Source organism: Molothrus ater, chromosome 5, assembly GCF_012460135.2.
Source record: "Molothrus ater isolate BHLD 08-10-18 breed brown headed cowbird chromosome 5, BPBGC_Mater_1.1, whole genome shotgun sequence".
Lineage (NCBI taxonomy): Eukaryota > Metazoa > Chordata > Aves > Passeriformes > Icteridae > Molothrus > Molothrus ater.
Window position 1 is genome coordinate 13401366 of NC_050482.2, and position 490919 is coordinate 13892284.

Below are 490919 nucleotides of genomic sequence, written 5' to 3' on the forward strand. Positions count from 1 at the left end.
CACATCCCCCTTCTGGTTTTTTCTTCATTTCCCACCATATGAATATCAATGAATTCCCAGATGTGCATTTCTTCCCAGACATTACCCATGGCCCAGCAACTGAATGCAGCTGTTCTTCTTACCCACCATGTCCAAGGGTTTCCTGGCACAGCAGACAGCCTCTCTCCACCGTGCTCCAAACAAAATATTTAAGTAGCTCTCCACCACAGCTCCACCACTGACATGTTCCAAAGAGAAATGCTGTGACTAGAAACATTACCTAAACAACTTTTATTATAACCTTTTATTTTGTGTTTTGTGTAATGATCTATACAAACAAAAACTCCATGGTCAGCACATCCATGGTCAGATGAAATGATCAGTAGTGTTCTCCAGGCAAATTTGGGGCACAATTATACTTTAGAAGTTGTACAAATTTTCTTTAAACTTGCCTTTCTTTAAACACACATGCACATGAAAATATTTTGAGAGCAATATTATGGTTGGAAAATACAGTGCTGAAGAGGATGTGCCAAAAAAAGAGCTGTCTGTGCCACTTGATTTACATCCCTTTGTTCTGCACTGCACGCTCACAGGCTAATTGGTAAACAGGATCCTGCCTTATTGGGTGTGGGAGACAGCAGCTGCTGTCCAGAAAGATCAGGATGATGAGAATCCTTTTTCACCTGTTGAAGAAGATTTTGGTGAAAATCCTGGCTCAAAAGTCAGACTCTTTTAGATGAGACTAGGTGGCAACCACAGGGCTGGGACTCAGTTAATTTTCAGGGAGAAAAATTGTGGAGGTACAATATTGTTGGAGAAAAAGGATAATCTTCTGAGGATTAAGATGATGAAAGCTGTCCAGAAGAGCTGGACTATCCCTGCTTCTGTCACAGAATTCTTCTGTGATGCCTGGCACAATGCTTAAAACCTTTCATAGATGAGCAGCAGCTCAGTATGGCTCCTTTTGAGGCCTCATTTTCAGAACTGCTGCAACCAAAATCCATGCAAGGTCTGCTCTGAGAAATAAGGTCCCAGCTGCCTTTCAACCATTCATTCAAAATATGCCAACCTTCTATTTCACAGACACATTCTACTTTCTAACGCTATGAAGCACACATATAATTGTGTTGAGACCATAAAATACCTCCTAAGCCTGTCTTCAGGTATTCTGAAGAAATTCCAATACCAAAAAGTGAGACTAGAGGATTCAAAGCTCTAGAGAAGGACACAGCCAGAGATATTCAGGTGCCCCCAAAACCAGCCATCTAGTACCACTTTCCCATTTCCAATGCATTAAACTGAAGGGGTTGTGGGTATCACCTAAAGTCCATGTGAACTGTGTGCCCTGAGTCTTTAACTCATATTTTCAGCAGAACCCTAGAATCTTCCCCTGCTTCTGTCCCTTCCTTCTCTTGTCCAGACTGACAAGAGCAATATTATTATTAAGAGCAATATTATGGTTGGAAATTCCAGTACTGAAGAGGATGTGCCAAAAAAAGAGCTGTCTGTGCCACTTGATTTACACCCCTTTGTTCTGCACTGCATGCTCACTTGCTAATTGGTAAACCCTACCTTAGTCTGACTCTTGTTCCACAGCTTTTTCTCCAAACTCAGTATTTTGTCCTCATCAGCTCTGTTGGCACATTTCTTCTACAAGCAATTCATTTCTCCTCTCCTGCTTTCTTCCCAGGTCCATATCTCTTCTTCCTGCCATACCAGTTCTTAGGGTCATCTTTATTGTACGTGTGCATATTTACAGGCCCACTAAACTTCCCATTTGGCACAGATCCCTTCACCACCTACTTTTTTTTTTTTTTTCCTTTTTGATTTCACTGAACATCTTTCCCAACTCTCCCTCCGACCTCCATTCCTAAATTGTCTTGGGCCACTTCAGGCTTCCTCCTGCCTTCTATACCTGATATTTTCTGTGCCTCCACACTCCACGGCCAGTTAGAGGACAGTGAGGAGAGTCATCCTGCCCCGAACCCTGGGGCCCGGCAAGCCTCAGCCTGAAGGAAACAGGAGCGAGCACCGAAGAGCCATCACTCCTCCTGGTGCTCGAGGCTGGAACAAGTTCAGCCCCTCTCTGAAGGCAGCATATGAGCAGTCCGGTCACGCACAGCAGCTGCAGCAGGAGCAGGACGAGGCAGCGGAGCGCACCCGGGGCCCTCCGGCAGCCCTGGACACAGCGCACTCGGTGTGAACCAAATCCCCAGGGATTTTAGCAGTGCTTTTCCCACTTGGACCCGCCTACCTAAGAAAGCGAGGCGAGTATTTGGGGTCCACACTGCCTGTGCTGCCTGTGTCTAAGCACACCCATCCATGTGTGCCAACGGCAGTGCTCCCATGGCCTGGCTGCCCGGACACGGCTGCCTTTGTGCTCCCACCCCTCGGCCACAGCTTCTCAAGCTCTGACTGTCCCCGACAGGAGCGCGGCGGTCTGGAACTGGTAGCAGGTGCTGCCCTTTCCTAAACTCCTCTGCGGGAAACTTGGGAAGGGCTGGCGTTGCGCTCCATGGGGCTGCGCCTGGTTAGTGGCAGTCGTGAGGCAGAAATAAAACTTTGCTTGAAACAGTTGAAAATTTAAGGAGCGCCAGGAATCATTTACCCGGGAGTCTCTCTCCCTCCTGCGAGCTCCAGCGTTTAAGTGAGCGCGGCCCCTGCCGGCCCCGCTCGGCAGCCGGAGCGCTCGCCCCGCCGAGCCTCCCGTCACTCCTGCTGCGAGCTCGGGCTCAGCGCACAGGTCGGGGACTGCAAATCCAAGTGTCACTGGCACAGGAATGATTATTACCAGATGCTAATTACTCGTTAACGTATGCTAATCACTGCTGCATGCCAGCGCGCTCAGAGCACCGAGTGCCAGGCGGAAAGCGCTCGGCTGGAGCGGAGCGGCTCCGCAGCCCCAGCCCCGCGCCGAGAGCCGGCACCGCGCCCCACGGCCGCGCTGCGCTCACACTGCGCTCTCCTCCGCGGCCGCCATCCCGCTCCCGAGGCGAGGAGCGGCCGCTGGTGATTCCTGACTCCCCCGAGCTCCAGGCTTTGCCTGGCGTAGGTTTCCCGCAGCCGGGAGACAGACAGGCGCCCCCGGCTCGCCCGCGCCGCGGCAGCACCGCCGCTCCCCCGCCGCAGGGGACCCGGCAGGTGCCGCCCCCGGCAGGGGAGGCGATGGTGATCTTCTGTGCGGGGACGGGAACACCACACACACATTCTAAACTTTAAAACCCGCCGCCTGAACGTGTCTCCCAGGAGAGGGGAGCGGGTCCCCTCGGCAGCCTCTGCCCCGGCCGGGAGAGGTGCCCGCGGGCCGAGGGGAGCCGCACACGGGGCTGGCCCGGGGAAGGGGTGCGGGCACCTCTCCCCCGCCTGCTGCCGCCGCCTCCCCTCGGGGCCGGCGCTGCCCGTGCCCGCGGTGGCTGCGCGGGGCGCGGGAGCCCGCGGCGGGCGGTGCGCGGGAGGCGCCCGGCGGCGGCGGAGGGCGGGCAGCGGGGCGGGCGGTGCGCGGGGCCGGCGGCGCTGCGCTGCGCCCCGATAGGCGGCGGCGGGCGGTGTCGGTGCTGCCGCCGCTGCCGCGGCTGCTGTGCTGGCGCGGAGCCGCTGAAGCCCGGCACAGGGGCTCGCCGGCTCTCGCACGCAGCGGCGGCGGCGGAGCGCGTCGCGTCGAGAGGAGCGAGCGGGGAGGAGGAGGAGGAGAAGGCGGAGGAGGAGGAGGAGGAAGGGGAGGGGGGCACCTTCTCGGAGAGGATGCCCGGAGCGGCTGCAGGGACGGCGGCTACTGGAGCAGGCTCGTCAGGAGCGGTAGCAGCGGGGATGCTCCCAGCTCAGGAGGCAGCCAAGATCTACCACACCAACTACGTGCGGAACTCGCGGGCCATCGGTGTGCTCTGGGCCATCTTCACCATCTGCTTTGCCATCGTCAACGTGGTGTGCTTCATCCAGCCGTACTGGATCGGGGACGGCGTGGATACCCCGCAGGCGGGCTACTTCGGGCTCTTCCACTACTGCATCGGCAACGGCTTCAGCCGGGAACTCACCTGCCGGGGCAGCTTCACGGACTTCTCCAGCCTGCCCTCGGGAGCCTTCAAAGCTGCGTCCTTCTTCATCGGGCTCTCGATGATGCTCATCATCGCCTGCATCGTCTGCTTCATCCTCTTCTTCTTCTGCAACACAGCCACCGTCTACAAGATCTGTGCCTGGATGCAGCTGACCTCGGGTGAGTGGAGGCAGCGGCCCCGCTGCTGGGGGGCTCCGCGCCGCCCTGTCCAGCACGGCCCGGCCCGGCCCGGGGGGCACGGGCGGCTCTGCACAAACTTGCGGCGCCGGGGCGGGGAGCGGCGGGGGCGGGTGTCGGGGGCCGGGGGTGCCCCGGCGGGGCAGGCCGGGAGAGGATGCTCAGGGTGCCGCGACACATCGGCAGCGTCGCAGAGCGGTGCCCGTGCCTGCCCCGGGCCGCCCGACTGGGCGTGGGCCAAGCGGGGCTGAGCCCGCAGCTCCTCGCAGCGCTCCGAGGGCTGCCCGGGGATGCTGCCCGGGCTCGGCGTGGGACCGACCCGTGGGCAGCTCCGGCAGCTCCAGGGACCGCGGGCGGAGCGGGTGGGTGTCCTCCAGAGCGGGTCTGCTGTAAAGGTCAGGAGAAAATGGCAGTGGGGACAATTCGGGCTGGCGGCGGGGGGGGAAGGCAGCTGCCCGCCTGTTGAAGCTGAGTCCCGGCCCCACAGTTGCACCTGGCCAAGGCAGAGCCCACTCCGGCTCCGTGGGAGGGCTTGGCGAGGTCTTCTGCTGGTGAACTGGAAGGGCAGCTGAGGTCGTTGGATGTGGCATGCAGGAGTTTTGGTTGGGGTCTGTTTCACTTGCCCACAAGGTTTATTTTCCACTATATGTTAGGAGTGTAGAGAAAAATAATTAATTTCAGTTGCTGATTTTGTTTCAGAAAATCTCCTGACTTCATTTGACTTTCCCCATCACATCCAGGGTCTCCCTGGGGGAAAGTATATGGTAGGAAAGAGGGAAAACACCAGGACATCCCTTTCTGCATTTCCAGCACAGCTTTCCCTCTGAGTTAGTGGAGAACTGGTTATTTCTGTGCAGCTGGGAGGGACTGTAGAATTAAGATAGTAATACAAGCAGTTTTAGCAAGACAGAAAATATTAAATCATCAATCATTTGGGGAAAAAGGGGGCTAAAATCAAAGCATACCTGTTACATGTCCTCCTGGTAAAACTTGAAATTGAGAAGTTTTGGAATAAGGTCAGGAATAAGCTGTTAGGGAAACAGAGCAAAATGTCACCAAAATGGGCTCACAATCACTTTTTCAGTCCCTTAATTGACCTACATTCATTTCAGTTTCTGCGCAAAAATTCTTTTGCGTTTTCTACTGAACATCTTCAGCATTATTCAGTTTGCCCTCTTGTCCATGAGGCTTGGTGGAATTCTCTGGAATTTATATGAAACATCTCTAACCATTTCTCTCTCCGATGATGTTTTTCTGTGTGCTATTATACATTTTTATGCTGTTTCCTTCACTGAAGTTTCCTTGTAATTTCTTTCTGTATCACTTGGGGAGTGATCTGCAGTCACTTGAAGCTGGTAGGTTTTTTCCCAATTCCAGTGAGTTTAGTTTTGGGTTCATTATCTCTGTACTGGGAACCCCCTTTGATGCTCCTCTGTCCATTCTGACATGCATTCTGACATGCATTCTGACATGGTCTGGTTAATTGTACACAGTCATGTCACTTGGCTCTGGGCAGAAAAAACTGTTTCATCTTTGCACAACTGATGTCTCCTCTGCTCCATTAAGGACTTTTGCTTTCAGCTGTCTCCTCTTCTTATGGCTCTGCTACTAAAAGGTGCCATGAATATTCACTGTTTTGATGCATTTCAGCATGTTTTTTTCATGTCCAATATGCAGTAGGACAGCATAATTTCCAAATCCCTTGCACTTTCCAACATCAACATCTATGTTTGCACTACTTCATGCCCAGAGGTGCTAGTGAAAGCTAGATAAAATGAATCTGATTCCTTTACTGTGTTTCTGTACAGGTGAATAATAATGTTAAGAAACCACCATATATGACTGATCTACTGGATTCCTGCATGTGTGCAGGTGTTACTGGAGATTTGTTTTCAGGCAAAGCAACACAGAATTTTTGTCATCTCCAAAGCTGGTAGATGCACTGCTGGCATTAAAAGTCAACAAAAGGAGCTTTATGCCAGCAGAAGAATCGCTTCTCAGACTGCTTCCCTCCAAAATTAAAAGGGAATACATGCATAGCCAAGTGGTTGGTTGCTGTCTTTCCCAATTTGTACACAAATGCCCTGGAAGAACTAGAACAATGCTGGGTGTTGAAAGAACCTGACTTTATTTTTTGCTGAATGCTTTACCTTAATTCAATATTTACCTCACTGTTCATTTCTCTATTACTTTAAAAAGTTTCCTCAAAAACTACCAGAAAGTCCATATTGCTTTAGGTTGCATCCTTTGAAGAAAACAAAGGTGGTGGGACAGAAGGAAAACTTAGAGTAAAATGTGCAGGACAGGAATGTTATGATGTTTTTCTGAGCTATATGACCTACTTCTGTTATTAGTTTACTGTTTGGAAAGTATAAGTAATAGATAATAGTAATCCTAAAATGCTTAGCTCACAGAAAAGAATATAGTAATGTCATCTACATATGCATATAGTTCTGTGTAGCACAGGAACAAAATTGAATCTACAGTAGTGAAATAAAAGAGCATGTGAATATAGCTTTGATTTTGCTTGCTAGTATGTACTTTATAGTGTTAGCATTCTGTTCAGTAATATAACACTTAAAATTGATGTAATTTAAATCTTGTTAGGATCAGGTTTCTGATGTGGGATCATGCTTGGTTTAGGATTTCAAATGAAAGCTTAGGAACTGATTTCTTTACAAGAAAGATTTGGATCACAGTCTGTCCTGCATGAGTCATTATAAATTGTCAGCATGATATAGCTCTTGTTTTGAAAAGGTGTTTATTAAGTAAGAAAAAGATAAACAGTATCCTGGGCACATACACTTTCAGTCCTTGTTGCTGTCTAATCATGTCTATGACTAGCCAGGTCTATGACATGATAAAGAAGAAAAATCCTAAGAAAAAATGTACTTTCTGTGCACACAGCCTAGATTAGATGGTCCTATGATTTAGCCAGGGCTTAGGCTGCCTTTTTTGTTGCACATGCATGATGCTGTCAGGGTACACTTGATACTTTGAGAGCCAGTGTTGGCAGCCTCGTCCTCCATCCCCTAACCTGCTCTTCTGCAATTGCAAAATCATAGGAACAAGCAGTATGCACTCACCTAGTTTGAGCAGCTGCATGGTCACAAACTCTTGAAATCATTAGGAATTAGGTAATACTGTTCTTGGTTATTCTACACCTAATGTACACAGGAAACCTCAGAAATAAAGATAACTCTTGAGATTTATTCCTTTATAGGTTAAGTAAATCAAGCACTTCCGTTCTGTGATTGTGATTTTTTTCACTATATTTGTCATTACTTTTTTCATTTACTAGGATGTTTCAAGTTATAAGAAAGAAAAAGTAAGGAAAGCAGAAGAAAGGCATAGAAGTGTCCCATGGACAAGAAGGATGAAACCAATATATGGGTTTTTGAAGAGATTCTTGAGTTTATGCCCATAGTAAGAGGACATGGAACAAAAGATCAAAGCTCTGTACTTTGGGAAACCACAGTCCAGTGATCTTTGACAGTGGTCTGTAACATGGCCCACGAAAGCATCAGAGCAGCTAAAGCTCATTTTGCCCTCTGTATTTTTGGTTCTCCATCATTCATACTCAGGGACTTCCTCAAATGGATCTTGGCATTTAAAAGCTCTTGCTGGATTTTGTTTTTTGAGACCTGTGTAAACTTTTAGCGTTTACAGTGCCACAGAGGAAGGAGTTCCACAGCTTGATACCTATTGTGTGAAGATTCAATGATTTTTGTGTTTTAAATCTTGTGCCTGCCCATTTCATTTGATCCTCTCAGCTCATGCATTGGAAGAGGCTGTGAACAGGGAACTTGGAGACACATTCCCTGTCCTGGCTCTGATTACACCTTTGCTGTATCCCCTCAGTTACCTGGTTTGGAGACCTTTGGCTTCTTAGTCAGTCCTTAGTTGTTAGGTTGTAGTGAACTTGTGATGATCCCAGCTGCCCTGGCTATAGATATTTCCAGTCTACTCTCTCTTTTCAGAGTCTGTGGCACCAGACCTACACACAATATTCAAGACAGACAAACCAGCCATTTATATAGTGACTAAATAATATTCTCTCTTTTGTTCTTTGTTCCTTTCCTAGTAATTAGTAATACCCATTTTTTTCCCTGTTAGTGAACAGTGGGCTGATGTTTTCACACAACTGCCTATTATAACCCCAAAATCTCAGTCCTGAAGTGGTAAAAATCACCTTGGGGCACATAATTTTGTGTAGTTAGTTTTTTTCCCCCTTAAAGGAATTACTTCATATTTATCTACACTGACTTTAATTTGACTTTTATTGTCTAGTCACTCAGTATTGTGAAGTCTTTCTTCACAGTCAGCCCTAACCATAGCTACCCTGAATGAGTATCAGCAGCTAACTTTGTCACCTCACCATTTATCCTGTTTTCCAGCTCATTTATAAATAAATGAGTAGCTCCCAAGTTCCAGCACAGATCCCTGCAGGATTCCACCATTGACCTCTCTCCACCTGAAAAATTGACAGTAGTGTCCTACCATCTGTTTCCAATTATTTATCCTTGCAAGGGCATTTATTTTTATCCTCTGGGAGTCTAGGTTTTTTAAGACTTATGAATGATAGATTCATCAATTGTCTTTTGGAAATCCAAGTAAACATTTTCAATTAAAACCATGGTATGCATTAATTTTTACTTTTACTTTGGAGAACTTTAGTAGTTTTGTGAAAAATTACTTAGGATAGGTGTATTGGTCCTACCTTACTTCCTTTCATCACACAAATATGTCATGTTTGTACACATGCTGACATACACTCTTGGTTTTTTTTGGAATTCTACTGATTTATACAGGTGTTGGTCTTTCTGTTGTTCCCCAGGTTTTCCCTGGACTTGTTTTAAACAGGTTTTAAAAACTGGTTTCCTATCACTCAACTGCCAAATCTTTGAGGCCAAAACAGCCATAATGAAGAGGTTATTACATGCCACAGTTAAAAGTTTGTTTAAAACACGGAATTGTTTCAGAAAGAAAAGGAGAAATTCTTCATTGCAACTGTGCTGTTTGCCTTTATGCATGAATCAGTCTGCAGGACCAGGTGACTTTTATGTAAGAGTCTTAAAAGGCTTGACCTTGATGCTCTTGGAGCCTTTGTTACTTCTGTTTGACAGATCTTGGTATAGGGGTAAATTCCAGAGGGCTAGGAAAAAACCCAGCCTTGCACCAGTGTTTGAACAGGGTATCTCTTGGAGTCAGACAAAGATCTTATTCATGGCCTCAGTACCCTTAAGAATTTGTTGAGAGAGTAATTTACATTTATGCCTCCTGAACTTTGCAGGTGGCATCAAAATTATTTATTTAATAAATGATAGTTATTTGTCTAATAAATTACAGTAAGGATAGCAAATTGCACAGACTGATTTGGATGTCATAATAACATGGGCTTATTTCTACAACCTGTATTTTAATACACCAAATGCAGTGTAAGATTTCTAAGAATCAGAATCATGGAATCACAGAACCACAGAATGGAGTGGGCTGGAAGGGACCTTAAAGATCATCCAGTTCCAACTCCCCTGCCATAAGCAGGGACACTTTCCAGTGTTTCCTAGGTCAGCTTGCTCAGAGCCCCATTCAGCCTGGCCTTGAACACTCCCAAGGGATGGGGCATCCAGAGCCTCCCTGGGCAGCCTGTTCCAGTGTTTCACCACCCTCATAGTAAAATATTTCTTCCCAATATCTAATCTAAACCCACTTCTTAGTTTCAGCTTGAATCCATTTCCCTTTGTTCTGTCACTGTGTTCCCCTGTAAATAGTTCCTTGCCATCTTTCTTGTAGGCTCCCTTTAGCACTGGAAGTCCACAATTAGGTCACCCCAAAGCCTTCCAGGCTAACAATCCCAGTTCTCTGAACTTTTCTTTCACCTTTCCATCCCTCTAATCACCTTCATGGCCCTTCTCTGGACTCATTGCAAAAGATTCATGTCCTTCCTGTGCTGGGGACCCCAGAGCTGGATGCAGCACCACAGGTGGGGTCTCAGCAGAGCAGAGAAGAGGAACAGAATCCAATTTAGAGAGAAGAGTTGTGGGGGACCATGTCAAAGGCTTTACAGAAGTCCAGATAAGTGACACCCATAGCCCTTCCCTTGTCCACTGATGTAGTCACCCCCTCATAGAAGTCCACTGGATTGCCCAGGCAGGACTGGCACTTGGTGAAGCAGTAATGGCTGTTCCAAATCACCTCCCTGTCCTTCATGTGCCTTGGACAACTTCTAGGAGGATGTGTTCCATGATCTTCCCAGGCACTGAGGCTGACAGGTTGGTAGTTGACAGGGTCCTCCTTTCTACCCTTTTTAAGATGGGTGCAATATTTCCCATTTTCCAGTCACCTGGGCCTTCACCTGACTCCTATGACTTTCCAGGTATCAGGAAGAGCGGCTTGGCAACTACACCAGCCAGTTCCCTCAGGACTCTGGCATGCATCTCATCAGTTCCCATGGAATCATGTAGGTTCAGGCTAGTGGTCATGAACCTGGTCTGTACTTGCAGTCAGAAGCATTTTGCAGCCCCAGTCTCCATCCTGTGGTCCATGTGCTCAAGAGGTGTGGGAGGAAAGGTTGCATTGAAGGCAGAGTCAAAAAAAAATTGTTGAGTACCTCAGCCTTCTCCTTGTCAATTGTTACCAGTTTTCCAGCATTTCTTATCAGAGGGTACATCTTCTTTGACCTTTCTTTTCTGGTTAATACACCTGTAGAAGCACTCCTTCTTACTCTGCATCCATTGCTAGGTTCAGTTCCTGCTTCAAAAAATGTAGGAGGCATCCTACTGATGGGAGAATTATGAAAGTATGTTATTTAGAAGAAATAATTATTTAGAAGAGAAAACAGTTATTCAGAAGAGAAATTGCAGATTGTGTAGATGGACACGTGCACGTGAGCTCTCACTGCAGTGAAAACGTCCAGTGATGTCCCTAAATGTGCATGCAAAAAATGGACTCCTTTGCCTGCAGTGGTTCCCATGCCTGTTCTGTCTAGGTCAAATATCTTTTAAGACACCCTTTCAAGTATAAAGTAGAAAGGATATCAGAACTGATTTAAATAAGTGAAAGAAGAAGAGCTAAAAGGATGAATTTTCTTGCTATTCAAAAGAAGATTAAAAATTGACAGATGATGGCATATGAGGACCTACAGGGGAAGATTTCAAGTCATGCAGTGCTCCTTAGCTTGACAAATGTTGTGTTTGGAAGCTGAAGTTACACAAATTTGCATTAGCCATGAGGTATGTACATTTGTAACTTTTAGTTGCATTTTTCCTTTGTTAATTGTTTTACTAACTCACCAGCAGCAAAGGGCCTTACCAACAATGCAGTCAGCTTTTGTTGCCACTACGTACCCCCCACATGTAAACTGGGGAGGCACATGGGAGGCAAAAGGGACAGGAAGACAAGTCCAGGAATATTGATCAGGTTTTTGAGCTTGAGTTTCATCACTGATGCTGATTTTGATTTAAGTGTTAACGCTCCCACGGCATCTGCAGGGTGAGGTGACTGAAGTTATTTATTGGTCTCTGAACAGTAGTGGATGTTGGACCATCAAGGAGAAAATGATGAAAAATCAGAGTTTTTGAAGGCTCTGATCATGGTATGATGAGTATTGCCTCTGCATTTTGGGGAAATGGGCTGCTGGAGCTGTGCAGGCAGGCAGGGAGCAGGGAAAGAGCCAAGTGCTCTCCTTGCCCACAAAGGGACTGTCTCATCAAGCCTACGAGGACATCTCATGCAAGGGAGCCTGGTGCATGTGCTTCTTTTTCCCAGAGGAGAAATCATGCTGCCAGTTTGATTTTCTGTACATTCTGCTCCAGAGGAGAGTTTCCTAGTGGGTTTAAAAGAGATCCCTAGAACCTCCTTCATCCTTGCCTAGGAATGCCCTATGGTAGCCTGTGCTCTGCTGCTGTCACACTGGCTGTGATGGGTACTGCCTTTGGGAGCTGCTTGTCCGAGTGTGAGTCAGAAGGTTGGCTGGGGAGGTTGTGAAAATTACCTGAAGGTTTTAGTGGGAAGTTTTGGGTGAAGTGAGTGATGGGGCTGAGCAGCTTTTTTGGTTTCTTTACACTGAAGTAAACATTTTCATATGCTTCATGTTTGGCTGTAAACATGAAAGTAAAAGGTGTATCATGTGAACTGTGGAAATGAGGGAGAAATGCTGTGCCCAGTGTCTTGTCTCTAAGCAATTTCTTGCCCCAAATACCCTGTGCCCACAGTACCAAAAGTTCTCTCATGCATCCCATGGTGTTATGCCTTTGGTGGCTAAACTCTCCAGCTCCTCACAGGCTCCCTGTCCCTGTACCTGACAAAGGCACAGCATGTGCTCTACCTGGCAGAAAGCTATTTTCTGTTGGTTTGATGTCTTCAAGTTGTCATCTAGATTTGTTAAAGGAAAAACTACCCCTGTCTTTCCACTGGTGGGAAATTGGATTTTTTTTTCTGCTTTCAGCTTCTTCACAAAACTTGCAGGAATTTAGTGTTTTGAAGGCTTGTAGCATCAGTCAAATTTGGCTTAAATTGGTCATGAGGCTCGAAATCAAACAGCCACATCTGTCTTGATCCCAGAGGAAACTTGTCTAAAATGTATCATGTAAGAAGTGAATATCTTTTATTTGTATGAGTGATTTGAGATTCTGGTAGCAAAACTTGTTTTTTGAAGGATAAAGGTGTTTAGGGAATGGAGAAGAGATATTTTCTTTTGGTTTAGAGTGTAATAAAAATTTCAGCATCTTATAACTTTCCCAATTGCCTTTTATGAACATCCTGGGGGCTGTGGTCCACTGTTTGAAAAACAGTAAGATAATACAATAGAAAATGCATAAAGTTATCCAGGCTATTTGAGGATGAATGCCATTTCACTGGGAAAAAGTGTATGTGTGAGGGAATAAAGAAGGGGAGAAAGAAACTGGGAAAGATTTTAAAAGAGGAGAATATTACCTATCGAAATGTGGGGAGCTGAGAACTTGGATATGGTTAGGAAAGAGAAATGGGAGTGGGGTTTTGGAAAAAAGAGGCTGGTGTCAGAGCAGCTCTATTTTCTTGCACCTGAAGGGACATCACTGGCAGAGGATACAGCTGCTGTCGAGTTCTTTCAGGGATTCCTTCTAAAAGTTTAATGAAGAAAATTGCTATCTGCCAAAATGAAGCCAGGAAGAGGGAAACATAGGGATGTTGTCAGCAGTAAAAAGGCATGGAAGAAAAGAAGGCTAGATTACAAACATGAAGGTTATTTTACCTTCCGTGAAAAGAGCACTGTGGTATAAACAGCATTAGCTTTGATCTTGCAAACATAAAGACAGCAAACATATCAGAACAGAAAATCTGTGGTATGATCAGGTGGTGTGGACTCAATATTTGAAAACTAACAAGATCCAGCTGTGAGGAATGGGAGGGTCACAATATCGAGGCATTACAAAGGAAAACATAAAAAACATTTTTGCTCAAAAAATGGTGAAAGAAGAAAAAAAGACATGAACAAGGCTATAGCCTGGAAAATCTGCAGAATTTGATAACATTGGTTGCTATCAGCATTGTTAAAATTGCAGTGGCAGCAGCATGACAGTGAATAGCTAGATTATGCATTACTGTGTGGAACAGTGTGCAGCTCCCAATTACTAAGCGAGAATTATGGCTGGAATCCTTAAAAAAGGCAATATAATGGACTCCAAGATCTGTCTGTTCTAAGAAAGATATTATCCATCTTCACATTGGCATTCAGAGATGCAGAAGACTTGAAACAAGCTGGCCTTAGAATGAGAAGTTCATACTTACCGGGGGAAAAGGTTCTTTTATTTTCTCCTTGAGAAGCCAGATGCAAATTTATGAATTTCATTGATTTTAAAAGGTAGCTGATGGCGTCTGTGGAGAGCCTCTTTGACACAAGCACATCATGTGCTATTTCAGAGAATATTATTCAATCAAGTAATTGAGAGTGCATCAGAAGGAGAAAGCTACGGAATAAACGGTTTGAAATAAATTATTACAAACAGTTGATGAGTTGTCATGCATTCCACTTTCTTCATTTTTCTGGTTATATTTCAAAAGCAAAAGTTCATAGAGAAGAAAACTAGACATGCTGTACTTGCAAGGTCAAAGACAGATATTCTGAGTTCAGAGGTTCAGAAAATGCTATTTGTGAAACCTTGGGAGGTTCTTTTGTTTACTTCTAGAAGTCAAAAGTCAAGTGCCTTACTTTGCAGAAGTTGACTGAATAAGGTGAGTGATCTCATGCAATTACCATGGCCAGAATGAGTCTTGTCCTGCTGTGCTAGACTGTACCTCTGCAACCTGCTATGGGTTTTTGGTCACGGTGAACCTTGTGTGCAGCAGAAGCATGAATAAAACAGGACAGGTCCCTTTAGATCAAGGAAGATTTTAGCAATGTCTCTCCCTCCAGTCTGACCTTTTGCCTGTTCCTGTGGCTGTGGAAGGTGAATGCTCCTCAGCTCCATGGAGTTTCTTGATGGGGCAAGAGCCTTGGAGAGCTTTGTTTTATCCAGATAGAACAGCTTGTAAGCCTGAAACCCTGACATAAATGATCCTGTGCCTCTTGGAGAGACATTTCTGTACTGACCCATCTCAGCTTGCCAGGGCCCAACAGAGAAAAGTGGTTGCTGTAAAAAGTGGTTGCTCTGAAAGTGTGCCTGTACCCACAAATTAGTGGGGTACAGAGTCCCCCTCTGCTGCAGAGTCAGCTGGTACACTGGCCAGTGCCCACACTATTACATTTTTTACCTTCTAAAACTGGGTCACTAGACTCATTCTGTTGGGAACCATTCCTGGCATGTCCTAACTTGCAAACTGTGCCCTGGCAATGTTTTGGAAGATTGTTAGATGAAACAGACTAAAAACACTCCTGTGACACATGCTGAGGGACAATTCTAACAATTTATTAGCATCAAGTCAAGTTTCAATGCCTGGGAATGCTTCCTGGTACTGCTTCATTTATCTGTGTAGACATAACCAATGTGTAGCCAAGTCTTAATATGAGAAGCTCAAGACTTAACTGTGCAGGAAAGTTAAGGTAACATGGAATTTTTTTCCTTTAATTTGAACAAATTTGTAACTGCGACTCAACAAATAATTCTGGATTAAAATTTACATGAAATGTGGTTATCTTTGAAAGTAGACTTAGTAATCACCTTGAAAAAGACAGACGTTTGTAACCTTTGGCAAGAGGAAGAAGTGATCAACAATGTAGAACAAACCATAAAAAAAGGTTTTCACTTAGAGACAGTTGAAGAACGTTACCCATGAGCCTAAAAATTATAAATGAGATTTCTCTCTGATGTAGACTGAGTGTTTCAAAATCAGATTTCCCACAGGTATCTTCAGCTTGGCTAATACATCTTTGAACACTATAAAGCTGTTCTGCATTGAGTGCATACACTTAAGGGACATTCAGTGCAATTTCACAAAGAGTTAATTCAAAGTTTTAAGATTAATTTCATGAGGGAAGTATTAGACTTTCCATGAAAATAAAATTATTCATCCTTGCAGATTTATGTTCCTCTAAAGAAAGTTAATTATTACTTGGTTGCTGTATCTTAGATTAGCCTATCTTAGAATTAGCCTTCCTATGTTTGGTGAAGTTATTTTAGACCATCATTAAAATAAAAAGGTTGAAATTACAATGCATGGTCATTATGCTAGAAAAATACAGTCCCAAACATTCCAAATATGCAGATGTCTTACCAACCACAGTCTCTTGTGTGGGAAAGGCTGTGCAGCTCGGGCTGGGGAACAGTGGAGACACTCACAGGCCATCAGGTCACAGTCCTGAGTGACCTGCACCCTGCTGGAGTAGGGACGTCCAGTGGTGCCTTCCAGCATCACCCAGTCTGTGAGGGAAGGGGGGATGGCAGTGGGATGGCAATGGGATGCTGCTCTGGACAGGACATCCATGGCCCTGGCATGTACTTTGTGAAGTATTTCCAGCTGATTCAGGGCAATGCTGACATAATTAAGGATGCATTGTGATATTTCATGTGGGATTCTGGACACTGATGTGCAGTTCTGAATGAGTAGCTTCAAAAAGGAAAACCAGTGAGTGGTGACATGTCTTGGAAAAAGAAAACTAGGAAAGCTTGGTTACTTCAATGTGGAAAGAGGAAGGTTGATGTCTGTCCTGAAAAACTAAAAACACCTGCAACAGCTAAGAACATGAGGAAAATAAAAGAACTGTTTGAGCCACTGATTTTTTCCTTGACTTGATTTGGTTTCCTAAACTTTTCCCAAAGGTGGTACTACGTGTCATGTAGCATTGTTAGAACAAATCACAGCCTGTTGGCCTACTTTGCTATTGCTATTTGCTATTTGGTTTTTTTTTTTAAATCTCAGAAGTAGTTTATGAGCCCTCTGGAATGCATGGACTGTAGAGTGAAAACTAATGGCTCTAAACTCATGGCTAACTGTGGTACAAGAAGAAATAGATATTATCTGGATATAAATCACTTCAGGCTGAAAATTACAAGGTGGTTTCTAACTACTAGAGCAGAAAGGTTCTACAGCAACTTTCTGAAGGAAAGAGATTTGGTAAAATACTGAGCTATGTACTAGAAACATCTGAAAGGCTTTACAAAATGCAGTGTTTGTAACAACATGTCTTCTTCCTCTCTCTCATTTCTGAAAACAAACTCATCTGGGTGAATGCTCTTTTCTATTCTACTCCCATTCAGTTGTTTTTTTTTAAAGTAGTGTCAATTCTATCTCAGTGACTTCCTGGATTAAAAATAGACAGGGACCAAGATCTGTACATCTTTCAAGTGAGATTCATTCCTACCAGGCATTCTGATCAAACAGGCAAGAGCTTTCCTTAAATTCCCAGCAAAACTGTAAAACTTTGGCAACTTCATCAGTTGCAATGGTGTGCTTCATATTTTCTCTTTGCCTTCAGCATTTTCATGCAACTCGGATATTAGATTCCCTTAAAAAATATTGTTTATATTATCTAAGTGCTGGTGTTTAAAAGTGAAAGCAATCAAAAAAAGAAGTCTTTAAAATATTCTAAAATATCAGGGTTTCAGGAAAATAATTTTACAAATCATCAGTTCTGTGACTAACCTGAGATGTAATTTTGCCTAGGATGTTTCCTCGAGAAGTTTTCTCTTGTTAGCTTCCCATGCACCATTAGTTTGTGTTGCCATGCTGTTACATAAACAATCTTTCTAAATACTTAAGAAACTCATAAAATCTCTTCATCTTTTTGATACACAACTGCACGTGTTGTGTTTTGTGTGAATAGGTTGGTGTCAGGTGTGCTGGGTGTTGAAAGAAGGGACTCTGAGTGGTCCTTGCAGGGCGATGCTGAGTTCCCTGCTCTGTCCCTGCTGCCTCTTTTCCTGCCTCCTGCAGCAGTTTCAGAGAGGGAGAGAGAGGAGGCAGCACTTTTCAACAGGACAAACAAGTGTTCAGTGCATCAAATAACTGTATTTAAGGCAGACCCTGAGCTTCCAGTGAAACACTGTTGATGGTGTACATGTCTGTGAAAGCTCTTGCATGCAGTATGGATACTCACAAATGCTCTTCAGGATTTTCTACCCTTGGAGGGACAGATCTGCAGATACAAGGGTCTGTGTTTAATTTAATCTTACTGAATTTAGCAAGTTTATGTTTGAACCAAGATGGTATATATAAACTTAGTGTTAAACATATAAGACAGCATTTCATTTAATTTTAGCTCTATGGTACACTGGAGGAATTGTGCCGAGGCAAAAGTGAGGTGGTCTGTGAAATTGTTACTGCATTTTTGTTTCTTCAAAAGAGATTTATTTTCTTTTATTCCCTGGGGCTGCTTCTCCCCAAATCAAGTCTGGCCCAAATGCAGATCACACTTGTACAGAGAGCTCCATTGTACTTTGCACCTCATCAGGTGATGGGTAAGCACAGATTCAAGAGCAGGAATGTGCCAGAAAATGTGCAATGAAACACTCAGCTACACACATCTGGCTTAGCCTGTCAGACTGCAGAAAGGTGAAAGGACCTTGCCAGACCTACCCTGGCCGTGGCAGGGCCAGTCCAGTGTTTCTGCAGGACAGCCAGGAGCAGTCAGGCCCTCAGGATACGATGGCAGTCTGTGGTAGCCATGCCATCAAGCAGTTGCCTAGATCCAATTTTCTGGGATTAAAACGCCGGGGGGATCCTGTCTGACCTCTGACTTCTATTTCAGTAGGACACAGGACTTCTGTAGGCTCTCTGTCATCCACACACAGATGTCTCACAAACAGGAGAACAGCTCGAGTGATTAAGCAGCAGCATGCTGGCAAAGTGAATCAGACCCTGGTTCTACTCTCAACTTGCCTGTTTAACTTCCACTTGGGTTTCACAGTGTAGAGCTGAATCCTGCCCTCTGGTTATGCTTGCTTGTGTCTTGAATTTATGAAGCTGAGTTTAGGGAGGATTGTTTCTGATTAGCAATATTCTGTCAATCATAGTTCCTTCTTAATGTGCTTTTGTCTGGGATTAAAATAAAGCCACAGTGTCATGAATACAGGTATCAGAAAATGATAAAGGAATTTGAATTACCTGATGCTAAAGGAGATTAGTGGATGGTGTTGGAAGAGCTGCAAAATATGTATTGGCAATTGCTAAAGAAAGCTGTTGTTATTTATTGCTTCCATTTATCATTGTACTAAAAGTCAAGTTCTAATCATTTAAGTAAATACCTCAGTTCTGCTGAGCTTCAGTGATGCCTGGCAGAGAGGAACAAGTGAATGTGTACCTAACATCAATTTCTGAAAAAATTTGAATGGTCTAAAATGAAATCACGTTGGTATTTTTTATGTCAGTTCTCCAGCGCATTAGTTTTTGATGCTGTATCCTCAACAGGCATTGTGATAGGTCATTAATTTATATGTGGATTTAGCCAATTGAAAATAGGGGCAAGGAAAGTCATTGTAAATGAATGCTCATTCTTTTGCTCTGTAAAATAATGTATTTAAATTGTGAATTCTCAAGTTCTCCAAGAGTACATTATGGTATTATTGTGCTGGTCTAGAATCTGTTACTGTCAGTGAAAATCTGGTTGTTTCAACAGAATACATCAGCTGAGCAAAGGATCTATAAACACATGCTTTGATGGACTGGAAAGATGTTTTGAATGTTTGGCTTAGTTGAAATCTGAAAAATATGCCCGCCCATCTGAGGTTATGGATGTCAATCAAATATTTCCTGTATGCTCTTTTACAATATTTATACAAGTACATGCATTACAATAAATAATAGAGTAGCAGATCCATACCAGAAAATTTAGGAGTTGACTTCCAAGGACCTTTCAGCAGTACTGACTTGGTACTGAGCAATCTTACTCTTGAAAATAATCCCATTGTGTCTATGTCATTCAGTATTAGAGGAGATATTAATTCTCATATTAGACTTAGTTAAGGCTTCCAAAGAGGAATGGCTATATGGTCATTTGGAACATAACATTCTGCTAGCATGGAGCCACATTGGGGTGCAGTGAGAGACAGTAAGGTGGGCATTAATATGTGTTTTACTACTGCAGAGCTTAGTAGCAGTCTTAAGTTAGCATGAGTGAAATTAATTCATTATCTCATGGCTAGTGTACCAAATTTTCATGTGCTGTAAAATGTATAAGCACATCTTGTATAAAAAGGTCTACAGCAAGAATTGCCCTAACAGTTGATTGGAGAGTTGTAAAATTAAGTATAGTATCACTCCTTCAGAAGTAGAGTGTACTCCAAGTATTGGGTGAGCGCAGTGTGAGTCAGTTCCCTGAAGAGCAGGATCCAATTGCTGTCTCTCAATGTAATCAAAGACCACAGGAGTGAAAGTAAAGTACTTGTGCAATTAAGATGATGAAGATAAACTGCTACCTAAGTAACTAGCCAGGCAACTGTCAATAATGCATTTATATTTCTTGCTAACTTAAATAAAGTAATAATACATTTCCAAACTTCACAGTTATCAAAAAAAAAAAAAAAAAGAAAAAAAAAAGAGAGGCCTTACACTGAGGTCCTCCTGCCCTCTGTCTCTCCCTCTCTCCTTCCCTCCCTTTCCAGTGCCACTTGTGTTCCCACAGAACAATGTCTCTACTGAGATGGGAAGCCCCCCTGGAGCAGGGACTGGATTTGATTTGGTGCTTGAACAGAGCCCAGCATAAGCTGAATCCTGATTGTGGCCTCCAGCTTTGACTGCCGTGCAAATTGCAGTAGAAATAATAATTATTGTTTGAATTGTATCTGAGTGGTGTGAGTAGCATAAGCTTGATGAGCTACCCAATTTGCAACAATAGTAACTATGTACTGAGCAGAGCCTGCTGTGCGACCTTGGGGAAGTCATTTCACCTCTCTGGGCTTTCCTGGCTATGAAATGAGAGCAAGATAATTTCTTTAAAAATGCTCTACAGGCATGGACTGTTATTACTGCAAAGAACTGATTGCATGCTGATCCTGGTGTGCTTTGTGCTACGTGACCCCTTGCCCTCACAGAAACTCAGAGATCTCTAGGCCATCTTAGAAGTAGTCAGTGTAAACAAGGAAAAATGGTAATTACCTAAAAAAGGAAAAGGCAAAATTAAACATATTTGTGGATGTACATCACTGTGAGCAACCATCTGCAGAATGATAAATAGTGGCATACATACATAAACACACTGTGTTGTCATTCCAAACAGCATATTCTGTGTGTTTATCTCTGCATTAATGAGGTACTCGGCTTGGCTTTGACATCTGTCACTTTGCAGTCATGGCACTGCACATCTGAATTTGAGAACAAAATTCATGGGGGCTTATTTTAGCCTTTTATTCCATTTACTGGAAGAACTTGTGCTGCAGCACATTTGGCCAAACCATGTTTTTCTCTTGGACAACAAGACCAAGGTGAGTGCATAACATAACCAGATGACATAGCCTGAAATGCATCAGCTCAGGAACCCAAACAGGTACTGAGGCTGTCATCATCATGGGCAGGCTCCAGAGACTGCTTCCATACAGAGAGGAATGACTGACAGATAAGCAAGGTTTAGCTAATCCCATTTATTTGGTCACTTCAGCATTCAGCCAAGTGTTGCACTTCCTTTTTGACTTGCTTTTTCCTTCAGAAAACAACTGCAGCAAAGCCAGATATGTAGCTCATGGCTCATTTACTCACAGTGCCAGCGAGTGTCTCTACAGTGATTCTCTTTTGAATGTACATGAGTGACAGATTGTTCAGACCACTGGTTCTCAGCATCCCCAGCACACTGGTGTTCTGCAGGGTGTTCTGTTGGCAAGAATTGCTGCAGGGAACAGATGTACACTTGATACATGGGGAGTTACCAAAGACAGTCGAGCCACATCCTGGGACCTTGCCGACGAGTGCACTAGCTTTAAATTCACACAAGATTTAGCATTGCACTTTTTCCTTCTTGCTATTCATGTTCTGGTTGTTCAGCTGTGGCTGTTTTGAGTGCATAGGTGATGGGATGCAGGAAAGATGGCATGCATAGGGAAAAGGATCTGAGTAAGGAGTGACAGAGGAATAGCAGCTAACACTGATTTTCTGCAACTGAGTGGAAAGAGGCAACCTCACCTTGATCAGAAGGACCAAGTCTTGGAGACTTTCAGTGCACTGCACTATGAAGCAGAATTTAGTTTGTCTCAATAAGGAAGGAGGACTTTCACCTTCTTCACCATTGGCTCCATTTAGGGAGGTATTTCCCTTACAAGTATATTTATCCTTTTTTGAAAACAGTCTATGAAGGTGTGCTAATTCTCACACAAGACATGCTGGTGAGAAAATACAGGTAGCACAGAATTACAGGAATGGTTAAGTAAGCACTTTTTGTGTGGAGAGCTTGATGGCTGCCCAAGTGAGTTCTACAGCAAAATTTTGAAAGATGGGAAGTCGTTTTGTGGTGCATTGCTGCAAGCTAGATTCCTGGTGTCTGAAAAATAGAGAACCTGTGAATTGTCTCTGAGAAATTCTCAAAGGCTTCTCGTGCTATGTGTGCTCTGGTTGTCACTTGCAGCTCTGGCAAAAGAACTGATGTGAGCCTGGAAGTAAAGGGATAATAGTGAAACTCCAGGTAAATAATCCTTGTTATTGTACTACAAGTATATCTGTTTCTTCTCTAATGCAAATACCCATCTGGGAAAAGTTTCCTTCCAAAAAGCTTGAAAGCAATAAGAAGATAACAGTTTTCACCCAAGGCTAGTAACCTGGCAAAGATCTGGATACTGTTCCTGAGCTGTGAGTGTTACCTGCAGAGATGGTGGATGGATAATTTCAATCACAAACACTTTGAAAAATCTGACATGGGGCACTGTTCCAGGAAAGCAGTGCCAAGGATAATTTTATTCTTCAGTGAGTTTTTGGGTGGTACTTACCTTATGCACTGAGAGCCTTTTATGGGTTATTTCTTGAGCCACATTTTGCCAATGAAACTTCTGCTCTACAGCCAGAGAACACTTCTGTCTGGGGGAAAAAATCCATAGTGTTGGCAGCAGATTTTATGACATATTGGGTGATGTCATTAAGGGAGCTGTTAGCAATCTGTCATTTACAGAGCAGCTTCAACTAGTCCAACGTAAGGAAAGTGATTTAATTCCATGTCTGCTTGGATTTCTTCTGTATAATCAGTGGAGGCTCAGGAGAGTTAGGAGGCACAGCATGATCCTCTCCTGATAACTTTGCTGTCATTTCCAATTTATGGCCTAAAATACAAGAGAATAAAGTCTTCATGCCCAGAGGGGCTCATGAGGGGTTGATACAGGGGCTCCCCCAAATCTTTTAGCTGTGGTGGCTGCACAGGCTCTTGTGCAAGGACTGAGTAGAGTGACTGTAGCTTCTGACTCAGGTTATGCAAACGTGGTTGCTGACGAATGGCAGGGGGAAGGGACCTCATCAGGAGTGTCCACAGAGGTACATGAGGCTCTTCCAGATGAAAGGCAGGACATTAACCCAGGTTGTACCTATCCCCTGAAGCTTGTTGTGGCTGTTGGAGCCTTCATTTCACCTGCAGGTATTTTGATCCTGTCTTCCACGAGTTTTCCCATGAAGGGGAAGTGGATGTCCCACAAGGAGGACAACTAATTAGAAATGGAAACAGGGCATGTTCTTGTGCTGCCTCAGGTCTTCAGTGCAATATTCTATTTCTTTTGGATATTTGTGGTTTGGGTCAAAGAGGAGAACAGCAGAAAATTGTCCTAAATTGTGCTTTGGATCAGCTGCATAGCACATCTAGCATCCTTCTGCTTTTCTTGTAGGGAACCAGGCTGGTCCTCCTCCCTGTCACTGCAGGGTGCAGAGCACGGTGCTGGGATGCACCACCTTTTGCTCCTCCAGTTTGTTGCCAAGGGATGTGGAAAGCAGAAACACAGGTTGCTTCAGAAAAGTATTAGACAACTGAGAGAGAAGAGATGCAGTCACTGGTCTGCATGTTTGTCACAGCTTCACCCTGTGGGGAGCAGACTGGTGGGAGTAAGGATGGTGTGATTGGGAAGAGCAAATTCATCTTACTTCTAAACGTCTGATGTTGTCTGCTGTTGACAATGTCATTCCAGGCTAGATGAACCTTTGTTCCCAGCAAGTATATCCACTGTTGTGGATTAGTTGCTCCTCTGCTGGTAGGTTTAAGAGAGATTACTTGTTCCTTCTGTGGGCAATGACATTCCAACACTAAGTGCCAGTCAGAGGATTGCCTGGTCATCAGCATCCTGTTTTGAATTTTGAAAATGCTTTGGGAGACTTTTCTCTTCATAAAATGAATTCATGGATCTATGGAGTTCAATGCTAGCCAGGTCCATTAGTCAGCTTTAGTGGGTAGCACACACCATGGAGTTTTACCAAGCTGTTACTGCACAGAGCAGTATGCTAATACTGCTTTCTTTCCTCTGCTAGAAACTCTAACGAGGTGCAGGGACTATTTGCTGCCAGAGCCAGGATCATTCTTTTCCCTTCCCAGGAGATGGCTGGGTTATTTTCTGAGGTTATTTTCTCCAGATATCCTATGACTTAAAAAATACTGTTGTGGCTGACTAAGTGCATAACGTCTGTGAATGAGAAAGGGCCCCAAAGTAGGAGCAGTGTCTCCTAATACACAGTTAGCACTTACATAGTGGCTTTCTGCCAACTGGTTCAAAATGTTTTTTACTTAAGGATTGACATATCCACTCTCCCATTTTGTAAGGACCCAAGGCAAAGTGCTCTGCTCTCTGCCAGTTTTTGTGTTACAGCAGTAGCACAGAATAGAACCCGGCCTGTTCCTCTGCCCTCTTGCTGTCTGGGTCTGATCAGACTGGTACCATTCAGGCACAGCCTGTTGTAGGGCTGGTGGTTGTGCAAGTGGCTGAGCTGAGGAGGGACAAGGACCACAGTGCTGTGGCAGATGGCACTTGTGACATGCAGCTGCTGTGCTCACAGTCCTAGCAGGTGGTGGGAATGAGGTAGTAAGGATGAGAGGTCAGAGGTGAGAGTCCTGAGGTCTGAAGAGACTTTACATAGTGGGAATCAGAATTGGCAGCCATGTGGATTCAGATGCAGCTGTTGATGATACTTGAATTCTCAAATTTGATTGTAAACTAACCAGGAGTCAACTAACCACAACTAGTCATGGGCCAAGAGCCTCTGGAATCAAAAGTCTTCATGAAAATACAGCATCACAAAACCCAAGTACATTTTGGAAGGAATTGCTATTTAGAGTCATATAAGATTCAGATTCTCATCTCCAGCATTTGGTCTAGAACTCTGAAGGTTAGTGTGACGTTTTTTGTGTTCACACAGATCTCCAAGAACCATCTCTCTAAAAAAGTCACAAAATTTCTGAGATACTTGGTAAAATTATGAGGGTGAGCACAAATGCAGACAAAATACAATTACCCCAGAAGCTGCAGCCTGAGATTCAGTGGTAAAAAATTCCAAATATATGTTTTTTAAGATAGAAGAGTAGTCTTTAACCTACTAGGAAAACCAGCTAGTGAGACAGGAATCGGAGTAAAAAAAAAATGACAGGGCTGAATGATGATCCTATCTTTAAAAAAGGTTTATGTAGAGAACAGAAAAACAGCAGAAATGGTAAATAAGTCTACAAGAAAATGTATGACAGTAAGTGCTAGCATGCAGAGAAGTGTTAGAAATTGGAAAAATACCTGAGAGAGATAAATTTGTCTGTGATGCAGTGATTTTCTATAAAAGCAAAGTTTAATACAAAAAACCAATACTTGCAGGTTTTTTGAATGTTAATTGTATAATTTCTAATAAGCTACAAGGCTTACATCCTTATCACACAATTCCTCTAAGCAGGAATTAAGAAAAGCAGAATGAGATTTTCAGTTTCCAAAAATAGATTGCCAAGAGCAGAGGTTTCTTCTTCTGATTGCAAGAGAATCACTCTGCAGTGTTTTACCAAAGAACAAGTAGTACTGAGTAAAAGAATAACTGAAAAGTGATTTTTCACGGATTTTTCTACCTTTCTATTCTCTGTGCTGGATTTTGTTGTGCTGTCTAGATGAAATATTCACGATGGCACTGACCCCTTCCCTTGTGCAATTTGTCCAGTGTTTGCTTGGAGATGTTCAGAAGTAGTGGAGCAGAAAATCCCTTGCTACAGCCAGCATTTGGTGGGGATTACTCTTCACACTGGTATATGTTGCAGGAGATTCACTGGGTGAAGTGATGAAATGGCTTCAAGCTAGAAATCTTTTTTGTGTGATCCAACCTGGAAAGCTGTGTTCTTTTTTCTCCTTTTTGAAAGGGGTAAAATACTGAAAATGCTGAGCAGTTCTTTGAAATATGCATGTCTGAGCTTCAGGTTAATGTGAGAGGTGAAGACAGAGCTGCCTCTTCTTTTCAGTTCTGAGGGAGAGCACTCTTGGGGCTGACTGGGGCTCCTCATTTCCAGAAATAATGCTGAGTATTTGCTGTTGTGCTGTGCTTGTCCATACTGACTTCACTGCATTGCACTGTGAAGGGCATTCTCAAGCATGGGGCTTAAGTCTCAGATAATTGAACCATCAGGATAAGTGTATACAGAAATACACGTGTGTCCTGCAGAGTGACCAAGGGATTTGTGTTCTCTCTTTGGATAATTGGTCAATTTTCTTGGAACTCAGACTGGGGAACTCATCAGAGTAGTGACTCCTGGTTTCTGAGCAGGCTGTGCTTCTTTTTGGGTATTCAGAGTCATTCAGAACACTCAATAACTTACCAACTTCTGCCCCATAGCCTGTCTCCGTTGTCACCTGTATTGTCACCCTCTGCTCATTACAGACAGCTAAGGATGGCTGGCAGCAGAGCAGGTGCAACTTACAGCATGAATACACCTTTGGCTGCTCTGTTCTGTGTGTCAGATATGTTGCAGTGGCCACCTGGCTCCAGTGCTGGCATTTTGGGACCTGGAAACATCAGAGAATTGTCTCTTCCAGCCTAAGTAGATGTGTCAGAGAAGCAGAGAGGACAGCATCTCATGTCCTGCTTCCTGCTTGGACTTCTCTTGTGTTTCCTAGGAGTTTCATGCCATTTTTATTTCTCTGTAAAATCCTTCCCAAAAAGTCTCATCTCTTTTTGACTTTTTTTCTGGCGGCTGACAAAAATGGTTTGTAGCAAAGACCCAAGAGGACAAGCCTCACTGAATTCAGCACCTGTGACAGGAACTTACTGCCTGTCTGGATAAAAAAGGAAAGGGCAGCTCTTTGGTGATGGGGGCAGTCAAGGAAGCTCTCAGTCACAGGCTTGCATCTACTGTGTGCATCTCCTGGGCCTGTAGGCAGGTAACATTCCTAGTTTCATTTCTGTCAGTCAGCTGAGCAGAATAGGATGTTATTCTGGCAAACTCTCAGTTATTCCACGTGGTGGGGAGGTTGTTGAGATAACCAGGATGAAGGAGAAATAGAGATGGTGTCAAACATGGAGATAAGGCAGCAGGGGCTTGTGCATGGAGGAAAGCAGGCCTGTGATGTTGCTGGTTGCAAGAAGAGCAGCCTGTACAGCCATCTAGGGCAGGTACAGAGTGGTTCTGTGTGAGTGCAGCCGGCCTGGTCCCTGTGTGGGGCTCCCAAGGATGCAGCATGGAAGGTGTCCAGCAGGGATCTGAGCCCTGCTGTGCTGAGCCTTGTCCAAGAGGTACAGAGGCCAGTGTCCCCCAAAATGTCAGAACAGGCAAGGCAGGAAAGGAAGCAGTGGGAGAGAGAACAGAAATGGTTTCAGCACGGTGCCTGGAGAGCTGGGGACCCAGTCTGCATCTCCTGACTTGTGATCCAATCCCAGCCATTGAACTCCACAGCCCAAAATTGGTCATGGGAGGGCTCCTTGGGCTCATATCCATGGATTGAGCTGTGTTTTTAAAGAATGCTCTACCAAATTTCACTGAGAGATATTAGTGGTAATGGCATGTCATTTGCTTCACAGTGCTCATTTTGAATTTCTTGGTCTCTTTCTCTAAATCACTATAGCACAGCTTGGCTCTGCTTCCAGTCCAGCTCTGTACCTGTGCTTGCTAAAAGTTTTTATTCTGAATAGCTGCCATAAATGTACAGTATGAGCTTTTCTAATGTGGTTAACTCAGTATTTTTTCATTATTTGGTTTTTACAATATCAAAAGGTCTGTGTGCTTTTATGGATGGATGACTAGAGAATTTATTTTTGTGAAAAGGATCTCTTTTTTAGTTAGGACGTGATTCTAAAAATGCCTGAAAAATCCTTAATGATATTTATTCTACTCATATGACCTAAAAATAGCTTAAGCAATTTGAGTAGGAATGAAAAATCGCTTGCATATGGAGTTTCAGCTCTAAGTGGAAGGCAACCTACTCTCAGATCAAACAGTGAGGTAAAAGTCAGGATTTTCTAGTTTCAAATTGCAATTTTGATACTTTGCAGAAGTACTCTTAGTGGCTTTGAGCACATCACAGAGTTTCTTCGTTAAGTCAGCTCTGTGAATTCCTTGCTACTGATGTCTGCTGTAGAAATGTGTTAACGCTTCTAAAAGTGCTCAATAAATCACATCATGCTACTTTGTAGTTGGGATGTGTTTGGATATAACCTGTAGCTTCATTTCATGTAGACCATTCCACCCCACCGTGTTGTATAGGTTCCTTTGGGAATTATTGCTGGAGAGCAAGAGGTTAATATAGAACCTGATATATAACCTGTTAAAAGCCTGTTTGGGCCTCAGGAAGAAAAGGTTCCTCTTTCCTGCTTTGCACTCTCTAATCACTCTCTGATCTAAGAGTGTTGGAGCACTTTGCAAACTCCCATGAGCTGAGCCTCTCAACCCCAGCAGCAGCAGGGCAGCTCTGCTGATGGTTGATGAGGAGAGAATTGAGGCTGAGAGGAAATTACAACAGCAGTCTAGACTCAGGTCTAAGTCTGAAGATGCTGGTTTTTTGAGACTGGCTCAAGGCTGCTTGGGAAGGATGTATCATGTCATGTCCAGGTCCATAACCTATAGCTCCAGGCTCTTTATAGCCAGATTACCCCTGCTAGGACTGCCAAGCATCCCTCTAAAGGGAGCTCCATACAGAGCTGCAACTGCTTGAACCTGGGGGGATTGTCACTGTATTAGAGCCCAGCCAGTGACCCTGACATGATGATATATCCTAGATCAACAAAAAAACTTCATGCTATGTTTTCAAAGAGGTATTATTTAGTATTGAATGGCCTTTTCTGTCTTTTTCATTCTTTATAAATGGAGATGAATCCAGGTTTGTTCTAAGGCCATGGTGCTGGGTGCAGCTGATGAGAATGTTGCAGTGAAACTGTGTAATGAAAAGCCTGTTCCAGTGAAATCTCCCAAATGACAGTGCTCTTCTGTGCATGCAGGGATTCAGGGACCCCCAGAGTGTGGTCCACAGGAGTCTGATGCTCAGGGGCTAAAAAAGCTGCAAGCACACACAGTCTATCTGCAGTGCCAGGAGGATCCTGCCTTAGCTAAGTGTAAGAGCCTGGAGAGCAGTGTGAGATTGCAGTGAGAAGGGAGAAATGCCTTTTTGGTGGCTGAGACACTGTGCACTGGTGTTCAGGCTGGTCTCTCTGCTGGAATCTGGTGCAGAGAATGAGGTGCCTTTTCTTTCATCTGGAAATTCCATCTTCATTCATTTTCATACACCAAAAAGACAAAGAGGATTGCCTTGGACACTTAGTCTGACCTTCTGGCTAATGTGCTCCACAGGGCTTCCCTGAATTAATTCTGTTTTAAGTTAAATAAAAAAAAAAGAAACAGAATCTGGATTCTCCTGCCAGGTTCCTAATAAACTCATATTTTAAAATTTCTAATATTGCTATGTCACCGTCATATTTTCTGAAAAATCTCTTTGCCCAGGATTGTCTCCTGGGAAGCTCAGAGAAGCCTCAGAGAAAAATTGAAACAATAATTATCTGATTTGCTTCTCCTATGTTTTGCTGCTTTGGAATGTGGTTTGGAGATTGTTTATCCAAGAGGTGCTTGTTTCATTGGTTTCATGTGAATTGTTTTTATTTATTGGCCAATTATGGGCCAGCTGTGTGAAGGCTCTGGAGAGTCACGAGTTTTCATTAGTATCTTCTAGACCTCTGTATCCTTTCTCTATTCTTTAGTATAGTTTAATTTAGCATTCTTTAATATAATATAGATCATAAAATATTAAATTACCTTCTGATATCAATGGAGTCAGATGCATATTCCTCCCTTCCACAGGGGTCTCAGAAAATACCACATTACTACTTCTCCTGCAGTTACTATTTCTTCTCCAGTTTCTTTCTAGTTCAGATCTGGATTAGAGAACGCCATTTTGTGTGTGGCTTTTCCATTCCTACCAAGGGCTTTGCATAGACATCAAGCTGTAAGGAAGGACTTGTTGCAAAAGCACTGGAGGGTTGGGTAGGGGCAGGATGGATCCAGTTCACTTCACTGAGGTGTTCCTGAGGGAGCTTAAGGGAACAAAGACACCCTGCACAAGAGGCTGGCAGCAAAGGACTGTGAGGAGGCTGGGTGTGCTTAGAGGGAGATGAGCTGGAATTCCTGTCCCTAAGACCTGGAGGTGTGGAAGGAAGCTATCTAAGCAGCTTGTCAGCTTAAGATTATTTTGATAAGCTTTGGAGCTAGTCAGCAGATGAGATGGCTTAGGAAAAAGATACTCCACAGTGCAGGACCTGCTGGGATTCTGACCACTAAACCCAAAACTTGTGGGCCTCAGAACCATGAAGCCAGAACCTGTGGCTTCTGCACTGGAGGAGGAAAGACAGCAGCCTCTGGGCTGTTTGCAGTCAGGTGTCCATTTCCCATTTTTGCTCTTCTCCATCCTTTCTTCTCATGGAATGTGACTCAGCAGCCCTTTGGGGCAGGGCTGCACTCAAGCCTGAAGCACGAGGTCAAGGCGCCTGCTCTGCTTGGCTGCTGAAAACCTCTTGGTATGAAGCAGCAATGATCAGACTGCACAAAGATCTGTAGTCTGGGACTTTGTGAGGAACTTTGGGAAGGAAAGTTTGTGAGGAAACTGTCTAGGGTAAGTATCTCAACATCTGATTGTTTGCAGTATGAACATACTTCAGTTGCCATGTGGGGAACAGTTTTCTCCACTGATGCTTTCCAGCAGGGAAGGGCAATGCAAGCCAAAGCTCTCATAGATGGAAGGGTGATGGGAGCTCCTGTCCTGACATATCAATCATAACTAACTTTTCTCCTCCCATAGGTCAACATATCCTGACAACACAGCCGTTTTCTGCACCCTGTTGGGTTGCCAAAAATCTCCAGTCAGCACCCCGGTGCCAAACCACTCACTCAACCTGCCCACGTATCTGATTCACCCTGTTTCCACCAACAGTGATCTGTGTCCTCATTCCTCTAATTTGCCATGGTCACTGAGCCACCTACCTGTCAGCTCTGTCCAGCTGAGATGCCAAACAAAAGTCCAACATTTACTGTTAGTATTTTGTAAAAATATTTTACCTGTGAAAGTGTTGCATCAAATGCTGGCTTCAAAGGAAAACCGGATTTCTGTACAAAATTTGACTGCTTTTCCTGACTCTATTTCCAAGATAATAATTTCTTGCAAATCCCTAAAGCAAAGAAAGGTCATACAAAAAAGGCCACAGAATATTTATGTTGGAACATGTGTATTATTTTCTTTCTGTCAAAGTCTGTATAAAGAAAAAGAGGACTTTATTTAAGAAGCCCAAGGAGACTCATGGCTACCCAGCTTCAGTGCAGCAGATAAGAGAGCACTTGCAAATGGTGCTGAGAGAGAGGCAGATTGCTGGGGATTAGCAGAGTTGTGACAGGAGCACGTCTGACCTCTTAACTGGCTCTGCTCTCCAGTCTCCAGCCCTGCTAATTACCATGTAGCACAACTAAATAAATAATGCATGCTGCATCCCTCTGAACTTATAAATAGGCAAATGTTACACAATCATGTGGACCTTCCCATTAATGGTGCTCTGTGGTGCCCTCTCTGCTTGAGTAGACAATTTGTGAGGGCATCTGTCCTGCTGCTTAGTGCGAGGCTCAGGGAGAGGTGATGCTTTTCGTTTCTGCATTTCCTAGATGCTTGCTGCTAATGCTGTGTCTCACATCCCTAATCCATAATGATATGGCTGGGAGCTGTTGATTTGCATGAATCACTCACATCTTGCCTTTGGCCACTATCAGTTCACATTGTAAAAGCTTTTCAATTGCTTTATTCAATGATAAACAGCAATAAGGAGACATTTCCAGTGTCTGTTTATAGGATTTAGTGACAAGATTGGTTCAGAAGTAATGTATGCAAAGGCATTTTCAAATCTGTCCATGGAAACATTTGGGGGAAAATTGGTTGTTTTCAGAGCTAACCTCATGGTATAATTCCAAGATGAGCCATATAGCTGATTGGAAATTTTAATAAAAAGATTTTTCATTAGAAGATGCTGACTTGAAATGATCAAAACCACATGCAGCACTCTGCCAGTTCCAGCAAAACTGAAGGCAATAGGAAAGGCATCTCCTGTCTCAGGCAGGAATTACCCAAGGGAATACTCCAGAGAGTGAGTATTGTGTGAGATGCTGAATGCCCACTATCCAACATTTCCTTTGAATCAGAAAGCCTAGATACCTAAATCTTAGAAACTGTCCCTGGCCAGGAGGATGTCCTGTTGGTCACCCTGATGGCTGTCCCAGGATGCCTCTCCCATTTATGGAAAACTCCTGAAAGGTTTTGGGTGCCATGTGAGGAGGAGTGGGCATCTTTCAGGTTTAGTAGAAAAGCCATTCCCCCTCCAGGGTCACAGCACACAGATGACCATCCTGCAGTACTGGAATCCAGCATGGACCAGTTTCTTTCCTGTTCTGCCTGCAAAACCCTTGCTCATGGCTGTGCAGAGCAGACTCTGAGGAGTCATTTGCTGAGCCATGGACGTGCTGAGCCTGATGTGGTGTCCCAGGCTCCCCTCTGACCCTGACTGAGCCACCTCCAGCTGGGCTCCCTCCCCTCCCCTGCAGGCAGGGAGCAATCCTGCCTGTCACTCGGGGGCAGCTCAGAAAGGAGGAATTTTCTTGCATGACTTGCCTGCTGTGCAGCTCCACAGAACCAGGTCTTAAAGCTATTGTTGTGTTTGCCCCTTATGGAGAAAATAAATAGGCCAAATAAATAAATGAAAAAGGCCAAAGGCTTTTTGTCGATGGCCATTCTTTAATTTTAATGGCTCTTTACTCCTTGTAACTTACAGGAAGGCCTTTACTATCAGTTGTCATAAATAAATGAATGAGGCCTTATTAAAGACCTTTAAACTTTAAACTTATTCCTTTAAACTTCCCCAAAATTTAATATCTGTCCTTTCAGGCCTTTCTGAGAATTCAGAGGATTTCTTGGGGTGCTATTATGGTGTGTTGCACTGCCTTCTTCCTGTATGAAGTTAATAAGGAAATCTTGCCATAACCAATATTTCATCTGTCCATCTCATTACTGTTGCTTCTGAAGAAAAAACATTGTAAAGATTTTCATCCCTAATGGAAATTAATTTCCTTGATCACAGAGAGAATAATGTTACCTGTAAATAAATAATTAAGAGCTACAACCTTTAGCCATTTCTGGAAGCTTTTCCTTATCATAACATTGATAGCATTGTAGTCAGATTAACTTTGAAGACGAATGTTTTATGCTTTATCCTTTTTGTGGCTGTGGATGTGTCATGAGGCCACATCTATATTAGTATGCTTGGCCTGTGCTGTTCAGTAATTAATTCAGTCATTATTAAAATGACTTGTTTAGATGTTATTTCTGGTTTCAGTCAGTGCTTTCCCATTTGCATTAATATCTGCAAAATTTCAGATAAAAATACTATAATGAATTTCCTGACATAATAGATGCACTAGGGGTGGTTCTAAGGAGGTCCAAAGTGAGAGTTACCTGTTGGTGCATGAGTGACTATCTTTGGTTTTAAGAGTTTTTCTGTTTTGTTATTACTGCATATTCTTGATAAATAGACCAGATGGAAGGTTTTAAAAAAACCTACATGAGCCTAACAGTCCTTAGCAGTTCAGATAATTTTATTTGGCTGAATACTGATGTGGGAAATTCAACTGGAATACTCTCCCATTTACCAGGCCATTTGAAAACGTGATGGATTTGGAGTTCTGTGAATGCTAGCATGATTGTATGGGCCACACATTAGGCAGACTTTGTTGCCACTGAACTGTCAGCTATAGCACATTAGCTTCTGTCTGTGAAGGCAAGTTCCTCATGGAGTTCATAAATTCAGGTGACCAGTGGCCAGCCTCTTGGGGTGCACCCTTCAGACCTGTTGAGGTTGGACACGAGGCAGTGTCATAAAATCCAACCTGCATGATTCATTTCTTCTGTTTCAGTAATGCCAGCAGAGTACTATGTACTGTAGGAACAGTAACTACGCCAAATAGCTCATTTTTAAGTCACCAGAGGGATAGAATGTATTTCCAAGGATGTTTTCTTAAAAAATATTTCAATAGTTTCATTATTTTGCATCATTGCTTGACTATGTTTCTTGTGTGTGTCAGTGGAGAAATGAGTCTCAGCTGGGGCTCAGAGATGAGTCTGTACCCTTACACAGCACACTCAGTCTGCTAAACTGCCAAAGGATAGTGCCTTAATCACAAACATAATGTGTAGGATTATTTTTAACTTTCTGTAAAAACTTAGAACAGGAGACCTTAAGATATTTGCATTGACTTAACAAGGGCTAGGCATAATTTTTTTCTAGAAACAAATCACAAAAATTTGCTTTTTCAAGTTTCTTTGCCATGGTGGGTCCCAAAGAATCAGTTCATGGGCCTCCACGTGTAGGGTGGGATCCACTTTGCAAGTTAGGCAAGTTTATGAAGTCTTTCCTTGGGGATGCCTGGGCAAACCAGTGCTTTCCTCTTTGTCTCTCTCTTATTCAATATTTATCTTCGGAAAAATAGTGGCAGCACAGAAAAGTGATGAGAATCAACCTCATTAGTGAGTAGAAAACAAGAAATCCAGCTCTTCTGGTGAGCACAACTGTGGTGAATCATCACCTTGTGAGGGAAGTAGCACATTGCAGAGAAGGCTTCAGTGACCACAGAACTGCTCAGCCTCAATGGACTCAGCTGCCCAGTGCCCTGCAGTCACTCTTGGCCACAACCTATTGTAAAATTTTTACTGTTGGATTGGAACCTTTTGCCTGTTTTGGATCTGGCTGTTTGTTTATCATTAGCCTCTTCTGCATTTGCTGCAGTGGCTTGTTGAGCACAGAGGGGATGGATGCTTGTCACATCTTTCCCTAGGAGCTGCTGCTGCGTGTTGATAAGGAGGGTTCCCTCCTTCTCTCCTGCTCTTTCCTGCCTTCTGCAGACTTTGGGTTAATTTGCTCTTTGTCTAAGCAAAACCTAAATCTATGGGACACAAGTCTGAGCAGGGACTTTGAATGTCACATATGTAACCACAGAAAGCCCAAATGTGCCTATTTATTAATGTGTACTTTTCTGTAGTAAATGTTGCAACTTTGTGCTTTCCTGCCTATAACAGTTCTTTACTCCTTTCAATTATTTGTGTCTTTTTAATACAAAATAATTTGAATCTATTTCTGTTGCAAGATGGGGTGTAGGGTAATGATAGGCATTTATGGCATTCTTTGTTGAGCTGCAGAAAGTATTTTAAAAGCATTAAAGCTTTCTTTATCTCTTGGAATGTCATGCTACTTAGAAACTAACATCTTCATCAAGGCTCACTTATGAAAGAACACTGCAACTTCCTGTGCTCATTGACAGCCCTTGGAGCTTTTTTCCCTCCTTGCTTTTTTCTGGAGACTCTATTTGAAGTAGGTAAGGTCACTGAAACCATGGAGAGGTGTGAGAAGATCCAGAAAAATTAGATGGCTGAAATAACAGTGATTGTTTTTAACGCAATTTCTCTTTTTCTCTGTTTGCAGGCAGATGGGAGAAAAAGGTCTGTACTGCAGTCATTTACATGATTGCCTACTTTGTCCCTTGACCTGAGAATCTGGGTAGTGGTAGGTAGCATAAGTGATAGGCAATGAGAGGCCAAATGAACAAGAGTTTTCTCTGTTTAATGTGTCCCTACTGCTTTTACTGAATACAGCTAATTTCTGTCACTTCCATACAGAGGCATTTTGAAGTTGAATAGTGATTAAAGGCAAAATCCAAGCTATCTGGCTTTCTTTTTGTGAAAGGTCTGCATTAACAGTTGATATTGTTAACAGTTCAAAGGCACTGGATGAGTTTTCTGTATATTGTGTCAGCTTTTGTGGCAAATAAACATTTCTGCAAACACTAAAGAGCTCAAAAGATTTATTACTCATCTGAATTCATCTTTTTACCGATAAATGGTGGTGGGTGGGAGTCTTAGAATTGAAAGCAGAAGTATTTAGGAAGACAAATTTGAGATGACAGCAACCTTCTGAATTAAAAAAAAAAAAAAAAAAAAGATACTGCAACAGAAAAAGTCAGTGAGGAAAACTTGGACAAACTTCTTGGGAATAAGGAAGCTGGAAGAGAATTGGACGGGATGATCTCTACTTCCCAGAAATCTAGGACAGGTTATGAAGCTGCTTGTGCAAACAAGTGTGCTTGATTTCATGCCTAATGCATGCCCAGAGGAGGGAATGATGGAAGCAGCCCCAGCATGGCCCAGCTGCTGCTGGCAGAGGCTGCTGACTCCAGGGATGGAGCCAGTGGAACAGGGAGCCTGCTGCTCAGCAGGAACACCTGAGAACAGCCCCAGGACCCTGGGGGGATGAGGGAGAAGTGCACTGATAAACATGCTGTAGGTGTGTCCCAGATTAATTCCAATGCACGCCAGATCAGTGTGCAGGAGTACAGGAGATAAGCTTATCAGCTACAAACCAGTAATTCAGTGGTAGTTATCTTTCCCAGGAAGGGTTATGAAAAGGATTTGTTTTTCTAGCCAAGCCCACAGCTAAGAATCTAAGAGGCAGGTTGTGAGGTTTTTAACCACAGAGCTAGTGATTTGTTGACTGCCTTAAAATAAGTTATCTAATAAACAAAGCCACAGTTTAATTACTTGCTGCTTTTGAGGTAAATGATGTGATCTAATATTAGAAAGCAAAAGACCATTCTAATATTTCATTACAACCCTTAAAATTGCCACCATAATTTCTTCTGCTAGGACCAAATAACTTTCTGCTGCTGCAGTGTGATAATTTAATTACATACAATTTGTGACTTAGGTAATTTTATATAAAAGCTACACACACAGACATACTTGAATTTTTAAAAATAATTAGAATAATCTGGAAGCCAACAAGAAGAATTGATAAGTCTTTTAGATAATGGGCTCCTGTTATTTTAAATCTGAATACAATTCTAAAAGTGTTCTGAAAATGTGGACCAAATAAGTAAAGACCTTTTTGGAGTTCAGGTAAAGGTAAATGTCTTCAGTGTCATATCTGGGTCCTGTGTTACAATTTTGGGGCTAATTTGTAGGAATCTTGAGGATTATTTTTAGGTACAGTTTTCTGAAAAACACATAAGAATCCTTCAGAACTTACCATCTCTGGGTGCAAAAGCACTCTGATGTTTGAATAAAATGATTGAAAGCAAAAATTATGCCTATCCCTCTTAAAGGCCAGGTTGTTTTGCTCATCCGACTCATTCATGAAGACATTGTGCAGTTTGTCACATTGCTAATTCCATTTATACAGTTGTCAAACACAATTTCTAAAGATTTTGAATTACCTTGGAAACTGAATATTCTTTTGCTGACACAGCAGATCAGAAACCTGGAACAGTGGAATCCATATACAGAGAGAAGTGAGGATAGCCAGGTTCAGAGAGCCACCAAACACATCCATGGTCAAGAGGCAGCTCCAAGGCTGGGCAGGGAAGCCCATCCATGAGGGTCAGCATGGCACAAGGCCAGGTGCTCCCATCCCTAGAGTATATCCCAATATAAAAAAAAAAAAAAAAAACCAGGAGAAGAAATGTAAGCCCTGGGTCAAGCCTTGTCCACAGATCCTTTTCCCACACCTCTCACAGCAGTCACAGCCAGGATCACATCACTGCCAGAGCAGAGCTCAAAGGAGGCAGCTGGACCCCTGGGAGGAGGACAGGGCACACAGAGCCTGGTGTGCAGTCTGCACATCCCCGTTCCTAAATCACTCAAACACAGCTGCAGCTTGCAAGCTGGGCTTCTCACCTAGCTCTGCTGCCTGGGTGCCTCCTGGGCTGCAGTAGGGGCTCTGTGGTTAGGTTACTCTGCTTTCCTCTCCCCAGACCTGCACCAGTGCCTGCCCTTCACCCCCATCACAGCAGAACACGTCTCCACTGTTACAGTCAGACTTTCTGAAAAATCCCTTCGCCAGGATTTCTTCTCCTGGGAAGCTGAGAAGCCCCAGAGAAAAAAGAAAGCAATATTATCTCATTTGCTTCTCCTGTGTTTTGCTGCTTTGGAATGTGGTTTGGCGATTGTTTTTCCAACTGATCATTGTTTGATTGGTTTCATGTGAATTGTTTTAACTAAATGACCAATCACAGTCAAGCTGTGTCAAACTCTGAAGAGAGACAAGTTTTCATTATGATTCTTTGTAACCTTTTGTAAATATCCTTTCTCTATTCTTTAGTATAGTTTAGTATAACATAATTTAACAATATCCTTCTAAAAACATGAAGTCAAATTCATCTCTCCTCCCCACGACGGGGGACCCCAAAAACACCACATTCTACCTTCATCTCTCCTGCTCCAGCTGCCTGGCCCTTGGAGGCTGCCCATCCCCATTGGAAGCCCCAGCCAGCAGCATCACCTGGATTGATAGTTAAAATAAATGGCAATTAATAGTTGTGACTGCTGCTGCTTTCCATTGAGCAGACTTGTGTAACTCTCCAACTCTTAATGGTGTTTTTGGTTGTTCCTCACAACCACCAATCAGGGAGATTTTATTTGCCATCCTCTCTGGAGCACATTTTCAGAAATTCATCCGAACTGATGCCTGTCTGCCTATCTCAAGGCACACACTGGTGAGGAAGATAAAACTGCTCAGTTTGTGGATACATATTTCACAATGGATTTGATCATGATTGTGAATATGGTTTCCATCCCTTTAGTAAAGGCTCTAGCTGTCTGCGTAGGCAGAAACTAGAAATGCTAACCCAGAAATAGTATCTTTGGAAAATAACTTTGACTGTCTTGGCTGAAAATGTACCTTCAGGGAGCTGATGAATTCAGTTGATGAGACTTCTTTAAAGAGCAGATATGCAGAACAGGGAGTTTGTTCACTTTGTTCACAAGCATTATGGTAGTAAAACATGAGGTTTCTTCAAAAATGAACAGGCCTACTCAGGATTCAGTAAAGATCCAAGTGCATAACCATATGTAATTCCTTCCCACTGCTTTTCTAAGATGCTTTTCTTTATTAATGTGAAGGCAATCCAGGAACAAGGCTTGCTGATTAGCACTGAACACAGCTATACCAGGGAAGGACTGAATCCTGGCTTTTTTGGGAACTTAAAACTCATTGTTTTTTTTCCCAAACAGGTTGACATATTTTAGTTAAGAATTCAAATTTTAAATATAAGTAAAACTAAATTTCATAGACTTCTGTGAAGTCTTGGGTTAACAAGGACAAGATGCGGTCAGATTTGGACATTGTAAAGATAAGAAAATTCCATGTACTGGGGCACTTTTTCTGAATGAAGACAGAAGGGATGCAGAGGAAATTACTTGTAAAAATGTGCTAGCCCTGCAGACCTGAGTACACAGGTAAAATCAGCATGGAGTAGGTAGTTTTGTTCCATCAGTTTTGGGATGTCTCACTGCTTCTCCATCTGAGTTCTCCCTTTCTTCTTCCATTATCACGCACATCCCAGTCCAGAGCAGAGCTGCTCTGCCCAGGTTGGCCAAGTGCCACCCTTGCAGATAAACTCATCTGGGGTAGGGCTAGCCAACCTCTTCCCTCTTTCCCTCTGCCTCAAAGCCAAAGCAGTGGCTAATTTTGCCACTTTCTGCAAAGTTTAATCCAGCTATCACAATTAGGGCTGTTTCTTTGATTTTTTTTTTTTCCTAAACAGAAAGCAGATAAATAGTTCAAAACTTGAGGGGTGGAAATGATATGTCTGTCACATGATTTCTTGTAGTGAACCCAAGCAGCCCCAGTCACTGAAACCTCTGCAGGTACTTTCACTCCCTGCTTACCACTCTTTCAGCCCCCAGAGAACAAGATTTCTGTTCTGGGTCTGCCAGCAGGTGCAGGAATTGTTATGGTTGTCACACAGAGCGTGGTACTACTTCACCATGAAAATGGAACCTAGCTAACACAGCTGACAGTGGTCATGGAAACAAAGTGTTGGTTTCAGTTTGGGATCTTTATCCTTTTCAAAACCCTCTTGAACTTACCATCTTCATGTCAATTGTTTATTTTAGCAGAGGCCCTCCTATCATAGAAATACCAACATTTTCAGTGATTTTTAAATTTTGAAATGCATTCATAGTATTGGGGTTGCACCTGATTTTGTGTGGCTTTTATGCAGCCCTGAAATGGAAGCTCCTGTACACCAGAATAATCTATCTGCTTTGGCATCTTGTCTTCCAGTCTCACTTTATCACCTGTGGATAAATCAGCAACATTTCCCTTTCTGCAGAGTACAAGATGAGAGAAGACAGCAATTTTTTCCCAGAGTATGCTTGCTCCTTTGAGAAATCAGATTTTTGTTTCCTGCTTAGAGCAGTGTTTGCAGTCTATCACTTCAGCTGTCTTAACAAGGCACCAGCAACTTCCTCATGTGGGGGTTGCCCAGTCACAGTGCTGCAGTTTTTCCAATCAAGCAGGTTTGCAGAATCTGTTTGAGGTGTGGTCAGGGTAGGTGCCCAGTCATGATCTGAACAGCCTTATCTACAGGCCAAGCTGCAAACAGTCTGACTGTCACCACTGTCAGGGTTTGTTGCTGGTTGTTACAGGTTGTAATTCCCCCATGGAATTACCAGTGCTGTAGATGGTTGACATCCACCTAAGCTCAGCATGCACTTTTGTCAATAGTTCTCCAAACCGTTGCTACTTCCCAAATTTTTACTAGTTTATTCCATCATGAAGCCGATACTGGGACAATGACAGGAGCCTTTGTAACATTGAAAGTGGTAAATCTGACTGCTGTACAGTTTCACAATGGTAATTTGTTTTTTTTTTTAAATATTCTATAGTAGGAATGTAGTCCTGCAAAACTCTACATATCTGTGAATGCTTGGAGAGCTGGGCAGTTCAGTGAACAACATTATGCTGATGGAAGTTTTTTTGCTGATAACACACTTCCAATAAACATCAGGCTTTTGGAACAACTATCAGTCCTTTGTATTTAGGGTCAAATTTGCAGTTCTCAGTTTATTTGAGACCTGTTTTAAATATCCCAATTCTTGCAGAATTTTTAGCTGACCTTAGGATATCATTTGCAGATAACCTGGGAGCTGAGAGAGGTGAAGTGTTTTATGCTGCCTCTCTAGGACTGTCAGCTGTGACAGGTACACTGCCCAAGCCAGAAAGGTCATTGTACATTACTGCAGTCTGTGTTCAGCTGTGAAAACGCTGTTTCCTCTATCCTTTCTGTCTACTTCACCTTGCCAAGACCATTTTTTAATTTCACTTGGTCTAAGTTAGGTTATCATCTATTTGTAATAATGTATTAAAATAATTTAAAATTACTTGAATTTTCATAGACTCATAGAATAAGATAGGTTGGAAAGGACCTCAAAAGATTGTCTGTCCTACATATAAGGTAGGTTTTATTCAATTCTGATCTGATTTTACTTTATTTTTTCTAACCAAACCTCTAGATGAGCTCAGACATTTTATCACTGACTAATGGTGCTTTTCCTTGTTGAGTATTGCTATGTGGCAAGGTGGCAGGGGAGTGGGTTGGTGTCCTCCAGTCCCATTTCCTTGCTGCTCCTTTGCAGGCAAACTGAATGGCATTCAGAGAATGAATCCTGGTTACTAACCAGAAGCACCTTCTGGGCTGGAAGAGGCTCACAGGTTGTGTCTGAAATGACACAGAGAAAGAGCTCTTTGCTCTTGGTGGGTATCCTGGCTGCATCTCAAAAACCCTCACTGAGGTGGCACTCAGGTGCCATGCTCACCAAGGGAAGGAAATACTGTTTCCTTATCTTGGAAGCAGGTGGGCTGGGACTTTTGCCTGCCTATGTGCAGTTTATGGTCAATGAACAGCTGATTCTTTGCAGCTTGCTACAGTGGGCAAGTCCTTCAATGATTCTAGCAGTCTTTAACCCATTAACCATTTCAGTCTCTCACAGCTGTAAATTCTCATCTGTGCAGGGCAAATTTTCTCCATCCTTTAGCTGTTTTAGCTCGTTCTAGACAGTTCTAGTTTAGAGCATTTTCCCTGTACTAAAACTGTCTGGATGTTTCACAACTGACAGGAAAAGCAGGGTCCCAAGCTGCATCAGTCAGCCTCTTCCTAAAGCATACATCCTTTATTGGACCAAATGGACATCCAGGGGCTCTCTGCCATTCCTCCCTCTTGCATATCCTTTGATTTCTTCACAGAGTTGTTGTTTGTGGTGTATTTTCTAATGTCCTTGTTCTAGTTCATTTCTGTTCTCAAATTCCAGATTGACCAAAGTCTTTATCCATGTACAGGAGGAACTCAGTCTGCAGTAATTACACAAATGTCTTTGCTTTTCTTTCTGTTCTGGTTGGGAGTATCCGTCAGAGTTCAGCTCTTACCTGCCCTTGTGGCCATACTCTGGGGTTGTTTCTGTGAGATGTCCTCCTGTTTCTTTACCTATAAAGTTGTCCTTAAATGTGCGTGGCCATGCCCTCCCACCTCCACACACATACACACAAATACATATATTTGTATAGGTATGTATGTCCCTGCACCCCAAAATACTCAACATTGTTATTTCTTCCAGAGCATTTGAATGGTTGCTATGTACTGTACCTAGATTTTAACTTTTAACTAAAAATGTGTGGAGGGAAAAAACATAAGAAAGTAAAGATAGTGCAGAAGGTAGTCTCACACCTGAGGAGTTGCAGCTGTACTGATCACCAAAGATTAGGAACAGGCCTGCCCTTAATAGGCCACAGCTGTGTCCAATAATGATGTGTGCTATGGAAGAGTGGGTTAGCTGTGTGAAGAGAGAATTGGAGCTTGTTGTGTGTCCTGTGAAGGGACTTGGAGTTTGTTGCCTTTGCTGTGAAGAAGGAGTCGGTGCTGCAAGGAGCTGCCCATGAGAAATCACTGAGAAGGTATGGGAGCTTTGCAATAAAATGACAACAGAAATGTGTGTTTCTCTGTAATTTTAATGATGTGGATGGTGGTAGCTAACCCTACTGATTTTAGTGAAGTTGAACCTGATTTGAAAATACCCTTTTTAAGTTAAGAAAGTCAAGCTATGTCCTAAAAGCTGGCACCACCAACTGTGGCCATTGGGGCAGCTGCATTTGAGCCCCAAGTGTGAGCTGACAGGGGGTTAAAACATCCTCTCCCCAGCCAAAGGGAAGAAGTATTTTCTATTGAGAGCTGCAGTGGGTGTGGTAAAATACCAAGGAGGTAGAAGAAAGGGAGAGGTAAAAGTGTCAGAAGATACTATAGTAGGCTCTGTAGATAATTTTTTCTGGAAGCACAATAAGGCAGTGTTATCTATTGATTCAAATATGATGAATATAAAGAAGTAGGTGGATAGATATATTTTAAAATGCAGAGGAAAAGTCAGCTGTACATCAGGATATAAACAAGAAGGTTTGACTATAAATGAGATGGCACAGTAAATGACAAGATGTATGAAGAGGAAGCTTTTTGGCAATGACAGTAACTTGTTTTGTTCTCTCAGTCTGGAAACCTGAGAGACTGAAAGAACAAAAATGTAAATGAGTGCCTGGAGTTTAGTGATGTGTACAAACCTCAGGCTGGAGTCTTGCTTAGCCTGGAGGTACTAAACTGAAATTTAAAAAAGCTGAAATAAGAGGTAATCAGGCTCTGTATGAAAAATCCAAGTTTATCATGACAATCTGGGCTTGTTGTAATGGATGAAGGCTTCACACCAGACAAGGATGCTTCAGGTGGCAATGGAAGGATTGGGAAAAGGCAATTTAGTTAAGGAGAAGGTGATGTAGCCAAACATTGTCATACATTTTCTGGCTTTCTACTAATGACTGTAAACATTCTTGTAGTGAATCAGTAAGTGACTGCCATGGCCAAGTTCATTAGTACAGAGATCTGGAACATCTGTTTGCACGGGAAAATTAACACACACAAATTTTCCCTGTTGGTCCTACTGAGATCCATAAAAGTATTTGTCTGAATCAGAGTCTAGGAAAAGCAGTTTATTTTTTTCCTCTCAAGTGGAATTCACATTGTAGGATGTTCTATTTAAAGAATCTAAACAACTATTATTAGCAATTCTTTGCAATCTTTTTTTTTTCAGATGTAGTTCATGTGTAAATACTGCTAGTGGAAGGAGGATTTTATTAGGCATGATATGGCAATGATGCTGCAAAATTCTGCTACACAAATAATCTATATCTGGAATTCTGTAAATTTTGTGCTGAATATTTTCTGCTTTTCTAAGGGAGGATTGTAATTCAGAAAAGATTTTATAGATTTTTTTATTATAATTATTAGAGAAATTGTGGACAGAAACAGAAACAAGTATTTCTGTTCTGATGTGTGTGTTTATGTTAGAAGTTTGGCTATGGACAGGATGATTGGAGGTAAGAGATACCCTCTCCAACAATAGAATTTTCATTATTTCCTTTGTTTCTGAAAAGGCTCTGCTGAGGAAATGAGAGCAGAGGAGCTGCTCATGAAATTTCTTTACCTTTTTCTTAATTCTTTCCTCTTCAGTGAGGTTGCTTTTCAGCTAGAGGAGAAATAGCCATTGTACTGTTCTGCACAGAATGTGCAGCCTGGAAATCTGCTTTTTGGGTAGGCTTACAGGCTGCTGCAGTGTGGGCTGAGGGAAACTTTAATGCACATGCATGAGATTGTCTTCGTATTTCCATGAACATCAAGCGCTATTGCTCCAAAAAAAAATTATTGACTGTAGGTTGCTCTGGTAAATGTTTGCCCTGAGGTCAATAAATCTTGATATTCATCTCAGCAGAAGTCAATATCTACTTATTAGTATTATTTTTTAAGTTGAGATTGTTGATAAGAGTACAAAATGGCCAGGTGCAGGTGACAGGCTGCTGATAAACAACTTGAAGATGTCAAATGAGAACTGTTGTGTGACAGAGAGAGAGGCAAACTGCTAGTGTCTAGAAGACAGTCTAGCTTTTAAAATTTATCAGCTACATCTGAAATGCTGTGAAACACAGAACACCAGTGCTTGCACCTCAGGCATCCAGGAAAAGGAAGAATTACTTAGTCACTGTGTATTTACCAAATAAAAAATCTACATTGAAGATATTTTTAAATTCAGACAAATAGTAATATTTTAGATGCTTCATGCATTCAGTGGTATTTATTATTGTGCATGCTTCTTAAAATGTAGCAGCCAGAGTAGCAAAGACACATAACATCATCAAATATCTTGGATATGTGCTATTCTCTCCTCATAATGTGGCAATACCTCATCAACAGATACTCAAGAATATATTATGCTTACAACCAAGAGGAAAAAAAGCCTAGAGAATTAAAAATGTCCCCTAATGCAGTCTGCTGGCATTTCTAGGGGACCTTTTATTGTTGAAGCTTTCTCAGAAGCGAGATAAAATTTTTAGTGAAAGCAAGGAAAAATAAAACAGGAGAAATAAAGAAAATAACCCTTCATTTTGCTTTCATCAATGGAGATCAATAAGATGCTTAGTTGGAAAAATTTATACTCTCTCTCCTCACTTTTTCTCAAAAAATTATAGAAAATAAGGGAAATTTTATGTTGATTATTCTTATTGTTGTGCCTAATGCTACGGCACAATAGAAACCAGAAATATTTACATCCAAATCCATACTGTACAAAAGGCTCCATGTTTGAATTGGTAATAGTCACTCCAGGATAGCTTTCATGTTTCCAGAGCACAAGCATCTCTAAGGGATGTAATAATTTTATTTCATTGTATTATCTCAATTTTTTACTTTTCTTGCAAGTCACAAAGGAAGAAAAATAAAGGAAATAATGGGTTTTTAATAGTGCTGTGGTTCTGAAGATTGATATTCTCAAGAAAAGAATCCAAAGTAGTAGTTGAAGAAAACTGCTTCATGATACCTTTGATAATGTAAGAAGGAAGAAAAATCAGATGGAAATAATTACTTGCCTTTTAAAAGGCAAATAAAGATAGAAGATTCTTCACAAGAATACAGGAATCAAAAGCAGTTCCAGTCACATAACTGTAAAGGGAAAACTTGCTATATACTCACTGAAAAGTGCAATAAATAAAACTGTCTGAAGCACATTTTGTGAAGAGACTATCAAAGCTGAACAAATTCCAGTTGGTCTTCTGGAAGGAAAAATTGTGAGGACAAAATTTGTTAAACAACTGAAAGGATGTGATAAGACAGTTTAGATTTATTTAAATCTGCTTTTTGGAGTTCCTCATAAATGTGTATGTATCATGAAACAGAAAACATATTGACAGAGACCAAAGGGGTTGTAAACCCTTTAAATTAGGTTTAAAATCTGACAAAACCCCAACACTACTTCTATATAGTAACAGGCTGTAAAATTACAGACCTGTATAAACCAGGACTTAAAGTTAGTTAAAGTTCCACAAAATGCTCACCTAGATGGATGCACTGACTTAGTGTCAGATGACTTACAGAACAGGGCTACAGATGAGAATGGATTCTTTGTTACCACCATCTCAAAAATAATAATAAAAAGATTAATTATGCTGTATGGTGGAGAGAATGGCCATGGCCTTGTGAGCACAGGGAGGTCTTAAGACATCTCCAAGGTAGACATCTACCTCTGAAGCTTCCTTTATAGTTAAGTAAGAGAAAGAAGTTGCTTTTTTCTATTTTTGGATTAGATAAATATATACTCCAAAACCTCAGAAGTGTCTGTTTTTTTCATTGCCTCTTTTTGTTATGCCTCTAAAAAAAGTCTGAACAGCAATTCAGATATACCTGTTCACCAAATTGGAGTCTACATTTGAGCAGGTGAACCCCCCTCCAAATGCTTTAGACTGCAAACATATGTATTTCTTAGAGGCACTTTTCAGAAAATATGTAATACATATTGACCTGTAACCTTACAGGACAACCAAAACCAGATGAGCCTTCACTTTATTGCATTGATTCACTGAGGGCCTTCAACTTTGTTGAGAGGCTGATTTTAAATTTTAAATATTCCTGTCTGTAATCCCTGGTGTATCAGTAGATAAATGTTTTACACTCAATCTGAGATCTAATTTTCTTTTAAAGGGCTACATTAAAGGGAAAGAGAATAAAGGTGATCTTTTTAAAACTTTTATTTGCCTAGTTAATAGAGCAACTGGTGGGGGGGGAAAAAAAATCTTGTGTATCTGCTTGATGTTCTGAAAATGAAGAGTCAGGTAAAATGACCTTACACTGAGATGACATTTTACATAAGTTCTATCTTCTGTATCATCTCCCTTCTGTGACAATTTGTTTTGTCCAATTACTGAGCTACACAATAGGTACTTCTTAGAAATATCATTGCTTATACTGATGAAGGAGAAACCCGAAGTTCAAAACTTTAATCTCATACTACATAAGCCAATGCATAAATTACTTTTTAGATATATATAGGTCATTGAAGAGACTACTTACTGAGTATTCCTCCTTTTCTAAAGTGATCAGAGGAGGGAAACCTGCTGTCTAGAATGAAATACATATACATTGGCAGAGCAGATATCATACACTACATATTAATTTTCCACCTCGTCATATGCTTTCCCATATGGGTCTGACACCTCCAAGAAAGTAAAAAAGGAGGTTGTGAGGCTGCAAATTGGACTGCAAATCCAATTTAGGATGATTATGTTCTAAGAGTTGTGGTTTCTGAAATAAGGAAAAATGTTTGTGTGTTTCTGAGAAAAACATTGCCCTCCAGGAAGTATTTAAACAGCATTCAGCTAAGGCAGGTAATCATTTAAGGAGAAATAAAATACACCCTCTGGGTTAGGAGAGAGTGGGCAGCCATTGGGCTAGTGGTGGTAAAACGTCTCCAGCCTTCCCATTGAAGCGCCTCAGTTTGTATAAAGCTTCTTTTTGACACTTTGAGTTTCCTCTCTAGTAGACTCAAAGGCACTGTGTGGCACAGTGACCAGAGAGATCACAGGATGGAGGGGTGATTTACATGCCACAGCCTTTGAGTAAATGGCCACATAAATTATGGCATCTGTAGTTGTCTCCCATTAAAGGAGATAATGCTGTTGTTGTCATTATATTTGCTCTGTTGCTTTAATACAGGCATATGTGCACCAATCTGCTTAGACACTGCTTTTGGGTAGGGAGGAGCCCAAGCAAAGCTGCTCCTTTGTTAAACAGAGTGGATGTACCTCAATCTGGGGCCTGAGGCCTTCAGGCACAGAGGAGCTGTGGTGCCCTCAGCTAAAGAGTAAATCAAGACACCTTAGGAAGTGTGAGGCTTCCAATTCGTCTTTTCAATTGCGCACTTGCAGCTGTCCTGTGGATGATTTTGGTGGAAATCCAAAATAAATAGGGTTTATTTGTAATTGGGCTTGAAATTGCATCCTGAAAAATTAAGAGGATCAGCCTCACAAATCTTACTCACTGGGTTGGCTTCTAGTGGAGTGTTCCTGCATTGGCATCTGTGTGAGCTGTGGAAAGAATGAGCTGAACTGTGAGGGACCTGCTCACTGCTCATACTGTGTGGAGGGACAGAATGTAAGGAAATAAAGATAGTGCAGAAGATAATCTCACACCTGAGGAGTTGCAGCTGTACTAATCACCAGGCAGGAGCAGGCCTGCCCTTAACAGGCCACAGCTGTGTCCAATAAGAAGAGTGCTACAAAAGAGTGGGGTAGCTGGGTGAGGAGAGAGATGGAGTTTGTTGGTTGTGCTGTGAAGAAGAAGGAGTCAGTGCTGTGAGGAGGTGCCCATGAGAAATCACTGAGAAGGTATGGGAGCTTTGCAATAAGATGACAACAACACTGCTCACACTTTACATTGCTCACCCCTCTCACACTGCTCACTCTGGTTCACGTGCACACTTGGTTTATTCTCAGCTCATTCTTGCCAGGTTTCTGACTGTGCTCCTTACAGCCATTTCAGCTGATGGAGCTCTGTTAAGAACATCAGCTTGGCTGCTGGTCTGCAGCCATGAACTATGGTGTGAGCACCTTCTCTTAACAGTTTCTTCTGCATACAAAATTTGGCACAGGCACCAAAAGCAAATAATTTCTCAGACAAATTCTACATCAATGTGGTTTGCTCTTTTCCAATTGGCATGGTACAGCACTTAAACCTGTACTTGGCTTAGTAAAACCTGCTCTGTATATCTGTTGATGATCTCTATCTGCAATTTTTGGAGAGGGAAACACAGACTCTTGCTTTTACTCTTTCGAGACTGCATTTATAATGCATTGAGGTACATCAATCCCTGTGGGAATCCCTACATTAATTGTCTCTGTAGGAACAGAGGGTGCTGGGCTTCTCCCTGGCTTGCACCCCAGGGGAAGAGTTGAGCTCACCAGCTCTTGCTCACCAGCCTTGAGCAGGTGGAACAAGTCTCTGTGGCCTTTGGAGGCAGCAGTGCAAACAGCAAATTTAGGTGAGATTAATTACCCTTTTAATACTGGGTACTCAAAAGCATCCCAATCTGTACAGCTAAATGCAAGACTTCTGCTGAATATATTCTAATCTTGCTGGATATTTGATATATCATTATGTATAATGACGGCCATTATTTGTGTTAAAATGGTGCTGAGACACTCAAATTTGGCATCTGTGCCTACCTTTGTTTTGGCATTTCCTATCTGTAGGAAGCTTGGCTTTGCAAGCCTGAACTTCTTATTTATACCTTGGGATAATTAGCATTATAGTTCATAGGGAACACAGCAGAATAAAGGATTCAACAGAAACTGTTACTTTTAATTAAAATAACAATTTAACTAATATTTTTCCTGTAGTTTTGCTTGCATTAATAATGTTGGTCGGCAAGGTTATTGGAGTATAATAGCAATTTATGTGTTGAAATGGCTAATCGAACATAAATGAGTCAGATTCAGTTAACACTACTAAAATAATTAGCATTTTTTGAAGGAAAAAAGGACAAAAATCAATATGGAAGAAAAATATTTGCACCATCCAGAAGGGTTTGAAAAATTAAAGGGAAAAAAAATCTTTAGAAAAATGCACTTTCAAGTGTCTTTGAGAAATACATCAGAAACAAAATAAACAGCCATTGAATGTTCAGAAGTTCAATGTTGTGAAACTGAAAATCTTTAGGAGTAATTAAGGTGAATAAAATCTCCTTGTATTGCTAACAGTAGAAACAAAACCTTAATCACAGGAGTTAGGCTTGATGAGACAAAGATACCAGTGAGGGTGTCACAAATAAATCATTACCGGGCTGCGATCTTACTGTCACTCCAAAGATCAAAGCCTTAATTTTTTAACTGGGAAATTTGCTTGCATGGGGGCTGCACAATTCTGCTGGATGGCTTTAGAATGTTTTTACTCATGCAAAGGAAGGAACCTCTAGAAGCCTGCATGTAAAATGAAACTCAGTGGCATAAATAAAAATATATTAGAGATACCTTAATAGGAAGTTCTTAATCTCCACAAAGACAATTTTGCCAAATTTTGATATGCTACATTGAGGAGTGGTCTTAAAAAGAACTAGTAGAAAATTGCTTGAGTTTGGTTTGAGTTTCTTTAAAGATTATATATTGGTCAAAATATATTTTATAGCAAATGTAATGCATACAGCCCAGGGAGTATGTTCCAAAGAAAATCTATTCAATCGAGAAGCATCAAAGCATTCAAGCAAGACCTTGAATGAGTTATTAAACAGTAAATAGTCTGGGAATGAAGGTAGAGAAATATATATGAAAGGGAAAGCAGTGAATGTGATGAGCCCTCTGCAGAAGCTGTTTTTTCCCCTTGGCCTGTAATTTAGATATGAATTTATTCTGCAGTGGACATATTATTTATATCTCTGCTCACCACCTTTTTATCTCATGCTTTTGGGCTCGGAGTGACTTTAATGGGAGCAAGGAACAAGACTTAGCATAAAATAAAGACGTCATCCTGAGAGAAAGGCCGGGGTTTGGCCTCTGTGAAGATCAAGTCCTGAAATATTAAGGGTCATAACAGCTGCTGATTGCTTGCTGGAATTTCCCCTAAATTGTTGCCTTAAAATACTCTTAGTTTAAATAGAAAGTGTCATTTTTCCTCAAGTAAGCTATTTCTCTTTAGCCATTAATTGGAGAAAGAATACTGTGAGCCATCTGTTATTCTGCTCAATTTCTGCAGGTTATGTAGCAAATTTCAGTGATTTTTGTTTTTCCAGTTCACTGATTTTTTTTTAGTGATACAGTGTTTTCAGGTAATTATTTTAGCTGCTAAAGATCCTTTATAGTAATGGTTTGCTATAAATGTACACATGCTCAAATGCATAGGCCAGGAGAAAGAATATTGGTGAAAAGCATTTCATCCCTAGAACATCAATATAAATCCCAGCCAAGCCTTGCAATTAATTTAAAGCTTTAAAATGGGCATTTATCAGCCTATCCAGCCTTATTGAGGAGTCTTTTTGTCCAATAGCCTAAAAGCAGGAGTTGAACTGATGTCTCTTGTCTACAGCATCCTTTTTATATTAGTTTTCTCTTTCTCTGTGAATTTTGAAGCATTTGTTCCTGGTAGCCCATGTTTTTCCTTGTGGGCTCTTGGACACTGGGATTCATGATCATTGGTCTGCAACTGACAACCTCAAATTTGGGGACTGGGTAAAAATGAAGAATGATAGTTGGATAGTATTTTTAACTGAAAAAGAAACTTTACCAGGAGGAGAAGTTTTTTTCCAAGGGACATTTCATTACTGCTGCATTTTTCCCTGATAAGTAGACATATTTGTAGAATAGCAGTTTTTAGGTTCCAAGACCGCACCATAATCAGCTAATCTTAGCCCTCAGATAGCACAGGCCACGTTTTACTTAAATGACTTTAGGTTGAAATAGGACACGTATTTTAGAGAAAAATCCTGTGAAATATTTAGTGTCTAGTGGTGTGACTTTGGTCAAAGAACTGGAAGATGTTCCAGTGGTAATCATCCTTCCTATAGAGAGTATACACCATGTGTCTGAATGGATGCTCCTGATTCAGTTTCCAGCTCTTGGGTCTGTCAGACTGAAGAACCCTCTTAATCCAGTCTGTGTTTGACACTGTGTCTTGGACTGTGAGCAGAGACTTTTTGTTCTTAAATCTCTTGAACACCCTGACATTTTTCTCATGAACTGTTTTCCATCTCTTTCACAATTCTTTGATCTTTTGTCCTGAACTCTTTGACTACTGAATACCTGTGCTGAGCTGTGGGCATCAAAGCTGGACACAGTATTTCACATCCCATTCAGTATTGCCACATTAAAGGACTGCGTTCATTCATTTAGCAGAACATCTTACCCAAATGCATGCTCAACTGAAAACCCCTTGGTTTCCCCCCAAGTCCTTTGTAGATTTTCTGGTGCTCTTGCCAGTGTGGTCTCTGCCTGCTGGAGTCTGTGCTGGTTGTGCTGGTTCCCAGAGCAATCCAATCCCCCTGTACTGCAGACTCTGTCTCCTCATCATTCAGCCACTTCTCTAATCTTATCCCATCTGCCAACTTTGTTAGTAATGATTTTTTGTTTTCTTGCATATCAGGGATAAAACATAAGGAAGAGTAGGGCTAAGAATAGCTTTAGGATCCCACTGGAAACACATGTTCAAGAATAATTCCCTGAAGAATGAACAATAACTCACACTTTAATCCTTTTAATGGATGTCATGTTGATTTTTATATCATTCAGGTTAATCAAAACATCATATTGTCAGCACCATCTACAGCAGCTTTTAGAAGTCTATTGTACCAGCATTGTTACTTTTAGCAACTTGAAACCCCATAAAAAATCAATTTAGTTTGACAAAATCTGCTTGCTATGGGCCTGTGTTGATTGGCAGTAATTATATTAGCCATCTTTATTTCCTTATTAATCAAGTCCCTCTCAGCCATTTCATATTTTTCTCTACAATCAGTCAGGCTCACGAGATTTAATTGCCTGATCTGCCTCGGTTACCTGCTGAAAATACTGGTACAACAGCAGGTTTTTCTGGTTGTCTGAAAGTTTATGTCCTCATATATGAAGAACAGTGCCAATGGCACAAGGACCTCTTAAAATTCTTGATGGCATGTGGAGAAGTGTATTTAAAATGATGAAAAAATTAAGAAAGAGAATATGTAGCATTTTTTCTTACAGAACATTAGCAATCAGGGCACATTGCAGGCAGGTTGAAAGATAGTATGTGGTTTATGTGGAAAACAATTTTCTGGTTCCAGAGGATTTTAACATCCATTTGGAAATATGAGAAACTTGATAAGTGGGAAAATGTTACGTGAAAATAGCATTTGTAAGTTACTACTTTCTGAGCATTTTTACACTTATCTCTGAGTCTGTCAATCAATATTTTTTTCTCAGTCACTCATCAAAAATATAAACAAATTAGAAAATTGCTGAAGTTTTCTGCCAGAGAATCTTTACTAGAATTCCTTGCTTATATATATTCAATTTTGAAAATAAAGTCTCGCTCCAAATTAGAAACTCTTCTTGTTCTCCAACATAAGTAAAAAAGGCAGCTGCAGTTATTCGTTATTCACAGATGCAGATTTACCAACCAAGTATCCTCAAAGAGAGATCCCACTTTCTTCCCTTCTGCCTCTCCTGGCCAGAGTGCCCTGATCAGCTGGAGGGTGTTGGCAGGCCTCTCTGACAGGGGCACACACAGGGGTCCCAAAGGTTTTGGAGCTCAGCTTCCCACGGGGTGGCTGTGTTCATGCTGTTCATACCCCTGTCTCTGGCAGGGGTACAGGGGGTGTGCAGGTCCCACACCAGCCCAGGGAGGCAGTGCTTTGTCCCAGCAGATGCACAGCTGGGAGCTCACTGCTCTACTGGAGACTGCAAACACGGAGGGAAGAGAGTCAAGGGCAGGACCTTGGACAGTGTGTGCTGATCCCCTTGCAGACTGACAGGAATGAGGGAAAAAACACGAGAATGCTTTGCTGTTCTTTCTCCCAAACTTTGTACTCACATACTGAAAAGTGACCCCATCCTGGCTGTCCTCACCTGGCCACCACTGTCCCAGCCAGGGACAGGACTACAGTCACCTTAAATCTGCAGCCACAGCACAGAGGTGAGGATAGATGGAGCCCAGGTAGGAAATTGAGGGTTTTTTTCATCTCACAGGAGAGATAGCCACAATACACAGAGTATCATAATTCAATTTCACAAGGCTTCAACCCATAGAGAGTAACACCTCAGAAGACTTCAAGCATCTGTCCTTCTTGTTCTTTAGCCCAGCCTTTTATACCCACATGTTCATGCACTGCCCCTGTGTGCCCTCTACTCCCTTTGGTGGTTGGTCAGTGGCCCTGGGCACTCCATGGCTCATTGCTGTCAGTGCTGCTCACAGCTGTGCCCACTGGGGATGAGGCTCAGCCACAGCCCTGTCCCAATTGCCACAAACTGTGTGCCTACATTTTCAGACTCTTTGGTGTAGTGTTTCCACCTGTGAATCCTGAATCCACCCAATGGGAGGGCAAACCCTGGTGTGCTGCTGGGGAGGAGATGCAGAAGCAAACCCTGTGAGTGCATCATCTTCCTTTGTAGGGAGAGGCGTTTATCTTTATTAGTTTCCAAAGGAAACTAAATATCAATAAAATGGCTACCCAAATCCATTTTAAATGCCCATGGGCGTTTAAATTATTATAAACCACTATTGCTGTGGTTTCTGGAAGCCCTGCTGCTGCCAGAGGACACCTGTACAGAGGAATTGGGAAAACCAGTGCTTCACTGGGGGTATCAAGCAGTCAAGAAACAGGTGGTGGAAAGAAAATTGGCTTTCTAGACTCCTCCACCTTTTACAATACCTACTGTTGCAGTTAATGCAATACTTTCTTAATGCCTGAACTCTCATGCAGTTTTAGGATGTTTGAGCTGGAGGAAGGTGCTGCCCTCCTGTTGAATATTTGCTTGTATTTTTCCTTAGCTGATAGCAGTTTTTTATTTGTGCAACAGCCAGCCAAGCAACGTTGTACATGGGGATTCATCATGCCACCCTCATCCACAAAAGTCTGCAGGTCTCCCACAGGAAAAAAATGCACTCAGCCAATGCATGGGAGCACAGTAGTGCTCATTAATAGATCAATTATAATCTATGCAATAAGTGCGTTTCAATGTTCTGGCACTCACAGATGTGAAAATACTCATTATTGAATCCATATTAGCAATGAAGATATTGAGCTCTAAAAAAACCAGAAAAAGGGTGCTATTTTTTACTCTTAGAGTTCTAAAACCGTAGTTGTATAGTATCCTTACTGAAAAGACATCCTTCTAAAACTTCAATCCTTGGTCTTGACCTCACAGTTGATGTAAGCAGTCTGCAGTGCTCCCCTTGATCACCACCTTGGCCCTGTTAGCTGGTGTGTGAGCAAACAGTTGGTCAAAGTTAGAGGGAAAAAACGCTCTCAAATCAAAATCGCATATTGCAAGTCTTGTTTTTTGCATCAGGATGTGATGCTCTGTGTCAGGGGATCTTATTGCTGCTTCCTGACCTGTACTGCTGCCACTCTGCAGCAACTGTGGCTTAACCATGGCATCGAAGAATCCTTCTGCTTAGAAAAGAGGTTTTATCATGAGGAGGCTGATTTACAGTGCAGGATTGTCGTGCTTTTCCTTGTACTAAACATTCACGTGTGTATATTTTTAGATACTTTAATTTTAAAATGTTCATTCCTATCTGAAACCAAGTTTTAATCCCTTATTATTTCTTGGGTTTTCTCGTATCATGCCCATTATTTTTTATCTTATAAATAAAATGTGTTTAGGGACAGACGTTTGCACAGATGGTATATCTTAATAGGCTTCGTACCAGCCTGGTATTAGATACTGTTGCCCATAATAGTTAACTTTCAGTTTTGAAATTCAGAATTTCAATGTCATTCCAATGACCAGCCATAGCATTTTGTTATGGCTGGTCATTGGAAGGACATTGGAATCCTGTAAAGTTTGTTATTATACTCACTGCACTTTAAACTAGATTTACTGCTTGTGTCATTTGGGGGTTTAGGTTATCTACTTGACATTTATTTGAGCACAGCTCAAAATGTGCAAATTTTGTATTCATAAAGTAAAATGTGCTGAGAACTCTCAGGTTCACTACAGCTATATCTGAACACAGCATTTTTCTTTGCATCTCAAGTGAAGTCGGTATTCGTGCAAAATACTGTTACAATGCCAATCTAACAGCTTTAGAAATCCATTTTTTGTTTGGATTTCTAGCACCATTCCCTGTATCCTCCATCCTCTGGCTCACAGGCTGGCACAGCTGGAGGAGACAGTCTTGCACATCTAGAGTTTGCTGAGGGCTAAAGGAAAAGATGCTGCTGTGCTTGTATCCTGATTCCCATTGGTGTCAAGCAAGTATTTCTTCCACTCCATAAATATTCAGAAGTAGAGAGAAACTTCTTGGCTTTGAAATTATTTGTCAAGTTATCAAAATTTACAGAAAGTATGAAAGATTTTTTTTATAGAAAGTCTTCTGCATAATTCACCCATCTAATTTCTTATCAGATCTTCCCTACCAAATCTTTCTGCTGACTCAGGCTGGTGTGATCATGTACTCCTAGCAAATGTTTACAAAACCTACATTTTCAGTTTGTTGCAGGGAAATGTAGAGAGTATGTTATGTTTTACAGAGAGATTGATTGCTGTTGCAAGAAAAGGAAATCAATTTCTCAGTGATTTGTCTTCATTGCCTATGAAAATGGTTTATTTGGCTTGATCAAATTCTCTCTGGAACCAAATCCAGCCCATTTTACTGACTTGTTGCTGCAAGGGAATCTGATGACATTACCTGTGTAAATGGTAGACATGAAGGACTTGGCCACAGATACCTGGATGATATTTTAATAGCCCTGGGTAGTTTCCATCTTCCCCTTCTATCTCCTACAAACACCTGTGTGCTCATGTTTTGTGCTGATGGTTGTGTAAGATATCCCTTCTGTGGCAGCATTTGCTGGGTTTGGGTGGTGGATTCTGCTCATAACAGCAGCCTCCAGGTCCACGAGGCCAAGCAGTGATTGTTTGCGTTCATTTACATAAGTGCCTGCTTCCACAAATGAAGTCAGAGTAAGGACTCCAGGGTCCTCACGTTCACTGGTGTGGAAACTGGGCTTGCAGTGTTCTCCAAGCAATTCTTGTTCAGGAGCCCCCACATCTTTACCAAGATATCTAATAAAATTAATACATTGCAAGGTTAAATGATCAATAAATCATAAATTTTGTTTTCTTATCACCTTCTGTGGGAACCAGTAAAATACTTTCTTGCAGGCCATACCTTGAAAAGCTGCCTTTGAATTTATTAGGAGAGATTGTAGCATTTAGAGCCCCCAGATGGGCATCTTTCTATGATGTTTTACCTGGTTGTGGTGACTCCACAATCAAAAGGCATGGAAAAGTTTGTTGAGAAGCTCTCTTCACTTTGTGGCTGCCATTACAAGTCAGAGGCTGCACGTGTTCTCCATGGGTGCACTGGAGGAGAAAGGGATGGAGAGTCACAGCTTCATGACCAGAGCCCTCAGACATCTTCAGGCTGGTGGCACTGCAACCAGGTTCATTCATGACAGACCCACAAACAAGGAGCAGTGCACCTCAGTGTCACATTTTGCATGGCACATGGGACTGGTTCCTCTCCTTGTGTGTGAGCCAGCACAGGCAGGCACAAAAACAACCACAGACCACAGATGAAATGCAAAGAATACATTTATTTATTTTACCTCACCAACCAGGGGATCCCTGAAGCAGATGTTCCAGTTCTGGAAAACACTACATACATTTTTAACCTTGGGTTCACCTTCCTCCTTCTTAGTGTTTAAGTCCTGCTGCCAATAAGCCTAATTGAATAGAAACCTGTGATGAAAATTAGACATTCAAAGCACGTGCTGGTCACAGCAAAATAGCCATTATCGTTAATGGAGTTGTGTGAGCATACTGAGAGAAGGATTCACCACTTTGCTTTTAATTCCATGTCATTTAGAATGAATGAATGGAGTGTGTGTATCTGGGCTTGTTTTCTTCCCTCTAATGTACAGAAGATCAAATCCTACTTAAGGGGAAATAATTATCAGTCCATCCTCTCAAAGTTCTCCTTCTCGTGTTGCACTGAAATGGTTCTGAGTGTGTATAGGTGGAGTCAAAGATTAGCAGTGATTTGTGTCTAAATTCTGGCCTTTAATATTGCAGCAGCACTGAAAAATTCATAGAACAGTAAATATAATGGCTCCATAATTAGGCTGGTTTGTAAACAAATACTACTCTTTCATTGATAGTGCAAAATGCTCTTCTGCAGCATTCATCAAATAAACACTTATTTGGGGATATAATTTGAAAAATGCGGGTTATTTAGTGGACTGAGATTTCCTGTCACACCAGAGTATGATGCTAATTTGCTGCTGTCTGACCTGTTTGTGCCTTCAGATGACTTCTGGTAATGAGTGGAAAATGAGGTGCGTGAGGGATGTCAGATCATTGGAGGGTGCATCTGCAGGTGCCATGTCCCCACTAGGGCACCCTGTTTGCACAGGGCAATGCTCCTGCTGCCTCCAGGGCTCATAGGCAGCCTGAGCCTGTGGCTGCTGCACTCCTTCCATCTACAGCCCTCTTGCTTCTCCCTGGCAAATGCCAATCCCAGCCTGATCAAAGCTGAGATGTGTGGGTGCCTCTCCCTCCTTCAGGGGAGCATGGAGACATGGGTGCCTCTCTCCTCCTGCCTGTCAGGGAGCAGGGACACAGCCACAGCATCTCATTCTGTCCATGTTTACATCCTGAGGCAGCACTGCCTTCAGCTGCCTGCTCCAGGATGAGTGCTTGAATAAGAATGATTTACAGCAACTGCTCTGTCTCACAGCTTTAGGAAGATCGTGCCATAGCAGGCGCATCAACGTATGAAGCATCTCTTGTCTTGTAGTCACTGTACTGAAAGAGTACAAATTGCTCTGAAAAATCACTTTAAAATAATGGATTCCCACTGACAATTCTATGTGCCAGTTTTAATGAATGTTTGTCAGTGAGCTGGAAAGGATTTGGAAGGAGATCTGTGCAATGTGGGCCCCTTTAAAGCAGCACCAGCAGGGGGTTTTGCATGCCCCCAAATGGAATCAAGGTGACCAGAATGAATTTTCCAGCCTGGGGTGTGGCAGTGGCACTTCTTTCACCAGAGGAAATTTGTTTATTGTTTTAGGAGAATAAGGGTCAGACTTCTTGGAAGAAAGCAGGGGGGGTGTCAGATCGGCAGAATTTCTCTGAGAAACTTCTAAGAAAAGCAGAGGGGGGGAGAAAGCTCACGTTGCCACTTAAAATGTTGTAGATGGCAGTTTATGGGAGAAAATATTCAGCTTGGTTCTCAGGTTGCAGTGGGAGTTTGCGAGGCACAGGATTATGGAAGGAAATTTGCTTTTGTACTTTGTGAAATGAGCATATTTAGAATAGAGAGAAAAGCTTGAAATGCCACAGACCATGAAATGAAAATTGCAAATGCTATTTCAGGACAGAATTATGCATTGGATGCTGTACAGTCTGGCAATTTTGCTGCAGTCCTGAGCCCCACAGCAGGACACCTGTCTGGCCACAAGCATTTCTGGCCTTCTTCAGCAAGCAAAGGTGTTTTGACACTGCTTGTGTCAGTGGTCTAGTGACTAAGCCAAAGAAGCCTACAAGTGTATCACCATGATAGCAGGGGAGCATTACAATGCTTTTGATATTTCATTATTTAGGAAACCCTGAGAAGACTGGAAGTGCAGTCTTCTGAGTGGCCCCAAAAAAAGCAGGGTGAGTAGTCAGCAGGTTAGCAGGGGGCTGTGCAATGCGGTGGCTCACGTGGAAAGGTGAGCAGCATGGAGCCCAGCAGGATTTCAGTCCTCATACCTGCTGACATTGTCTGTAGCTGTGTATGCAGAATGTTTTTGTGTCAGCTAACCCAGGAAAAGAGCCTCTTACACTCATGTACCTCAGTGCCTTTAACTCATCTACTGCTGTCACAAAAGCCATTAAACAAGATCTTAATTAAAAATTACCATTGTCTGAAGGTGGTTGTCTTTATGTGAAATTCCTCCAGTCTCAGCTGTCTTGTACATTTGAGTTCAATGGTCCCTCTGGAAGAATTAGAGAGATGTGAGCAAAATCTCTGGGGAGCATATTAAAGGCAAGAGCATTTCCTCCCAGTGAGAGTCATGCAGAAGCCAATAGGTGATGTCACAGAGCAGGGTACACATTTGCCACTGCACTTAAAGTTATTTCTAAAAGATTTTTTTATAGTTTCATTTCCATAACATCTAAGTGCCTCACTATCCTGGTTCTTCATCATCATCCCCTCTTGCAGAAAAGCGGAGCAGAGCAGGTTCTATGTAGATGTACTCAGCAAGATGTAGAGGACTAGAAAACTACCAAAGACTAAAGGTTGGTGTTGTATTTAAGCATGTTGTGTCCTCCAGCCTCAGAGACCTCTTTAAGGTCAGATGGGATGGTCAGGCCACAGCAGGGAGCTGATCCAGGTTTGTAGAATCCTCAATCAACTCCTGGATTACCGTGGGGACAAAGCAGACAAGTTTAGAAATGCACTGAATGTCTGTTTGAGCCTTATCCTGGTTTGATACAACAAATTTAGAAAAGATGGATCTTGGGTGCAACCTTTGATTTCATGGTGTGTGATCAGCATATTTAGTACTTCTGATCCGTGCTGGTAACACAAGGATGGTATTTCAGAGATGCGAAACAGGAGGCAAAGTTTCTTATTTCCAAGCTATGTTTTATTCTTAATCAAAGCAAGAACAAATAGACCATCAAAATTCCCACTCTGCAGCCTCTGAGCAGAGAAACTGGAATGAATGATGTGCTGGTGATGAATAGGCCTATTACCTTGTAAATTGTACTGTATAGTACCACTTGTAACAATACAAGATGTTGCTGCATTTTTTTTATTTGATGATTTATCACATATTATGCTGTTTTAGTTCTCATTCTAGTGGCAATATGGACAGGAAGACATATATCTGATGTTTATTGAAGTTAAAGTTGAAAAGTTGGTTTCATATAACCATCTCCAAAAGAACCATGCTCTATATAAGCAATAATAATAATAATAGTCTAGAAGGTACACTTTTCTGGTATCAAGTTTGGAAAACTTCAATTAAAGATCTTTGTCTCTCTGGGATCATCCCTAGGTGCAAACAGTGGAGGATTTTCAGGGCTGTGAATTTAGGATAAAAGCTGGTGATCTGAGCTAAAGTTTTGCCAATCCTAAACTGCTTGCATACTCTCGGCTATGAGATGCAATTGTTACAAATAATTCCAGAAAGGAATGCTAAATAATTCTTTCTATAGTTATGTTAGTGGTATTTTGGTCCACTGTGGGTGTGAGGTAGAACCAGCTAATTCACTGCATTTAGTGTAGGGAAGAAATTAGTACACTGGACAAAATGGCTAAATTCAACTAATTTCTTTCATCAGAAAGATGGGGTTTCTGCTCCTTCAGGAAAAAGTCCCGCAAAACAACTTCTTTGATGGAATCATAATCATGGAATGAAGTCACATCTACAAGAGATCACGGACAAAAATTCCCACTGGACATCAAGGCTATCTGCTCAACCTCACAGAGGTGCTCAGGCACCAAAAAATCCTCCAGAGGGGCCTCCAGCCCCCATGGTGGCTGGCAGCTGTCTCATGAACCTCGTCCTCAGCTGTACACCTTCTGTCTGAGAAGGAGCTGGCTTAGTGTCCTCACTGCTCAGTTCATGTGTTGATTAGAAGTGCCCTTCTTATATATATATATACATATATATATATTTGGTATAAATCTGTTAGTAATACACTCAAACCTGTTTGTTCTCCTAGCGCCCTCATCTTGAACCTTGCACTTTTTCTGCTCTGACAATAAATTCTTGCCTCTACTGTATTTATACTGAATAATCATCAGCTCTCTTCTGCCCATTGCTACTCAAACTACTTTTTTAGTCTCTCCTTGTAAGTCAAACACTTAATCCTCCACAACATCATAAATGCCCCATCTGTGTTCTTGCTCCACTCTCAGATCATCTTTCTTAAACATTGCAAGCAGTGCTGCATTTTCATACTCAAGACAGTAGGGGAGGCCTCACCATTTCCTGTGCAATACTGGTAATGCTTCCCCACATTTGTGGAAATACTTCTTGCATGTTCTGAGATCTTTTTATTTCTGCCCCTTGGAGGTTTGCAGTGATTCTGTGGTCAGCCAGTGCTTCTGGATATCTAAAAGCATCTCTCTAGACAGCAAGGTGTCTGTCCCTTAGCAGTTCCAGATGATGAGCTCCCTGCTTATGCCAGAAATACTCCTTATTGGTCCTTAGCTGTATGGCCTTGCACTTTGCACAATTGATTTCCATCCATTTCTATTAATTCAGACCTCAAGGTCATCTGGTTATTACTGTGTGCAATCCTAGGTCTCCTCTGAATTGACAGACCTCCTCCTACCTAGGTATCATCAGCAAAGTATTACCACCCTCTTCCTTTTGCTTACAGTCTTTAATCAAATTGAACCCCAGAATGAATCTTTGAGGAAATCATCTGGTAACCCAGAGGACTGCTGTCAGGTTTCATTGGAAAGGCCCCACTTGCGTCTGCTGTAATTTATCTGCATTTTTTTCAGGTATCACTGTATGGTTTGTAGTAGCAAACCTTATTCCCTCTTCGGGTTTCCCCTGCAGAAAATGTTCTTTACATAAATACTTAGACTCTGTTGTAACTTTTAATTTCACTGTAAATATGAAGATTGACTTAAAGTCAATACCTTTTGCCATAAATAGAGTGCATTTCATGACAAGTACATGATTAACTTTCTCCTAATTAATTGTTGGCTGCTTGCCAAATTAGCTCAGTCACAATATGTATTATTTAGAATGATTCCAATCAAATTATTAGTGTGGCAACCAATTGAAAGCACTCAAATATTAAAACTTTGGCAGACTACAGTTTCCATTTGGAGGCAGGTCAGAGTAAAGCTGCAGCAACTTAAAACAGAGGGGTTTTTTTCCATACTTGTGTTAGCACCATTTGCTGCCCAGGACTGATGCCATCCTCAGAAATTATGATCTAAGTGTGTAACTGGGTAAAGCTTGATCCTGGGGTAACTTGCTTCAGTGACATTGTCTTAAGGGTGAGTTCAGCCTTATCCTTAGGTATGTGAGTACTTCCAGCATGATGTAGTCAGCCATGTGTGTTTGTGCAATAATGAATGATCTTGGCAGGTTGATTTCTGATTAATGATTGACTTCCGGTTAATAAAAAAACAAATTAAATTGGTACATCTTAATTTCTTTATTTGAAAATAGTTTGAATAATAGTTTGATTAGGCTTGGAACAAGACCCTTTCAGTCTGGTGCTGATAAATGCAGGGCTTTCCTTTCCCTGCTTCCCTCCCACACTTTGAACTCTGACCCTGGCATTCCTTGCTCATACTCCTGTAGGGCACAGATGAAGCATCTGACTGCATGTTTTTAGTGATGGGTGCATTTCAGCTCCTGGAGAGCGTGCTGTGGTTTCCAGGCTATCCCACTGGCAGCAAGGCTGGCACATGGAATGATGCAGCATCTCTCTCCAACAAGGCTGGCGCTGCCTCACACCCTGCTCGGGCAGGGTGGTGTGACCTTGGCTTGTTTCTCTGTCACCACCTGGACACAGGGGCTGCTGTGCAGTACAGGCAAAGGATTTCACCTGTAATCAAAACTTTTTAATGTTTAGACCTTTCTGTGAGACTTGTCACAATCACTGTCATTTCATTTTCCCATCATCACAGAGCATTTATAAAAGGTAATGATGGAAGAGGATTAGTGCAGGGGAGGCATTGTTGGCGCTGATGAGACAGTTACAGTCATTGAGTTTTTTTACTTTTGCACATCACACTAGAGGACAACACAGAAGAAATGCTATGGATTTGTATTTTCATGTAATCATATAATCCTTTAGGTTTGAAAAGACTTTTAAGAACTCAACTGTTAACCCAACACTGCCAAGTCCACCACTAAACCACGTCCCTAAGCGCTACAACTACACATCTTTTAATACCTCCAGGGCTGGTGACTCCACTGCTTTCCTGGGCAGTCTGTGCCAATGCCTGGCAACTCTTTCTATGAAGAAATTTTACCAAATATCCAATCTAAACTTTGCCTGGTTGAACTTGAGGACATTTCTGTGGCATTCACATTCTCTGGAAAAATCCCTTGGCCCAGCATTTTTCTTCTGAGAAGCCTCAGATTAAAAGGAAAACAATTCTTATCTTATTTGCTTCTCCTGTTTTGCTCATGTGGAATGTGTTTGGAGATTGTTTACCCACAGGTGATTGTTTCACTGGATTCTGGTGTGAGTTGTGTTCGCTCATTGGCCAATCAGGGCCAAGCTGTGTCAGGACTCTGGAAAGAGTCACGACTTTTCATTATTATCTTTTTAGCATTGAGTAAGTATCCTTTCTGTATTCTTTAGTATAGTTTAGTGTAGTATTCTTTAATATAGATCATAAAATTATAAATTAGCCTTCTAAAAACATAAAGTCAGATTCATGCTTCCTTCCGTCATCTGGGAAGAATGCAAATGCAATGCATTTTCTATTGTCCTGTCACTTTTACCTGAGAGAAGAGACTGACCCCCCACCTGGCCACAACCTCCTTTCAGGTAGTGATAAGGTGCCCTTGAGCCTTCTTTTCTCCAGGCTGAACACCCTCAGCCACTACTCATCCTACCTGTGCTCCAGACCCTTCCTCATCTTCATTGCCCTTTCCTGGATACATTCCAGCACCTTCATGTGTAGTGAAGGGTCCAGAACTGCACAGAGAGCTCGAGGTGGCCTCACCAGTGCTGCGTACAGGGGACACTGCCCTGCTCCTGCTGGCCACTCTGTTTCTGGTACAGCAGCCTGCCTGGGGAGGGGTGTGCTGGGTGTAATGCCACTTACAAACTCACACCTTTAATTGCCACTTACCGTAAAAGGATGGTGAAATCTGAGCAAAGTTTGGCACCACAAGGAGTCTAGAGGAATCAGAAACAGTATCCTGAGCTCCTGTGATCTCATTGCTAAAATGGGGGCTTTGCTCCTGCAATGCAGGAGATGTCACTGCAGGATTCAACTGCCTCTGGAGAAGAGGACCTGGCATACACTGGATCTTGAGCTTTTCCTTGACCACGTTTTCATGGGGCATATTGTCTAATTTTATATTTTAGCTGCTACATAGGCTTTTTTTTTTTTTGGTTGAGTTAATCTAAATCTGAATAAACAGACTAAACCACTGAGACCATTATTTGGCATGCAGTAATCTCTGCATGCAGCAGCTGCCTGTCAGAGTTGCAGTGTAGAACCTAGAAGAGGCTTTGTGCTGTTCTGTGAGTAGATCTATTGCAAAGCTGAATCGTTAAAGTGTATTTCGCTGTTGACTGTGAGAATTCCTATAGATTTACCTGGTTTGGTGATGGATGTGGTAGTGCTGGGTTAACAGTTGGAGTTGATGATCCTAAAGGTGTTTTACAATCTAGATGATTCTATGATTCTGTTATTCTAGAATCATAAAATTGGGTTAGGTGGAAATACCTGCTTTGTATCAGCACTGGGGTTATGATAGAAATATGGCTTACATCTGTCTTGACAAGTACAAATTACAAACTTTTCAGGGCAATGCCCATCTCTTAGAGATCCATCTAAGCACCTAGCATAGTGGCTTATCTGAGATCTTAAATGGTCACTACTGTATCTCCACCTGTGTTGTCACTACTCCATGAAGGCTATTATTTTCATTATGTGATCAGTAGAAGATGTGATGCATTATACACTTGCATTCTCTTAATAAACATGTCGGTCTTTAGTTATAAAGAAGTTAGGTTTAGAATTTTTAGCAAATGTTTTTTTTAAACTAATGTGCTGCAGTGGCCCCTTTTTAGTTAGCCACTATAGCATACATTAAATGTCAAATTTCTTTAGACTGTACAACACAATATGTCAGCATTGTGCAGTAGCTGAATGCTAGATACATTTTAGATGCCCAGCAAAGGAAGAGAGATGCTACATTGCTGGGAATTCTTCCTGACTTTCAATCAAATACCTGATCTGCAATGCCAAACACAAACTGCATTTCATTTAAAAATGCTGCTAGGTAGTCCTTGATTGAACACTCTGAACCTGATCAGAATCTAATTTGGGTTTGCATTGCAAAAGACACTTACATTAGCACCTCTAGCAGATCAATAACAGGTTTTAATGCATACTAATAAAAAAGGCCCTAATTCCAAATACAGCTTTAAGTTTTGCAAGAGCAACATAGTTCTCGCTAATCAAATCTTTGTTGAACAAGAAGCAGTGCAATGGAGTACTGTTTTCAAACAAATGTCTTAGAATTATACTAACTAAATGCCACAAAAGGAAACCACGCTAATCTATTTTTCACAGTTGTGAGTGCAATTAAATGGCCCATTTTAGGGGAAAATGCTTGTTCATGGGGGAATCCTGACTTCCTTCTGATGTTTAGTGTGCCTGCTCTCAGTGTGTGCTGCAGTAAAAAGTTTCCCTTCATGACAATAAAAACTATCATTATCAGTAGAGTTAAGAAAATATGAAAGAAATTATGTCCATACATGATTGCTCATATAGCAAGTAGAGTATTGACTGGCAGAATGATTTTGCTCTAAGGACTTGCCATGGTTGTACAAACTCCATATTTAGCTAATTGATACTGAAGACAACCCTTTGTCTCTCTTCTGTTGTACCCCAGCCAGTGCTTCCCTGGCAGACTGGAGCCCTAGGAGTCTGCTGCAATAATAACTGTCTGTCAATTTACTAATAATATTTTAATTCAAAATTCTATATAGACAGGGTGCAATTTGATTTTCCAGGACTTATCCTTATTTTCTGCATTACTGTGTTAATTACATTACTGGCTTTGGTGAGCAAAGGCTCAGTGTGTCTCCCAGATCTCAGCAAAACTCGAGAAATTGATCTTGGCGGCTTCTGTAGCGCTGCAGGTGATGCACTGCGTGGGAGCGAGGGGAAGATTTTATTGATCCTGTACTGTCATTCTCCACACTTCTGTCCTCCCACTGAACTGACCGTTCCATCTCTGCTGCAATCATTTACGTGTTGCAGAGCCACACTTCTCTCTCTGGTGCAGCACCAGCCTCTCAAAGAAAGATGCTCGTGACCTCCCTTCACTTTACTGAACCACATCTATTTCTTGGGATTTGTGTTCTGATTCTCTTGTGGCTGGTTGAGGTTTTGGGGGTTTTTTGTGGGCGTATGTTTGTACTCACTCAAAGTATTGAGATGATTTTTGCTGGGCCTGCAGGAAGAATGACACCTGAATAGTTTGTCATAAAAGACACCAGACATATAAGTCTGTATTTGTTCACCAAAGCAAACAAAATGTCCAGGATGCCTGGGGATATATTCATAACATATAGGAGGAGGCAGTCTTTGTGAATATAAATCAAAATTTATATTCTGGAATCCCTGCTTGTATAGTTTAGGCTTTTTTCATTTTATGGAAAAAGCTACAGTGATTTTCAATTAACAAGGCAAAATTATTTCTGCAGTTACATAATTAAAGCTCACAGCACAGTTGTGTTTCCATAGACAGGGGCTATGGTTAGTGGAGGCCTTGTGTCTGAACTGGGGAGTGACAGTCTGGAGTTGCTGGGACACAACCTCCAGAGCTTCTCTTTCAACTCACGGAGGTTTCTGCTGTGAAAGAGGAGATGTAATATGGGATGACTTGGGTTTAAAATGCCCAGAAACTTCCCTTCAGAAGTAATGGAATGTTGTCCCTAGGGCTGTACCAAGAAAACAAGTGCTGATCTTCTGTGTTATCCTAATGAGGTCCTTCTGTGAGTGCTCTCCTTCCCGAACTAAACCCCCCTTCCCTCTGCAGCTGGCACTGGAGAAGGGCTGCTAGCAGAGTTTTCAGACAGAAATGATGCCCAGCTCTTGGCTAGCTCCTTCATGGCACCACTGTGATAGGTGATGAGAACTCCTGCATGGCATCACTGTGAAAGGCATCACCATGATGCTTGCACGGCATCACCACCAGAAATGGTTTTTGCAGCTGATGGGACAAAAAGAGCATACAAGGTCCTCCAGCCAGGGAAGCTGCTTACACATGAAAGAGAGAAAAGAGAGTGGAGGTCCCTGAAGAAGGTGTTCCTCAGGTTTACTTTGGTCTCCCTCCTGGCAGGTTGAAGTTACAGTTCCCATGTACAGTTCCACTGGAATGTGGGAGCTTTTGTAACAGGGCAAGCAGACAAGGAAGTGTATGGATTTCCCTAACCGTGGTCCTTGGCAGTGCTGCATTACAGCCACTCCTGAAGTGTCCACTCATCTCTAAATTTCACTTGCCAGGCTGTAGGGTATTTGCTACTGTGGCATTTGTTCTCCATACAAATGAAGAACAAATGAAGAACTTTTTGTCATTCTGCCTTAATAAACACAACAAAACAATGACAGTAAACACATTAAACATGTGAAGCTCAAAATTTCTCAAGAACATTAAACATTATTTGCCTGGTAATTTGTTGTTTATATTCAGGAATGCAGTGTATTTTTTGCATTCATAGTTCATATGAATGAGAATTTCTCACTTAATTTTTTTTTGTTTCCCTCACTATTATTTGCTGTAGTAGGAATCATTTGATAAAAATAGGTTTTGATTATTGTTCATTCTGTAATAGCAAGCTCACTAATGCAAAGTGAAATCTAGATACAGTCCAGAAGTTTTTATTAACATTTTATTTGCTGATATCTTAAATCTAGAAAGGTTATATCAAGTTTAAACTGCATTAGCATTTGTATTGAGCAATAGCTAGTCCCTAATGACTTTAGAATTACAGTTTACTGCTGTGAATACTTAATCTTTCTTACAAGCTTTTAAATTAGAAGAATAAATGCTGCTAAAAAGAAAAAATCAAGTAATGTACATTGTAGAATTGCAAAACTATACTGTATGATTAAATAAGCTATAGTATTTTGATTTAGGACTCCAAAGACACACTTATTTTTCATGGAGAACTATATACGGAAAATAAATAATTCTAAATACAGTTCAGCCAAATATAATTCAGTAAGATGGGGAAGAGAGGGACCATGAACTATATCTCATTGCTTTTTGGAAGCACCACATTCTTAGCTTTTATTATTTCAGGCATATGTGTTTTCTTAGGACCCTGATGCCAGGCTTGTCCATGTCCATCTGTGGTTTGGGAGCCTGAATTCCTGGAAGGCAGTGCCAGATTTCCCCAGGAAAATGTGGCTGAGGTTTCACTCTGCCAGCAGTGTATCCTCAGCACAGGTGTTACCAACTTGCTGCATCCAAGCTACAGAAAAGGTTGCTTGAAATCCTCCTACCAGATTGTTAAACTTGAAGGCGTGATAAAAGGTGCAAAAGGAACCCACATTAGATATAAAGCTAAGAATTTAGTCTACTTACAGTCTAAAAATCTTAAGAGCTCAATGAAAGAGTTATTATTACTCCAGTTATGATGATCACAATGAACACTAGTTCAAACTGTTAAAATTATACATATGCAAAGCTTTTTAATCCAGTCCATTTCTTTGGTGGTGCGCTCATCTTTCCATTGCTCTACTGAGATCTGCTGCCAGTGTCTTAAATCTTGGAGTACAGAGCATCCTCAGTATCCCACATTGCATCCTATGTTGGTGTTCCTCCTGGGATCCTCTTGGGATTATTTTTGCCTTTACTAGCATGACTGCAATTTGCCTTTTCTTCGCTGGCTCGCCAGTCTACAATAGGTCAGAATCTCCTGTCTCTCTTCTATGTGGTTGTTGTTTCATTACTTCTAAACCCAGCTCACTCAGCTCCCACACTTCAGTCCTTAGATGACCAGCAAACCTCTGCTGGTGAATTGCCTATAGCCCTGGGTCTGCCAGTATTGTTGCTGTTAGAAATTTGCGATCATTTAGAGGGAATTTTAAAGAATGTTCCTACTTTTAAGTGAGCTACTGAGGGACTGCTGAGAAAACTGATGGGGTTACTTTGGTAGGGAAGAAAAAAACCTTAAAGCCTGGAACATTTTGAAACTTTAATTGCAAATAATTCTTGCAATGCTTATCAGGTGAATTGTATGTATTATATAATGTGAAACACTGTGCTAATCATAGCAGTGATTATTATGCAAAACCTTTTTCCAAGGTAGGTCTTGAAATGCCCTAAGGACACAGCAGGGAAGTACTGGGGAATTCAGGATGCATTTTCACACTTTTATTCTATTTTATTCCCTCACATTTCACAGCACCTCATGCCAATCATTTGTTAAAGAAGAATAGGGACTTTCCTTGTCATTTGTTCCTGAAATCATACCTTGCCTTTGAGATATACACCGAAGGAAGAACTCACCATTCAGATGTTGCTCTGCTTTCAATCAACCTTTGTAGATCAAATACAAAAAGAAGGTGACCCTGAAATACAATGACCTTCTTGGTGCTGCAATCTCAAATCAACAAACATAGAAGAAAATACTTAGGAAACACTTTTTCAGCATCATAAGGCTGTAGAATTCAGTTTGCTTGTTTTTTTCCAGTGAAAACTTTGAAAATTATGATAAAATGATGCTCACATAGGAAAAGCAAAAACAAGAAGTGCCGGATAATAACAGCATTACTTTCTAGCATCTAGATTTCACATAAATTGGAGTATTCCACAGCATCATCACTCTAAATAGACTATTTGCTGTACCAGAAATGGAAGCCTTCATCATGCTGGTGTGCAGTAAAACCCAGTACAGGTCATAATAGTCAAAGCTGAGATTCAGGACAGTGCAGGTTCTGCTTTCAGCTGTCTCCTGGTACTGAAGAAGACCCCAGTCTTTCCCCTACACTTACTGCTGCATGCGTGTAATTTTACTGTCTGCAGCACTTCACAAATTCATACTTATTCTGAAAGCATCCATGCCAAATGACTGACTGTAAGAGGATGATTCATTTGCTTACCCAGTGATGTCACTGACATAGCAATGGAGTTGGTTCTCTGGCCAGTTATTTATCAGAGTGAGTATTTAGGTACATAAAGAATGGACTGTCAACCATTAACTCAATATATTTTGTAGGGTGTGTGGTAAGTCAAAGTTGAAAATGTGTGACTTTTTTAATACTGGGGATTTTTTTAAATCCTATTTCCACTTTTTTAATACTGGAGATTTTTTAAAATCCTATTTCCACTTGTAGGATGTTTTTTATTTAGTTGCTCAGTTGTTGAAATGATAGTATTCAATCCTAGCATCTGTTTTCATATCCCAGCTGTCATGGCTTTCAGTTAGTGACGCCTTCGCCTGAAGGTGAGGAGTGAATGTTTCTCACAACAAGCAGGGGTTTGCAGGGCAGAGTTTGAGGGCAGGTGCTCAGTCTGCCTGGAGGTCAGTCAGCCTGTGGGTTGGTCAGACTCACATCACTCACCTCCCAGGGAAGGTTCCCCCCTCCTTCACTGCGGTTGCAGTGAAGCCTTTGGCCCTGTAGAAAGGTGGGAGCTCAGGTCACCTCTGCCTTGGCAAGCAGAGACAGTTCATGTTTTGGTCACTCTCTCTGCTCCAGTTGGTCTCCAGTTACCTCCTGCCAAATGCCAGCAATTCCTGTGGGGTAGAGCAACTTCTGTCTTTTGAGAATTGGATTTCCATCAAGTCTCCCTCCTTGGTCAGGACTAGTGCTGTCACCCATGATGTTTCAGGATGGGGGAGAAGTCAGGAATGTCCCTGACCCCACCAACATGAAGTACATTCCTGGTGAGATATCTGGACATGTCTGCAGTACAGGGATCTCTCCAGACAGTGTAGGTCAGGTGCATCCAGGGAAGTTGTCTACACCCATCTCCTCCCAGGGCTGGGGAGGGTCTGGCTGAGGTTCTTGGTCATAGTTAGGTCCAAAGAAGGCACTAACTGTGCAAATCAAATACAGAGCACTCACTGTAGGGAACAATTCAGATGCAGGCACCTCATGGTTTGGCCTGATGTTGAATACTGCATCTGTGGTCTGAGACACAGAATTCTGACAGAATGCCACTGTAGCCACCAAGTCCTTTTGTTACTCTGTGCCCAATCCAGAGCAGGGCTTGAGCTTCCAGCCCTGTTGTCCTCCTAACTGCTGTGAGGATGGCAGGCTGCCCAGGGCTGGCATTAGGAGCCCTAACAGTGATATGGCTCATGGCTCCAGGTAATTAGCTTCCTACTGGAATAAAGCAAGAGTTGTTCTCCCCTTCCCAGGCGTGCACTGACACTGGCTGCTTTCTGGAGCATGAGTGTCTCATCCATCTTCCCAGTTCTAGATGGGACAAAAATTTACTCCAGCATTTAAAGCCAAAGTAGGGAAATTTATAAGCAAGACCATGGGGACATCCATCTTCCTTTGTCATTGTGGAAAATAAGTCTTTTAGATTCTTCAAGTTGTACTTTGTATTTTTAATAGGCCCAGACTCCCCTTTTGTTTCTTACCTGGATATTCTTTTTTTTTTTATTTTTGCTGTTTCTTTTAGCCACGCATGCAGGGATGCTGTGGGATGGTAACCATAGTAACTGCAGAACATGGAAGACATAATTCCAGCCCCAAAATGCATATTACTGGGTTTGTGTTCACTGGACATGAATTGTCTCGATCCCTAAACAACAGAAGGAAGTGAAAAGAAGTTCCTTGTTTCACAGCAATTAAGGGAGAAACTCAGACACTTAGCAGACAGTGGGAGAAATATGCATTGGGTGTTGTTCTGTAATGTCCAGGAAGCTGCTGGAGACAGATAAGACCAAAATAAAATCTAACTTCTGGTTTTATATATCTTAAAATATATTTAATGACAGTATTATGTATATTTAGTAACAATAAAATGATCTGGTCTGAGACTTTCTTATCCACACCGGGCATTTCATCATCATTGTGAGCATTGTCAGGTGATCTCAAGGGTCTGCTGTGCAGGGGCTTCACTGACACAATGCCAAAGCCTTGGCTCTGTGCTACAAATGATGGGCAGCTTGCCCATTCCTCCACCACAGATGCAGCAAATAGAGCAGTAATGGGGCTCAGCCCCTCATCTCCAGTGGCCAGCTCTGAGTGTTTACCTACAGAAGGGGAGCTCCCAGGTTTGTCCCCAGGTGATGGAGCTCAGCACCTCAGGAAATCATCCTAAGGATGGAGGCCCCAGGGAGAGGAAAGGGAAATTGGGGAGCTAGAATTTCTTTCACATGATTTAAAACTGCTGGAGAGGAAATAAAAGTGTGAAATTATACTAAAAAACACAAGAAGGGATTCTACTGTACTGATACCTCCAGTCTGATAGATTTGGCCTCTTATGTGACTGGTCAGATAAAATGTTCTGTGCAGGACCAAAACCTTTTCACTTACTAGACAGAGATTCCCATTTGACCCAGGGTGATATAGGACATTGCTGTAGAAAGCTTGTTGCAAAAACTCTGATGCTTTCTCTCCCATTCCCTTTCTCCGTGCAAACAATCCTATTTCACCTGGGCACAAGTGTCCCAGAGGAGGCAGCTCTGTGCCTGCAGTGGTTTCTGTTTCCAGCTGCACAACAGATTGGGGATTTTAGGGACCAAGCCAAAATCATGGCAGTATGTAGTAATGTTGGGTGTAACCATTTGTATTGCCCATGATAGCACAGATATCTGCATCTATTGCTGAATAAAATTACTTATTATAAAAGCACTTCAGTGCTAAATAGTTCTAGGGATTTATTTTTTATGTGCATTTGAAAATTAGTGCCTTGATGAATCACAAACCAATAAACAGTTTCTTTTCCTAGAAACGTCTTTTTTCAGGGGACTGCTAAGCCTTGCCCTGAGGAACTTAAAAAATTACTACACTGCTTAGGCTAATGAGATTATATTTATAATACCAAATTTGTAATAACTTAAAAAATAAATTACCCTTTGCTTTTGAACTGATATTTACTTTTCCTTTCTCTCAGAGGGAAACAAACTTTAAAATGAGAGAAACTGAGTTTTACACAGTAATAAGACTCCACAAGTCAAATATTAATGAAAAACAATAATGGTGAGAACTGTTGACTTAATAAGAAAAGAAAAATTAGGCAGCTTAGTACTCCTTAGCTGGTCTAATGCTGAAATTGGATTTACTTATTTATCTTTTTAGGAACCTCCTCCCTTTATGACTTTCCACAGCCTTGATATTAGTATTTTCATTGTATGGAAAAGCTTGTTTTCCTCCATTATGTAAAAAAAATACCTGGGGACAAAGAGCCATTTTTGCAGCAGTGGAGAAGAACAATCAAAGCAACAGCTGTGTAACAGCAGGCACCTTTCATGGCCACACTTCTGTGCACTTCCACGTGGATTAACAAGGGCACATACAACTTCCCAGTGAATGTTTCAGGGTTTCCCATGCTGTGTTTCTCCCCTACTTTGATCACATTTCTCATGAAAATGATGGATTTTTCCCCAGGTTTTGCTCATGGACATGAAAACAATGAGCTAATTCTCTCTTGTTGAGCAAAGAAAGGAGGATACTGCAACGATTGCTGCAAGTTCAGTAACAACAACAGTAGCAAGTACAACAGTGATAATACGAATGTTTATTAACTTCATAAAACAATTGCAATTAAACAGCTAAAACTAATTTTTGTCTGAAAGAAGGAAAAAAATCCCATAGAAGACTTCCAATGTTCAGTGGAGAGTAAACAATTCAACAAAAATATTTCAAAAATATAATGATAATCGATGACTAAATTGATTACAAGAAAAAATATGCTTTAAAGATTCATTAATAAATGCAGCTAACTGAATCACTCACCATGGCAATTAGCAAACCCTGTCTGTATGAAAAATGTATTGTCAAATGTTTTGTAAGTGAAATCAGTAAAGGAGGCTGTCTCTTGTACAAAAAGGAAAGATTAATTGGTATTTTTAACTGAATTGAAGAGTATACTTTATTCTCAGAAAGAATTTGATTTCTTACCTCAAGCTGGAGACCTGTTCCCTTTCAAAAGGTTGTAAAAATATTTTTTCAGCATTCAAAGGATGTCTTTCTGCGTCCCTTTCTCCCAGCAGAAAAATAAGAAAAACATCTAAAGTTCAGATGTTTAGAAAAAAATTGCCCTGAGGTCTGAAACCAAATACAAGCAATTCCCTGCTGAAAGTATTCATTCTCCCTGCAAGATGGAAGCTGTGACAGGTGTATTTATTTTAAAGGGAAGGTGCCCCAGCCTGTCTGAATCAGAGCTTGGGGGAAAACACCAATAACTCCAACTTCTGTGGCTGTGGAGAAGGAGACTTGTCTGGCAAAGCAGTTCCTGTGTAAGGACTGATATCCCAGGAGGAACATCCCAGGCACCCACTGCAGGTGGGGGAGCAGGGCCTTGGCAGGTTGGATGTTGGATCTGCTTCTCAGTTATTTGCTTCTCTTTCTCAGAGTCTGGCAGTGAACAAAGCAGGACCAACCCTAGCTTTGAAGTCTCTGAGGAAGCTGCTAATCCTGATGGAGGCATTCATTTCAGTGGCATTTGTGTCTTCCTAGATGGCATTGACCTGTCATGACTAAAATGGGAGCTCTGGTAGCTCTTTTGTGCCTGCATTGATTGCCTTGGTTGCCTACCACACACACCTGTTGAACATGAGGTGAAGCGTGGATGAGCAAATATGCTCTTAACATGTAATTTCTCATAGTAATTAGGAATATCCTCAGAGCTCCTTGATTTTGTGAGTTCTCCAAGCATGCCTTCCCTGCTGGCTTAGGACTTCATGTTCAATTTATTTTGGTTTGCAGTGTATCATTTGAGCTGACACGGTTTGACTTGGTTTTGACACTGCATTGTTGTCTTCCCAGCCTTGTGCTGCTGGCTGTGTGAGTGTCTGATGATACTCAGTGGCATGCAAATCAACAGACAATTACAGTTGGTACAAGCATCCATTGAGTCTCACAATGTGCAGGCTACTGGATTTGCAAACCTGAACATGTGTAAGTGGTTTCAATATGCTGTTTTCTGAAAATACACATTACTGTCAATCCCAAGGAAAATATCCATTTTAAATGTCTTTATTCTGCAGTCAGTGCTTCATTGGCCCAAAAAGCTGAGAAGGGTCTTGCTTACCTGCTGGGGGGTGCACTGCTCCTTAAGCATCCATCTCTCATTTGGGTGCTTGCCCACAGGCCTTGCATCCATCCCAGTAGATCAAAAACTTACAATATTTTGGTATATTTCAACCCATTTATAGTGTGAGATTAACCCAAATCCTTCCTCATATGTCCCAGCTGTGTACTGGATGATAAAGAGCAGAGCTTTTTCAGTGTTTAAATATCCAGTACAACATGCCAACAAGTTTTTGGCTTTTTTACCACTCTGAAGATGTAATGCATGCCATGATATTCTCCATGCTGAATATCTGATGGCTTAGATCCATTATACAGAATCTATTTCTCTGCCTCTGTGCAGTGCTGCCTTCGGCTTAATAAAGGCTCTCCAGAAGGGCAAAATTAGCTCAGACCTTAGTCTGGCTGTCCCTGTAGGAAATATTCTTCTGTGTACTGGTTTTAGTTCTTCCAAGAATCTTCAGTTTGTTAGGGCATTTCCCATGTGTTGTAAAAAAAGGTAGCATTAATGACAGAGTTAAGAGAGCTGGGGAGTCACTCCTGAGTTTCCACTAACACCAGTGTGCTTGCTCTGCTTGCTGCAAGTAGTTTTCAATCCCCCAGCTACTCCTATCCATGCTAACAGTGAGTGTAGATGGAAAGAGAGTCACTTTATGCCATGGCTGCTTTTGGGTCTTGGTCAGATTGTCTCCTGTTTATAAAGTTAGTTCCAGGTGTCAAGAAGCAGGAGACACCCTTGAGTGCTTTCCAGTCCTTCTCATAACCATAACCAGTGCTCAGTTACAGGTGCCCATGGGGAGCTGATTCCATCAGAAGCAGCCACGCCAGTCTGAAGGGCACCTCCCTCTGCAGAGGAGCACCTTTGCAGTCTCAATACGAGGTAGATTTGAATGAAAAGAACTGTGAAACCATTGTGAGGTAGTGTCAAAATGAAGGAAAATCATGTACAAACACACTGTGGTCTTGCAAACAGACATTCATGTTTCTTTCCTGTTAACCTAGGCTGCAAACAGGACAGATTGGATGCACATCCATGTGTGTTTGTCAGTGCAGGTTCCAGAGGATGCTGTATAGAACAGTCATGTTCTGGGATCAAGAAACAACATGAAATAATGGTGCTGTTTTCCAGTAGACCCCATGACTTTTTCCCTGGCAGAAAGTGTGGAAGAGAATCTGACTTTTCTGCATGAAGGGACCAGCTGTTTTAGAGAGCACTGCCAGGAAATTGTAGTGTTTGGTGATGAGATTCAGGAAGCAGACTGCATGAAATTTCTGTGCTATCCATCATAACTACATGGTACAGCCCATCTTTGAGCTGGTTTTATTCCTGGGCTTAGTAGCATTTAGCTGAATCTACTCGTAGAACTTCATGGATCAAATTATCTATTCCACATTCAAAAGCTGTACATTCTCAGAGAGAAAGAATTAGAGCAGTTAAAAAAGGCAGTTGATTGAAATGTGAAGTCAAGTGATTGAAGAGCGGTATTAAAGTTTCACATTTCTAGAATATATCATGAGAAAGCTCATAGAGGTCCTCTGGCCTACAAATCCTGCTACATGCCCTGTTCTCCCACTCCTGTATACAAGTTTAATTTGCTCTAAGTATGAAGCTTAGGTCCATGAAGCTCAGTTTATTGACCACCTTCCTCCCACTCTGTCTGTCCAGGAACAGGAGCTATCTGCTGATCTGGTTGTCAGTTCAAGCAGCAATGAGACAGCTAGCTGAGACAAATGCCACTGGTTGACTCTTACTTGTCACTCAGTAGACTAAAGTAGAGAGTGTATGAAGGTGGGACAGAGATTTAACATGAAGGCAAAATTTACTTTGAGCAAGCTGTGAAACTGAAGATTTAGGTTGGTCAGTTAGAAAGAAACTAACTTGTGTCAGAGAGAAAAACTCACAAGCCTGGACAAACCTAGCATGGACAACTGAAAAAATTATGGAATTCAAATTATGAATGTAAAAATTACAATGGGGTACCAAAAAAAAGGCAGCACCAAAGCACAAAGGAAAAATGGAGGAGAGAAATAGTAAAAAGCACAGAAGAAAACTATGTCCTACTTGCAAAATAAAATGCTGGGAACTAGAGTAACATACCCTTAAATGCAGATCTGTATCAGTTTGAGTAAGCTCATTTAAACATTAAACCTTCCTCCTGGTTCTGGACATTATACTGAATCCAGAATCCTGGGCTGTTCAGAAGGGAAGTGGGACCGACAGTTTGTAGTGTGAAGGCAATCTTTCAACAAACTAGTTAATTTCAGTGTTTGGATTTTGAAGTAATATGTTAAAGTTTCTACTGTGCTCCATCCTAGATTCTCATCTGTGCAATAGAGTAGCAGGAAACAAGAAAACACTTCAGCAGAAGTCTCTAAGACTGGAATTCAAACAGAGCATCTCCATGCTCCTGCACTCCGTTCCCTCCCCTTTTAGGTCTAACAGACCTAACAGAAAATTCAATAGTAATAATTGTTCCTATATCAGTCATTAACCACATCAAAGAAACAGTTTATTACTAAATAAGTGTTAGTTATAGACAGGTTCACCGTGAATAATGAATCCCAAGAACAGTGGCAGTAATGCTAATCCTTGTTTTGCAAGTATTCCCCAAGGCTTTTCTCAGTAAAGGATCTAAATGCTCTCCTGTGAACATCAGGTCCTCTTTAATTTCTTCTGTCATTTTCCCTTCTGTTATTATAGCCATAATCTATTTTCAATTTCCTAACTATGTGCTTAACCTAGCTGTATTGGTTTGAACTCTTTATGATGGGTTTGCAGGGTTAAATTTAGCAATTACAGGCTCTGAAGTCCCAGTAGTGTTGGTAAGGCACTGTGAGTGTATATTTGTGATTGTTTACACTGAAAAAGTTATTTTTAGAAGAAGGAAGACCACTATTCTTGCCCTCTAGCTTACTGTCTCACTAAGAAATACAAAGGAGTTCTCCTCAAAGGCTCCTCCAGGAGCTTTGCTCCTTCTTCCTGGGGAGGAATTTGGCAGGGATCTTGGAAGAGACATGATAATATTCATCATTTCCATTACCCCCATGTAAAGAGGAGATGGCTGTATAGAGGTGTAATTTTTGCAAAGTATAGCTGTGTAATACCACTCTATAAAATCCATATTGGCCCTTAGGATCAAGTATATCTGTGTTGCCTAAAACTTGGGGCAGTATCCAAGACTTAAAATACTTTCCTAGTCATAGTCAAAAACAATATCAAAAGTGTAATATGAGGTTGTAGCCTCTGTTTTAAGCACTGTAATCTAGAAAAGCAGGCATAAATTTTTGAGTATTTCAGTATTCATATTAGATGGACTTTCCTGATCATAAAGTCACAATCAAAGCTTATGCATGGTTGCCTTTTGGGATATTGATCCATGGCCATGCAGGCAGCCTGGCAAGGCTTCTGCTAAATTAATGCAGCTTTCAAGAGTGACTGAGCAAAGGATTAATGTAGAAGACTGTTAACCAAATTAAGTGCTTCCTAAAATTCTGTAATACCTTTTATGCACAAAGGAAACTTTGGTAAGAAGTCGTTATTACAAAGAAATTATTTTTTCTATTGTATTTCATAATACCAAACAGAAATTTATTCTTTACTTCAGTGAAATCTGTGTTCAAACACTACAGCATGAAACTTGGACAAAAGCCTGTATGTATAACAATTTCCAGCAGGAAAAGAGTAAGCACAATATGAACAAACAGGTGAAATGGAGGTTCAGCTCTTGTTTAATCAGTCATATATCATTTGGCACCATCACAACTACCTCTTGTTGACAGCAGAGTCACAGTCACCCTGAATATGAGTCTCCAAAATTGCCCTCTGGCATTCTGACACCCTTACAAGTTCTTGAGAGCACTCTGGGCCCCAATGGGATCTTCCAATTCTGCTTCTCACCAGTTGTGTAACGTTAATGGGACATTGTGATAACTATGTGTGGATTAACAGAGCTAGTAATGCTTGTCTGCTCTGGTGGGTGGATTAAGTAATGCCGTAAAGAAATGCAAAAATGAAAATACTATTCAAGTTCTAAATTGTAATATTTATGTTACCAAAATTGTAGGAGGTGTATAATGTTGCAGTGTGTCTGTGTGGGCAGAGACTGTCTGTGTGGGCCAAGGGGGTGACTCAGATACATCACAACTTCTGAATTCTCTGGGAGTTCTGGATGTTCACTGCAGACATGGGTGAGATTTTCATGTGTGCCTTGATGGATTGCATCAGGTTCATGCTCTTTTTTTTTTCTTTTTTCATTCCTAATTTGCAACATTTACTCCAAGTCCTGTTTTGATAACTCTTTTCCTAGAAAAATGCATTGGACCTTAGGAAGAAAAAATCAGGTATGTGTAATCAATAGGCTATTTGCATATTAAAAAACACTTTTTAATTTTAAAGAGTCCATTTGATATCTGAATAATTCATAATATACATGAAGTTTATGTAATTTAACAATTACATGTATCTGGGTCTGGGTTTGAGAAGCCTGACTTACTTGGGCTGATAAATTACAGACTGCATTAAGTAATTGGAATGATTTAAGACTATTCTGCAGAAATGCAGCTGAGGGAGACTACAGTAAGTCTTTTTATTTTTAAAGTGTATATTTTAAGAGCTTAAATTGCTACCATAAATGCTGGTTTAAACTTTAACCATACAAGTAAGTCTGCTTTCAAAGACAGCCATTTATTTGTCTAGTGATAAACAATAATTTATGATACTCAGTGTTAGTTTTCAATTACTCCCCATCTCATTGGCAGTGATATCATGCTGTTTAGTTGCTCTTGTAAAAAAGACTGCATCATTATCATTTGTGTTATTCTTTGAGACAAAAATCCTTCCTGTGTTTAAGATACAATGGTTTGAAGGTTGGAGGGAGGCCTGGGATTTATTTTGGTTTGAAAGTTCCTGTCCATGGCAGAGGTCTTTTGGGTGGCTTCACTGTGGTTCTGTAGGGGGCTGGAGAACAGATCCTTCTGCTCCTGCACATCTCTGGGCAGATGGGATGAAATCTCAGCAGTTGGAGCAGGTCTTCTCACAGGGCATGCAGGGGATGGTGTACCTGGCTGTGGTTTCTGAGGGCTGTTTTAATGTCTGAGTGCTGGCATGAGAGTTTTTTCTTTGATACATAAGCCACCTGATAAATTGCATCTTGAATGTATGCAGTATTTCTTAAGGTCAACTTACGGCTCTGTGTAATAAAATACAATCAGTAACCATTGCAAGAAGCCGTAGGGCACTGTATCATTTATCTTGAAACCTTCTGCTCTGAATAAGAATCCTGAATTCACTTTTCAGTATAAATTGTGATCTCTCCTAGCTTCTGCCAGGGGTACCATGAAGTATGTCATTACATTAATCAAAGTCCCAGCATCCTGGCGTCCAAACTATGAATTATTGCTGTAGTAGAAATGCTCCAGGAGGAGTAGCACATCTTATCCTAGCCTTGCTGAGAAGTGTAACATTTACAATGTGATGGCAGAGAGAGCAGGAGACTTTGTAGAAATGCTAATTAAACCCTGTACTTGGAGATTAGACTGATTTGATAAATACCCCTTAACACTTATTTATCTCTTTATTACATGCCCTTAAACCATTTATGACCCTTTATAATGCTTTATAAATAAACTTATTAAATATTTCCTATGTACTTGCTGAATACACTCATGAAACTCCTGAAGTTTGCCAAAAAGATTTACAGACCTTGCTGCATAATGCAGTACTTGATATTATAATTTAAATTTTTTTCAACACTTGAATAAATGTTCAAAGGAGTTCAGGGGCAAAATCAGAGTTGTAATGTTTGGAGCCAAACCCTCCTCAGCCTTTGGAAAAGACTGAGCTAGGATTTTCTGTGAGTGACTGGCCTCACAAATTAAGTCTCAGCTTTTTACTTCATTTACAGGGAATTATCTTATTTAATTTGTGCAGAGAGCAGCTATGTTAAGCATTTACATAGGCTCAGAAAGGATCAGAAAAACACAATAATGTGTCTCTGCGTAAATATTTTTATGAACTGTGAGTAGACTGCATTAAAGATTAGGTAGGAAATATTTGGTTAATTCATTTATATATTTATGGAGTTCTTTCATGTGTTTGAAATGGATTACAGAGGGATAAAACAGTGTCAGGAAAAAGCCAACATCAATTTGCCTTGAACAAATCATGTCAAAACAAAATAATTCCCTCCTAGGACAAAGGCAGGAGACTGTGGACAGAGGAGAAAGCAAGGGACATCACATAAGGCTTTCAGTGGTGTCTTACATGGGGATCCCAAAGCAAGCTGGAGAGGGAAATTTCATCTGGGTGACACTGGTAGGGCAAGAGAGCACCAGCTCCCATAGCCCTGCTCACAGAATGAAGATCATGGTTTAATTTCCAGCAGGGAGCTCCACAAGGGGGTCCTGAGCCTAAAACTGCTCAGTGCTTACATCAGTTATAGGAATGGAGAACTAAGGAGGGTGCTTATAAAATCTACATGTAACAAAGGAGCTGTAGGACAGGTTTAGAGCTCAAACTGATCTTGTAAATTGGAGCAAAGTTCTGAGATATGTAGCATACAGCTGGCAAGTTTCTGTAACTTTTCCTCCCAGCCACCAGCTGTGCAGCACATTGTTCACCTTCCAGACACAAGCGCCTTTTCCAGGTCCTCTTTCTAATTCAGTTCATCCAGGTAAGGCACCAGTCTGTTCATAAAAAACCCCAATTTGGTACTGGACCCATCACTTGGATTTATTTATCCAGGCAGTGTGGTGAGTGGTGAGCTTCACTCCCTGCAGGAGACTGACCAGAACATACTGATCCAAAATGCTCAGGAAACAAAACCAACCCCAGCCACAGCTTCCCTTCCTAATGAGTTCTGATGAGTTCCATGTACATTTACATTACATTTACAAATGTATTTTGCATTTCTCTCATGTCCTTTTATCTTTGCTATCCACATTCAATGCATGCAATCCCTAGCAGGACCCACGCTGCCTGCTTGGCTTATCCAGATTGTCTTGATGTTTGAGCATTCCCCAGGAGCATGGCCCTCCATACAGTGATATGTGTGTCTGTGTAAACCTGTGTCAGTCTTTTCATAAACTACAGACACCCAGCTTGTCACTACATGATCCAGTGGCACAACTGCAGCATCTTTCAGCAGGAGCAGCAGCTCTCACAAAGCACTGAGCAGGATCTGCTTAACTGTGACTTTGTAACACAAATGGTCCAAAATGTGGCAGAAACTGATGTAAGAGATGCGGTGGTTTTCAAGCACGAGTCAGCAGTGTCATCATTCTCCAAAAAACAAAAGCAACCACCTTTGCAGGATGCAAATATGTAAATAAGACATTAAATAAATAATGAAAGGAATGTGCCACTGAGAACCAGTGAAAACCTAGCTGGAGCAATCTCCAGATTTGGGTACTTCTGTTCCAGAAACAAGTGGGCTACACTGGAGAGCAGCAAAGGCAAACAATTGGGCCAATCAGAGATTCAGAAAATGTGGTGTAATAGGAAAGCTTGAGAGAAAACCAGTTGTTCAGTCCAGTGAAGAGATGGCCCATGGAGGTCAAATGTCACTTCACACCAGAAAACTCCTCTCCCCTTGTCTGCTGCCTCTACCAGGAATGAAATGCTCTGCATCCCCCATAAGCTGGATCAGAAGCAATTTGGTAAAATGGAGAGATGGGAACAAGGTTTTATTTTAAAATACTGAAGCTTTGGAGGAGCACTGCAGTATCTCCATCAGTGGACAAGTCCTGATAAAGAGTCAAAGATACCAGTGTGTTGAGAGTGATTTTAAGTATCATTATACCTAACTGGAGCTGGCAGAGATTAGCCCATTTCTCAAGGACCTCTCCTTTCTCTCCACAGGAAAACAGCCTCCATCCTAAGCAAAACATTTGTGTTACCAGCACTTAATTGATGTATTTATCCTGAGCTTTCTTTTCCTGGAGGAGCAGATTCCAAAGCAAACTTTTAGTTTTTTAAAAATGAAGATTTTTGTCCTTTTTATTTTTAAGGTTGTGCTTAAAAAATGAAAAGAAAGTGTGATTATCAATAGAATATTAGCAGGAATCTTTAAAATGTCATAGTTTTCAAGCTAACATTATTTTTCATGGGATTTACTCACAGGTTTGGAGTTGATAGGCTGCTAATCTGATATTGCACACAAAAAGGCTTCTAATCTGATATTGCACACAAAAAAATCCATGGTCCCAGAGTGAAAATTAGAGGCAGTATCACTGAGTGAGAACTGCTTGTGTGTGACTTGGGTGTTTGCAGAATTAAACCCTTCTTTGCAAATTCCTAAGAACTGTCATCCGTGAACCCCAAAGCAATTTAGAAACATTATTTAATGTTAAAAATCAACTTGGCTCAGGCCATAACTGAGTTCAAGCAGCTTTGTGGAGCTGGCTGCTTTTCAGTGGAGAAAAATAATCCCTTTGGAAAGCAATTGGGATGAGTGTTTGTAGTATTTGGAGTGCTAAAACAAATTTAGGGCAGATATTCTTAGATCCACGCTGGCAACCATCTAAGTCAATGCAGTGATTCAATGAACCCTCTGTAGCCCTGTCAGGGGTTATTCCCTGTGGTCTGTTGACCTTGGCTGGATGACAGGCACCCACCAAAGCTGTGCTATCCCTCCCCTCCTCAGCTGGACAGGGGAGAAAAAATCTACTGAGAGGCTCACGGGTCAAGATAAGGCCTGGGAGAGTTGAGTCCCCAGTTACAGTCACAGGTAAAACCAATGACTTGGGGAAAACATAAGTTAAACTTTTTACCAAATCAGAGTAAGGTAATGAAAAATAAAACCAATCTTAAAACACCTTTGCCCCACCCATCCCTTCTTCCTGGGCTCAGCTTCACTCCTGCGTTCTCTGCCTCCTCTGCTCAGTGGCACAGGGGATGGGGAATGGGGGAATGGGGGCTGTGGTCACTTCATCTCACATTGTCTCTCTTGCTCCTTCCTCCTCGAGGGGAGGACTCTGCACCATTTACCTGCTCCAGCATGGGGTCCTTCTCACAGGATACAGTCCTCCACAAACTTCACCAATGTTCCAGCATGGGTCCCCTCTCATTACACAGGGACCTCAGAGACATTGTGGTGAAGGCTGAGGCAAAGAAGGGACTGACTGCCACAGCCTTGCCTCTGTTCACTGCCAGCACCTCACCAGCATTTGTAGAACAAATGGTTTCCCTCCGTCAGCCTCTTGGTTTAGGAACTAAAGGTGCTTCTGAGTATGGGTGGATGTCTGGAATGAATTAACTTCTTTCAGGTAACTTGACTTTTCAAGGTGTTTGTTAGAAGCAAGCCTGACCCAGACCAGGTGTATTCTCAGCTGGGTGCTCTAAAGACTTAGATGATTTGCATCAAAACTTAACAGGCTTGATGTGTATTCTCTAAAAATTTCAGTAGTTCATCCTTCACTGCTGCTATGGGTTTTATGATTTAAATGCTGCTGGGAAGAAGGACCATTTTGTTGTTTTTTCAATGCAGATTAATATACTGAGGCTGGAGTTCACACATATTGCTTCCCCCTCCCTATAGCAAGCACAACCATGTAAAGCATATGAACTGAGTGAGTTACTAGTGTGCACTTGGAGTCTGTATTTAGTATGCTGAAAACTCCTTAAACAGAGCTAGAAGCTACAGTGGCTTTCTTTTTATACAAGAGTAAAAAGTAGAGGCAGGAGAAATTGTAAGAACAAGGTGTTATCCCCAAAATTTTACTGTGCTGAAATCACCTGGCACATCCTGTCATGGAACAAGGTGAATAGTACAGTGGTGTGAAGCAGGTCCTGGAACATGAATGAAAGGTCTAGAAGAGACTGCCACAAAGCACAAGCAGGACATCAAGCACTTGAGAACCAAGAAGAGCATTCCTGGGAAAAAAAAAAAAAACATGAGAAGAAACCTGTCATTCTTTTGTATGAAGAATTTACAAAGAAAAACGGGGTGATAGTGTTCACAAAGGGAAAGACAAGCTGCACTTGCAGGCACAGATACCAACAAAGTACTCTGAGAAGGAGTATGTGTAGCACTGAGATCCCACCAGAACACCTGAGAACCAGGAAAACAGCTAAAGTGTGCCTTCTGGCAGTGTTCTTCAGACTAACCAGCAGTAAAATGATCCAGGAATATATGCAAACTCAGACTGGAATCCTAAAAAATCTCTAATGGTAAAATTTCCCTAAATCAAAACAGATAAAACATACATTTATAGCTTTCTGGGAGATAAAAGTAGCTGGAATATGTGCTGAATGTGATTGCAAAAGTATGCATGTGTGGATTTCTGTATTATGTCCATCACTGTTACACGTTACCACAAAATCAGGGAAGTCACCAGAGTTTCATAACAGTACTTATTTGAAATAAAATTATAGTTGTGCTTTTATAACCTTTTCTGAATCTCATGAAGTATTTTGAGGCATAAATCTTGGTGTGCCCCTCTTGGTCCAGAGTTTCATCACCAGAAAGCACACCTGGCCAAGTCTGTTATGGAGTAGAACCCCATAGCTTAGTAAAACACCATCACTCCAGTACCTGTCTCTAGGTTGCAATTTGATTTTTCCAGGAAAAATGACATCTGTTTGCACTGAGAGCTATTATCCATGATCTCACCCTCCCATCTTCCCAAATTGAGTGTCTGTCTTCCACAGCAAATTTTCACCCAAAACATCTATCCTGAGCTGCCTTTTAAAAGATTTCTTTAGCTATTATTTATATTTACTGCCTTCCCTGACATTTCTTCTGGCATTGAATTAGTGTTGACTGAGATTCCCAGCATGCAAAATTTGGAGAGCTTTGTCCAACCACCTCAAAGACGCATTTCAGCTTCAAGATCAGAAAAAAATCTCTATGAAACAGACCTGTCACAGTTAGACCTGTTGTAGTCTAACTCTTTGGGGTGCAGGATTAAGCTCACCACAAATCTGACATACCCTTGCCTTTGTTCTTCTTCCTCATTGTTCTTCCTTCTGGTATCTTTGTCAAACATTGCCTCAGGTCTATTAAAAGTGAAAAAACATTTCATGCTGTACTGAAACAGCAAATTTTATTTGTTTGTCATTTAGCAGCAAGGAAACACTGCGGAGAATAATCCTACCAAGGATTACAGAGTATTTTGACAAGTAGTAAGCTCTCAGATTCAGCTAAAGCCTCCTCCTTTCCAGGCTCCTCAATAATCCTGGTTTAGGCCAGCAGAGTAATTAAGATGTTGCAGGAAAACAGAGTCCACAAAAGGAAAGATAAAGATGAATTTGTAAAATTCAAGAGCAACTGCACTATGAGAAGAAGCAGAAAATGAAAAAAAACCCTGTGCAAGTCCTGAGGAAGTACTGTTTGAGGGAGACAAATTGTTCTGAAAAAATTCTCAAATCCTAAACTCTTGAATAGAGCAACTAATCCTCCTTTACCGCAGCACTAAAATTCCGGTTGTTATATACAATAGTTATTAAAGAAAAAAACTACTGTTTATTCTCTTCAAAATGCATGTTGTATAAAGGCTGAGGGAAGAAACTGGTATCAGCAAAATAATTCTGAGAAAGTCAAAAAGTCTGCCTTTATGTAGAAATTTGCCAAAGGAAAGCATGCATTTGGAGCTCTTTATCCTCAAGTTCTGGTTATGGTATTCATCCATTCTTGACACATTTTGTAGGGGTTGCTTCCAAATGAGAAGATTTGATGCTAGATTCAGCATTAGATAGCTTAGAGTGTGATTACCAGCATTAAAATAAATCAAACAGGGTTATTTCTTGGGAAGCTGAAGTTATATCTAGCATCTGGACACACTACTCTCATTCGACTTTTTCATGCCCTTTCCAGTTCTTCAAAGAACCAGTGTAGTGTATCATTATTGCTGCTGGGAATAAAAATGATGAAAAGGGATAAAAGTATTTCTAGAAATCTTTCCTTCATTTAAAGCTATAAGAATACCAACAAACAAGCAGGAAAGAAGAAATAACATTTACGGTCCATTACGGTCTGATAGCTTCCACTGGCTTTCATTTGAGGGAAGATATTTCCTGACTTTTTTATTACTGCTTATTGGTAGCATTTGATAGCACAATAACAATAGTCACTGGTGGTGTGTAACATACCCAGAAACAATCAGCAGACCAGTCCAGGGTTGGCTCTCCTGCAGAGAATCACATTGTTTTTCCAGAGAACACATAAATAGGTATGCTGCTGCTCTGATGAATCCAACACCATGGATCTGCCTGCATTCTTGGTGAACTCAAGTATGATGCAGGTCCAGTAAATGATCTGTGGTTCTGGGGGAAAAATCCTCTCAAAGTGAGGGTGGTGCACCTTGCCAGGCCATTGGGGGGTCACTGAATGGCCCAAGCATAAGTTACTAAGAGAAATTGTCCTTGACAACCTTTGGGAGATCTGCTTGTCAAAGACAATTAAGGAAAATCTCATATGAAGGCATTAAGTCTATAAGGGCTATTCTTTCAAGGGTTTTATTTTATCAAAATTAAATAGGAACAATACAGAGGATTTGAAATGGCAAATAGGAGGGCATAGTTGAGGAACCAATGAACCTGAAGAAAGGGGATTAAAAAGAGAAACTAGGAAATATATTCTTGTATTGTAAAAAAATTAGAATTTACATTTCTGTGCTATTAAAAATTGTTGAAGCAGAGTTTAGTAGGATCCAAAACTAAACTGCATGTTTATGTGGAAGAAACTTGGAATAGTAGAACTTTGGAATTTAAGGCTAACAACAAACAATTGGGAAACTGCAAATCATTGAGTTTTGGGACTTGTTTTCATTGCCAGGAGGAAAGTTTCTGAGGAGAAAGATCATCTCATAACTCTCTCTTCAACATCAGGCCCCCTTGTAGGTAATCTCTAAACATCTGGTACTTAGCATTACTGTCAACAAGATTTCAGTGAAGTGAGCAGCCATGTGATGTAATGTGGGAATTTGCATGAGAGGAAGGAACTCCAAAAAGTATTTGGTCTTAAGCATGCAATTGCAGCTTCAGAGTCAAATTGCCCATGTGACTTGGTTTGTCTGGCCAAAGTGATAGGTAAAAAAACCCAAAAAAACCCTTAGTGGAGGTAAGGCTGAGATTTTAATCAGTTTAGCTTGATTCTTTAAACATGTTTTGCAGCAGTGTAGCCATCCCAGCTGTATTGGCTCTGTCTGAGATAGAGTTTATTTTCCCACAGTAGCCCTCACAGTGCTGTGCTTTGCAGTGCTATCTAGAAAGGTGTTGGGAACACACCAGTGCTTTGGAAACTGCTGAGCAGCAGCAGCACTGTCTCCCCACGTTGCCTCCATCAATAGGCTGGGAGTGTGCAAAGTCCTGGGCAGGGACACAGCTAAGCCAGCTGACCTAAGTTAACCAAAGTAAATTTCCATCCCAAATGATGTCAGCTAAGTTCTAAAAGCTAAGGAAAGGAGGAGGCAGTTGTTATTTACAATATTTGCCTTTCAGAACAACTGTTCCCCATGCTGAAGCCCTGCTTCCTGAGAAGTGGCTGAACATCCCTTGGAAGTAAAGAATAATCCTATGTGTTTTCTCTTTGCTTGTGCACACACAAACTTTCTGTTTTGCTTCAGTAAACTGCCTTATGTCAACCTGTGAGTCATTTTCCCTCAGATTTTCTTTCCCCTGTCCAGAGTGGCTTGGTGGATGCCTGGTGTCCAGCCAAGGTCTACCCTTCACACAAAGTTCACAGGCCAAACTGCTTATAAGCCACTGTGTTCACAGATCAGGAAAAGGTTCTTCACCCAGAGGGTGCTTGGGCACTGGAACAGGCTCCCCAGGGCACTGGTCACAGCACCAGCCCTGACAGAGTTCAGGTGTTTGGACAAAGCTCCCAGGAACACCATGTGGTTCTGTGATTCTGTGATAGCAGAAGGAAGCTGTAATAGAAGCAATGGTTTGCACATGAGTTTAGAACTACACAAGACACAGAGCAAACTTTTCTTGGGAAAAAATTACTTTGATCTTTGCATTGTAATATTTTGCATTTTTGGCAAATGCGGCAGTGTGGAATATTTAGTGTTGGCTCCTGAAAATGCCTCAGCCCATGCTAGTCAGGAGAGAAGATTTTAGTTTACATTCCAAATAACCATGTAACTCTTATGTTCTAGTTGGTTTATATTCAGGCAAAACTTGCTTTGTGAATAAAACCAGTGGTGCCTAACCTACTCTTAACTTTTGCATTTACCTCTTCACCTGAGCTAACATGAGACGTTTGGAAGTTTATAAATATCTGCTCCCAGATATGCTTCATGCATCCTTTTAATTCAGGCAGGAGTCCTCTGTGATGTTCAGGTCCCACCTGTACAGCTTGTAGCTTTTTCAGATCACTGGAATCTTTCTCATGTACACATCTCCTCAAGCTCGTTCCTTATCCCCTTCCTTTGTCCTCTCTGTTCTCTGCCCTTTCTCTGTCTGGCAGAAGCCTCTTTTCTCTAATTTTTGTGTGTCTTAAAGCAGCAAGCTCTGCTTCATGTAGGTCCACAGTCACATAAGATCCAGAGGCAGCTTAGGGAATTTAGGCAGACTGAGTTCCTGGGTTCAAGGGTGTAAATCTTCTTGTCCCATCTCATGTTTTCTATGGGTCTCTCTGTTAGCACTTGAATTTTTAATTCAATTTCACTGAAGTCAGGAACATGTCTTGAACGGCTTCATCCTCAGCAGTGTTGTGCAGTTTGGTGCCCATCTCCTGTAGAAAATGGGAGATCCATAAAATCCATGTGGCTGAAGTGACTGCAGGGTGTACCACACATTCACATGTACACCTGCTTCTGTGGTCTCACAAGGGTTTCATTTGTCTTGGATTATTTTTTCCTGATTTAGGAGGTAATGCTGCCATCCTTGAATCCAAACACCCACAACCTCAAGAATTTCCCAGAATTTCCAGTGTGGATGACTTAGTCCCAGATGTTTTTATCTTCAGGAGAGGGGTGACCCACCAAGCACTGTCACCATCGTGGCTGTGTGGCTTTGCAGCAGTGAAAGGAGAATTGGTTTGATCCAAGGGAGCTCCACTGCAGCCCAAAGGAGGGGATGCCTGCCCTGCCATCCATAGGCTGCTTCCATGAGGCAGTCCCTGGATGAAAGGCAGGTTCCTGAGGGGCTCTACCAGCAGGGTCATACTGATGGCTGAGAGCTGCTCCTCTTGTCCCTTTCAAAGGTTGTCCCTTTGTGTTTAAAGCCTCCAGCTCTCTGCTGCTTGGCACCAGGAGCGTGAAGGGCAAGTCTGGGCCTTTGGAATAACATCAGCACTGAACCATGGGCAGGACTAATACCTATTTTAAGATCTGTTTTTATTTTAAGCTTTTAATTGGGTATTTTTGACACAGTGAAGGTGCATTGTTTACAGGACTGATAAGAGAAAATTGAGTCTCTCACCTTTTGCATATGAGCATGATTCATCTTTGGAATTGTGTCCTAAAAAAGGACACTGCATTAGGGTGATGCATGTCACCACTCTTTTCAAGGCTCAAGTTCTGCAAGAGGTAAGTTTTAATTTTAGAAGAAACTTTTCCAGTACTGAAACTGTAATGAAGGATTTGGACCAGATCCAGAAAAGAAGGAGGCATCTACCAGTTGAGTGCAACAGTGCTTATCTTTTAGAGTGCATGATCCAGGCAACCTGGTCCAAACCACAGCCCTGTATCTCCAGTTCCTCTGCAATACCTTGCAAAAGACAGGAGACATGAGGAGATACATGCTTAATGCTCTACCTACACTAAAATATGCCCAAGGTTCCACTTCTTCCTGTGGAAACTCTTTGCTCTAAAGAGAAGTCTATGAGAGGATGTAATGTGCAACAGAGAACAATTTCTCTGCAGGAGGTTGAAATCAGGAAAGATGACATTAGTTCCCCTGTAGATCAGCACCCCGTTTATGAGGAAACCAATTTTTCATCTACTATATCAGATAGCTCTGTCAAATTTCCATGTAATGTCCTTGTCCTTTACCAACTTCTTTGAAGGGACTTTGTTATATTAAGAATCACCCCAAATTCAGATAATTCAGATCCAATTTAACAAGCAAAGGCAACTCTGTGCAAGACAATGAGGAAACTTTCCTGGTGGGTATTATCTGTGCTCACAGGGCAGAGGATCATAGCTGGAACCTACTTCCTCTATTTTTTTTTTTTAACTTCTTTCTTTTATGCAGTTTTTCACAGGTCACAATCACTACAGGATTTATTCTGTAAAAACCAGTATGAAATGTATATTTCTTCAAATTTAATAGAAGCTGCAGTTGCAGTGGGACTGTGAAGAGAGGTCAGAGAGAAAATGAAAGGGTGAAAAAAAGGACATAGCAGCAAATGGAAAATGCAGGGGAAAAATAAGAGGAACTGAGTAAATTGAAGAAGGACTTTGCAAAGGCAAAAGAACAAAGTCAATTTTATAGGCACACTTAAGTTCCACATCACTGAATTATGATGAGACTTAGATGAAACTTCCCTCTTGATTTCCATCTCGCTTAGCGCCCATAATGAAATGGCATTGAGGCTTCAGGAGGACCATTTGGGCCTTGCAGGGAGTTTCTGGCTCTTTCCTGTAGACACTTGATCAGCTATAACATTACTGCCAGAAAACAGCCTGGGCTGCTTTCCCAGAAAAAAAATATGAAAACTGTTACTTTTTGGGTGACTTTTCTGTGTAGGTAGAGCATCCTGAGAGCTGAAGCAAAAATTTAGGGACATGAAGCTTTCTATCTTCAATAACAACAGCACAGCACAACAGAGATATTTGTGCCACCTGGCTGGGCTGCGCCCCACTGCACAAACTTGTTTGGAAGGGCTCTTCCTACCATAAGGAAGCAAAAACTTGAGGTTTAACACTAGAGGCAAGAGCTGGGGAAGAGTGAGTTATCAGGAAACACAGGGGGGAAAAAAATAAGTTGATGCTTCTCAAGTAGGGATGGTATTTATGCTGGAGCGTGAGGTCGGTGTCAGGGGCCAGGTGAAGGAAGCCTGTGTCTCACAATTACTCTTGGATCTTGTTTCTCAAGGCTTGTTTGGTATTTCTGCAATATGAGAAATCCTTTTGAACCTCTGCGTATGCGTTTGCTGCAGGAGTGTGACAAAAAGATGCTGAAATTGGCAGCCCAGCAGGGTCAGAAATGTTCCAGGGCAAATCTAACACTTGAACAAACCAGCTGCAATAAATTGATTTGTGCAGAATGAAAATGGAAGGAAAACATTGTCCTTTTTGAGGCTTTTGGTAGAGTTTTTCCCCATCTCTTTACTCATTCCTGAGACTTACATTCACAGGTTAAGATATTTTCCCTTCCTAGAGCCCTGTTTTTCACTTTTCCTTGGGTTTCATTTCATTCTACCCTTTATTTTTCTAACTCTGATCAGACTTTACCTCTGACCATAGACCTCAAAATCAAACTGTTTTTCCAAGAATAAAGCACTTTTCATGTCTGCTCCAAGGCTCACATTATGTTCAGCTTTCTGATAACATACAGCTTACTAACTGCTATTGAATTAGTACAGAAAAAAGACTAATTTATTCTGAGAAGTAAAAATGAAGTTTGTCTGTATACGAAAAATTAATACAGATATGGCTAGCTGATAAATTCTGCACAAACTGAATGTAGACTTAAAAGCATACATAATTTCTCTTTAATAAAAATGGATATGGGACACTTCATGAGATTTTAGCTCCCAGTTGACTTTAGAAGTTAAAAGATCAGTTGCATAACTCCAGAGATGCATTTATCCCAAAGGATGACAAGTATATTACAGTGTCTTAAATCACAAGAAAAGCTCTGGTCTGGTCTGGGACTCCTAAGTGCTCAAAAAGAAATTAAAGCTGTAACGTGAAGCATCAAAATTCTTCTGTGCTCTTCAGAGGTTTGCTTTGCTCTGACACCCAGTTTGGGTGGGAGGACTACCAGCAGTGGGAGAGGCAAAGAGAGTCCCACAAACCTGATTCAACTTGAGCATCTGTCCATTTGTACCTAGCAAGGTAATAGCAAGGGTGAATGTTCCTCTTGCTGTTCTGTCAGCTGGAGTTTTGAAAGGTGGTTTTAAGGCTTTGAACTGTCTGCAGAGAATGAATCATGCTGTACTGCTGGGGAGTCCAAAAGTCAGCCACAGGGAAGTTTATACTGAATACAGGTTCACCCACAGCCTGTGACATAACAGGGAAGTTGCACCCAAGGATTGGTAATTTCTGCCCTGCTAAAATGCTGTGTTTCTGACACAGCTTGTTATTATTTCTTGGCTTTTCTGCTGTTCAGAGGAGCCCTAATCACACAACAGGACTGGGTACTGCACAAACATGGGGCATAAAGGCAGCCAGGTATAATACAAGACAAGACCATGGATAACTGTATTCAGAGACTACAAAAAGCAGTGAGATAATATAGTTTTTCAATTGTCTTACTGCTGTCAAGGTGGATTTTTTAAGACACCCCCATAAAAGGAGAACTTTGCCTTGTCTGGCTTGGATGATGTACTTGTAGTTGTGGCTTGAACTGGATGTAACTGTCTAAATCACTGGCTCCCTGTAATCCCTGGAGATAAATGGAGCAAAGAAGAGTAATTGTCTCTCTCTGGCCAGTGCTGAGCTGCTCAGGACATGTCTTAGCCAGGGCAAGTCCAGAGCTATTTTGCAGAGTGGCTTCTCGTGCAGTGAAAAGTGTTTTTCCTGTGTTCTCTCCCATAACTAAGCAGCTGATGGTGCCCAATGAGTGAATGAGATTCCTGTACCAGTAATCCTGCAGTAATGGGATGGGATTGGGCAGGAGAGATTCCCACCAAGGCCAGCTATGCTGTTCATCTGCACGCACAACTAACCAGCCTCAGTAAATGGCTCTCTCACAGAAAATTGCTGAATATCCAGGCTGTTTTCTGTGGTTTCCAATTCCAATTAATTCTTGTGAGGCTGTGATATTATTTTTTTTCTGCTCTGTAGCATTTCACTCTGGCATCTCAAGTGTGAAAATACAAACATAAGAAATGCCATCCTAGGCAGAAAAGGGGTTTGTGTTACCCTGTGCTCTGAGCTCTCTGGTGGCAAAACAGCTTGGGGAGAGCACATGCCACAGAGCCTCTCCTGCCACTGCCTTGAACTTCTCCAGCTTCCCTGCCTACTCCCCTTCCCATGAATTAATGATCCTGCTCAATCCCTCTTTAAACCTGCTGGTGCTGCCTGCTCCCACCACATCCTCTGCACAAAGAGGGACTGGTCTGACCTCCCAGGGCCTCAACTGAATGTCCTCCCCTGCTGTGGCAGGTCTCAGCAAACAACAGCTCATCCTTCCCCTTCCCACTGCTGTCCCACTGCTGTGCCACCAGCACAGGCACGGGAACATGTCCCAGCAGCTTCCATCCCTTCCTGCCTTGGGCCCTGTCCTGAACTTCACCAGCCCCAAGCTCCTTTCTGCAGCTGCCTGAGCAGCAGCTGAAAACACCCTTTGTGGGAGATCTCCCCAGGGACTTCTCAGATTTGCTCCATTTTCAGAAGATGATGTGATAAGTTCCATTAGTTGATGTTGTGCCTAAATGTCTAAGATATCTGAAACTGCAGCCTATCTATTTTTACAAAAATTCAACGCTGCAACAAGAATATCCAGTGGCAACCTCCACTGACTAGATGTGTTGGTAGTCTCAGAGTACAAAACTCAGCTATTTTCCCATTAAGTGGTCTTCAAAATGGGTACGTGTAAAATTCTCCTTCTTTTGCAACACCACCAATATAAAACAGGTACATGACTTCTAATGCAAGCTGCTCAACTTCCATGTCTGATCTAAGGTAACCATTTGATCTTTAGCTTTGTTGAACTTTACCAGACAAGAAAACATTTGTGAGGAAATTGAAGTAATTTGTGGAGCAAATTGCACAGCTCACCTGTGCAAAGTTTACAGCAAAAATGAATGGAGATAAATCCTATAAATCAGTCAGGAAGGTCTTTTAAATTATTAAAATATTCTATGCTTTCAATTGCCTTTTTTAAAAAATTATTTAAAAGCTGCAGAACATTTAAATAACAAATGCATTTAAATTAAGGCATAATTTTTCTATTTACACATTCATTTACAAGCCCCCTTCTATTGAAGCTTACAATAGTTTCTAGGTTCTTGTATAGCTTTTCAATGCTATAAATATTTTATTGTGTTAGTAATAAATATTTGTTTATATACTGGGAATTCACCTGTGTATTTAAATGCTGTTGTAAAGATACAACTAATAAAAATGCAATTTTTGTGCTTTCCTCTATTGTCAGGAGACTCAGCAAGCTGTTGTGCTTTTTTTAGTCCTGAATACTGATTTCCGTTCTGGCAAAGACTTTGTTAAGGAAAATAAGGTTGGTGTCAGTGCATGGGAAGAGCTGGCAAAATGCTGACAAAGTGAAATGCATTTATATTTGAAAAGCTATATATTTTTAGATAATGCCATTATTCTCTGAGGCCCAAAGATTTGGAATCAGGGAACATTGCTATCCTGCTTCCAAGCACAAAAAGACAACAGTTACTGAATTTAGCCTTTGGATTATGAAATATCAACACCTTACTTGTAACTACAATAGAAGATGATAAGACGCAGAGCAAAACAAAGGGAGTCCTTTTTTAAGTTTCTAGGAAAAAAACCAATTGTTCTCAAATAAGAAAATGCCCTATTTGGTGAAGCATTGAAAGCAAAAAAACTATGAAGAGATGGGTGTGACAGGGTGTGACACTCACATGTCTACCATCAAATGTCTTCTACATCATCATTGCTCCCTTTTTTTCTATTTCTTGGGTTATATTTGGAACTAACTCTCTTTTTGTCAGTTTGTGTGTGTATCTAATGCTCAGAAAAGGCAGGTTAAGCTTAACAGCATTCTTTACTATAGTATAGATAAAGAGCTTTTAATGGTTGTTGGAACGCTTTGTGGCCCATCAAAATCCGCCTTTGTAGTTAAGATGAAAATCTTAGGTGCACTCAAGTGAAACAGAGAGAACCAGCCATCCCAGCAGAGGTTAATGGAGCCATTTATTTTTTACTTCAGATGATGTCTAAATACAGGCATCCCTTAATGCACCCATATCTTTACCTGAGGGAACTTGCAGAATATATTTCCACAGGATTTATGCATGAGTTTGGTCAGGGCTAAAAGTATTTTGGGGTCTAGTCAGTCCTAGTGACACCCTTGATAAGGTCTCTCATATGAAGATGACCTGGAGTTCTTTTTTCTGAATATCTAGTGCTGGAGGTATTTGTATTCATACCTTTCTCTCTCAGATTCCAGTAGTGGAGTGCAACAAATATCTGCTTGCCTCTTACAGCACACGAGCTTTAAAAACCAACAGGATGAAAAATAGATCTCAACAAACAGCATATTCTGAATATTTCAGCTATTTGTAAACAGTCTCTCAAATTTTAAAGTGTTGGTCATGGATGAAGAGGTTTTGCTAATTAACAACCTGTGCTTGTTTTGCAGCACAGTGCAGCTGCTGCATAAATGCTTCGTTACCAACATTTTGCTCATTTTCCTGCTTCTGGCTCTCTCAGCAGTTACATGCATCTGCCTTGTATCCAAACCAGCTTAAAAACTCTTACTTTAGATGAGATTGCTTTCACTTTAAGGGAGATTAGGTACACTTTTGTACCTCAGGAGCATGGTTTATTTTCCTCACCCATCTGGACACAAATTTCTGAAAGGGATTTTGTGTGTCAGTTTTGCCTCCCTTCCATATATGCTAGTTTGGATTTTGGTGTTGTCTGCAAGGTACATAACAAATGTACCAAAAAAATCACAAAATGCATCAAAAATTATTTTGCTTTGTGTGATACTACTGTTAGCCAGTCCAACATCTACAAATATTCAACAAATAATATTAAAACCAGGTGTCACTCATTTATCTTCCATTACAAAAAGCCCATCTGCTGTGAATTCCACATCTAAATGTTTTAAAGTTTAATAGAGTGTGGTAACACTGGTAACACCCATGACTCACAGCATAGCATTAAAAAATAATAATGATGCTCAAAGATGTTTTAAGGGAAGGATTCATTGCTGATGTTGAGGCTGTGGAGAGAATTATAAACTGCCTTTTCTAACCCACGCTGTGGCCAGGGGAAACTGGCCTATGGTTAATTTATGTGGTGTGTGTTGAGGTAGCCCAGGCAGTAGTAAGGGCTTTAGAAATGCAGGAAGTAATAGCAGGTAAATTGAAAAGTGTCTGTTCTGATTTACTGGAAAAGAAAGAGATAAAGAGAAGAATGTACAAATGAGGACATATTCTGTGAAAGGGGGTCAGCCACAGGGTGAGATCTCGGTGTCACCATGGGTGCCACCTGCCTTGTGCCAACAGGACAGCCCTGGCTGTGGCACCTTCTGCAGCTGACCCATCTCCTCTGTCCTCCCCTGTCTCTCTCCAGCCCACTCTTAATACAGACCCTTGTGAAATGTGTATTGGAAGCAGCATTCTGCTGTTTCATTTTGATCTTCTTATATTTTTTTTCCCTCAGTGTTCAAGGGAAATCTTTGTTGCAGTGTAATTTGAGTGCCATGGCAGCTGGAGCTTGAAAAAAGAAGTATGTATGTGTATATGCACTTGAATTGGCAAAAAAAGGAGACTGATTGGCACTGGAAATAAGTTTCCACTCATGAAGATATTTATTGATAAATCAGATCTTACAAATATCATCCAGAGTTTTTCAGGAAAACTCATGAGCATCATATTTTTGTATAAATTGTGTATTCTCTAAGCATGCTATGTAGCTCTCACAGTGTCCACTTCTAAAAAGATCAGAAATGTCAAACAGCATTGAAGTTTAATTAAGATAACGATGTTCTAATTGTGCAAACTTGCCATAGGTATTTCTGTCTGTAAAGGTCTGATGCATTACTATTTCCAAGACCTGATAGATACAGAAAGATGTTACAGAATAATAGAAATGCAGGCATGGGAAAGACTTAGGTCCATTTCACTGCACTGACAGAGAAAATTAATGGCCTAAATCACATCAATTAAAAATACATTTAATCAAACAAAGCAGTATTATTTATCCAAAAATTTGTCTCTGAAGTTTTTTGTACTTCATTAATCCATCATTTAAACTGCTCCAGTTAGGAAGTAGAAATAATACCATGCAGCTTAGTCAGTGAGGTGCACACAATAAGTAAAGTATAATTATGCATTTTGATGCTTTGCTTTATGGCAGCTGGTATGTCTGCACATTCAGGTGGATATTGAGCACAGTTTGAAGCAGGCAGAGTCTCTTTTGGAATAGGGCAGCACAAATACACGATGCCATTCCTGAGGTGAAACAAAGCCAGGCTGACTGGTGAGAAATCCTGCCTTTCTGTAGGTCAGTTTCCCTCATTGATCTAACAACAGGATCATCATTAGCAGATGTTTAATTGGCTTGTCGAGATAGCAGCTACAAGAGTAGTTCGAACACCCACAGAGGGTAACAGAGGGTGGAGTTGAAACTCTGCCTGTGGGCAGCTGGGGAGTGCCTGAAAAGCTCGGGGTCTTATTGAACTTGCACCACCAAGGCTTTGAGGGTGGGTGTGTTTGCTGGAGTGGGGCCTTCACACTGCAGACCCACAGGTCAAGCATCCCAGAATTCAGCCAGCCCTGTTACCTTGTGCTCCTCTGGTTGATGGGCACTTGGTACCCTCTGTCCCGGACAAACCACAGTGCATATGCAAATGAGTGAGTTTTGGAGGTAGAAATACTTATTATCTCAAAAATCTAATGTGGTAATTGGTGTCCATGAATCCCTGTTACCACTGAAAAGTTGTTCAACATAAATATGACAACTAGATTTTGGTCTGACTTAGCCTCCTCACCCCAATTCTATAGCAAAAGGAAAAAAAAAAGAGAATATAATAGAATAGTTCAGTTGCAAGGGAACTACAGTGATCATCTAGGCCAATTGTCTGGAATATGAGTATGAATTTAACCTCTGTAAATTGATCTGTCTGGTTTATTTTCTAATCTGTATATTTATTTTTACAGCATTCTGCAGTGTTGCATTCACAGTTCAATTACTCATTCTGTAAGGGGGGAAAGAATCTTTTCCCTATAAACATCCTGCTTGATGATTTCCCAGTATTTCACTTCACAGTTGTGTTACTAGAAAAAGAAAAAATTTCATTCCCTATGCACCTTTTTCATGTCCTTCTGGATAACATTGTCATCAGTCTCAGCAGCACAGGAGCATTCCTAGTGCTGTACCCAGCCTGGCTGTGAGATGAGGCACAGGCTCTCCTGCAGCACAGCACAGACAGACAATGAGGGTGGGATCCTCTGCTGAAATGCAGCTCCTGAGCAGAGCACAGGGACCTGTGCCAAAGCTTCCCACATTTTTCTTTGAAGCTGGACACCTGCAGCCTTTCTAACCTTGTCTGACCCAAGCAACTAAACCCCAGAGATGAGGGAAATCCGTGATACAAGGAGAGGCAAAGCCCCCAGCTACTGCCCTCTGAAAAGTCAGTGTCATGTGTAAGAGTATCACAGTGCTGGATAATGTCATGGTCCTTTTCTGCTACCTGAGCCATGAAGGACACAAACTTGTATTTATTACTAGACCTCAAACAAGCCACTCAACTCATCCTTTCTCTAGCAGCTCTGCCTTGCTGGGCTAGCAGTTTGTCTTTGGAGCTGATGTGCTCTGGCACGGGTCAGAGGGATGGTTTCTATGGCTGCTGCCTGCCTCTCCATTAACTCCTTTTCCTTGGGAGATTTCTATTTCCACTGCCCTTCAACATATGCCATGCAAGGAATCATGTAGCCCTAATTCACTACTCTAATCTGTAATTTGAGCCTTTGCTAACAGTTATGAAATTTTAATGAACATTGCTTTCTGCTACCCTTGAAGTAGTAGACACAGAAAAGAGCTGTTGCTGGTACAGCCATTGGACATGCCTAAGGAAGAAAAGGGGGAATTCTGCTAGAGAATTGCTATCTGCAGCTGCTTACACTGGGCCATTAATGCAATACACTGCTGCTCAGTAATGCCATGACTGTATTTTACTCCATTACCATCCTCACCATCCTCCAGTACTTCAATTTAAACACACCAGCATCAGCTGTATGTGACACCACACTGATGCTGCATTAGCATGCATCTTCGTTCTCCACAAAGTTTTGAACTTAGGTGCCTAAGTCTTTACATATTGATTATTTTGGCAGACTATATTGTTCTACAATTTATCAGTTGATAACTTTTGCTGCCTCACAGACATTGTGTTTTCCCAACTGAAGAACCTTTGGCTGAGCTCTGGAAATATATGCGTTTCACAGAAATGAAAAGTTATTAAATCAGTACTGTGGGGGAATGCAGAGGAATGATCCGTTTGTAATTCTGGGGAAAACAATTTAGAACACTGTTTTTAAAGCTTAACAAAATTACTTAAAATCTTTCACAAAAACAACCAACCTTTTTCATCTGGTCTCCAAGGATTTTGTTTATCTTTCAGATCTAGTTGCTGCAAAATACTGATAATGCAGAAATTCCATGAGGCGTTAAATCTCCATCTACCAGTGGCTTGCAGAATTAATCAAATTACCTTTTAAAGTTAATGCAGTCGGTGAGAAGAGTTTAATGATATTCAAAACCTTCATGGTAATAATTACAGATGAAGAGGGTCAGTCAGTTGAGAATTAATGCAAAAAGTGCACAGAATGATAATCTGCATTAATGTATCAGACCATGCAGAAGGCATTGGGAGAGTGAGCCATGAAAATAAAATTCATTTTCTTCCATTCAGAAGAGTGAAATAAACTTGCTTGTGTGAGAATTTGAAGTAAATGATGAATTTGAAGTTTAAGCCATGCTAGAGAAGAGGTGGCAGGCTGAGAGAGGTGATGGAAGGGAACACAAGGAGAAGAGAGAATAAACAGGAGTTAATCTGGATCATCCCACAAAATTTGAAGCTGCCAGTCTTTCTATTGGAACTCAAAGACAGAAGCTTTTCCACAAAATTCCTTTACCCTGAGGCTCTTAATCTTTTTGATTTTCTGTATTCTGCATTCATGACTTTTCCACCTTTTTAGAAATGATCAAATATCCTTTGAGGGCAGGGTTTTAACTGTCCTTTCCCATGCAGTTCTTAGTTCTTTTGATACCAAAAAAGTAGAACAATCTCGAAAGGAAATTCTTAAATAATGTGTCCCCACTTAAACTGAGTCTGGGTAAGCTCAGGCTGCTCTCAGGTCTCACAGAAATGGCAGAGGAGCAGTCTGTGTCCCAGCAAATGTGACCTGAGACAATTGCCTCTGAGCACCTTGTCCTTCTGGTGGCTGTCATCAAAAACCACTGTCACCGAGGGTGTCACAGTTCCTGGTATGTGGTTTGAGATGCTGTACAGTGATGTTGCTGTCAGAGAAGGGTTACTCAGTTCTGTCTGAAAACAAGCCTCTATTGCAACTTGACTACACCAAATATTTTCAAAATTATAGTCAACTTTTGAAAATCTTGAGCATCTTGATCAGTTATTTCCCACTTACAACTTTCATCATGTGTATGTGACCTAAATACACCTGTTTGTTCTGTTCCTCTGAGAGACATTGTCAGTTGCTATCTTTTCCATACTATTAAATCAGCTCAGACATCATATTATAAATGCTTCCAAAAACTGAGGCAGTGTTGCTTTTATGGTTAATTGCATATTGAACTTTCAGTGTGCTGTTTTCACATTTCAAGCTTCACTGCATGTCAGCCTTCAGATCCTTATTTTGCATGTAAGAAGGGACTATTGAGTGTGCCTGCTGGGTCCCCTGTGGAGAACCTCTTTATATAGCACTGTGTGATTATGTAATTGGGCTGTAAGGGTGCAAGCCATGTTCCTGCATAACTATTGCACTCTTCAGAACAGCAGTGCTCTACTTGCAGCAGCCAGAAAGTTGTGCTGAAAGTGGGTATTTTCATAGGCCCAAGTTGATCATGGGTGCTTTCTCCATTGCAATCATGGAATCTTTAGGTTGGAGAAGACCTTTAAGATCATCAAGTTCAACTGCTAACCCAGCACTGCCAAGTCCACCCCTAAACCATGTCCCTAAGCCCCACATCTAGATTTCCTTTAAATATCTCTAGAGATAGTGACTCCACCACTTCCATGGAGAGCCTCTTCCAATGCTTGACAGCCCTTTCAGTGAGGAAATATTTTTCTAATATTCAGTTTAAACTTCCACTGTGCAACTTGAGACCAGTTTCTCTGGTCCTGTTGCTTGCTACCTGGGAAAAGGGACTGACCCCCACCAGGCCACAACCTCCTTTCAGGCAGTTGTGGAGGGTGATAAGGTCCCCCTTTTTCTCCAGACTGAACAACTCCAGCTCCCCCAGCTGCTCCTCAAAGGATCTGTGCTCCAGACCCTTCCCCAGCTCTGTTGCCCTCCTCAGGACTCACTGCAGCACAAGAATGTCTGTGTTGTAGCAAGGGGCCCAAATCTGAGCACAGGATTTGAGGTGTGGCCTCACCAGTGCTCAGTATGTATCTAAAGGGGGAGTGCCAAGAAGATGGAGCCAGGCTCTTTTTGGTGGTGCCAACCAATAGGACAAGAGTCACTGCACAGAAACTGATGCACAGCAAAGTTCCATATGAATATGAGGAAGAACTTCTTCACTGTGCAGGGGACCAAGCACTAGAACAGAGAGGGTCTGGAGTCTCCCTCACTGGCGATACTCCAGAACCATCTGGATGCAATCCTGTGCTCTAGGACATCCCTGCTTGATCTCACTGTGGTTTTTTTCTAGCCTGATTCTGTGACTCTCAGTAGAGTAGGACAATCAGTGCCCTGGTCCTGCTGCCCACATTACTGCTGATACAAGCCTGGATGCCATTGGCCCTCTTGGCCCCCTGGGCACACAGTGGCTCTTTTTTAGCCACTGTTGACCAGCACCCCCAGGTCCTTTTCCATCAGGCAGCTTTGCAGCCACTCTGCCCCCAGGCTGTAACAAATCCTGAAGCTGTATCAGCTGTGGCAATGTGCCATCATTGCAACTCTGGTTCATCTCTGGAAGCTGCTTTAGTGCCCATGTTGTTCTGTAGGGGACCACTCTTTTCCTGTTGCTGCTTTTGTCCTCCAAGAGCACTCCCAAGAGAAAGCTGAGGAGCTTCTTCCAAGCCTTCCACAAATCTCACAGTGTGGCTGTGCCTCACCTGGGGCTGTTTTTCCTGCTTTATGGAGCAACTGAAGGACAAATTGAGCACATCACACTCTGGCTTTGTGCTTCAGTAGTCCCAAGTAGTGACATAAGGACATACATAACTGCAAAATCAGAGACTGAATATGGTTCAGCTTCATTCAGCAGAGCTGACCTTGCAGTAACACCTGACATATTGTCCCACAGAGAGTTTTAGTCAAAGCACTTAACAATGCTGCAATTCTTGTTTTTCTGCTGCATTACAAAGAAATTTGGCATTTTCTTTGCTTTCCTGCAAATATTTTTGTTTGCATGTTTGTCATTTGAGAATTGCAGATAATTGGTTTGGCTCTGTTTGATCTCACAATCTGGCAAATAAAAAAAAATTTAAAAGTTAAATTCCCATGGTGTAAGCATTTCTTTATGAACTGCTGAGAAGCAAAAATTATTATAAAATGTTGCAGTTAATCCCTTAGTGATCTTGACATTTGCAAAAGGAACAAGTGCTCAAATACTCTTTAAAGTCCTATGATTAGGGAGCATATTCAGCATAGGCAGAAGTTGTTTCAAAAATACCTGTTGGTGCTTTGTGTCACACATAGTTACATGGACAGAGGTTAACTCCCTCTTCTGTACTGATTTCGCCTGAAAGATCCAGTAAGATTTTCCAAATAAAAATTTGATATTTCCACTATCAAGTCTAAAGCCCTGCTTTGCAGTACTACCTGTAAGACACATCAAGATTTTCCTTTAAAACCATTTTTCAGTGGGCTTTTACCTAGGCTGAGACTCTGATGAAAACTGGCTGTAGACAGCATAGAGTCTTTTTAAAAAAACTGAGCATGGAAATAGTTTTAGCCAAAACTGAAAATTAAATCCATGTTTGTGATGCTTAATCCCAAGATATGCTTCAAACCAGTTCGAAATACATCCTTCCCTGTTCCCCACTCACATCACCTCCTTCCCAGCACTGTTTTGAGGTGGGTAAGCCAGGGAGGAGGGCAGTGCAGATTGGTTTGGTGTTCTGGTCCTGTGATAACAGAGGGTGTGAAGTGACCAAATATAAACATCTCCTTCTGTGTCATTAGCAAAAAAGAGTTGATCTATGAGAAATTAGGTGCCCATCTTTTATTTGCTGCTGCCTCGATGGTGCTTTTCCCAGGGCAAAGCACTTTGTGGTGGTGGGGGCGTAACTTGCACAGAGAAGTGGCAGCAGCTGCTGTGCAGCCAGTTGGCTTCATGTGCTTCATAACTGTGTTGGAGAACCAAAGATCAGATTTAACAGCTTTAAAGCAGGTTTCAGAGTTCAGTGCTCTTTATTAAACCTCCTCACTGCTTGTGATAGGAATACATTAAAGACAGCCTTACACTTCTGTTGAGGAGGTTCCCTAGCTGCCCCAAAAATTCTCCTCAACAGCCCTTTGTTCTGAGCATGGGAAAGAAGAAAACTTTCAGCAATTTGCCTCTGCAAAGATCCTGCCTTCTGAGAATGCTTTGTGGATTTAACTGCTGACTTTGTGTCAGTGTTCTAGAAAATGCAAAGGTAATGCTTTTGGCCAGGTGTTTCTCACTCATGCCCTTTCTGTCCCTCATTGGGGAGTTTCTGTGCATCCCAGGGATGTTACAGGGTGGCAGTCCTGGCACATCAGGCAGGTCTGTGCAGGCAATACACCCAGGGTTCATAAATCCCAGCCAGTACTTGGCTAATTCCTCCCTTCAACTGCAACTGGGAAAGGACAGTGAACATCTGTCCTGAGAAAATCCATCCAACTCCAGCCTTCACAGATTTTAATGGTTAGCTCAGAGTTCTGTAGCTTGGTAGAAAGTCACAGCCTCAGCAGAACATCACAGGGCTATCAAAGTTCAGGTGTGCTGGTAGGGCCCTGGAGGGGATTTTGTCTGTTCAGACACAGAGTGGGCACGTTTGGATTTATTAGTTTCTCAGTTTCAGTTCTGACTTGTGCATGGCCATGACAGCATGTACACTTTGTAAAACATAATGCAAGCTCTTTTAACACTTAAACACTTTAACAGTGTGTGTCAGTCTTGCCCAGGGCTGAACCTGTAATGAAAGCAAAACCCATAAGCTTTCTTCTACCTTCCCATTTCTCATTTTCAGCAGGTGTTTGATCCCAGCCCTGCCCTTCCCCAGTGCCATCTGCAGTCCCTGTGCAGCTGCTTCTGCTGCCTTTCATTTGCTGAACCCAGAAAGTCCATTTTCTTAGTGTATGATACATATGCCTTTTGGCATCAGTCAGAATCATAGATTCATAGAATAGTTTGGATTGGAAGAGACCTTTAAAGACCATCTAGTCCAACAGCTCTGCAATGAGCAGGGGCATCTTCAGCTAGACCAGGCTGCTCAGGGACCCATTCAGCCTGACCTTGGATGTTTCCTGGGAAGAGGCATCTCCACCTTTCTGGGCAACCTGTACCAATGCTTTACCACCCTCATAGTAAAAAAATTCTCACCCTTGTGTAGTCTGAATCTGCTGTCTTTTAGTTTAAAATCATTACCACTTGTCCTATAGCAACAGTCCTTATTGAAAAGTCTGTCCCCATCTTTTATGTAAGCCTCCTTCAGGGAGGGGTCTTTTCCAGCCTAATTCTGTGATTTGATGTCTAGCTCTGTTGTTTTATATAAAGCTTCGAGAAACCATAAATAAAATCATTTATCTATGGAGAAGAATACAGAAAATACTCATACACAATATTAACTGAAAAATAGCTTTGAAGGGAAAACTTAGGTGGTTTTTAACTGGTAGCTAATGAACAAATTGTCCAAGCCTGCTGAAGAAATGATCTGTGAGTAGGAGGGATAATTAATTTATCCCTTCCTCCTGAGATGTCAGCTGACATGCTGTGTTACAGCATGAGATATTCAAACTGTACAGTTTCAAGAACAATCCTAGAAAGTCACAAAGGGTCCAAAGGATGAGGTAGCTGCTCACTGGGCATTGCTGTACTTCACATCATCTCCAGTTTCTGCACTGGCAAGATCATGCTTCTGTGGTGAAGATGTAGCTGGACTGCCTCAGCTGCAGAACCTGCCAGGCCAGGCTTGGAGACCTGAGCGCAGGAATGCTTGATGGTGGCCAAGAGCATGAGGGATTCTGAATTGATCCAAGCTCTGGTGATGTGCTGGATCTCTCACTGCTGCTGTTGTGCCAATGGAGACATCTCTGGGGCAGAGTGCAGTGGTGGGCTTTCAGGTCTTGTGCACTTGCATTTCCACAGAGCAAGCAGAGCTGCAGGCAGGTTTTTTGGGAGGCAGGTCAGACAGCCTGGAGCAAAACATGATACAGAGTTGATAGTCTGCATACCTTGGGTGCCTCATCTGTAAAAGGAGGAGAATATCTCCATCACAGGAACAGTTCAAAAATAATAAAGCTGTAAACCTACTATGGAAATTTCTATAATAGAAATGAACATTGAATTGTGCAAAGTACAGCTTTCCATGTCTTAATGTCCTTGAATTGTGCTATTCTTGACATTATTGCAGAGAGAGTTTGTGGTAGGGAAGTCTCTGTGTTGAATGACCATGTTCCAATAGCACGTGCTCAGCTGGCAGCTCACAGGTTTCAGGCCTTGAAAAACAGCTCAGGATTTGTTTTCATTCCTGTTCCAAATAATTGTGACTTTTTTCATCCCCCATGCAGATCCAGTACTTATTCTTTGGGAAATTATAAGAGCTCTGTTTGGGGCATTCCAACCTTAGCTACCCTGGATGATTCCCTTCCACTCCAGCACTGGTTTGTCTGAGCTGCAGAGGTGAAACTATAACAATCATGTGCTTTGTCTCTAAAATGAGGCAATATCACCACACTCTTCAACATGTGCATTCCTGAATCTCTAGATGTCCATACAAAAATATCAGTATTGTTGGGGGGTTTTAAAGGCCTTGCCTGTATAAGGCTTAAAAAACCAGAGTTGCTTTTTGCAATGTTGCAGCAAGTGGACTGCAAATCCCAAGAGAAGCCGTGGTTTTACAGGTAATGATGCTCCAAAGGTCCTTTCAGGCTTGAGTCACACATGCTGGAACCTCCAAGGTAAAAAGAAGGGAAGTTTATTTTCTGACTCCAACATTTATAGACTTTCAAAAGTGTCAGTGCATTGGAGGATCAAAGTGCCACCTCTCCAATGACACTGGACAAACCAACAGCCCATCAAATTTCTCCTCCTCCAGTGAAGAATGTAAAACAATAATTATTTACATAAAAGCGCGCGAGAAAGTTCGTTACAAGAATGTAAACATCAGAAGGCTTAGAAGAACTTAGAAGAACAGGGAAAGCTGAGTCCTCCCACCCATCCCTAGAGGAGGAGGTTGTGTCCCTCCAGCCTGCTTGTGCCAGCAGATCATGAGGATTCACAGAGGCGCATGTTGGGCACGAGGCTGGAATTGTCATTCTCTGAACCACAGAGAACTGTCTGAAACCAGGGCACGTGCCCTGGTCACCACTGCTGTGAGCCAATCTCTTGTTAAGGAAAGACAACTTAGATATTTCCAAGATCCCCAGAGGCCTTATAACTGGTGTTGTCCTTATAACTGGTGAGGCTGTTACATGGTTGGGTTATTGCATTTCCTAGGAGTATGGGATAGTGTTTAATTGCTCTGCTGTACCAAATATTGAGAATGTACAGTATTCAGTATATATATATAATATATATATATATATACAGTACAGAACATGGTGCTTGGCACTAATAGTTATAGAAAACAGTTATATCAGGAGGAAAACTTCAAAATCAAGTCAAGAGTCTGTGCTTATATTTTTGTTCTTAAACTAAGAATAAATTAACTCTCTGTTGGGCATGCTACAAAAATAAGCAGAATAAAAATGCATGCTTGCCTAACACTAAGCTTTCATCCTTATCTCTGCATATTGAAATTATGGATTCATTAATTCTCCATAGCCATGTTTTAATTTATTTTTGTGAACCATTTATTGCTCTGGAAACAAATGCCTCTTTTAAAGCAGAGAACTGACAAGGATTACCAATGACTCTGTGGATTTCCCCAGAATAAATTGCCAGTCATTTTTAGCTGCAATATTTTTGATTAACAGGTTATTTAGCATTCCTGTTCTTTCGATCTTTGGCTCTTCACTGACATTGTCAACAAGGCTGCAAGAAAAGATCACTTACAGCCATGTTATCTGGGGACCATTGTATTGGTAGTAAACAATATACTAAATAAAACCCATCTGGTACAGTGGCTGAAACAAGAATAAGACTATTTATCAGAATAAACAAAAAGCATTAATTCCAGTTCCTGAAAAGAAACAACGGGAATTTAGCTTTGTCCAGGAGAGGATCTCTGTGTTCAGGGGAGATGCACACAGAAAAAAAGAATGTGGTGGAAAATTCTTCAGTCCCTCCCTTAGCCCCTTCTTACTGACCAAGTGCCTTCAGTCCCTCCCTTAACCCCTTCTTGGGAGACCAAGTGCCACCATCCTGGCAACTTAAATAGCAGTAGTTACACCATGGTGAGGTTAAGTGGTATGGGCAAAGATAAAATAAGGAACTTAATCAAAGCTGTCACTTTTCCCCCCAGGGGATAAGCACCCAGTATTGTCATGGTGGTCATTTTTCATGTCCCTCAGTGTTACATTGTCACACGTGCACCCTGGGTTCAAACATGGATTTGAAGGATTTCTTCCTTCAGGATTGCAAGAAGGAGCAAGCTGTGGAGGAGAAGAAAAATGGCAGGGGAGGTACTGGAGGTACAAGTGTGCTTGTGGTAAACCTTTTCCTGTGAAACTACATGTATAGCACCTTTTTTTCTGTGAAACTGTAGAGAATCAGTTTTCTCTGCAGATCACTGGTGGTTTGTATGCATGAAAATGCAATATTTCTGGTGCAGTGAAGTGCTTTCCTGTGTAGTTTTACAAATTGCTTTGTTATATTCATGTCTTTTTTTATTGCTTTATTCTCTTCTTAGGAAGAGAAATAAGGCAATTATGACTCCTCATAAGATGCCCACAAATCCCAACCTGCAAACCATAGAATTATCTCCTTTTGAGACCTTCAGGAATCTCAGTAACTCCAGGCTCATGAAGCAGCAGATCTTTTGGACACAACCCACAACCCAGTTACAAAAATGTCATGTGATGTCTGCTCCATCCATGGATCCTGTGTTCCTGGGCTATCCTGCTTTCCCCATTAAAAATGCATGAGTTATTTCTACTTCTGGTTTTGCCAGATAATAATTTACAGGAATTAAGACTAAGACTCTTAGAACTACCATGCTTGCCTCAAAAAATGCAAAAAAAAAAAAAAAAAAGGGAAAAAAGAAATAGATGGGACAAAAATCTCCCAATTGTGTGCATGTCTGCAAGCATGGATTAGAAAACTCCTGTGGCCCAGGAGACCAACAGGAACAATAGATACACCCATGTGCTCCTCCCTGGAGGAATGTTCTCATATCCAGTGTGAACATTCCTCCATCAGGACCTCCTCATGGACATGTTTTTTGTGGCTTTTCCACTCCCAGGGGCAGACAACCAATTTTTGGGGCAGAATCTGCATTTTGCAGCAAATATATAAATAATATGCAAGTTCCTGAAAGTATTGTGTTTCTTGCCTTTGTTATATGTACTTAAATTCATGTTTACTGGAATCTGCAGTCATTGGTTTATCCAAAACCCCTGGCATCCCAGAAACATGCAGTGAAATGCATGAACACTGCTGGTTGGTTAGATTGACTAATTGTTCATAAGCTACCTAAAAACTCCCCCTTCCCTGCTGGATTCAAGGAAACACATTCTTTAGTATAATTAAACCTTTCTTTTTTCACAAAATTAGATCAAATAAATTCATACTGTCTGCTCAAGCAGCCCTGTCTCTCTTTGGCCTGGAGGAGGCTGAGTGGTTCTTTGCTGTTAAATGAGGTATTGATTTCCTATTTCTGCTGGCTGACATCCTGTCATAAGAAAGACTTTAATCAATAGATCATATGTCAGCTGTAGTTATTTCACATATCATATTATTATTAACATCATCATCATTTTTATTAGTTTGCATTTCTGCCTGAGCTGCTCTGGGGTACTACTGTGTCTTTCTGTTTGCTCCTTCCTCCAGCTCCTTTTCAGCACAAGAGACCTTGCAGCATAAACTCCCAGAGAATAAACTTGTGCTGCCTTATGCCAAAAAGCAGGTAATAAAATGAGGGATTAAAGGGAAAAGTGCCCTTTCCCAAAAACCTGCTGCTGCCATAAGCTTTCTGTGTCACCCTGAGTGAGCTGTTCCACTGTCCCTTCCTGGTTTTTCCTGTGCCAGATAAAATAAGAGTTTCTCTCCTTCACATTTGTGATTGCAGAACTTCTCCTGGCAGGGTAAGGGCATCATCCCTCTCCTATGTGGGCAGTGGGCTGGGTTCCCTGCTGCCCTCAGTGGCAGGTGCCCACTTTGCCCATTTTTGCTGAGGCCCCAGATCTGATCTCACCACAGAATTCTTGTACCAGAGCAGCCACACTCACCTGGGTTTTCTGTACATCCTGCAATGTAATGAACCAAAGGACACGTTCCCCTTTGTTCTTCTCTCCTTCATGCTAGTTTTTTACACAACTGTTGGCCTCAGCTGTCTGTTACACAAAAGTGGTTGAGAGCTGGATCAAATCCACATTTCAGGAGAGAGACATTCTGCTGCCTGTATTGTCAACTCATACGCCTCATTTTTCACAGGATCTGTGGGAACTCCAGGCTGCTCAGATTGAGCCCATGTAATTTGTCACATCTCCTTTTCCCAGGCTTTTCTGTAGTGATGGATTTCTGTTGTGTCTAACGTTTTTCTGTCAACTTGCAGGTCCTTTATTGGCAAAAGGCACGTTTGGAATCTCTAGCAGAGGAATGGGGCACAAAAATTCTTTTCTACAGTTGCATTCTTTTTAGCTATGGTGTTCCTCTGCACATCTAACACATAATTGATGGCAAGCAGTTCTCTTAGAAAAAAGTTAATGTTTGGTTTGGGGCATTTTCAGAAGGTATGGATATTCAGTGAAAAATTATTCACCTTGCTTAGGACTTTTTTTTTCCATGTAAAGGTTTATTTTGGTTAAGAAAACAGCAAAGGGTCATGTTAGGGTATTTGTATACTTGTATAATTAAGAATACCTAATTAAATCCTACATTTCAATAATTGTAAAAATTATTTGTGGATTTCATTCAAAATAAATTAGCTGCATAATGGATAATTTTAGGACATCTACTGATGAGTTTTTTAAGTTTTTTGCATATAGAATCATAGATATTTTGGATTCTAGTTGATGGCAATTCTGCTTTCTCATGCTTCTAAGAGGGCAATGCATAGTTCTCTGAAATACAGAGAAATATTGCACAACATCTGACCTTCAGGTCTTGAGAGACAAAGTTATCCAAAACATAAAGCTTTGCACCAGAACCCTCAGCAAGTCTTATGATGCAGAAGCAAATCCTTTCATTCTGCTGTATGCAACCAATAGTTTAATGATTAAATATTTTGGTTTCGGGCTGTTTAAAATTCCCATTTAAATGACAGAGAATATAAGCATTTTAAATTCTTTGACTTAGGAAGAAAATAGGAGCTAGCAAGATCCCAAGTTATATCCTAAGAAACATTAAAGTGCTTATACATAATAGAGATTTTACTTTGTATGTGAAACAGTACATTATGTACTCATCCTACATTTTCACAGTTTGTTTTCAATATTGGACTGCTGTTTCAATGCAGTCATGAAAAACTCTCTGTCTGTGATTTGATGTAATTAGGCTCTGATGAGAGCTAATGGACAGATAAAATACCTTTTGACAGCTTTTCAAAATTCATGGAGAAGGGAAAATACCCATTCTTTTTACATATATTCATCTATGAGTAACAGTTTTGATTATGGTACTCATAACTGGGGGAGATGCTACCACATCACATACACCACAATTACTCCCAATGAACCTATACAAGGAATTAATCTCCTCAGACTGAAAAAGGAGTCATCTGACATTTTAGCTTTTCAACTTTCACTCAGCCTTCAAAATCATACCTTCACAGTTTTCCTTCTAACTTTGCAATGAACCTTTCCTAAATTCCCTGAAATTCTTCCTTTCTCTCCACAAACTGTTTACTTGTGAACGTGAAACCTTTAATTCCTCCCTTTTCAGAAGGCATCAGAAGTCAGCCAGCAAAATCATTTAATATTGGTATGAAGAACTGAATATTGGTATGAATATTGGCATTAAAAATGTTGATTTTCTGAAGTCAGTAGCTGTAGGCACACAGTTTGTGGTAATTGGGAGTAGTGGGGCTGTGGCTGAGCCTCATCCCCAATGGGTTCAGCTGTGAGCAGCAGGTGAGCAGCACTGACAGCAGTGAGCCAGGGAGTGCCCAGGGGCACTGACCAACCACAAAGGGAACAGAGGCACACAGGGGAAATGCATCAACATGGGGGATATAAAAGGCTGGGCTAAAGACCAAGAATGGCAGATGCTTGCAGCCTTTTGAAGTGGTAAGGTGTTACTTTGCATGGCTTGAAGCTTTCTGAAATTGAATGGTGATACTCTGTGAATTGTGGCTGTCCCAACTGTGACATATACTGCAGCAAGTAGTAATTTTGCCTTCATTATTATTTTGGGATTTTTCCATAAATAAGAGATATGCTTTCACATAAATGAGTCCTTTCAGGTAAGTCCAAGTCAAATAACAAGCAATGCAAGTTGTATATTTTTTAACTAACATTAATCATTAATCCAGCCCAAACTACCTGTAACCTGAATAAATCTTTTTTTTTTTTTTAATTGAGCCATAACTTTTTTAGGTTGTTATCAAGACCATTACCTTCTTTAGCCAAACTCCTAAGCACATGTTTTAGAACGTGCTCATTGGTTCCATAGCTTCAGTTCAGGGCCCTGCAGAGCTACTATTAATGTTTTCACTGCCCATTATAACACTTTATAGATGAACCTCCTGTTTAAGCCAGAACAGAAAGAAAAGCTAGCTGGGTTACCCTGACTAAAGAGTTTAGTCTCCAGTACACCATCAGGAGGAACAGGCAGTACTGACATAATCAACTTTTCCTGTGTGTTTTGAGTTACTGCTTTTTGGTCTTTAGATTCAGACAGATCAGAAACATTCATATGGATATTATTAACAACATGTAGAGAATGGATAGAAAATTTAATTAGATAACAAACAATTCTGCAAGGACCTGTTCTTTCAAAGCCTAGTTGTCTACAGGTTTATGTCTCTTGCTTGATTGGCTTTAGGACTGAATTATAGTAAGATTTTCTGTTGTCCTTCCATGTGTGTACAATCTCTTCCTGTAGAGTAGTCTGACAGCAATATACAGGCAACCATTTGACTGAACATCTCTTTCAAGACTCACAAGTGGCTGAGGTAAGCCTGTGGGTATTTGAACCACAGTGTCTTCTCTGTGCAGACTGTAGGATCCTGATTTTCCTGGAGTCTCTTGCTCTATTTTCCCTCATGACTGAAACTGGACAATAGATTGGAAAGCTGAGCATCCATGAAAATGTGCTTTCTAGAGTGATGTGAGAATAACCAGTAGTTATTCTCTCTGGTCTCCAGAATGAGTATTTTCCAGGTCTGCTGGAACTATATTCATAAGCTAGCTAAGATCTCTCAAGATGTAGAAAAGTATGGCACATTTTACCAGGCCTCCCAGGACAGAGCTGTGTAGCTCTGGCTGAGCCAAACCATGCCTCCTCTTCCAGAGGCTGCTGGTGGAGACCCATCCAGTTTTCCTAAGAGATTTGCAGACTGACCCTTTGGAGGATGTACCTCTAGAAACATTTTTAGCACAGAGATGAGTTACAGGAAACAACACTTCACTCAAGCTTTCCTTTCCTTCACATCTCTAAATGTTTTCTACTCCCATCACCCTTTTCCAGACTGAGGACTTTGAACCTGCTTCTCCCTCCTGTGAATCTGCTCCTTTCTTGTACAATTAGCACCTCAGTTCACCTGCTAGACGTGTTCTCAGTGCTGCTTTTATTCCTCGATGTCAGGGAAGATGAGATTGCAGCTTTAAGGCTGGCTCTCCTTGCTGCATGGTGGGGTTTCTTTTCTCTGGGTGGGCCCCACTGCCCCAGCAGTCCCACAGCTCTTAATTGAGGAGGAACAACTTTATTCATCCGGAGGCTTCTCCTCCCTAAGGTAGTCAAAATCTTTCTTCCCTGCATCACATGGGAGGCCCAATGTAATATTCAATTCAGTTTACAAAATTAGTTTGGCTACATTAAAAAAAATTACTTAAGAGCATACTCAAGCTAAGCTTTGTATTTTCTTCAAGACTCTGCTTGCAGTAAACCAAGAAGCAGTTTAGATTGTAACTTATTTCTCTCCCCTGGATATCAGTCACTTCACAGGTTTCACAGTCAGAGTGGGTTTATGTCTGCATTACTTCAGAGATGTCTGGGAAACCAAAGCATGTGGCATATGCAGGGTTAAACTGAACCATGTGCTGCTTTTTAAGGTTCTCCTTATGACTGCTTCACCAGACTTGCTGCAAAAGGGCAAAAATCTTTCCCAGTGAAGATTATAGGGATTTTTAAAATTATTATCATGACAAATGAAATATGTCATATTCATATGACACATGAAAATTAAATAAATTCATTGCAAATTTTTCTCAGAGTCACAGAAGCTGTGGAGGAATCTCAGGGCTACTCTACAGCAGTTTTCAACATTTGCAATCCCTAGCACATACCAGAGTTTTCAGCCTTTGGGAAAAAACAGCATAAACCTTCATCTTTCTATGTTGCTATTAATAGCTGGAGGAAAGGCAACAGAAATCGTCTCAAAGCTAGCTACGCCTAATAACTAGGGTTTGTTATGTGAGCTCAGACTGGAGCCTTTTACTATTTTAGAGTGAGACTGTTGGGCTAATTTCAGTTAGGTACTCCCATAGGAATGCCCCTGTACCTCCTGATTGATGGAAATCTATTTCCTATGCAAAAAAGGTTATAAGAATTGCAAATTTCTCTGTCTGTGTCTCTGGAATTTTAATAGTTTCTGTAAGATCTCAGAGTTCCTCACTCCCTGGCTGTCCTGCAAAGCTCATAAATGCTAAAAGAGCAAAGACCTTCTGGTCCAGGTAGCATATAATGCTCATAAATTTTATAGCAGCAGGGAGAAGTGCTGAAGGAACAAGTCTCTCTCCTATTCCAGCTTTATAAATGCCACTGGTGTCATTAGCCTGTTGGGTGTTCCTGATCCTAGCCAAAATAAGATCAAAGAGGGATACCTTCTGGTACTTAAATATGAATATATTTTACTCTCTTCTTGTTTTCTCAGTCCTGAATTGTAAAATGTCAGCTGCACTGGGAAAAAAAAAAAAAAGTTCTGTCTTTCTGATTTCCTACACAAAAAAAAAAAAGAGATTTCTTGTGAAATCAAAGTAATGCATGAAGAAAATACCCATTTGTAACAAAATGTTTGTGTAGGATATATGAATATGCATTTGTGTTTTCATCAAGCTCCTAAACAAAGTGGTACATTTCTATTTTCAGAGGAGACAAAATTAAATAAATTAGATAAGTTCTTCTGGAACATCCTGGGTTTTTCAGGTCCATTGCTGCCCTTGGCCCAGCTGCAGATGGGGCCCATTGGGACACACCTGAGCTTGAGCCAATGTAGCAGGAATATCTAGGACAGGGAAGCTGCCGGAGCACAACGCCTGGTGCAGGCTTGGGTATTTTTATAGGAACCATGGCAGAGTAATACCTGAGGTAGAGACTGGCTTCTTAATTCTGTATACAGCACTTCCTTTAGCACTAACCAATTAAAACAGATTCACATTTGACAGAATCCATTCTAAAGGAGGCTATGTATTTTGTGGAGTTGAAAGCATTTCATCAGTACTGTTTAAAAAGCAGGGTACTATGCTCTGTAATTTATCAATTTAAAAGGAAGTTGTGCTCTCCACAGAGATCCAAGAAAATTGTTGGCTTCAAAAGGGGACTGTTAAGAGGAAGAAGAAAACAGGTTTAGGGTAAACCAATTGTTACAATAATTATGTTTTCTGGTGAGATGGATCACAAGAAATATAAAAAATGTTCCTGGAGCTTGATCAGCTTTCGTTACATATGATGCCATCACTTTTGTTTTTAGATTTCTCCTTACATTCAGCTGGCTGTTATCTCTCTGGACCATGATACTTCCTTACTAGTCACACTTAATGTTCACTTATTCACATTGCTACATTGCTCTGCTGTATCTGTCTGTTTTTAAGCTTTTTAATACAATTTCAGGTCTCTGTTATTGCAGTCTAGCTGCTGGAACCCCTACAAGACACTGGTGTTCTGGAAATTTCAGTTAGAGGTCCATAACCTATTTTTAGCCCCACCCCAATCTCATGCCTACCTGTGCTGTTGTACCAAGTGAAAGGGAATCACTCCATGCACCAACACAACTGCTTCAGTCTTGGCTCTGCCTCTATCCAAGGGATGTGCTTTCTGTAGGGGGAGATTTCCCATCGTTTGTGCATGCAACTCAAGGAACCAGGCAACGCCAAGAGGAAGGCTCTCTCTTCACCCACATATGTGTCTTTCTTGAGAATTGTGTGGCTCCCCTTTACTCAACCCATCCTTCCCGGAAACTGCTCAGGAGAGGTCCTGTGTCCACAGCACAGCAAGTGCAGCCATGCCCTGGATCTGTGCATGGGAAATGGTGATTCTGTCTCCTGCTCCATCTAGGAGCATCACCACCCACAGAGACCCTCAGACCACCTGCATTTCACACCATGGCACCTTTAGTGAACAGAGATACAAATGCAGCTGACTGGTGGGATCCACTGGGGGACAACACACTTGAAACACTTTATTGAGCTTTTCAGGCATAGCTAATGTAAGGGAGGGAAGACAAAGCTTTGAAGACTGAGAGATGGTATTTATTTAAATTATTTCTGGAGCAAATACTTTGAAAACTGGAACACAAGGAAGAGGCAAAATTAATTGATAAAGTCAGAGCTGAATTCCAGCTGAGCTCCTCAACATGTGGGGAATGATTCCCCCCGCACAGGGTAATGCAGTGAGGACCAAAGCCCTCAGTGGGCCCTTCAACACCATGTGCTCAGAACAAACAGGGGGGATGTCCCAATGTATAAGGATCAAATAATAAAATATGTCCTTTAAGGTACAGCATGAAATGCTGTGAAATTATTCCTTACAGACCTGCAGCTGCCCTAGAAGTCCCTGGCCTCATTCTTTGCAATCAGAGGGTTTCAGAACAATTCCCCCAGGTGCCTGCCTTGCTCTCTCTCCAGGGACTCTGAGGGTAACAAACCAGCTGAGGTCTGGCCAGGCTTAGTGCCTGCCTCCAGCTTTTAGTGGCCAGATAAAGGTTATCCCACCAGTCATAAAGCTGTGCAAGAGCAGACTCCTGCAGGAAGGCAATCCAGGGGCTAAGCGGGTCAGGGCTTTACCCTGGATAAAATCTATCTGCTGCAAAGTAGATAAACATCACTTCAACTTTCTGCAGGGATGGGCTCAGACATCATCAGCCACATAATGGCAATTAAGTCAAAGAGAATCACAGAATGGTTTGGAAGGAATCTTAAAGATCATCTAGTTCCCACCCCTGCTGTGGGCAGGGACACCTTCCACTAGAGCACATCACTCATGTCCCATCCTATCTGGCCTTGAACACTTCCAGGGATGAGGCACCCACAAACTCTCTATGCAGCCTGTTCTAGTGCAGCATCGCTCTCCTAGTGAGAAATGGCTTTCTAATAAATCTTGAATAATAAATAAATAAATAGCAACTAAATAATAAATAGAAATAAATAAATAAATAATGATGCCTCACATCCTCCATATGCTTTCACAAACAACACTATCAGGTCCACCTTGGACTAGAAATGCCACAGCTGATGGGCATCTGTCAGGAAGAGAGAGAGAGAAACACAAGAGTTCCTGGCAGATCCTTCAGGGGTGGTATCACATGCTCACTTGTACCAGGGATGCATTAAAACTGTTCTTTTTGTATACTTTTTGTATAGCAAACTTACAGAAAATGAGTGTGTAAACCTGTCAGAAAAGCACTCTCCTTCTGGCTCCTGTGTGACTCTGGTATGAGCATCTGAAAATCCTGCTTTTTAACTGCTGTTTGTAACAGGGAGAGGAGAGGTGAGGCCAGAGGTCTTTGAGAAGCTGAACAACTTGCAACCCCTGCCCTGGCAGGTGCCGTTCCTTTCTCCTAGGAGATGGCTCCATAGATTTGTTTGGGGAAACAAATCCATAGCTGATGTTGCACAAAAATTGCAAGCAAGGTTTCTGGTTGCAGGAAGATCAAGTAGCATATGAATATGATCCCTATAGTCTCCTTCAGATCAAAGGAATGTGACCTGTTCCTCATCCCCATGGACTCAAGATCAAAGGGATCAAAACTTCACCTGAAACCTCTAACAGGTTCCCTAATGGGTATCACCAGCAGACAGAATTCAACAGAAAATTGTTCTTCATTAAACTGAAATGCAGATGTGAACCCTACTAGGACTTTTTTAAGTCAATGGGGAGAGAAAAGAGATGTTTTGCACTTCAACATGTAACACTATTTCATGCACTGACAAAAATAATCTAATTTCCTGGGGTGGGGCCAGGGTGAGCTGCAGGCTGGTTTTGAGCTGTGGTGCTGGGGGCTGGAGGCTTTTCCTTTCCCAGGCATGGTGTTGGAGCATATCCATGTCACCAAGGTCAGCATGGCTCCTCCTGTGCAAGGAGCTACCAAGAGAGGAAAATCAGCTGCTGGCATGTGATATCTGAGGAAAAGGGCTAAAAATACTGACAAGATTCCTTGCAGTTTCTGCCTGGGTTCGGGTGGCAGAGCTGGCGGTCTCCAGCTGGGTACCAGGTCACACCTCTCCCTGGGACAGGTGGGACTCCAGCTTCAGCCCTGACCTTCTCTCACTTGCATAAAGCACACTCCTTGTGCTGCAGGTGCTTCTCATCCATCTCCAGCCATGGCCAGAGATCTCTGGGGTTCTTCTCAAATCTGCCTTGCTACGAGGTTGCAAGCAAAGCTCATCTCAGTTTTTCTCCCCAAAGTCCTTCCGTCTATTTCAAGCTTCTTTGACCAAAGGACTTTCCTTTTCACAGATGGGTTTCTGGGTCAGCATTATCAAATAATACTGGTACTGAGGGCACATTTTATTCCAGTAAGATAACATATATCAGTTTTACAAATGAAACAATTTTTAGTGGCAAAAACTTTTTCTTGTATAACTATTTCTGACCTCATTTTTTCAATTGTGGGAATATTTCTTTCATACTACCACTTGGTTCATAGGAATAATCATTTGAGCTCAAGTGAAGTAAATAGTCTATGTTTTGTTGGGTTTTCTTTTTTTTGTCAGAAGCAGCTGTCACTTTGGGTATCTGTCAGCAAATTTCACCAATGCATGAAAAAAACCAAAACCCACAGACTATGCTTCAGAATACCTTTCACTTATTACAGGATAAGCACACCAATTTGATCATCATGTTATTTATCAATTTTCCACAAAGATAGCTTTAAATGCACTTGTTTGCTCTATGTGGTTTTTTGTGAAAGGGAGGGATTTTTTTCCTTTCTGAACCCACCCTGGAGAGTGGCAAGCACAACTCCTCCAGGCATATCCCAGAAATGCACCTGGCAGCTGTGGCATTCAGAAACCTGAAAACTTGCAGATTGGTTAAAGGCCAAAAAGGTCTTCAGGTGACTGTGGGGCACTGAGAGGTTGCTGTGACTGAAGTCCTAAGGATAAAATCTCTGAAATATGCCCAGATATTTAATTAATTTCTTCAGACCCCTACAACTGTTCAGCAGCTGCAGGACCCATCAATATACTTGCAGCATTACTAGTGTGCTTGCAATGTGCCATAAAAGGGATGGGAACCTTCTGCACTCACAGGCAGCCTTTCCAGCCTGCTCCAATGATTGTGTGAAAGTGAGAATCTGCATAATTTCCCCATCTGACAGGGAAATGGTACCTGGAGAATAATTTTGAAGGCATGATTTTTAAAAGTAAAATCTAAAAATATTTACTTTAAAAAGGGGGTAACATTCATCTAGGTGCAGGCTGCCCAGAAATTTAGGCTTGGTTTCTGAATACCATATATTCTTCAAAATACATGTTCACTCCAAATGAAGCCATATCTTCAGCTTAATACATTTTTTGTGTTGAGCTCAACCATCCATCTCAAAAATTGAATACGCTAATTCAGAGCATTCAAGATTTACTAATGTAGCTCTCAAATTGTAATGCAGATAACAGTGCCTCTCTGTGAAAGCATTCAATTTAGAGATAAAATAGAAAAGGACTCTATTCTGCATTTCAGTATTGATATAATTTAAATGCCACAACAGTGCAATTCATTCTTGCATGCCTTTGGCTAACTGCCATCACAAAAATGGTGTGGCATTTGAAAATGTTGTGTGGGGACAGAGAGAAAGAGAGAAGTTATTCTAGAAGAAGTATACTGGGAAAAGGGTGATTTTTATGGTCGGAACTGTACCTGTGCTATTATTTTTGTTGCAGAGCTCCAGTTACACTCTGGCCATAAATTGTCAATGGGAAGGCTTGACCCATAAAATACATTATTTTTTAAGGTCTGCCAACTAATCTTCTGTTATCAGTTCTAGTAATTATTGCATTTGCAAGCAAAGAAACAGTAGAACTGAGAACTGGAAAGCAAGACTGTCAGAGATTTTCTGGATTCAAACATTCAAGCAGAGTTAGCTTCAGTAAATGGTTTTAATGCACTGAGGAGGTTTTTACCTATGTGTGCTGCAATGCCAGGAGTATCAATGAACCAGATATCTGAATGGGAGAATCTGGGTATTTTGCACTCAGATTTTCTTGGCTGTATGATTTTAGAATTATTTTCTCACATTAGAATTAGTGGGAGTAAATTAATTTTAACTAACTCTAAATATTTTGACTTGTGCAATAAAAAGAGCCGTGCACTTGAACTTTAGCAAATCTGAGAAAAGTCTCATAAATATTAAAGAGGGGTACATTTTGTGCAAAGTCCCTTTAAGCAAGCCTGCCTATTTCCAGTAGGGCAATGGTGTCTCAAGTCTATTTGAATAAAAATTGGTGATCATGTTTCTTTTAAAATAAATAATGCATTAAAAGTTTCTGTAAGAGCTCACTCCCAATATAACTCACTCATTCTCAAGCCAACACTGTGGTCCAAAACAAATTTTCAGGTCATCCACAATGTATTTCCATCAAAACAACAAAACAGCTGTCAGTCTTCACCATCTCTTTTCTTACAGTAATTCTTCTTTCTACTTGAATTCCCATTTAACAAGTCTCTCTCTTGTTCAGAGACGAGCTGGTTTCTGAAGTCTGCAAATGCTGCTCTGTTGTTCATTTAGAGGAAGCCCCAATGAATGTGATCATTTGAAGTTAGCATATTTTAAGAACACAGAATTGAATTGTAAAATATTTTGGCTGTGTTACAGTGAGGATTGCAGCAGTGAGGAAAATAAACTGTAAAGGGATAAAATAGTAGAGCAGAGTGAGGGAGGTGGAGTAGTTCTGGTTGTGCCCTCAACAGAGTGACTGCTGTCTGTATCCAGAGGTAGGATGACTCTCAACATGGTGTTGATTTCTACTTGGAGTCACAGGAAGCATCATGAAATAAGGCTGGTCCCTATTTCCTTATTATACCCAGTCTGGCCTGAGCCTGTCTGGCCTGAGCCTGTCTGAGCCCTGAGCCTGTGTCCATGCTGAGGTGGAGCAGAGCAGAGTCAGTGCTTGCTGGTCAGCAGTGCTTTTAGCCACGTTTGCACTCTTTCACCCTGGCAAAGCACAGCACTGCTGTGGCTGCACTGCACCTACACCAAAGCCAGGGAGCTCCAGGGAGTGCTGCCTGCTGCAGCAGGGGCACAGGTCTCTGCTGGTTCTGTTGGCTTTCCATCATGCACCACTTTGTGCTGTGTACATTCCAAGAAGCCACAGAAACTGTAAAAATCTTACAGTGGTCAAGTTAATGGGTAACTTAAAAAACAGATAGAAGTTTGTATTTCTATTTAATTTTCTCTAATGTCAGTGTGTGTTGCTAGCACTATAAGTGTTTGATCCTCTTTTTTACTCTGTAAGGCTCATTGTTACTTGATACCTTGAAATAAGGATATCCATGGGCTATTAACCTTTCTGTTTTCTAATTTAAAAGATGGCATTTCCTCAGATGTAGATAAGTGCTGCCTTCTAAATTCTTCAAATGTTACCTTCCTTTTGATTTACAGCAGGGTAAAAAACAATTTTCTCCAGTATACCTGCTTTTGTTCACTTGTTCTCTAAAGAGCCACAGTCTTTTCAGTTTGTCTCTAAATCAAAACTTATTTTCTGCTTTTATTTTGTTATATCCATTAGTATTTGCACTATGCCTTTCTTTCTAGTTAAACTCAATTTTCTTGAGATATGAAGCTGAGAACAGACATGCCATTGAAAGCAAGGGTGAGCATTTTGTTTCCTTTAAGAATTTATGAGTTAAGAATTTTCTGTCCTGTTCCTTTGGCATCCCAGTGTTTCTGCAAGCAGAAGTTCACAGTTCTCCAGCATGGACACAGGGCTTTTGTGGCTGCATTGCATTTCCATACCAGTAATGCAGAAGAGTCATTCAGACCACTTCCCTCACATTTGTCTGTTTAGCAGCTGTCACATTGTTTCAGCAGGATCCTCTTGAGGAGATCCTCCTGCTTTTTACCTAGTTTTGATTCATGTAAGGAATTTTTTCTATTTTTTTATACTCTGTTTTTCTCAGGTCATATATAACTATATTAATTAACACCCCAGTTTCAGTCAGGAACTTCCTGCTCAAGTGTAACTTTTTGTCTAGAGACAAGTGACCCTTTATTGATCCATCTGTTCCTACAGTGTTTACAGGCCACATCACTGCTTATCTTTCATGCCATGATTTACTTATCTTCTCAACTAGAACTCTGACAGTGGCTTTTTGAACCTGCTGCTATGTCAGCTGCTTCTGTTTCCATTTGCTATCTTGTAGGGTGGTGAAAAATGAAACTCTCTCTCTGAGTCCCTTTCTCTGAGCAGCAGTTTAAGCAGTGTACAAATCATATCTGTGACCAATCCATTTGGCTTTTGTTTCTCTTATTCTAGAAAAGGACAGCTGAAAAATCTTCCCTGCTACAACATTTGACTTATGCCTTTCTTGTTGACTGATTCTCCCTATTATACCCTTGTCTCTCCCTATCTTAAATTAAATCAACATTAGATATCATTGAAGCCAGACATCCTTTGAAACTTCATGCTGATCTGCAGAGGCAGATATGGCTAAGCAGCAGAATCAACTTAAGGAAAGGAAGATACAGCTACTTTATAAATGCATTTTCTTTTTTTTCCCTTCATTCTTCCTTGTGCTCCTAAAAGGGAAGTAGCAGCCCTCTTTGATCTTAGAAGACTGCAACACATTGATGAGTGGAACAAAACCTCTTTCTTGCCTGTTATGAGAAAAAAAAAATTCATTCTTTCCCATAATTTTTAGTGTTAGATTGCTCTGAAAATTGCAGAACAAAGCACTGATATTAAAAAGAAAGAAATTATCTCAGCTTTTTACAAGATTCTAAAAGGACTGGAGAAATGCATTGCATTAAAAATCCATTCTGGCCAATAAATGCTGCCTCCAGAATCCCCTGACCTGTAACACCCTGCAGAGTGGGGAAAGATTCCTCTGTACTTCCCCTGTGCAGTCATTCCTTTCCTTCTGTGCTGTCTGCTCTTCTCAGCTGTTGAAGGAAGGGTGCTGGCAGGACAGAGACCTCTGTGAGGTCCAGCTCCCTGGGGACACAGGGGAGGGACAGCTTTTGAGAGGTGATGCCAGTGTGGGTGTGTGTGGAAAGCCAGGTTTGTCCCAGAGACACAAGGCTGAGCCCCTACACCTCCTTGTAAGGTGGCTGGGACCTCTCCTGGCTTGCACAGAGCACAGGGATTTGGAGCTGCTGAACAACCATCTGATCACTTTCTCACTTTTTGCAAAAGCAAAAGCTTCCATAAGAAGGCAGGCACTTCAATACAGAGGACATTGTTGCTTTGTGAAATTCTTTATGAAGATTATAGAAACTGTACTCAGCATCTTTGAAAGATGATGCCTTTGATCAGCTGTGTTGCAAAGATGGGCTGAGGTAAAAGAGGGAGAGAATGCATGGTTTCTTTTAATTAAAATGATTGATTACTACAGTGTGGGATAGTCCAAAACTGATTAATGTTCTTAATGAATTACTTTATTTGTGGGTTTCTTTGTAAGTCACTTGTGGATATACATTATCAATACCTTCCTCTGCTAAAGCAAATTATTTTTCCTCTCTTTTTTAGGACACAGACAGGCACACTCAGAATTACAGACAAAAAAATCTGAGGTTGCTTATTCATAGGCAGGAGATGTAAGTTACTGTTATCTAAAGCATACAACCTTCTAATAACCTTTCCCACAAAGGCAAGATGCAGAATGAGACAGAAGTAATTAGAGAAGTCACAAATGTTAAATTACAGCTCCTGAGTAACAGTTTAACCACTGATTAGTTCATGCTGGTCAGTGTTTTACCCTTTAGGAGGACAAGGTGTAAATCCCACTTGGGGGCTGACCTTATTTTCCCCCTGCCAAGGCTGGTCCTGCCAGGGCATCCCCTTCCTCCCCTGGTGCTGCCCATGGTGTGACAGTCCTGCATTTCCCCCAGCAGCCTTTCCCAACAGGGAGATGCTGAGGCACTGGGGGCTTTTGTGGAGGTTGCTGCTCTCAGCTGAATCAAAAAAAGATGGCAAGTCCACACCTAGAGCTTGGCAGAAGTGATGGCAAATTTGTCACTTGATTGATAGTGTTTGTGCTTGGCTGGGAAAGCATGAAAATGGCACATCTTCACTTCAGCCTCTGGTCCCAGCACACGTCCATGCATGGTGGTAGTGCTGTGCTGTCAGACAGAAGGTCCCAATCTCTCTGGGATTTCTGACTCTTTAATGGAAGTTGCTGGAAGAAAATGTCTCTTAAATCTCAAATTTAGTAACTCTGGAACAAGGTTTTGGAATTACACAGGTGCCTAACACCTGGTTAGATACAGCTCAACTGCTTGGCAGTAGTGAAATTCACCTTCATCAGCTGCACTTGATGCCAGTGCCACTCTCCCTGAGCTGCAGCCATCAGTTATCACTGCTCCCTTTCAGAGATCCCAGGAGATGTCTCACTGAAGGGGCTGCCTTGGGTCAGTCATTCCAGGGAGGACAGAGGATATTTCCTGTAATTTTTTGTTTGTCAATCATCCTTCTTTCCTAGAACCAAGGCACTTCCTCCTGTGGAGTGCCAAAGCTCATCTGCTGTGTGCTGGCAGGAGCCTTGCACAGCACAAGAGTGATGTCTGTGTCACTCTGGGCCACTGTGGAGCTGGGACTATGGAAAGAACTGCTCCTTCTGCAGGGGGGTACCCAATGGCTCCTTGGCTGGAGGGAAAGGAGCTGGATCAGCTCCATCCATCCAGAAGGCTTCAGCAGATATCTGTAATATCTGTAGATATTTCTCTTCTGCTTTGAGTTCAGCCAGTGAAGGTATTACCCCTACAAGGGCAGTGCCCAGGGCTTGACAAGTGCTCATGTCCAGGGCTGCACTGCAGTTGCCCATGATGTGAGGCAGTTAAGGAATTTTATATGGTGAGAAAGTAGGCTGCTACTTTTTTTTTTCCTAAGTTCCCCATGCTCATCAAGTTTGAAAGCCTAGGGCAAGATTAATTAAAATCAATGGAGCAAAGCAAATTAAGCACTTTAAAGTGCTCTTTGGGGGCTATCAAAACTAGAATAATTCAAAATAAATAGTCAAATGTCTGGGACTTGTTATGAGACTATTTTATCATTCTGCCCATTCATCTGCTCTATCTCTCTCTTATTTCTTTATCTGTTTTTCACAGAGCTCAGGAGATGTTTTTTCCTCAGCATTTCACACCAACATGTTTCTGTGCAATCTCAGGACTCTGCTCCCACACACTTAAAATAAAGTTCACACTGCAAACACACAGCCTAATCCAGCAACTTTTACTCACACTAGTAAGCCTTGCAGATATATAAATAGCACTGTTCAGGTTAATGGAATAGTTTTTTAGAAAAAAATAGTAAGTTCCCAATTCTAAGTAATCAAGGGATGAAAATATGCATTTTGCCTTGACTAGAAGAGGCACAGTTTTGCATTATATATGATTTTCAGGAAAAACCCTATCACTTGCAGGTATCTTCTAATTCCTCAAGCTATCTCCCCAGTTGTCCTCCAGATTAAGACCTGGACTAAACTCTACATCCTCCCTACAGGAGGAGTTGTAAGTGTAGATATTCACTCAAAGAAATCTCAGGTGTGTTTGGTTTTGGGTTTTAATTCAGTCTGTGCTTCTGTGACACATGAGAGTTCCTAAATGACCCTGTTTGGCAAGAAAATCTGCTAACTAATCTATGGCTGCTTCTGCTTGAGGTCTTAGTGACCCTTTAAAGTGATTCCAGCTTGTTCAATGATTCCCAGTGTAATTCCAGATGTTATGGGGGACTGTGAAGGCAGTCATTGAAATCTCTAGCAGAGTAATCATTGCATTAAGCTATATTCAGCCTGATTACACAAGGTCAACAGCAGCATTCAGAACTCCTGTTTAGTGAACCTGATACTGCATTTCCCACTTGAAGGTGTGGGAATCTGGAAGTAAATCCTCTGGATTAGATTGTGCCTTTGGATCCCTGTGGCAGGGAGTAGACCGTGAGTCTGGAGGCTCCTGGCTGCTTGGCTGTGCTCTGAGCCCCCAGGCTGCTCTCCATGCCCCAGCAGTGGCTTTCCATGATGAGCAGGAAACCCTGCAGCTCTTGTTATCTGTGTGGCAGCACAAAACAGATGAACACACGTTTCAAGCTACCACATTGAGTTGTTATTTCAGATCTGTTTTTTTAACCTTTTCAGTCATTTTCAGAGCTCTCTCCCTTTAGCTGGGTGATTGGAGTGACACTGAAGGGCACTTGTTTCCAGAAGGCTCCTTTGCTGCCTGAGTGTGACAGATATTGCTACCCACACCAGAGCTGCTGATCCTCTCACTCCTGTAATGGTCTTGTGGATTCTGAATACAGTTTTTATTTTGGAAAAAAAAATGGTTTTTCCTCTGCCAAAGTTAAATTCCTGATTCTTTGCTCAAGTCAATGTGGAGGCATCATAAAAGCCATGTGCCCAAATGAGCCATTGCATTGACCCAGGACTTCATTATAAGGATACTACAGGTTTGATTCTTACTGTCTTTTTGTCACATACAGACAAGTGTGAGATGCAATTTTTTATGAGAACCTTGAACAGAAAATAGACTGAGTGATTAAAACACTGAATAAAATGTATGGCCTGGGTGAATGGGTACATACACTAAATTCTCCTAGAGACACACCGGTCTAAAGTTTTCAGCTCAATAATCCACAACCAGCAGTTTCTGGGTGAATACACTTCATCACAAGGCCTGATGGAAGGCTAGAAAGGTAACCCAAGTGCTTGCAGGGATTCAGCATCTCTGTTGGATGCTAAAGTTGTTGGCTTTTGTTGGTATAGTTGACAGACAAGAGAAATAGAGGAAAAAGTTAACTAATTCAGACTAAAACCTTTTTCTATGGCAAATTACACAGCTGTTACTTTACTTTTAGGATACTTTGATATAAAAATTAACAACGTGGTAAAAATAAGCAGAAACTTTCAAGGTTTTTATTATTGGAAATTGGGTGAATACTGAATCTGTCTTCAGAGACTTTTTCCTGTAATTCCCTCTACAAATTACTCCTAGGGTTATTGCAAACAAAGAATGCCTTGTTATCTTTCTGCATGGGAGAGAAAAAGGCTTTTTGCCTCTCCTCACTGCTTTTAAAACACAGATAGTTAAAAATAAGCAATTTAGATGTATTTCTGCATTGGAAACTAACTTTTTCAAGGTTTGGGTCTTGTATTGGTTTGTTATGCTTACAAAAAACTCAGTTGAATAGGGAAGGGCACACTAAGGATTTCCCTTCCTGAGGAAAGGTTTGATTTACTCCAATTAGAGAAATTAGTCAAACATTACAGAAAATTTCTTTTTGATTGATTTATAGTTTCAATTAAATAATCTATTTTGGGCTGACTTGCACTCAGTGTTTGCCTCTTGTGAATATTTGAGTGATGTGGTTTTCCTGGCAAGGACATTCACAGCAAGTGAATACACACTCTATTCAATTGAAATTACTTGCTTTCACATAGCAATTAAAGGCCCCCACAGGGACTGGAGCTCCAGGGAGACAGTTTACAAGAGGAAGTGTTCAAGACCCACATCCTATAATTCATGGTTTCATTTTTAAGGGTTTCTGCCATTCTTCTCTAGTTCCACATTTGAAAAAAGGTTGCAAATAAAAAACAACAATAAAATCCTTTTGTCCTATGTCCTGTTCAAACCTGTCATGTACCTCTTTCTCTATTTTAATGTTAGCATAAATACTTGGCATCTTTGGAAAATTTTAATTCTGAAAACTTAATTGTTCAGGTGTTTATAGGGGAAAATCTATTTTATCTTCCACTGTCCTCTGAGGTGATATAAATATTACAGTCAGGTAGTCATAAAGCTCTTGTTCTCTTATCTAATAAAGTATGATATAAATCAGAAAGGCTTCATTATATATATTTTACTCTAGAAAGTTTTAGAGACTGGTGGCTTCCTCAGAACTGGAGACTGACTAGCCTTGTTCAAAAAGCAGTTTTCTGCAAGTAAATGTCCCAAAATGGAAGATGTAATGCAAAGGCTGTGGGAGCCTTCTGTGTAGTCCTGTAAATTCTGTGTATTTCAGTGCCAATCAAACAGCTGATCTTTTGCTCAGCAGAAAGCTAAGGCCTAAAGCATCTCACCAGGCCTTGCTTTTAGAAAGTTAATGTAGTATAAACTGGTCTTCTAGGCTTCCTCATCAGTGATGGAGGGAGGGAAGGTCTGTACCTCCAAGGAGAGAGTTTGCCATGCTGGGATGGATGCCTGAGCTGTGCAGGATGTGTCACTTGCCAGGTGTGCTTCTTTCCTTTCACAGTCACAGACAGCTGGCTTAGAGGAGAAGCTCTGCTGCTGGATCTTCATGTGAGGCAGCAGAAATGCCACTGAGCAGGCTGATCCTTGCTGCAGCTCTGCACATTGCCAGGAAGCACAGCAGTAGCTCTGGCAGACGGGGAGAGGCACAATGCTGCTGCTGAGCCCCAGCAGCTCACGAGGTCACAGTGCCCAGGTCAGGCCCTCCACCAGCTGATGGCTGGGAACTGTGAGATGGTTGGTAGGCAGCCTGGCGAGGCAGGAGAGTGGATGTGGACCTGTGTCAGCCCTTGGAGGGGAAGAAACTGCTGGGAGGGGTCTGTCTCCTCTTCCCAACACCAGCAGGAGAATGCCCTTTGCTCACCAAGAGAAGGATGAAATAATATGCTGCCAATATGCATTATTTTTCCCAGTCTTGCTTTTCTGGTTGTCAGGCTGCACTAGCTGTGGACAATGCTCTTGAAATGCTGTCAGAGCAGGGCTTCATCCTTCTCTGCATTCCCAGCTGTAGAAGAGGCTGCCAAGAACATCTTAAGTGTATTCTCATGATTCAGTTGCAGCTGAGGGTTACACAGAGGAAGGAAAATGGCTCATGGTGGCAATCCACAGCCCAGCTCCTGTGTCTGTTAGCAGGGACTCTGCCATGAGCATCATCCCTACATGCCATCAGACAAGGACCTCATCCATCATGGTCTGTGACAAAGGCATTTTCACCTATAGAAAATCCCATCCACTTACAGACTGTAGAGCCCTCACCCAAATACTTGCCTTTGAATGCTTCTCCTTAGGCACAATGTTCTTTCTCACCATCAAAGGCAAAATAAGTTGCAATGAACTGCTATTATTCAAAAGACAGTATCCTATAATAATCATATTAATTCTCCTCCCATCCATGCTTTAATGAAAACCTGTCCATGCCACTGTTTGGTTTCCCTGGTTACTGTGACGCTCTGTGATTCAGGTGTGAATTTCTGATGTTAAACATGGTGTCTTATTGCTTTTTTTACCGTGATAAAGAGGGGATCAGTGAGCTTTTGTCTGAGACAAAAACCATATCCTTATCAATTACATTAAAATGGCAACATTTCACTATGTGCATGTTTGTATTTTTTTAAACAATTAGAGGATGTCATGGTTTAAGCCAGATATAAACTGATCCTCACGCAGCCACTCGCTCGCTTTCTTTCAGTGGGATGAGGAAAGAATTAGAAGAGTAAAGCTGAGAAAACTTGTAGGTTGGATAAAGACCATTTAATAATGCAAAATAAAGCAGAAGTCTTATGTACACAAACAAAACAAAACAATTCATTCACCACTTCTCATGGTCAGGCAGGTGTAGCTATCCCAGTCAAAACCAGCACAGAGAAGAACTCCATAAAACAGAAGTGAAACTGAGAAGAAATTATTGTGGTTGAGTACTGAAGATACAGGTTTTGTATAAAATTTGATGAATATTTGATTTATATCTTTGTAATCTCAAGCAAAGTAATTGGATATTTTGAATATATAGGAAAATTTTACTTTGAGGGGTCATAAGTTGCATTCCATCTTCAGCAACAAATGATTGATGGCAGCTTTGTTGCCTGTAGTAGCATAAGTTGGAGTGGGTAGGGAACAGTTTCAGACCCCTCTTTGCCAGCAAAGCAATGAGAGCATCTTGCAGGATAAGTACTCACTTGCATTTATACCTCCACCCACTGCTTCTTTCAGGGCTTGTGTGGATGCAATGATTTCTCTTGCCCAGAGGCTGTATTTAGACCATCCCATTTTAGAAGGTTACAGCTGAAAATATTACAAATTTCATTCCTTCTCCCCTCTTGTAATATATGCTTAATATACATTGAGTTTCGCTCCACTTGGACCATGAAATTGGTTACATGGAGAGTTTTACAGCTTCTACTCCAGCACTGTAGGAGAATGTTTGGGAGTAAGTATCCTTAAATGTTGGCACTGTGTGGTTCTTTCCATCATACTTCCATGCTAGCATTGCCTTGGCTGGCAATATTTTTTGTACTTAGGCATTGTGAATTTGCTTATTTTACAGATATTCTTGCTGTGCAAAAGAGGAAAAGCAAAAGGGAGTTTATCATGAGTTTTGTCAAATTAAGTTACAGAATCCCACAAAAGACAGAAATTAGTGTCTTCAGTTCTCTCAATTACTTTATGCTATTCTGACACCAACATTACCAACATGTTCTCTCCTGGCATGTGTATGTTATAGGAGACAGAAACTGCCATTTTAGATCAAAAAGTAATTTCCTTGTGTCTGGTATCCTTTGACAGAAAAAGTATAAATGAAGATGAATAGGCCTTCAAAGAATGTGTTGCTTTGTGATTTTTTTCTTGCTTAAAATAGAGCAAGGTGATCTCTCTGGATTAGAAAACATTTCAAAATCTAGGCCTGGCATGGGTTATTGACTAATGACTGTTTATTTTTAGGTTTACATAAAAATGTCCTGTCCAGGAATCATGAGGAAGTTTTTCTATGTGATGGATCAGGAGTTGATAACCTTTAACTAATAGATAACTCCTCTCCCCTGAACAAAGGGGGTTTGTCTGAGCAGATACCACAGTGAAAAGCCAACTGTCCATCCCCTCCATCAAAGCAAGCCTCTTCTCTGAAGGCACTCCAGGGGTATGGACATGTTCAACCACCTCCATCGTGGGGACACCTTGAGATACTCTACACAAAGTGACCTGTACAACCCAGCATGATGCTGCACAGAGGTGCACACTGACAACCTGTATTGCTCTCCCTCTCAGAACTTGCCACTTCAGCATTGTCTGGGGAAACCTTGCACTTTTTGGTACTGTGCATTCCCAACCTACTTGTGCATACCTTGGGAGAAGTGTAGATGCACTTCCTGACAAGCAACCTGCAAAGCAACTGCAAAGCTTCCATTAGAAAAAGTGCATCTCCCACTGAGAGTCACTGTTTTCCTGCCCCATGCCATTTGCACAGTGGAATTGGCAACCCACATATGCCCAGCTGTGCTGGGTTGAATTTCTCTCAGACATTGCCTGATTTCTGTGAGGTCTCTGTGACTGCATATCTTTGTGTTAAGTGGTACTCAGAGGAGGTTTCAACTGGAGAGCTGGAGGGAATGGGAAGAACAAGGAGATGGTAGTGGAGACAAAAGCATCTCTGGAAGCAATCTCTCCTCATAGTCTTCAAGAGGAACCAGGAACATTGCCTACACCTAGCTGTCAAGATAAGAGCCTTACAGGTTCTTCAAAATTCAAATAGTAGACTTTTAATAAATTAAAGTCATAATAAAGTTTAAAGTAATATAAGAAAAGGGTACATCAAACTCCTTTTTCCTAGTTGTGTCTGTGTAGGTGGCTCTCTACATGGAGGGCCAGAGAAAGGCACTTGCAGGGTGATTTATTCAGGGAACCTCTGTTTTGGGCTTGGCAAAAAGTGCCTATCTAGGTTATCACATTCAGATTATCAACATCATCTGATCCTGTGAGAAAGATCTGTTAGATGTGCCACATTAAAAAAAGAGATGCAGAGAGCTTTCAGTTTAGCTTTGTGTGGTATTTAACAAAATTACTCTCTGTACTTCTCTGTATAACAAGATTTTTAGCTTGGCTTCCCCTTGAAATGAGAGGTGTGCAATCTTGCTGTCTATCTATCTGTCACATCCTTCTCAGAAATGTTCTCAGCAATGGGCATGCTTCAGACAGATCCAACATAGGAGAAGAGACCCAAATGCCATCTCTTCCTGAGAGGTCTGACACTGGCTGGTTGCACAAAGGGTCCCAAATTAGTATAATCACTGGATGAAAAACAGCAGTGAGAGCCCTGTGGTTATCAGTTTGACCCCATGGCTGGTGGGTGACAACATGTGTACTGACAAATCAATAAACACGTGGTGCTCAGCATGGAGCTGAAAACCAGTTGCAGCATCTGCTGTGTTTTATCTGGTCAGAGTTAGAGGATAAAGGAGTAAGGAGATTTCTTTCTGCTTGGGGAATTTGAAGAGAAGGAATAAGAGACTTGGTGAGGTCTTGTACTTGAGAGCTGGTGATACAGAAGACAAAGCTGTAAAAACATTGCCTTACTCTGCTACTCCCTAAAAAGCCCAGGTTTTAATGCCACTGGATTAAATACTAACCAACATTTTCACTTCACAGCACTTACCTTAGAACTAACACCCAAAATACTAATGATTGTAAGGTATTCTCAAATTATCCTCTTTTGTCTGTTAAGCACATTGCACACACTGAATTCTCTGAATTCAGCATCTGTCAGGACATGATTACTTAAATCACTGCCCATTTACCAATTTCTCAGTAGAACCCAAGTGTTAATATTTTCCAACTTTGAAATGGTTGAACAACATGATTTACAGAGTCAATTGAGCAGTTATCATTTCAATTCTGTAACTATGGAAATCAAAATAGTAAGACAGGATAGAAAAATTAATGTCAGAAATGATACATAGATAGTACACAAAAATGGTAATAAGTGGGTTAAATACAAGCCAAAAGAGCAGAATGGTAGAAAGTGTCAGATGGTGACTCAGCTTCCAGAAAGAGCCATTATTTTGCTGTTCAGTTTGAAAAGGGGATTCTCCACTGACTTAAAAATTGAGCCATGATATTGCCAGGGTATTCCTGTTACTATTTTGCTTCTCTTTTGCTGTTCTTGAGTACCCTCTTATTAGCATAATATGTTTTATATTTTTCTTTTCTGCCATATACCTCCTTCCAGCTACATTTCCTAGATTTCTTTCACCAGTCTTCTCTCCACCTTTACTGCAGAGCTTCCTCCATCAAGACAGCCTCTCATTCCTCCTCCTTCCTACTCTACCCAGTACAGCAGCATCTATTGCACTTTCAAAGGCCAAAAGATTTATCAGCAGTTCAGCTTTTCCTTTCTTCACTCAGTGCCCTCCTGAGCCTCCATTTCTGTCATTTTACCTGTGCAAAGTGAGAGAAATATAAACAGATGTGGCAATACTTTCGTGCCCCATTGAACTATGCCATCATCTTGTCACCACCCTTATCTGTACCAGCTTTCCTTCTTCCATCCCCCTGCCTTGTCTTGGGTAGGAAATCACGTGCAGTTCTGTGCAGCAAACTCTTTGAAGCAGCAGAAGTGTCTTTCCTTTCCAGTGCTCTTTGACAAGTAAGGTACATGAGAGTCCATGCTGCTAACTACTGCATATTTCACAAGCTCTGAATGGAATCAATTGACACCAGGGAAACCCACTTTTTTTTTCTATTCCCTCCACAGTGTGTTTAGACTTTACTGTTTAATCAAGTGATGCATAGCTCATTTGAACTGACTGATGTACAATTCTCAATTGTCAATTCCTACAGCCTAATCAACAGCTTAATAAAAGGGGATAAACAGTCATCACACTTGATCCCAGCAGCACACTGCACATTGAGGCAGAGATCTTGAATTAAAGGATGAGATTCATTCTGGGTCCCCCCCTTGTTGGGCCAGAGGAGAAACCAGGACTAAAGCTAGCCATGTGGTACAGTAAATTGTAAAATTGGTTTTGGGGTTTGGGAGTTTTTTTAGTCAAAGAGAAAATTCAGCACAAGTTTTTTGTTTTCTGTAAAAAAAAAAAAAAAAACCAAAAACAAACCAGTACCTGGAGGTAGTTGAATCAATGCTAGAGAAAGTGTCTGCAGCCCACTAGGCTTTATAAGGTGTAGAACATTTGTCAAAAGTCTGTTTGGAAAGTGCTAATGAAGAGAAATGTAAGAGTGGCTTCTAAAGCTTGAGTTCATCCAGTATCCTGATTAGAGATCATAAATTGGAAATATCTACCACCCCCCCTGAAAACACTTTAAGTAGCTGTTTCTTTCCATTACAGCATTAACTCAAACATCTATGTGAAAATATTTTAAATTATTTCTAAGGAATACAGCTCTCAAATTTGCTCTGACTTCTCAAAATTTCAATTATAAGTCAAGATGTCCTGAAGAATAAATTCACCATATGGATATATCAGTGACACCATGATGTTCTTTTATGTGTAAATCTATTAATTATTGTGCTGTAATGACATCAATGCTAGTAATATCCTACTAAGGAGCATTATTTGTCACGGGACTAAATCCACAAATCTACAGGTTAAATTTGCCATTTCTGTAAGCATGTCACACATGTAGCATGGGCAGAGCTATGTGCTTGCAGCTGTGCAGGTGCTATGGGCAAAACACTGCCTGTAGTAGCTCAAAATCTGTGTGTTATGGTTGGTGAGTTAGAGATGTTGCTTGAATTTCAGATTTAATTTTCTAGTTTTGAATTGCAGTCAAAATCATAATGTTGTGGTTAATAACTAGCATCAAACTAGCATTTGACAAATTGCATGACAGACTTGGTTGCCAAGATAAATAATTTCTTCTAACTGGAAAACAGATCACTCATAATCTAAAAGAATTGTGTACAGGAAATATATCTTTTAATAAGAAAGCATCACTGATGTAATGAGTGTATAATTACTTTTTAAAAAAATTTTTTTTAAAAAATTATTTCCCAAACTACTGTCAGTAGGGGCACATCTGTTTGGCTTGGCATCTCTGTGATTTTTATTGCTTTAAGACCCATCCCTTGGAGTTACCTTTGCATTGCTCACAAACCAAAATCTCTTTCTATTCATGATTTTCCATTCAAAGAAAATAAATATTTATCAGAAGAAAATGATACTTTTTGAGAATGCAAACTGAAAAAGTGTCAAGAAATTTGTTTATGGTCTCCCCATCTGCTGTGAGTTACCTCCCTTGCAATTTCAGTGCGCTGTGCTTTATTGTTTAAATTTGCTTTAGGATTTGCTTGTGATCTATCCAAGATACCATGAATGGTTCGGTACTAATTAAAGAGAAAATGCAATTATATGAATGGCTCTAGGGCAGTGGAGGAAGATCAAAAGAAGGAAAATCCAAAGTTCACAAAATTTTTCCACTCCAACTTTGATGATATTTCTGAATTTGAAATTAGCATACAGAGTGCATTTGCATTTTAAATGTTTGGACACAACTTATCCAGAAGCAAATAGTCGTTTGGGGGCCATATTAACAAGGCTGGAGGATAACAGAATATATCTTGCACTAATATACATCCTGCTTAACTCCATCAGAGACAAAAAAATTCCAAAAAACACTGGGCCAATACCTGCAGTGATGTTTTTCTTTTCAGCTATGCTATACTGAAACAGTGCTTCTACATTAGAAATACTGGCTTAACCAAATCAAATACTAAAATCTGGCTTAATTGATACTGCTTCCCATGAGCACAACATGTAAACCTTTCTAATGCATGAGTATAAGCACACAGTTTATTACAGAGTAGATGATTATGCATTTTGTGACAGAAATCTGCTTGTTGCCTGAACATCTCTGAGGTGGCTATATGTAGAAGAGGACTTTGACCAGAACAAAAAAAAATCAGTAGTAGAGCAAAAGTATCTGAGATACCCCTAGGCTGACAAAGCTGACCTCCATCTTCTCTTTCTTAAAGCTATCTGCCTTCTAATTCCTCCCAGCTACATCAATTTACTGTAGCCCATATTCTGTTAACATTATATTAAATTTACTTCACATTCATTATTTTATTTAAAATATTAGACTAACTCCACTGTGACTGCACTGTGGGAGATCAGATTTCTGTATGGTTGGTATATAAATGGAAACTCACGTCCTTTGGAAACAGAAATGCTGAGGGAACTGTGAACTCTAAAGACATAAAAAGAGGCATATTTAAGAAGGCTTAAGTAGGCTTTAGTTATAAACCTTTTTTAAAAAGATTAGACATGCTGAACAATTATTCAGAAATGGTAAACTGTCAAAAAAGGCAATGCTATAAGGTAAGAACTCCAAATGGAATAACAACAAAATCATAGATTCATAGAATCACTATGGTTGAAAAAGACCTTTAAGATCAAGTCCAGCCATCAAGCCAGAACAGCCAAGTCTACAACTAAACAATGTCCCTAAGAGCCATATCTACACAACCTTTAAATACCTCCAGGGATGGTGGCTCCACCACTTCCATGGACAGCCTCTTCCAGTCCTTGGAATTTCAATTTAAAAAAATCTAAACCTCCCCTGGTGCAACTTGAGGCAATTTCCTCTTATCCTGTTGTGTTAACAGGACTGAGCTGGCTACAGCCTCCTGTCAGGCAGCTGTAAGAGTGCCAAGGTCACCTCTGAGCCTCCTTTTCTCCAGACTAAACACCCCCAGCTCCCTCAGTTCTCATCACAGGACTTGTGCTCCAGATGCTTCCCCAGTCTTGCTGGCCTTCTCTGGACACACAGCAGCACTTCAGTGTCTGGTAGTGAAGGGCCCAGAACTAAACACAGGACTCAAGATGTGGCTTCACCAGGGGAAGCATCACTGCCCCGGTGCTGCTGAACACACTGTTTCTGCTACCAATTCCTTCTAATGTTATTATAGTTACACATTAGGGTATTAATGTTGTATCCAGAGCATAAGAATATCAAAATCCCAGCAGCACAGTTTGTTTACCAGAGCAGAGACAACATTTTTAACACAGCTGAGCCAAAGTATTTGTTTCCTTTACAATGGCAAATGTCTGCCTTTGTTGCCTGGCCTGTTACTGCTACAGCAAAGAAACATAAATCCCTGTACTGTGGAATGGGAGGCAGAAAAGGCATGGCAAAACCTCTTAGGGTGATGACTAAATTTCTAATTAACTACAAAACAGTTGATAGTTCATGGGTACTTTGGCCTTTGTCATCTACACTTTGCACTTATGACTTCCATCATGGCACTTCATGCAGTTTGGATTCACACTGCAGAAATATTGTACTAGACAGAGACCAAAAGCTAAAAGTATCTTCTAATTCACTGGCATACTTCAAAAAGTTTTTCTCACTTATGAATTGCTTCAGATAATTTGCAGGGATGTAATCTAGTTGATAATCCTTTTCTTGACAAAAATTTGATTCTGCTCCAAACATAGTCAGAGCTGTCCCTTGTTTGTTAAAAAAGTAGTGTTGACCAAAGCAGGGGAGATGCACAGGGCAGGATTCAGCTTGCAAATTAATACTTCAGTTTATGTGTCTGTATGTGGAGGGGCACATTTGCACTCAAGTGTCCACTAAGTCCCTGTACAGCTACAGAGGATGCAGTCAATACAGCCAGTGGGACCTGAAGAGATCTCCAGCTCACCTGCAAGCAGGCACATTCAATTGATCAGTGAATTGCCTGCCAGACACCACTGACTGTATTGACCACATCTCCATGGACTGCAGTTGAAGTGTAAACAGTTCAATTTATCTGTCCTAATCTCTGTGTACATTGATGATATGATTGCTGGTTGTTCTTACTCACGTCAGATTGAATTACTGAATGGAGCTAAAAGAAATCCTGAAATCAATCCTACTTGGAAATATTATGAGCAAGAACCTCTTACATAGCTAGGGAGTTTGGCTGCTTAACCAGATCTGACTGTTTGAAGCACCCAAAACTGAAGTGCTTAAAATCACCAGTTGTAATTTTGTATATTTCCACACCTTCTTTCCCACAAGTTTTAAAGAACCAAAGGACCATAGTCATCATGGACTTCGAGTCTCTGATTAATAGAAATAATTACTGTGTCAGTAGATCAAGGGGAAAGATTTTTAAAGCCTCCTTTACTACCACCTTTATGACCACCCTAGTCACTTCCCTTAATGCTGCTATGGATCCACTGCAGGTCATGGACCCAGGAGAGCAAATGCAGCTGCATAGCCAGGTACCTGCAGCAGAGGTTATGGCCATAGGCTATAGCAAAACCCTCCACTCATGCAACAAATACTTATCAAAAGCTTTTAGTCTCCCTGCACTGGGTTTGGGGAGGGCATGAAAGTCAGAATTGGTACAGTCACATTTGAGCCTTTAAAGCTCTGGTATTTGAGACAAGGATCATATTTCTTCAGCTTGAGCCTGGATGCTAAAGTGCCAAAAATGTCCTACATGTACCCATGCATAACTGTTCATCTTGAATATTTTTGGGTAAAGAAAACTGCATCTTATAACAATTTTTATATGAAGTTTATAAATCAAACTCCCTTTTTCTTTATAATGTCTGCAGAGGGACTGACATTGGTGCTATTCAATCCATTCAATCAATTTTGCACTTGACTTCAGTAGAAGCAAAGATGGGCCCATGGTGAAAACAAATCCAGAGGAAATGACACCCAGGTGCTTTTCAACTAAAAGTTTATCCAAGTCAAAAAAAAAAAAAAAAAAAAAAAAAAAAAAAAAAAAACCAACAACCAAAAAAAACCACAAACAAACAAAATAAAGTTTCTTTATTTTGAGAAACTGTAGTCTTAGTACCTCAGGCTGGTTTATACATATTGTCTGTCTCTACAATGTATTTACATGGTAAAATCTGAGATCAGGTGCAGCCTTTGATGTTGAAGGATGTGTTTTATACACAGCTTTACTTAATAAATTCCTTCCCAGCCAAATGTACTGAAGCACTGCAGTGTCACACTGTGAAGCACAGTCTGAGTAGTTAATAGTACCTGGAGTGTATAAGGGAGAGAATGTTTTATTTCAATATTCATGCTTGCAGCTTTTAAGGTCTTGTGCATATCTATTTACAAACCTTAGATATCTTACATGTATTTCATCAGTGTCAGCCCAAATACAAATCTTCCCTGAGCAAATTACACAATATTATCTACGTAGTAAGTAAAATGTAGTGATAATCTGGAAATGTTGCCTGGAGTTTGAAGCCATTAAAGCATTATGATCCTAGACACTATTATTAACCTATCAAGGTGTTTAAATATGTCAGATTAGAAGTCTGACAGCAGAAGGCTGGTTCACATTCCAGAAGGAAAAAGGTGTGTGCTCAAACATATCTCCTTACATAAGAGCTTTAGAAGCAGTGTTATGTATGAAACCTGAAATCAGTCAGCTCAGGTCTGGTGTGCTTTAAAAGAGCAATGAGTGAGCTTCATGTGTTTGAAAGTAAAGTTGTGATAACACTCTTCTTGATTCCTGTCCTGCACACCTGCAGGTCCCCATGTGTCCTGGGTGACTTTATGATGCTTGTATCCCCATTTGTTTGTTTAGCCCAGAAATAAGTTTTGCACCTTTAAGATTGTTTCTGAGAGAGAAGGGGAGAGAGAAGAAGCACAGAGTTTGTTTTCAGACACTGCACTCACTGCTCCACATTCCCTCTCCTGGACTGCGCTGTCTGCAGCACGGACAGACAGACAGCAGGACAGAGCTCTCCTTTGCTTCTAGTTAGGTTTTAGCTGGCTGGGGCAGAGCAGTTCCCTGGTCAGTGATTTTCCTTTTCCTTGGAGCTGTCCAGCCCTGCCCTGGGCTGAACACCCAGCAGAGCTCCTGGAGCTCACACCTGGGGCTCACCAGGGCCGCGGCATTTCCAGCTCAGGAGGGGCTGGGCAGGGACTGAGCCAGCTGAGCTACAGCCACAACCAGGACCTCCTGAGTTTGCCATCTCTTCAGAACAGAGAGAGGCTTTCTTGTTTAACATTGTTCATTTTTGTACTGGTGAATGCTTTGCCTGTTAAACAAACAGGTTTTATCCAGTTTTCTCCAAGGAAATATTTTCCCGAACCAGCTGGGGGAGGGACCACTTGAATCTGCTTTCAAGAGGAACCCCTTTAAAGGTTTCCTCCCCAATTTGCCCTAAAACAGGACACCATGGCAGTGGCAGAGAGGATCTGCCAATCCTGAGAAGAGGCTGTGCCTCCAGGGATGACATTTCCAGGGTAGAACTGAAATATGGTCTTTTAAATGATGGGTCCATGCTGGATCCAGAAAGTTCCCTACCATAAATGCAAGAGTTTGGGGTTCAAAACAATGGTGACCTGAAGGTTTCCATTTCTAAACAAGAGTGGGATTTAGGAGCAAGATGTAGTACATAGAGCAGAGCCTTCAATGTGCCTGCCAGCTCCTACTGCCCAGGGAAGGAATGGTGCTCACAGTGCCAGGAGTGCTCTGCTGCTGGTGCTGAGCATCTGGGCTGAACATCTCATCCACAGGGAGACCATCCTGTGTGCTTTGGCCTCAGCGTGGGTCCCAGCAGAAGGCTGGAAGTGCTGGATTTGTTTTAATTTAGTTTAAGTTATTGGATCTGCATAGGACCCTTCAGGTGTGCTTTCCATACTTCTTTTTTAAAAATGTCAAAATCTTTCTCATGGAGGTAACTGTTTAAGCCCACTGTGAGATTCACAGTGGAAGCCTGGGAGCTGACAGCACAGACACAGAGTGTGGGGAAGGAAGGCTGCTGCTGCACCCTGAGGGGCTATCCCACAGCATTCCCATGTGTCAGAAACATCCCATGCAGTCAGCCAGAGGCAATGTTTGAAGGCACCATGATTCTTATCCAGCAGGAGGAAATATATAGTTATTCTCATGCTCTAAAACAAACATTTCACTTATCAATGTGGCTCATAGAATTTACAGCCGCTGCATCAGCAGAGATAAAATGCAGTGATTGTGGACTAAAATATTGCATCTTCCGAGACAGGGTTTGGGAGAGAAAATTTACTGATTTTTCTTGGGAGATGCAAATACTCAAGATCATCTGAATTTGCAAATCTTCACTATGACATAAGAGCAAATGGAGCACTGGGCCCTTATAAAGTTCAAATATTTCCCTCTGAATCAGCCCTACAGCTGTAATCTGTGAACTTTGGAGCTTGGGAAAAAATGACAGCTTTAAACTCTGGCAATATGACTTTTAATTCAAGCATAATGAGGGAGAGGAAAAAAAAAGAGGAAAATAGTTTTGAGGAGCATCTAGTAAAAAGCATAAAAACTACTAATCCTTCTGCAAAAAACATTAGAAGGAGGAAATCTGCCACAAGTCCAGAAAGATGATCAAAGAATGAAGTCTCTGAGAAGTGTATGATAAATGTCTCAGAAAAAGTCAGAGATATTCTAGGAAAACAATCTAAAATAAATCTTCTGTACACACAGTTACTTTGGAGGAGTTTGGGGAGGTTCCCATGCTGGAAGTCTTTCTTCTAGGAGATTTATTGGATGCTCTTTCTCAAACTGAAATGGAGATAACAAAGTTCATGGAAAAAATAGACTAAATGCATGATAACAGATCAGAAGGATCAACAGTAACAGAGTTTTAAAGGAACTTAAGGATGATGTATTCAACATTTCAACAGCACTGTCTAACCTCCTGTTTAAAAATTCTTTGGTTCTAGAAGTGGGAGATAGTTAATTTTATATCAGTTTTCGAAGAGGAGAGAAAAGTTACTGCAGAACAGGAAGATGGTGGCTGTATTGGCAAAGTGATAGAAATCTTGATTTAGTGACCACTTGAAAACATGACATACATACTGGGGACAGTCAGCATGGATTTTAGAAGGGGAAATTATGGTTCAGTAGAGTAGATCTGCAAAATGCTCAGCCAGGGAGTGCAGGGATAAGCAGAGGCAGCAAATCTCTACTCTGAGTGGACAGCTTGAGGAGACCAGGACTCTTCCTCCCCCAAAAACCATGGCATACCAGATACAAGGTCTGGATAAAAGTGAGAGGTACATGGGTAAGAATATTATTGACTGTAATTTCCAACCCAGGAATTAAGAACCATTTAAAGAAACCAGCCAGTGAAAATTTAATTTTTTTTTTCTGTCATCTGGTGGATAACTAGGTTGTGGAACTCTTTACCTCAGGATATTATGGACACTGAAAGTTAACAAGACTCAAACAGGACAATTAGTTGAGGAAGGAAAAATTCATTAAATGTCCCTACATATAAAGATACCCCCAGTGAACTGCAGATTGTGTGAGACTGGCAGAATGCCCCAGGGATGTGCTGCTGCCCACTGCTGGGGACAGGGTGTGGGGATATGGGAATGAGAATAGTGATACAAGGAGAAAGTGCTGACCTGGTGCACCTAAATTTCTATTGTTTTGTTCTTTTAAGCTTTTCAATTACACTCTTTCTTGGCTGTCCACACACAGACATGTGGAGAACCAGATCAGTAAAGATATTTGGATTACCCATTCCAGCAGATTTTCAAAGGAGCTAAAACAATCAAATAGTGGTAGGCAGCTAAATAATATATACTCATTTGCTGTCAAAAGAAATTCTTTTTCTTTAAAATATATCATCAGAGTGGCATTTATTCAAATGGAAGCTTACAGACCTTATCTCCAAGTGTTACAGAGCCTGTTACAAAGAAGTTTCATATCAGCAAGGGCTGTTGCTCTGTAGAGGCTGGATGTATTATTGGAAGTGACAGAGCTGTGATAACCAATGCTCCTGCCTACTGGCACTGGAAGAGGGATGTCCTCATGGGACCCCTTTTTGCCCTCAAGGTGAGAAAAAGTGAGGTGCACTAATAATTTGAAACAAAAAGAATTGCAATCTTAACACAAACCATCAGTGAAGTTTTTACAACTTATATTTGTTACTATAGTAACAAAGGTTTGTGAGGATTTTGATGCATGAATAATTGAGACTAGGGATAGTTAGAGTGTCCTGGGCCCCAGAAGTGTAAACATGTAAAGCATTCAGATACAGTTAAAACCCTGCAAACTCCAAATAAAGCAAATTAAAGCAAGGTCCCAACAGGAGAAAAAATATGCATCTGCAGCTCTCTAGAAAGGGAAAGCAGGAATGTGTCTGAGTGACTGATAAGGGAGCAGTTAGCCTGAAAATGTTGCTGACATGTCCAAGGATGAAGGAAACAGACAGGAGAAGATGGAGAAATATCTGCAGGAAGGATCGACTGAGAAGTGGGGAAAATCCTTGCAGGGAAGTTAGAGGAAACACTTGAACAGAAAAATGAGGGAGCAGACTGGAAGACTGAGAAGAAATCAGAGTTCAGGAGCACTTCCCAAAGTTGGGATCAGATGCCACCTCTTATTCCACCCTTCTCTGGAAAACTCTAGATATGTTTACTGTAGTCCCTTTTAAATCTCTTACATCCTGGGTCCACATCAGTGCACTGCTGTTCATACCAATGAAAGCTGCTCATTCTTATGTCCTCATTCAGCTCTCTTGGGTGGATGGAGGTCTTGCTCCAGGAGCTGTGGAAACCATGGAAGCTGCAGCCAGCCAATGCTCCTACCACTTTACAGGGGCACTCCTGTACTGGAGGGATCATGAGAGAATCCTGACTGGTTGAGTTTGAATTGCAGTTTCAACTGAGTTTCATCCATGAGGCACAGGTTAATTGAGTCTTCAGCAGACATTTGTTCACACTGGAGGCTGCTTCTTCCTCACAGATAAGACACAGATACCCAAAAGTATTTAATACTGGCACCCATCTCCAAGAAAGAGGGCTTTTTTTCACTTCCCCATTTCAGACAAATGCATAGGTAAATGTTGAACCTTGAATATAATCTGTCTGTCGTGTTGAGGACAATGTATAAACCCTACCCATTGTGTGCTGTGTGGAAAGAGGATTGGCAGAGAGAAAAAATATCCAGAGCAACAGATGGTAGGTGACGTGATAACTGTCTGAGCTGTGGTAACCTTAATCTAATTAGTTTCCTAATCAAGATAAGGAAGACACCAAAGGCATGAGAGAAGGTGAAGAACAAACCTGTAATCAATAAAACAAATACAAGAGGATGAAAGACATGCTGATGGATAGGATGCAGGAGTGGAGGGAAATCACAGGAAAAATTACCATATGTTCAGTCAATGTGAAAACTAAGTATTCAGACCTTGCATCAGCCAACATGAACAGAACAGGAAAATTGGGCAATGTTACAGGATTACAAACCATTTTATGGGTAACAAAGGGACAACAAGGGTCAGCAAGTTAAGCAAAAGTGGTGAGAATAATTTTAAAAGTATATAGGAATTTGATAAAAAAGAATGGTGGCAAACTTGGCAAGAAAAATCAATTGCCAATAAAACTCAAATAACACCTTTTCTAGGTCTGATGAAAATGCACTTTATTTTTGAAAGATTCTCAATAAAAACAGAGCATTTACAGTTTTTCTCAGAAATGCTTTTGTGTTGTATTCAGTCAGTAGAGTTCACACTGATCAACCTGATGTTTGAAATGTTTCCACTGAACCTGCTGCACTCTTTATTGGCAAAAAAAGTTTCAGATGAAATGTTTCACTCAGTACTACCAAAAATGAGATGTACTTTGAACCTGGTAAGAGGAAAGACATTATAGCTGGCAGCCCTGGCCAACAAAGGATGTTGAGGCCACATACCTATATTGAGAGAAGCTGAAATCCAAGTAAGTGAAGCCATTATTGTGTCTTTCTGCACAAGGCTCCAAGTGTGGCTTTGCACAGGATCTGACAGAAAGTCTGCTCACACTCAGATGAGGTTAGTTACATTCAGCTGGAATAATTACTTTTCTGAGGTTTGTTTCTGACTGGCCACAAGGATTTTATTACAGAAATAATGGTTTGCTTAAGCAGAAAGACTTTTTTATTTGAACTGGTGAGATATGGATAGTTATTTGCCCTCCTCATCATAGCCCTCCTAGGCAGAAGCAAGATACCCCCAAGCTGGTACAGGGACATCACAGGAGCCCTACAGGCACACAGGACAAACTCCAAAGAGCCAGTCCTTAACTGTGCCTTTTAAGTAATTCATACATTCAGCTTTGGGATCACAGAAGTTAACACATGAAAACATAATTCTTGAATACACAAATTACCTCCACCGAATTTATAGCAGCACCTCACTACCTAGTTCCCATGGTCACACTATTATTAGTACAATTCAACATAGCACTTTCTTGCTAAACATAAATTATTCTAGCAATGAATCCAAATAAAAATACTTTGCTCTTATTGTCCAGTTTGCTACTGGGCAAGGTCAGCCAAGCTTCTCTGCTCAGTGAGGTAGCTCTTATGTATTTTATTTATCAGTATAGAATATATAGAATATACCAACAGAATATATAGAGTTTACCAACAGCTGAGGTTACTTTTAGTTGACACTGTTAGACGTCCATTTCTCTGGTTTCAGGTTGCTGCAAAGCTGTAGAGTCCCATCTTCACAGGGCTCTGCACAGGTTACCTCAGCAATTTTTATGTTTCTCTTGGGCTTAATGAGATGCAATTTGTGACATGGTATTTTGTCTTCAACACCAAATATACAGAGTCCATACAGAATGACTGCTGCTGTACAGGTTTTAAGGAAGTTGGGTTTTACTGTCTCTGTATTTGATATCTCTGGAGTTGCATGGCATCTTGTGCACTTCCCTTTGTATTTCTGGAGTCCCTGTGTTTCAACTGGACTAAGAACTCCATCCTTTCCTTTCCTTCATACTTTGAATTTGGACTTTTGGAGAGAATTAGAGAACCTGTTTTCGATAGGCACATGTCTTCATCATCATGATAAGGGTGTTTGTCAGCAGATTTAAGAATGTGCTGCCACAAACTAAAGATTTCCATAGAAATTTTCATGAACTCTGAAGTAAACTTGGTATAATTCCAATGCATTTGCTTGGGATAGGTCAAAAGTTTTCAACCCTGTCACTTTTTAGTATCACTTTCCAATGCAAAGAGACCTGTGAGACTGAGAAATGAATTCATGGGTGTCATGGGTAATAGAGGAAGGAGAGGTAGGAATGATGCATTAAAGATTGCTGAATTACTGAAGCCAGGGGTGATTCTGATGGGATGAGTTCTTGAAGTTTATGTCTCATCTAGACATTTCTTTTCAAAAAGCAAGTAATTTGAATGACAAGATACTGGATTGTTTACAAGGCAGATGTTATATTTTCTGTACATTTATTGAAATGCTCTAATACCTTTTATGCTGTCTTTCAGTTGCTTGCAGTGTAGTGATAGAAGCACTTGCTGCCTGATGCATTTGGGAACATTTTGTACTGCTTGTGGAATTGTTTTTCTGATGCCTACCATAGTGAAACTAAAGCAGTTACTTCAGGAAACAATTTTATTATACAGATTTTCAGCCATTATTTATTTATAGAAAAGGACATGGAGCTCCAGAACCTAGGAACATTTTTGAATGTGAAGACATTTTGAATGTGAAGACACAGTTATTGCAATCCCAGTTAAACTCTTCTTTCCTCTGGATCCAGTTGGGTTAGAATTCTCTTACTCCCTTTGTAAACAGCACATCTCCTGGCTCATTCTAAGTCAGCCAGTGGGCAGCATGCCCTAGAGGGGTTCCACAGGGTCCACTAGCAAGACCTCAAGCTTCATACTCAACTTTGCAAGTACCCACTCTGCTTTTCTGGCAGATCATGTCAGTCTCAGTGGGTTTTGTGACCTTGTCAGGGTTTTTCCTTTGCCTTGCACTGCTGCTTTCCTTGTATTGTTCCAGTTCTTTCAATGTCTGACCATACATCATCATTTCTGAGGCAGAAATCACCAGCAGTGGCATATTAATTGGCATTGCTAGAAGTTTTAAGTGGAGGGAAGCCTACTTTCTATGACTTCTGGGAATCAGTGCTGAAAATCAGCACTGTTGTTTGCTGTGGCTGTTGCTGGGTTTGAAGTTTACCTCAGAGGCATTGGAGCACTAGAATACCACCTGTCCTGGACTTCCAAAATGTTCAAAAAGGTATTACATATGGATATCATTAGCCTAGTCAGGACTTGAAATTGCATGTGCATACACACAAGGATTTGCTGAATACTCTACTGGTAAACTTTGCTGTATAGTGCAAATGTTGAGGTTAATCAAATTACAGGCACAGAAATATACTTCTGTAGAAGTGAAATTCCAAAGTTAACCCTTCCAGTTAGGAACCAGTAGGGGTATCAGGTTTACCAAATCACTGAGGCAAGGAGGGCTGTTGTGGTAGTAGTGAACAAAATTGGACCCACTACTGATCAGACTGACTTGATAGCAAATATAAGATGAGATATGCTCTACAATATGGAGATATTATTATAAGATATTTAAAAAATCATGTAGAATTCTTCCATATTTTTTCAAGTATTTCAAAATTTATCAAGACTGCCATGCCCAAAGCGATGAGTTTAGAAGGCTCAGCAATCTCATAGGTTTGGCCCTAGGTAAGAATAGATTTCCCTCTAACAGGAAAAAGGCAGAAGACAAAAACATCTCCAGAGTTACCAGTCTCAGTCCCCAGGGCTCTCCCACCATGCAGGGCTCAGATGCTCAGAGGGGGAGGCAAAGCCCCTGATACCTTTGCTGCCTTTAGGCTCTATAAGACATTGGCTTCTGAAAGGCAGCAAAGTCTTGCTGCCAAATGTCAGCTTGAATAAAGAGGCAGTGCAGTGGTCTCAGGGCCTATTGTCCATTTCTCTTTTCTTCCAAGGAAAGCTGCTAAGGGATCAGGAAGAGCTGTAGCAGAGATAAGTGAAGAATAGCACATGACAAGCTGTGCAGGCATAAAGACGTATGCAGGTGCCTCAGGGGCATTGAAAGGAACTATACAAAAGTCAATGCCTTTATCATCTGTTCAGAACTTGTCTTGCCTCTCTGCCAGCCCATTTGCAGTATTGGCTAGCACTGCTTGGGAAATCAGATTTAAATGATTGTAATGACTTTAGTTAAATCTTAGCGTTCCAACTGAATAACAAGTCTGCCTCCTGCCTCCTTCCACTTCCACCTTTTTCTTCAGGGAAAACTGCCCCATATTGGTGCCTTCCAGCTCCCTGTCTCCCCCTCATATTCATCTCATCCCCTCAAAAGGCCTTTAGCTTTGCATTGCCCACCCCCCTTGCCTGCAGCATAAAGGTGCCTCAAACCCTGACCCACTTCCTTCCTATCTCACAAACCCCTCTGAGGTCCAAGGGTGGGTTCCCTGATTCAGAGGAGATGGGGAGCAGGGTGGAGGCTAGTTTTGGGAAGGCTGCTGATTTTGAAAAAGGGAATGAAACCAGTCTGGGAGTAGATTTTCCCATGCAGAACTAGCTGGAGCCTTCTGGCAGAGTGCATGGAAGGCTTCCCAGCCCTGGGAGAAACTGGTGAATCCTGACCAGATTTAATACTTGGATCACTTGTCTCAGTAGTCTTCTGCCCACTGTCTCAAAAAGGGCAAGTACAGTTCCTGTGTGTCAAGGAAAGCGTGGCACTGGCTCGGCTGTAGGTCATTTCTTAGCAGAACATTAATGCTTTACAAAGGACAAGAGAATCAAGAGCCTTCCCCTTTCTCCTCCCATGCATTCAATTGCTTCTTTTTGTCTAGCTCATGACAGAATATTTATTTGTCCATCTTATCATCTTTCTGTTTGACTTCAATCACTCCACCTAAAAAATCACTTTCTCACTAAAGTATATGGGGACACACAAAGCTCCAGGGGAGGGCACAGAAGGACTGTCATGCCCACAGACAGGGGTTGAATGCCTATAAATTGTTAATCTTAAAACACTTCTCATTTCAGCATTAAATCATATTTCCTATCATGGTTTATTATATTCTGGGAATCACAGTCATGCTTTGGCAGAGAATGTCACAGAGGCCATGAACCTGCACCTCGGCTTACAGTGGAGAAATCTCACCAGTGGCCAATGACCTTAGCCACTGCCAAGCAATTTCTTGAATCTTTCAATCAGCTTCTGCAGGAGGGATTTCTCCTTCTGGACAGTGCCCAAGAGGAGGCACAGACACATCTGCCTGGCAGCTGTTTGTACTGCAGGTGTTTCACTACTCACACCTTCCACCCAGTGTGCTGAGTCAGCCTTCTGCCCCAGCAGCCCGAGGGCAGCCATACAGAGGGACAAGGGGCTCTCAACGTGTAAGAAAACCCCATTCCTAACCCCCAACATCTTTTATTTCATTTCCTCTTGCAAGCGGTTTTAATGTTCGTGTTCCTTTCGTGGCATGACAGCCAAGTGGGGGTCAGGTAACAATTGGTTGAATTCTCAGTGGCAGTTTTGGATTCCCCAGCTCAGCTTTTGAGCACTGACCTGTGCTGTTTCATGTACTGCATGGGTGAGTTACCCCACTTTCCAACAACTCCTAATTATGGCTGTCAAGCCCTCTCAAGTGGTCATGCAAATGAAACTGTGAGCACAGCCAGGACCTCATGGCAGATGTTTCTCTGAAGCAGCATTTTGTGGGGGATGATTCCTCAATGCATTGCTGATGAGCTGCTGTTGTTAGTGGCACATGGCACATACCAGGTGAGAAGCAGACAATCCCTGCAGCCCAGGGTGGCACTGGTGTGCATGGAGTTTGGTAACCTTGCTGGTTGTGAGCCCTGTGGTTATGCACTGCAAGATGAACTGGTTTCACAAAGTCTAAGTGCAGGAGAGAAGTCTGCAAGGGGCTTTGCTACAGTACCAGGCAGGGTTTAGCCAGATAGAGTAGAGAGATTTGCTAAATTTATGGACAAAAGGAAATACATCTGAAGCTTTTCTGCAAAATGCCCATAATGCTCAAGCCTGGATTGGCTTCAGTGCTGCTCCTGCCCTGAGGCTCAGTTGAGTGCTGTTTGCACTGTCTGTGTGTCCAGCTCTGCAGCTATTGCAAAGCTCATATCCTGAGAAAAGTGATGATCCTGGGTTTCTGGTGTCTGAAGATACTTGATGCAAGACCTCTGAGTTCTTGCAGTTATCTTAAAGGCACTGAGTAGTCAAATTTAGCCTCACAGCAAAGCACATCCTAATAATTTTTTAATGCACTGATCAAACTCCATCTTTAATAACTATTTACAGCATACACTTGGACAACTTCAAACTTTTTTGGCATGGCCACAGCTACTGAATTTGTGCCAGAACCTATCCCCTGACAATTCAAAACTGCCTTCCTCTTTACAGCCTAAATGTATTCCTGGATGGTTTATATGCATTTGTTCAGATGCCAAGACTGCCCTTTCAGTTAAATAGCTCTTCCCCCTCTCTGGGACCAATTCCCTCATGTTTATACTGAGTAATCATAAAATTCTTCAGTTTACTGTAAGACATGCAGATCTCTTTTCTAGGCAACACTACCACAGCTTTTTAAAGGTTTTCACCTGCTTTTTCTGTGAAGTTGTTCATTTTCAGAAACAAAAGACTAAACCTGGTATTTATTATAGACGCCACTACAGGCTTAGATGTAGAAATTTTCTTTTTAGGTTAATAGCTTTTGCTTCTTCATTCTGTTTCTACCTTGATAGCCTGCAGAGTTTTGCCATTTTTACCCTGCAAACAGGGGCTGATGCAGTCCCAGACTTCCTCTCTTGCCAGCACATTCAGATTTGCTTGCATTTGCAGTAATTTCAGAACAAGTTGGAGGCATGCACTGCCCAAGTCTAAAACCAGGCTGTTGTAGATGCATGGTTTTGTCAGGTCAGCTTGGATGAGAGCTGGCAGGAAAAGAAAATAATTTTATGCCTCTCTTCTTTCTTTCTTTTTTTCTTTGCTATTACATTTTAAAACCTTTAATAATGGAGGGGAATGACAAATTTGTACACAGACCATAGTGAGATAGCCCAGCAGTGAGCTGATTCTTTGCCTCTTACCCTCATTTATTCTGTTAGATTTTCATTTCAGTTTGATTTAAAAAACATTTATTTTTGTTTTGGAGTTCCATCAAGCTCCTAATTCTTTGGCTGCTTTTCCCCCTAGGTTTCATTCTTTATTAATTTCAAAGATTATCTCTTAGCCTCCTCATAACAACATAGGCCAGGAAAAGAACTACTAAATCCTCATATCTAGTCCTGTTATCATGAGCAGTTACAGCTTCATGCAATATGTTTCCTAAGATTCCTCCTTACATCCTAAAATAACCTTGCTCTGATTAACCGGTCATTGCAAACATCACTCTTCTAAAGCTTAGAAACCACCAGCACCAGATGTCTAGGGCTTACATTATGCTTTAAAAACTCTCCCTAGTACTGCTAAAACTCTTTTCCATTGGTTCCCTTGACTGGTGTCCCATGGTCCTCCAAGGGATGACCAACACACACATTTTCTCCGTCATTTGTCCTGACATTGCATTGATAGTGCCTCCCATCAGTGGATTTTACTACCAGACTACTCTTGCCAAAGCTGGTAATGAAAACATGAAATGATTGACACCCAGGCTGATCCTTGAGGTGCACAGTGTATCCTCACAACAGCTGGAGGCTTTTCTTTCAAGCCAGAAATGACATCTCCCCATGAACAAAATGTATAAACACCTTACATTCTCATGTTAACCTCTTTTTTCCAGTTAGTAAGTGTTTCTGTATGACACAGGATCAAATGCTTCATCAAAAGTGTGTTGCTTTGTATTTCTTTCCATGTTTTTAACTATTCTTTCCTTCAATAATTGGCCAAAGAACTGGGATAAAATCGAATGACGATTCGTTGTTCCAATTACTTTTCAGTTCTCAATTTTGTATTTTTTTTCCTAAAATGTAGATAATGCATATGCTCTTCACCACCATCTCAACAATTAATTTGATTTTAAAATCCTTCCTAACATCTTTGCAGTTTAATGTGTTGGTTGTTTCAGTGTTTGGGGTTGGAAGGTGCATTCCTCCAGTTTGAGCACATTATGATTGTTTTTGATGCTGTGGATTTGGAGGCATGAGTTTCCATTTCCAAATGCTCACACCAAGCAGTCACAGCATCATCCTCCTCTTCTCTATCATTCTCTTCATTGAAAAATGAGACAAATAATTAGGTCCTAATTGCTAATTCCCAGACCAACTCCATACCTGCTTTTCTTCTTTCTTTATTAATCTCACTGAAGATTATTCAACTATTTGTTTCAATTTGTCTTAGAGTTAGCACAGCTTGACTTTTAGAAAGCTATCTTTTAGAGCTGCATTACCTAACCTTCAAAATGTATCTTTCTTCACTAATAATTTTCTTTTCCTGGAATTTCTAAGGTCTCTGCTCACATCATTTTTTTTTTTTTCTCAAGGCTTTTTTGGTAAGATAGGTAATGAGGGTAGAATGAAACAGAGTTTGTTAGTCATCGATATAGAGCTGAAAGTATCCCTGGAATCTCATTTGTCTTGTCAAGATACTTCAGAAAATTTATATCTTTGTCCAAATAAATTCAAGGTTTGCCCCACAATTAGTATGAACTTCTTCAGCCTAGTTAACTTGTTAGTAGTTCCTTTAGGCTTTTAATAAGTTCATCCATCTAAAATATGCATTAAAATCCAGGTTCAGAAACATTTTTGTTCTCATATTATTTAATATATTCTCATTTCATTTAATTGAATTGACTCATGGTCATTGAAAGTGAGGTTATTTTCAGCTCTTCCTTGTCTTTACCAAAAGTGTGTTTAAAATATCTCCTCTGTTTGGATCAGTAACTTGTGGTGGAATGTCAGCTGTATATATCTCAAGAAATTCCTATCCTATCCCATATTAACACCTATTCTCCAGTCTGTCTGTGGTAGCCTACACAGTACTTGTGTTGAATTTATTAATTAATCAGATTTAGTACATGTCACTATGCCATGATATGTTTTGGCTGAAGAACAGGTTCTACAAAGAGAAGTTAGCATTGAAGTAGAAAGATGTAGCACTCCTTTGGGACAGCACTCGAAATAGACACTTTCAGTGGTAAGTCTGTGTGAGAAAAGTGCATTTTGGACATGGCCACAGCATCAGACAACTGCCTGTGTGACAGCTGAGCCCAGGCCGTGGCCCCCAGCACAGGGGTTTGTCTTTGCTCCTCCTGTGATCTCTGGGCACGGACCCCAGCTGACACACAGACCTCCTGACACACATCCTGTGGCACAGAGACACATTATAGAAAACTCCAGTGGGTTCTGACACAGTTCTCATGTTATTTCGGATACTTTAAATAGAAAATGAGAAGAAAAAAATATCATCAGATCCCAGGGCCTTTGGACACCACAAGAGGTGACACAGCATAAGTGTAACTTTTGACATGCACCACCTGTGAGTTTCCAGCTGTACCACCTCCCATACCTGATTCATCCTAAGGAAGTATTTTTATCTCTGGTTATATATGATTTCAGTTTCCTCGCTCTTCATCAGTTAGTCATCTACCTCTGCTACAGCTATTAGCAGTGTGTTGTCACGACATTCCTAAGGATTTTTTGCCCACATAGTGATTAGGCCTGCATCCTTTAGCAGGTCCCAGCTTCCATATTTTTCCTGGACAATAAATACCCATTGCAAATAACCATGGCTGGAACACCAGAAGTTGTGTTCTTTCACAAGGAGTTATACTGGGACCCACCTTGTGGATCACCTGCCACACACACTTACAAAAATCTATTATGTTCTTACATTATTTTTATTCTCCAGCTAATATAGCTGTTGTACTAACTAAATTATTCAAAGAACTACATTAATCTCAAAGTTTAATTATCGTGGCTAATGATCAGAACTTGGAAGTTAAATGCTCCCAAGATGATACAACCCCACACAGAATTTCTGTTTCTATCAAATCAAAGAATTCTCTATCCAAACATGAATCCAACACATGAGGTCTAAAACAGGTCCCCTAAGTGTTGTGAAATTTCTCTCACAGTTGACTTAACTGAATTAGATTGCACTATCATTGCTATTCTTTTCTACTTGTTTACAGTTTAACACATTTCTTCATATAACATACTTCACTTTCTCAGTTGTTTCCATCTTTCTGAACAATTCATGTTCTGTAGTGCTCATCTTTGGATATAGCTGTCAGTAATCCCTATTTCTGTTATGTCCAGCTTCACATCTTGCAACAGCTGATCAAATTATTCCATTTTGCTGCCTAAGTATAACTAGCAGGCATCAAAATATCTCCTACCTGTCTACTCAGCCAGTCTTCTCCCCCTGACCATAGCACCCACCTCACTACCACTTTCCACAATACTATTTTATCTTTACTGTCCAGTCACTGAATGTTTGGTCTTCTTTTTCCCTTTTCTTAAAATCAGCATGTGAAATACACATATCTTTATATATATATATATATATATATATATATATTTTGTGTGTGTGTGTGTGTGTGTGTGTGTGTGTGTGTGTGTATTCTTATCAGATTTCTTATCAAAAAGTCCAGGCCCTAGTAAGTCAAATGGCCATAACTACATCATGTCTTTAATATTATCACAGGAATGCAGAAGGAGATTCTCCTTTTTCTCCCCCCAGCAGTCTCTATAAATATTCTTAATCCTGTGGAGAGACTCCACAGCAAGATGATGTGAAATAAGAGAATAAGTCGATTAAAGTAGTTACTGCTGAAGCCTCTTGCATCCTCATCACATGGGATGTTAGGGTTTTGCCTCAAATCAGAAATAGTTCTGTTTCCTGGAACCAATGCCCCCATTATAGATATTGTTTGAAGTTTTTTGAAGGAAGTTTAACCCACTTTGCTCCTTCACTTTTGGGGAGGAGGTTGCTGGGAGCATCACAGCAACATCCTGAAGCAATTCCCAGGGCACCTTCCTCATCCTGCATGGAAGCTCAGGTCACAGAAGTCCAAATGGGATTTTATCATTCCAGCTAAGAACACTGCCCTTGAATCTTAAATTTCTTCACACTTTTCTCACTGACTGCCTCATACCCAACAGCAGTCATGTGGCTAGCAGCCATCTATGAGCACCACCAGGAATTTTCAGTCTGCTTATGCACAAACTAACAGGCTCTGTCATCTCCTTGGGGATCCAGCTGGCACCTCTCTGAAGGGCCTTTTCAAAGGTGGGCATTATATGTGGCAGCCTTCAAACACAGGATCAAGTAAGAGGTCATACATGACATTTGCCTTTTTGTATTGCACAAGGAACTATTCCAGGTATTGTGGAAGCTCTCTATAGTTCAAGAGCTTTCTCTTAGGCACAGGTTTTTGGGTGATGAAGCCCACACACTGAGCCAGAATTTTAAGGTCCCCACTCAGTGTTGAAGAACTTTTCTAAATGAACTTCTAGGCTCCTCCAGAAATGCTCTGCATACAGCAGAACTATTTCTGTGGATGGAATCAGTAAATGGAGAGAATCATGGCATTCACTTCAAAATTGCACATTTCCTCCAAGCCATGACATAAATATAAACACAGAGGATTATTGTCCCACTCAGAAATGCAGTCCACATCACCTGGATCAATCTCAGTTGATGGGTGTGTAGCTTCTGTCTTCACTCAGGATTGTGTTTGACCCTGTGCTTCAGCCACCTGCAGTGTTGTCTTCAGCCATCTCCACTCAGCATTTCCTTTTTTCCCTCTTCCCTTCTTTCCACTCAGCATTTCCTTCTTTCCCAGCTACAAGCTCCTGAAAGACTAATCCTAACCACCAACATGGCTGGCAAAAACTCTATTCAGTTTATTGGAGATTTAATGGGTCACCGTTTTTGTAAATACATTTTGCGGGGGGGGAAAAAAGGAAACAAAAAACCTCTTGCAGTTTGGAACCAGAGAGGTTTGAAGACTTGCACATGTGGGCATGGAAAGAAAAGAGATGGTCAGCATAATTCCCATTCCATTTTTTTTTTTATTCCTTTATCAGGAAACTTGCCATCCTCATACTCTACAGGCTAGCAAATTTGGTCTCTTGTCAGGAAAAGAATGAAGATGAGAGAGGAGTCCTGCCAGCGGGAATTTCTCAGCACTGGTTTCCTGCATAGCAGTCAGCTTTTTTTATAAATAGAACCTCATTTCATGCAATGATATAATATTAATCTGTCACTGTGTTTGGCACAACCATAGGATAGTGAACTACTTGTTTGCTAATTACCATTTGAGCTCATGCACAGAGCACAGTCTGTGATAATATTAGCTTGGTCAGAGTCACAAGTCTGTCAGTGCCAGCAACAATTCACTGTCTGTTTCCAATCTCTGGAAGTGTTGTATCTGCATCCTTTCATCCCACGAGGTAAAAATCCTGGCTCTCTCTCCTAGTATGAATAATTTGTCTTGTCACTCACAGCCCTAGAGGAAAACCATGTGACAGCTCCTGTTAGCTGTTCACATGAAAAAAAAACTGTTTAAGAAGAAAAGCAAATATATAAGGCATGTTTAAGTACTTTTATTAATCACTTTTTAAAAGTTTTAAAAGCTCCACCAGACTCCGATATGTGGGAGAGCAGCTGTTTGGGTGATGAGGCACTAGAAGAGGTTGCTCAGAGAACTTACAGATACCATCCCTGGAAATGTTTAAGGCTGGATTGGATGGGCTCTGAGCAACATAGTGGGTGAACTAGATGGTCTTTAAAGTCCCTTCCAACACAAGAGAGTCACCTTGTCATCACAGGAGAGGAAGAAATGGAGGAAACCCAGGGCTATCCTTACAAAGAGAATAATCCTGCCAGGAGCTTTCTCAAGCAGTCAAAGGGAAAACCATGTGGATGTGATTCTTGTAAGTTTTACAGTTGCCCAAATGGTTCTGAATAGTGTCAGTGACACGAGTCAGTCGTTTATCAGTTCCCCCCTGCTGCTTATCATGAAGGTCCTTGGTTAGGGGGGTCCTAGGCTGGGCTCTCTGTCAGGGGGCTGTTGCTGATCTGATGTCCCCAGATCACACAGAGAAGACTGCTTCCAACCAGTATGGATTTAACTGTTTCATTAAGCTGTAGGAACTGATGGTTTAAGAGTTTTTATTTAGTCAGTGAACTTTTCAAATCCAAATACCATTACTACTTAGTAGTAGAACAGCAGTAGCTTTTGTTACATTTCCATTTCAGTAACATTGCCATTACAGACAGTGGAAGTTAGACAAAGACATGGGAGCCATGTCAGTGTTCTAAAATCATCTCTTAGCAGTTTCGCTGAAATTGCATAAAATTATTTCCATTTCACAAATTTGTATAAAACTGAAAGTAATGTACTTTTAGAGAAAAGTCTTCTAATCCTCTGTAGCAGAATTCAAATGTAAAAATTTCTAGCAATGCAAAGTAGATCTGTAGGTGGATTTCATATCTGTCTTTTCAATCTTGTAGCTGATAAAAGACTCATTACTTGTTTATATTATTGAGCAAGTCTGTGTTCTTAAAGGCATTCAGTGGAAAAATATTCTCTCAACAAAAACTGACTCAAGGTTGACTAATCTTACTTATGTTACCCTCTACAGGTAAGGTATGATTCCTGCTCCTGAAGATGTTGACTAAGTAGTCATCTAATAGAAAGCACAGGGAAAAGATTAGTCATCTAATCTTAACTGCACAGGGAAAAGAGAAAATAATAATAACCCCTCCTTGATATCTGTCTTTATGCAAAGGAATCTAGTCCAGACATTATTTACCCATGAGTTTTATTATCAAGAGAAGTCCGACTGCAACCAACAGAATGACTCCAGAAATTTAAGCAAGTATATCAAAGAATGCAGGAACAGAATTCAGGAAAGATGAGTTAATTGGAAATCTGAGGAACACAGCTGGGAAGCTGTACACTGAATTCCTGAGATAAGGGTCCATTTTTTTAATTACCTATGTGCAAAAGAACAAAGTTAAATTACTTTTAGGAAGTACTAAGAATGTGTCTGATGTGCTGTGTAATAAAAAATTGACAGAGATGTTGGTATTTGCTAATTATTCATGCACAATTAGCAGAAAAATTTCACATCTATTGATCATTAACTGACCATTAAGCTTTCTCACATGTTGAGGATGATTAATAAAAGTAAACTGGCTTTGGTGTTTGCTGTTATATAGTAAATGAAACTTTGCCAACAGTTAGCTGGGTAAATATGGACATTTTCACAAACACAAAAAGTTTGCAGATCTGCTGCATTGTTTGAGTGGAGTTCTTTGCAAGTCTGAGGGAAACTCTTAAATGTGAGGGCAACTCCACTTTCTGGAACTGTGTGTAACCAGCTCAAGAAAATAAATTATTGTATTGTTTGTCTCTAAGGCCTTTGAAAGATCTTATGTAATTGTGTAAATGAGTTAAGGGAGACAATTTATAATTTATAATTTGTCCAACCTTCATGTTCTGAGTAGACTGGTCATTATCTAATCTCCCATGTTTCTAAGCCTAACTGTCCTTGAAAGTATCATGAACTGTTTTATTTTCACACAAATTAGCTGTTCAGGAGGAACCCATCAAACACCTTGGGTGCATTTTCTGCAGACATGCTTTCAGGACATTGTCTACAGCAATTTTGTAGCTGTCAAAAGGAAACTACCATTCCTGAACTCTCTTTACACATCCCTCTTCCAGTATTTCATCATATTGATCCAGTGTAAGTCTGTTTTTATTTTGTGGGCATTAAAGGTCTGTGAAATGATAGTGCCTGGGCTTGTCCAGGAAAGACAAGAAACCTGTCACATCGACAGGAAACCAATGCCACAGTGACAGCAGCTGTTGGTTGCACAAGCTACTTGGTGTATAAACTGTCATTTCCCAACAGAGGTCTGACTCAACAAAAACTTAAAAGGCTGAAAGCCACACAATGCATTCTTTTCAAGTAGCACATTCACCTACAATTTTGAGTATATTTCATCAATACAATATTAAGACTTATAAAAGAAGGTTTAGGATCCATTGTATCTCATCAGCCATACTAAGACAGAAGGGCTAACAATGGAAATGTGCCTGCTTCCAAGTCACTATGGGTAATTGAAAGGTATTTCCAAGTCACTAAAGGTAATTGATGAGGTAACTGAAAGCATATGGATTTTCTGATTCTCTTAAATGCAATAAAAACTGAAGAATGAGCCCATTCAACATAATCATTATTTTTAGAATTTTCTTTTGCTACTTTATTTTTGTATGCTATCCTCTCCTGCTGAAGGTGACTCTACCTGGCTTCAAGACAGGCATCACCAGAACAATTTGGAGATTTTTGGTCATAGGTCAGTTTATACAACACCAAGCCTCCTGGCAACAAGGTCCACTTTTCCCAAAGAAGGGGAATGAGGACATAGCCAGGCTTGACAGACATAGGATATAGGAAGAACTCCAGAAACCACTCCAGTAACAAAAGAAGGCTTAAGAAAGTGCATCTCAAATCACAAGCAGCCGAAGACATAACCACAGACAGGACTTGGGAGATCCCTTTCCACCCCTGCTGGGATACTGACACAATCAAATATTTCCATAAAATGCCTGTACACCAATGTTTGCAGTATGGAGGACAAACAGGAGGAACTAGAGGTCTGTGTGCAGGGCTTTGCTCTCATTGCAATGACAGATGTGGTGGGACAGCTCCCATGACTGGAATGTCATCGTGGAGGGCTGCACAGAGCTCAGGACAGACCAGGCAGGTGCTGGGGTGGAGTTTCCCTCTGTGAGGCAACACTTGGAATGTATCAAGCTCTGTCTTTGGGTGGACAGTGAGAAAGTCCAGTGTTTATGGTTAGGATAAAAGGGCAGATTAATAGAAATGATAGGTGGGTTTTTTTCCTCTCTTTTAAACTGGTTGTTTGCCTGACAACTTGACAGTAACCCAGTGTTACCTTTGAATATCCAGGTTATTAACCATTTTCCCTTTTGGTTTTGTGTGGTCCTTTCATATTGCATTGAAGAAATTGGTCCCACAAGGAAAATGTTATTGTACTGATGCAAAACCTGACCAGGGATCCAGGATGTAACAGCTTTTTAAGGAAGGTGTGCAATTGATGTTGCATCTTAGGTTTTTATATTAAATACTTAATCACAACATGTAATTCTGTGACTTGTTTTTTCAAGTTGCCTAGCTTTGGAGTTCAGGATGAAAAAGTCTAATGCTTTAATGATAACTTTGTAGGTTCTAAACAAAATGAAAGCTTGGTCTCATTATCCCATTGTTCTCCTTTTCTCTTTTCTCCAAGCTGCCTGTCTCGTCCTGGGTTGTATGATTTTTCCTGATGGCTGGGATTCAGATGAGGTAAAACGGATGTGTGGTGAAAAGACAGACAAGTACACGCTGGGGGCTTGTTCAGTCCGCTGGGCATATATCCTGGCAATTATTGGAATCTTGGATGCCCTGATCCTCTCATTTCTGGCATTTGTGCTTGGAAACAGACAAGACAGCTTGCTAGCAGAGGAGCTCAAGTTGGAAAACAAAGGTAGGACTGCTTTAGAAACACATTGTTATTGTTGGGTGGCCTCAAGGGCAATTGCTTAAAAACAATAATCAGTTTCAATTTCATTTTATGTTATGCTTAAAAGTTGGCATGCTGGCTTACTTGTTACTTTGCTGGGAAAGAATAAATGCAAGGGGTGAAGGAAGTTTTGCATTTCAGCCTCCAAAAATCTGAGAAAGCTCAAATTTGATGTAATTTCTGCCCTATGCATGAACTATCCTTAGTTTTTAGAGTTGTAGATGGGAGGTTATTGTGTTACTCACTTGTACAGTATTTCATTAGCATTTAATTTTCACTGTCTCCATTTTTTCCTGTACCCCATGCAAGATTTGCTCCCTTGGTTCCTTTAGGATTTTACAATGTAATATGAATGTCAGTAACGTGGCATATGTGTTAGCACAGTGCCCTGTAATGGGGTGGCAGTGACCTGTGTATGGGACTGCCCATACAGCAAGGAACTGGTGGGCTGAGGATCAGAGCCTGGAATGAATAAGGATCCTAGTTCTTGCCTGAGTGTGCTGCTTTGAGCTCATGAGTCAGCTCATGGGAATCTAGGCTGCTGCAGTAACTGAATACTCATGCAATGCTTTGGGGATAAAACTCATTTTTAGATTAAGTACATGAAAATGGCTTGGACCAGTAATTTATCACAATTTGCAGGAATGGAGATGTTTTTTCGTAAGTGTGTGCAAGCCTGGCTTATTTCTGCAGCCCCTTCCCCTTGTGCTCCCCTGGCATCCCAGCTGAGTATGTGATGGGATAGATACCACAGAGGGCATGTCCCTGCCTTATCTTTTTAATGGGCCTGTTGTCCCTGAATCTGTCTAATCCCTTCTAAACCTGCTGATACTGTCAGCCTCTCCAGCACTGCATGGCAGCAAGTTCCTGAAGCTCACTACTGACTGCTAAAGAAGTACTTTCTTTTATCTGTTTCAAATTGATCCCCTGCTAGTTTCACTGACTGTCCCCAAGAGCAGGATTCTGTGTTCAGCTCATCTACCACCTTTGTAATTTTGTGGGCTGCTTCTAATAATAGCAGAGGTATCAGGAGCTTTTCACCACTAGATTGCTGTTTGGCATCCTGTGTTGTGTGAAAATAGCAGGTCTCAGTGCTGGTCCAGAAGAGCCATTATCTGTACACCTGTACAGTGGCCCCTGCTTGCTGGATTGCAGTCAGCACACTCAGCCCAAAGATAAATGGACTTGAAGATTGAATACCACATACAATTCCAGACCTGGATGGAGCCTACTAATGTTGTGAGTTAAGGAAAGTCTGTGTCACTTGCAATTGCACATGTGCATCTGTCCTGCAGGTAAACTGAGGGCATCAGCTTCAAGGACTATCCCTGTGACCCTTTCCTGTAAGGATATTATTAATCTGCATTTGAAAATCAAAATACTTGTCAGAAGGGCATTCACAGCTATGCCACAAGTGCTTTTGGCATCACCACTATGTCTGATTTGTCTATACCATATAGAGCTCATGTACCCAACATTACTTGTATCAAAGAAATGCATCTGTTTTGGCACCTTGTGAGCAAAAAACAGCTTCTGGAGCCTCCTCACCTCTCACATTGCTGGCACAAACCCTTGCCAGAACATTTGGTCCTCAGCATGTCAGAAAAAACCATTCAGCAGCTCAATTTCCTTGGATTAAACACAGAAACACACCACACCATTGGCTTCAAAACAAACCTGAACTCAACAAAAAGGGACCTACCCCACTCTGCCCTTCACAATCAAGCCTAATGATCACCACTTTTTAAACTGTCTTTCTAATTAAGTGAAGAGGAGTCAACTTGGCCTCTAAAAAGGACACTTCTGTCACAAAAAGCTTCTGCTAAGCAACAGCAGGGCAAGTCTAAATCCCCCTGAGCCCCCCAGCATTTACCCACCAGGCACAGCCCCAGCCCTGAGGAGAGACCCAGCAGAACACAGCAGTGGCATCAATCTGTGCCCCTGTGCACTGAACACACATGAGTGCTTTGACACTTACCCCATAAACCACATCCCCTTGCCCCCTTTTAGACTAAGGGATAGTGCAGAACTACTCATCAGCATTAGTTCACATGCAGAGTATCCATGCATCTCTTGGAAATGGTCAGGATGTGAAAATACTGCTCTGTGCAAATAGCACTAGCATATCTCCCATTCAAACAAAAAGATACAGAAAATTCTAACTATTGTCTATATGGATATGGACAATTCTGCCCTCAGCTTTCCAAGCTGCTCCTACAATGTGAAGTCAAAGCCCTTAAAACAAGTAACCATGAACCAGAATTTGCCAGCTGGTTGACACTTCACACCCTCCTTACTCTCCAGGTTGTTAAAGGTTGGCTCCACACATCTGAGCTGCAGCCACTGCAAAATAAACAGGCCCAAAGACAGAAAGTAAGGGAATATTGTTTCTTGGTGATAAAGCAGCATTAAGTAAAAGGAAAAAAAAAAAAAAAGTAGTGTTGCACAGAGATTTGTGCACCTTTAGCTAGGGAATCCTCTTCCTCAAACAGGAATAGCCTACCCATGGGATCACTGCTGCCCCAGGAAACCTCCTGCAAAAGCTGTATGTGAAGCTGAGTGACAGGAGCTCACCTGCCCCATGGAGGGATGACAGGACAGAATGCTCATCAGCTGTCATCCTTCCAAAGGAAAATAGCTCAGGATGCAGTGAACATGCAAACTGCTGCAAAATTGCAAAGCCCTGCTTGTCAGCATGTAGTTTCCGTGGCATGCACTCACAAGCATTCAGGCCAACTTGTGCAAAATTAGGTATATCAATATGAATATTGAGACCAAATTTAAGTTTTCACAGATAGCTACGACACATAAAAGAATTACCAGCATCTCTGGTAGTAATAAACAGTACAAAAGCAGAAAGAATACAATATACCCATGTTCTCTGTCCAATATAATTATATAGTCCCTTTTCTGTAAAGTTATGTACCCCCAACTCCTTCTGATAAATAAAAAGTCAGTGTATGCTCATTTTCATTTCAGTTAGGTTGTACATCACAATAATAAAAACACTTTCAAAAATGAAAGGCAAGATTTCTGTTAGTCTCTTCCCATTTTCAGACTGGTGCTTCTCTTCATGGTGCTCATCCCCTCCCTTCCTGCTTTTCTAAAGAGTCCAAGAGACCCACTTCAGACTCCTGCTGCTTTGGTGTGTGGCTTTTTGGTCAAAGCACTTAAGGTGATTATGAACTCAGAGCAAATTCAACCACCTGAATTCCCATTAGAGAAGGGAAATATCTGAGAAAATCATTGGGGAGCAATCTGTGATAGATTGCTATAGACAGAGGAACCTGGGACTATGTTAAAGGGTTTATCATCTTGCCTCAAAATAAGAAGTATTAAGGCACCCCCTTTTCCAAAGGCAAAATCAGACTCTTCTTTGAAGCCCACATCATAGGTTCCAGGCTGGGAACTCCTGGCCCTCATTTCCAGCTTGAAAACATGATTCCCTGCCGTGCCAGCCAGGGACAAAGTTTTGCCACAGCTGTGAAGAGCTCACATGCTCTCTTTGAGCTTCACCTGTAAGTGGCTCATCTAGCATAGCACCACTGCAATTAGATCCACTTGTTAACTTCCTTGTTCAATTACAACCTATTTTCGTTCAGTTATCACCTCCACACTGAGCTCCCAGTAGTTATGAGTAAAAGAACAGCAGACAAGTAGCACCAGACATATCTCATCTAAAAACCTGCAACTAGAAGCCAAACGAACAGATTTTTTATACTTTTCCCCCAAAATTTTCTTCTTTTGATAATAGCAACCATTTTCCTATGATTTCTACTATATAAATAATATTGGAAAAGAGAAAATACAAAGATAAACGTGGAGATTTTATTGTGTTTGGCATCAAACAGAATAAAATCTCTCCAGAATGAAGGTATTCACAGCACTGCTGTAGGATCTGTGCCCACAATATGAAGTTTCATCCAAGGAGTACTTGAGTACTCCACATTGGACCACATCCAGGACTTTCCTGAGCAGTGTCTCAGTGTCATGCACTCTATTGTGCATGGAATTCTGTCAGCACCAGCCAAAGGATTTTTGGCTCCCCCCTCCACAGCAGCCTACAGAATGTCATGTAGGACACTGATCTTCTGCTCCCCTTGGTTTGGGGGTGTTCATTCCTTAGGTGAAAGGTTTTCAGATTCCAGCCCTTGTCTTTAATGACAAAGTATTTTGGAGGTTTTAATAGAGTTGAGGGGAAGAAATGGGAGAGTGAGATCAGGAGTCAAGGGATTTTGGCACAAACTTAGAAGACACTTTAAGGTTCTCCTTTTGAAAATGTCTATTTTTGGTTTTATGAGCTTGTGGGAAGCACATGCATATGTATGCAATAAAATACTTAGATTTTTCTCCTGGTATTGAATGGAACTAAGATAAAAGTTTTGGACTGACATTCAGAAAGCAGAGTTTGATTCCTGTTTCTTATACTGGATCTGTCATCTGACTTTTGTCAGATGACATTTCTCTGTCTTTTAAATGGGAAGAAATGAGATTGACTTTGCTGATATGTTGTTTGTGGTTTGTGGTTCAGCAATGAAAGATGAATTAGAAAAAGTAAATTATGGTGAAATTATTATTAAAATATGTATTCCAAGATTAAGGTCTGATAAAAGTATTTTGTCAAGGAACTACTTTGCCAATATGCTAAATGATGATACTCTTAAGGGGAGGCAAATGAGGCATCAAGACTAAAAGTCAAAAGCTGATTAAAATATCTTATTAAATAAAGGTCAATCTTGCAATAGTACTGATTGATACATCAGCTGATCCGAGTTCCTTTCCAGCTCTACTTTCTATAATGAGAAAATAAAATTAGTCCTAAACACATGCATTAATTACTTAACTACAGAAGTTGGAGACCATGAATAAAGAGTCCTAGTTCCCCACTAATTAATGAAGAAAGAACACAGTGAACTGTTTTCTGTCTCACAGGAAGATGTATCCCACTTGCTGTTTCCCTCTGTAAGGACTCTCCTACAACAGCCCAGTTAAAGAAATTCTCATTCCATTGGATGAGCTCATGATATGATGGACTTAAAGGATGGGGTCTTATAGGAAAGCTTGCACCAAAAAGACTTAGGCAGCCTCAAAAATGCTTCTTAAATGGTGTAGATCATTTAATTCATTGAACAGGCTCTGTGCTTAGCTGAAAAATTCTGTGCTGCAGCAGAGGGGCAGGATGCATGGGAATGGGGGATAAAGACCTTAAACAGTGCTGCTACAAGCTACAAACAAATCTCCAGCCTGGTCAAGACAAGTCCATAGTGAGCCTGGACAGATATGTGTTGTTAACTCAAAGGCAGCCTATGCCCTGTTGCAAGTAAGACAATGTTTACTGAGCTAGAAGGAAACAAGCCTGACTGTGCCATCACTAGCAGCTGCATTAGAAATGGTGCTTTGAAGCCTGGGAAAAAAAAATCAGAGATATTTCACAATATAAAAATATAAAAGGGAAGCAGCTGACGTGTATTTCATTCTAGGTAAGATTAGTGACACACAAAAGTTATGATACTCCACCATCCCTCTTCCTTACTGACAGGAACCATATTTGTAGGAGGAACATCAGAGAATGCTCATGACTCAGCTGCCCTTGCGTGAATGTTTTTCAACAAAGTGTTCACGCAGACAAACTAATGAAGGTTTGTGCCAAGAATCTGGACTATGGCTGGGAACAGCTATTGAGAGGACATTTCTGCTGTCCAGTCCAGCCTGCCACTTCCAAGAGCTGTCTGGGCTGTCCTTATGTTTCTACGAGCCCTGATATCTTGTCATCATACACAGAGGAGGCCTGTAGCACTGAGTTATAATTGTTCCTTCTTGCAGCAAGTTCCAGTGGTTTTCTTGGAAATCTTTATAATGATTTAAAAAGTCGTTCATTTCAATATCTCACTCCACTGTGAACTTGTGTGATCCTTCTCCAGCAGTTTCCTAATGCCAGAATTATTTTCTATCTGCAAGCAAAACACCTGAAAATAATTGAAGGTAACCTCCTTCTTTCTGGGCATGGCATCAACAGAAATAAAGGCTGTTGTCAGTAGTTTTAGAATAAAAGAGCTATCAAAAAAAATCCAAATGAAAGCAAAGCAAACAGTCCTGTTTCCTAAAATTATATTCAAGGAGACATTCAAATCATAGCTAATGAGATATTTGAGATATCTGGCTCTTCCTGCTTTCTGTTGCAGGTACAAATTACCACAGTATAAAATAAAAGTTGACCTGCTTGGTGCTAACAGCATAGATCTTTTCAGCCAGTCATTGGCTGTAGTCTGAAACCTTTAAAATGTTCATGTTATTTCTGGACCACTTGCAGACTTGATCTGGACTTTCTGTTGCGTCCCTCATCTTCTCTTGAAAGACAAGCTTAGTGAACTCCAGTTTGCTGTTCCCACTGACCTCTCCCTGGATGCCTCCCTGGCCTGGGACAGGCCCACACTAGGGCATACACAGATTTTAGTTCCTTGGCTCCAGTATGACCCTGCTTAGCCTGAGTTTGCTACAACTGAAAATTAGAGTTGTGCTCTTAACTTCCAAGGTCTCTGTCTGTTGACTTTGATAGGTCTGTACAGTTTTGCTTAATAGAATACCAGAAAAGAGCAGTGGAAGAGGAAACAGAGATGGGATATTAATGAGAAATATTGCACTAAGATTGCTCTAGGTATATCCTGGCTTCATTTGCTAGAAAGATACATAGTTTTTAAAAAGTGAAATTATAATACAAAGACCTTTTAAGAAAGATTTCTCCTCTCTCTTATATCTGGAGGTTATTTTTTTCTAATTGAAATTATAATACAAAGACCCTTTAACAAAGATTTTTCCTATCTCTTATATCTGGAGGTTATTTTTTTCTAATTTACATTTTTAAAATAAATTCGTTATTTTGTTCATATCCCATGGTCCATGTTATTATGTTTAATCTTTCAGACATTTGGCATGCAAGCATTCCAATTGTCAGAAATATTTCTGTGTACCTATTTCAAGAGCATTTACCATGAAATATAATCAATAGACATGGTAAAACTGAAAAGAGATGTTTAGATGAAATCCTGCTTGATTAATGTATTTACATCACCACAGCAGATTTGATTTTACAAACCACATTCACCCCAGTTTTGTAAATCCAGAAATTTTCAGGATGATAATGAGCTGGCATGAGGACATCATTGCACACAGCTATTCATCTTAAAATGTTCTTTCATCTCCAAGCACTTGCACCCTTCCAGGTGACAGCATTTGATACAAAACAGACCATTACTCTGGTTCCTATATGCTATTTTCCTCAGCTCCTGCTTGCTGATGTTCCCAACTGATTCTCTCCTAATCACTGCATGTATTGTTCCTCTCTACTTTGTGCACACTGAAAACAAACCTCACTCACTGCTCCTCGTATGACTTTGTGTCTGATAGAGGCTGAAAGGATCAGCATGGATATTTCAACCAGCCCCCAGTACCACACAGGCTGTAGGATGTCCTGGTTCCCTCCTGTTTATCAGCACTGTGTAAAATGTGGAATCAGAGCTGGACACTGTTCCAGGAGTGGTTCAGACTCTGCTGTGCCCAGAGGAGTTCCAGCCCCTCTGCTCCTGCTCAGCCTTTCCTCTGGTGCAGCCCTGCTGTCTGCAGCACAGCTCTGGCTCGTGCTCAGCTGCATTTCCCCTGCTCTCTGTCTGTCTGGGGCTGGTTTGTTACTCCATGACGTGTTTTTGTGTCAGATCATGTTTATAGAATGAGCCCTTTGCCAACACACATGAAGAGTTCCTTGGGCCTCTTCTGCAGCAGCTGAGAGAGAAAATGGACACTGCCACTGGCATCCAGCAACCTGGAGAAAATCTGGAGGTTGTGGATCTATCTCCTCCTTCCTAGGAGATGCAAAGATGCACAGGAGAACAGCCACCTTCTCTCTTTTCTGCATCTGTGCTGAATTCAGACACAAAACCCAGTTCTCAGAACTAACAGGGTCAGGACACTGTGTGCCTCCTGTAATTTTGCTTTGCTCTCCTACTCTTCCCAGGGTTTTGTAACTTCTGGCTGCCTTTGGAGGGCTCAGTCAATAAAGGCAGATCTTTGCAGTGTGGATGCTCCCTTCTGTCTGGTACAGCTGGGGACCCTGAGTGCCCACTGTAGGGTCTTACAGGTGGACAACCATCTTAAAATACTGAGGAAATCCAGCAGCATTGCTAATGACACCTAAAGGAAGAACTATTCTTGCTTCCTGAGCAGAGAGGCAATAGTTTAGTAGTACTTTTACATTTCTACCATAACAATACACGTGAAAGATGAGAGCACACCAGATAAGAGTCGAGAAAATAACAGTATTATGTAAATGCCTGCTAAAATTGATGCATCTGGAATCTCTGCAGAGTACAGAAATTCTGTTAGTGATTAGTGATTACTTCAGAAAGAGCACATTCTGAAACCAAATTCAACCGGCATAACTAAAATGGACTCATTTTATGGAAAATGCTTACTAGTCCTTTTTTTATTCTTAAGTAGATTCTTGAACCAAAATCCTCAATTTTTTTCCACTGGGCATTTTGAACCTGATTTTGCAGAGGAGAGGGGCAGGCTTCATCCTATGAAACCAGTAAAAATTGTAGAGGGTGAGAGTAAATTTTTGCCATTAGAACAATTCATACAATTTTTAAATGCTCATGAATCTTACTTATACTAATTCTTGACCACAGAAATTCAAAACAACATTTTTCAGGTGTTTTATTGTTTGATGCGTATGAAATACATCCATATTTCCTTTCAAGAGCTATCATAGCTGATAATAACATCTGGCTGACCTCTTGCAAGTAAAACTGATAAAGCAATAAAGATCAGACATCATATATCCTGCAGAGACAAATATTGGTCTACTAGAGAAAGTGGAAGTGTGCTAGAAATCATTCAACGTGTTTCAAATGTTAAGGAGAAGAAAAAATTGTCAAAGGGTTGATTGGAAATTCAGTACAGAAGCCATGCTGGCAAAGTAAAAAGTGCTGTACTTATAGGAACAGCCACAAAAACAGTGTTTGCATCCTTAATAGAAATTCTGGATTAAGCAACATGGAAAGAAGTAATTCCAAATGGTTAAGGAGAAGTTTGCTTGGGAGAATAAAAATTTGTATCAGTGTTAAGGGAGTATTTCTATGTCCTTTCAGAACTAGCCTGCAGAATCCTATTGTTGAATTTAAAAAGATGGTTGGAAACCGCTGATTATTCAGTGCTGTGTACCCTCAGCACTTCCAAGCAGAGGCAGTAGCTGTCTGAAGAGCAAGACTGCCCTGCTTTGTGTGCCTCAGTTTTGTATGGATGCTCCTTGCTGCTCTGTTGATGTTAATCTTTAGCCCACATGGACAAAGATGACATGTTATTAAGTAAAATAAATCTTCCCCTATAACCATCAGCCCTACGTTTTTCCTGAAGAGGACTGACAAGTTTACCTTAAATAAATCCCTAAAAAGGCTCTGTGAAATGATTAGAATTTGTATGTTTACAATGATGCCAGAAGATGAGTAGGTTTATGCACTGATCAATCATTTATACACTAGTGAGCAGCTGACATTCAAGCCTGTGTCTGCTCATCTATCAAGCAGTTCTCACAAAGGTTAGAGGCACTACAGTTGTACTCAGGCACAAATAAAGGTATAAAAATGTTATAAAAATGCTAAGTATGGAAGATTACAGCATGAACTGATAGGATTTCATTCTTCTGAGTAATTCCTATATAAGATACCTGTCTCAGACAATTTGCCAAGGTGTCACCTTCTTCCCTAAGTCCAACTGGAGCTCATCTATTGCCTTTCTTTTAGTGCAGTTAATGTGCTTGCAGATATATACAGAGTATGTGCTCACCCAACAGAGTCTCAAAAATCTCTGCAGGCAGGCTAACACTGACCTCTGCTCTCTGTGCTATGGAAACTGTTTTTGAAAGAACAGGGGGAGCTGGAGCAAAGAGGAAGTGCAAAGGCCACTCCTTGGTTCTCTGGCTCTCACACGGTGTCTGCTTTGGAAGGGAGCCCATTTTTAGGGAAAGACTAGATCTGACTTAATGAAGAAATATGAGGAGAAGTTTAGGAAAGGAAGTTCATGGTGCTGTGAAGTCCAGCAGGAAAAAGGCAACCAGCAATCTGAGTCTGGCTCTGGTTGGTTTGCCTGAAAGGTTTAGCAGCATCTTGCTATTATTTCCACCCAAATCCTTGCTTCATGCCTATGGCTGTGAGCACACATGCTCTTAGTTGCACCATCTTCTCAGCTTCTGTGCTTATCACTTCCCAGATTACCCTCTGTGGAGTGCTCCCACCAGCCCTGAACACAGGGGCTCAAGGAGCCCTGGAACGGGCAGCACAGGACATCAGTCCCACCATGGCACACTGTGGGCTGTTTAGATTATTTTTTAATATTCTGGAGCTACACCTAATACCCTCAAGTTAGTTCAGCACCATCTGTCCCAGATACATCTGCATTGCATTCTGTCCCATTATTCTTCAGAACGTTCTCTAAAGCTCTGCATAGCATTGAAATCACAGTTAGCAGCCTTTGTTTGTCTAGACCTATAGTTAGGTTGCCTTCTGATGTAAATTAAGGACTCCATCAAAAAAGTTGGAGAGAGAAAGTAAATTTCTTTCAAACTAGACATTTTAAAAATAATATTAAACATTCATTTTTCTTCTCCTGTCAGATTTCCTGGGCTGTGCCTCAGTACCATCTTGGTTCTCCTTTATTCTTGTTTTTCACTGTCTTTCTCACCTCTCTTTTCATAGACCATGCCTTTATACACCATTTGTTTGGCAAATATGTTTGTTTCGATTTTTTTTAGGATCTTCAATTTTCATAATCCCAGGGCCAGGAGTTTTCTCAATATATGCTTTCATAATTAAAGGGGAGAAAAAAAGAGATTGTATCATTATTTAAGCAGATGAAAACCAGAAGTTAAAGGGATTTTTTAATGTATATCTAATATTACTTTCTAAGTATTACCAGTAAAAGTGTTAAAAATTATATTGGTTTTCTTAGCCTGCTTTAGGAGGTGAATGATACCAAATAAAAAGTGTATGTGGGCTGTTTTAGCTATTGTCCCCTGCATTGACTAATCCATTTTTTAAACAGGAAAAGAATGCAGCAATTCATCACTTGTCCAGTCCACTTAACGTTTTGTGCCTTTTTATGAGAGTGGAATTTGTGAACTGGATAGCTTTGACAGTTTGAGGTAGTTGGTACTTTTCATTTCTGGATCATTGACTCAAGCACAGCAGATATTTGACAAAAATTGACTGCAAACTGAATCTGGAGAATGACTGATTGCTGAAGTATGTAAGAAAAGTTTTTTTCTGTGCAGCTGAGAGTAGACTAATGCAATAACAAAAAAAATATGTATCTTAACCCTTTGCTAGAAAACGTTCCAGCTGGGGAGACTGAGAAATGCAGAACATGTGTAGCTTTGGATGCCTTCATCCTTGTTCTGCTACCTTTAGCTACTACCTACAGCCAGAAAGGGAATTTACCAGGACATCCTCCCAAGTCTCTGAACACCAGGTTGTCAATAGTGGATTAGATGCACCCAAAAAGTGAGGTCTCTTCTGAACAATGTTCATGGCATGCTCCAGACAGGACTGTCCTTGAAAACTGGGCAAGTGATGGACATGGGTGCCATGTAAATATGTCAGGAGAGAGCTGCTGCATTTTGGGCAGGACTTTGTGGGAGAGCCAAAGGTCAGCTTTCCTGGGCATGTACCTGCCTTGAAGAGTACAGCAGTCTCTGAATTCTGTTGAATTAGTCAAGTGAATTGACCTAGTACATGACATTTCTTTCTCCAAGTTTCCAAGAAATTTAGTCTCCAGTGGTTATGATTTTCCTTTGTCTGCCATTTTCCAGTGACAGAAGGACTATTGCAACAGCAATCAATACATTCAGAAATTTGACTTTGGTTTCAGCAATTTCACTGTGATTCCTTTCAGCATGATATGCACCAGCCAGATCTTAAACCAACATAAACCCTAGAATGGACCCTTTTTAAACAAACTGCAATTCAATGAGCAGCAGTGTTTCAGGAAGAAAATCCTTTTAATGGATGGCTCTTGAATTTAAGTTTTGCTTTAGCTGGATTTTTTTTTATGCCAGTACATTTCATTTTGATATCTGAAAGCAAAAATTCCTAATTTCCCCATCAGAATAATTTCCTTATGCAATTACACTGCTTATCTGCCCACTTGTTTATCAATCCCCTTCTCTAATAACCTTTAAACCCATTGTCCAATTTCAACAAAATTTAACGAATTCTAACATCATAAGAATTTAAAACTCCCAGAAGTGTTTTGAAGATTAATGTACAAATTTAAGAAATTAGCATGTGATTCCACTAAGGGAAAGCCAGGAAAGATATTCAGCCCTTAACAGCACTTGGTTAACCAAGCTAGCATAAATCTCATGTCAGATATGCCACCCTTCCTGCCTTTTCTGGATCATCTGCCATGCTAAATAAAGTAGGTAGGGTACATGGAACACATGGCACATGTGTGTCTGTATATAAATATATATTTATACATACTTAAAAGTGTAAGAAAGTGAAGACAAATCCTATAGCAAACAGGCTCTAAGAGACATTTGTGGCATGTGGGAAGCATGGGAGTTTGGAAATATCTGGGGCAGGAAGGGAGTCAGAAATACTAGTGAGGGATCTGAGGACATGAGAAAGACAAGAATCACAGCTAGAAGGTGCAGGAGTCTAAGGGGAAACAGAGTATTGCTGTGGAGGTGTCATGGGGCTGTGACAAAGGAGCTGGGTCATTATATTCTGGCCACATGGGAGAGGGAGCACACATGCTGCTCCTTGAAAGTCAGGCACAGATTTCTTGTACCACTCATGCAACATTAGGCTGTTTAAAGCTGACCAATAAAAAGGTTATTCTAGTATCTAAGTAACTCAAAAATATTTAGTGAAAAAATTCAGTTTAACCTTAAAGAAAGCAGTACAATGCAAAGTCATGGAACTCCATTATTCAATAGAAACTGTAAAAACTCTGTTTCAGTCCATCCCCAAACTATTTTTTCCACTGCTTGCTTCAGCCATTGAACTGAAAAATTGGCTATTTACCTAACAGTTATGCTTTAAAATATTTGCAATACAGGCACGGCCAGTACCTTTCACTCAGAGCTTTGGTGTGGGGGCAGCTCAAAAAATGTGCCAGGGAACTGGCACTGCCTTTTGCATCCTGGCTGATAAGATCTCAGCCTGTGCTTCGGAGAATTTGTTCCCTTTATCTTTGTTCACACAAAGATAAACAAAGATAAAAAGTAGAACCAACAAACCTGCCTCTGCCAATGATAATCTTCCAGCAGATACTATCATTTCAGCAGCTGCTGTAAGAAACTTTCCTGAAGGCTGATGCATACAAAATAATCAATTCTCATCTGCAGATTATGGTTGAAATCTGCCAAGTGCTACCAGGGCTTATGCTACCAGGTTCATGAGATGCAGTCTACAATACTGATTAAAGATGAGATGTTTACTGCATCTGACAAACTGAATGGACCATGGACCATGTCTGGGGAGCCTCTAGCTTCCAGAAAACAGGTATTATCTGTTTCTAATGAGAAATAGGCAAGCAGTGCCCACAGTATAAGTGGCTTGTAGATAAGCAAAAAGCTATATTCACAAATCCTGTCAATCAATCCTTTGCAGCAATTTCTTTTAAAGGGTAAAAGATAAAGAGCTGGTCTAGGAAATGCAGCATTTTGAAGAAGCAGCATTTCAGTAGTTGTGGTTAAGGAAAATATGGGATAAAAGTATGTGCTGTTGCTGTGCTGCCTTGTCTGCAGCACTGCTCTGGAGTGTGCTGCCTCTGGTCCAGGCCTCAGTTACCTTTTAGTCTGAACCCAGACCCAGCTGAGTGAGCATCCAGGATTAACCAACATCACCTGATTCCTGCTGCAGCTGCAATAACCTTCAGCCCTTACAGAGGTGTGAGCAACAAAATTATTAAGCCAGTTTTTTTCTCCTGAAACAAAAACTTCACTGTGCTCTGTCCAGCTGAGTAAACCTAGAGATCAACCTGGAGTCAGGTTATAACTCCTGGTTCAAAGCATCTGAAAAAAAATGGGTAGAATGCAAAATTATTGGTACCCAAGGGAAAAGTCGTCTTAATTCAATTGCTGTACATGCTGAGACAGCTTTAGAAGAACATTGGTACATCTAAACTTGGCCTGCAGCAGCATATTCTTCCAGGCACATGACTCCCTGGGCTTGGGAAGAAGGAGGAGCAGCACTGTGGCACCATGGTGGGGTTTGGAGTTGCTGGCCTGAGGAGCATGGTCTGTGTCAGGCCTGGGGGCAGCTGCAGCAGCGTGGCTCCCTACCAGCCCAGCTCCAGCTGCCCTGTGTGTCAGCACAGCCTGGAGCTGACACAGCCATCCTGGGTTAGGACTCAGCTGTATCTGCACAGCACCTTGTGCCAAGAGAAAGTGCTGTGAGCTGCTGCTTTGGTCTCTGCATTCCAATTCCTGTGTGTTGTTTCCTCCAGATATTGCTGAAATGCTGTTATATAGGAGCACAGAACAGCAGAATTCTTTAGGCTGGAAGAGACCTCTAGAACCAAGTCCAACCATTGAGCCAGCACTGCCAAATCCACCACTATACCATGTTTCCAAGTGCCACATCTAAACGTTTTTAAAATACTTTCAGGCATGATGATTCAACCACTTCCCTGAGCAGACTGTTCCAGTGCTTTTCCATGAAGAAATATTTCCTAATATCCAATCCAAACCTGTCCAGAGCAACTTAATGGACAACAGGGCAACCAATGGGCCAAACTCACAGGAGAAGCTAGTTTGGAATGCATCTTCCATTGAACATCCATCCTTTCCCATACAGTCTCTCACCTGCATAGACATTTCCTTTATTCTTTTACTAACTCCCTATTTCCATGTGGAAAGGAACATTTTGGATATTTTATCTCTGGCCATGTGTATATCCCTTAGTGTAACACAGTGCACAGATCCCAAAGCTTGCAGCAGCCCATACAGGGTAGAGCCTGGCTCAGATCTTCACAGTCCCATGGCTGCATTATTGCAGTACTGGTTGAGCTAAGAAGCCCTGTTGACATGCATGATTTATGGGCTTCAGTAGAGAATTAACTCCCTGTCACAGCTGTGTCCCCCCTTTCAGACACAGGCAGCTGCACAGGGATCTCAGAGTTGTGTTACTTGGTGATGAACAAACACCAAGTGTCCCCCAGCATCACTGCCCAGTCTGCCTTGTGGAGAGCTTGTCTAGCTCTCTGCAATCCAAAGAAATACAGTTTGGGACAGGAAAGGAAAAGTAATTCACTGCTGAAATAACTAAACTTGGCTGCATTCAAAATGAACACTGTATTTGCTCAAAAGCACCCAAAAAGCAGAACGGGAGGAAGCTGGAACCAGTCCTCACCTTGAGGCTAGAGGAGGAGGAATGGGCAGTCAAAAAGCTATTTCCAGTTCTGTGTGACTTACAAAGCACTTTACTCCTCCATGCCTCAGTTTCCTGCCTGCTTTGCAGAGGCACCAGCACTATTTCTTTGCCTCCAGCATCTTCTGTAAGGATTACTCAGCTAACATTTCAGAAATAGTTGGAGCTGCTCTTGAAGTAGATACAATAAAAGTGTATTTTACTGTAAATAAACAATTTGTTAAAAATAACTCTGATCAAACTGAGGAAGCTGAAAGGAGGTGCTGTTTTGTTCAAACAACCGAAGAGAGAGCCAAAGAGGGAACAGCACAAATCTTGTCCTGCTTGGAAGGACGAGGCCAAGAATTGTAGCTGCCATGTCTGCACAGCGTGGCTGTAAATCCCAAATTGCCTGGTGTGCCTCTGGCAAGCACAGGGGTGAGGTGTATCTGTGTGCAGCAGCAGGTCAGGGTGTGCTGGGAGGATGGTGGTGCTGCTGGGGATGAGGTGGCAGCTGTCCCTCGTGGTGCTGAGTGGCTCAGCAGGAGGCTGCCAGGCAGGATCCAGGCAGGGCTGATGGCTCAGCTCATTACTGCCATGTTCTCATTAATGTCATGCCAGGCTCCTCTGCACTCTGCTCAGCTCAGGGCCTTTCCTTTCCCACTTATGCAAGCAGCAGCCCCTGAATCTGTGCAGCACAGGGAAATGTGTCTCATTGATCAGCAGGTTGAGCAGGACTGTGCATGTTGAGTGATTGCCATGAGAAACTTCAGCTGCTGCAGCAACTGTGCTGGCTGAGCTGCTGGAGATCAGCAGTAAGAAACATTCACCAAGATTCACATAAATAAAACTCATGCCACTGCTTTGATATCTCAGCCTGTGTTTGCTGCAAGCATTCATAGTAGTGATCATTTAACTCACAGCAAATTCCAAGAAAGAGAAAGACCAAACAAAATAGTTGCACATAATGCAATTATGATGCAGAGGTTTTCTGTTCATCATGTTAGTAAGAAATGTTTAGTTTTTCTTCTTCTCTTTTGCTAAAAGTTTCAGATATTTGATAAGGAAGAAGAAAAACACACCAGAAGAAGTTACCAAAATATATTAAATTCTTAGAAACTGATTATTTTTGATACATTGCAGCATGGCTTTTGGTCTGAACCACTATTCTTTTCACTTTGAGGAGAGGGGAAGCATCTTTTTCTTAACAGGACAGAGACAAAATTAGATTTTAATTCTAGTAACTGAACTAGAATAGGGATTTCTTGTAAATTTATTTATCTTTTATATACACTTTTAGTCTCCATTAGAATATATAGTCTGCATTAGCAATTACTGTGTTGTGGCACAATAGGGTGCTTTGGGTACTCTGCTAATGGTATGTGTTGTATAGCAGCTGATCCAAAAGCTCATCACCACCGAAGGAAGGAGGTCCAGCTGCCTTCCTCTCCTCCAGCCTCTGCCCCTGCCTCCAGGCTCCATCCTCCTCCTCATGGCTGCTGAGCTGCATGCCAGAGCTCATAGAGCAAAAAAAAGTGAATATATTCCTGTAGTGATTAGTCATCAGATCACAGAATTGTCCTGCAGCTCCAGGGACACCCAGGCTGTTGCTGCACACCACATGGCATGTCTGGGAGGGAGTGGGAGCAGGGAGGGTCACACAACCATCTTGGTGGTGGCAACAAGGTTGGCATGGCTGCTTGCTGACCTGAAAAGTTTCTCAGACCATTTGAAAAGACTGGTGCATCCTGAAGTGATCAGTACATATTGTAAAGCAAGTATTAGCCAGTTGTGCTGTTTCATCTGACATTAGAAGGGGTTTTCCATTCAGGTAAGTGCACAGAAAGCTTCCAGCATTGGCTCCTGTTTGCATTAAATGCTGAATTCACTGTAGTTAACTGCGATGCCAGTGTGTGAATGAAACTGGGTCATGCTTCTGCAAAAACTAAATAAGACATTATTAACATGTCCATCAACTCCTGAGGATGTGATATGTTTTTCAAACTGTTCATTAATTCTGTACAAAAGCAGTGACAGGTACAGCATTGTTTTCACAGCTGGGGGTGAAGGATGTCGTGTACAGAAACCTGCAGCATCTGCCTCATTTGGGGATTCACCATCCTTTTCTTAAAATGAGCAAAATGTAGATGAACACTGGAGACATTCACCCGAACTCCTCAAAGCCAGTCAGTAATTACTAACAATTAATCCCATTGTACTTTAATTCTGTGAATTGTAAAACACTTCCCAGCATGATGGAACATATTGTCTGGTCCACCTGGGAGCTGATGAAACTTAACACCAACAAACTCTTTCTTTTTGAGATACATTGCTCTGTCTTAGAAAAGTGCTTGAATCCAAGTGCATTACAAAGGCTGATTTTGCCAGAGCAGGGGCAGGGGGAACAGAATAAGGCACCAATTTTCCATGGGTGTACATGAATCCCTAGAGCCTTTCACAGCGTGGGGTGAGTCTACTGTGCCACAGCCACTGGGAGCTTTTTCACTGGCCTGAAGGGAGAGCTGGATCAGTCCTGCATCCAATTCCACCATGAGAAAGGGAGACTCAGGCTCCCTTTGATGAAAGCACCATTATTCTTGCCAATAAGGGCAACCCTGAAGGAATTAAGTGTGCTTTATAACCACATTTTCAGCTAAATTCCCTTGTCTTTCCTTAACACCTGCCTTTAGACATGCCCACCTGTGCACAACCATTTCATGTTGACACCGTGAAATTTAATGGAGTTGATTTCCAAAAATAATTGATGTCTCCTTGGCACTCTTATAACAGAGTATATACAGCACATATCCCTGTATTTAAACTTCAGTGATTGCACAAGAATATATGTAAGGAAATATTTACAGACACTCTGGGACTCACAGTTATGATTTTGGAGTTATATGTATGTTGGGTTTTCTTCCCCTGTGTTTAAAAAAGGTGCATAACTGCACTACAATATTATTACATGTTGTAATTACACAGCCTAATTACATGATTATATGTCTTTACACTAATTACACAATTAAAAACCATTACTGAAATGTTGTGAATGGATTTGGATAAATTAAATTATTTTTAAACCCACTGAGGCAACTGACAAAAAAAAAACCATCAAGGGGTAGCAAGCAAAGCCAAGTATATGGGAAGACACCCTACTGGGTGTTGTGAGAAACACCTTGGTGCTCTTTCACTCTCAGATGAATGGGAATGTGGAACATCACAGGTAAATGTTAAAAATAACCATTTTGTGCTCCATGTACCTGGAGCAGAATTTCATAACACCTTCTAGCATGGTTGCTCTGCAGCAAAAGATTTATGGCCAAGGTCTGGTGCTGGTGCTTTGAGGACCTGGGAAAGATGGTTGTTAATGGTGAGTCAGGCTGCTGATTCACTGGATGGAATCCAGCCCTGTCTGTCATTGCTGGAACCAGGTAGGAATGCTATGAACATGCACAGCGAGCAGGGAAGGTACAGAGCAGGGCTCTGCTAAGAGACCTTGGGCAGAAACCAGACAGCCTGTGAGGGTTGGTGCCACCAGGGACAGTGGGGGAGACAGAGCCTGGGCTGGGCTGGGCTGGGCTGGCTGGCCTGGCCTGGCCTGGCCTGGCCTGGGCTGGGCTGGGCTGCAGTCAGGCTGACCAGGGCAGGATGCTGGGGGCTGTCAGACACAGCAGAGCAGGAGTTCAAGTGTGCATGTGCATCCTCTCTGTCCTGCTGAGTCTGGGTGCCCAACATGACCACGGCTCCCACCTTGCTCAATTGTGGAGGGCTTTGGGAGGATACAGGGATATTCTCTTGGTAACAATAGCACAGCTGCATCTCCTGTGGAAAATCCCATTTTCCAGAGGACATCAGGCAGCCTGTTGGTGGGAAATTGTAGAGAAATCTGTTTCTACTGGATGTGTTTCTGCTATTTGGAAACAAAGACTTAATTTTTCAAGACTGTGAATGTAATATTTTCTGTAAGCACTAAACTCACCTGGGAAGCCCTAGGACACTTCCAGAATGAAGGGGGTTGTCACCAGCTCATTTATGCCAACCTTGCTAAGGAACAGTCTCATTATGATCACAAGGCATAGAAAACAATGAATTATTTGGTTTGTCTGTATCTTGCTTTATTTGTGTCTATGCAGTAAGGGGTATTAATGCACTGTCAGGATTTGTGTATAGATTAACAGCAGATCAGCAGCATAATTGATGCAGAATTAGTCATAAATTCCCAGTCCTGTCAGGAGTGAATAAGTAGGTATTTTTCTGGCATGAGCCTGCTTTGAGAAATCCCACTCCCAGACTTTATGGCTACTGTTTATACGTGAAAGGGAGAACATTTTTTTGGCTTTGATAAGCAATGTCTTCTACCCGCAGCATAACCATTAGAAGCTCAGCAGATGTGTTTCATGAGATATATAATCCTTTCAAGCTCCTTTTTATCCTAAAGGCACAATAAAACCTTCACACAAGATAAAGATAGTGAGTTAAGTTGCATGGTTTTGTTCAGCCTCATGTAAATTTGTTCTGTTTGTGGTTCATTTTGTAGTTTCATTCTCCATTCATTCCATACGGTTATTTTTAAATATCTGTGTCGGTGTTTCCCTGTATGCATGTCCCACTCCATTCTGGGCCTTACTCTTTGCTTTCCTGAACAGCAGGACTGCTCTGTTCAAAAAGCTGCTCATTTTTCCTCCTCATTTCTCATCATTCCATTACATTTTAATGAGCTTCAGAAGTTACTCTGTATTTTTCTCAGAGTGACTAAGGTACATCCCCCACAGGTTCAGGCAAGGCTGAGACAGCAGAATCTGACACGGTACAGACATGGAGCCCATTCACTGGTTTCAGGCACATCACACCATCAGCTCTATCCCTCTTGGCCAACACTTCACACATCCAGCAGGGTCAGCCCTGCTTCTCTCCCTGTTTGATCCAAGCAGAGATGCAAACAAACTCCATGCAGAAGGTCCAGAGTTAGCTTCAGGCTAGCTTGTAAAGGCACAGCAACAGAGAAGGAGTAGCACAGGCTAAATGTATCCATAAATAAATGCATTTGGAGGCTGGAAAATACAGATGAATGATGCCTACATCATTGCACCTACTACTGCTGCAAGCCTCACTAAGTAGCAAATAGGCCACAGCTCTCCTCGTATGTCCTCGATTGCAAGCTGCAGTCACTTTATCAGGTAGCTATGACATAGACATCTCTTTATCTGGCTTTGCCTTTCATCCCCAGGCTGTCTCTTCTGCAGCAGTGTGGCCAATGACAGCACAGGCACCAGCCCAGTTCAGGTGGGAGTGGCACCCCAAAGACACCTGAGCACAGGTGCTGGCACACTGAGGTACCCAAGCTCTCTCGTCACGAGGGAGATGCAGTCAGCATTTGTCAGGGGCCAGCAGAGTGTGGAGTCAGCCTGTCCTTCAGGAGGTGCATGTTAGGTGCCCCCAGTTAAGGCAAGGCTGGGGAGGCAAGGATTGGTGCTGCCATGCTGTGCCTCTTGCCCTCAGGAATAGAGAGGAGAACATGGTCTGTTTTCATCTACTGCTATGGACATAACCCCAGGCACCAGCATGAAAACCTGCTCTGGCAGGGTGTGTTGCAGTAATCTCTGCTAATGGGTGTTTTCCTGCTGCTCCTGCCTCTGCTGTTTATGACCCATCCCAGCACCCTCTGGTAAATCTTCCTCCACATTTTCTCACATCACTCCTGCTCAGTCTGCTTCACAATGGGAAAAGATTTCCATTCCAGCTCTACCTCACCACAGTCAATACACACTGTATGTGATGTAAATTCATCCCTCCTGCTGGAATTTACCTTTGTTTACTCAAATAACAGCACAACATAAACCTTAATCTGAAACTCCTCTTGACCTTTGCAGTTTTCAGTCTTTTCCCCTACAGGGCTCACAAGGAGCTGAAGAAAAAAGTTAGCCTTTCAGGCAAAGCCAATAGGCACTGAAAACTGTAAATTATTGAGTGTGTTTAGCAGTCTGGCCAGGATTTGGAAAAACAAATGTGACAAATAATTGGAAATTAGGCCAAAGAGCAAGATTTTGTGATTGCATCGGCCTCACTGAAAGACATTTCATAAACAAAATGACATGGTGAAACCAACTTAAACTGGGCATCAAATACCTCTGATAATATATTGCTACAAAGAACATTGAAAAATTAAGTTTCAGCTTGGAGGCCTTCAAATGAGAAATGTAGCACTCAGTCTGGGGATTCCTGTTTGCTGTGGGGTTTTCCAGGGGCAGGAGAGGGAGCAGGGGAGCTGTAACACCTTGCAGCCATAACCAAGGGCTCTGTCCTGCATCCCTCATGCAGAATAAATTCCCACAAACAATTTTCTAAGTAAACAGAGTCAGACCTTTCTTTAAATATCTGCCCTCTGCTGAGTCATCAGAGCTGGAGGATGAGGTCCTTTCCTGGATGCAGCAATAGGATTAACACCATGGCTACTCTCAGCCCCTCCTGCCGCCGTTCATCCATCAGTGTCAGCTCTGCTTTTCCCCCAAAATTAGATTAATCTGTCATTCTGGGATTGATAGTTCAAACTATTTCCATACAGTATTGCTGCAAAGAAAATGTCTGAAGAACTTCTTTCTCCACTGGCCTACTGTAGTCCTTCACTTTGAATGGATGGTAGTGATTACACCAGGCTGCAACCAGACCAGTTCCATCTGTGGGATTGCACTGATTGCATTAAAAACAGATTATTGCCATTTTTAGTTCCTGAGAACCCCAGGAAAATTTCTTCAAGGGTTAGATCATGCCATTTACTAAATATTCCATAACTAGACCAGAGAGAAGTCTAAATGGTTAAGCCTCCTGTAACTTTACAAGGTAAACTTCCTTCTTGGCATCACATCAATCAAATTCCATAGAAAATGTCCCCATTATATATTTGACCTACTAGTGAAAGCAGTTCAATACAGCTGTAGTTGATTTAACCTGTGTCAGAGCACAAATAATCTTAAAATTTCTGGTATATAAGTAACTTGTAGATTAATTTTATGCACCTTGGTTGCATAACTTGGAAAAATTGGAAAATAAATTCCTTAACTGCATGTCTGGCCCTTGGTTTGGTTTCTGCAGGCTACCTCAGACAAGGTTCCCAGGCATTCCTCTGCATGTCATGTGTTTCCTCGGTATGTGGCTCTTGTCACAAGCCACAAGTGGTTGAATTCTCCCACAGAAATTGGATATTTGAGCAAGAGATCATGACATCAAACAGCTCAGCCTGTCAAGGCTGCCTGACAGAGGAGACAGCCCACTGAGGACCTTCTGCTTTTCATGGGTTTTCAGTGCTCCATGAGTGCATCACACACATGGATCATAGACAGCATGGCTTCCAAACATGGCCAAAAAGGCAAAAGAAATAAAAAAAACAGTAAGTGGAAACATTTTTTTCGCATCATTGGTTCCTGCCAACCATGTTATTAAGCTTTTTTGATTTTCTCTTTTCTGCAAATACATTTTTTCCAGAAGAAAGAAAATGAAAACATTCATTTATCTTGCTAAATAAACATAATATCAAGGGGATGATGCTGTCTGAGCACAGTAAAATAAAATCAAGCTTTACTTTCTATTAGAGGAAAAAATTATAACTGAGGAAGAAAGAGTTTTGCTAAACTCTTATTTGGATAGTGTCAGCTATGGTAAGGTTAGACAGTAAGTTAGCTACTTAAGGTCAGAAATTCATTCCTTGCAGACAGATTATTGTTGATGGTGGCAAACAAAGAGTGTTTACAAATCATGACTGATTTATTGATGCAAATTATTTTTCTTTTCCAGACAAAAACATTTACATTTCAATTTTGTTCTTTTTTCCCTTGTTTTTAATATATTCACATGCAAAAGCTATCAGCAGTCTAGAAGAATATGCAGAAAGTTTAGACACCTCAAGGTTATCTTTAAGTGTGTATTCTATTATTAATGTACATAATAATTTTGGTTTTATTCTCATATGTTAGCATTCAGGAGAAAATGCACTGGAATGTAAAAATTCTCCACAATTTGCAAGAAACAAACAACAAGATTTTCTTGTTGTGAATTTGGGATGGAGAAAACATCTCAAAATAAATTTTTAATAACCAAAGGGCCAATGCTTATTTCGATCCCCTGTCATTCCTCAGACTGAATTGAAGCAGAAGTAGCCCCAAGTATTCACCAGCCTGATACAGCATTTTGTATTCCAGGAAAAGGAAAAACCCACTTTGAAATTTCTCCAGCCTGAAACTCTAAAAAAGGACAGGAAAACTGTTGGCTCATCAAGGTCAAATTGGGTAGATCCCAATCCACAGCAGTAAACACACAGTGTTAGGGTTGTGGGGATTTATGGACACTTACAGCCTGACCTCAAAGGCTGCTTGCACACTGGTCTAAAATGAGCATTCCCAAGCTTCAGGACATGCCCATCTTCCCTCCAAAAGAAAAACATAATTAGTATGCTTAGAAATTAAAGAAATAGCTAACCCAAAAAGAAAGTGATAATGAGGCATTGTTTAAAGGAAGAAGTACTTAATGAAATGCAAATGCTTTGCATTGGATGGAACAGAAATCTTACTGGAGGAGGAGGACACACAGAGGAGGGGAACTATGGAAGGGCCTGTGACATTTCCATGGCTGTCATCTCTGGATCTCATATCTTCATCAAAATCCAGCCCACTGTGCACAGGGCCCTGAGGTGTACCTGGAAATGTGTTTGAGCTCTCTTAGAGTCACCTCGGGTCAGAAGAAGGTGCCACAGAAGAAAGGAGGTTGGGCACTGGGTTTGTGACCTGGTCCTGTAGGACCATGGTTTCTTTGTGCCCCAGGTTTGTCTGCTCAGCTGCACAGTTAGGAATGAAATGCACATTCCTGAAGTTTACAGTGCAGTGCTCTCCCTTGAAAGCTCCTTTCCTTTGCCTCTCTGTCCTGGTTTGGGGCAGATTTGGGAGAGAACCCCCAAAGGGGCTCCTCTAGGAAAGCAGATTTCAATTGGCCCCTCCCCACAACCGGTCTGGGAGAAAATACCTTCTTGGAGAAAAGTGGAAAAAAACCTGTTAATTAAACAATAAAACCTAAACAATATTAAACAATAAAACCCCTTGCTGCTCCAAAAGAGATGACAAACTCAGGAAGTCCCCTCCCCGGGTGGCAGCTCAGCTCACTCAGTCTCTTATCAGTCCCTCAGTGCTGGAAATGCTGCAGGCCCGGCCTGGCCCAGTGGGCCTCAGGTGGAGCTGCCGGTGCTCTGCTGGTGTTCAGGCCAGAGCTGGGCTGAACAGGTCCAAAGAAAAGGGAAAAGGAAAAAAACCCACAGTCCAGAGAACTTCTTTGCCTCAGCTAGCTAAACTAACTAAAAGCAAAGGAGAGCTCTGTCCTGCTGTCTGTCCATCCACAGACAGCACAGTCCAGGAGCAGGAATGTGGAGGAGCGAGTGCAGTGTATGAAAACAAACTGCTGCTGCTTCTCTCCCCCCTTCACTCTCTGGAACAAGTCTCAGAGGTGCAAAACTTATTATTCAGCATAAACAGAACAAGATGATTGGGGATAAAAGCATCATATAGTCAACCTAGGACACTCCCTCTCAATAGGTGACTGAGAGAGCTCTGTGTGTTTCACCTTGCACAAAGGGGTCAGTAATGCTGAGGGTGAGGGGTGTAGGGATGGGGCAGGGGGTGTAAGGAAAAATGGGCTGATGCTGATGGATGAGAGACCCACCAGTAATATAAATAGCCAACAGGGAGAGCTAAAATTGAATGAAGCTACAGCTTGCTGCCAGACAGTGGGAGAAACACAAGGTAGCTTGAAAGGAGGCATTTTATGGTTGCTTTGGTATGTGCCAAATGTAGGGTGACCTTCAGCAGCTTGGTGCTCCTGCCCATAGCACTGGGCTTAAGCTAGGTGATCTTTGAAGGTCCCTTCCAAGCTAAACCCTGATGATCCAGGGTTCAGGAGTCCTTTGGTGGTGATGGGGTAGGACATGTCTCCACACAAGGAATTACAGTGTTATGGTTTCATCCCACTTGTACCACCAGGTTCCATGTTGGGCAAGCAGGGGGAGGGAGAGAACCGCAGTGCTGGTGATTTAGAGCTGAGCCCCGTGGCTGCTCCAGAGGCAGGCACTGCAGCATGCCCAGCCATGGGCAGCCACACCAGGAGCCTGCCCAGGGCCAGAGCTGTGGGACTGCCTCCACTTCTCCTTCATTGAAACCCTCCCACTGGCCCAAAGAGGAGCTTGCAGTGTTGCAGCACATGGAAATCACTCAAGAGCAGTAGCTGCACCGAGCCTCTGCTGCCCCAGCTGTTTGCAAATCTGGATTTTATGAAGCCTGATCACTTCTGTGAATGACCTCTTGACCCTGGTGTCCATCCATCACACAGAGCAATGTGTTTGCCAACAGGAATATCTACTTGGACAGTCAATGATTTAATAAGCTTTTCTTCCTACACAGAGTTTATTGATTTTTGCTTTTAGTGAGAGCAAAAGACTGTATTGTCAGAGTAGGTGTTCTGCAGTGCTTGCATCCTCTCCTCATGTATACTTTGTTATATTTCCCTCTGTATGATTTCCATCATCCCTTATTGCCACAGATATGCTTCCTGTCATCTTTGTGCCCTGAAGCATCTCATTTTCTTTTCACTCATGCCTTGATTAATGTCTTCATAAGTTCTTCTTTCCTCTGCTGTGGTGTGGTTGCTCTAGAAGGTACTTTTCTGAGAAAACCTTTGGGATTTGGGTTTGCCTTTTTTTTTGTAATTGTCATTAATTTCCACTTCTCCGTTTGTCTTTTGCAATTCCAAATATTTTATCCTGATTTCTTTCTTGATTTCTTTATTCTTCAAGTTAGCAAGGTGTTTTTTAATAGTTGTTAAATCAGCTGATTTACATGCTTATCTCTGCAAGTCAGAATTCTATGCTTTTAATTCCCAAGACTACAAATGTGGGCTTTATGTCTAATTTGCACCTCCCTTCTCACTATTAAGTGAGGACAATTCTAAAAAAGTCAATGGATTATACCATGGCCAAACTTGTAAATGCTCATGACAGAGTGCAATCACATCTTTCAGTTTTCCATTAAATAACTCACTGTTCATCCTTCTGAAAACACATCACTGACACAATAATTTTCCTATTTATTACCCCCTCTACATCCTTAAAAACAAACAAATAAATAAATCAGGAAATATTTCTGTGCTTAACTACACATTAAGGAGTTATATTTCTCAGGAAACAGCTTTGTCCCTTGCAACTCAACTCTTTTCACAGGAAAGTCACAGGAAGAAAATATGCATGGAATGAGCATGGGATGGAAAAAGAGCAGGATCTTAAATTTCTGACTGTGTCCCCATGAGACCAGGCAGTTGCCTGCTGAGCAGCAGTGATCTGCTGCTGGTCAGTGGATATTCCTGTTTGGGAACTATTCAGAAGCTGGAAGAAAGTTACTCCCTCTAAGGGCTGAATACTCAAGGGTCCCAGACATGGGATCTGTGTTAACACAAGGCACTGCACGTTCAGGCTCAGTCCACAAATCTTTTGTCTCCCTGGGCTGCTCCACCACTGCTACCACTGTTCAGACTTTCACTCTTCTATAGTAAGTATATGAAGATTTGACAATTTCTTTAAATGCTGAGTAAACGACTCTCCGTGCTAAAAAAGTCTAGAAGTACCAGGATAGAATGTCAGCATTGTCTTTTTCTTTCCAGCCTTGATCTCTCTCTAAAGAGCTGTATTTTGTCAAATATAAAAAAGCCTGGAACATCATTGCATGACGCACTCACTTTCCTGTTGCAAAGCCAAGCGTGGGAGTTAATTTTTTGCCAGCTTCTTGCCATGAGACTGACAACTTAAAGGAGTAAAAGATAGCTACAATGAGGTTCAAAGAAGGTGGGGATTATTGTTTTGCTACAGGTGAAATCATACCCACCTTATTTTGAGCCTTTTAGCCCTGTTGAGTTCAATCCCACTGTTGACTGAATATTCTAAACATACTGGGAACCATTTGCTGGCTGCAAAGGCAGAGCCACAGTACAGCATTTCTAGTCCAGGCTGCAGGACTGATGCACAGAACTTGCACAAGTGAGCTCACCAACTAAGTGAGGGTGAAGCTGTCTAATAGGCATTTGAAGGATATTGGTGCTCCACTAGGGAAAAAATAATTGTTTATCTCTGGAAGATGAAGAGAGAGAGAAAACAGAGTGAGGATATTTATTTTAGTGAAGAAAAAGTATTGAGTTTCAGGTAGAAAACTCTCTCAGGATGAGAACACAGGCAGTTCTCTTGAATGATTCCCCAGATGAAGGCAGCACCCACTGGAGTTTTGTCAGCCTGGCTCAGAGCCCCAAGCCACCCATCCTGCCCAGGACAGGTCACCCTGCCATGCCCTGCTGTCCCTCTGCTCTGGGAGTAGCTTCAATGGGGACAGACAAGCAAGGGGTTCATTGTTCTGCAAGGCATTTTGGAAACTCAGCAAGCCAGGCTTTAGGACTGAATGCCAATGCTGGTTCTTGACATGACTCTCCTGCTGGAAGGGGAGAAAGAGCAAGGAGGGGCCTCTTCTCCCTGCAAGACCCCAGCTGGCATGTACACCCCTGTGTGCCTCCAGATACAAAGTTCCAGAGCTTGAAGATGAAAAAGATAACTGGATTTTAACACCACTCTTAAAATATCACCCATTTGTGCCCTTGTGGGGATGGACTGAAATGTAGCATGTATTCAAGAAAATTGTCTCAGAAAAGCATTGAGACATCTTCATCAAACGCTGCAGACTCCTCGTCTTCTCTCAGCAGCTTGTTTTAAACCCTCATTATTAACATGTTTTACCTAATTTCCACTCCAGATATATTTGGCTTCAGCTTTTAAGCATTCATCCTTTTCCACCAAAATAAAGAGCTCATTTGCCTCCGTGAAGAGTTTTTCTCTGTAATCAAGACTTTTCAATCTTTTTGATAAGCTAGACAGACAGTGCTTTCTAAACTTCTCTCTCCCCATTAGGTGCTTTCTGTACTCCTTGTCCCCTTTTGCAGTCTTCTCTGCCTCTCTCCCAGTTTTTCAGCATCCTCAGTGGATACTGAGACACAGATAGCACTGTTAGCCTTGGCTCCTGCCTCCATCTCAGCTTCCCCTGTTTAGCCAGTCAAGGTCTCATTAGCCTTCTGAGTCATTAGACGACTTGAGTTTTTGTCTTCTTCTTTGGCCTCTAAAGCCTTTAGAGAAAAAACAGCACTTAACTAGAGCAGCTAGTATTTCTTCTTCTGTGGAGTTTAACTCTCTACTTGGCTGTTCTTAAAAGCAGTGGATATTTGTCTGACCAAGCAACAGGTCTCATATCGCTGCCTCCTCTTCATCTTTTAAACATAACATCGATTCTTGTGCAAGCTGCAGATTTTATCAGCCACCATCCAATGTAGCATCTGCACTGCTGATGAGCATTTTTAGGTCTAGGAACAATCCCTGTACATCCCTACAGTACCCCATGTTTAATGATGATGGCTTATTGCCAAACGATGCTCAGGGAAAGCAGTTCTTCATTTTTGTTTCCTATGTGCTTTATTAAACCTACATACTGCTCATGTTATGCCCTGGAATATCAAGTCAAACACCTTAGAAAGTCTTTTATATTGCACATAAATTGCATAAGTCCACATTTTATGTAAGCTAACTTGAAATCTGGGGCAGCAGCAGAATGTTTGTCTACACTGCAGGCTTCACTCTCATATGTTAGTTTGGCAGCTGGAGGCAACCTCCAGCCATAGCCTCCAAGAGCCCTGCACAAGCTTATTTACCCTGGCACCCTACCTGCCTCCTTAGCAGCACAGTTACAAAGTCAGTTCAAGAGAGAAACCCTTTCACATCAATTCATTGAGAAAGTGATGGCAGTGTTTGAGAGAAACAAATGTAATTTGTTAATCAGCATTTTTCTGGCATTTATAAAGGCATTTACTCAGTAATTCTCTTGTCCACACAGAGAGAGGATCTACCTGTAGGAGATTTTTATTTTGGCCTGGACAGGAGACTTGGTGATCTCTGGGGAGTGTTCCCTCCTCTCCAAAATCTTAGCACATCATCAAAGGAGACAATCTTGGCTAGGAATGAATACCCACCACAGACAAGATCGAGACTTCATCCCCTCCGGGCATTGCAGAGGTTTCCAGGGCAGTCCCAGCAGACTTTTCATTGTGAGAGCCACCTGGAAAGATTTAATACAGTAGAAGGGAGGACAAACAATAACTGTCTTCTTGGAATACAAGAGTAGGAAACAGCAGGGGTCCATAGAAATGCTCTTGAGTAGAAGCTCTCCACCCACCAGAAAAGCTGAGCATTTCCTCTGTGTTCCATGCAGAGCTCAGCAGTCTTTCATTTCAAATGTCTCCTGGCCTCTATCACAGACAGTTTTTCTGCATTATATTGGCTTTCCTGGATCCCAAGCTTAGGAACCCATCTTTTTCCTCAAGCTGCAAGCTCCCTACATGCATCCTGCTTTGTGACTGCTCTAGGAGGGTTGGATCCCTGAAAGGTGGGTGCTACAGCATCATGGCTTCACACTATCACCACTTTGTGGATCTAACACTCTGCATCTGCAAAGGAATGGTGGGATAGGTCTACACTGATATCTAATTGTCAAGGATTTTATGACTGATTTTCACAATCAAAATCAAAAAACTCAATCCAAATACCATTTATTTAATATTTCAATACTACTATGACAGCCACAGGAAAGCTGATGAATTTTGTCTCCTCTTGGAGTCAGGAACTCCTGAGGCAATGACACAGGTTTTCAAAAACTGCTGAACTGCTTTGCTGAAACTTTAAAGAAAAAAGTGCAACCTGAGGCAGAAAGTAGTCACAGAGCATTCCAGTGCAAATTATTAGCATTGCAGGTATTTATTATTGACTGCAAATGGGAGTGTGCAAAGCACTCAGCAAAAGGCACAGCCCCCAGCCCAGCACTCAGGCAGCTGCCTCCCCACTGCACTGGGGCAGGGCTCCTCCAGCACCCCACTGCTCCTTGTGCCTGCTGGCTGTCAGCCACTGCCTTCTGATGACAAAGCATATTTTAGGAATCCTTTTGTTTAAAGCAGTTGGCTCGCTGCAAAGAAATAGGTGAAGTCTATACCTAAGGCATTCCCACTGAGCTGGATGCAATTTTTCTTTGTGTTCCTTTGAAATCTTCCTCTTTAATAGCAGAATTTCAGACTAATAGCTCTTCCTTTTTCAGCCTTTCCTGCTGGAATAAGGACTTTTCTTGCTCCCCATTCTGTCAGCAATGTGGTGGCTTTGAGGAGGAATGCAGTACCTGAGACTGGCAGTGGTCAATCTTTTCAAAAGGACTTTTGGGGGACCTGGTTTGAGCCTACCTTCAGGAAGAGAATGTCCAACAAAACCAATTTCCTGTGCTGAGGTGTTTAATGCACCCAATGTCATCAGGTATTTTTCAGAAATGGGGTCCCAGCATTTAGCAGAAGGCAAGGGTGAGGCTCAGCTCTTCCACCCTGTGTGACCATCCTCCCACCCAGCTCCACGGTGACCCCAGCCTGCATGTCTGTGTCGAAGGATGGTCCCAGTGCCCCATAGCCAGGGTTTCTTTCCTCATTGCTGTGGCTGTGCTGTACTGACTGGTTACCAGCCCAGCTGTGCTGGGGTGACCTTTACTGCCCTGCACTGTGGAAGCTGTTCCATTTTTTATAAATACCTCAAAGTTCACTGCATGAGGGTACTGCAACTAGGGCTTCCTCCCTCTGATGCAAGGAGTAGGAGCAGCTGCTTTGAGTTAGACTCTTTTGTCTGCCTCCACTGGCTGTTACAAATAATGATATTTTCCTTCCCCCTCCTGCTCACAGGTTGGGCTATAGTTTCTCTGAATGCTTTATGTTGCAATTTTACCTTTGAAATACGCACCTTTTAGAAGCCACTCTAAATTCTGATTATATCTCTGTGTGTCCAAATTACAGAGTTAGCTACCCAGGTGCAACACACATGCCAAGTTGGATGAATAGTGGGAAGAGGAGCATGCCAGCAGTCCACAGTCATTGCTGTATATTTCACTCCCTGCATTGTTAGTATATTAAGTTGCTGCTTGCAGAGAGCAGGAATGCCCCTGGAAAAAAAAAGCAAGGAGGGAGCAGGAGTAGCTGTGACACAGCTGGCTTCTGGCAGCTCTTTAGACTCAGCGCTCATTCCTGTCCATGCAAGCCTGCAATTTGAGGCAGCTGTAGCTGCTCACCTCAGGGCTGAGTTTGGGTGACTGTCTTTGAATGTTTCTGATGATTGCCTGCCACACTTGCTAATGATAAGTGCTCAGTGTGGGGGAATTTACAGGCACGACTTTGCTGCAAGCAGACAAGGAGCTTAGCTGTGATCAGAGAGAGGTGCTCTTCTCCTGATTGCTGGGTCCCTTGGTCCATGCAGCAAGAGGCTGGTATCAAACAGTGCTGGCAGTCCAGCTTCTGCCAAAGAGAGCAGAAAGAATCTGGTGGTGCTCCAAAATACAAACCACTGGACGGATGTTCAAAGAACCTGTGCTGGAATGGCACAGGGAGGACACTCACCCTGTGCAGAGGAGCCCTCCATGGGCTGTGCCATCCAGAAGAGAAGGACCACAACAGTAGTGCCATCTTGAAGGCATCTGTTCTCATGGGCTGAAAACTCCCTTGATGTTAATTACAGGGACCCTGGCATTACAGTAACATATGAGATTTATCCAATATGCACCTTTAAGAGTTTGTCTTGATCCTTCATGGCTATGATTTCCGATTTATACTAGTTTAAGATCTGAATCTGACACATTATCCAGTGTGCTGCATACTGATGGTTAGAAAACCTAATTTGTCCTAGAATAGCCTGGTTTTGTAAGAGGACATTGCACTGAGAGCCTTTTCTTGTATAATAATTTTGCCTTAGAAACTGATTACTCATGGTTCCTATCAGATCTGAATTGCAGATATCTGGGGAAGTGTAGCACTGGGATATTTTAGATTGAAATCACTCTGCTATCTGCTCTACTACAGCTCTATTCCAAAGTAGGCTTTATGTTATAAATTACTTTATAGATTTGTAAAGCATGACATAGAAACATTATACACCCTGTGAGTGCTTTAAAATTAATTTGTTCTTGAGCGTGTCCATGTATGAATGAATTTGACATAAGCTTTTCAATTTTATGCTTCACTACAGAAAGTGCACACAGTACCAACTGTAAATCAACTGCCACACTTACTGAAATAACTACTCAGCTATGATAGAGAATCTGCCCAATATTTAAAGAAGATTTAGATACAAAAATAATAATGTGTGCAAGACAGCTGGCATACTACCCTGGGACTTTGGACTCTAAACCAGTGATATTAGTAAGGTAACATCAGTGTGCAGATCCTTCAGGTTAGGGTCTGTCTGACAGACAGACCAGGAACTGAAGGAAGTTAGCTGAGATCACATTATTGTATTTCCTTGAGCTGAGTGACTCACAAGGATTCACCAGCACCTCTCCTATGTGTGCAGGTAAAGATCACATGCATGGACTGTCACAGAAAGTGGGATTTTCAATGCGCATGATTGATGTTCAGAAGGGGTGAGCAGCACTTAGAAACAGCATTTTTCATTCTTTTATTATTTAAAAAATGCAATTTTGGATCATAACAATTCTTTATGAACTTGTGTCAAATTCAGCAATAGTGGTTCCAGCCCTCCCTTACCTGGGAGAAAGGAGCCCCCACAGCCCTGCTGCAGGGCAGCTGCTGCTCATCCAGGACATTCTGGAGAATGTGGCTGAAACCTGTTCTTTCAGTGTGATCTAATTCAATGTAAATGGCTTCACTGGCCTTTGCCAAGCTAAAACCTGGTGGTGCTGTGTCTCAACCATAGGTTGTACCAGACAGAAAACTCACTCAAATATGTTCTCTGCTCTACTTAACTGCTGAGCATTTGTACAGTTGCAATGAAAGGTGAAACAGTCACAGCAGGGGAGCTGGAGAACATCTTATTTCAGGTGACCTCTGGCTGGAGCTAGAGAACATCTCTAGTAAAAGAAGGGCTTTGGCTCAAATCTCTGCGTGTGCAAGAGTGGGTTTTGACCTCAGTGAACATCTTGTCCTTTGAACACCAGGTCAGGGAAGAATAGCTGCCATACTTTATTCTTCCACTTTGTGATGCCAGGCTTTTTTTCTTCTACTTCTATACCAGGTCCCTCAAATCATGTATTTTACTGAAATTAAGTTTTTCAGAATTGCTTTTCAAAAGGCTGACAGAAATCTTTTTTATTTTTTCTGTTTCTGCTACTGACAAAAAAAATCAATGATTCTTACAGCTGCTATGCTGAGAACCCTCAGCTCATGCTGCTGTGCTGAGAGTCTAGGAAGACCCACAACAAAAGCAGAAACCTAAAAGAGAAAGAAACTAAAAGAGACCTCACCCAACAGCCATAGATAGAGGTATTGAAATTCCTGTTGACTGTAGTGATTCAGCAAAGAAATCTTTGTCCTGTATACTACAGGGAAGTTTACTATATAAGACATACACCTCAGAAGCAAAACCAAGCCTTTTGATGGGTGAAATAACTTCAGGAACAGACTTTAAAAAAATAATGCATTTATGGTAATAATATAAAGGGATGAAAATTGAAGGTGCAATTAAACAGATTAAGCCCAAACTTTGTTGCTTCTCTGAGAAAACAGTGGAAGTAAGCTTCAGTTGAGAAAACAAGTAAGAAGAATGGTTTTTATTTTCAATAGGATGTTAAATGCTGTGTTCTTATAATAACAGGCACAACATGATGCTTTTGAATAGCTTAGGCAAGGGAGGTTTCAGCACTCCTGCATTGTGTGACTTACATACAATCATTGACATGTTTTGCAGACAAAAGAGTACTCAAATGAAAGTATTATTAGTAGTAATACCAAGTTCCTACTAAAAACCCCAAAATGCTTTTTATATGGGTAAGTATTAATATAACTACAAGCAATTCTCGTATAAATCTAATATTTCCACTACTATTAATAGCTGCCTGCATAAAAATTGTTGGGTTTTTAGGTGTTTCTTTTTTCAAAAGTCAATGGGGAAAACTTTTCTCCAAATGTTTTTATTAAAAAATATGACAGAGCTACTTTTCAACTCAGTCCTGCTATTAATTCTCCCCAGGATGCTCTGGGTTCTGGGAGGTACTCAGAGCCTCATTGCCCAGTGCTCTTATGACAGCAATGCACTGCAGAAACCAAGTCAGGGCTCTCTCTCCTTCTCTTGCTCACCTCTTTCCCTGTCAGCATGTGAGAAGGAGAAAAATGTCTTCTCCTGCTCCTTGCAGGCTCCAGCAATGAAGGTGGGTCTGGCTCTGGAGTCCAGGTCTCCATCCAGCAAAGCTTTTAAGCACACAGTTAATCCATCCCCATTTAGAAAAGTGCAGCTGCAGCTGCATTTTGCCAAGTGAGACCCAGGAGCACAGGCCAGCCAAGGGGCTTTGGTAAGTGCTTTGGTGAGCAGGGATGGGCAGCTGAGAGGGACCACAAAAAGGCAACAGCCAAAAGGAGCAGAGAGGGAAGCTCCAGTGGTGTTGGAGCAGCAGGGGCAAGGAGAGCTGAGTGCCTTTGTTGACTCTGTTGTCACCTTTTCCAAGTCACTTCACTGTGCCATTAGAGTTAACAGCAATCTCTTTGACAATATCCTTCTGAGATTTACGCAAACAAAGGGCACATTGTTAAAGCCAAATGTTAATAATGACATCTTTGGTGAAATTACCTGGTTTCAGAGGTAATTTCCGTTATCTCTCTAGAACTTGCCAAAAGTTTTTGATTCTGACCTTGGGGACACATCTGTGACCTCACAGACTTCCACTGCAGTCAGGATCCCATTAGGTCAGGCACAAGGAAAGAGACACGAGTCAGGGCAAAATGCTCAGACTAATTCTCCAAACATCATGGGCAGATTTAAGAGCAGCCAAGGAGAGTAACTCACAGCCCCTCTGCTTGTGGAAGGCTACACATGCCACATTCCTCAATGACCACAGGGAAAAGAGCAGCTTTCAGGCAAGTTAGTTTCAGGAATGGGAATAACTGAGTGTCTGGGAAGGAGGGTGAGACTTCGGTTGCTGGGAGTAAAAAATTAACACATTAATAAAAAGCCAGACCAACTGAGGAGCCCCTTTTCAAGAGTCCCTTTGCACTGCCTGGGACCAAAGCCCAGCTCAGCTGAAGAGCAGAGCACAAATCCAGATCTCCATGCTCAAGAGTACTCCCCAACATGCCATGACAGCCTCTTGCCTTTGGTACATGGGCTGTTAATTTACTGGAACGTTTGAAGCACAGGATGAAAATGTCTCTGATGATCTCAAATGGGAAGCCCTTATTCAACAAAATGCTTCACAGGAAATTTTCTTTTTGGAGAAGTACATACCAAAAAAGTGCTAAGGACTGCATTGTTCAAGACAAATCTAAGAGTTGCTGTCATCTAAAATAAGCAGCTAGTGCACTTTGATGTACAGCAGAAACTTTTTGGATGTTACAAAAATAGCCCCTTGTATTAATCTGACAGGTCCAGCCCCCTGGAGGTGCACAAAGCAGAGCTTTCTGATGCCTTGCTGAGTCCCTACACCATCAGCTCCTGACAGAAAGCCTTCTTCTAAATGTGCCCTGTAGGCTTGACTAATTGCTGTGATGTATAAAATACAGCATACAGAGGCTGAAAAATTATGTTTAATTATTAGCTACAAAATCTCAGCATCATAAAGATTGTTTCTGTTAGTGATCTGACAAGGCTTCTTATATCTTACTGCAAGATGTCTGTGGCTTTAACTCATCAGGCACTTCAATTTTCCCTCAAAAATAGGAGAATTTCATCTTAAGAAGAAAATTAAACAACTACTTTTTATACTAAATATGCTTAACCTAAAGCTTTCTCCTATTATTTTATAAACACCTTGAGATTACAGAGGCTCAACTAGCTTAGTAAAGATGAATTTCATGTGATCCTGGGAATACAGCCATTGCATTAGTAATTCTTCTTTTCTATTGTGTTAGGCTTTTTGTAAATAATCTGCATGATTAATGAATGGAGACTAATTAAGAAGAAAGGACATGGTTTACTGTACTATTAAAACCTGTTTATAGCCACAGGCAAGGTGTCATCAATATTTCTAGCTGCAAATTACTACTTGTGATATAAATCATGCAGAATTTTACTGTAACCATTAAAAAAAGCTAAAAGAATATTTTATCACTGGGTACAAGCAGCCATATGCAGATTTAAAACGATGTGACCAATTGCATAACACATCAATGTATAGGATACTTTGGAAGAAAGTATCATATGCATTGATGTATGCATGATGTATGTATGTATCAAGTATGAACTTGATTATTTCACAGATCTTTCAAAAGACAGAAGAATCTCTTTAAACTACCTCCAGAGCAGGGCCACTCTATACATCTAAATAAGACCAGTCAAGTCCTAATATCAGTTGTTTCACTGCAAATATGCACTTTCTTTATTGTCTTTAACAGATTTCCCTAAATTCACAGTGGTAGCAAAACAGTTACCACTGTCCCAAACAGCTGATTTATATGCCAAAGAGTATGGTGGAGTAAATGCCACTTAGGACCAGTTCTATCAACCTTGTTCGTACAAACAATCACATTGATTTAAATAGAATCAATCAAGTCAGCAGGATTCAGTCAGGCAACATCTACATTAGCAAGAGGAGCAGCACTGCAGGAGGAAACAGCTTGTGCTGGGGGCCCAAAGCCCGTGCCAGCAGAGTGGGGCAGAGATGGTGTTATTCCAGCCAAGCTCCTGCTTGGCCCCACAGTTGCCTATTAGCAGCTGGAACAAACACAATAACTGGGAAATTCACTTCAGAAACATCCTCCTGATCCCAAATGAAACAAGGATGTGGGCACATCCCCAGGTGGCCACAAGCCTGCCAGTATCTCACATGCCTCATCATGGTTTAGCAAAGAGAAGTCCCTCTGAGTCTTCTCTGTGGTGTTCTGTAGTAAACAAGGAGACCCCCAACCAGGGAATGACTGGAATCTGACTCCATTGATTCAGAATGCTGAACAATTGCTTTATTAAAATTCTATTCTATTCTATTCTATTCTATTCTATTCTATTCTATTCTATTCTATTCTATGGATACTATACTATACTAAGATACATACTAAAGAAAATCCCGTGGCTGTCTCCAGACAGCCAGGACACAGCTTTGACCCAACCCAATAGGCCAATTATTATAAAAAAATGATCACTGGAGTCCAATTAAGAACTCACTTCAGGTAAACAGTCTTCCTAACACATTCCACATGTGCAAAAACAACAGGAGGAGCAGCAAGTAGGGATAGGAATTGTTTTCTTCTCTCTGTACTTCTCCAGGAAAAAACCTGTGAGAGGGAATTATCTCTGTCTCTGTTCAGAGAATGTGAATGCCATGGTGTTCCAAGGAAGGGGCTGCACATCCCATGTGCTGAGGTGGCAGCACAGACTGTGTGTCCTGCAGGGCTGGACAGGCAGGGACATCCTTGGGTGATCCCAGGGAAAGCTCAGGTGTCTGGGAGAGCATGAGGTGCATGGGAACCTTCATCAGTGCTTGAATGAAGACTTGGTTTTCCAAAAATACTTCCCAATGTGTATCCAATTGGTGTCATGCTTCTGAATTTTAACGGCTGCCACCTAATCTGCACAAAACAGCCTCAGTTCCACTGAACCAGGATGTGCCAGAGGAGGCAGGGAGCCGAGCATGAGTACATCACTACAAATTCCTGATCATTTGCTCTCACAGTGCAGAGGACCAAAATAAAATAGGGGAATAGGAAAATGATATCCCTATTACTTGCTTAATAGGATACTTTACCTCATTTTCCCCCAGCATTATAAATGAGACAGCTGCCTTGCTTTGTATCTCAGTACTCATCCAGTGTACCCTTCAGCACCTCTATTTGTTCTATTTTTCATTGCTGCAATAATGGTAGAGATAAGCCAATGGAGGCACTCCAGTACCAGTATGCAAAACCACAGCTTCCAAGACAGACAAATAAAATTCTTTTTTCAAAAAAATGTACCTACACACATGCAGAGATTTTTTTTTCCTTACTGCCTACTGTGAATCTTCAGAAAAGTCAATATGTTGATTATTTTCAGCAGGGACATGCCAATCACATAATCAATACATTTACATATTTCCAGCTACTGTATGTAATTTCTCTACTGTATTTTGCAGTTCTTCTACATTAGGCCCAGCTAGAAAATACAGCTCTGGTGGTAGTTTGGCTCTATGTGATTTAGTAAAGTCCTTAAATTCTTTTCAAAACAGTTTTCAAGTGATAGTGGAACCATTGGTCTGTGTTCTTAGTAAAGAAATTACTGTTTTGAGATAGTGTCTCAAATTCTATCTGTGTTAGTATCTCCTTTCAGGCTCCCCTTGAACAGCAGAAGTTTGGGCCAATTGATTACTCTGCCACTCTCTCGGGAAATAATTGTTTTCTCCATTTTGTTAGGGATTTTTAGCTGTTCAATTGTGTAAAGTGTAGATGTACAAGTACTTTTTTTCTTGATACAAATCCTTCAGCTTTCAGGTGACTTAGTATCTGCCCTCATCAGACATGAATGGTTTATGCCCTGTGCAAAGTGCTGTAAATTCACAATAAATTACAGGAGTAATTACAGGAGGTGTAATTACTGAAGATACTTTGAGATCCAAGTACTGTTAGGTTCCCCTGGGCTTTCTCATGGGCACAAGATCTCACCAGAGCAGGCCTCTGTGGGTGCATAACTAAAAGCACAGTGCATGGCTAACCTTAAAATTTAAGCCAATCAGAAAGTTTGTGCATATAAAAGGATTTGGCAGGCTGGGTCTTTAAATGGTACCTATGATTTTGGAAGTAGAATCAAAACTGAGGAGCAATGTATCAACAAAATCTTGATGTATCATTTTTATTACTGTAATTTCTCACCTAGAATAAAGACTTCTACAGATCTTTCCATATTGAGATGAGAACTGATACAGTTTTATCTTTGGTCTAATTCATTGTAATGATTTGTAGGTGTTTGTTTTTTAATTTTGCATCTTTATTCAAATATTTTTGAAGCAGACAGGTTAACACAGTGTTTAAAATTGCTCACCAATCAAAAGGTATTACTGAGTGTTTTGATTCTGACATGACAACAGAAAAATTAATCTTACTGACACCAAAGTTATTTACTTGTTTATGTGTTTATTTATGTTCTGTCACTATTTCTTCCTCTGTTAATCCCAGTTTTTTTCATCTGCCTCCTTAGTAATCCACTGAATCACTTACCTGGCTTTCAGAAAATTCCCTGTCTGGATAAGTTGAGGTACAAGACTGAACCATTTACACTCTCCACACTACATCCAATAAAGAGATTGTTTACGAATTATACTGTGATATGCAAGATCTCACTTGATTATACCTTAACTATTCTGTTTTTCCCTCCCTACCTCACAGATGATGGAAATGCTTAAAGCAAGTTCAGGTAGTATGACCCAGACTAACGTAAGTGTGAGCATGGCACCCAGGGACGAGCTGTGAAATGTCTGCGTGCTTCTGCCAAACGCGTTGCATGGCTTTCTGCTCTTGTCTCGTGTTTCTGATGTAGGCAGCATGTTCAGCAACATGTAAGCATTTCATTTGATATTTATATTCCAGCTCAGCTTTGGTTTTGTGTAGTCTTAACATTCTGCCTTTTTTGGTAGCTTGTGGCAGCTGCTAGTGGCAAATCTGCAAGCTGTGTATGTCATTCCTAAGTGACCTTCAGAGGTACCTGCTAGGATCAGGACCCCCTTGGATATGGCTGCTGAGAAATCTGTGGTAGAGGTGTGGAAGTGTGCAGTTCAAATGGGTCAGGAGCAGAACCAGCCCTCCTGTGCCTTCCCTGGGAGTCCAGCCTGCTCCTGGTGCAGCTGGCTCCAAGCACAGCTCTGCTTCTGCCAGTGCTTTGTGACTCTTCTGTTGTCAAACTCTTGCTTCATGTGGCAGATGACACATCTGAATTACGAATGTTGTTTGCACAGTCTCTGTTTAAAGAAGGCTGCTATGAGCAAATACAGTATTTTCCTGTGTTTACACAGTCCTTTTAATCTTAGTGTATGTAAAGTTTATGAAGGTTAGACTAATCACAGCAGCTTGAAGCATACTTACCCACATGGGTCTTGGGGTGCTGCCTGGTATGGAGAGCAGAACTCAGTTATTCCCTTCCTGGGTTTCTTTTCTCATAGGATTTTCATTCATATTTTAAGTGTGCTGGTGGGGGTTTTTTGTCATGAGGCTAGTCAAATATTGACCAGGTTGCCCAGCAAGGTGGTATCATCTCCATCCTTGGAGATCCTCAGAACTTGACTGGACATGACCCTGAGCAACCTGCTCTGTTTGGATCTTCTTTGAGAAGGGAATTGGACTACATGAAGTGCCTTTCTACTTAAAGTTGTCCAGGATTCTACAGTTTCATGACTGTACAGATGGGGAGTAGAGTGAAGCCACCAAAATAGCTTTAAAGCCATCATTCAAAACCAGACCACCAGAGATCAGTGTTCTGGTTACTGGTCCACTTTCCTGGATAATAAAATGGAGTTTGTTAAATGCTGGTTATTACTCTCAGTATACCCAGTTCAACTGAGCTTACACAGATAGATATTTGTTGTTTTCTTATTCTGCAACAAAAAATACGTGTTGAATAGCACGTGTTGTGTGAGATCGAGATGACTTATCAGAAACACCTCTGCTTTTGAATTACTGGAGCTATGCCAGCTGACACTGCCAGCTGTCTACATGATGTTTTTATAGCTCTTCTCAAGTTTCCTGTGTAAGATCCCTACCTCTGTTCCTAAGACATTAATGATTAGACTTTCAGAGCTGAGAAAATCCACCTACTGAGCAAGGTCACCTTCGCTGTTCTCAGTAACAAAGGAAAATGCCAGGCTAACAAGGCTCAGGAAGTCCTAATTAACGTCAATGGCAAATTCAAAGCCAGAGAAAAATAGGGCTGGCAAAACAATTCTCTCTAGAGCTAAGATTTTTCTCTTTTTTAGCCATTGTAAAAGAAGCCTGGAAGCTGTATTTTCAAATATGGTTAGTGCTGGGGATGGGTTGCAGAAAAGAAAGGGAATCAATAAGGGGTTTGTGATTCCTGCCTCCTTCTCCTCACTGAGTTCCTGCCAGCAGTCAGAGCTCTGAGACTCAGCTGACGCCCTGAGGCAGGAGTGCTGTACATCTCTGTTCCCACCTGCCAAAAATTCACCATGCACCTTCTTCAGTTTGGCTCCCAAAAAGATGTGTCTCCTCAGGGATGCTGGAGCCATGACATACACAGAGCTGGGCCCAAAACCTCCCACTTCCTCCCCTTGCTACCAGAAGACCCAACTTCCCTCATCCTACACAGCAAAAAAAACCAATGGCCAATATCTACCCACAGTTTTTGGGTGAATGGGTGTCCACAGGCTGTATTTTATAGAAAACAACTCACAGATCTGTCTCTAGCACCACTAAAGGATCCTGAATTTGTCTTTGAGTCTTGTGAAATAGCCCATCTTCCCAAAGTATCCTATTAAGTATTCTTGCTCGTATTTTCTTCCCTTAAATTAGTCTCAGTTCAAAATTCAGATTCCCTGAACTGGGCTAATCCTCTCGATTGCCACCTCCCTCCTCTCAATGCTCTGACCCTCATCGCAGGCTTGATGGAACCAGCTGTCTCTCAGACACCTTATCTGGCAGAGAGCTGCTAAGTCCTGCAACATTTCAGCCTATTCATTTGTATAACCTGGGTTTTTCATGCTGATGTCCTTACTCAGGCATCTCTAGTTTCTGTGTAAGCTCAGTTCTGCTAGAAGAAGCTTGGTTTCCCCACTGATTTCCTTCTATGCCAAGGATGTCCCCAACTCAGTTCTCTTATAAATGTGAGGGAGCAGTCCATAAGTGAGAGTGGTTTTGGTTTTCAGTGCCTGTATGTGGGTAATAGCACCTGCAACCATGTTTTAAATTCCAGAAAGAAATATTCAAATCAAATATGATGAACAAAATCCCAACAGTCTTTTCAGCAGTGGGGAGAACAAACAGAGGAAACAATTTCCTAAGGGTGCTGAGACTTTCCAGTGTTGGAAAACCCTAGGAATATATTATTCAACACCATCAGAAGTGACATTGATGCAATTAGCCTACCTTGGGACAAGAAATAGTCCACATGACCTCCTGAGGTTCCCTCCTGCATGTTTTTGTATGATGCTGTTATTTTAATGACGATAAAAGCCTCAGAAAAAAAATGCAATCCTGGTTCTAAATTGTGTGCACATATGAGCAGCTGACAGCAGGACACAAATTCAGTGGTAAGAGTGGACAGACCTGAAGAACCACTGCAGATGGTGGAATTTCATCCTCTCCCTCTTGTGCACACACACACACACACCCACACGAGGCTGTAAGTCCACTGCACTCTGCTTCTGTCCCTTAGGGTGACAACAGGCCAGTGTTACACACCCAGCCAACCCCAGCAGCCCCCACAGGGACAGGCACTGGGGCCCACTGGCTCTTGCTCCCACGTGTTCCTCTGCAGACCCTCTTGTCTCAGCTGCCTTCCTCCTTGAGCCTCAGAGCATCCAACCTTCACCAAACCCTGCAATACAGGGTTTACCTTCACCAGTTACAGCATTCTGAGCAAATGACAGGAGTAGTTTTTCTAAAGACCTTCAGTGCAGTTTTATTCCCCACATGAAGGTTAAATCCTCAGAAAATTACTCACAGAATGCCACCATTGATCCAAATGGTCTCCTACCATTTCGTTCACCCTTCAGCCACATATGTTTTTGACCATGCCAGATTTGGAGACTGGTTCCTTGCCCTGGTGGCTTCTCTCTGAAGTCTCAGCTACCATGACACCCTCAGTGCTTCCCAGGCAAGCACAGAGCTCCTCACACTGATGCTGGGTGGCCTCAAATATGTCCACACTGCTCCTGCTTGCTGTTTCATCTGCCCCACAAGAGCATTAAGCAAAAGTCAATGCTCTCTGAAAGGGTCACTGCCTGGCTCACTTGCCAACTGTTGAGTTGCCTCTGTAACCCTGTACCACAGAGCTAGGCATGCCTTCATCAGGACATTTCTCCTCTTATGTCCTCATCCCTGGCTGTCCTTTGCTGCTAGATACTTCCAGTATCTCTGCAGGGTCTTCTGTCCTGACATTTCCATTTGACCCATCCCTCATTCAAGCTGCAGTTGCAGTGCCCCCTCTGGGGCTCTGGGAGCCATCCATAACAAAAAGGGTAACACACCACTTCTTCCTCTGCCCCCACCTGCTGTGCTCAGCCATGTGCTGATCCTCCCCAGCACTGCCAACTTTGAACTCAGAGTCACATTATTCAGGGAGCAAACAGGTGTGTCTGTGTTTATCACTGGAATTGTGTGTAGGCACAGCTTTCCCTTCCCTGAGGCTGATGCTGCTCACAACCCCAAAGAATGGTGCTTTTTAACTTCAAGCAGAAGCTCACTCACTCGTTCACTGCTGAAAGTGTGGTTATAACTCAAGCAAGGAGTGCACTCCTGGGCAGAATCCCCAGCCTATCCAGCATATTAATATGGCTACAAGGGGTGTGGAGGAGCTTTATGCATGTGGGGAATTGAGACTGAGCCCAGCAAAGCACATTGTTTCCTGGAAGTGCATAAGGAGCCCTAGCAAATTCAGCAGGATGATCCATGGACTGAGAGGTGTGCTCTTATCTAAGTGCTTTTCTGGCTGAGGGCCACAGACCAACTTGCTCCTGAGAGCCCATGGGACAGCTGGGAAAGCAAAATCTGCCCACTGGAATACCAATGCCTCTCAAAGACTATCCTGATGTGTGAAAATTGCAAGGTCTTTATCAAAGACATCAAAAAGCTCAGCAGACCTCAAGCTTCCTTCCTTCAACAGAGCAGTTTTAATCCTTCATTAGGGCTGGCCAGCCTTTCTGTATCATGTGTCCCCAGAATGCCAACATTTCCCTATGTCCAGCAGCCACCAGACAGACCATGAAGATCTGAAGAAGGACAAAGACTTTGGGGCTGTTCACAGACCAGAGCAGAGTCTCTCCCCACAGATGCCATGGAGGACAGCTTGGCTGGGCTTATGCTACCCCAAATCCTGCCCTACCACACTCCAGGGACTCCAGTGTCAGTGCCGTGGGGACCACAGTGCTTGGAAACCATAGGTGAACTACTCATCCAGCATAGGCAAAGGATCTGAAATTATCCAGTGTTAAGGGCTGGATTGCCTGTATACTGTAGGCTTCCTTCAAAATGGCAGATGTGACATCTCCTCTCTGCATCCAGACCACACAAATACAACAGGCAGAAACCCAGACAGACCAGGAGCATCTCACAACCTGGCAATACATTAAACTGGGAAGTTATTACACATGAGCTGAGCTAGAGCAGGCTGATGCTCCTGCACACACTGCCTTACCTGTCTTCCTGATGCACAGCTACTTTGGATTTTCCAGTCATTCAACATAATCATCTGTAAGAACATTTTCTTATCTCTTAAGATGCAGTCCTCTTTTGTAGTTCTATTGACAATCATGCTATGAACATGAGACTTCAAGCACTCATCTACTCAATCACAGCATTTTCAGCAGTAAATGATCCTCTGAAATTCAGACTAGAGACAAAAAAGACTCTACTGGTGCTCATGGAATCAGTTTTTCTCATTACAGATTTCTGTTTCATATCAAAATGTGCACTCTAGGAACCCATCTTTAACAGACTTGAAGTGGTATAAAGGGTAATTAATAGGTTAGACCCATCTCTAACCTCTGTGACACAATCACAAACATTGCAAAAGACAAGAATATTCCCCTGTTGACAAATCTATCTGTCATTAATTTTGGTCCTTGCTAGAGAGGCAAGTGGAGTTAAAGGCCAGGAGAGCATATACCATTGCAACTCCTTCTGTCAGCTAGAAAAAAAGAAAAAAAAAAAAAAAAAAAAAAAAGGGAGGTTTTTTCATTTTGGAACTGGCTTGGGATACCCAAAGCACCACTATCTGGATGTTGAGGAAATGGAGAAAAAAACAATTTCACTGAAATGAAGACATAGAGCTGTCTTCAGTCTATTATATATTAAGGGGAGGGCAGTCATTCTCCAGCATGCCTGAAGCCAACTCTGAAGGCAGAGCTCATATATTCTCAGAGGTGTTGAACTCAGATCCACTTTGAGGGGGAAGAAAATATTGCCTTTATCCAGTTCATGCCAGAAGAGATCTCAAGAAGTAAATCAAAGGACACTAGGGACAAATCTTTGATAAAAGCATATCAAAACTTTGTTTAATTTGTTTGCCCTGCTGTTGTAAAGCAGACTCACCAGAGACAATATGATCTACAAATGGAATATGTTACTAAATCAGGATACAACTTACTGGAAGGATGAGTAATGATTTCATCTAAGTCATTACATCTTCCTATCAATAGCATATCTCTGCAGGGAACATGCTCACCTCCAGCTGAATATCATATAATCCCTGTAGGAGAGACTTCAGGTGCCTGACTCGAGGCCATGACACACCAAACCATCCAAAAAAACAGGGGGGCAGGTGGTCCCTTGTTGAGATCAGATGTGCATAGATATGTACACTTTGTGGTATGTTCAATATCCCTTCAGTTTGTAAAACTTGCTTCTGCCCAGGTATGTGGGAAAGGGCCACTTGTTAGGACAGCAGAGAGAAGGGGTGATTGTCCTGGAAACAGGCATGATCACAGACACTGTCACTTCTGAGTGTGACACCCACCCATGGGATCACTGTGCCTTTCAGACTGGACCAAGTGAGCAGGTGGTTCTGCATGTGTACACCTCCACCCTTGCAGAGCAAACATCTAAAATCCTCAAATGCTGCCCAGGCAGCTTCTCTGAACAGAGCAGGATTAATGGGTTAATGCTTGAACTCAATGGTCTTAGAAGTCTTCCAACCTTAATGATTCTGTGATTCTAAGAGTACATCTGTATGGGGGCTGCACTGGGTGAAATATCAGAATCACAGAATGGGTGATGCTGGGAGGGACCACAGTGGGATATCTGGTCCAACCTCCCTGCCCAAACTCTTGCTACAAGTGAGCCCCTTATCTTACTTCACATGCCTCCCCTGTTTGACTGTATTGGTGAACCTATTAGCTTCTGTATCCAGGCAGCACACACCCCCAGTGCTATTTTCAACATTATCACCATCCTCTCTCTTCTCTCCAGACTGATGCTGTCATTTAATCCCACTGACATTCCCTCAAGAGCATCCTACAAAATTATCTATTACTATTTGTTCCCACAGTAGAGCCATGATAACTTCATCCTCAGTTTTCACAACCTTCTCTGTTCTGGCCCTCTTAATGCTCACCTTGTCTATCCTCAAAATGTCACAACTAAAATCAATTCCTAGCTTCAATTCTTTAGCAAACCACACTAAATCCTCTCACTGTTTCACCTTCATCCTTTTTGTCAGATTTGTGGTCCAACCTCTCGAAGTTTTCCATAAAACTACTTCTACAGCTTTTCCTGCTTTTCTCCTCCTTTCTCCTGAGATGCTCGTTTCCTTTTCCTCTTTGTGTTCTGCCAGGCCTCCTGCAGCACAAAACCTCCTCCCTGAGTACCACCACAGGGAAGGTCAAATCATACCAGTTTCCAAGTTTTCCATAGGTTTTCTCAGAAAATCAGTCTTGTCTGTGTTATTTTTAAATCATCCCTCGATATCCCACCCACAGCTCCTGCCTCTGGCATTGAGGGGTTGCCTCAATGGGACATGAGCAGTGACTCTCTTGCTCTCTACTCCTCTGCACAAGTACAGGCAGCTGGAGGAGGAATCCATGCCCTGCCCCTGCCCAAGTTAGCCTTGCTTGAACTCAGCTCCAAGTAAACCAGAGTCAGTCTTTGTCTGCCATTCATTTTTGTAGCACAGGATCTACAGCCCATCCTGAGTTAAAACCATCCTTTCTGGGGAGGAGATGCAGCTGCTGCATGTTTCCTGCCTCCATTCTCTGGAGGAGTATTTTATGAATATGAAGAGTGTTTTAAATGCCTGTGAAAGACCTGGCATTACATTAAAGTTACATTGAGGAAAATTCCCTTTGGAAAGGAAACTATGATTGAGATTTGGGTAGGGAAAGTGTCTGGCTATGTCTACATCCAGATTTTTTTTTTTTCTTCCCCAGTGGAAAAATAAAGGAATGTGACCTGAGGACCACAAGATACTGTCAGAGTAGAGTCTCTTGAGCAGAGGGCACACTACCCAGCATCCAGAGGACATTCAGTCACCTCTATCTTGTGTGTGGTGCTCAGGCTGAGAATGAAACTTAAAAATATTTACCATATCCAAGCAGCTATTTCAGCTCTCTGACTTACAGAAAATTATTTGCCTGACAGAAGCTGCCTCTGAAGCAGTTTGTAATTAATACATCCATTTTCATATTCCTTAAAGACAACATTCATAACAGATTAGAAAGATCAGAGATGCCACAAAGATTTCTAAATAACATGAATTAGTTGTGATTAAGTATATCACTGTAGAGTAACAAATACACTTGTCAATTGCATATCAAAGTTAATAAACAAAAAAAGGGGTACTGATGATTTAAGAAAGACTGTACAAGAGTAATTCATTCTGTAAACCAGAGTACTGGTAGGTAGCTGGCGTTTTTGGGTGCCCTTCATTAGACTTAAAAGTTTAAGTTTTTAGAGCCTGGATATTCATGTGGGTTTTCTGTTGGGTTTTTATTGTTGGTGTTGTTTTGAATTTTTTGTTTTTGTTGGGGGTTTTTTTGTTGTTATCTTTTGGTTTGCTGTTTTGTTTTGTTTGGGTTTCCTTTTGTTTGTGCTTTAAGATGAAGATGCTGCAAAACTTGCATCCAAACTTAGAGGGTTTGAAAGGGCTAAATCCATTTTGCCAAAGTCACCCATAATAGACATAATATCCTGCAGCTAAGATTGTCAAGTCAGTTGTAATAGGTTTTCAAAAATGTTGCAATACATGCACAAGTAATAACTTAACTGAATTCCTTGTAAATTCTATGACTAATTAATTATAACTTGTATAAAATAATTTGATGCTCTGTTCACAAGCTTAGAATTTAATTAATTTGCAGGTTATATGCCCCTAATAATAAATGTTTCTCCATGATCTTGGTCCAGAGCCTTGTAACAGTGCACAGCTTTTCACCAGCTTTAAAGGCAGCTCTGTCACTGGCAATGGTAAAGTTTACTGAGCCCTACAAAAACTGTCTGCTTCACATAACCTTTGATGAGCATGTTGTACAAACAGCAACAGGCAGTATTTACAGGCTGCCCATGTGAGGGAAAGCACAGGTAATGCTCAGACTGCTTTGTAAAACCTACAAACCAGAGACCATCTCACCACTGCTGGCCTGGGGATTCACATGGGTGCACTAAATAGCCAATGTCACTTCTCAGGTAGAAAATTAAAAACAAAATTCATACTAATTGGCTGAATATAGTTCATCCTAGTGATGTGCTGGGCCCTACAGTGTCCCCTTCCTACCTGGTGGTTTAGGAGCTGTTTCTCTAATTGGATAATCCTAAAGATTTAATCCAGCCTTTTTCAGGAACAGTGAACTCAGTCAGCAAAATATGTTTTAACCATGTTGGAAAAAAATAGTATTTTGCTCTGAAGAATAAAAAAAATAGGGAACATCTATTCCTTTGTTAGGATTTGATAAATTGTGTGCCATCATATAATAATACAGTTATGTTTCCTGCTAAGCACAGCAGCTGTCTGGAGGAACCCAATTAGGTAACTTGGCCATTTACTCAGCTAGTCAGTGATCCTCATTCCTATTTTTCCTCATCATCCATGATGCACCAGAAGGTGCAGCAAACCATTTCCACAATTCTCAAAACATCTCCCTCTCTGCTTTAGAACAGGGCACACACAAGGTCACAGCAAACAATGCTGGTGAGATTGCAGGAACAGCCTTTTTTCCCTTCTAAACCTAAAGCCACACACACCACTTGAAAAATTAATGACTGACTGGGTGATTGTTGTCTCCTGGGGAGTTTGAAGCGAGGTCAGTGCTTGCTCACCCTCAGGAGAGGAAGATGGTTCAATGGATGACACAGTGCCTCGGGCTGCAGCTTCAGGACACTCAGGCAGCCACATCTGGGTGACCCGCACTTCACTTGCCTCTAGCTCCCTGTCTGGGATTTTATGTGCTAAAAAGGGTCACAAAGCAAATGGATATTCATGGCAGAAAGACTTTCAGGATCCTTACATGCAATGGTGTCTGTTGGGCTCCCAAATTCCCCCCTCCAAATTGTTGCAGGGTACATAATTTTGAGGAAACATCCCTATGGATTTCCCTGCCCTGCCCTACATACCCACTGCTGGCCCTGCCAGAAAAAGGGTATGGACTGAGGAGACTTCTGGTCTGACCTTACATATGGAAGGTGAGAACTTTGTTTTCATACCTGCCTGTTTTGGGAATGCCTGTCTCCAGGCTCCTCTGGCCACCCTGGAGCTGCTCCTTCACATGCCCCCACACTCCCCTCAGCCCTGTACTTACTACAGCATTTATTCCATCGCAGTTATGCCTCATGATGCTGCCCACCACAGAGCAGGAGCTCCCAGGAGTGTTGGCTCAGCACAACATGCTTAGTTCACAAGCCAAGCTGAAGTCCCTCTTGCTCCCAACACTGTGTCACTTCTTTCTTGTGCAGTAGAGATCTCTGTTTTACTGACCTGCACAACACAGAATTATTGGCTGGAGTTACAAAATATATGAGCTGATACAACAACCAGTTTCTACCAAGGCTGCAGGGAAAAAAAAGGCTGTAACTTGCTGTAAGAGCCACAAGCTCCATCAGAAAACAGAAGGTTCCACATAAGCGAAGCACGACACGTAACCACTTAATAAAGCAACCCCAGCCCACCAGGGAACCAGCAGAATTTACAGACATTGTGCTGGGAACAGAAATCCAGCCCTCACAGTCAGCACAGAACTATTAGCAAACACACAGAGCAGTTCATATTTTGAGGTTGTTCTAGCTTTATTTGTGTACCTTGATAGGTGACATTTCCAAGACACTAGGAGACTCTGCAGAGCTGGGCTGATTATTAATAGTGAACATGCAGCTGAGCTGACATGACAGAGAAATAAAGAAGTGAAGTTCACATAATCATTTATGCAGGGAAGGTTATTCCCCAAAGTTTTTTAGCAGCCTTCCAGTCCCCTTCAACCTGACACAAATGCCCTGTGCTAACACTACATAAAGCAGATCTGTAAACCTACCTCTGACTTGACTAAGGATGCTTTTTCCCAAGTCTATTTTCTCATTTGTTTCTGTTATTGCAGCTAAATGTGGGTGGGAGTTTTCTCCTGGGTGATGTTCCCAGCAGGTATTAACCTCCTGTGGGGTTTTGTTCTTCAGTGGCTCACTGGCTCTCAGCCACTGGGAAACCCAAATGGTCTCCTGATGGCACTCCAAAATCCTGCAGGGCAATCATCACTGTCCCTTCTCCCTGTGAATGGCTGTGGGCAAGAAGATTGCCAGAGCCAGGCCTGCAAGGGGATAGATGAAGACATTTGAAACACTGAAGCAGGAACTGGACAACAGGTTTCATTAAAACCACAGCTGGAGCTGCTGGTGACTCAGGTGGATGTGCTGGCTGTAAAGGGAGCTGAGAGGGTTCTGGAATGACACCTGAATAGGTGAACAGGTGTTCCTGAGAGCCCTGCAGACAGCTCAAGGGAGGGAAAGCCCTGATGGCCACATGTGGAAACAACCTGTGTAAGGCTTGGAGCCTTATTGCAAAAGCTACTGAGGCCATACCCTCCTCCCCAGCACTGTGCTTGCCCTCACCAGCAGAAGCACATGGAAAGCCCAGCAATTCTTAAAGCTGCTGTAATCCAGAATGAGACAAATGGAGGGAAAAAAATGTACTAAACTGTTGTTTCAGCAGCTGATTGTTTTTGGTTTCTTAGCAACTGTGGGGAAAGAAGCTGCCTGAGCTCTGAGCTGTCTGGTCAAATCCAGCAGGCATCCCTCTGTGGAGGACAGCCCTCCTCCTCTCTGCTCATCTGCAGAGGGAAACCACAGCTGGTGGAAGCCTTCCCTAAACAGGGAGACAGCAAACAAATTCACCAAAATAGATGAAAAGGCTTGTCCCCTTGTCCTTCTCTCCACTGAGGAACAAGGGAACAAGCTGGCCAGCAGAGTCCTCAGGGTGGTTGTTTCAGATTAGAGTCCTCAGAAGTGGAAAAGTTGTTTCAGATTAGACTGCTTTTCATTTTAAAGAGCATGGGAAAGATGAGGGAATCTTGCACTAACAGGTGCAGTCAATGGTGTTCCCAAGCTGCACCCAAAAAGGAACTGCAGGAGAGAAGTCAGGTTCTTCTGTGCCTCAGTGTCAGGGCCAGGCTGGAGGGGAGCAGAAGGACACTCCTGTGGCTCCAGCCATCAGCCACTCCAGCCGTGGCAATGAGCCTGAAAATGAGCCTGATGGCTTGGTGCAGGGGCCCTCAGCTCCTCTCCTGGCAGTGCAGGTGGATCAGTCACAGCATCCTTCACAGGTTCTTTTGAGAACACCGCTAGTGAGTGCATGAAAAGCTGTTTATGGCTGTTTTCCCTGTGATCAGCAGTGTCAGTCTCTTGCAAGTCCTTTGAGCAAATCCACAGAGAGAAAGGGCTGATTTTTGCCAAAGGCTTTCACATCTCTGTGGGTGTTTGTTCTGGAGGTTTCAGCACTAGTGCAGGGTTTGTGTGGGTCTCTGTATTGGAGCAGCCATTTCATTGTTTTGGTTTTCAGGGACAGTGTTTGAATCACTAAAATTCGTGCCTGTTACTGACATACTGGCCATGCTCATTGCTAATAGCTTATTTCCCTCCACACTAGCACTATCTCATTCATTCAGATATGAGTATGAGGATGTTGACCTGTAGTTAATCCTACATGTCCCTGACTGTTAATTTAATGACTATTAAATATTAATGGGAGCAGAGAAGGGAAGTCAGATCACCTTTTCCACAGCTTAGTGCCCCTGTCACCAGGCTACAATGTCATCCTTGATCTTGCTTTTTATATTCCCTTTCTCCCCAGTTTCATTTCCAGGACAAAGAAAGATGGATTTTAGAAAACGCTTTGTAGTCAAGCAGCTATTGCAAGGATTAGAGCTGCACCAGGATCTCCCATTTCTAGGCAGAAGTTCAAATCACCATGCTGTTGGTTAAAAAAGGAGGTGTATTTTTAACCTTGAATCTGGGAAAGGGCCTTACACCCTGGCTCAGAATATGCTAGAGAATATGCTAGAGAAGGGGAGAATGCACAGACACCCATGACCTAGATGCTCCTCCTGATGCTGTGCAAAAAATAATTCATTGTTCAAGCAGGGATGTGGGGGGTGTCTGGTGGTTACAGGCCCCCCCAGGGCAGGGAGCCCCATGGATCTGCCAGGGTGTTCCTGTGCACAGTCCATTAACAAAGCACAGCCCAGGACCCAGGGGGGACCCCGGGGCTCGGGTGCAAACCCCCAGCAGTGCCACTGCCCTGTGGCGTTCCCAGCCTGGGGTGGGAAAACTCTCCTGACTAGTCTGGAGTACAGAGGGGAATGCCCCCTTCTAGAGGAGAGAGTTAAACATCACTTCTCAATTCCAGATGGGTGTTACCATGTCAAGCACCATCACTTGTGGTCATGCTTCAGCACAGAAAGCCATGTCCCCTATCGTGACCATCCACAGAATATTTCACTTGCCCCCTCGGACAGTGGGGATCAGGGATGGTGCTGCAGAGATCTCTTTCTCTACATCTTCTCATGCCTTTTTTCCTCATGTTTTTTTTCTTTTGCATCAGGCAGTTGTGACTGCATCCTTAAAACAGCCATGTCTAACTGCTGGAGGTATTTGTCTGTGCTTAAATCTATGTATCTTCATATGGTTATATTTCTCTGATTATAAAGCTAATGAGATAAAGCAGAAATCAATCAAAGTAACTGGGCTTGAAGTGCATTAATACTTAATACTACCTTTTACTATTGTAATTATGATTTATTTACTTTTTTAATTGCTATCTGGTTTGCTTATCTCTATGAGAGACACTTCTCAAGAGTATCTTTCTGACTATAGTGTTTTATTTTTACAGAAAAATGCAGGCATTTAGTGAGATGGAAATTACTTCCTTATTATTTAAAATTAATTCAGCCTGTCAAAATGAGCTCATTGCCATGCACAGTGTTTCCTTTTTAATTCAGTCTCAGCCTTTCTAGAAATTGAAATTCTGTGCTGAGACAATGTACATAGCAGACTTTTTGTGCATATTAAGCCCTACATATTAGGAGGATTAAGGCCACATATACACTTTAGAATAGGATACATAATTACAAAACAAATTTTGCAGCAGGGATAAAAGAATGTCAGTTTTCCATTGGTCTTGTAAACTGCTTTGCTAGCCAGGAATGAAGCTGCAAGAATGCCTGATGGGAATAAAAGGGACTCTCCTGCCTGCTCCTTTAGGACTCTTAACTTTTGCTAAATCAGGACAAAAGTAGAGGAAATATTTGCATATAAATAATTAGGATGCCAGTGCTCCCTTCTTTTCTCTTCTTAGAATAAAAAAGAAGGGAATAGAAAGCAGAGGAGATTGAAACCTGTGATGAGTATAGGAAAAGATAACCTTAATAAATGGGAGAAAATTGCCTGTCACCTGCAAAGGGAGCAATGGAAATAAGGGGGGAAGGGAGACAAGTTTCTGACAGCAGCATCCCACAGGAGTTTCTTCAGGATGAAGAATCGATTAGGAAAGGGAGAGAGAGAAGAAAAGGGAGCTTTAAAAGATCTTCATACTTCCCACTCTGTCCTCTGAGCCGCTCTCCATTCCCACTGCACTCCCTCCTCTCAGCAGCTGAATGGGTTTGTGGCAGAGGTTCAGTCCTCTGGAAACAGCCCAGCGTGTGGGGAAACATCCCAGTGACTCAGCTGCACTGGGCTGGTGTCCTGTCACACTCCCTGGAAAGAGAACAGCAGGAAATGAAGAGTTTGGAGTGGAGGGAGCAATCAAGGAAAACTGTTGCTGGGGAAGGCACCTGGAAAGATTGCCATTCCCATAGTAAGAAGATGACCATGGAAATCATTTTGCATTCAGTAACTGAATTTAAAAAGTAGTTAAATAATTTCAGTAGGGTTGGGCATAACATAGACAAGACATTCAGTGTCACTCCTATCCTATCTCCAAGAGGGATGATGTGGGGAGCTGCACACATGGCAGTGTTACCTCAGTCCTTGGGTAGGTCATGGAGTAAATAGTCCTGGAAATAATTTCCAAACACAAAGGACAAGAAGCTGATTGGAAGTAGTCAGCCTGGACTTACAAAGGGGAAATCACACCTGAGAAAACCTGAAAACCTTGTACAGCAACATGACTGCCTCAGGGGTCACAGGGAAAGCAGTGAGGGGCATTGTTCATCTTGACTTCAGCAGGGATTTTGAGTGCTTGCCAAAACTTCACAGACAAGGTGATGAAGGGCTAAGTAACTAGACAGTGAGGAGGACCAAAAACTGGCTGAAGTGCCAGGTTAAAGGGCTGTGAGCAGTGGCACAAAGTCCAGCTGGATGATACAGCCGATGAAAAACTGGGAGAAGTGTTGAAGCAGCAGAGGGTTATGCTGCTATCCAGAGGGACCTCAACAGATTGGAGAAATGGGTGGATAGGAACCACATGGAGCTGGGATAACCCCAGTCCTGCACCTGGAGAGGAACAAGCCCACACACCAGAATGTGCTGGGGGGCACCCAACTGGAAAGCAGCTTGATAAGAAAGGACCTGGGGTTCTAGAGGGCACCAAGCTGCCTGTGGGGTAATGATGTGCCCTTGTGCCAAATCCATTCAGGATCCTCCTTACAGCAGTGGGGACACCTGCAGTGCTGTGCCCTGTGCTGGGCTCCTCAGTGCAAGAGAGATGTGGACACACTGGAGAGAGTCCAGTGAAGAGCCAAGAGAAGGATGAAGGGACTGGAGCAACTCTCCCGTGAGAAAAGGATTAAAGAGCTGCTGTGCTGGTGTTCACAGGGGTGCCAGGACGAGGGAAGAGATGAGAATCTTGACTCCATGTTTCAAAAGGCTGATTTATTATTTTATTATATGTATTATATTAAAACTATACTAAAAGAATAGTTTTTCCTTCATCAGAAGGCTAGCAAGGAATGATGGAAAAGAATGATAATAAAATCTTGTGACTGCTCACAGCCTCGACACAGGTGGCTGTCATTGGTCATCAAGTGAAAACAATTTCACATGCTGGGTAAACAATTCTCCAAATCACATTCCAAAGCAGCAAAGCATGGAGAAGCTGAAGCTTCTCAGCTTCTCAGAAGAAAAGATCCTAGCAAAATGATTTTTCATAAAATATGTCTGTGACAAGCTGGTGTTGCTCAGCCTGGAATATAGAAGGCTCAATAGGGACCTTGTGAGTGTGTACTCACAAACACCTGATGGGGGCCCAGTAAAGAGGACAGAACCAGACTCTACTTGGTGGTGCCTGGGCACTGCATAAGACACAACAGACACCAACTGACATGCAGGAAATTACATTTAAACTTTTAAAACAAATACTTTTTTACAGCAAGCGTTGTCAAACACTGGAGCAGGCTGCCAGAGAGGTGCCAGAGTCTCCATGGCTGGACCTGACTGGAGATGACCCTGAGTGATCTGCTCCAGCTGACCCTGAACAGGGGCCTGCAGCAGGCACCCCAGAGGTGCCTGCTGACCTCTGCAGTTCTCTGAGTCTCTGACACCAAGACAAGAAAACTGCTGGCAACTGGCAGAGAGAAAATACGAGTTTTGGTTTAATGATTCGCAGCAAAAGACCAATAATAAACAAGGGTTGATGCTGCCAAAGAGATGCAGTGGTGAGCAAGGTGCAAATAGGGCATCCCACAGGATCACCCCTGTGGCAGGGGAGAAGTGCAGCACAACCCACATATGGATAAATCACAGGGTGAGGGAGGCATCTCCCACCATTGCTCCCTTAGTAAGAACTGATGCTTTATTTGCATCAGAAAAATAAAACTATTGGCAGGAACAACCAGCTTCAAAGCCAAGTCTTGGCCCTTGGCAGCAGGCACCAGTGCTTGTACATTGAACACAATTCTTGCAAAGAACAGCTGAGGGAGCTGGGGTTGCTTAGCTTGGAGAAGAGGAGGCTTGGGAGTGACCTCATCACCCTCTACAACTGCCTGAGAGGAGGTAACAAGTGACAGGACAAGGGGAAATGTCCTGAAGTTGCACCAGAGGAGGTTTAGATTAGATACTAGGAAAAATTTCTTCATTGAATGAATGGTGAGGAATTGGAACAGGCTGCCCAGGGAAGTGATAGAAACACTGTATCTGAAAGTGCCCCTGTCAGAAACTCTCTGAAAATGTTCAAAAGGTGTGTGGATGTGGTATAGTGGCACTAAGGGACATGGTATAGTGGTGAACATGGTGATGATTGGTTAAAGACTGAAATAAATGATCTTAGACCTTTTCTGGCCTCAACAATTCTATGATTCTGTTATTCCTTATCCTGGAATTCAAATCCTCAACAACTGCAAATGTGCTTTAACTTGTGCTATTTTGATGGATGTTTCTGATGAAAAAGGCACCTGGAAATGCTTAATTACCAAAACTGTAGGGATAAGAGACCATGAGAAGAAGTCAGAACTTGTTTTCTCCACGTTCAGAGCCTTCCTTGTGCCACCTGCTGTGGCATCCCCCAGCAGCACATCTAAGGTGGGAAGCACACCTGGGCTCTTATTTCTCTCCTTCTGCATTTTGTTTCAAGTGTTTACAATTAGCTAAGGATCCTGCCACCAAAATATTTTGGGGACAGCAAGGTGTTGTTTTTTGCAGATTTGACACAAGTTACTGTGAATCATCAGGAGCATTTTATAGATTAGGTTTCTGATGTTAGACTGTATTTTAATTTAAAGTATTTCATATGCACATTGCAAAACAGTATAGAAAAACGCCCCACATTTTTCAGATAAACTAGAAGACTTTAATTTTTTTTTAAATCTGGCAACTTCAAAATACTGTTTAATGAAGGAACCTAAATCTAAGTCATTCTTTTTTCATTTTGTACATTTAATAAGGGTTTCCACCATATTCCAATTTTACACTGTTTTGAATTATATTACAAGTACCAGTAATTAATTTTCTTAGTAACGCCACATATTTTGAAGTTACCAGAACTGCTTTGAGTGAGCAGGTAACTCTGGATACTGCAGTCCCCTCTAGTGGGGAAAACCAGACTGTGCCGATTTTGCAGGACCTGTGCATTAGCAGTGGCTGGATATGAAAGCTTTGCTTTCTCCCCATATATCCTGAGGACTCTGAGTCGAAATTTTTTCTTTTTATGTTTTTTTTTATTTATTTATGTTACATTATTTTTGTTCTGAAGGAGAGAGGGGCATGTGAGGCTCAGGTTCAGTTCCTACTTGTGAACCTTCAGAGCAGGAATTCACTACATGCCCTACAAATCCTCCTGCCAAAAGAGAGCAAGTTTTGCTTCAAGTACCTTATTTGCACAAAACATTTGGGAAGCTTTTTTTTTAAAATAAAAAGTAAACTAAGGGATTAATGAAGGACAGGTTCACCAGAGATCACCATCCATCTCCTGGCTTAGCAGCTCATCTAAACCCATTTTTAAATCCTTCTGTACTGGCATTTTCTGATTCAGAATTGTGCCCTAGTAATACTCCCCTTTTCTGTGAGCAAGAAGCAGTGATGTTTAGTTTTAGGAAGCCATTGCCATCAATATAATAAAGAACACCCCTCCTCAAGAACCTTATCTGCCCATTTGTTACACTTCTGCTTCACTGCAGTTCAAAGGGAGAACTGTGTCTAGCGCCCCACATCTCTTTTTTGTTTTTCTCTTACATAATTGTCATCATGTTTTTAATTAAGTTAAATAGGATGTTGCACTGAGCTCCTCAGCAGCTTCCTGAATTTTGTGATCTATCCCATCAACTGAAACCAGAGCACTGTCTCTGCTGGTACCACGTGCACTGAGTGCAAGTCACAGATATTTGCATGAACCAATTTATCTCTTAAAAATATTTCTTCTTGACTGAAGAATAAATTGCCTTTACCTTAATGCGCTAGGTAATGAATTGCATTTGAAATGTGTTTATTTTTAGCAAACAAATGCTAATGGCAGCTTGCTGTTAAAAATAGACAGTACAGTTGGCACAGAAATATGGGCTGGGGAATCATTCTTCCCTGATCAGTGGAAATGCCCTCTGTGTAAGTCACCTGGGGAGAAAACATGATGTTCCTAAGTAATTTAATCCCTCCAGCTGGAGTGAGGGTGAACAGCAGGACACCACTGTCCCTGAGCCCTGCCTTAGGAATTGCCCCTGCAGCCCAGCATCCTCCCAGGGCTGTGTCCCTTCTGTGGGGGCCAAGGCTGTAAGGTGCAGAGGGCACACTTCTCTTTTCCTGCCTCCCTGCTGTATGTCAGTGGGTGCAGTGTGGGTTTTTAATGTGCTCAGCTCTGCCTGGCTGCAGGGAGTGGGGGCATTTTGGTGTGGGGAGCACTGCAGGACCCCAGCATTAGCAGCTCCCACTCCACTCTCAGCAGCTGCTCCCCGGGCCAAGGGACTTCATCTTGGACTGGGTTTTCCTAATGTCTGGGAAATTTCCCTGGCTGCTCTCTAAGTCCATTACTTGTCACATTCCCATGATTTATTCCCTTCATTTTCCAGCAGCTTTTTTCATAGTTAAGAGTGTTATGTCCACTAAGTCTCCTTTCCTCTAGATTACACAGATCAATTGCCCGTATTTTCTCTTACATTAAGAATCCCAAGACTTCTGACACTCTTGCTGTTCCACTCTTGTACTCACCAGGTGGGTACACTTCTCCCTTACAGTCCAGTGCCAAAAAGCCAACCATGCAGCTGAGGCCTTGCTGAGCAGCCTGGTAGACTCACTTTGTGCATCTTGCAGATAATTTTTTCTGTTTCTTCAAAATGGTAGAGCATCAGTCTGTTTTTCACAACAGAAGGGCCTTGTGGAGTCATGTAGCTATTTGCAACTTTTATTCTGTACAGCTCTCTCCTTTGCCCATGCATGTACTGCTATTGAATTGTCTCCTGTTTTCCAGATCATTTCTCTGACTCATAAATGTTGAATACTCTTCTGACCTACAACACACTTGGAGCCCCTCCTGACCCACAAATGGAGGAGGAAATTCTCTATTCCATTGGAGATCCTCCATTCCCCTATCTAAGTGGCTAATGACAGTATTTTAATAACATCAGACCTAAGATAGATTCCCATGAAATTCTAATAAATACAGTCCTTTATTCTAATAAATTCAGTCCTTAATTCTAATAAATACAGCTGGACAGTGAGCCACTAATCATCTCTCTAACAGTATGGTTTTCCAACAAGTTTTGTTGGAAATTTGTTTTCATAGCAGCTTATCTAAATAAAGTTTTCTAAATGCTATGAGATTGTCTAAATGCTTTTTAGATTTTTTCAGATTCATGGTTCAACTCTTTGAGAAGTCTGGCTTATAGAAGTAGAAAACAGATAACCTTCCATGCACACAGAATTTGTACCAGACACAACCCCTACTCAAGAGCTTACAAATCTAGTTTTGAACATTGTTTTCCTTGAAAGGTAGGTTCAGTGTCCTTGAAAGGTACAGCACCATCCCCTACTTCCTGCCAGAAGATCTTACATAGAAATCTCTAGCCAAAAAATACTGTCTTCATTTGACAGAAAGGACCCAGTAGGACCAGACAAGAAAGCCCACACTGGGCTGTTGCTGGTTGAAAATTACATAAAAAGACTAAAAATTATAAGCTTAACCAGAAAAATGCCAAAATCCTGAAAAAAAAAACCTAGTAAATATTATTTATTTCATACATGATCAAGAGAATGTTCTTCTCTTGGGGAAGAAAATCACAACGGGAAGTCCTCGATTGATCCGTGGTGCTTCTCATTATAATATGATCTTAGGAGTTGGCTTGGTTCTACTGAGTCAAAAAGGAACCAGAAAGGTCCAAAAGGGTTTCCATCAGATGAAGATTTTAACATAAAACGTGGCTGGGAGTCCAGATAAAAAAACACCAGTTACAGAAAAGTAGAACTGATTCCTTATTTATAGCCTTTAGTATTTCTGGAGACCAAACCCATTACTTCCTAATTCTAGACTACAACCCAAACTGGAATTATAACAATTAAAAGTCAGGAATCCAAAGCAAGGAAGATTTAACCATGGTGGCATGTGTTTTATTAGCAGGTAACATGAAGAATCAATATTTTATGACCTGTCACATATTTGAGTCATCTGACATGTTTTATCCTTAGATGTTGCAGTTGTTTGACAGTTCTAAAGTGGAAGGAAGCAAAACAGAAAAGAAGTTTTTTTTGCTGGTGTCACACTGTCAGAAAAATTTAACAGGTAATAGTCTACAACAAGCAATTAAAACACATTGGTCTCTTATTACAGAACAAATTCTGCTCTGTGGGGCCTCAGGGAAATGCATCTCATAAAGTTTGCTATTTTTATGTAAGAAGCCAGCACAAACTATACTTTCCCTGCATGAAAAAAAAAATCAAAAAGAAGCAGAAATGCTGCTATTTCACAGTGCACAGATGAATACTGATTTGGAGACCTTACATAACAGAAAGATCCATCTGCAAAACCTCAGTTTGTTTTCTGCTGAGGTCCAGCTACTGATCCCAGAGTCAGTGCAACCACAGACCCATGGGGGAACATGGCCATATGGAGGGTACAGTCTATCTGTTGTCCAGATAAAGAGCACAGCAAAGGAAGGCTATTAGTTCAGACGAAGACAAGGAAGGGATGAAGACGAAATGCCTGTAGAATTACCTACAGCTTTAGAAGTGTCACAACTGCTCATGCTTTGTTTTCCAAGTTCCAGTTCTGAATCACATGTTGTACTTCAATCTCAGCTTCAAAAAAAAAAAAAAGATGCAAACAAAAACAAACAAAAATCACCCTTCTGTGCCTCATAATTGCAAAGAAAACACTAGCTCTCAGGAAATAAGAAAGAAATCAGACTTTTCACAACTCATGTTTATATGTCTTCCTGGTTTTTGAATGTTTATGGTTCATTAAGTCTTTCTGGAAAACAAGGACTTTATTCCCTGAGCAGCACTAACAGGATGAGTCTTCTGTCTCTTCCAGTGTGGTTCAAAAAAAGGAGACATTTTCATTTTTATTTGTTTCTATAGGTAGTTAGTCTAAAAGTATCCAAGATTTTATCAGAGTATTTTCTTTCATTTTCCACATCTCCCTAGAATAGCTCCTTTCATGTGTTAAAAACAAGAAGCATCCGAGAAAATTTCATTCTCAACAAATTGGTATTTTGTGCTGAAAATTCCTTCAATATGAAGTTCCTATGGGTAACACCATAAAAGTCCAGGAGAGTGAAGAAATCTGAATTGTAGCTTTTTTCCTTGTCCCCAAGCAATTGATAATATGAGACTTTGCTGGCAAAGGGGTTTGCATATCACTGCAGAGAAGAAAGAGGATGGACACACGGTGATGTAAGGGCTGTAGGAATGCCCAGCAAGGGTTCAGTGACACATCACTTTGGGACCACCATGAAACAAGCACATTTTCCTGACCACAGCCACAGCTGATGCTGTCCACGGTGCTGCCCACGTGGAGGGAGCCAGCACACACGGCAGGGGCTCAGCCCATGGTGCTGGGTGCTCAGCAGTGTGTCCCAGACACAGCCCAAGCTGGGCACTTGGCCACTTGTCCCTGGTCTGTACAACAGGGGCACAACTGCCTTACCAGGCCCATTGGAAGAAAAGGAGGGTTTTCTTTTGCCTTGAGTTTCTGCTTATTTCTAACTGTGCCAAGTCTGGCTCAGCAGCTTGGCTCACCCTGGCTGCAGGGACTTTGCTGCCAGCAATGCCCAGCCCTGCAGCCCCTGAAACCCAGGCAGGCTCTGCTCTCCCCCAGGGCTGGGCAATCCGAGAGGATGTGACCTCCAGAAAAGGACACCAAATGAGGAGCTGTTTCAGTGTCTGAGGCGATGAAAGATTTAATCCCTGCTCTCCCTGGGATATGCATCATCACAGATTTACTTATCTGCAGCTCGGTGACAGCAGCGGCTGACAGGGACGATGACAGCTGACACACATTAACCCAGCTGCAAACACAAGCTATCACTCCAGAGCAGAAATCCATCATTATTATTTCAGCACAAGGAGGTGACTCTGTGCCAGACACCAAACACAGGCAGCACCTGCAATGGGAAGTCAGCACTGCCAGGGTCTCTTGAGGCAAGGGAGGCTCAGCAGGACCCTCAGCCCCAGCAGGGCCAGCAGGGCCAGCAGCAGTGGCACTGCTCCCTGAGCAGCCCAGCACCAAGGGTACACACAGGGTCCTCTGTGCCCCCACTGCTCACCTGCCTGATGGACCAAAATGAGAGGGAAGTATGGACAAATATTACTTGTTTAGGGTGTGGGAGGGTGGAAGCCTTTATTGGAGCTTTTCTCCAGCTGCAGATGTAGCTGTGCAGATGCAGCTGGACCTGACTTGCTTCCCCTTTGTCTAAGCTGCCTCCCTTTCTACAGATGAGCTTCTTCCTGAGCAAACCTGTATCAGTGTCTTCTTTATCTGATAGGCTGTTCTGAATTATTGCTGTCTTGGAGAAACTAGTGACTGAGCTTTGAGGAACCCTGGTGAAACTGGGGTTTGGTTTGAGAGGGTGGGCTGGAGATTTCCCCCCTTCCTGCTAGTGTTTGGTACTGGATTGGTTGCTGCTCGAGACAGCCCTGCTGTCTCTTGCTGCTACAATGGCATCCTTACATTGAAAGGTGCATTTTACCCAAGACTTGTCTGATAGTCATTGGTGGGAACAGCCAAACAACAGGAAAATTGTCCATGTCCACCTGTCACTCAGGGCTCCTGCAAACCAGCTTGCCTTTCAGCGTGCTCTTCAGCTGGCAATTTCCTAACACAGCCTCCCCTTCCCTCTCTGGGATGGGTTGTTTTGGTTTTTTAATCTGCACTGCTGATTGCAGTTTGCCTTCTGTGCTGAAAGCTCTTCAGGGAGGAATCTCTTCTTTTTCTTTTACAAGAGTGACCTTCACACCTCTAGAGCAACTCAAGAAAATTTTTAAGGAATAATATAAATTAATAGCAATAATAAATCCTTACAAATTGTCCAAAGCTTGCACAAATTTGGTTTGGTTTGGAGCAAGAAAAGGAAGATGACAGAAAAAAATGTCTTCAGGACCACGAGCATTGAACATTGTCCTTGCTACATGTCAGACACGTTTTCATGACTTATGGTATTCACCAAAAGACTCACCCTCTCCCTAGACCCTGGCTTTGCCAACTCCCAAATCCAGACTCTCTTCTAGCAGAGTATCATCTAACCCCACAGAGATGTTTTTCAGTAGTTTAACATGTAATTTCATACCTTGGAAACAACTGTGAGTATAATGTACAGTTCCAAACACTTCCTATTTGTCTAGAGAGTATACAGACAGTTAATTAACATTCCTGTGCTTGGTAAGTTAATCACCAAACTGCAGATTTGAAATCTCAGACCAAAGCTGCTCCAGATCATTATCTTTCTGTTGCCCATAAACATGTAACTTGGCACCTGTGTCTTTCTCAAAGGCAAACGGGATCAATATTTGCAGCTCATTAGCAGGTTTTGGTTGAGACCCAACATCACAGCAGCCAACCAGTGTGAGAGGAGTGTGGCAGGATGAAGGACACACAGCACAGCCTTGGTGAGCCCCTGCCCCAGAGGTGCTCTGGACCAATCCTGCAGCTGCAGGACCATTCCCTCCATAGTGAGCCCCTGAAGCCAGAGCCCCACTCCCAGTTCCAGCCCAATTTATTAATCAAATGCTCTCTTCCCTTCAGCACAAGTACATACAAAGAGAAAGTTTGGAAAACTTTTGGAAATCCTTGGATGTGCCTTTGCTCAGCATGGATTTGTGCCATGTTCCCAGGTCACACAGCTTTGGCACTGGCCAAAGAACAGGGGAATTCATTTCATACACACAGAAAAAAAGAGATTTTAAATGTTTTTATTATTCTGCAGCATTTAAGGTTCATCAGCATTGATATTTTTCTTATTTTCTTTATTTAAACTTCTTGCAAGCTTTTAGTTATTATGTTAAAATTTTAAAAAATCAGCTTTTTTTAAGGCAATTTCATTCACAGAAATGTCATGTTGGAATGACCAGAGAACTGTCAGAGCCCTCTTCATTTCTGTTAGGAGGAAACACTGACTGTATGAATTGTGAATTCATCTGGAGAAATGCAGTCTGTTGAAAAAAGAGCAGAGCTCCATTTCTGTCACACCACTAAAATAAGCCCCATCGTAGCAGCTTCCTTACACAGAGATCCTGGCTGGCACCTTCCAGGATCTGCTTCAATATTTTGGCTTTCTCCCAGCGCTGAGCTCCCACTCTCTCTGTGCTCACAGGAAAGCAGCTCCAGCCAGCCTGACACACAGTGAAGGCAGTGAGGAGCTCCCCCAGGCTGGGGCTCACCCGCAGCCCCCAGGGCTCTGCCTCCTGCCTGCCCTGACGGCCCAGCCCAGACAAGGACAGCTTTGTACCAATGGCACCAAGGTTTGTTTTCCCAAACCAAAAAGTGTGCCAATGTCAACATCCAACATTGCCTAGCACAGGAAAACTCTTGGAAGATATAATGCTACTAAAGGTAGATATAAAATGTTACTAACAAAATAAAAAAACCAAAAGGTTGTAAAATGCCAATCCAAACATTTTCTCGCTGATATGCCCAAAACCTTGTCAAGATACCTCACTGACACGGCTGGATCCTCAGAGAAGCTCCCTGTAAACAAGTACATCAATGTTTGTAACAGTTTATAAGTACAGACAATGAAGAACTTTTTAGGCAGTCTGATCACGCAGCTTGGAGGCTGGAGAAACAAACAAAAATACCTACAGATCCTCTGGGTTCCAGGGAAGAAACTGAAAAACAGCTACAGCAAATGGGCAGACTATAAAGAAAGTGAAACATTTTCTCATTAAACAGTTAGAGAACAGGAAGAGTTTAGGAATCACCGTTCAGAGACTCCTGTTTAGTGACAGCAATTTATTTGACCATCTGGGCAAAGAAAGACTGCAGCAAACCACATGGAGGAAATAAAAATAGATGAACAACAAGTGACTGATTTTGCTTGACTTGAGCCTACAACTCTACAGAGCAGGAAGCTACTTCATGTGAAAGACATTATTGATGAAGGCATTTCAGCCTCTTGCCAGTTCTTCCAACAACATACTAGATCTCCCATGCCAGCAAACCTGTCTTGAGACGTGACTCCCATGCCAAACTTGACAGAAACACCACCAAGTACAAAAGACAAATTGATGAGCCTTCTGGAAAGGGACCACCAGAGGAAGGAGCATCTCTGTGATGTTCCACAGTAAAAGAAAACTCTTTAGGAGAAAGAATAGGAGGCTTTTTGCTGTGTTTGTTCATTATGATAAAAATCTTCCTTTTTGTGACAGAAGCAAATATTGAAATGGAGGAAAAGGCAGCCCACTGTTCAGCAGGATCTGATCTCTACACCCCAGTGTGTTGGTTCCCACCTCAGGCAGACACAGAGCCTCCTCCCGTGTCCAGGGCACACTCACTGTGTGTGACAGCAGCAGGGGATGGCGATGCCTGCCCTGGAGGAACAGCCATGAGCACCAAGCTGCCCAGATGAGGAACCCAAAAGCTGTTCATAGTGAGGCATGGCAAGCAGAGCCATCACCCAAGGGAGCCCTGCTTCCACCAGCCCAGACTGGTGCCAGCAGATGACAGAGATGACAGCTACAACTTGATCCATCCTTGGATAGGTCTCTATTCCCTCTGTCTGTCACTCTTCTGTCTTTCTCACCAATAAATACACATATGTTGTATTCTTGGAGCTGCATTCAAACCAGAGGAAAGCCACCCAAGCCAGGGATTAGGAAGGGTGGCAGGGAAGCTTGAAACCTGCCCATATTCAGAGTTTTAGAGCCTGTCACTGCCACCTGGCTATATTTAGGAGTAGTTGAAGTAGGGTCTTTCAGAGATAAGAAAACTGTCAGGCTCTAAAAAGGTGCCTTCTTTAAGCTACTCTAGCCCATTTCACAAGATTTTCAGTCAAAATTCACCTGCTCCTTCAGGCACAGTATCACTGACAAGAGAGCCAAGCTGACTGCTGTATGTAGCCTGGCTCATGCCCATCAGGCTGGCCTGCTGCTTGCACCCCTGCCCAGTCAGTCCTCAAGCTATTTAACTGATCTTACTGAGCCTCCCTGACCTGGGGCTGGAATCTCAGGCCCAGCTGCTGCAAAGCCATTTGCTCACCAGGAAAGCAGTCCTGGTGCACGATGGCACATCCCAAAAGAACCAGAAATACCCATCCTCAAGCTGTGCTCACACAAGGTCTCTGATAGCTTGTTACAAACCAGCCTAATCTTTCAGGCTTTGTTACAAAACTGCCTACTTGGTTGATATTTCAGGCTGAAGATCTTCCATGCATGGGCAGCAGCTTCCCTCTTCTTCCATGCATGCAGTTAATGACTTTGTGCAGGGTAATTATAACTGCAGGATTCACATACCTCGCTTTGTCCATCTCAGATTTAGGCCTCCCATCTCATCCAGGTCTACAGACCCACAGAAGCCAACAGCACTCATCCATGCTGGGAACCATCCTAAGATTAAATTAGTCACCCCAGAAGGGGCCTGTCCTGCTCCAAGGACTTCCTAGAGCCTCACATCTGATGTCTGACTGTGAGAGAGCTGATGTTATGTAAGATGCATCTCCAGGCCTAACCTCTATCTGATCTCTCTGCCCAAAACATCTTCTCACCTTTCTCAAAATTTCTGTCTGGAAGAAAACAGGAATTTAAAGAAGTCAAGACCACAAATGGTTAGGCAGCCCTGACCCACTCTGGGCTTCAGACTTAATTTCCCTTTGTCTCTCTCCCATGTCTCCTTTCACACCTTGGCACAAGGTGGGGACACTTCATTGCTCAATGTCTTTTTTGTGATCAATTCTTCTTGACAACCACATTTAGTCCTGGGGCCTCTTGCTTAGTGTCATAATAGCTTCAAGAAACAATCTGTCTGGAGAAATCAAACAAGGCAGAAAATAATGTATCCCTGCTGTGTCACTCTTTACTGTGAGGGTGGTGAGGCCCTGGAACAGGTTGCCAAGAGATGCCCAGAGATTTTCAAGACCATGTTGGATGGGCTTTGAGCAGCCTGGTCAAGTGGAAGTTGTCCCTGCCCACAGCAAGGGAGTTGGAATGAGGTGACATTCCAGGTCCCTTCCAACCCAAACCATTCAATGATTCCATGATTCTCCCCCCACAGCATGCTGTCTGCAGCCTCTGAACCAACATCCATTTCCTCCTGTCATGTTTCAGTCATCACATACAACAGAAAAAGGAGGGGAAACACAATGTAAGATTGAATTGGATTTTAAAACTACAAGAATTGGCCAGAGTCTGCCAGGGAGGGTAGGACAGTTGCTGAGTGCATTAAGTATTCAAGGAGTGTAGCTTTAGGTCTGTCGGTGTGCTGGGTTTTTTCTTGTGAATGGCAGCCTGTAAGTTGACAGCAAAGTTCTGTCCAGCTGTGTGTTGTACACAATGCTGGAAACCTAGCAAAATTGATTTGACTGGATCCTTCAACATTTTTCTGTTTCTTCTCAGAAAACAATGTCTAATAAAACAGCATTCTGTCTGTTCAGCCATCACTGCCCTTGTGGCCCTGAAATCATCTGCCATGGATGGAAGCAACTGCACTTGTAAGAGAGAAGCAGCAATATACAAGAGAGAAGCAACAATGTACTTTATCGATATAAAACAGTGATTTAACAAAGTTCAATGGTAAATGCTACGGTGGTTTAACAAGATCCAATGGCAAGATTGTTTATTTACTGCATAGAGGACAAGGGTAGACAAAACTGCCAGAGACCCTGTCATTGAGCATGAGGTTCAGAAAGAATTTCCTTGTGTTCTCAACCCTTCTCAAAGAGAAGTGTAGGTGTGGCTGAATCCAGTCCTAGTCCCAGACTTGTTCAGTGGTTTATGTCTAAGGGATTATATTTGCACAATCAATCCTTTATATCACTTAGCTAAGATTTCAAAGTTCAGTGTGCTATTAACCACTTACCAAGGCTCTGTTGCAGTGAGGAATCTCTCAGCTTTGAGGAGTAACCTTGAGAGGTGACATCCCCTCCTCAAGGGGACATCCTGGCATGCAGCCCACTACTCCAGACAGCCCTTGACTACCATGCTGCCACCCCCCCCCCAAAGTCCAGAGAAAGCTGGATGCAGCCATCAGACCCCACTGGTAGTTAGGGCTGAAGCAGTGGAGGGGAGCACATCACCCCAGCATCCTGTCACATGCTAGAAGTGTGCTTGTGCAGCCAGGAACTGAGCCTTCTGACAGCAAAACCACCAGAGCCACACATTTAGAAAATTCCTGCATGCTCCTGAAACCATTTCCTACTGTCCTAGAAACACTTCCCACAAGCCATGCCCAGCAGTTCAGCTGCTGCCACTAACAGGGTGAGCAAGATACCACCCAGCAGATTGAATAAGTCCCACTGTTCCACTCAGCTCTGGTTTCACAGGGCTTGCATACTGAATCAGGAAAAATCTTGTCATTTTTTTATGTGATTCAATTCTATTTTATTGCAAGGAAGTGCTGCAGCAGAAGAGCAAGCTCACACACCTTCTGCTCAGATGAGTTTTTCCTCTAATGCCATATGGACAAAACCATCACACAATTTCAATTCCAAAATTTTGTAAAAGTTTTGGTAACTCCTCAAGGCTTACTGTGCATTCTCTTTAACCCCTGCCCTTTCAGGTAGTCTTTGGTAGCTGTGAGTGATGGCAGAGCAGGCAGTAGCCAGATCCTGCCCGCTTGTTTGCCAGGAAGAGGAGGAAACTCCTTGGGCAGCTCTGGTGTGGACAGGTCATTAATCACATTTTGTGGAGAAGGTGCTGAACAGTGAAACACTCAAAGAGCACTGCTAGCAAAACAGTTGGGGAATTTCTGTCCATTCTTCTTTCCATCTCCACAGGCAGCCTTGTACCCTCCTTCCTGTGTCTCAGCTGCAGTGCAGGTGTAGGCAGTAATGTGTAAATGTGCACCATTTTTTCTCCTCCTGGCCATACAGCTGTTTCCAGTATGATCTGTGGACAGCTTCTCCAAAACACATGCTAGAGTTTCAGCTTGGATCATCAGGAATCTTGGAGAGGACCTGAGTTGGTGCCTGGCTGTTTACTGAGAGCACAATTTGCCCCAGGCTCACTCTCCAGGTGATGGATAAGCATCTCCCCATAAGGCCAGGGCAAAGGATGCTCAGTGCATCAAGAGGGAAAAGGCACCCACAGCGGGTAGGGAAATGGGAATATACATAAATCCTCTCTCTCATAACATGAAAAATAAAATAATTCTCTCAGGCCACTCAGACTGGGTTTGTTATGTGTTCTAAAGAGACTATCTTCAAGGAAATAAGAGATAATGGGTCATTGGTTGCCCTGTGCAGCTAGGCATCTATCTGCCTTTCATGACTTTTAATCATATACACCTGGATATTGTCCAGGCCATGAATACATGTTCCTGTTTGAATTTTAGGCTGCAGTGGCTACAAGTGGAGTTTTAACACACTTAGCACTTCGCCAACCCTGATGTAAGCAACAAAACCATCTACCTGTGGTTATAAGGAGCTGACCCAGATCAGTGTGTCCAAAAAGGGCAACAAAGCTGGTGAGGGGCCCAGAGCACAAGTCCTTTGAGGAGCAGCTGAGGGAGCTGGGGATGTTTAGTCTGGAGAAAAGGGGACTCAGGGGAGAATTTACCATGCTACAACTCCCAAAAAGGAGATTGTCACCAGGTGGGGGTCGGTCTCTTCTCCAGAGTAACAACTGACAGGAAATGGCCTTGAGTTGCACCAGAAAGGTTTAGATTGGATATTTGGGAAAATTTCTTCACTAAAGGAGTTGTCAGACACTGGAACACACTGCCCAGAGAAGTCTTGGATTCACTGTCCCTGGAGGTGTCCAAAAGATGTGTGGATGTGGCACTTGGAGTTACAGTTTAGGAGTGAATGTGGAAGTGCAATGTTAGCATTTGGAACTGATGGTCTTAGGGGTCTTTTCCAACCTTAATGATTCTGTGGTTCTATAAGCAGAAAGGTGAGAACTCCAACACCTCATTAAAACTGAACTTGTCCAATTTTTTTTGGCCTACAGCCCAGACAGCAGTGTTATCCAAGGTGCCTCAGCATGTCTATTTTCAATTGCAGAGCTTCAGAATCAATGTTTCTCTCATCCTTCATCGCCTCCCATACACTCCCACAGTGCAAGCATTCAGCAGAGATGATGTTTAGGCTGGAGGAATCCTGTGGAGGTCCTGGGAGGAAATCTCTGGTACTTCATTAACCCATGGCTTTCTGCCAGCTGATGTGGTTTTGTAGCTGTACCAATTTTGGTGTCACCACAAATGCCAGTTGCTACAGTTCTGTGTGTTTGGAGTCAGCAATAAAAGATGAACACTTGGAAAGGTGTTATTTTCTAGATACCAGTCAAATACATGGCAAAGATCATTTCAATATGGCTAGTGACAATTAGTGATGTAAAGTGTTAAGGTTTCTGAGGCAATATATACCCAAACCTAGAAGGTCTGCCTTTCTCTCTGTATTTACTGTTCATTTTACTGACTTTACAGTAACAGCATGGAAGGGACCATCTGAAATTCAGCATGTCTTTTACACCTTGTCAGGGAGCAACCTGGAAATCTCCCTGTGATTCATGTTTACCACAAACAAACCTCAGTGTCCTCTTTCTGAAATGTACATAAACACTAAAATGCTGTAAATCCCTCCAGGCTGACTATACCCCAGCTCTGCAGTCAGCAGAAGCGATTGCCCTAATTGAGTGTGTCAATTATAAGCAGTAACCCCGTTGTGGTGAGGTCAGCCTAACAGGCAGCCTTTAAAGACTTTAAATAGGGAACTTAAGAGCAGAGCACCTGGGTGGTTGGGTAATACAGCTTCCATGAAGAACTGCTTTCATTAACTGATTTCTTGGCAGCAGCACTGTAAGTAGCTCTAAGAAAACAAACTTCAAAAGCCCATGGTGTGATACAAAACAGACTGAGAGATGTTGCATGTGAATAACTTATTTATGTCTTGTCAACTAGGCACCTATGGCATTTGTTAAATTTCATTTCCATGTGTATAACACCTGCGTGCAAAATTTGTCCGAAGAATTAATGAAGGTCTTAGTATGTTACTGCTGAAACTCTGAGTGCTGCTGGAAATCCAATAAGCAATGTTAGGGGTTTGAATAACATCCATGAAATTATGATTAAAAATAATTGAAAGAAATGGCTCATTCAGTTCTGTTAAGCATTGATTGTTCCTAGGATCATCAGGGCACGTATTCCTCACCACACAAAGTTATCTCTCTCCAGATTGCAGTTTCACCAAATATGGATTGTTTAAGAGGCTCACAAACCCTTATCTCACTTAGAAAATAAACAGATTAGAGGCTCAGGCACTTTTTCATTCACTTTATTTGGTAGTGCTGTTTACCTATATTACTAATTACCACACTAATAACATTAGTAACCACATTTATGAAATTCACCAAAGTTCCAGACTCAGACCATTTTTAATAGGTTTCATTTATCACAACTATTTTCATTTCTCATCCACACTTTATCCTTCGTTTTTGCTACATGTTTCAAAGGGTAAAAGGAAGCTCATGGAGGTATGAATTGCAAGGTTTTTTTTTACAATTGGAAACTACCATCCCATTACATACTCCAATGATAAAAATGTTTTTACCACAGTGAATATTATATTTCATATTAATTTTTTAACACAAACAAAACTGACCCATTTTTAATTTTTCAGTTCCCTCCCTAGTTCACATTATGCTTCTTACATACTTATTTGCTACTTCCTAGTCTCAGCAACATCAATTAACAGTGTCTTGTAAAATAAATCTGGATATAGATACATGCTGAACAAGTCCAGAATTTTCCTCCGAAAATTCTGTGCTTGAAAAATGTCAATTTGTCGGAAGCTGATGGGGAAACAGGCATCCAAGGTCCATGGCAGAAGGGTTTGCCACCACCAGGCTTGCTGGTTCTTGGTAGCACCACCCCAGGCTTTAAGGTCTGGGTATCCTGCCCTGGGGCACCACACTCTCTGGGTCTGTGGGTGAATTACCTGCAGGCCAAGGTGACCACAAGAGTCAAGGGTGTAGGGAATTTGAGGGAATGGAAGAAGTGTAATATGAGGGGAGGAGATGAAATATTTCAGTCTTCTTACAGTAATATTTTTAAGTGTTTTAGTCCTGAAATTCTTTGTTTGCTTTCATTTCACAATGAAATTCATTCTTTTTCTTTTGTTGTGACAAAACCTGTGATTTACCCCTAGTTCTGCATTCCAGCAGTCTCTTGCAGAGGCCCCTGTGTTACGATACAGGAACTGGGGTTGTGATGCCGTTGGCCATCCTCTGCCCCAGGATGTGGCTTTGTAAGACCCCCTGAGCAGTGACCCTTTCACAGGAGGCAGTGGAGAGGCTGCCTGACAAAGGACCTCATGGTTTGGTCTCAGGGGTCTGAGCTAGCTAGCTAATGGTGAACTGGCAGAGTTCATTTGGTGCAAGAACCTTCTGCTCACTGCCGAATGCTGGGGCAGCCAGGGTTCCACCTTTGCCTGTGCGTGGGTACTTGCAAACAGATCTGCTCATTGAGCCCCAGCTCCAGGGGTGTCCCCTGCAGCACCAGCTCAGGGGGCTGTCACCTGCAGCAAGGAGGGGGAGCTTTTGTCACCCTGCTCCCACTCCCCGTGCCCCTGTCCCCTCCCTGTATGCAGCTCCCCTTAAGTACTTGGAACCTGGGCAGTGAGAATTAGATTTTAAGAGAAAGTTTGATTTGAAAACACCCCCACACATCTGTCCTCATTTGAAATTTACCACAAGGTATTATTTTATCGTGTTTGCAAATGTGGGTTGTGTCCTCGAGGGAAAGGAGCTTTTGATATGGAACAGAAATGTCAGGATTTTAACTCAATTCATGGTATTCATCTGGTAAATGTCATTCTTGCCCCATATGCATTGTATCTTTATTTTCATATTGTTCAAACTTTAGATGCAATAATCTCATTATTTTGACTTCTTGTGTCAATTAGCTGATGAAAAATTATTTTTGAGAATTTCAGATTACAAATCCTACCTACAGATTAAATTTTTCACTTTTTGTGGCAAATGAAAATACATATAATGAAGTGCATTAGAATATTGGTCAGAGGCTTGCTCTAAGCTAAGCACAGAGTGAACATTTTTGTGTTTGCTGGCAGTAAACCAGCTTCTCTCTTTTCTCTGTTTTGCACAGTCCTACTAAGCCAATCCTCACTAGAATGAGCACAAAACAAATGAATAACAGCTTTTGTACATCAACATTAAAATGGGAAGAAGCTTGGGAAAGGGCCTCCAACAGAGAAGAATGCTGACGAGTGCAAAAATGCCTGATGGATAAGCACCACCTTCTAAACATAGATCAGCCAGACATGGAAGTGATTTCAGAAGAGAAATGCAATCATGGATTACACACCAGCTCATTAGAAACTGTTGCTGAATTCAGCATCCAGAAGACATGCATGAAAAGTCACATTTGGGGAATAAATTAAAAGGGGTGTAGTTGTTGCTAGATAAACTTATGTAATATATATGCATTGAAGAGGTTTGTAAATGTCATTTTTTTTATTCGGACGGAAAGCAAAAAGCTTTAAAACCTTTCACAGTAGAGAGGCAGTTAACTTCAGACTATTCCTATCCCAGTAGCCAAGAAGCTGTTAGGACATCTCTCTTAAATTAGCATTTATAGACTCTGAATGTTTCCATCACCTAGTGGAAAAAGCATAACTTTTACTGCTACATTGCTGCACTTCATTTACTTCACTGTATAATAAGTTGACTAAAACTGTAAAGCTTCTCAATTTTTACTGCATACGTGTTCCAATTAATATGTCTGTAACAAACTTAAGACTCAAAAATTATTTCTGACCTATATTCTAGTTCTATGAAGCATATATACTATAAGGTATGTCTGACTGAGTATCATAATGCTATAACTTCCCAAGATGCATAGAATTGTTTGTATTTGAAGTGACAAAATAAAAGCCCTTGATTTCTTTTTTAATAGAAGAAAGTAATTTACCCCTTAAATGTAACCCACTGCTGCTCACTTCAAGGGCATTCCTTTCCCCTGTTCTGCCATACAGCTGTGGATTGACACTCTCTGGCCCACACTAAAGCCAATCAGACAGGGCGATCTAATGAGACCTTCTGGCCTTAAGTTTAAACTCAATGCAACTCAGTAAACCCCTGAGTTTAAACTCAATACGAAAATTAACAGACTAGTAAGCAAATGCATCTTGCAAATAGCCATGTGAGGAGGCCTGGATGCAAATAGCCCCGGGGCACTGGCAGGGAACTCTTTCCCTCCCCAGGTCCCGAAGGGCGCACTCAGTTCCAGAAGCCACTGAGAAGTAAAACAGGAGAAGGCACAGAAGGAGCTCCTGGTGAAAGGCCTGGATGCAAAGCACCAGGCACAGAGCAGCAGAGGGAGGCAAGGACTCCCCCTCTGCTCCTCTCTAACCCTGGCTCGGGACTGGCCATGAGCATGTCGCTCCCTACGTGCCTCCAGGTTCTCCTGTGCATCATGGATTAATCCCGAGCAAAATGGGCACTCCAGTGCTGATTCCTTCAGGCCTTTTAAAGCCTGTTCCTTCATTCTTTGGCTTTCAGGGGAAATGGCTAAAATAATAATTAATTGCTAGTGTTGATCCCAAATAATGCAAAATGCTGAAGACATGAGGAAAACATAAGTTAAAACTGCTTTTTAACTACTGACTGCACAACAAAAATTATTCCATAATTTAGTGCATGAATCTCAAAAAATTTATTTTACTTTTGAAAGAAAAATTATCTTTAAGCAAACTGCCAGTAAACAAATACAGGGAATGGGATAACTTTTCTATCTAACTACCAGGGTACCAATGTGGCACTGACTTCACTTGGATGTCAGACGAGTAAATTCATGTGTGAATCTGGGCAGCATTTAAAAAAAAATAACTTTTTAAATCTGAAACTGTGCTTGTAACTGGATGTAGAAAATTCTTCTGACTTCTAAAGGACCAGGACTAGCTGGTCAAAAACCCCACCCAAATCAGTCAATCACCATAAACATCTTCCCCATACCTGCTATTGACCTGAAGGGGATGGAAGGTAAAAACCAAGTAGTTCACACATGAGGCAGCATAAACTCATTTAAGGGCCCACTTCAGACAGGTTTTTAACCTCTGGTTAGTCCAACCAGTGTCAGCTGGAAAATGCACATCCTCAGGGGCCAGATGTATTCAGGAGTCCCTGTTAAGTGGTGTCTCAGTGAAGCCCATCCTCATTCTCTGCTCTTGTTGGCTCACAACCACACCCACACCTCAAAGCCTGTGAAAGGGTTTGTTATCTGGATGTGCTCTCATATCTCCATCTTCATTTGCTCCTTGAGTTTACCTCTATCCCACATTATTGCAGTCATGGCACTTTTGCTGTGACAGAAATCACCAAAACAGGGTTTCTCTGTATTGTATTATATTATTTTGTTTAGGATCATGGTGATGTTGTAATGTAAAAGCCCTTTCTAAATACACACAAACATTGCAAAAGAAGTGCCATCACAAGACAACACAACCCTGCCAGGGCAGCTCAGTGAATATGTACAATTTGTACACAGTCAGAAGGGAGAGACATACCAGGATGTACATCATTAAATGTTGACTCAGTAAGAATAGTATGTCTTATCTTTTTAAATGTTATCACCTTCCCATCCCACTCCATTGTAACTTGTCAATTGTAATTTCTTTTTAAGTCAAAAAACTGTAAAGAAAACTGTTGAAATACCTGATTTTCTGTAAAAGTAATAATAATAATTTTTGTTACTTCAAAGTATGCTTGGTATTAAAGTACCTAATAAAGTTCAACAAAGACTTTTGTAGCATACTAAAATAAAGTGTGATAGTGCTTTTCTCCAGCTCATCTGTGATAAGAGCAGCTGTTGTTGGGATCACTGCTCTCCTAAACACAAGCCTGGACATCTCCTTCACATCTGTACCTACAGAGGTCCCTCAGGTATGTCAAGTCCAGGCAGAATCAGATCCCTTAACGAGTGCAGGGATTTGTATTCATGGGTCAAATTCCTAGGAGAACCCTGTTGGTAAGTCATCTCCACCCTCTGGTACCTGGCTACCTAGCCATAAATGGGCAACAATATAAAGTTCCTAATTACTCTGTTTGCTATAAAACTTGGTTTATAGTAAGAGAAAGAAGAGTGTAAATTATTTCTAAGTTAATTATGGTTAAATAGAGAACTGCCAGGTTTGTAGCATGCTGTTCATTTTTATGGGCAATGTATTTCAGTTATTTATAAATAAATTGGAATTCCCAAACAAGTGATTTGGATGACACAGTAAAGCTCAGAAGTTGATCACCCCCTAATTTCACCACATGAAGCTACACTGGAGCCATCAGGGGCTGTCACATCATTCCAGTTTGCACCAACAGGAGGTAAGTATTTCCTTGTCAAAAAGATGCTGGATTTGCCTCCATGGTGCTGATACAGCAGTTTCTGCATTTGGAGATGATCTAGAAATTATTGTGACCGGGGTCTAATTATGCCCAAACTGCCAGGCTCTGACACATTTCAATTACAGTAATGGATCAGCTTCCCTCACACTATACATCTTTCCCTGTTTTAGGGAGGAAAATGTAATGCTGGGCCCAGCAGCTTTCTGTGTGTTTTCACTGCTAGTTTGATATCCTTCAAACATTTAAAAGTTTTAGTAGTTTCATCTGATTCTCTGAGGATTTGAAATGGAATAAGATCTAGGCAGTTTAAAGTAAATAAAAAACCCACCCCAGATTTGTCCTAACTAGTTTACACATTGAAAAGACAGCCATATGCTGAATAGGTTCTGAGGTAGTGCCAGAAAGGAACACTTTTTTTCCCCCATGTGCTGAAGTCAAGAGATTTACACATTTCTCCTTCCAAAGGAGCTCTATACAGAGTGGAAAGGCTTTGCCTGCTGTTGGAGTAGCTGGCAGTACATGCACACATTAGGCATGCTTGCAGCCATTCCACCTTGGTCTGTGATCCTCAGCAGCCTACATTAATAATTTGAGCAGAGACTTTCACAGAAGGCCTGGAATTCTGCAGAAGGTAGAATATGTAGTTTAAAAATCCATTCTCTTCCCTTTAGATCAAATAACATTTGTGTCATGGTGCTGAAAACACAAAGCCAAAGCTTGCAGTGATCCAATACTGATGTGATGCTTTCTATTACCCATCTGTCTCTCTTAAATTTTTGCTTAGAGTTACTTTATGCCTTTGCCTTCTGAAATGTCTCTTGCATTTTAAAAAGTAAAGTGATATATCCTTCCTTTCTTCCAGATAGTCTCATAACCCCATGAGGGGGTGGGGGAGATGGGGAGGGCAGTTACACAGCTTTTCCACTTCACAAAGTGACGAGAGAAGTATTGCCTCTGCAAGAGGAAAATCTCCAGGGAAAAAAGTATAAGCAGACACATTATGGTCATCAACCTCCAAGAGATGTGGCCCCTAACTGCCTATGAGACACTACAAAGTTCTTCTCCTTTTGAAACAGCTCCAAAAGTTGCTGCAAAGCACTTCCTGAGATCACCAGCATATGACCAGCCTCCAAGGTTGAGCATCAGCTCAGTCACCTGGGAAAACAGCCTGGAAGTGAAAATGCTCCAAAAAGCTGGGAGCTGGGGCTGAATTAACCTCCACCAACCAATTTTAAATTAGTGTAACAACACAGATTATTACTCCTTATTTTGCCAAGCACAAGTTAGCTTTACATTAGCCTAATATAGCTGTTAGGATTATTAATAAGCAAAATTATATATTATTGTTAGTAATTTCTTAGGGGAAAAGTGAAATAAAGCTAGTCAAAATCCTATATGCTAGGATCAAGTCTCTTTGACATGACTGCCACATATTTTCAAAAGTATTTCCACAGTTTAACACCAGAAGGTGCTCTAGGTCATCAGCCACATTACCAGTTACACAGACCCAGGATTCCCCTGTCAGATCCAGCTCAGGAAGGTAGGAATTTTGCTCTGCCATAGCAAAAACCAGGAACTTCATCACTTTGACAACTCTCAAGCATGGCTTTCACACAAGATATCAGGCAAGACTCTGGGATGTCAGCACAAATGTCAGGCTTACAGGTATGCAATCAGCACCTTGATTCTCCTTTATATAACTTTAAGCCAACACAATGCAAAATTAGTAATAAGCTAGATATTCAGTCTGGAAAGCAAAATTAGTTTTCCTCTCCATTTGCTTCGATTTTTTTTTCCATTAAAGAAATGAAATTAGTTGAAGTACCCCTGGAATATTCTGAGGGTCTACTAAGTGGCTGCTGTATTTGTAGAGTTTCTCAAATGACAACAGAAAGTAATGTAAAATATTATGCTCCTGAGGCCATGAGCTGAGATGGTTGGTGCCAGAGCTTTATAGAAGAGCATTTGGATGATAAGCTACTATACATGTCATCAAGAAAGGAGCTGTTTTAGTCAATATAGCTGAATTTATGTATGCTTGAGAAGGATAATGAATAAAATAATTCAGAAAGAAATTCAGGCTTAGTACATGCCATCACTGTTTGGGGGCAGGGGGTAATTTTTATTTTATATGCTTTGATACAATATGAAAATCCTCATTTACAGGCTTCAATTTATCTTGCTTTAAGTAATGTGAAAATTCTTCACCCACAAGGTACCTTGGGGATGCTGAAAGCAGTGGAGAGGCTTTCCTGGAGCAGCGCCAGGCACGATGGATGTTGTCCTTATCTGTGCTGCCATCTAATGGCGCAGCAGCCTCTGCGGCGTCGTCCTCGGGAGCTGGTTACTCAAAGGCAGCTTTGCATTTAACCTCCATAGAGATCAAGGTAACAAAACCAGTGCACGCCATACCTCCCGTGGCTCCCAGAAACGGGGCAAAATCCAAGAGATGAAACCATCACCATATTAACTCACATTGCATAAAGTTTGATACAAAGTTTGAGAACATCTACTTTTTTTTTTAATTTCTCAAGACTGAGGAGAATAAGCTTTATCTCTGTAAATGTGGATGAGAACTTTGCTTAACATTTTAAAAGCATTTTCCAGACCTATTGAGCCCAACATTTCCCAGGGGCAGGCTTCTGCATTTCCCAGATATGACAGACACTAATTTCTATCTACCCCCTCAAAGAACCATTTAATCATAGAATGGTTTGGGTTCAAAGGGGCCTTAAAGATCACCCAGTTCCAGCCCTCTGCCATGGGCAGGGACACCACCCATTAGACCAGGCTGCTGAAAGCCCATCCAACCTGGCCTTGAACACTTCCAGGGATGGAGCACCCACAGCATCTCTGGGCAATCTGAACCAGTTTTAAGCCATTATCACTTGTCCTGTCACTAGGACCCTGCCCTTGGCCTTGTTGAAATTCATGAGGCTGCCCTGGGTGCACTTCTGGAGCTTGTCCATGTCCCTCCCCATGACATCCCATCCCTCAGACATGCCAAGTGCACCACTCAGCTTGGTGCTGTCTGCAGATCCACTCTCAGCTCCAGCATAAGCCAGGCAGGCAGCAAGCTATCAAAGCTCTGAGTGGTGTTTGGGAGCATGGAATTGAGGGACACAACAGCAGAAGTAGGAGGCACCAGAATGAATGGGAAAGTTAGGTAGTTTAGGTCAAACCCAGGAGACAACCATAACTGGTCAGCATTCCTCCAAATTGCTCTAGCTGAAAAAGCAGAAGTTAAGGAGGCTACTGAAGTAATGACTTTGAGATGATACTGAATGTGGCATTGATGAGCTATGATCATGCAATAGGAAACTATAAACATCTTCAAAGGTGACAGAATATAGAAAATTGATGGTCCCTAAAGGAACAGACATCAGATTTAGGTCATCCTAGATAGCATTTGCTCTGAGAAATGCTAAAAGGGTGAAATCTGATTATGGATTACCAGGCTGAGGGCTGGGAGCAGCTAAAGCCCCTAATCCCAGAGGAAGAATGCAGGGACTCTAGAACCCATTAACACATTGATCAGGAGAAAAAGCAGGCTGTGAGGGTGTAGTGAGACCCAGGCTGTGGCAGGAATACCAATAACAACAAAGTCTTCCTGCCTGGTAAGGCAGTGCAGCCTCCCCAGGCCCTTACCACTCCCAAAGGAGCTGGAGAACAGGAACCAGAGGCAGGAGTATCATACACAGGCACAGCCTGAGGAAGGAAATGGCTGGGGATACAGCAAAGCCCAGAGAAATAAACTGGAAAAAGTCCAAAGCCAACGCTTGGGACAGGATTTTTGGCAGAAAAGCTCCCAAAACAATAAGAAAGTATCTCCACACACACACATTTCATGTATTTCATACTGAGGCACCTGAAAGTCTTCTCAGAGGCCTTAGACAATGGGCCTTCAAAATGAATTTGTTGAATAACATGGCATTGCATGTATGTGAGCACACTTAATACAGAAGTGTAAATAATAATAATAATAATAATAATAATAATAATAATAATAATAATAATAATAATAATAATAATAATATGCCTGCTCTTAAATAATAACTCTGCCTGCTGCTTTTGCAGAACAAGAGTCACTGCTTGGTGTTGAGCTCTGAGGAACTACCACAGGTGATACTCAGATTTCCCAGGCATTTCTAGACTGTGCTTCTGTACTCACAGGGAGAGCTGTCACCAAATTAAACATATATTATATATATGCTATATGTCATTATATATTCCTTATATATTCCTTCCCTTTTTTGCTGCTTCTCTACCCTTATAGGATCCTTTAAATCAGAAAAGCAAAATACATATATATCTGTATTCAGAACTCATAAAAACTTCACAAACACATCACATTTTACTGTTTTTCTGTATTTTTTTTTTTCCTTTTTACAAGAATTACAGAGAATGAAGAACCTCAGCTGAACTTTTATAGACTGGAAAGTGCAGGGAAGAATCTCAGAACCTGAGATCCATGGCTGGGAAGCATGGAGTCACAGTACTGCAGGAATACTCATACTGAAGCAGCTTTGGATGGCCTCTAGTGCAACCTCCTGCTCCATGGGGTCAGGGCACTCTCCATTCAGGTCCCATAAAAATCAGCACTGAAAAGCACATGATGTTTCTGGGCAGGTTCCTCCAATGCTTAATAATCTCACAAATGCATCAATAATTAAGTAAATATCAATGGGGAGATGCTGACACATGATATCAGAGCAGCTGCTATGTGTGTGGCAACACTCTTAAAGGGTACCATTCCCATCTTCCTACAGTATGTTTTTAACTCATAGGCATGTGCACTGAGGCCAGATTTTAATGTACTAATAGTGCTAACTTGTCATTGGTACTGAATTATTTTCTTGCTGTAGTTGGAAGGGATGTATTTCACCTAAGCTTATCCATTCTACGTCTAAGAGGTAAAGCCAGAAAGCTTTATTACTGTGTTGAGAAGTAATAAAGCCATATAAACCAACAGAGAAATTATTGGTGTGTAACCCTCACATTTGTAGCTGTGTTTTCTCCAGAATTCCCCAGCTAGAAAAAATGAGGTTGAGCTAACATGGCACCCAGCCCTGTGCCTGCAACCTGGACAGTACCTTAAACAACTCTGCCAGCACACAGTACCTCTCCTCCATGTTGTATAAAAACACCAGGTTTTGTGAACATTGTTTGCATTGCTAGGCTACATTGGAAGATTTGCAACAGGTCGTCAGTGAAACCTGGAACACGTTGTTATGCAAAGGTGCTGCTCAAACCCAGAAGAAAGTGAAAAAAGATAAGCCCAAGTTCCCTGTGCTGGTATAATTTGGTGGATGTAGGAGCACACAGGCTGGCTTGGTGGTGTAGAAGACCAGTGTTACAGTCAGTGGTGCCTGTTTCCAGACTGTGAATTCTGTTCATCTAGGACACCTGTCTGCTAGTGGGAGAAGTCTTTCCAGACACTGGGAAAGTTCTCAAAATCTGGAGACAACTGTGGGGTGTTACATCATCACTGCCCCTGCTTCTTACTGGACTTTAACAATCTCTTGAAGGTAATGAGTCTTCTTCCCCATTTCTGTGAATTTTATCTTCCCACCATCTCCCTTCTACTTTCTATTGCTAATTACCCTATTTTTTTAATTGAGAGTTTGTAATAACTAGTGTTAATCTGAAAACCCAAATAATTTATCCTGGACTTCTCAATAAAGAGATATGGATGCATTATTTGTTTTATTTTGTTGGGTTTTTTGTGGTTTTGGTTTGTTTGGTGGTTTTTCTCCTATTCTTAAGGTGACTTCTGAGCACTCACAGTCAAGGTGAAATGCAAGAATTCATGGACATCATATATTGGAAAGTTTTTTAACCCAGAAGGCAAACAAAAGTACTCAAAGTTCAACTGCACTTAAGCCTCATTATTTTTAAGCTGATCTTATGCTACTTTGTAGTCTAATTCACTGTATTTTAATGCCAAGCACTGCAGTAACTAGCTAGAAAGAGCACTCCTCCAGGGGTGTGGAAAAGAATATGCCAGCCAGATGTCGTCCCAGGCCAGAAAATGACGCAGGCAGCACACAGCAGGGAAAACAGGCTCCAGGTCTGAGCTGGCTGGGGCAGTGCCTGCTGGGCATTGTGCCAGAAAACAACACCCTGAAGCAGTTTTCCCAGTTCTCACTCCCGTTCCCTCCTTTTTTCAGCATGTTTCCATGTTAGGATTTTACAGATGAAGCTTTTGACTCACAGTCCAGCACTCAACTTGTTGTCTTTCCTTTGTCTTCTCTCTCCCAGATGCCAGATTGTTAGTCCCTTTTTAAGCAAAGAGATTTATTTAATACAACAGGAAGTAAAGGGAAATTACTTTCCAGAAGGACAAGGGAGGAGAAGTATTTTTGAAGACAGAGTATTCCAGAGCCCAAACGAAGATGAATATTTTGCACACTACGTTGTTAGGTGAGAAGCTCAGTGATACCTTCAAACCCCAAAGTCAAGGATCCAGTCAAAGACACTGATATGCTGTAGTTTTGTAAAGGTTTTGCAGTCATCACAAAAGGAAGAGACAGAGAATCCAGGGAAACCCAGGATTTCAGTGCCTGAGTTAAGGACCAAATATGTTACTAGAAAAAACTATGTACTTGGTATGCTACAGTTGTGAGAGATCAGTAGGATCCTTTTCTTGGGACTGGTCAGAAAGTTTAACTAGGAGAAGATCAGCAGATACATTACTCAAACCAGGTGTAGTTTCTGCCTCCACATATGTCCTGCCCCACAGTTTGGTGATCCTGGTTCTTTCTTGTGGCATGGATTATTCCACCCTGTGTCCAGGCCAGCTCCATCAGAACTACCAAATGTCCCAGTATCCCAGTTATGCCCTCTTTACCAACAGAAGCAGCAATTTGTCTGCTGGACTCAAGTTTTCATCAGCTTCATCAAAGCATGAGCCTCAGCCACATTTTTACCTTAGTTATCCAAGATGCTAAAATCCCAGATGAATCACTGAGAATCTGGTGCCATGGCTGGCTTATGTCAATCTAAGCATGAGCTGCTGTCAAGAGGAGCAGCCCTGCCTGCCCCGGCCTGCTCCCATCACCTCTCCAGTACCAATACTGGTGCCTGTCTATGTGCACAGTCAGCTTCACCACTGAGCTGGTTCAACCCACTCTATGATGCCAAAATGCATTGAGGAGCACCAGCTTGGGGCCTGAAAGGGAAGCCTGTAGTGGATTGACATACTTTGTTCAAGCACCCTACACCATAACTGTGTGTGCAGAGTTAAGTCTGGTACATCCTGATCCCATTGGTGACACTGTGCATAGCCTGGACAACCCACTCAGCACTTGCACAGATGGTCCAAAACACCTCATGTGTCAGACATGAAGGACACTTGCTGTGAAGTCCATCTCTGTGTGACCACTAAGACCACTGAACATGCAGAGACTGTACTGGACAAGTCTGACCACTCAGCAGGATGCACTGGATGTGCCCATTGCTCCCAAGACACAGCAGGATCTCTCATCTAGCTATGGGAATGGCAGCTCCTCCTAGAACAACACCACCTCCACTCATGATTCTGCCTGCAGTGTCCCAGGTTTCCTACCTCTAGTTGACTGTCCATTCTCAGGATTGTCCTGAAATCAACTGCTGTGCCATCAGGTGAGTCAGACACAGATGAGTCAGCTGTAAGTGCTACCTGAGACAGGGAAGAAAGATGACTTTGACTGCAGAGGTTTTTAATCTGACAACAAAGCCTTCCATACATGTAGAAGTTGAAGCTGCTCAAATAAATATGACAAAAATGTGTAAGTAGGATGGTCATTAATTGTTAGTACAAAGCAAGCTGCCTCCATTTCAAGTTTTGAATCAAGATTTTCAGCAAAGCAATATTTGGCCTTGATCGAGGCATTTCTAAGTGCAGTGGTATGTGTACAAAGACTGTGTATCACAGCATGTAAAACCCAGACAGCCCTGAAAGACAGGCTTGAGCAAATCTTCCTGCTGTTATTCACAGAGGAATTGCCTCTAATTCTTCCCTGCACCTCCCTGCCAAGACTTGGAGAGACTATCATGGGGCTCACAGAAGGGAGTTTGCCACTTACATTTAAAAAGTCATGATTGTTAGAAACTGGCAATTAGGAAGAGTATACAGGGTCAGCTAGTGACTCCTCTGAGAGCATTAACATCCACAGAGAAGTTGAGAAGGAGGGGAAGAGTCAAAAAAGAGTTAGGAGGGAGAGGAGGAGTCATGACTTGGGAAAAGCAACTTAAACTGAAGGAAGGGGACTTACTTGATTTAATTTACCAGAGCTCTCCAGACAGCTCACAAAGCAGCCTGGCTTCCAGCTGATGCAATATATGTTATGCAAATAATTAACATTATTTGACTGGAAAGGAAGTATTTCCAAGATTCATTACACTTACAAGGGAAAAAAAACCAATTTATATTCATATTCTGAGCAAAGATAGAATTGTGGATTCAGAGCTGATGTTTGCCATGGGAAGTTATTTATGTATAGATGCTGGTGGAATTACTTGAAGGAGTCAGGACAAGCAAAAAACCTTTGGCCAAATGTAAAGTACATGCACTGCACTGAGCACCATGCTTCCCTCAATGTGTTCTGCACTCCCTCACTTTCCATTTTATCAAAGCTTGATTGAACTCAAGGCTCACAAGAAACATGGGATTGAGTCCCAGCAAAAGGATATTTTCCCCTTGTTTTCCTGTGCCGTATACAAGCAGGAGCAGTGAAAACAATGAAAACCAAGCTGCACCCTTTTGCTCTGCACAACTTCCTGAAATTTCTCTTGAGCCAGATAAACCAGGCTACAGAAAAACACAGGTCAAGGTTAAAATGGCATCTGGTAGGATGCTGTGGAATTTGGGAACTTGGGAATATTTTCACACCATCTGCTTCTTTATGATAAATTACTTTCTGACCTGGGTGTATAATAAGATGTAATGGGAAAATTTAAGATGAATATCCTTCTAGCCTTCACTAACCTCACCAGAGAAGCAACAGAAGTCTTGTTTTAAACTAAGGAAGGACAAAGAGCACTACAAGCTGCATGGGAAATGGCCCAGAACTGCAGAGGATTTGGACGAGAAGCTTTCAGGGCTGCAGGCGGAGGAGGCCCGGCTGGGGACGGCAGAAGCAGCCGCTCTGTCACTGCCCCGGGGCGGCAGCCGACCTTCACCCAGAGCACACATGCGGCAGCGCCGCCAGACCGGCCCACCCGCTCGGATTAACCAGTTCCAACTGCGCCTTCGGAATAAACCGCAGGAACTTCCCTGGAGGGGATTAGCGAGCGCCTGCAGTGCCTGTCCTGATCTGAACGCAGATCTGAGGGCATCCCTGGCATCGCAGCTGCAGAGAACAGCTGAGGAGGGCTCACGTCCTCGTCAGGCACCTACCAAAACCTGGCAGACAGGACGGCACTGCGAGAGCGGTGCCAGCTGGAGGCTTTCATTCCCACCACAGTTGTCACAGCCTGAGGTCACCACGCTGCTGCCACTCGCTTCTCTGGCTGCCCACTGAAGGAACAAAACCAGGGAGCTGTGTCATGGGATGGGAGGAGGGCCAACGCTCCATCAAGGCAGCAAAAGGACAAGCCACTGACAGAGACCCAGAGGGAGCCGCGACATCCCAGAGATGATGTCTGCCCACAGTCCACGAAGAGCCCAAATCTGTTTTCATTTAAACCAGTTTTACAGTCTGGACTGGACTGGGACTCAAATGCATTTTATGTGGCCTACACAACCCGCTCTGCCCTGCAGGAGATGAGAGACAAGCCAGGAGTGGTTTGCAGCCTCAGAGCAACTGCAGATGCCCAAAGACCAGGGCGAAGCCTGCTCACTTCTTGCTTTCTGTGACTCTTCCCATGGCTGGCTGGATCACTTGGTGGTTTCTATGTTCCTTCCCTGCCTTGAGGCAACGTCAGCTTCTCCATACAGGCTGAACAGGCTTCACACACTTTCTCTGGAGTCTGGAGCAGCTTTGCAAACCTTGGAGCTGTGCAAAGGTACAGGAACTGTCCTGCAGGCTGCTGCCACCACCCTGGATGCAGGGTGACGGTCTGTGAAGCCAACCAAGTGGAAGGTGGTGGTGGCAGCCTTCAGAAGGAAGCCTGTGGAAGGGGGGAGCCTACTTGCTACCAAACATTGTGGCATCTCTGTGTTTTTTTCTCTGTTTTCTCATGTTTCCTGCTTGTGTCCTGCAGCCACCAGTCTTTGCAATTCTACAAATTAAAAGTTGGATTTTTTTTCAGGTGAATCTTGGGGAGTTAGGATCATAGCTCCCAAGAGCATAATTTTCTCAGCCCAGAACTGTACCTGCAGACTGATGACCACTGTGCATGCACACTCATGGACATTGCAGCCTGCTGACACACTGCTCCTCTGTAGCTTTGGGACAGGAATACATTAGTGCACACCAAAAAAAAAAAAAAAAAAAAAAACAGCATTAAAGGAAAGCTGTGCAATAGAGGGATGTTGCACTTAAAATAATGTTTGGGGTCATCCAAAGAAGACAGACAGGATGGAGGGCAGGTAGAGCATGTACAGCATATTCCTTATTATCCTCTTGTGCTGTTCAGCAATTTACAAAGGTACCAAACCAATGCCAGATTCAGACTGTCTCACCAGCATCTAACACGTTACAAACCACAAGGTAAAAAAAATCAAACACAATGGCCTCACCTTCTTGATAAAAATATGGGAGTGGTTTCTTTACATCTCATCCATCCTTAAGGAGAGAGATACATAGGTCTGGGGCAGCAGAACTGGAAACTGTTCCACAGGAAGTAATATAATCCAAAGTCCTATGTATTTTTAAGCTGCTCAGCCCTGCCCCCTCATAAAGCAGCTATTTCACTATGTGGCACTCGTGTTAATTGAATGCCCTCTTAAACGCAAATGAGGAAAGCCACACTAAAGTCTCTTAAGCCACACTAAAGTTCCAGATAAGATCTGCAGCTGGTATAAATAAGCAAAATGTCAGTAAGGCCAGAGGAATCGCTCTGTTCCTCCCTCTGCAATCCCTGAACTTGACCCGACATTTCCATGCCCCTGCCAGGAGCGGAGCGCGGAGCAGGCCGCTGCAATGGCTGCTCCCGGCCCCGCACGCAGCTGCGGCCCTGGCCCGTCCCCAGGGACACGGCGTGTCAGGGAGGGGAAAAGCCAGGGAGTGTCTGGCCAGGCCGGGAAGGGAGGCCTGAGTTCCTGTCATTTCCTCTGTGATTATTTCAAGATTTTTCAGTAGAAGTCTTTACAGGATGGGTTGGACTGTTTTATCAGAGCCAGATTTTGGCAGGCTAGTTCCCAGGGAGGTCCTTTTGGCCCCGCAGCCCTCGGGCAGAGCCTGCAGACCGAATTACCTCTGCAAACCCAGCACAGCCCGGCCCGACCGATGGGCGGATTCAGGGCCGCTGAGGGAGACAGCAGGGACTGCCAACCCTCCCAGAGGAGGACAGCATTTAGATTTCATTTAAGAAATTACACTTAGGACCTTGGCTGGTGACAAGCAGTCCCGATGGTGCTAATATAAATCTCCAAGTCACTTGCTTGACAAGGGCAAGGTTAATCCTTCATAAGCAAGAGCACTTGAAACTTTCCAAGCAGACTTTGCTTTGCCAATCTGTCTCTTTTTGGCCTCCCATTTTAAGCCGAACAAGAGCTAGCACAGCGAGCAGGAAACAACAGCTCCTTCCTGCCACACAGCCCCGGCCATGCTGCAGGGAGCCTGCCTGCCCTGGGGCCGGGCTTGGGTGTGCGCCAGCGCTGACCAGCATCCCCTCTGGACTGGAAACGTGCAATACTTTGGGTGGAAGGGACTGCTAAAGGTCATCTAGTCCCACCTACTGTCACTGTCCTGTGGCCATTAAAGCTAAGTAAAAGACTGAGAGAGAGATTATCCCAGCTGAATGCCAATAAACAGCAGCAGAGCAGTAGTTCTGTGGAAAACGTGATAAGGATTTTTGGCTTAATTATTTCTAAATTCTCTACACTTCACATATGTGCTCCTGTTGCCTTCAGTGATAGGAGAAGGGGTGATGGTTTTAAACTAAAAGAGGCAAGATTTAAACTAGATATAAGGAAGGAATTTTTTACAGTCAGGGTGGTGAAACACTGGCACAGGTTGCCCAGAGAAGTTGTGGATACTCCATCCCTGGAAGTGTTCAAGGCTGGGTTGGACGGGTCTTTAAGCAACCTGGTCTAGTGGAAGGTGTCCCTATCCACAGCAAGGGGTGTGGAAATAAATGCCTTTTAAGATCCCTTCCAACCCAAACCATTCTTTGAATCTATTAGACAGCTTCTGTTAGGGGAAGGGAAGGTGCTGTGCCAAAGATGGACTACAACAGAGAGCATTTATTTGAAGAGAAATAAAATAGTAAAGCAATTAAATCAGGAAGGTACCAACTATTTTCAAACAGAAAAAAAATTTACTGAGAGAACTCAAAACACAGTGGATTAGAGGTTTAGTCAGCATGAGGGAGGGAGGGAGGGAGGGAGGGAGGGAGGGAGGGAGGGAGGATGGAGGGATGACAGAATTACAGGACTATAGTGCAGAAGAGGTTTCTAACATCCACATTAATTTTATTGTGCACATGCATCAAAGGTCCCTATGAAGACATGTGAAACCATGTGTCCTGATTGAAGACAGCAGAGTTGACCTACATCCCTTCCCCTTCTCCATGGGCTAGCCTTTGGAGTCCCACTGCTCCATTATACTGCTTTGCTGGATGCTCTTTATCTTGGCTCTTACAAAGCCCATGTGGGAGAGCAATACCAGGCCCTTTGGTATTTTCTGGGCTTTCCCCTGCCCAAGGGTGCACTGTTTGTGAGGATGCCAGAACTCCTTCTCTTGTTCTGTCCATAATACACTACCTGAAGGGTCTGGCTCTCTGCCTGGGCAGCTGCAAAGAATTAGCCCAGCAGAGGTTCAGGACAAAGGGAGGGAGGGAGTGCAGACAAGGCTTCTTTTTTGCCATTCAGTCCACTCAACCTTCAAGAAACCTTGGAATTAAAAGTGCTAAGTACAAGTGTTGAAATTAACTGTAAGGTCATTGCTGCCTGTGGCAATCTTGGTTTCACTGATGCAGATTAGCATCACTTCAAAAGTGCCTTGAGAGGCCCTATTTTTTATTTTTGCCTTGCATCCCATCCTTGGGATGTCTTTGGTGGTTCATATTAACTTACATGATTTCCTAAGAGTTATTGTGTCTTCTTTCATTACAAAGAACTTTAGGTATTCTTGCCAAGGGATAACCTGTTTGTTTCAGATGGCTTTGCTGATTCCCAACATCAGCTTTTCCTAACATGAAGCTGAATAGCACTTAGTGTGCAAAATTTTGCTTTCTACTTCCTTTTCTGGCTGTACTGGTACTCACAGATTTTAAGTATTTGTTTGGACTAAAGCATTTTAGAAAGTACATTTCCCATTCATCCTCAGTTCATTTGTCTTAATTTTTCACAGTGCTTCCAAAAGTTGTAACAACTTAATATTGGCCTTGAGAACTTCTGAAGTGCCCAAATGCTCTGAAGTTCCAGAAAAAAAAAAAAAAAGAAAGAAAGACAAATTATAAATCACTCCCTGCTGAAAAGAGAGGCTTTCTAAATGAGTTCTATAGCATTATTCTTAAAATCATACCTTTAAAGGGCCTCAAAAGAATCCCAGGCCACTATCTTCCCCAAAACAAGGTCAGCTATGCACTTTAGATATGTTAACCTCTTAGCCAGTTCCTGCAAGGATAATTACTTGCTGATGACCAAGTCAGAAAGTATTTCTCCCTGGACAAAGCAGTAGATTATTCATTTCATGCCCTGTTGTTGCTTATTTTTAGTAGTTCTCATGTTTCATTTTCAGAGCTGACAGGAATTGATTTGAGGTGAACTGGAATATTCCTGCATGCAAAGGGGTTCAGTTTCATGTCTGGCAGGAAGCAATATAAACTGGAAAAGGAAATCTACTTGCAAATGGAGGGAAATACAACCTTTGCTACTTCTTCCACTATTTTCTTCAATACTGACTATCAAGGACACCTCCATCTTTCTGCTAGGACTGATGCACAAATCTGCCCTGTGATTTGTCCCTTTGCCAACATCCATTTACTCAGGGCACTCTTGTTCCCCTCCTGGTGTCTTCTCAGGGCTAATACCAATACAAACCTGGCTCTGAGGATCATCACCATTATTAACACCAAAGAAAAAAAGCAAGAGAAGATGTATTACTGAACAAGATGGGGAGAAGTGCATGTCCTTGCACTGTCATGGAGAAAGTCATTGTAATGTTCTTGCTCCTACTTGCCATTCTCCTGGTGAATTCATCCACCCTGACACAAATAATCTACAAGCAGCAAACAAACCCTTTCTAGTTGTCTGTCGCTTTACAGGAAATAAACAATGCCACAATTACTCACTAATATCTCATAGAAGTCATGCTAATTGCTTCTGCTGAAGCTCCAGGCTTCCTTATCAAACCTGCCAGGCTGAAGTAGCTGAAAGTCTATAAAACAGTAAATAATTAACTTTGAAGATTTCTTTCTTGCATCTCCTGGTGCCTCTTTTGCCTGCAACAGTGAATGGCAGAGCAACAGTTCACAGGATTTCTGTGGAGAACTCGTTTGTTCTTTGTGCCACCTTGATGTGTGCTTTAAATCAATTGAACACTTCCAAAGAAATGAAGCATGTAAAAAATAATCAAGAGAGCAGGGTCTGGACATGCTGGGGACATTCCTCCACCCAGCTCCTGCCAGGGCAGGAGTGAGGGCTGCCAGGGAGAGGGGGCAGTACCAGCCCCACAACCCCACTTCTCTGGGTAGGTTTGTTTGTAACACATCTGCATCCTTATTCTTCTTGGCAGGAAGATGCCAAGGGCTGACATTTGGGCCAGAGCTCCTGTCTGTAGCAATGACTTCTCTCTGATCCATTGCAGTTGAGTCCCATGAGGAAACACAAGATGCTCTCCTTCCTGAGAAATATCCGCCTTCTCCTCCTCTCTGTGGTTTAATTAAAGCATTTTAGCAATTTCTGCTCAGCAGTTTCACCCTGCAGGAACTCTGTCAGCTCCAAGATTTTGCCTTGGGAGTGCAGCCATTTTGGGTGTTTGCATGGTATCAGGGCCTACCCCTCATTTACTTTTACCAGCTCAAACATGCTTTAACCCACAAAAACTCCTTAATGAAGCTGCACATTCTTAGCAAACCCAGCTCCTTCAAGACTATACTGGTACTTTATCATTCCAACCATCTTGTTTTCTGACAGGGCCCCGGTGCCTGCCTGCAAGCATGTTTGTTTACACAAGGGATGCTGGTGCTCTGCAGATTTCTTAGTCCTGACTCAAAAGAGCCACTGCAAAGGTACAGCAGTGGAAGGTAGATGGGGTTTGTACCTGACAAACAGTTCATGTGCTTACGTTCACATATGCAGCCATAGGCACTGCAGCCTTTCCCACCCTGCCAGCATGTGGGGGTCAGTAGTGATGGGATCATCACAGAGAATAATGCTAAAATGTGCCTCATGAGTGACCTTCATCAGTGATTGACACATGGTCCACAGCTGGTCCCCAGCAGCACAGACACAGGACAGCAAGTCTCCACATAAGTTCCTACTCCTTTTGGAAAGGTCTCCCTTCCCTCCCAGAAGCTGATCTGTAGCTGGGGCCTCTGGCAGGAAACCAACAGCACAGGGTCACAGGGTAACACTAATGTATTTGGATATTGATACCACACCTGCAATGGCCACCCTGCTTCCTCATACCTCTGTTTGCAACGAAACTACTCAGAATTTGGAGCAGGAGACACTCTCCTGCTGTGCAGCAGCAGAGAATCCATGAACACCAAGGAGATCTGAATTCCCTGGGGCAGGAGAAAAGCCAAAGCAGCTGCAATGCCTGTCCCTCTAAGGTTTCACCCACACTCCACAGTTCCATGTATATAAATTAAAATTAACTTATTAAAGTGAATTAAACTTGTCTGAAACCATTCTCTGGCAGAGAATGGCCCACACCCTTATTATTGAAGTCTCAGCCTCTAAAGCAGCATGGCTTCACCCAGGCTACCCAATGGAAAGGGCACCTGGCATATGCTAATTCCCAAATCTTAGCTCAGCCTCATCTGGGTGACCATCTTTGCCTCAGGCCAAAAGTAGGCTAGGAACCACTGTACTGGTATAGATGGTTTAGCTCCATGCCACACAAAAAGCTCCCTGATGGTCTTAGTTTGACACAAGACATTTTTCTCAACCAAATTTACCTCCCTACTGGACTGTGACACCTTACAGAGATGACGTTTGGTCCTGAATTCAGTGACACTCTTAACTGTTCTTAATGAAGAGAAGGCATTTTTATGGATGTATGTTCTTAGCGGATTTCTCAGGTCAACGCTGATCTTAAAAAATCCAGTTAAATCAATCAGTATGACCAATCTTTCCTTCCCCTAAGATACTGCTTTACATATATAAAACAGCCCACCTGGTGCTCTCCACATTTGGGACAGAAGAAGCTTGCAACTGACCAATAAAGCATGTTATAAACTTACACCTTTTTGGGTTCTCCAGAAACCAGTCCCTTGGAGTGCAGACCTGCCACAATAGATGTGAGAATAGCCTGTGGTGCCCTGTGTTCCCCTGGGCTCTGCTCCATCCCATAGGCAGCTCCCTGCACATGTGACTGCTTGCAGAAGAGGGAGTATCACAGAAAGCTGTTACCCATTGGTAAAGACTGCTTTTAATTGAGGCATGAGAAATCATTTCAAGTTACAAGTGCTGATCAGTGGATCTTCTAGCAAAATCCTCTAAATGAGCTATTTCTACTTTGTTTCAAATGGTAGTACAGACTTTCAAAGCACTGAATGCTGAGAAACTAAAATACTTAAATGTAGCTATGGGTTGCATTATTAAATATATTGATATTTAATCAGTTATTATAAATCTCACAAAAAGTCCTTTAAAAACCTAAAAATAAAAAAAATAGTCAAAGAATGTAAGAAGGGCTGTCTTCACTGTTTTGTGTACAGCACACTTTAATACTAAGAAGATGCTGCTAGATCAGTATTAAGCATGCTTTCTGTGTACTAGTGATTACACAGGTATAAAGATGAAGGGAATTAATGACACCACAAGTTCTCCCTTTTCTCCACAGAGAAACAGCACAAGTTCTCCCTTTTTTCCACAGAGCTTTCTGTCCCCTGTGCTAATTGGGCTTTGCAAAGGGCTGAGACACTTTGCTGGAAAGCTTCTGAGGGAATTCATTTTAATAAACAAGTTTAATTTTTAATAAGGATGGTAAGAAGTTTGGTAAATGTTGTGGGCAGGCAAAGTGATGGCATGAAATCTGAGAAAAAAATATACATGTATATATATGTCAAATACCCTCTGGTAATACAGAGGGAGGAGAGGAATGATTTTCAGTAGTATTTGGGCAAAACCCCCAATTATTAAGAAAAGCACCAAATGACTAACACTGACTCACTCTCTTGGCATGATGTTGGTAGACTTCCTACTGTTATTTGTAGTTGTGTTCTGGTCTGGTTATGACATGTTGTCAGTAGAGTGGTTTGAAAAGTGTTAGCCTGGGGTCCAATAGTTCTTTTGTGCCATTCAGTATCCTAAAAAATACACATTATTTTTTAAATTTCTTCACATACCTCAAAATTCAGCCACCTGTTTTCTTCCTGCAGTCCCCATCATCACCACAGTCCCTACAATTTGGCTTACTAGCACTAGTGGAGTTCAGTTTGTAGGTTTCTTTCCCTGTTAGCTGCTAGGTCCTGTCTCTTCCCGGCTGCTTGCTCCAGGAAGGGCCTGTTCCTTCTCCTGGCTGGTAACAGGAACCCTTGTGAAACACAGAGTTTATTTTGTTTCATCTTGCAAATTCACAACGAAAGAAGCAAGTTTCGGCACACTTTGTTTGGCTTGCATTTCTAAAAGTGGTCAAGTACTTTAGAATCTATTTTTGTGACTATATTTTTAAAGGAATTAGGTGCTTACAGAATTTTTAGGATCTATTTTTTGTGACTAAATTTTTTTAAGGAATTGGGTGCTTACACAGTTTTTAGGATCTGTGGCACTCATCCAAAATAAAAGAGCAGCTGTTTTGGCATTGGGACACCCAATGTGCTTAGGAAGACTTATTAAAGAGCAATGGTGTGTTTTGCTTCATCTTAAAGAGCATAGTAAGGTATTTGTATAAGAATTAATTATTGATTAAAACAGAGATAAATATAGGAAATTTTATGTTAAAGTAAAATATTATACAGAGAACTTTACCCAAACAGAATATAGAGAAAGAGCACCAGAGCTGCACCTGGACTTAGGGGAACCGGATGCTCTGACCTGCATGGTACCTGGCCAAAGCATCTCTCGGTGGCCCACGTGCCTCGGCTTCCTTCCCTGGGCAGCCAGCAGAGATGGAGGGGAACATTTAGAGTATAGGCCTCTAATTTACTGAGGGAAATACTTGAACCAGAAGATGAAAAGTGCTTAGGAGCTCCAGCATGTATCTTGGTATGACAGGTGAATAAACCCAGTGAAATTGAAAGCATGCCAATTACAAATGGCAGATTTGTAAGAGCAGAGGAAGGTGACACCTTAAGCCAATCTACAAAATCCCTGTCAATAGGTATTGTGGAGAGTTAGGTTCCAAAGCATCACTGGACATTTAAGAGGGTAAGGAGGATGTTTGACATTTTTTTGACTGGACTGAAAAACTGCTAGAGGTATAAACCACAATGCTTCAGAGCCCCGTCCCTCAAATGCTCAGAGGTAGAATTCAAGAATATTTTATACTTGTCCTCTAAGGAGCTTCTTAAACTTTCTGCTGAAGCAGCTGGCACTGGCTGCCCTAAAAACAAAATACAGCAAACCATGCATTGGGTTGGGTTTTAACCTCCATTTGAAATTACATGAACTGCTGTGAATTGACTGACCAAATCCTGATCCAATATTTAAGTTAAACAGTATTCTAGATAAAAAGGCAGGAAGAACAGCCTGTTTTCTGTAAGAGTGCTGCACTACAGCATCAGGGGATATCATCCTGCTTGATACAGATATGAGATACAGAAGTGGAAACCTTGTGTTTTTATCTGCACAAAGCTGATCTAGCCCAATCCATCTTTGAATGACAAAAGGCCTATTTGCTCTGCTACAGTAAGAGCAAACAGGATACATGGATTAACTGTTTAATTAAGCATCATGGCTTTAAATAACTACTTTTCTGTGTTTGGGAATCAGTTTCAAGGTCATTTAGCAACTGGCAAAGTCACAGAAGAGAAGGAGCTCAGTCCAAAAGCAGGGAAGGCAGTATCTTTCTCTTGTCAGTAGATTAACAAAGAAAATGTTGATAGAAGGCAATGACATACTGTCCTGAAAATGCAGATGAGTCTACATCATATTTGGCTGTGGAAAGTGCAGTGGTGTTATCAGGACCACTTGGCACCACCATTTTAGAAATTTAGGTGAATTAAGGCCATGTAGCCACAGAGAGGAAAGGCCAGGGCAAAATGTATTGAAATAAAGTATGTCTAGTAGATTGTGGGTAATTTCAGCTGAGTCACTTGGACAATAATGGAGTAAATCCCAGCATTGTGAAGAGAAATCCCACCTACATATTTTGGAACTATTCCAGTTTGCTTAGCACTTTCCACAAGGCATTTAGCAGGGATGCCCTTGCAACATTTTGCTACATGAATCTTCTGCTTGTGCATTTCAGTCAGTTCCCAGAATATAAATCTTAAATCTCAGATGTTACATTCATGCTACAATTTGTTTCCTTGGGGTTTTCATGCAAGATTTAATAATTACAGTGATATTTAACACTGTAAAAATTTGTGAGTCTTTGGGAGAAATTCAGGTCTTTCCAACTTGTCACATAGAATTGTATTACTTCTATGGTTAAGAAACTTACTTCCTCTAACTTCTAGTTCTACTGCCCAGAGGGTAAAATACTAGGGTTAATTAAAAACTTTTTCTTTACTGCATGCTAACTGGTACCATTTGAGAAGGTCTAGCATGTGTTGCTGGTTGATGAGTCCTGTCATAATTTAGCTCCCTATTGTAAGTCTGACCTTATTAATCAGTATGTCTTGTTTACATTCTGTTGGAGAACAGTTCTCATGTGAAGTCTTTATAACTCAATTGTCTGTCAGATGAGAATCATTTGATCCTCATCTTGGAAAAAGAACCTCCACATAAATTAGATCTACTTGGATACTAATGAAATTATAATAAATGTTGGCATGCAGCTTCTTTTATTTTCTTTGTAACGATAAATGTCATAGAAAAATAAGTTTTTACATAATTGCTTGTACTCAGAGTTGACTGGAGTACAAGAGAAAGAGCCAAACTCTTCTTTTTTTTTTAGCAAGCAGTTAGAAATCCAAACCTTTTTTACAAAACTTGAGGTAGTTCTATCTCACTTAATCTTGCAGTACATGACATGTTTTCTATCTTCTTTCCTGTCTAGGATGACAAGAACGTTTTAGCTGTTAAGTAGATTTAGTATTTCCATCTTTGTTGAATTTAAACTCTCCTCAAATCCCGTTACTGAATGTAGTGTTGTGTCAGTGCTGTTCAATAAAAGAGGTCACAGTACTGAGCAGTTTTGGTGGAGCTTAGACAGCAAATTATTACCTACATCTGATCCTTCCCTGTGCCTCCCCAGCTGCTCTGAAGCACAGGGACACGACATTTTATGATGTTTTATTTCCCAGGATCATGATTTGATGGAGTTGAAGCTGGAGCAGAGCCTTCTAGAACATAGCTACAGGCTTAAAGTAAGGACCTTATTCAGCACAGTGCACCCTTACCACCCCAGTGATGGGAAAGGCATCACCTGCATGCAATTATCTGCTGTAAATCTGATCAGTGCTGGGCTTTAAAGGACACCACCATCCCACCCCATGAGTGTTCTGGTCTTCAGTGCTGTTTGTAGGAACCTGCTTTAATCCAGCCACAAGTATTGTGCCTAATGGCATGGAAACCAGCAAGGAGGGACAGAGAACAAGACAGAGGTCTGTAGGCTGGTATTGCCACCAGAGTTACCACATCATCAAACTGAAAAATAATTTCTGCTCTGCCAAATTGTCCCCTGAAGCATCCAAGGCGTGAGACACTCTGTGATCCCCCCTCCACAAACAGCATGCACATCTTGCTAATGGTAGTTTCCCTGTATCCCAAGCTCTGGGGCTGGAGTATTTAATATTTCAGTGTGGGAATGCTTCTGGGGCAAGTTCAGCTTTCCTTTTGCTCCATCTGGTGATATTTTAGATTGAAAGGGTTTGGAAAGGATTTTCCTTCTAACCATATTGAACAGTTCGGGTGAGGGAGGGGTGGAGAAAGTAAGAAACAACCAGCAATTTTTCTCATAGGATTTCTTACTTTCATCCTACTTTAAAGTCTCCCTAATAAATAATTCTTGAATCCAACCATGCCAGGGTGTTTCAAAAGGACAAGCTGATTTTTTTCTTATGCAATAGCAATTGAACACCCTTTTTTGAATACACTTAATCAATGCATGCTGATATCTTACTGTATGCATCAATCAAATATTCCCCAAGGTATATATGTCAGAGCCAGGAAAGAAGAATGTGCCTTTGCAGTCACACAGCCAGTGAATCCCTCTGGGTTTGTGCCTCACTCTGAAGCACATGTTGAAAGTATTACTGGAAGACAGATGATCCTGGGAAGTCAAGAAGCATCCTAAGGGTACATGGCAACAGACACTTTTTTTATACCAACTTAAGAGTTTGAATGAATCCAGGCTGAAAAGTTCAAATGTTTGCTAGATTGGAGTAATCTAGCAGGTGAACAAGGACAGGACGCTTCCATTCTGCAGTTAACCCTGTCCTGGAGGAAAGAGGTTAATATACCACCTGGCTTCCTTGGACTTGACTGATCCCAAAAGACCTCTTTCACCTTCATTGGTGAGGGGCAAGCAAGTGAAGACATAAACTTGCACATCTGGCTGCACAGCGGGATGCTTTAATTATTCTGCTTCACCACCCTCTTCTATGCAGAGGAGTATGTTCACAATGCCAGCACAGGGACTCACAAACCCCATGTGTCACTGGATTTGTTTAGGAGATTGAAAAGCTGACAGCAAATAAACCAGATACTCCAGACGTTCAATAATTTCCTGTCCCACATGAAAAGTCAGCTTTCAGGTGTTGACTCCAGACTGCTTCTCCTACATGATGCTTGCCAACTGGGCTTCTTGATAGCAGGTACCTGTTGAGATGGCACTTTTTTTTTCCCTGTCCATTGCCATATGCAGTGTACTTCCATGAATGCCAGTCATTTCAAACCAGGTTTAAAACTGGTTTGTGCTGCCAGAATCAAGCAAAACTTGCTTATAGGAGTTTCAGAAGATTTGGCCCAAGTATCTGGGCCACTCCCTGCAATGATCATCTTCAAAAGCAAATTACTTTTAATAAAAAAAAGGCTGGGATATAATATCTATAGAGTAAGTAGACCTTGGTATCAGTGCTATTTATAAGGCTGATGTCTTAGAAGGGAAAAAGCTGCTCACAAAACTATTCTGTCAGAAACATTAATGTCTTTTCTTTTTCCCAGAAGGGTGACTTGCAGTGCAAACCTGTATAGTTCAGGAGACTCAGATATTTGGGGTCTCACTCGTGATAGCAGCTCAAGCTCCAGATAAGCTCATGGGAATTACCAGGCTCTTCTGCTACGCTCTGCTTCCTTTTTCTAATCATTTCTCCAATCTTAAAATTACGGGTCAGTTGACTGCTGCCAGACTCATCTTGTGTTATTTCTGAAAGCTTTTATTTGTTAACAAACCACCAGTGAATAGCAACCGCTGCCTGCTTTAATAGGCCTCAATGTATTTCATTCCTGATAAGATAGGATGATTGTAAACTTCTGCAACTCTCAGAACTGAGAGAACAACTAACCTTTATTTACTTCATAGATCCTGACAATTACTGATGCAGTTACGCTGGAAAGTTCGTCAGAGGCCTTAATTAGGCTTGCTTACAGTTGTGCATCCTCATCCCCATGAGAGCAATCTGCCCACAACTCTGTCACCCCGGGCTCTGTGGACTGATGAGCTTTCACAAGCAAATTAATTCCTGAGCAAGAAAGCTCCAGGTGAAGGTGTTTCTGGGAAAGCTGCACTAGGGACATTCTTCTCCACTGCAGAGCTGAGTCACTTGCCTCAACACGTCAGTGGAAGAGTTGTCTGGCTGGAGCCTCCCTCTCATCGATGGCATCGAAGGATAATTCTCCACGAACCTCAGGTGTGAAACTTCTCTACAGCTCTGCATGGTTCTCTGTATTTCTACAACCCTTCTCTTGTAGCCAATACCTCTCTGTTCAGAACTCCTAAACCTACCATAACAAAGCACAGAGAGAAGTGGAATATGGTGACCTGATTTGCACAGCAGCTTCAGCTAAATGACAAGTTTCATGTCCTGTCCTGGAGTAAGTTGCTGCCACTCCTGCCCAGGACAATGATCTGCAGGAGCAGCACTTTCAGCTGTGTAAGAAACAATCCCAGTGCAATGAAAGCCTGTGTGAAAATGGAACAAATGCTACTATGAGCAAGGATAAAAATACAAGCCACAGGGAGAGCAGGCAAGTAACAACAGAGAGGGGGGACTGACACACTGACAGGTAAGAGGGCAAATTATCTGAATCACAACTGAGCCAAAAATCTCCCTTTGGCAGCCTCCCTCAAGGAGCTATCTATATTGCTGGTGTATTTATATACCAGCAATCCCCATACCAGTTTACCCAAAGGCCTAATCTTGAAAATATTGCCTTAAGAGTTCTCTCTGCATAGGATAAGAAAAAATATAAAGCACAATTACATCCAAAAGCTTATGAGCTTCAGAGCTGTCCCCCAAATCCTTGTAGAATACAAGCTCCTTTCTTGGTCTTACTCCAGCTGCTAAACCAGAATAACTCATGGGTGGAGAGGACTGGAAAAATAAAAGCAGACCACTTAATGGGCATTGCACTCAAATCAGCTCTGTTGTACACATTCCTTGTGTTGTGATAGCAGACTGTATAACAGCTGAAAAGATATGTACAAATGGACAATATTCCACAACCAGTCATACAATCATACCAAAGCCCATGTCTCCTTCTACTGCTGTTTTCATGACCTCAAAGCCTGTCAGACTGTGGAAAGCACAAGACATCACACATGCCTTTGATCAGTTCCCAGCTGATGAAGACAGGGCAGTGAGCCTGACAGCTTCACTGAGACTAAATTGAAAAGCAGTGAAGTTCCTTTATGCAGGAAGATGGTTGGACACAGCAAAAATCACTGCTCAAGCACACCATGTGGAGCATAAATTTGCAATAGAAAGAGGAGCTTGAAGACAACTGGTTGAGATACATAAGCCTGTGTGAAAGAATCAGCAGGCCAGTAGACAGAGTAAGCAACTCTAATTTTGATCATGAAGGAAGCAGGGGCTCTTTGAAACATCACCTTAGCTAGAAATAAAAGGCTGGGTATGACCACTAAGAAAAGTACTAATTTTGGTGTGCTACATTCATAGATACTGCACTAAAGATATATGAATTTATCAAAGGGTATATTCTCCTCCTCAAAGAACCTGGGTAACTGTTCAGGCCAGGAGAAAGCACTGTGGGACTGCAAGACACATACACTGAAACACTGCAAATGCTAGAACAGAAAAACAGCCCTTCCCTGATGCATTATCAGACCTAAAAGTGATATCACAAACTCCTCTACAGGTACTAAATGGCCTGTAAAATCAAGATAAGGTATTTTCCTAAAGTACAAACTGCAGTTGAAAGGGTAATTACTGGCTTAATGAAGAAGTTAGTGAAGAAGATTCTACAGATTATACTGTTTGGGAAGTAAGAATAAAATCATACTTCACCTCCTGATCTTAACATTTATGATCAAAGTAGGCATCTTGTCAGAACAAATATTTTGTTTACTCCTTCAGTTTTTCTTAGAGAAAATATGCATAAAACCCAGTTGATCTACACTGTGCCTAAGGGGCTGTTGTGCAAAAGACATGAACAGGAAGAGATGCATCCTCTCCCAGGCATGGCATGGGGGAAGAGAGCTTAAAAGCAGAGGAGTTACTGATACAGTTATTGGGAGTATAAGCCTAATTTGACAATTCAATTTAAAAAGATAAGGTAATTAGTTAATACTTCATACTTCATACAGAGTTATTAACAAAGGTTTGGGTGGGAGATTTCGGGTGGTTTTTTTTGTTTTGTTTAGGGTTGGGGTCTCTTTTTTTTGGGGGGGGTTGGTTTTGGGATTTTTTCTGTTTTGCTTTTTTGGGTGTTTTTTTGGGGGTTTTTTTTGGGTTTTGGTTGGGTTTTTGTTTGTTTGTTTGTTTTGTTTGATTTTATTTGTTTTTTTGGTTTTTTTGCTTATCCTTTATTCATTACCTTGCTTGTATCTGCTTGTGAATGGCCTTCTGTTGGGCTACCTGCCCTAGAGTCCAATAATCTCATTACCTTGCCAGTGTTGCACCCATATGGATCAGGACATAGCTTCAGTCAATGATTTAAAACAGAAGCAATACTGAAGGCAATGCCCACACCTATTTCATCCATTCCCAGCCACAATTACTTGTTTCCTTCCATCTGCAATAGTCTGCAGACACTATACAACCACACATCCAGCTGTAAAGTAACACAACCCTGCAAATAAAGAGAGTCCTTCTCAACCAGAACAGAGGAAGAAGCACACGAGCTCCAGAGTCAGTACAACACTAGTCACGTGTGCCTGTATGGTAGGGAAATGATGGGCAGGAAATGTAGAGATATTAGATGCTGCAGACAGATTGTGCATATAAAAAGCAATATCCAGGAGAGGAAACAGGGCATGGAAGAAATCAGCTTTCCAGAGACTATGCAGCAGCCACGGTAAGTGTAGAATAAACAGGAGACATTCCTTTGAACAGCTGGTTAATTTCTAACATTTCATACAATCAATTAACATCCTCCACATTCTCTGCCTCAAGAAAAGCTCAAGAAGTTTTTTTATTTCATCTTTTCTCTAAGCACTAGAAAAGAAATTATCAATTTGCAGTGCCAAAAGGCAGGTTTTTTATCGTTAATGTAGAAGAGATTACTTGCATGGTTGGGTGAGAGACTGTGTTACACATTACAGCTCTGCTCCTACAACACTTGGAGGTAGTCCTGGACCTCTGTATGTGTATGGCTTATATATATTGCCTGACTGAGCTCTAGGAGCTCTGATTTGCTCATTAATCTTTAATGAATAGTCCAACTTGCCAGAGTACTTAGCAGGCCAAATTCCATCTTGTTTTTTATTTCATTATCGTGTAAAAATTCTTGGAGTAACCAGAGGGCATCATTACAGAGTGCTGTTTAAGTTCCCTATAAATGATGCTCTAAGAATGTAGGTTTTGGGAAAAGTGCCTGCTTAATTGTCATGGGAGTCCTTAGAGAGACTGTGGCATTCACAGGACAAGGGAGTATTTCTGTTTGCCCTTTTCCTTAGGCTCAGCACACAACCACACATACTCTGCATTGCTGCAAATACTTCAAAGAAAAATTCCATTGAAAATAGTTTAGCTTAATTACAAACAGATCCAGATCAGAGAATTAGCAATGGAGCAATTAAAAATGTGTATTTCGTTTTCAGCCATCTCTTCCTTTCCCCATCTTCCTCATACATCTTCTTTTAGCTGATAAACCTAAGAGATTATGACAACCTAAAAGAAATCGAAATCTTACATACCTTATTTCACTTAAGTTTAGAGATTTTATTTCCATTCAACACTTTTTTTTTCTTCTCAATTGTGGCTTTGCCTCACAATGTGTTTCATCAGCAAAGAAAAATCATTTACCTTCCTTTACCCAAAGGGACTTAAAAATGAGGAGTCTTCTATCAGTAGCATACAGCCTCCCAGCTCTCCTTGCCAGCAGGGAGTCTGTGCAGCTAATTCCCACACCTCTTCATGAGCTGTTGCTGCCAGACCTGCAGCTATGTTAAGAATAAAGCAGTTCCTTTCCAAATACATGTTTTCAAGGACTTGTATATTTTTGTACAGTATCAGACTTTGCATTATGACATCCTTTCCACTGATTATTGATAGATTCATTTGAACTCTATTCATGCTTATCTGGAAATATAATCTCGCACGCAAGGACAGAATGTGGCAATAGTCAGAGCTCAGAGTTGGCTCCTGGACACATCTAGGAAAGTGGAATTAAACAACTCATTTTTTAAAAGGCAGGAGTTAACTGCTGCAATACTGAATAAGGATTGCTGCAAGTCAGCAGCTCTGCTACACACTCTCTTACCTGCCCCTGCCTTCTTCCTGTAAATGCAAGATGCTACTTTTCAGTTATGTCATAAATTGTGTAGTACTAAACTTTTACATTCACAGCATCCTTGTTGCACTGATGAATTTGGTCCATTGAGAGCACTGACCATTTGTCTCCTACATCACTATATATTTGAGGGGAAAGCATATATACACACTTCCTGTGAAACAGCAGAATAGGATGTGAAGCAGCAATTTGAAATCAGTCTTTTACAAAGTATTGCTCTTGTTATGTCACCGATGTCAGTTCTTGTACATGCCCAGTGCACATATTTGAATCCACAGACTTATCAGGCCTATGCTAATACGAGCATTTCTTAATTTTACCAAAACATTACAGTATAGCTGACAGTCTTCTGCAAATTGTTACTCCATTATTCATTAAGCAGTAATTCAAATGCTCAGAAAAACAATGAAGATGACTTACTCCCAAGATGCTGGATTTGTTTGAGCATTTTTTTTCTCCTTTCTCATATTTTGCATCATTTCACTGGGCAATTTACGACTAAATCTGTGAATAATCTTTCCCCAGCAGCTACATCAGACCTAGCACTGTAAAATTTTTAAACACTGACGTAAAGCTGTTCAGCCACAAGGAGCCTTTTGTTGATATTTTAAGGTATTTAGGGTTAACAGAAGACAACAATGACCACACATTTTGCTCAAATTATTAATGACAACATTCTGTTCTCAGGAATGGTTGATTTTGCTTGGGAGATTTGTCTCTGAATTCATTTACATTAGCTATTTTGCTATGCAAACCACACAAGTGAAGTCCTGTGCCTTTTGAAGAGCTTCACATAGTTACTTCAGAAAATACCCAGAAAAACTACTTAGAGAAACTTTTTCTCTCTTAATCTCTGTCTGAAGACTTTCCCCATCCTCTTCATGGAGACAAAATATAAGCACAAAGACTTCAGAGGCAAAGCAAGGGTACTTCCCCACCACTCCCCCAGTAGCACTCCACAGATTCTGAAATGTCAGTTTGGATTAATTTTCACACAGCATCAGGTATGGTCGTGAGATGGTCCTTCTGGGGCAAATAATTGTTAAAAATAGGAGACAGGAGACAAGATGGTCAGTGCTCTCAATGGACCAAGTTCATCAGTGCAACAAGGTTGCAGTGAATGCAAAAGTTTAGTATTAGCTCAGTGGAGGACTGGAAAAATCTTGGGAATTAAATCTATCAAGGTTTGCTAAATGCACAAACTCCACATTCAGCTCAGGACATGAAAACTGTTGGAAGCTGGGACAGCAGTCAAGAAGGAAGCATTTATACCTGCTATCTTAGGCTTTTATCAAGGCACCACCTTACAGAGTCTGCTGCAGACAGGATCAGTATCAGATAGATGGGCCTCAGCCAGGCCCAGCACTGGGCCTTTTATATCATTTATATCATTTATATCAATATAAAAGGAGAAATCATTCTCCTTTTATATTCTAGCTGCTGCTCTGTGAAATGGTCATAATCCTCAAGAGGTTTCATGCATAGAGAAATCTGATAGAAACTACTATTTTGCAATAAATGTTGTCACAGGATGACAGGTACCCCACTCTAAAAGTGCTCTGGGTCAATAAGACTGAAACAAGCAACGTCTTTAATCTCCAAAGAGCCAGAAAAGTGCTGGCAAGGCACATGTTATGCTTAGTTGTGTTTGCATCCTGGAGGTACCAGTAAGTTCGAGACTTTGCATCAGGCCAGAAAAGTGATGATATTTGTGTCCTTTGAATGACTTTGAGCTCTACATATCAAAAAATGGTGAAACTTATTTTTTTTGGCATTAAGTCACCAAAGACCCATGTTTTCAGATCTGACATAGCTTTTTAGTTGACTCTGGAAATTGATGTATCTAATTTACTCTGGAGTTTGGACTTCTGTTTACAGTCTGGTATCTAGAGAAATTAAGTATTTTCAGACAATTGCAGTGAGCAATCTGAAAAAGTATGTGACTAGCTCCTCAACTGACTTCCAAGGAGATGCAGCACATTTTCTTGATACTATTACAGCCCAAAGAGCTGAGGGATTACAAACATACAGCACAATCTACCAACAAACAAAAAAATCTAAACTTGCATCATATTATTAACAGTCAGTGAAGTCTGAAAGTCAACTTAAAATCTGGCAGATCAAAGAAATTTAGTTCTTAGCAGACATTGTTACTCTTGTGTGAATCTAAAGATTTTTGTCTTTTGGAAGATAGAAGTCTAAGTCTCTTTTTTCCTGTTCAAAGCTTCATTTTTAATGGCCACACTATGAATCTAGAGTGAAGTTTGCAGACCCATCAACAAGTAACTCCTACACATCAGAACCATGCTGGATCATGATTAGGTGCCAAAGCACGCACCAGTTACCCCCCAAGCTAAACTAAAACCAAGGCTGAAGCTTGGCTCAGCCTCTGCTCCCAGGAAGCTGCTCACCTTACACTGCTCCCAGAAAAACGGCACAAGAGGGCGCCTAATGCCTCCAACATCTCGAGTCCGACTTCCACAGACTGTCATTTCCGCAATAATATGTCATATTTCCAACAGCATCACAAAAGCCCTGAGCAACACCGTAGCTACATATGGTTTAGGTTCAGTTTTGCTACCCTCCTGAAAGCATTTAAGAATATTTTCATCGTCTATTAAATAAAGACTGGATTCTCTATTAACACTTTCAAAGGCTGTATTACTTTTTTTTGGGTGCAGGGGAGGGTGTGAGAGGAGTGGAAATCCTGCCACTGGTGAGATTTTAATGTTAGGAAGCAAAAGGAACATCTCCAGACAACAAGACAAAAACCAAAGAGGCAAAATAATTTTATGTCAAATTTATTTTGGCAACCACCCCAACACGGACTTTGGCAGATTGCTTGTTGGTTATAACAGAAGCCACTTCCTCTGCAGCAACAGGCATATCAACACCATTGTCTGCTTCCTGGGGATGGGCTTAGGGTGTTTCAAGCTGCACAATGTTCTAATGTGGAGCTGAGGGACTGAAAAACAGAGCCACAAACTCCCACCAGTGCCCCCGTGGGGAATTCTCCCATGCACACCTTGTTAGGAAACGAACTGGGGTATTTCTTCTCCCTGCCCTGGCTCCAAGCACTCTGACAGCTCCATTCAGCAGTGGGGAGGAAGGCTCTGCCCAGGGCTTCTCCACAGCTGCAGATGACTCATGCTGGAAGAGCCCCTTTGAGCCAGATTTAACTTTTCCCAAGTTCATTTTAACACACTGATTTCCACCACTTTAAAGCTCCCTGCATAACTGCAGCTTGCACGGCACAACCTGGCCTGTGAACAGGTACAGACCTCACCAAGCAGCAGGCCCAGGCTGCTCCCCAGCACTACAGGGCCACCTCTTGAAGCCACATTCCTCCCTCTCCCACAGCAACATCCCCAAGGACAAACTGCTTGATCCATGCTGCCTTCTTGGGACAAGCAGGAGAACCAGAGAAACAAACCCTGCTGCTCTTCTGGTCTATGAAAGAGCACTGGGCAAACAGGACTTTCTCCGTGCTTTCCTCCCATGAGCAGGGCTGCCTGGCCAGAGGAGCAGGGATGTGTTTGAAGCTCTCATTCCTGCTTTTCACTGCATTGTTTGCTTAGGGAAAGCATATTCCCTGCCCCTGCCTTCTCTTCTACAGCTCCATACAGGCTCTGGAGGCACACACAGAGCTACGCAGGCTCCAGTGCTCACCCATATTAGGTGAACACAGATGTTCCTGTAAGTGGCTTCCTACCAAAGACGACATGACACTTCTGTTGCCTCTTCCTCTTGCTCTGCCACCCACTTCCATCCAGGGGAGTCTCAAAAAAAGGGATCTTCCATTTGGATTTCAGCCATCAGAGCAGGAGCAAGGTCTTCTTGTAGGGGGCACGAGAAAGCTTTTCCTGCAGGAGTTGGGGCAGAGCCCACCACTGTGCTCCTCCCCAGTGGTGTGTGAGAGTGACATCATTATGCCAATAAACGAGACAGGAAGTGCAACCAAGCAGAAAAACCACGGAAAGCATCTGTGAAGTTCTGCCAAGAATGCTAACAATGGCGCTAACCAGAAAACAAGAGAAGGGTTTGGTTTGTCTAATTTCTTCCAGTTTTAGTAATCTCTAGTGTCACTTGTAACAGCAGATAGTAAAAAGCCAAGTCCTTGGAGAGACATTGCTTAGGGCCTTTTTTTTTTCCCAAGATGATGGTGACCTTCTACTGTCTTATCCCAGTCCACAAATTTCACAGTACTTTGGCACCAGTCTAAAGATCCAGATAAACTGGCTGGGATTTTTAAATCTCTCCCTTTTTTTTTTTCTTCCCCCATGTTATAGTTGGCAATAGTGCATTACCAATGTCTTGGTAAGCCATTCCTTTATCTGTCCTTTCTACTATGTGGATTCCTTTATTTCCCAGAACACTGCAGCTGCCCAAGTCTGAGCTAATGCTTCTTTAGAGTCACGTATTTCATCTTGTAACATGAACACACAGGCCCATTTGAACCTGATGTGTTAAGCAGTTCTCCCTCCATCAGTCCCAGAAATCTCTAACCAGATCCTAGAAGCTCACAGCCAGCCAAGTCTGTGTCCCCTACCTACCTTTTTGTCAAGCAGCTAACCAACAGTGGCAGTGCTCAGGAGACAGGTGGCACTTGGCAGCAGGGAAGCAAAGCCTTCAACAACCATGGCTTTCCAGATAGTTACAGATGTGGGCATAATTTACAGACAGGACTTCATGAAACCATAAAGCCAATCTGACTGCCAACTGCTGCCAAATCAGGAGATTCCTCCTCCTGCTTCCCTTGCACTGCCACCTACCTGACTCTGTAGCAAGTCATTCACAGAGCTACACAGGCACCAACCAAGCACTGCAAGGAAAGTGAGGCTTCTCCTGCTGACCCAGCTCACTGCAACTTCACCTTCCTGGCAGCAGTGGTAAGCAGGTGGACTGCAAAGGGAGGGAAGATCACAAATACTCTGAGTTATGACAGAGTGTCTGTACAGTATAATACAAAATATTGCAGCCTTGGCAACGTAACATTCCCCTCAAAAGCTTGTTCCTAAATTGCCATTTTCTACAACATAAACAATCCCACACACAAATTAAATTAAATACAAGCAGGTGCTACTGTTATTGACATGACATTTCAGCTCCCTGCAGTTATAGCTATATCATCTATATTTATTAGAAAAATAGTGATTAAATAAGTTGGTACTTCCCCTCATAATTCAGCATGTTTCCCTAAAACTGCAGGTATTAAAAATATTAATTAATCTCCTTGACCTTCAGAAAATTTTATTTAATAATCCTGTTTAACTCTCACACAGCTAAGATATGATGAAAATACCAATTGAGATGTAGCAAATGACAGATTTATTCAGACCCAGCTCTTGAATGGGCTCTGGTACAAAATACACCCATAAATCAGACTTTCCAAAAAAATCCCAACCTTAAATAGGATTAAGCAGTCTTCAAATAACCACTACTCTTATCAACAGTCTGCCATCAAATTAAGTCAGCCTTTCCCTCATTTATACCCCACCTATAGATGAGGGCAGAGACTCTGACCCTCTAGAAACAAAAGCTGCGTACAGCTGTGACAATGACATTACTCCTGAGTGCAGCCACCTGTGGTGTGAGATACAGGCCCCAAATTTACCTCCCTTAATTTTGTAAGCATGCTCCCCATTAAAACCAAAAGGCTTTAAAAAGAAACCAAACAAGAGAAAGAATAGAGACTCCTGATTTAGAACCCATAGCAAGTAATTCTTTGCTTTGGTTACAATAGGAGGTACACGAATGAATGGATTTGCTGCCTTTGACAGCAGCAGGAACTGGGTTGTCTTGCCTGTTCCCAGGGCTGTTCTACTTCTTTGTACCAGGTGCAGAAAAAAAAAAAAAAAAAACAACAAGAATTTCTGACATATACAATTCTTCAGATAACTGAAAATTCTCACTGCTGCTATTGGTTCAAAGCTTCACAGTTCCAAGAACTTTAACAGTTTCTGTTCAGAGTCACCTGTAAAGAAAGGTTAAGTCAGTACAAATAAGGCTGTGCTGACCAAATGCAGAGGGCAGTCTTCCAATCTGGAGGGATCTCTTATCATATTCCTCACTAATACCCAGTAGCACATCAAGGACATCATAAACACAGGCCATGTCTAGAATACAGCCACCTAAGGGAATATATGAATTCCTGCTGTTTTAAGGACAGTATTTACAATTGCAGCTTTCCCCCTGCATAAAAGCAGCCGTGTTGTGGTACAGAGCAGCATCTGCAGGAAGCCAAGACAAAGCCACCAGCATCTGAAGCCTTGCTACTGGCAACAAGGAATCTTCCAGTATACAAAGGGACCCTACAGAAAAACCAGACAGGGACTTCCTACAAGGGCATGTAGTGATAGGACAAGGGGGAATGGCTTCAATCTGAAAGAGGGCAAGTTTACATTAGGTATCAGGAAGAAATACTTTCGTGGGAGAGTGTTGAAACACTAGAACAGGCTGTCCAAAGAAGCTGTGGATGTCCCATCTCTGAAAGTGTGCAAGGGCACACTGAGTAAGGGGGCCCTGAGTAATGTGGTCTAGGGGAAAGTGTCCCTCTCCATGGCAGGGGGTAGAATCAGGTATCTTTAAGATCCCTTTCAATCCAGACCATACTACGAGTCTGTGATAAGGGGAACACTACCGACTGAATCGTTCTTCTGGTGACTAGCAGCCACTGGAGTGATAGAAGGACAACATCAATTTGTGGCAAGTTCTTTCAAAATATGAAACATAGCTACAGTGAAATGGACACAAGTCTGAAGGCTTTGTGCCCTGATATCCCACACAGCATCATCCTGTGGAGCAACAATGACAGCCTGACTTATTTAGGCCAGCATGGATGGTCTGGAAATGCTCCCTGCTGAGACCAACACAATTTAGTCTCAACAAAGAACTCATAAGTAATCAAACTGCAGACTGAGCCTGCCCAGGTTGTATACTTTCAACAGAACAGGCTGAACAGGACCATGCAATCACAGAAAGATAACATTATCCATCAAGGTATGGTGGATAATATGCTTCTATGAAAGCACAAAGTTTTTTATCTCCAAGCAGCTACTTACCCTTGAACACAACTCACAAAAGCATTGGACTGCTTCAGCAATACTGTGCAATTAATGACTGCTACAGCTGTACGTTCACTGCAGATTTCTGGCAGCTATAGCTGCATCATGAGACTGGCCATTTATTGTTACACAGAGACACTGAAGAGACACAGAAGGAAACTCTCACTTGGGTGTGTCCTTCCAAAAACACTGCAAAGGGGGACTTTATTGTGCCAGCCAGAAGAGACTATCCCCAAAACATGAGGATGGCCTGGGTGCTCTCCCACCCTAAGGGTCACCAAGAGAATTCACTCCAGTGCCAGGCTACAGCACACAGGAGCTCTGCATGAAAAAGCAGATCTCATCCCAAGGAAACTTCTATTTACTTGAATGCCTCCCCTATAATCCCATTTTATGGTCCACGTGTTTTGGGAATGCTGCACAGTCAGGAGACTGGCAGAGACTAAAGGGAAGTGATTCCTTTCAGAGGACTGTAGAAAAGCAGGGCACAACCTCAAACACTCTCATGGCAGCCTTCTGCTTAGCTACATCTGCATTATCATAACAATTATTTTAGTCTTAAATGGGTACCGAACTCTAGCAAAAAATACAAGCTGTTGCTTTTTTGAAGTAAGAAAAACATAATTCAAGTGGTTTAAAATTAACATTGGAACACTATTCCTATTTAAAAGTTAAAAATGAAAGCACCTCAGCTTTTTAAAATAACCTCCAAGATGACAATGTACATTCAAAAAAGGGAAGAATGAACAGGTTTTAGTGTTTTTGACTTGACAGCTCCCTTCATGGACAGGTCCATTAGCTTGCAGGTTGAAAAACACAACCCAGCAATAAGCATGGGTAGAGATTCAGAAACACTAACCACTTTCTGGTGGGGTATCAGATCTGGACACCTCACATTCTCTCTTTCTGCAGTGAAGACTGAGCAGAGGTGAATCAGTGTTATGGAGAACTTACCCTGCTTGAAGAAAACTTCATATCCTGTAACTCCCACTCCAGGATAGTAAATACAGGCATGGCTGCACACAAACAACTTTCAGGTTGAAAGTATGTCAATTACCAATTGATTTACTCACCTGATAAATACTCAGCTACTTTTACCAACACACACTCTTTGTTCTCTAGCCAGGGAGCCTAATGTTTTAATCCCAGTCCCCCAGCCTTCTGGTAAGAGCACAGTGCTCAGTACCTGGTGGGACCAAGCACTTGTTAAGCTGCTGTGGTTCCTTTGCATTAGTATTTTCCATACAATATTTTGAAATAGAAGGGAGGCACAAAATGCAGTGACTTATAACCCTGAAGAACAATGAGCATTTCTGTGAGCTGGTTTTCTACACAGGATGTAGGCTGGGCCTCCTCAAGTTTGTGTAATCTGTCTGGAAGTCCAAAAACCACATTCTGAAAACATGCTTTTCCCTTAACAAACAGCCAGTCACACACACACACACAGAGTCCAACAGTAGTTTACATGTCTGTCATCCACCATTAAGGAAAATTTTCATTAATATTATTTTTTCAAGCATTTTTTCATCAAATTAGGCACACAGACTGTACCTAATTAAATTATATAGCCTTTTTTTAATCCAGCAAGAACTACATCTAAGGATGGAAGATTCACTTATTTAAAATTATGTCAGAATTTGCACTTCTGATAGTGCTTTAGGTGACAGTTCACATCCTAGGATCATTAGACCCAGAGACAAAAACTCAAAGGTACTGGAAACATTATCATGGAATGTGCTGGGAAGGATTATCCTGTGAAGTGGCTTTTCTAGATGCTCTAAGTCATTAGGTTTAACAACATCAGGCAGTCCTCTGAAGTTCCATATTTTAGATACCCAGCTATAGATCAACTCTTTTTCTTTTCTCCAAACAGCACCAGAGGACAGTCCACCAAATGGAACTGTCTGCTGAACGAGGACTGGACAATGTACAGCAGAGGTTAAAACACAAAAGAGAAATGGCTTCATGCAGAACTCTCCTCTAGCACTGCAAGGTAAAAAGACAGCACATCTGAAGCCATTTTTGAAGGATACAGGAGTGTTGCACTGTTTGACACTATTCCACATTCGGAGAGCTTAACTCCAACAGTTGATCTGTCTGAAAAGTGAACTACCATCCCTCCATCCCCTTCCTGTTTGCCTCTTGGAGCTGCAAGACCTGGTTTATCAAAAACAATTGCTGAAGAAGTAGAGTTCATATGAATTCTGTTAAGGTTTGTCTTCATAGTAAACGTGCCAATCTTATACATGACACTGAAACTCAGTCCTGTAACAAGCTGCTGGAATACTTCTCTTCTATGAGGAAAACAAGCTGTATGAAGCAGGTATGTATGTCAAAATACTTGATATCAATTTACTACCATAACTTCCAGGATTACATGTTTTTAATTCCTAGTGAAGCTGATAGTAATTTAAAACTCTATCATATTTCCAGCGCTCACAGTATTTTGTTAATATATTTGAAGCTATAGCAAGTAGCTGTTCTTTCTTTGTGCGGGAAATCAGAAAGAATGGGAGTTAAGATTGAGCAAGTGGGGAAAAACCCCATGACTACTTCAGCATACCCAAGTTTATTTTTGCACACAATCAGGTTTCAAGTGGCTAGAAAACATCAAGAAATCTTTCCCCTCCACTTTCATATGTTAATTCAGATTAGCATCTAATACTCATTTAGGCAAATTATGAAAGAATAAATCCTCAGCCATGTTTAACACAGCAGTTCCTGCAACACCCTATGATATTCTGACAATTACCACACAATTTGAGTCAGAAACTATTACATTCAGTACAGAACTGGTTGGCTTCTGTCTTCATCTCCAGCAACTTCCTGCCTTAGAACATGCACTATGCAAAAACAGCTCCTACAGCCATGGAGGAGAGAGCTGAAAGGAAATCCCAAAACCCAGCAGGAAGTAACATCTCTCTGATTCAACATGTTGAGTCTTTTCTCCTGAGAAACCAGCAAAAACAGCACAGCATTAACTGCACAGAAAAAATCCTTATCCTGTCTACATTACAGATTCTGGAACCACTGTAGTTTGAGTGCCTGAGCCTGTCTCCCTCTTCAGATTTCAGCAAGTCTTCCTTTAATGTACTTTCACCTAGGGTAGCTGGAGAAAAGAGAAAGACTTGTTAAATGTTGCAAAACAATTGTATTTCACTTCCATCAGCTGTGCAAGAAGAGCAGAAAAAAAATTCTGGATGGATTAACTCATTTTGATCATTTTACTTGGAAAAAAACCAAAACACCCCACAAAAAATGTTATAGAATTATACCACGGTCTGTCACTGCAATGGAAGTAAAGCAACACATCTCAGTGAAGGCTTTCAGTGTGCTGGGGGTAAGTGCTGTAGGCTTCCACATTACAGAGACTGGACAGAAAGAAGGTACAAGTAATTTTCTAGGCAAAATAACAATAAAAATACCCAAAGAGTTTTGTTAACATCACAAGCCACATAAGAGAAATAAATTCCATTCTGCTCCCTGCCTGTTCCCATCTGGTTTCAATTTGCTAGAGAAGACTGAAGCCTGTATTCAAAAAACAGACTGAGTTGTAAACATTAGCCTCTGCCAGCATTACTAGTAACTCATGAGGTTCCAGAGTTACCATGGAAAGGCAAGGGGAGGGCAGGAGAAAAAGGTCTATGAAAAAGCAGGACTTACTCTGTCATTAAGCTCATTTTATTGCATTGGTTTAATCCATGAAATTAAAATGAAAAATGTTTGACGCTCAGAAGACACACACTTGCAGAAAATCCAGTTCTACTCATTTCTGTTGTTTTGCAGCATTACAAAAACAGGGGAAAGTTGAGAAAAGAACAGACTGCCTGGGCCACTGGACGCCCTTGTTTTATATAGCTTGTAATTACAGGCTGCATACTGTTGCCCAATTTATTTCTTGTCATGTTATCAGTAAAAGATCCCTCCTTCATTTCCTGCAGGAATAGTTTCGTTAAATTGTGACAAAACAATGAAACTATAGCTGAGAGTGTCTCGTGGTAATATTTAACAATATGCCTTGAACAAGACTTTGCCCCATCTCAAGCCAATAGTTTCTAGTTAACTGTGCCCCTGACATGAGGCACTGATGTGCTTTGGAAATCCACTCACATGGTTAAACAGTGAAAAAAGAAAGGGTGTTTCTGCAGCAGTATGGGCAGAGATTTTGCATGATGTGAAACACAGTCCCTCCAGGACTCTATTTGGACTAATCTTAGGTCGACAGTCAGTCCCAACTCAAAAACTGAATATAAGAGTAGGAAGAAGTGATCTCCTTATTAAACACATCAGCCCTTTGTTCACAGCATAGTCAAACAAATGATCAGCAACTGGGGTGATGGAGCACTACACTGTGCTATCAGAACAGCCCATACGACTAGTAAGAGCAACTAAAGAGAACATCTCAAGCCATGATTGCCTCTGGCATCCACAACTGCCCCAACATAACACTTCCTAGCTGAGGCACATATGGAAGCTGTGTTTCAAGGCTGAGCTGAACTCCAGTCACCTTGATGAACATGGCCCTGCTGCTAATCACTCATTACTAAGCTGGGTTACTACCCAAGTAGTTACAGTCTTTTTTCCAACCACCTACCACAGGTCCATGACTCCTCCTCCAGCCCACAGGTCAAGCTGAAAACCCCACCAGCTGTCTCAGTGCTGTTTTTGGCCATCCCATGATTCCAGACTTCTGACTCCCTGATGACAGGTATCATTAGCTAACAGACATTAACTTTCAGCAGGTTCTCATGCAAGGCTTCCTGCTCTTTCACTATTTCTAAAAATGGCTCTCTTCAGCACAGGCACTTCTCTTACTCTTGGATTAGCTCATCACACTTTTCTTCTTGATATCATCTCACCTCACCAATTTCCCCAGCCCCTTTCCTCTAGCTTTCAGTTCCATCTTCCTAACTGGAAATCCCTAATTTCATCTTAATGCCCTCCCTTTAGCCTTACTGTATTATGTCAATCTACCACTTGCATCCTATTACTGATTCTTCAACACCACCAGAAAGCTGTAACAACGTGTTTTCTTCTTTCCTTTCTTCTCAGGCGTTGGTGCAGTTAGAAGTAACTACCAGTAATGCATGTTCATGCACAGATTAGAGCAGCTCAGGGTGACCATCATATGAAGAAGTTACCCCAGTCTTCTAGATCTAGATAATGTTATTCTCAGCCTCCAGAGGATACGTGCCAACAGGCTACATTATACCTAGCTAAGTCACATGTTTCACACATGTGAAGTATGTACAATCTGACCAGAAGCAGGAATTGTGAAAGGCTTATTTTGAAACACAAGCTTCTTAAAACCACACCCCCCACACACTCTCTTCCCATGAAAGGCTCACAACTTGGACAAGGGTTTTGGTGAGCTCTCAAATAAGCAGCAAAAGGCTTTATTCTAAAGCATCAAACCATGAACTGGAATGTGATTCACCTTGCAGCCTCAATTCTACTATCTACAACTTCATCAAGAACAGCAGGAAAAGGCACCAGCCCTCCTTATGTTCAGACTGTTCAATATCCACAAAGAACTTGGCTGCAGTGTGCAGACCCTCCTGTCTGAAAGCAGTGGATATTGAGTTATGCCCATCTTTCATGTGATTCACCACTTCAGCTTATATTTATCCACTGTTTAACCACAAAGGCTCCTTTTCAGCTTTTGATAGGGATACTCCTACCAATAGTTAACTAGCTAAGTGTTCACAAAATTTTTAGTTTATCATTCATTTTGTATTGAATAAAACTATTAGAAAATGGGAATTCCCTGCAGAGCAAACTGCATAGGTCCACAGAACCACTGACAAAAAAGTTTAACTAGCATCAAAATTATTGATTCTTCATCAGCAAATTAAAAATATATTTGAAACCAACTGGAATTGCTTAACTTTCTCACTAGTCAAGTAAACATACTCTGCTATAGCTTCTTAATTAAGTATAATTCAGACATCAGATTAAGATTTGACTGCTTGTGCCTAATTAGTGATGCAAGACGTTGCAAGTCTCTGTAAGCAGACACTCCATTTTCTCCAGAATTCAAGATACTGAAAAATGCATTCAGCTTGTTCCCTCTTATACACAGTTTGTTTCCCAAAATATAATACCACCATAAAATTTTTGCTTCAGCAGGAAGGATCAAAGTAAGCAGCAAGAACTGCTCAGTCTTCTAACACCATAACTTCAAATGAAACAAAACCCTAGACCTAACTGCAAACCAATATCCCCAAAGACAGCATAACCACCATTGCTAAATAAGTGGAAAACACCAAGAAGTCTGAAAAAAAGCACAGCTCTGCATAGTAGTGTAGCTACATTTCTGTGTAGCTGCTGGAGGAGCATGCTAGGACAAGCCTGGTGTTTCTATCCTGGCTCCACACATGGGGACACTTGTGCATGCCAAAGCTAGTATTTTCCTGCTTCTTGCCTGAGTGATTCTAAGCCTGTTCTGCACACGCTGCACAGTGCCAAGAAGCTCTGTACTCCTAGGTGGATTGCTGCAGACTGGTTTTTGTCAGGAAGATGATCACTTATGAAGCGTACGTGCACACTGATGGCAAACGACAAGATTCAAACAATAGGCCCAGACACTTTTTCTCCCAAAATGAACACCTGTGTACTGCTGCCAATACTCATGCAAGAAGAAAAGAAGCAATTATATTGTCTTACATAATTTTTACAGTAACCAGGACCAAATGCATTTTTTGCCTCTCCTTGTTAGGAAAAAAATCCAAGGCACTGCTATGGCTTTTTTTTTTGCCTCTGGATCAAAGTAACAAAAAACCCCCTGAAGTGCCAAGGGAAGCAGTCTGGTATATCTCGAACTAAACAAGTACTATTACCAAGTTATCACATTTCTTTGTTTTATAGCATGGATGTGTACCAACACCTACAAGTAGGATGAATTTGTAGCTATGTAGAAGAGAAACAACAGCTGATATGAAGATATTAATGGTTATTGCCTAAATATATTAATGTTACAATAGCTAAGGGGAACTGAGGTATTCAGTTTCACCGATTTCTCAAGTTAGTCATGCTGTGCATAGCACCAAAGTTCACATAACACCAACTAGAGGACTAATTCTAGTTATAAGCTTTAGTAGTTGTTTTGGAGACTATTCATATGCAACTGTGAAGTAAACTGTGGACTTGTTTCAGTTGAAACTCTCTATGCCTTTATGTTGGTTCAAAAGGGAGAACACTGTCTAAGTGGCTGTACTACTCCTTCCACAAAGCAGGTCAGGAAATGTACTGACCTTGTTCAATAGGAACTGGTAAACCAACTCAGGGGTTGCTATATTTCTTCTCCTCATTAAAGTACCCAAGGTTCCTGGGGGAGGGGAAGACAGGAAGCAAGTACTCTTCCTGCTCCCCCAACCTAAAAATAACTGAGACAGTCTTTCTGCAACATTTAAGCCACACAAGCACTCAAAGCCTGAAATATTTATACTCTGGGCAAACAGTCAGAGAACTCTCGCATTTTGCCCAGTATCTTTTTATCATTATCCAAACAGATCTGGACATTGTGGCAGAAAAGTTTACTTTTCTGGGGGTATGCATGAGCCTGTTGCCAGCTGTGCTCTTGAACTACAGCTTTTTTCCTGCCTGTCAGTTAAGCTGTAACTACAAGCCTATTTTAATTTGTGAACTTGAGCACTAGCTTCCCCTCTTCAAGCACCTCTTGCTCTGTCTTGAAAAATCTGCAGGTTTAGCTGAGTTTTTCTTTCACATTAGAAACCAAAGGAAATAAACACCTCAATAATAATAAAGTTGAGTACAATGTTGTGAAAAAACATGAAGCTAAACACCATGAGAAAACTGACAGGAGAAACACTGCATACATTACAAAATAGGTAGAAAACATCATCTATAAACATGGAAATTAAATTCCTAGCAACTGAGCACTGTAAAACACAATACTGATTGTGCTATTCAGACAAATTTAAGTGAAAGAACATTTGCAGGATTTGGGAGGCATGCATGCTCACAGGCTTCCTTACTCCAGTTCTCCTGCATTTAAAAAGGCAACTGATTTGGTTGTGAGAAATTCTTCCCTTTCAAAAAGCTACAAAAGAAGACTGGGCATGAACATCTAGTTCCAAAACCGGATTCAAAGTAAAACGTGTATCTAGTTAAAGATAAGCACCTTCCTTTCTGTACTGCAATCCCTCATTCTTCAGCCAGTATCCATGATTTCTTGATGTACTTCTCACAATCTGTTCAATATATGGAAAACCTGCAAGCTGATTTAGGCAGTCTGTTTGGCAGGTGAACACTTTGGCATAAAACTGCCATTCTTTGAGCTAGCCTTCAGTCGAGCATTTTCTTTTGAAAATCAGAAATAATTTCATTCAGATACAGCAAAACTACCTGAAGTTTTGAAAGAGTCCTTAAGTTTGAAAATAGGAAAGCTTAACTCTTACATGCTATACTGTCAGCTCATACATACTACGAGCTGACCATGACATACAGAGTGTACCTAGTTGTACACATGCAGAAAGCTGGGGAAGAGACAATCATGGAATGACTTTCTACTTCCACAGAAAGAAATCTCCCAGTCACCCTCTCCACCCTGAGACGCCAAAGCTTACTCAAATTTCACATATGGGCAGGAAATCAAAGTATACCACATGGCCAGAAATCCGTAGTAGTTCAGACGTGAGTTCCCAAAGGGAAGGAAGTTATAGTTAAATACAAGTCCAATCTGTGTTTCCCTCCACAAGCTCCAGAGGATGAATGGAAAAAGGCTGAGGTTTCCTGCTGCACAACAGCTAAGAATCATGTGATGTAGGATGTAGCATAACTGCTTGAAATGTTACTTACATGCAGATCCCCTCTAAACTGATCTTTCAGAATTCCATAGTTGCATACAATGCCTCTGTTTTCATAATTTCTATGATCAGTAGATTACAGACATACATAGCCTTGAGCTGCTTGAAAGCTGTACACTGTTCAAGAACTACAGGTTAGGCCTGCTTATTTTCCAACAAAGACAGATTTCAGTCAGGTTCCCTTCTTACAATTCATCTTGCTGCTGCAGTTAGGGGCAACCCCTCCACTGATGATGTATTCAATTTCGAGCTTTTTTCAGTTCCCCTTTTTTAAATACTATGTGAACAACAGCTTAGAGAACCTAAAAATGCTGATAAAAATACTGTTTTAGCAACTGTTCTCTGGTTAACAACAGGAATACACTTTTGGTTCTACCTACCCCTCTAAAGAGCTGCAGTTACTGGTAGAGGCCTCCATCATCCTCCCTTTGTCCATCTGTAATCCTAAGCACAGTCATTCACATATACTGGCATTTCACACTTTCATTGGTTTAGCTTCCCTGTGCAGAAAAACAGCTAAACAGGCTAAATGGACCTTGGGTATATACTGTATATATATATTCTATTTACAGAAGAATATATTCAATTCTTATTTTTCCTTGGAACAGCCAGAAAGACCAGGAATCCCCATTCAAACATTTCCAGTTGAGAATCAAAGCTAAAGGAGTTTCAAAAAGGTATCACATGTCAGACATGCTACTGCTTAATGGGACTCATATTAAAATAAATGCTTACATTAGACTCATGTAACAGAAAAGCAAATGAACTTAATGAAACAACTCATCTTTATTTATTACATGACAAACAGCATTTCAGCTTATGAACTACTGTAGAAGTGTTTCTTAGTAGCAAATAAAACCCTCTCCTTCACTCCAATGCCAACTGGGCACATCCAAAATTCAGATTCAACCAAGAACTTTAGAAACACACAAAGGAAAACAAGGTCTACTGGACCTGCTTTTTTTGGACACCCAGTTCAGTTTTTGCTCTTTGCTGATTTCTATAGTAGGGACTGATGACACAGAAGGATAATACCAATACTAAAACAATACTCTTTCTTGCACCATGTAAGAAAATCCCACTACATAAACTGTTACTTCAGATATCCCTTAAAGGCTTCAGATATGAAATGTGATCCAAGACTGCAACATGCTGCTTCTAAAAGATGAAACAGATGTTTTACACATATTAATACACACATCCAAAACAGAACATAGAGCTTACTTTTACTGAGTGCAATCAGTACCTAAATCTTGCTCAATACTATTCAAGCAAAAAGCAGAAGCACCCAGAGCAAGACACTTTGTTCAATACATAGGTGGGCTACAGGAAAAAAAAAAAAATCTAAGCTTAATGCAGCATCTACAGACACAGAGAAGCACCTTTCAGCAAGTCACTTCTATATATAAGGAGCATTTGTAGACAGCTCAATAACTCTAAGCAGTAATATGCTAGCTACAACTACATTGGGAGGCTGTGAGGATCAGTCACAGGAGAAATTTGAAACATAAGGCACAGCCACCACACTGAACAGAAAGTATATGAGTATATTCTTGTTAGGTTACAGAAATATGTGGGATTAATGAGGTTTGTTTTAAGTGAGTTAACAGTTCTATAGCCCATTTCAGTGTCATTACATTACTGAAATTAAAGGGCATCTTTAAGCAAACAGACAAAAGGTACCATACCCTTCAAAAAGATCCCCCTGCTTTGCTCACTGTAGGATGAGCTTAAAATAGGCCAAATGCTAAGTTCCTCTCCTTCTTTTAAGCAGAAACACTTGCCCTACAAGGCAAAATTTAGGTAGCTGCTCTTCTCCTTGGTTTCTGTTAACTACCTCAATTTACTTAAAGGGGATTATTAAGTCATACCACTGAAACAGAAGACAAGACAAAGTGATTTAACTAACAGCTACACTTATAAAGCCACTAATATTTGTAGCACACAATCTGTGAGAAGTGTGCAATAAGGGCTTGCCTATTCTAGAAAAAAAGAAATCCGAAGACCCTTCACTGTCAACTCCTAGATGTAGAGTAGGCTTGGCTACAGCCCTCAGGCATCAGTCCTAATAATACTTTGAAATTACAATTCCCTCCCATCAATTAGGTCTACACGAGCAATTGCAGGGTCCCAGGAGTGTCTTGAAAGAGTTCTAAGACACACAGAACTCAGTATGTTAATTTTGCTCTCTGTATAATTCATTTTATAGGAGCATGATTTTTTTCTTCTGGTTCATAGTAGTTTCCCCAGTTTGAAATATCCTGCCTGCCAGTTTTAACAAACAAAATCAAGTCTAAATGCTCGATTGGTATTCTTCATTTTTTGACCCAAACTACATAATACAAATTCTCTGAAGTAGTCCTTCAATTCTGGACTTCCTCTCCAGCATAGGAGTACATGAACACCACCTATATTTAGTGTCTGTACTTCAGGCCTAGACTAAAGCAGGCAATGTTAGACACAGGGAGAAAAAGCCTTCAAATACTAGTTGCCTACAGAAATAGTTGAATTTTTATGCACGTTTCCACTGTTAGTGAAAATGTAAAGGTGGCATACAGTAGTGTCACACAATTATAGTAAGTGGGCTACCACAAATCAGTAGCAGATTAACCAAACCTGTTGTGCTCAAGATTCATCAGGAGAGATACCACTGAAAGTATTTAAAGCTCTCTTCTTGCACTCTCTGGAACACAGCAAAGCAGGTGCTCTGATACTAGGCATCAGCACTCCTACTGAAGTTTGGCTATGCTGTCAAGCACCACAGATCTACAATCTTTAAGATGCCAAGTTGGGAGGGATCCATCAGGATCATGAAGTCCAACTCCTGGCCACATGCAGGACACCCTAAGAACCACCCCATGTGCCTGAGAGCACTGTCCAAACACTTCCCAAACTCAGGCTGGTGCTGTGACCGCTTCCCTGGGGGAGCCCATTCTAGTGCTCAACCACTCTCTGGGTAAAACACTTTTTCCTGATATCCAGCCTACACATCCCCTGCCTCAGCTTCATGCCATTTCCTCAAGCCCTGTCACTGGTCACAGGAGTGAAGATACCTGTAAAATCTTTTATTGTTTGTACTAGACTCAAGGAGTCAATAGCCCACTACCACTATTTCCTAGTGATTCATCATCTCCCCTCTGCAACAGCAATCAGGGCAGTTCAATTTTACTGTCACTGAAGAGGAGACACTCAAGTTCAAAAATTACTGTTAGCTGAGCCCAGACATTATGGCTCCTGCACAGTCTTTCCTATGACTATGCAGAGATAGGGAAGCAGAAGTGTTTCTCAGAAACAGTTTAAAAATAGGATCTGACAACTGCCCAGCATGCCTTTATAAGCTTATGAGCTTGTTCCAGCATATGTATGCTGGGGTAATGGAGGCACAGCTTTGAAGATGAATTTGAGTAGCACCACTCTGATAAAAGCAATAGTTTTGTTTTATGAAGAGTGGTCTTCTAAATCAGGATATTTGTGACAATGACATTCAGTACTATTTAATAAAACTCTAATTAGAAGACCCATAGTTGTTCTGGATGGAATTTGACACAGCCAGCTTACCCTGGCTCAATAGAAAAGACCACACTGCACAATCTATCATCAGCCTGACAAACTGGGCCACAAGCACAGTGGCCCAAAATGAAGCAGCACAACCATTGCTTAGCACGTACCAGGGAATACAGCTGGTAAAGCACTTCTCAGGCTAGAGATTAAATTACATCTCAGTATCATGAGCAGCCACAGTCTCTTTGAGGGATTGTTTTATCTGCATTAATAAAGTGACACAGTTCTGTACCCCCATTTTTTTTTTACTTTACTTCACTAAAATTCAGGGAATCATATGACAGCCCTGTGTCATGACTAACCTGCTAATAAAGGCAGGAACATAGAAGGAGGGAGTTTAGCACAAGAACGGGATGCTAATGCTTGTTTCCCAGCCACCTCTTCAGCTTATATTCTTGTGCCCTCCACATTAGTTCTAACACCTCCTATCTGCCACACAAGCTAGTTTTGGACTTGCATTTGGTTCATCTATAGCAGCTGTATTTGCACTGGATCAAACAGCTATCAAAAATCCATATATGACAGCCAACTGGACAGAAAGATACTAACTTCTGTCAATAAAATACTAAAAGAAATTATTCACTATTTGCTTGCTGGAAACAAATCCATTACTATAATCAGTGGTACTCAATGTCAAAAAGGCAGCCATTCTTAGTGCACCTTTCTGCTACAAGACAGCATAGAAAGGTTTGGGTTGGAAGGCACTTTCAAGATCATCAAGTTGCTAGTCCCCACCATGAGCATGGACAACTCTACTTGGCCAGGCTGTTCAGGGCCCCATCCAATCTGCCCCTGAGCACTTTCAGAAGTGGGACATCCACAACTTCTCTGGACAACCTATTTGAATGCCTCACTATCCTCTAAGCATCCCTTCCTAACATCCAATCTAGATCACTCATCTCTTAGTTTAAACCCATCTCCTATCACTACCTGTCCATGGAAAAAAGTCACTCTATTTTTCATAAGCCACCTCTAAACACAGGAAAGCTGTAATGGGGCCTCCCCAAGAGCCTTCTCTTTTCTGTGTTGAAAAGCTCCAGCTCCCTCAGCCTGTTGAGTATTTCTGTTTGCATCTTAACAGACCACACTGAGTAGGACTGCAGCAGTCTTCACAAGCTAAACCTTTGAAGAGACATGATATACTGCTGCATTCCTACTTTTGAGTAACATCTACTGCATGACCATGCCACATTAACAAGCTCACAGATGGAGCAGTCACAGTAAGAAGTTTCAGTACAGTTTCTTTTCTCCAACACTTAATAAGCACAAAAACCCAGCAGCTAAGATTTGTTTGGTTTCTGAGCTTACAAGGAACACAAACTCTTGCCTTCTGTGACAGGACCACCTTCAGCTGTATTTCTGGGATGCTAGCATCTCCAGTTCAGTAAATTCCCAACTCTGGCACAGTCCAAGTCTCCAAATTGGCAGTATTGTCCCCCATTTTCTTCCTAAAGATCCATTCACTCACTGGTTATTTTCATCAAAGAACTGCTATTGACAGCATTTCAGGGCTAGTGCTGCATTATAATCACGTCTGAGCACAACCTCACTTAGGAAAGTAGCTACTTGGACCTTAATACTGCTCTCCAAAGCAACTAGTAGTTCATCAGAAAGACTCCAAGTAACAAGGTCATGCTTGAAGGAGAAAACAAACCAATGCCCCACTTCACTACACAGAGGTCACAGCAGTGAACCTGGTACAAATTCCCACTAATTCCAGGATTAGGAGGCCACACAACAGCTTTAAGGTTGCTTCTTTAAGTGAGGAACTCAACTGTTAAGAATTGTAGAACCAGCCAATAACCTATTTTCCTGCTAAAGCAAAACCTTACTAATCTCAATTTTTTCAGAAAGATTCATTGTAACACAAAGCCTAAAGGAGTGTGCAAAGGAAGTTCTTATCCTGCTGCTGTTTGAGCACTGAACACAGTCTGCTGTCCAAATCCAGGTGGATAAACTGATCCGTTGTCAGTCACTAGAACTCCTTTTCCTCATGCAAACGATGCAAATTCATTTGGCTAGTGACTACTAGCCAAATTCATGACTACTGTGACCCACAGGCAGCTTTTTTTTATGATTAGCTATGAACTCATCCTGTAGGAATAATTCTTCACTGAATACCTCAGCTATTAGATTATCAGCTGCTTCTGGATGAAGTAAGCTTATTTCAAATTTTACCCTGTTCCAACAAAATAACTTAAATCTAAAATCCTATGAACACTTAACTAGCCTGTAGCTGAGAATAACACTTCACTTAATTTTACAGGCTACCAATTCAGTGAAGCTGAAGTGCTCTTGCTACCCACAACTGAAGGTCGATCTAGCAATGACTTATAAACTCAAAGTTTAGAATTCTTTTTTTTGAGAGTGCCTGTCTCAGTGATTTTAGTCACACTAGTCAAAAGCCTTTAAGAGGTGCCCCTCAAAACTCCTTAATAACTGCAGCTTTCCTGAGAAAAGGCATACCTAACTTCGCTAACAATTAAAACCTGCATATTTCCATTTTCCCACCAGGTGCTTCGTTCTGCTCCCGTTCAAACAGGAATGTTTGTCAAGCCACACAATGAAGAGTCACATTAGAAAACCATCCATTACTATTAGGCTTATGTTTCATCCATTCTTCACTTCTATTCACCCCATGATCACTTGCAGTAGCAAGAATGAACAGCTGAAAAAGTGCAGGGTCATCTTTCAGCATGAGCACTTTTAACTGTCTCAACTATGACATTAATGCATAGTTGGATCTATTACACTCTGAGTGTCTCTCTCCTTTCTCCCCTAAATATCCTTGAACTCCTGTCAGTCCCTTTGTATGGCTAAAGGTAAACAACTGTTTAAATAGCAGGTCTTAGCAAGGGCTCAGACCACACATGCATGCACAGACAGGCTACCACGGCAAGTCAGAGCCACACGTCTGACTGCTGGAGAGCATCCAGCCCATTGAAGTATCCTCGTTAAGGAACAAACTGAAGTTCTGTAGAAATTGTTCATTTCCCTGGTAAGCTACCATAAATGTAAACTACACACCATTTTTTACCCAGTCTCCAACAGCTCTTTTCTTCCCTTCAAGATTAAAACAGCTTGCATCAGAATGGCCGTAGGGCAAATGCTCTGTCTCAAAGAAATACACACATTTTGGTTTTACTCATTTCCTGCAGCACAAATAATTCAGAATATATATGACATTGTTTTGAGACTGCACTGCAACACTACCAGAGCTACTGCTTCTTTCAAGATAACTGCTTTAGTGAGAACTGCTAATAAAAACAACCTGGAAACAAAAAAGAAATTACTACCAGCTCATTAAAATTTGCCTTCATTTGTATAGCTTCATAAAAGCACAGCCACACCTCCATTCAAGTACTGCTGCAATAAGCTGTGAGTTACACAGAGAGCTTTTAAAGTAATTCATTTCTTGGTTTTCAAGCAAAATCTATTATCAAAGTGAGTTACCTAAAAGGCTGCTTTAAGAATTAAAATTCTAGCTATATAAATTATTCTATAACACAAGCATTCAAACAATTCTTACACAGCGAGGCAGGCAATTACTGTTTCATAATTACAGAACACATGCCTAAACACAAGTACTAATAAAATGGTTTCTCCCCTCATCTTTAGCTGAAATTAATGTTCTCCCTTTAACACATCTGCAACAAAGTATTCACAATGTCAAGTCCCACATAAATCAGTGCTGTGTTAAAAGAATCACTGTACACTGAAAGCCTCTCTGGAAGCTTCCATTACAAAGGAGTATTTACCTTGTGTCATATGATGCCTACACAAGAAGAATCAGTAATCCAGTCATTTTAATGTTTGATCAACAAACCAACCGCCTCCTCCTAACACCATTTCCAGTAAGCTTTTTTTTTTGGTAACAAAAAAATAGCCACAGCCTCACAATCTCTAGGACTCAAGAATCTTACTCTTTATAGTCCACACAGAAGTCAGTTGGCACAACACTCAGCTGGCAGCCACCTTCTGACAGTCAAAAGAGGGGAGACTGCTCTTTTAGAAAACAGAGCTTACATCCTAAAACCTAAGCTCAAATGAGACTACAGACATTTGAAAGCTTCACACTCTGTCATTCCTAATTACTGCCTTCTCCCTTTCTTTCCTGGTATCCTCTAGAAACCTACAAAGGAAAAATGTAGTGCTGTTAGATGCTTCCAATCCTGTTTTTCTACCCCTCCTCCCACAACACAGGGATGCCCTGCAGGCTATATATGCGACCAATATGAACTACTTAGAGCAGCTCCCAAGTCCCCAGTCAGTTCTTATATAACTGAACTCCACCTCACCATATTACTTATGTAACACATATAAAAGAGCAGCTATTATACAGAAATCTTCTCTATTAGTCATACACTCAGTTACTTTCATTCCAGTTCTCAAACAGCACATTTGTGAAATAGTAAAGCTATATGCCCTATGAGGTTGCTACTGTGGAGGTAAAAAGCAAAAAAATCCTGTCTATCCAGGGACAGATTAAGAATAGAAAAAGTGAAACATTTCCAATAGAACAAACCAACACCTTTAAATCATCAACAATTTTAACTCTTAATTTGTTCATTGGGTTAGATGCCATGGCTAAATTTACACTGTGGCATACAAGAACAAGACATGGGAACTAGCACTGAATTGCTTTGAAAATATGAGAAGCTCAACCAAACAGTAACAGGAGTTACATTCCTTAAAGAAAAGGGTTAGGATTGGAAAACAAACATTTTTCACTTCTCATCCAGCGAATATTGAATTTTTTTAAAATTATTGAAATATTTTTTTTTAAATTTAAATTTTTTTAAAAGACCCGGAAAAATATATTTGCCAACCTTCCAGGCCTATGTAACGAGTTCATTTTCCTATGGACCTCAAAGTAAAACATGGGGAGTCCTTACAATATTTGCAGACCATATTTTTCATTTGCACTAAGTATATACATCAATTCCCGTGTTAAAGATGCAGGCCATCTGCGGCCTGACTTTGGAATACACCCATCGCTCCACAGAAAGCTGCTCAACTCCTGCAATAGGATTCAACAGCACACAAAGAACAGCGATCCACTTTTCCTGTTCAAACAGAATAAAGTCATAAACACCTGAGAGATTTTCCCCTTGGCCTCCCCACCCGTACCCCCGGCAGAGCAACACTAGAACAGCCAAGACCTCCTCGTCAGAAGAACAACTCCGCACGGCCTGTACGTTTTCCTCAGCGGCTTTAATGAGGTCATTTAGACATCGCTTAAAACGACTGTTCCAGTAAGAACCACTCCGTAACCCCCTGCAACTTAACTCAAAGCAGAGTGCCTTCGCACCGAGCGGGCGGCACTGCCGTGAGCGCACCCGGCTCCCACGCTCGGGCGGAGCCAGTAGGCACCCACGGGCAACTTTCCCTGGCGGTGGGTAAAGCCTTGCGCAGAGAGGGGGCGGAATGGAAAGCTTCCCCCAAGAGGAGCTACACCCTAGAGGTGGGTGGAGAGTAAAGAGAGAAGCGAGAACCTTCCTCGGCAGCAGCTACACCCTCGTGCATAAGGCTGATGGGGGAAGGGAAACAGCGCGGGACCGACGACGTTGTGCAGGAGGAGGGGGAGGGAAGCCCGGGCTCTCCCGGGCAGCCGCCGCCGCCGCCTAAGCCAGCTTGGTCCGCAGCCAAACCCCACAGGAATGCAACGCGGTCACATGACCTCCGGCGGACGTGCAACTCCCTTCCCTCTCCAGGGACACCCTGCGCCATCTTGTACTGACGCAGTTACAAAGGCAGGCATGAGTTGCTCCCCTCTCGCTCGTTCCCCGCTCCTCTCAGCACAGCCCCGGCACTATTCGGGAAGGAGAAGCCCAGGCCTGATCCTGCTTTTCTTTTCGCCAGCTCTTCGGGGACGCCCTGCCCGCGGAGTCTTCCCTGGCGCTGAGATCATGGCGCCCGTTTTCTCCCTTTGCCTCCCCCGGCAACTCCCGACCCTGCCCAGCTGCGGCTGCCCCTGCTGCAGGATGATGTCAGCGCCAGCCAATCAGGGCACACCGGGCCACCCGGGCCGGCCCGGCCATTGGCTGCCGTGCCGCTCCCGCCCCCCTCCTGACTCGGGCTCCGCCGCGGTTCGCTGCGGAGCCGCAGCCAAGGCACAAGTGCGGGGAGGGGAATAGGAGGGGAAGGGAAAAAAAAAAAAAAAACCCTACACAAAAAACCGACAACCAAACCCACCAAGAGGCCAGCCGCCATTTCGCGCAACAACAGGCAGAACCCGAGCGAACAGCCCCAGCGAAGCGCCCTAAGGAGAGAGAGAGAAAGAAACAAGAGACACACGCACAGAAGAGTTAGACAGGAAAAAAAATACCCATAGACTCCGCCATGATCACAAGAGGTTTAATCGCCCCCCCTCCTCCCTCAGACTTAATGCCCCATTACAGCCGCCTCCTCTGCGTCCAACCAGCTAGCAGATCCCTTCACCTCGGCTCCCTCCTGCCGCAGCAGCAGCTGTTTAGAGCCCCAAACTCTCTGTGCCCAAGGTGTGGGGGGACGCTAGTCTATGGCGCTGCTGCTAACTGCTTCTCCAGTCACCCGAAAGTGGCGGCTCCATCGAGGCAGGGTAAGAGCTGCCAGCCCAGCTTTTATCTGGTGCCCCGAGTTTGCGCACTGAAGAAGGCTCGCTCAGCCCCTGGTGGGCGTCGAACGAAACCCCAGCCGCCGCCTCCCCTCCCTCCATCAGCCGTAGCGCTGGAGGGGCTGAAGCCGGGTAGGGGAGGCAGGGCGGCGTAGGGGTACAGCGGGGAGGAGATATGGTGGTTAGGAAGACGGGCTGCTTACGAATGGCCGGAGCTGTGTCTGCCCTGAAAGGCTGAGCGAGCTCCTGGCATTGGCAGCGCCCGCTGGTCTGGATGGAAGCGCGCCATTCTTACTCCCCGAGCGCCGTTCCCTACTGGGCAAACGAGGCTCGTTCTCTGCTTGTCTCATTCCCTGCAGAACAGAAATGCCTTCAGCGAGTGCTGTCGCATTCGCTCTGAGGAAAAAAGCTTTCTCCCACTTGCCTTTGAGTCCTAAACGCTTCGGGGAAGAGTCTCAGCCTCGAGTGTCTTACTGAAAGTTTCAGTTCAAAACCTCCTGAGCAGATCTGCAAAAATTCCCGCTCCTTTCTCGCTCCCCTCTTCCCCTCCCCTCAGGTAGTTCTTCTGCGTGTGTGAGATCCAGCGGGTCTGCCCGGCTTTTCGCGCAGTTGAGGCCGAAAATGTGCTGTTAGAGATTCATAAAGAACACCTATGCTGACAGCATCGACGGTCGTGAGGAAGAAGCCGGAGGTTGGGGGTGTGAGAACGGCCGAGGAGGGAGTTTTGGCGTTTATTCCTCCGAGGATGCAGCTCTGACTCAGACACCCTCGCTCCCGCCCGCGCTCGGCCCCACAACAGGCCGGGACGGAGCCCCCGCCCCTCCCGCGCGGGCTGCGCCGCCGGGGCTGCGGATCGCCCCCGGCGCCAGCCCCCGCTGCCGCCGCCCCTCCTCCGCTGCCCTACTTCCCTCCTCACGGCCCCCCTGCCCAGCCCCTGCCGCAGTCTGGTGCCGTGGCCGCGCCCAGACCCCGGAGCCGTTCTGCGTGTTGCAAAATGGACTCTGAGGGCTCGGCGGGCGCGGGCTGCGCTCCCGGCCCGTAAGCAAAATGGCGGCTGTTTGGCTTCGCCTTGGTAACCCTGCCCCTGTCAGGCGGGGCGGGTGAGCCCCGTGCAGGGGGAGGGAGGGGAGAGCGGACGCCATTTTCCCAGAGAGAGGCAGTGACATAGAAGGGAGCGTAGGAGGCTGGAGGGAGGGAGGCACGGGAGCAGCGGCGGCAGCAGTGGGGTTTGTACACAGGTCCCAGGGCAAAGGCGCCTTTGAGCTGGTCCCTGTAGGGTTCTGCGCACTGAGCTAGGTTTGGGGGGAGGGGGGGGTCTCCTCTTTCCCTTTCTTTTACTAGAGCCTGCTGAGGGCTGAGTCCTGCCTAGGGTAGGGATATCCGCAGTGGGGCTGTTGCATTGTTTTGGTTGGGATAGAGAAGGGGCTCACCTGAGGGGTCCTGCTGCCTGGCCTGTGACCATTACAGGTGAGTCTTTGGTTATTACGAGCATATTCTGCTGTGGGTGCTTTGGGGGAGGGGGGGGGGTGGAAAAAGAGAGTGAAATGCGACGGGAATGTCTCATTACCTTCGGTGCGAGTATAACTCCTTCCCACCCTGAAATGTGTTTAATTTCTGTTTAAGTTGCCTTGAATTTGCTTTTCCTTTTGTGGGGTTTGGTTAAAAAATGGCAGGCTGTCGCTATATCTTATGAATATGGCGGGTTACTGTAACTGGAAGAGCTGAGGAGAATTTTTTGGCAGTTACGCCAGATTTATGCATTATGCCTGGAAAATGAGCCAAAAGGAGCTATTATGTGCCAACATAGGCTTCCTTGGGCTGGCGGTTTTCAGAGCGGGTTTGTGCGTTATTGGGACTGCGTATTGAGTTTTACGAAGCTTGGGGAAGCCTATTCTTTTCCTCCATCCTGTATATTTTTGCTTTGTGGTACGAAAATGGCTCGTTATAGGCCTAATCTCTTTGCCTTCCACACCCCCGCCTCCCTGCCTGCCTCCCTGTTAATATCTCCGCTTCGTGGTGTAACCTGGACAAACGGAGAGCTGTCCCCACGAGTTTCTGTGCCAATTTAAAAGGGGCTCATTCTCCCCACCCCCTTTCTCGAGGCTGTAAGTAGTTGGACTGGTGCACCCCTTTCTCGCTTTAGTTTCTGCAGCCAGTGTTCGTGTTCCCTGGGTGGCATATTTCATTCTCTTTCCTGAAGCAGTAAGTGTCGGTGGGTTCGACCGTATTGCTGCAGACACCGGGGAAGAGAAACAAACGGTTCACTGTGTACTACTAAATAGGGTAGAGAAACATAATATAGCCTGATTATAAAGGTCCTGTATTCCCCCATACTCGGCTATTAGGGAACGTGTGGTGTCTGAAAGCCCTGAGGTCCCTAAAATGCTACATACTACGTGTCGTCAAAAGCAGAAGTTCAGTGCTGCGTCTAGATTTACGAATGCTTTAGTCTGTTTATTTACAGTAGCTTAAAGGAATAATAACGAAGCATTTTTGTTACTCAGGGTTCAGATCAGAGAACAGCAGGAGATATCCATGGCAGTACTTGCAATGCATGATTAATTGCTTATTATCACTATACTTTTGAAGTTACTTTTTAAAAAATGTGGAGCAAATTTATTAATTTCCCTCTTTTGTCCTTTAGAGATTCTAAAAATGGCGGCCTCAGGCTGATGTTGTGGTAATCTAATCAGCTCGGGTCCTCCACACCCCATGCAGTGCGTTTGTCTGCAGCATATTAGTGTCTTACTATGTTAAAATGAAAAGGCTGTTCCCTTCAAATAACGTACAAAACAGCTCTTGACTTTACTGCGATTTAAAAATGCTGTGTTCCAGCTGATTAATTTTATTGGTTATGTGTGTGAAAGGCAAGTGAACGAGACCACTCTTGTCGGGGAGAAGGGGGGTGGAAAGAGGCAACAGACTCAAGCAGCTCCTTCGAGGGGTGTGTATGTGGTGCTGTAAGGTAATCTGTATGTCGGTTTGGTAAATTGGAAAGGCTCCTGCGTTTGTGATCGATACGGTACAGCTGTCTGTCCTACTAACGACATAAAAGCAGTAATATTTATCTACGAGAGTCGTGGATTGCGGTCACTAAGACAGTCAGCTAAATTCTTTGTGGAAACACATTTGTGAACGTCACGTTCATCTTCCAGGAAATACCTTCACTGGACATCGGTGTAGTAATTCCATATATTCATAGTTAGAGAATACAGAATGAGCTTAAGGGAATAATGCACACGAGATTATAACCTGTTACTTTATTTAAAGACACGGAATTTCTTCTGCTGCCATGTAATTTTGGCATTACATTTTTTCTTCAATTTATTTTGTATCTTGCTATATAAATGGTATCTGTGATAATGCACATCCAAGTCCTGAGGGAAGGTGCGATTCGTAACGTCTAATTTTTTTCCTAAATGAAATATGAACCATTTAGTATCACCACTATAAATATGTTTGAGTGGGGGGAAGGGAGGTCACAAGGATTCATTATTTGGTAGTTGGTGTAGTGTACTCTGATACATACTATAGCAGCTGCAAATTGTATGTTTTAAGCACCAATAACAAAAAATAAATTTTCACCTTTTTTAATGCCTGTCTTTAGTCTTGTCCTTTAAATTAATGAGATATGAATTCCTATTCCAGTATAGCTTTAGAACCTTCTAGATTTAAGAAATCAAAAGTGAGGTATTGAAGTGGTGAAGCTGTCTTCAATCTCTGATGAATTTTAATTTGAATACCGTTTAGAAGCACTGATGTGGGATTTAAGGTATACTTGAAGTTGAACAGTAAGATAGACTTTTAGGGTATTGTTAATGCATGCCTTTAGTGTGTTTTGAGGCCAAAGGCTGAGTGATTTCATTAATTCTCCAGTAATGCATGCTCCCATCATCTTTATTTATATAAATACATTTTTTTCTTCTAAGCCATGTCTTATTCTCTCTATTTAAAAGTACATGAAAAAGACAAAGAATATATGGGCCTTTATGGAAACCTTTTGCCTTTTTCTTTCCTTGCCTTCAGTTGTAAGCTCCTGTTCTTGATGCTATACAGTCTGCAGCTCTTTATGGCTTCTGTCATGTTCTCAAGCAGACATCTGAGTGACAATTAGAGGGAAATAACCTTGTACACTTAACAAAAAGTGTTTGGGGGAAGGTAATGAAATAACCCAAAAAATACTAATTTTCAAATTTTACAGCTTATTTTATGCACTAAGACCCTCTTGGGAATTTAGAGATCTTCCAGACTTTTCCTGTATGAGTTTTAATGACTCAGTTTGCCTTCGTGACTCAGTTTCTCCATTTGTATAAACAGAGCTCTGATTTGTTTTAAGGAGATGAGACTACAAAACAAATTCTACCTTAATTTTTTAACTCCATTGATGTTTTAATTATATATTCATAAAGAATGAAATACCACCCCACCCCCAAAACTAATACTAGCTTCTTGAAAGAAGGAAGATCTGAAATCTAAATTCCTTCTTTTTTAAGACATGTTTCTTTTCCACAAACATTGTGTCACAAATGCAATAATATGGATTGGAGTTCTGAATTCATTTATGTATCTTAAAGTTTTTCATATCTAAAGGAGAAATTTGCTTAATTGTCACTTAGGCTTTTGGGTGAGTGTTTTTGCCGTCTGGGAAATTCCAGAGGGGAAATAATACCGACTCTTTAGACTAAATCTAGGGAAAGTTTCTCTTAGGACTAAGTAACCTCTTCAGATTACTTTGAGGTAATGCAACTCCTGATATCTCTTGGACAGTTTCAGCATACACAACTATTAAAGTTCTGCTGGAAAGCAGCAGAAATACAGAAATCAGTGTCACACTGAAGGCTGAAGTGTTTCTCCAATTCTGTTCTTGGTTTGACTAAGGACAGTCTTAATTTTGCATGCATGCTAATACTAATTTTAGTAAGGACTATTTGTGGGACTGAGTTAAGGAGTGGTGTATGTAATTGTAGAATCGTGGTATTGTTCTAACTAGATTAATGTAAATGAAGATTTAATGAAAGTATTTTGCTGTTGTCATGTGACATTCTAACAAAATTTAGTGGGAGGGGTATGGATGGGTGAAGATATAAAATAGAGCCCAATTCAGACTTCTGCAGAGATCCTAAAGAAGTGCATCTATGTTATTTGCCTCATGACTTCCATACAAATGAGCATTTGTGAATATCTCAAAACCAGACTTTGTTGGACAGTGTTTTTTTGACAGGTACACTGTTTAAGTGTTTCCACTGTGCAAATAGTTCTGATTTATTGTTCAGAGTGACACTTAAGGCATCTCTGGGGGGGAAAAAATTTCCACAGATGAGAAACCTGGATTAGGGGAAAAATCCTCAATTCTATGCTTCCAAATTCTGGATTATTTAAAATATTAATTGTAGTGGTCCTTTGAATGGTGCAAGATGGATATTTCTATCTACCTCAGTGTTCACATTTTCTTAGTAACAGAAGAGTTGTACCTGCAAGACCTGATCTCTTTGAGGATCCAAAATTCTGCTCATGACCTTCACATTACAGAAAGAACCTGCTGTAGTTGTGTTCAAAGGAAGACTGCTGTTAACCTTTAAGGCATAACAAACAAGTACTTAAAAGAAACCTTTTCAAGGTTTCATATACTTGCTAGGAGATACATTAAGATTTGCAAAAGGAAATAAATGTAATCGCAGTAATAGTGAAACAGGCAGGGTTTAAGCTGTGTTGGTTGGTAGAAAATTTTAAGAAGACCTTTGAAGACAGTTAGTTTTATTGCACAGAGGATATTTTTTTAACATGCCTGACCTAAGTGGTTTTGTATCTTATTTTTCAAAATTAAAATCTGGGTAAGAACTATAGTAAATCAGTGTCCATTCAAGTTACGTGTTTCAAAAGTGAATGTGAAGAGTATATTATAGTAGCACACAGATTGCATTCTGTGCAAGTAGAGTATGTTTGTTACTTTTGCATATTGTATTACCAGAGTGCTACCTCTTGTTTCATGTGATAGTTCATACACTGCTTAGATGGAGATCCAGTGCTGTAAAACCTAAGTGAGACTTTAAAGGGACCAGCAATTTTGTAAATCAGGCCCTTCCAAAATAGTGTTGTTCCTCGTTTGAGAGTTTAAAATTAGCACTTGGATAGTTTAGATACTAAAATTTCATATTGCAGGCTCAAGTTAAGGAAAGCTTTTTTATTTTATTCTCATTTGTAGTTGTGTTTTTTGTATTTTATGCCATCATAATCTAGGTAATCATTCACTTTTATATCTTCATCACAAAAGTAAATTGCCTTCAAGTTCAAAGACAAGATGATAAGACTAAATTTTAATGACATTATTGTACTTTATATTGCAACTTAAGAAGGAAGCCATATAATCTGTTGTTGGCCCCCTTATCATATAATGGTGTGGAGCTGGAAGGGACCTTCAAAACCACTTTGTTCCAGCGCCTGTGCCATGGGCAGGGACACCTTCCACTAGACCAGGGTGCTCAAAGCCTCATCAAAGTCTGGCCTTGAACTTCCAGGAATGGGACATGTGCTGCTTCCCTGCACAACGTGTTTCTAGTGCCTCAGCACCCTCACTGTGAAGGATTTCTTCCTACCATCTAATCTAAATCTCTCATCTTTCAGTTTAAAACTGTTCCCCCTTGTCCTGTTACTATCTACTTATGTAAAAAGTCACTCTCCCTCTTTTTTATAAGCCCCTTCTAGGTACTGAAAGGTTTCATTTAGGCATTTGGGGCCTTCTCCAGGCTGAATAACCCCTGTTCTCTGAGCCTTTGTAGGAGAGGTGCTTAGGCCTCTGGATTATCCCTGTGACCTCCTCTGGATCTGCTCTAACAGATCCACTTCTTTCTTGTGTTGCAGACCCCAGAGCTTGACAAAGAACTGCAGGTGGCATTTCTTGAGAGCGGAGTAGAGGGGCAGAATCACCTCCCTTGACCTGCTGCCCACACTGCTTTTGATGCAGCCCCGGGCACGGTTGACTTTGTGAGCTGAGAGTGCGCTCTGCCGAGTTGTGTCGTGCTGCTCATAAACCAGCACCTGCCAGCCTCTGTCCTCCTCAGGGCTCTTTCTCCACCCATTCTCTGGCCAGCCTGCACTTGGACACAGGTGCAGCACCTTGCACTTGGCTCTGTTGAACTTTGTGAGGTGCACACAGGCCCACCTCTCAAGCCTTTCAGGGTCCCTCTGGACGATATCCCTTCCCTCCAGCATGCTGGCCACCCCACAGAGCTTCATGTCATTGACAGACTTGCTGAGAATGTGTTTAATCCGTGTCACCAACAAAGATTTTAAACAACCATGGTCCCAGTACCAGTTCGTGAGGAATGCCACTCATCACTTGTCTCCACTTTGACATCGAGCTTGACAGCTTTTGCAGCTTGTACAAGTGCAGCCATGTGGCCAGTTCCTTATTCACCAAATGGTCCATCCATCACATTCATGTGTCTCTCCATTTCAGAGTTAAAGATGTTGTGCAGAACAGTTATTTATCACTCACAGAAACTGATAAAACTAATAGCCTGTATTTGCCACTCAGGAATTTAAACTTTTATGTAGAATGGTAGATTTGGGTCTTTTACCTTGAGGAGTTCTGAATATTTAAATTTGTTTGGTGTTCATTACTTTTTAACTCTTCTAAATTGATAGGACTGGAGATACTTTTTGACAGCTGGTGATGCTCTTAGCTTGCCCTGAGTAGACAGAGGGGCCTAACTTCTGATTAGAATGGTTATAATGGGCCTGGGTTGAAAACTGTATCACGAAACAGATGATAGTCAAGTCTAGATGGTTAATCCTGTTTTAACTATTGGTTTAAAGAAAATTTTCTAATAAGGAGTGGTTTTAGTCAGTTCTGTTTAAACTGAAGACTTGAGAAGTACAGCAACTTATATATAACTTTTGAGGAAGGTACAGAGTGATTATGTGTCTTTTTTGGTTTCCAAACCTATCATTCTAGAACTGTGAAAGAAACATGAATACTCTATATATAATTCATAAACAATACAGTAGTTATTTTACTGGTGATAAGGGTAAGGTTCCTCTCTCAAATGCCTTACCAAGTGATTCCACTGATTTTTTTCCTTTTGCTTAGGATAGGAACGTTTGATGTGAATCTTTAATATCTTTAATATTATGAAGGATTTTTATGAATGACTGTGTTGTGGGGTCCTTTTAAATGCTTGTTCCTTGTCTTACTTTCCAGTGATATCTTTTGTGTTGAAAGACAAAAGCCAGCTCTGCTTTTTGTTCCCTTCTGTGTGGCAGTAATAGTGAAAATTAAAGCTGTTTCTTGAGCTTCCATCACTGGGCAGAATTTCTTTATGCTTATTTAAAAATCAGGTATTTTATGTCTCTGTTACTATAATTGAAAAATGAACTGAAGCCTCCATTGAAAACACAAAGCTATAGAGTTAAAAGGCATGGAATGGAAATTTCTTAACTCAAATAATAGAGTTTTGCAAAATAATTGTAGTTGAAAATAAATTCAGTTTTGTTTTCTTGAAAGTCGGAAGAATGTTGTGATGGTACACTTCTGTAATTTTTCGTGTGTCCTTGAACATGAAATAGTCCCTCCATCTGTTCTCTCATTTTTTCTTGCCAGTATCCTCCCCAAGTTTTTGTAAAGAACATTGAAATACTGCCAAATTGTTATGAAAAGATATAGTCCAGGTTGAACTGTAGTTAATGGAGTTCTTCTAACTGCCAGAAAGAATTAGAAGTTTGTGTTTGAAAGAATGTGATTTTCTGACTTGCTTGTGTTTTGATTCCTAGGCATAGGTGTAGCAGTTAGGTAGGTGAATGTCTACACATTGCTTCCATGAGTAAAAGTAGAACCACTGTTGAGCTATTGAGGTAAATCAAATGTCATGGATAAAAAAGAGGAGCTAGTTTTTTAAATCTACATAAGTGAAAACATATCAAAACAAAAATATGCTTAGCTGAAGTCAGACTTGAAATAAATAAAAAGAATTTACTTCTTCTGTAGTAGCTGGCTAATAATTACAGTAGACTCCCAAGTCTTATTGAGCAGCATAGAAAAAATTAATTAGCTTATTTGGGATCATAAAGCCCACAAAATATTTATAGTGTTGAAGGCAATGCCAATATTTATTTTTAGCCACCTATTTTTTCACCCCAAAATCTGTACTTGTTGGGAGGAGTATTGGTGACTGAATTGCCATGAGGTATACTGTTATATTTAATAAAAAATAAATAGACTTAGCCCATACAGTTGTAGATGTGAATTTGGATATTCTTACAGAATGTGGACTGTATATACTTGCAGGAAACCTTTATTTTTTAGGATGTTTGTCAAGAATAATAATGTAAGATAACAGATAAAATGTTTTCATTTGTCAAGAATAATAATGTAAGATAACAGATAAAATGTTTTCATTGAGAGTAATTGCTAAGTCACATACAGGCAGTTTGTCTAAGTTTAATGAACAGCTTTTTATCATTTTGTGCTAGATGGAGAAATACTCATTTGCAGTAAAATAGCTGATGCAAAAAAATTACATAAAGCAGAGATATTTTTTCTGGCAAACTACTTTATTAGTGTTCCTAGCCTTTGAATTTTTCTTTAAAACATTTTACATTTTTCAGTGATAGACTATAACAGCTAATGTTAGGTAGATAAAATAGACTTCTCCAGGCAATATGCAATATTGCTATGAAAAAATAATTTTACACCTCTTCATGTGCTGTAGTTGTTTTGTGTTTTACAGTTCCTTGGCTCTCCAGCTCAAATAATTGATGGTTTTTGAATGGCTAGGACTTTTTTTGTATAATTTATTTTCAGAAGTATAGCAGATGTTTAGTAAACTTACTGACATCAAGCAATTGGCAGTTAATTTTCAATCCTGGGTGTTGAGTTCTGCAAATAGAAAACCTAAAATCTGTAAGCGTGGTGTGTGTTAGTATATCTCTGTTTACTGTTTCTTTGATCGATTCCTGTTCAATAAACTAATCCTTATTCTCTCTGTAACTGCTTTTACCTTTATTTCCCTTCTACCACTCATTCTTTTTCTCTTCCTAGTCCCCTATTTTGTCTAACTTCCACTGAGAGAAGAAAAGGAGTGAAGAGAGAGAAGAGGTAAGGTCAAGCCTTGATGTTTAAGGGACGAGCATAAATATTTGAGGAAGAGACCTTGCTTTCACTCACAGCAGTAAGCAAGAGCAGCACTACTAGCAGGACCAGCTAGTAAAGGCAATAAGTCCAGTGGAAAGCAGCTTTGGTGTGTAGCAGAGGCTTGGCTAAACTGGCAGACTGACTCTTGCTTTGTGCTCACAAGTGTGGCTTGCTTTGTGCAGGCTGGAGTCTGTGTAGTGCATACTATGACCTGTGTACCAATGAAGACCTTGTGGCATGATGGAAACTCAAACTTTTTATGCATAAATCTTGGATACCATGAAGGAGGCAGGGGTTTTTATTTCCCTGTTTTAGATACTAAAGTCTGACCAATTCATAAAGTTTGGCTGTCATTGCAAACGTGACTGTGGTCTTTATGGAATGTAAAATCCTGCATTTGTCTCAGGGTGTTCCTAAGCTGAAACAGGTTGCCCAGAGAAGTTGTGGGCGTCCCATCACTGGAAGTATTGAAGCCCAGGTTGGATGGGGACCCTGAGCAACCTGGTGTCCCTGCCTACAGCAGGGATGTTGGAACTGGATCATCCTTCAGGTCACTTCAAACCCAAGCCATTCTGTGATTCTGTGCTAGTAAATTGTGCTTATTGGCACTATTTTAAAAGCATAGTTGGAGGGGGAGTCTTACTTTGTAGTTGATTGTAATAAGAGTGTTTTTTAAATAAGTTGGTCTAATGATTAAGTAGGTCTGTGTCAGTACAACCAATGTGATAAAACAGAAGTTTGACAGGGCTGGGAACTTAGTAGCCTTGAGCTCTCTGAAGCTTTCTGAAAATCCAAAAGGAGGTGGGGGCAGCTATGAGCAGTGTCCTGTGAGAAACAGGGAGAGGAAGCATAATGATTTTAGCCATTATCTGTCATGTGTGACTTCAAACCAGCCGTTGCAAGTACTTTTTTGGGTTTTTGTCTGTCTGGCAGGGTACATGAGAAAGGTTAGATGGACATGAGTACTGACAATGTGTAGGTGACCCTGAACAGCATAGGGGAGGATATTGAGGGGCTTGTGAGTGAGGCTAGAAGCAGTTAATATTGTGATGAGGAAGAAGATAGTGCTCAGAGGGATATAGAGAAGATTAAGTAAGTGGGAATGTTTGAGCACATGCTCCAAATACCAGATTTCTTCTAGAACAAGTTGTTTCTTCTATATGATTTGCAGGACTTGGTCATTAATTGGTCTTAATTTGTATATTTGAGTGTACCTACTCTGTCTTATTTCTCCTACTCCCCTCTTTTTGTTTCAGCACAAATTAGAAGTAAGTGAAGTTATCTGTTAGGTTACCATAGAAAGCAGCAAACAGTAGCAAAGGTCTGAATTTGGACTTGCAGTTGTTTCTAAGTCTGTGCAGTTGTTACTGCACTTGTGTAACATCTGGAAGTTGGATATCCATCCTGATCTCTTAGGAAATCTGTACAGTTATGGAGCATGCTAGGGGAAACAGAGAAAACTTCCTTGTATATAAATTAGTCATTTATTCATGTATTCTGCTTCTAGGTCTGATTAAAGGCATGTTACCTCCTGAGAGACAGCAATGAATAAATATTGATTACTTTATACATTTATTTTATGGTATGTGTATATATGCTGCTTATTTTTTCCATATTTGTGTGTTGATACAAGTATATACATATATACACGTGCACAGTAGAGTTCATTATTTGAATGATACCTAGAGTGTACCATTAAAATGCCAGTGTCTCTTGCTAATTTTAAAAATAATCTCATTTCTTGTTAGACTTGTATGCTCAGAGCAGTAGTAGAAAGCAGCAGTTTAGAAAAGCATGATGTTATTTAATGAAATCTTCTTTAAATCTTCCCTCTTAGTCCATTTCAATTAAAAAGAAAGTTAAAAAATCAAACAAACCCAACAAACAAACAGAACCCAACACACACCTCCCAAACCAAAAACAAACAAAAAAATTCCAAAGGAGGGAAAAACCTGTAGGTAGCAAAGCCAAGTAGTAAAGCTTAGTTTGTTGGCCTTGTGACAGTTCAGGACATCAGTTTTCACTCTGTGTTTGTGGAGCCTGACAAACTATTGACAGTTGCAATTTTAGTTAGATTTCTAGTGTATAGACTGTGCTAGGGCATAGGTGTATCAACTTTCTTGTGGATTTCTGGTGGTCAAGGGTGGTTCCCATGACCATGCGTTAAAATTATTGGCCTGTAAATCTGAAGGAAAGTATGACAAGAATTGCTTTTGCTCATGATTGCAAAATGTGTGTACACACATGATGTAACTGGAGGGAGGAGGAGAATGTTTAGATTGCATTCTCAATAAATGCAGCTCACGCATAGAAGATGCATGGTGAGGTAATAAAATGCAGTAAAACAGAATACTAACTTTTGGTCATCTACCACCTGAGATGACTTTGTGTAAACAAGTAACAGTAAGATATGCAGGAGTCAGCAGAGGTCTGAAAGCAGTAACACAATCTTGGAAATCTTTGCATCTTGACTGAAAGACCTTATTGATATGGGAAACAGTAATTAGTTTTGTAGTGGTCCTTTGTAACTTTGGAACTAACCTGGACTCACAGTAGTGTGAATTTTCTACTGGGAGCAAATGGAAATTAAGAGTAGAACACTTGTACATTCAAATTGACTTGGAAGTTACAACCAGGTTAGCATTGTGTGCTGATTAAACTGAAAGGTGCTGCTTAACTCAAGAGTGTCATGTTTGTGTGTTTTAACACTGATTTATTTTTTATCTGTAAATCTTGTAACTCTTCTTCCTTGGTCAGTGCTTGAGTGGAAAATGAACTGTTTCAGCAATTTCATTTGTTGCTTCAAGTTGACTCCCTTAAGATTCGTACACATCTCATGAAAATGAGCCTTCATATATACTGTGTGTATTGTGATACTTAATATTGCTCCAGGAAATGGTTATTAATTTCTTGCCTGGATTTAAAGGTGTGAGGGAAGGGGTTTACCAGTACTCAGAGTTGAGCAAAAGGGAGCCTCTTCTGTGCTTGTGTTGAGGGGAAATAAGCTCTTCATAAGCATGAGGTGAGCTAGGTGAACTGTCCATTGTTGGTTAAATTGGAAAACAATGAAACTTTTTAGGTGTTGGAGTGAGGGGACTGACAATTATTCCTGGCCATTTCAGTTACTCTATTTACTACATATGGGAAAGTTACCACTTTCACCTTTTATGTATTTTGTAATATACATTTCAAGTTACATAATTTTGCTTTTAAGGAAAGATAGTTGTCATGTGTAGATAGGTTAGAAGGTTCTGATTAATTTTTCTTCAACTCTAGTTATGTGGATTTTGTATATAGACCTTGCAAAAGTAGAGTATTGAGATGGTAATTTGGTTACTGTATAAATACTTCTGTATTGACATGAGTTAAGGACTTCATGGTGAAGTTGTATGCATCAGTAGAAAATCTAATTATTTATCTTAAGCCAGCACTGTTGCATCTAATGAAATAGCCTGACTATAAGCTAATTAGAATTAGATTTTTCTCCTTAAACCTCTGAGTTTAGGAAGATCCTGGTAATTCTCTGTGCAGAGCCATTCTGTGATGAAATCTCCCAAATCTTGAAGCATCTAAACTGTCTAATAACTATTTTTTTATCTTGTAATTGTTGATGGTTGATAACTGCGGAGAAAAATATTGAAGAACTTTACATGTATACAAAATTCATAAAAACAGGAACAAAAAGATTTTGTGTTTTTGTAATGCCTAGTGATGTGAGAAACTTGAACTGATCTAGCAATCCATGTACTTAAGTTAATGTAGTCTTCTGTGTATGTGGGGAAATTCTTATATTTGAGATAGGATATAATTTAACTGTAGGCTTAATTCATTGTTCCACTTACGTCCCTTTATAAATTAGAAAACAAATGTTAAGTTTCGAGTTGCTTTGAATCTGTTCCTAACATCTATAGTAAATGTATTTTTTCTAACTTCTGTATACTTATTGTATTTGTCACATGACAACAGAATCTGGAAATTGTTCATGGAAAGGAAAAAACAAGGAACAGGGACACTGTCTGTAAAAAGTTGTCAGATGTGAAGAAGACTTAGCAGAAACAGCTTTTATTAATATTTTTTCCTCTTTGGTTTTTGTAGTATTAGATGTAAGCATTGTTAAAAAAACCCCCAACAAACTAGAAACCCTCATCATATTGTAATAATAATGTTACTGTAAGTATTATACAAGTAGTAATGCTGTCTTGATATGTTAATGTCTCTTTAGGATTTTTTTTTTATGTTTAAGACAAGTAAATTGTTAATGGTGTTGCCACCATCTCTTACTGATTTTTATGAAAAGTTTTGTATGTGCATCTAGATGAGAGCTTTAATATTCTTAAGCATACAGCGTAGGGTCTAACAGGTTTAACACTACTGGTGTAATTTCAGGAGATCACACCCTTACCTTCTGATTCAAGAGCTGAGCTGTCTATATTTGGGGGTTTCTCCTCCTTTGTGTACCAGTGGCAAAGTTAAGTTTTTTCTCCTGATGTGACACAAGTGATCTTAGGAGGACGTGAGAGAAAGGAAACCTGTAGTCTCTGCTAGACCACAGAATAATGTTGTTTTAGTGGAATACCTCAGGGATAAGGTTTGAGTTATTTCCTGTTCTTTAAAGCATAAATTGTGTTCTCTGTACAAAGCCACAGAGATTAATATTTTGGAATGTATTGCGCTCTTCTGGTTTTCGAGTACAAATAATTTATACAAAAAAGGGTCCTGGTGTCATAAACAAAATGGATCATAAGGAGTATGGTGAGGCTTCAGGTATTTTAGACTTGATGCAGCTGTTGAGTCAAAAAGCTCCTGTGTATTCTCTAGAGACAAAGAGAAGTGCCATTAAAAGTGTGAATCAGTATGAGTGAATGGTGAAGTGTGATGGGTGTGAAGAGGTTGATCTTGCACAAAATAAATGTTTTAACCAGACATTTGTCTGGGTTTTAAGATGAGCTTTTTATTATTAGGGCAAGATCAACTTTTTTACTGCAACTAAATAAAAGCAAAATTTATTTGAATAAGGGATGTTTTTTCTCCTGTAATAAAGCTGTAGGGTGATTATGAGAAAATTTGGTGATTTAAGAAATTGCCAAAATGCTTTCAGAGCTTAGAGTGTACTATTACTAATGGAGTAGACTATAACAAAATTGTTGTTAATTAAGGTACAATAGATGAGCCACTTTGCCCAGTAAAGAGCTGATCAGTGAACTTTGGACTAGCAGTTTTTATATGGTGGCTTTTAACTCTGTGACCCTGAAATTACCTGGAATAACCAGTGTGGTCTTCCTGTCTTTCAAATTCATGTACTGCTTGAAGAAAGACTTTCTTAAACAGTAAGTTGTGGAAATGAATGTACCTATGAAAACAGTTTCTTAAAGGCCATGGATGACAGTTTGTCAGAGTTCTGAAAGAATAATTACTTGAAATAGATGGATACTTGCAGGAGTTGGAAAGTACCAAATCATGACAGCAGATAGTATTTTATGACTCATCTAAAATACCAAGCTTCAAAGGATAAGCAATCTCTTCATAGATAAAATTCCCCAGTGGTTGTGATATTTTCTTTCTGAACTTATAAAAATACTGGGAATATTAGTGTGTCATGACAATGCTTCTGATTCTGACATGATGGAAAAAATATTATTTTCCATCATTCCAAATTTAACATCACTGTAGGGATCATAATTGGATGGCCTATATATAAGGTCACAGTTTTGTTTAATAAGTGGGTGTAGTGTTATTAATTTATCCTAGATCTCCCCCCACTCTCATTACGGGCATTTGTTGAGGATGGCTACTCATAAATAATGAGCAGTGTTTGTTTGAATTAACTTGGCCAGGTATTGCAAGCCAGTGACTGCCTTCATTCTTCCATACTGAACTATAGGCAAAGGAAAAGCTTTAGGGACTTCTGTGGATGTGATGAAGAAGGTGGTAAAAACCAGTGAGTTAGTATTGCAATCATGTTCTACTTCTTTTAGAGAAAACATCTATTTAATGCTCTTCAGGGAAAAAAATCTTGATTCCTCAAGTTTCTGACCTTACTCAGTGTAGATCAGGTTATTAGAATTTTTTCCTGAATTCTGACAAAGCTGTATTTGAATAACTTGCCATGGGGCAGGAAGTTGGTTTTGGTTGAGTCTCCCCCTTTTTTTCTTGTTTTTTTGTTTGGTTGGGTTTTTGGTTGTTTTTTTGTTGTTGTTGTTTTTGGGGGGGGTTTTTGTTTGTTTTTTTGGGTTTTTTTTTTGTTGTTGCTGTTGTTGTTTTTGTTGTTTGGTTTTTTTTAGTGTGAATGGTGGTGTATTTGCATTGTCATGAATGGGAACATGCATTAGCCATTGATTTTCAATCTATATGTAGCTATAAAACATGCATAGCTCTTCTTTTTCTGCATTACATTTTAAAAAGCCCCAAATATCACTTGATTATCAGATTTGGTAAGCAGATCTCTGTGTTGACAGTGGAGGTCACTTGAATTTATGGTGATTGGGTAGTCTCAGTTGTTTTATGTAAGTTTGGAGATGTCACAGCCCATGAGACAGCTTTCTAAATGTGTTCCTCACTTCCATCAGTCTCCAGGGCATTTTTGCCTGGTTATTTTACAGCTGATGCTCTACCTGGTCAGAAGTGTTTAAAGAAAATGTTTTAAGGAAAACCACAGCACCAACAAAATCAAGTTAAGTGCAAGAAACACCTTTCTAAGTGAGGATCTTGATGCCAGACAATGTTGTCTAATATGTCTTTTAGACCTACATTGAACCACTAAAGCTGTTTTTTAAGAATTACCTAATAAGAGGCATAAAGTAAAAGCTCCATTCTGCTGATGATTTGGTAGCCTAGGTCACACTGCAGGGGGTACTGGAGCAGCAATTAACCCTGGCCTAGCTGATTTACCTGGATTTAGAGAATTCATGGTTTCTTTAAAGTTATTGGGTAAATTTTTTTACTTTTTCGAAGATGGGGACTAAATGGTGAGTTGATGTTTCCTTTAAGTGGTAGGTACAGCCAGTTCAAGGTTCTACCCTAAGAGTAGAGTTAGCTATGTGGTGGGAAAATGAGTGCTCACTTAAACTGGTAGAGGGGCTTATGGTTTTTTCAGCCCTTCTACTGAAAATATTTTATACCTGCTTTTGATTCAACATATTTTTCTTGCTACTTATTCTTGAAAATAAGATATTTTTTCTTATTTTTTTTGCATAGCTACTGATGCAGTTTGTTACTTGTGGTATTTAGTAAGAAAACATCAGTATTTAAGTGAGGAAAGCAAAATATTCTAATGGCTACTTGGCCCAATAACTTTCTAGCTCATTGTATTTGGTGTCTCACATAATAGGACCAAATCACATCTTTTGCTGTCTAGGAGAGTGAACTAGCTGTAGGTTTAGGCACTTCAGACATCTTGGCATGTTCTTAAGTTAATTGCCAATCTTCACTAGTGTTAAAAAATGTAGGAAGCTAGATGAAGACTTGCTGCCATCTCATACTTTAGAGATGTCTTGTACATGCCACTTTGTCATCTTGAAGGTGCTGACCTAATCAGTAAAAGAAGACAATTCAGATTCAATTCACAGTGGTTTTTTATCTGAAGTCCATTTCTCAACGGGGGCTTGCTGGATTCTACACCTGGAATGGGGCACCTGTGGATGTATGGAAGACTGAGAATGAGAGGTTGGAGAGCAGCAAGGGACCTGGGGGGTCCTGGTCCTGACTAGCTGAACATGAGCCAGCAGTGCCCTGGCAGCCAGGGAGGGCCACCCATGTCCAGGGGCCATCAGGCACAGCAGCACCAGCTGGGCAAGAGAGGGGATTGTCCTGCTCTGCTCTGCACTGGGGTGGCCTCATCTCGAGTGCTAGGGACAGGTTTGGGCCCCACAATATAGAAAAGACATGAAACTATTAGAGAGTGCCCAAAGGTGGTGAAGGACCTTGAGGAGAAGCTGTATAAGGAGTGGCTGAGGTCACTTGGGCTGTTCAGCCTGGAGGAGACTGAGGGGAGACCTCACTGCAGTTACAACTTCCTCATGAGGGGAAGAGGAGGGACAGACCCTGATCTCTGCTCTGTAGTGACAGTGACAGGACCTGAGGGAGTGGCCTGAAGTTGTGCTGGGGGAGGTTTAGGTTCAGCATTGGGAGAAGGTTCTTCCCCCAGAGGGTGGCTGGGCTCTGAACAGGCTCCTCAGAGCATTGGTCACAGCACCAGCCTGAGAGAGCTCAAGGAGCGTTTGGGCGATGCTCTCAGGCACGTGGGGTGACTCCTGGGAATGGTGCCATGCATGGCCAGGAGTTGGTCTTGATGATCCTGGTGGGTTCCTTCAAACTCAGCCCATTCTGTGATTCTGTGAAAATACATTGATCTCAAAATTATTGAGCTCATGTAGACATCAAAGATACAACATTTTGTGGTATGAGAGGAGTGTCTTTATTAGGCACAGTATGTGCTTCATTGCAAAGTGGTTTGTGGTCTTGCAACTTTGACATTTTGGTAAGAGTTTGCAATTACTCATTATGTAACTAGTGAAGATACTGGGCTATTTTACTTAAGTAACCTAGTCACATGTGTAAAATGTGGTCTATATGAGTGTATAAAAGTGCATTAATTTACTCATCTGTGACTAGCTGAGAGCTGTTCACAATTCTCTTGTACTTGGTTGGGTGTTCTGCCCTATGTAGTAAGGGAAGAGGGGGACTGGTAGTTACTGGCATACAGGTTGGATCCTACATTCACTCGTGTGAGTCAAGCAGATTGTAGTTTGCTCTACAGTTAAAAACTACTACTGATTGTTTTTATTTTACTCCTTTAAAAAACATTACTTCCAAAAGTGGCCCTGAATGGGCATAGTATCTTGTAAAGGTGATTTATTAAAATGGAAGATGTTTCCTATCATTATGAATTACTAGAATTACTTTGTTTTTTAAAAAATACTACATAGCAGTTAAGACATAAGGTTTTTTTAAGTGCAAAACAAAAGAGAACAGTGCTGGCTAAGACTTAGTTGCAAATTCTCTAAATAGGTTTCTGTTGAAAGGTACAGTAACTGAGCTTTGACAACACAGGGCCAGTCTCTGGCACTTCCCTGATTATGCTGGGGTTTTTAATCACAAACTTGAATGATTGTTCGTTTGTAATATATTCAAGTTCAGGTGTTAAGATCATCACACTCTTTAAAGAAGTTTATTTGCAGTTAATTTTAGAGAAGATTGAATGTTCTCCTTTTGTGTAAAATACAACTAGCGAAGTAATTGTGACAGATATAAATGGCAAATTTTTAAAAGAAATATGTGATGTAAAATTGCCTGGGTTTAGATGAACTGACCTAATCTCATGCATGTTGTGTTTTGTTTTTGGCAGGGTTTGTGGATGCACTTAGATGTTTGCAATGAGCACTGTGGCTGGCATGCCCCAGTGTTTTGGATACCAATGCATAGGACTCCGTAGTAATCGAATTTATCAGAAACGAACGTCATGAGCATAGTGATCCCATTGGGGGTTGACACAGCAGATACTTCTTATTTGGAAATGGCTGCAGGCTCAGAGTAAGTATGTGAAAATAATTTGTAAGTTCTCTTACCTATTTCTAATTACTTTAATTTTTCCTTCATGGCCATTTTTGAATACAGTTGGAGAAAACTTAAAGAATTTCCTTAGTTTTGTTGAATTTTTAATTACTTAAATTAATAACTGTCCCTTCATTCTTATGTCAGTTTCTTCCACTTTAGGGGGAGCAAAGGAGAGAAGCTAAATGTTTCTACAAATGCATGTTTTTCTTGCTTATCAGACTGACAAAGATGCTGCTTGGTTTACTTCTCATACTTCAAATATTTTGTCATTTCGGTTTCCTTTTTAACTACATGTAAAATTTTTTTTTTGATTTTGCACATTAGATAAAATAATTTGATGCATTAAACTGCAAGAAAGTAGTAGTAATCAAGGCAAGGGTGCATTTCTTAATGAAAGTTGAAGGCCTAGCTGAAATACTAATACCATGTCTTCACAAAGTTATTTCTAATTGTAAAGCTAGTAGAAAATCATTTAGTAACTGTATAAAGGGTTACAAAAGAGCCAGTGAAATCATGCATTCAGTAAAGTCTGGCTTTGCACCAATATTGTAGTGTAGTGAGTTTCTGGGTTTTGGGGGATGGGGAGGGTGACTTGGGGGGTTTTTTTTTTAGGGTTGGGGGGGAGCTGTGTTGTGCATGTGTGGTTTTTTGTGTTGTGGTTCTTTTCTGTTTTTCCCCCTAGTCTCCTGTACAGTATCGAGGGGCTAAGGTTTAGGTATTGTTGATCTCTGACTGGATACATTTCTTGTCAAACAAACCTTCCTGTGTGTGTAGCACACAGAATTTTTAAGAAGCAAGTAGTTTTTCTTCCTGTGTGTATAGCACACAGAATGTTCAAGAAGCAAGTAGTTTTTCTTCCAAACTTTGAATGAAAGTTTTAGGAAAACTCTAGAACTGCTTTTTAAAAGAATGTTTCTCTACTGTGCTTCCAGGTGTATATGAAGCTATTCTAGGTTTGTGCCATTTATTTGAAGAGGACCAAGAATTTGCAATTCAAAATTTTTTGTTACAATTAATTTTTAAAGTTGTTTTATCTTTTCATATTATAAATGCTCTTAACCTTGGTGCAGAAAAATTTTAACTGTAGTGAACCATTCACATTTCTTTTAATTTTTTTTCCCCGTGCTTTTATGTTTAGAGAGGGTCATGATTCCTGAGGTTGCTGACATTCCTTGCAGACACAGCATGTCATGCTGAAATTAAAATAAATAAATTTAGTTGTCAGTATAAACAAGATAGAGTTCACAGTGTGTTATGTGCTTGATACTGTGGCAGAGCGACCCAGTTAGGAGCTGCTTTTCTTCAGATGTTAAGTGGCTGTTACCACTTAGATTAATTCTTGTCGTCTCTGCCGTACTCACACTGAAATGTGTGTAGTTGCATGATTGGTGTACGCTGATTTAAAAGCCATGTCACTGTCACAAGAAGTGTGACACAAAGGTGTGTCCCTAATCTCCCAGCTTACATGGTTGTAAACCCTTGCTATCACAAACCGTGTGGCTTACTCTTTGTTCTTGTACATTTTCTTCCAGAGGGGGTAGCATGTTGGACGTGGAGTGTGTTAGTAACAGTCCTAGATGGTCTTTGAGCAAGTTCTGGGGTTTTCCCAGGAGGGAGGAGCTAGAATTTTTCCACTGTGACTGGCAGGTCGGATATTGCTTCATCAGTTGCTGAAGCATGAGCAAACACAAGAGTGGGGGAGTGGCAAACTTGATTATGCAGGAGAAGAAGCTTAGGGAAAAGCTCTTTGTGTAGTGCAGTCTCCTAGTGCTGAAAGATTTTTCCTTATGTTTTCAACCAAGGCATAAGCTTATTAAAAGAGGGGATGTTTTATATGATTAATAGTTCCACATATTTTAATAATTGTAGCAAATAGCTGTGTGTGGAGTAGCCTACTAAGAGGTTTAAGGATCTTAAAAATTGGGTGAAATAGTTTGTTTCTTATGTTACGTGTACTTGAGTGGAGTCTCCAGATAAATCTTTGTGTCATTGTAGTCAAAACACACATGCTTGGCCTTTATGATCTTACTGCAAATGGGGATTTGTGACTTCTTAGTGGTAAGGTCCTTGTACTTGTAAGCAGAACAAGCCATTTCTGAAGGTTCAAAATACTCTTCCTGGCTTCAGAGAGTGCTTATGTAGCTTAAAGCATAAGTATAAACTACGCATTGGGAAATGCCATTGATGGTACTGCTTTTCTGGTTATAGCCATACACGTTTTTTAGGGAGAAGGCCTGTATAATAAACCTCAGAATCACAGTGTACAGATCGCTGTGCTGAGTTCAGTATCCAGGAGAAAACATTGGTGCAGTCTTACATACAGATAGCATCGGGCCAGCCTGTACTTGTAGGGCCTGCTACAAGGTGCTTAGGTAGCAGAACCCACTCCCTGCTAGAGAAGCAGTCCTTGGTTCTTGGTGTCTAGCTATTGAAGCCTGTCAAATGTCTTCGGTTAGATGAAGTGTCTTGAAATAGAAAATGTTTTTTCTCATTCAAAATATATTGTATTCTTTTGTCTGAGATGGCCTTCAGCTAGATACTGTTCAGGTGTGCTGGTACAAACAGAAAACAAACCTAAATTCCTTGAAAATTAGACCTATCAAACTGGATTGTGGAAGATGGATGTTGCTGAGAGGTTGCATTTGGAGTTCAGACAAATGTTCAGGAAGTACTCACTGTATGCTTAGCTCACCGCCTAAAATGCTCCTGTCTTTGAGCATTTTAGTGAGATTTTGTTTCCTGAATATCTCTATATTTATGGAAGTGGTTGATGGCCCTAAATTCTAACTGACTGTATTTTGGGTATTAGTCAAAAATTGTGGGCTGGTTTTTTTTTTCTTTTTTTTTTTTTCTTTTTTAATTTATTACTAAATGGTCAGAAACAAAACAATGTTTAAAGGGAGTGGAGTGAGGGAGATGACATTTTAGAGACGAATTGGCTTCCTTTGAATCATTGCAGGTTGATTTCCTTAATACAGGTTAACTAACTATAAAAGTGTAGTGACTGAGGTTTTGTAAATTAACTGGGCTCGGGTGTTGCTTTTAGTTTCTCACTAATGCCATCTACTGGCAACATGCAGAATATTTTGTTTCCATTTTAGATATGAACAGTAGGAAATGACTCAGAACATGAAGTTGTTTCACTTCCTAAATGAAAATTCTCTCAAGGCTTTTTTTTTTAATAGGGGCATCTTTGCATTTTAAACTTACTTTAGAAAATATTATATTTCTGTTTTCAAGGTATAGGAATGTCTTAAATCACTGCAGCCCAAGAGCATGTGGAAAGCTTTTGTGTAGAGCTTTTTGTTTTGTTTCCTGTGAACATTTTGCACAGATTTGAATTGCTGACCACAATTTGCTGACCACAATGCTTAACAAGTATATATGATATTTTAGCAAAATATGGTCAGTTTATCACAGTGTTTGTTTATTTAGAAAATAATATTAACATTTTGATCAAGCTTCATATATACTGTGTTGTAATACAAACACTGTAGTTTGGATGAAAACCAAAAATACAATAAATATCTTTTAGTTACGCAGTAAGACAGCAGTTGTTTGAGGTGAAGTTGAAAAATGTGGTATGATCAGAGGACTGACAGTCTTAGTACCTCAGTCTCTGACAGAATTGGCTGATGTCCAAAAATACAAGCAAGGAAAGCCTTACAGTGTGTTCACAGATCTGAATGCTTACGTCTTTTCCTCCTGAAACTTGCTTTCTGGGATGGCTGTAAGAATGCCAGTGGTGAAATGAGGGGGTGTTTGTCTGTAGTACAGTAGTTAGTTAGTGCCTTGCTGCTTGGGCCCTGGTACTTGAGCCCAAAAAAATGTAAAACTTGATTTTTAAATTAGGTAACATCTCATGCTTTAGTCATCTGTACAGTAGTTAGTTAGTGCCTTGCTGCTTGGGCCCTGGTACTTGAGCCCAAAAAAATGTAAAACTTGATTTTTAAATTAGGTAACATCTCATGCTTTAGTCATCTGTACAATTAAATATTTTGCCAAGAAGCATTTCTTCTCAAAGCTGTACAGTTCTGAGATGCCTATTTCAGAAGAAGGGTTTGACTTTGAACAGACAGGAGTATAGAGGGCATCTTTTCTGTTTGAGGTCATGCACATGGTGGGCAAAACCAGGAGTGATAAGGAATTCAGTAACCTGTTTGTCAAAGTTGATTTTGTCTGTGGCTCTCTGGAAGAATGGTGCTCATTCTGTACTGTTTTATGGCACCTGTATCACTTTCCTGTTGACTGTAAAAATCTATGATAGTTAATTTCTAGCTTAAGTGAATGCTCTTGGAGCTCCTTCCCATAGTTCTTGGTTTCTTCCCCACTTCCCCAGCCCAGTGCAGTGGGTAATTGGAGCAGTAACAGTTGCATTCAGAGCTCTAGTGAGCATCTGTTATAATTGAAGGTAGTGTCTGTGCCTGGATAAGAATTTAAAAAAGGTTTTACTGAAAGCTGATTGTGCTCCAGATTTTTTAATAGTTGCCTTTCTGTATCACCTGATTTTGCTCCCACCATTTTTCTGGTTTTCCTTGTTCAAGTAAAGATGTGACTTTTTCTTAGTAACATTGTTCTCTGAATCTGTTTTATGAGTGTTAAAACAGTTGGTGATAAATGAATGTTTCTGGAAGCTTTACACTTTTACTTCCCACTACTGTTATGCCTCTCAATATTAAATTTTGTTTTCTTAAATGGTTTATAAATGGCTAGAGTAATAAGAAATGGATGTAGGATGTTGGGTGTATTGTCTTGCCTCAAATCTTGAAAGGGACCTGGACTATCTTTTTGACTTCTGTAGTCAGATGATGAAATATGCAACCTCTCTTTTTAGGACACTTTCATTCTGGTATCTTTCACTGAATGTTCCTGTGTTTAAGTAGCTGGTATTTAGGTCGTAGTAATACTTATTTTTAATGAAGGAAACTCTTCTAAATTAATCCAGGATGGATTGTACCAGAATCCCCTCCTGCCTGTCCTTAGTAAGCCTTCCTGCTCTGAAAACAGAGTACTTTTCAGCAAGACCTAGCTTGAGCATTGAACACAGAGTGGATAAGAGTACCTGTGCTACTGCTTGTGCCATTCAGGAAGTGGGGAGGAATAGCAGTAGAAGCAGTGCAGTGGTCAAGACATCCTTGTTCCTGGAGAAGCTAATTTCTGCCATAGTCATGATGGATGTGTAGCTATTGCCTCATTCACTGGCATTTTAGTTGGCTGGGTCATCACCAGAATTACAGAAAAGATGTGTGATTACTGCACAAATGTGTTGTTAAATAGGTAAAAGCAAATTGGTTGGAAAGGGACAGTTTTTTCATCTTTTGTCTTTATTTTAGTCATGAGATTAAGTTCTAAGCTGTTTCTAGGAGCTAATTATAACAAACTCCAAATAAAATTGTATTTTCAAGTTGTGAAAGAGTGTAAGAGAGTAACTGAGGATTTTTCTGCATTTATGAGGTAACAAAGAGCAAGTGCTGTCAGATTTGGTTTGTCTTATGCTAGTCAGAAGTTGTATTTTTAACGTTAGTACTTCACATGATTTTTGTGCTCACATGTTTGTTCACTCTCAAAAAAAGGCAGCTGATGACTGTTGGAGACCATAATCTTTGTAATTTTTTTTCCTTTGGACTCTAGAAATTAAGCCCTCCCTCAGAAGTGCTTTTAACTAGTTTCTTCTTAAACAATTTTATCATTGGGGTAGCAGCCTCACATGGGAAAAAGCTCTTAAGAAGAAATGGGCCACCAAACCCATTAGTAGGACACTTTCAAAGAGATGTGAAAATACCACATTTTGTTCAGAAAGTTAATGATTAATTATATCTTTTCAAAAAAGTAACAAATGTAGGTTTCTGGTGTCCTTTAAAAACAAACTAGCATTGCTTCATGGCACAGCAAAAAAGCCTCTATTAATGTGTAAGAAAACAATCCCAACAGTATCTGTTTTAATTTATAATTCAGAAATGCCAAGTTTATTTTTAAAATTAGCTCAAGTAATTAGTAAGATATGTGACAGGCAATAGAATTCACACATAACAAAAATAAAATTAGAAAACTGAACCAGACCTGATTTGTAATGTGAATCAAGTCCACTTCAGTTCTAAATGTTGAAATTTCATGGTGCCTTTTTTTGTTTAAAAGAAACCCCACTTTAGTAACCTGGATTCATTTCTCTTAGAGTTATTAAATCATATGGTGCAACAAAAAAACTGCAAGTTATCTCAGTCATGCACACATGAACAACTGCTCGAGAAAGGCCATGAAGATGTAATTTTTTGTGCTCAAATAGATCTTCCTGTTCTAGTATTCCTTTATCTTTCTTGCTTTGTATTGTGGTTTAGTGCATATAAACCATAGTTTGTAAATTGAAGAAGGCACTGCCGTTGATACAAAACCTTGTCTTGCAAATTGTTATCACTTTTTTTTTCTGATTAAAAATATCTCAAGAGAAAGTGCCTTGTTTCGATAGTTAGCCGCAGTTAGATCCCTGCTTGTAGGAGCAGCCTGTGCGTGGTGCCCCGCCAGTGCCGCTGCGTGTCGCTGCCGGGCTCGATGGCCGTGCAGCCCCCGGAATGCAGCCTCGGTCCTCGGGCAGAATTCCCTTCGGCAGCTCTCTTACCGCTCAGTGAGGGGGCCACGGGCGCTTGCGACTTTGTAACTGCCCCCACATGCTGCTTTAAACGGAATCAGCAGGGAATGAATTAGAAGTTGTGCAGCAAGTACCTCCGATTTATTAACGTAAATTACATAGTAATTGCATTTGTTCTTCTTCTGTCTTTTGCCTTGCAGACCAGAATCTGTAGAAGCTAGCCCTGTGGTAGTTGAAAAATCGAACAGTTATCCACACCAGTTGTATACCAGCGGCTCGCATTCACACAGTTACATTGGTTTGCCCTATGCAGTAAGTTTTGTGCAAAGTATTCTGTACAACGTACATTATGCAAAAATATGCTGGTTTTATCTGGAAAAACTGATTCATGCTTTCTGTGTCTTATTGGGAGTTGGGTAAGTTGGATAAAAATGGTCTATCAGAAGTAGAACATAGTGCACTTAAACGTACAACACAGTTGAGAAGTTAGAAAATAAGATTAAAGTGGGATATAAAATATAAATACAAAATTTAAAATATTTTAAATATATAAAATTGGGATATAAAAATATAAAATTTTATCCTTTTACTACAAAATTAAGAAGCCTGAAGTTCTTTGCCAAATGAATTCTTACATTTTGGCTTGAATAACCATCAGTGTATGAGCATTTACGATAAATTACCTTTTCACAAAATTCTAGGACCATAACTATGGTGCTCGGCCTCCTCCAACGCCTCCAGCTTCTCCTCCTCCATCAGTGCTTATAAGCAAGAATGAAGTAGGCATATTTACCACTCCCAACTTCGATGAAACCTCCAGTGCTACTACCATCAGTACGTCAGAGGATGGAAGCTATGGAACAGATATTACCAGATGCATTTGTGGCTTTACACATGATGATGGATATATGATCTGTTGTGACAAATGCAGGTAATGCGTATTAAAATAACTTAAAAAGGAAAAATTACTTAAGGCTGCACTGAAAGTAAATGTAACTAAATGGTGTTTTAATTACGATGAGTCACAAAAAATTTCCTTCCATCAAAAAAGTGCTTGAAGGTTGTGTGTTTTTCTAATAGGCAACATAGTCAGTTAAGGCCAGTAATTATTTTATATTTTAATTCTGGTCAGTCTTGACTACTCATGAATTTGGTCATGCCTTTGCTTGTGCATTGCTGCTTAATAAGGGTATACCTTTTTTCCCTCTAAAAAGAATGTCTGTGGTACTCTGTCCCAAGTTATTTGTTAGTAGGGTAAAATGAAGACCCAGGAATTACTTAATGTGCATGTACTGAGTAATAAAGCATCTTGGTGAATTATGTATATGTAAATCAAAGAACTTGAAGGATGCAAAATAATGTGAAAGAAACTTCTTGAGTATTGGTTTCTCTGTGCATGATCTTTCTGATTACTCTTCATTTTTCAAAGGATTTGGTTAGTAAGTATGAAAAGACTAACCTAGGTTCTTAGTGGAGAAGCTGAAGTTAAATGTTTAGACTTCTGAGTTTATGCTTAAGCACCTACTTGATCGCAGTATAATAAGAGATTGCTTTTGAATACTTGGAATTGGAAAAATGAGAATATAAATTTTTAGAGCTGATACACTTAACAGGAGAAAACAAATGTTATGTTTCTACTCAATATTAGCCTGTCTTTTTAAATTTGGTTAATGAATACTGCTGGATTTGTTAGATCTTTGTGTATTTATAAAACAATAGTTATAGCTAGTTAAAATATTGAGCTCCATTCTTCTCTCTGCTTATGTAACAAGCTTGTTAGTAATTTCTGATGGTCCTAAATTCTGATAATCTTGCTCATTATTTTGAAATGTATTAAGATGTTCTTTCAGCAGTGGAGTTGTAGGCAGTCACCAGTTAGGTAGTCTTTCTCCTTTGAAGAAGAGATTCTCTGCGAGGAGTTGTGAATTTACCACAACTCTTTCCAAGTGGGAAGATAACTATTTTTGTGTCCCTCATCCTTCTAGCAGTGTAGGGCTGAGTATAAACTACTGTTGTAGGTTAGACTTGAGTCTAGCAAGCAGTCTCTTCCCTGACTCTGGGAAGAAGTTAATGCTCTTTCTTTGCTGTTCAACAGTACTACCAGTTTATAACAGGGTGTATAAAAATGTGTATTTTTCTCTTAAAATATATAAGGAAATCAAACTGTATCTCAGTGTATATTTCTCTAGATAGAAATATTTTATGTACCCATTTCTAAAAGGGAATTGAATCCTTTTGTTTAAAACCAAACCACTTGTTGCTATGTAAAACATAAGTCTTGTTTCTGAGGGTATTTGTCTCTATCTTGTTCTCTGTTGTGATAATTTACCATTTTATTTCTGATGTTGGAGAAAAATTTCCAAGAGAGAAGACAAGTCACCTAGCAGAGTGGTGGCAAAGATAGTGATTGAGATGTAGTTTTAAGCAGTATTGAATCTGAGTAAAGATGACAGTGAAAAAAAAAAAGAGCAGCTTACTTTCTCTGTGTATTGTGCATGCAATTTTTTAAATTGTTCTTTAAAGTTGGGATTTTGTTTTGATCTTTTCATAGTGTCTGGCAGCACATTGACTGCATGGGGATTGACAGACAGCATATTCCTGACATATATCTGTGTGAACGTTGCCAACCCAGGTGAGCAGTTTGGTTGATTTTGAACTCTAAAAGAGAATGGAACAGTGCACAACTGGTATTTTTTAAGTATCTGAACATTTAGTTACTTTACTGTTTATTCTGTAGTAGTCAATGGGAAATGCCAGAGGTCTGTTTTAATACTTAAATGTGCTGATTTATTTTCTAATTTCAGGAGTTTAGATAAAGAAAGAGCAGTGCTGTTGCAACGAAGGAAACGGGAAAATATGTCAGGTGAGTAAAATGTAAAGCTCTTTTCTTAGTAAAGGTGATAAAATAAGTATAAATTATATATAAAGACTTCAGAGCACATACATGATTCCCACAGTTTTGAGAGCCTTTAGCATACAAGGTTCAGTAAATCAGTGCCTTTTACTTGTTTGTATTTTTACCAAGATAACATAGTATCAGAATTGTTGTAGCTCCACCTGTTTTATGAATGGTTTTCAGCACTGTGGGTTTTTTATAGCAGTGCAGAATAATTCAATCTGTTCAATAGTGTTTGAGTTTCTTTATAAGCAATGTTGCTTTTAGAATAACTCTAACTCCTTTAACTAAGGTGCTGAAAAGAAAGTGGAAAAGCTTTAAGTATCTTGGAATGAGAGAGGGTTTCTAAGTCTACTTTCATTCTGGAAAAAAGTTTCAGAGAGAAATCCTAATTCTTACATGTTGGATGTAGATTGGGTGTTCTGGTATGGCTCTGGAGTTTTTTGGACAATGGGAAAATTTGTTAAACCAAGTCAATACGATGTAGGTAATAACGATGTTTTGAGGGTTTTTGCCTTTGATAACCAAGGTGGCGTGTAGTGCAAGTACCCATTTCAGTCAGGTTATTTTATGCAAGTAGTTCTTGAACTTGTTCACAGGATTTCAAAAGTCATCTGGCCTAACTTGTCAGGAGTTCTGTCTGGCCATTACCAAAGCGTGTTGTAGAATTCTTGGTTGACAGCTGGTACTTTCAAGCTCTATTACAAAAGTAATAATTGGGAGGAGGTCATCTCCTAAATGTAACATGTTTTACTTCTAGATCATGTCTCTGAAGTAGTGGAGTGTGTGTGTTTGTTTTAAGATTTCTTTTAAAATTACAGTGTAAATATGGTCCTGCTGTCCACTTCATCTGGCTTCTGAAAGTCAGAGAGGTGTGTGGCACAACTGTGCTTCTTGGTGCAGTTGACACTTGGTGTTGTCTGGCACTAAGTTGTCTAAAGTCCTTTAAAGGCGTTAATGACCTACTTACAAAGCCAGAGTCATTTTTTGTTTTGTCTGTTTTCATTTTAACAAAACCAAGCTTAATTTATACAGTTTTGGTTGACCTACTAGGTCAATCAAATTTAAACTGTAAAAATTTTTGGAATTTAAAATTATTTTTGTTAATTCTCTTGAAATAGTAGAACAAGTAGATTAATAATTCATTTGGAGTTAATGAGTTCACTTACTGCTCTGATAATACTGTGAGGTTGGACTTGAATTTTCATAACGAATAGGGGAAGTTGGTGATCTGAGCTATATTTAAATAATCTCTTTGGATTTGCAGGCACACTATCTGATCATTTACTGTAAACTTAAGGGAGATTAAAAATCTTAGGAGGAGCTGATGAGATCTTACCTTTGAAGTTAGTGTTTAACCCTCCTCAGTCTTGATGATCAGTGTTCTAAATCTGTTACATGAATTCGGTAGGAAAGGATGGTAAAGCCAAAGTATCAAAACAGTTGAAAAGAAAGGCAAATTCTGGTTCTCTTTAATCTAAAATGTGATCAAAGTGCAATATTGATTACTGTGATTTTTAATACATCATTTGAATGTCTGTGCTTACACCTCTTAATTTCCATTTAGCTTGGGTGAATATATTTTATGTTGACTGCTATACAGTTCAGTTGGACTTAGTGACTTTGGGTATAAACTGAGACCTGTGTGAGACTTCAGTAAAATGGGCCGTTTTCACAGATGATTTCAAGTAGGAAGAGCAAAAGTGGCATCAGTTTGAATGGATCTTTTCAATGTTTTAGATACTCAACAGAAGCAGAATGTTACTTTTAACTTAATTATTTGTAATTCACAGGTGTTTGATAAAAGGTAGGAGTGCATAATTTGGATGCTCTTTGATGAATAAGTCTGTATATATAGGGACTTTCAATTAAATATGAGAATTCTTTAGAGTAAAATGTTTTTGTCGTAAAGATTTCTAAAGAGTTGCTGGCTTAGCCTTTGGATGAAACACAGCTAACACTGGGGAGAAAGTAGTAGATTGGTTAGTTTGCTTCAAGAAAAGAGCTTTTAATTAAACATTTCACATGATAGAAAATGGTGTGTGTTAAGCTTTTATGTGTAACCACATCATCCTTTTTTCTGGCAGTGTTCTTAGCCCATTCTTCTGGGTCCTGTGGTTGTACGAGGTGGTGTTGATTTTGTTTTTCTGGTATAAAAGTCCAGTTCTGGTGCAGCTCAATGTGCAGTGCATTACTGACTATGGTTCAGTGAACTGAGCACCTTTGTTAAGCCAGTACTCCCTCAGTTGTATACTGGATGTTTTGGGTTTTGCTGGGAGGTTTGGTTTGGGTTTTTTGGGGTTTTTTTTAAGATAAAATATCTAGACGTATAACATAAACAAGGATGTTGCTTCAAACTGTTTGGTCTTGAAATTGACGCTGTCAAGATCACTTGCCTGCTTATGGGTAAATGAATCCGGGCCCAGAAGTTGTGAAATTTGGAAAGTTTGTGTCTTTGCTTCTGACTGCAAACTCAAGATCTCCCCTTAGTGTGCTTTACCAAGGCTCTTCAAAGTGAAAGCAGGTTATGTAGGTTAGAAGGGAGTGTCTCAAAACAACTCTGTGTAATTATATGTTCAGCTGAGGTAATTATTTTTTACAGTAAGTTAGAGCACAGTGTAGACAGCAATACTGAAATGTTGCTTCCCTAAGGAAGACAGTGTTTTGTGGGGTTTGGGGCAAGGGGAGAGGTGTATGGCTGTGATGTCATGATTCTGTAGGCACTAGTGTATGGACTACAGACACTGACAATTTTAAGTTTCTATTCTGGGGTTTCTATTTCTCAGGCATTGGTTATTCTGCTATTTATTCTTCTTTGATTAGACGTTTCTTCTTTCCTTGTGCTTTTTATGCTCATTTAGAAAATATTCTCAGCAGAGATGTTAACAAATTCAGTAAACATCATCAATTCCTAGCTTATGAAATATAATTACGTGCCTGATAAGGTGTTCAAACGAATAACCATGATGGTAAGATGGGATTGTTTGCTATGCACAGAAGAATCCTGTTAAGGAATGTTGTGAGCAGGAAAAATCCAGAGTAACCAGAGTAGCTGGAGTTCTTTATTTAGTAAAGAGGGTTTTGAGAATTAGGACTGCTGAGTGCACTGATTAAAGCAACATCCTTCTGAGAGCAGAAGGAATGTTTTCTCTGCTCTCATATTAAGTATTTGTAAAGCCTGCTTCTGTGCTGTATGAGAAAGTTTTGCTTAGTGTGAAGTGTATTTACTCAATGCAGAATATTTGGAAAAGCTGCTAAAAAATCTGAGAAGCCTGTACTGAGCACATGCAAACAACAGTCTCTTATCTGTGTGCATCATCTCTCTTCCAATCCTCCCCATCCTTCACAGCCTTTCATCTTGACAGAACTAGGGTAATCCTGTTTCAGGTCAGGATATGTGTTTGTCTGACATAAATGCTGATGTATGCTAGATTTCAGGCTTTGGCCTTTAGGTCTGTGAGAGCACAGCACAAAGAAAAAGTATCTGTCATTTTATGTCTGATCATCTCTTTTCTCTTCCTGAGTAGCAGAATGTTACTGTTAGGGGATTTTGAGTACAAAAAGCTTTTGGCTAAATTGATGTATTAACCCTGAAAAAGGCACTTGACAGTGCAAATTGCAGCTGAAATAGTTGATTATGACTATGACATGTGATTAATTAATAGAGCTTCACAAGAAATGCTGGTCAGTTATTAATTTTAATCCCTTCCAGAATACAGCCATCTGAGAGAATCCAAATGCCGTGTTACAAGTAAAAGCTATATATAAGTGAATGTGTTAATAGATTTTTATCTTTTTTGTTCTGGTTCTAATTTTCCTTAAAATGGAATATGGTTATTAATTCTATTCAAAGAATGGAATTACATCTGGTACCTTTTGCTTACCTTGCATTATAAACCTGTCTTAATTACCAGTTTCTCATTGGTCCTTCATTTTCATGCTGTTGCAACTGTTGGTGAATTTTGCATATGAGTGTTTGGAGCATTTGTCATTATGAATTTTTGTGTTTTGGAAACAGATGTAGAGTAACTAGTGAGCGTTCTAGTGTTCTTTCTGCAGTACTTGATTATTTACAGACCATTCTTTGTTTTAAAGATGGGGACACCAGTGCAACAGAGAGTGGTGATGAGGTTCCTGTGGAACTGTATACGGCTTATCAACACACACCAACGACGATTACTTTAACTGCTACAAGAGTTACAAAAGTCAATGATAAGAAGAGGAAAAAAAGTGGAGAGAAAGAACAGAACATAGCAAAATGTAAAAAAGTAAGTGAATGTAATTTCTCTTATTACTTTGTGTTATAAATTATAGCTGTGTGACATTTCTTACCAAGAGACACTGATTTAAAAATCAGGCTACTTTACTACCTGGTTTCAGCTTGAAATATATTACTCTGCAGTAAATTACAGTCTTCCTGGGTGCCTGACCCCCATGACTCCTCCTTATTTCAAGTTAATGTATCCTGCCTGGGCATGGTCAGTTTTATAATTGAGGCAGAATCTCCCTACAGGAATTGCATTTACTGGACCATTTGAAATAGTTAGAGGTGATGCAGAACAAGCTTTGGGTTACCCAAAGAATTCCTTGGAAGTCTCATTTGTGGTGGTTTGAAGTACAGAAATGTTTGCCATCAGTTGTCCTGATGTGACTCCATTTATTTGAGTAGAAATTGTGTGGAAGTGTGCTGTGAGAAAGCTAGCTGCTAAACGAATTAGAGTAAAAAAATAATGAATTATGCTGTTTAACTACAGATGTACAAACAGTATAATATGTGAAGACAAAACATTTGTGAAGTAAAGTACATGGAACTTCTTAAACAAGTGGTTTTTGTAGTTATTGTCCTTGGCTTGGATGAGAATTTTGTTCTTTAAAACTTCAAAGTCAGAATAAGTTATTGATGTCTTTTTTGGTATCTTTAGTAAAATGTTTCCTTTTGATTGAATAATTCTCAATACAAATCTATTGCCATGTATTCTTCTGTTACCTGTGATATTTTGGCTTGGATTCTGAAATTCTGGAGAATCAAGTTGTAATGTGAGAGAAAGGTAGAGGTAGCTGACTACTCTGCACTTGGGTAGGAATGCTGAATGGTTTTTAGAATATATTTTGTGAGATGTAACCTCTTACCTTCTTGAGATTTCAGCATAGTTTGTTCTGTTGTTTTCATCTTTCATGTTTAATTGAAAAGTTGTTCATTAATAGGTTTTCAGTTCCTTAAGAGATTTTGTATTTCCTCCAGTGAATATGAATATCTTAATTTTATTCCAGGCATTTCGAGAAGGATCCAGGAAGTCTTCAAGAGTAAAGGTAATGTGATTTTGTTTGGGTTTTGTTTCATACCTTAACTGTACATTACTTAAATAATAAGCATCGAGAGTATAATTGGGGCTATACACTAACAACTACAATATTCTCTTCTTGGTAACTAATATATTATGTATCACAGTGATTTTAAACTAAGGCATGAGCCCTACATCTTTGTCCTGCAAAATTAACTGAAATAATTAGTGCAAATTTTAATTTCAAGAGCCAGTGAATTAATTGGGGCTCCTGTGTGCTATGCAAGGGAGTAAAATTGAGAGAACGCCTCATTTGAATTTAGCAGCTCCAGCTTTTCATAACTGTTTAGCAGTGACATAATGAAATAACTGTGTTGAATTTGAAAGCTAAGTTAGTGGTTCTGCTCTGTGAAACCTCCATCTACACCTGGTGGGACTCCTGTATATCTGGCAGGATTTTACTCACTGGTACTGGCATAGTCTGAGGGAATTGTATTGGGATGTCTGCTTTGTAAGATTTAAATGTTACAGCAGTCTTTAAATTTTCTGTGACATAAAAATGTGCATGGTGTGAGAACTAGGTATTTCCATAGTTCATTCATGCTTGGAATATATAAAAACAAGTGGGATGCAATTTATGCTTCAAATGTATAAGATGTGCCTTGGGAAGTGAAGACTGAATTGGGCGAGAAAAATCTCTAATTTTGTGGGGCTTTTTTAATATGGTGCTTGTAAGGTTCCATTGTTTTTTCATGGTTGTCTTAGCATCACTTTGAAATGCTGTTTGTGTGTATGGTTTTCTTCATGCACAAAAGAAATGTAACCAGGTAAATTGAATTGCTGAACTACTTGTGTTTTATTAATGTTTAATAGTGTCTCTGCTCAGGTGGATAGAAAAGGGAGCGTTGGCTGGCTGCTGCTGTCCGTAAGGAGCTTTGGTTGGCTGCAGCCTGGCTGCTGCTTGTGAGGTCTGGAGGTACAATGGCACTTTCTTTAAAAGTGAAAGGATCTGAAGCACTGCAGAAGGAAATTGTATAGTGAGGAGCAGATAAGGAGAGAAAAAATTTATGTGCAAAGCCTGTAACATTAGAGTCACAACCTTAATGTAGCAGGTGTACGATTAGTAAAGTTTAGTAAGTTATGCAGCAGAAGAAAAGATACAGCATGATCTTTGAAGTTGAAAGGGGATTATCAAGTCTGTGTATTACAGGATAAAAGCTGGAGTTCTCCATATTTGCATTTGTTCACAAAAGTTGAGTGGGCAGGGAGATCTGACCCTCCAACTCCTGCACTTAGATTCGTGATGCAGTGCAGTTGTGGGAGGAAACAATGTCACTCTCCATTCTCATCCCACTAAGAGCAGGAATCACTGTTGAGGAGGGAAAGCATTCCTGAACTTGGGTGACACTTACTAAATAATAAAATTCTTGAAAGGATGAATGTAATGGGACTGAATTTAACTCAATGTTTTTAAGTACTACAAAGTTTTATACTAGACTTGCTAAAGAAACCCAACCCGTAAATCAGTGGCATACCTTTGGCCCATCATTTTGTGTCTTGTTGCAGAATTTTTCTTTTCTTAATATCTTGCCTTCTAATATCTGGTCGCTTACTTCAATTTTTAGGGCTCAGCTCCAGAGATTGATCCTACTGACAGTTCCAACTTTGGATGGGAAACTAAAATCAAAGCATGGATGGATCGTTATGAAGAAGCAAATAATAACCAATACAGTGAAGGTGTCCAGAGGGAGGCACAAAAAATAGCTCTCAGATTAGGCAATGGAAATGACAAAAAAGAAGTCAGCACCAGCAATCTGATTTTCAAACCTCCGGTAGAGGTAATGAGCTGTGCCTTGTTGTGTTACTGCATGCTGTGTTTGTGCCATGACATTAGATGCCTTAAAAACACTCCAACCAACAAAAAAAACCCCAACCAAAACAAACAAACCAAAAAAAGCCACAGGGAAAAAAACACAAAAAAGGGACTTCACATTCACTTTCTGTTCCTTGTCTCACCAGATTTGAGCATCAGAATTTTAACATATTTTTCAGATTTTTATACATTCTGTACCACCCGAGTTATGTTTACATTTGCATATCATTTATCCTAAAAAGTAGCTAAGGTGTTAGTTTCAGCCTGAACATTGGGTTGCCCTTAGACTGTCTCTTGACACACAGTCAGCTTAAGTCAACTTTGCTGCTGTTTCTCTCTGAGGGATACCTGGAGTCATTAGAGTAGAAAGAACCATTGGAACTGAATTTATTTTTTTCCCCTACTACTTGTATCAAGATGTTCATTGTCTACATTTTTCTTAAGGTGTGGTAGCTGTTCTGGATGTTCATGGTGGTATTTCTGATACTGATTCTTTTTTGACTCATGATCCTGTAATTTCTAGTTTATGACGAAATTGTGCAGTGCTTTTTTCTAGTCTTGTTTATCAGGAATTTACCAGTTACTTACAGGCTTAAAATCAGAGCCATGTAAAAAACTTAGCATTTTGTAGCAGAAATCTCGAGGAGTAGTTACTGTAGCAGATTAATGGAAGCATCTTTGCTTCTTTTTCTCAAAGACCATCATGGCATATGGGACACCCTCCTTAGAGGAATATCCCTACTTACAGAGCCTTTTGCCTACATAGAGGCTACTTCCTTTTTCATTGGTGATGGCAGTTATGAGAGGTGTGAGTTCACTAATTGCCAGGGTATGTATTGGTTTTTAATTAAAGCCATCCTTCCATCTAAAGATATGAAAATGAATTTGGAAACTCTGTCAGGATTCTTTTTCTTTTCAATTATTATGTTATTTCCCTATTCTGTTGTTTTTTTTTTTTTTAATGAGTTGTGAGTGTTGTTTTATGTGTCTGCATGTTTTGTTTGGTTCAAAGGAATTGAAGCTTTTTGAAAGTGTTGTGCAAAACAATGCAGCAATTCATCCTTGTCATGGTGAGAGTTAAGTGCACTAAAGGCTATAGTACTTGAATTGTAAAAACATGAATATGTTGGTTTTCAGCCATGTCCTGGAGAGCTAGGGCCAAAGCAATCCTTGTATCTAAATTGATAACTAGTAGCATTGCTAGGTGAGCAAGACAGCTTGGTCAGTTCAGTCTGGAGGTTTAATTACAAAAAGAAGGGGCTTTTTTAGTTCATATAAAATTGTTTAATGGTTCTGAAAATATAATAGGCTATTAATGGAAAAATGGTAGAAATTAAAAATTCATAAATGAATCTATGTCTTTACAGAGTTATGTGCAAAAAAACAAGAAAATTTTAAAGGCTGCCAAAGACTTGCCTCCTGATGCACTTATTATTGAATACAGAGGAAAGTTCATGCTGAGAGAACAATTTGAAGCTAATGGATATTTCTTTAAAAGGTTTGTTCATTCTTTATGTTTCAGTCAAGCAATTGTTAAAATGATGCCTGCCAAACTGTTGCTTCAAGTACAAGTGGATCTTAGTTACCAGCAGTGTCTTGTATTTTACTTTGTCTGATTAAAAGTAGTGACAACTGGAGCCTTTTCTGTCCCCTTCTCTTCTGGATATCCTTACAGAATTGTTCAGGAGCTGGTTTTCCCTTTTTTGTTCCTTCCTAATTATAGAATTCCTGCATGCTTAGCTGGGTAGTTGTACACCTTAAACCAGGAAATAGACAGGTTCTGCCATCATAAAATAATTACTATAATAATGGTAAAGGCTTTATCTTTTGTGAGAGAAATGGATTTTAAGTCCACGAGGCTGAGAATGAAATTGGACACAGGTCAGCTGGGGGCCGTTTTACTGCCAGAGTTCTCCAGTTAGTTTACTGAGCAGTGTGTGGCTGCTTCCTTCTTCCTGTGGGTTGGTTTTGATGCTGCCACTAACTGCATGAACACACCTCCTTGGGAATTTGCAGAAGGCCTCTTGGAGGAGATGGAGTTTTTGCTCAGTAAAGATACAGGGTTCCTTGGAACTTGGAATAGCAGAATTTGAAGTATGACTTCATGAAGTATTTGGAGGCCCCTTTCCTTCAGGAGGGTTGGTGCTAGTGATGCTGCAGGTGTTAGGCAGGGATGTCGTGGTCTTACTTTTTTAAAAAATTATTCTATGTGGCCTATAAATTTCTGAGTTTCATTTTGGGGCCTGTCATAAAAAAAGTTTAAGAAATTTGAAAAACTTTACCTGTGTGTCTTTCATGTCTAGTGCTTGCTCTGTTAATGTTCTCCCTGTAGATCCTATGCAGATGATACAGGGCTGTAACTCTATCTTGAGGTATTCTGAGAATATATGTGGGGAATGTACCTGCTAAAATCATGAAGCTTAAACATAAACATGTCATTCTTAGATTAACCTCCAAATTTGGTGCATTGTACCAAGCATCATGCTACAAAGCTGACTAATAAGAAGAATAAGCACTGTTTAGCATCTTCAAAGATTATGAAATTCCGAATTTTCTTGTGTGTTTTTCAGGCCATACCCATTTGTTTTGTTTTACTCCAAATTCCATGGGCTAGAAATGTGTGTTGATGCAAGGACTTTTGGAAATGAAGCTCGATTTATCAGGCGTTCGTGTACACCAAATGCGGAGGTGAGCACGTTTAGAAAGTTAAACTAGTTTTAATTTACTTAAGAATCTCCTTTTTCTTGAGATTCCTGCTAATTTGAGCAATCCCTACAATTTTTATTCAAGAACTTGAAAGTAATTCATGATCATATAATAACGTTCTCTTGACTACAGGTGAGGCATGTAATTGAAGATGGAACAATTCATCTTTATATTTACTCCATCCATAACATTCCAAAGGGAGCAGAGATTACCATAGCATTTGATTTTGATTATGGAAATTGGTAAGTATTTGAGAATGCTGTTCTAAAATACCTCTGATGCTCAGTAAGTTACTTTGCAATTCAGAATGGCTTTGATTTTGCATCATTTACTTTCTTGCACGTTTTAATAACACAAAACTCCTTAGGCACTGTATTTACAATGAACAATGTGTGTGTGGGCAGAGTTGTGTATTTTTATTACTGCATTTCTGTGGCCTGCTCCTAAGCCAGCTTGGATGCAGTGCTGTGCAGACATGCCTTTGCTACTTGACCTGAGCTGTGTGTGACCACAGAGCACATGTGCTAATCAGCACAGGTTCAGACTATTTCAAGATACTGGGCACTGTTAAGAGTTGTAGACATATTCCTTCTAAAAATGCATACTAGTTGTGTTTAGTACCTGAAACAACTGACAGCCTGTTTCAGTGGAACATGTTTGAATTTCCTGTGTATTCAAGTGGAGCTTAAAATTGTGCAAAGTGGCTCTGAGTTTGGTGTGCTTGTGCTGTAAATTGTGTCTGCCATCTTTGCACATAAAATGAACTCTCTGACTTGATGCGTCTGTTTTGTGTTGGTTGTATTTCCACCTAGGATTATACTCTGGTTTTAGCTGTCTTTTGGCCTTGAAGCAGAATACTGAACTTGAATTTAAAAGAATTCTGTGTGGCAGAGCTTAAAGGATTAAGCAGTAGACAAGGTTTTTGAGTTACAGTAGTGTTGTATATTGTGGTGAAAACTCGAGTGACCTGCATGTTGACATGGCTGGTTTGCATTATAGCAGATGTTTAATGTGAAATATCAGTGATTTAGTATTGAAGGGTCTCATTGCTGTACCACCTAATCAAATATGCCTTCTTGCATTTAATTACTTGCAGTAAATACAAAGTGGATTGTGCTTGCCTCAAAGAAAATCCTGAGTGTCCAGTTCTCAGACGTTCCGAGCCTACAGAAAACATCAATACTGGATATGAAACTAGAAGGAAAAAGGGAAAGAAAGAGAAGGATGTTTCAAGAGAAAAAGAGACTCAAAATCAGAACATCACATTGGATTGTGAAGGAGCAGCCACCAAAATGAAAATTGCAGATAATAAACAGAGGAAGCTCTCTCCCCTCAGACTGTCCATTTCTAATAATCAGGTACTGACACAAAGATGCTCAGAAATAATTTAAACTTTCTCATCTTGAGAGTGATTTTTGATCTGTGGTTCATGTCATATTTTCAAGAAATGATAGCTAGTATATGGAATCTTCTCCTGATCTTTTTATGTAATATACAGTGCTTATATAGAGCATTCACAGGAGAACTTGTATTGTTTTTCAAAATTGAAGAGTAGGAATTGTGGGAAGAAAAAAGCTGTTAAAAGTACATTTACATTTTCCCATACACTTTCTTTATGGTAGCATCACATATTTCACCCCAGGAAAAAACTGCTAATTGCCTGATCTCTATGTTTAGATATATATTTTAGGACAAACTTTAAATCTTTGTCTAGTCCTTTATGTAAAAGTGAAACTGCATATAGGACTAGTGAACGCTTAATTAGTTTCAAAGTTACACTTTCATGCTTGTTTTTTCTTTGAAAACAGAAAACCATTGTTAGTTAGGTAACTTCTGTGTTTCCATATGATGTGGCACCGTCATTAGATTCTATAGTGAATGTTCAAATGGAAAATGTGACTTCAATTGAGTACACTTCAGAGCTGAGTAAAACCTCTGTGTAAATGATAACATCTACTTTGGCATTCATTCCATTTCACTAAAACTAATCCTTTTCTGTGGGTGTATAATATAAAGCTCCTAACTGTTTAACTGATTATAAAGTGATTAGAGCAGTGGCCATTGTTAGTGTCCAAAGATTTCCTTTGTTTTGAAGGTTTCATTCTGATAATTCTTTTTGCTTGGTGGGATGAGAGAGTGGGGATGGAACACTTTTCATCCTGATTTGTTAGTTTGGCTACTTCTGATGTAGTGATCTGAGGATTCTTAGTTCTTTGTAGCTTTCAGTTCACTCTAATTTACAAAAGGAGTAGAATTTCTGTAAAGCAGTCGTTTCCATCTTGCAGGAGCCAGATTTTATCGATGATATAGAAGAAAAAACTCCCATTAGCAATGAAGTAGAAATGGAATCAGAGGAGCAGATTGCAGAAAGGAAAAGGAAGATGGTAAGTTGGGAAGCAAGTAGCTGCCTAAAAGGCATCATTAAGGCTTAGTGACACCTGCTCTTCCCATGCTAATTGCTGCCTTTTTGTGGGCTTGTACAATCTGAGCATGTGCAAAGTCAGATCCTTACATGAACTTAGCCTTAAAATGCAAGGCTTGCTATTTGAGAACAGTTCATCTGGGTTCATCACTGCATTCTGACAAAAATCTGCTTTTATCTTCAATTGTATATCATATTTTAGTGTCTTTAGATGATTTCTGCAATGCCTGTTTTTAGATCTCATTATTTGCTCTTTATTATTGCTTGTGATTTGTAATGGCTATTTTTATAGCTAGCATTGGGAATTAAGATTTTCCCCTATTTTATTTTAATTCCCTACTTGAATAAAAAGTCACAGAAATCCTAATTTTTGGATTTTGGTAGAGCATTGTTAATAAAACTAGCATCTTAAAATCTGCCTTTTTCTGTAAAGTATTTGAAAAATTAAGCAAGTTCTTAAATTCAAAGTAGGATTCTCTTTTTTGTCAAGCTGGTGTGGATGCAAGCCTTTGTTCAGAAGTCTAGTATTTGCAGGGATTGTAATATATCCCTTTAATCTGAGCTTCTGCTGAACTTGATCTTCATGTCAGACATATAACTGAACATGTGTAGAAGTACTTAAAAATATAGGAGCAGGAGTAATTACATATTTATATATATGAAAGATTATGACTAAAACTGATCATGGTTATTGTTAAATCCATCAGACAAGAGAAGAACGGAAAATGGAAGCTATCCTGCAAGCTTTTGCCAGACTAGAAAAAAGAGAAAAAAGAAGAGAACAGGCTTTGGAAAGAATCAGCACAGCAAAAACGGAGGTTAAATCAGAGTGCAAGGAAGCACAGATTCTCAATGATGCTGAATTTATTCAGGTAGTTATCTGGAACTTTATTTTAAAGCACGCTTTTAACATTGCATATTTTATCAGTTTGGATGGCAAGCTGCATGTTAAGATGTATGAAATTTTTTTTTCCTTTGAACTCAAATACATGTAACCAAAATGTTCTTTGACATTACATTGTATTAGGTCCTGAATTTTGTTCCAGATAAGATACATATAGAATTCTTTAGTGAAGAATTTCAGTTACATGAATTTATGTAAACATACACACACACCCACACCAGCTGTGTAATTCAGTCTGTCTTTGAAGTTCAGGATGGAACATTTATCAGTGTTGACTTTAGCCACAGGAGGTGACTGTCCTTAGGCACCCTCTGTAACCAATGAAGAACTATTTGTTTTTTCAGTGGGTTTTTCAGGAACACATAGTATTTTCTAATCTTTCTGTTATTTTGAGGAAATGAGTTAGTAAAGTGGGTTTTGTCTGAGTTCTTGCAGATGATACTTCACGTTTTATAACAGTTTTTAACTCTGTTGTTAATGGATGCTTCTTAGTTCGCAAACACTCATATAATGATTGTCAGTCAGGGTTGTTTCCCTGAGCTATGTGTGTCAGCATTCTCTTAAGTACTTTTTGTGACAAAGGTAAACACCTAGTAAACTATGAATTGCCAAAAGAGTATTGGACTGAAAGACATGATGATATAAGCAGTTGACTTCTAGCTTATGGGTGAATGAATGTCAGTTCTTACACAGATCTGTCATGATCTGTCTGGTGCTGGGTGTGTGTGAACACTGCTGATGATGATACAGCAGGTGCTTGGGAGGAAACTACAGAAATCCTATCATTTGCCTTCAAGAAGGAGAGATATGTTGTAGTTCTGACAACAAAAATGAGATTGAGACTTCTGTAAAAGAAGAGGGAACTGACTTCTTTTTTTTCCTATGAAAGATAAGTAGCTCTAAACATGTATGGGATCTGATTACTTGACTTTTGTCTTGTCCCAGGAACCGGCAAAAGAAGAAACTGCCACCAAGCCCACCCCAGCCAAAGTTAACAGAACTAAACAGAGGAAAAGCTTCTCCCGGAGCAGAACTCACATCGGACAGCAGCGCAGGCGGCACAGGACCGTCAGCATGTGCTCAGATATCCAGCCCTCCTCTCCTGATGTGGAAGTAACCTCACAGCATAACGAAACTGAGAATGTAGCACTGGTAGCTGAGCCTGAAACAGAAACTGTTGTTACGGAAATGGTTACTGAAACAGAAGCTCCAGCACTTAGTAAATGCCCTACAAAGTATCCAAAAACAAAGAAGGTAAGTCTGTTGAGGGATGAGGAGAAGATAGAACTTAACAGAGTTTTAAAAAAAATACAGGCTGCTTCATCAGTGTGCAACTGCATGTATGGGTTGTTTTTAAAATGTTTATTCATTTCTTGAAAAATCACCATTGTATAGCTACTCATTGGTAATAGATTAAAATATGTGTAGCATTGTTTGGTGGAAGTTAGTTTGGATTTAAGACCCTTCCAAAATACATCTTCAGAGCAATTTTGACACAAAATGTTTTCTAAGTGAGCTTTCTAAATGGATTGAAATAATATGCATAACCAAAATATAATTAAAGCTGAATTTAAAGAAAAACCCAAGGAAATAAAAGTTGCCTTTCTTCCTTTGTTCATTGTATGCTTCAGATAGCAAACAATATCTCCAAGGAGCTCACTAACTCCTAGTGCTTCTCAGATGTCTGTTCTGAAGTCAGTGGATCTAAACACCCCAGATGTGTATGTGCATGTCTGGAGGGAAAATTCTTTACTCTTTAATGCTTTGCTTTTAAATTTCTTTCTATTAGACTGCATTGCAAAAAAAGTTGTACGAAATGGCAAAATATTAAAAGACACTCAAAAATCTTAAATCTGCAAGTACAACTAAAGCAGTATAGCTTTCTACTTTAAACTTCACAGAATGCATTAAAAAGTATTTGTAGTTTGATTTATAAGGAGTCCTGAAAATTTTAATCAGCGGAGGAAAAGTGGGGGGTGGGGAGTCAAAGGTCAAAACTTCTTGTCAAAAGAAAAATAACAATTTTAAGATGGTTTTCTATCTTAAACCCCCAAACATAATTTAGATTAGTTTTTTCCAAAAGGTACCTGAGTCATTCTGTAACACTGCTTATTTGCATCACTCTTACATTGTTGTGAGGGGGAACACTTCTTCCTTTCTTGCCTATTGCTTAGCAGAAAAGAAGGAAGAAGTGTTTAATACTCTGAAACAGCAAAGTGCAGTAAAATTCAGGCTTTAGGTATCTGTGAAGTGTCTCTGCATTGCATCCATTGTACCCTAAGTGCAGAGAAGGTCTTGCTTTAAAAATTAATAAAATAAAAATGATTTTTAAAAGACAAAATAAAATGTTTTATGATAATTTGTGTTAAAGTCTTGATATCATACTAATATTATTTACTGTTGCGTGTCCTTAATTTTGAATCACTGTAAAATCCAGGAAGTTAGTTTATCTGTTAATAAAAACTAAAATCTACTGGCATATTTTTTTTAAAACTCTGAACTAGCTAGGAAATACTAGCCTTTTTGGACCAGTGTGGTTTTGTGTTAAATTACACCACATTTACTACTATGGTTGAAGAGTGTTGAAGGCAGCTGCCTGACATGTTGACTGAGGCACAGTCCTGACAGTATGGAAAACTGATGAGGGGCTTCTTTAACTTTGTTCTCTTAATGTTACACTATTTCTTCTCAGCCTGGTATTCAGGCACAAGTTTTTGTTTTAGAATTCTGTTACTAAATTGACATCCTAAATACAGTTGATCTGGGCACTTGTATTGTAATGTTCAGTGAGAATTAAATGCAAAAGAACTAAGTGTAGTTTACAACAAAAGAAAATAACTAAGCACCTCTGCCCTTCCCCCAAACTGGTGTGTCAGCAAATCTGTACTGATTTCTTCTGCTGTTCCCATGATTCCACTAAAACTGACCTTAAACTTGGAGCCTGGAAACAAACTGTATCTGGTTTGTGCAGTAGTTGACTAGGTGAATAATTGAACTAAACACTTCTAAAAAGCCACTGGTAAACAGGCTCATAAAACACTAATTTTTTCTCTCTCTCTCTATTTAGCACTTGGTTAGTGAATGGTTAAGTGAAAAGAGTGATAAAGCAGGGAAGCCAACAGACACTCTACCAGAAAGGCCTCTACGCATAACCACCGACCCTGAAGTTCTGGCTACCCAGCTGAATTCCTTACCTGGCCTCACGTACAGTCCACACGTGTATTCGACTCCAAAGCACTATATCCGTTTTACTTCTCCGTTCCTTTCAGAAAAGAGGAGGAAAAAAGAACCTGTGGAAAACATTACTGGCTCTTGTAAGAAGGTAATGCTTCCCTTTGTTACGGTGTTCTATCCCATATTAATGAAAAAGAAGTCTTTATTTAGTAGCATAAATTCAGGCAGAAAAAGGCTGTTTGGCAAACCAGTCGTGCTATGCATTTTGAAATGTTCATCATTAAAGTTTTAAGTTGCTAATTGGAACTTCTTGGTTTTTTACAGCGTTGGTTGAAGCAGGCTTTGGAAGAAGAAAACTCAACAACGATTGACAGATTTAATTCACCATCACAAGAGAGATCTAGAAGTCCAGCCATCAATGGTGAACATAAAAGCCCTTTATTACTGAATGACAGCTGTTCTTTAACAGGTGTGAAGCTTTTGTAAATACACTACACAAGAGCTATGATGAAGTAGCTGATTGTTGGGCACTGTTTTTAAATTGATGACTTGATGAAGATTCCAGGGGTATTTGCATGTTTTCCTGATACTTTCTGTGAAAGAAGTGCTTAGTTGCACATTGGTTGGGAGTTTTTCCCCCTTTAATGTATATTACATAAGAAATCATTATATATCCTAGCATTTCCAGTCAACAAAAGACTACTGGTTTTGGTATTAGTATTAAGAAGTCAGGTTATAAATTTAAATTTCTATGCTTTCTATATAATTAGAATGCCTTTAAACCTTGGTAGGCCAAAGTAGCACACAGGGGGAAAAGCTGTGTAATCTTGCAGGCATAATAGAAAACTGGAGTGCACTAAAACCACCTTTTAACTGAACAGTCTTAAAAACCTATAGCAGTTGATTTGGCCTATTCTGGAGACACAGGCAGTTCTTCCAAGCATCCAAGCACATGGAATTCACTTACTGATGTATCTGTAGGCTGTTAAGAGTTGATTTTTCAGGAAGCCTATAGGCTGTTAAAAGTTCATCTCTCAGCAAGCCTGCCCTTCAGAGATTTTTTTTGATCTTAGAATTCTTTAATTTGGAATTCACAATTTCATTACCTAAAGTACTTAAACAGATTTTTTTTGATCTTAGAATTCTTTAATTTGGAATTCACAATTTCATTACCTAAAGTACTTAAACAACTGTAAGTGATTGTTATATCTAGAAATCGTGTAACTTTTTCTAATTTTAACATACAGATCTAACCACACCACTAAAAAAACGAAGACTGTATCAGCTGTTGGAGTCTGCTTTCTCAGAAACCTCCACACCTACTCCTTCTCCCTATGCCACACCAACCCATGCTGACATCACTGCCTCCGAGCCATCGTTGTTTGCTACTCCTCCCAGGGTAAAAACAGAGGATGAAGCTTGTCGAAATGGTTACAAACCCATCTATTCACCAGTTACTCCTGTAACTCCATGTATACATGGAAACACCATGCACTTTGAGGTGAGATTTATCATGGATTCTAGAGCATTCAGAGGAAGTGTTCAGACATTGCAGCGTAAATCAGTATTTTGTACTCCTGCTACAAAATGGGGGGAGGCATTTCTCTAGGCTAAAAAATTAATTGACTTGCAATTTCTTCTTGTTTATTTAGAATATTTCCTCACCTGACAGTTCCCCAGAAATAAAAAGGCGAGCTTACAGTCAAGAGGTAAGGAAATTTGCAGAACCTGCAAATGGAGTCATTGCAACTTCATGAGATTTAAAGGCTAACTTCCCCATAGGTTTTACTCGCCTACTCCTTTATATTTCCACTTTACCTGTTATATTTTCAGTTTTAAACTGGTTTCTCTCTGTATCACTTAAAAATGGTGATTTGGATCAGGATCGCCTTCTGTAATGGAAAAGAGTTAACTACTGCAATTTGTAAACAGGAACAGAAAGAGAACACTTTGCTTTCCAGGCTGTAGTTAGATTCAGATTAACATTTCTCCTTGTTACCAGCATTTCTCAGTTGTTTCTGTTGATCCCAGTTATGCTCAAAGTGAAAGAGTAGAGCAGAAGGTCAGTAAGTCAGCATAGGTGGTGGATTAGTTGAAGAGCAAGTGCTGTTGGAATATGCCTGGGTATTCCCAGCCTGCAGGGGGCATGTGTCCTGCCATGGGGCTTCATCCTAAAATTCAGAAGTGTCTTGGAAAAACATCTCCTTCCTTCTCCTGCTTTGAAATAGGTGTTTTGACACTGAGGAGGATTGCTTTTATGTTGAAGCAAGTGCTTTCTATCTTTCTGGCCTGAGACTTGCTCCTTTTGAAGCTCTTCCCCTTCCTCTGCCAGTCATAAATAAACCCTGACACTTAATGCTTATTTTTATTTTGGTTAATTACATTCTATAAAATGCTTTAACATAGTACATATGAATAGTAGAACTAGTAGTCTGGCTCTAGAATTTTCTTAAAAATTGATAAATTCATGGTACTGCAAGGCCTTTAATCCCACTTAAAGGCACATCTGAATGTCAGATAGGTTTGATGGAGTGTGAAAAAATAGTTACATGTTTTTTCTTCATGCAGGGTTATGACAGAGCATCGATTCTAGCACTGAATTCTTTCAGAAATTCCAACCTGACAGAAATGGGCCTGCAAGAAATAAAGACTATTGGATATTCTAGTCCAAGGAATAGGACTGATGTCACACGGCAGTGCACTGGAGAAATGGAATCTGTGTCAGACCTCCAGCTGGGACTCGAAGTAATTGAGCAAAGTGCACTGCATAAAAACCTGGAAGCCCCCACACATGATAGGACTGATTCAAACAGCCAATTAGAAACTGCTCATTGTGGACGGGGCACAATTTATTCTTCCTGGGTAAAAAGTCCTGACAGGACAGGTGTAAATTTCTCAATGAATTCTAATTTGAGGGACTTGACCCCTTCACATCAGTTGGAGGTAGGAGGTGGATTCAGAATAAACGAGTCAAAGTGCCTGATTCAAGACGATGCAAGAGGCATGTTCATGGAAGCATCTGTTTTTTGTACTTCAGAAGATGGAATTGCACCTGGCTTTGGAAGGACTGTCAATAACGACAATTTGATGGATGGAAATTGCACACCCCAGAACCCTCCACAAAAGAAAAAGGTTATACATTTAAGAATCATTTGGTCTGTCTTCCATTGTCTGCTAATGATGTTTCTATAACAGAAAGAACCCTAATGTAATAAAGACCAACTGATGGCTCTTATTTACATATTACAGTGTAGTAGACATTCAGGAGACATAATGAAGGGCAAAGAGCAAAGCTGCATAAAACTTATTATGTATAATTTAATTTTTTTCAACGTAAAAGATACAAGTTCTATTTCATAGGAGTCTTGAATTAATTGCCCACTAAATAATTGCTTTTCAGGTTTGAAAATGGTTGCTTATGCCACCTGGTGTTACAGTACTGTTATACAGAATATATGCTAGCATCATAGAGACCACATACTGTGAACATCTGTTATGAATTACTGCAAGAAGTTGCAAGGATAGATTTATGCTACTCAGACTTCATAGTTAAAACTGCACAGAAATCCTTAGTTCCAAGAAATATTTTTCTTGGCTTAATTTGGTCTTTGGGTTTTTTGGGCTTTTTTTTGTTTTAAAAATAAGCTCAATCTAAATTTGCTACTCTCATTGAAACAGTTGTTGTAGAGAAGTGGCATTGTCATGGGTAACTCAAACCAGGACTGGAAGTTACTTTGTGTAATTCTTAGACTGCATTGTACTGTCAGGTTGACTCCCTTTGCAGGAAGAATGACAAAGATGAAAGGCAGTGGTCTCCAGTGTACCAGCTTGCCTGTTCTGCCTCATCACAGACTCTAGTAATCTTTCTTGTTTGAAAGGTGTGATTTATTTTCTTTACAGAAGTAGTGGTGAGGAGGGTGGGGTTTTCTGCATGTGTACATGCCTGCACAATGGGGTTTGGGGTTTTTTGGTCACATTGCAGCCCCTTGTATATCCCTGCTGCTCTGGGGCATCCTGCTGTGGAGCACTGAGGAGTCTTCCTTCAGTAGTTCTTCATCAGAACTGGATTTTTGTTTACTTGCTTCAAGCTGAGACATAAATGGAGCAATATTGTAGGAGCTCTGATCTCACCTGGTCACGGCCCTGAGAATTTGATAGATCATGTGTGTGTTACTGCAGCCCTGCTATTTTGGCAAACTGGAAAAGAAAACATAAGCCAAAATTCCTGTAACTTGACAGTCTTCTTTTTCTGAAGGCTAAATTAGGCTTCACAAATCCCAGCAGCACTTAGTACTTCAGTGACCCTCCCCAAGTCCCTTGCTGGCAAGGGTTGTTCCAGGTTACTGCTGAGAGCTTACACTACTCTAATCCTCCGCTAAAGAAAGGTGTGGCTGCCCCCTGACACCCCCAATCCCAAGATTCTTGTCTAAAAGGCTCAGTTTGAAGAAACAGCCAGAGCAAATTGCATCTGTACCCCTGAAAGAGAAAGGGGTTTAGGATTTCTGAGGACACACAGAAGTTTGAAACCTTAGACAGTATAAAAAAAGAGGTGGTGGGCTAGATCCCACCTAAGGTGAAAGGTGAGGATTCAGTAATTTTGTAGGAGACTCATAAAAGCCTTTTCCCTAGAGTCATGTAAGATGGCAATATCCTTAGGTAGGTCTTTGTAGGATGTTTTTGCATATTTCTGTATTTTTGTGGACGTTTGCTCCTCTTTTCTCTTACTATTGCACAAGTCCTTTATCAACACAGACCTGTACATTGTGCCACACTACATGGGTTTCTTAACATTTAAGCTTTCTTTAAAGCAGTATTCTTTAGGGGGTCCCTGTTACATGATGTGGAAATAATACAAAATTATTTGAGATCAGTTCTTAACCTGAACTTCTTTATGCAAAATCAGGTATTTTTCACTGTTTTTACCCTGACATATGGATGGGTCTCTAATAGATCCGTTTGAAAGCAAACAAACAAAACCCCTTAGGACTGGAAACAGCTGCAGCTTTGGTTTTTCTCTCTGTTTAGAAATGGATGTCCAGTTTTATTGATGATTAAGCCAGTTAAGCATTAATTTTTTTCATTATTGCACTTTAGTTTGTTGGTTCGGATGCTGTATGGGTTCAGAGCCAGATATTGATAACTAGAAGAAAATCTGTAGCCATTAAATGTAATTTTTACCAAACTAGTGTAGTTACTGAATAAAGTAGGCCTGAAGGTCAATATTTTAGCTTTGTAATTCAAATCCTGAAGATCATGGTGAGAACATTTGAGCCTGTTTTTTTTTCACTGAAGGCAATTTACTAACCACAAGAACTGGTTTCTCTTACATGGAACTTTGGTGTAGTGATTGTATATACATAATACATGAAATAGGAACCACGTGTCATTATTTTTAGTAATAGAGTTAGCTTAAAAATATGTTCTTAATCAGTCAGTCTTAAAGGGCAGTAAAGACAAATTGAAAATAAATGGAAAAGTGGCAAATTCTGCATGTCAAAAGGCATGAAGAGCTTAGTGAATCCTTTGATATATGAACAGAAGGGTAGTGGGTTCTCATGCAAGGGAGTCAATCTGAGACCTGGATGTGACGTCCCTTGAAGTTGGCTTTACTAGATCAGTGTAATAGTAAAATTCTGCAGTTCAGGAGAAACCATAGAGTCCTTTGTAACTACAGCCAACAGAATTACTTCAGCAGGGGACCTTTTGCTGACCTGTGTCATCTGCTTCTTCTCTGAGGCAGAACACATAATGCTTCTCTTGGCAGAAGCATTTTTTTAATACCAGCTTTACAGTTGGTAGTAGCTCAGTACTCTGTAAATTCCACTGCAGCTGTGGTGAAATATCTTCAATTAATTTCTGTCCTTTTTTTTTAACCAGTTACATGGTACATATTACTGAAATATATAGTTCATTTAATAGAAACTGTGAGAAAGAAAATGGGTAAAACTTCCTTTCTAATATTTGTTTGTGGGTTGTTTTTTTCTCCTTAGGTGTCCTTGTTAGAATACCGTAAGAGGCAGCGTGAAGCTCGAAAAAGTGGCTCGAAGACAGACAGCTTCCCCCTGGTTACTGTATCTCCTCATGCTGCTGGTGCAGGAAATACAAGTAGTAATAATGGTGCTAGTGATGGGTATAACAACAGTGGTGAAAACGGGGAGCAAACTGAAAACACCGCAAGCCTGCCTTTACCACTGCCAACTACTGTTTATAATGCAGCTCCAGAAGACACTGGCAACAACTGTGCAGTTAAGGAATCTTCCTCCAGTGAGAAGAGTGAACCAGAAGTTCAGTGGTAAGCCACAAAACAACAGGATTTCAGTTTAATTTGGAAGAATTATTTATATGAATCTAAGGCTTTGGTATTTGAAATTTGTTTTTCATTAAGACTGCTGTTGCAGGTTACGGACTGGAAGCTCTTCTTCCAGCTTAGTGAAGAGTTGTCTTACCTTTTATCTCAGAAATACAGCAGACACTTGATAGCGATTCAATTACATGAAGAATTACTCACAAGATATTTATTAAATTATTTTAATTTATGTTCTAATGGCAAAATAGCTATTGGTTTGAGCATGTGTGTCCTTGTATTTCCACTGCTTTGTCTGTGAGATGAAGAGAATTTTTCCTGTTAAATCTCAAAGCCTTTCCAAATGTACTGTAGGGCATAAGGTGCAACAGGAGAAAAATCTATGCTCATTAGCAAAGGCTTCTGGAAGACCTTAGGAGGTCTGGTTTTCAGTCATGGCTGGAAGTGTGTGGATGTTTGCTGTTGCTTAATTGCCCTGTGCAGGGCTGAGTGCAGCCTGGCCAGCAGCTCCTGCTCAGGTGGGAGCATGTGGTGACACAGCATTGTTGGTGTTTGCTCAGTGGTGCCTTTGTTTGCAGACCATATGGGCAGTGTGTGCAATGCCAAATACTCCAAACAATCCCAGATCCTGAGGAGAGGTGGAGTGTGGATGGGGAGAAGATAGAGGGACTTCAGTCTGTGTAAAACACTGCACAAATTTTTCATTGAGTTTTGGTAGCTTTAAAATAGATGGTTGACTGTGGTGACACTGTCTCCAAAACATAAGTAGTACAAAATAAATCCTGCTGATGTTCTTCATACTGTAGTGATGGTGTAACTGTAATGAGGATGAACCATGGGCTTAGGAGTTGGACATCCTTCTACTCAGATGCTCCCACTATTCCAGAAAAGAAGATTTTGTAAAGCCAGTTGACAGGAGAACTAAGTGAAGCCTTCAGTGTTCCAGTGAAAAGTGGCTGTTAAGTTCACTGTGCAGAAGCTACTGCCCTAAATTGTGCAAACAGGCTAAACAGGAAGAATTTATTACTTAGATTTTGCAGTAACCCTGTAGAGCAGCACCAAGGCTTATTCCAGTGCAGCAGTATTGTAAAGTGATGCCATACATCCTTGCCAGAAAGGAAAATGGTTTTGTGGAGCACTGTCACTTACAATGTTCTTGGTCAGGTTGTGATTGGAGATGTAATGGATTATAAGAGAGATGTGACTGTCACTGCATACCCGTTGTCTGGCAATTGAAGTTTAGAAGCTTAAACAGAGATTTGTAGTGGTAAGTGATTCACAGCTGTGCATCCGCTATTAAAGAGCAGATTCTTAACAACAAACTAACAAATGACTACTTCCACTCTGGACAAAGATAGTTTTCTGCAAATTGAGACTATGAACCAGTAACTGTGACCTTTATTTTTTTTTACTTTTCAGTTGTTTAGACAAAGAAAAACACACAGATCTGCAGATACTTCCTTAATAAGAGGAAGTGCCAGTTTTTTAATGTAACATGGTTGCAGGAAATTACTGTATTTAAAGTGGGAGAAAATAGATACAAACCACTTAAGTAATAATATTCCTTATGCACAACCAGTTATTTGGTTGTTACATGCAGCCAGCACTGTAGACTTTCTCTGACTTGGTATTTGCATATACCTTGTCCTAAATTTGGACCATGGGAGTACATCCTCTTAAATTTAAAATGGCCTTCTCTTGCAGGACTGCATCAACCTCTGTGGAACAAGTGAGAGAACGAAGTTATCAGAGAGCTTTACTTCTCAGTGATCATAGGAAAGACAAGGACAGTGGTGAGTTGATTTATTGTTTTGAAGATACATCAGTCTAACCAGTTCCCCTGTGGTAATCTGTAATGATTCTAATACTGTGTTTGGGTCTGCTTCATCTGTAGGGGGAGAATCACCTTGTAGGCCATGCTCACCGTCTCATGTTCAGTCTCCATCTCATTCAAATCTCATTTCCCAGTTGCAGCTTAAGGCCCCTTCTTTCACTGAAATTACGGAAGGTCAGTAAGCAGATGACCTTGTATGACACTTGAGATATTCAATGGTCTAACAACAGCTTTAATAGTTCTTTTAAAGTCAAATATAAAGTGCTTAGTGATTTCTGCAAAAGATTTGATTTTCCCACTTTGATATTTATGTCTGCTTTATTTCTGTAGAACCTGATTCTGAAAATCCAGAGCCAACTTCTGAATGTCCGTCCCCAGATACTTCACAAAGGACTTGTAAGAGTCCATCAAAAGCAAGCAAGGTAATGCACAATATGCATAGGAATAGCTCCATCCATCTCTGGTTTACCTTTAAAAATGTTAATTGTAGGATTTACTACTTTGGTCACATACACATGTGTTCATCTGTCTGTGCAGTAATTTAACATAGGTTGATATTTGCAAGAATACTTGTCCGTATACACTAAAAAGTGGATTTATATGTTGTCCTTTCAGTAGGTGTACATGTTTATGGATGAGAGAAGAGATTGTATCTGTGCTGTTCTGAGGTGTGAATGCTGAAGAACTGGCACTCAGAACCAACAGCAGTGATGTGGCTTACCCTTAACAGGAGGTTGCTCTTGCTCTGCAAGGGTTTGGCATTGTTTGGCAGTCTGATAATAGGGAGAAGGATGTTGAGTAGTGAAGTGATTGAGGTTGTCATATTTAGTCTGGTTGCTTGTCTGTTGCACTACCCCAGCTTTAAAACATTAAATCACTCTAAAAATTGCTTTACTCCTGTAAGTGGTCTTCTCTGGAATTACTTCTTTCAGATTCAGAAATCTAAAACTTTTAACAAAGAGTAGATTCAGACTTTGACCCAATGGATCATATTTCTGTTACACCTTTAAAATAAACTTTAGTAGTCTTTGACTTGGAAGAATTATTGATACATACTTGATAAAAATAGTACCTTCTCAAGCTTACCCTATTACTGATGTTTTTCTCACACCAAATACATATACTCCACCTCAGCACTTCCTCTCACAATCTGGGGAGGAGACTGTTCTGAGATGTTCTTTTTTGTTCATTGCATCCATGGTTGAATATTTCAAACACTGAGCACTGACTGTCTTTCTTTCCATTCCAGCCCTCTTCACCGAGTCCTGTAGTTTCAGCTCAGCCACTTGGGAAAACACCCACAAAACCAGATTCGCACTGGGAAACTGCAGCTACTGCACCTGAGACTGAGAGTGTGAATCATCCCAAACCTGAGCTGCAGCAGAAACAGCTGACAAACAACGTCCAAGCACTTTCAAAAACTCATCCATCTCAGTCACATCTGCGCAGCTCTGCTGAGCAACTTTCACATTCACAGAAGTTGCCTTCCGCACCTTTGAAGCTGCATTGCCCCCCTTCGCCTCACGTAGAAAACCCCCCCAAGTCCTCTACCCCTCACGCGCCTGTGCAGCACGGTTACCTTTCACCAAAGCCTCACTCACAGCAGCTGGGATCTCCTTACAGACCTCATCACCCACAGTCACCTCAAGTTGGAACGCCCCAGAGGGAAACACACAGGAACTTCTACCCGGCGGCGCCGACCCTCCAGCCCAGTAACCAGGCGCAGGCTAGCGGCCCCCTCTTCACTCAGACATCATCAGGACAATCTTCAGCTTCCTACAGCCAGTTTAACCAACAAAATTTGAACAGCAATGCGCCACCTCCCCCACCCCCTCCACCCCCTTCTTCCACTTACTATCAAAGCCAGCAGCCCTCTGGAAACTTCCAGAGCTACAGCCAGCTGAAGGGCAGCATACCCCAACAGACTGTGTTTTCATCTGGACCAAATCAAGCACTTCCTGGCACTGCGGGTCAGCAAACGGTGCCGGGCCACCACGTAGCTGCAGGGCATTTTTTGTCCTCTCAGAACCCCAGTATTCATCACCAGGCATCGGCATCTGCTGCTCCTCCTCCTCCTCCACCACCACCTGCTCCAGGACCCCACCTTGTCCAGCAGCAAAGTACTCATCAGCAGCACTCTGTAGCACATGTTGTCGGTCCAGTTCATGCCATGGCAGTGGCTCCTGGATCACACATTCATTCTCAAGCTGCTGGTCACCATTTGCCACCGCCACCTCCACCACCAGGTCCTCTCCCCCACCACCAACCTCCCCATCCTTCGACGGGACACCAAGGTTTGCAAGCACAACACCAGCACGTTGTAAACTCAGCACCGCCTCCCCCGCCGCCCCCTCCCTCCAGCGTTATGGGCTCGGGGCACCACCCCTCATCAGCACAAGGGTTACACCACCCCTCTCATCAAGGACCCCCCCATTTCCCTTCCAGTGCTCACACAAGCGTCTCCTCCTATTCCTCTCAAGCCCCACATCACACAACGTTAGGACCTGGACCTCAACATCAGCCTGCTGGCACAGGACCTCATTGCCCACTCCCTGGTCAGGGTCCTCACATCCAACCTCAAGGACCAAACAGTATTGCAACACCTACTGCTTCCGGCTTCTGCCCTCACCCCGGCTCCGTGAGCCTCCCCCACGGAGTGCAGGGGCAGCAGCAGGCCTCCCCCGTGCCAGGACAGATCCCCATTCACAGAGCACAGGTGCCACCCACCTTCCAGAACAATTACCATGGGTCAGGGTGGCATTAAAACAGATCCCTTTAGTTATAAACATTTTTAAAATGTTCTGTAATATAAACTGTGTATATTTAATATGTACCTATTCAAGGTACTTTTTAAAGCTTGTACATGATACTTTGTATAAAAGCAAACACCAGTGCTCTTCCATTGTATCCTTTCCATTTTTTGCTTTTTAAAATTCCTGAAAATGTGCTGTTAAGCCAGTATTAGGTATTTCTTTTTATTTTGTAAGTGGACATTCCAGCTGTTTTTTCTGGCAGTAGGTTTGATGCTGCATAATGTTTAAAATTTTATTGTTGCAGTTAAATTCATTTAGTGAAAGTTTTCTATATTACTTTTATACATATGTAATTAAATAAGTACACAGGCTAAGTGATGGCACTAACAATTTTTTTTTCCATTTTCTGTCAACAGTTTTTTGTGTGCATAGAGATAGGAAACAATGCAATACAGATTTTTATAGTTTTGGTGTGGACATGGCTTTTTGTTTCATCAGTTATTTGCAGAAATTGTAATTTAATGTATAGACTGTTTCTAATGTCTCGGACGAGTGCTGTAAATACTGTATTTCTTTCGCTTGTAAAGTTGCTTAAAGCTTCTTTCATTTGATATAGTATTGTATATAATAAGTCTTTTGCAAAAAAAAGTGTGATCTTTGTGAAAGTAGTACAGTATATGATCTTTAATTTTTTTTAATATACTGTCACATTGCAGCACTGGTTGGGCATTTTAATTCATGTTAATAAATCACAATTATGTCAGTTTTACCTACTTGTCCAGAAAGGGTGCTATATCAGCAGGAAAGTGGCCTTAATCTCTGATCCCCCCCTGCTCCTTGTGAGGCTCTTCACTTCTCTGGAGTTTCCAGCTGTGGCTTCACTGCTGTAGCACAGACAGATGGGGAACAGCCTGGAGGAGGGGGATTCTTTCCCCTGCTCCGTTCAGAGGTTGAGGAATAATCACCCGAGCACAGCAGAGTCCTGGGTCAGTTTACCAAGAGGGTCAGCAGGGGCTCTGATGGGCATTTTTATGCTGGAGGTGACATTGGTCACAGAGCAGGGAAGCAGTGCCTGCTGCAGGACCCTCCTGTTGGGAGGAGCTGTGTAGCAGTTTGGGTTTTCCTAATGGAAGTGATCTATTCCTGCTGCTGCAAGTGGCACTAAGATGGTGCTGCTGCGCTCCTCAGTGCAGTCACTCTGTCATGGGTGAGGCTGTCCTTCCATCTCAGCAGGAGCTGCTCTCAGTGCTCCTCACACAGCAGGAGGTGCTCAATGGCTCCACCTCAGAGCAGAGAGCAGAACCCGTGTGTGAGGAATGCTGAAATGGCACAGGAGGGGAAGTGGCCCTAAAAAAAGGGCTAACTCTTTTTAACACGTAAAAAAGGGGGCCACCTTAAATTCTAATTTGCTTCTAACTACAGAAGAATCTTACTAGTTAAAATCATACACTAGAAATGCTTTCCTGAACACCCGCTGGCTCGGCAGCACGCACACTGGCGTTCACATTTTACGCTAGCATGTGTAGTGCAGGACAGGATAAGCCCATCAAAACAGAAAAAAGCCCAACGTGCCCTCTCTGCAGTTGCAGACACTGATTCTGATGTGCATCATCCTGTCTAGCCCAGCATCCAGATCTAGTTGCCTCTCTTCCATAGCTCCAGCAACAAAATCATTTCAAACACAAGAGAACATTAAATACCCACCGTACATGGCAAGGTCTGAGTGCAGTACAGGGAGCTGCTGCACTGGGGAGCACAACAGGACAAGGCCTGGGCAGGGCTCCCAGTGCTGCTGCAGCACCAAGGCCGGGCAGAGGCAGAGCTGTGCCAGCCTTGGGCTGCCCCTGGCACTTCATCCCAGTGCCAGCATTTTCTGTCTAGTCAGACGCATTGACCAGGCACTACAGAGCTGGGCTGGTGTGAAGCTGAATGTAATTTTTACCTCCATTGTGGCATCGTCCTTCTGAGCAGCGTTGTCCTTGCAGCCACTAAGAGCAGTTCCAGGATGAGGGTGAAGGGACTCGGTCCTGAAACCCAACTGCTGCAGGGGCCTCAGCACTGGACAAGAGAGTTTCTCATTGCGGTGCCTTGGCAGTCTCTGGAGGAGTGGCTGCCCCAGCTCGGGACAGGACAATCGTTCCCTTGTTTACAGGACACAGCTGGTAGGAAAGACGCTTTTTTTTGGTCACATTTCACCCAGCAAACCACTCCCACCCACAGCCCCTCCTGCCACAGGGCCTGTGGGGCTGCTCTGACCAACACCAGGTGATGTGTTCCATAAATGAACATGGGAAGCTCCTTTCTCTGGCCAGGACAGGCCAGCCCCCACCTCCCACCCCTCCAGCACCCCCACAGCTGAGTCGTGGCTAGGCAAAGATTCCAATGACCAGCAACACTGTCTGAAAAAACAAAACACTTTAATTAGACAACTGCAAGCACCTCAAACAACTGGTTATTGTTACAGCATGGGGCTATCTTCTCACAATCTAGTTATTGCAAAGGCATGTGAATAAATTTTATATGGACAAAGTCAAGAAAAAAGTGGCACTGTAGTTACATGAAGATCAGGAGTAAGCTTACATTCATCCCACTGACTTCTAAAAGAGGCCCAAACACACCTCCGTACTGTACATTCTAAAATCTGTATTGCCTATAAGCTTCAGCCTATGCAGCTTTTTTTCCTAGGAAACACATAATTGTTGCGTGCAACTTACAATGGGCAGTCGTATGTCTACGGATGGGAAAGAATAAAGCTAGTGCAATTTGTTTTAGAAACATGTAAAGCTATGAATGGAATGAGCATGATCTTGCTTCTTGGATTATTTTACCCACTGCACTGTAAATATCTGCAGCTCTATCCTTCCTTAACTGATGCCAAGCACACACTTTTATTATAAAAGATCAGTAATTCTACACAGAGAGTGGTTCTCATGCTCTACTTTTAATTTTTTTTCTTTTTCTTAAGGTATAGTACAACTTACAGTGCTTATAAAAAGGCAACACCATATGGTACCATGTCTTCACTATCACATTGTAAGGGAAATTGCTATTTTTCTTTTCTTAAAAGCACTTAAAATAGGCAAAAGTTCTAAAAGGGAGTGCTAAATGATAATGCATACTTTATTAGAAAGAAGTCTAGCCTTCCTTTAAAGTGCCGTTTGGGGAATGAAATCCTGTAAACCAGAGCCACTTTGTTTAAAACCCAATGAACAGGAACTGCTACAGAATAGAAAGTTTACACAATTCCTTAAAGCAGTTTAAAGTCCACTACATGCAATTGGTTTGCTATAAAGCTCTCTAAAATTTAGTCGCTTTACTCTGAAATTGAGTCCCCAGTCCCATATTTAAATGGAAATAAACATTTACAGGGTGCATTTACATACACTATAATACAAGAATGACATCCCTTTGCCAGAAGATAAAATTGTACAATTCCTTGCCGTAACTCAGTTCTGACTTGATAAATTTCTTACACTCGTAAATTATATAATATGCATCAGCTAAAATATTTTTTTTTCATAAATAGTTACAAAACTTGCCAAAACACATGGGGGGAAGTTTCTTTTGTTCAAAAATCTGACATCTGAATGTCACACAACACAAGAAACAATGCTTAAAGACACGTTAAGTGTTTTCTGAAGAAAGTGGGTGAGTAAACTACTAGCTGAGGACAAAAAGACTACCCTTCCCCAAGAACACAGTGCACAAAAAGCAAAATGTCAAACAGTACCTCAAGCAAAATAAAGGTCTGAGGATTGAAGCCAGCTCACGTGTGATCCTGCTAAAGATTTTGTGACAGTCACCATTTAGGTCCAACGCATTGGGAAGTGGTTGCTGGCTTTTTTTTTTTTTTTTTTTTTCCTACAGCTGGAAGATTCTGCTAAGAATTCAGCCACGGATGCCTAAGGCATTCTCCAGCTGAAGCACGTTTCTCTGGGACCATTTCTAGCATAGGGATCAGGAAATCTGTAAACTGTGCAGCATCTTCATGAGGCCAACCATACTTCTCCACAAGCACATCAAAAAGACTCCAAGGTTTCAACTTGGTGATGTGTCGGAGTTCTCCTGCAAACAGAAATATCGATGGCATTAGAAAAACATCCTTTTTTACTTGTGTCAGTGACTAATCCCTGTTTTGTTCTCTCCCACTCTGCATTCACAGCACCTTGCCCGGGCTGGCAATCGCTGTTTAGGAAGGGCAGCGCACACCAAGCTTGCTCGAGGTCCTCACAGGAGATGGGATGTTCCATGTCCAAGCCAAAAACTGTTCCTACAGCCATCAGCACGTTACACCTGGACTCCAGTGATGCTTCCTGCTGACTTCACTCTCTGTGCACACAGGCACTCATCCACACTCATGCTCCCACCATGGCTAAACCACACTGCAGACCTCTCCTCCTTAATCAGCCAAGGAACCCAAATTTCACAGAATCTGCTCCAATCCCAAGATGGGAGGTCCCAGAAACACAGGTCCTTGCCTCACCACATGGCATTTGCCAGCAATGCAGCAGAGCACTGATTCATTCCTAACCAAGGCAAGCAGAGGTTTGGTGCTGCAGAGATTCTGCTCCATCTCCCAGGCAAACACCCCAGGAAGGCTGGTCTGAGTCTCTCCTGAGGGAAGCACCTGCTGCTGCCCAGGTCTCTTTCAACCAACCACCAACAAAAATGGTGGCAGCAGCTGCAGGACTGGAGTTCCCCCCAAGAGGGGCGACTTTGCCAACCTGGCAAGGTGTCCCAGGCCAAAAGGAAGGAGGTGAGAACTGTTCTGCCATTCAAACCAGCAACACTACCCAGGTCTGTCCATGGGTCAACCAGCATGATGGGGAAAAACTCTTCATGTTCCTGCTCCTCCAGTGTGTAGGAATGAGGCCCAAAGCCATGAGATGTGCCATGAGGTACGTGGTGAAGGGATTACTGTGGGCATGAGCAGCTGCCAGGCCAAATGACCCTCACTGCTGCCATCAGGACACTGAGCTGTCACCTTGCACTAGACCCACAGCCTCTGCAGTCCAGGCTCTCAATATCCCTCATTTACACGTGGTGTGGCTGCCCCCTCACCATTCAGGATGGCAGTAACAGGGACTTTCACTACAGTCACACCTTCACTTCTCCCAAAAGTGTGAATCTGACATGGGACATCCTCCTTGGATGGAGGATGAGAACAGGACCCACCTTGCAGACAAGTCAATGGGCTTGCTCCTCTCTCCTCCCCAAGCAGGGACATCTCTTTGGTAACATCTGCCTTCTGACTGTGTCAGACCATAGCCAGGAACACTTGTGTGTGGAGTACTTACACTTTGTAGATCCAGTGCATTTAACACCAACAATCTAATGAATCTATGGCCTCTTGCTGCAACAAACTACTGCAGCTAGCCATGAATCTGTCTATGTGGAAGTTCTTTTACTGAATGTGACCAGACTTAAGAGTGCCTGATCTGTTCTGATCAGTAATTAAGCCCTGCCACACCCAGCCCCTCTGATCTCGGGACCAGCTGAAACATATGGGCAGTTTTCTGCCAAATTTCTATACTCATAATGCAACCCATCTTGAGCATGTGTATAAGCCAGACAGGCTCCAGTGGACACTGCAAAAAGCACTTGAGAGATCCCTGTGCTGCTCCTGCACTCAGCAGAGTGCTGGGGTCTCACCCACCAAGCTCACTTCACCACCTGGGGTGGGGCAGCCAGGGCACACTGCCTGTGAGCCAAGTGGTTTGTCAGCGTGGTGTTTGTCCCTGGCTGTAACCTACTGCCCATAAAATGCCATCTGACACCAGCTCACAGGCCAGAGCTCCTGCACATCCCTGTGGCAAGGGAAGCTCCGGGGCAGGAGAAGTAACCCGTGTCCATCTGACTGCCCCAGGGGCTGAACACCTCAGTGCAATGGATTAAAAGCCCCAGAGGCTCAGCAGGCCCTGTTTCTGCTGCCTCAGCCCTCAGCAGCAGGTCCTAGGCAGAGTGCAGTGCCTGAAAAAGCAGCTCTCCAGCTGCTGTCACAAAGTCCCCACAAGAGCAAGAGTGCAAACAATCCATCACCCACAAACTGCAGAAGAGTCCTGCTAGAAACAGCAGCTCGAGGTGTGCTGCCTACAGGGAGGAACAGCAGCAGAGGCCATGTTCTGGTTTGTGTGTGAACACTCATAGTGCAGGCAGGCCCCACCAGCACCCACAGACACAGAAAGGCTCTGCTTTGGGCCCACAGCTGCTCCACACAACAGGGAGCACAGCACACTGGGAGCAGCATCTTCATTTCCAGGCTCACTCTCAGTCCTTTAAATCTTTGTGCAACCCTGGAACATTACTGCTGAACATCTTACCTTTTGGAAGGTTTCCAAAAGAGTGCATTGGTGACTGCTTACAAGAACAGGTAGTAAATTATGTAACAGGAATGCATGAAGTCAAATTACTGCCCAGAAGTGATAGAAAAATGACTTGTTACTGACTGCAAGCAAAAAATTACTAGAAAAAAAATCACGTCCATGGTGTCTGCAGCTCCCAGCATTCATTGCAAGGGCTGCTGTAATCATGTGCCAAATAAGGATCAGCTCTGAGGGAGGGTGGGTGTGTGTTCCCATCCAGCCCTGTCTTCATCTTTGCACTCACATTTTGTCATTTCCAGCATCTTTCCCCTCTCAGATCCGGTAAGGTAAGATTGCACAATGAGGCTCCTGTGCCACTGTGGAAGGAGAGCTCTGCTGTTTGAGTACTCCTCATTTGTGACTGGCCAGCACAGTGTCAGCAGTTTTTCTGCTGAGGAATAAACACTTTTAGCACTATGGCTGAAGTTTTCCACAAGAAATTCTGTGAAGATTGTAAAAGCACTTAAGAAGACAGGATTCAGTAAAAAGAATCTGCGTGGGGGACACACCTAAACTAATGCTTCAGTTTTCAGTAAGGATCATGATGCTAACTATAGAAACAAAATAGGGTAAGTAAAGACAATTAACACCACTTAAATGGACACCAAGTCTTAGAAATAATTTTCATGTGAGTCCTTCTCATTTCCATCTAAAGTGTGAGAAGAGCACAGGAAATGGAGGTGTCTGCCAACTCATATTTCCACCTAGTTCAAGGTGTTTGTACCATGTAGCTGGAGGAGAGCAAGGCTATGCCTATATTTAAGGGAGAAATTTAAAAAGCACAAGCCCCACCAGTCTGACACCATCTGTATTCAGGGCATTAGCATGAATTTTCAAAGTGCTAAAAATGTAATACTGAGAGCTTCCTCAGAGAAGCTCTTTATTTGGATTTTTGATAGTGAAGCACATAGGAGATAATCTGCAGAGGACAACAGAGTTGTCAGAGCTGTAAAACTCCTGTTATCAAAGCAGAGGCAGCAATGATCCCTCTGAAAAAGGAAATGTTAAGCCAGAAGGAAATTACTAAAAAAAAGTCTCTGAAGGACCAGGGGAGAAAAATGCTATTTAAAGCTGTCTCTGCTGACCATAATACAAAAAAAATCCAGAGCTAGTCTATAAAATTTGTCAAAGACAAATTTAAGATGTGTCACCAGGCAAGAGGAGGATGGATTATTGAACAGTAAGACATGGATGATGTGAAGAACTGGGGAAGCAGCAATGGGATATAATCTGCTGCTACACATCCACGGCATGATCCCAAGAACCAATTCCAGGACTGGTGGTGCAGTGGTGGAAGTGAGGAGCGTGCAGGGAGCCCTGCCTCCCTTCCAGGACATCACAGTGAGTGCTTCTCATGGCTCAGCTTCCAAAGGGCAAAGCCAGCACCTGGCAGCATCTTGCACAGGTTTAGCTCACAAGGAAACAGGACTAGCAAATACCAGAAGAAAAACAGAAGGGACCATGGTCTAGGAATAACAAAAGGATTTTATGTTTTAATGCCAAAACATATTAATAATTCTTACAGTCAAAACAACTTCCATGGAACTCCCTGGAGTCCTTTACTGGGCTCAGTCAAAATGAGACTCTATAAAAATATGTAAGCATTTGTGCTATAGTATAAGAAGTAACTTAAAAATGCTTTTCCTCTTTTAAATGCATCTTCCAATTTGAATGTCTAAAACTGCTTCAGGCAATTACTGAGAAAGGACTTGATCCTCTAAGTTACTAGCACCTTTCTTTTTGTGCCTGGGACTTCAGTAGCACAACTCAGATGCTTAAAGCAGCTCTCTGAGGTCACACTTGCTCATGGACAGGAGCAAAACTCAAACTGATTTTCACCCAAGACTGATGTTTTTGTAACAGGAGCTCAAACCAAGATTTCTAAGCCCACCTTTAGACCACAGTGAGAAATTCTCCCAAGAGCCTCAGGCCTGTACCATGAGGCTTCTGATCTCCAGTGCTCAAGCCACAAGCAGATGAGTACAAAATGCAGCAGCTTGCTGGTCAACTCTGCAGCCTCCCTCTCACACCCTGCCAGCCCACCACACACAAATCCCAGCTGGGGACAGCAGAGGCTGGCAGCACTGGCATGGCCAGGGAAAAGGAAAAGGGTGCCTGATGCAAAGATGCTCAAGGAAGCAGGACACTTGGCACCTCCTGTATTGTTCCACAAAACATGTCAGCTTCCCTAGCCTGCAACAGCAGAATCCCTGTTGGGTATGATCTGAAAAAGCAGCTTGGTTTGTTACTCCTTTGCCTTGCATTTGAGATCCTCTGGTTTTAGCAGACAGGTGGGATCCAAGTCTACTTAACCTTCCACAGCAAACTTGCACTTTTATGTTGTGTGGTTGGTGAACCAAGCCTTTAATCCTACCTTAAGTCCCACCCTGAGGAGTTAAGAGGCACCCCCAGTGCCTCTGAGGAATGTCACTGATGTTCAGGCCCTGGAGGACAACAGTGACACTCTGCAGTTGAAGATGCTCATGGAAGCACCAGAGCCTCTCCACATCATGGGAATTTTACAAACTGCCCTCTCCTGTGCACTGCCAACACTGCAGTTACTGAGTAGCTGCTAGGTCATTTTACAGCTGCTAGGTCATTTACAGCTCTGTTCTCTATCATGAGAAAATGCCAACCTGTCTGCTGTAAGGTGGAAAGTAGGAATGTGAGATACATTCCAGCAGCTGCAATCCCTGACTGGAGGTGCTGCAGGGAATCTCGTGCCCAGCCCTTACTGCTGATACATTTCCAGACCTGTGGGCCTGAGTTTGCACATCTCAGTTACCAGGAGATTGTTTGAAGCCCACTGACACAGGCCCCCTCTCTCTGCCAGAGGGGGCAGCCAGCTCCTGAAGCTCATCACTGCCTGCTGTGCAGGGAACCACTTGTTTTAAAGCCATCCTCTGCAAATTTCACTGCCTTTCCCCCAGCTCTTACATGGTGAGTGCTGGCAAACAGCAGGTCTGCCTTCAGCTTATCCACTGACTTCCTGATTATGTAAACCTCACTCCACACTCAAAAGCCCCATCAGCCCCCCAAAGGGCAGCTGCTCCCTCCTCGATCATCACTGCTGCCCTTCTCTGCACTGCAATGGCACTGGCAGCCTCCTTAAGGACATGGAGGCACAGGGAGCCCCTGCTGCATCAGGAATATCCAGCACAGAGCAGGAGGGAGGGTCAATCACTGCTGGGAGGGCACGGGAGGGTGAAGCACTGATTGTGTTCAGCCCCACAACCCCGAGCTCCAGAGCTGCCAGCTCAGCCCTCGGACACCAACACCTCACTGCAGCTGCTGGGCAGGGCAATCCCCAGCTCTGTCAGCAGCAAAGTGCCCTCCCCAGCTGTACTGACAGCCATGCATGCTCCTACAGACCCTGTCCCTGCACACAGCACAGGCTGTCTCATAAGCGAGGGGATGAACACCTGGGGCATCACCACATCCCCCACGAGTCAAACCCTGCCTTAAAGAGCAGCCTGGGCCAAGTTCCATCGGCTCTGCCTGCTCCCTGGGTGTGACAGCAGCCACACTCAGCTCAGTGCCCACTGCCCAGGTATTCCCTTCCTGCCTCTGCCATTCCTCACCAGTAGCACCTGCTGGACACCATAAGCTGGATCCAAAGCTGCTGGCAGATGATTTTTCACCACACTAGAAGCCATGCATCACTTGAGTCCTCACACTTAGAGGAACATTAGACAACAGATTCACACAGACACTTGCTAACATCCACACTCTGCTGAGTACATCCCCAAATGAATTTGAAATGAAATCCTGAAATGAACACCTCAAATTGGGGCTTTTCCCAGAAAGCCAAGTTTACATCACGGATCTTCTTTAGTAAGTGCTCTCCATTTAAATGGATCTATTTCTTCAGTACCCGTAAATGAACATATTCTCCTTTTGGATAGTATTATGCTTTAAATTAGTGTTGCATAAATACCGTTACCTTTTTTGGTGAAAAACTCCTTGGAATATTTCCCCAACATAGCGTATTTTCGAGGGATTTTTCCCAGCAGTTCAATGATCAATGCTATGTGGTCTGCATTGGAGAACATTGCCAGCAAAACAGAAACATACAACAGTTTAATCAGTACATTGCATGCACACACTAACACTGGCCCGGTACAGACAGAAATAGATTGATCCTGGTAAAAAACACTCATGTGCACACTGCTCACTCAGTGGCTACTTTGGAAAGATGCTTTCAGCAAAACTTCCTTCACAAAACAATGAGTGGCAGCTGCCACAAACAAGTTTTGCCATGTAATTTAAAATGTACCAATAGTTATTTTTCAGAACATTTGGGTAAAAAACAAAAATTGTCAGAGATTCGTGGGAATTTTGCTTTTCCAAATGGAAAGTTTTGTTGTGTGATTTCAGGAAATGCTCCTCGCTGGGACATGATAGAACCAGCAACAGCAATTCCACTTCTGTCTGCATCACGGCACCTTTCAAAAAGAAGAGGTACTACCTCTGCGATTGAAGAATTCCCGAGAATATTTTCCAGATAGAGCAAAGTGCCTTGGGATATTGCCTAGCAGCTCTATGATGTGTGCTATGTGGTCTATGAGGGAGAGAAAAAAAGGATACGGGAGTGGAAGGGGCAGGGAAAGGATGGGATAAAAAAGAAGAGGAAAGAAACTGGAATTAGTAAAAAATCAGAAATAGTTTCAAATCAACAATGTTTGCAGCAAATCCATGCAGAGGTTTCCAGGATCAGCAGAGCTCTGGCATCATTAGTAGCATTTAGGAACAATGAATGATGCCCACATTACCACTGCAAAGAGCATTTACAAGCAAACAAGCATGAAAATGGACAGGTATACAGATGGAAGCAGGAGTTAACTCTGATTTAAAAAAAAATAATTAGTAATTGCCTAATACAAATAAAAATACACAATGTAAACATTATTCCAGTGTCACTCTTGTAAAGAGAATAATAGAATAAAGTTCAAATTTGTCGTTTCTTTTCTAAACTAAAATGTTGTTATTTTCAATCAGGTTTCCACACATATGCAATCTTACAAGAAGGGTAGTTTAATTCCTTCAGGCAGTTGTTAAGTAGATGAATATCTGCAGAAGGCAGTTTTTGCCCACCCACTGCTAGTGGTGGAACTTAAAACTAAAAAGAAAAAAAATCATATTTATACTCTGAAAACAATGTGTATGAACAGTTCTACTCAAATACAAAACTTAAACCCCATTGTAAGCTCACTGGAAATTTAAGAGAAGGTGTATGAAAATACGAAGAAACTCTTACAATACCTCAAAAGAGTCATACCTTCATCCCTGGAATAGTCTTCACCAGAGTGTGGCTCAAACAAGTAATCTCCAGTCGCCAGCTCAAACGCCTACAACGCAACAGACACAGTCAGGGCTGCTGCAGAAATAACGCCTTCCATCGAGAGGTGTCAGCACAACATCACAGCCATCTCAGAAACCACAGGGAGTTCACACTCAAAGCTCCAGCCTATGACTGGATCTGAGACTGAGGAGCAGCCACTTACCTGGGGACATCATTCCTGCAGAGCAGCAGCAGCAGCAGCAACCCAGGCTCTGCTGAGAGCCCCACGTCCAGCCCCATGAGGGCCTGGGGCTGGAGCGTGCCCACCCCCCAGGCACTGCTGCCCATGCAGGGGGGATGAAGGAAGGAGTCACACAGGGCTGGAGTGCTGCCCATGCAGGTGGGATGAAGGAAGGAGTCACACAGGGCTGGAGTGCAGCCCATGCAGGGGGGATGAAGGAAGGAATCACACAGGGCTGGAGTGCAGCCCATGCAGGGGGGATGAAGGAAGGAGTCACACAGGGCTGGAGTGCAGCCCATGCAGGTGGGATGAAGGAAGGAGTCACACAGGGCTGGAGTGCAGCCCATGCAGGTGGGATGAAGGAAGGAGTCACACAGGGCTGGAGTGCAGCCCCTGGGGAGCCCTGGCAGTGCTGCCACGCTCGGAGCAGCTCCCGAGGGTCTGACAGTGCTGCACTGAGCCAGCCTTAAACACAGCCTCACCCACTCATGTGCAGTGTGGTGGTTGTGTCAACTACCTGAACACATCAGGTATTTCAAAATATAATATTAATATATATAAATAATACAATATAATATATTCAATAAGAGCTACACATGTATCTGATGGGTATTTACCTGTCAGGTTGCATGTTGGAGGCTGAACTAAAAAAGTCTGAATCACAAATAAAATCCATCTATGACTATAACTAATCATTTGAAATTAGCCAACAAAAAAATCTATTTATAGCTATAATTAATCACTTGAATTAGCTTCTTGGATGACTCTAAATCTGAAAGAGGTTTTTGAAATACTTCAATGGTGGGAGTAAATGGTGAGATAGATACTGATGAGGAATCCAGAACAGACACCAGGACATCAGATCCCCTCAGGGCAGGCAGTGCTTCCATGGGATGCTAGCCCTGTGTTAGGTGAGGGCAAAACTGATTTTCTCTGTATGGGTGTAATGAATATGAAAAGCTGCAAAGCTCTGAAGCACCCATGAGAGCCCCTACTTGTGTCCAGACATGGATTCATCTGGGCTAATTTGTTAAACTAGTCTCGTTCAGCTCTGGCTCACCAAGTGCCCAGGCAGCCGCAGGAATCTAATTCCTTCCAGGTGGTTTACACATCAAACTATTTTCCATGTCCAAGACATGGGAAAACAACTGATCCAGAAAAGTATTCCAAAAATGAGGCAGAGCTTCCTAGTACAATTCTAGGATGGGATTCCACTCCATTAGAACATTTACTACAAAATACTTGTCCCCTGAAAATAGACACTTTTCTGTTCCAATTCACAAACTGGAGTTGTTAAATCACCTGTAAATTTAGCCTATTTATGAGCACTTGGCTTCTTCAAGCTGTGAACTGCAGTGTCATCCAAGTGGGCTACAGCCAACATAACTCACTGCAATCACACATAGCAGCCAAGAAAACAAGAACACCCCTTGCTGACATTTCTGCTGATCCTATGAACAGGCCTTTAACTTCTAAAGTTACTACCACTAATAAACAGTCATTCACTATGTTTATTAGCTCAGGATTGACAGTTTGCATTTTACAGCTGAAAAAAACTGGAATGACTTCATAAAATACCGTGTTTCTAAACTGAAATAAATGTTAAGAGCAGCCAGAAGTGATCACTGGGATAGATCTCTGAACACACCACAGACACTGTTACTCTCCTGAGATGAGACAGAGAAGACCCAAGTGTCCTCTCTGTATCTCATGGCAATGTATTTATTCCTAGGGAGAGCTGGACCAGCTTTCCCAAGAGAGCACACACCAATGGGGCTGATTCCCAAGGACATTGAGGAACTCCCTGCTATTACACACAGATCCCTGGAGAAGAATGGAAATGTAGCTGAATTTAGCCACAAGGGTAGATTACACAAGAATTTAGTTTCTGTCCATAAAATGAAGTATTAATAGCTCAATACGTCTGTGTGGGACTAAAAAGATTAAACTGAAAAACTGTGAAAACTGTTTATAGAGAAGGACAAGAGGTAAGCATGCTGCTGTGATACTCTGAATTTTAGATCAGTTTGTGTACTGCAAGAGCTGAAAATTCCCATAGATTTGGGATATTTTCTTTGTATACCACCTTCTCACTGAACAAAAACTACAGCTTCTGAAAATGACAATGATGCTTCTCTTTTCCTTTTTGTACAGTTCTGACTGCATGCCCAGGATGGGCTGGGGTCACAGCACTTCACACATTTCATTTTCTGACTCTCCCTAAAGGACTCTAAGAACAAAACCACTTCTGACTCAGATGCACACAAGGACAGCCCAGAGGCAGGTGCTGTGGTATTTGCACTGATGGTTCTTAGCATCCATGGAAGACAATGTCTCACAGGTTCATCTGTGGCAACCTGGCAGTATGTTCCCAGCTCCTTTCAGGACAGACTGGCTACACAGGGCAAGATAAATGAAATTAATTTGTCCTCATATAAAAAAGAATAAAACCCAGACCAGTGTTTTTATCAAAAAGAATCATCAGTGCTAAAGATACATTAATAAACACATCAAGAGCTGTAAGAAAGACAATCCCATGTCTGGATTGTATCAGAGTTTTCTGCTCTTTAAAGCACTCTCCAAAGGGGGGGTGCACTGGAAAGCCCAGGCTGTTATGGAGTAGGAGCCATGGAAGAGCAGATCTCTGCTGCTGCAGACTGAGAGCCACAGCTCTCGCTGTGCAAGCACTGCTGCTCCGGGCTTCCTGGGCATCCTCAGCACTTACACACACTTTACACCCACCTGCAGGCACAGACAACCCCAGACCCCACAAGGGAGGTCACTGACACTCTGTGATGACACAAGGAGACCCCGAGGGCAGCACAGTGACCACGGGTCTGCTCTGCCCAGCTGTGAGCAGTCTGGGGCGCCAGTGTGAGAGTGACCCTCAAGTCCCAGTGTGGGAAGGGCAGGGAGGACCTGAGGCATTCCAGGGGCTGAGCAGAGGAGGCAGGAGGGGAGGCTGGCAGGGCTGGCTTTGCTCAGGTGGGAGAAGGGATTTAACTGCTGCACTCCACTGCCTGAAGGCAACAGTGGAGAAGAAAAAAGTTCAACTCTCCCCAGTGAAAGGACAACACAGGCAGCAAGATGGGAAATTCCAATCAAACACGAGGAAAAAAATTCTTTGGTGAGACTGCCTGAGTACTGGGTCAAGCTGCTCAGAAAGGCTGTGGAAATGCCATTGTTACAGGTACATCCTGGGGTATGTACCCCTCAACTGGACATGGCTCTGAGTGACCTCATCTACCTTTGAGAACAATCCTTGTTCAAGAAGGAGGCAGATACCAGGGATCACTTTAAACCTAGATTTGTCTATAATTTCCATGATGCTACAAACACAGACTAACTATATTTACTTACTTTCCCTTTGAAAGTAATAACTTCTAAAAACAAGCTTCTTGACAGAAGCTCCAACATTAAAATACCATGATTTTTTTACTTAATGTTGACATTTACCTCAAGACAAGTCAGCATTTCGCTTATTATATGGAGAAAAAAAATTAGATACATCACACTCAACATATGGCACAGAAGCCCAAGGCAACCATCCATCTTTACTGGGTGTTCTGGCAATTTCTACTTACCACTTTCCTAAGGTTCTCACAGAAAACCAGTCTAGACTGCTTTTCTCCATCTGCAGATGGTGAACCTTTCACAGAAATGGTTACACTGCTGTTTTATAGGCTCTGAAGAGGCTCTATTTCTTTCCTGCCACACGATTGTGTGTGAACCTAGCACAGCACAGAACTGGTGGCATCACCACATAATGGACCCATATCTAAACACACAATTGGAAATAGCTACATTTTCACTGTGTGACAGCTGTGCACTCAATCTGGTGATTGAAAAATGGATGCATGCCTAGGGAAAGCTCTCTGGGAGAGGACTGGAAAAACAATTCACTTGGACTGCATCAGCCTGCCTGAATTGAAGCCCCAGCTGAAAAAGAACAACAAGCTATAGGCCAGAATTATTATTTTGACAGATGAGATGCAGCTCTTGGCCAGAGCTTCTCCTACCCAGCTGAAATGAAGAGATGTGAATGTGAAGACTGTAACTGCTTTAAAAACAGGCTTGGTTTTAAGAACACTGTTCCACAGTGGGAGCATGGAAAGAAGATCAGAAAGTTTTCTGAGATTCACACACCAGCTAACAGCTTGTCCTCCCATGGACATCTCCCCCTGAAGAGCCAGGCAGGGGGAAGGGTATGAAAAGCATTTTGCATGGTTAGTGCTTGGTAAGAAAGGCCAAATATACAAACCAGAGACTTGCATGGGATGCTTGCAAAGGAAACAGGATCACTTTATTTGCTGTACTCTGATCTTGGAATCATGCATACTGAGTGGCTGTTTTGGAAAGTCAGCTCCTCTGGGAAATCATTTTCTTTTGAGTGTTTCAGGTTGTCCACCCACCACCCTCAGAAAGGGTGTACAGCGAGTAATAACAGCATTCTGTACTGTATCTGCCTACTGAAAAATACGTGCATAGCAACTTCAGCTTCTGCTCCCCTCGAAACCACATCTCTGATTTTCAATTTTTCCTCAAAATACTGCTTCTGTGCAGACTGAGGCTTGTCATCACACCTTTGGTATGTGCCACTCACACATACTGACATGATGATACTCATGATCCCATGGAGACATGATCATTTTTTCCCTGCTTACAGCAGTGAAGAGTAGTTAAGGACAGTTCCCTCTCCACTCTACATTGGAGAACAGCACACAAAGAAATAAACTGGGGGCACAAGCCTGCAAGGCACCCACAAGCACTAACATGTAGGTTTAATTTTAACCTAACTCAGGATATCCTGTTCATTCTCCATTCTGTTCCTCTGAGTTCTCTCACATGAACAGAAATGCCCACAAATAAACCCACAGTGCTGTAAACTTGCCTGCCTTGTAGTAGCACGTCCTTTGTTTTGAAAGCTCTTTGTCTGTCCCCTTTCCATCACACCTCACAGTGTTTTCTTTTATCATCTGTCTTCTCTTTGGGTAGATAAAATACCAAGTATAATTTTCACCTTCTCTGACTTCCTGCTGATCTCTGGCTGTCATCTGTTTGCTAGGTCTTATTACAAAGAGAGGATATTGCAGGAATCACAACCCTCCACAAAAGACACCTCAGAAAAGCGTTAAAAACTTCAAAAGCCTTGTTAATGTCCCAGCCTGTGACACAGTCACCTCTTCCCAGCAGCTCAAACCAAATGCAATGAACAAGTCAGAGGATGAGATTCATCACTTCAGGTGCTTTTCCTGTCCCCAATCCAAGGAGACTGGAACCAGGAAAAGCAGTGGAATCATGGTGCTTGCAGTCATTTCCAGAAGCAATACAAAAGGATGCCGTCTGCCAGTATAGCTCCCTTATCTTGCCAGGATTTCTTGGCAGCAGCAGTGGAGTCCTGTGTTCTGTGTTTTCTGGGATTTAGGAAATGCTAAATCACTCAGAGTCTGTTCAGCTGCTGCTCTAAAGAAAGCAACCTGCTCAATACTGGTAATGTGGAAATTCAAACCAATACAACTAAATCATCAAGAATGTTTTCAATCCTGTCAAAGGTACTGCTGCCTCCAAATCTATTCCCTTTTCTGGGTGAAAATGAGAGATGCATGTCCCTGCTGGCAGAATTTAATTAGGGCTTAGTACAGGAAGGGAACATCTTCTAGAATTTAGTAAATGTGGAGAGATTCCCAGTGTGTAGCTCTCCATGAGAGCAGCTGAGTATTCCACATAAACAGGCCACAATGTTAAAAGAAAAATAAAAGGGCACTGTACAATTTCCTTAACCAAACTTATGTGGGTCCAGCAAATTACAGCAACAATCATTCTAACCAAGATCACCAAAGTCTAGAGAAAAAAATGTTAAGTTACACTTTGTAGAATTCTTTGCCAAGCACTGAGCAAGCAAACAACTCCACTGAGGTCTGGAAAAGCCCACTGACATCCAACCTCTTCCACAGCACTTCATGCATGCACTGCACTGATATAAGCCTCCAAAGATATGCATCATCCTCTTTCTTCCCTTCCTTCCTTCGTTTTTTTCTGGGCAACTCTGCAACTCAGATCACCTGAGCAGAGAATTGGTACTGGTCTGAGGATATTTACACTCATCCTTTAAACCTGAAAGGATGATTAAAAGAAGTTTGGGGCACAAAAACTGGGCCATGCCAAACTCTAAAATTAGAAGATTCAGCTCACAGGCTGCTGGCTTACAATGCTACTTATTCACTGACATAACACCAAGAAACAGCACTGCAAGACTATTAGCACTAAGTTATTTTGCCCTCTTTTGCTGTTAGGGTAGAGCCCTTACATGGCTCTGATTACAAACACTCCCAGCACAATCACAATCCTGATTAGAAACTGGCTAGTCCCATACTAAAGTCAATACAAATAAATCAGGACTTTTCCTTCCTGGAAGCTGCATCAAAACCATCACACTCCTGGCTAGACAAAGCCATCCCAAACTAAGTGAGGCCAGGTAAGGAATGCTCTCCATTCAGACACAATGTACCATGCTCCAGAGATTCATAAGGGGATATTCTGGAGGTTGCTGTGCACACAGGAACACAGATGCTTTGCATGCTCAGGGCCTGTTTATGAGAGGCCTTGTTTAAAAACCTCATCTTCATCCTTACTATTAAAGACTGTGTAAAATGCACTGGCAAAAAGTATGATGGAAAAAGACATTCTACTGCTGCTGAGATAAAAACCAATCTTCTGTGCTTAACACACTTCATGCCATAAATACAAGCCCATACAAGAAGCAGCAGCTGGGCTACTCGTGGTCAGTGCTGCCTTCAGTGAGCAAGATTATTTCATTAGCAAGCAAAATGCAGTGGAAACTTTAGGCTCAAATGGAGATCTATAAAGCACAAGACCAAGTTAAGACCCCAGGTGAATCCTGGTACCAAGCATTACAAGTCATCCTTCATATAATCCAGGACACAAGATTTTTGAGTTTTATATGCACACAAATCTGTGACACAGAAACCCTACAAACACTAAGTTCCAAGAAAGGCCTTTTTTTGCCATTTTTTAAATGGAGATGTGAGCTAGAATATCTGACACAGTAGTGGAGACAAAATACATGGAGAAAATCCTCTACTTTGCCAGCTAAGCAGTGTTCATGTGTGCTTGGTGCTGTCACATTAGGTAAAGTATGGATGCATGGAAAAGTAATGGAAATACTGCTGGACCAGTCATTTTGCACAGCAGTGCTTCCAAAATGTCCTTAACGACTCAGGACTTGCACAAGCAAAGTTGCCTCTGCTCTCCTTTGGGAGTCCTGGACATCAAGGCTAACAGGGTATCTAAGCTGTATTTTGGCTGAAAATAAACACCACCTGCTCCAGCAGACAATCCCTTTGCAAACACAGTAAACATGGAACAGAGTGAATTAAATATGAAACAAGAGCAAGATAATCTAGAAGGGCATTTTCTGAATCAAATCCAGGTACAACAAGGAAACCAAACTTGAGAAAGCAACTAGAGGCATTAAAACACTTCGGCACTTCACAGTCCTTGACTGCCTTAGGGATTGGAGAGGTTCACATCATAATTTCCAAAGACAGCCTAAATAAATTTGGGAGTTTGCAGTTCCACATCGGGAATGCTTTCCTGGCTGTTAATCTCTATTACAAGTCCTCTGCAGAAAGAGGTATTAAGGCCTCCAAGGCAATCCCTACCTCAGAGCTGTGTTCCATCTGATAGAGGATCAGCATCCCCAATGCTCTGACCCATTTTCTCAGCCACACAGCAATGCAAACAGATTCTAGGTTTTTTGAAATGATGAATTTTTCTACGAGCTTGAGAGGCTGCTCTCTATTTTTTACACAACTATACCATGATGACAATTGTATTCAACAATTGTGTGTAAGTGCTGTAATGTTCTAAAATGTCTACTGCATTTCTTAAGGGCAAAAACCTAAAGACTGTGACAGAAGACAGAATTACAGCACTTCTGCCTCAAATGCTTTACTATCTGCAAGGCTTACATAACAAAAAAGCAGAAGTACATTTTTCTCTTTAAAATAATGAAATTTCATACATAATTGTGAATCTGAGCTAAGGTACCTCCAGTGGCAGTGATGATTTAGGCCTTTTTCTTTCCCTGAGTTTGAAGAAAGCAGGAATACTTATATAACATGGAGGAGAAGCTGTAATAGGCTGGGCAACCCCAAGTATTGCAAGAATATTATATTCCTTAGATGTGATATTGCTATTTAATACCCAACTATCTTTAAATACAGTTCTAGGTAGACCTCAGACTCCTTTATGTCTTTAGCTACAAGACTAAAAGACTATGTAAGACTATAAAATTAGCAGTGATAAGTACAACATAAAGATGAATACAGGGCATCCAATACAATAAAAGGTTATCAAGTTCAACTGAGGTTCACAAAATACTAGGTAAAAGAAAAAAGTCTCTATAATGATTTTGTAGTTAGTTAAGAGAAGAATAACTTAAGGAATTAAAGAACAAATTGTGGAATATTTTATAAGCTTTGTTTTCAATGTAATAGAAAAACTCCATTTTGTCCCCAAATAGAAGAGTAATTTTGGAAATGGATGGGTTTGCTGTGTACTAAAGAAAAAGCTAGTATTAAACTCCAGAGCAGACATACTTTAATTTCACTTATGGGTTAGCTACTTCCAACACATGGCTTGCTGAACTTATAATATCTGTAGGATTCTATGTTCCTTTCAATCCTCCTCCTCCTCTCCCTCCGAGCTGTGCAATTCTTCTCATCACCCACACATGCAAACTGTGTCTAGTATTTGAGTCTTCTCCTCCTCCTCGTCACACACTTACTCTTATCAGACATGTATTTGTAAAATATAAAGATTTTATTAAGTTTTCACTTTTAAAATAGGCAAAGGTATCTCTACTTTTTTTTGGATGTACATACTATCTTAAATGAGGAGATGCATGCAGCTTGTTCATCCTCAAAGAGTTATTAGGGTGTTTCAGAAAGCTGCATGAGTTTTCACTTTTTCTGTTCTATAAAGACTCTTAAAAAGCTGTAATTCCAGTTGTGTTAAAACTAATTCCACAGAATGTTACCACATATTTTACACCAATAAACTGAATTCCTTCTCTTGAAAGTTTAGAGCCAAGCCTAATCCAATCCATGTTTTCACTGCATTTGGCACCAATTTAAAGTATTTCCCTATTTTACTACTTCACACAAGAAAAGGGAATGCAATCACAGCTAGCAGTAGCCCAGGTTCTAAGACTGGAATGAAACAAACAGTTGCACTTTGTCAGTTACATTTTGTCATTCAGAATAGACATATATTTTTTCTCTAAACTTGCATGTTTCCGGCTACAAGTTTAAAATGCATCACATGAAAATCAGATGTGCTCTCCAAAATATTTCCTTTTGATTAAGGAGGTTTGAAAAATTGAAAGAAAGGGAAGAAATCATCAGCAGCTATCTGATACAGCATCATTTATGATAATATATTTGTGTCAAAACATCAAAAACATCCCCATCAGGTTACCTCACTAAATAAACAATTGTTTTAGGAGCTTTACTCTTGTAAAATACACATTGCATTGTTCTTACCATACATGCTGTACTCCAGATATCAGCAGGTGTACTGTAACCTGCTCCTATTAAAACCTCTATGGATCTGTACTGTCTTGTCTGGATGTCTTCTGTGAAGTGTTTGTGCTAAAATAGAAAGAATCACATTAATGGAAAAAAGGACTATAAAAAGACCTGTTCTAAATAGTGAACAGCTAAAATGTTGTAGTTACACTTACCACCCAGCAGGCATTCCCCAGGTCAGCAATTTTAACTCTAATTTTATCTGCATTTCTTGGGTCCAGTGGATTCACCAGTAAGTCAGCAGCACGAGTTTTTGCTAACACAAGCAAAATGCAGAATAGTTAGAATGTTAAGCCCACTATTCATTATCTCTAAGCACTTTTGCCTTGACACTTTGTTCAGTGTTGTCATACACTGAATACATGAAAATAATTTGCTGAATGTTACAAGAAATTAAAGCAACATAAATAGGATTTCTTCCCCTGATTTCTAAATATCCTTCTACATTTCAAGTGCAAATTTTCTGCATTTTTTAGCTGCCAAATGACTATTACTACAATAACCAGAGGAACTTCTAAGAAAAACCAGTGTATGTTTCCAGGAACAGATTCAGACAGAAAATGTGAAAACTCAGACTCCAAGAACTCACCCACTACACACATGAAAGATATGTTCTTGGAACAGTTTGGTTGAGAAAATAAATCCTGCAGTTCCATGCCTGGCTACAATAAATAAAATCTGGCTGAATTCTTCCCTTTTTTTTGGTAAACCTATCCCAAGGGGTAAAAGACTCACCAAAATCTGGCTAATTTGAGAGCCTAGGGGGCTGTCATGCTTTTCACAAAGAATTCAGCATTCAAAGTCCTCTGAAGGTCCTATTTGCATCAATTATGATCCAGACTAAAAAGGCAGAACTTTGATTAATCTTGCAATCTTTAGAGGCTCTTGGGACAATGAAACCTTAACACCACCAGTAGAGGTGCTGCTTTTCTCTGTTTTGAAATTCCACCTGCTAGTTCCTAAACTGGGAAGAAAGCAGATGACTTGAAGGCAGAAGACAGAAGCAGGTATCACAAATCACAGAGAAACACAGGACTGGGTTTCTATTTCCTTGTCCCAAAGCTACAAGGTGTAAATTGGAAACTGAAGGTAAGATTAGAAAGAGGTACTAGATCCAAACAGCACTTGTGGCTGCAGTGACCTGATAAACTGGTGAAAGCCTTGGCAGGGGAAAACACACCAGACTTGGGACAAGGACCAGAAATACTGGATGTCTAATGGAGAATTATTAGGAGTGACTGAGATCAGATGGAGATCTTCAACTGCTGGCACAGGAAGCCTGAATGGGTCATCAGAGCACTGAATTTTAGCCAACCAGAAAAGTGGCAGGGTCCACCAGAGGAGAGAGGGAATGAAAATACAGGAGGAAATAGCAAAAGGCAGAGGGGGCAGTGACCTCAACAAACAGCCCTCTAAAAAAGCTGGAATGGAGTCCAAGACTCAAGTTTATGAAAAGCATCAACAGAAGGAGAGAAGTAAAACACTCAAAAGATAGGAACTACTAAGACTCGTAAGCTTAATACTAAAGTCTTCCCTTAAAAACATGCTGCATAGTACAGTGCAATTTTTTTTAACACAATCACATGCATTACTGAAGAAATAACAGGACCTTTCTCAGTTCAGTAGTCTTTGCAAAAAAAAAAAAAAAAAAGAAAAAAAAAAATATAATCCTGGATAAATCCTTCCCACACGTGTTGTTGAAGGACTGCAGTAAATAAAGTTAAATGAAGAGAGGAAAAAAGCCCCATGACTAAGACATCTGAATATGGCATTATGCAACAGCTTTCTTCAACCTTTTCCTAAGAAGACCTGAGCAGGCAATAGGGAAGTGCCTACACTTTTGTGTTTTTCCAAAAACTTGTGATGCTTAAATCCTGTCTCGGATTCTGTATTTGACAAACACAGATCATTTACAACTGAAAAGTGAAGTCAGAGTAAGTGTATTTTCCAGAAAGTACTCACAAAAAAGCATCCAAATAAGTTTAACCTTTGCACAAAATTAGTGAACACTTCTGTGTCCTAGTTCCATAAAAACTAAGAAATATCACCTTAATTCTCACAATCTCAGCATGACAATGTACTTAGCAAATATTCAAACACTGGAAAGAGGAGGAGGAGAGTCGTGAGGAAATTACAAATCTATCTTCAGGGCATTTGGTCATGCAGTGAAAACTTGAGAAAATAAAAATCTGCTCATCCACTAAACACAAATTGGTTTGTGCACCAAATAAAGCAAGAACCCCAAAAAAATGAGACCATGCCACTTAACGATGCATAGCAATGCCTAGAGAAAGAGAACAAATAAAACTCTACTTCAGTACAATAAAAGGAGAATAAAGATATGATGAAAGATTATGTAGCACCATTTAAAAATATTAAATAGCCTCTAACTCCTGTATGCGTCTTTCTAAACACCTTCATCCATTTTATTACTGTTATACTCAATGTTATTACAGATGCCATTAATATCTCTAATATTCAGCTTTTCCCCTTTCTTCAAAAAAGCCAACTATCACTGAATTTACTGTCTGTCTTCTTCCTTTGCAAGAAAGGTGTGAGAACTGATGGGATAACATGGAGGAGGAACACAGTAGGATTTTTCTCCAGCTATGGAGGTAAGCTGTTTCCATGAGGACAGAGGCAGCTTTAATCTCTGATGGCATGAGGATCTTACATACCACCCCAAGAAAACAGCAGTGGAGTCTTTCTGCCTATATACAGCAGGCAGAACAAAAGAAACTACCAGACATCTAGGAACCTCCTCTGTACTGTTTCAGGGACTTGAGAGTGTAAGGAGATGGACTAAAGTCTTATTTGCCTGGATCTTCCAGAAATGCAGTTCTACTGAGCTGTATTTTATTTCATATTTCTTACCTTACCTGTCAGACCCTGTAATAACCTGTGTGAATTGCTCTTCTAAAGTCTTAAACCAAGAAATACACCTGACTGCATTTTTCAATGCAGCTCCAATTCATCTGTGACAATGCTGACAGCAGGCTTGGTGATCTTCTCCCTAAGCTCCCATTTTCTTCTATCTGCTCACAGATTTAGACTCTCAGTATTTTCTTTATTAAAGCTGAAACCCATATATTTATAATTTAACCACTGGCACTATAAATAAGATCTATGTGTAATACCCTGAAGCTATCTAATTCAATGGCAAAAAATCCAGCTCTTTGCAATGACACCAAGATTTCACCTTCCATGTCTTTAAATGGATTTACAGGCAAAAGTTCTGGACTGATGGCCAGAATTTAAATGTCCAAACCCATGCTGAATATAGAAACACCATAATGAGTTGAGGGTTGGCAACATGCCCTGCTGAGTATTAATAAAAGGTTAAAACAGGAACTGTTTGACACAGAAAGAACAATTAATGAATGAAAACACAGCATAATACAGAATTTTTCAATATCACTGAGAAAAGATGTGACAAGAAGTAACAGAAGCTGCAGCCAGACAAGCTCAAACTTGCTACAATTCTTCTAAAACAATGCAGAGTACCAAGCAGTGGAACACTCTTCAATCACACTAGATTATAATTTCATTTGTCCATTTAAGAAAAGGTATTTTTCTTATTGAAAAATACATTTTAAGCCAACAATAAAGGTTACTGGGTTTAAAAGATGGTGTATTAGTGACTTGTTATCAAAGGACATCAGGTTACATGATCTCATGCTCATCTTCTACCTTGAAACTACAGGAATGATGTTTATTTGCAACTATAGATTTCCTTTTCTCTTTCACGTGTAGACTGACTTGTCAATGCAACTGTTTATTCTACAATAACTTATTTATCTAATGAGCCTTAAAAGCAAGTTCTAGAGTGGAAAATAACCATAAATCATAGTTCTGCAAGAAAAACCATCCAATTTACTTAAAAATTTTTTCTTAACCTAACAACTGCCTTTGTATTCCATTTACCTGTCTCTTTTATTTAATACAATACACACCCATGCTACTAGACAAAAGCCATTAAGAGGAACACTTACTTTTTGGCAAATCCCCAGTGCTGGAAGCTGAAACTGTTCTGCTCCTGTCATGAGATGGGCTGCTCTCCTCCCTTTCAGTTACAGTTGATCCTTCAGACACAGCAGAACCACAGGCTACAGACTCCAGAGCCCCAGAGAACACCGACGCTGAAAATTCCGAGAATTGGGACTCTGGAATTTTATGACGTCCATTTGGCAATTCACCATTAAACTGTTCATAGGAGCTGCTATAAGAGTAATCACTTTTTGCATTTGGATCATCAAGATTATACTCCTCTTGATTTGGACATTCTTCCTCTTCTTCTTCCTCATCTTCAATCTGTTGTTCCAATAGGAATGGCCCGTTCACAATATGGCCGTTTGTTTTGGGGGATTCTATCCACTTAGGGTCTGTAGAGTCAGTGTTGACAAGTTCCTGCTCAACATCATCATCTTTTTCAGTGTTTTCCTTCTCTGTGTCTTCTTTTTCATCCTGATCTTCTGCTTCACCTGAAAAATTTTGGTAAGCAACACATTACATCACACATCAACAAACCGGACTAAAATTAGGCATTCATCATTTTTAACTCTTCAGTAACTACCTGACTTCTGACATATCACACAAGGAAACACTGACTATCACTGAAATATGCAAAGCTTCAAATCTAAATTAAAGGTAAAAGGATGGACTAGTAAGACTGTTGGAAAAATAAAAAATGGGAAGTGGCTCAGGAGGAACCAATCCAGAAGAGAATAATGTTATGAAGGGAAGATGAACCTGGCCTTGAAAGCAAACTTTTAAAAATCTACAATTCAACCTATGTCAATGGAGTCATCACAGAAGAAAGAAAACTCTCTGTAAGAGCAGAACTACAACAAACCAAACTGAACTACAGTCTCAGTAGTTACATCTTTATCAGGACTGAAGAGCTGACAAGAAAATCAGGGAAGCCAGAATGGAGCTGGACCATAACGATTATTTTAACAAGACATATAAAAAATTTTAGTGAAGAAGTTGCAATCTTTGTTACCTGATAGATCATTACAATAAACACTGTAAGAAGAAAAAGGTAAAGCAATGATGACTCCAACTACAACAATAATAATATAGAAAAATGCATCTTCTTCTTCTTCTACTTCACCAGGATACTCAGTTATTCCACTCAATGTGGCATGGTGACTGTTCTGCTGAATTTTCTATGTGCTTTTTTGAATTGTTTATGGCTATACACTGATATTGATGTCTTTCTTCACTTCTGCAGCAAGTTTGATTTTTCTTTACCTTTTTAGGTACTGTAGTTACAATTTTACCTACAGGAGAAAATGAACTTAATGATTGGAGATTTTTTTCACTGCACCAGATACAACACTGCACAGTTACACTTTCTGCTCTGAAACACTAAACTCAGGGACAATAAAATCAAGTGATACTAACCATCATCATTTCCAGGTTCTTCATCTACTACCTCTTCTATATCAGCTGTTTTTAGTTTCACCTCTGGGTGGTACTCATCCTCTTGTTCATTTGATGGTACAGCTGAGGTTACATTTTCTTCTATTTTTTTCCTTTCAGCTTCCCGCTCTAGTTCTTCTATTTCCTGCAAGCGTTTTTCTAGCAGCTCAGCTTGCCTCTTCTGCTTTTTCTTCAGTTTTTTCTTTTTGTTTTTGGATATTTTTCCAACCTGAAATATTAATACCAAAGAAAGAAAAAGTAATTATGCATTTCCAAGGCATCTCACATCAAACTAATTTACAGTTTCATTACCATTTTTTTGAAAATACTAGATGGCAACTAACTTAGTAATTATATTACTTTTTACAGTTTACTTCAAATCAAGAATGATACAGGACTGTATGAGGCAAAAATCCACCAAAACTTTACACAGTTAATCATGTTTTCACATGGTCATTATTAGATACAAGAGCAAAATACATTTATACATCTAAGATGTCATAATAAAATTCTTATGATCCCATAACCTTGATAAACACAATAATCTTAAACTTCAATCCAGATTAACAGATGATACGGTATGTGGAAAATAATCAGGTATCATATTAGCTGTTTACATATAAATTCAATACCTTATTTCTCTCTCTGTATAATGCAGTTAATAACCAGCAAAAGTATTCTGAGCAAAAAGACACAAGAAAACTAAAGAGACTGAAAACAGTGAATTCTAATAAAACCTGGGTTTTTTTCAGCTATTTTCTTGTGAAAGGAAAGCATCTTTATTACTCCCTTCTGGCCTAAAACATATGAATTACAAACAGCAGATGGCCATTATGAAGTTTCTCATTTTATATAACATAAGGATTGAAAAACTCAGGTACAACAACAAGGAAATGAAAAATGAATGCATTTTAACAGAATTATGGCTTCTATTTCTACTGATAAATGAAATCTATCCATTTTTCATTCATTGTTTAAATATCACAGTAAGAAATCCTCATATAATCAAAAAATAAAGTACAAGGAAAAGAGAAAAGCATTTCCTCAAAGGCTTATCTGTTAATCCTGTTATTTTCATAAAAAGCCATGGGATCATCTAAACAAGACATTAAATTTCACAACCCTAATAAATTTCATCCCTGTTGTATACTCACTGAAATTATACATGTTCTGTACACACAGAAAGCAGCTTTGGCCACAGATATTTCTGAACAGCTGTATTACCATTGGTGATTTCCTACATGCATATGGCAAAGAGATCTTTCAAACCTCAGAAAACTGCCTCAACTTTCAGGCCTTGATGATTACGGCCTTTATGCCCTTAAGATATCTGAAATGCACAATCTTTAGTGCATTCTCCCATTTTTGTCAGGATTTGGACAAATGGGTTACTCCTCAAGAGAAGAAAACAGCAGTGCTTAACTTAGTTTGACATAGCTATAGAACTGTATGTCTGTGAGAATTTCCATCACAGAAATACTGTGCTTAAAACTGGTAAGGCCACAGACATGAAAAGAAAAATGTTCTTTGAAAGATAAAAGCTTTATTCAAAGGAAGCTCTTAAAAAAGGGTTGAGGCTACTAACAGTCTAATACATATTAATAGCCAGAGAAACACAGAAAATAAGGCAGTTAAATTGTATTATGTAACAATACTTACAGGCTTTTGTTGTGGAGCTGTACTCACTAAAAAGACAAAAAATAAATTGTAAATAAAATAAAGGTTTTCTTTTTCAAAAACAACTTTATAAAAGCAAAAACAAGTAGAAATAACTTTAAAATATTCTTAACTAAATAAGGCAGTGTTAAATTTACTTTGTTAGCCAGATTTTTTACTCTTTACAAGTACATGCTGCCTGAAATCATTTGATGTCTCCATTAGAGCATCTGGGATCAGAAGGAGCTAGCAGCTATCTGTGTTCACTGTGCTGTGCTTAGCAGAGAGCTCATGAAATTTAAAAAAAAAAAAAGGCTGAACCATTAAGAGTGGATAGAAATCATGGAATGACTGCAGAGCTGCCACAGATTAAATGTATGTCATCAGCTGGCAGAGCAGGTATAGACTGGTTTAAACAGTTCAGGGAATATTAGCAAAGATACAACTACTGTGTTGTACCCAACAGAAAAGCCAAATACTCATGTGTCTTACTCTGCAACAAGGCAGTTTGATTGCTAGGGCTGGAGGCATGAAGAACTGCCTAAGGCAAAAACCACAGCATATCACAGAAAAAGCAGCTCCAGCATGGGCCTCTTCCAGCAGCTCTGAGCAGGATCCCATCAGTGACTGGCTCTGATGGGATTGCAGTGCTGACTGGCACACTCACAGAGCACCACAAGCCACATTAAACCTCCCCCTGTGATCAAAACCAACAGAAATAACCAAATATGGGAGACAGAAGCAAAGTGAAGCAAGAGGAACTGAACGGGGGAGAACCTCTCACAAACTTCTTCAGACACACAGGCCTATGGTAATTAAGGAATGCCAAAAAAAATATAGAGTTGTTTTATACGTTCAGATCCTGCTGCTAAGCTCAGGGAAAAACCTGCTTGAATAGCCCTGAAAGGGCAAGGTTTTCAAAAAGATTCTTAAACCTGAGCACTAACATTGTTATAAAAAGGGAAATTATACACAACCTATTCTTGCAATGCTGTAAAGGATACACAATGCTCAGCTCCCGTGTCTAAAGCCATACATTTAATTACAATTTGCTAAGAACCAAGTGTGATAAGAATGCCCTTCCTTAAAATAATACTCATTTTAATGTCAGGAAGCAATATAAAGGCTGCATGAATAAAATCAAGTGATTTCCCACATAAATAACAAAATCTCTAGCTATAATGTGATTACACATTATGTCAAATACAATACAATACGTTCACCATTTATACAACTTTTCATCTAAAAATATATAATGCTATTCCAGTGAAATGGATCCTGATCACTGTATTTGCTCCCAATATAAAAAGTATTTTTAGCATACCTCACAGATTTTAATCTGTGATATATTTTCTGACAATATTACAAAGGGAATTACTTTCCCACTGCCTGTAGCTGATATGCTCAATTGGCAAATTAGTAGCAACCACAGTACTAAAAATATATAGTACATAGTACTAAAAAAAAAAAAATCACTAGAAAAGCCACACTTCCTCCTTGTTTGTCTTTGCTTATTGCTGTGAACTTCTTTATCTTGGCTACTCCTAGATAAACATAAGGTACAGTTCCTATCAAAACTCTTGGCAAGCTTAACATAAAACATTTTACACTGCTAGGAAAATGGGCTTGTCACGAGTTCAGTTAGGTACAATAAATTCAATTTTTAAGGGTGAAAAATTATGAATGTAAACTTTTCATTGATTCTTAAAAGTAAGTTACAACAGACAAAAAGGCAGATGATTTCACAAGGATGCTGGTGAATTTAGAAACTAGACATAGTTTAGGTAAGATTAGTAACTGTTGTTAGTATTAGAGATGTAAGCTTCCAGTGTGACTAAAACCCAGGTATTAACGCTTGTGGGATGGGAGGGGAGTAAGTTTACACCAATAAATATTTTTCTGTTTCTGGGGACCCTGAAAACAAGAACATGCAAAACCAGCACAAAATCATTACTCTGACAGCTTCCAGAGCAGGGACAAGAATTAAACAGACACGCATTTTTCACATGCAATCATTTAAAATGTGAATTCTCACTGTACAAAATACTGCTAGCAATACTATACTGATGGTAGTTTCCCACATTGCATTTTAATATGCTGTTCATACCTGCTGAGCCAGAGGGGGGAGGAGCCCCAGCCTTCTGCCACTCGGTGGCCTCAGCTGCCATCCTGCGCACGTAGGCGTCGTCCACACACATCAGGATGTTCTCGGGCTTTATATCCGTGTGGATGATCTTGCACTTGCTGTGCAGGTAATCTAGACCCTGAAGTACCTAATCACAAAGGGAATTTTAAAAAATCTGCTTGAAACTGCATCTAAATTCATTAAGAAACTCAGCTTTCAGCTGCATATTAAAACAAGCCCGATTTTATCCCAGTGTTCAAAAGTACCCAGAAATTGGAAAAAATACATTACCAAGTAGTAGCATAAACAGATAATTTTCCACTGCAGCATAGAACTACAGAAGCTTTTGAAGCAAAATTGTCTGATGCACAGTAACACCAGTGCAATCTCATCCCACTGAGATTAAAATAAAATTATCTCAGATAGTAGTAAGAGTTCAGTTCAAATATTGTAATTCAAACCTTCAAACTGTTAACAATTGAGGAAAAACCTGATTATAGTATTAACCAAACTTACCTGTCGAATTATGCTTTTAACACAACGGATGGGAAGGCCTTGATAATTTGACTTGATTATCCATTTTAGAAGATGATGCCCAAGTACTTCAAAGACCATGCAAACATCTGTAATTTAATTAAGGGTAACTTCCAAATAAACTTGTTCATGAGATTAAGTTTGCCTGTGTTCTGGCTAAAGGAGTAGTCATCCCCTTTAGAGGAAATATGTTTCCCCCTAAAATGAGCATGGTAAATGCTTTGTTACCTTGTTTCGATTACATATAAACCCATACAGAACCAGTGTCCAACTGCAGAGTGAATTAAAATAAAACATTTTAATTACACAAATCTTGTCGTTACTTCAACATGTTAACAGCAGCATTAGGGTCAATAATTAAGAAAGTAATTGTAAAAAGCAACTAACTCATTTTTCTTTTCTCTGAGACAGCTGAAAGTACTGATTTGGCCTATGATCTCTATTTTTTAATAAATTTTAAATTATATTAATAGAAGGTTTTAATAAGAGAAGTGTGCAGCAACCGTGCTGTAGAAAATGAACCATAATAACCATTTTTTATTAAGCTGAATAGTCACTTGACAACAAATACTAATATAGTATGAGAATGGATCTCTTAAAGCCTACAGTTTTAACTGCAGAGAATAATGGCAATCACCAAAGAACTCTCAAACAAAGAAATGCAGAACTCAGAAACAACATGCAAAAAACACAATGCCAAAATATTTAATTAGACACAGCATTTACTACTGGATCCTGACAGAGGCAAACAGTCAATTATCAGGGGAGATTATTAGGAAAAAACATGACGTAGGAACTTCCTGTGATTTCTGCTTCAAGGGCTTTCTAAGTTAAGAGATTCTACACCCACATGCCTGGGTAGGTTATCTTTCTATTGAGAAAATCTTCAAATACTGAAGCTAATTTAAAGTTTTGTCATCACAACATTCTGGCAAGTTATACAATTACACTACATCCAATTAATCCTCAAACATGAGCTGGGAATGACCTTAATGTACCTGGAAATCAGAAAAAATGTTAAAATCTTAACTACATGATGCTATAACCTTGCCAAGAACAATGCAATACAAATAACCAAAAATTAATTGATGGAGATTGCAGGAAAATCTCGATGAATTAGACTATGTCAGAGACCATTCATACAGAGGACCACTTCTACACTCTTAGCAATCTTACCTAACTTCTCTAAGTTTTATTAACTAGAGTCTTGGCAATTATCTTAAGAGTCACTGTCTTGTGGTAAAATGAGACTTACCTTGTCTGTCAGTTTATCTCACACATTCTTCTCAAGTACCTACCTATATACATAAAGGTAACTCAAGTTTTAACATCTGCATCCTCTATACTGAAGTTACACCAGCAGTAAAAGTTCTCCAGACTGGTCAAAGCACAGTGTGAAGAACTGTGTAACAGAGCTGTTGCCAACTGCTAATCTCATTTCACATTCCTGAATTCCTGTATTAGAGGAGACACTGAACAGTCCTTTCCCACTCACATCAACTGGGTGTACTCAGAACTCTGTCCCATTCAGAAGAGGAAACAGTCTTGGTTACTTCACCCCACAATGAACACAAGCCACTAGTAGAGCACACAGCCATCATAAAGGATGAGCAGAGAGCATGAGCTCTGCAGGGCTTATTAACCGAGCCCACACAGTCAAGCTGCAAAGCTACAGCAGCACAGATTGCAAAAAGGACACTGCTACATTCAGAAATGAAATATAGGACACCCGCCCACAGTCCTTCAGACCATGCTGCTGCACTCTCCAATGCACATTCCTGACATTCCTTGCACTTACAGAAACGTTAAGCATTGCCAGTAACCAGAAGAGAAAGGATGTAGGGAAGTAAACAGTTGAGAGGCAAGGGAGAGCACCAAGAAGGAAGATGTAAGAGGAATGGCAGAGGCAGGCAGAAAGAGGGAAGGTCATCAGAAAGTGATGTCTACCTGAAAAAAAAAAGAGATTGCAACATTCTGCAGGGAGGACTTGGACAAACTCAAGGGACACTCCATACTGGAGAGACAACTGGAATGGAGAAAAGATACAGAGCAGGCTCAGTGTTGGGAGCAGGTATGCAGAAATGTGCCTGCTGTCTGATTTACTATCCTGATCTGAAAAACATTAACTTAAGCCAGACCATCCAGAACAAGGAGTTTGGGAAAAGGTCTGCATTAACTACTAGGAAACCAGCCTTGCAAGTCCCAGGATCCTCCTACAGCACCAATAACATGACTGGTGATAAGGTCCAAAAACTCCTGCAGCAAAAAAATACCCCTGAAGCCCACCTAGGAGACATGCTTCTTGTGCAATTCTCTTCAAAGCAGCACAGGGGATGGCTCACAGGAGGAAACCAAGCACAGCAGAAAAAGTGAGAGTAAATTTAACATTAATCAGCTGACAGGGTTAGCTGTGACAAGTACTGGGAGCTGTTCTTTCTTGACTCAAATCCTACCTGTAACTATCTATCTATCTATAAATACACATTACTCAAGTGTTTAGAAATATGACAAAGGATAAAGGCTAGTTAAGCTCTAGTACCAGCACAGAAGACTCTAGGATGCATCTCAGTTGCTTCTGTACTGGCACCATTTAGACACTATGACAATTAATAATCTATATTCTTTGGAGATACATTTATTACAATCATTCATATAATCAGACATAATGTCTGATTGTGTGGGAATGTTTCCTTCTTTATTTTTTCCATTTGTCTCTCAAAACACTTGCTCCATTACAGGATTATCTGAACCTTTCATTTAAAAAATGCTACACTGAAAGGAGCATTTATTATATTTATTTATTAAATGTCCACTGCAAACAAACATAATAATTCACACTTAATGAAAACACCAAAGTGCCCAAGATCATGAATTCTGTAATGTCATGAAAAAGTCGTAATTGCAATCTTTGCAAAATAAACAAGTAGGTAAAAAATTGTCAGCCTAGTGCAGGATAACACATTATTAAAATTCCTCTGTATATAAGCACTTACTCCAGCTCCTAGGAGAGAGAGAGTTTGCAGTCACACAGTGCAGGCCAATGGCTCTGCACAATCCCAGCTCTGTTCTACATGGTTCTTGACAATTTTCCCTGCTTGGAAGCTCCATGACATTTTGTGGTATTAGCCATCCAAAGGATTCACCCACCTCTCTTCTGTCTTGTTTTAGCTTTTGAATGCATTCCATAACCAATAATCAAGCCTCTATGAAACATATGTGGTTTTATTTTATAGTCAAGCAATTTAGTGACTTGCCCAAAGGAAGCTGGAAACAGCAGAGCATGGAAAAGATCTCAAATTACTCTATTTCTCTCAACCTGTGCAACTCAGTGACATAACCTAGCACCAATATAGCATTTTAAAAAGTAAACAGCACCAAAACATTAAAATCAATTACCTGCTCCATCCTAAGAGAACCTACACCAAAGATTATTTTCCCTAGAACTTAAAAAGGAGCTGATGAAATAATGCAACCAATCACTGCTCAAATAACTCAGGATGCACAAGCTGTTCTCAGGAAAACTCGTAAGATACTTGGTATCATTTTTGCTGGCAGTCAGGACTTTGAGAGACTTCCAGATGCAATTTAAATTTGAGTCCAGTATCAGTCCCTCCTGTATACTGGTACTTTTCTGGAAAATGTACTTTTCAGTAAGGCAGGAACATCTGCCTTCTACATAAAAATTTCTGTATCGCCAGTTTTCAACGTGAAGGCAAAACTGAAATAGAATAAATCAACATCAGCTGTCCAGTTTTAATCTGCCAATACAAAGCTACCTGACTCCTTATTTTTCACTGGTACATGGTCTCTTTCAGCCTTCTCAGTGTAAGTGCTATATTGCAATAAGATATAAGTTTGGATATTATTTCAAAGTATTATTCCGAACAAAATTTACTCTTCACACCTAGAAACAGCCCTCACCTTTAATACAGTGGTATACATGTGAATCTTATCAAGAATTTAAGAACATTATTGGGAAATTGCTCTGATAAAGAGATAAGAGATACTTCTATGTATAGCTATAAATGCATTACTGTACTCCTTATTTTGTATTACTGTTTTACAATAAAACAATAAATCAAAATTCTTGGCTTCTAAAAATAATTATTCTTCAACTGTACTGCACTCAGATGAAAACAAATAAAAATGGGCAAAAGAAAACAAGATTAGACATCAGTTTGTAACTGAGAACACCTGACCCCAGACTCTCATTCTCACCACATACCCTAGATAGATGAATGGGATGGAAGCTGCTTGCACACTTCTGTCTGGAGGATGCTTTCTAGTGAGCACTCAGATTTACTGACAGTCACCTTCTACATTCCTCTCCTAGAAGATGGGAGTTGGTGAAAGGTACCTTAATCTGATCTGCTGAAGGCACATAACCAAAATCAATGTATAACCAGGCTCTCGAGAGCAGGAACTCTCTCTCTGGCAATGTGACCCATGAACAATGAGGTTTGCTACTGGGCTCCAAACACAACATGCACACACATAAGTCCAGCTGTAACAGTAAATAAAAGCACAGTCATATGATAAGCTACTAAAATACCTAATATGATCAGCAAGGAGAACTCAGTTTAGCTCAACTCTAAAATCAAATTTATTCACAGACCCGAAATTTACACCAAGAATTAGTCGGTTGTATTTTACTTTATCTCTCTCTTTTTCTACCACCCCTGTTTTATTTTTTTTAAGAAAGCTTTCAAAGACAAAGCTTTACAATCCTTGCCAAAAGCAAGGTTAACGCCTGGTCAAAAGATGAACAAGAGAAACATCTCCATGACCTCACAATTCTCACAAGAAAACAGAAACCAGCTTTTTCATGACACTGACAATTTCTCTTTACCAGTCTAGAACAAAAAAAATATTTCTTGTAAGCTTCAGTTACTACAAATGTTTTCAGTAAACTCTATTTTTAAGCAATCTATCTCTACTTCTACCAGACCATGAAAGGATATATAAGACCTCTTTTTTAATTTTGCTTTGTGTTTCGAAAAGCTAAGTTACTTTCACTCCATAGAGTGCCTTCCACATTGCACTTCTCTTGGCATCTACATACATTTTGGTGTTTCTACTTTATATATTTAAAGTAAGATTAACTAGAAAAAAGCCAGAACTAAATGCTTACTTATTTCAGTAGAATATTTTAATGAGAATGCCATGTTCTCAAAAGGATACGAATTCCATTCATTCCAGAAATTTTGAAGTCATCAATGAGCTGAACAACCATATCCTTGTTGGGATCATTAGGGTCACTTTCACGAACCTAAACCAAGAATGCAAACACTGACATTTTCAGAAAACATCCACTTTAAAATACTGATTAGTTAGATTTCCACACAAACTTATGTATTTTAGAGCTTCAGAAGACATATTAATTCATAATAAGCCAGATGTTTAGAGGACAATATGTAAAAAAACAAGAGTCTAAAATAAATTCTCTGTGTTTTTTTAAATTCACTATTACTTTTATTATTGTTATTGAACACTGTACTGCAATAGTGATACTTACACATTTGAGTAACTTTATTTCATCCAAGGCTGTCTCCGTATAATGCTGGGCACTTTTTACAACTTTCATTGCAACAAACCTTTTTCCCCTTGAAAAGAAGAGAAACATTTTCAACATGTACACTGAGCTAAAACAAACACACTTTAAAGGTTGGGAAATTTTAACTAGAATATTTCATAGTCTAATGCATTTGTACAGAAAATGCTGAAATTGCACTAAACAACAACTTTTAACAACACTGTGTTAACAGTGTAATTATTGATATTTTAGTCTACTTGATGCTAATGTCTCTACAAGAGGAACTTGCTTATACATTCTATCATTTAATGAAGGTAATTACATTTTTCATAAAGATACAAAAGAAATAAAAATATAAGTTTATTCTTGCATGCTCAAGACAACCTGCAAATTCAATAAGCAAAGCTAATTTGTCAAAGAAAACAGAATTACATTTATTTATGAGAGTTTTAATAAACTACACCGTTAATCAAGAGCAAAATAAGACTGTAGGCATCTTTCTGCACAAAAAGATAGTAAACATTTACTATAACTATAGTAAACATTTACATAACTTTATCATGCACATAAAACAGAAGCTACTGCAAACAAAATAATGTATTAAGAAAAAATATAAGTATATGGAGAAAAGTAGTTTCCTTACTGCATATCCCAGCATAGCCAGACTGTAGAGAAGTGTCCCCATCCTAACTTTCTAATAACATGATACCGGCCATTGAAAAGGTCACCAATTTTCACTGGATGATAGCCTCCTTTATGAAAAAACAAGTAGAAAAAAGAATATTTAGAAAATAAACAAGAATTCCCAGGTTTTCAAGTAATTTCCTTGTAGTATAAATTTTCCACTTCAAATTGTTCTGTACTATAAATAGGAAATATAAAGAAAACTCTAATGGTAAAAATTCTGCCTTGCTTGGCCTGGAGGGAAAAAACTCATGTCCTGTAACTACTGTAGAGTTTATTCACCCTTCTCTCTTATGGCTTTTATTTATGGTAATATAACCATCTGTTCTCTATTTCCTTAGGCTTATCTTTCACTTCACAGACAGTAAAGATCTACATTATTTCTTTATCATATTTGAAGCCTCTCCAGTCAACATATTTTGGATGATTGCAGAATCTCAACAGAGATTGTTTTTAATTCCCATTTGCTTTCGAGTAATAAAAGCAGCAATAAAATACTTCCTGAGAAAATGTTAAGAACAATGCAGACTTCACTGATGCTCTTCTACTTGGCTCCTGATCCACAGCAGCAATGCATTTTTCTGACATCTGAGGGTTTTACAGTGAGGAGGAAGAAGAGAAAGCAGGCAGCTCTGGGCTGTGTCTGAACTGCTTTTCCATTACTGAAGTCTGCAGTCCAAATTTAAACCACCCATGAAAAGGCCAACAGGACAGAGCAAGCTGGAGCTCAGTTTTCTAGAGGTGTAATGAAGCCTTTTATTTCCTTTGTATTTTGGGAGACATTTTTATTCTTAGTTAAACACAGGGAAGACAATGAACACACAAAGTTTTTATTCAGACCTTAACACACCAACAATAACAGCCATAATTTTGCCTAAATTGCAAACAAATAATAAAGCTGCACCATGCAACCCTCCAGGACACCAGCAGCAGACTCAGAGCAGCTTTCAAGGAACCACTTATTTATCTCTTTCTGGTCCTTCACAATGTCATGCCCAGCTGTAGCAGGATCCTCAGTTACTGACTAATCCATTTAGAATCAGGAAAACCTTCAACTACTTTCTCGAAGTTTCTGGATCTGTTTTGAATCCCCTGAAAATCTTGTTAAAACTGGTTAAGACAACAATGTGAATTTATAACTTAATTCCTTGAATTTAAAACAGAGACTTCTCTCTTCTCTCTTTTTATCTGTGGGAACAGTGATGTCAAATCTGAATATATTTTTGTTCTCTTTTTGCTAATAACATCTTCTGCCTTAGCAGAAGTTCAACAGTTCTTTTATGAACTCTCCTATGCTGCCAGAGCAGAATAATAAATTTAACACAACTGTGCTACAGAATTCTAACAATTACATTCTCAGGAGAAGGCTAAAGCTTAAATGACATACTGTGTTGGATGCTGGTGTGTCTAACAAACTCTACAACACACACAGCTTTGATATATGTGTGCTGGGGTGTAACTGCAGGCTTAGCAAACAGCAGACATAGCTTCCCCCAAAAACTGACCCTTCCCTCGGGGAAGACCTCCCCAGCCCTCCCATCACTAGGAAGGAAATGCTCATGAAAAGGAAATGCTCATGAAAGCTGCCAGGACAACTCACCCAGCAGAGCAAAATGATACTTTCATTCCCACTGCTGAGTTGTGCCACCCTCAGTAAGGATGCCCACACTGCCAAGCGGGATCTCCTTATTTCCAAATCAAAACCCAGATCACTTTTGGAACACCTGACTGGATTTACCCTCCAGTAGAGAAGGGGGGTCCTGGACTTACTGAGAGTAAGGGTTGACTGTTATACTGTCCATCTGCAAACAGAAACAGCATCAGCCACACATGAAGCCCAAGTCTATTGCAGCTTCACAATTACAGAAGTTTTGCTGAATAAACGCAAATACATGAATCGGTACTGATACAAAAATTAGAAACCAAACTAAATTTGATTTTGTCTATTTAAGCATCCTTCTAGTAACAGCTGATGGAGACATTTAACAATCTGGATAAATATAATCATTATTTAAGACAGCTATTGAGTGGTTTAATACAAACAAACAGAAATCTAATTACTTGGTAATTTTTTCCCCACAAAATTTAGGCAGGATGATGAAGTCAGAGATGCAAGAGGAAAGTTAAAGAGAACATATAGGAATTCTGCCTTTCCATTACTGAAAAGACAAGCATTTGTGAAGTGAATCAAATCTGATGATCTGCAAAACTTATGAGACTTCCACACAGATACACCATCACAGATAAAAACACATTAAAAACATATATCTAGAAATAGTTTAGGCAAACAAGAGCCTTTTAAGTCTGACTCTACAAACAACTTTTGGTATACTTGTGCTTCAAAGGGTCAAAAATAATGAAAAACTTGTGATGGTTCCTTCCCATCAGAGACAGAAAAGGAAATAGCACAGAGAGGAAATTAGACAAAGACAGCAAAGTTAATGAACTGGGGCTTGATAAGTTATTTTAGCAAACTCTATGTGTTGGTAGCATAACAATACTATATATGTAAAAACCATGTAGTTTTGATCCCTACACCAGTGTCACAACTAATTATAACAATACACCAGCATATGTGACAGATGCCAACAGTGGGAGCATATATAGCATATGAGTGTATATATTTCACAAGATACTTTCCACTGTCCTAAGTCACAGCAGGAGCAGTTTTGGAAATGATCTGTTACCATTCCTGTACACATTACTCTCTGATTACTCCTATCAGCAACATATGCATTTACAGGTTGTGGACAACCAGGTAGCAACCCACTTAAGTTATGTGTATATCAAAAACTGGTGTCATCCTATGATGAATGTAACCATTTCAGTTCTCCATGATACCAAAAGGATTTCTAAGTATTAGTAACAAGAAAGCATCTATGCAAAATTAACAAGCTGATAAAAATTATGTGCTTTTGGAAAAACAATACTGGCATTTGAAAATATGCAATGTATAAGTGGCACTGCTGATAATTTAACACAAAAAACCCATCCTGTTGTACTGCAGCACACACAGAAGAAAAAAGTGTCTCTCACAGCTAGCTAGCTACATGCATGCAAGAAGGAGGGTCAGAAAAATGAGGTCATTATTCCTGAATGTCTCCTGAATGTATTGGTAATTGTAGCTGGCTCGTTCTATGTTTGTATAGGGAATTATTCCCTTTGTGAACTGGATGAATGAGAGACATCTCCAGGGGGCAGAGAAGATGATCAGAGAAGCAAAAAATTCCAACTACATTCATGACACAACAGACTCTTGCAAAAAAAAAAAATCACCAAGTGTTTCAAGGCTTTTCAGAGAAGAAATACTAGTTTTACAAAGTACCCCTCAAAAAATCATGCAGTTGGATGTTTGATATTTCCATTCCTTAAATAAATATTTGAAAAGCATTTTATGCAAATTCAGTAACACAAACAGAAGTAATGTCACAGACTTCAACAGGCCCTGGAGGAAGCCCCCAGGGAATGGAAGTCAGCTGCTTTTCACAGATGGCTGCTAGTCAGCCTCTTTCACATCAGGTGCTAATACAAACTGATCCAATTTTCTCATTAAAAAACACTACTATGACTATTTACTAATCACCATGTAATGTGGTCAAGATGCAAGCCCAGCACACAGTAACATGCCCTTAAAAATAAAAGTAGTAACAAAAATACTCAACAGGAAGTACAGCAAACAGGCCATATGTTGAATTCCTGAAAAAAATAATTATATAGTCATCATCAAAATTCCCCTCCTATAAAATTTCAGACTGGGGTTGAGAAGAGATGAAGTATGCTCTGGGCTTCAGTCAAAAACCCTGGAAGACTGCCATTTTGAAGATAAAATTAGGAATAAAAGAGACACTCCAGTAATAAATGATAATTTCAAATCTTTATCTTCCCCTTGCTACCCAAAACAAAAAACGATACTCAAACTAATAACACATCTCTCCAAAAAATAGAAAATGCATCTAAAAACCATTCGGGAGTTCTTCACCAAATAACTTAACTCATTCCCTGTACAGAACATAAAATATATAAACAAATCCCAGTGTGGCCATGGAATTCAGATTCTTATGGAGACCCCCCCTTCAGTTGCACACCAGCAGACTGAAAGAAGGAAATGCACTGCTCAGTCTTACAGGAAATTAGGGTCAGAAAATAAGCAAATCCTCAACTGAAGCAACAAAAGCATTGCTCTCACAGAAACAAGTAATGATCATGACATCCAAATGAACCAAAGCTTGAACCATCCTTAATGTACTTTAAAAAATTCAAAGCCTCAGGATCAGAAGAATTCAGAAGAACCTTTATGCATACAGAAGTTCCCTTTAATTTTTCAGGAAGCCTACAAGTATTCTTAGTGTAATGTAGTTTATTTCAGAAGTAGTCTCACTACTGACCTGCTCTAGTTAAACAGGTAACTCATAAGCAGGCTCTCTACTTAGAATATTTTTTTGTTTTGTGATCTAGCTTTTGCAGCTGGTGACATTTTGCAAGGGATACTGGAAAACAGACAACAAGGCATTGTTTGAAATTAAATGCAGCCCTTACTTCAGGAAAGAATAAAGTCAGAGCTTTGAAATGCTTAATCTCAAGGAAATACAGATGTTTATGAGTACACAGATGTTTCAACAAACCCTTATTCACTGATGGAACACGTTAAAGACACCCAAAGAGCTATCTTGCAGAACAAATGTGTTTTAACACAAATAATGAAAAAACAAACCAAAATATGTGAGCATGGTTTAGCAACATATTTTTCTCTTCCCTGCTGCAGACTTTAACATCTAGTTTGAGTTTATTGTTTAGCTTTCACTATTAGCATTTGTTAGCCACTTATACATTTTAAATATAATATATTAATAAAACTTCTTACACCAAATGAAACAGTCATTTTCCATTGTTAAATATGTAAATGCAAAACACTTTTCCAGGCTAGGAAGGGGAATCCTTGAAATAGCACATTTCCAGGCTTACACAGAAACTTCTGATTAAGAAGACATTATCACATTTGACACAGGAAGTGGGTTTTGGTATGAGGAATACAGAATACCAGATACAGTCAGTGTGCATAGAGTGCTTTTTGACTATTCAAAAATACTGATCTGAAGAGATAAAATTCTGATGTATGTATTCTTGAAATCTACTACAACAGGTAACCCAGAGTTGACAGAACTTTTATTTATCATTTTTCATCTAAGTACAGTGTACACTCTACCCTAATGGGAACAGACTTGCAACTTTAGCAGTGACATTAAAATAAATTTAAGTATTGACACTGTTGTACCGCAGTCATGCTTTTATGCATTTAACCATATTTAAAACCTGAATATAACCAACAAAAAAATTAAGGAAATTGAGTTAAAATGAAGCTGTAGAGAGCCTCAGACAATGCTGAGAGCTGTGAAATACAACATGTGGAAAAGAAGCATGTAACATCTTAGGCTAGTGCAAGTTGAAAGAAGAAAGAAAAAATAAAGGATACAGTTGAAAAATAAATTTAGGTAATGCTCCTAAAGGCACCAAAGCATTTTAGAATATTTTGGAGTATGAGTTGTTTGTCTTGGTTTGGGTGTTTTTGTTTCTCTTACAACTCACATGAATCAAGGAAAGTTTATTCTCTATTCTTATAATTAGGACATCAGGAAGAATACAGGGATGCCACACTTGTATCTCTACTAAAAATGCATAAACAAGGTATGGCTAAGAGAAAAAGTAATGCTGAAGATAATTATAAATTAGAAACAGCTCATCATTTCAGGTCCTGATGCATAATTGTTTCAGGACCTGAAATGATGAGCTGTTCCTAATTCTTGTATAAGTAAATTCCGTAATTAAAGATCAGCTTTTTAAAAATCCCTCAAGAACCAGAAGCAGACTGGCATGGCAGTGTTCAGCCTCCTCAGCAGCAGCAGCAGCAGCAGTGACCTGCACTCACCTTTACAGTAATCTGCGGGATCCTCCTGCTCCTCATCGTCGGAGCCCAGAATCTCCTCCTCGGGCTCGGGCGGGGCGGGCTCCGGCAGGGGCGGCGGCGGGGGCGGCGGCGGAGGCGGCGGAGCAGAGGGAGCTTTCTGCTGAGGCTCGGGCCTGCAATGGCACAGAGAGCACACTGAGCAAAGAGCCACCACACCGGGCTGCCCAGCCCTGCAGGGCCATGAGAAACCAGAGAGCACACTGAGCAAAGAGCCACCGCACCGGGCTGCGCAGCCCTCAGGGGCCATGGGAACCAGAGAGCACACTGAGCAAAGAGCCACCGCACCGGGCTGCGCAGCCCTCAGGGGCCATGAGAAACCACAGTGAACACTGAGCAAAGAGCCACCGCACCGGGCTGCCCAGCCCTGCAGGGCCATGAGAAACCAGGGAGCACACTGAGCAAAGAGCCACCGCACCGGGCTGCCCAGCCCTCAGGGGCCATGGGAACCACAGCGCACACTGAGCAAAGAGCCACCGCACCGGGCTGCCCAGCCCTGCAGGGCCATGAGAAACCAGGGAGCACACTGAGCAAAGAGCCACCGCACCGGGCTGCCCAGCCCTGCAGGGCCATGAGAAACCACAGCGCACACTGAGCAAAGAGCCACCGCACCGGGCTGCCCAGCCCTCAGGGGCCATGGGAACCACAGCGCACACTGAGCAAAGAGCCACCGCACCGGGCTGCGCAGCCCTGCAGGGCCATGAGAAACCACAGTGCGCACTGAGCAAAGAGCCACCGCACCGGGCTGCCCAGCCCTGCAGGGCCATGGGAACCACAGCGCACACTGAGCAAAGAGCCACCGCACCGGGCTGCCCAGCCCTCAGGGGCCATGAGAAACCACAGCGCACAGTGAGCAAAGAGCCACGGCACCGGGCTGCCCAGCCCTCAGGGGCCATGGGAACCAGAGAGCACACTGAGCAAAGAGCCACCGCACCGGGCTGCCCAGCCCTGCAGGGCCATGAGGAACCAGAGAGCACACTGAGCAAAGAGCCACCGCACCGGGCTGCCCAGCCCTGCAGGACCATGAGAAACCAGAGAGCACAGTGAGCAAAGAGCCACCGCACCGGGCTGCCCAGCCCTGCAGGGCCATGGGAACCAGAGAGCACACTGAGCAAAGAGCCACCGCACCGGGCTGCCCAGCCCTGCAGGGCCAGAACACTGAGCAAAGAGCCACCGCACCGGGCTGCCCAGCCCTCAGGGGCGATGAGAAACCAGAGAGCACCCTGAGCAAAGAGCCACCGCACCGGGCTGCGCAGCCCTGCAGGGCCATGAGAAACCAGAGCAGCGTCTCACGTTCTCACTGTCACCTCTCACATCCCCTTTGGGACACGGGGGAGGCGTGCACAGGGAGGAACCTGGCGAAACCAAGAGCAGCTCTCACGTCAAAGAGCTTGCAAAGACTCATAAAGTACAGAATCAGATACACACGAGCTTTTGAAATCCCTGATGAGCAAATGACGTATAGAATCAGATACAGAAGTACAGTATAATCAGTATAGAATCAGATAAAGAAGAGCTTTTGAAATCCCTGACATTAGACTCATCTTCTTGAGCACAACTGAGAAGAAATACAAAGAATATCAAGTTTTTCAAAAGCTCCTGCCTGCTAGCTGAAGGAGGAAAGATCTCATTAATACACATCAGGAAACAATCTAGAGACACTGACCCAAACCTTAATGCACTTCTCATCTGTAGCTGCTGCCAACACTATGGAAAGTTGTATCAGTATACAAAATACTGAAAACATCTATTAAAAAGTAAGAGAAAAAAACCTCATCTTCCTAGGTAGTCTATGATGCTCATCTCAGGGCATATAATATGCTTTAATATGCACTAATTAATTTTTTTAACAACCAAAACAAAATCACCAAGGTCTGACACCACCAGGCAAGAGATGAGGTTGGGGTTTTTTTGTCTTGCAGCTCCTATTTTTTTAAATAAACAACCAAAGTGAAATAATATTTTATATCCTGTTCCAAAGAAAGCTGTACTTGGTTACTACAAATTACTCACATTTCAAAACTGACTATTTTCCACAGACTTCAGTCCAGGGTTGAAATGATATGACCTCTCTGTCATATAATAAACAAAGACTTCTCCAAACAGGTTGATGCTGTTATTTTTTGTATTCATACCTCTTGAAAATAAAAGGTATACACTTTCCAAATACATTTGCAAAGAAACTTAAGCATTTGTGCCATCAAAAGCTGCTATAACTTACATTTACATCTACTTCAAATTAACCACATCTAAAAAACGCTGTATTAACAGTATTTTCTCCTTCGTGTAATAAAAAAAGATAAATCTGTAGTTAGCTGATATTTCAGCACTTAGAATTTGCTTTTGAGTAAAAAATTGCATACTAAAAAGATCCAAATACTTCCTTCATCACGAGTAAAAACTGTACTTATGTTTATCCCACTTCTAAGTCATCTTCCTCATAATTCCTTTTCCTGTTAACACACTGCAAATGTTCAAGACAGACAGACAGACCATTTGGAGTCAAAGAGAACATGGTTGGTCAGAAACAAATGCCACTGGCAACACTCACCACCTGCACAGCAACTGCTATTATGCCTTACCTAAAAGGCCATCACTGCAAGCTGCATTGCATACTAAATTTATCTGCCTGCTACCCCTTTCAGATAATAAAATTCTTCAGTCAATCATGGTCAGATCTAAAAAGGGGTGTTTTGAACTGATTTATCAATGATTTAAGTTATTATGAGAAATCTAATGAAGTAAATGAATTTACATCAGTACCACATGCAACTAGACAGAAGAGAAAGAAGGAATCCATTTGAAGGATAAAAAATAAAAATATTTGCAGGTGTTCCTACTTAAAATTATGTTGGTTGTTTGCTTCCCTCTTTCATTTTTGGCTCCCAACAGATGTCTTTATCTGGTACACTGAGAGGAAAGTAAACTGCAAATGGAAGGTTCAGCACATTCTCTGACCAGCTAATCCTACTACAAACCAGATTTCTGACCCTCCTGGTTTCATGGTGCCAGCAAGCTCCCAGTGACAGGGACAGCTCCCACCCCTGATCTGAAGCTTAAACCCAACAAACCATCACAAAAGGACCTATGTTACAAACCCTGAACTTTCAGCTGTTGGGCACAGGACCATTTTGGATACACAGATCAAAAACTAGGAACACCTAAAAATAAAAATCTAATGGTTGGACTTGATGGTCCTAAAAGTCTTTTCCAGCCTAAATGATTCCACAAGCAAGAAGAAGAATGCATAGTGAAATAGCTTGTACTTCATGCATATATCTGAAAGCAGGGTGCCAAGAACACAGGCACATCCATCAGTGCCTGGACTCCTTATTTTGGATGGTACCATCATCTCACTTTGTTCTGACCACAAATGTCCATGTTGCTATTTTGGTCACATGAAATGGTACAACTATAGAAAATCCAGGGTAGGGTAGGGAAATGCAGTGTGGTGGTAAGTTCAAAAATTCACTGAAACAGGTTCAAGAAAACAGAGTTCTTCTGAGTCCTTCTCAAGCTACTGTATTTGATTTTGGTTTGAAAGGGGTTATTTTTCCTATCTTCAATCCCAGTTGATTTTTATATTCAGAAGTGTTTTCTTACTGTCCTTTGTGGACACCAGGAAGGAAGGAAAGATATTACTGTATTTCCTTTCGAGTTATTTATGATTTTTATCTGATTTTTATTTTTTGTTATAAATAACAAAACACTGCTTTAAACTTGGGTTTACCCATTTAGCTTTGCTTGCATCTTCTGGAGCAATCAAATATTAGTAAAGGAAGATGAGGGAAGGAAAAAAACATACTGAGTTACATCAGTCTGACTGCTAATTCTACATTTTTGGCAATTTTTTCCTCTAGTTCAGAATTCTTAGCAAGAGATTCCTACCGTTCTTTGGTTTTTTCACTTTTACTTTACTAGGATATATGTAAAGATCAAGTCTTCAACACTTCATTTGATGGCTTAAATTCTGCCTACAGGTTGAGTAACTCATCCTGGCATCCCCAATGCAATTGGCTCTTCTGCCAATTCATAGTTTCACAGTGTTAGGAAGGGCATCAATGAGAGAACTCCAGTTTTGGTATTTCTGAATGGCCTTTTATTGAATTGCAAAGATAAGCTATGATGAATGCTTCAACAACATCTTCATTTGCAATTTAGGGCATGAATATACAGTTTATTCAGCTTAGATTTCATTTTTTCCAGTACAGTCTGCTAAATGTAAATTATTTTTTCTTTTGAGTAGACTTTAAAATATTGTTGGCATTAAAAAATCCAACCATTTAGAAACCTGTGAGTCACAAACACAATCTCCATTTCCTTTTCAGAAATACAATTGTCAAATACTATTAGAACATAAAAAGCTATTCAACAACCATTATTTCAAGTTATTAGTCTTTCTTATTCCTAAAATGCTATGTAATGATATGAATTAGGTAACACATGCATGCAGAGATAAATATTAAACTTGTTTTTCTTTTTTCTGAAGTAATCACTTGGTACTCTGTGGTCTACCACTATTAGACTGTTCATCACCACCCAAGCATAAACACTCAATTAACACAAGAAGACGACACACCATTTCTAGACTCTCAGTATTTTGTCAGCAGGTATGCAGAGAACTGACCATCTTCACAGCTACAATGACAAACCTTCTAATTGTATTGAAAGAAACACTAAAAACAATTAGCAAACACTAGCCAGCATTTTTTTGTCTTTTAATTACTGCCTTTTCCAGGGGCAAAAATAAATTTACAGCAAAGTCCAATCAAAATACAATTAAATCCTATTTTTAAACTGCTCTTAGAGGGAATACTTAGTAAAATACAGAAGAAAAGCTTAAGTATTTCTCTTCTACAGTGAACTTGAAGCAAAATGCGTCAAAACCCTGCATGGAATCTTACAAAAAATCAACTGCCCACTGTTATGAAACACAACAGTTCTGACAATTTAATTTTACTGTTCTCTCTCGTGGACATGTTGCTCCATGCTCCCACTGGGTAAGAGACAACAGTAAAAGCAATCTCCTTAACACTCAAACCTTAAAATGCTGAGAATATTATACTATTAGAAATCCAGAAAATTCCATTCTTTTTTTTGTTGTTGTTGTTGATGTTCTGGGGTCATTTGCTATTCTTCTGTTCTGGAAAAGGTAAAACAAGAGCAGTGAGAGTGACTAAGATCACAAAATGCCTTCCATATGGGAAGCATCTGAACATACCAGAACTCTCCAGCCAAGAAAACAAGACAGCAGAGTGCTACAAAATCTAGAGAGATACAGAGAAGGCAAATAGGAAATGGCTGTCCACTGCCTCATCCCATACAAATTGAGCCAAGTTGATGGAAACTCCAAAACAAAAAAAGACTTATGCAATATATGCAATATGATGGTAAAAACTAAGGTGAACTTTCTTCCCTTGGGTATCATGGTTATTTAAGAAGTTATTTAAGTTCAAAAGGGCTCAAAAAAATTCATGGAGGAAAAGCTGACTGCTGGCAAACCCAGGACTGCCTGTGACCCATGAAGGCCAGCAGCCTGGAATGTGGAACAGCATTCAGCACACTGGGGCACAACCCTGCACTCCTCCCCAGGAGCTGCTGGCTCTGCTCCTTGCCACAGGGAATGGAGGAGCACTTGGGTCTGTCCTCGTGCAGTCACTCCATCTTCAGACATTCCCTTCTTTTCCTCAACTAATGAATGATCTCCATTACTAAAATCCAAAAGAGACTTCAGGCCTCTTTATCTGAAACCTTCACAGACAAAAAAAATATGTTTTCATTATGAAGTAATGGATAAGAATGTCTTGCAGGCAAGACTGCTATAGAAGAAGACCACCTGAGGAAAACCTCCTGTTCCCATGAGGAACAGGCACACAACAGCAGGAATCCCTCTCTATGAACATTCTGCACTCATAGTGACTACTTTTAGGTAAACAAAGCTTTATCTTCAAAGTGGCTAAAACCTGAACCTGATTCTCCTACCTTTAGGAAAGCAGCGTTTCAGAAGGAAATCAGACTGTGTCAAATGAAAAAACACTTGGGAGAAAGAAATTTGTCAGATTAAGAACTACCTCAATCTGAGGGAAAAACAAAATTCCCCTTTAAGATTTTCAGATGAACACAACCAAAGACATCTTTTTGCTAACAGAAAATGAGAATAAAATTAGGTCAACTGAATTCTTCATATATCGAATAAAATATGGAATAAACTATATTCTAGTTTATATGATCTTTTGCCATGTCCACAGAGGTTCTACAGGAAATTTCAATCTGAAGTGGTAAAGAAGAGGAAGCAAGGGGGAGGGTGAGCATCAGAAGAATTACACTGTAAGCTTCCTAACAGATAGGAGCTTTACAAAATTTACTAATGAGTGTGGGTCCATCTCTCCAACTCCTAAAAGCAAAAGCTTTTATGCTCCTAGGCAAGGCTCTCAAGGTTCTGTAGAGTTTTAAGTCTGAATCTCCATACATAAATTTCTTACAGCTGTTATTAATTGCTGAAAGTCTCAGCTATTTGGATCTCTTTCTTGTTTGTACAAATGGTGTCTGCTTTATGAGCTGAATTCTTGCCTGCTCTTTTTTCTCAAATGCAAATTTAGCTTAATTAGACAGGTGCCTTCTAACACTGAGCTCTTTGAACCGGAGGCAGCCTTAAATGGAGGCTTTCTAAATAAATTCACACACATAAAACAAACAACAAAAAACATAAGAAAGATCAAAAGAACTCCGAAGTTATCACTCAAGGAACAAAATTATGCTCCATGTTTCAAGTAAGATTTTAAGTGGATTATAATTCAGAATGTTAATAGCAATGATAAATTATTGTAAATTATTTGTAATTTAATAATTCTTTTTAATTATGCCAGAGGTCATCTTATGTTTCCAGAAACAAAGTCTACAAATCCAGACGGAAACAGGGCATAAGGAGATGTGTTTTTAACTAACTCCAAGAAATTGTTCATGTGAACTTCCAGGGACAGCTTTGCTATATATGAAAAGCACTATTTGTGTTCTTTTTGTAGAACAAAACTGTACTACCATCTCCAATTCTAGAAAATTTATGCATAAAAAGAGAGAGCACTGGTATGTCACAAGCATGAAGCAGTTTCTACATCTGGTCGTTATCAAACAAAATTATAATTCCTCCTGGGACTGTTAGCATTCCTTCCAAAGATATCATCCTACCATCAAACATTAATAGAAGCACCAGTAAAATCCCTCCCAGAAGGGAGCAGGCTGAGACATGGTAGCTTTTGTAACCTCAAACAGCAGCACAGAATGAATTTTTCATTCCTATCTTACTTACTAGTCTTTTGGAGGCCACCTTGGGCTTGAATGCATACCCAAAGTCCCAGTGAAATGCCAAGGAACGCTGCCTTCTTCCGTTCCAAACAGCAGCTACTATAAACAAATGCCATTTCACGCAGCAAGCGCTGCAGTTTTACCACACCCCAGCCCAGCATCACAGGAAGGGCACACTGCCAAGGGCACAGCTGAGGGGGCCCAGCAGCAGCCTGCCATTACACCAAATCACATCCAGGATGAAGCACTAAAGTCTGCTAAGTTTAGGAGAGAGCTCTTATGGCCTTTCTCTGATAAAGTTACAGCATGTTCCCAGAAGGAACTGGTTTCAAGCTCTGAAAGTCAGTCCCAAATGAAATTTTGTTCTCAAACAAATGCGATTCTGTTAAAACATTTTGAAATCAGTAAGCCAGAAACCAAATGTACCCAGAAAGCCTCCAGCTTAACTGGACTTTAAAAACTAGTATGTTTTCTTCCTCAAATACTGTTTTTCTCACAGTTGTATTTTCCAGACAAGTATCTGTTACAGACTTGCAAAGGGAAAAAAGTCAACAGTTAATTAAAAAAAACCACAGATCCACCTGGCAGCACAAAAAGAAAATATATAAATAGCTACCCAGCAGCTTGTACCTTACCTGTCTTTCTAGACACCACTAAAGTGTTGTAAAGGCTGAGAATGTTAAAATCATTATTTTGAGTTGGAAGGGACCAACCAGCATCATCAAATCCATCTCCTGGTCCTTCAGAGGACAGGCCCAGAAATCACATTGTGTGCCTGAATGTTTTGTCCAAATGTTTCTTAACTCTGTCAGCCTTGGTGCTGTGACCATTTCCCTCAGGTTCCAGGGCCCAGCCACTGTCTGGGTGAAGAACTTTTTTCTACTATCAAACCTAAACTTCCTTGGCTCACTTCATGCCATTCCTTCAAGCTGATTATAGAAGTGAAGAAATCAGTACCACACCTTCTGCAGAAGAGGTGACTGTCAGATCCATCTTCACAGAGAGACATCAGGGATGGGCAACCTGAGACCTGAGGAGCTACACCTACCATCAGGCGTTATCTGGGTGGAGATCCTTGTCCCAGCTGATGCTGTGACTCCAGTAGCTACCAGGGAATGAGTTCTGATCAACCCTGAGCAAGTGTTCACTGCTGAGACTCGGGATGAGGGTGCCTCTTTGCGCCCTTTGCACCAACTACTGACTCTGTTGGCAGCCCCCAGATGTCACAGTCTGGTTCCTGGGTTGCACGTCCTTGATTCTTCCACTCAGACAGTGGAATGGTCTCTGTGGAGAGGAGCCTTTCCTCATGCCCTGTCTGCCTGCTGTGGTTGCTTGCACTCATTAGGGGCTGCATTTCATAGGCATGGGGGTGGTTAGACTGTTTTTTAATCTCCAGTCACTGCTCTGGCAACACCCAAGTCTCATCAGGAGGTCCCACAAGAGCTTTTGGCTAAAAAAAATAGGAATTCCAAAGAGCCAAAATGGAGAAATAGAGCTGTCATAAATCCATGTATTATGTACTGTTCAATTAAGAATACAGTTTCTTATATATACACATCCTAACAGGTCAAAATAAAACTTCCACCTGAAGTACATCAGATATGGAATACCACTCCAATGCAATGACAAAAAAATGCTAAAAAATAACCTAGTCTCATTAGTCTCATAAACCACACATGAAGCTTCAACTTCTTCAAATCCTCTTGCAACAAGAATCCCTTCTCACCTGCAAGGCTTCTTCCTCTATGTAAGAGCAGCAACCTCCACTTCTGACCAATAGGACAACCTGACACAGAACACTAGCAGATGGTGACAGCAATGGCCACTATTTTGACTTCCTTCTCCACTCACCATGAACACACGATGGATTACTTTTAACAGAATGACTCACGAGTGTATAAATGGAAATTAATTTTTGACTTTCTTTCTGGCATGTTATGTTGTAGTATTTAATTTCTGCCTTTCTCTCTGGCATGTTAAATTATAGTGTCTCTAGTCTTTCTATTAATAAGATATATTCAGGAAACATGCTGTTGTTGCTTCAGTATCCTACAGTTGCCACTAGCAACAAATGTACATGTTTTGAAGGAGAGGGGGAAGAATCACCCTCTGCTCTCCAACAGCCCTGACCCTGGAGAAGTTAGCAGATTGAACTTGATTTGGCACCAAAATCACTAAAGTGACTGACCATTTGAGGTCAAATATGGACTGAAATATGAATTCATAACTAAATTACAAAATACAGGATTTAGTCTTTATCACAAGACAGTAACTCCTTCAAGGAAGTATATGTTCCATTTATATGTTAGAAACCATATGAATACAACTGAAGACAAATGAAGCAAAATGAGCTGAAGTAAACCAACAAATGCAGTGTTTCACTCCCTTTTTACCCATTTAACAGCCTAGTAGAAAGAATTTTATAGGAATAGTGAAATTGTAACCCTTCACTTAGTATCAAATGCAGTCGAGCAACAGAGTACTACCTCTTCCCTTTAATTGGTTGGTTTTTCCTGACCCCTAAAGCACCCTGGAAAAATGTAATCCTGACTTCATGTGTTCATCTCAGTGCAAAAATGCATTTTTCATGTCCACATTTACTTAATGTTTAGAAGACCCATTCATCCCATTAAGGGCAAATGCATCATGCTCTGGATTATGTCTGGGAACTCAATTCTTCAGGCAATGGAAAAAGGGTAAGCAGAGAGGCATTTTGCATTGGACATAACTGGCAGGTGAAAAAAACTGAGCCTGAAGGAACAAAATTGCATGACTAAGCCAGCAATTAGAAGAACCTCTCTGTCTGCTGCAAATACAAACGTTTGCTGCAGTGATAAATTCTGAATGCTCCAGTTGGAATTCTATTGATACCAGACTTCTCATTAACCTTCTTTTCAAGAAGCCGGAACAAGCATTTTACATGAACTCTTTACATTAACACAACTCATTTTCACTAACAGGTTTTCTTTCTAAATAAAGAATTGCACTCAGTCCTTCAAAAAACACGAACTCCTCTCCGAAACTTCCAAATCCCAGTAGCATCTCCTCTATAAAACAAGAGCTTTAATAAATCTCTTCACAATTCGTACTAGCACTTATGGAAGTACCCAGCTTCCACTGCAGTATTAAAACTGATAAAAGCAAGCTAAACAAGCAACTCGAAACATTTTAACTATTAGACATAACTTGCAAAGATGCCTATAATGCAAAAACTTTTTGCTAGTGTTCAATAGTCAGTTATATTCTTCCATTTTGGGTATATGTGGTCATAAGTACAATATATGAAATGTCTGCTTTGAGTTTCTCTCTGTATATCTCTCATTCCTGTTAATTTAACACTAATTTTTCTAAAAGAAATAAGTAAAAGCAGCAAAAAGATTGCACAGTCCAGCTGCAGTCAAAAGCAAGCAAATGGAAAACTCACAGATGTTTTTCACAAAAATTCATTATTACCCAAATACAGATAAATAACAAGCAGCTGGCTTTAGCTTGATGACCATTTACTAAATCTCTCTGTCTTCTTGTCTTCACAGAGGCAGTAGCAATTATTACTCTTCAAACACATGAAAATACTTTTTATTTGGATGACTTTGACACACTGATCTTTAAGAAAGCAGTTACTTAAGCTCCTTGGTTTAAAAAGTTTCTCTTTCTAAGCGCCTAGAACTTGGATTATTTTTTTTCAGTTTACTTTTCATACTTCTTAATGCAAAACTGAAGCTGATCTCTTGCCCAGCAACCTCACAGAACATGGCATATTTTATTTATTTTATGCAGATGCTGTTTCCAAAAGCCATTGCAATCAGTACGCTCTCCTGTCACACTCCCTCAATGAAGAGGTTGTCATTCTCACTCTGTAAGACTCCTCCACGTGTCCCTTTGTCTTTCCAGATGTTTCCAGGGAAATGCCTTTCCATCCCTTATTCACATCAATCATTTGTCTTGGGGGTTGTAGAGGCAATTTTGGACCTTTCCATTATTTTTAAAGCTTGCAAGTGAAGGATGTCTCATTTGACTGGATCTTCAATAAGCAAGCAGCCATTTCAGTAGAGTTAGGAAAGTCACCCCAGTATTACGGAGCACTGTCCAGCTGGCTTGAATGAGGCAGTTTTGTATACTAAATACTGGGATAATTCCTGTTGAGATTTTCAGAATCTATTTTGTGTCAGCACGTCTGAGAATAAGGGTTATCAGACCATCTGACTCATCCCAGCCTTGGCATGCTTTACCTCACAGCATGGATGCTGGATGATTCACTTATTGGAATATTCCTATTTCCAACAGCAAGAGAGAGTCTCATCCATGGTGGAAAAGCACTCAAGGAATCCCAGCTGTCATGATATCCCAGATGAACTGCCTCCCTTGTGGAGAAGATGTAAGAATTTAAGAGGCACCTGTCTCCAGGAGTGGGATCTTTCCATATCCTGTGTCTCACTACCAGAACGCTGTGCCTGAAGCTTCCTCTACACCAGGGCAGTAAACTCTACAGCTCAGGAAACTCACCTTGTAAAGGTAAATTCTGGACCCAGTTTACAACAGGACAGCAACTATTACTTCCACAAGGCTACAGCCTCCAGTTCAATTCTTTTCCAGAGGTAACCTGATCTCAGGGTTTGTCATGGAAGGACAATGGTGTCTGCTGCACCTGATCCCACACAGAGCTCTGAAAAACTGAACAATTTTCCTATTCCATGTTTCAAAAGTCAAATGTCCAGGATAATTGGCATGGTACAGTAAGATCACAAACACTGTGGTGCTGAGTTCTAATGGCAGTAAAGAACAGTGATAGCATGACTTCAAACCTGTAACATTTCAGAAGCAGAAACTGAGGTCCAAGGAATGTGGCAAGCTCACTGCTGCTGAAAATGTGAATGTTAAGGTGTTATGGTGGTGACAAAGCTTCTAATCTGACTGGTGCTAAAACTATGACACATTACATATGTTTGTGATGTGCCAATGCCGTGACTTTCACTGAGACAGTGTCAAAGGCAGCTAAAGTCTTCTCTGCCACTGGCTCAGTAACAAGCCTCAGAGAAGTCTTCAAGCTATGGAGACTCTCAGTAATAATGAACAATAAAGAGCTGAAGAAAACTCTGAGTTGAACCATTATGTTCCAGGAGATGAGGCTAAGAACTGGAAACATAGAAGGATCATCTCCCCTTATGTACCTATGGTTACTGCAGAGGCAAAGTTGGTTTCCTGCTCCTGAACGAAGATGTGAATATGCAGTCAGTGCCACTGTGCACACAGGCCATCACCGAGAGTTTTGATTTGCTAAACCTCTGAAAACATGATAGCTGAAGCACAGGCTGATTGCAGGATCGGATGGAGATATTCCAGTATAAAATGAGACATTCTTAAATCATCAGCATGACAAGGCAGGCAAGCCTTGGACAGCTGTAAAATGCCTTTGAGCTTAATCCTGATTGATAGCGTGGGTGCCAGACATAGGAAAAGGCTAATATTCCTCCATGAACATTTCATCTACTTGGATTTCTACAAGAGTTCCAGCTAGGGTAAATCAGTTCCCTTTAGACATTTGATGAATTGTTGCTAGGCAACATCAGACACAGACTAACTGTATAGTGCCAGGGTTGGGAAAGAAAGATGATGATTCATAGGGATGAACAGAGCCCTTCACACTTCTAAAGAATACTGCTTCCAGTTTGGTTAATCTTCTCAGAAGGTTTGACTTCTCAGAACATCCCACTTCACTGAGGTGGAGCAGTACTCTGCGTGTAGGAGGAATACAGAAATACAAAGAGATCACAGAATCATTGGGGTCAGAAAAGACCTTTAAGGTCATCAAGTCCAATCATCAACCCAGCACTGTCAAGTCCACCACTAATTCATGTCCCTAAGTGGTACATCTACACATCTTTAAACACCTCCAGGGTTAGTGACTCAACCACCCACTCAACAGTCAGGATGAACAAAGCTTCACCCTAGTCACATCAAAACTGCAGGATTAAGAAATCCCTCCTCTAAATGACTCCCAGTACTGAGTACCACTGAAGGATAACAGAGGGTTGAAAAAACAAACAAGTAATCTTTTGCGAATCCAGAACCAGAGCAAAAGAACTGCCATAAAAAAAAGAAAAACATTTTTTTTAAGTCTTTGTGAACTTTATGAACACTCTCTAATTTCTTTGTGAAAATCATTTGAAAGAAGTTGAGAAGGTGAAAACTAGAATGAAAATGTTAGGAGACTATGCCTCAGTCTATTTTGTCCCTGTTCTGCCTCAGGACAAAACTTCCTTTGTCCTCAGTACACACTGCTATTTCCATGCAAATATATCAATTATAACTGTGTATATATTTAACAGCAGCTTTCTATAATATTAGATAAAACGAACAATTATTTTTCTATTGCAAACAGCAAACAATAAGTTTCAATTTCAATTGTTAGACATCTCTACCTATCCAACAAATTTATAAAAATTGCTTAATGTTTTCGTGCCTTGAAATACATTTCCTGTCTAAAAATGTAGGTCTGCATCTCTTCCCTTGCATAAAAATACCAACCACAGCACAGCATCAGCCTTTCTCCCAGTGCCACCGTGTTGCCATGGAAACTGGACCCGATTTCTACTGCCAACATAGGTTCCATGTAAGCAGGAAATGAGCTTAAGTAATATTTATATAATATGCAACAGAGAACATATATACAACATTTAGATTTCATTGGAGGCCTCTAGACTGGCTGAAGCAGCTTTAAGTAGTCTCAGATTGTTTCTATCAGACATTCAAAGGATATTTTTATTATCAGCCTCAAAAGCACAGCATAGGAAATGCACACATATGTGGAATTCACTTTATTCCTTTCTCCTTGTTTTCACGCAAAAAGACAGAAAAGCTCCACACTTCATAAGTAAATAAAATTATGTGTTGGAAAACACTAGAAGTTAATTTATTCCTTTAAGAGCCTTACTCTCAAAAAGGCATGATAGGAGACTATGAAGGTTATTTTTTGTGACACAATGTGAAACAAAGGAAAGCCAATCTAACCTTCAGTATTTCCCATGGCAAGTCTTTCTTCTCTTTCCCTCTGCCCCCTTAAAAAAAAATTCCTATAAAAATATTGCCATGAAAACACTGCTCCACAATTTTGGTGGGGGTTTGGTGTTGGTTTTTTTCCCTCTGAATACAAGCTGTGTATGCCCACAGTCATAGAAGGGACCTGTGGAGATCATCTGGTCCAACATCCCTGCTCCTCCAGCCAAACCACCTAGAGCCAGCTGTCCAGAACCACCTCCAGATGGCTTATTTGGAATATCTCCAAGGATGGAGATCCTACCACATCTCTCATGGGCAACCAACCCATGCTGGTGCTCAGCTTTTAGCACCAGGCATGAGATCAGGAGACACAACTTCTAAACAGCAAACAACCCACTGAATGATGGCCAAAATATATTTTCAATAATAAAACAACTTTGTTAGGCACTTACTGTAAAATGACATAACACAAAATACCTTTCAAGCATACTTAAAGGGATGGTGAAGAGACTTTCACTAAGTCTAATTTCCCTCAACTCTCTTAGACTCTCTCAGAACACTTTTTCAAAGGTAACATGTTTTGAAAAGAACTACTGGTCCTAAGCAATTTCTTTTTGGTCTGGAAGAATTTCTCACTAGGAATATTAGAGTGGCCAACAGAGGCAACACAAATTCTCTATGTGTAGATAACATCAGGAAAAGTCAAAAGCTGACTTGATCTGCACAATCAGAAATGTAATTTTTACTTCAAGTAGCTAGTTCTTCCCTATATTATAAAGCCAATACCCAGAATCTGTTCCTAGAGTCAAGTCTTACCCTCTTTTTCAGCTATATAGCCTTGTTTCCAAACAAAATGCTTTAAAGTTGCAAACATTAACTAGAATTAATTATCTTGAGGGCAGAAATCCCATAAAAAGGAGCAGATGCAGGAACTTGAACACAACAATATTAGAAAGGCCATTCTAGGTCAGTTCAGTGATCCACACAGACCAATAACCTATATTTAGAAAAACAGCTCCATGCAGATGTCAAAGCATAAGAGCAAACCAAGCACACCAGGGATCCTTCCTCCTGTAAGCAGGTCTCCAGAAAATGGCAGCTCAGAGGCCACCAGATGGGATTCCTGTGTATTTAGTAACTCCCACCTGATGTTTACTCCATAAATCTATCCAGTTCCCCTCTGAGCAAATGGAAACTTCTAACATCCATCTCAGATGGCACAGCATGAAATTCCAGAGCATGCTCACACCTCTTCCAAAAGATCATCACCTCGCGTTTGTTCTGCATCTGCCATCTCAGAGCTTCAACTGATATCCACAGAATTTTGTCCTGAAAGCCTGCAAACATTCATTCTGCAGTCACCTTCTTCCTGGCACACAATTTCAGAGACATCTACTGTACACCCTCTGCCATCTGTTTGTCAGCCTTGAAGATTCCTACTCAATTTTGTCTTTTCTCACAGGAAAGCTGCTCTACAATTCAAGATCCTACCCTTCACTCTTCCCTGAACCTTGTCATGCTGCACTCTTCGTACACAATATTCCACAGGCAATGTGTGGAGGGTGTATATTTTGGTATAATGACATTTTCTACCATGCTGTCTCCTCCTTAATTTCTAATCATGTATTTGCCTCTTTTTATCACAACTGAACACGAAGCTGATGCTTTTATGAAGCATCTATTTAAACAGCATTCACTAAATGATTATCACCTCAGGATCCTTTATATGAAGTTACAATTATTTTTCAGTGTGCATTGCTTCAACATTTGTTAGGTTGAATTTCATTTGCCATCCTGACATCCAAAATGCTGGTATTGAGTATAGTGATTTGGGCCTGATGTAGCTTTTTTGACCAAGATCCACCAAGATAACATGGAAGAGAAGAAATGCACATACTTCCATCACATAATATAATCAAACTAAGTTTCTCTGTCTCTTTGGGAAAACAAAGATTTGATTGGTTTTTTATTTGTTTCTAACATCTTGGGTCTATGACTAGCTCATATAACTGTGACTCCCCAGAACTGTCTATTTATTTCATAATGAGAGTGTGATTATGGTATAAGTTATTAGATCTTTAAATAGAAGTAGATTAATCAGTAGCTCTAAAAGGAAATGACATTTCCTTTTAAAATATCATTTTACATTAAAATAATTATGTATCTCATGAATTTTACATAAATAAGATTCTAGAACTGTAAAGAGACCTGAAATTAAAAATATTTACCAAAGCCATACCCAAGGACTCCTGCTCTTTTTTAGTTAACATTGGACAGTCCCATAAAACATATGCTTTGCTAAATAATGCAGAGAAGACATATTCCTTAAAGTAATTTTATATCTTAATCAAATATACTACTCAGGTACTCTTGAAAAAAACACATGCAATTTATAATATAACCTGGGACTTCAAAATAGTTATCTCTAAACTTGAATTTCTATGGATGTCATGAAATAATTGTCATTGACAGGAAGAAAGTATCAACATGAAATGCCAGGTAGTACAGACTAAATTAGAAAAGAATAGTGTTCATAATTGCAATTCTGAGGCCATATGCCAGGATGATAAAAGGTACCTCCCTAATATAGAAAGGTGAGGAGACTAGAAACTAGAACTCAGAAACCTAGTGCAGTGTAGACTCAACTGTGTACAACAATGGCAGAAAAAAGGGGCAAATTTACACATTTGGTGACTAGTAAAAAATAAGTATTTAATTTCAAATGAATGAGTGTTATACTAGCAAATAAATAAACTTCATTAAAAATAATTTTCCTTTTAATGAGGAGATTATAACAATTGAGAGACAGGTGTAAACAACTGTTTACACTCCCACAATATGAATAAAATGAATCAAACATGTCTCAAAATTAAGTTTTTATCAGAAAAACTATACTTCTCTGAAAACAGCTGCACTAAAAATACCCTAGTGACAATGGGTGAAGATAATTGAGAACAATTTTAAAATCAATAGTTAGGGTTTTATTGTTAGCTATTTGCAGAAGTCAAAAATCAGTGTAGGCCAGACGGCTCCAAGCTTACAGCAGATTTTGGCTTAGCAGTCTAGAGAAGATAGCAGTTTCTTCAAGCAATTTATAAATTAGTAGAAGGCTTCCATGTGTTTGTAGCAAGGCAATATATTGAAAACTTTATTAAGTTTTGCAGTGCAGTATGTTTTAATTTCACTTCATTATTACGACTGTGAAGAAATCTCGACTTTATAATGCTATTTATTGTTTTTCAGGTGATCGAAATATATCCAAATAAAGATCCTACAAAATTGCAGCAAGCTGCAACTTAATCCAATAACATAAAAAAGTAATTTTCCCTTCAGCTATTTCTGTACAGACTGCTATTCTCAAAGATGCCTGTTATTTACCTATGTCTATCATTAAATAAAAAGTAAAAAATCTTTATGAATCATTACGATCTATAAAAATGAATAATAAACCAATTCTAGTTTCAAAGCAGCTGCTCTTCATGCAAATGAGAACTCCAGTACCAGAGTGATCTTTGTCCACAGCCTGAGCATTCAGCAGCTTTGTCAGCTGCACCTTCCACAAAAGGTGCACTTTCCACTGCACATGAACCATGTGCATTTGTCAGTACTGTGAGGAATTTTAGGATCAACTGGGCAAAAGGAAAAGATCACTGTAATAAATACAACTAAATGAACAGGAATGAATCCTTAAATTAAAACTGCTTTTTAAATATAAAGTATTAGTTTGCACTCAAAATTCATGGTAAACCTCAGGAAGTTTGCTCTTTCTTAAAAATTTTTTTCTGTCAGATCCTTCTGGGAGAACTACAACACTACCTTAAGTGCTAACCCACAATCACATGTATTTGAAATATTTTCAAAATGTATTGCCTAAGGATCAATGTCCAGAAGCAAAACTGTTATAATGAGGTGGGTTTTAAGATCTATGGATATTTAGTGTTTGGTTTTTTTTTTTAATCTGTAGAATAAAACACCAATCTAAACTAGGACAAAGATAGGTGAAGGAATACTTCCCTGCTGATCTTCAAGGCTTTGCTCAGTGCAGCCTCTCCACACAGAGCCTTCAGCTGACCCAGCCCAGCAAGAGCAGAAAACAGTCAAAGGATGTAAACAGGAAGATACATTCATTTATTTCCTGTAAATTTTCTGACTCTGCTAAATGTTTAGATCAATTAAAGGAAAACAGACCTCAGAAATGTGACTTAGCTCATGTTTTCTTGCCTGATTTTGAACTGTGACTGGAAGTGCAGGTACCACAGCCTCCACTAAAAAAAGGCTTTTGTCTCAAGAGTAGAGATCACAGCAAGAGGAGTGTGTAGGTACAAAGATTTTACTTCAGCTGTGAAGCAAAAAAGCCCTACACTGTTTTGCCCCTTCAGCATCTGCTCCTCCTTTTTTGCCATTTATTTCAGGCATTTATCTCTTGTAATTGTATTTATTATTCAGTTAAGTGATTCATTATCCCCACAAAAGTAAACCACAATCTTCCTGACAAAATGTCAGGAGTAGACAAAAATTAAGCACTTCCTCTCCCCTTTTGCAAAGTATAGGCTGGTTAAGGGCCTATGAAAAACTTATTTGCAAAACAGAATCCTTAAAACCAACAGCCCTATGTGTTCTATTTTGCAACAAAATTCTGTTCAGGTTGAGGGAATTCTCAGGAAGCAGAAACAATGTCAGCAAAACTGCTGTTACAGTTTTAAAAAAATAGGGCCATAATTTGCATTGCAATCAATGTGCAGTGCAAAACGTATGTAGACTCCACAGTGAAATAAACAGCATTATTTGCTCCTTACAAAACAAATCTATGATTTCAGGGCACACAGATACTGGGGATGAGGACCTTAGGAATCATAATGTGAGACTTTATTCCAGATGTTCTCTAAGAAACACAGAAAATTATCTGAAAACAGGTTTGAGGGAAATGCAAAGCTTTCGATTTTCTTTAGATTACCTGTCAATTATAAACTTACATCAGGCTTAGGACAGATTTTCTTTTAAAACTCAAATGCAGCAGTCAGGCTGCATGTCTGTACAGGAATGGTTCTTTAGGAAAAGGCAGAAATACTGGAAAATATAACTTTTCTGTTGCAGTGTTACTTCCCATGCTCTTCTTACTGTTGTTTAATTCTTTTAGAGTTGGGGTTTTTTTTTAATTCTTTAGAGAAGATGAGAATCAGGATGCATATGCTCTTAGTGCAACATGTGACCACACCTCAGAGGGAGCTCAAACTGCAGCATTCTCCTACTCATATATGCCCTGGAAACTGAGTTTATCACCTGAAAGGCAGCTGCAGACTGCCCTGCCTCCATTCCCAGTGCTGGAGGAGCCAGGACAGAAACAAGTGAAGCAGTAGCCTTTTGTGTGTTTTTTTTTTTAAATAAAGCCTTTTTTTTTTTTTTTTTCTAATAAAGCATAGAATATTGGTGTGGCAACATGCATGAAATGAGTTGCTACACTTTGTTTTCCTCAGCTTCTAACAGTTCTGCAAGGCTAAATAACCGAGCATATGATTCCATGCCTAAAAAAGGTTTATGGATTTAGGTTGAAAAGAAATCCCTACAGTGGTGGAAATAAACTGACATTTTGGTTTTTTAACTTAAATTACATAGCACTTTGAAAGACACTGGAAGAAATTCACTAGGGGGAAGTAATTCACTGTTGGAAAAGATCAGTTCTAAAAATGAACAGACTGCCTAAACTGCTAAAACTCTTGTTAAAACCCCCAGATTTACCAAGCAATCTATCTGAAAACCACAGGTATTTGAAACAGGGTATATTTAGCCTATGGCTGATAATAAAGTCACAGTTCTTCTGCCTGCTTCCTTCTTCTGAGACAGAGTAACAATTAGGAACTATGCTCAAATGACCCACAATGATTTGCTCAACTTAAAACTTCACAGAATTTTTTTAGCTGTAAAATTGCATGAGCTTAAATACAACTAGTAAATTCATCTTCTACAAGCTAAAAATTACTGTAAATCAAATGAAAGGGCATGTAATGATTGCATCATTAACTAAGCTGCTGCAATAATGACTACAAAGACTGGGCAAACTCCTCTGCAAGAAGTTAAATGCTTAAGCTCAAAATGATAATCTGGCTATGAACAATGTGTTCTTCCATATTTTTCTTCTAAATCAAAATAATGAAAAATAAAATCAAAAAAAGCAAGTAACTTTAAAAATGTATTTTCTTAGAAATACACTCTTGCAGGTCCCACTTTTACAGCTCAATAACCAGTTCAAACCAAAGGAGGCCATGTTTTGCAGAACCAGCCACCTAAAATAAACATGCAAAAAGGACAGGAAAGTTCAGAAATTACTGCTACAAGAGTGTATGAATAGAACAGCAAGTGACAGTTTTGGAAGTCTGCTTTCCAAACAGAATCTGCAGACAGCAGAATCTGCCCTCAATTCTCCCAGGATAGAGCCTGTAGTTAAATCAAAACAGGTCTGAATACAGGGTCTAATCCACTCTGAAGCTTATAGATGTGGGCACACTCCTCTGCCATGACAGGCCATACTTCAAAAAGACTTTAACTTACAACACTAATAGCTTTTAACCTGTTTTACTCCTTACACCTAATCTACAATATTTTGGAAACACTACAAATAATGATGTAATTTAAAAAGGACAAGTAATCCTGAACAGTAGGATAAAGAAACACTTCATGAAAACTTTAAAAGGACAGTCAAACATCAGAATGCAAAATCAAGTCACTCAGCATTTCTTTATCAGACTCAGCCTTCACTTGCAAGTGCACCACAGTGGTGTTAAAACTGTAAAGGCCTAAAGATAAAAACAGCAACAATCTTTTAATATCAGTTCTTGCTGCTGGGAATGATAATCACACTAGTACTCAGGCTCAGAGTTGTTTGACCAGACTGACAGTGAGCTAGTTCTTGTTAAACCTGAGGAAAAAGTTCTAAGCCCAAAGATATGTTCACTTTTTAAAAGACATTTAATTTAATAAAAGTAAAAGGTATTCTGTAATTTCAACAGTTTGCATTGCAAAGTTATTCCAGGAAAACACCCTCTTGCCTGTATCTGTCCAGAAGATGGACAAAGGATTTATGCATAGCTGCAACCATGATCCTTCTGCACAGAAACAACACACAAATCTTCAGATAAAGGCTCACAGATCTGACTTCACTTCTCCAGGAGACACCTTCCAGCACTTCCCCAGTGTCAGCTGCCCCAGAACAACACCTCCATGTTCACTGCAGGGAGCCCTCTCAGCAGGCTGCTGCCATGCCCTGGGGCTCAGCTCCGTGTGCTGCTGCCCAGCAGGGTGAGACTTCCAGAGCCCTCTCCCACTCTGGCTCCCAGGAATTTGGGAAGAGCTTGGTTTAAGTGTGAGTAGTGCCTGAGCAGGTCCACACTGAAGAGCACAGCCAGGTGCAGGCACAGGTACCCAGGGTGCACTCAGAAGGCCCAGGAGGGATGCTCAGGGAGTGCCCATCAGGTCTTGTCATACACTCTACCCACACAGCAAGGTGAGACCACTACAGATAACAGCAGCCTTGTCAGCACAACCAGGGAGCTTCAGCAGAAAAGTGGAGATGCCACCTTTCAACATAAAAGCTGAGTGCTTTTGAAGGACCTACTGCTCTTATTATGGATTTTGAAGGACCTACTGCTCATATTATGGATTCTCCTCTCAAACTACACTATGAGGGGGGAAAAATTGCTGTAGAAACATATTATAACACAAAGGCATCCAATTCAGACTCTCATTTTATACTTAAGATTAAAAAAATGTTCTCCTAAGAAACAGGATCATTGCATTTCCTGGAGATGGGTACAATTACTGAATGTATACTTACATCAAAACAAAGCCTGGAGTTTAAGTCACTTGCCAAAATATTACACTCTCTCCAAAATCAAAGAGTTCTTTTTAAGTAAAAGCGAGTATCCCTGGCAGGGCCTGACAGTCAATAGGCTGATTAAGAAAGGAGGTTCTTTGTAATCACACTGTAGAACTGTCTGAGTAAAAAACAGGCTAAAGATAACCTTGAATATTGTGAGAAAGAGTCCAGAAAAACAGAACAAATTAACTGTGTTTTTATGAGGATTTTTTTCCCCTTCTTTCAGAAGGAAGAAACTGCAGACCAGAGTCACACAACTTTTACAACACCCAAATCCAATGTCACACCACTTGCCTTCAAAGTTGCAAATGGGTCTGGCTGAGCACAATCTTACTCTTCAGTACTGCTCATGAACTGTCATTCAGATTAAAAAAAAGAAAATAAAAATATGGACAAGTGGGTGTAATATTCAGGCAGCATGTGCTACACGTACACAGTGGTGAAAGGGAACTCAGCTGTCGATAAGGCACTATTAACATCTATAAAAAACTTTACAACTAAGCTTATAAAAATGGCTTTTCCTATTGCTACAAAAAAGCAGTGGTTTAACATTTTTACACAAAGGTTATTTTCAGCATTCTAAAGCATTGCTAAAGCTCTGGACAAACAATGCATCATTGAAAATGGTCTGTAGCATTCAGTAAATAAATTAGTGTGTGTGGGTGCAACCAAAAACTGTATGGCAGTACTATGGCAAACAGAGACTGAAGTTATTTGCAAGACTGTAGTCACATTTCAGTGAGAGAGACTGAAACTAAGCTAGGAAATCAAAACAGAGATCTGAAACACACAGAAGTGACAAGATAAATGTGATGTCAGCTACCATATGCAAGAATCAGAGAATGGAATTTGTAGACCAGTTATGAAAACAGGAAAGCTATAGTTGAATCTACTTAGATTTAAAATGGACTCCATTCATCTGTAGGAACAGGCTATAGGATAGCTTGAAATTTCTCTACTGTAACAGAAGAAAATCTTTAATTAAAACCAAAACAAAACTTCTAAAATTTTTAATTCTTAATTGTTAAGCCAGCTTAAAATCAGGATTGCAACCTAAAGCCATTAAGCCCTGAGGTTAATTCAGTAAATTAGAAAGACAACAGAATAGAAATTCTCCAAGAATTAGTACTCATCTCTCAAAAGAAAAATTCTGGCTTTGGTTCTCTTGAAGTTGAACTCCAAAACACTGTCATGACTTCATTAATTCTATATGTACTCCCAGCCCTTCTATTTGTATAAAATACATATAAAATGTATACCACACATATATAACCTCAAAACCAGGTAAGTGCTGAAGGGGTTTTCCCAGTTTTGTGTGGACCCCATGACCTTCCATCAATCTCACATATATTGTAGTTACATTCCATTGTAATCAAAAATTATGTTGCACTTAAGAGTTTTTTACTTAAAAACACACACATGCCCCCTAAAACAGAACAACTTCAGAATACAGAAAGATGTAGGATTACCTACCTCCCTTCTGCAAGTTCCTCATGAAGCTTGAAAACCTGTACATTCTCCTTTTGGAATTTAAATATTTTCCTTGCTGGTTCTTATTTTCAACATAAAACTACCATCTATGTCACAAGATTCTGTTAAAATTATGTGATTATGACTCTAGAGATGATTAACCTACGATTTAACATGAGATGTGAAGTTTTGTTCTGTTTTGTCCTTTCCACCTCAGTCTGCCTTTATAAGGATTCAACAACTCTGCCACTTTAATTAAAACAGTGAGAACTAGTAATGCACATCTGACTCATGCAAAACAGAGAATATACCAGACTAGAAATTTTATTTTAAAAACATTAAGAGCTGGATGAGTTCAAAAACATTTCTGAGAGCAGGAAAGAAACATTTCAGAAGACCTTCAAAACTTCTGCATTCATTACAAAAATGAGGTACAAGTTCATTTCTTCTTTATTCTGTACATGGCATGTCCAAGTGAACAATCATTATACAGAGAATAGTTATTGCCTTTAGTGTAGCACCTGAAATGGCTTCCACAACTTACTGCTCACCATTTACAAAACAGTCTTCACAAGGAAGGACTAATACAGAAATATTTTCTAGAAAAAGAACACCAAGCTTTTGATTTTTACTATATACTACTGATCACTTCCAAACCCACACATATCAACTTCTTCTTATCTACAGACATGAGACTGTCATCAGGGATCTTAAAAACACAGCATGAGTTTGCAGCTCTCAATACTGTGTGTACTGAGTATATCAATCACTTTGCATATGTGATTTAACCTATCTTCTACAATTTTAATAAAAAACAGCACAACTGTTATTCTACCTGTAGAGGTACAAATATCAACAGTGGCAAATTCTCAACTTCAAAAACATTTTTTCTAACCTGAAGAGTTCAAACATTATCAGTGCCAAGTGTGGTCCATTAATGTTCAGTAAGAAAACATCTAGATTTACTCATGCCACTTACAGATTATAACTTCTTTTTTTTCCAAAATAAAACTTATCTTGACAATCCATGTAGATACTTTAAGTTCTGCTAACAGAACAGCTACACTGAGTCACATCAAAGTTCCATACTTTGTCATTATCCTATTCCTGACAGTGGCTGAAAATGGACACCTTAGGAAGGGTACAGGAATGATCAAAACAACAGCCAGGCCCATTCTGCAACCATTTGCTATAGGGGCCACAGATAAAATCTTTATATTTATCCACCTTCAGTGAAGTATTTTTCTACAAACTTGCTCAGTCACTCCTTGAACTGATAAAAGTTTAACATTTTCTGCCAAGAACTTCTACACACTTAACTACCCATATCTGAAGAATAATTTCCTGTTTGTTCAAAAATTGCATGCAAGTTTCCTCTGTGGGAAGAAATAGAAAAAAAATTATTTCGCTCATCATTTAATATTTTCGATGTAATTTCTCTCAATAATTTTATTCTAAGATGAAAACCATTTAAGGCACAAAATAGTGCTTATTCACTATTTCCTTTCCTGATAGTTTTTAACATCATCCTTTTAAAGCACTGAGCTGTGACTTCTGTGTACTCAGCATTCCTTGAACACTGATAATAATTGCACTAGATCCCATCAGTAGATGTCAAAGGTTTTCCCCCCATGAGCTTCATTTCACATTTCTTACTCCTTTATGCATATTATTTCCCTCTTATAGCATTTTTTTCTAAAATTTTTTCAGCAATCCCTCAATTTTACTATCCAAACCATACCAGTATGACTATGGTCAAACTCCCTACTTCAATTTTTTCACCTGTCTCCTCTCTTGCTCAGTCCACCAAAAAGCCCCCAAAGCAAAACCAATGAGGTAACTTTTCTTTCTTACAGGTTAAATGCAGTGAACAGAAGAGTCACCAGTGATACACTGAAGCAAGATAAGACACAGAATAAGTATCACCAGAAGAAGGAATCAATACCTGCCCCTCCTTCCCATTTTTGATGGCAGAACCAATCTCCCCTTTTCCTCTCCTGGGGCTGAGAGTGGATCTGTGGCTCAGTCACACACATGAGGTCAACCCAAACTCAGAGCTGCTGTCAGAGGCAGTTTGCTCCTCTCTCTCACAGCCATGGGCACACAGCCCTGCCCTCTGCCCCAGCTCCAGCACTCCTTTATCCATGTCTTTTGGAAGTTGTCCTAACAGGCTGAAACATAACAGGCCAGTTGCAAAGTGCAAAAAAAATAACCTGATGTGGACAGAGGACGGGTAAGTTATTTCAATGGTAATGAGCTCTTGGATTTGCTGTTATTCAGTGTATCTTTTGAGTGATATTTATTAGAATTATCACTTTAAAATCTCTACAATGCACTTGCATCCAGCTCAATTCTTCCAGTGAAAAGGACTTCTGCTTCTTTCCAGGCACTTCCTGTGCCTGTGTTTGTGTTCACACCACTGTGCATGTGGCTCCCTAATCCAGACAGAAACCTGCTCCCATCCTCTGTGGCAATTTTCAGGCTCATCAAACCTTCATCCAACTGATTACATCAAAAGCAGCAGTGCCAGCACTAAAGATAAACAGAAGAAAGCAGTGCTGGATATAAGGCAAGACTTTAAGACTTAAGCCTACTATGAAACTGTAGCCTTGTTGTGTTCTTTCAATATGAAATATCTTCCCTGCAAAATTTGACACAGAACCTTAAGAACTGTGCAGTGACACTGCAGTACAAATGGCTTAAAGGGTAAATACACATAGTTAATTATGGACTCGTGAAGAACAAAACTCAGGTGAGCTGGGTGATTCACCCTACCCTTTCTCCTGCCAGTGATCCTGAAATAAATATATATACACACACAATCTTCTAATAGTCCTGATCTGGGCAGTATGATTTGTATTGAAAATCATTAGCACTCTATGTAGATTTCAGCATCATCTTAACTAAGTCTTATTTACCTGATTAATTCAACATTCTGTATTGTAAATTATGATAAAGGAATGCAGCATTTTTGAACAGACACTGCTTTGAACAATGATGAGAGTATATACACAGGTGAATATTTTATAATGACAGGTATTGTATGCATTTGAGCCAAAACATCTACTAGAGGTAAAGTAAAACTTTACTTACTTAGAGTAAGTAAAACTTACATTTTACTAACTTAACAGGGTTCCTTTGCCAGGTGTTGCCTTTCCTCTCAGGATGAAACCCAATCATGCAATATTTTTAGTCACTGGTACTTGAAGGTCCCTCCTTTTAAACTGCTTCAGAGAGAGCAAATGCCATCACCCTAAATCACCTTGTCAAAAGCTCAGTGACTTGCACATATTTTTCTTCTATCTCCATAAAGAGCTATCAATGAGGCTGCCCTGTCTCCTGGGGTTACTAAAATTTAGATCAAATGTCCTTTCATACTAGCATGATCTAGCTATGCACTGTTCTAACTTTAAAGTAAAACACCTTTCCTGCAACAAAAACATAACATTTCGGACACAGTGAACCTGAAACCATTATTATGGTCTGTGACAGCTACATTCATGTTTCAAATGAGTCTTTGAAAGCTTTTAGATCTCCAGCTTCTGGCTAACATACCCAAATCACTGAAATGGGCAAAAACACATAAGGTAATTCTCTAGGGTATTTTGGTGGGTTTTTCTCTTACAATTCAGAATTTTTTTTTTTGACAGTGTTACTGTTAAACTAGGGTTAAAATTCAGAAAGAAATGTCATTCTAAGACTGGTCTAAAAAAGCCGTTATATTGATTACAGATCAGAACACATTTTCTCATTCCACAAATAACTATTTGTTGCCATGCATGATACATTCAGGAGGATGCATCATTCCAACAGGACTGCCAATGCCTTGCTTTGGCAATATTCTCCTTTTTAGAAATATAGAGGTGATGCATCACATGTGTTGGACATGTAACCTTTGTAGGTCAAAATGTTACATATTTCTTTTGTAAATATCAATGGCTACATTGTCAAAACTTTATCAAACAGAAACAGATTGCCTTAAAATTCTAACAAGTTCCACTGCTGCCAGGAAGAACTGCTGAGACAAGAAATCAAACACCTTATATCACACAGATTGATTGTTGCTGTTGATCTGTGAATTAGAAGATGCTGGATTAATTAATGTTGAAAAGAAACGGTAAAAAGGGAAAACATCAAAATGCAAGGATAGCAACTGTCCTGGACACTTCTGGAGAGAAGTAATAAAATGTCACACTTATGAAAACCAGGATCCTGAATAAAAACCCCATGAAAGTCTCAACTTTCATCCCCCCAAATTGGAAGGAACTGGGTGATAAAGCTCTACAAGACCGAATGAGCCTGTTTTGTAGGTGAGCTCTTTTTCCACATCAGCCTTCAAAAGGAGTGGCTGACTTAGCAATTCCTGAGTGGGAACCATGTACCCAAGAATATTGCATAGTTTTTCTTACTGCTGTTTCATTTTAATGTACCTTAAACCCAAAATACCCACGCAGTATGTTAAGGTGAAGATCGCACTATCTAATAATTAAGATGAAAGAAATGTCTGCCTACATAGCAGGTAGACATTGAAGGATTGCTAAATAACTCAGAACTATGCATGAACTTTATTAGGCATTTGATTATTCAATATGCTGAAAGACATTCCATATTCTTACTTAATACAAATGAGCTTCCATCTAGATCATCATACTCTTTTATGCCAGAATTTCTGTTAAAAGCTGAAATTTCAATTGCAACATTTTCTTTTAACTAATGCTATAATGATTGCCAACTGCAGCTATAATGGCAAGGACTACAAGAAAAAAGTACACAAAATAATGGTGAATTGCTAAGACTGCCTTAGAATAGTAACAAGAGAATTCTAGGTGAAGTTCTAAAAAGCTAAACATGAATGTTATGCTCCCATACAGCATTCAGGCTCTGGCACTAACCTGATTTACCAGTGAACTAACTCAGCTCATTGTGGTGAAAACTTTTTGGGCCAAAGAGGACTTCAGGAGGCTGGTGCTAGTGAGGAAAGCTGGACCACTCACTTGGGCTGCAAAACACTGAGGCTGCAGTGAGCCCTTCCCACAGAGCCACACACCATAGGGATTAATCCCTTCTAGTTCAGGGGGAAGCATAAGGAATCTGGGTAAGCCTGTCATGTCACCAGCACCAAAATCCTGTTACAGGATTTGCCAAGCAGAAATCCAGCAACTATCCACCTCAAAGACAGCTGGGACAGTGTAAGGTATCACCAGCTCTCTAGGTACTTGTTTCTGTGCAAGAAATCAGCCTTCCTGTAGGAAAGCAAACAGAACAGGGAACTAATACTATACCAGTAATTCATTAATCATTAATCCCAGTACTACCAGACACTAATTGCCTAACAAGCCTACAAAGATCCAAGGAGGGCAGCAGCATTGCCACACTAACCAAGCAATCCTCCCATTCACAAGCATGGCTCGGTCAGGGTGTGCACACACACAGTGAGCACCTGCCAAAAGCTACAGAACAACTGCTGTTTCCTGCTGTTACACCAAAAAATTCCAAGAAAGCACAAGCCTCATCAAAAGGTACATCAATGTATGTTAAACACAGTAAAGAATTATCATAACCATACCTTATTTCCTCACTGATCCGTAACTGCACAACACAACATGGAGAAATAAAAATGACAGTAAAAATGGTCACAAGAGTGATCAAAATGGCTTAGAAGTTAAAGCAGCATGAATACAACAACGTTGGAGAACCAAACACAGGCCTTGTGCTCTGACTGTCACAGGCTGGCATCATTTCAGCCACAGCACAATCACATCCTGAGGGACAGTAATGACTTTTGGTGCTCTGCTTAAAACCTAAGGACTACCCAAATAAATAGTTATTGATGAGTCCTGGAGGGAGATGGATCAAGCTTTCCTCAGGCAAGCATGTTCTAATCATCAGCCTGCTAAAAGTAAGCTAGAAACAAGAGTATTAGATGGGGACAGATAGCTTCAATCAATGTGGGCATAAATTAATGCTGCTCATGAAACCAGAGTTTTGCCAGCCTCAGTCAGTATCTGTTTCTTTTAGCTAATGCTTTAATGTTTGCCAACTGCAAGTGTAACAACGGTGGAAACAAGATAAGGAGTCACCAAAACAATGCTGAGGTATTAGGACTGACTTAAAAGAAGTGCAAGAGAAGACTAGGTGAACTTTTAAATTTTGTTTAAAAAAAGCAGGAGCATTAAGTTGAACACATAAAAATTTTCAACATATATATTGTGCCTTTACACTTCAAAAAATTTCTCAAAACTCAAATACCATTCTTTCTTAAAAAAAAAAACAACTGAGGGAAAAAATGGAAAAAATCCTTTTCTTCAGACAATATACATATCATGTCTCTCCATACTTGCTTGGGAGAAACATATATATGCATCTTTCATACTAAGAATCCCAGTCTTAAAGAAAACTCAAATCACTTGAAAGAAAAGTTCTAAATAGACAAACCACAGTCATACAATTAAAGACATAGTAGCAATCTCCTGTGAATAAAACACTCCGTGTTTATATTGTTAATGAACCTAATTACACTACAACACCACCATCATGTTAATTATGTTTATGGATTCCAGCTCAACAGAAGTCTGGACTGTCCTTAAGTATGCAGATACAACCACTTGCAGTTGACTAAAACTTTAAAAGAAAAAAAGAAACCTTGAGCAGTGCACAATATGTACTATACAAAATCCAGTATATTCAACAGATTTTGGAAAAATTAAACTAGTCATGTCAGCAACACTGGAACAGTAATTAGTAATATCTAGACATATTTGCCAAATTTAACTGGCAGGAAGCTCATAAAACTAAGAAAACTCTATTGCCAAATGAAATATTTATTGCAATAGTATGATGAATCAAAGTATTTGATACCCACACAATATCCTCATCTTTAAACTAGAGGGACATGAACTTGACAGATGGACTACTTGTGGATAAGGAACTGGCTGGATGGATGCACCCCAAGGGTTGTGATCAACAGCTCGAGGTCCAAGAGGAGGAGCAGTGAGGGCTGGGGTGTGCTGTGTCCTGGGCTGCACCCAAAGCAGCACAGCCAGCAAGTCAAGGTGCTTCTCCCCCCCTACTCTACATCCACCTAGATGGATGCACTGTGTCCACATCTGGGACCACCACCTTAGGAAGGATATAGATCTGCTGGAAGGAGTCCAGAGTAGGTCACCAGGATGATCAGAAGGCTGGAAGAGCCCTCTGCTAAACAGACAGGCTGAGAGAGTTGTTGCTCAGCCTGGAGAAGAGAAGGCTCTGGCAACACCTTAAAGAACCTTCAGTAGCCAAAGGGAGCTCAAGGAAAGCTGAAGAGGAACTTTTTACAAGGACACATTGTGACAGGAGAATGAGGAATGGCTTCAAACTGAAGGAGGGCAGGTTTAGTGAGCATGCTGAAGCACTGCAACAGGTTTTCCATCCAGAAGACCTACCACAAACCTGGAAGTGTTCAAGGCCAGGTTGGATGGAGCTTTGAGCAACCTGGTCTCAAGTGGAAGGTGCCCTTGCCCATTTTAGAGAGAGTGGAAGGAGATGGTCTTAAAGGTCCCTCCTATCCAAAAGCATTTTATGATTCCATGAAGCATTACACTCCCTTACATTTCATTTTTCTCCTTTGTAAAATAAACTGTGCACTTCATGGCTCCTAGTAACTTGCATTCTGAAGTCAAATCACTATAGAAAATGACTTACAAACTCTCAACTTTACATCTTCCTACCTAGTTAATGATTCAATTCCAACAAATCACCTCCACTGACATTTCGTTGACATCACCCATACCGCTTCAAAACAGCAATTTAAATCTTCCAATCTGGCACAAGGAAACCAATCTATATTTCACCAGTTATAACAGTTTCTACTACATTCCACAAAATAACATTTTAATTAAAAGCAGACTTTTGCATTGCTATGGAATTATGGGATTGAATACTAACAGCAGCAACAAACGTGCCAAAATATAATTCGAAAGAAACTTGAAAACTCACAGTCTTCTCTTATATTTTAAATTAGAAAACTCTGGTTTTCAACTCTGGAGGATTTGATTAAAAAAGCATTAAATTACTCGGGAACAAAAGATAAAATTAGATGTATCACGCTCATGACTTCGGGACAAAAGGTCAACTATGCTCTTAACCAATTCCACCTGTAAAACTGTGCAAACAAACAGTAGCTTCCTGTAATGCCTTATATTTGCTGCACTTCACAGAATCATAGAATCACAGAATTGTTTGAGTTGGAAGGGACATTAAAGCTCAGTCAGTTCAATTCCCCTGCCATGGGTGAGGACACCTCTGACTGGGGGGGATTGCTCTGTGCAGAGCCCAGCCTGGCCTTGAACACCTCCAAAGAAGGGCCATGAGGATGGTGAAGGGTCTGGAGGGGAAGCCACATGAGGAGAGGCTGAGGTCACTTGGTTTGGCCACTCTGGAGGAGACTGAGGGCAGAACTCACTGCAATCTGCAACTTCCTCAAGAGGGGAAACAGGAGCAGGTACTGATCTCTTCACTCTTGTGACACCGACAGGACTAGAGGGAATGCTGAAGCTGCGTCGGGGGAAGTTTAAGCTGGCCATCAGGAAAAGGTTCTTCACCCAGACAGAGAGAGGGTCGTTGGGCACTGGAACAGGCTCCCCAAGGAAATGGTCACAGCACCAGCCTTACAGAGTTCAACAAGTGTTTGGACAATACTCTCAAGCTCATGCTGTGACTCCTGGGGTGTCCTGTGCAGGACCAGGAGATGGACTCAATCATCTTGATGGGTCCCTTCCAACTCAGCATTTTCTAAGATTCTATGATAATATATTCCTCCTCCAATCAATTAAACTACTCACAAGAATCCATTTACAGATTGCAGTATGCACAATACAAATCACCAAGGTTTACATTTCAGTAAAAATAGCTGTAGCCCACTAATTATTATAATGTGCCTATCCTAACAAAAACACAATGCTACGTATTTTACAAGTAAAGTGCACCAGGATCTAAAGCTTCTGTAAACATGGAAAGGAAGGTTATCAGGAAGAAACAATATGGATTCAACAAGAGGAAATAATGTGTGACCAATCTGATACCCTCCTACAGTGACATGTCTGGCTTGGGATGGTAACTCAACAAAAGGAGAGACAGGAAGAATGAAGGCTGGAGCGGGAGCTAAAGGGAAAGCTCTATGATAAATCTCCCACTGTATTATTTCCATATAGAATCCCACTGCAATTCAATATCAGATTACTTTCTGCAGGCAACACTACACACATGAACTACTAGTTGTGAACAAAACAACAAGGTCTTAGAAGTAGTTTAGAGAACCAAGAAGTTGTTACTCTCAGAAGCTTTCAGGAGTTAGGGAAGATAGGTTTTTTCCGCTGACTCATACAGGTTTAGACCAATGGAGCAGGGTGATGAAGCACCACATGAAAACCTAGTGCAGCTTTCAAGAGAAGAAAGGCAATATTTAGTAGGGGGAATAAAAGCTACAACCAAAACCCAGGATAGTCTTAATCTCTCTTGCCGTAGAGAAATCCAGTGGAAACCTGGCAGAAGCCTTGAAAGACAGATCTTAAAGCAGCTCACACCTGTCCATGGGAAAGATCTGACAAGGACTATTTGCAGTAAAGGGCAAGAGTCCTCAGATACCATACAGAATGAGCTGGAAACAAACTGCACTGTCCAGAAAGTTAATAAAGGTAGTGTAGTACACATAAAGAAGTTTTTTTAAGTTTCGTTTTAGGTGTAGCATTTTTATAATACAAATTTTATGTCTGTGATTGAGCTACTCTCTAAGCATTCAGTATTTGGCTGCAGTCAAGGCTGAGACTTGGGCTGAATACCCTCCTTTCAGTCTCAGTAAAAAAGGAACATTAGGTCTTTTACACAACAGCTGAAAAAGCAGGAAAAAAAAAACAGCAAAAAAATGCTGTGCCTGTGATTCCAGGAGAGAGTTGCGTGGGGTTTTTTGGGTGTTGTTTTTTGAATTTTAAGGGGGGTTTTTTTAGTACAGTACTTGCTAGACAGGCAGACTTGAAAACATCAGCAAAATAGCTGCTTGTTGCACTTTGTTTCTACTCTGCTCAAGCAAATGAGCTCTGTTTACATGTTTTGTGTAAATAAACAGCACTGCACATATACACACAAACATTCACAACCTTCAAATCATATATTTCTCTTCCTGAGAACAACTTGGCAAAGTCTCAAGTATTAGCTATCTCCTGGGCTCCCGAAGTAGAAGTAATACATGCCAGGTTTTCTGAATGCTGATGTCAGATAGCCAGATACTGACTAACACACATTGTGGCTCTGTGTCTTTTGCCTGCTCAGCTACCTTGTGAAGGAACTGAGCAGTATCTTGATGTCTGCAGCTCAGATTAACAACTGGCCTTCCAGTCTATCTCAGAGACATAGCCTTGTTCAGAATGAGAGTAATATGATTCTTTTTGCCTTTTTTAAAGTGGCACTTTTTGGCCACTATTACCAGACATCTCTTTTCTGGACCAGACCACAGAGAAGGAGGATGTGAGACAGTTTATGGTTCAGAGCTGTTTACTATTATTATGCATCCCTGTGTTACCTCAAATGGATTTTGTGACAAGCACAGATACCAGTTCAGCAGAGTAAGGAGCACTGCTTGGTTTTGGTCATGCCTGAGCTTTGCCTTCATTAGATGTATGAGCTTGACACATCCAGCAGTGTACATGTGAAGCACAGAGAATGCATCTAACACATGGTAGGAATACACATCACTCTTCCTTTCCAGAAACATAGGTCTAAAAACTAAATAGAGTTACACAGTAGACAAAACTCTGTAACATCAAACTTCCAGGAGTGTGAGAAGTAGTAGCAAAGCATTGGTGCATTTCATATCCTCAGTTAATTTCAATCTCTTGGATGCCCATATCAGATGGCCAAAAATACAAACAGACCTAGATCCAGTTTTGACAGGTGATAATAGCCTCTGGGAGACCAGTGTTAGGTTATCTGATTGAAGAGAAACAGATCCAGCAAAGATCAGAAGCAAAACAACAGGTCAATCCTAATATCCTCAAGAGCAAAAATGGAGCATGTGAATCAGCTACTCCCACGACTATCAATTAGACCATGTTCCCCCAGTGTGAAACCTACCAAGATGAGTCAAAACTCTTCCAAAAAAACACCCTGAAAACTAAAGGTTATTGCCTTAAGGGGTATGGGACTTATTATGGGATGCAAAGAGAAAGAACATTTTGGGATTGTGTAAAACTTACCACAGTACTGCGAGAATAAGCAAGACGCTATGAAATGTTCAGGGATAGGTATTAGGCCTGGAGGAAGACTGATATAGAAGTGGCTAAGGGAGAAATAAATAAGAGAAAATAGCAGGGAAAAAGGATAAATGGGGCAGGTACAGTACAAATAAGCATCTGGTCCATGCTTTTGCCTGACTAAGCCCTGTCCTTGATCATGACAGTCACTAAAACCCTATACCTGTCTTCTTTGTGGATACACTTTCTATTTGGAGTGTGTATGTGTGAACTCAAGCCAATTTCAAGTCAGACTGGCCAGCCAGTAAATAAGGTCCAAGTGCCAGCAACTCAAGTGAGAATATGAATCTTGAAGGCTCATGCATTTAGGGGCTAGAAACTACTTAGAGGATTTAAAATTGGCTAAGAGAGCACACAGAGCTTTCATGTGAGTTTCTGTGAAAATTCCACCAGTGGACTTCCACTGTAAGGAGTTGGAAAGGAGGAAAAGGACGAGGCTGTCCATGCAGTTCTTGCCTCAATGCTCTGTGTGTGTTGATGTGGGTGCCAATAAAAGCCCTGGATTGAGTCTCTGCTGCCCTGCACGCACAGCTGTGGATGCATTTTCTGCAGGAGAGCATGTGCATGCACACACACCTGTGGGGAGGCCATGCTCCTCACTGCCTGGCCCTGGGGACACACCACTCACCTCTTCAGCTACAACAGGAGATATTGCCCCAGGGACACAGCAGTCCTGCACTCACCTCTTCAGCTACAACAGGAGATATTGCCCCAGGGACACAGCAGTCCTGCACTCTCCTATTCAGCTATGACAGGAGATATTGCCCCAGGGACACAGCAGTCCTGCACTCACCTATTCAGCTATGACAGGAGATATTGCCCCAGGGACACAGCAGTCCTGCACTCTCCTATTCAGCTGTGACAGGAGATATTGCCCCTGGGACACAGCAGTCCTGCACTCTCCTATTCAGCTATGACAGGAGATATTGCCCCAGGGACACAGCAGTCCTGCACTCACCTATTCAGCTACAACAGGAGATATTGCCCCAGGGACACAGCAGTCCTGCACTCTCCTATTCAGCTACAACAGGAGATATTGCCCCTGGGACACAGAGCCCTCCATGTCTGGCTACCTCTAACAACTGGCATGGCTAGAAGGACACATACCTTTAGCAAGTTTCTTAGCAAAGATATCAGTAACACTTTGAAGGTGAAGTGTCTAAATCTGCCTTAGGTTTGAGCTTGGGGTAGTCTTTAAGACTTTTAGTTGCAGACTGTTTAAGCTGTCCTGGCATCTGTTGGAACACACTCCATGCAGTTTTGCTGAGGCATTTTTTTAAAGCACTGAGTATTTAAATGATAGTAAAAAAATGCACTGGCATTCTCGGACACTGTCCTGCTTCAACTGGATGACTTCTGGTTCTTTTAATAGCCCTTGAAATTCCTATGTGCTAAACACATTTGAAAAGAATCTTGACCAGTTCTTTCCTGTATGTTTTCTTTCCAAGCCAGGATTCATTTAACAGAAAAGTAACATAAATAAAGCAGATATACAGGTGAAACAAACTACATAAAAATTCAACTACAGAAACATATTCAATAAGATTGCCTTGGAGAAACCTGTGAAGAGATTTCCATAAAGAACAACAGCACTTTAAATATTAATGGTCTACACAAAAAACCCTCATGTATTCACTGACAGCATATTGCAGTTGGGGTGCCCAAGGAATAGGGTCTAAGTTAATTCATTGTGTCAGTAATCCACTCACAAACATCAAGAGCTCTTGAGAGAAAGAGGAGGAGTTTTTTCTCTGTAAGTTCATTCTTTTACTTTGGCTGTGGAACATAAGCATTCTGAGGATGGCTGTATCTCTCTTTATTTGGCTTTCTAGACTAATACTCTGAAACATTAATTACCTGGAAAGGAGCCGAGTGAGATTTCTAAGTCCATGAAGACTGTTTCTACTCTTATTTATAACAGAATGAAAGGTTTTAATTGATAAAAATGTACTTCAGAATCACTATGGTTGACCATCTTTTTCATACCTTAGGGAAGTCTTGGTCCAAAGCTGTATTAGTCTTCTTGGAAGCTGGCACTTGTCATAGCTAAGGCACCAAGCAGCAGTGGAATTCCTGATTCTTGTCACATATGCAACAGGAGCTGTCAGAAAGGCTTTACACTGTCACACTAGGGATGACAAAGCACCACTCCGAGGAAACCACCACACGTGGTCTCCGAAGGGTATAAGGTAATCCTTTTATAGAAGGATTCATAAAGAGCAGAGCTAACGCCAAAAATCTTCCATTCTAGTTCATGGCATGAAATAAACAGAGGTGGATAGTGTCTGGTATGTGGGCACAGAAGGAACTGAAAGCTTCTGTGGACAGTGGCTGCAGCAGCTGCAGACAACAATGAGAATCTGTAGGTCCTAATGCTGGATAGAGAATAACACAAGAGCTGTCCACTGAAACCCACAGAAATGTCAAACCACCTTTCCATCTCCACCAGAAAAAAATTGCTGGGTATTTTCTGACACAGCAGTTGCAGGAGAAAGTAATGATGTCTCTTTATAGTAGTATTAATGACAAAAATAATACTCTCAGTTTCTGCCAGAACTAGTAAAAGTTAAGCTTTGACAGTGCAGGACAGAAATGTAGTTTAACAGGAGTTTCTGCTGCAATTATATGACCTCCTTTGCCCCCACAAAAGACACACACTACCACCATACACAGCAGAACTGAGCAACAGAAGGATGAGCCCTTGCCTTCTTAGAAAGGATGAGACCATCTCACTAGGTTTGGGGCACAGGAAGTTGCTTCAGGAAAACAAAGCACTGAATTCTAAAAAGGTTTCATGTTACTCCAAATTGAAGCAGGTTAAAGAAATCCTCCTTTCCATGGAATTAGATTGCACCAAGCTCAGGGAAAACAAGTCTGGAAGATCAACCAGCCCAACACTACAATATAAACATTTCACAACTCTCAAGAGAAGAAAATACCAATTTATGGTATTTATTAGCAGATATCAAGACAAAATTAGGACACTTTTATTAATACAGAGAGGTTATTTAAAGTGCCTTCATTAAACACAATGGTCAAAACTTCATACAAATAGAACATCTACATGAGATGTGGTTCTGGTTTTGAACATTGTCCAGCCAGGAAAAAGAAGCAATCAACCAGCCTGACTGACCTAAAGCTATAACCACACAAGGAAAACTCTATGGATATATTTGGTGAAGAACATAGGCAGAGCTTGGAGCTGCACACATTCCTTTGGTAATTGAAGCTTTAAAGATTAAAAAGAGAGAAAAAGAATGAAGCAGAAAAAAAAGGAAATCACAGTTCACTATCCATCTAGTCACAAATACCAGCATGAGTTTGGCAGGCATCCTAGATGAGATAAATTTCATCTGTTTTTAATGTAACAGTGACTGTTTAGATTTTGTCAGAGATCACCCAAGACTACAGGTGAGTTTTGAAGAAAATACAGAAGCACCTAAGGCAGACACTGGTTCTGGAGTGTAATGTTCCTGAAGAAAGAACTAGTAAAAGACCACCTGGTCACAACACCCTTTGGACAGAAAAGGTATTTTTCAATCCACTGGAAAGTTTAGATATCCTCCAAACTGTACAGTAGGATTCACATAAAGTCAAAAGCTGAGAGATGCCACAATTTCCTGATAATATGCTTATAACACAAAATATGCAACAAAATTGAATGCTTAAATCTGCATGCATTTGCTTAATATGTTCCTAGCATCCCTCAGTAACTACATCAATTCTGGATCAGTGAAAACACATGTATCACAACACAGTAAATTCACTGAATTACATTAATATCTAAACATTTTATTATTGATTTGTAAGTATATAATATGAATATGCATACAATATGAAGACACAGAAAACCACAGATGAGTTTATCCTGTAATACACTACAGCAACAAAAGAAATGCAAGCTTTGGGCATAAATACACATTGTTTTATGCACTCTATCAGGTAACATTCGTTTACCATCCACCTAGGGGCTGGAGTGGACACTTTAGTGAAGGCATGACCAATACAGTGATTAGGCAAAACGTTTCAGGTCATGAAACAGACTAAATCTGTAATACAAAAGGCTTTGCTTAAAATGATCCATTACTTTTTTCCCAGACATTTTACCTGGGATAGAACTGGAATACTTTAGAAAGTATATTGTGCAAGTCATGGTTTTCCAATCTTTTACATACCTTTTTTTTAGCCATTCAGTAACTGTGTTCAAACCACCACTGGATTGCTTGAGTTAGTTTCCAGTGAATAGCTCTCATACAGAAAACCTCATACAATGCCCCAGAACCTTCCATCTCTCCCTTTCACAAAATTCTCTCATTTTAGTTCCAACAGGAACTGACAAAATCTGAGGTTTTAGTTTTCAGAAAGTATATGAGAAATTTCCCTGTAATAAATACCTCACAAATACCTGCATGATGAAAAGTTGCTAATTATTTTTAAAAAATAATTAAAGAAAAAAAAAAAGTAGTGCACAGGCCATCTGAGTAGCAGGGGTACTAATGATTTATTTTACTTGTAATTTTTTTACCTATAGCAGAAATTCCAGACAGAATAAACTGAGCAGAAAATGTATTTATAGCAGAAATAAACTGAGTCTATCCCTGGAAAGCAAAATACACTTAAAATTCTTAATCTTTTCAAAGTCTACTGATAGAGGCACAACTGGTTTAAAAAATAAAAGTACGGTGTCCCCTAAAAATATCACCTCAACATGCTCCACAAGTGACTTCTTCTATATAAGCTATTTCCATTTTTTCCTACACAAGGACAATGGCATGTTGCAACATTCCTTGCCTCCACATCCCTTTCATATTTCACTTAAAAGCCTCACATGCTAAAACAAGTGAGACTGTGGAACCTTTAATATGATAGCCACACAAAACCTAGGATTTATTTTGGTCCAGAACTGGCAATCTAAAATTAAGCACCCAGTGTAAGAGAGCTATACAGGTACACTGTCCCCCAAAAGTGTTGGTGGTGGAATAAAGTGCCTCCCTGGACAAACAGCTTAGGGCCCACACTCAGCTAGGATGATTTTCTTTCTATGAGATAAAATACAACAAATAGAATGAGCTTGTAATTTTGGGAGGAAAAGGGGGGCAAAATATATATTGGTCACTGTTACCACATATTAAACAAATCAGAAAAGTTATAGTTGTATGACCACTAAAACTAGATTTGAACTGTCCTGAAATGGAAGATGTACAAAATTTTTTTATCCTATAAAAAAGAACCAGTAGAAAAAAAGCTGAAAGAGAGCTAAAGAAAATACAGTATTTTGAAAATGTATTTAAAAGTTACTGGAACTGATGAAATAGTTGCATTATTCTGACAACTATTTTTTTCAGTGTTAGTTACATAAATAATGGAATCATTATCTTATAATGCCCTATTATCTAACAATTATTCCAAACCATTTATCTGACATACAGCAATATCAGCTTACACATCATGTTGTTAGCTGATGGTTCTACTTTTAAACATTATTTCCATATTTATTACAAGTTACACTTCTACCTTAAAAGTAGTGCATCGACAACTAAATTTAAAAAAGAAGTACTCACACACAAAAACAGAATTAAAAAAAATCACTGATGTTCCAAACCTGGAGGAATCTTTCAACATCATAACTTGTTTCACAATGCCTCCTCTAAAAACTAACATTAGGTCTGCCAGAAAAGAAAGCAGACAATACTCAGCCTCCATCTTTTTCCTTCCTTCTCATTATTTCAGATTTCTTCCTCCTTTACTTTATCCCTGAATGCCCTCTTGGCATGACCTGATGAAGAAACTATGTAAAAGCAGTGAAAAATACATTAATTTGCTCTGCAAAGATAAATTACAAAGATAGAGGGATATACATACCCCAAGGCTTAAAAAAACCCAACAAAAAGCCAAACCAAAACCACCATTATTCCTTAAAACTTGCCTGTACCACCTGACACCAAATACTTCTACACAGATTAACACAACCTTGTCATTTGAAAGGATCTTTTCTTTACTGCTATTTATGAAACCCCCCAAAATGATGAAAATTTAATTATATACATACCAGCTACCTACTTTAAGACTGTTCATAAGTGGCTGCTGTTTTTCAAAAAACACTGAAGCAGAAACTCATTTCAAAGAAACATGCTTATGCAGCATTTGTATGAAGAGGGGAAAAGAGCAGGTCAGACACTTCAGAGTGATCAGCCTTGCTAATAACCTTTATGAGAAAATGCTCCACGGTAAAACTGCACTGCTGACACAAATTTAGAAGCCAAAATCAGAGCTGAAGAAATAACAAGTTCTTTGTCCTAAAATGTGAAAAAGAAAAGTACTACATACAGGAAGTCTGAAGTCTTAAGAGTATAAAGCCATCCAGGTGAAAGAATTAACTTTTCTCAAAAAGAAACAGAAACTTGCCAAGAGTTCCACACAGCCCCTAAAAAGGGGGGGAAAAATATCTGTGCAGCCGAAAGCATTCCCTATACTGTAGCTGAGAAGAGTGCATAACTCCTACACCAGAAATTAAAAGTATTTTCACCTTCCTGGAGGGCTCCTAAAAGACCATCCCTCCTCCATCTGGGTGCTGCTACCTGCTCCCTCAGGACATTGGCAAGGCTTGGAGCAGTAACCTCAGCCAGCCTCCAGGGAAGCACAAAGAACAAGGAGGTACATCGTAGTTTAATTACTACTCATTAGATAAGGAAACCAGGTGAGTGTCACATCGTGAGCACGCTGTAGGGAAACATATCCATGGTCTCCTTCAGGCTCAGGCATCCAAACAAATCAATTCAGCACCAGCAGCTGCAGGGGGTTACCTGATCCACCGCCCAGCCCACGGGCACGCTCACATCCCCAGTTACCTGGGTTACCTTATCAACAAGGAACCAGGACTTCGGCCCAGGCAGCATTACCTACCTGGAAATTCAGGACATAGAGACTCTGCCTGATGGTGTCTGCTCAGGAAATATCCCATAGCATGCCAAAACACGGGTATCTTAATCTCATCACCTCAATTCTGCAACTTCAGTTTTTCTAGGGTAAGTGGAAAGGAAGGATGAATCTATGAAAAGTGTCTCAGGTTTGTATTAATTTACTTTTCAAGGCTGCCAATGTCTTTAAACATCTCAGAGGTTCCTCAACAAAAAGGTTCAACTTTCTTGCTAATGTCTCCTAAAAGGTTCTGAAATTCATAGCAAACAACTATCCTAGGAGAACGCTGCAGGATTTCTAAAATGCTGAGCCTCCATAACAGCCAAACCATCCATTATATCCCAGCTTTCTTCTCATCAGTAAGATGTGACAGCACGCTGAACTTGCCAAATGAGCAGGAAAACCTACAAACACCAAACTGTCTTGTAAAAACAAAGACCAGCCAAAGAAGGAGGCAAGTAATGGGCTCTCTCTCATTCCTCCTGTATTCCCATTTCATCAGTCTCTGTAAATGCACAGGGCACCTCCTCTCCCCTCCCCTCTGGCTATGCAAGCGCTGTCTAGCAGCCTCTGCTAGCGTGGAAAACAAGAAACAAGACATGGACTCTTTCAGATCTTCCACACAGCATTCCCACACGGAGAACTCAAGCTTCACAAGAAGCCCAACCACTAGGAGCAAGGATTAAAACCAGCAATAAATAAATAGGCAAGAATTCATTCCCTTTTTTTTCAAGAACATGCATATTCTCATGTCTGCATGGCATAAATACACATTGCAATTCTTCTACAGAGCAGATTAGGCCAGTTTAACAGTTCAGACACTCAATATTATAATTATTTCTTTTTTAAAAATCTTATATATTCATTTTCAAAGAGCCTTGAAAGGAACTGGCGGCTAATAGGATAGACAGCACTGTTTCATAACAGCTTGCAAAAAAATTCAGTCTATTTTTAGATGGGTGAAAAGAATGTGGTTATTTAAAAAAAAAACCAAAACCCTCCTATGAAATAAAGATGTTTTCATTTATAGCTGACCATGCAGCTGATATGTCAAACCAATCTCCAGGTGAACAGTACCATATATTTAAATCCTCAAAACAAATCTGTGTGCATATACAACAGCCACATTTTAATCTTTATTGCGTGATAACACATCATGCTGTTAAAAAAAATCTTACTTTTTAATGACAGTCATTCAAATGAATCTCAGACAAATGCATCTTTTTCTAATTGTGTTAAGATCCTTTAAAAGGACCTCTTCATCTAGGACTACCATTAGTTCAACCATGAGCATGTTCTGCTCAAAACCAGACTGATCAGGTGTCAGGTGCTGCATAACACTCATTTTGATAAAATAAGTATCTGTATTATACACCAAATTCCCACACAGCAATGCCAACGTAAGTCTTTCCAAAAATCAAGTTAACACCTGTTTCCTTTACTATTTTCACTCCATCATCCTCCCTGTTACCACCACCATTTTATGAGTCTTGTATTTAAAAATTTTAGGCATAAGAGTGGGATAAAGGTTAAAAAAAACCACTTGCATTTTCTCTCCTCATTCTTAATTTTGAACAAATAAATACTAAAATTTCTCTCAAAGCTCTTCTTATATATCTCCATTTTGGAAAGGTGACTTAACATCCCATTCCCCCCCACCATTTTCTGAATCTCTTATTGCTGGTATTTTGTTATAACCACAGCTGGTGAAAGGCAATGCAGTTTGCTTCTACATATCATACGTAAATATACTTATAAATCAAATTAAATTGCTCATTTTGGTTTTTCAAACCACCCATGCCACACAGCACTCGTTCATTTTGAAAGATGTCTTTTAGCCTGTTTCCTTAAGATAGCATTCAGTGCCTTATCATGTCTCTCTAAGCTGAGCCATTCAATAAAATAAACTTCAGCTCATCATTCAGCCTAACACAGTTTGAGAGCTTAAAATTAACAGTATTTTTTTACCAGCATCCAATATTAAAATGGTGAAACAAAACATTCAGAGGGTCTTTTGCATACAGCCAAAATGTTTATTGTAAATAATGGGAGGAAAATGGTATTATGTTTCCCTAGACTGAAGCAGTTTCAAAACCAAAAATGCCCTAAAATGCAGCTGCAAGCAAAACAGAAGTGAGCAGGGCTGGTTTATTTAAAATCAACAAAATAATCACCAGGAGGCTATTTCACGTCAGAAGACTTAAATGTACATTTAGTACCTTCAAGTATTTCCCTAAAAATGAAACAGCTACTTGAAATAGCACTAATCTGATTGACAGATAAAATAATTGCTTTAAAAACACTTCTGAGTCATTTTGTCCTTACCTGCAGGCATGAACCATTACTGCATGCAGCGACTGCTCCATTTCCTAGCACAGACTTGAACAGGGATCACATCTATCTTACAGAATGTGACTAATAGGGGGGATTTGCGATTCCTGAGCTACTTTCCAGAGGACACTCCCTTTTCCACATAACCGGGCACGAAACGCTCGGCCAAGTTCTATTTGCTACCGATGCTCACGGGCAGGAGCGCGGGCAGGAGCGCGGGGTCTGCGCGGCGCCGCTCGCCTGACAGGCGCGGCGGAGCGCGGGGTCTGCACCAGCCAGCCCCGCCGGGATCCGCATGCTGCAGCCCGCCGGGCTCCGGGGCACGGCCGGCCACCGGCAACCGCGGCCAAAAGGCACAAAGCTCGACCGGGAGGGCAGGCTGGGTGGGCACGGTGCGAGATCCAGCATGCAGCACACGCGGACAATGCCAGCAGCCCCGCGGAGGCAGAGGGAGAAGCCCCGCGTTCATGCGGACGGGGATGCGGCCGTACCTTTCTGGAGAGGACGACTTCTCAGAGTTAACTGACATCAGCAGCTCAGTCTTCTGCTTGATTTCTGGAAAAATCAGAAAACGTTCACCACCGACGCCGCCTGCCCTCGCCTTCCGGAGGTCTCGCTTCCCTGCGCCCTTTTGTCCGCCGGAGGCCCGGGACGCGGCGCTGTGCGAGGCCGCCCAGCCGCGCTCGGAGGGCCGGGCCCGCGCACATGACCGCGCACGGCGGGCGGAACCATCGCCGAGCGGGGGGCGCCGCTCCGCGCCCGAGCCCGCGGGGGCAGCGCGGGGGCCGCGCCACCGCTGCCGCCGGCGGGGGGGACGCGGGGGGTGCCCGCCGAGGGGAAAAACCCCGAAACAAAAGATTCCCGGCACGGATCGTCTTCCCGGTACCGTGCTAAGAGGTACTGCACACCCGCCAAAGCCTCCAGATCAAGAGCCCTGAAAAATATGGCTCTTTGAATCATTTTTGTCACAAAAAGCGAGGTATCAAATCACTACTTTCACACACGGCTGAGCAACCAGATGTGGAAAACGCTAGGCACACCTGGATTTTTGTTTTTTAGTGGTCTGCCTCTAATGTCCCCCAAATACACTTTGAAAAGTCATATTTCCTTTTTCTTTTTTTTTTTAACACCTAGTAATTCCCCCAGAGGGTGGCTGGGCTCTGAACAGGCTCCCCAGGGCAGTGGTCACAGCCCCAGCCTGGCAGAGCTCAAGAAGCGTTTGGGCGATGCTCTCAGGCACATGGGGTGACTCCTGGGAATGGTGCCATGCAGGGGGGACTTGGGCTTGATAATCCAGGGGGTTCCTTCCACTCAGCACATTCTGTGATGCTGTGATCACCAGGCCAGCACCTGTAAGGCCTGGGCTGGTCCCTTGTTCCCAAAATGCTGGCAGCACACCCTGGCACGGACACCCAGCATGCTGACACCAAGCAGAGATGCACCTTGCCACTCACTCCACAAGATCCTGTCAAAGCAGAACAGACTGCTGAAAAGTGAATTCACCAGGTGCTCTGGAGTCAAGCACCCAAAAAACGCAAAAGAACAAAGGGATGTGAACCTCATTTTAAGACCATATCCTCACTGGAGACTGTATTACCTGTGGTAATAATGGTAAGACCTGAGCAAGACTATGTCAACTTGTTAACAGCCACAGTAAACCTGAACTCTAAGGGATTAACCATTCCACAATGGAAGACCTTCACCCTGACTTTTCTTCATCTCTTCATACATATCTTAGGTACAAAGCCACAGAAATTTCTGAAAACAGAAGAAGAAAAGCTGGGCAACTAGATTTATTATTTTTTTTCAACCACAGTTACCAAAGTATTATTACTATCTGAATGAGTTTATCACTCTCATGCTCTGGTGGAAGGCATGCAAGCTAGCCAGTGATCAGCACCTTTTTGAGCATATGCCACTTGTTCTTCCCAAAACATACTGATCAGAAGAACCTCCAAGAAGTATCTCAGTTCTCACATCCAAAGTAGACGCTTCTCGGATTTTTGAAAACATATCTGTGAAATGTCATTATGTTCACAACTGGCTCCACTACATGACTGCAAGTACCATAAGAAACTTCTTTTACTGTTGTCCATCCCAGGCAGCAAGTGGTCCTACAGTCACAGCTACCAGATCACTTCTCTGCACCCCCAGACACACATCCCAATGCAGGGATGAACTAAAGTAAATGTCTCTACTACAGAGCCTTGACACCAACTGACTATAAACATGGTCCTCAACTTCAAAGTCCAACAAATTTTTAATTGCTTCTGAAGATGCTTATAAATTAAAATTGATTACATAAACAGATATTAAAAAGGCAGGATTTTATAGCAAAACAAAATCCACAGAGTTTGGAAGGAAGTGATCAAGTTATTTATTCCATAACTAAGCCTCCACATAGGCGTTGCAATGGATTATTATACTAAGACTTTATTGCTAACAGTACACCACAGGATGCTAAAAATAAATCCAAGATATAAGTTATTTCACCACAAACTTTGAGTCCCTGGATTCTCTACAAGACATTTCTCCATGATGGTATTAAAGCACATAATTTAATTTTACTTCTAGTAACCAAGTGACAAGAGAGACTTATTTAATATAGCTGCAAGAAGAACTTCAATAAAATGAGACCCCATAGGAAAAAAAATCCAATGTCTTAATGAGCATCCACAATTAGGTAACACTCTTTTAACAAGGTTTTGTGGTTTTTCTTTCCTGTTCCCCTTCTGTCAATTTGAAATATTTTCTTATTTTGGATTTACCAATCTTCTGTCTCTGCTACCTGAGATTTTTACAAGTAAGGATCCCTTTTGTTCATTTTTAAAAGCAAATCTGTACTTTTACACATCCATATGGCACCAGCAAACTCAGGCTGATACCATCACTATCACTCCTCATACAAAACTGATTGTGGGAATATCACCAAAATAAGACACATGAGTTTTACACTAAGTGCCTTTAGGCCGTAAGAGAATAATGGCTGGAGAAACAGCAATGTTCTCATTTGTTTATTTTGATTATTTATAAATTACATATCCAGAATTCTGGGATAATTTACAGAATTTATTAGAACTTAGAAATTGCATCCCAAGTCCAAATAACATAACAGAAAAATCCCTTCAAACTGCAGCCACCATAGCACCACTCTATTGGCCATTGAGTCCAGAAGAATGCAAATTACAGCAGTATTTGTTAAACTCAAAGTAACAGAAAAAGAAAAGAGAGGAAAAATGAAAGTTTTACAATTGAATAGCTCTTCCTGGAGGTTTCTCGGTTCAAGACCCCCCAACCTAACACAGAACTAACATTTCCACTTTACCTCAAGTACAGTGCCACAAAGGCAAATGCTGGGCTGTTCAGGACCTGCACCTCTTAGAGATTCAAGGAACCACACCTTTAAAGGGTTTCATGAGTAGATTCAATAACTGTACTGTTCAGCACCCAGAGGTACAGAGAACTGCTGAGTGAGCAAGCATTTACATCCTGACTGAAGAGTTTTGGGTTGTCCTAATTTCTGAGGCCACAAAAAAGACAGCACTCTATACAGAACCACATCCAGAACAGATCATAACACTGACTGAATAAAAGTTGAAGATGAATGAAAATTAGAGCTTGCACATCTCAAAGCAGCAGTTAATGCAGTAAATTTTTTCAGCTACAAAATACCAATAAATTCAGGTATGGGGTAGTATCATTGTCACCAACTCCTCAGTCATTCCATGCACTTCATCAGCCCACTTTGAATCATTTTGCAGTGTACAGATCAAGTGGCAGACAACTGGCTCTCAGCCAATGCCTGAGAGAAGCAGATACACTAAGTCTCTAAAGCCATACTATTCAAGCTGTGATTGAATGAAAACAAAAACCAGAAAGGCTCTACACTGCCCAAAATGGCTTCCTAATCATCGTGATTGTTATTCTTTCAAACCAAAGGAAAGCCAAAACTAACCATAATTTTTTTTTTTAGCCTAGATGTTTGCCTCTTCTGATACATTCAAGTGGAAATTGTGTGTTAGACTAGAGAAAAAGGCATCAGATGAAGTTAAAGCAAGAAGGCATTTGCTAAGCCAAAAAATAAAAAGACCAGAGTCTTGGAAAAATGGAGAGAAGAGTCCTAGAAAGAGATGCTGGCAGTTTCTAAGCTCACAGGGGATTTGTCAGAGAGCATCATATCAAAAGCTCCAAGCAACCTGAAGTTTCCATACCAAATTTAGAACAAAACACCTCAGAAATTATAAGGGAAGAAACTCTCCACACAAGATGAAGAAGAGAAATTCTGTTATTTCAGCAGTGTGAAAGAAGAACAAAAAAAAATTATGTGGGAACTAGGGATATCTACATAATCTGGAAAAAAGAACAGAAGAGCAGAATTAGCCTGAAGTTTTGTTTATTTGTTCTGTCAATTAAAAAAAAATACACAAGAGCTCTCCACAATAAAAGAAAATAAAAAAAATCCTAGCTGCTGTTTAAGCACAGATGGAGAAGTGTGGACAAGGTATATGGCACTGCACAAACTGTTCCCTGTGACATATGTGTAGATATCAGAGTCACCACAATTTCAAAGTCAACTGACAGAAGTCACTGTTTCACTAAAAATTTAATCATGTCTACCACAAACAGATTATCTCAATGGTCTACAACATGTTCATCAGTCAAGATTAAAATATCTTACTGACAGTGCATGTATTGAATTTATCCAGGGCAGAGATCCACTGTTGCAGAACTCAACTAATACAGCTTCTTCCTCCCACCACCCCCAAGCCTTTTGGGAGCAAAGGAAGAGACAAAGTAGCATCTAAACATAATTCCCTTCCATTTTTTTGCAATGTAAACCCTGCCATACAAGTTTTCATACATCCTTTTAAAATAAATATTATACTAAACAAATGCAAGAAAAATATACTTCATTTTTAATTAATAGGTAGGCTCATCCACACATTCTGTTAGTCAAATCAGATCATAAACTAGCAGGTTTAGTGCTTTTCTTCCATTTTCTGTGTGGTGTGTATGTTAGGACACAAGCTTGAGGTGCTTTTAGCCTTTCTTCTCACTATCTTTAAACGTGTACTTCCTTATCAATATCCATCCTAGTCTATTCTCCACTGAATTTTCCATCCTTGCATCACAATTACAGCTGCTTGGATCTTACAATTTGCCTATAAAACCTCATCCTACTGCAAGTTGACTACTTCCAGTATTACTCTTAAAAGAAATAGTCCTGCTTCCCAAATGAATCTATGAAGACAGATCTGAAACTATTAAACAAATAAAAGTAATCAAACTGTCTAGTCTAAGTAATTTTTCAGCCTTGAAGTCATGAAGTGCATTAGGAACTTTGGTATCAGTAATGTGATTTTATGTGGACAGATCTATGTTTTGAGCTTTGGATAATTGTACAAGTGACATGCTAAACAGCACAAAAGGCAATACATTTAAATTCTCCCAATGAGGCACTGGACCCTAAACAAAATGAGACAGATTTGCACACAACTTGAGAAGTTCACTGCTTTATATGTTTTAGATCATATACTTTTAAAATAAATAGTTCTAAAAGACTGCTAGAATCACAGGCCATGTGATTAAAATGGGTTTCAAAATGGCACAAACACAGAGCAAGCCTAAATTTGATAAGCATATGAATACTATATGAGGTAGTATTGAAGCATAAAGAGTATAACTGCCCTAAAATAAAATCATCTTCCAGATGTTACTAAGCTTTTGAAGTGAGAGAAAAAAATAGTACCTTTATGGACTTCTTCAGGTCTCTCATAACATTCACATCAATGCTGATACACAAGAGAGCAACTGCCTCACTGAAGAATAAGTGACAGAAAAACTAGAGGCAATCTCCTCTTGAGGAGATTACATTAATATTATTAGTATTTTTCCTCTTCAATATGTTAAATAATATTTCTGCTCAGAGCATGAGGAAATTAGAACTTTTGAGGTAACACCATACTTGTAATATTAAAATCACCATTTTAAGGAACTGTTTACTTCCAAATGATAAAGCAAACTGTCTCCTTTCCTAAAGACATGTATTAGAAAAAGTCAGTAATACTGAAATGCACTTTAAATTTTAAACATTTTTGTAAGAGTTGTGTTTTAGTTACTGCACTGAATGTACAGCATGTTTTGAAAACAACACTTCCTTGTCCCACATACAAGTTCTAGGGACCAGATACAGATACAAAGGGAAGTTTTTCTCTGTACACTGCACAAGTTCAACTACAGCTGGGTCCCACTCATGCTCAGCTCAGCAGACAATATCTAGGAGTCAAGACCTAATGGTGGAAAAAAATATATAGAATTTTTTTTTTAAGTCTCTCATTTTCTCTTGCATAAAGGGGAAGATGGATTTACTCAGTATCTACTGGTATATTCCATGGATCATGTTAATAGTACTGACTCTTTTGGGGTTTTTGAGAAACTATATGTTGCATCTGATCTTCTCCTAGAGATCTCAGAGCCACTACCTTTTAGATCTCTGATATACTTAAAACTACTGGAACCATATGCTCAGGTACTTTTAAAGAACATATTCATAGTATTCATATTCACTTGTGTCCTTCTAAACAGTTTTCCACACATGAGCTGTGGTTGAAAAATAATACTTTCACAAAATATTCTGAGGAAAACATGTCTTCCTTCAAAATGGCTGCTAGTCCCAGTTAGTACCCAAAAGTTAAGTCTACCCTAATTCTTAAAGCCAGACATCCTTCACATGCAGATGACACTGCCAGTTGCTTAGCACAGTTCTCCTTAACAGAAATGGAGGCCAAAGCTGCTCTGAAAGACAGTGCATACTTTAAATGGTAGTTGTTGCCTTGTTTTTGCAGAAGAAAATGAAAGACTATTTATTGAAAACTTGCAGAACAATGGTAGCTCATTCAAGAAAAACAGCAACACCAGTATTACCATTTTACAACTACATTTCACTCAATCTTCACCATGAGGAGGACACTGGAAAACACAGGACACAGAAAGGAGTGAAATGTGGTAGGAAGGAAGCACACACTGCAGATCACAAGAGTGAGAACAAGCTTGAGAACATCAACCATACAGTCAAGCTTGTTTCTGCTTCTCCAAAAGGGAAAAAGGAATACAAAATGCACAGATGAATTTGCCTTTTACTTGTTTAAATAGTTAGTTTCCAAATATATAAATATACATAATTGATGTAAGTTACACCTCTGAAGAATTTTTAATGCAGTCAGATTATATATAAATAATTTTGAAGGAAGTTTGTAGATAAATTTGAGGAAATATTAGATATTTAAGATAAAAAGCATTACTATGTGCTACAGTTACTCAATAAGTGGTCCATTATGAACATAGGGAAGCGGAATAATTTATGTTTAACTAGTTAAACATAACTATTAATTGGAATTTCTTTTAGTCATCCACATAACTTAACTAAGCCCAGCTGACATTATCTGGTATTTCATCTATTAACAGACTGTAATATTCCTTAATAAAGTGCTTACTGAAACACAAAGGTGACAATAAGAGGAATTCCTCATTCTCATAGTTCTGCTGGGTCTGGCAGCATTTGCTGTACCAGATGTATGCCCAGCACCACGTTGCTTTTCCCTCCCTCCTCGCATCTCAGGCCAATAAACAACTCTGACCAAAGTTTCTTTGAAAATCCATCGTTTTACAAAAAGCCATTCTGCAAAGAAAAAAACAATTCTTCGTTTTGCATAACTACTTGTCAGATTACCAGGAAGCACACCAAAGAAAGCACTATTCACCCCAAATATATCTGTGCTTGTTATTTCCTAATTATTGTCATACTGAACTTTATTATTTAGAAGTATTTAATGTTTATGAGAACAGTTTTGTTTGGAGGGGACAGGGACAGAGTTGAGAACATTTTCTAGAGCTGCCAGAAAACAGAAAGCTTATTCCTACAAGTTTATTAATTTTAGGGGGAAAAGAACAAACAGCCCAAGCCAAAATATTCTAAGTATCTTAAAGCATATCCTTTGTCCTTTTAAAATCAGCTGCCAATTGCTTCCTATTGCTAGGCAAAAAACCATATTTCCATATGGAAATAGCTGAACACAAGGTAGCTAGAGACAGAGTGAATTAAAAATTTATACATGGACAGCTTTTCTGCTGAAGCTGAAAAAACTTCAAGTTCCAGCAAAATAATGAGTGTTATATACCCTCAAACTACATAATTTGTAATATTTTCACTATCTTAACTCAATGGACAGAGTGAATGATTTCTGATTTCTAATCCAAAATATTTCTACTTTATTCCCTTTATATTCTTGAGTACAATTATTACTGTGTTAGGATCCTTCTGATAATAGCATTTTCTTTCAGGTCTATAATTTGCCTGAATGTCTTAAGTGCTGTTCAAATTTTCAACTGCTAATATTTTCCCATCATTTGTTATGCACTTTATTTTCAAAATTGAAGGAAAAAAAAATTGCTCTAATGTAGCAGATTGACAATTCCAGTTTTAAAGGAAAAACAGGTTTCTATTCATCCAAACTGAATCAAGCATATGTTACCTTATAAAGACTAAAGCAGTGACTCATAAAATCTTGCACACACTGATTCCTCCCTCTCCTAGGAGATGAAGCTACATGATTTACCCAAAAGGATTAAATGAGGTCACAGTTATTGAATACATGTTATAACCTTAAACTTCAGGTTAAAATTTCTTCTTAGTCTTATTTTTCAGAACCATTCACTGTTCTAAAAAGCCTTATATTTTTACTTTTCCTTACAAATTTACAGATAGAAATCCTTACAGTAGAAATACTTTTAAATTGAGATATTTAATACATTTGCTGTATGCTTTTCAATATGTTTTTATATTGTGGTTATTATCATAGTATCTACACAACTGATTTTTTCAAATATTCTTGTAAGGTTTTTGACATTTCTTATCCAGCAGATCTTCAGGCTCTTATACTCCTTGAATTTTCAGATGCTAAGACATTCTCAGCCCTGTTCCTCTAGGACATGGGAAGGACTTGTTTCACCTTTTCCTGGGTTCATAAGAGTACACACAATTCTCAGAAAAAGCTCCATCAAAAAAGCACATCATCCCAAGCACAAAGGAAGCCAAAAATCTTTCCACTTTAGCAGTGATTTGTGCCCCACTGGGACATGGGCCCACATGGTGATCAGCTTACCTGAATTTTAAGTCTTGAGGAACATTGGACAGGTTACAGAGCTGTCCCTGTAAAACTTCATATAAGATGTTCCATATTGTTTATAATAGAGACAAAGGGCAGAATAGGGAAACAAAAAGTGTTTTGCATGAAGGAGTAAGAGCAAGAGAAGCATCCTCAGCAGTCATTAAAAGTGCCAAAACGAAGATGCTGACGCCAGCTGTACCATGCCACACTCACCAAATAACATCATATACTCCTGGCTTTATCTCTAGGTCCTACATTTGGACACAGTACAACTCCTGTGTAAATAAGGCTGACCATGCCACTCAGCAGTACAGGCTCAAACCAGACACCCTTGAATGAAATAGGAAGGATTTGTCTCACAGCAAATTTAATATTAAACAAAAATTGAAATTCTCTATCTGAGCAGTCAGCCACCCTTCAAGTATGCTCTTTGCAGTTTGTTTCTTGTTCAAAAGACAACTGAAGGGCCAATGCAAGCTCTGAAATCCTGCTCCAGCCTGTCAGACCAACACCAATTACTGCAAGGAGAAGGCTTTGGATCTGTGGCACCAGTGCCAGATATCTCTTTGCCAGAGATAGCAGAGATACCTTCTGCCTCAACTGGCAGAAGAAACTTTATGTGAAACACCACCACTTCCCAGCCACTGGAGATGCACGAGCAGTGACTGCAGCCATCCCTGCCTCTGGCACAGGGATGTGCCCTCCTGCTGCCACCACCACCACTGACAGCAAGAAAACCCTGAGACACTGCACAGGAGGAAATCACTGTCTGCTGTAACACACACCCCCAGTAACAGATCAAGCTGCAATGATCACGCCTGGGAACAAAGACAATTCTCTGTTAACACAGCATCATTTTATTACCTTAGATGTTTTTAGTTAAATAAATTGATCTACCTATTCTTAAATTACATCTTGATCAAGTTTAATCTTTTGGAAACAGTATCATCAGTAAAGCTGTAACACAGAAAAATTAAATTTCAGAATTATTACTGGAGATAAAATTGTAACGAGATGAAATTGTAACGATGACAAATTTTAAATACGCACACAGTGCCCACAAAAGGAGGGACCATCTAATTATATTTCAAGTGTTTTTCTCACATATACCATTTTCACTCTTTAATTGCCAATGCTCTGGATTTACATAGCAACATGAACATACTGGGGGATTTTTCTACTGGGCTTCTCTGGAGTGCAATGGACATAGCAGTAACACAGGAAAGTATTTCCTTAAACAAAAACCCAACACTGATAACTTGGCCCTCAGCCAGCTGACACTTCCCGTTTGTAAGGAACGGAAATACCTTTAATTCTTCAGATGCCTGCCTTTGTGAAGTCTGACTGTAATTACCACATAATACATAGATGTACTGAATATCTGTAATTGGAAATATTGGAAAGGACATACTACATTCACAAAAAAGCAAAGAGAAAATATGAGGTGCTTCCAAGTAAGGGAATGCTATGAGAGCCTTCTAGCCCTGAAGAACGTCTATTAGGAATATTTTTAATGTTATAGATAATATATACAACATGCATGCAAATACATGTCAAAATATCCCCTTGCTTTGTTTTTGCTCTGTTCTTCAAAGAAATTGGATGATTTAAAAAAAAAACCCCAAACATTATACATATGCAACAACAATAAATGACTGAAGTGGAATCTGGAGAAATATCTATAATTTTTTCTGCAAGATGTGAGATTTTTTTAAATCTGATCAGAAGAAAATTCTGGCTACTAAGGACAAAATATTTTTATAGGAAAGAACAGAGTTGAAAGCAATCCCAATAAGGGAGGTATTTAGATAAAGCAGAGGTTTGTCCAGACCTGATGAGATCTGATCCTGCAATTAGTAAAGCTATTTAGATCTATGCTGCTTGCCTATTTTTTCCTTGTTCATTAATATCTCATCTACACTGTCTCATAATCAGCCATTGCTGATGTAAAATTACAAGTGTTCTTGGCTGGCCTGCAAAACTACCTCTTAAACAATAAGACTTTCAAGGCTGGTTTTTTTTAGCTCTACGTTTTTTCTTTTCACACCCTCTCCTCTTCTCCATCTGACTTCCCCATCACTTATTCAGCAATCATATGAGAAACCTGCTATTGTCTTGCCTAAAAGCTGGCTACAAATAGTTTCTTCTGTGGTGAAGACACAGCGATGTAGGTGGCGAGAAATCACCGTGTGCTCTGCAAGCATGTGGTGATGTCACTCTGGTACCTCCCATCCTCTCCAGGACCTGCATGGCACAGCTTTGATTGCAGGATGCTGCTGGGGTGCAGGACATCAGCCAGCCTGTCCCCAGCCTTCTCCTCCCTGCACTCCTTGTCCCAGCCCATGGAGCGCTGCCATGTGCCCAAACTGATGGCTGACATCTCCAAACCAGGCACTCAGGACTTCTACACGTGCCCATCTTTTCTGGGAATCTCTGCTGCTCAGAGTGACCCTGAGATGTGTTAAAAGTCTCTTTTCCCAGCCCAGCAGTCGAAGAAGAGTCAGAATTGTTCAGGTGTAGTTTTCAAGCTTGTTTATTTTCCTGTTATCTATAACATTCTGAGATCTGTTCATCAGGTCAGTCCAAGGCACACTGAGCACCCTCAGAGGCATTGTTTTTTTTACCCTAAAAACTACATGTACATTTACAATAATGTCCCAATACCTATCACCTATGTTAGACAGTATGCTCCTACCTTAAACCAATCCAAAAGTGCCAGCATCACACAGAACATGGAGGCCAGAAGAAGGAGAAAGAAGCACAAAACATGCCCAAATTGCTCCATCTCGGAACCCTAAACCTCCATTCTAAAAACCTTAAAATTCTACTTTTCACCCTGTGATAAACTAACTACTATTCTACTTAAACCCTCCTGACTTGCAATTCTTCATATAGAGGTGGTAATTTGTTCCATGGGTCAAAATCAAAGTCACAGGAGTCTTGGGCTCTGTGCCAAGGTCTCTGAGCCCCCTGGCAGGAGCTGGAGCCATCCAGGACAGCCAGAGGGATGTTGGCAAGACAGGTCTTCAACAACACAGTCCTAAGTTTGCCAGTTTTTAGAGCAACATTTAAACAATATACAATGCTGTACAGGCTGCCTACAGTGGCAGTTACGTCTTTCATAAAAATAAAACCCTATTGAACTAAAAGAAACTGTTTTGGAAACTGATCGGTGCAGATAATCACAAAGGCATCAAAAGGAAAAAGAAAATGGGAAGACAGATTGGCAGATAACACTCTACCTCCTATTTTAGATTTTGCTGAGGACTCAGAGCAAGGGTTCAACCTTAGAGCATTTCCCTTTATATAAACACAGGTGAACAAACTGAAAACCTTGTTGAATAAAATAAAAAACCTGATGAAAGAGCATGATAAGTTGTTCAATCTGAATTCTCCTCCAGTTTCACTATCCTATTCACCATTCCCTAAAGTATCTAAGTTTACAATCACAGATGATACATGCTTGAAAATCAGATTAATCAAGTTTCAACAGGACTGGCAAATCTAGCCCAGACAAACCTCACCAATGATCATCCTGGCTCCCATACAAGGAAGGAAACACGCTTCAATGTTATATATTTTTAAGTGCCACTACTACTTGAACCACCTTTGGCAAACGTGGAATGTGACTACATTTACATCATCTTTATTTGCTCCTGGTATTTAACACTCATAATGAGAAATTATGAATAAGCATCATAAGAAGAGACCATATAACAAATTTATTCTAAATAGTGTGATTTTCCTAAGTTATGAGAATCACCAGTATAGCTTCAAATGTTAATTAGAAGGAAAAGAAATGTTAACATGAAGGAAAAGTTGGGAAAATGGGCAGAAATCACCGAGAGCAGAAAAAAGTGAAGCAATAGAAAAATACAGCAAAATTTCTGGAAGAAAGAGAAGGAACATTGACAGAGAAAAGGTATGTTGCCAAGGCAAAAATAGACAGCTGAAGACAGTAGACAAAGAAGGGTGAGAACACTCAGGAGAGTGTAGGAAGAAAACCAAACTGAAAAAGATGAGGACTAAAACTTGCAAGGGAAAACACTAAATGCAGCAAATGTGTTCAAATGAGCTGATGTGAGGTTGTTAGGGAGAAGGACAACAAGAGCATTTGGTATATTTTAGGGAAGATTGATGAATGCTTTTCTGTGCAGTGTCTACAGGATACCCCAGAATATGCACTGGAAAATAACAGTTGCTTTCTACCCAAAAGGACAGAACAGCAAGGACATTAGCACCCTCTCCCCATGGCTGCACTGCTGCTTCTACTCAAACAAGCACCTAAGCAATGACAAGAAAAGCTGAGGAAATGGCAGATCTGCAAGTTGCACCCAACACCTTACATTTACAACCATGTTTTGGAGATGTCTATACACTTGAAAATATGGTATCTTGAGTACAATTTAACCTGACTTTAAGAGACTACAAAGTGTATTTAGAGAATCTGCAGCATCTATTTTTTTACATTAAAAATTCAGCTTTTGCCCATTGTGAATAAGGCAGTATAATAACATCATGGAAACAAGAAGTAAAACATACATTTAAAAATTGGATCTTCTTCAGAGTTTTGATTAGTTACTCTTCATGCTTATTATATAGAAGACTAGGGAAAAGAACTTGCTTTTTTTACTTTTTAAATATGCAACACCCACAAATTGCTACGTTAACGTTGGAAAAACTTCCCATCAAAATGAGTCAGCAAACCATTCCTCCAACAAGAATAAAAAAAAGGGCAAGACTTAACATTGCCCTGGTTTATTTTTACTTAGAAATACCATTAGGAAAAATGATTGAAAGTGATGAAATATTCAGACTTTATCCCTCTAAGATAATTATTACAATTATTTCATCCCTCTGTTAATATCCTTGAGAAAGCACACAAGGGAACTAGATAAAGAAAAGGCCACATCCAGAAGAAGTGTAAATTAAATTATTTTATGTTAAGCTTGTGTATGTCCAACAGTCCTCTTAAAAATCTAGCTGGAACTGTTGCAAAAGCTACTAAACCCAGCATTTGAAGGTGTATAAATCCCTAGCATTCTGTCAAGATCATTGATGATATCACCATTATTTTTAAGAGGGAAAAAATGGCTTTCCTACAATTCTCCTTGTTCCACAGACTGAATAGGCACAATGACAATTCTCAACCATTAACTTTTAGACAGATTAAACAAAGTCTGCCTATTGGTGTCTTCATCTGAGTTACCATGCTCCTTTTACCACAGGCAGGGAAATTGCCTATGTTGAGATTTCAGCTCATTACTTGGTTAATCTAAGCCCAAACAGGCTGAATCCCCCACGTGCCAGCATCTCCCCACCAGCAATAAAGTTTATATAAGTATAACCAGACAGAATGTGGACGCCTACACTGAAGACAGCCAGATGAGATCAAGTGAATCCCACTTTTACTGCACAGATTCAGGTAGTTGTATCAATTCAGATAATTTTCACCCATTTGGTTACTGACTTCTGCTGCCATTTAATGTGAGATTAAAATATCAGTTATCACTCATCTTTGTGTATTAATGACACCAAATCACTTACCTTCTACAAGGAATAAACAGGGAAAGAAGGCTGTGGTTTGGATGGTTTTTTAGTCTGTTCAAGAGTAGAGTCACTCAGCTGTTCAATTTTTTAAATTGCTGTTACTCACTGCAATCCACACACGATAAACATTAGAACAGGTACTAATATATCTCCAGTAGCACATAAATCCCCTTACACAAACACAAGTCATCAATCACATTAACATTTCATCTTGAATGAAAAAGGAAATAACATGGATATGACAAAGTTTGAAAACAGGAAGCACACAACTAACCAGGGAGAGTATCAGTGGAGAAAAGTGGAGTGCTTTAAAAAGTTCATAGGAAATTTTAAGAATACATAGGCATGTTGGCTGAGAAAAATAATTTTTAAAAAGTAGACAAGGAAAAACAAAAATTTCTGTTGTATTTCCTTCTTATCATCACTCTTATATTTATGCAAAGAAAGGGAAAAACAAAAATTTCTGTTGTATTTCCTTCTTATCATCACTCTTATATTTATGCAAAGAAACAAAAAGGCTATTTTTTTTTTTTTAAGTAATATGGCAAGATAGACAAGGAAGTACACAACAGCACAGGGAAATTTAAATACTGATGGAAATGCACTCAGGCTGATAGAGTTAAATGGGATAAATCTAAGCAGATATATTTGTGGATTAAGAGACACATACAGGACTGTAAGAACATTTTCAGACACATAATGCCCCTAATCTCTATTTATATGAAACTCCTGGTTACCAAGCCAAATGTTTAAAGCCTGTGATGGGTAAAGTAAAGGCCATTGTAGAATCATTATTTTTATTTACTGTCCTAGAAAATGTAAAACTTCAGGGGCAATAAAGATATTGCTACTATTAGCAGCGCAACAGAATTATCAGTGTAGCCATTGTGTTGTTTCCAGAGCATGAGTGGTCCAGCACAGGTATGGCCACAGTTCTGCAGCCAGGGCCAGGCTCTGAAAAACTCTGGATGCTGCCACAGTTACAGCAACCACTATGGACCCTTTCCAACTCAGTTATGGTTTTTTTTTCCCCCCCAACCTTTGAAGCTAATAGCACACTATCTGTTCACATACAAGCATGTAAATTCCTGACAGAAGACAAAGTTTTAGACACACAGCAGGTTCAAGGAGCAGAATCCTCATCAGAAAGATCGAATCATCTTATAATAGGGCACATTTCAGCAAACATCAGTTGAAAAGTAGCTGAACAGAACAGACTTAATCCTGTAACCATTCCATGAACTAAGGTTTCAACAAACCTACTAGCAGGCAGCTGAATGATAGAATAAAATTGAATCTTCCACAGTCCCAGTAACAGGCAAAAGAGAAATAGGTCAATCAACAAAAATTTCATCTTTTGCTGTGTGGCAAAATCTATCCCAGAGTGCTGACATGTAGTGTTTTCTGTTCTGACTTGCCACTTTTATAATAAATGTTTATATTAAAATAAATAACACAACATTTTAAAATACAAATGTACAGTTAGAATTCAAACCAGGAGCATGATCATTAAAGTGAAAATCTTACCTTTCTTATAGCTGGCTTTTATTATTAAGCCATGTCACAAAGTAGAAATGATTTTATTTTGCCAATTAACCTGCAGTGTCAGACCACTGAAATATCTTTAAAGAAGCTAATGAGAGGCTGTCTAGCGATGGCACAGGTTGGCTCATGCCTGGCCTGCTGCCATGCATACAGATTGGCACCAGAGCAGCTAAAATTACCTCTCCATTACACTCCTGACAATAGTATGCACATACTGAGTGTCCAAGAAAGAATAACTGCATGAGATAATCAGAGTTTTAAAACAAACACACACAAAATACAACCATGCCCTAACTACTTTCTGTGCATTTCTGGCACAGCACCCACAAAAGTTAGTCAATTGGAGGATAACTGGGAGAGTTTGTTCCCCTCTACTTTTCTTTCCTTTCTGTTTTTTGGTTGGGTTTTTTTTTTTAACTTCTCCTCTGAGATGGGGACATCAGTATCTTGCAAAACAGCCTGAAGGAGCAGATGGTTCGCAGAGGTGTGGATTTTTAGTCATTGCAAGTCATTTAAGTCATTACAAAATACCAGAAATGCCTAACTTGACCAATTGGCCATACTTGTAGAGGGTAGGTGTATGTGCAACTGGGGCAGAGCCTTTTTTTGCCTCCTCCCTCTTGCCCTTGGACAGACACAACAATCAAATATTCAAGACAGCTGCTAATTCACAAATTTTGCCCTAAGTCTTTCGGAGTTTAGAGCCAAGATTTGTCCCTCTTTCAGTCAAGGAGGTTTTGGCAATGCTAGAACAGGCACAAGTATGAGACCGAAATGTAACCACACTTAGGGGGTAACTAGCAGAGATAAAATCCTGCATACCATTAGCTGCTAACACATGCCAAGAGCAAACATGTGGTCTGCATGTACTTACTCCATTGTGGTGTCATGAATCACAACCCCAGTTTAAGCCCTCTGTCAGCCTCATCTTTCCTTACTTCATTGAGAGTACGTAGTCTTGAATCATATCAAGGATTCCTTTTTTTTTTGTCTTTCCTTAAGACTATTTTTGTATACCAAAGAGACTGTATATATATTTAAGCTGTGTGTTAACCTGTTAAGATCTGCCCAGAGAGAATGTGCTCAGAGAACATGTTTTAAACCAGTAGTCTGCTTCATACTGTTCATTTTCTCAAATAGCTTCATTACATGGTGGCATTGTTGTGACTGGCTCAAAAAGCAGCCACTTTCTACTAAAAATGAAAAGAATACATAAATTATTATGTATGAATGAGGAAAACAAGCATGGTGAATAGCTGTGTTTTCCATTTTTGAACACAAAGCTATGTATCCCACAGGTACCTGAAAATATCGCTCCTGATTAAGTCATATTCACTTCAGTTCACCTGACCCTGTGGGTCAGTCTGGCGTTTTCCATGTCTGAAGTGCTCACAGCAGGTTTCACTGGACCTTTCCAATGCTGAGACCAGAACCATTTCAGTCTTGCTTTACCCACAGAACTAGACTGGCTCTCTAGAAGAGGAGGACATGTTCATCACTGACCTGAGTTCTGCCCTGTAAGACTCATTCTCACAAAGTACAATGAAAACATTCATTAGTTTGGCAGAGAGGAAAAGGGGTTGAAATCGATATTTTATTACAGTCTGTGTTTAAATCCCTGTAGTAATCCCTCTTCCTTTGCAGTTTGCTTTCCTGTTTAAAAAAAACCCATTAGTCATCTTTTTCCTGCAGCATTCCTCAGGGCAGACTGATTATAATAGTGCCTTCTCTCTCTTTGTAAGCAAAAAGCTGTAGAGGACACTTGGCACTGATGGTGCTCTTGAAGCACTGCTTTCCTCTCACCTCAGAGACAGCTGTACTGCACACAGCTCCTCAATAAACCACAATCATGACCAATAAGTACCAGGATACATTTGTGATTTATTGATGCAGCACTGTTAAGTTCATTCGAAATTCAAAATGCACATTTTTCCAGTGACTGTGGAGAGTGTCATCTGTCAGGGAGACCCAAGTCATGTTTCCCTTTTGAGGACTACTGTACTGCCTTCCAGTTAAAATCACTTTCTTTTTCTTTGCACATTAGTAAGTACTTTTTGTACCTTCACAAAGAAATGCTAGGATAAGTGTGTTCCAAATATGTATCTACATTATGGTATTAAAGCCTTTTTGAGATACATTTTCATGCTAGGTCCTTATTTTTATCTCCTACAGCATTACAGCCATGGAGCATTTGTGACAGACTTCAAAACTTACTAAAACTCCAGTTTTTCATATTCTAGCTCCAACACTGCCATCAGACACAATTCACAGCAAACACTGAGGATCCATCCCCTCTATACCAGCCAAAGCATCTTACATAATAATGAAGTATTCTTATACAGAGTTTACATTACATTACTCTCAGATAGGGTTAGAACACACTGTTCCATATAAAAACATAGAGACAAGACTGCTTCCCTGAATGGAGAGCTTATGGGCTAAGAACACAAGGAGTGTACCATGGGGGAAGAGAAGGCAAGTATGGCAAGATAAAAACATTTCTAAGTGCATCTGCACAAGTAACATTTATCATTAGAGTAATGCAATTGCCAACCAAATCCATCATCTCCTCAACTCCTTATGGCTGTGGTGGCAAGAAATGGCTAAGGAGGTTGAAAAAGATGAGTGCAGCAGCTACAAATGTTCGTGATGAAGGGTATTTATAGCACAGGAACACCACAGGAAGAAGAATGGAGCATTTACAGGAGATAAGGAATGAGTGGGCAAGGTTTACAATGCTGACAGATATGAAGAGACAGAAGATGCAATCAGATTTGTACATGAGGGAGGAACACAGTGGGCAAGTGCAGATAACAGGGGAAAAATAATCTGGCTCACTTTAGAGCAAATGTTGATGAAGAAATTTTGAATGGATACTTCAGTCAAAATAAGAAACAGAATTCATTTGTGTGTGCTTCTTGGAGGGACTCAAAGGGATGATTCTGCAGTGATTGAGTTGGTAGATAAGGTGTACATATTTCCTTTCTCACATAAATTCTTCTACTTGCTTAGGAAGCTGCCTTTTAGCATATAAATATATTTTACTGCTCCCAGCCTCAATTAAGATGCTCTTCTGCATTTTATATTTTAAGTCACAGCACAATATCATGCACTCCAGGGTTTTTTTGGGGTTGGGGGTGTTTCTTCATTCTTTTAAGAGCTTTCATGATTCCATACTAACTTCACATGGAATGAACCAGCAGTCTAACACAACTTCATCTGCAATATGTTATCTTTAGCAGCACAGTGTTCTTTAACATATGGAATTAATGTTATGCAAAATTTGAAGAAGGGATTGGTAATAATCTTGCTGCAATGCCTCTCAGAGCAGGAATGGGAAAATACTAGGAATTAAATGACTGTGTCTTCTAGAACCATGTACTTTAAAATACCTCCCTCTTATTGGTTTCATGACTTCATTAGATAATAAAACTGTATTGATTTCTTAAATAAATGTACATTTCTTTACATCTGTACTGAATTCTGTATTCACTTAATTATATGCCTGAATAGTAGGATATCTCAGGATTATTTAACCTTTAAAAAAACAGTGCATACATCTAACACTATGGATATCTGCTTTTTGCCTCTAAGTATGCAATAATATAGAGAAACTGCTACCTTTCTTTTATATTCTCATGTTTTCTTGAATGACACATTTCTGTATCATGGAGTGGGCAACTGCACAGTGCCACTGACTGCTAGTAATGATCAACCATGCCAACATTTCCTTTCTGCAGCTGAACCCAAAACACAAAAGATGCTAGATTACTCAACTAGTCTCCAAAAGATCATCACAGGTCTCTTTCCCAGATTCTCCAATAACTTCAGAGATCCAAGTAGCTTTCAACCACACCAACCTCCACTCTGAACCTACTCTGCGAGGATGCTAAGCATCATCTGAAGGACAAATTTGGCATGCAGAATTTCTAACCTTATGTGGCTTGCCAAATCATGCAGAAGAAAGGTTAAACAACTTTATCTATATCTATCTTTAAAAAACCCCAAAAAAATCAAAGGTCATACACCTAATGCTTTTCTAGAAAGAAACACCAGCTAATAAATGAAGATCAAAACTTATTTTGTCTATTGATTGCTTTTCTTCTCATTCTTGAGCATAAAGTCCTGTTTTAAGTCAAATTATGCTAATTAAATGTAATGATCTCATAGCATTATCACTGTCAAAACAACTAGCTGCTCACTGAGAAAAGCCCCCAAAGACTTCAAATTGTAAGTCATCAACACATGGATGAGTGTGTAATCATCAGGACAAACCAGTTCAAGGTCCTTGCTTTTCTACCTTCAAGACAACTGATTAAAACAAGTTCAATGAGAACAGATCTAGACGTGAGAAAAATAACATAGAATGAAATAACTCAAACCACTGAGTCCTCAGAGCATCTGTCAGAGATATCAAAGCCTTAGGGACATCTGCAATATTTATATCAAAACTTTTTTGTAGATTCTAATGGCTTTATGATTGCATGTAGTGTGCATACAACTCTGAATCTCAGAAGGTCCCACCTCTTCAATGAGGTCTTAACTGACCAGTGTATTTAACCTATATCCCATTAAAAATAAAGAAGGTAAGTAAAAAGGCAGAAATATAACTTCTGAAACCTAGTAGGACAGGGCTTCACAGGATAATGTTTAAATATTTGTAGACCATCAATCAAAACATGGAAGGTCATATTTAAGGGAATTCATTTTCAAAGCAATAGTTCCTGTAATTACCTAAGAATAAATTGGCTATTGTATATCTAATCATTACAGTCAAAGGACACAATAATGTAGAAGAATTGTCATTCTCTTTGAATTAAATATCACAATCAATCCCCAGACTGCGTTTGTGCTTGAGGTGTTTTTTCCTATGGGAAGGGCACATCTCAAAATCAGAACTGCTGATACTGATGAGGGAGTTCATGAGTTACCCTGAGTGAGAAATGTCCTAACAGGGCTAAAAGAGCCCTCAGCCCATAATTTCTTTCAAGAAGGCAGCACAAGAAAGAATATAAAACCTACTAAGAGGGCAATTTTAGAGAATGTGAAGTCTTTTTCTCTGTTGGAGAGCTGGCATATGGTGAGCCATCACAATGTTCAGTATTATTTACAGAAAACAATTACAGACCTTACCATTATCTGAAAGATAAGTTACTCTATCAGGTTTAGACTTCTGCAAAATGAAATACAGGTATAGGGAAAAAAAAGAAACAAAAAAATTACATCATTCTCCATGTTAGAACAAAAACTATGTATACAATGTGAAAATTAAGGTGTCTCTGCAAGCTGTGCATTGTGCTCTGGGATGAGCCTGCTTGGCAGCTCCTGTACAAGTGCCTCTTCCTTATACCAGTGGCCTCTGTTCTGAAAGAGCATCAATGCCAGCAGGAAATCCTTCAGATAAAGACTTTGAAGTAATGAGGTTCAAACCAAAATTTTTCCCTTGCAAGGCAGACTAAAAATCAAATACTGCTCCAAATTTAAACACCTTGAGAATAATTAGAGGAATTTCTCTTTTCCCTTTACTTACAGGCTATTATTAGTTAGTTATTTTCTTACCAGAGTACTGGAAAAGCTTGCTTTCTCCTCTGAGAAAGGGCTTCAGGTTTATAACTATACAGTTCATGTAAAAATACTGCTATATAGAAGAACTAACATCTTCAGTCATCTCTAACATAAGTATCAAGAGGTTGCAAAATAAGCAAATTATTTTTAAAACACATATGGTAAAAGATAAATAAAAGCTTTCTCAATGCACATGAACCTGACAAACAATTCCAGCTTGGAAATTCTGTAGTACACAGATCTATCACTTGAAGGCATAAAAAATAAAAAGCATTTGTTCCATTTAAAACATCACAAGTGTTAATCCCACCCTCTTATTTTTGATCTGCTTTAGATCTTACAATTAATTCCTGCTTTGATGGAGAACCTGACTGTACAAATATTCTGAGTGCCTAAGACAGTATTTAACTTTAATTTGGTAATTTAATAACTGTAAATGAGATGCACATAAACAAAGAATTTGTTTGGAGAGCCCCATCAGCTGATGTCTGAGATGGGAATGAAAGGTCCCCTTTGTCTACCTAAAAGATGTTTTTCCAAGTGACCTCTGGCATGTCACTTAAATTGAAAGGAGGAGCCTGAAGCTTTCATGAATCTGAGGTTATATTTTTATGTGACCTTTGTTAAAGACTTTGAATTTACCGAGCATAAGTTATTACAAAAAACATCAGTTTGTTAAATTTAAAATATCAAGTGTGCTATAAGTAACATCAAAAATGAACAACATGTAGAGTCCAAAACAAAATTAAATGTAGGTCTCATGCAAAACAAAATTGTCTGGTTTACTGATGTCTTTCAAATAATGATTCAAGAACACTTAATTTGAATACTTCAAATATTTTTAGCAAGTAGCTAAAAATCAGTACAAGACTGAGATTATAAATCTAATCATATTCATCTCCTTATATGGATTTATTAAATTACCAAAGGCCTTGATTTCAGTTCATCACTAGCAGCAGCACAATCATATAATGAAGCAAATTCAGACTGGCTCACGTTGGAATGATCCACATTGACTTAGCACTTTAATTACTCATGTTTCAGCCTGCTATAAGCTACTGTAAGGTTTTCCTTTACAAGTCAGGGGCTTTCTTCTCCCATCAGTGTCTAAATAAGTAGCTAAGTATTCCTAGTTGCTTTGGGTTTTTATTTCCATGGAAGTCTCTCCAAATACAAATAAATGTCCTAATGCCTGGCTTAAAACTTCATTCCCCAAATCTGACCCAGAAAAACTTAATATGCCAATTTCTATGATTAATTTTTTTTAAAAAATTCCCAAGCAGCCACCTTAGTGATCTAATTTATTTAAAGTAAAATTAGCTTTGTCTCCCTGTTGTTCTGGTATTAAAATTAAGCTGTGTCCCACTGCAGTTTTGGTGTTTTAACTTGATATATGTAACTAGCACTTGGATTGCTCTTCTCACACAACTGAATACAAAGCCTTCCAACTACCTCTGCCCACTCCATACTTTTCACCTCAGCACAAGTGCAAAATGCCACATCTAAGGCAGTTACATCACCCTAATGGTATTCAAAAGCTAAGTAACACAGTATTAGCTTCACTCACACTAGTGATTTCTTTATGCATTCTTAAATAATACCACACAAGCTAAGGAGCAGCATAAAATTCCTAACTATGGCTCTCTGAAATGGTAACACAGGTGCACCATAACATCCATACTGCAGTCCTGAAACACCACATCTTCAAAGCCATATCTACACTCCTGCTCACTGCAGTTAAGATATGCTGATAGATTTGTAGTCTAAAGGCAAAAATAAAGCAGTGTAAGAATACCTAATTCTTGCTTAAAGTTCCAGTCTTAAAAGCACAGTGATGACATTCCCATAAGCTTTGCTTTCTTCAGCCATTCCACCACAGCCAGGCAGTGAGTCACAAATGCAGTCACAAATCACAAATCCCTGTTAGACACAAGTTCCAGGTCTGCAGAACACAAAAGCCATTTTCCAAAGCAGCAGAGCATAAGAAAAATCTTCATAGCAGCACAGCTCCCTCTCCAGCAGAAGGTAGGTCCACAGCAGGACATGGAATAACAAGGTTATCCAGGAGTGGTTTTTCTTAATGACAATTCTGATTAGTATTTATGGTGATTTTAGGAAAAATTTAACCAACTACACAATTTAAGTAAGACAGAAGAACCCTTTGCACCTTCCCTCCCACACTAATTTTCACATTTCGCAATATTAAGATATATTTGGATTATATTTTTTAATTGTTAAAATATTGAGATTTTGAGTATGTTAACTACAAAAATTCAAAAGAGTGGGTAGAAATACTTGCAAAAATAACTAATCACAAGTCCAGTACTATAAACAAATTACATAATTAACAGCACCTGATTGCCCATGATTTAAGCTTTTTTCCTCACCACTGTCTTAGTCCAGTTACTGCAAGCTTCTCCATTACCCTTCAAAGACACCTTCCTGACACAGGACAGCAAAACTCCAACACCTGCCCAAAGCAGAGGTGTTCATCCAGCACTCCCTGCCCAGCAGGCAATTCCAATGCATTCTTATGGCTTGTCTTTGAGACCCAGATCTCCTGATCTGGTTTTAACACTAGTCTAGATAAAGATTAGTCTTTGTCACTTGCAAACCCTGTCAGGTCCCTGGAAGATTTTGAAACTCTCAACTTCCCTGGAATACTACCTGTACTAAGTTACAAAAAGATGTATTCTAGCATTCACTACTATTTTCAGTCTAGGACTAATTTATATGCACATCAAGGGATTTCTTAACTTGTAAAGCTCATCTTAGCTCCTCAACATGCTAACATGGATATTAGTTACATTAGCTGATGCACTTTAAAGCAAATTAAAATAATATTTTAAACCTACCACAGCATGAAGAAGAGAAACCCCCTTTTACCTCACAGACTATTTTAGACAAAAGCATAAGCCAATGCCCTCTTGGCTCTTAAATCCACCAAAGCAAAATGTAATTTTTACACCGAAGAATAAAAAGAAAAGTTTTGTTCAAAGAAAACCTCACAGTAGAAGAGGACAGCACTCACAGAAAATCTGAACAGGACAATAGGTGGACAATAGGTGGGACGTTTCACCATCTCAAAGTAGCACACTGAAGTTGCTCATTCTTCAAGTGAAAAAAAAATCAGGCTGTGTAATATATCTCAGTAGTTACAAGGACAGTGGCATTTTATTATGTAGTCCCCATGCTCCTAGCAACAAACTACAAAATATCTAATTCTAAGAAACATTCTAAATAGTGCATTTTTGACTGATTTTATCAGTCATGCAATACAAACAGAAGGAGGAAAGAAGTCAACCCAAGCAGGCAGCTGACTGATGGCCAGTACTCTGCTTGCTGCCACAGAACTGCCAAACCCTTGTGGAAAGATTAGGGAAAAAAAATTAAAAATATTTAAAATATACTAAAGGGTACTAAAAGATGCAGCTTTTTTTTTCTATGGTTGTGGAACTGACTTCCTTTTACTATTTGCATTTGTGTTTATATTCAAATTGTTCATAAGCACACAGATAATCAGCTGCTTAGCCAGCTAAAACTTCAATTGTGTCATGTAAAACAGGACTTGTAAAGAGCTGTGTAAATGATTTGTCAAACTTCATTCATGTTCGACAGAGCAGACACTTTCATTGCAGGAGAAATTAAGTAAAAGTCAACATGTAGGTAATTACTTGGACACAAATGGAAACAAAGCTTAATATAATGGGAACACAATAGATTCTATAGCATATAACTTGGTTATCTTTGCAGACAAGATCTTGGGGCCTAGGCTACTTGGACTATTTGCCTGAGACAATATAAACATATAGGAGAAAACTCAATACAATAGAAACACTATTTTAGTTTGTATTCAGGATTTAACTAAATGAGCCCTGTAGCCAAACTGCACTGTATTTGCTCTTCTTTTACAAAGCAAAAAACAAGTAAGGAAAATAATTCTACTGCACATAAATAAATGTTTTTGTGTTGCAGCTATCAAAACAGATCCATACTTTGCTGAATCCATTTCTCAAAAGCATGCAGTACTGAATAGGAATGAAAATTCACAAGGGGAACAGATGGATTCAGATGATTTTGGAGCAAAAGCCACTGCCATCTTCCAAAATTTTTCAGACCACCAGCAAAACTCTTTGTCAACTTTGTATTTACTGTAGTTCTGCAAAGTCACAGCAAATAATTTTTCCCTGCCTGTCATATCACAATGAAGGAGCCACTGGAAAACAGACAAACCAGAAACACTTTTTATTTCAGGGTCTACAAACCCACACATACTGCCAGCAGCTCCTGTGCAGAAATTATAAGGTACAGGAAGAATCAGTGAACTACTTCACACACTTCTGGTGATTTTAAAGAAACAACAGATCAATTAGCCTGGGTGCTGAGTGTTCAACCTTTCAAGCATCTCCTCCTTCCCAGGAGCCACATGTCCCTCCGTGCAGAAGCAGCCTGCAGTCCCTGCTCCCCAGGGCTGTATTGCTGCTAGACACAAAACCAGGCACTGCTCTGCTGGGTCACTGGCAGGCATAAACCAAGGGCACACCTACAGAATTTATTCTGTCTTCAAGAAGCAGATGGGAAAATAACAAAACTGTTATTTGCATAGAAAAACAAAAAAACATTAAAAGCATGCGCAATCTATAAACTTTAAACTGGAAAACACAGAAAAAAAAAAGTTAAAATTGCCTTAAATGAAGGGAATTAAAGCTAGCATTTGCAGCATGTGAGGCAGACAAGAAAACAGACATCCCACAAAGCATCCCACTTTCTGATGTGTCTTAGACAAAAGCACAGGGCTGCCTACAGAGCACCAGTCCTGATGGGATACTTGCTGAGGCAAGTAGTTCCAGCAGTCCATCTGCTGCCTTTTGTGATGGTTTTGGGTATTCTCACTTATTTGAGGATTCTTGTTTCCAAAGGAAAAAAGCTCTCCCAGACATAAATGTGATCAGGGACCTGCTTAGTGATTAACCCAGCTGAAATGAGTCAAAGACAATTCAGCTTTTACAAGAACAAAGGCATGCAGTACTCACTCTTAATAGGATTAATCAGAAGTAAAAAAATATTCAAATGAAATACAATTCAAATATCAGGAAAAAAATTCACGACAAAGAAAGCCTGATGGCACTGAAGTACAAGGAATGTTCAGGTTGTGTCATGGCTCTTCTTGTCCCTACAGAACCAGGAGATGCCTGAAGAGGCAAGGAAGCAACACTAAGGTAGAAAATCACAGAAAAGTATTAGAAAACTGTTAAAGGGAGACCTATTTGAAAAGACTGAGATATGGTAAGCCTGTGGTAACACAGACACCAGACCATCATAGAAAGCAAAGCACTCAGAACAAGAATGCCAGGAGGGCATGGACACATTGTGCAAAGTACATGCCACGCCTGGAAGAAAAACTGTTAAGCAGCAATGACACAACATTATTTTTGGATAAAATGAACCCTGAGAAAAAGGACAGCTAAGAGAATTACAAGTGTTTCTTCATGGTAGAAGAAATACCATCAGGATTCAAAATTGACACAATGATAGAAAATACACTTTAATATATAACACAGGCAAGTTTCTGCCTTGCATTAACACAGGCCACCTCAAACATAACCAGGATACTTCACCTACAGAAACATGCAACAATGAATACCAGGAAGAGGAATAACAGCAAGAAAGTCAGCATTGGATTCTGGATCAGAGTCTAAAAACCTTTAACAGCATTTGCCAACTCATTCTGCCTGCTAAGTGAATTTTAGCATTTACATTCCCTGCTCAGTTATCCCAGATACAATATCAATGTGGCTTTACTGACCCCTATGCCTAAGACAGCCCATAACCATGAAGCACTTTCACACAGCCTCTAACAGTGTAGTGCATAAATTATAAATTATTAAACTTAATAAAAACCTTAATAGCAGCAGACTCTACAGGCATAGGTCTTACCACAATACAAAGTTTTGGAAATACTTTCCTTTTATCCCAGTAATGTTTAAATGTCTACTGTAATAGAGTAAGATTAAACCACCTACTCTTACAGAGGCAGTGCATACAGAGACCCATGTTAGAGCAATAATACCACCATGTACAATGTAATTACCTACCTCAAAAAAGAAAATGGAAAATAAACTGAAGTTAAACCTGTAAAAAAACTTAAACAAGCAAAGAAAAAAATAAAAATCCTTAATGGCACAATTCTTAATTGCCTAGACCTTATATACTAGACATAGCAACTTATGAGAACACTACCACTGAATTTAGGAAGCACCACTCACAACCTCTCTGAACAAGCAGTCCAGTCTGATCTATGACAGAGTTTATTTGGCACAAAGACCATCAAATCAAGAATCTTCAATACCACTTGAAAAGCATCACTTAAAGGGAATGCTTGTGCTGTATCAACCACACCAGAAATAGATCAGGAGAAATTGCATGACATAAGGACTGAGGAACGGTCACTGCAACGCCCTAATAGACAGCAGACAGAAAGAAGAAAGGCAAAATATAAATCACTCCAAGATAAATTAGTTCCTCCAGCAACTGCCTGATTAAATGATTATAAGTCCTAACAAAATAAAGACTAAGTATTAAAGCAACAGACAGCATTACCTCCTCAAAACTACCCAAGGGCCACAGCAGGGTTACTGGCATGCCCATTACTGACAGAACAAAGCATTGGAAACAAACCCCAAAAAGGTAAAGCACCCAAGAAGAAAGCTTAACAAGAGCACAGCATATTACACAGATGTTTCAAAAATGCATGTGGAGTGGTCCAGGCAGGATGGAGCAGGCAGACAGGAGCTCCAGTAAAACCACACTGAAGCAGAAATGTCACTGTTACCACCTACCAGCAATTTCATTATATGTATTCCCAAGGTAATAACCCAAACAGGAGCTTGAGCAGGAACACCAGCAAAAGCATCTTGAATCACCATGCTGAAAAAAGATATACATATCTAAATAAAAGGACCAGACACCTCTGATAAGACAAGCCCTGAGACATGGGAAATGGTTTCTGTATGGCTTAGTTGTGCAAGTCTCTTCTCTCCCACATACAAACCCAGCCTATGTGCTCTACAGTGGCACCCACACCAAAGAAGATAAAATCAGCACACCCATTAATAAGTGTCTACTTGTAACATACAAATATTTCATTATTTCACCCACAGCCATAAGTAAATTCGTATTGATTTTAAATTAAGTAGTTTGAAATGTTTCATGTTCACATCAATAAAGATTTGTTTCTCAAGTAACATTGATACAACCCAACTTATTCTAACTGGGAGGTTAAAACAAGTTTCACCAAGAAGTGATATGATAATAGTTCACCTTTGCAAATGTCTAACAAATATTGCAGAAATACAAAAAAGAGAAAGCCACATTTCCTCTCCATCCAAGCAAATACACCCAGCTGTCCTCAGTCACCAATCACCCACACTGAGCGCTTTGGAAGAACACTTCCTCTCTACATCAAGAAAATCTTGCATACAACAAGTTGTAATGTTTTCACTTTAATCAAACCTACTCCTAAGTGCCCCATTTTAGATGACAACTTGAACTGCATGTAGTGGAAATTTTTTAATTGATATTGCCACCTAGCGGCTTGTTTCAACAATATTAAATAATCATAAAAGCCAGCAGGAGAACATCAACATCTACAAGAATTTTCCCAAGAGCCATCAAATATGGGTTTTCATCAGTATAGAAAAATATAATTCTGCTTTCCACCCAAAACAAAGGAAATCCTCAATGACTACATACAGAATTAAGCCTGAGGTAGTACATACTCCCCAAAATAAAATTATTTCTATGGCCAGAATAAAACAGCATCATAAAATCATTTGGTTTATGTTATGCAATAATGTAATATTGAAAAACTCTCCAAGCACATAATTCCAGAGGAGAAGTACCACTACAAAAATCTATGTATAAAGTTTTACTTTTTTCACTTTCTTGAATGCAAAATAGAGAAGAGGAACATATTTCCCATCTCTGGTCCTCAGTTTAATGTAGGTCTGCTGTTGTGTTTCATGCCAAGATGATCTGAATATCCTAAATACAGAAATTAAAATGCAGAACAAGTCCTATTATAAGGGAAAACAATTTTCAAAACAATGCTGCTGGCAAGTGCATCTTAGTTAATGTGGTGGTGTTCGCAGGGGTCCCAGGACAAGGGAAGAGATGAGAATCTTGACTTCATGTTTCAGAAGGCTGATTTATTATTTTATGATATCTATTATAGTAAAAGAAAATTATATATTATAACTATACTAAAAGAATAGAAGAAAGGATTTCATCAGAAGGCTAGAAAGGAAAGGAATGGAATGATAATAAAATCTTGTGACTGACCAGAGAGTCCGAGACAGCTGACTGGCCATTAATTAAAAACAACCACATGAGACCAATCAAAGATGCACCTGTTGCATTCCACAGCCGCAGATAATTATTGTTTTTCTTTTTCTCTGAGGCTTCTCAGGAGAAAAATTCTGGCAAAGAGATTTTTCAGAAAATATCATGGCAACAAGTTATATGAGAAAAGAAAAACTAGACAAGAAGTTCTTAGTATGTATGCAGCTTTTCCATTGCTATTTCATATAATAATAGAATTGTTTAGGTTGGAAAAGACTGTATGTAAGTTATTGGTTCCATCAACTGGAACTTACCATCACCATGTTCACCACTAAACCATGTCCCTAAGTGCCACATCCACGTGCCTTTGAACACTCCCACAGGTGGTGATTCCATCACTTCACTGGGCAGTCCATTCCTTTGGCAATCTGACCACCCCCCTTCAGTGAAGAAACTTCTCCTAGTACCCAATCTAAGCCTCCCCTTGTGAACTTGAGGCCATTTCCTCTGCTCCTGTCACCTGCTCCCTGGGACAAGAGGCCAAACCCCTGACCACAGCCTCCAGTCAGGCAGCTGTAGGGAGTGATAAGGTCACACCCCTGCGTCCCCTTTCCTCCAGGCTGGACACCCCCAGCTCCCTCAGCTGCTCCTCATCAGACTCGTGCTCCAGACCCTTCCCCAGCTCTGTTCCCTTCTCTGGACTCTCTCCAGCCCCTCAATGTCCTTCTTGTACTGAGGGCCCCAAAACTGAGCACAGGATTGAGGTGTGGCCTCGCCAGTGCTAAGTACAGGGGGACATTCCCTGCCCTGGTGCTGTGGCCACACTGCTGTTTGTACAAGCCAGGGGGCCTTTGGCTTTCTTGGCCAGCCTCAGCCAGGCACACACAGGCTCACTGTGATCCAAACTAACACACACACACAAAATAGAGTCCTACAGTTAGAGATAACCCTGCTCTTTGTTCACACTACAGCCATCTTCAGTATCTTGTGGAAGCATTGGTGTTTATCATGTAGCATTAGTAAAAACTGATTGACAAGACAGTAATTTTCATACTTTCTGCTTCCACATCCCTGTTTCTAAAGGACAAAAACACTTTCTTTTTACCTTGCTGCTTCAAAAACCTACATAATTTTCATGTGTCTGTGCATCCAAGCTTTTTTCACAGCATGAGGTTCAACAAGACCAATGCCAGGTCCTACAGTTTGGTCACAGGCAGCACTACAGGCGTGGGGCAGAGTGGCTGGAAAGCAGCCCAGTGGAAAAGGACCTGGGGGTGCTGGTGTACAGTGGCTGAACATGAACCAGTGCATGCTCAGGTGGCCAAGAAGGCCAATGGTATTATTATAGCCCAAAATATATATACTTACATACACAGAGAGAGAGAGACTGGTTATTACTCCACATTTTTTTAATACATTTTATATAAAAACAGTACTGAAGTTATAATCAGGAAAGGAAAAAAAAAAAAAGAAAAAATATTATTTTCCTTAACCTTGAGGAGATACACAGACCAGGTCTTTTGCTTATGCTATCATCCTCTAAAAAACTCAAAAAGATCTCTCCATTATTTGCTGCCATGTTTCAGATCTGCTACAGGACACTAAGTATTTCTATAATGAAGCTAATACCTTGAAAATGCATTCAAGCCCTTTCAACTATATTTAGCTAGAATGTTTATCCAATGTTTAGTCAGTTCAGTGCTACACAGCTCTGTCCTCTTATATCTCAAAGCCTTACAGTTTCTTCCATGACTGCAGGTACAAAAGTCCCATTGTGAGAAGAAATAACAGCTTTCTAATAAGGTGCTGAATAACTATAATAATAATACATGTTAATACATGTTAAATGTAAAGGAAACCAAAAGCTACTCTGCAAACCACCAATATTTAAGGACAGTACTTCAACAGGATGCAACCTTCACAGGTCTTTCCAAAGCTTATTTGCAAACAAGAACTTTACCACTACCCAGATTTTCCCACTAGCTACTACTGCAGTTCCCAGCAAGGAAATAATTCAGGATAAAAATAAAATAGTTTAACATTATATAGACTTTCTGTAAAAACAGAGCAGATTGTATTGGAATCTTAAAGCTAACCCTCTTATAATTTTTCAAATATACAGGAAGAACCCCTTTCTCTGGCAGCATCCAGGTGACCTGAACAGAAAATGGTGATTGCTGCTCTCCATGGATCACACTAAGCAAGGTCATGGAGCCAATAAAAATGCTGCTGCCATTGTTTGTAATGGGCCTTTGTGCTAAGGTGAGCCTTGGGACTTTCCATATTCTGACTGAAGATTTGGCCTGTCTGGAGATTTGTTTTAGCATTGAACAGCAATAGCCCACTGATCAAAGGACTATTACCTACTTTTTCAGCTATTGCTTCACCTTGTACAGTTGTGCAGAGTAGCACCCATTGTTATACATATATCTGGAACTAATAGAGCAATAATGATTATTCTGTGTAAATAACTATTTAAGATGCTGAAATAAAATGCAGTGTAAAGGATTCAAGATATGGAACCACTCCAAAGGACTAGAATGTGACAGGATGACACAGAGAAGACTTGGGGCTACAAATATCTCACCACTGTTCAGGTGCTGGCTGCAGAACTGCACTCACAGAAGTAACAAAGAACAAGCATCAAACTGTTGTGAAATACACTATTCTACAGTAAATCTGGATGGCTTGACATTGATTGTAACATGGATTTACAAGGCAGCACAGAAATAACCTGCAGAATAACATAAACATTATTCAAATGGATTTCAGAATAGGGAGTAAAAAGTTACCAACATCAAGCTCTCAGACCTCTCAGCAGGGCCAGGAGGCTGATGACTGGCAATATCCCTCCCTTCTCCCAGATGAAAGCATCCATCCCAAAAGGGTAAGCATGGCACTGGGGAAAGAGCAGGTACTACAAAGTTTGGGAATGTATCATTTTGTCTGTAAGCAACTGGAAACAAATACTGATATCACTGTAACTCAAATATCAATAATTATTTGGTTGGACCTTTAAGACTTTGTAACAACCTCTCTGAAACCTGAGTGCAACAAAGCAGCGAGGAGAGACTCTGAGCTTTGGAAGGGCAGATCCAGATGGATCCATTAGTAGCTATTTAACCTGCAGAGAAATACATGTCCAAGCTGCATTAATAGAACACCTCAGCAGCTGGTGGGTGCAGATCATGCTGCAGACAGGGCAGACAAGCAGTGAAGAACTTCAGGCTGAGAAAACACACAGCTGGAATACTCATTACATTCTCTTCTTCCCAGCCTCCATAAAGAAAAGAGTGAGTTCAGAATTAATTTATCATCCTGTAAATAAGATAATATGTTACTTGGAGGGGAAATAGCAAGCCATTTTATTTATACCTACAAACACACAGGCATGCTCTCTTCACCTCACTAAGTCCCCATTTCCAATTTTCACAGACTTATTAGAGCATCTTGGGTGCCTGCTCACATTAACTGGAGCACATGCACATATTTCCTCCATCAGTGAAACCCTACATTGTACATCAGTCTTTCCATCTTCTGCTGAAGTAACAGTGCCTTTACTCTGGCTCTGCCCTGTCTTCTATTTCCTTTCTCCAAACACCCCCCTTTATATTCCTGTATATGTGCTAAGATAAGCCAATGTCACTATACACTCACTGACTCTTCATTCTGATATTTCAGGTATATTCTATTTACTGGCAGCAAGTATGGCCTTTGCTGCTTTCCATTGCTGCTGATAAAAGCCAAAATTAAATTTTATCCTGTGAAATGGGTGAATATGCATTTAGTTCTTGATTAGGTTTTATTTCCATGTGATCTATAATAACTCAGTTTGAATGAAACCAGATCATCTTAAAAACAAGGCAGCTTATTCCTTTTTATTTCACTTGTTTATAATTGCCATACATTGATGAGAACACTACAAGAAGTAAACCCAAGAAGAAAGGTGAAGATACTGGGCAAAGAAGTGAGAGGGGACCAATTTTTCTACTTTGTGGTTTTCAGTCTCTCCTGAACACTAAAGATTACACACTTCATTCCTGCTGTGAGATTAAAGGGACTTTATCTACTGAGTTTAAATGATATTTAAAGACTCACAAATTATGTTTGCTATGTAAAGGCAATAGCTTATGTACATGCACATACATAACTATTACTTATTACTGCTACCAATGCAAATCAACCATGAAATATGAACTTTAATGTATTTTCTCAAAAATACAATATTGGCAGAATTGACACAAACTGTGAAAAAAAAATCAATTAAGGATACAAGCACCAAAAGCAATAAAATCTTTTGCTTAGTTCTGCAGGATGATTTTAAAGCAGCTCCTTTATTACCAATGTAAATTTCATGGCATCAACATTGAGTATCACTACAGAACAAAATCTGAGAAAAAGTTGAAAAGCAGACTCTGGGAATTAAGATTCTTCTTGCTGGATATTGCTCTTTTGCAGCAATCATTGCTAAGTCAAACATGCCAGCATCTGGTGCACCACAGTTCAGAGTTTAACACAGTAATTTAAACCATGCACAGTTTCAATTCAGCTTAATACCTCGGGCTGTGAACTGTAATTAGGAAAAAGCTGGCACATATTCAGCTCCACTGCCCTTGCATATTAACATCATTATGCCTTAAAAACATTCTGAATAAACCAACAGGACAAGCACGTTCTCTGCACTTTGCCCATCAGGTCCTGATGCTAAGAAACAACTCACAGAGGTCCCATGAGGACTGGTTTGCTTTTTAAAATTTTTGCCAACTCTTACATTATTTTCATTACTTTTGCCATAATTAAACATACACTGTATTGATTTAAGAGAGACATTGTCAACATACATATAATGCCACTTTCTGATTTAAAATCTCAGTCAAATTCTTCTACTTAAATGCATGTCTTCCATAAGAATTCCCACTTATTGAAGAAATCAGATGAAGTGATTTTTAGCAATCTATGCATCTCACAAATAAATGGAAAAGATAATTATTTGCTGACACTTAACTTTCTGGTGTTAAAACCATTATAAAAGGACCTTCTTTTATCATTTCATAGTTTTATTTTTAAAGTGGCTTTACTATTTGACATACTTATCTAAAATGTTGATTAAGTGGGAAAGGAGCATAACAATGCAAATATGTCAAATTGTCTGATTCACAATTGAAAGAGTGAATTATTCCTTTTTACATGTGTAGCCCCAAGTTATCGTGTTCCTTTTTCATGATTTGCAAAGGCAGACTATCAGACAAATCCATTAAAAAAGGCCTAGAATTCTAACTATAAAATGAATTCCACTCACCAGACAGATACATACAGTGATCCCACATACTGATGTATGGAAAAAACTATAATGAAAACGGAAAAACTTTAAAAATAAATCTGTGGGTTTGCTTCAATATATGTATTCAGCTGTAGTTTATTTTAATGTTCCTTTTAGTGGCAGCTATTAAAAATTCTCTGTTTTCACTGGCATGGCAAAGCACAAGCCATGGATTAAGATAAGAGAGAGAAGGTACAAGTGGAAGAGAAAGGGAGTCTGATCTACTTGAACTTTATCTCAAGTTTTCATAATGCTACAATTAGGACAAGATATGGCACTGTGTGAGACACAAGCTACTGAGAGTCACTCTGGAAACACAAAATTAGATCAAAATGATCATTTTAAAAGAGTAACATCTTTATTCCCAAGACAAATATTCTCATTACACAAAACTGATTTCCTGGTTTCAGAAATAAACATTAGAGAATACAAGTATACTACTTTTCAATTATAAGAACAGGATAAAAAATTTTATTTCCAGTACCATGCTTCTTATACAATATGTAAAAAATTAGTCAAACTTCGTTGCAACATTTTTAGATAAACTAACCAATTCTCAATAACACTCGTTTTAGACAAATGAAGAAAAATTGGTATTGTCTATTGGAATAAATAATTTCAACCTTGTTTTTAAATGCTGGATTTACTTAACAGCTTGGACTAGCAGTGAGAATGCAACACTTAGAAGTAACTGATCCATACTAAACACCAAAGCAGTTATGTAACAGGTAGCTGGTGATCTAAAATATAGTGGTAGCCTCAGCATAGTTCTTTAAAGCTTTATCTCACATTTTAAGTCCACTTGAGATTCACATACTGTTTTCACATCCTGCTTCTCCAAGAGCCTGGACTGGCTGGTGTGCCCACATCATGTCTGCCCACCACAGCATTGCTGAGTTCATCACAAAGCTCCCAACTCCCAGCACTGCTCATTCCTGATTAAAGAGTGTCTCTATGAAATGCACACTGTGGAAGCAACTACCAAAAATCTCTGTCTGTCATCTTCTCAACACTGTTGACACAATCCAACTTACACGTTACTATATAGAAAACATTTCTGGGAAAAAAAATAAACACTAAAATCTCTAATTAACTTTAAAAAGAGAGGCAATGCCCTAAGAGTATTTGACTGGAATGTGATTAGATGTCTAGGGACCAGCATAATGGACTTGGACACCAACATGTGCTGAGACACTGTCACTAACATACAAAACAGGTCACCCCAAGCAATAGACTACCTTGAAAAAAAAGTCAAATGCTTTTTCAGATGCTTTTTCAGATATTATTATCCATTCAGATGATTTTTATTCTTTTGAGCCAGAACTCCTAATAGTATCATGAAGTTCCTGTTGTATGCAGGTTTCCCTGAAGCTTTACAACATTCACCAGGGAATAAATCCTGGCAAAGGGATCTGTCATAATGTGCCTCCTGACACCAGGAAAGGGAACTTGAAAGAAAGCTTAAGCCTCTGATCTCCTCAGGGCTCCCTCTTTCATAAAAGTGCTGAATTGTGACTGCTGCACTAAAAAGAAAAATCATTTAATGACCCATACAGCCTCATTCTAACCCAATCACCATTGTTTTGTAACTCAGTTACCTGGCAGCAGCCAGGCAGCATGCTGATACCTGTGTGTCAGTGAAACTTGATAGCAACACTTCCCTTTTAATCACTCACCTTCCAACTCCATCAGTCTGCTGCTTTTGATTATGCTGCAGAAGGGCTGCAAAGCTACTGGCCAGCCCTTACACACCAAAGCCCAGCATGGCCTATAATCTCATGATTGACACTTGCACATGGCAGGTTGAAATAAGCCTGAAATTCCTTAGGCATCTTGACTCTTACTTCACAGGTGAGTGAACTACTGAGCTATTACATAAGCATGAGAACTGAAACCTTAAAGTAAAGCTACTTGTTCACAGCAACTGAGGAAATAATCTGAATTCTTAGATTCACAACTTTAAAGCAATCCAGGCTCATTTTGGCATCAAACTCAGACCTGCAGATGGCATCAAAGCCTACAGGAAAGTAGCATTTCAAGCATGCCCATTCCTTCAGTATTTTTCACTCCCTGGAAAGCCTCCTTGCCCTATCATCATAACCTTCCTGTTCTTGGGCAGGAAAGCTCTTCTCAAACACACCTCTACTGATTCACTGTGCACTGGGATTTAGGAGCTAACTCCAGCTTCACAGCTCCTTCCTGAGCCAGGTACAGAAGTGTCACACATTAGGCCACCCTGTTTGGATCCAGGCTCACAGATCCTGTCAGGCTTGTCAGATGCTGCAAGTGATCCACACAGGTGGCCTTGAAAATCTAAGGGCTGCCACACTAATTTAGGTCAAACACACACCTAGGCCAGTATTGTACCACGGGGTGCCAGAAACATTTGCTTGGAGAGGAGTACACAGGTGGATCACTCTGTATCAGGACAAATTCACCTGACAGGTCTTCAGCAAACAGGGGCTTGGAAAATCACACTGCACTGACAATAGCATTCTTAAAAACTATTGATGGTGCTGCTTCCCTGTCTTATCCTTCTTAAACCCACCTGTAACTTGGACTCTACAACATATTGCAAAGCCACATTCTGTCTCTCATACTGTACAAAAAGAAGCTGGGTTGGGGTTTTTTCCACAGGAGTCATTCTTTGAATATCATTGCTTTGTAATGAATAAAGGCAAGTTATTTCTTCTTCCATTTCTATACCTGTAATGATTTCTTAGTCATATCAAAATGCTTCTTAATCACCTTTACATATCTGAAATGTACTAGTCATAAATTAAGCTGCCCAATATCCTCAATCACCTTCACTACCTTCTTCTTTGAGCAGTTTCAGTTCTACATAATCTTTTTTGAAAGAGTACAATGTTAACTACGCAATCATAAATGTAAACCACCATTTATAAAGAAGCACAATTTATTTTAAAACATTAGCTTTCAAACATTAAAATGGCCATAAAAAGAGTACACTTTATTTATTACAAGATACCTTACTGAAGTCTCAGCTGCACTTAACTGCATTCTTTTAAATACTTTTTACTTGGATTTTAATGATTTTTATTAATTACTTGGATCTTTTAATGATTTTAATGATGTTTTTGAAAATCTACATTCCAGTCTGTGATGAAGGAATAACATCACATACAGGTGAGCAACAGGAACATAACAGGCAGCAGACAAACAGTTATTACACAGAGAAACTACTGAGGTGAAACATGAGACCAGAAAAAGCAGAGCAGTGCAAAGGGAAGAAATAGGTCCCAAGAGAGCTTTCTTTAGAAACATGAATACGAAACCAATACAATTTTAATACAGTTTGAAAAGTAGTAAACAAGTGATTTTAACATTGGAATTTAAGGTACATATTCTGTAGCTAGACTGCTCTGACCTTTATCACTGCAACAAGAACAGTAGAGACATAATTTTTTTTTCCTCAGGGATAGGAAAATATAATTGACCTCTAACGATGGAATACTCCCTTCCATTTTAGAAAACTGCAAACTAAGCATTGATAATAGCTCAAGGCAACTGAAGCCCTTGGTTCTTTTAATCTCCTACATTCAAATTATCGACTTTTAATTAACTAACTTCTGTTGAGGAAAAACAGTGAGGCACCAATACTGTCAAGAAGCATTATTTCACCAGGGCTATTCAGTAGTTTCCCTTTAACCAAGAAGCTCAAGATAAGATTCCTTTAGCATTAACACTCAAAGAGACTTCCTTAGCTAACATTACTTCATTATGGAGGACATCGATATAAAAGTCAAAAGTCTGCCAGCTGCTTTGCTGGACAAAATCAGAGTATGTGTTATTTAGACATACACTTATCATAGATTTAATCATAGGATTTCCCAATGTATAACTTAAAATAAAAACAGTACACGTGAAATGCAGAAAAAGTTAGCACCTTTACAGAGGTTCACTTTGAAATTTACACCACCTTTTTCAGCCAAAAAGCTTGTTCAGAATATCTTCTTTAAATACAAAAAGTTCTTCTATGGTTATCTTAGGCTGAGATGCAGACTGCTGCAATTCTGTTCTGCTACATGTGCTTTATTATATTAGGCTTATTTTTCCAGCCAGTTCTGCACATTATGAGAGATCCATCCAAACACAAGTTTACAAAGGCAGAGCTCATCCTAAAAGGTATATTACTGAGATAGACAGTGGACACAAGAAGCCCTGCCAACTTCAAACAGGACCATCCCTCTTACACTTACCATATGCTGTAACTGTTAACAGATTAAAAGTGAAAAATGAGATATCAAGGATAAGGATTGTAGAGAAGAGGAAAAATAAAAAGTCTTGCTAGGAAAATCAGGAAGCAAGGGTTCACTTCAAATATATGAAGGATGAGACAAACAGTACTTTAAAGGTACAAATACTGGGAACTGTAATGACAGGTAGAGAGACAATGTTTTGTTTCTTCAAATATTAGTAATTTTAATTTTCTTTTTAAACAACCCAGTAAAACAGTCCCCATAGGCAATTAGAACAGAATTAGTTATTGATTATTAAAATATAGGCTAGATTGCAAAGATAAGAGTCTGGTAGAATCACAACAAAAGCAATTAATACTATAAGAGAAGGGAACCAATTATGAATACAACTGCTATATAGTTACATTTTCATTTTATCACTTAATTTTCTTCAGTAGAGAACTGAAGTCACTTTATTTGCTTTCATTAGATACTGGCACAACTTTGGGTTCTACTCTTCTGAATCTTTCCTACTCCTCCTCTTTAAAAGCTTTTAAAAATTTAACATTAGCTTCTCTGACACTCTTCAGTAAATTATCCCAAGAAGAAAAGAAGACAACAACTTCACAAATGTTGCACTTGAAGGGCAGATACAGGACCACTGCAGACTGTGGGAGTGTACAGCCACTCTCATATAGAAAGGCCAAGAGCTACACCCATGGCCTTTTATCAGTGCCCAGAATACATTCAGCCAGTGTTCATGGGAACAGGAACTACCTCACAGATGCTGCTTCTAAGGAAAAAAACTACTGAAAGAGGCTGAAAAACACTGTGGTAGAGAAACAGTAACAAACAAAAGCAGTGCATGACTTTTACACATTTAAGATTCCATAGTAATGTAATATATCCTAAGCCTTGCTAGCTGTACAGTAGTTATGGGTTCAAGAAGTTAGACACCTGGAAGTGCACAGTGCAGAAATCTGGCACTTCCCATGTTAGCCAACACAGATGTACTGCACCACTGCAAAGTAACAGCCCATGGTCTACACCACCTGCTCTAAAGTACTGCTTAAAAACAAAACCAAAATCAATCTTGGTATTTGGATTTATACTTTTGGATCAAAATATGCAGCACACATAATCTTCTCTCCATAGGTTCACACACCATCACCTAGATTTTTTTTTTTTACTTACCAAATGCTTTCTTTTAACTTTGGATAAAGATGTACAGTTGACATGCCAAAGAGGACAACTCTAACTGGGTATTCACTTGGGTTTCGTCACATTCACTTAGAAATAAAGTCAAGCAAAAAAATACATCCAAGGTAGAAGTTTACCCCAGGTGAAGCCTGTACTGGTCTGAACATACAGAGCCTACCATTGTGCTGAATGCAAAAGGCAGATGTACCTGAGGCCATCTGTTAGCACTAAGTGAAGGACAGTAAACAGGCTTGTCTGCCTGTAAGCAAGTTTATCTCTGAACAGACTCAGGCATCTGTCAAATTCACTATTTCACAGACCTCTCTCAATGCAGGCCTCCACTTTAAGGAGAAATAAATTGCAGAGGATCCAAATTAACAATTTTGATTAATCTTTCGTCCAGTTGAAAAAATACATGAGTAGTTTGAACACACTGCATGTAAATTCATCTATTACAACCAAAATCAAGTGCTAACTTATCATAATTCAGTGAGATACTCTGTTTCAGTAGCCTGCATGTTTAATTTCAAAGTAAGTAATTTTATTATTACAGGTAACTATAGGTATAGTCTTGATTCAAGACAAAGTGCTTCCTCTTAAAAATATGAGACACTCAGTTTCTATTTTCTTTTTTTTTTTAAAACAAACCCAGATTCACCTCCACCAGTTCTCATTGACTTAGGGGGTCAACACGGAGCAGCTACAGGACCAATCTTACAGCCTTCCCTGGCAAAGAAGGTCATAACTGACAAAAAGCTATTCAGAGTACTGCAACTTTTTATTCTTGTGCCATCACCTTCATACTCTTCAAACAAAAGCCTGCAAGTAAGCTACAATAAGATGTAACTCCCCTAGCCAATTTTACAAGAGAGGTCCTGCAGTGTCCTTTGAAGCACATTGTTAACAGCAACAATGGGAGTTACTCCATAAAGCTTTGGCCTGGCATAGAAAAGTTTTCATAAGAACCACAGTAAAGAAAAAAAACTGCTTTGGATTCAAAACTAAGTTACAATTTTCCTGTAGTGAACAAATTCACTACAGGGAACCTATGGTATAGAATCTCCAGCCCTCAAATCAATATTTTCATTTGCAGATGCTGTGCATTTGATGCACATCACCCATACCACACGCCTCTAAAACACTAGAATATGCTGTAGCAGTTGAATTTAAAGTAAAGCTAGAAAGAGGACCAAAGAGATACTGAAAATGTCTTATACTGGTTGTACTTGGGGGCCTCAACCATTTGCAAGGAGACTTAAAAACTTGAAAGGAGTTTTGCTTTCATATAGAAGCACAAGACAGAGTAGGTCATCTCCAGAGCACAGGAGTGGTATGAAGAGAAAATACACATAGCAGAAGAGAAAAGATAGCTCTTGTCAGCTACAGCAAAACCACTGGTTTCATAAGGCAACTGATCAGATTGGAGCATTGCATCTGGAAACGCCGACTCAGCCAGGCAAACGGCCAGCTCCTGACTGTGCACCCTGACTTAACAGTAGCCAGTTTCTTCAGCAAACACAAAGACTACCAGTTCTGCACTTATTATGGCTCTGTGAGAGCAAACTTTTAACAAACTCACTCAGTAAAACATCCCACTTAGCTCCCCTAAGAGGTGTATTGAATGCTTTATCACCTAAGAGTAGAAGTTTATTAACAACCTTGGGGTTAACACTTAACTGAAAGCTTCAAAAATAACTCTGAACCTAGAGCTACAGTGAAATTTAACCTATTTCTGTTTTCAAACTGGCAGAAGACAGATCCATGTAACACTACAAACTGAAAGTTTTTGGAAACAAGGGAATCAATTACTGCATATTTTGCACATAACATTTGTTTCCATTGCAGTAACCCCAAACTCAAACAACTGAAAGCATAATACAGCTTTTACACAATGCTGGAGGAAACAGCATGAGTGGAACAGGATGTGAACAAAAGTTAGCTGCCAAAGTCTAATCACCACTACACCAGCACCTCATCTATGTTATTTTTACCCATCCTAATGGGGAAAAAAAGCACTCATTTATTGTAACTAGGAAAAAAAAAAGGCACACCAAACACTTTATGGTCACAGATAAATTGTTATTTCTTCCAGAAGTCACAGAAAGACGTTGCCCCTTGAATCACTTGCCATAGCAGAGAGCAGCATCTCTCCCCACCACATATATCCATCCATCCATCCACCCATGACACTGCTTCCCAGTTCTAAGACTATCCAGCTAGGAGGAGAGAGGAATGAGTGACATCAGGATGTATTTCCCTGTCAGAACAAAGCAGGTAGACTGGATTCCTAAGTAACTACAACAAAGACAAGAGCCTATTGGCAACTTAATGAGTCACCAATAAAGTCCCACAGCACAAAACACAGTGAAAGTTAGTGACACAAGGATGTAATCCTTCAAGGACAAAAAATGCAAATAGTCCAAAGCCACAGTGTCCTAGGAAAGAATGAAGTGTGAACACTGTAGAGATGGAAGAACGTTCCTATGTGGCTCAGTGAACAAGCATCATGAGAAAAGATCAACTGGACAGTGACAAGAACATGAAGGGCTGGAAGAAGACAAGAAGGGGAAAACAGAACAACTTCTGTTCTTATCTGTAGGATTCACAGAAACTTAAACCAAAGAGATACTGGTATCAGCATCGTTGGCGATTAGACACATCTGGGAAGGGGAAATAGTCTGATGGTACCGAGGAGGATGAAAAAAGAACTGCCTGTAAATGGGACAATGATGCAGACAGAAACCTCGGAACAGAAAGCGCTGGGAAAGGAGACCACAAAGATGAGAGAACTGGAGGGAGAACCAAGAGGAACACGTGGGCTGGGCAGATCCCCCACAAACCGGGGGCTCTCAGGGCCGGCGGCCGGAGCGCCGGGCGCGTTCCACGGGGCACCGGGCGGCCCTGCCCGAAGGATGCTGAGCCGGCGCCCGGGCTGGGGACGGTGCCCGAGCTGCCCTGGCGACAGCCCCCGTGGGAGAGCCCTGCCCGGGCGGGTGCTGTGCCCTGCCGGGGGAGCCGCCGTGGCTGCCGCGGGACCGGGCAGCCGGGACGGCCCGCGGGGGTTACGGCAGCGACGCGCGAGGGGACCACAGACAACGGAGGGGTCGCGGGGGGCGGCTCCGTCCCGGCGGGTCGGGGGTCCCCATACTCACTTTTTGTGGGGCGCCGAGTGCTTGTCCCTCCTGCCGGCCGCCGCGGACTGCTTGGGCCGCCGCCTGCGGGCCTGCAGGGCCAGCACTGCCGGGAGAAGAGAACAGCCGGGAGCCGGCGTGAGCAGCGGCGGCCGCGCAGCCCCCCCCGCTCCCGCCCGCCCTCCCTGCCGCCCGGCACAGCGCGGTACCTTTGCGCGAGTTCATCGCCCCGCGCCGCGCGATGCTCGGCGGGCGCGCCGCTGCCCGGCTCCGCTCCCGGCTCCGCTCCCGGCTCCGCTCCCGGCTCCGCTCCCGGCTCCGCTCCCGCTCCCGGCCCCGCCGCCAGCCGCGACCGCGCGCCCGGCACCGTCCGGCAGCATCGGCACCGCCGCCCCGCGCCGCCGCCGCCGCTGCGCAGGCGCGGGGGAGCCGGCGGGGCCGCGGCCGGAAAGGCGCGGGCGGGGCGGGGCGCGGCAGGTGGCGGCGGGCGGGCGCACCTGAGGCGGGAGCGGCCCCGCGGCCGCCGCCGAGGTGGAGCTTTGTCGGGCGGTCGAGCCAAAGGGGAATTTATTCTGCCAAGTTTTGGGTCGTGATGGGAGTCGCGGAGCGATCCGTCCTGGTGCTGTGCCGCGTTGGGAGCTGTGGGAAGGGGCAGAGGAGAGAGGCGTCAGTCTCCCTCCACGGCAGCAGCTGGGGCGAGATCAGCTTTAGCTTGTCCCGAAACCTGTGTGGGGTGAAGTGCCAGAACCTATTAACCTCGTGGCCAAATCCAGGGAAACTAGATTTCCTTAATTCTGATTCTCACTAAGTTGTTTGATTATCATGACGGACAACTCTTGGCAATTGGTTTTTTCCTGCCAGCGGCATCTTGCTGCTCGTGGTACCAGACACTGCTCTGATTCGGCATAGTCATGGCCCAGTGAACACTGCCACTTCTTACCTGAGCTGTGCTTGACAGTGTTATGACAGAAATTTTGTGCCGTCTATACCTTAGTGCCTGGGGCCAACATGATCTGGGTCATAGTCAAAGCTCCAGAACAAGAGTGAGGCTTGTCTGGGTTATATTCCCGTGGCAGTGGAATTCCAAGGCATAGTAACTGAAAGGTAACAGGGGATGGTCATTAAATTTTGAGGCAGAACTGCCTCCCTAAGTGGCAACACAAAGAATCCATAAGGATGAAGATCCTAAAAGCAGCTACAGTCAAGGCATTATGAGAGTGAAGGGAACTAGCAGTAATTGCTGGTCTTAGGTAATTGGATCATTGAGATTTCATTTAGACAGAAAATTGAATCCCTAGGTCTGGTTAGTCCAGCTTAGGAGGGGTAGAGCCACAGAAGCATAAAACCAGACAACCCAAAAAGGAAGCACTACACTGTATAATGCTTTTTTGCCTGACTTTTTTCTGAACAGAAAACAATAGGACCATGAAGTTTCTAAACTGCAGCTCTCATAAGGCACCCCAGCTGCATTTCTAAATCAAAACATTTTCTGTGTCACATCCTCCATCATAAAAGTACACAGGAAATAAACATTTTCAGTATAAACTGCTACCAGTAATATGCAACACTGGTAGGTTACATTTCTCCCTTACTGTAGTTAGTCTTTTAGTCCAGTGTGATAGCTTAGTTTACAGAAGGCTTTATTGAAATTTTGAAGGCTTTCTGACAAGAAAGTTTAGGTGCATGAAAATTACTAATAGCTGACTGTTAAGAAAGCAGATTATGTATTTACTCATTATTTCCAGGCTTATTTTAACTTCACTGGTAAATTGTGTGTGTGCATGAATACTTGTTCCTCTGTAGCAAATGAAAGGCAAGAGCAGCTGATGATGGACAAAAGAGTAAGACTTGCTTTTTTTCTTTGTCAGGGCAGTGCTGCATTAAAGTTATCTTGTAGCTATGGTTCTAGAGCAGAAACCATACCAGGGTCATGGTCATCTTTTCAGCAACTTGTGCCATTCTATTTGCTTTAACAGGAGTTTTATGTGTAGAACTGATTGGACAATTGTGTCTTAGATAAGTACAGGGAGCTTTGCTTACATCAACAGGATTATAAATCCACCAGATCTGGAGTCAGGAAGGAATTTCCCTCACGAGCATAATGTCAGCAACATAATCAGGGCAAGGGAACAATCTGCCAGCACACAGAAAAAGGAATTGTTAGGACTAGGTGGGTGTATACTATGCACACAATTTCATTCAGTTCTAGTGGAAACATATTTTGGGACTGTATTTTATCGGGGTTTTCTTGTTTTCTTCCTCCCCAACCCTGCCAAGCATCACTCAGAGGATGATCATGCAGAAGTGCAAAAAAATCGCTGAGACTCTCTATGTATGTATAGAGGATTACCATGTGCAATTAACTGGCTGGAGAGTAAATTAAGGTCAGTAGAGGCTAAACATATTTCAGAAAATGAAAAAACAAAAACCAACAAGCCCCCGCCCTATTTCTCAGATGCAAGAGAGTAACTCCCTGAGAAGACAAATAGTAAATGAAATTTTAAAAAATTAAAAGAATCACTTTATTTATGTGCTTGTTAAGAAAGAGTCTAGCCTGTTTATTTGAATCCACTCATTTCAGGGAAATTTTCCATCTTTATTTAAATACACATCTTTTTCAAAAGGAAATGATGAGCCAAGAGGGAAGACAGACTAAATAGCAAAAGGCAGCACTTGCAAAATCGGTGTACAACATAAAGGTGGACTGAGCCAGAATGTATCTGCCTGTCTCTCTCTGAACACTTTATGGGAACAGGTGTCTGTTTGGTTGCAGGGATTACCACAGAGCTCATCCACTCAGGGGAAAGGCACTGTGAGGTTCAGGTGATATGACCCATGCAGAAGGGAGGGACAAGAGCAGATTTAGGTGATCTTAGGTGCAAAACCAGGAGAGAAGAAGAATTAAGTAGCAAATTATGGAATGGTATTTTTGCCTGTCTGTAATATAGCTTGGATCTGATACCCAGAGAGGTTTGGTTTGTTTCATTTTCACCTAGCTTTGAAATATTCCCTTACATATGAAGACTAACTTTTCCTTTTGTACAGAATAAGAAGTTACCTAGCAGCAGTCCTGTAAACATGATACTGTCATCCATCTGAGAATAACTGAAAATTCTTCCTTCAGCAGAGGGATGTTAGAAAATTTTGCCCTGATTTCTGTACCACTTCCTTTTAGCACTGCTTTTCCCACTCTGTAGTAGCATGGGCTCAAATTCTTATTTCTGCATTTCTCAGAAATCAGGATATGAGCCAACTTCACACTGCTCTTGCACAGAATGGAACAAACATGAAATAACACATAAGGCAGAGGAAGGAAAAAAACCCAGCAAAACGATAAGTGGTGGAAAAAGGGAAAAGAAAAATGTAGTGAAAGGAAATTCCCAATTACAGGCGAGCTCTCATTAATATGCAAGTCCAGCCTTCTCATCCTCTCGCCTTTCATTGTTGTCTCTTGTTCCTTCAGTTCCCACCCCCACTCTGAATTTCTTTAAGTATGACACACCCAAGTAGGCATACAAACAATGAGTCTGTCCTTCTCTTGCTCTCTTGAAGAATTTTCTATTTACCAAAGTGGTTTTTCCCTTCTCTAGTATGTAAACAAAGCTAGAGGACAATTCTCAGCTTGGTTTTGAGCAACACAAACAACAAACTTACAGATAGGAAGGATTAAGCAACAGTAACTAAGTAGCTGAGTTTCTTTGTAAGGTCAAGACTATTGGCTCATCAGTGCCTCAGTATAAGCAGTTAACATTAATAGGAGCATTGCACAAGTTAAACAAGAAAAGTAGTCTATTATCTCGGTAGTGTAATGAGAAAAAATAGCAGGAAGCATGAGTTGGAATTTCCAAAAAAAACAAGAGGTCAGAAATTCCTCAGTTTAAATTCCTGGCTCATTCACTGATTCATTGTGCCCTTCCTAAAGCAAATTACATGACTCACCTGACTAATTTTCTTCATCTATAAAATGGTACAGTGCATGCCAGCTACACAGCATTTACATTGGTAGAGAAATCTTGTTTATCAAGTTAATTTGGATTACTAATAAAAGAAGAAAGACATAAAGGACAAAGCAGACCGGTTTAACACCAATTTGACATGAAATTAAAGAGTAACCTGTGCCCAGAAATAGCTGCATCAACCCAGATATGTATTGAATGTTGTTTAAAATAGGGCATGAACTGGCATGACTTAAATCAGATCTGAAATAGAATTAAAACAGACTCTGGCAATATTTTTATGAAAATATTTCTTCTAGTGTTGAAGCACACAGGTTTTCAGAATGACTCATTCTAGCTTCCCCCATTACTTCCAGCAGGCTCCCAAACACCCCTTCAATTAAACTCCCTCCAGTTTCCTAGGTCCTTGTCTTAAATTTCCTCATTAGACTCCACTCCTGGTTCCCAGCTCTTTACCGAGCTTGCCCTTCTCATCTTGACCTGCATCATCTCCTTTTTCAAATATATTGTCTTTTTTTTTTTTTTTAATTCTGTTTAAATTGGATAGTTTCTTCCTTCATGCTGATTAGAGGTCAGCAAGGGAAGAAAGGATCACTGAAAGATTAGCAACTGCTCTCAGTTTTCTGTTCAACCTAGACACAAGCAATTACAGCAAAAGTTTCTCAGCAGTGATGCAGTGGTGTTTTGGATTCAGTCCTACAACTTCTTTCTGATTGGCAGCTATGCAGTCTGGTTGTGCATGTGAGAGATTCATCTGCTAAGTAAGCAAGGAATATTTTCAAACTTAATTATTAAACACTCACATGTCTTCAACATGCACAAAATGCTCTTTCACAAAATCTCATCATTTGCCCACATTTAAGCAGATTTTCCTAAGGATTTCAATGGCACATCTTTGATATTAAGGCCTTTTTCTATGAAATCTCAGCCTCCTACTCAAAGGTAGGGATTGCCAACCAATGAGATGAGAATCCATTAGCAATGAGATGCAGGGCTTACCTTGTTTCCCTTTCCCTTGGCTTGGACTACACAAACAAACATCACAATGAAAACAATAAGGGACAAGCCATAAACTTAAGCACAATGTAAGAGGAAGAAATGGACTCATTTTCTCTGGGAGAATAAAGCTTCTTTCTTCACTGTAACCTCCCCTGTACTTTTACTTTATACAAGATGTTTTCACAGCCTTCAGAAAAATCAGACACCAGCTGACTAGTAGGATGATGCCATGTTATGTCAGTAGTACCCCAAACGTCCTTTCTTCACACATCCTGCAGTGTGACATCGCTGCAACGCCCTCACCAACACCCTCCTGGGACATTCACAGCCACTACCCCACTGCTGCTCAGTGAGCACCAGGGCTCCTTTGCAAACTTCCAGATTACAATGCATTCTGAAATCAACTCCTGGGGGGGGGATGGCCCCTAAAGAAACCAAACAAGTTTGCCTGGGTACCGTTCCAGAGCTTCATGTTGACAGCAGATTTGTCGTGTTTCAAAGGAAGCAACCATTTGGTAGAGGATGGCCCGGTTACACTGGCAATTAGCATTAGCAACGTGCACTAGCAGCCACAGTTATCAGTGTACTATTGCTTGCCATTAATGCACAGAACATTGCCTCTTTTGCTCAATTAGTTTTGACTACATACAGAATCCAAGGAACTACTGGGGCAGAGGAGCATTTCCAAGAAGCGGCTGAGGATTCTTTTCACATTATCAAAACAGCATTCTTTTAAAAGTATTATTTCATGACTCAGCATGGGATATTTCATTCCATATGATTAAAGTTTTACAAAGTTAACAGTAACTGGATCTTACAAAGTGAAATGTCAGCCAGCTTCATAGTCATAGGCATTACCAGCCTGGTTCATAACTGGTATGAACTAGCCATTCAGTTTCATTCTCTCTAGATAGGTCTATAACATATCTATACCATGTAAAAGAGCTACAGGAATTTTTTCAAAAGCTGAAAATCTTACAAGTAATTGTTAAAATAAAAGCAGAAATAGCTTAACTTGTTAGCCAACCTTGTTAGCCTTCACAAAGAACACTCATGAATGAACCTTGTTATTTTCAAAGAGCTGGAGAAAAGACTGATTATCCACCTCTAGGCATGGGAAATTCCCTGTGCTCCTACTGAAAGATGCATAACATCAAATCACAGTGAAAATATTATAAACAGTCAGCTATGTTCATTCAAATCACAGAGAAATAATCTACTGCAATCTGGCCTTGTGCATTGTTTCTTAGAAATTAATTCCGTGGGCTTGATTTTTTGGGTTTGATTTAATCATGTTTTACGCCCACTTTGCCATTCATTGTAGTAATACAAATGACTGTGGTAGGAAATATTCACATGCTTTTGCCTTCAGAGCTGCAAACTATTATAATAAACATTAAGAATGTAAATATTGTCACCAAAGAGTATGTCTTCATTGCACTGTTTACTCAAGTCAGGCCTTTAAAATCACTACACTGTTGGAATATATTCACACAATAAGTCTGTATTATTTACAGTAACTTCTAAGCCATGAAGTTTTTTACCCTTTTTCCAGGATACTCATTCCTTACTAGCTGGGCTGCCCTGGGACAGATAAACCACAAAACTAAAGGATTATGGCTCTTTCAGTCCCTAGTGAGGAAGAAATCCAGTGTAGGACAATGATTTCTTCTTTCTTCAGATACCTGACTTTAACTTGTTTTGAAAATAAGGGGGTTTACTTTCTTCAAACACTAGTTGCAATAGGTATATAAGTCTGTTTCCTAAAACCTCCTCTTCTGTCCTAACTTATGCATTATTCTTAAAGTAAGCACAGAATGGCAGAAAACTGCAGAAAAAGCAGAATGGCAAGAAGTAATGGCAAAATGGTGAGATAGAATGTGTATCTGACTAGTTGATGGTAGGATACATCCATGTTTACCAACAAGCTTGGCACTATTTGCATTCAGTGGAGCAATGCACTGGACCATTTCTATGGGAACAGAAACAAGAAATGATACTGTGAACTCAATACACCCACAGCATGCCTCTTATCATTGAAAACCCAGGAGAACAGAGGGCCTTTTCTGTCTCTTCCTTTGAACTGTAGTTGAAATGCATGCGGAAATATGATGAGGTTGATGGCTTTTTGTAGCCAGCAATTTATCTAAAACTGTTGTGGTTATAACAACAATGGTTGGACTTGATGATCTTAAAGGTCTTTTCCAACCTAAACAATTCTAAGAGACTATGATCTTTGCCTGCCCTGATCAAATTTTTGAATAAGGTTCCTTGTCCTTTGTTTTCCTCAAAATAATACATAGTTCAAGATTAAGGATTCTGTTACAAACTGAAGTAGTGTATGAAATAGTACTGGGAATTTACCCGCAAATAAAAAGTTTGCAGAAATCTTATTTGCAGTGAAATTAATGTCAATTGCAATGGAAGTCTGCATTGCTAGCATACTATTATCTTTTTCTCTAGAATTAGCCTGGTCCTCATATAAAAGAATTACATATGTCCAAATAGTCTTTCATTTCAGGAATTAATGATTGGCTGTTATTCTTTAAAATCTGGAATTGCCTAGCCAGCTGAAGAACCTGATTATGGGAAGTACAGGTCCACTGTATATCACATACAACCTGGTAAAAATGTGGGTGCTTCAGCTTACTGGACATGAGGGGAAAGAGCAGCTCAAGAAACTGTTTTCTATTTTCTAATATGCACTCTAACTTTCCAGTTGTTCTCTAAACTATTGACAACTACTGCTCATCTCCCTTTTCAGAACTCGAGATGCACATTAGGCCCATGTCCAAGGTTTGTTTGCAGCAAGTTATCCTTGAATCTTTGTTGGTATTGTTTTGTTGGGGTTATTTTAATTGTTGTTGGATAAGGGTCCTTTTCACCAAATGTGTATCTGATTTGGCCCACAGAGAAAAGAAAGAAAAAAAAGTGTCACCCTATAACACTTTGTATCATGCTGAGCCTTAAATTAATATTTTATGTGCTTACTCTGCTTTCATTTCATCTCTTTTTTTCTGTTCAGAAACAGTTGTATCCCATGCTGCCAGTGTACAGAGCCTATAGTATTTCATATTAATGCATTCTTACACAGGGACTGGGATGGTTAGGGAGGCCCTTGCTGAGGGACGGGAGCTGTCAGATGAAAGAGATGTTTACCAGTTAAGGTTTCAAACAGCAGTGCCATGAGAATATATTAATCAGCTGGAGATCTCAGACTGGAAGAGGAAACAACTTTTCCCAGTATCTGGTAGAAGACCATTTTAGTCTAGCAGGCAATTAGCCAGCCATTGAATGGAGAGAGGCAGTAAGCTCTAGGATAGATACAGGGAGTTCTCTCCAACAATTCCACTGACCACTGTGATTTTCCTCATATTTCAGTCATTTGTAAGACTCATCAAGCAAGAACAGGGAAAATACACAGTTGAACATTAAAAAGATCCTGAATTATAATGTTAAAGCTAGCTAAAAATAAATCTGATTCTTATCTTTTTGGCTCGAAGGCATCCTGTGAACTAAAAGAGACGAGAGACCAGACACAGCAAATACAAAATTATTTCTTCACTTAACACAAATGGGACTTAGCATGGGCACTCCCTAGAACAGTGCTTTAATGCTAGCACTTGTGTGACACACAAAATTCAGATGTAGATAAAAAGGCAGGCATTTGGTTCTCACTAAGCATCTAATCCCAGCTTTCAGCAAGTTTAATAGTTAAACCATGTCTAGAGAAAATACTTAATTGCATAGGTAAATTTTCTCCAACTGGAATTTATATTGGATTCTATGTGCACATACCCAACAGAATAAGGGCCCCAAGGGGAAAAGGGAGACAGAAGTTACAACTCCTGCCCATAACCAAAGAAACAGTCATACTATGCTATCTGCTATCCCCCACACCAATTAATATCTGCACAGGTTATATTGTGGTGATGCTGTAATTCTATCCATCTTCTATCCAGTGGCTGTTATCAGTTCTGTTTCTGTGTGAGTCAGTCTGTCCTTTGGTAATGTCATGGTGTCTGTCCATTTGGTTGTTTTTGAGACCAGCTCCACATCACAGTTACCACTTCACTACCTCTGCAGCAGGAATTTCTTACAGTACAGCCCTTTCTGCCCCACTCTAAAATCTGATACAAACTGTTCTGCCTCAAAAGCTGTCCAGTGTGAATGGACATGCAGATGTACCTTATTTTCTTTTCCTGATATTGAATGACTCCCTGCTTGATTCTTTTATTATCAGACTTAGAAAAAGTGTTTATCTGTAAGAGTTTACCACCCTGAATTATCTTTTTTCCTGTGCTCACCCTGAGGACCACTAGAAGGTTGTGCAAATCTCCAGCTAGCTCACAGCATGCCCAGGCACAGCTGTCCCAGAAGTCTCTTTTTGCATTGCTTAAATGAAATAGCTGTAAAGAAATGGAGAAAGTAATGTGATAACAGGGACTTAAACTGCTGTATGGTCCCTCATGGAAAATGGGTAAGCAGACAGACAAAAATAGAAGTTGTCTTGAAGTGTGCAAGGCCACAGAATAGTGCTGCAATTGACGTTCACTCCTCTAAATAGGTGGGATGGGTACGAAATGACTTTAATTTATCCACTTAGCTAGGCAGATAAGACTAGACTCAGGGGATTTCAAGAACATTTCCTAATATGATTTTTTCAGGAAGAGATTGCAAGGAATAAAAGTATAAGCCACGCTTCCTCTCCTGCCCTATTTTTGGACATCACTGGCCTTAACTTTTCATCTCTTTGAGAAGGAACGCTTCAGAGTTTCATCACAGTAATTTTAGGTTTTTGCTGTCAGGAACAAACATGCCTTCCTGAATTTTTTTAAAAGCCCACTGCAGACAAAGGTCCAGGTGCAACTTGCATAAGCAGGTCTATGTTAGCTCTAAATGAGCCTGTCTGGGTACTATAGCAGCAGCCTGTTTTGGGGACCTGTGGTTACTCTGTGCTAAATTAGTGAATTAATGAACTAGTAACCTAGAAAATTAGCAGGGTACACTGCTGGATAAATGCAAGTCAAGTAGTTAAAATTAGCTTAAATTTGTTTGGAAAATCTGTAGTTACTCTACAAAGTTGTACAAAACTGGGAAATGTGTCTGTGATCTTGGACCTTAAATTACACTCTGCCATGTAGCAATACATTACAGTCTCATTGCCAGCAGACCACTGAGTTGGAATTCAGGACCTGGAATCCCCAGCTATTTCTCAGCCTTACACTGAAATGAAATCCAGCCAAGCTTGACCTTCTCCACCACCTGGTTTCATGGGTGGAATAAGAATTGGGCATGAGGCCAGCAAGCAGCAATGCTGTGCTCTGGTATGGTCTCTGCTCTGGAGGAACTGAGGAGCTAGTGATTGGTTATGCTGAGCAGCACTACACTCTGCAGTTTAGACTGGACTTGAGAAAGTTTAGACTGTTTTAGATTAATAACATATTGAATACTGTGTGTATCAAAACCTTTTTTTCTTTTCTAAATTTAATGACTGCTTAATCATGCTTCTCCAGCAACAGTAAAAGAGCGTAAACAATTTAGATTCTTTCCCCATTTTCCTTAAAATACTGTACCATTACTTTCCTGTTTCTTAAGAGTTATTTTGTGGAGGTTTCTAGGCTTGACCTCTGGATAATCACCCCTTGTTGTATATAGCAACATTTCACCCCATATATTTAAGCATTTAGACTTTAAACATCTCTATTTTTACTACCCTCATCTTTTAAGGAAGGTTTAATTTAATTAATGAGATCATGGTACCCTAACTCCCAACTTCTGTTTGCAATGCTCAAAAACTTTACAAAAAAGCTATCTAAAACATATCATGTTTGTTGTCATGCTGCATTTATGTTTGTTTCCTAAGCAATACAACAAAGACATCTAT

General features: G+C 40.8%; 3 protein-coding genes and 2 long non-coding RNA genes across 14 annotated transcripts; 3 read left to right on the forward strand and 2 right to left on the reverse strand.

Moving 5' to 3' along the window:
* The first annotated feature begins 3721 nt into the window (after positions 1 to 3721).
* Positions 3722 to 238184, forward strand: LHFPL3 (LHFPL tetraspan subfamily member 3). 3 transcript variants are annotated; one of them, XM_036401228.1, is made up of 4 exons: positions 3722 to 4192; positions 161475 to 161711; positions 201575 to 201622; positions 235488 to 238184. In XM_036401228.1, the coding sequence occupies exons 1-3, from the start codon at positions 3724 to 3726 to the stop codon at positions 201589 to 201591; spliced, it is 723 nt and encodes a 240-aa protein (XP_036257121.1). In that variant the 5' UTR covers positions 3722 to 3723; the 3' UTR covers positions 201592 to 201622; positions 235488 to 238184. The 3 variants fall into 3 exon arrangements, with proteins under 3 accessions (XP_036257121.1, XP_036257122.1, XP_036257120.1); XM_036401229.1 differs by having other exon boundaries at positions 201575 to 201602; XM_036401227.1 differs by lacking the exon at positions 201575 to 201622.
* Positions 238185 to 240591: 2407 nt separating this feature from the next.
* Positions 240592 to 244438, forward strand: LOC118697987 (uncharacterized). The gene is made up of 2 exons (XR_004981822.1): positions 240592 to 241125; positions 243132 to 244438. It is a non-coding gene; the product is annotated as an uncharacterized LOC118697987 (long non-coding RNA).
* A 46228-nt stretch (positions 244439 to 290666) lies between these two features.
* LOC118698014 (uncharacterized) lies at positions 290667 to 292862 on the reverse strand. Of its 2 annotated transcripts, none has more exons than XR_008508416.1 (2): positions 291667 to 292862; positions 290667 to 291372 (listed from the first exon to the last, which is right to left on the reverse strand). It is a non-coding gene; the product is annotated as an uncharacterized LOC118698014 (long non-coding RNA). The 2 variants fall into 2 exon arrangements; XR_008508415.1 differs by having other exon boundaries at positions 290667 to 291448.
* Positions 292863 to 293357: 495 nt separating this feature from the next.
* On the forward strand, positions 293358 to 349247 carry KMT2E (lysine methyltransferase 2E (inactive)). Of its 3 annotated transcripts, XM_036400248.2 has the most exons (27): positions 293358 to 293533; positions 302103 to 302159; positions 311539 to 311723; positions 318531 to 318642; positions 319032 to 319261; positions 320882 to 320962; positions 321135 to 321193; positions 325322 to 325494; positions 326498 to 326536; positions 328134 to 328346; positions 329749 to 329879; positions 330952 to 331069; positions 331220 to 331329; positions 332184 to 332445; positions 333373 to 333471; positions 334217 to 334381; positions 335359 to 335667; positions 337481 to 337735; positions 337912 to 338056; positions 338835 to 339088; positions 339240 to 339296; positions 340156 to 340719; positions 343578 to 343879; positions 345596 to 345684; positions 345786 to 345899; positions 346056 to 346147; positions 346975 to 349247. In XM_036400248.2, exons 3-27 carry the CDS (start codon positions 311653 to 311655, stop codon positions 348487 to 348489), a joined length of 5559 nt encoding a protein of 1852 aa, XP_036256141.1. In that variant the 5' UTR covers positions 293358 to 293533; positions 302103 to 302159; positions 311539 to 311652; the 3' UTR covers positions 348490 to 349247. The 3 variants fall into 3 exon arrangements, with proteins under 3 accessions (XP_036256141.1, XP_036256138.1, XP_036256140.1); XM_036400245.2 differs by lacking the exon at positions 345786 to 345899; XM_036400247.2 differs by lacking the exons at positions 302103 to 302159; positions 345786 to 345899.
* Positions 349248 to 350878: 1631 nt separating this feature from the next.
* Positions 350879 to 480477, reverse strand: SRPK2 (SRSF protein kinase 2). Of its 5 annotated transcripts, XM_036400261.2 has the most exons (17): positions 480287 to 480401; positions 480099 to 480183; positions 391853 to 392004; positions 385889 to 385997; positions 385228 to 385315; positions 384894 to 384981; positions 379695 to 379801; positions 379161 to 379326; positions 377057 to 377082; positions 375380 to 375626; positions 373966 to 374454; positions 370129 to 370229; positions 369929 to 370036; positions 360119 to 360188; positions 359309 to 359401; positions 358784 to 358876; positions 350879 to 352543 (listed from the first exon to the last, which is right to left on the reverse strand). In XM_036400261.2, exons 1-17 carry the CDS (start codon positions 480300 to 480302, stop codon positions 352359 to 352361), a joined length of 2223 nt encoding a protein of 740 aa, XP_036256154.1. In that variant the 5' UTR covers positions 480303 to 480401; the 3' UTR covers positions 350879 to 352358. The 5 variants fall into 5 exon arrangements, with proteins under 5 accessions (XP_036256154.1, XP_036256151.1, XP_036256149.1 ...); XM_036400258.2 differs by lacking the exon at positions 359309 to 359401 and having other exon boundaries at positions 480287 to 480477; XM_036400256.2 differs by lacking the exon at positions 358784 to 358876 and having other exon boundaries at positions 480287 to 480399.
* Between the last annotated feature and the right edge of the window lie 10442 nt (positions 480478 to 490919).

What these genes read in the sequence shown, in the direction of transcription:
- LHFPL3 (XM_036401227.1), top strand. Translation starts at nt 3,724, where the DNA reads ATGCCCGGAGCGGCTGCAGGGACGGCGGCTACTGGAGCAGGCTCGTCA. An exon ending in CTGGATGCAGCTGACCTCGG is followed by an intron (nt 4,193 to 161,474) that starts GTGAGTGGAGGC and finishes CTTTTCTCCAAG; the next exon opens with CTGCCTGTCTCGTCCTGGGT. An exon ending in GCTCAAGTTGGAAAACAAAG is followed by an intron (nt 161,712 to 235,487) that starts GTAGGACTGCTT and finishes TGTTTTGCACAG; the next exon opens with TCCTACTAAGCCAATCCTCA.
- KMT2E (XM_036400248.2), top strand. Translation starts at nt 311,653, where the DNA reads ATGAGCATAGTGATCCCATTGGGGGTTGACACAGCAGATACTTCTTAT. An exon ending in TTTTCAAACCTCCGGTAGAG is followed by an intron (nt 328,347 to 329,748) that starts GTAATGAGCTGT and finishes ATGTCTTTACAG; the next exon opens with AGTTATGTGCAAAAAAACAA. An exon ending in CGTGTACACCAAATGCGGAG is followed by an intron (nt 331,070 to 331,219) that starts GTGAGCACGTTT and finishes TCTTGACTACAG; the next exon opens with GTGAGGCATGTAATTGAAGA.
- SRPK2 (XM_036400261.2), bottom strand. An exon ending in TTCTGGAATGAATGGAATTC is followed by an intron (nt 379,802 to 384,893) that starts GTATCCTTTTGA and finishes ATTAAATTACAG; the next exon opens with ATGTTTGCATGGTCTTTGAA. An exon ending in CACTGGGGATTTGCCAAAAA is followed by an intron (nt 370,230 to 373,965) that starts GTAAGTGTTCCT and finishes TGCTTGTGTTAG; the next exon opens with CAAAAACTCGTGCTGCTGAC.